Source organism: Strix aluco, chromosome 5 (genome assembly GCF_031877795.1).
Source record: "Strix aluco isolate bStrAlu1 chromosome 5, bStrAlu1.hap1, whole genome shotgun sequence".
Taxonomy (NCBI): Eukaryota; Metazoa; Chordata; class Aves; order Strigiformes; family Strigidae; genus Strix; species Strix aluco.
In genome coordinates this window covers 81,856,097-82,383,138 of record NC_133935.1, presented here as the reverse complement: position 1 = coordinate 82,383,138, position 527,042 = coordinate 81,856,097, and the positions used below count along the sequence as shown (strand labels likewise).

The following is a 527,042-nucleotide window of genomic DNA, read 5'->3' as shown; positions in this document are numbered from 1 at the left end:
GCTCGATTCGAAAAGCCCGTTCTGCTTTTATGGTTTTCTCTGGCAAACCACCAGCATTGGGTATTGGAGGATTGAAGTACAGGTAAACGTCGCAGGCTTGTGTGTGAAAATGCATCCGGCGGGATAGGCTGGGTTGCCCATTCCAGCTCTCCTGGCATCGTGCACACATCACAAGAGGGATGACTTTGATCCCAGCCCTACCTCTTCCTGAAGCAGAGTGCTCCCACTCCCTCTGCAAATTACTTGTGCATATACATCCCTGTGCTTTGCATGGGGCAGTAAACCAAGTTACAAACAAAACTGGAAGGGAGGAAGCATAGAAATGCAAAAAAACAGCTGCTTGAGACTACGAGACATCTCAAATGCCACAGCAGTGTCAAGACCAGAAGGGTCAACTCTGGTTTAAAAAGAAAACCATTGTGGTTAAGAGGGAATTTGGAGTAGCAGTAAAATATGATGTTACATTAGAAGCAAGATTAAAATAAACAGTAGTTAAAATGTACTACCAAAAGACAACCAGTAATGATACGAAGAGAGAGCAATGTTCAATAAATGTTTGGAGTATTTTAAACAATCCTGTATTTGTGTAATACTTATATTTAAATACTTCCTATTCAAATAGTAACCAAGGTATTTAGCATAATCTACTAAAGATAAACTCTTTAAAATAAGCAGTTCCAGACAACTTGCACTATGAGTTGTGGGGCCCTCGACTCCTGATATTTTTACGAAATCTTGTAACACAAAAACATTCTGTGACAATTTGTAGAAAGCACTGCTCTATTATTTCAGGGTAGATTAGATGAGTTGAATAATTATTGACTGGTTAGCCAGAGATCAGTAAATCTTCACCACAGATATTTCCATTTTTAATACACTTTCTGTCCTCAGAGTTCTCTTTTTAGATGAAAAATAGCCTGAATAGTGTTACTTCTGGAAAAACTGGAAGTATCAACCCTGACATAGGAAATACCCATGCCAGCACACCTCACTGCTTCTGAAAATCTAGGAAATCTACATAGCCGTGTCTGAACACGGTTGCATATGACATTCATTTCATGTGGGAGAAAATGGCTAAAGGCAGTAAGACATAGCAGCTCGGATCGCTTTTGTCTAAATGTTTCCTCTCCTAGTGCAGAGGAACAGAAAAGAGAAATTATTTATGGTTTTGCAATACATTTCAGAAAGTAATTGTGATTAACTAGCCTGTCAGTATCCCATAAATCTCAAGAGGGACACTTGGTTGGATCTGACTCCTTCCAATTTCAAGTCTTAATTGTCTTTTTAAAAATTTTAGGTGTTGGAATATAAAAACATACTTAGCTTTCTTCCAGCTAGGGATTTGTTTCCTCCCAAAATGGCTAATTAGTTAAGATAAATGTCTTCCACAGGGAGCTCTCTACTTCATCTGAACCATCTCATCTCTATTTCATACATTCTCAAACTATATATCATCATTTTTGTTTCCCCACATGCTCATTGTTTCCTGTTGCACTACTATAACTAGGACGTGGAACAGTTCTAAAATCACAGCTTTCCAAGTGGCTGACAGTGATATCATACTTGTTTTATCGCTACTCCCACATAAAAATCCTGCAATATCGTTTCTACCAACACTTTCTTTTTTATTACAGTTCTTAGTCTAAGAAAGTGTATGCAATCATTGTTATTTATAATGCTTAAAATTCTGTACGGCATTGCAAGAACGTAGAAGAGACGTTGCCTAGGTCTCCGCTGTCTTTGCAGGAGCGTGTCCCAGGAAGCAGGCAAATCTCTGCATGGTTCTCCCCAGTCTTTGACCACTGTTTTATCTACACTGCCCTCAAAACTAAGTCCTTTATGTAGCCTGCCAGCCAGCCCCATACTGCTTGGCTTCATGCGATTCCCAACGTGCTGATTTATCTTCCATGTCTTGTAGGTAGGATGAGCAGTGCGGGTTACGGGGTAGGAAACTTGCCTCTGTCAAATCCATCTGCTTTCTAAACAGGAAAGCTGAAATTTGTTCACCGAGTGTGAACTTGGACTAGAAAGATGTAAGGCACATTTGGATTTCTGTTGGGCATCACGTTTATGATACGGTCTAGATATTTTCATTAAATTACATTCCGAACTGGTAATATCTGTTAATGTTTACTGGTTACCTCAAAAGATGACCTGGTCTGTGTTTAAGTTGAGATAGTGTAGCTGCCTACAGCTGTGACTGGAGCCATAGGAGCGAAGATACTGAACACCTGCAGACTTAACACTTCACCTCTTCAAGCCTGCACTCAGGATATACCTCATCAAGATGCTGAGCACTGAGCATAGCCAATGACATTATTGGGCAGCTATATTACAAAGCCAGAGTCAAAAGAAGAGAGTATTTTAAAGTATCCTATTCCCTGTAACATTGCAATCCTTCCTACTGGACTTCAAAGGAATACAGGAATTCATATTGCAAAAATTACGAGATTTTCATCAGCAATTATTTCTCAATGTGCTTTGCTCTTTGTTTTTTTTAGCTATGAAGCTTCTGAAACCCATTCTGTTCAATAAAAGAGCATTTTTAAAAATTAAGCAGAACACAAAGCATATGTGCAGAATTATATGAGCTAACTGCAAGATCTCATGGAAATAAATTTGTCTGTCTGCAAGTTCTGTTTACAGTCTGACTGTACTGTATCGATGGGTTTCCTAGCTGAGTCAACCCTGTGAGATCTGAGTCTTGCAATGGGACAAGGGAATGATTTTGATGACCCCTCAAGATTCCATCTTGAGATTCTTTCTTCCTTCCTGCGCTCCCCAAGTCTTCAGAGTACGCTCAGCTCTGCAGGGCTGTGCGCGTACTGCTGCATATGTCTTTTGCCGTCGACTGCCTCAACCAGTCATTGATAGAGCTGTAATCCCTGACAGAGCGAGGTTCCAGGATAACCACAGGTTTGAAAAGCAAAACCCAGGCTTTGAATTGGCAGTTGTAGACTGGAAGTCCATGAAAGTTTTGGAGCATTTTGCTGTGGTGGCCTATCCCTAAGGCAGCCCATTGGGCTAAACACATAAATTCACACAAGGACACAGCTGTGGCCCTGAAGTGCTCAACTTTGACTTCACAGAATTATGCGTTCTGTGACCTGAAAAGACAACAGTTAGTAGAAGTTTGTTGGTCCTAAAATAATTTTTAAAACTTGTTTTGGACTGTTCCTTTCCAATTGTGTTTGTGCTATAGGTTTGGCTTAGCTTCTGTGGTGTGTAGGATTTCAACATATTTTCTGTGGCGTATGGCATTTCCACTTCTGCTTGCAGATCATTTTTAAGGCACATGAGCTAATGTTGTTTTTTTCTGTGTCACTCAAAATACAAACCATTTATGCACAGGCATGTACCTGAGAGTGAGTGGCTCAGAAGATCCTGCAGGTATCTGAACAAATACAAGCCTGTCTATTAAATTCAAACAATTGCCTGTTCAACCTCTGAGGCTTGTCACTTCTAAAACCTACTGTAATCATTACAAAGGATATCACTCAAAATATCTGATTTGATATGAAGTGTTTATAGGACTATGAACAATAGGTGGCAGATGGCGATTCTCTCCAGAATCATGAAGTACATATTTTATAAGATTAAATGTACTCAGCTGCTATACTACCTGCTGGTTTTGCTTTTGTTTATTTTCCCCAGAATGAAGGTTGTGGGTGACTGTGTTTCAGGTGTTACTTTCAGTCCATCACTTGCCTGATCGTGTCACAGACATTTCCAGGAGCTTAGTATCAGCCAGTTTCTGCAGAACTGATGATTTAGGCAGAGGTTTGCCTGTACACAATGGTGGCATCAGCCCACCATTTTATATTGGAATACTGCATTATACTGAGGAAGGGATGTGTTAAAAGCAGGGATGGGAGTGGGACTCCAAGCAGGAGGGTTTGCCCTTTGCTTCATTATAGACTGCTGACATAATTTTCTGGCTGCCTGAAAGACTGCCTTCTCTTCCTTTTGGTTCTGATTGTTTGCTCGCCCTCACTCAGTGCCATTGTCTACAGGCTCCCTTGGTTTGCTGAGGTTCAGGTTTCACTGATTCAGGCCTTTCTTCCTGGTTTAGGTGGCTTCTGCCATGGGAATCGATTTGAATGTATACAGCACTTGCTGTTGCTGCCTGCTGAAAGGAGCTATTTCTGTCCCCTCTGTCAAGACAGATTTTCTTCATCTTCTTCCTTTTTTCCCAAATTTTCTGTCTCCTATGGCATTTTCTTGCCTTTTCCCATTCACCTCTTTCTGTCTTATTCCTTCCGCTACTTCAGAATTCTCCCATTTCTTTCTCTCTCCCCTTTCAAATGTTGATTCAGCTTTCGGTATTCTTTTATCTGTGAAAAGTACACATAGAAGAAAGTTTAATACACTCATACAATGTAACTTTCTAAAATGTCTCCTTAGTACCAGGTAGGTTTTCAGTGAATTGAAAAACATCACAGTACCAAAAATATGTCACTTACCTGTATATCCCATGTCATATAACTTCCTGGAGATCCCTTTTCACATTGACTAGATAGATGATGGAAGATGGCTATGCGGAAAAAATGCAAAAGTTAGAAAGCCTGCCTGAAGAAGGCACGTGTGGCTGTATCAAAACTGAAGCATATGATGGTTTTAAAACATGAAATTGGGGTGCTTTCCTGAATCTGAATCTTAGATTCTTGTTAACCAGATTTCATCCTGCTCCCACAGCAGAAGGGGAACGGATTTCATGAAAAAGAGCAAAAAGCTATAATTAAATCATACGACTTCAAATCATGGAAAAGTAGAACATACAACAGAGAAAGAAAAGGAACAGGTAAGACAGAAGATTAAGTCTTGTTGGGAATGATGTACAACAAAACAAAACGTTAGCTTCATCTTTTGTGTGCCTTAGTGTGGTTTTCCAGGACAGTAGTTGGAAGATACGTTTTTGTAAACTCTGAAGATCCGATGTGGAGTTACAGTAAGACAAGGAAGCTCATGACAGTATTTTATAGAGTCAGTTTTCAGAGCACATTAGAGCAAAGTTTATTATCACTCACCCGTAACCACCAGAATGTCAGAAGTAACTCAAAGTTAACAGAAATAGAATCATTTCTTAGACACCAACTAGTTTTAAAACCTCAAAGGGATAAATTTTCATGAAGTTACAAGCAAATGAAAACAGGAGCCTATAATAAAATGTGTAGATGCTCTGTGCTGGAATAGTGTATCCTGCAAAAGGTGTAATTACTTGTCTAATGTAATGCAAAAGTTAAATCTTTATGACCTTTTCCATTTGCTGCTGAAACAAGCAGACAGAGAAGTGTAATTGACTGATGGAGAAGAAATATATTCAGTTCACTGAGGTAAAGCTCCTTGTGGAAGATCAAAATTTTTTTTTCAGCAGCATGGTATTTAGAGTCTTTTCCCAGCTCCACTTCATGTAGAATTTATATAGCACAGCACGAAATGGAGGATGGAAGTTGGGCTTTTAAGCACGTTCTTCCTCCTCTGCCTTGAGCCATCTGTGTTCGGTCAGCCTCCTGTTCGGGGTAAAGCAGTGTGAAGGTTTCCTGTGAAACCTTAACTTTAGAAATAGCTTGCCAGAGAAATGGAAGTCCTATCCATTTATCTTTTCCCTAACCAAGCCCATATGGCAACCGTGGAGTGAGACAAGCCAACTAGAGGGTGGCCAAGCTCTCTCAAGCTGTTTCACACCAGTAAGCAATTGAGTTCATTTCCCACCGTAGGGCCATTGCACAAGTGGCAGTAAGACTGCCCAAATACGGGGACTGTGGGGTAATTCACATTCCTGGCTGATGAAGAAGATGTGCTGACAGATACTGCTGAGGCTGGTGTTTACACCAGGCCTTACTAGGAACCAGTTACCCAATTTCATCCTGTAAGGAAGCCAGGGGACCTTGTAGGCAGCCACCATCGTTAATAAAGACACCCCTCACCTTTGGCAAACAAAACCAGCTTTAGGCTGTAAAGCAGTATGAAGCTTCCCAAACATTTGGCAGATACCTCTGGAGTGTAAACATGGTTTATTCTGTCACAAAATTTTTATGCAAAGAAGAGCTTTCTGAAAGGTGAGGCACCAACCACCAAATAACAGGGGTTTTTCCTCAAAATTTCCTTATAATCCAATAATTTACTATCACATCTGGAGTTTTTTCCCTTCCCTAACCTCAACATAATAAACAGGATTCAATCTGACCACAGTTCAGATTGATCAACATTGTGAAAGGTGGATTTTCTTAAATACTGGGTTGAGGGGAAAGTGAATTTGTGCAAGGACACACATACCTTGAGATATATGAGCCAATCGGCTTAAAATGTTGTTTTGCCCTGACCTGACAAGGCTTGCTGTCTCTGGCAATGCATAATCTCTTTTAATATACTACCAGGAAGGTGATGGCTGTTTGAAATGCTTCTAAACTGCAGTTTATCTCAAAGGCTGACACCTTAATAGAAACTATACCATCTCTTTGGGAACCCTGTTACAAGCAGATATTAATAAGGGTTTGTGTTGATTCAGGAGAGAAATGGGTAAGGAAACACTCTGAATCAACTTGTCATAGGTTTTGTGCAGAAGTTCAAAAAATTGTGTGTCAAGGATTTTAAAGCGGACGCTGCCAATGGAGATACCTAGTTCACTTGATAAAGTCATGAGTCTTCGTCCTGCATATCACTATGTTTTCCTAAGAGTGTGCTTCTCTTACTCATCACCATCAGCATGGTTTGAAGTTGTGCATTTAAGACTCAAGTGAGCTTCTCTGCAAACACTCTTGAGAATAGGATCAAAATGGGAAGAGATTACATGTAGTCTAATTATGTTAGGTTCCATTTGAAATCATTCAGTGTAAAAATTAAAAGAATACGTCACAGCTTTACAATATGCTATAGCTCACATGGAAATTATATGAGCATGTGTAAATGAGGCAATGTGAGAAAACATCGTGTGTTGGGTATACATCAACATTTGCTTTAAAGAATCTAAATCTGAGGACTAGAATGGTTTGGTGAACTAAAAATAAATTATAAGAACTTTACCACCTATGTCATTAATGTGAAGCTAGCCTTTGCTTCCTGTTATTCAACCAAAGCTCATATGAAAAAAATGGAAATCAAAAGATCTGTATCAAAAAATCAACACCAAACATGACATTGGTTGGTGAGGTTGTGACTGGAGCAGCACTGATGCTGAAGATTAACATCTGCTCCCAGGACAGACAGTGACTCTGTGCTAAGTGGTCTGTACATTTACACCATAACACTCACTTTACAGTAGGGGCTGTAAGGACATCCATAATCACTAGAGACTGGTTTGAGTAATTCTTCATTTTCACAGTCTTTTCAAAAACACACAAGTGAATGAAATTAACTTTGACTGTAGGATAAGGAAAGGTAGTTTCACTGAAATTGCACCATCATAGTCTGATAGTCACGTGTGCTCCAAATCTGCTTGGAGGGAGGTCCTAGAAAGCCCTGTAGTCTGACTCACCTTGTGCATTGAGTGCTTCAGATGATCTGGTGAGAGGCTCAGGTGCAGTACTTCCCCTCCACATCACCACCAACGCTCCCGATCCATGCATGATCAAATTCAGAACTGGACTATGCTTAATTTGTCACTTGGGTTTTGGAACAGAGGCTGTCCTTCCTAGACTTGGGTCTGGAGCACCATCCAACTTCCCAAACTGTTCTGGGAGATTCCTCAAAACTGGGATTGTAGAAAGCTCATGAAAACTTCTTGTCCAGCTATATTTCCATTATCCTGAGTTACGTCAAAACTGGATTCAGAAAACAGGTTCCTTTCTCATTTTTAATTTGATCTATGAGCTTAAGAAGTTTCTACAAAGTCCCCTTAAGAAGGAGGAGGTTGGATTTCTCTTCAGATTTTTCTCTGATTTTAGAAAATGGATCAAGCTGCAAAATTCAGACCTGCATTTTGCCCTCCACCACAGAACTCACATTCCAATTCACTGTAAGACTACAGATCATTTGCCAAGGCTACTTCTAGCGCAATTCCAAACATCTGGGCACATCCTGATCTCATGTTGTAGTCTGGGTCTGTCTGATCACAGAACAGCAGCTAGGGAATCCTCATGTTATGTGCTCTACAACCAAAAGAAACAAATACGTTTAAAACAATGAAATAAGTTCTGCACCAGTTGCTAGCCAGATGGTATTGTGAATTGTTATAATTCATCAGCAAAACAGAGGAAGGAAGTGTTTTAAAGCAAGATTATATTATTTTCCTTAAGTTCTTATTATGAAATCTTCCTGAAGTGAACTTTCAAAACTTGAAAACCCTTCCAGAGGGAATGAATGGAACAGGGCAAACCGGAGACTCGCTGGGGAGTAGTTAAAAACAAGGGAAAAATATAGCATGCCAGTGAAATAAAGGAAGAACCCATTACCAAGTTTTCAGTTTGGGAGGACAAATGAAGAAAAACACAACTAACAGAAAAAAATAAGTTGTACGTGAAAATGGTGTTTCTGTCCTCTTAATAACTATAGGTTGGAAAGCACCGAGGGTCTTCCCTCCCACTGGAGGGAAATAAGCCTGAAAGCTGAGAAAGCAGATAAGGCAAGCAGTGACATATTCACTATATAGGAAGACTGCAAGATTTAGCAAATTACTGCCAATAAAGTGCCTTGAGATCCTTAAGAAAAAATGCTGAGAAAAATGCATTTTATTTTTGCTGTAATTTAAGAAACAAAATACATTTGAAAACCATGAGAAAAATGTGTCTTAAATGAAAATGACCTCTGACCATTAAGTTCACTCCAGTCAAATAAAACACATCCTGTTTTTCTAACTTTTTTATACAAGGCAGATCCTGGTCTGTATACACTCTTTCCAGCCAAGGATTTGACCCACAGTTGAATTTTAGTTAGAAGCATGGGAGGTGATGGAAAATACAAGATGCTGCTTCCACTCTAAGATAAACGATGAAATCTGCATTTGGGAAAATACAGAAAATGAAGTAAGTTCATTGCACAGTCTCTCAACTAAAACTAGTTGGTACAAAGAGTTTAGAAATCCTCTGGCAGGGCCAGCATATCCACTGTATCAGTTAATTAAATGACACACAATTGGTCACTTGAAACACATCCTGGACTTTCCATACAATCATGAAAATCTGTTACACAAGCTTCATCAGCCTTTTCATTATTATATTGTTCTGAAACATCTGCATTGAGATACAAAGGCATAATCATGTTGTGTCCTGCATCAGTCACCCCCAAGTCTTTCCCATGGGAAGAAGGAATTGTTGGTGACCCCCCCTCACTTATCGTGCATAAAGGAATCTTTTTTCTCCTTGCCTAGACTTTGTGGAAGAGCTTGGAAAAGCCTGGTATGTGCAGAGTCTCTGGGCAAGCCATAGGTGAGAGGGCTCACAAGTATACCTAACCACTTTTTTTGTGAGACTGCTTATCCAGGGGCTGCTGAACTTAGTTCTACAGCCTGTTTCAGGCAAGAAGTCAGACGAGAGGATCTATCTCATCGTCTAGTAGCCACCTAGGGTAGGATTGATCTCACTTAACCTTAGGTGTCTACAGTGTATGTGCCTATATGTAAACTAGGTGTCTAGGCTGCCATTCTGGTTGCTGGAGGACTAGTCAAAGGAGTTTAGGTCATGATTCAGCTCATTATAAAACAGACAGAGTTGATTGGATTAATCGCACTCTAAGCTCCACTGACCAGCTCTTCATTGATAATACTGGGACACTACTCAACAAGTACCTGCTCAGCTTTAGGTGTCGATCTTATAAATGCCTGATATCAGGTTCAGGTTGCGGTTTGAGACACCTAACAGTACATGTCTTCAAGATGCGAGTTAGGTGACTAAGCTCCCTTTACAGATAATGGTGATCTGCTCAGCAGTCAATGAATCTTGAGCACTATGAAGTGAACCAGCCGCAGGTGCCTCCGCTGACCACGCTGGGAGCTACGACAGCTAACTCACATGTAAACACCTACGTGCAGACACCTAAATTTAGGTGTCTTAATCTGTGTGCTGAGTCTAACCTTTACATTAGGTAAATGAATCTGCTTCCAGTCATCTTTGTAAAAACACAGGTTTAAAATCCAGATTTGAATAACTTTGATGAACTAAATGGAGAGAAGTAAACGGTTCGGAAAATATAATCAGAACTGCATTTAGAGCTGAATATAAACCAGTATAAGAACCAAACAGGAATTTGCTCTCTGTGCGTGGTATCTTGTCTTTAAATATATACATACCTCCTACTCAGCTGTTCAGATGCCAGAATAGGATCTGCCTTCATAGAAATAGATCAGGATAATTTGTCCTCTCCATGATTATAAGCTGATTATCTATTTTTTAGTAGATAAAACACATTTTGTCATCATTCGTCCTTACTGACAAGAAAATGTTTACTTTGCATGGAAATCTGCTGCCTGGTTGATACTTTCAGTCATTTCAACATCAAAATCAGTGTTGATACAATCTTAATGATTTTTGGTATTTTTGTTGCAAATGAAAATCAAGGATTTGTAGGTTTCAGTGTTTTCAGGTGATGACATTGTGTGGCCATGTAGGTCTAAATACTTAGCATTTAATACAGTGTAAAAAACATGAGGCACACAATCTATTTTTGCCAGAGATGGTCTATGTAACTAAATGTTTTCAATGCTAATTAAAGCATTCTCATATAATGACGATGAGTGTTAGACAAATACCTTGTAATCAGGCAGCACTCCAAATCTGCTCCTGTGTTCACACTGAATATTGCTGATAATTATCCTCTTCCCAATCATATTACCACAGAAAACATAAGTGGAAGGGACACTGAGATGGGCCCATCCACTGCATTCTTCTACCCCCAGCTGGATCAGCTATGCCTAAAGTTTCTAAGTAAGTACACTTTTTTTTTAAAATGCATTAAAATAATATCTTGTTCTTTACTGTTTTTTTCAGGATTGGACATTGGTTTATTTCCTTTTGGGGGACAGAAAATGTTTGGATCAAAGAAATAGGTCAAAAAATCCCACACTTCTTGGTTTATTCAGAATCTTGGACAGAATGCACCTACAAATTACCTGTCCATACAAAGAAAGCAGACTGGCTTTTTTGTCCCAGCTGCCATGTTTGGACATAACTGGAAGAGGAACAGTAAGCTTGAGGATATGGAGAGGAGAATTCTTCATCAAAAGCCTATGTCTTCCTACAAAGAGTCTTCTAATGATAATAACAGGCTTCCAAAAGTTAGAAAACTACTTCTGAGCAATATCAAGTCATGCAGGTCTAATAACAGGAACAAGATCAAATTATTCTCTTGGATGCTTGTCAGTCTTTTTTTACAAATGGGTGGAAACTGTAGGTGTACAGCTGAGCAGGATATAGTTCACAGCCTGCAACATTCCTTGTACCTGAACCCCTGCCCATGGCAAATCAGTGTGAAGCTATAAAAAGAAAAAGGGAATTCCTCAAGACAAATTCTGACCCCTGCTCTAGCAGATAGGAGCAGATGGAAGAAACAAATAGACAGTGTTACAGGAGAGCTCCCTCAGCAGAGGACAAATCCCAAGGTGGCCTAGAGCTTGTGTAGTGAAGAAACAAAGGGGCATAAAACATCTCTATGTCACATGATCAATGAGGCTATGAGCAGCCAGATTTCATTTAAAACCAGCATTAGAGTTGCTCTAATTTAGCTTGCAGATACCTAGCTTTCATTCCTAAACTTGAAGATCTGGGCCAATATTTTCAACACATTACTGCAAACATTCCTCTGTGTATGCTGTGTGTTTCACTCCTTAAATCTGCTTTAAAAGGAAGTTCAGAAAGAGAAAAAATAAACTATAGATGTTCTGGCTCACATCTAAAATGACAGTAGTCCCCATTTCTGGGGGAACCAGGTCTCAGGGAAAAAGCAAGCCATGAGAGCAGCTGCCAAGGCAGGAGTGACAACCACCCCCAGAGCCATTCTGCAGTTCTGGCTTGACTTTCACCCATGCTCACTGGTTGTTTGTTCCAGTCCCTGTGCTCAAAATCTCTTTTACATCAGCTTCATTTCACTCCTGTTACTGTTACTCCAACAATCCTCTTTTCAGTATCTCTTCCTCTTTTTCTTTTCTTTGCATTTGTACTCTCATAGCTAGTCTTACATCACCAAAATACTACATAACCCACAAGCTTGCTATCAAATTGCAACCCTCACTTTTACATAAACATTAAGCTGCTTTTCTCCAGCTCTAAGCTTTTTTGGAGCAGGGAGTACAGTGTCATGTTGGGGGGAGCTTCATACCTTCTCAGCCTTAGGCACTTGTGTAATAAATATGATTTACCTTCCTAATGTCCCTGTAATTTCACTTCTATAGATTGATCCAGACCTAGACAACTGATTAATGTTCATGTGCGCTGAAGAAAAATAGCTGGTTTTCTACTATCAAAAAGCTTTTCCATTATGTACTTATTATGCTGCCCTGCAATTTTAGGAGCACCAGGGAGCCAAGGTGCTGTCTGAATTCCATTTTGCGGCTCTGAGACTGCACAGACATTGTTAGCACTGCATATCCCAAAGCTGAAGGTAAGTCTTCATGAACCGTCATGAGTTGCCACAAGCGTCAGTGCTTGAGAATTACTGGGCCGGGTCCAGAAAACTGGCAGATGAAAACTTGGTTCCAGTGAAGTCCGTAAGAATCCAGACATCCACTTCAAACAGGACTGAGATTCATCTGGCTTGCAAAGTCAGACGCTCTTCCAACCTCAGCAATTCAAATGAAACCTTCATGCCACTGTCAACAACCAAATCTCTATGTTCATGAAAAACATGAAGAACTTGAAAAACTTCACAGCCGCAATTAATTCCTATAATCATATTTCAGTTACCTCAGATGTCCAAATATATGCTGTTCATCCTCCCTGAAGATTTCTGCTGAGAATAGTATCAGCTGAGGTGCCCAGGTTCCTAGAGCTGAATGTGCAAAGCACAAAAGGTACTCCTGAAACAAGAAGAAATCAAAAAAAGTGGAATTTAAATAAATTACTTAGCTAGAAATGGTCTTTTTTGGCCTCCTCCAGCACTAAGCACATAAATACTGATGCAGGAGAAATTCAGGTAGCTGTGTTTTAAAGTGAAATATTAAACTACATTATTTTAAAGAGACCCAGCCAAACCCTCATATTTTGCCTACTGTACAGATCTAACTGGACAAATAAAGTACCCAGATTAAAGTAATTTAACGTCAGTGGGATTAAGTAGGATGTAAATTGGGGAAGCATTTGATTTCCTTGCCTCTGATGAGAAGAGAGGGGGAAATTGGTGTACACACGTCTCTCCTGCTATCATGTGAAGCCCAAGCACAAGTTTCTCATACAAGTGGAATGAAAAAGTGAAAATAAAAGCAAAGATAAACTAGTCAGTTGGCTGATAAAATAAATGGAACTCTAAAAATTCATTAATGTGATTAGTTCATTAAAATGTTCATTGATAATTGATAGGTCTATTGCTGTATTAAGAATCTTTCCAGTACTAATCAGCTCAGCTCTCAATAAAACAGTTACACAGCAATGAAAATCAAGTTTACTATAGCATTGCTGTCGTGTAGGAGGCTAGTCTTCCTGAAAACAACAGTGTAATTTTAAATGTAGGAGATTAATGTTATCATGGAGGTTATTTTAGCCTGGTTTCCATTGGAAATATGATCACACTCTGTTTCCTGTTACATTTGATAGCAGGTTGGGCATCTCGGTGATCTTAAGTATCCACGTCTCTTAAGAACACCAATGACCAGACAGAGATTAGAGACCCAAATTATCGCCTCTAATAAGAGAAAACCTGCAGAGTTCACTGGGCAGTCATCTGTTGTGTTTGACCTGCCAAAACCCTGCACCCTTCACACCATAGCACGTCTTGCTCAGTTAACGGACAGGATGATCGGGAGGACTGGAGGTATGGTGGGGGAGTGAGAGGGTAGGCGATGCAAGTGTTACGGATGTAGCAACACGAGTTATTTCTCCAACTACAGAACTAGTAAAAACTGTTTTCTACAAATTTTAATTCAGTCATGCACTGTCACAGTAACCCAAAGTCCCCCTTGTATATAATCCCCTCTCTTACAGTGTCTCTGCTTGGCACATGTACAAACACACTCTGTCTTGGCTTCCTTCCACAGCCTGTAACTCCTCGTGGGGTGAGAGGCGAGGCTGGGTCCAGCTCCGAGCAATGCGTATGCAGAAGTAGGGAGGTGATAGTCCCCCTGTGCTCTGCACTGGTGAGGCCACACCTGGAGTATTGTGTCCAGTTTTGGGCACCTCAATACGAGAGAGATATCGAGGTGCTGGAGCGAGTGCAGAGGAGGGCAACGAAGCTGGGGAAGGGCCTGGAGAACAAATCCTATGAGAAGAGATTGAGGGAGCTGGGACTGTTTAGTTTGAGGAGGAGAAGGCTGAGGGGAGACCTCATCACTCTCTACACCTACCTGAAAGGACATTGTAGAGAGGTTGGTGCTGGTCTCTTCTCACAGGTGATTAGTGACAGAACAAGGGGGAACGGCTTTAAACTGCATCAGGGGAGGTTTAGACTGGACATTAGGAAAAAATGTTTCACCGAAAGAAGTGGTCAGACAGTGGAATAGGCTGCCCAGGGAGGTGGTGGAGTCACCATCCCTGGATGTGTTTAAGGGTCGTTTGGATGAGATGTTGGGGGATGTGGTGTAGGGCAGAACTTTGTAGAGTCGGGCTGATGGCTGGACTCGATGATCCCAAGGGTCTTTTCCAGCCTGAGTGATTCTGTGATTCTGTGATTCTGTATTGATTGGCACATGCATGCCAATTAATTGGTCAGTAGGTCACACGAGATAGATGATCACTGAACTTGTGCTGCAGCCTTTTCCTCATAGTAAGCATTCATTTCTGTCTTTTTGTTCTCCTCAGCAATAATTTTCCTGCAACTTTTAACATCTCTTCTCTTCCAACCTCCTTGACAGATCTCGGTGACTGGCAGACATAATTCCCTGAACCTTTTTTTTTCCTTTCAAAACTAAATTAATCCTTTATTATAAAAATGGCCCTTTTAATTTCTGGGTTAGTATTCCCTGAATACATATATTAATATTTCCTCTGCCTGGAAACAGGAACCACAAGCACTTTGACACAGAGAGCTACAGGATGTTTCTCCACAATATCAGACAGCTGTGCTGAATCAGACCATCGCCCCTTCCTTAGTGCCAACACATTGTGAATTTAACATGTGTGGCCTTGATAAGATAAAATGGTGCAGTGAGAGTATTGGGGCCATCTGGCTTATGGTCCGAGCCCAAACTCCTACCTGGTGTTCCCTCCCCTACGAGGAAAGAAACTACACACGAGCAGTTGGCAGCTCCGCTGGTGACTCCCTGTCCTGCCTCATGGCTGCCACATTTGACACAGCACGGGGGAGCTAAGGTGTAAGATAAGGTAAGGCAAAATGTACGACATTAAGATACATAAGTCACTGACAACCCATTAATGAGCAGCATTCTGGATCAAGCCCCTCACAAGAAATGTTCCATCCGAGGACACTTGAAAGCATCCTTTGCCTCTTGCCCCAGTCTGGTATTGACATGCCTGGCCTCAGCTCCTAACTGAACTAATTTTTTCTGTGACTGTGTAAACTTTTCTACCCAAGGTGGATTTTATCTGTGTTATCCCTGTGAACCTTCTGACTCTGGTGGTACCAAGGAACCATTAACTATTAAGATTCTGTCATTATCCTATTTCCCTGTAAATCTCATGCTCATTTGTAAGATTCTGGTATTCTTATTGGATAAAGATCCTATTTAATTGAAAAGAAATTGGTCTTTTCCCCAGTTCTAATACGACGCCTCTGGTGGTTGTTACGGGGCAAAAAGAAAAGGAATGAAAGAAAATTAAATTAGCTGAAAATTGGACAAAGGGCAGGAAACAGGTGAACGGGAAGAGTCCTGAAAATTCAACACATTTTGCTACGGAAAATAAGTTACTAGCAGAGGCGGGGACAAGGTGGGTAGAGGGTGGAATTTTGTGGTGAGAATTGTCATTTGCAGACGTGGCTTGGAGCAAAGCCACGCAACGACAGTGGCTGTTCCCAAGTGTGGAGAACTTTTAGGCAAATTTTTGCTCTTGGCCCCAAACAGCAGCTACAAATTTCTTCTTCTTTCACAGCAATGTTTTTATCCGTAACCACAGCAGAGAGACACTGACATCGGGAAGTGAATCCTGCGATACAGTCAGAGGGTCGTCAGGCTGAGAGGATTCTGGTACTCCATTCCTCCAGCGAGGTCCCTGGGCTGAGACCAGCATTTGTACTTTTTGTGTGGGTGAGGGGAATGTTCACACCATCTGCAAGAGGCATCTGACCGGTTTTCCTTGGTTTCCTACGCAATCAGTAGAGAGAAGCAGGCAGTCTGGAGAGGCACTGGGAGCAGGCATCTAATTTAGACACTCTGACCAGCCCTGCGGAGGAGCGCTCATCTCTACTGATTGTATGAGGGAGCCTTGCAGGATTAAGTAGCTAAACTGGGAACTCCGAGGGCAGGAATGAATACCACCTTTTATCCAAGCCTGTTATAGCCTCCCATATATTTCATAATTCTGATCATTGTTCACATCTTAAGAATCTCATAATTGGAAGGCACATACGAAAAATCTAATGCTAAAGCCAGGGGAAATATGAATCACTTGAAAACCTCTGAGGAAGTGAGGACAATGAAGGATGAAAAATGAGTGTGGGAAGGATAGAGAAAACCATCAAATAAAGATGAACAGGGATGGGTCTAGTGACAAAAGGACTTTGATCATTCACCTGGTTCTCAAGCTGAAGGGAAAATAAGTAGCATCCATTACGTGGAGTAGTGCTGCCACACAGTGACAGAGAAAAAGCTCTGAGCACTAACTGCAAAAAACTGCAGCAATAATGACACTGAGAGCTTTATGTTTAATGTCAAAGCCAAACAGGACACTGGCTTGTTTGCCGAAGGAACGCTAAATGTAATTACAGGAGGCAGCAGTGCTGCCAGGTAAGGACCTAATCTGAGCCTGACTGGAGTGGCAGGTGTTGAGCCTGCTTCACAGGTTATTACAAAATATCAATAGCAGCCATAGAGTCAAAACTGGATTCAAGTCCTTTCTTTTAGCAGAATAATATTTTTTTAAAAAAAATCACTTTCTCTTAGAGTACAGCCTAAACTTTTCTGATAGTCTGCTATACATTTATCCTATAACTGATTTTTAATTACTATTTCTAGTAATTAAAGCCTCTCTAAAGAGAAGGCTGATAAACAACATATCTTTCTGTGACTAAAGTAAAGTAGAATAGTATCTTTAAAAGAAGAAAAACCAAGGCTAGGACCCAAAAGGTTAGGTAGCAAAGTCATATGAATTCCAGGCATGAACAGAGTAAAGAGCCCAAGAGAAAATCCCAGCCCAAGTGAGTATTATCCTGAAGTTTCTGTGCTATTTCTATCTTAATACCAATATAGAAAACATGAATTGTCTAAGGATACAGTAAAAAATGTTACACAGACAGCACCCATCATGTGGTGCTGGGACTCAGCATGGAGTCCTGTCTAAATGGGAACAAAAATGCAAAATCTTTTTTCATCTTTTCTTCAGGCAGTCCTGGAGGGTTCCACATCAGAGAAACCGTAATGCACTAATCTATCTCTTTGCTAGCAGAATTCACAAAGCAGGAAAATAAATTATTTTCGTTGGCCTGGGTGCAGGAACAGGGCCCTGCTCTCCCTGTTATGCTGGAACTACTACACACCTGACCAGAATTAAGCAGTCCTTGAGTTTCAAAGGTGCTGAACCCCTCTGGCTCCCAGTGGGATTTGAATGCCTTCAGCAGTGTTGAGAATCAGGTCACAAGATCCTCTGGGAATGCCAACGTTTCACAAGAAATAATTTGCATGAAACTCAGCTAGGGATATGCCTGCCTCACGTTCTGTAAAATAGTCCCAATTTTTCATCACAGCATCCCAATTAATAGGTAGTAGTGTCTTTATGTATCTATTTACTCATTTACATATGTGTGCATATATGTATTATACATTTCAGCCTCATCCCAACGTCTCCCTTCACCCTGGGATGAGCTGCTCCTTATACTGACCACTGGGGTGAAGCAGGTGCTCCTACACGGTGCATGTCCCATCTGGGCTCATTGAAAGCCAAGGAAATAAAGACCTAAATAAATACTTGTGCTTTATAAAGAAGGGGATCCTGTATGCTATCTTTGCTGTCCACGCATGCTCTCTAGCAACATTAGAATGGAGACCCCAGAGTGCTTTATAGCAGCTAAGCACACTTGAATTTCAAAACATCTTTCCCTAGTACAGTATGATACCCTGAGAGTTTCTGTAATAATCTAATGATGAAGTTGCATTATGTCCCTTATCGTCTCTCTTTTTGTTTTATATGAAGGATCAATACAGCTAAAGGTTAGAAAAGCCCCGTCTGGTACTTGCAATCCTGGCTCCTACTTGTCTCCAGTTGGAAGTGTGAGCTCAGCCGGAACCACAATGCTGCTAGCAAATGCTATAAAAAGGAAAGCTGCCTGAAATTGGAAAAGTTTTTTCAGCACTTTCTCAGAGAAGGCAGCAGCAGGTCTGTTTAATGCACTGGGGAAGCTGCAGCCAAAAAAAAATCTGTAATGGGGGTGGGTGTGAAAGGAAACATGAGGTTGTCAATCAAAGTGAAAAAGAACAGAATTTCCAGGGAGCTGGAAATTCTATATTAAAAAGAAGCTTTTTGGAGACCAAAAAAATTTATTTCCTTGGAGATGGACAGAAAAAGGACAAGATAGAGAAAGATAAGGAACTGGAAGAAAAAAATTAAGATCATATTCATAAGGCCTGCTTGAAAGAGGTCCCTGGTCAGAGTTGCAGGGGATTGAGACCTCCCAGAGCTAGCACACACATTGTGTTCTCTGTGTGCTGGCCGTTGCCACACCAAGCAGGGACTTTGAAAACTGCTGTGATCTATTTAAGATGATCTCACTTTCTTCTAAACGGCCGGGTTTTTTCTACAGACTCCTACCATATATTAAAAGCAAATTTTAGAAGAACTTTTCAGTGAATGACCACGAAGTACAACCAACCATGAGAAAATGAAAATGGGCAAGTGGGGAAAGCCCAGTGCAGACCTAGCTCTCAGGCCTATCAGTGTCCTTCAACACTTTAAAGTGTACATAAACCCACTACTGCCATTACAGTAGAGTCACAAAGCCCAATGATCTGACGAGTTATTGTTTTAGGCAATATAAAATCACTAAGCAGAAAGCACATCCCCACGCTAGCTGTTACTATCTGTATAAGTAAATATTATTAAACACAAAATTCAAGTGGTTCTTTTATGAGGCTGATGTTCAGAACTGAGAAGCCACAATTGCTACTACACTCAGAAGAAGCTGCAGGGGTTCAACAGACATGATGAAACTAGAGACACCTTTGGGAACCTACAAGTACTTTGCAAGAACTCACAAGAGAGTGGGGAGATCAGGAAGCAGCACAAATTTACATTTACAAGGAACATATCTATTTTATTATAGGGTACCTACTGTTCTGCCAGAAAATGGAGCACAGACAGTGAAGACTTGCGTGTGCATAAAAGAGTTCAATTACTAATACTTTACCTTTGCATTTAGGAAAAGATATACGATGAGTAGGTGAGATAAGAAAGAGCAGGGAATTATGACTGGGACAGCCTGTATCTCCTGAAACAACGCCGCTTGGTCTTTGGGCCTGTCAGCATCTCATGGCAGATGAGATTGTTCACTAGCTGCCTCATCCACACTGCTGCTTCTTTCCCAGGAGACTGCCTGAGCCAGGTGTGAAGAAAAAGAGGTCATCGCTCTTGCGAGTAAACAGAGAACAGAAGAATGAAAGAAATGTGAGAGGTTATATTGCAAAGGGACATTTTCTAGAAGAACTATTTTGAGTAATTGGGGTCTGCAGAGAGCTGTGCATACCTCAAATTAGAAAGACTTATTATGCACGATACCAGCAGCTGGCGAAGGAGAGCTCTGGGATTCAGCAGAAACACAAATGGAGAGGGACCCACTTCCCCAGATCCATCCCACTGGTAACCTAGGCAGAGACATCATATAACCCCTTTTAGAAGCCTCCTGAGCTCCCTCTTAAAAAAAAAAAAAAAAAAAGAAAGAAGCAGATTTTATCCCTGTGCTTCTATGGCAGGGCTGTTCCACAGTCTCACTCCTCTAACGGCAGTGTCTTTGCTCCTTCATTTCTGGCTCAGGTATGTTAATGTTCAGCGTGTAGCCCTTTGCTATAGTGCCCGCGCAGTCCTCCATCTTACAGAGCTTTCTGCCTTCTCAGATTGCAAAATGCCTGCCCTCTGGAGACAGCAGTCATAAGTTCTTTTATACTTGTTTTGCTAGACTCAAGGAACAACACTCCTCTCATCGCTCATAACAGAGTCTCTGTTCTATGCCACAACTATTCTCTCTGCCCCTCTTTTAGTTTGGCTTCTTGAACACGGGTGACCAGAAGTATGAGCAATAATCAAGATGAGCTGGGAATGTACTTGTATGTCCCTAAAATACCTTGCATCTTAAAATCACATTTGACTTTTAAAATCACCTCTTAAAATCACATGTGTCTTGTTCTTTTTTTTCTTGGGTGCATCATACGGACTACGGGCTGACTCTGTGGAACCAATTAAAACACCCAAGGCCTTCACCACAACCATTTCTAGATGATGAGCTCCCAGTGAATAAATGATGATTTTATTACTTCCCAGGTATACAACCCCAAACCCTGTAGTACTGAATATCATCCTGTGATGCTTACTCTCAGCCTGAGTGAGCTCTTTCTCTCTGCATTACGGAGTTGTCCTCTCTGGTGACGATACAACCTAAGTGCCACTAATGAGTTTTCTCAGCAGAGCCCTAATCCCCATCCCGTGGTCACAGATGCAAATGCTCAATGGAATCTGAAGAAATTATCGCAAATGTCAACATTCTCTAGTACCCCTCGCGCCTCCCCAAGATCCTCGTTGATGAACGCCACCTCCCCACCCAAGTGTCCCCGAGCAGGAGGTGGCGGGAGGCCTCGCTGGTTCTACACCCAACATGGGGAGGTCAGGCCCGACACCTGAACCGACAGCGAGCGCAGAGTCTGTACCGCTTTGTTCAGTCCCCGGGCTGCAGCCGCCGCCCCGGGAGCCGACACGGGCCGCCCTCCGCGGGACCCCGCGGGGCCGCGCCCCGCCCCGCCGCAGCCGCCGGGCCTAGAGGTCGGTAGCGAGCGGCCCGGCGCGCCTGCCTGGCAGCCATGGCCGCCGCGCGGCTGGGCCGGCTGAGGGGGCCGCTGGCCGCCGCCTTCAGCAGCGCCGCGGCGGCGGGAGCCGGGGGGCCGCCCCCGCCCGCGAAGCTGACGGTCCGGCGGCAGGCGGGGGGCGTCCGGTGAGGCGGAGGGCAGGGGGGGGAGGCACCGCTGCGGGGCCGCCCCTGAGTCTCTGAATGCGATTAGAACTTTTTTTATAGTAACCCTCGTTGTTTTTAACGGCTTTTACAGGAACATTATCTTGAACAACCCGAGGAAAAGAAACGCCCTGTCCCTCTCCATGCTGCAGTCCCTCAGGGAGGACCTGCTGCACGACGTCAAAAGCAAAGACCTCCGAGTTATCATCATTTCAGGTACTTCCGTCATTTAAAGCCGACGGAAGAGAAGGGGAGGGCGAGGGAAGGAGGAGAAACGGGATAATACGGAGTTTAAACCGAAATTTCTCACAGAATTACGGAAGGTGGGACAGGAAGGGATTTGCATGTTGTTTTCCAGGACAATGCAGAGTATCCTACAGGTGCCTTCACCCTTCAGACCCTGCTCTCATGCTGTTCTTTCATACTTACCCGCTATTTCCACTCTCACTCACTTAATTCCTCATTTTTGAACACAGCATTAACACTTGACTTGGTTTTTGTTATATTTTTGTTTGTAGTTAACACGTCTAAGAAGAAATGCTGTAGAAACGCATTTCAGAATGTCAGTATTCCCAGGTTATGCACTGTGTTTAGAGTCCATGAGCTTTTTCCTTCTGTAAAAAAAAAAAAAAAAAAAAAGTAGATTAAATAACTCGTTTAAAATTTATGTGTAAATAATACTTTAAGCAGAACAAAAACCAGGTTCTAATGGTGATCAAAGTAAAGAAATAACATTCCCAGATACAGGGTTTCGTGCAGGAACAGGCTGAGCAGGTATGACACTTGTCACCTTCAGTGGCAGGTATAGATTGTAGTAAACAGGGCTCACAAAGTTTCTTCAAATCATCTGCTCAGTTCCCCTGTTCTAAGCCCGGATCAGCCTCATTATCTGCTACTGGCTTGTCAAAACTGGTTTTAAAACTGTCCGATGAAGACAAGACCATAATAATGATACTGCAGTCACCTCTACCTGCAGATGTAAAACTTTTTCTCTCACAGGCTATTACAGTTTTCCTCCATTTAGGTATTAACCTGTAGAGTTGTTAAAGATAATGAAACTTGAGCTGTTCTTAAGCCATCTTTTTTTCCTCTGCTATTTTAAGATCATCTTGCCCTGTCCCCTTTCCAAACATCTTGGAGAAATAGGTTTATTAGTGTGGGATGCCGCTGTTTCCTGTATGTAAAGTTAAACATTGTGTGTTAGTGCACACAGACGTGAGAGTGGAAGTAAGCTAACTTCACAGGGTGAGTTTAAATACATATAGTCAATGTTCCAAACAGCAGCTACAAATTTTGTGAATCACTTCAGGTTCTTCTTTGGGAGTACAGTAGTCTGGGAGTTTGTGAACATGATTTTATTTGTTATTTTGTTTTAGTTTAAAAAATTGCATGTTTCTGTTTATTTCCAATTCCCTTGCTGAATGGAATGCAAAAGAAGAAATCTCAAGAAAATAAAAGACTTCTCAGGGAATGCTTTGAGTCTTTAACACAGACTTTGCAGTGGATTCTTCTTCAAACAAATGCAGATGGGATTAATTTTCAGATTTGTATTGCTGATCCCATGAGCTGACTGATGTTAATTGTGTGGTTATTTCTGGATAGCCTGTGTCACAATCTGATCCCTGAGAAACAAATGTGTAGGTAAGGTCCTGTCTGCGTAGTTGTAGCTGGAATTGTCACATCTATACAAATACCTGAGAAGTTCTGAAGGATTCAAAAGCATCAAATTGGTTTATTGTTATGTCAGATACCCTCATGACAAAGGAAAACTCTTGTAAAGATAGTGTACCCCTAAAGGCTGTTTTGATCTTAGATGCCGCTGGAGGCAAGCAAATCCAAAGCTTAAGTCCACAGAAACCTGCTCTTTTGCTGCCCAAACCATGGACATGCTTTCTGGGATTCTCTAGATGACAATTTAGCAGTGGAGGAAAAGAGGCCCCAACAAACCTTCTGGTTCTCCTCTGGCAGAACTTTTTTTTTTTCTTTTTTTTCTTTTGCACCATTGTGGTCTTGAACGCCATGACACAAAAATATCGATGCTTATTTAGCAAAAGTTAATCATTAATGCTGGATACAATAAATAGGGACTGTGTATTAGTCTGAGAGCAGAGCACTCCTACCATGCTCCAGCTGACGAGTTTACATTGTACCAAGGAGCTGTTTCGAACAGCATCCTCACAAGAAACTGGGCTCAGAGGTGTGAAGTGCCTTGTTTTTAACTGAGTTAAGTTGGAATGGAAGTAAAACTAGGCCCTTAATAATATTTATGGATGTCACTGTGGTTAAATGTTGCATTGTAGCAATTTAAAGTTGTTACAAAACCCAGGAGGCAATATTTTGGAATGCTGTGTGACACTCTCTCCCCAAGCTCCTTTTTGACCATTGACAGACCTTTAGCTGGGGGATTGATATGCTACTACCCCTGGTTTCTTGATTAATTCAGACTGACTTTTCCTGAAATTCTTTGTAGCTGAAGGACCTGTATTTTGTTCTGGCCATGATTTAAAGGAACTGTCAAGTGAAGATGAGGTGAAGCATCATTCCCAAGTGTTTGAAATCTGTGCAGAGGTAAGCAGTTCTTCTTAAGTGCCGCCCCTTTTGCCTGGAAAATTTGTTGCTTTCAGGACCAGAAGAATTTAAATTGTCCTGTATGTATATCTAGCACTGTGGCTATATTCAGGATTAATGAGTAGTATAGCAAGCTTAACTTTGATTAATAAAAAGACATAGGAAAAAATAACAATGTCAGCATTTAGAGTTAAAAACATGCCTAGCTTTCTTTGTGAGAATGGTGCCTTACTCTATAGTAAGTTTAGTAAGGGGCATTATTACAAATAAAAAATGGTATACCAATTTCAGATGAAAATTCCTGAGACCATGAAATTCAGAGATTGGGAGATACTCAAAACCCAACTGGACACAGTCCTGGACAACCTGCTCTACCCGAGCTTGCTTGAGTAGGGGGGTAGGACTCGGATGATCTCAAGAGGTCACTGCCAACCTAAATGCTTCTGTGAAACTGGCAAAGCAAGGTCAGGAAGAAATTAAATCTAAGAGATGAAATGACACTTGAAGTGATCCCTTTTCTGATGTTCATGGTAGTGATAAGTGCTTTAAACTCTCTACCTGAGTATCCTAAAGGGATTTAAGTTTCTCATAAATCACAACTCACTGTTATCCCCATGGAGGAAGAAGGTCTTACTGGTTAATAATGGCACTTTACAGGCAAACAGAAATAGAGAAATTTAATTCAGGCTTTATTTAGGATCCTAACTAATATTTAAATTTTAGTTGTGTGGTAGAATAATGGACTTTTGCTTCTTTTTTGGTTAATAGAGAAAGGTACTTTTGGGGGCTTCCAAAATGGCATCATGTCTTCCTAAATTGTAATACTTAAGTAGAATGAATCCTACCCTAAATGACATGCCTGCAGCATTGTGGAGCACTGGACTTTCAGGTTTTCAGGAACCTTGGCTTCTACATCTGGCTATGACTGGTGACCTTAAGCAGATCATCTCAGCTGCTACATCTGTTTCCCTATGCATATAACGGTGTTAGCAGTACTGTATAATGCAGTATCTGAGAACTAAGTACTTGCCACATACATGTTTGAGACAGCAGAGAATATCACTTCTCAAGAGGCTTTTCAGATACAAAAGCATAAGTACCAGGGTTGTTGTTTTTTTTCAGAGAAGCTGTTGACTTTGAATTTTTATAACCACAAGAGCGTTCTATAGTTATTTGTCAGCACACATGCAAGTGTTGTTATTCTTTTGTTGTCTGCTTCTCAAGATCCACTGAAAAATTGTTTTTAAACAGAGATAGAAGAATGGAGACAGACTGATGAAATACAACACTGAATGTACATAATTTTACCTAAGGAACATAAAATTTGCTGGACTTCACCTACTGGAAAAATTGAATTAACAAATGAAAATTTGTTATCTTGCTGCAGTGTGCTAATATGAGACATTATTTTTTAATCCAGATAATGACTGTAGTCATCTAACTAGTGTTTTCTATCTTCAGGCATTAAAATTAGGTGAGTTTATTGATTCCCACTGTATGGAAGGAAAACCTGAGTTAGAAAAGTTAAGACAAATTAATCTTTCTTAACTTCAGCTGTCTAAAGTTGAATGTCCAACCTTCAAGAATTATCTGAGAGAGAGAGATACAATGAGTGTATTTTCCCATATTATGTCTAATGCAAGCAGGAAAAGTTGGTTTTTGGCAGGTAAGTCCCTCCCTGGAATGCAGAGTAAGCCTGGAAAGACATCCAATGATTGTGTTTGGGTGAGATCAACCCAGACTCAAGATCATGCATAAACCATCGAGAGTCTGGTTTCATTTCTCAGGACAGAGATTTTTATGAAGCCAGTTTTCCATTATGGGGAAAATGAAGGTGGGGATGGTGTGTCTCCAGTACACATCTTCCCACAGCCAGGAACTCTAGACCCGCAGCGCAGAGGCACCCAAGCTCCATACAGATCCGATAACAAGTGTTTCTGCCTTTCTTTCCTGTGTTTTCCATTTCCACTGGCCTTTGCAGACCAACTCGTGCTACATAAACACAGCTGAGAAGATACTGCAACAGCAGTGGTCTTGTGCGTGAGGTTTTACAGAAAGCTTACTTCTTTTTCTAAACCCCAGTTAATAAAGCTGAGGTGTGTGAAATTCAGGTGTGTGAAGCAATTGCAAGTTTTAGAACAGCCACTGCTTAAGTTTCAGGGACTGACCACTTTCTTTTGTGCATGCAGGTTATGACTTTAATCCAGAAACTTCCAGTACCAGTGATTGCCAAAGTAAATGGCTTGGCTACAGCAGCAGGCTGTCAGCTTGTGGCAAGCTGTGACATCGCAGTGGCAAGTGAGAAATCTCAATTTGCTACTCCTGGAGTAAACATTGGACTGTTTTGCTCCACACCAGCTGTGGCCTTGGGCAGGTCTCTTCCAAGAAAGGTAGGCTCCCTTCCCAGATACTCTTTGTCATTTTGCAAGAAGTAGGTTCTCATGTTTCAGTTCCACTTCCTGAACTTTATTTTCCTGCAATACAACATTCAAAATACTTCATTGCAAAAAACATCCTCATAACTCTTTGGACTGGGGAAAAATAATAAAGGGATGAACTCTGTTTAGGGAAAGCAGCTTCCTACCGATGCAGTCCCAACCAGCATGAACTCACACCAGCAGCACACCAGCTCAGCAATCCCTTTTCTTCCAACAGACAGCTCTGGGCTTTAGACAATGATGTTCTCCCCTGACGAGGAAACCCCTGCAAGTTCAGGATATCAATTCCACCACAGTATCAGTTCTTGCCAGGCAGTGACATTTCGCTGCCAGCATGATCTGCCTGGGTGTAAATCAAGATGCTTTAAATAGCGTCTAAAACCCTCCTGTACTTTCTTCCTGCTTTATTTCCTACTGATTGTGACCACACATCTCTCACTGCATAAACAGTAGTATGATCTGTAAAGCTTCTGTAACTGAGAAAAGAAGCTTTAAGTTCTGATCCAGTTGGATTCAGGAGGACAGACTCTCTGAGCCCAGCAGGGCTCTGTTGAGATGCAATGACTTAATTGCACAAGCCCAATTGCTGTAGAAGAACTTCAAGTTTAAATGTCCCATCTGTAAATCATCCTGTTCAAATATAGTCTGCCTGTGGGGTATTTTTGCAAGTGTTCCTATAGTGTACAGTTGTAGCTGTTTCTGAACTAGTATTTCTGGGGTTTATGACTACCTTTTTTAGATGTGTGTGACATACTTTTCTCTGTGCCACTTTTCAATGTAGCAAGAACATTCCCTGCAGTTCTCAGGATTGCTGATTTAACCTTTTATCAAATGAACTGTTGCCACTGTTTGTGGCTACCAGAGCAAAGATACTAATGAGGATAATCAGCTCTTGTGATTCAGGGCATTGGTCAGTGCATCAGGAATCATGGAAAAAAATTCTTATTGGTATATAACATTGAATAGTCACTGAGTATTTGGGGGATTTTTGTAATCTGAAACCTCAAGTACAAGATGCTGGCAGCAGCAGGAGACTGAAACCGATGCAGCTATAAGAAGTGCATATTTAAAAACACCCCAACCAAACTTAAAACTAAGGCAGGTATTTTTAAAAACTACACATTGACATAGTAAATCTTTATTTATTATTATATGCCCAGCTTAAAATACTGAGTTCAGTCATTTGACATTGTGGACCATCCACATCTCTCAATTCCTACTGCAATCACTAGAGACTGTGGGCTTTTGAAAAGAAACCCAGAGGTGTCAGCCTGGGACAGCTGGCATCAGTGGGCAGGTTGGAAAAAAGGCCAGCTTTAGACCCAGTGCTCTTTGCTGAAACCTCATAACAATTCCTTGGCAGTTTAAGAGGCCAAAAGATTTAAATCCTACATTTGTCAAAAGAGTAACCTGTACTTGAAGGGGGAGGCTGAAATTCCCCAAACAAACCAAAGCAATAAGGCAGTTGATTGACTTAATACAGTATTTTTTCTTGTTCAGGTGGCATTAGAGATGCTTTTCACCGGTGAACCTCTTTCTGCCCAAGAAGCATTAATGCACGGGCTTGTCAGCAAGGTGGTACCAGAAGACAAGCTGGAAGAAGAGACCATGAAAATCTCTCACAAGATATGTGAAAGCAGCAAATCTGTCCTGGCATTGGGGAAAGCCACCTTTTACAGACAGATGACACAGGACCTCGATACTGCTTACAGAATGACTACTCAGGTCATGGTAGACAATTTGACTTTGAGAGATGGGCAGGAAGGTATTGAAGCCTTCATTCAGAAGCGTAAGCCTGTCTGGTCACACTCTCAGGACGAGAAGAAATGAATCTTGTTTCCTTAGCTGTGCTTTATGATTCTTCACGCAGTTGCCTTTGGGGACTATATTTTTGTTCTTCCTGCAAGTTAAATTTCTCTTCTTGCATATGCCAGACACAATAAATTTATTCTAAGTACAGAATAAATGTTAAGAAAAATCAAACCAAATGGTTTTTTTCAGCAATTAATTTAGTCTGTGGTTTTAGAAGGAACTCTGTGCTGCAAAAATCAGTTTAGTACATCCCAGGTTACTTGGGGAATCACAGGGGCTGGGAAAGAGCTCAGATGACCCTGTTCAGTACCTGTCTCCATAGTTCTGGATGAGAATTTCCATTTATTGTTATTAATAGAGAAGTAAAAGGCTTGGAGACATGCCAGAGATGATGGTAGTACATATAATGGATTCCAATACTGTTCATATGTTACAGACAAAAGCCTGTAACAGTAGTCTGTTGCTCCTTATGAATAGATCTGCTTATGAACTGTATGTGTTACTAGTTTGTCTCCTTCAGCAAATCCATCAGTTCAATCGCTTGTCCCAGCTCTAGAGAATTTTGTTGCTGACTCCAGTGAGGCTGAGCATGGCTTGGGTGTGTTTAGTTTCACAAAGGGTACACCGCGAAAGCCACTGCCCGTGGGCTTCAGCAGAGATTCTCACCTGGCAGTGTGTTGACCCAGCTGTAATTTTCAGGCTGTACATCTTCAGTTTATCACAGAATCTGAGATGTGTTAGTTGGAATGTCCATCCTTGTGCTCAAAGCTGGGCTTTTACCGACACCGGAGCAGTTCAGGCATGGATTTACGGTCTTGACAACCTCTAACAACAGAGATTCAGCTGCTCCTCTGGGTAATCTGTTACGGTGCTGTGCAACCCTCCTGGTGAAATATTTTTTCTTAATGTTCAGTCTGAGCCTCAAAGGTGCATTTTTTTGGCCATTGCCCCTTGTTACATTATCTGACATTACTGAGAAAACTTCAGCTCTATTATCTTTGTAACTCTCTTCAAGCAGTCACAGGCTACAGTTAGACTGCACTTAGACTCCTCTGTGTCATAGCAAACAAGTCCAGCTTCCCCCACTCTCCTTGTGGGTCACGTTCTCTAGGTAACCAGCTTGGTAGCCCTCCAGTGGACCAATTCCAGTTTCTCCACATCCCTTTTGTACTGGTTGTGCCCAAACTGGACTGTATTCCAAATATGGCCTCACCAGTGCTGGGCAGAGGAGAATAAAATATTCCCTCCATCTGCTGGCCACTTTCAGTCAGTCAGTATTGCTCACTGTGCGTTCTGTTTATTTGTGATGAGAGTGCACTGTTGGCTCGTATTCAGTTGGGCATCCACTGTAAGCCTGGTTTCAGCAGGACAGCTGCTCTGCCGCTCAGCTCCCAGTCAGGTACTGGTGCTTGGGGTTAGCAGAAACTTGCATTTCTCCTTAGATTATGGTTCTTCTGGATTGAGGCCAGGCCAGGGGGTTAGTAAAACTGCCACCTTAGACTTCCGGAGGGCAAACTTTGACCTGTTCAAAAGACTGATTAACAAAATCCCTTGGGAGGCTGCCTTGAAGGATATGGGAGTCCAGGAAGGCTGGACATACTTCAAGAGAGAAGTCTTGAGGGCACAGGAGCAGGCTGTTCCCGCATGTCAAAAGATAAGCAGGTGGGGAAGGAGACCGGCCTGGCTAAACAGGGACCTTTGGCTGGATCTCAAGAACAAAAGGAGAATCTATTGCCTTTGGAAGAGGGGCCAGGTCTCTCATGAAGACTATAAAGATGTAGTGAAGCTATGCAGGGAGAGCATTAGGAGAGCCAAAGCACAGCTAGAGCTCAACTTGGCTACAGCTGTTAAGGATAATAAAAAAAGTTTCTATAAATTCATTAACAGCAAAAGGAGGATTAGGGAAAATCTCCCTCCTTTATTGGATGCAGAAGGAAACATGGTAACTAAGGATGAGGAAAAGGCTGAGGGGCTCAATGCCTACTTTGCCTCAGTCTTCCGCAGTGGAACTGGCTGTTCACTGGACACCCAGCCTCATGAGCTGGGAGATGGGGAGGGGAAGCAGAATGAGGTCAGCACAGTTGAGGTGGTCAGAGACCTGCTACACCACTTGGATGCACACAAGTCTGTGGGACCAGATGGGTTACACCCAAGGGTGCTGAGGGAGTTGGCAGATGTGCTCACCAAGCCGCTGTCCATGATTTACCTGAAATCATGGCTAACTGGGGAGGTCCCATTGGTCTGGAGGGTGGCAAATGCGACACCCATCTACAAGAAAGGCAGAAAGGACGATCCAGGAAACTATAGACCTGTCAGTCTGACCTTGGTGCCAGGGAAGGTCATGGAGCAGGTCATCTCGAGTGCCATTAAAAGTCATATAATGGACAACCAGGGGATCAGACCTAGTCAGCATGGGTTTATGAAAGGCGGGTCCTGCCTGACAAACCTGATCTCCTTCTATGACAAAATGACCCGACTATTGGATGAGGGAAAAGCTGTGGATATTATCTACCTGGATTTTCGAAAAGAATTTGACACAGTTCCCCATAGGATTCTCATAGAAAAACTGGCTGCCCATGGCCTGGATGAGCGAATGGTCTGCTGGGTCAAGCACTGGCTGGATGGACGGTCCCAGAGAGTGGTGGTCAATGGAGCTAAATCCAGCTGGCGGCCGGTCACAAGTGGTGTTCCTCAGGGCTCGGTGTTGGGACCATTTCTGTTCAACATCTTTATTGATGATCTTGATAAGGACATAGAGTGCCTTATCAGCAAATTCGCAGATGACACCAAGTTAAGCAGGAGTGTCGATCTGCATGAAGATAGGGAGGCACTACAGAGGGACTTGGATAGGTTGGATCGGTGGGCCAACGTCAACGGGATGAGCTTCAACAAGGCCAAGTGCCAGGTCCTGCACCTGGGCCACAACAACCCCATGCATGGCTACAGGCTTGGGGAGGTGTGGCTGGAGAGCTGTCTGGAAGAGAAGGATCTGGGGATTCTAATTGACAAACAGCTGAACATGAGCTGGCAGCGTGCCCAGGTGGCCAAGAAGGCCAACGGCATCCTGGCTTGTATTCGAAATAGTGTGACCAGCAGAAGTAGGGAAGTGATAGTCCCCCTGTACTCTGCACTGGTGAGGCCACACCTGGAGTATTGTGTCCAGTTTTGGGCACCTCAATACGAGAGAGATCTCGAGGTGCTGGAGCGAGTGCAGAGGAGGGCAGTGAAGCTGGGGAAGGGCCTGGAGAACAGATCCTATGAGGAGCGATTGAAGGAGCTGGGACTGTTTAGTTTGAGGAAGAGAAGGCTGAGGGGAGACCTCATCACTCTCTACACCTACCTGAAAGGACATTGTAGAGAGGTTGGTGCTGGTCTCTTCTCACAGGTGATTAGTGACAGAACAAGGGGGAACGGCTTTAAACTGCAACAGGGGAGGTTTAGACTGGACATTAGGAAAAAATTTTTCCCAGACAGAGTGGTCAGACAGTGGAATAGGCTGCCCAGGGAGGTGGTGGAGTCACCATCCCTGGATGTGTTTAAGGGTCATTTAGATGAGATGTTGGGGGATATGGTGTAGGGGAGAACTTTGTAGAGTAGGGCTGATGGTTGGACTCGATGATCCCAAGGGTCTTTTCCAACCTGAATGATTCTATGATTCTATGATTCGGTGTGTCAGCCATTCCCCCAGTTTCGCATCATCTGCAGATTTGCTGAGGATGTATTATTGATTATGATACTGAATGATATCAGCCTCAGTATCAATCCATGGTGATCAACATGGGATGACCTCTCAGCAAACACATTTTTTTCTGAAGTTCCACATAGCCAAGTCATGAAGGCTTATCCATTTCATCCTTAAATAGGCATCTAAGAAAGATCAGGTGAATCACTGGGCCTTTTTCTTTGTTAGCAGTAAAAGTAGCCTAAAGTCCTAAACTCAGATTTATGTCTTAAGTTAGATCAGGTGAATCCTACCTACAGCTACTAAAACTCCAAATGTGGAAGTATCATGAATCAAAAAGGATTTTTTTAAGGTATGTTTGCTCCCATATCCTTGGTTCCCTGTCTGTATGAGTGTTAGTTCATTCCTCAGTTCTCCTCTAGAGTCATCAGATCGTAGAATCGCAGAATCACAGAATCATCTCGGTTGGAAAAGACCTTGAAGATCATCTAGTCCAACCATTAACCTCACACTGACAGTTCTCAACTACACCAGATCCCTCAGCACTATGTCAACCAGACTCTTAAACACCTCCAGGGATGGGGACTCCACCACCTCCCTGGGCAACCCATTCCAACGCCCAACAACCCCTTCTGTAAAGAAATGCTTCCTAATATCTAGTCTAAACCTTCCCTGGTGCAACCTGAGGCCATTCCCTTTTGTCCTATCACTTATTACTTGGTTAAAGAGACTCATCTCTCTGCAACCTCCTTTCAGGCAGTTGTAGAGGGTGATGAGGTCTCCCCTCAGCCTCCTCTTCTCCAGACTAAACCCCCCAGTTCCCTCAGCCGCTCCTCGTACGACATGTGCTCCAGACCCTGCACCAGCTTCGTTGCCCTTCTTTGGACACGCTCGAGTAATTCAATGTCCCTTTTGTAGTGAGGGGCCCAAAACTGAACAAAACAGATACCCAGTAAAGTCCTGGGACAGTTCTCTCCAGGGATCAATTACTCCTAGGCAGTATGGACGAGCCAAGGCTTACTCAGCACTTCACAGTGCCCTGATACTATACCCACAGGCCTTGTCTAACTCTCCTGAGCACCCTCAGCATCATATTAAAAACCACCCCGCTGGCAGGCCTGCCTGTTTGAACTGTAAAACTGCCACAATGAAAAGTCAGCACTTTTGTCTTTGGGCCTTTGGGCCATGAAGGTGCTGTATGGAGCTAGAGGAAGCCCAGGCCAAGTGCTGTGCAGTGCAGTTGCTGCAGGTCTACTGCAGAATGACCTAAGCACGAGAGCCACCTTGCAAAGGACGTTGCTGGTAGTGTCAGCCTTGTCGTTGGCCCCGTTATGAGAAGTGGTCTGGTTCAGCCAATCTGCCCCCCGCGAGGTAGCAATGGACTGTAGTCTTATCAAGTGCACCACTGGGATCAAGGTGTTGAATGACACTTCACTGCCTGAGTAGCAGAATTAAATTCTGTTATTTCTTATACTGGAGCAAGACCTGGATAGTTTGAGCAAAAATCAGCCTTTTTTCTTTCTAACTGGCCTACACATTTTCATTCAAACCAGTGATATAAATACTTGTATCATTTCTACGTATACAGCCCCACAAAGCAATTCTCTTTTCCATCTACAATGCATACTCAGGATGAAGAGAAAGCAATTTCCAGTTCTGCTGCTATTTTTAATTTAAGGAATGGAAACTTGAACTTAAACGCACCATTAAAAATAGTTTGTTTCTATAGAAATGTGAAAAACATGCAGCATTTGGAACAGTTTTTTTAAAAATATAAATTTGAATAATCACTAGGAAAGATGGATAAGTTTTATATAAACTCATACAGTTTATATAGGTTAGGAACTGTTATGAGCAGTTAAGAGATAGAAGGGTTAAATCTGGAGCCCAATAACCTTCATCATGTCCTTTTTAATGCAGTAAGATGCTTCACTTAGACTCTGTTCCCACATGCTGCTCTAAAAGCATTAGGAAAGAGTAAATTGTTTTTAAAAATATTTATATTTAATGGCTATCTTGCAACTACTCAGCAAATCTCTACTGGCTCTTTTGTTCCAGGCTTTTAGAAATAAGTACATTATCTGATTTTTGCAGAATAGTGTTCTTTCCAACTAACTGCAGTAATAAAATGGTTTCACTGGCCATCTTAAAACATGAGTGATAGTTTGGATGAGCACATTCTTTCAGATATTTAGAAATTCTCCTTCTGCAATTGATTGTCATCTACGCAAGAACGAGGCTTGGCATTAATTCCTGCTTATAATTTCCGAAGAAAATAAAATTTGCATTCTTAAAGAATAATTGCTTCATTTGAAATAGTTACACTCAAATGGAATCAAATTTTGGTCATCTTATTCCTGCACATGGATTCATTGAATTTGACTGGCCTCATAAGACACTAATATTACAGAGACATATAGGTGTCTTTAGTATTATTCCCTGTGAGCAGACTGACATTAATGGAAGTGCTATGTAACGTTAAGAACAGGCATCCTTTAGCAAGACAAAATGGTGATGGGAGGGGAAGTTAACTATCAAAAATGGTGGTCTGGTTGTTTATTTGATAGGCAGAGGGTGGGAGCGTTACCTTATCCTTGGCTTTCTCTGTAAAAGATCAAACACCACAATCCCTCGAGCTCCTTCACAGTTCAAATCCATGGAAGTTGAGGAAGCACTGGATGACTGAGTTCAGATCCTTCAGAACACTGCTTTTCTAAGCTCGTGGTCTTTCTCAGTCTAATTCACAGCTGACAAATGTTTTTGTTGTACTTTCAGATCTTGAAGAGAAAAAATATTTATGTTTTAACTCCATTTTCACAGTATTTGTACTATTTCATGCAATAAAGTAATTATGTAATTAGTAATCATCAGTTCCAAAAATGGTGGCATCCACAGGAACATTTCCCTCCTGCTTGAACCACTAGACAGAAAAGCTTCAGAAGGTTTTAGCACATTCCTGTACTGGCCCCTGTGGATTGACAAAGCAACATAGTTTTTCATTGCTGACTTGTGTGGGATTTTTATTTTTGCCCACATCTGCCTTTAGTGTTTAATTTAACGGATTTACAGGCTATTCCTGGGAAACAGACTGGTTCCAGAATTGTTAATTAAGTTCTACAGCCAAGAAAAAGCAAACCGAATGATAGATTGGAAGCCTTACTGCTGTGGCTATCTGCTGCCTGAGGAGAGAGTTTGTCCCAAAATAGCAAGCAGTCTATCCCTTGTCACCCCATTCATTTTTATTAAAGAATCTGCTCTGCAGCGATGTCTGCCAGGTAATTAGCCTAGTTTCAAGTGACCCTAATAGCATGTGTCATACACTCAGCCTTCTCCGTAAACTAAGTACGACTCCATCTGTGTACAGCCTCTAGGATGCAGCTCATCACTGCAAATGACAGACAGGGACACGTTTTCTATTCATATACACAGGAATGGCTGGAAACTGGTCAAGAAAATGCAAGGAACTGCCAGTATGAATGGGATGAGCTATCCAGCCACTGACCTCAGGGTCCATGGAGGCCTTAGAAGAATGGCTTTGAGCCTTTACCTGGAAATTCCAGAAAAGATACATACGCAAAATCTGGAGGATATGATCATATCATCACTTGTGATGTAACTTCAGTCTCCCCCCATGAACAAGGCAAACAAACAAGCCAGGGTGCAGCAGTAGCTACAGTAACACTCAGCACAAGGTTGTTCTTAATTCATGGACCAGGCAGCAAACTGCCTCACCACACCATTTAGGGGATACATGCTGAAGACAGAGTTAAACAGAGGACTCAGGTCCTCAGGACTCATGTATTTATACCTTCCACATTCCACAGAGCCAAAGAATAGAATGGGACTTTATATAAGCTTTTATATAAACTTGTCATTTTCTTAAGTCCACCCAACCCAGAATTCAGCAGACCGCGTAGGAATTAGTTATGTGTTGGTTTAAAGTAATCTCCTGTAGCTGTGGAGGAGAGAACTTGAAAGTGTGTACTACAAAGGCACAAAAAACTGGACGTAGTTAACATTAAAAATACATGACTAAGTCATTGGCAAAAGTCAGCAGCATAGCTTTTACCATCGAGCTCATGATTTCTGAGCATTTGGATGGCAACACTGTGCCCTTCATAGATTTGCCTTTGGGTAATTCCTATATTGTCATTCCTGTATTGCAGATGGGGAAATTGAGGCCAAATGTGCTCTGCCTGAGGTCTCACGGTGAACCAATGGCACTGTAACAGTGGCATCCACAATGCTGACACCTGCTCCTTGGACTTCTTCAGCAACAAAGTTTGCAGTAAAATCAGCAGAAAAGCAGGATGATTGAATGCCCTGAAAAGACTGCAAAGGCTTCTGAACAGGAATTATGAGCTACTGCATCAAAGGCCCTATGCTTGACATTTATGGGCTTTTTTGATGAATGTTGAGGTAATTTTACTGTCAACAGTTTCTCATTAGGAGCCTGGCAATGTTCTTTCTGACCATTATCTTGCTCAGTATCACACTGGGTTGCTACAAAGAGCAGAGATTTTATGTAAAACCCATCTATCTCTGTAGCTGCAAAATTTTCTAATAATTCTACATTTAAATAATCTTGTGGAAATGCTGGGTGCCTTTTCTAAGCAATAAGGGGAATAGACAAACAGTTAAATTTCCCTGAAGACCTAAAGCTATGGGACAAATCTCACACTGCAATGAGTAGGATTAATTTGTCTTGATTTCACTGGCATTGCACCTTGATTATACTAATTCTGAATTTAGCCACTGAATAACGCATCCCCATCCTGTTTTACACTTGCAAAGGAGGGAAAAAAAAACATTAAAGCTATACCTTTCTCACTCTGTATTGTATGATGTACCATCTCCTGGCTCCTTGTTGTCAATATTAGGAATTGTTTTTGTCAAACCCATAGTTTTTATAAAAAGAAAATAGTAGAAATGTACCCCTAATACCATAGTGTATTTGGAAAGGGGAAAATCATTCATTAAACTTTGATGTGGCCAACTAGTACTTTTCATTATATGACTTCTAAAATGTTAATAATTTAAATATTTGTATCCTGGAGTTGTGATAATGGGAGCATCACAGGGTTATTGTAGATTTTATTGATTATGTTTGTTATAGAGAAAAAAATGAAAACTAAACCAGATGATAAAATAACAAATTGAATTTGTACCACTAAAATTTAAGCCAGATTCACGGGTTTGATTCGTGACTGTTGTTCATAGTTACTTAATACAAGAGACTTTAATTTTCCCTCCTTAGGTAGGACAGTATTTTCAGCCTGCTGAAACCAAAACTTGTAATATTGTGAAGTTAACTGAAAATGAGAAACATTCCTGTAGCCTAGATCAAAACACAACCAACTTTAAACTAACTTTCACAGCAGTGCAAGTTAACCTGTTGGACTCAATGTGGATATAGACATGGATCTCATCCACCGATTCTGCTGAAGGAAAGTCACCTCCTGGAAAGGCAGAACAGGTACGGATGGCAACGTCTGAGGCTGTTCGCAGCTTGGCTGGTTAGAGCCGTATGTCAGTGCGGTCTGATGTAATGGGTCATGTCTAAGAGAGCGGAAGCTCCAACCGCAATCTGCTTTCTGAAGGAGGTTTTAAGGACAAATTAACTGCAATAAGAGAATGTTGACATTCAGGCTGCCTCAGCTGCTGATGACAAGAGAAGGCGTTAAGTCTTCCAAAGTGGCACTCAGGTTTTATTCCAGACCTGTCCTCCTATAAACAATTACAGTGGATGAAATCATTATTGGAAAGATGAGCAATGTTTTCCCTGTCAACTCTACCCTGTCAACATCAAGGATAATATGATATATACCAGCTCTGGTCTTCTCCACTTCCTGGCCCAAAATTCTCAGTGTAGACACTGAGTGATGTTTCTGGAAAGAAACAGTAAAGAATTAGTAAAATGTATATAGAACATGGGGGGAAGGAGAAAGCAAATGAACGCATGAAGTCATTCTCCTGATGTGTTCTTCAGTCTAGCTGAGTATTTTGTTTCTTGTACTTGTTTATGAAAATAACCCTTGATGCAATTAAAACTTTACCATCTGTTGTTTAAGGGAGTTAATCCTATAATAAAATCTCTATTCTGAGTGTTAGGATATTGTATAAATATAGACATAGTGAATACTTCTGAGTTAGTCTCCCTTATCTTTCAAGACCTCACTAGATTAGCTTAAGAAGATTTTAAAATTAGTGTACTTTCTCTTGCTTTTCTAAGTCCTTAGTGTGAAGTCAGAACTCATATTCTATTTTTTAATCTCCCTCCTTGGGGGTTAAATTTCTTTTTTAAATAAATTCTGAGATTCTTATAAATAAGTACACAAATCTGGAAAGTACACAAATCTACAAAATACCTTTTAATACATTTTAACAATACAAAACACCTTTTAATACATTTTAACAACTCTTAGCACTGCCATAAATACTGGAGTGGGGGAAAGCATCAGGTTTTAATGCAAAATCTGTAAGAAATGAAAGAGACTTAACAAATGAAAGAGCAGGGTAATGAGAGAATTTGGTTCTCTGAAAGATGGTCCTGCAGGAGAAAAGTGAGGTGCTCTCCAGAGCACCCATGCAGAGGACTAAAAAACTGACTCAGTTTACCCCTTTTTCATTGGGATCATCAAGAATATTCATGCAAGGACAATCAGCCCCTTATTCACTAGCCCGAGGTTATTATCAATTATCAATATTATTACTTACTATTATTGTTGCTATTATTCTTGCTATAACCTACTTAATACAGTGACACCACTACAGTTCAGTCTCCTCCCCAAAGCTGGGCTTGGAAACTGGTCTTAATCGCTGAAATCAGAAGCTTCTGCTGCTTGAGTTGGGGCATAGCATTTGTCTGGGGGCAAGAGTAGACTTTTATCCTTTTACATTGCCTGTGAAAAAACACTTAGTATTTACCATGTACTCAGTATGGTAAAATAGAAGTTGTTGAAGATAACAGTCCTTTTTGTCTGCTGTCTGTGGATATTCCTGTAAGCTTCTAGTCTTTTGCCATGTCAGCATTTATTCAAAGCAGCCAATCCAGGAATATTTCCATGGACCGCCTGAAATCTTTATGAGGGACTGGATGGTTGAAATGCAACACCAATTTATTCAGCACTCACAGCTACCAAACTAGTAAATCCAAACAGTAAATTTACCACAGCAACATCCTGGTAAAAAAATGTCCTAGACCTTTCTGTCCCATTCATCACTATAACATTTAAATACATTCCTATAAGCCATTTGCTAGATAATTCTGAAATGTAAACAACAGGAAAAAAAGATTTTAAAGCCCTGGACAAAAGAAGGAAAAACCCAAACAACAACTGGATTCACTTCCTGGCTTTCTCACAAAACTACAGCGTGACCTTGGGCAAGCTGACAGAGGCAGAAAAGAAATGTGACTGTCCAGCCTCCTATTTATCATAGGTCATTGCTTCTTGGCCTGCTTACCCCAATACGGCATTTGACTGAATTGCAACTTTGGTTGAGCTAAGGAATTATCTAACCTTGTGAAGAAAAAAAGAAAAAAAAAAAAAAAAAGAAGCAAAAAAAAGAAGACGCCAACAATGTGATCCATTCTCCTTGTAGTCAGAACTTGTGGCTTATTTCTGCTTTGAATTCATCTGACTACAGCTTCCAGGCAGGGTAATAGAGCTGCCTTTCTGTGGGCTCAGCTAGATATTTCAGTATCTCAGCAGCCTATATGTAAAATGGGGCTGATCATTCTTTTTTTTTTTATTTTTTTTTTTTTCTGCTACTCTTTATCTGTCTCGTCTCTGCAGACTGCAAGCTCTCCAGGGGAAAACTGGCTCTTGCTAGCTATACACTCATCGCCTTGCTCAACAGCTTAGACTGGACTTATCTTTGATGTGAGATGATTGATACGTAAGTCTAAGTTATAACAGTGAGAAAGGATATAAACAAATCAAGCAATAAACCCCAAAAATCTCTGTCTGAGGGAGGTTCCTTCAGTTTACTACAGAGCCTCAGAAATCCTTGTTTGTGCTACAACAGAAGGAGTGGCACTATATAGCGAACTGTCAGCAGAGGGCAATAACAGCTCACGTCTTGAAGCAATTCCTGGTTAATGTGTTAGGCCAGTCCTGCCACTGTTGTTTTTCTACTCGACTGCTCACAGGGAATGAGCCCCCGGTTTAATCAGGCAGCTCTCTGAACAGCATGTGTGAGAAAGTACTCCTGAGAGCCGTGCCAGTCATGGGTATAAACTCTCTTCTCCCAACTCTCCCTGCAGCCCCTCTCTTTGCATCCTCACTGATTACATTGGAGGACCAGTTGCAATCCAATAGTCAAGATGGGTGACTGTACCGAATCCTAGGAAGATCTTTGGAAGCAAGAGGAGACCCTGTTCTGCTTTAAGAAATACATCTGTGAGAAATAGAGATGTGTTTGGGGAGCTGCAACATTCAGCAGAGCGCAGCTTGGGAAAGCCTGGCTGTTCTGGCTTTCCTAGGGAGTTTTAATTTTAGATCCAAATGAGTTTGTGTAGATTGGTAAGAGGTTCTGGAGGGAAGAAGTGATTCAGAAAGACCTTTCAGGAGACTGGATCGGCAAGCCAGGCAGAAGAGGTGAGCAGAGTGTGACAATCATGCCTTCATGCCTCAGACTTTCAGGAATAGGTAGCAATCCACAGAATGGGTCTCCCAGCCAGTGTTCAGCCAGCCAGGATCTCAGTGTCTCCTCTTCCACCCTCCTTAACAGGTGAACTAAGTGACACCACCTCTTCTCTCCATGACTCAGTTTCCCCACCTGTAAAGGAAGTTGTAAGTTCTCTGTGACACACTAAAAGCAATGAATGATAAAAACTAATCAACTGTGCTACTCACAGCTTGATGATGAACTAATGCACTTGTCACACTGCTGGCCCAGAGTCTGCTGGGTAGAGAAGAAAACTGCTGAAGGTGTTAGTCCAGATGGACTGTAAATGTCAAGGCCCAGCAGGAACTGTTGGAAAATAAAAATATTCTCTCAAGTCCTCTCCCAGCAGGAACAATATTCCAACTGTAATGCAGATATCCTGCCGAGTCATTCCATCCCTCAGGGCAGGTGAACACTTTGCAAGACTCTGCAATGGTAATCATTATACTATCGTAAATATTAAAGAATACAAATGCCAGGTGTTTCTTTATCTGAGCTTCAGCTTTATGCCTGGCTTCATGAAAAGTAAGAAAGCGTGACCACCCATACTGATACCATTAATAATATTTGGAATTTCGGGGAACACTGGTTATCAGCCTGAATTAACTGATTATCCCCAAATTCCCATACTGTAGAAGAAGGATGGGGAGCAATTACATTGTTCAAAGCCACCACGGTGAGGGAAGCCTGTAACTTTAAACATCAAAAGAGCCAGTATACCTGCCTGTGCTGAAGCTGCAGAGGAATTCAAATAAACAACATTCAGTGACCAGCTCTGGAATGCAGTGAACCAGGCTAGGTCAACAAGCACACCGATAAGCGTGCAAGGTGACAAGGGAGGTCCAGCCCAGGGTAAACCTCCAGGAACCTGTGGTAATGGGATAGAGGTTATGTCAGCTTTGTGCTCGGCAGCTTCTGGACAACTCTCACCAGCAGACTGAGCGGAAGATGCAATTTAACTGCTTCATCAGTTTTTACTGCGAAGGCTCCACTCAGACCAGAGTCATCCCTGTCAGTCATGATTCAGTGCCTTTTCTCCTAGACAGCCTCGGGTCCTGTTGTACAACTGTGCTCCCACACAGCTGAGACAGGGGTGATCTGTGCCCTCTGTTTCATTTTCCTCTCTGCCACTTTTGATCTTCCTCTGGCTCAGTGTGGAGGATTAAGCTGGTTCACACAGAAGCCATTTCAGACTATGGCCATCTGTAACCACAGAAGTTAAGACACGGCCAGTAATAACACTAAAACCAAGCAATTGAAACTTTGAAACAAAGACCAAATGTTACCTCAGAGCGATAAGCAGCTATGATAACAGACCTGGCAAGACAGTATTTTAAGCCAAAAATGTGCTAAAGAAATATTTTCACAACCCTTTTTGAAATCTTTTCTTCAAAGAAGCTAAAATGTTGGTTCTAGGAAAAGGGTACTGAACCTCAGTTTTAAGCAAAGGGGGTTTTTTCTTCTTAATTAAAAACTTACATCTTAAAGGGTTTAAACAAAACTTTATGCAGGCATTTCCATATAGATGAAAAAAAACCCACCATTCCTTTATGTGGACAGAGAGTTCCTGTTAAGGCGGTGGTTGCATAGAGGATACAAAAATAGCTGGTAACATAAGTGTATAGGGGATGCCATTAAGAAATCAGGTGCTAATGAGCCTGCTCAGGACTGAATCACGACTGCCCCGTGGCTATTCCATGACAGCTCTTCCAGGAGGTGTCTCTAGCAGCCATGAGTCAGATCCCCGTCTCTGTGTCAACCCTTCTGCAGGAAACTCCCTACAGAAAAGCTGGCAGGTATGTCCTTGGAGGCAAAGGAACCAGGGCCTTCCCAGCTCTTCCAACTGCAAGAACAGATCACAAAGGCAGCTTGGAGTGGGCACAGATAAAAGCAGCCTGAGAAATCTCTGTACAGAAGCACAGGCAGGAACCCATCAGGGTGGTAAAGCTACAAATATGGCTGTGAGCCAGTTTTGCTCCTGTTGGTCCTTGAATTGATGTTGGCTCTGACTCTCATGATCTTGAACATTCTGGCCTAGAGAACAGGCTCTTTATTGCCTGAATTAAAATCCTGCCCTCAGGTACCCTAGGCAAGGTTAACGACTATAATTTATTAAAAGGCCTATAATGGTTTGTTAAATGATGTTGAAAATGCTAGTTTCATGAAAACAAGTTACAAAGCATCCTGACAAACAAAAAGTTTGCACTGTACTTCCTTCTAAATGGAACAGTCATAAGCCCTGCATTTGTCACCTCTTTTGGGCCAAGATCAATGCATTAACATGTACCTACCATATACATACAGGTGCCCTATACCACACCGTTTGTTGATGTGCCAAATGCCACCGTGTGGTTTCCTTCCCATCATCTGCACTCCACGGATGTCACAAGAATGGCACCTATAGCAGCCTTTGTATGGAAAGCAACAAGTGAACTAGCTGCAATCCACCCCTCATTGCTGTCTTCCTCTAGCAATGCGGGCTCAGCAAAGCAGCACCTTTCCTTGTGAGAACCAGCAAAATATCTGTAGGCATTACCTCCCAAGAGGCAGGGCTGGCAAGAGAGGAAGGGATTAGTGCACAGGTGACATCACTTGTTCTGTTTGTACTGATGTTATTCATAAAACACTTTTATAGCTATTAAAGAAAAACCTGATATTAAAGACTGGCACTGTTACTCTGGTATTTAGCATTTGCAAGAGACCCTGCATGGCTGGAACTCAAAAAAGCCTCCAGCATTCAAACCATTTTCTCCTGTTCCCAGGGTCGTATTCTCTCACTAGCCTATTGCAAAGATCCTGATATCCGGTGTCTAGTGTTTAGCTGCCCAGCCAAAAATGATATCTAAGCCCGGAGCTAATTGTCTAAGTTCCTTCTATAGTTATAAAGAGAAATAAATGCTTCAAAAGATCAAAACACCCAAAATACTGGAAGGTACAGAGCTCCACAGGCTGGTAGGGAACTGATGTCTCTGAACACTTGACCTTCACGAGGGAACTCCTTGGGAGGTGGAGTTTGACACATTGTCCTGAGCATAGGAATATTTTCAAGAGCAGAACAGGGCCACTGTTTTCCTCTTGAAACCCACAGAAGATTTAAAAATAAACTTTTAAAATGTTATTTTGCACTTACATATGGTGACTTTGCACTTATTTAAGGGCCTGAATGTTGCTCTCATCTCAATATGAGCCTTTTTTGATATATCCTTTTTTTAGTTTGGAATGCCTCTCCCATTCCAGTTTTAGAGGTGCACATGATAGCAGTATCCTGACCTTAGAAACCGAGCTGTTAGTGCAAGATCTGGTACTAATTGTCTCACTACCTCTTCCATCTGTCTTCGCACAGCACCAAGAGAAAAAGACGGGAGGGAGGGGAAAGAAGTAACAAATGTGCTTTCATTCCTCACTTTTAAGGGTGAGATTTCCTTTTACGGGGAGATCTCTCAAATTATTTACTATTGGAGCCTGATATCTTTAATGGTACCTTCTTTTACCAAGAGAACAAATTATTCTGTAAAAAAGCCAGTTCTTTGCTTGTTGCCACTGCCAGCTGCATGCAAGTACAAAATTACAAAGCACTCACTTAGATGAAGTGAATACTTCATTAAACAATTAAGCAATAAGGCAGAACAAAGGCTGTGGTTTCCAGGCCTCCTTCTGTAATTGTACCCTACAGCATTAGGAGAGCCAAGGCTCAAGCATAGGGGCTGCAATTTAGGCTAGGATTATCCTCTAATAGCCTTGTCCTGTGAGATTAGAGGATTGCCACAATGGGGAATTTTTTTATCCATCAATGACAATGTAAAATACGTGATTTGTCCTTGAAGGTCTGGAGGTGAGGATTTCCATCCCTCTTTCCTCCTTTCATCTTCTTGCTGTAACACCTTGATTAGAAGCTTTTATATCTGCTTTCACTTTCTGAACCATGAAAGTTATTCACCAGCCCAGCTTCTATGAAGGTATATAGAAACCCACAGAAACCCAGTTCATAAGCAAATATCCCCAAACACACTGTGGACACTTTGAGCCTGAGTGACACTTGAGGATGAAAAATGTATAAGCCACTATGTTGAACACGGTTAAGTTTGTGCTGAAATTTTCTGTTCACTTCATACAGCATGTGCTGCAAGTGAACTTTCAGGTCAAACTGAGAGGCACCTACAGAGATAAGGCAGATACAGGTTTAGATGGCTGGTAAGAAGAGATTGTTTGGATTGCAGATGAAATTTAAATGTCTAAAGTCCATTTACATTCCGCTACAGAAGTCTAAACCCTTTTCTTGATCTAGTAAAGGCCTGACTGAGCTCCTAATGAAATTACCAGTATTTGTTCCACTGACTTGAAGCTGACCCTGGACAGAGCCCACAGCCCTACCAGAATCCCTTTCCAGAACAGTTACAGAACATCCTGGATGACAATGGCAAATCCTTCCTCCAGACATGATATATAAGGAATGCCTCCGTGCCGCTCTCCTTCTCCATAAACCATTCAGTTCTGCTGAAACAGAAAATACAGCTCAAATGCAAAATACAGCTCACTGTATGACAGGACACCCTGTCCTTGGGCACTGGAAATAAGATCATCCACACTTATATTATGGGCCAATGGAAGACCATTAGAAGAATTAACTTTCAGTTCTAAAAGGAATCAAACCAGAAATTTTTAAAAAAAGAAAAAAAAGCCCAAACCATTAAAACACACAACAACTTAAAGAGACACGTTTATTTCTGAACGTATGTTCAGAAGTTATGCTCTCTTAGAATAAACAATCTTCTACATTCCTTTGATTCTCCTTGCACTCCTCCCCTTTGGAAATAACATGATTAATATTTAATTCCATTCAGTGACATATGTTTCCATTCCCCACAGGAAAATAAGTTGCATTCATTTCAAACTCATTGACACTGAAAAGTAACTAGCTGTCTATACTCATTGGGATGTATGGGAGAACAAATTATCATTCAGTGTCAGAAAACTTATGCTTTAAATACTAGAAGCCAAGGAATAGCTATTAGGCATACTTTTGTATTGCATTAATGCTACAGGAGCATGCTAAAATTGGGCCACTTTCAGCCAGATATTGCAAAACCAGTAGAAGGCTGTCCCACCCCCTCTAAACAGACCAAACATGGGAAAAGGGAAATATTTGCTCTAAGAGCAGGATCTGCTGAAGGAAAAGATGAAGGACTAGAGCTAATAAAGGATTTAGGAGTCAAAACTAGAATTTAAGTGAAACTGAGGTACTGAATGCCAAAAATACACTGCAGCTCTCCTTTCTCTCCCCCCAGCTGAACTGCAGACAAACCCTGAAGACAGGACAACTCATTAGGCAACTTCTTATTCTGCAGAGTTCTCCTCATACCTGCAAATCTTGTCTCAGCAGTGAGGTGCACTAACATCAAAAGTGAAATGAGGAGAGAACTTAGGTCCAACTTATTAGACAGCTTACTAGTATGCCTACCAGACTAGGCTCTGGAGGCACCAACAAGGAAGAGGGACATGGCTTGATGGAGACAGAAGGCAGTAGGAAGCCAGAAAGGCAAGATGGAGAGTTCTGGAGAAAGAGGGTGGGTCAAGAAGCACTGGTGGGGTGGGGGTGATGGTGGAGGAGGCCGAAGGAATGGCTTGGGGACAGTGAGATGACCTCAGCAATACAGGAAGGAGATAAGGTACTGAAGAAAGAAGGGGGCAGAGGTGAATCTGGGGATACAGAAGACAAAAGGAAAACTGTGAAGGCTTGCTGGAAAAAAATAACCACAGCTCTCGATGCCTTCAGCTCTGCTTCTGTACAGGTACAGAATGGCACTGGCCACAGCAGCCTCACTGATATTTCTCAATTAACTTAGAACACAACCTGGAAATTAGATATCCTTCTGGCTTAATCACAAATAGAACTAAATGCTAAAGGCATTTCTATAGAGTGCCAAATAAATGCTGACAGTCTCTGCTCTCCCCAGGTCCTCCTATCTTGGCCATTTTTTTACAGCAAGTGATGGTATCTCAAATGCTTGTCTAGGAAGCGTCAGTCTAGAAGACTCAGTTGTCTCTGAACCATCAGACCATTCAAACTCACCTCTCACTTTCCACACATGCACCCTAATCACCCAGGGGAGGAATGGAAGTTGCTCTCTGCAGCTCAGATGACAGGATTGTAAACTTCCCATCTTCTCTTATGAGAAAGTTAACATTTTTAGTTCTTTTGGAGCTTGGGTCACCATTTTTGGAGTTCCATATTCCTGTCCCTAGAGCAACAGATCTAGTTTCAAAGGTTGCTGTCTCCCTCAACCTCAAGTTTGGTTTTGTCCCATGACACTCTGAACCAAATGCAAAATTATCTAGGTTAAAAAAAGATACAAACTCCTTCCAAAAATGTTCATGGAATCATAGAACAGCCCAGGCTGGAAGGGACTTCACAAGATCACCTGGTCCAGACCTTCGTGGGAAAGGGAGTCTAGATGAGATTATCTAACACACTGTCCAGACACATCTTGAAAACCTCCAGCAATGGGGACTCTACCATGTCTCTGGGGAGGTTGTTCCAGTGAGCGATTGTTCTCACTGTAAAAAATATCTTTCTCATATCAAGATGAAACCTCTCCCAGTGCAACTTGTACCCATTGCCCCTTGTCTTCTCCATGTGGTTCCTTGTGAAGGCAGAGCCTCCGCCCTCTTTGTAGCAGCCCTTTAAGTACTGGAATACTGTGATGAGGTCCCTCCCGAGTCTTCTCCAGGAAGAAAAGACCCAACTCCTTCAGTCTTTCCTCACAGGGCAGGTTCTCCAGCCCTTTGATCACCTCAGTGGCTCTCCTCTGAACCCTCTCCAGTCTGTCTGGGTCTTTTTTGAATTGCAGAGACCAGAACTGGACACAGTACTCCAGGTGTGGCCTGACAAGCGTTGAGTAGAATAGGATGATCATGTCTCTATCTCTGCTAGTAATGCCCCTGCAGATGCAGCCCAGGATCTGATTTGCCATCACTGCTGCAGTGGTGCACTGATGACTTGCGTTCAGCTTGTTGTCCACCAGGACCCCCAGATCCCTCTCAGCAAGGCTGCTCCTCAGCCACACAGATCCTGGCCTGTATTGGGCTCTTGGGTTATGTTGTCCCAGGTGGGACAATGTCCCAAGGTCTGTCCCAGACCTTGCGCTTGTCTTTGTTAAGCTTCATACAGTTCTTGCTAGCCCACTCTTCCAGCCTGTCCAGGTGTCTCTGTAAGATGGCTCTCCGTTCTGACATGTCCACATCACAGAATCACAGAATCATCTCAGTTGGAAAAGACCTTGAAGATCATCTAGTCCAACCATTAACCTAACACTGACTGTTCTCAACTACACCATATCCCTCAGCACTATGTCAACCCAACTCTTAAACACCTCCAGGGATGGGGACTCCACCACCTCCCTGGGCAGCCCATTCCAACGCCCAACAACCCCTTCTGTAAAGAAATGCTTCCTAATATCCAGTCTAAACCTTCCCTGGCGCAACTTGAGGCCATTACCTCTTGTCCTATTGCTTGTTACTTGATTAAAGAGACTCATCTCTCTGCAACCTCCTTTCAGTTGTAGAGGGTGATGAGGTCTCCCCTCAGCCTCCTCCAGACTAAACCCCCCCAGTTCCCTCAGCCGCTCCTCGTACGACATGTGCTCCAGACCCTGCACCAGCTTCGTTGCCCTTCTCTGGACACGCTCAAGTCATTCAATGTCCTTTTTGTAGTGAGGGGCCCAAAACTGAACACAGTCATCGAGGTGCAGCCTTACCAGTGCCAAGTACAGGGGTAAGATCACCTCTCTGTCCCTGCTGGCCACGCTATTGCTGATACAAGCCAGGATACCATTGGCCTTCTTGGCCACCTGGGCACACTGCTGGCTCATGTTCAGCCAGCTGTCAGTCAACACCCCCAGGTCCCTCTCTGACTGGCAGCTTTCCAGCCACAAAGTTTAGTATCACCACCCAGTTTAGTGTCATGAACAAATTTGGTGAGGGTGCTTTCAGCCCCATCACCCAGTGCTGAGCAGTGTGGGGCCCAGTATCGATCCCTGGGAGCCCCCCCTTGTGACAGACTGCCAGCCTAAGACCACTGATCACCACCCTCTGAGTGCAGCGTGTGAGCCTATTTCTTATCCATCTCGCAGACCACCCACCCAGTCTGAATCTTGTCAGTTTGTCTTGTTTGTTTTAATCTGGATCACTACACAGACCTGACTGACAGCCCCACAAAAGCCAGTGAATTGGCACGAGAGAGGCAGCAGTGACATCTAGGCTGGGATGTCAGTCTGCTGCTGAGTCACAGACAAATCCTGAAGTTTTGATTAGTGTAAGTTTATCTCACTGTTTGGAAATCCATTCTGCCAGCTAGGCACTGAAAAGCAAGGTGTGCTGCAACACCAAAGCCTTTCATTGGCTCTAGCTGCAAGTCCCTTGCCAAAAAAAGGACATGGTCAGTCATGAGGAAAAGTTGTATAAATGAGTCATGAAGCATATTTTGTGTGGGATTACTGATTGTAAACAAGAATAACAGTGACTGTACGCTACCTGGTATTTGTACAATGCTTTGTACAATAAGCCATGGTCTTGTCTTGAGGTTTCCAATGACCACTCCTACACAAATAACAAATCATAGTATTATGTTTATCAGAACAGTAAGTAAACTATAATGACCATAAACGTGATGCAGCCTTCACTTTGTCTAAACCCTGTTTCCTGCACAGTTACCTCATCTCTCAGTGCACATTTATTTCCTATTTTGTCTATCTGTTGTCTTATGTTCAAAATGTAAATTACCAGCTTTGTAAACGGGATTTTTTTTTCCACTTCATATACACTGCCTTGCACAAGGGAGCTCTGAATTTTAACTGTTGAGCTTTCTAAGCCTACAGAAATTCAAATAAATAACAGAGAGCTTTCTATCATTCTATATTTTTTTTCCAACTGCTCAGTTATACCAATTGCTTACCAAGTCCAGGCCCAAAACAGACCCAAAATGAAATCTACTTGTGAAGAAAGTCCTAAACAGGTGAATAAGATTCTCTTTGACCGCAGTTGCTTAGTTTAATGTCTCTAGTCTCAGCTATTTGCAGTAATAAATACAACAAGCACATTCTGTGAGAAGAAACTTGAATTTTGGCCTGGAACACAAGGAAAAGGAGTCTGATTGCCAAGAGGAGTTTTGTAAACATGGGCTTGTTCTAGTGGCTCTGGTTTGGGCAGCATTGCCAGGGGGGCTGCAGAATGGGCTTCCCGTACATAAGACTGACACTGACAGTTGGCTATGTTGTGACATCGATGTTGGAGAACGATAAAAGTTAGAAAAGCACAAAAAATGCTGTTTTGCGTTATTAACTAGCAACCAGAAATGTCAGTATCACATGTTAATTAATGATTAATGTTAGAGGAAGGAGGTGCATGCCTGACATATTTTTAAACTGGTATAACAAGTTTTCACAGCGCAGAGGGAAGTTCTCTATAATACATAGTAATGGGCTGTGTACTTGGAACTGTGCACCATAAATTTCCCCACCTTCAGGACAGAATGTGTCAACACACAGTTGCTCTCCTAGAATAAAGTCAGTGCCCAGATTAGCAGTCAGTAATGTTGAAGAACGAGGAAAGAAAAAAACATAGAAATGATGATCAAAAGGACAAAAAACTTTCAGACACACACCTGGGGTAGAAAAATGTTGACCGAGCACATTTTTAATGTAAGACTAAACCTGATATTACAAGGTGCTGAGAGTAAATCAAGAAATAAAGAAAATAAGACTGTGTGGAGCTGACAAAGCCATGGAACTGTAAGATCTTCCTCAAGGTGATATCCTACTTAGCAAGGAGAGCTTTAGCTCAGGCAGGTGAGTTAGCATATACTTACACATAATGCTGTAAGAATAATACATTGAAATTATCTAACATCCCACATTGATGAATCTCAAAGCACTCTGCATCTGCACATTGATGTTCCCACACTAAAAATCAGTAAAGTACATGATTACCTTTAAGTATATTCTTGAATTAAATATGTTTGCCAAAGAAAGATGTTCTCCTTAACCAGGGTCTATGTGCTGCATGTAGTAGATACCACACCCACTTTGCTCCTTGATGAAATAAGGCACTTTCCCCTCCTGTACTCTTGTGTAACAGATGTTACACAGGACAGTCATACGATACTGTACCAAGTTGTTGGCAGAGCCAAGAATAAAAAATAGAGGTGAGATTCATATAGCCTAACATTAGCAAGCTATAAACTAGGCCTCCAGTCAAGAGAGACACGTAGGTCAGGTTTCACCATTCTACAACCACTGGAGACACATTTCCGCACGTGATTTGTCCAACCTGTCTCAAGCCGGTGGAGATACCCTATGTCTCTTGACTGCAGAATGACCAAACAGCTAAGATTAGACATCAGCTTTAAAATAACTAAAGATTACCTAAGGTAAATCTCTTTTTGGGATCTCAATCATTTGCTCTCCTCCTAGACACCACTCTGGAGGATGCTCAAGAGAAAGCTGAAGATTGGGGATGGTCTCACCATTTCCAAGCCCTCGTTGACCCACACTGCACAGCTGTCCCTTCCTGGTTCTGTTATGCCATTTATTTTGGGTAGGGCCACATCTTTTTGAAACATCTCCTTCTTTTATACTTTGAGGTACTTCCTGCTCTAGGAATATTTCTGCCACCACAACATGGGTGAGAAATAATGATTTCTGAGAGTGGCTTGAAATTTTTACAGTGTAACATAAGTCATAATCATTAATCTGATGGCTGCCATGGCCTTGCACAATGAAGGAGGGAGGGAACATGATTACTTGATAAATACCAGTGAGTATGATGACATATTAGCAATAAATAAGAGTACAAATAGGCAATATTTGTTACTGAGCTGTTGAATATATGGGTGGTACAGATTAACAAGGCACACAACCCCCTTTCTTTTCCTCACTGAAGACACAGGCTCAGGCAGGGAGCATGTGGCCCAACGGGGAGGCAGGGGGTTGGGCCAGTGATTTTCGACCCTCTTTTTTCACCTTTTACCCTCAACATTTCCCAGTAGCTCAGTGGAGGGCTAAGCCACACGGACACCAGATCCAACACAATTTATCCCTCATGATTGGGGCTATCCCCACTGCCCTGAGATACCAGGGCCGGGCAGGGTTTTACTTCAGGGATCTCAGACAAAGCCAAAGGTAACACCTTCCTCCTCACCCACCGCGGGCCGTCATGGCGCCCTGCTCGCCTCCCTCTCTGCCCTCACGGGGTGGCTGTGGAGACCCACATCCCCCACCCCGCACACACACTGCTTGGGGGGACACTGGGGACCGCTCCTCAGCGGAGCCATCTCAGGCAGCGCTTTAGGCGAGGGGACGCAGGTTTAACCCGCTGACCGCGGGGTTACACGGCAGCACAGCGAAGCCCCTCAGACTAGAGCGTACCTCAGACTAGACTAGAGCGTACCTCAAACTAGAGCTTCCCTCAGACTAGACTAAATCGTACCTCAGGCTGCCTCCCCCGGCCGCCCGGGAGGGAGGAGTACCGCCCTTATGCCCTGCCCAAAGGGCCCGGACTAGGCGGAGCCGTAACGAGTCGCCGCTCCCCACACGGGGCGCGCAGCCCCACCCCGGCCCGGCCTGGCTGGGCGCCTGCCGCTTTAACCGCCCGCCGTGGGTGGTGGCCGGGCGCAGTGCGCATGAGTTCGGGGCCGGCGGAGCCCGCGCTTGGCCGGAGGTGCTGCCCCCGCCACCTGCCCGCTGCCGCCCTTTCTCTGGGCTCGCTCCTCGCTCCGCCGGGAGAGGTGCGGACTGTTCCCCGCAGCCGGTGAGTGCAGCCTCCCTTCAGAGGGCTCCCCTCGCCCTGCGCGGAGCTTCGGTGCTCCGGCTGAGGGGAATCTTCGCTCCCGCCCTGGCCCCGGTGCTCGCCTGCCGGGAGCGGGGGCTGGCGGCGCGAGGAGCCGCTGCCGTGAGGCGATGAGCTCCCGCCGCTCCGCCTGCCCCTGGTTCGGTCTCCCTCAGCGGCCCCTTCGCAGAGATGCCGCGGAGTGCTCCGCGCGTTTGCCAGCCTTGAGAGGAATGGTTCAGTATTGGTCTTACTACTTACTAATTGATTTTGTAATTATTTTTTTTTTTCTTTCCCCCCCTCACGCCCGTTGCCGCGGTTCCCAGCGCGGCGTTGTCAGCGGGGAGAGGGGGACTGGCACAGCCCCCGAGGGTGCTTTGGACTTGGCTTAGTTCTGTGTACAGATAAGGGGAGGAGGAAAACTCTTCGCGAACTCCTTCCCTGCTGTATATGAGGCTTAGTTTCTCAGTATTGAGCTGTGTTAAGGTTTATTCCCCCCCCCCCCCCCCCTTGGATTTGTTGTTCTTCCTCATCATATCCTGTCTAAAAAGAATTTGTGTGTGCTAATTGGCAACTTGAAAAAAAAGAGAGTTTAGGAAACGATTCATGCCTGTGCATTGTTAAACTTTGGTACGATATTACTGACTGACTGAGGCTGATGGGAAAGAGCTGCTTTATTCCTCCTCATTGTTTTCTGACTCTGCAATTTAACATTACCAGTGGAAAAACTGTGGGCTTAAACAGTAGCAGATTCTAGTTCAAAATACTTTTTTTTTTTTTCCCTACCCTCTGTCAGGTGCCTTTTCCATTGGAGATGGTAAGCATGAGATGGATGGTGCTTCTTAAGGTTGTAATCTTAGGTAGTTCGGGTGAGGTTTAGTATGTGTAAGAGAAACCACAGTCTTATAAACAGTCTTGGGATTTTCAGTAATCCAGGATCTCAAGGGCATGTTTCCTGAATAGTTTTTGTTTTAGCATGGAGAGGAGGTAGCTGAAAGTGGAGCTCTGTTGTGCTTGGTCCTGTGCATGGGTGTAGCAAGAGATGATTCCTGCAGTAACGAGCATGTAGATGAAATAGAGAAATTGGGAGGAGGTTGTTTATCTTCCTAAAAATTTTGCAAGGATTTTAAACTATAACAAGTATCAGAAATGTAAGTAACAATTATTTCCGCTTCCTTTTATGAAGGGCACAGAAGGAAAGACATTTCCAAACCCTAAAGCGTAAGTTTTAGTTTTAAAAGCTTTTGCAATTTCTGGCTTAGGCTAATGAAAAGGCATTATTTTAAGACTGTTCTACAGATCCTTGACTAATGCAGCATTGCAGATGGACTTCCTTGTACAGGTACTACTATAAAGAATAACAATTGTGGCTTTTCTCCTTCCTTTGCAGTAATTACTGCTGTATAAGGGGGGAGCTGGTGTTTAAACAGTAAAAGGAAAAAAAAAAAGTTACTCTCAGGTCTCCAAGAAATGAAGATACTAATTATTTCTCAGGAATGGAATAGATTTTTTTCCAGCTGTGTCTTTCTTGTCAAGGTTTTTTTGGGGGGTTTTTACAACAAAGGCTGGATGAGTAAAATGAAGTTTTCTGACTAGAAGTAATGCCTGATACTGGAAAGGAACTGGGAGATTCTGTATTACATCTCTAGTTTGTCAATAGTAAAACTCTACTCTTGTTGGTCATAGCTGCTTTTTCTCTGCGTGCCTCTGAGAGAAATATTAACCAAGAATGTTGGCAGAGGGGCTTGCTGGTTGGATATAGTAACTGGAACAATTTAACTCCTGAGCAGTTGACAAGTCTCAGGCTGACTGACCTTCTAAAATACTGGAGCATGAAAATAAATGAGCATATGAATGTGGCTTTCAAAGCCAGACAGACAGGCTGTGTCAAATACTGTTACCAAGTCCTCCCTCCTCCCCTTTTTTTTAATTAAAAAATAAAAGCAACGAATTTTAATATCCAGTGTAACTAACTGCTTGAAGATATCCTTTTCAATTAGGTGCGTATTGATTATCCCTGTACCAAGGGAAGTCCAGAGCAAGACTTTACTGCTCTGTTTTGTCAATGCACTTTTCAGCTCTGTTTGCCTTGGGCAGGCAGACCTTTATGTACTGACGTAGGAATGAAATGTGCATTAAATTAGCTGCTTTTTAAAGTAAACACCTCTGCTTTGTGCTTCAGATGTCTTCTGTCCTTCTCCCTATGCCAGCACAGCAGCTGCAAAAAGAAACATAGGAAAGCAACCTAAGATACAGCTGTACTGGGGCTGAAAATTACCTTTCTGTCCTAAATACTTTGTAAAACAGGATTTGGTTCACCTTTGCTATGAGTGCAGCAGTAGTTACATAATGAAACCCTAAACCCCAGTGATGTTACACCTGTGACAAGACAGAAGTTGACTAATTACAGAGGAGTCTGTACCTGAAATTGTTTATGTACATTTCATGTTTCTAAAGTGTTGGCTGTCATAGATAGCACCACCCTGATGTTAACAGGGGAAACTTAAAAAGGGTAACTTTTAAAGAATTGGATACTTTCCTTGTTGAAATTTACATAAGGAAATCTGAACTCAGAGGAGACCTCAGCCACCACCTGGATGTGTTTAAAGCCCTGTGTAATACTGGACTAGACAGCTCTGGCTGTTACATGTAGTTTTCCCACTGAGCAGGTACTGGTACTGGTCATCAAATCTAAATTGGAGAGTACCAGTGAGAGCCTTATCGTTATCCTTCAGTAATATGTTAATCTAAAGAAAAGTAACTGCTTGTCCCTGGCTGTAGTTTTATTTTTAGTTGGGGCAGGGAGGGATTCTGTCACTGTAAACACATGGGAAAATGTGAGCACTTCAGGGATCTTTCTCTGCTGGTTTAATGCACAATGTTGTGTATGAACCTTAGCCACTGGCCTTCAATTGAGGCAACTGGATTCAGCTGAAGCTGTTATTGTAGTGAACTGGGAACAGAGTTTACTTGCAAGGGATAAAGACACGTGAGAACATGCTTCATGGTTTTTTCCCCAGATAAATTCTGTCTTGAGGGTGGACCAGTGTGCTTAGCGTTATCACATCCTGCATTGATACTCCACTGTCTGTTTTAAAAGATGCAGCATTTCCCAAACACTGCAGAGAGGATGATGAGGTAATGATGATCTAGGCTTTTGCCAGAGGTCTCTTGGCTTGTGTTGGCTTAGTTGTCTTCAGTAGGTAACAAAGTTTCTAAAGTATAGGGTCTCAAAAAACTAAAAAGGCTGTTCTTGAAAATCCATAAAGACCAGTTAAGAATGAAGCACAGTATTGAACCCTCTTTTTCTGGTATCTTGAGGCTTGGATTAGCATGGTCAAAGGTGTGACCTTAAACTTTGTTTCTGAGCAAAGCATGATTTGGGGAATTCAGTGTAGCAATTGAATTATTACTTCGGTGATGTAAATGTTGTTTTGTGATTGTTTCCTTTCTTTTTAAGTGGTTGCTACATTTAATTTGTGATCCAATTCACCAAACCATTTAAGCGTGTGATGAAATATCCTAGTGAAGTCAGCTGGATTTAAGTTTCACTGAATTGGTGCCTTACCCATCTAGTTCTTTTAAGAACTTGTGTACACAGGATTAATTATTTCACTGTTGGCAGCTCTCTCAAATTCTAGTGCGAGTTGTATGAATGACATTCAGTGTGTTTTTTGAGGCTCCAGATTCGGAGGACTGAGAGAATCTTTGTCTTTAGTTTTAAAACTAACGGATTTTGTAGTTCTCCAGCCTGTAGAGGAAAGTTTGAATTGTCACGAATGCACCACAGAAACCAGAAAGTTTAAAACAAAATATTGGGGTTACTTGCATTAAATTCCCTTGAATTCTGAGAGTCTCGCATGGCTGTTAGCACTCTAATTATTTTGGTTGTAGCTGCATGTCTGTCCTGGGCTGCCATGCTACTGTGAGAGTACCCCCAGTTCCCACTTTGCTAAACATTGTTCAGACTTACTTGACACCTGTCACCCATTCTGAAAATCTCCATCAGATTTTATATCTGAGGAAGTGTTTATAAAAATGCTGTTGGCCTGGTTCTTCTTTAGAGGACCATTCTGTCACAGATTGGGTGAGTGGGGTGTGGGGTTTTTTTTTTAATGGTCACTATTTCTATTTGGCTGGCTGTACTGTGGTGACAGTCCCTCTCTAAACAAGGGCAGAAACATTTCCTGGTTACTGGATGTTAAATAGCCATGACTGTTTCAGACAAGATTTTTCATGAGCAAATAAGGAATGTGCTTCATGGTAAAATGCATTAGCATGTTATCATAAGCATCTACACTTATGATATGGAAAAGAAAAATCCCAACTGAACTGTGTTGGCCAGTTTTGGTTTACCTTGGTTCCTGAACATCAAGCATTGCCAATTGTTACTTCAAGGTTTTTTTGACTTTTTCTGTAAGAACAGCTTACAAATTTACTGTCTGATTCTGGGGTTTTTGTGTGCTCAAAGCAATACCTCTTCAGCCATCCTGTGTGTTCCTAGAGTTAGTCAACTTGCCTGTGAGGTTTGGCCTTTGTAGGCAGTACTGACAGTCTATTCTTCTACCAGAAAGCTTAAATCTTACTGTATATCACAAGGGTAGGACATGGATTACCTCTAAAGCTCAAGGATTTATTCTGTATTTCGTACGCTGAAGGAGGTGAGAAGAATTTGGTTGCTGATAGCTCTGCTCATAAGGAGGAAATATGTCCACCATACTGGATCATTACTTTTGAGGAGTCTGTAACAGCAGTGGTTCAGTGAAGACATGTCATGGGCCAGTTGGTTGGTTAGCTGTGATCTTGCACAGCAGGTTCAAAGGTATGTTGCAGGAGCACTTAATACAAGGAGAAATTCATCAGGTTATTAGACACAAATACCTGGCCTGTTTTGGGAAGCCCTGTGGTCTCCTGACTGCAACGTGCAGGAATCTGAATTAATTCCTGCTCTCTGCTTGCCTTGTTTTACAAACTCTTCCCTCAGCATCAGCATCTGCTGCTAACTGTCAGAGGCTCATAGAGGTACAGGTCTCTAGTCCTCCCCAGTACCATCATTTTTATAAAACCTATCCCACAATTACCTCAGAGTACTTTCAGATGTTTTTTCCAGATGCTTAACTCTCCAAACTCAAGCACCGCTATGGAGTGCAAATGATTGACGGTGTACGCAGAGCTGAGTGTGTGCATTGGTATGTGTGTATACAGCTGATGGATTAAACAAACCTTGAAGTTCACTGGCCGTTTTTTCTGTTTCAGTTCATCACTGAGCTGTTCAAGGACAGACAAAGTGTGTGTGATGCTCAGAGTACACCCTAGGCTTAGAAATCTAGCTTAAGAAATGGTTCAGGCAAAGAGCGTTCTAGAAATTGTATGAGTAGTGAAGGGAGGGAGAGACTGATATTGTGCCCTTTTAAAAATGCATGATAACTTTCTAAAAATTGTTGACTCTACTTACCTTAAATACATTGTGCAGTAAATGGCATGGTGCTTGCTGTCTGTTTGCTGGCTTTCAGCTCCTGGCTTATGTAGTGGTTGACTTTTAGCCTCTAAATGTCTTCCATTTTTGTAGGATTGATCTTTTTGCCTATTGAGCTAGTCTTCAGATAGGATTGTTAAACAATTTTCTCAATCTCCTGCTATTACAGAAACAGTTGCTTGTAAATGCTAACATTGAACTTCAGTGGAGAAGTAATCCGAGTCAGCAAAACTATAAAAACATCCTTCTTAAAAGGACAGACCACACCATTATCTTTGATGGCAACTTAATACAGTCTCTCTGAATTATGTGTCTCTGTCAAAGCAAAATTAAATCTTTGGAAGCAAAATTCCATGTTAACTTCGAAATATTTCAATTTCCTCTTACTGCCCTCTGACAAACATGCATGATATGTGAATTGTATTGTTTTAAGTATCTCGTGAAGGCTAGCTCTGGTGTAACCAAGAAGTGATCATTTCAGCTGATACAATCACATCTGCCCTAAGATGCCTTTTTGATTTAATATTTGGGATCTTCTCTCAAAATAGTACTGTTCCTGTCACACTTCTGCACTCTTGTATCGTGGTCTGCTTTTTTTTATTAATCCCTAATGGTACAGGCACACATCTCTTAAATGAAGGAAAAAAAAAAACAAACCTACTGCAATGCGTTGAATAGACCAAGCAACAAATCCTGTTGCGAGCAACTTTCATATTTAATGCATCTCTGAAGGTCAGGAGGAACAGCTGCCTGTCATCCTGCTGTTCTTGCTGTCTCTGAGGATGGTTACCTTATTTTTGAACCCTTGCTTGTTACCTAGGCAATCCTACTGAAACAGGCAGTGGGGTGGTCTTGAGATTCATTAGGTTCTTGGCTATTTCTATCTTAAATCCACAAAGTCTTTCACTTAATAGAGGGGACATAAAACGAGCGAAGGGACCTCTGTGTTAGTCATGGTTAGGAGGGGAATTTGTCTGTAACGCATGCCGTATGTATTGCAGCAGTGCCGGGCAACCTAGCATCAGCTGTAGCTGCACTAGATACTGTACAAATATGTAGGAGTTTATCCCTTATAGCATAAAAAAAAACCACAGCAAAGGGGAGAAGTAATAATGTGAATGGGTTATGATCTTATTAATGTGTACCCTTGAAGTGTTAAAGATGATGTGAAAGATAGAAGGGAAAACAATCTCCCCCCCCTCCGCCTTTCTGCAGGCTCACAGGCTCTATCCCACAGCTCCTGAGCTTTTCTGAAATAAGTAAAACCTCCAAAGAAGTCGTGGCTTACAACACAAAGCAGAACCAGCGCCATAATGCTTGCTACTTGATCTTGTGTGGGTGGCTCTCTTAACCAGTTGCAGTCACTGCCTTTATTCTTTGTTCAGGAGCTTTGTGAAATGTCTGCACTCGAACTCCAAAATGAGTAACAGGAGCTTGATGGAAGCGGAGTTATTTGTTGTAATTTAGAACTTGTGGCTGCCATGTTTATTGCTACTGAATCTGGGTGTTCCCCTTGTCCTGGATGTGGATAGCCTGCTATGAAGCTTAGACCTGGGTAGGCTAAGGTTTTGCTGTTGGAGAAAGAAAAACAGTACTCTTAAATACTTTCTTCTCCCTCAGAGGTTTGGCCCACTGATTAGTTTCTTGGTAACTTGGATTGATAACTTCATGTGGTTAGTCTTTAAATGTGGGTCTTGTCTGTGATATCTGTTGCAGTCTGGAGCTGTGACCTCTCATAATGTAGTCTAGAAAATTCTCAAAACTGTTTGTGAACATTTTATAGAAATCTGGTAGCTAATATATCACCGAGGGACTGAACAAACATGGCATGTCCAGTTTATACTGGGGACACCGGGATAAAAATTGATGCTGCAGCTGATGAGAAATGATACTCACCTTATGCTGGATGTCAGTAGCAGTATTTGCCTCTTGCTGGTCCCTCCTTAGAAAAATACTCTTTTCCATCTGAACATCACCTTGAAAGTCATGGGATGAAATGTGAAGTCAGTGGGAGTTTTCTGTGAATTCCAGAGGTGTCAAGATATTCTCTGATAGTTTTGCCTTCTAAAAACCATATATATTTTCTTGTTTGTGTGTGGCTATTCAGTGCCACAGGGTTTGTTGTAGATGGACCTGCTGTTGCAGGGTATGTTCTAGACTCGGGCTGCTCTTTTCTAGTTTGGCCTTCTGCAGCAGAGCTTTTTGGTTTGAGCCTGGATATGCGGCAATCAAAGGTAGAGCAGCTGCTGCAGTGCTCTCATGTCGGTCTGAAAATCAGGACCAAGAGCATGTTTCTACCTCTGTGGCATCACTTAAAAACCATTATCATGAGGATGCACTGTATTTGTTTATAGATAATGTTATTAATGGAAGAAAGGAAGAATGTTCTTTTTATGTAAAAGCAAGGCTAAATCTTAATCGTTAGCCTTTCTTATGAACATTAGGTCTAGCAGATGCTTTTAGTGTGCAATCCAGTGCTCTGTTTATGTGGATTGTGCTTCCAAGACTTGCTGGACTGCAGCCTAGCTACATTGTGTGGGAGCCTTCCCACAGGACACGTTGGTGCTAGAGCATAGACGAGAGAGCATTACCTGTGGTAATGTCATAGCCCCCTCCTGGGAGGAAACGATCAGCGGGATGGAATTGTTGCTCAGTATTGGCAGATGTTATCTCTCTGCTATGAAACACTAATCAGCTTACCAGGAGGCTCTGGTTTCTCAGCCCTCGGCTGACAGGGGTAGGGAGGAAGGAGAAGTAATCCAATTGAATTGGAAATGCAGACGTGACTTTGCTTCTCATGTCACCTCTTGAACCATAACAAAGGGAGAAGCACTTGGGAAGCAGGACCATCTCATTTCATTTGTACAGTGTCAGGGTAATGGTATCCAGTTCCCAGCTGGTCGCATATAATGCGGTACCTCAGAACCAACTGTTTTGAGGAATGTGTCACAGCTGCTTCCTGATCACAGGCAGGGTGGATGAAAAGATGGACTGTTAAAGAACAAGGCAATTTCTTGTTGCGAAGGATGTTTTAACATACTGGAGAGAGAAATGAGCTAGGTTCTACTTTTTACCCACCCCGTGTTTGTGCTGTTAGTGCACAAGGATGACTTTCATATTTGTGATACTTTGAGAATGAAGGAAGAAATTCTACCAGAGTGTTTTGAGAGATGATGACAATTCAGAGAGATACTACAGAACCGAACACTAGGATAGCTTAAACTGGGGGCTTTTGCTCCAGTAAGTGCTGGTGCATATGTCTCTTTCAATAAGCATCTTCCAAATGTACAAGCAGTGTTTCTTCATGGCTGAGTGAAATAAAATCTGTGTAAGCTTTAAAACTCAATTTTGCTATGTAATGTGATGGTGCAAAAATGGCATTAAGTTCTATTCATGGATCTTCCCCCAGAAGTAGTTGGCATAGAGCTGCTTCAGTAACACACGAGTTAACTGCAGCAGTGTTAGGAAATGAACTGGATTCTGTTTCCCTCATGTGATCTGATAAATAGAATTCTTGTCTAAAAGCTAATAAAAGATGAAGATATTTGAACTGGGTCAGTTGATAGCTGAGGGCTGAGGGGTTTTTGTTACTGTGTCATAATGGAAAACACAAACCGAATCTGTAGGACAGGTATGTGTACCCAGTCGATGCTCGTAATTGTGTGCTTCCACACCAGATGTCTACAAGATGGGGATACAGAGCCTTGCTATGTTGCATTTTTAAAGTCACCTTTCAGAATAAGACCAATCTTTTTTTAAAAGATGCCCATGGTAGATGTGTTCTAGAGCATAAAGATATGCCTTTTATTAACTTGTGTAGGATTTTTTTTTACTATTTATTTTCCACTCCTTTTCAAGCATTTTAAAAGCCAGATTTAAATGTATCACGTTATTCTCTGTTTTCAGAAATGAATAAAGCTAGCAGCCCTACGTAATACGCTGATGACATTCTACGCTGCATCGGGATCGATAAGTCAAGAGAGTGTGATGCCTAGAAATCTCGTCTCAGATTCTCCTGAAATGGCATCTGAAATCTCTCCAAAGCACGCACGAGGGAGCGTGGAGAGGGATGGCAGTGTGGAGAATCATGGCAGCCAAGCTAGATGCAGAAACCTTGCCTTGGTAAGTGGTTAATGAGCCTCACGCGTAGTGATACAGATTACATTAGTAGCTTTGTTCACGTCACAGGACCTTTTTTTTTCATTAAGCATTGAATTTTGCCATTTCTAGTCCTAAATGGTTGCTTGTGGTCTTGGTGGTTAACAAACTGAAAGGCCAGAAATAACTATTCTGATTTGGTACAACAGCTTGTTCTTCTGGTCTGACTGTCTCTGAGAGCTTGGAGAGTGCTTCTCTCCGGCCATTCCTCCCAGGGATCCGGGAGCAGCAGTAAGGAGCACGCCTTACACTGGACTACTCGGTGCAACCACCTGCATGTGGTGCACAGTTTGGTGCACATCTCTGCCCTCCCTTTAAGTAGTTCATGAAGGAACTTGAGGATAGCGTTGGTTCTATATGCTGTTTCTTGATTAAGCTCTTTGTTGACACTACTGAATGAAGGTCTCGGCTTATTCCACCTTCATATAATTAGGTGAGTAACAAATACGTCACCATAAACAAAGCTGTCTTCACATTAGTGAATATGAGTGTGTGGCCATTTAAATAGTATGTGAGTAATTGAGGGAGTAGGATGAACTTCAGCGTTTTTCCAATTAGCAGAATGATTCAGGCAATGAACTCAACAGTACTGTTTGTACTGTTGTACTGTGACAGGCTAAGCCTAGAAAGCAGGTATGGTTCCTTGCTTATTTTTTTATCATCACAACCATTTGAAAAGCATCCTTTTTTAATTGAGGAAAGAGCATTCCAGTAAACATGCCTTCCCTAAATGGAAGTCTAAATCTCTGTCTTGCCTTTAAACATAGAATTAAGCTTTCTTTATCTTTCCCTCTGCCCTCCCTGCCAGCTTCCTTTTAGTGAAGTAGTTTTCTGTGAAAGAATGAGTGGTGAAAATAAGTTGGCAGGTTGATACCTGTATTTATATATATATACACCTCAGAAATGCTGTGGTTTTGTGCTACTCTGTGAGCTTTTCGGCAGCTAGAGGTAATTCTAAAGATGTTCTTTCTTGGTTGTTTCTAATGAAAATACAACTCTGTTAATATTGTGCTGTATCCTTCAGCTTGTGTTGCTAGTTAAAACACAAAACAAGTATTACTAAATTTAGTCCCCTAACTGTTTCTGATCTGTGCTAGAAAAAAGTTGTGAAGGGTCAGGGTGGGGGAGTTTGAAATCGCAGCCAAGTACACCATTTGGACTCAGGTATTTAGAGTATGTTGTTTATTATATGAAAACTGTTTGGATCTTGGAGAATTACAGTGGGAGTGGCGCTTTGTTAAAAGATTACAGCTTGATTTTATGCAGAATTGCAAGTTAATTTTATGCATTACTCTGACTCTATAGTTTTCCAGGTTATAAAACTAGTAACCAATCATGTTTCCATGGGGTTTATTCTTAGCTGTGGTAGCAAGCATGAGACTAGTCATTTGAAAAAATCAGTATTGAATAATGAGGCTATGTATACATTGGTATGTTTGTACAATCTCAACCTGAGTCTGCTGTGTCAGAAAATGACATAGATTCCCTTAGTCTGACTAGATCTTACCATGTGATAATCCATATGATGATGCATCAGCTAGAATTGGACTCCATTCCTGCTCTATAATGCAGTAATTTACAAATGGAATAAAAGCTGGCTGCAGGTTTAGGCAATTCCCATCAGACCCGTGCATCGGCAAAAGAAGTTCCCGAAGCCTTCAGTTTGTCTTATTTGAGTTTGTGCATGAAGAAAGTGAAGCGTGTACCAAGAAGTTTAATTCTGGTGCCACAGATCCCCTTCCATGACCGTTCTTCCAGCAGTATAGTAGGTGGCATGTCCGATAAGGCTGACAACTAGTACGTGTGGAATAACAGGTTGGGGAACAGAAAATCTTTTCAATAAAGGCATAATTTCAGTTTCTGAACTGCCAATTGTGATTGAGTAAATAGTAGTCAAGTCTGTAGTGCTGCTCAGATCTTCCTTTTTGTGATCTGATGTAAGAAAACAGTATTGTTCCTCTGGCTGATACCTTTTGTTTGTTCAGCACTGAAATAAGCTTTAGAAATCCTCAGGATAAAGAACACTATTCTTCAAATATTTCTTTTTCTATATCCTTGTGTAATTGTGTATTAAAAGCATGATTTTTACAGTCCACTAAGCAGATCAGGGGATTTGTAAGAGGAAAAGCTAGTTACTGGAACATGCTCCTAAAGGCCTTAACTTCTTGTTTCAGTAGTTTTGTTATAAAAGTTCAGAAGATAAAGAAGCTTTGATGGCCTAATGAGAAGGAAGGGATAGATAACTTTGTGTAGACAAATAATTTCTTATTAAACCAATTCTCAGAAAGGAAGGGGCAGATTTTCAGGCACATTGGACCTTTGTAGCCCTGAAACAGAAGCAACTACAGACTTAACTGCCTTTTCAGTTATCACTTTTCTGGGTCTGTTCGCAAGGAAGGTTAGGGTTCACTTTGAAATTTTTTTTAATGGCCTTGCAAAGGAAACCAGCGTAGCAGTGCTTTTTATGATAGGCCTGTACTGCTGCAGGTTTCTTCCTACTTGATTACAAAAAAGAGGCTCTCAAGCTTCTCAGTGTCAAACTACATTAGTCACTAAATATAACCTTTGTATTACATCTGTGGAATTCAAACAAACCGAAGGATGTGATAATAGAGACAAACCCTTGGACCGGCTTTAGCCTACGCTGACTGCGTAGAGCTGGTTTGGCTGACTGTTGGCTGTTCTTGTATACTGTGTGTCTGTGCTGGCATTACTTGCTGTGGAACTGGTTGTCGGTTTAGAAATGACTTGGAGATGGACATGGATTGCCATGTGCCAAAAAGGTCTTAAAATTCTGTGGGTGTGATTCTTACCAGTCAGCTGTTGTCAGTTCAGTTTAATTTTGTGAGATTTCTCAGCTTCTTACCTACACAGTGGTGCTTTTAGTTTTTGACAATTGCAATCCTTAAAGCCAAATTTCTTTTTTTAAATGGAAAGCAAAGTGCTGATGTCCTGTCTTGATTGCAGTAGAATTTTCCATGTAAATGATAGACACTCAGGTCTGAATTTACACTGCCAAATCTCTCGCAGCAGCTGAAGGCAAGTACAAGAGCCTGCGTTTAGATGGGAGGAATGTTTGCCTTGATATTTTCATCTCACACCAACTTTTACAAACACGAAAGTTCTTATATATGAGGACATGAATTTGCACATATATTCTGGTTTCTTTTTGATGAAGGTGGTGTCCATACATATGCTTGGCAAAAGCATGAGACAAGTGTACCTTCTCAATACATTCAATCAGTTGCACTATCCGAAGGGGAAGGTAAGCAAAAACACTGTTCTGCCTGGCAATTCCGACTTCCAAAACCCATTCTTGAATGACGCTCCCTGATATGTGGTACAAGAATTAACTTGCAGTGAAACATGGCTGCAGCAATTTAAGGGCACTTAATTTGGAGATAAAGCTAGGTCTTAGCTTTTCTGAAGCAATTTGTCTTGTTCTATTGACCAAATAGGCACAGACCGACTTCTTAAAGCCAAGCCTTTTCCAGTGTTTCACTCTGGTAATTGTACTGTGTATCTGTTCTCAGCCATGAGTAACTGCTTTAGTTTCTAGGTGTGAATAACATGCTAGTATAATAGTATCACCTGTGAAAATTATACCAGAAGGTGCTGATTGTACCTAAAGTGAGCTGTGCTACTTGGAACTGCACTAGTAATAGGGTGTGACGGTGCCTTGGATCTGTTGATGCAACTTCAGTACTGTACCTTCTGTATTTGAACATGTTTGAGGGATAGTGAGTTCTTGTCACTCTCAATGGATCATGCTGTGGTTTTTAAATTTTTATTTTAATTTTGCCTTTGGTTCTGACAGATCCTCAGTTAATGCCACAGTTCTTCACCACTCTTTTTGGGACAGTGGTGACCTCCAGAATTTGGTCAAGTGACTATTTCTTTTGGTCACTAATCAAGTGGTTTAAATTGGCTTCCTCTGTGGCTCTAACAAGACTTAATACCCAGTCACTGAAGATGTTTTGTCACTGTCAGACACCTTGTATAGTATGGGTGACATTTTGCACATTGGTTACATAGACAAGAGCAAGTATCTTGTGAATAGACTGAGCTAGCTCAGTATCTTATTTCATACACTCAGCCATTTAACTTGGGGTTGACCTGGTTATTTTGTAGTTGTGATGTCTATTGGAGACTAAAAATTAGTTGCTATGACCTTTATCCTTTTTGGATCAGTACAGATAATTCAAATGCAACAGATGTTGTTTTCTAAGTGCATCACATTGTTATCTCTTTGCCCCCGCCTCTCTGATGGAGGTCCTGGAATTCCAATGTGGTTTTAGGAGTTACTGGAAAAGGACGGACTGTGTGTCTCTTAGCCCACTGCCACCTTATTTTCTTGCAATTTGAGTGTGCAGAGTCTTGTGATGATGAGCGGCACTTCGGGTACATTCAAGGGAAAGTTCTGAGAAAGACTCCTTTCATAAAATGAATGTGTTTTTTTCCTCCTTAATACTGATACTCTGCAGGCTTTACTGTACTACAAGGTCTCATCATGTCCAAGCACTTTGCCAAATAATAAACAAAAAAATGAGAAGAATTTTTATGTCTGTTATGTACTTTCTGTGGATACAGCTGTCTCTGGGCAGGTGGAAGCCATTCCTTACAGGGTGTGGAGAGAGCTATGCTATGCTTTACCCATTTTAAATTGATACTAGTATGACTTGGAAGAGAATTGATATTAGTATGACTTGGAAAAATAAGAGTCACTGTTCCTACCAGGAGGGCAAGAAGTAGAGGGGAGGAGGGGCTGGAGGACCAGTTGTTTTGGACCATGAGTAGGGTAAAGAGCCTGATTCCTAGTAAGGAATGACCTTGCTGTAAAATGTGCTAGTGAGAATATAGATCCTGAAGGCAATTTGTGCTCTGTGCACAAGCTGCATCGTCCTACTTCAAAGCAGGATCTGGTAGATAAAGATTATTGCAGCAGGTGGGCAGCTCTGCTCTTTAACCCTCACTGCCAGGTGTTCCTGAACGTCTGAAGCAGTTTCTTTGTACTCTACTACTTTTCAAGGAATACTTGGATTAGAGTTTCTGTACTGAGAAAGCCGATTTCCACTTGTCTTGCCTTCAGTGCATGTAGAGAAAATTTGTTGTAATGATATGGGTGGTCAACTTCTTATATATTAAAATACACACAGGGCTGCATCTGCCTACCACCCACTTATTCTTTGCTGTTTTAAAACATAACATGCTTCATTCTTCCAGCCTTCCTGTGCAGCTAAACTCTCAGCACTCCTCGCTCTGTTCTGGACCCTGTCCAGCGTGGCGGCATCCTTTCCAAAGTTCAGTGACTGAATCTGAACTCTGTATTCCAAATGAGGATGTGCTGTTATTTCATCACCCTGGTTAATATATCCCAGGATGACATTCGCATACCTGAACAGCACTCTTTTTCCTCTTTATGGCACTTAAATTGACCTGCAACTCCTTTTGTCTTGTGTTGCCAGACATTTTTCATCACTCTATCTATATTCATGTGTTTTTCAACTGAATTTCATCAGTTAATTTCATCATGGACTACCAGCACACTTATATGGCTCATGAAGGTCTCATTCCGTCGTACCTGGTTCTTGCACCAATGTCTTCCGGCATAAGGGGATTAACAAATACTAAGTTAACTGTCTACTGTTGTTAGTGAAGTATCAAAAGTTTAGAGGTATAAGCATAAATGTGTTCAGGACTTGTCTTGTTTCATTATACAATTTATGATACATCGTGCTACTTCTCAAAAATAGCAATCTTCCCCCTGCCCCCCCCAGTTATATAGGTACCTTGCAATAACTTCATCTAGGCACAGTTTCCTTATTCATCTATGAGTATATTTTGGGGAGCCATGTCATAAAGCCTTCAAATCAAGGTATATGAGATCTTGTGCTTATACCTGTTGCCCAAGTCAGTAACCCTCTTGTGAGAAATGAGATCGGTGTAAAATTACTTGATTTTTGTAAAAACAGCATTAGTGGCTTTTGCCTGAAATGTCTCCCAGTTTTACTCAATGTTGTTCTAAAATAGAAATTAAAGGAACGAAGAAGTTCTAAGCTGATCAACCTTTGATAACCAGAGAGATGTCTTCAGAGTTTATTTAGATCTTGCACTGCTTTAGCTTGCTTTTTTTAAAAGGTTAGAATTAATTTGTTTATGACTTCAGTTCATCTAGTTTATTTTTTAAATACTTCTAGATAACTTGTTTCCTCACATATGACCTATTGATTATATGCTTTGCTAACTATTATGAAGCACATGGGTACAATTATATTAATAAAGTGAAGAAAACAACATTCAGTATTATAGTCTTCTTCACCAAATGGAATGGTATTATCGAAATCATCAGATAGTGGGTTGTAAAGGAAGTACTTTTTGACACAGCACACAATTAAACTATGGAACTCATTGCCACAGAATGCTGCGAATGCCAGCCATTTAAATGGGCTTAAACAATAAGATGAATTCATGCTAGAAAAGCTCATTAAGGGTTATTAAGTACACCGATGCGGATGCAACTGGGAAGTCCTTTAGCCATGTATTGCTGGAAACTGGAAGGATGCAGGGAAGAAAAATATAAATCCATCCAATTTACAGCAATACTCTTTTCTCAGCCCTGTTCCCCTGTCCTGTGCATTACTGGTGGCTGAAGGCAGGCTACTGAATTAAATGGACTTTTTGGTCTGATCCTGTGTGGTAGTTCTTGTTCTTATCTATAATTCACTTGCTTCCAATTTAAGCAACACTGGAGTATGATCCATTCTGTTTCCCTTTCTGTCAATATAATCAGAGGTACTTGCCTTTTTCTTCTGCGCTGAAGCTTCTGTACCTGTTCTGATACTGTTCCTGCATGCAAGACTTTTTTTTCCCCCCCTTTCTTTTTACAGGTAGAACTGCCTGCCTTGTTATTAACAGGCTAAGGCCTGAGTGGTGCTATATGGGTCTCTTTCTACTACAAATTAGAACAGTTTGCTCCCTTCATGTTTTTTTGAGAAACATCCAGTCACTTCTCTCCCATGGAACTGTGCCTCTTAATTCTTTGGCACTGTCAAGTGATTGATGATAAATCAGTTGAATCTGGTGTTCTCCTGGTATTTTGCTAATTGAAGTTTGGTTCTCTAGCAGTTTTCAGAAAAATGTTTTGCCTTTTTTTTTTACCACTGCAGATGTCTTGGGATTTCCCCTGCTGTTCAGTTTCTGTCAAAGCTGTGCTGGCTTTAGGATTCTAGGTCTGGATGTGATGTTAAGAATTTCTTCAGATGCATGTGAAGAATTGTGGGCCTTTTGATATTAATCCTATTTTGGACAGGTAGGAAGGGGTTCTTTTCTATGAAACAGATTCTGTTATTCTTTTATTTTCTTGTTTCTTTTTTCCTCTTTTATACCAAACACCATCATAACAGACCATTTCCTATTTGGCATAAGCAGGAACTGTTTGGCTGCACAGAGATCTAAAATATTAATGCCAGCTGAGCATACTCAGCTATTTCATCTCTTTGCATCCCAAATTTCTTCTGTCCAAGCAGTTTTTTTTAATCTTCAGCTAAGGCACAATTTTCAAGTTTCAAATATAGACTGTCTTTTAACAGTAGCTTTAAAGTCAGTAGTGTTAGGTGTATGTGAGTTCTAGTTTTGGGAGTCTTGTTTGTGTATTAAGAGTAGGGAGTTGGTGGAAAGTATGAGGGGAATAACTCAAGTAGCTGAAAAGAATCTACAGATTGTTCAAGGAGACAGGAGGCCTGGAAAACCAGCCCAGAAAGAATATGAACTGTTCCAGTACTTGAAATATGTGAGAAATAAACTAATTAGAAATAGACTTGGTAACCTTAGTTAAAACTGGCATCAGTTAACCACAACAAAATTCCTCCCAGCTTTCTGAAAGCTCCACTATAAGTAATACAAGTGGGTATTTTCTAATACAGCACTGTTCTCAAACCAGTGGTAAAGCAAGTCACTGCTTGCTTTACATTTCTGAGCTCCTTTGGTTTGACCAGCTTAAGTAGGTTTATCTTCACTGTCTAAAATGGGATTATTTCCTTGACTCAAACTGCAACATGCTTTGCCTGAAGTTTTCTAACTGGGCTGGATGCCTTGCACGTCAGTAAGGTGAACTGCCATAATGCTGTCCTTTCTCCAGAGCTGCTGTCTTTTTTGTTGGTTGTTTTTTTTTTTCTGAGGAAATGTGACATTGGTCATCTTGAAGGGAAACTTAATGAGGAAAGCGATCAAGGTGCTAACCTAGAGGAGGTTGGCCTTTCACATCTAGGTATGCTGTTTACTACAGATGTATTTGCAAAGGGATGGTTACTCATTTCAGATCCTTCACCTAAAGGGAAACTGCTCACTTCAGCAAGATCCAGGAGGGATGGTGAGTCAGGCAGAGCTTTGCTGACCAATCCTCCTGCAAATCTTACCTGGCATGGAAAAGCGCTCAGTCCTGCAGCACAGAAACGGATGAAAGCAAGGGCTTCTGAAAGTCTTTGCTTCAATTCACCTGCTGTTTTGCTCATCTCTTGATCAAATGAGTTAAGCTCATGTGAGAGCAGTTGTTATTTTACATAAACAGTGTGGTGCAATCATTTCTGTACTGCACCGCTGTCTGGATCTGCTGCCACTATGAACTTCTTAAACACAACCCGCTTTTTTTTTAGTTTTGCCTGCGGAAGTCTGGCTTATACAATGAGCTCACCCACAACAAAAGCTTCTTGGAGTCCTGTTCAGCCCCGGCTAGGGCCTACCTAATAACAGCTCCTTTCCTGTCATTCTCTTGCCTACTAGACACAGCAGCCATATGAGTATTTGGGTGGGGAAGGAAGGAGATTGCAACATCCATTAAGAAGAAAAAAAAAAGGAAGGCTTTTCTGTCTCTCACTTCTCAAGTGCAGCTGTAAAACTTTCCTTGGCCTTTGAAAACTGAGTTCTGCCATGTGGTGGGTGCGAGCTGTGGAATACGTCAGCCTTTGAAGTTAGTCCTTTAAATAGGCAATTGCAAATGGCATCCAAATTTAAACTTTTATAGCAGTGTTGCTGCAAGCTGGAATAAGTTACTTATTCTGACAGTACCCTGTGAATGGTAGGACTAAGTAATGAATACCCACACCTCTGTGTGCATCTCGCAGCCATCAAACCACGTTCACCCTGATGACAGTAAATCTAATCTCTAGAAATGTAGTTGTAGCATGAGCTCCTTGTAGTAATGTAGTTGTAGCATGTAGTTGAGTCCCTTGTTGAAACCAACTTTGTATTTCCCTGTAAGACTTCAGCCTTTGGTTTTAACAGAAAACTCTGCCAGCTGTGACTGAAGACTGCTGTGTTCACATGATTGCAGCCACAGATAAGCAAACCTGTCTTGAAGTGTCTGGACTAGGAGTGGCTGAAAGGCAGTGTGACTGTCTTCTGTATGTCATTCATTTATTTACAGGGAAAATGTTCTACAGGCCACACGGGAGAAGGCAACTAAGAGCCCTAAAGCTTTTATTTTCTCAGCTGTAGTGTTTTGAGTGCCTAGAGACTAACTGCCACTTGGTACAATGCAGCACTTCATAGTTCTTAATCTATAGGCATTACTTTTCTACAGAGGTACACTGTTCTTGTTTTTAATGCTGGGGATGGGGATAAAAGCTTTGTTTGTGGAAGGAGTTAATAGAGCTGCACACAGCTTCTTCTAATCTAATGTAAGGTGATCTGAACAGGCACGGTGAGCTTGAAGCAAGTTGTGCTGCCCTAGCAAGAACATGTCTACCTCTTGGATATTTGCACTGCATACCTTTATGTATTTACCTACATTTCCCCAATCCACCATTGAGAAGTAGCCTTATTACCTTACCTGCATGCACAGTCAATGTCCTCGGAGAAGAGAAAAGTAGAGATGAGAAAGGAAACTCTCATGTATTGCTTTGCTGGTGCCTTCTTGTTAAGTTACTAATGGCAAAGTTTCCAGGATATGCCTGGTGGGAGAGAAATTCAATCCAGAAAAGGGAAAACCTCACTTACTTTTTCAACAATACTTAGTTACGTTCCAGAATTTACACAGCTCTCTTGGGAAATGTTTTTCCTGTATCCATTGTCTTTATGTAGTGCCTTTCCTAATCATTCTTTGTCATCTCCAAGCTTCTGGAAAAGTGTTTCCCAGGGTGTAGGTGGAGGGAAAAGAGTTTGCACATTGCTGCCTAGCTTCTCACAGTGATACTGTGTTAATCAAGAACAGTGACTCATAGAAAATGAAGACTGGATAATCCAAGTGACTATTTATCACTCCTGTGGTCTACAGGATTGTTTCCTGCTGGAGAAAATAGCCTAAGGCACTTTACTGCTAGGGAACAATCTTACTTACTCTAAACTTTTCCTTTCTGTAACTCAAAGGTAAAATCCTTAGAAACCCTCTCCGTCCTTATTATTACTTCATTGTAATGTACCATGTAACTCCGGATAATTCAGAGATTGCGGTGGTAGAGCCAGATTTCAGCTCCAGCTCCACCTCTAGAAGCCAAGTCCCACTTTGATCTAGAGCAAAAAGAGAATCGGCCCATTTGCTGGACTGTCCTGAATGCACCCTGTCCCTCTCATGCTGCTCCCCAAGCCTTGTCCCTGAACCTGACACAGCAACTGAAACAGCTTACTCCAGTTTGGAGCCTGAAGAAGTTATCTTAACCCTTGTAAAGGTACAGGTGTGGGGTTTTTTGCTTTTTTGTCTGTTTTTATGATGTCTTAACAATTTGTTCTGTCCAACTCAAATAGACACTTTTCTGCTGAACTGAAGTTAGGTACTTTAAAGGATTGTCCTGGTTTTGGCTGGGATAGAGCTAATTGGTTGGGTTTTTTCTCCCTTCTTAGTAGCTAGAATAGTGCTGTGTTTTGGATTCAATATGGGATTTGATATGAGAAGAATGTTGATTAAAGTACTGATGTCTTTAGTTGTTGCTAAGAAATGAAGGACTTTTCAACTTCTCATGTCCTGCTAGTGCGCAGGTATGCAAGAAGCTGGGGGGAGCACAGCCAGAGCAACGGACCCAAATTGGGCAATGGAATATTCCATATTGTATAACGGCATGCTCAGTATATAGGTGAGGGCTGATTGGGAAGCTCCACTCGTGTTTTCAGGATGGTGGTTTCAGGATTCTCTCTTCTCTGGGGTCCACTAGCTAGGAACAGGCTGGACATCAGTCAGAGGGTGTTGAGCAATCACCACCTGCTGTTTGTATTTTCTATTACTATATTATAATTATTATTTTTATTTTAATTATTAAATTATTTTTATCTCAACCTATGAGTCTCCTTACCCTTACCCCTCCAACTCTCTCCATTCCCCGGGGGTGGGGGAGTGTGAGCAAGTGGCTGTGTGGTGTTTGGCTGCCAGCTGGGTTTAAACCACAACAAGGATGAAGTACTAGTTGTTCTTCAGTCAAAATAAATGCCCTGTAAACTCCTGACTTACCTCCCCCCCCCCCCCCCCCCCCCCCGCATTGTAGTGGCTGAATGCCTCTTTGGGAAGGGATGAAACTGGAAGCAGGAGTTGCTTCTGATGTGACTGCTGCCTGTTTCATCCTTCCTCTTTCTGTATTCAAAAAGGGGTGCTGTGCTTGCTGTCAGTGTACTTACCAGTACTCACCTGTAGGGTGTTAATGTTTCCCTTTTTTGTTGTGTTTTTTGTTTTGTTTTGGTTTTTTCCCCCCCACAGGATGATGAAAGTCTGAAGTACTTAACTCATGAAGAGCAGGATGTTCTCATGTTTTTTGAGGAAACCATAGATGCCTTAGAAGATGACTTGGAGGAGCCGGTCCTACGTGATAGTGGCATCCACTGTCAGTCTCCAAGGTCAACAGAAGAAAATGTGTCCAGTCATTCAGAGACTGAAGATATCATCGACTTAGTACAGTCAACACCTGAGAGTAGCGACCATGAAGGCCCTCCTAGCAGAGATACAGAACCAGGTAGTGGTATTTCTTGACAGTGTGGTTTTTTTCCCTTTGACCTAGCCCTGACATGTTCCAGTTCTCATTAGAAACAGCTAAAGAAATTCTGTACCTTCCTTACTACCTCAAGATTAATCTGTTACACATCACGACTTTTAAGGACCATGATTTTAATTTGACGTGGGATTTCTGAAATTCTTGCTGTTACTAGAACTCTTTCTGTTTTTTGGTTTTCCCCTCATGGAGATCATGCATATGATTAAGTTGTTGGACTGCTATCTCAGTCCCCTACCTGGTGACTGAGTTGTAACAGAACTGAATGTTATGCAGAGTCACTGCAGCAAGGCAGACTAGTATTCATCAATGTGTTCAGGCTCTGCTTCTCTCTAAGACCTCTTAACACTTTCTCTAAGAGTTTTAAGATAGCAGATTGTTTGTAGTGTTACTTCATGTGGGACTGAAAGGCACACGATCCTATCAATGAGTTTGTGACAAAATAGTGTATGGCATGTTGTTTTCTTCACCCTGTAGAGTTTGCTCTCTCCATTTTTGCAGAATGGATTTGTCAGCTAGTACATACAGTGGGACGTAATGTGTCCTTTCCTGGCTGTTATAATAAAAAATAAGGATTGCAAAACTCTTACAGAAGAAGCAGCCATTGAAACACAGTGAAGCTAATGTGCAGATTGTGAATGAATGGCAGAAAGAGGGCTTCTAGTGAATGCATTGTAGTTATGGTGATTTGAACTTATAGCATCGCCTACAAGATGTCATTGCTAGTAATTCAGTTACAGTTTCTTCTGGCAATGTGGGTTGAGTTTGAGTTAGAAAGTTGGGGGGAGGGGAGCACTGATGCTTGCTAATCCTAGGTGAAAGAAAGCCTTGTATTCTGCTCTGTGTGAAGACTTAATGACATTATTGATGCTTTGTCTTTTAAGTGTTGGATGCTACGTGGAGAACTGAGAGCCCTAAGCCAGCTGTACCTGCTGACCTTCCCCCACATCCCCCTATACCACCGCCATCGATGTCTGAGACACTTCCTCTTCCTCCTCTACCCCCTCCTCCAGTGCAGCATCCAAAGTTGCTTCGTTCTATCCCCACTCCACTCATCATGGCTCAGAAGATGTCTGAGCAGCAGACGGAGAACAGGGTGCGCTTCCCCAGTGCCGTCAAGGAAGGGAATTTGGACAAGAAGAAGATCCCAGTAGTCAATGGTGATTATTCTGCAGCTCCAAAGCACCCTCCTGCACCTGCACCCAAACTGTACCGGTTCCCGAGCAACATCAACATAACAAATGTCAGTGGCAAAGAATTCAATGAGACTATTTCAAAAGCAGCAGTTAATGTCCAGGAGCGGAGAGCTCAGGTGCTGGCCAACATCAATGGAGGAGCTTTTCTGGCAGCTGAACTGGAGGAGAAGCTGCAGAAAAGTGATTTCTTGTCACGTAACAGAAGTTCTTCCTTAAGGGATCTCTCCTCTGAGCAAACACGATACGAGGCCCTGACAAAACTTGGCCTAGTTAAGGGGAAGCCAGCTCAGGACCAAGTGGACCATGCCCCAAACACTCAGCAGCTTGATGTGCAGCCCAAGCAGGCAGACACTGTTCCCAATGGATATCAAAACATCCATGAGATTTTAAAAAGTGAGCCCAGCCCTTTCCTTCCTATGGGCAAAACGGTAACAATCAAACCAGAGGTAGCTCTTGCTGCTAACAAGGTCAGCAGCGCGCAGCAGAACCCAGCAAAAAATTTTAATGATTATAAACAACCTAGTCTGAACCTGGATATGAGGAGGAGATCAGGTTCGCTGCCTAGACCTTCAGGATTTCGATCCCAAGGGGTAACGGTAAAGTTTTCTGGCCGCGGCTCAACAGAAGAAGCAAGGAGAGAGGCACTTCGGAAACTGGGGCTACTGAAAGAGACTGCGTAATTCAGATGGGAATGTTGTGGCAACAGGGGGGAAAGTCGTAGCATGGCTTTGTGCTAGAATAGTCCCAACAGGATTGGGATCAAACGGATTGGAAGAAGAAAAGGGAAGTTCTCTGCTTCAGGCAAGCTAAGGAGGCACTAGACACTGTGGAATGATTGCTTATGTTTATCCCAGAAGGACTGGCACCACGTACGGTCATGCATGGCAGTGGGTTTCAGCTCTCCTTCCTACAGAGATACTCATCTGTTGCTCTTTGACTCAGAGGAATTTTATTTAAGTAATGCTGGACTATAGCAGACAGCATCTCGTTAATGAAGTGTACAGTGCAGTATTGTTGTACATAGCAAACCAAATGGCTCAAATCTTCCTTTTGCTCTTAGGCCAAAACAGAGAGCACTGTTTGTCATGCCCACGTGCATGTGTCTGTTTGTGGGAGCTTGAGATAATGTCAAAACTGAAATTTCTGACCAGCGTGGCACACTTCTGTGACTTTTTGTTGTCTGTATTATCTGGCTTGGCTTTGTTCCCTACCAGTGGTGGAGTCTTCCGCTTCCTTGCTCTGTGCCCACTTGACTCAAGACTGTACAGAGGGTGATTTCTGTTTTGACCTTCTCCTTGACAGAGCAGCCCAAGCTTTGAGTGGGTGACTGCATCACTCTGCTGCTTCACCTGAAGTCTTGCCTTTCTTCCCAGCCACCTGCTTCTTGGTCACGCTCTAACAACCTACGTGTCCAGTGAAAGGCACCAGATAAGCCTCAAGGATATGCACCATGCACTGGTTTTCACACTGACAGCCAAAGAGACTCCTGACAATCTGTGACCCCAACTGTTCTGTACCAGTGACAATCTTATAGCGGAGAAGCCATAGGAACAAGTTAACTTTGAACCAAATGCGAGAACCGCATGTCAAAAGTCTTATGTTAGGGTTCCTGTGAAGAAACTGTTACATTTTGAACAATAGCTGTACTACACTGAATAGTTGTAAGTTCTGTTACTTCTAAAATCATCCCGTAGTTTGACAGCCCTCATAATCCTCTGTTCATAGCCTTATTTGATTCTACCCTGCCAATGCATAACAAAAATTACAGCCAAAATTCTTGCAGGCTAAGTGGAGTTACAGGAGAGAGCTGTATGTAAAAGCACGTTGCTCCTGAATGGTCCAAGTTGGCGTTATTTTGCCTTTGTTCAATGCTTTTAAAGATGGTCCCAAAATGTATTTGTGTGTTGGTATGATTTTTTTTTTTAATATGGCAAAGCTGCTCTTCCACATTAAAACTCCCTTCCCTTTTTGTACACCTGAAAACATCAAGAATAGCCATTTTAAAATCAAATGCCAAACTTCAGACTCTCTAAATTTCTTGTTGTTATTCCTGCATGTTTAAGAGTTCTCAGTGTTTTGTTTTTTTCTAAAGGGAAAAACTCACTTATTCTCTGCACTTTCTAAAGCCTCAAGCAATCCCCTCTTTTTCCCAAGCAGCTGAGTAATAAACCTCGGAGAAGAGGAGGGGAGTGGCTATAATAGAAACTGACACACCCTTCAGTGAGGAGCTCTGACATAACTGTGATAAACAAGTTTGTAGTTCTTGTGATAAAGTATTTCAAACTTGCTGAGCTGTACTTGTAAATGAAGCTGTCGTGAAGGAAGAATCTTTGCGTCATTCTCAACCTGCCTCATAAGTTAACGTTTTTTGGGTTTTGGGGGGTTTATTGTTGTGGTTGTTTTTTTAAATTATCTGCTTGCTGCTTAAATTTTTAATTGTGTTGTTATGGTATCTGGCTGGTTCTGTTATGTAGTTATTCTTTTCAGCCTTTTCACTGGGTAAGTGATCATGTTCCTCATTGTGACAGGCATACTATACATAAGCAATCAGTAATTAAAATATGTGGCCATTCCTCAGTCTGGCAAAGCACTTACGCATGCATAATCGAATGTGAGAAGTGCTGCTGGAACAAAAAAGGCTGCTTGTATGCTGCGAGTAAAGCGCATACTTATTTTGCTGGGCCCTGAGTCTGTAGTCCTAAATCAGAAAGACAAGGAAGCACATAAAATACATCCAAGCACCTGCTTCAGGGCAGCCTGGAGTGGAGTACTACATGTGGATAATTTATTAACATAACCTGCTAAGTGAATTTAAATGTTTCATGACGTTTGTGCTTTTAAATCCTGTTAAAGCATATTCTTCATTATAAATGTGAAGTGTGTTCAAAGCAATCTTCACATCTAATCATTTCTTGCCAGTTGTTCTTTGCGTTGTTTACAGTTTGAGTCCATACTAAGCAAACGGGGGAAAAAAAAACCCCAACCCTGGCACTAATTGCTTCATTGAAATTCAGTCCTATTCAATAACTCTGTAACATAACCCTATTTAAAAAAAAAATATAGATGTTTAATATCTAAAGTATAAAGTTGCAGTATGCTGAATTAGCTGGATCATGTTTTTTCATCCTTTGTGCAGGGCTGCGTCCTCAACCTGTGGGAAGTGACAGTTAGATCTTCATTAGGTAAAACCGATTTCTGCCCAGTGAGGACTTGGAACGAGGTATTCATTGTGGCCCTTCATTATAGCAAATAGCCTACTGGTAAATTCTTCTCTGTGCCTAAAACTGTAGTAAGTAAAGCCATGTACTAAATGAAGTTAAAGAGTCTAGCTGCTAATAACCAGTATATAAATTTAGCTCTATTTTGTGTATCTTGTTTTGTGTGTATATGTTGCTGTGATTTTTATTTTTTTCCTCCCCTTCGTGTTAGAGGTAACTGTCTTGCACAAATCTGATAAATAATCTATTAAACTGGGATAAAACCAATGAAACGGTGGCTGATGGGAGGTGCAGTTTTGTTCTTTGTGTCTCAGTAGCATGCAACCTCCTTGGAGGAGGGAAGTGACTTTTTTAAATGGCTAGTATCAATTTAATAACTTTTCTTTTTGCAACTGTGAATGTGTGTGTGAGCCAGAGCTCAATCTGGCCACACCATGGGTGAAGGAGAACAAAGGAAAAAAAAAAAAAAAGAGGTTTATGGCTGTCTTCTGACAAAAGATGTGTACTCTCACTTCTGGGTTTCAGGAACTGTGACCAGGGTCTTTGCAGGAATTAAGTTCATCATGAGCAGTGTTTGAAGTAGACAAAAGCCCTCCTCTCCCAATGTTTTGCAATATTAAAATGACTTTTCCAAGAGGAATATTGTGTATGTGAAAGAATAGTAACTCCTCCTTGTGCTTCCATGCCTTCCTTCCGTGGGTGTTACTGTAAGTCAGTGTGATCCTGCTGGGGGTAGAGGTCTGTCTTGTTGCACAGGACAAAGTTCTCCTTTAGAGAATATTCCTGTCCATCCCTTCTGAGCACGTGTGCTTGCTGCCTTTCTGTCTTTCGTTTGGATACTTGCATATCAAGACTGCTAGGACACTTCCAACCCAGAATCAGTGCTGACTCTGACATGTTACTAGAGTTACTGCTGCTAAGTAGAGTATAGAGGTGAAGATTTCCAAAAGAAATGCTACATAGCTGAGGTGGTGGCTAAATCATCTGCTGCTGAGACTTGTCCCACTTAAGTAGGGAATGGTTTAGAGCCAAAACTAACAACCTTTGATTTAATAACAATGATGACAAAACCCTCAGAAGAACCAGGTGTTCAGGAATGAGTGGCTGCATTCAGTGGCCTCAGCCCCTAGTGCTTCATGCAGGCTGCCCCTACCACCCCAGCTTGTACCTGGGAGGAACCCTTGAAACAATTCTACTGTCTTGAAGATGGATTTCTTTTTATTGTATACAGGTGGCGTTGAGCATTTGTCCAAATGTATCATAGAATGGAAATCACTGTAGAAAAAAGTTAACTTCCATTTGCATGAGCTACTTTTTTATCCCCCAGGCAGGATGTTGGTGGTAGCCAAAAAGAATCAGCAGGTCTAGCAGCATGTCCGTAAGGTTTCCAAGGCTGCCTCAGGGCTTGGGTACATGTCTCAGCCAGGACAGTGCAGGTGGCCTCTGATAACTGTGTCCAGCTTGGAGCCAGTGTGAGAGAATAACTTGGCTCAATCTATAGTGAAACTTAAACTAAATTGTAAGTTACAGTGCCTCACCTTTGCTGTAGGGTAAAACCTCACACAGCTGCCCAGTCACTGTCAGCCTTTCAAGTGGCTGCAGATTTGGGAATAAGCTTTTGATGTTTTGATTCCTCCTGTACTTGTTTTATACACACACACACACAAAAAAAATGAGGTTTCTCCCTTAAAAATAAACAGCTTCAGAAAGTGATATGCATAACTGATCAGGGAAGGTGTGAGGCTACATGTGTAGATGGTAGTTTTAGCTCAGCAGCTGGGACTGGTTTTCTGTACTGCTGGAGGCACAAACAGAAGGACTGGAGTTTACAGCGCTCCTGAATGAACTCAGACTGTTTTGTAACTGAACCCACAAAGGTAAAAATTACAGAACACATTCTTTAGCTGCCTGATTGGTCATCGTTATTCCTGGCAGAGTGGGAGCCAAGGGTAGCACAGCTCAAAAGCAGTGGTGAGCACAGTGATAGTGTAGGATTGTTCAGGCAGCACTGGAGGCAGCTACAAAGCCAAGCCGTCCCTGATAGTTCAGTTTTCAGGTGTATCCCATACCCCTGCAGCACCCAGAACTCCAGCTAACTTGTTCTTGATGACTTGTACCCTAAACAGGTCATTTGATGTGTTTAATAGGTCAGCACTGAAAGATGACGGGAGTGAATGTGAAGTGAGTAGAAAAACTTGAAAGTCTGTTTACCTTACTTAAATGTATTTACCTCTAAAAGTTACCCTCTTTCTTCTGCTCCAAGAATCTGACAGCAAGTTGGTCTGGCATCATCCTACCAATATACTTTTAATATTTTGAGAGGTTATGAGCTTACATCTGTGCTGGAATAGCACTAGCTGCAGCTACGTTGGCAGCAGTCACGCAGATGGTGGTTTGAGTGGTGTCTTGGGGCCTGTGTTCAGAGGTTGCACGACCTCAGTGATGATTGCAAAGCCAGGGGAGGAAGGGCCTTGGAGTAGGAAGGCAGCAGCGATGTGACTGCTCAACCCAGTGAGAGGGGAGCATGGTCCCTGCCTGCGCTGTGAGGCGCTTCTGCTGTCCCCTCAGCTCTTCATTTAGCATTGCTTGGCCACTAGCTGAAGAGCGAGTTATGTTAGCTAGATACCTGTTTTGTCCATAATTCTGTCTGACACTTATTCCTGTTAACTTGCCAGAACAAGTGATACCAGCGTACGCTCGTGTACTGGCACTAGTAATTGAGTTTAGCAAGGTGATAGTAAAACAGATGCGTATGGAAGATATGGATGCTCCTTTTAGACATGGACCTTAAAGGAGAGGAAGTCTTTAATTCATCGCTTCTTGCACGCAACCCTCCACCTGCACAGCATCTTGCTTTCAGATAATCCCTGCCTCGTGTAGACGCAAAGGCAGAGGAGTCTTCATCACGGCACTGACTCCCAAACTATAAATATCTTTTTCCCTGAGGTAGGGAGGGTCCTTAGACTAGATGGAGCCAAACCATTCCAAGGGAAACACACCCTTCTCTCATGTGTTTTAGTTTTGTTTGGTCTTTTTTTTTTCCCTTTCAGAATGGGGCTTTCTTTTCCTATATGAGGTGACCCCTCCCAAACTAGGAAATGCCTTCCTTGACAAGTTGTCAGTGCATCCCTGACTACTTCATCAAATGGTCAGATGTGCTCTTACCTCAAGGGAGCTGCAAGGAAAGGTTATTTTTGTTAGTAGGGCTAGTCCTTGCTTCTCAGCCTTTGGATTTGCCTGTTGTTACTTACAACCAGCAAAATAAAGAAAACCAGAAGACATGTCAGTAACTTTAGGATTAAACTGAGCAGGCATGAGGAATGGTAGAGAAACCAGCTGGCAGACTTGAAGGAGCCAACTCAGCTTCAGATTGTCTTTGCACCTGCCCCTGAGCTTTAATGAATGTTTGACAGAGCCCCAGGAATCAAACTAATTCTGAGAAGTTCCCCAAAGCTTCTGAGGTACTGTTAGCCTGGGGGTCTCTGTATCACAAAGAAATGCAGCTGTTAGGTGAGGACAGAGGGAGGCACAAACAAAGCCCAAGTTTTTGGGGTATGGGGGGGGGGGTTCCCCATGAATTAAAAAAAAAATTATAAAAATTTGTGTACAGTAAAGGTTTGAATTTAAAAAAATACATAAAATTTTTTGCTTAACTATTGAAGTAAGGTGCAGCTCCAGTTTCCAAAGCCTGCAAGGTTGAACATCCACCCCTGTACCAGCCAAGGACTGTGTTGAGCTTCTGCTTGAGGTCTGTCACAGCTATTTGCCCTAGTCCCTTCACTGGCAATTGCTGCACCCAGTACAGTGTCCCCTCGGATCCCGCAGGGGTGTCACCTCAGCTGCACTGCTCTCAAACCAGCCCTTCCTGCCAGCTCAGCCCCTGCCAAGTGCCACACCAGCCACCTGAGCAGCAAAACGCTGCATGGAGCAGAAGGCAACAATTGTCTCACCTTATCTGTTGTGAAACTCTGCAGTAATTCCCCTTATTTGTTAGCGAGCAGCCCCAGGCAGAGCTATGAGTAACCTGGGGCAGGTTGGGTTAGGAAGTGTGGCTACACCATGGCTTTCATCATGTAGGAAACCCTGGTCACCTTCCATAACCAGCCCCCAGGCGCTGCCGTGGTGGAGGAGCCAGGACATCCTTCCTCTCCATTTCCCTGTTTGTAAGCAGAAGATTACAGCAGAGTTACTGAAAAACATCTGAGAGACTAATGCAACAGGGCTGGCAATGGTCAAGCGATGTGTTGCCCAGAGATGAGCCAGACCTGGAGGGGAAGATGGGCTTAGTGGTTACAGCTGAGCAGCACACTTGTATTTGCAAGTCGATGACAAAACCACATCCAAGCTCTCCCAGTAAGCGCACATCTACCTCCCAGTGTCTCCATGCTCCCTGTCAAAGCTTCCCACAGACCCTAGGGCAGGTTCCAGCTCCTTGAGCCAGGGCTTGTTCAGCCCAGGAGTGACCAGGAAGCCTTAGGGAGCTGGATGCAGCTGTATGACAGGGTGCAAGTGTCCTTTGTGAATGGGAGAGCTAGCACCAAGCTGCCCTGGAGACCCAGCTCTTGCTGGGCGCAGCACACGTGCGTGCTTCGTGGCAGCTATCACAGCACTCCGCTCCTATCGCTGACAGTGCCTTCCCGTGCAAGTCACTTCCCTCTCTGATTCAGCCTCGGAGTGCTCTGTTACAATGGGATCACTCATTTCCTCAGAGGTTTGGGGAGGTCAACTTCACCATCAAATGTTCATGATGTATTTTTTCCCATAATTTCAACGGAAGCTCTCTACTCTTTGAGCTTTTGCTATTGTAAGCATCTGAAAGTTGTGTAGTTTTTTTATCTGTTCTTTGCTTGCTTACCCATCCCTGTGAGAAGGGGCAAGAGCTGCATTTCCCAGCTGGGAAACGAGGGTGATGATGTTAAGCCAAGAAAAAAAAGCAGAGATGAGCTTGACCTTCAGTTGCCAGGCTTACACACTGATCCTGAATCACCCTTCCTCTCCCACCACCACACCTACCCCTTCCGTACTATTTACTTGCCAGCCCAGGAGAAAAACCAGGAGTGTGGAAGCTTACACTCGTGTTCAATGAGTTGTTCATACTCTGATTAATGAGGATAAGCCACCCATTGTCCTGATGTTCAGAGGGTGGAATGACACCAGAAGAAAAAGAATATTTGTATAAGCTGTCATGGCAGGAGGGAGATTATTTCTTCATATTTAAACGTCTATTAGGAACCAGTTGTCAGCACATTTCTATTCCCAATATACAAGCCAGCACAAGGGTAGAGGATCAACAGGATCTTCAGGCTTCAAGACACAAACTTCATTACCGTGGAACATTTCCTGCCTCCTAAATGGATTTAGTTTGCCTGATTAGGTTTAATTTTTATTTATGGCACGAGTTTCCCAGCGCGTTCATGCTCAGGAAATAGGCACAGTGTGCCCGGCGCGGCGCTTCCTGGTACATCCTATAATAAACCCCTGGGCTCTGTGCCGGCCATGCCAAGCGCGGAGACTTTCCTCTGCGGCGTGTCACCCTGCAGGCAAGAGTGATGCTTTCTCTGATTTTATGTTAGGTGAGACTCACAGCTGGTAATAAACCCCTAGTTTCACAGGGCATTGGATTTGGGACCAACCTGAATAATAAGCTGCAGCCAGTTACACCTCCCGGGGGTTACAATGAGGAAGGGAGAGTTTGTCTAAGTCCTGCTGTTGCATCCATCTTTCCACTGGAAAAGAAAGGCTGCTGCAGGAGGGATGAGGAAGCCACAGAAGGGATGAGGAAGCCACAGGAGGGATGAGGAACCGGTGTCTGCCTGGAGCAGCTCAGCTGAATTCCTGGAGAGAAGCGGACTGATCCTCCCTGACCAGGCTGACGGCCAGTTCCTCCTCCCAGGAGAGGGCTCTTCCCACCATGAGCCCCAGGAGGAAGCCAGAGCCCCCAACTCCACCTGAAGAGCTTCTCAGAGTGGAGATAAGAAAAGCCAAAGCTGCCTCTCAGTTCGCTCATGCTACTTGGTTACCTGAACTTCATTTCCATCACTCCAGGGATGCAACTTCCAGCAACTTGTAGCACTTACTGGATTAATAGAGACACCAAACCTCTCTTCAGGTGGGTTATGAAAGCCTGACACATTCATCTTGCTTCCCAGGAGAGAACATCTGATCTTTAGCTTACTATGAACAGATACGTGAGAGAGATATGTGTGTGCATATATATATATATGTATAATTTAAAAAATCAGATAGTGGGGCAGCAAGCTGGGCAGTGACACTGAGCAGCTCTGCAGCCAGGAACAGCTCTCCCTTGTAGAGCAGACATGAGCTTTGCAGGGCAGCTGGAGGGGGCTTCCAGCAATCCATTCCCTGAAGATGCAAGCAAGGACGAGCGGTGGCCCCAGTGCCAGGCACACACAGTGTGTGTGGTGTCCTGGCCCTGCTGGTGTGGAAGTTTCTGAACCCGGCTCCCTTGGAGCAGCCCCTGGCTGAGGAGAGGCGGGCGCAGTTGGTCAGTCACTGCTCTTTCAGGGCATTGCTCTTTTCCATCGGGAACTGCCCAAGACATAAGCCAAGGGTTCAGAAATTAATGTCTGTCTCCAAAGTGGGGATTATTTTATTTTATTTTATTTTATTTTATTTTATTTTATTTTATTTTATTTTATTTTATTTTATTTTACCAAATTAACCAGAAAAGAGGCTTTTAAGGGATGATTGGTGGCTACAAGTCCTAGGAAGTAGCATCAGCAAGCAGAGAACAGCAGTCCAGAGCAGGCTCCTTGGGTATCCCCAACCCCTGTATCTGCACGGGCTTTTCCTTCTGTGCAGGGAGGCAGAGCTGACAGTAGTGAGTAATGCCAACAAAATTAAGTCTCTCGTTAACACTGTTTCAGCATTTCTTCTCCCACAGCGAGCTGACTGCGGTCAGAGCAACCCAATTTGTTTGCTCACATGTATTTAGGGATGTTTCGTGCCCTGGCATACCCTGGCTGAGCCTCTGGTGCCGCTGGAGAAGGACACAGGTCTACCCTAAGCCCCGTATCATATCTGCCAGTCCCACAGAGAGGCCTTGGGTAGCACCTCTGATAGCCTCACGCACTTAAAGGCACCTGAATTTTGGTGGCTATGGATATGCAGGACACGCAGCTCCTACTACCACAACGGCGATCTTGCCCGTGACACCTTGGCAGCAGCTGAACTCACCCTAAAGGAAACACCTAGTAGCTGCTGAGGCTTCACTGATCTGATTTCCACCAACTGCAGCAGGACTTCGATGCCTCACACACAGCGTGGACATCTCAGCCCATTTTCACATGCAGGCACCTGAGCAATTTTGCATCTGTATGAGGCTTTATAGATACCAGAGGGCTTTTTTTTTTAGTGGAATCAGCAGGACCCAACACATCACTTTTTACAGCATCACTCCCTGACTGGTCACACCACCTTTGGTGTTTTCTGCATTTTAAGGTTTATCTTCCAGTTTAAATTCCTATTTTGAGGAAGAGCAGTACACAGCGGGAGACTCCTCGTGCACAGAGAGCTCAAATTCCAGCATCTGGGAGGGAAATTTGACATCTGAAATAAATGAAATATTTCAAACTCCTACAAGTAGCTCTGTCTACCCCAAAATGATGCTCCTCACCTTTATCACTGCAGGACGCTGATACTGATAGAGGCCTGGGGACAGCCGAACACCCATCAGGTGCCGTGGAGCTTGCTGGGACCAGGCAGCACTGACAGGTTTAGCGGCGCAGCTGTTTAGATGCAAAGATAACACCCTGCAGTAGGGCCTGGACTGTGATTCAGGTGATCAGCACGCTGGAACAGCACTTGACCATGCGGAGAAGTTATGGTCCATTAGGACAAGCTGCCACAAAAATCATCCCTGTGTTGTTACCAAGGGGGCTCCAGGGGCAGGAACTGTCTAGAAGTATTTTCTGCAAATAGAGCTGAGTGATGTAACCAGCCTTCAAGTACTGGGTAATTTATCAGGAGCACGCCGGTGGTGTTATTTCTCAGGGACAAATGTGGCCACACGGATTTCACACCACGTAGATAAACTCAAAGCTAGTATTTTTCCCAAAATGTCAATAACTTAAATCAAATGGATGGAGCAGAGCGTGCAGCCAGGTACCTACCACAATCACATGACCCAAACTATAGACACCCGCTGGTTTTCTCATCATGCTGCCAACCCCAGGGCTGCACCGGAGGGAGGTGGCTCACACCTGTGGAGTGTTGGGGCTGGCAGGACAGCAATGATGCTTATCTCCATTTACCTACAAAATGCTACTATCAGAACTACAAGGAACAGATGTGGGATTGCAACAAAACTACAGAGCCTCCCAAAGCTAAAAAATAATGCCAACAGCTGTATCACAGCTAAAAGGTTGGTACCTTTAGTGGAGAAGAGCATCACCAGCACCCAAAATGGCTTCCCAGGTCCCTCATGAGCATCAGGGCTGTGAAACACATTAATGAGAGTGTGATGGGTGTGTCCTTACCAAGAGAACCCTGAGGTACTACCAAAAACCTGCAAAAAAAAAAGGGGGGTAAATAAAACAAAGTTTTTAAGCTCTTGGACTGTCAACCATGACTTGTTTCCAGCAGAAAAGGTCACTCCTCTTTATTCCATGCACAACAGAATTTTTTTTCCTACAGGTAAATGTCAAAGAACAAACAAACACCAGCAAAATCTAAATTTTTAAATGTCTCAGCCATTTTTTTATTTGCCTGACAGCTTGGATCCAGGTAATGGAGGGAAGGAAGGAAGGAAGGAAGGAAGGAGTCTGTTGAACAAAACACTGTTTGTTCTTAACGATGATCATAACCACCAAGTGTTTTAATGGCACAATCATAGCCTGACAATAATAACTTAAAAGCAAAGTTTATAATTCAAACAATACGAGTAAATGTTTTGACATTTACTCACTTGTTTGATATTTGCCCAAATAGTTTCCTACTTCCAATACACTTGGAGTGGTTGGAAAAAACCTATTTATAGTTGAGTTCTGAGAAGAGACAGCAAAGTGTCGTCTCAGACGAGCATCTTCAGCAGGGCAGTGGCACGCGGCCGAGGAAAAAACGTGGTGTGGAAAAAATGAGAGATGAAGCTCAAAGGAAAAAAAAAAAAAAGTAAAAATGTTAATGTATTTATCAGGGGGCAACAGCAGGCTCAAGGTACTATTATTGTTGTATTTATTTTGAAAATACTGACTTAACCTGGCTGGCATACGTGATCTTAACACTACAGCACAACTTTTTGGGGACAATAGTAATTAGCAAGTTGGTTTACCCACTTTTTCATTTCTCTACCTTCATTTATACCTCCCGACAGAAAAGTGCACTGGCCGTTCTGATAACGAGCGTGTACTGACAGCGGCTCAGCGACCCTGCCCGGGCAGCGCCGTGCCTCTCCCGCAGCGTCGGAGGTCCTTAGGTCGGACATGCACGGACTATTAATTGCTCGCCCTCGGCCGCAGCCGGTGCTGATGCTGCTCAGCTGGGCGGGCTGGGAAGAGCGGCGCTGCCAGCCCACAAAGCCCATCCTGGGTTATTTCCCCAAGTCAGCACTTTTCAACAGCACTGCATTTACTTAAGTCAAACGCGTTCCCGTGTGAAGTAAAGAGAAGGCTGCGTCAGCGAACTGCCGGGGCTGAACACGGTAACTCCTCGCAGCTCTCATGGGGCTGCCCTGCCAAGCACACAATTGCTGCTTCACCGGAAAGGGCAAATGAAGAAAAAAACCTGAAAACTTCAGCAAATCAGGCAGTATCCACAATGCGGAGGTGTTTTTTTAAGCATTATTATATATAAAATTACATTATGCGTGGGTGCCGCGGTGTGGGTGCTTTGATGTATTTGCATATATTATCTCCATAACACAAACAGAACTGACTTCTCTAAAGGCTTGGGAAGTCAATAAAATTAGAGCAAGTCTGAAAACTCAGCAATTCACTAAAAAAAAAGTTTTATACCATTTTTAAAATTTTATCACATTACAGCATTGCAGGGTAGAAAAAGACAGCCGATCCCACCAGCTGAACTTCACAGTGTTGCCTGTGAGTACTGACATTCCCGGGTGAATCCAGCACTTTCTAATATTGGACCTTCCCAGTCACCTTGGCTCCATCCCAGAGCAAGGACTAACACAGCACCTCAGCTCAAACAGGCCTCAAGTGATGTGCTGTACATCACAGATCACAGGATGGTTTGGGGTGGAAGAGACCTTAAAGACCATCTAGTCCCAACCCCCCTGCCATGGGCTGGGACACCTTCCACTAGCCCAGGTTGCCCAAAGCCCCATCCAACCTGGCCTTGAACCCTTCCAGGGAGGGGGCAGCCACAGCTTCTCTGGGAAACCTGTGCCAGTGTTTCATCACCCTCACAGTAAAGAATTTCTTCCTTATATCTAATATAAATCTACCCTCTTTCAGTTTAAAACTGCTGCTCCTCGTCCTAGCACTACAGGCCCTGGTAAAAAGCCTCTCTCCATCTTTCTTTAAGCCCCCTTTATATATTGAAAGGCTGCAATTAGGTCTCCCTGGATCCTTCTCTTCTCCACGCTGAGCAACTCCAAGGCACAACTCGTTGGGTCCCATGGACTTACATATGTTCAGGTTCCTCAGGTGGTCACAAACCTGATCTACAGTGGGAAGGACTTCATTCCCCCAGTCCCCTGCCTTGAGTTTTAGGGGCTTGAGAGATGCAGGAGGAGATACTGCCATCGAAAACAGGCAAAAAAATTGTTCAATCATGCAACACATTATCTGGTTGTCAGCAAGCCAGGAAAAACGAGCCTCACATCAGTGAAGACGCAACTTCAAATTCCAGGACCTGACTCGAGTCCAAATTCTTTCCAGAGAACGATAAGATAACAGAGATCTTTTACACAATCAAGGATGTGAAACAATTTCTCTTTCACTACGTACATTTTCCCAGATTTAACTACTTGCTCACACGTTCGGGAATGCTGCTTTAGAAATGCTCTTTGCTAAATGCGCTTTTGACTGGAATCCCTCGAGAAACGCTCCCCAAGGAACATCCTCTCGCCCATCAAATGATTTACCCAGTGACCTGTCACACCTGCGGGTCACTGTGCTGTAGGAAAAGAGGAGCAATGGTATTAGACTGAACTTCATTAAAATGAAACATCCTGTAGCCTGGATAAAGCAGCAATATTCCTAGGTAACAGAGAAGCACTGATCAAAATATAGGTTATTCCCCTGTTCCTGTATCAAAACCAGGCTGCTCACCTGACCCTTTTAATTAAATATTCTTTAAAGGAAGCCATGCAATCCACATAGCAACAAACTGTGCAGGAATCAGGTGGCAAAACTGCTCTGCAAGCAGCAGGAGGGCAGCGAGGCACACCACCAGGATGGGGGGGGGCTAGAAAATGGAAAAGCGAATCAATAGGATGCAAACATTTTTTCAGTGTATATGCTCAACGCTGTTTCACTCACAATGATTTTTGACATAAGATTTTTATTCAGCATAACATTAGAATAATTTTTTCTAAAATTAAACTTCAAAAGGTTTCACTGAATTGTTTTTTGATTTCAGCCTGAGGTCAGGGAAATCCCCAGCTGACCCCAAACTAATTTTATAAAGATATTTCCACTGGTCCAAATTCCATCCAAGGCATTGACACATACCAAACAGAGCTGATGTGAATTCACATTTTATTTTTATGCAGTTATTCAATTTGGATAAATTAAATGCTTTTGAAACTAAGCAGCATGTTGAGAAAAGGAAGTTGACTTTAGTTTGGACCACAATTAGCTGCTTAATTTGCTATTAGGAATTGGTGGGCATTTTTCATCAGGGAAGGGAAAATTAGATTTGACCAATGGATATGGTCATACTGCTGTAGCAGACATTCCTGGAGGAGCTCGGAGTTACAAATGTGATTAATACACCCACCCATAAATTTTATGTAGAAAAAAATGAAATTAAAAGAATCACACAAGGCTTGAAACGAAGACCTGCTCTTCCTACAACATACTCCTCCTTAGAGGGCACATACCCCCCCAGCCACGGCACGGGAAGTACCTTCTCTGAGCACAGACACAACTGTACTGGAGAGAGTTGTGAAAAGGCAGCGGGGTTTGGGTGACTGCACGCTTCCAGTATACTTGCCTCCTTACAAAATGTAGAGAAACGCATCTACGTGTGATGTTATGAGAACTTCAAGCCACGCTCTGCAAACCAGAAACTGTCTGCCACCAGCCTGACCAGCGAGGTCCTCGGGGAAAAGGTGCTCCAATGATTCCAGCACTTCCCAACCCGACAGCGTGGGAATGAAGGAGCAGACCTAGAGCTGCACTTGCCGTCGTTCCTCTCTCAGTGTTCAAATTCTGTGATTAAAGAATGTAAAGTAGGCACATTGTAAAAACCTTCAATTCTTCTCTCCAAAGCATCCCTGCTTGATTTAGCTCAGGGCAGTTTTCCGGTCGGTTCACCACAGGGCTGCACAAGCCCCGGGTCTGCACAGCACGAAGGGGGAAGAGGGAGCTGCCGCAGGCAGGTGAGGCCGTGTTGAAGTCGCTCCTTTCAGAGGCACCATCTGCACAGGACAGCTTAATGATCATCTCAAGTTTCACGACTCTTTGCTAAACAGCAAGAAAAACTTACATTTACTAAGCGTGCTTCAAGTGTGTTTCTTGGGGCAGAAATCCCCCCGTTTTGGTAAAATGTCATCTATTTTTATGTTGCTTGTACAAAGCACTGTCCGAGCTACAGCCCCACAACACAAACTCTTCAAAACATCATTTCGAAGAACAAAGTCGACGTTAAGAGACAGACACCAATTCTAAATTACAACACTTTATTGCAGCATTGGCAAAGGTCAGATTTCTGAAGCTGGTGAAGATCGGGCGGCATTTCTGTATGAAATGTTACAATTTTACAAGTCTCTTTTCCTACATGCAGAAACAAAAAACAGTGGTAAAAAGGATTTTAAAAGAGCTAGAAAAAAGAATTATTAGTAACATACAGATGGGCTCCTTAACTCAATTAACTACCTCTACCTGAACGCAAACAAAAAAACTATGCTAATAAATAACAGATTGTCAGAAACAGACCAAGAAACCTCATTTCTACTTAGAAAAAAATAAAAATTCTACTTGTTTCCAGACTTAAATCTTTTTTTTTTTTTTAAACTTTTTGTTTGTTTGTTTCTTTTAATAGACACAGAGGCTTATCAACCCATGAAGATCAACAAAAATATTTGGATCCACTCCTTGACATCCTCCTGTTATGCTGACTGGCACATTTTGGTTTTCAATGATACATACAATGGGCTCAACTATATCCCTGTCCTTAGGCTGGTGTCAGGCTGTTCCAAGCAGTACGAGTCAACACCCTGTGTTAATCAACTTCACATTCTATTTTAAACCTTAGCAGACATTTTACCTCCTTGGCTCTTAAGTTTTTCACCCCTCCCCACTCCCCACCCCCTCTTCCTTGCTCATCTGGCAGCAAAAGGCTGTTTCTTAACCAAAAACTTTCTCGCTGAGGAGTGTTTGATAAGAAGTTATCCTATGTGTCAGGGTTTTCTTTTAGATTTCACCATTTGCTCTACATTTTTCTACTGTAGATTTGCAGCCCCCAAAGAATCTCCTTCCAACACAAAGTGCTCAATTCGGAGAGAACGTAACTTCCACCAAGTTTAGAACGTTGTTCTCCCACATACTGAGCTGTCAAAGACCCTTTCCATTCCAGTGTAATCCATCTGAATTTCAGGTTGATCTTTGTTTTCACCAAGCTGCTCACTGGTCAAGTTAACCATCTCATTCATTTACTTCTGCTCTTATGAGAAAATTAACCCTCAATGCGGTTCCCATAACAAAAAGCGCTTTTTTTTTTTTTTTTTTTTTTTTGGTAGGCCATGACTGGAAGCTTCCACTTGTTCTGTGTGGGGTTGGGGGGAAGAGGGGAGGCTGTTGTTTCTGCCCCACGGCCCCAGCCTGTCCCAGGTTTCGATTCTGAACGCTCTAGACTGACATGCTGAGATGTGTCCACTGCTCTCATTTAATCGCTGGAGGACTCCACTATCCACAACATCAGAGATACAGGACCTAATGAAATGACACTTGCTGTTGGATCAACGTCTCCTGAGAAAAGAAAGGAGAAAAGAAATAGTTTACTATGAGATATCCAATACTACGCAGGTTCACCACCACTGAAATCAACTGCTAGTGATTTTGATATTCTTTTACGCTCTACATATTAAAGTTACATATTTCTGTTATCTGCACAAATTTTTCAAGAGACCACATCAGACAAAAGAAGGTAAATAATCTATATCAGGAAAAAGTTCCCTACACAATCTCAGTAGATGAATCTATAATTGTTCAGAAATAGCTGCCTTATCCTCCCAGATGAGATGCTAAACTACTGAAGTGCACAGCTGACTTGTGAATGTTGAAATACAAGTTATTTTAGATAGTTTTCATCCTTTTGTGCAGTTTCTTAACATTTAGAAGTATGGCAGAAATGTTAGAGAGGGCTTCCTAGAGTCAAATAACTGTTTAGAACATTTTTAGGGTCAACATTTGTATTAAAATCTTCAATCATCCCTCATCCATGAAAAACATGTTCCTACCCAGAGAAAGCCCAGATTCAACAAGACCAGAGTAACCTAGTAGTAGCGCTAATCCAGTACCACTGACTTCAGCACAACTGCCAGTTACTATATCTGGGCTGGTTTTCAGTTAATTTTTAGACTGCAAATTAAACTTTAGTAGTACAAAGCAAAAAAATTAGACATTTACAATTACAAGATGGCTCCAGGGCTACACACTCAAGTCAAAAAAACCAGTTCATGTTTCTTTACATAGTGCATAAACCTCAAGCATTTGTTGAACAGTAATTTAATCTAAACCTAGTTTTTATTGAAAATCTTGCAAAAAGAATGTCACAAGTGTGTTAACTGAACACAGTGACTCCGCATGTCTTGTAACAGATAAAGCTTTCACAGTAATTCTGTATTCTTGTGTAGTGCTTTGTTTTGTTATCCAGTATTTGTGTATTTTATTTAAACACACTGTATAATTTTGCCATGAAGTACTGAGCTGATGCATCACTAGAACTTACTGCAGAATTGCTCCTGTTACTTGGTTTTAACCATCTTGTTAGTGTTATGCAATACAATATTGCAATTCCCTGTGGCACAGTCGATATCAGGAACATGGGTTATGTGGTTGCAAAAGAAAGGAACTTGAATTTTAATAGATTTAGTAGAATGAGATTTCACTTGCAGAATGTTACATCTGAGAAGAGAGTTCAAACATCAGTGAATTGCAGAACCATGCTTAGCTCTCCACCTCCCTTTACAAAAATAATTCTACTACTGATGGGGAGAAGGGCTAGCACTAGCTGCATGTATCCAACTTCATAAAAATCACTCTCATCCAAACCAGCAGCTGCCACGGCGTGTTGGCGGCAGGTAAGGCAGAGTAAGCAGTGTTTCAGTGGATTACAGCAAGGGGCTGCTGGTCAAAATCTTAGTAGTCGTTTTACCAAAACCAGGTATTTCAAAGACATTTCTCTCCAAACTAGTAAACTTGATCCAAACCTGTATTTGGCAAGGTCAAACTCAGTGCATAGCTGTAATTAAACCTCTTGAACTATTTGTGCAAAATGGATCAATTTTTTGCCATCTACTCCCCCACCCCCCTTCCCGCTACCACCACAGTTATTAATTTGTATAAAAATCCTACAGTCAGCTTCTCAACGCCATTGCGTGAGTATTAATGCTGCCTACATCCTCCAGTGATGGAGGAACACTCAGATACACTTTTACCTGACCATGGCTAGAGTAGAAAACTGGAACTTGCAAAAAACGTACAGAAACATCGCAACATAGTATAGGCTAGGAAATAATCACAAATCCATTGCACATGTGAAGTTGGAAGAATCTAAGTCAGCAAGACAACATTATGGCTTAAATTGAAACGTGCCCAGGAGAATATATGAAATCAAGTCCTTTCCGCACAGTGTTAACATCACAAGATCACGAAAAGTTCTTATTATTAACATGCGAGATCTTTGAAATTAAATTTCACACTTCTCCCTCATCCCTTCATGTCCTCCATCAATCCACAATGCTCTATGCATTTCTGAAGTACTCCATTTCCTCACAAATTTCAGGCACCTTCCTTCTCCAAGTACCTCCTCTCAAAGCTCACTTGCTGCTTTACTTTTCACGACTAAGCTCAGCTTTGGTGCTCTCCGTTCTCTCTCTCCCCCCTAATCACATTAACCAAAACCAGGAACATGAAATAGAAATACAACGAACATCTGGAATTTATTTTTCTGGTTTGAACATAATGCTTTTTCACGAACAGGTCTTTTCTTTGTATGCCTTATTCTGCTGAATGCATTTTCTTGCTTTCAGATGCAAGAGCTTAAGAGGGGAGGACAGATCTTAAAAGTGGAAAACAGCCTCTGAAGTTCAAACTCCTGCTCTGAACTATTGCCTGCACGGAGAGCAGAGAGAACTTACGGAGACCAATCTTTGCTTTCAGCTCTCCTCCCACAAAACCAGCCCTGGAGAATAAACAGTACATACACATTCCTGCACACTGGCGAGAGAAGAAAAATACTGGAGAGTACTAACTTAAGTCCTGGGAAACTTAAATTCAAGTACTTGTCATGCCACAGTCAGCTTCTTTCCTGTCTCATAGATCTATGGAATGGGACAAAACATCACTTGTCTTCCCCATGGGAGGAACATTCTATATTCTGTAGAATGTTATCTAGCAATTTTGTATTGAAAAAACGGTAGCACTGGATTTTAAATAGCTATTATCAATTTAGCTGTGTAAGAATATATTCTCTGGAACAATCATATTTCACAATGTGTGTTTCTGGACTAATAAAATACTAAGTCTCCCTGATCATTTCCTAACAAATCTGAATTATCAACTTCCATACTGTAAACATCATAGATTTAAGTTTAAAAAAAAAAAATTGAAGTCATTGAGTACTCAAAGCAGGCTATTATCAGGAAGGTGTTTTGAGGATTGGTAGTTAGGTTCCAGAGAGCCACAAAGTTGCAGGGGTTTTTGTTTGGGTTATTACTATTATTTATATTGAAACAACTTTTTTAAGCTAAGAGTCTTTATAAATGAGCATGTTAATAAATAAAATCTTGCCTTCCTTCCCCTCTAAACTATAACTGCGATCAGGTCTCTCTCCACATTTGGTGAGACTTGCACCTACATTTGCAGAGCCCAACAAGCACCATATTGCCAAGACAAACACACAAGGATCTGGCTTTTCTTATTCTTTTCTGTTCGGTTCCAGTGCAGTCTACCAAAAGAAGCTGCAGGATTTGGAACTGCCCCCCTCCATATTCCCACCCTGCGCTTTCCTCCCACAAAACAGCTGAAAAGGAGGTTTGCCCTTCTCTGCCGGGTTTGTCTGAACGGTTTTCATGGGAGACTACGCTCGTGCGTGTATGTAGCAAGGAAAAGGATGTAGTACAGGATCAAGAATGACAACTGAGAAAAGATCAAGATTTAAATACTGGTGAAAAAGATGGCAAAGAGTAAGGTGAACTGAGCTAGCACGCAATTAAATAGAGCACTGAATTTTTTAGTATTTATGGTATCTAGAATGTGAAGAAAGGAGCCATTTCATCATAAAAATCCCTGAAGCAAGAACAAAATATTACTGCTAAAGTGACGACCTCTCAATTTTTTTGAAAAGAATACAAGAGATCATTGAAAATGACAACTAAGGATTTCAAAAGCAGCATGATGAACCAAGGGATAGATTTGTCAGTTCTAGACAGTGCCACACCAACACCCAAGAGTCTGTCTAGTTTGAGAAAGTTACAATGATAGTGTACAAAAATCAGCTAGACTGAGGCAAACAGAAATTGGATTTAGGCTGCCCAAGACTTCTGGTATGACAGTAAGAAATTAATTCAAAGCTTCAAAATATAATATTCATCAATACATCAACTACATAGCGGGTGATGTATGAAGTGTTTGTCCAGCAGCTGAAAAAGGAAATGATGTTAAATTCACCTTTTTCTTTATTATCCATACTTGGATTTTTCAGCATTAATGGAATACTCTTTATTATGAGAATATTTAGTTAATAAAATCCTAGCATCCTGTTATTACCTTTATGCTTAATTTTTCTTTATTAAATGGGTTAAAGAGAAATAAGAGTCGGATGCAAATAGGAGACCTAAAATTACTAATCAACTTCAATATGATTTGGTTCGTCAGCTTACATCTGCATCCCAGGAGGCCTTTTGGCACAGACGAGTCTTCTTTCTTTACTATACTTTCAAAACAGCAGTGAGTTTTGATGTTACTGCTTTTAAAAAGGAGAGGTTTAACAAGTTAGAAGACTCCTAGGGAAGGCCCGCTTCTCTATAGTCAAAATTTCTCACTGCAATTCTTTCTTCTTTCTTGGTAATCAATGTTTTTAAACATATGTGTGTATTTACATTTCACTTTATGAGCAAGCCACTTAATGGATCTCAATCCTCTTTAAACAAAGGAGAAATATTTTTTTGAAGTGAGAGGCTGTTCTCCAGAACCGTAAAAGAATATTTTCATGATAATCCCATCACTGAAAAAATTACTTCTGTAAGTTTTGTGTTTCCTGAAGGTATCAGTTTAACAGCTTGATAGCCAAAGTCCTCTTTTAATACACAAATGCTACAGAACTGGAGGCAAGAGTGAAAATTGTTGCCTTCCCAGTTCTGCTGAAGCAAATCAAGGAAGCCTACTTTTAATGGAGTCGCAGTGAATTATCTTTAAGGCCAATCAGCCTTAAATGTGTGAGTCCCAGAAAGAATCTCCTCCTTGCAGTATTAGCAGGTCTTAAAACCCGAGGCTGTACAAGAGGTGATTACAAATAAACAGCAAGAAACTCAGATTTTTGATCCAGCATTTTGCACATGCTAAATAGTAAGAAAACTGACAAAGCCTGTAAATCTCACTGCATTTAATACAGAAAAAGGACATTAATAGATAACAAATAAAGTAAACACTCCAAAAGATTTATCTTGTTTTTGAACAAAATGCATGCTGTATAACTATAGCCACTAATTTGTCCTTCCATCTACTGTGGGTTTATCACAGGCAAAGGAGGCAACACATTTGTGGGTGGTTTTGGGTTTTTTGCTTTTGTTCTGGTTTAGCACCCCACTAGACCAAAACAGAATCACAGAAAAATTCAGGTTCCAAGGGCCCTCTGGAAGTCATCTAGTCTCACTGCAAAGTGAGATCCAGTTGTTCCAAGGCCAAAAACATACGAGAGAAGCCAGTGCTGCATTCACTAATTGTTCAATCAGTCATTACGACAGGTAGATTTGGATTTAGCTTTCTAAAAAGATATTCGAAACATTTTGCTTAGCAACATAGAAGTAAAAACACCAAATCGATTTCTCTACTCTTAACACTACTTGAAATGCCAGAAAGTCCTCATCCCAACATTATCAGAACCTGTCAGATTGTACATTACAATGGCATCAACCAGATTTACTTGCTCAGATTATCCCTAACCTCAAGAAATTTAAATTTAGAAGTTTCATACCTTAAAGTAACATACATTACTGTTTCCAATAAATTTGAGTTACTATTGCAAGAAAACATATTAGTCTTCTTCATACACAAAGAAGAAACAACCCAACACAGCTCACTCATCACGTAAGTGATAGCATCTGTAATCACACAAATTGGTTCTACCACGTAGGAAAGAGAAAACTTCAAACAGATACTAAAATTAATAGCTCCTATTTGTTCCCAGCAAGTAGGAAGATACATGGACTTCAAAGTCCATGGGGTAACTTCTTAACTAACACATGAAGGGTAGTTTGGGCAGAGAGACTGCAGTTCACCCTTCAAAGTCAAAGACAATCTTCAATACACACTATAAATCAGAAGCTCTAAAAACACAAGCGACAGACAATCTATACCAGAAGTGATAAGCCATTGGTGGACCCAGAGTCTCCAACAAATAAATCTCTGCTTAAACGGCTTTCAGTGGGGATTAAGAAAAGTAACATTCCCTTACCACAGGCTAGGATGGCTCAACTGATGCATGACTGCAAACCTGAGCACGGCACTATACAACAAATAAAAGATGCCTGCTAAAACAAACTTCCCGGTCCCTGCTTTAAGGAGTTTACAGATTAAAAGGAACAAAGAGTAAATTATATAATGCAAAACTACATCAAACTTGCAAGTGCATGGCACAGCGATTTGAACAAGCAAACACTACTTAAACTGTTCACTGGACAATGTCTGACCTAGTTTACAGTAAAGTCCTAAACTATATTTTCCCTAAAACATTTGAAAATAAAAAGCTTTCAAAATAACTGCATTAAAAAAAGATGTGTAAATATCACACCTACTGGTCTGGCTGCTATGTTTAAAGAGTAACTGCAGTGTGCTCCTTCCACAGGTTGCAAAGCATTTGGGAGAGATCACTGAAAGAAGACTGCATAGTCATTTATGAAACACCTGCAAGCATTACAGCAGTTCAGTGTAACTGAATAGTTTGTATTTCTATGACAGTATTAGGCCAGTGACACGAAAAAGCTAAACGGACAGCACTGTTCATTTTACTGAATTATAGCTGGTTAATTTTTTTTAAAAAAATTATTTTAAAATGCAGTCTGTTTTCAGAAAAGAGAGCTTTCTTTATACAAGCAGTATCTGTATAGGGTCTCAGTGGAACGAGTGATGATCAGGAAGTTACAAAATGCCTATAAAAAATGTACCAGAAAGAAGTTAGCAATGTTACTGTAACACAGGATTATTACATTACGTTAACTTATTTCTAGTTTACAAAGACGGACGCATTACTAGGTGAACTCTTTCTTCCCCCTCGCTGCTCCCATCTATCCACCTCCAAAATTTACTTGCAATGAAGAGAGAAACATGAAAGCAGTCTGCATTTCACCTGAAACTCTTGTCTATTCAAGTTTGTGCTGCAGGGTTGATTTAATGGTTTATTTGCAAGCTTATTCTGAGTGAGAAGAGACACATGGAGGTATATTAAAGCAGTAGAATGGACTATAAGGCAATCCAGAATGGTTCTGTTCATGTTAATACTGTTTTTGGTATGCTCTTGCACACCATAAATCTAATGTTCTCCTCCCCTCTCCCCACCTTTACTTTCTTTCCATTCAGGCTTCAAATACAGAGCTATGGCTCACAAATTCACCAAAATGAAAAAGCACAACAGGAATTTCTCTAAATATTTTTTAGCATCTTCCCCTCCTCTCACTGAGAAAGCAAACTTGCATCTTTTCCCCTATAAGAGGTTCAGACTACCAGCCATTTCACAACTAAAAAATAACCCTCTGGCTTCCAAACCTCTGTCAAGGACGTATTTACAGACACCATGTTAGAAGCACAAAGCTGCTCAGTATTTTAACAGAATGTTTTAGAATAGAAAAACTACTAACAAATGCACTTGCACTACGCAGATCATTATCTATTTCAATTGTGAAGGTAATTACTTGCCTAGAACCAGAATTACCACATTTAAAGGAAGATTGTCCTACCTCCCACCAGTTTTAAAGATTAGATCTGCATTAGGTGCTCCCTTCGGATGCTGGTAACGAGGCCGTCGTTCACGGTTAGTATTTGCTGGAGCTGGACGCTGTGCCAGAGACTGCAACATTTCTGTAATTTTGTACAGAAGAAAGTTAAACACATTTTCTATGCATCTCTTTAAAGAGGAATTTACACAAGTACATTCGCTGCCATATAGTGAAAAAAGACACCTTATTTACGCTTTGCTATATTTTAGGGTTAACACTCCTCAAGTTATTCCACAACAGCTAATTTTTAAAAAGTTAAAGCATAGACAGCTTTGACAAATCCAAGCTACCCCATAATATGAACTTGCATTTCCAGATGTTCTTGAAGAAGGAACTGCCAACAGTGGTTTTCATCACAGGTGCTCAAAGAAAGGAGCTGTGACCTTTTCTTTCTAAACATATCAGCCACCACTTTATCAATGATCAGGGACAAAACTTCACACCAGTATGAGACGCCACAACATTAAACTACCCTGAAATAGTAACAATTGGACAATGTTGATGCCAATTAAAGACTCAGCAAGAAACTTGTCCTAAAATTAGGCACTGAAAAGTCAGGTATTTAAGTCTAAGCTAGCCATAATAGGATCCTTTTACAGAGAAGACAGGCAGCTGAAGAGGGTGACTCAACTGACCTACATTACACCCGCTCTCCCATGGATGGAGTTTTTCACTTTATGATCAGAGAGAAGAAATAGGTGGGTGCAGGAAGAAGCCTATATTATCCAGCTTAGCCCTGGACATCCAACTTTTGGGCAGTTTAAACTAGGTAAGTATTGTATTTTGGCACTGGGTAAAACTTCATTTCTAACATTTCATTTCATTTTTTAAATTATAATAAATGGCTCTTTATCAGGCTAAGTTAATGGTTATTAAGTACCCAATACAATTACAAATACATCATAGGAACTTCCACATAACCTCTGCCCATTATGTTAGTGCATCTAATGGAAAGTATTTCTGACAGTCCACCTGTGCAAGAGTCTACATTACTCAGCAATCAGACAGATGAAATAAATGAATGGGAAAAGTGGAATAAGCTGTTAAACCGATTATGTTTGAAAGTCTGCTCTGTCTGGTTCTCCAACCTCTCGTAATCTCATTGGAGACACATACCCATCATCTGCTAGAAGCAAACTTCCATGCCCTCACAGTGACTTGCATAGGGCAAAACTGGAGACTCTAATGAGATTCTCTTGCCATTTACAAAATGCACGTGAAGCTTTCGGTAAATTATCCACCCAATCTTTGAGAAACTGGAAAACTGTGAATGATTTAATATACAATATTGGTGTCAACAGTTAATAAACTATGTATTCTTGCTCTGTATACTCCCCTTATCAACACCTGGAAAAGGCAAGGCAAGGCAAGCCATTCAACACAACAGTCCACTTTTGTAAACATCATGAAATAACATCCTTCAAAACAATTCTGCATGCCAGGAGCGATCTCTGTTGGCAATGATGAGACCCGGGAAAAAATAAGAAGAGATCATGGCACATTGCCAGTCAGGTGCTAGAAGCAAGCAATGAATGAGCAAGTATGTGCATGCCTGTCTCTTCTGTTTTCCACACTGTAGAGGTGAAAGAAAATACCAGGGTTTGTGAAAAGTCGGTAACTGAGAACTTGAGTAGTTGAGAAAATAACAGAGGGAAGAAATCACAAGGGAGCACAATGTATTAGCTAGGCTAAAGGCATGTCACCCATCTTTGGTTTTAGTGAAGGAAAATAATCTACGCAGAAAAATACTAGTCTAAATTAGAGTCACCCAGTGGCTAGTATTTCTTTAAAATTGTCTGTAATGCTAAAGGTTGCTGAAGTATTAAATAATTATCTGATACTACTTTGAAGTACATTGGTGAATTTTCATCTATTAGCTACCCTGCACAGATGGAAAAACCAAATGTACATTGGTTATCAACCCCAAGGCACTCTTCCAGAAATGGAGACTTCTTCCTGCCTTGGTAACTTCAAAGCCTGAAACAGAAATTTAAAACCAACTGTTTCTTTCAGTGGTACATACTAACTTGTTACAGGCAAGCTGACTCTCCAAAAGTAACAATCAACTCGACAAAATCTAAATAAAAAATAGTTCCAAAGTGGAATGTAATTTGGCCTGCTTAGTTTAACCTGACTAAATGTCCTTTTTAGTTTGGGTTTACTGTGTATATTACCCAGGACAATAAAAAAGGATCAACATCTGTTTTAAAAATGGATGTCAATTATGAAAATACCTATCTCTTCTGTGATTTTCCTCCTATATTAATGCTTTATACACAGCACCTAGAAAAATCTATGAGAAAGTAAAAAAAAAAATGCCTATTACTGGTTGCCAATTGCTATCCTGCTACTCTGATTCATTTTCTTGGACAATGTGATCCTTTTTTAGATTAAAATCTAGGATTTTATTGAGAGCAGTTGTGGCTTTTAAGATACCAACAAAGTCATATGACAAGGCATAAAACCCCAAATGCCCTCACCAGTAAAAGTATCAGAAATATCATTAATGAGGAAAACCCCACAAAAAGTCTGAGAAAATCACTTAAATCTAATACTGAAGTCTACTGTTTCTTTTCCTTTTTCACAAGTGGACTTTATAAGAGGGGAAATGTCTCAGAAAAAAGTTTTTAAGCTGATTACAATGTTTAATACTAAGAATATATCGTTAGCATTTCAGAGCTCTGTAGACACTGACTTTGTAAAAATACTCCTTTTTATGATTACAAGTTTAGTTCTTGTACTATCAGAGTTCTGAAAGGAGTGTTAGATTCCATAGTGGTTTTAGAATTAGAGCTGCTTTAATTTAAATTTCCCATTTCTTGATGAATAATGACCTTTCACTAAATACCTTAATTGAGATTTCCTGCTAATTAACTACTTATACTGTGATTACCACCAGACTGCAACATCTTTACAAAAAAAACAGAGCAAGAACTGTGGAGATGTTAAATGGAAATACTAACATAAGAACTGAATACCAACAGTTTTATTGGTCTGGCTTTGTTTACTATCTGAGTAAGCCAAGAAAAATTGAGTCTGAAAAAAACACCCACAGAACAAACCACCCAACAACCAAACACACGAACTGCATCAGTTTAGGGTCTATATGATCTGTTGTATTAACTGTTTGCTTCAATCTGTCCAGGTTCCAAAATGCCTGACTTACGTATGTTTAAAAACCAAATTAGATCATATAATTTGCATGAAACCTTCACTCAGTTAATATATTCTTATGCTGCGGATTTGTAGCGCTCCTATAACCTTTAGCAATATGAAGCCGAGGTGACAGTTTGTATTTCTCAAGTGAAGGCTACCTCTTAGTATTTGCAAGTCTTAGCAAGACTGATGAAGAGTCTAAATACTATAAATATCTAAAGTACCTATTAATATCTAAAAAGTAGAGTTTAAGCTGCACGAATTAATTCCTCTTGTATCCAACTCAATTGTCTTGCAGTAATGGAGACAACGCCACAAATATCAGATTAATTTTGTGTTACCTTATTTTTAAGGAAACAATCTCAGTTCTTCCCCTTTGCCCCCAAAAAAGGGAATGCTGAGATTTGAGGCCCATCTGAAAACTCCCTTTCATGGAAGAACTATAAAAAAAAACTTCTTCAAGCACAGAGACCAGGGAGAAAATAATGAATGACAAACAAAAATACAGGTTTTTCATGAAGTATTGCAAATCAATATTCAAAACTTGAACTGCTATCGCAAATAATATTTTCTGTAGATCCACAAAAGTTCCTCTGAAAATAAAAAATACTTGATGTTTTCTTACCCTGGTAGTCCTCTTGTTCTTGCCGTTCATTGATATCCAAAGTGAGCTTTTTCATCCTCATTCTCTCCTCCTGTTCAGCTTGCTGTTGGTTCCAATGGTTTGCAGCAAGTTGGGAAGACATTGGTACATTTAGGATCTTAAACTGCAAATGAAAATAAGTTTTTAAGTGCCCATCACAGAAAAGAAAAACAACAACCACCCAAAATGCAGAAGGGTTATGGTTATTTCTAGGTTATTGTGATGGAGATACTTTCTACAGAAGTTTCTACTGGAAAGTGTGTTGTTTGTTGGTTTTGTTTGTTGTCTTCTTTTTTTTTTTAAACTCAACTTCACATAAGGAAGCATGAAAAAATACAAGACATTCAGAACTCCTAAAGACACACAGAATGTACAAAAAAGGCTGATGGACTGCTAAGGCAAAAGACTACTACACACAGTATTTATGGGAATATCATTGATTAGCTTTCACCAGGAACACATAGCTATGTGCTTTATTTCTTATTTTCACACAAGCAGATACCCTTCACAGTGAATTACACTGGTCTTGAGATAAAAGCAGCATAGCTGGCTCTGAAAGCTGCATCTCCCTCCAGAGGCCTCTACCTTCCAAAGGGATGAAGTCCCTGAGCAGAATTTCTATTATCCTTTCTGATAACAGAGGAGAAACATTCCAAGTATTTCAGATATTCCCCAGCATTCCTTGGCCAGTACTCTTCCTTTTACTAATGATTCTAGCTCCATGTTGCTTCTTATTAGTCTGGAGACAACTGTGGTATCAAATTTAATCTTTTCCTCCTCCCCCACACCCTAACATTCACACTACACCTTCAACACATTATCTGATTTGCCATAAGCTACATGAAAGGTAAGCTTGGTACTACTCCTACAGAAGTACCCTCTCTCTGAAAAATACAGCTGAGATTTTCAGAGGCATAGGGAAGATGCTTTTCTTTTTTTTATTTCCACAGAATTATTTTTTACACTTGTTCCAAAACAGAGAAGTGATTCTTAATCTTATCTGCAACTGAAACAGTAACATTCAGAAACCCCTTAATGCTAAAGTTGGTGAACGTTTAGAAAAAAATTTCTCCTTCAATTGCACATCCATTAGAAGTAAATACTTCTGTGCTATAAGCAGAGTAATGCATTTAAGGATAACCACTCTCAATATTCCATGGACTACTCTGAATCCTGCTGCTTGTTCTTCTCATCTATTTCCACAAAAATAGAAGCAAATTTCTAAGTGTTCTTTTCTGCTACACTGTCAAAAGCTGCAGACAGAAAGATACATTATCAAAGCCTCTGTTGAGAAGGTATATAGTAAAAGCAAAATCCTCACTGCGTATGGTTAGTATCTAATGCAATAATTACTAAGAAATCTCAAGGTGCCTATTAGATAGTAGTGCCCCACTAGTAGATGAGTCATGAGTGTGAGAAGACACCATGTACTCAGATGCAGCATTTGAAAATCAAGTGTGTTTGAAACAGTCAAGACAGACTCTTGCAAAGACCTGAGAAAAACCTGGGTACAGTGAAACCCTATTAACTGGAAGATTTACATGAGACAAATCAAGCGAAAGGGCTTTTTTGCAGGGTGGAGGGTAATAGTATATTAGGTTGAACATAAATACAAGCTTGTTATTAAAGTGTGTGCGTAAGAATAAAAGTTCTTGGAATTCCAACAGAAAAGTAAGCTTTAGTTACTCATTGCTGAGCAGAATATGCATGTTCCCAGATACTGTCAAATGAGCTTTACGCAAACTACACAAATAACTAACCCATTAGCAGTATTTCATGATAAAAATCATTCCTTAGCTTCACCATTAAGCTCCTCATCCATCTTAATATGTCCTTTATATTTTATCTGTTCTATGGATTGATGAGCTTAATGGGATTGTGTAAGTGTTTTCAGACAGGATGCTTAAAGCAGAAAAAAGAAAACTGAAATACAGAAGGGTGCAAAGGAAAGAAATGGATACAAAAACCAACAGACTGGTAATTAACAAAATATCACTGAGTCACTATCTCAAGGCAATCAGACAGTTGCCATCTGAAATCAAATCACCGATGACAATTACTGAAGGATATGATTACTGAGCAAATGAAACATTTCCGATTCGCAAATCATGAAGAGGTATATCAAAAAACCTCTTATAAAATCTGTGAGATGGGGACAGAACATAAGGACTTCACTTGGAAGATGGCAAACTGAAGAAAGAAAAAATGATCATTCAGAACACTAGATTACAGATTTCACAAAAACATCACTGAGAAAGAACGTCACATTCAAAGAGAGACTTGACTATTCCATGGATATTACTGTTCTTTTATGGTACCTTGCTAAAAATCTTTCGAACAAGAAGAAATCTTTTTTCCTAGGTATTAACCAAATTTCTTGACACTAGGTGACTTTCTTTTTACTGTCTAAATCTCACCTTAGTTCACACCTACCTGGCATAAAACTTATCAGTTTCAAAAACATCAAATGGTATTAGAGAGACTGCAGCTCTGATCCATTATGATGGCAATATTCCTTTATTTCCCCTTGCTCTCACGGCTTGTGGATAAATCATGATGCAGTCTAATTTCCAATAACCGTATTCAGTTCTACTGCTACTAGTTTTGTAAGTTTTGTCATACAACTTCTTTGCTACAGTTGATGGGTGAAAAAACCCAGCCATCTATTGCAAGACACTGGTCTACCCAATATCCTTGCTATTGCCCCTTTTTGTAAATCACAGTGTGTCAAAAAAGGATAAAACATGGTGTCCTTGTTACTATCAGCCTGCAATGACTATTAATTCAAGTTGAATGCTGCTGGTAAATAGCAGCTAGTTGTTCTAGTGTTGCTTCAAAAAACTAGTTGTCAATGCTGCACCAAAATCTGGCTGAATACTGTCACGTGAACTGAGTATTTAGTGACTGGACCTCAACAAACAAATACTAACCTCCAGAAGGAAGCACAGCTTGTTCCATTTTCATCAAGTACGTACATTCTTACAGCAAAGATTTCTGGTTTCAGCAGCACCATCGACAAAGAACCCATGAGACCAAACCAACTGCTAACATGGCAAGTGATTAGGTTGATGTCCTAGTGAAGTGGTGATGCTTATCACTCCAGTGACTGTGCAGATAAGAAGTTACTTACAGCCTTCCAGGTTGTCTGCAAACTCCTTTTGACTGTTTTTAAAAAGCTGAAAGTTTACAGCTATAACTTAACAGTAGAGTATGCATCCATCACTTCAAAACTCTGCACATTCTGGTCACACAGATTTAAAATCAACTACTGTAAGAAGGAATTATTTTCTTTTCAACTCCACCTCTTCTTTCCTGCTTATTTTTCTATTAAAACTGACTACCAGACATTTTTTTTCTCTGAACACAGAACTATGGACAAAGAAGCCTTTCACTGACTCAAGAACTGAAGTAGTCTATAAAGCAACTGTTTTCTACATTTCTAGAAACACCGAGAGGAGTTTTGGCAGGAAGAGCCTACACCCAAAACCAAATATTGGAGGAGGAGCAGGGAAAACTCCTGAACAAGTTCTGCTTTCTTTTTAGGCTGCATGTTGGCAATATTTTCCCCTCACACAGAATATGAAGAGCCTAAAATTCTTGGTAACTACAGATACTCCCAGTAAATTATCCTGAAAAAGCTAAACACCTTTTTTGGGTCTCAGCCCAATGACAACAGTTAAAATTCCCCACTCAAAACTACTGTAGAACTTTGTATAGAACATTCAAGTTCCAGGAAAACCGAATAACCAAACAAATGTAGTAAGGAAATCAGTTAATCATTACTACTAAATACAAGCATGTATGTGCCCCCTCCAATGGGGATCGCTACTCACATTTTCAAAGCACTTTGCACAGCACCCACTCACTAGTTCAAGTGTTTTATGAGAAGAGACCTTCTCACTTTCTACATGGATTTTTGAAGTGTCTTTCATATAAAGGAAGAGAAAGACTCTACTTCCAGTTTATATACTCAACTGTTACACTACTGTCACAATTCAGGTAACAAAAGTCAAAGCAAAGCAGTGACATGGATCTAAACATCAGAAAGGTACAGATGCATGGAATGAAACAATGCCTTGGTTTTGCTCTCCATATAAACTCAGAGTCATTAATTTTTTACCATCAATTTACACAACCAAAATGAAAATGTTTCTTTAAAGACCTAAACCATGACAAGGAATGCATGTGGAATGTGTTAGGTATTGATTTGTACACTATGCATTTGCCGACCTCGGAAAATTCAAACATACACTGGAGAAAAGAGCCAAGACAAACACATAGCTTTGCTGCATGAAGCAAGGGGCTTATTTGTTTTATCAACACGATTTCCATTTACGTCTCTCCAAGAGATTCACTCAGTGCAATCTGGAATAGTTTCCTAAAAATGTCTTCAGAGATAATGACTTTTTTGCAAGTTGAACAAATTTAGCCAAGCGGCAGTTACTTAGGAAATGGAATTTAGCAAATGCCACATATCTTCATTGAAAGCTGAAAGTGTTTTCAGAGAAATCTGTAAAATCTTCAAGATTCTGGAATATTCCTTTTTTCTTCTCCTTTCAACATCCAGTGGCAGTCCACCAACCACATCCATTCATCTTCCACAACTATATTTAAAATATATGTAAGACATAACACTGTCCTACTAGTGTAATCATCAAACACAATTAGTAATGGTATAATTTAACCACAGAAATTTTCTACATGATTTCTGTTAACAACCAAGAATTCCAAGAAACCACACACAGTATTTGCTGTTTATCACAACTGTCGTCTGTGTTCCATGCTGACAAAAAGATGAAGAAATAAAAATTTCTATGACTTCAAACGTCAGTGTGACTTTCAAAAAAGGGGAAAGACTTTATTTATTTAAACAGTATCTATACCTTACGTAAACTCCTACCTGCTGTTTGTTGCCTTTGCGTGTTAACATGACAAATGGCATTGTGTCTCCAGACTCTGACTCTCCGTCCCCACCTCCAAGTGGGGGACCCTTCTTGATCTGACTTTTGAGATGTAGAGGAATAGCAACATCCAACTGATGTACTTTAACAGATTCACCACTCCGTTGCTATTAAAAAAAAAAAAAAAAGTAGTAAATTCTATAAATGATCAGATGCTAAAAACGTCAAGTCTGGCAACACTCGTATTTTCACGAATGAGAAAAGGCTTAACCTTCCAAGAAAACAATGTAATATATAAATATATTAGGCTTCATTAGATTTTCCTTTGGTTTCCTTGCTTGTGAAGAAGAAAGTTACAGGGACAGAATACTTTAAATTTTAAAGGCATTTTGGATAACAACCTTTTAAGGAAAGAAATCTAGAGACTTGATTAGACACACTTGAGGATGAACACTCTACATTCAAGATTTTTTGGTAGCATCTTATTAATGCATTCCTCATACAGGGCTTGCTATTGTCAGTACTTGGTGGGAGGAAAGGACTTAAAGGTTATGTAAATTTAAATGCAGCTACATTTTAAACATATTAAAACCTAGGCTTAGATAGTCTAGGATATAGTCAGAAGCATTGCATAGTATCTGATGCAGTTATTCATCCAGTAAAATATATGTCAGCATGTCATATATTCACTGGGAAAACAATATAGCTATTTCATTAAGTTACTTATCCAAAGATGTCAATTGCGGAGAAGCAGCTACAACTAAGGAAAAAAATCCAAGTTCTTTAGTATGGTAAACTAAGCATTAATCACTTGCTTACTGAAAAGAAATAACCAGGTGCAGTTAGCTGTACAGCAAATTACATTAAGAAAAATAAATATTTATACCTGAAGATTCTCCAGCATCATTTTATCCAGTGCCTGAATGAAGTCCTCATCTTCTGCACAAGGGACATGCTTAAGTCCCCCTCCTTTAATCATTACTTCCTATTGCAATGGGAAAAAACTTTCTATTACATTACTTTCAGAAATACGATTATTCAGTCTAGAAATAAGTGGGAAAATATCCTTATCGCTTACATATCATAATCAAAAGCTTTAACAAAAAAAAAAAAGTATCGCTGAAGAAAAGTTTTTGGCCTGAATTATTTTCTTCAAGAAATATTTTCTGATGTTTACTGCATCAATTATTATGAAGACTGGCCACTCATAGGATTCTGACATCTCAGTATATGCGTACAGATGCATATGTACACAGTCTAGATACAGCAACAATACAAAAAAGTCCGTATCCCTACCACACCTAATTTAACTAATTTTTCCATTAAGTCCATAAAGTTAGATGGTCTTTTCAAGACAAACACAATCCTTCAGTATTTGGAAAGTACAACATGCCAAAAACGTTTAAAGTCAGTACCCCAACACATTGTTCTGTAGTGATCATTACTTTCCTTACTATGTAACCGCAATTCAGGCTCAGCTGAACGGGTTCTTTTGCTACAGATCTTATAGTCTGCCAATCCCAAATTCATAGTTTAGGAATTCTGCACTTCCTGGTTTGTCATCTTTTCAGTTTTAAGATCTAGTGGAGTGTAACTAGTTTACCTTGTTGTATCATATCAGTTTGCTACCATTGCTGGCATTGCAAAAACCATCATTTACGCAATCTTTTCCAGTCTAGCTACCTGTGAAAGTGTAAAGTCCTGTGAAAGCATGTTGTAGTAAAGTTGACAGCATAAATATTTTCAGAAGGTAATAAAGCTCTCAAATATATTTGAAAGAATAGCAGGGAGTGTTCCTGGTATGTCCTCCCAGATATATTATGAGCAGCATTGACAAAAAACATTCAGTAAAGAAAACCAAAGATGCAAAAGTCAATTCACTTATCTAAAGCTACAATACATACTGTATTCTCCTCATCGGTTTCATTTTCCTTATTGGAGTCTGTAAGATAATCTGTGTTTTCTTCCTCCTCCTCTTCACCTTCTTCTTCCTCATTGTCAGACCCCTCCTGAAATATTCAACAAATGACTTCTGACTATTTTAAAATAAAGACCGCTTGCATCTGATTTCTCATACACATTTTCTACACCTTTCTTACCCTCTCCCCATCCAAACCCGTTTCATTCAGTTCAGGCTTAGTAAATCTGTTTCACAGAATCACAGAACCATCTCAGCTGGAAAGGACCTTGAAGATCATCTAGTCCAACTGTTAACCTAGCACTGACAGTTCCCAACTACACCATATCTCTAAGTGCTATGTCGACCCTGATTCTTATGTTTTGTATTTAATGTTTCAGTCTGAACTCACTCTGCTTTATCTGACATTTTCATAAAAGTACAGCAGAAAACTAGGAGTAGTGGCTGATACACCAGATGGTTGTGCTGTCACTCAGAGGGAACTCAACAAGCCAGAGGAATGGATTGACAAGAACTCAGAAAGTTCAAGGAAGGGAAATGAAAGTCCAGCACCTGAGGAGCAATAACCCCCTTCACTAGTACAGGCTGCCCATCTGGAAAGCAGCTCAGCAGAGAAGGACCTGGGGTCCTGGTGGACAACAAACTGAGCAAGGACCAGCAATGCAGCCTTGCCAAGGCAGCTGACTGCATCCTGGGCTGCACCAGGGAAAAGTGTTGTCGACAGGTCAAAGGAGGCGATCCTTCCTGCCTGCTCAGCACAGGCAAGACACATCTGAAGTGCTGTGCCCAGCTCTGGGTTCGCCAGTCCAAGACACATATGGACATATTGGGGTGAGTCCAGCAACAGGCAATGAAGATAAAGGGACTGGAGCACCTGTCACAGGAGAGGCCGAGAGAGCTGGTTTGATTAGTCTGGGGAACAGAAGGTTCAGGGTGTGGGAATGTCTTCTCAATGTGTGTAATGCCTGAAGGGAAGGAGCATGGAAGAGGGAGTCAGACTCTTCTCAGTGGTGTCCAGTGACAGACCCAGAGGCCACGGACACAAGTTGAAAAATTTCATTTAAACATAAGATTAAAAAACCTTCTTTACCGTGATGGTGTTTAAACACTGGAACATATTACCCAGAAAGGTTGTGGAGACTCCATCTTTGGAGATATTCAAAACTTGATGCAAAACACTGCCTCAGGTAACCTGCTGTAGGTGACCCTGCTTTGAGCAAGAGACAAGATGACCTCCAGAGGTCCCTTCCCCACTCCCCAACAGATTATGACTCTAATATTATTCATTTGTGGGTAAAAGTACAAACCCTGCCAAACTTCAGGAACTTTAATGCTGAGAAGCACAGACTGAAAGAAAACTTACTAGTAAACCAAAGCAAGCACAAGGAGAAAAAGTGTTTTTTATTTCCTTGATGAACTCATTTTCTCATAACACTACCATTACCATGTCAACTTTGCTGTGTCATAGTGACAAGGTAGAATTTCTATGTACACATCTTTTTTATTGGCTCCACCATTTCTGATTCAAAATATTATTGGCACAGTAAACAAGGAAGGTTATGCTCCATAAATCTTTTATTTATTCATATTATACAGGCATATTCAGAACACCTGTTATTTTTCCTACACGACTGCTCTGACATCTAGTCAATACATTTGCTTCTACAACAGATAAAGAAAATTATATAAAAGTGTTTTCATGCCAAAAAACCGAAGGCATCTTTTTGTTGAGAAGCAGCATATACCCTGAGTAAAGCTGTCAGGTTCAAGTTTCTGCCATAATTTCCCTGGAATACACCTCAGACACTCTGTATTCAGTTTTCCATATATACAAACCTGGGATGGAAATATCCTCAGAGTACTGACTGGGTTGTGCATACCCACATTTCACCTGCTAACTCTGTGACATAGAAGGGCTTCAGAAAGTAATGAATAATCAATATTTTTATGCAAGGCAAGGTAAATGATTATGTTCACCTCTTCTTCTGGCTCATTTACTTCACTTTCATTTCCAGATTGTTCCTCTGTCTCTGCTCCACCTTCCTCCTCCTCTTCATCTTCTTCTAGATTCTCTCCTTCTGTAATGGAATCTTTGGAATCTTTGTCATACATAATTCCTGAAATTTGGAAAAAGAGAAGGAATTACAACAAGGAACTAGAGCAGAATTAGAACATCAGGACACCTATAACCACCAAAAGTCCACTGTTACTAAACACTAAAACTTCCAATGGGTCATAATATTCAACTTCTGAATGAAACATTTTCTATATGGTTACCTTACTCATAAAGGGTAAAAATCTCCCTGCCAGAAAAGGAGGAAAACATTATGGAGAATGTTTAAAATCTCCCACAGAACAGCAATCGAGAAGCTGCATTGTGCCAACTGCTTCAAAATATCCTCAAACTAAACGTGCAACCTTACTGACAGGTGCACTGAAATACAAGCACTAAATTACAGATGCTCTACAAAACCAGCAGAACCCAGAAGACATCAATCCCCTGCAGTCTTAGTTCCAGTACTTCACACTACTGTCAATTAACAGTTTTGAAACAACTATTTTCTCAGCCTGTAATAAGGCTTTCTGACTCTTTTCTAATGCTCCAAGGCTGCACTTGAACCTATGAGGCTGTAGGTGCCTATATGAAGTCTTCAGGAAATCAGAGTCTCTTCCAAAAGTATTATCTAGTGTGCTCATCTCACCTGTAAATAGGACTGACAGTTGTTCTGCTGTGTTTTAGTTCATCTTGCAGCTTTCCTTACTGACCTGCTTGTCACCTCTATCCCTCACAACATTTTAGTTTACTCTGTGTGTAAGTTATCAAGCGTAGCTCCCTAAACCTCTGCTTTCTTGCAGTAAGGTATCCTTCCATGTAATACCCTTACCTATACCATTCCCACAGCAGTGAAAAGTAAGTTTTAGCTTCTGTCAGTGCTTCAAAGTCCAACTTAGTCTTAGATATAGATTTCCATCAGAATTGTTTTCAGAGAAAATATTTAAGAATTAAGCATGGTTCTGATTCAGGAAAAAAATTAAGATCTGTTTTTAGAGAACAGCTATTGCAAAAATTAAGTCATCCAATTCAAAAAAGAACAAACTTCCAGCACACGCTATTGTTCTCATACATTCTTTTAATTTTTTTCATTAATTTACAAAGCAACTTAATTCTTCAGAGGACTGTGCTTTGAGCTAGCAGAAAGCAATGCTGTCGCCAGCCTTCTGCAACATAGCAGATCTAAGCTAGCCATTTTTCAAAGCTTTTACTAAGGAGTCAACACAGTTACTATGCAGTTAGTCATTCATATTTTGACATTATACCAACCACACTTAGGGTTGGCTGTTAGTGTAGTTTTTCGGACAGCAAATGAACATGTCAGTTCTGTGCTCGTGGCACTCCTTGTTTGTTTTCTGCCACATGCAAAGAACGAATGCAGCAGTACACAATTCTTAAGGAGAAGTCTAGATTCTGAATATACAAGTGGTTTGGGGCATACCAGATTTTTTTTTTTTTTTCCCCTCCACCTCCAGATGCCTTTAAGAGATGCAATAAGCAGACACACACAATCAGGTCTCTACAAAAATCTGACCAAGATCCTAAAGTTGATCTTTGTGAGGAATCGAATATTTAGAGCCATGTTTAAATTAGACAAAACTCAGAAATAAAATGAAGGGTATATATGACTGCATGGTAGTTATTGAGGATTTCAGTTCTGTGTGAACACACGCGCACACACACACACTTCCTCCTTCATACTCCAGAGGTTTCAAAGCATCTTTTTCCCCCTATTGGCAAATACTATGCTCTTCAAAATATGTGCTGCTCTGTAATTATGCAAGAGTTGAATCACGCTATATTCTCACTGGTACAGAAATCACCAGAGCGGCCCAGGAACCAACAGTCAGTCCCCAATGCAAGGGCTGCAGGCAACAAGCCACCCCACTGTCCTGCCTAGAATTACACTTCAGACTCACAAACAGCAAAGCACATCGTGGTCTTTAGCACAATACCTTCTCAGCGTTATTGTCCATGGGCTGAGGAACTATAGGGACAAATTAATCAAGAACTGCAATTTTTCTAGAGCTTTTGCTCTAGTAAAAATAAAAGACTCCTTTCCTTCAGACATGCTTGCACCTATCATGCATATAGCCTTCAAAGATCAGAAAGGCAGGTGACAGCCTTCCTGAGTCCACCTTCAAACAGTCCTAATAGGAGAACCAGGAACTATCCCACCACCCTATGCTGATGTTTACTAGCAAGTAAATAATATCAGTATCAAGAAAAGCAACACACTTGGGCAGGGAAAAAATGACACAACGCCCTTACAGTAAAGGCTGTACTGTTGATGGGCTTTGCTTGTGCCAGAACAAACACAATAAAATATTCTCCAACCCTTGCTTGCAGTGACCACCTATCTCCCCCTTAACCACACCAAATCCAACTGCTGTAGTGGTGGTGATTCAGAGAACAGAAGTTCTTATGATTTGCAAGTGTTGAATATCTTTCAAAAGAATATTACAGTTTATGTAAGTAGCTGTAAATTACTTCTTGGTTATAATTTTGAGAGCATTAAAGCTAGTAATTTAGATCATACCATAAGGAAATTTTTATCTGCATTTTGGTTACTACACAGGTAGTTTTAAGGCACATCAACTAAACGAATATTAAAAAAAAAAAAATTCCTCCTAAACCAGAAGTTGCAACGTTTTACCTGGTAATTACACACACTCATCCTACTGGATTAAAGGATTATTCTTAAAAACTAAATTTGTCTAACTAGATTAAGTGCTATTAAGGCTCTAATTAACACTTTAAGTGTAAAATTTGCATATAAAAGCTTTTCATAAACAAGTTTGTCTTCAAATAAAAATGGAAGATTAGAAAACAACTCTAATGAGAAATGAGCACAGTAGTACCCAATAATTAGTAAGACCAGAAGGCTTAAAAGTTAATATGATGATAGTAGTTTCAGATATACACTAATCAGTATTTTGTCAACTGAGCTGTGCTGCAAGCCCAACATTTGTCTCCTGAAATTAACTGGATTTTTAACACAGCAAGATTTATAAAGATAGATCACTGTAACCTTAGCAGTAACTACAAGCTAGCACACAATCTAGCCAATGGATGAATTTTTAAGAAGAAAAAAATCATTTAATAATCCAATCAAACCTCTAATTCATGGAAAGGAAATCATCCTCTGGCCTCTACTGAAATGTAAAGCCCATTCAAAATTATTCCAAAGGAAGTGTAAGGCTCAAAGTACCTGACAGCATTTTAAAAGCAAAACATGTTCTCTCTTTTATTGTAGTCTTGCATTAATGCTTACTTTGACAGCAACTTTAGTCAAATCCAGAACTGGGGAAAGAACAGAGCTGGAAGCAACCAACCTACCAAAATGACCAAGCTGGTTTCCATCAGTGCTTACCAACCAACAGGCTGAAGTAATTGAGTGTATACTCCTTGCTTTTTGTAGTAGAGCGTGCTTCCTAAGTTTTTCTGATTAAATTCATAGTTGTCTTTCTCATCATTTGCACCACACTACTTCATATACTAAAAAAAAGATATATATATACACACATACACTCCCCCTCTGCAAATACTACTATATTAATAGTATTCATATTGACTTTTTTTTAAACACTCAATCCCTTTAGAGTTATGGAGATTCTATATGATCTCTATGGAGATCAAAAAATGCAAAGAAGTTACAAATTCTATCTTAAGAATAAAAAGATCATACCAGGAGAATAACAACAGTTACCCATCATCATCATCCAAAACATAATTTTAAGAAATACAGCAATTGCCAAAACCACTTCATTTCCCTTGCACATTTTCTTACCTAGTTTTATTAAGAATTCTCGTTCCAAATCTTGCACCTGTCTGATAGCTTCTTCCAGAGAATTGCAGAGCTTTATCTTTGGTCTCAGCAGTTCCAGTGTATCACTGATCATATAGTCTATGTCTATAGGAAACGGGTGGTCTTTTGTCCAAACATCCAGACTTTTTTTCCACCAAACATAACGCTAGAATACAAAATAGTCAAATAAATTATATGAACACTTGCACTTACAAGCTATTTAATGTACAAAGTTTGTAATGCCTAGCCATGCTTGTACAGGAGAAAATGCAAAAATATATAACTATTCTCCTATTTCATGCAACTATTCGATATTTTTATATCACTAAACATTGTTTGATAACATTGGATATCACAAACATGAAGAACATGCCCCTTTCATCATAATGACTGTTAGAAGTATGAAGACTGAGCAAAAAAGCACTGAAAAGAAAGGGTAGATTCTTTCTGAGATAAGCACTTAACAATCCGCCAGCTTTCAGTTCTTTCCTCCAAGTATTTTAAAGAAAATTAATTCCCCCACAGGCATATTATAGGGAGAAGGGGGGGAACATCACAAAAAGTTTTAAAACTGCAGCTAGGTAGCATGAAGTGACTTATCCAATTTGCTTTATAACAAATTAACACATATCCCTTACAATAAAATTGTAAAAAATAAATGCTGATAAGTGAACCCAACAGTAGAATCTGAGAACAAAGTTGTTGCAAAAATTGCACCCGAAAATTAAGTATCAGAACCTTTACTTAAAAGGTGACATGGTCAAAAGGTATGCTTGATGAAATTATAAGGTGTAACAAAAATATTATGACTTCTTCACTGACAAGTTTATTATGGGTTTAAGAATAGAACTGTATCGTACATCAAAACACCATTTTACATCTCATATACAGACGAAGGATACACATCCTGAAGGTCTGAAATACGTCACTGTCACCTTAATTTTTGTTATTTAATATCCTTGTATTAGTATAATTTAGAGAGAGAAGTAGAAAAAGAAATTAAGTACAAAGAGGTTTAACATGAACTCCATGTTCCCCATTTTCTGAGGAACCCATGCCAGTGTTTACACACTCGCATTACAGAATCTTTTCCCCTGTTACATGTATTGAGTTGGAACTTTCCCTGCTGCAACTTGTGACCATTACTTCTCATCCTTTCACCATGCATGCCTGAGAAGTATCTGATGACTTCTTCTGTACACACACTGTTAGCTGAGGACAGCAACCTAATTAGCATTCTCTTCTCTGAGCTGAGCAAACCCACAATCTGAGGACTGAGAGCCTCCTGATCATTTTGGTGACGCTCCACTGGACTCAGTTTGCTGACGTCTATCCTCTCATCTACAAGGGAGCTCTGAACTGGAAACAGTGCTCCAGATGTGGCCTCACAGGTCAAACAGAAGGGAAGGGTAAAAAAAAAAAAAATTCACTTTCCTCAATCCACTGGCTAGACCCTTTGCTAGTGTATGTTGTATGCTGTTGGCCTTCATCACCCTAATGGTGCAGAACTTAAAGGTCATGTTCACACAGCCCAGGAGTCCCAGCTCTACTCCTGCCAAGCTGCTGACACTGTTGCATGGAACTATTACAACCTAACTGGAAGACTTGATACTTATTTTTGTGGGAATTCACAAGACTTGTCAGTTCATTTTTCCACTTGCTGAGACCCCCTGAAGGATGGAACTTAAGCCCTTCAGTGAATCAACTGCTACCCCAGTGTTCTTCAAGTTTGTTGGAACAGTAAGATCTACGTGTAACAGAACATACATGTCACCTTAAAATAAAACTTATCAGACAGAGAGGATTTGAAAAATTATGGTGCTATAGAAATTGTAACAGACTGACTTACATTAGCTCATTAAAGAAATCTACAGAACTATATAAAATTTAGTTTAGAATACCTGAAAATATACAAGGAAGCAATCAAGTTTTCGTTTGCTGGATCCTCTGTCAAAATACTGCCCACAGGTATCAAGGATAGTACAAACTAGTCTGATTCTGAAGAGATGCTCTGGAGGGTCCAGTGGACTAGGACTACCGTCAGGGTTCACACCAAATGATGTAAAAGAATACAGAGTTCGAAATATTACAGCTGATTCCACCATTCGATAATTGTAAAGCTCCCCCAAAAACTTGGCACTGCTGATCCGCCGTTGGTTAAACTTTGGCTGGTTAACCTGTGTCAAAAAAAAAAAAAGAACAAAAAATTCACTTTATCATGCAGACACAATAGAATCTTTGTAAAAGGTTTGTTGTTTGGGTTTGTTTTTTTTTTAAAAAAAGCAGTATGAAGAAGTTGATAGAACTTGTTATAATAAGATGGTTATTTATGGCTACATACAAAATTAAACATTAAAAAGTAGTTATGAAAGCTGGTCAACCAGTAGTTATTAGAAAGTTCAAATACATTCAGTATACACTCTGTCTTAAATCTATGACGATTTTTTCACTGTCCAGAGGATTCCTGTGATTATAAAATCTATCAAAATATGGACTAGTCTCCGAAGTTACTTGAAGTTACATGAATCCAAATACACTGTGAAAGAATAAACTGTATACCCTTAAGGGGTGCAAAACAACTGTCCTAGTAACCTTTGCAGCTTGTTGGATTTTGGGTTTGTTTTTTTTGGGGTGGGAGTGTTGTTTTTTTTAATTTAAATAAACCTACATAAAGCAAACAACCAAGGTAGAAAAGTCATCAGGCAAAAATCCAGAATCCAAGGATTCCTTTCTTTAAGCAAGATTATTTTACTGTTTTCTTTTCAACATAAGTAGATGAGTATAGATTGATAAGAATGCTGGATTTTACCTCCATTCCTAGACGAATATCCTCTAGCACTCCATCCACAACATGAATTCCGACATCTTCCTGGTAAAGGACCAAACCTGCTAAGAGGTTGGCTACACAATGAATACTATTATATTTCACATTCCAGATGTTGATCATACAGCATATAACATAGTCTTTTACTTCTGCATCCTGCCAAGGCAGCTTGCGCATCTGTCTCAGGACCTAAACCAAATTTTAAGACAAGCTTAATATTTGAGCAGGCAAAATATCAAGACACTTGCTGTGATCTCCTGTCTCTCAGGGTTGGGATGAAATCCCTGTAAGCAACCTCATTCTCTTTTTCTAGCATCCTCCAGATCTGCAGTAGCTACTATGGAAAACTTCACATATGTAACCCAACTGCTGTTCTCTAGGTACTAATCGAGCTGTCCAAATCTGTTCCATAATTTCCTTGCTCTTACAGTCTGTATTTAACTGTAGTCTTTTGTCTCTTATTCTGAACACAAGATACTCAGCACAAGGGTTCTCATTTCATTCTCTATTTGTTCAGCACTTAATGCTGTGGAGAATGCAGGTCCATGACTGGAACTTCTATGCATTACAATAAAATAAATGAAACTATCTTAACAATCAGGGATATAAAAATGATCTCCCTTCCTTGGAATTAAAAAAAAATTATAACCCTTCCAAAACCCTTCAAAAGTTAGTACTACATCACTTCCAGTAAAATCTGCATTAATGATTTCAAAAGGATTTACCTTCTCTGTGGTGACCTTGGAAAGATCCTTGTAAAGAAGCTTACGAATATATTCCTGCAGAGGAGGACGTTTTTTCTTCACAGTTTTTTCAGCTGGAGGGGGATTACAGTAGTAATAGGCATTTTCTACCATTGTAACGTAGCGTGCATCAAGATGCATTGCTTGTTTTTTCCTCATCATTTGTTCCTGGAAATAAATGCAAATGATCAGTTGAAGATGTTGACACACCACTTTTTCATGCCAAAGGCTTTTACAGTTAGGTTTGGGATAAAGGATATATGAAAGGTTGCAGAAAAGTAAGTTAAAAGCTTGGGTAGAAAAAAGAAAGGACAAAGCATATATATGGTTCTGTGTTGCTATTTCCAAGGCCATTTTTCTTCACAATCCCTATTTTTATAATGGTTCACCTGTGGCGAAAAAGGTTTCAGAAAAGTATTTAAAGTTTAACTTGAAGCTTAAATGTTACTGTTTAGATAAATGGTTAATAAGGTTATTAGACACTCTCTTCAAAACATGATTTTATTTAACTAAAGTAGCTGAAATACTGATGTCTTGACACAAGCATAGTGAATCATCAGAAGAGTGGCAATTCACTTTTTACATCAGTATGCAACTCCAGAGAGTTTATGTTGATGGTTTCACATGAATTTTCAATGGTTTAGGTAATGGCATTTTCCTTACTCCATGCTCCACTGTTGCTGTTTACCCAAGCAGAATAGACTGCAAGAAAAACAGTACCTACCATAAAATAGTATTTCAGGAAAAACCAGAGAACTTAAAGGTTACTACATCAACACCAATTACTGTGCTTAATTGTCAGGATTGTCCTAATTTTCCTCATGGAAAACACTCTTTTTTCCATACTTCATTTTGTATATGTACTTTAAGATTTATTTTGTGGGTTTTAAAAGTTTCTTGTATCTAAAAATTCTGTACAAGAACTAAAGTAGCAGTTCTAAGCTGCTGATTTTTACAGTTAAAGATAAGGATGAGCTTAATTCCATTATAAAATATTTTTATATGCATATGTGTATTTTTATGTATATATGTAATTCTATAAGTTGCATTAATTTTTTATGTACCTCATATGATCCTATATATTCTAAACCACTCTAAGGTGGTTCAACAGAAAAAGAAACTGCACTGGTTTAGACTATCATTTAGTAGAGGTTGACTACACAGTAATTAACAGCATCACACAGATAAACAAAACTAACCTGTAAGTACTGTTTTATCACTGCACACAAATGTTAGTATATACATTCATGGTGTCCAGTAAGCTAATGAAAAGAGTTTAAAGTTTATTGATCGTTGGTGAACATACTCAAAACAGGTCCTCAACCTTGAGTTTCAGCTGCTAATTCAATAGGAAGAGTAGTTTTGTGTAAACCCAACAAAATCACATAATCTTCCTCCTAGACCATAGGTATGTATTGCCAGCAAGGTCTCAATCTGACACCAGCCCTAAGGAGTTTCATTTTTAACCTTTTCCATGACACAAATGGCCTCCCCTTTGATTCCCTAAATGCGACTGTTCTTTTCCAAATAGGAAATTTCTGTCAAGTAGTAGCAAGTTTACCCACAGGTGCTTAACAGATGCACAGCACTTTTAACAACTGAGTACATGAATTGTTTTATGTAGGGAAAAACCATTTACAGTAGAAAGCTCCAAAAGCTTACCATGTCATATGTTAATATTACCTTTGTAAATTTTTCACCTTTTCTAGATGTATTGGGAGAAAATACTCTTTGCTACCCTAATGACATTTATCATGTTTTACTATAAACTGAAAAATGAAGTGGGGCAAAGTAAAACATAAAGAAAATGGCAGAAGGGCTTGCAAATAACATTTAAAGAAACCAAAAACTACATAATTTTTACATTTTCTTGTTAAAACAAGTTGCACATTATACTGTAAATAATAGGTTATAATTAAAGTGTTTCTTCCCAGAAGAGACAATAGGCACTACCCCAAGTCTCAAAATCACTGTAATATGTAAATCACAAGTATGTATTCTAACTTCAAGTGGATGGTATTAGTCTTAATCTCTACTTAAAAAGTCATCACCATTTTAAGCAACTGCATGTGTTTCAATCCTTTTTCATTTAAGGCATCAAGTTAGATGGACAGGAAGGAAAGAGAAACCATTGCAATACACTGCCTACAATAACAAAAACCTTGACCCATTCCAGAAGAAAAAAAATAAACTAGAGACCTGTAGTCTAAAGCACTTACAGCTAGTTAACTTCTTTAAGTCTTCATTTTACTAGGCTAAAATGAAGAACTACAAAGGTAAAGCATGACATTTGAAGATTAGGTTTCTGTTTTTCCTTTGATAAAGAGGACACAAACAACATTAAAATGTCCAAGTTACAACAGTAGAAGGGTTTGGTTCTTTTTTTCTTGGTGAGTTACAAAACGTCTTTGCACATAACATATATTGCAGATGCATTTCAAAAGAAAATCTGGTGAGAATTAGCAGGTGCTCCTCTGGTTAGCAGTTGTGTGCCCCACAAAACCCGATAACACCAATTTGCATTACAAGAAATAGAATTTTTGCAAAGCCGCACCAAAAAAAAAAAAAAAGAAAAAAGAAAAAAGAGAGAAGTCACCAAGTAAAACCTAAGCAGCAGGAAAAGTCCAATTTAGAAAAGCATTTCAGCATGACTGATATTGAAATTATCAGACTGTATTAAGATACTGAAACTGTTCAGGTCCTCCTTCCCTTCACTACCTACACTGCTCTGCCCTGCTACCTGTTCCAACAGTTCAAAAATCAAAATTTTACATTTCTTGGAAGTTATAGTGTTATAACAGTCTCATTCTAATTACAATTACTTTGTCACAGCCTCTCTCTATACAAACAACGTTCTCACACAGCTTCAACTCCATCTATAAAAGGAGTCACCCTGAGAAATGAGCCACCGTGTAGCTTAAGTTCTATGTAATTACAAGTGGTCTTGCCCTAAAGCTTAAAAAGACAATTTGACACGATTGTCTAATTTATAGGATTAAAAATGCATTAGGAGGCTTTTAATACCAAAACTTCCAATATTCTTTTAACATGACAACAGTCTAACACAAGAATTTGACATTTTAACATGATTACATTACAAAAACATAGATCAAGATAATGCTGATCTTCCTTCCAAATCACCAATTCAAATAATCCATTTACCAACAGACCAATCCTAAAGCCAAGTTAGTTTTATATTGATATTCTAAATTACATAAAGGACATTGAACTTGAAAGACTTGCCAAGAAGAATGATTAACAGAAACATTGTCCTGATAAAAGAAGATCTTTAAATAATTTGCAAAACATGACAGTAGTTCTACAAAACCCGAACGTGATCATCAAATGTCTCTCTGGAGTAAGTCACTAAGTGCTGCTAACTTTGTGGCACTCTGTCAGAGTACTTTAGTACTTAATAATTATTTTTCCCTTAATTACTTTTAAAGTCTATTCTTAACTATGACTTTCTCCCACACCAGGACAAAGCAATGTTGTTTTTAATAGGAGACATACAGCCTGTTTGGCATCTTACCACATAATATATCATCAGCAGTAAAGATTAAGACCGATAATTATTTAGAAGATCATCAGGCCTTAATTATAGCCATAAGAATCATTGATAACATCAGCTTTACATTTACTTCGATTTTTATCACAAGATCCTAATTAGCTTGCTTTGGGAGAAATCTTTTCTACAGTTCATACTAACTGGTACCGTAAGAGTATGATCCAATTTGTACAATATTATTTAAATCAAAATTAATCTCTATCGTTTCTATAGGGCAACATTAGAAGATGCAGCTATTAAGATGGTTGTAGAATATAAATCTATTTAGCCTATTTTACTTTTTAATCGATAGATATTCCACATTATTTGCTGTCTCTATCTTCTCCTGGTTCCTCAATTACCAAAGAATAGACTATTTATCTGAAATCTTCTGTGTCTTTAAGCCTCAGTTATTGAAAGACTGTTTGTGGTTTGTCTTACACTTCATAGTTAAGTCATATTTAGCATTCATCCAGCAGATTTCAGCAATACAGCTAACAATCAGCATTTCTGTAGTGCATAAGACGGAAAGCAGTCAGTTACAAAAAGCAGCTCTGGTAAAGGTACTTAATTTTTCCTGATTTCTAAACTTTTTATTAACTACATAAAAATGGTAGCAATGAGTAAAGTGTCTTTTACAGATAATGGAACAGTGTTTTCAGGGGAAAAATACTTGATTATGGAAAGGAAGATATTTAACAATAAAACACATCAGCTAGCAAACCTTTAGAAAATTGAGACATTCAAACCTTTCAAGACACAAAGTACACTACAACAAAAAGCATGAGCCAAGAACTTGCAGTTAATTTGTCCATCTCTTCCCTCTTGTGACTACACCACCACAACAAATGCTATGACATTCAAAGAGGTTCAGAAAGGAAGAGCATTTTGTGAAAAAGAAATTGTACAACAATATATCCAAGCACGCAACAACTGCTTCTCCATTAACTCTAGAGCATAAGAAGGGAGGGTATAGAGGCAAGAGAAAGACCTGTCAAGTGTAAGTCTGTGCTTTGATAAGAAAGGAGATAAACACAGTAGAGACAGTGATATTTCACAGCTTAAGAGCTGTGTCCCAAGAAACACATTCCACTTAAACCAGAAGGGCAAACTATGTCCACTTTCTCCCCCAAACACAGAGACTACTTTACTACAGATACACATCTGTATTCTTCCTTCTAATACAACAACATGGTCTATTAGTTGGTCTGTATCTGCTTACTCTGCTTTTAATTTAATGCTAGTATCTATCTTTGAAGGACTTCTTCAACCAAGACTCAGTCTCTTGTCCTGGACAAAGAGGTTTAGGATTTTCTCTCAAGACAGTAAACATATCATTCAGGGCTCAAATTCATACACTAAAAGACCCAAAGCTAATCCTTGTTATCTTTGCCAATACTTATCTAGGACTTAGGGATACCGATTCTACTCTTACCTTAATTACCAATCTCTATTTCCAAAACCCCTTCCTCTAGGGTCTTCATAATCTTTTTCTTCAAATTTAGAACCCCAGATCATTATGCAGGTCACAGAAACCACCTCTTTCATAACTGTCTTCACCTCCAGTTGAAATATCATCTCTGGTCCCATTCATGACAATTTTTCCCTTCAAATAGTATCTCAGGCATGTGCGGGTACAGCAACTATATTCTTTCAACCTCATCCTCTGGTTTTGCCCTATCTCTCTATTGTTTGTAGTTCAAAAGCAATAGCTTTTTGCTTCAGATATTTAGTTCTTTATTTACACGTTCTTTTAAGTCATGAACAGATTTACAGATCAACTGGAGTTCTCCAGAATACTTTCAGAAAGCTATTCTCACAGGAGGTGCAATCTCAGAGCTGAGACAACACTGGACAGGCTATAAATAACAAGATGATACAAGTCCACAGATCTACAAACAAAGGCTGACAGTGCCAAGGCAGCCTCCGACTTGAATATATGTAACACCAGTCCACCTCAACCTCATTCTACAATGAGGAGGCAAGATTTCAGGAAAACTGATTCATTGTCCTCCCATATTCATCTCTGTTTTTATTAAAGAATCAAGAACTTGATCCTCCCTGAGCACTCGATAAAAACTTAATGAAAGTTTTCACTTACTAGCGCTTGAACATTGTATGTTAGTCACAATTATCGTTATGGTCAGACCACATCACAAAGCCAGAAAATAAAAAGTCGTAATTGGTTTCATTCAGTGCACGACACCCTCCCCCATAAAACAAATTTTCTCTTACCAGAAGAACACTGGTTCTTAAGTGAGATTCTGGTGATCTGAAGAGGAATCTTCCACAGGTTTCCAGCAGAGTACATGCCATTTCAATATGGTGATGAGAAAAGTCTGACAGAAGCATCTGGTATACATTTATATAAAAGCACAGCATGTTAAACATCCCTTTCAACTGCAGAAAACAGTAAGTTCTATCTACCAGACTTTACACTACTGTGGTATTCCACATTCTTAAGACAAAAATGCAAATTGATTTCACTGATCAGATATTAACAAAATTAAAAACATTAATCTCATTAAGAAAGTACTATAAGAACAGTCTAGACCCCAAATTCAGGCTCCAGAAACATGAAAAACAGGATGCTTCCTAAACCTAGCATAAAAAGACTACAATATTAAAGCAAACATTATAATCTCTCCCATACCCCTTCCAACTCAATATTACCTTCTTTAAAATTCCTGCTGCTAGACTGGAAAGCCACCAAATAATACTGCACAAGGACACAATAACCTCAGAGCACATCTAATTTAACTTTACTGTTTAAGTTAAACAATAACTAAAAATTAAGAGCTTTGCATGTCACAGTATTTTATAGATGAGAGAAAAATGATGGGTATAATTTTTTAATAATTCAGCTTACTGTTATTTGCTGTGTAAAAACATTAATTGAAATGAACACTATTAAAGTTTTGCAGTGTATAGCAAATGAATAAGTAGCAATGTGTACCATCACTTCACAAAGAAAATTATTAGCAATTTGGTTATGTCCGAAGGTGGAAGTTTATTTTAATATATACCTACCATTAGAAAAATTAAAACATTCCAACTTCTACAACAGCTATAGAAGTCTCCTTCTACACAGCAGCAACAGACATCAGGGTTTAAAACTTCATATGCAATAAATTAGTGGATAACATCAGCAATAGATATATGAAGGGGACTAGGATGGGGATACATTATCAGCATACACAGCAGTACAGGACTATCACAACACTAACCTTTAAACAGTGGAGAGTATCATTTTTGGAGAACATCTTAAACTTGGTAAGCTCACCAATAAATCTCACAGTTTTATTCTTTGTTTCAATGTTGATCTGGTCCTTTTTTCTTACCTAAAAAAAAAAAAGGATTCGATTTTAGGCACTCAAAAATACCTACCTCTTATAAATTACTTTGACCCAAATTGTGAGTAATAAGCCTGGGAATTCAGCAGTGTTTGATATTTGTTTGGTTCCTTATTCTCTACCTTCACCTATCACTGGGTTTCCTAAAAGTCTCTCTACAACCTTGTTTCTTCAGAAGCTTTTGAATTTCTGTCCCCATCCCCACAAAACCCACAAAAAAACCTAAGTCCCCTAGCATACGTACAGTTATAGGCACACATCAACCTGGGCACCCCCACTTTGCCACAGTGAAGTAGGGGTTAGAATACTTAACCTATAATTTTTAGAATCAATATTCTATACTGATCAAAAAAAATCTATCTTTTTAGAATCAATAGGTAGTCTCTATATGAATAGGACCACTTTTATAGTCCCTAAGGAAAACTGACAACTTTTTCAAGTCAGGTTTAATAAAGTGCAGACTTTTTTGATTCTTTCTTCTTTTAAAATTACTGACATCCAGCATAATTTTAGTAACAAAGTACAAGTTTATACCTGTCTAAACATATAAAATTGCATTTCTCCCCAACAGAAATAGCTTATTCTGAGAACAAACAGTTAACTTCAGATAGTTAAGAGTTACTTAAGTCTGAGCAATTCATACACATTTTTAATGTCAATATTAGGAAAAAATTGACATCTGCATCATAAAACTCAAAAACCAGTGAAGGAATCATCACTGTGCACCATAACTAATTTGATTACAAAACTTAGAACAAAGTGAAAGAAACAACACTGAAAAATACATTTGTGAGGAACAGAAAATTTTGGTTGATGAAAATTGTAAAAAAATAATTTGAATTAAGCACTACACTACAATAGTAACCACTGTATTACAACAGTAACCTTGTAGTGGGGAACATGTTGTTAGAGTAAGTCAGTTCTCATTTTAAATACAAGTTATTACTTTATAGAAAACACAGTTGAAGCACAATTTCTAATTTTTGCAACTTATTGTAACTGTTGTACAGTTAATTTTAATATATATGCAGACATATATGGTAAATTTAAAAAAATTATTTTTAAATGCACAGATTAGTATTCTAAAACAAATCTGCTCAGATGACAGAAAAATATCTACTGAATTTAAGAATTAGCATCTACATAATATCAAATGTTATTTTATTCCCCAAAGAATGACTAATATCAGAGTGGTTAATTTGAATGCCAAAAACTAAATCAGCAAAACATACATGAAATCTGAAATCCCCTTTCAGCATGGAACAAAGATCCTCTGCTACATCAGACATACAGGGATGCAATGTGGCAACCAGTCTTGCATAAAAGGGTAGCAAATCCAACCTGCAAACAAAGGAGATAATAGACAACTATTTTATAGACAAAAATGTATTTATGTCTACAAGTATGGGTACCATTTTACTTGTGAAATTAATGAATGCGTATATAATGACAGAACTATGTACATGCAATTTTACAGGCTTACACTTCAGATTGCAATATCATTTAAAAGTAGCAATACAAGAAGGTATACTACCACATCCTACTGGAATCCTTCACAGTTAATTTCCTTTCAAAACTACTGCCTTAGGTGAAATGCCAAACGCCATCTTAACTATGGAATTTGACCTTTAAGAAATTACCAGATATTAAAAAAATTCAGATCCCTCTCAATACACAAAATGAAAAATTCTTACAGACAACTCCATTTGTTATTGCAATTTTGTTTTGGTCTTGAGTAGCAGCAGACATAACCAGGAAGGTAAGAACATCTTTATTTTTAAGGCAATGAACATCTAAATGAATGTAACAGTTATTACATAAAACAAAGCTCAGCAGATGTGATATGGCAACCCTTTTCCCCAAAACTTAGTTAAGTACTCTCACAAACGGTAATATTTCAAAATTTTCTTTAGAACTTCCCTTATTTTCTTTTCTCTTTCCTTGATTACATGGCCTTCATACCCATTTCACAGTATCATATGTTTCGTAGTATCATAGGGAATTTTGGAGGGCCGTTTGTGTTTTCCTTAATTTGTACTTTGTTTCTTTCTGTCAAAGACTATCTGGTTGTAAAAATGGGATAAATGCCCTTAAACCTCGTTTGTGGCATCATGTAAGAGGACACAGAGTATAACACAGCTGGTTCATGTAAATGTGCGTGTATCATTTTTAAATGCAGATAAACCAACTGCACTCTGAGGTCTCATAATATCATTTAACAAACTGAAGAAAGTATTTCTAGTTTATTTTCAGAATGTAAGTTAATGCTGTAAACAGATGAACTGTAGAACAAGCAGATGAACTGTAGAACAAGCCTAATGTTTTAAGTGGAGATAAACATCTTAAATTTTCATGCTTCAAGTGACAAATTGCCTGTAAGGGAAAAAAGGATCTTGAGTTTATACTTTATGAAGGATTAAGGTTTTCCCTACTGCTTGGGGGGCGGGGGGCAGGGAAGAAAAGAAAAGCCCAAAAGATTCTGCTGGGGAAAAAAAAAAAAAAAAAAAAAAAAATCTAAAAGCACAGTCAATACATAAAGATTGCCCTGGCACAAAGTAAAACTGGAAAAGCATCGAGACAAACCCCCCCCCAAAAAAGCACACAAGACTGCCTTCCCTCTCCTTTCTACTCCTATGTTACTACAGCACATTTCCAAGATCTTTAATATCCACTCACAGAAAGAGGGATAATTACTGCAACTGTGGATTAGAAGCATCAGAATATACTACCTGAAAGAGGCACAGCTAAGCAGCCTCCTGATAACACATAAAGCTCCTGGTGAAACATTGTAGGTATCCTGGTTACCTATTTAACAGTTTTTATTCTCTCTTGTTAATCAATAACTGAAGCAGTATTTACATTTTTCAAGCTTGTTGGAACACACAGTCAAGGATGACTAGCTACAGCAAATTACTATGGTGTTATTAAGCATTTAGCCATTAACTCTCAGAGAAGTGCAAGTCTCATTACTTCACACACACATACAAAAGCTAAACTGAAAAAGGACTTTGGCTGAATTGAGGGGTTCTATTCTAATTGAAGAGATGTCTACATGGCATCTCTTTTAAGACAAATAGCAGGAAGCTTTATTCTGGTCTGAACAAGTACCTGCCTGCTGAGAGCTAATAATTTCATCTCTGTAAACCGAACATACCTGGGGGAAAATTAAAGTCTTGGAGCACTTTCTTGTTGTTCCCTCACAGAACAACACAAAGGATTTCTTCATGTGGAAGTATACTAAGACTGGGTATTTATAAATAGGTGAAATATTATAAGGAAAAGCCTTGGGTCAATTACTACGAAATTGGCAGAGATAGAATCCGTTCCCTCTCTCACGGGGAGACAAAAATTAGTGCCCAGAAGCGGCGACACTGTAGTATCAGTGGCACCACCTACTGGTACCTCCATTAAAGCTAATTAACTGTGGTTTTTGTCTTTCTCCAAAAGCACTTATTTTTCTTGAGAAGGGGGGCAGAAATTACCTAAAAGAAACCACAAAACCCACAGTATTGCTTTCTCTTCCTGCTCTTCTACATTATGAAGGGCTAAGTCAGTTACTGTCTGAAGCCTGTGCTAAGTACCCTGAATACAAACTACCATAGCCACTACTTCTGACCATTGGCATTCTGACCACCTACCTCAGATTGAAATCTAATCAACTCTGGATCTCTGGATCACATGGACTTCACTTCAGTGAAATATCTAAGAGCACATCTTTTTTTGTAGAATTTCAAATGTTAGTGTATTAAAAAAAGAAACTTTGCTTAAAGCCCTAATTGCAATCTCTCTAGAATGGGTGCAACCAAAATTTTATACCCAGAAAGAGTGAAAGGAGCAATTTTATACATTTATTAACTGGGATTCTACCAAAAAGACAGCTTAAAGAAGGAAGCAACAGAGCAAGAACTCCTGCCACACAAGCATAATCATAATCCAGGTAAATGCAGTGTATTCACTGGGCCTGAACAGGTACAAACTGCTGCCCACACTGCTCAGTGGGAAGAGAATGATGCTGTGGAACTGGCATGTTATCAGGTAAGCACTTTTTGCTTTTGTTTCTTAGCTGTGGCATAAACTCCTTCTCTCAGACACATGCCTCAACTTTGTCGTCGAATGAGACAGGCCACTGAAACACTGCTAAGTCATGTTCAAGTGAACAAAAAGGACCTTGCTACTGAGGATTCTCAGGATAGAGCTGAATGAATGTAGGTATACAGGAGGTTTACAATTTAGGAGTGAAAATGCTCAGAACTATTTAACACTCAAGAAGCAGCTAACTTCTGAATTAAGAACAACCAATGATAAAGCTAAAAATTTCCCTATGGTGAAGAACGAATCTCTTGCTTTGTAAGCTTGCAACTTCATAGTTGGGAATGGCAAGAACATCGGAAGCCACAACAGCCCCTATTTACTGTTTTCTTGTCTATGTGTTTCACTTGTTTAGAATTTAAGGCCTAAAAAGAGATTTTAAATTTCTCATACTGAAGTTGAAAAAAAACAACAGAATTGCAGTATGCATTTAAACATAAATAATTATGTGTATCTGTGCAAGAAAATAATTCAGCTAGATAGCAAAGAATTACACATAAATGCCCTGAAGCTGTGAGCAGTATGGGTTAAATCACTGTACTGTCACTTTAGTACAAACTATATAGTCCTGAATTAGAAGGCTAATATTTAGTTTTAAATCAATCCTCCAACGCAAATCTGAAAGCCACTTGTATACTAGCATTGAAAAAAATCTTTTTAAAAGGCTTTCTGTTCTGTTGGGTTGGAGGTTCAAATGGCAGCTGAAGATGTAAATGCGATCCATTCATAAGTATTCAACAGAGCAGTGCAGTGATGTATTCCAACACTAATCTACGGTTGAGAAAAAAACAACATCCTTTTTTGTCAAATTAAGTTGTCTGTCTTGAAGAATCCTTCATTTGTCCCAATCTATCCAACCCTAGTAGGAGCAAAAAAGCTCCCTGGCAACACTGCATAATGACTTTGACTTTACAGCGTCTGCATTACTTCTTGAACACGAAACCAGTTTTGTACTTTTTTGGTAAAATTGTTGTGTCCGCACACTTCCTAAAACTGATCTCTGAAGAGAAGAAACAGAACTTTTTCTGTTATTGAAATACCTTATTATGGCTGCCACATAATAGCCAGGCTTAGACAGCGTTGTCTGATACGCTTGGAGACTAAACGCTTTTGGAAAAATACATTGCTTTATCTACATCCTATAAGGACACTGTTCTTCTGAACCTTTCACAAAAAACCCTAAAATAAACCAAAAGAAAACCTCCTCAAGAATATAACCATAGCAAGCTTTCTTCTCCCATGGTATCCTGGAGAGACATAGCAGAAACTCCTGGAATTAGTAAAAACTAGTATGCAACAATAACAGAAGGAAAAGACATATCATTATGGCTCAGTGAAGAGATACCAAAAGCAAAAATACTGTTAACACAAAGCTTCGAAGTAGTGTGTTACAGAATTTTCTAAATCAATTTGCAGCATTTTATAGCCACCAATAGTACTGTGTGTCAGATACACACCTTGGAGTTTTTCCACAAGGATTATAAATATTGATTTCAAGACAGAAAGCAGAACTGCTCCTTTACCAACTGTAGTAGTAAAGCTAACTTAAATATTAGGATAGATTGCCCTCTAAAATCATCTGCATCTACAGGCACTTCAGTGGGTATTTTCATTGCAACTGTTTGTGGTTCAGAACAAGCAGCTCAGTCAACATCCTGTTTCTCCTGCTTAGTAGCCCAGAGACGGGCATCACTAACACAGGCAAAGGAACAGGCAGATATATACGACTGGACTTAAGAACTCACAATCAAAAGCTGGAGTATTCATTAGTTCAGTAGGTCTCAGAGCAGAGAGCAGAAAAAGGTATTAAAAAAATAATTGTACATGCAATATTAATATTTATTAATATTAAGAATAATATTTATCATTAACAGTGAGAAGATCAGCTGAGTCATTCACTTCACTATTAGTTGCAGCTATTAGAGAACTGTTACAAAAATAGTAGCTCCTTGAGCCGACCACACCATCTATAGTCTATTGAGTTCCTACAGAAAAACCTCCTCTTTTTAAAATCATTATTATTTTTAAAACAGATTTGTGGGTAATGGAACTACCATCAGGAAGACAAATCAGTGGCAATGTGGAGATTCTATACATTTTTAGTAACTTACTGTGATCCTAGTACAGCCTAATGAAAGAAACACCTTTTTTTCTTTAATACTACAATACACTAGGAATTTAACTTTTGCTTTCATGGTATCTACGAAACCACATTGCTGAATTTACAAGCCATCATGTTGTTCTTGTTTGAAAAGTACCTCTTTTGCTGTGCACAATGTCAACAAATTCCTTCAGGTCATTATCATCTAGTACACTTTAGTTTTTTAGTTTATGCAAAGCAAATCATGCTTCTTCAAAGAGGTTCCAAGAGTTAATGATCAATTTGAGCAATCTGGAATCTGCAGCACCAGGAAGAACTAAAGGGCAGTGATACAAGTATTATGGTATGTTCAGAAATCACTCATCAAGCCACTTCCATTCTGCAAACATGGAAAATTCTCTATTATTCTAAGCTGAAGACAAAAGCCTAAGTCATCCCGCTGATTTACATTGCCGTAGATATTCTAGGCTGTGAAAAAAGTTCTTAAATTTTTTATTTTAATATTTGCAATCATTTTTGTAAGCAAGTTTCTTCCTGCAAGTGCAGGGACCTTGCTTACACAAAAAGAGACAAGGAGAAACAGCAAAACTCTACATGGACAGATCTACATGGACAGAAAAGGCCAGGCTCAAACTCTTATACTCTCTTTCTCTCAACTGGCCGAACTAGAACCAGCTCCATTCCAGAAGATACAAAGCTATGATAAGGGCTATGTACCATATCAGAATTAACGTATCACAAGAAATCCTCCTTCCTAATCTACATTGTGCTCTAACTATTCAGAGGTTCTTATATAAAAAAAGTACAAGTTCTCCTGAATGAAATATATCCTTTTTTGATAGAATGTAAGTTTTTGCTGCCGTTTCCATGGTTAAAAAAAACTCATTAAAAGATCCATTATAAACACACAAATACCAGAAAAGAGAAACTAATTATGAAAAAAAATTTACACTGCTATGGCAAAATATTGTGGTGAATTGCTTGATCATTAATCCTAAATATTTCTTTGGTGCTCTAGCATAAATCACTCTAAAGTGCACATCAGGAATAAACAAATGCAACTTGGAATATGCACTGGTATTCAGTAATTTAAACAGTTAAAAAGTACATACATATGTAAAGTAACCGAAGGGTGGATCCAGCTTGTTCCCCTTAGTTCTTACCTTTGTCTAGGAACTATGAAAAGTGCTCGTACTAGTTTTCTTCTGTTGGCTTTTGTATTCATATTCATGCAAAAATCCATTGCTGCCTATAAAGAGAAAAGTCAATACAATACTTCACCTTTAATGCAGTGTTCTTTTATTTAAAACAATATAACATGCTTTTCAAAAGCACCTTTTACAGAACTATTCTTGTTACATGCAGCTGCTTTAAAAAGAACCATGAAGAAAAAAAAAAATAAATCTTTATTTTTGTCTAGAACTGACATAGTTAGAAACATGTTCAGTTACAGAAATACAGACTGATTCTTTGGATCAAGACAAGGAGAGCAGCTTTAAGTAGGTGGGAGATAATTTGTCAGAGAGTGATGGGAGGTAAAAAGGAAAAAGTTAAGACTACTTTAAAACAAACTAACACAGAAGAAAATAGGCACAGGAAACCAATATCATATGGTATTTGAGCAATGGCTAAGTGAGAAAAAGAAAATATTTCCTCTAGGTTAAAAATGAATTCAGCTATGCTAGAGTCCAAAGCTTCAACTCTTTATTTCCAATCTATTTGATCTAGCATTATGGCTTTTAAGAATGGAACAAATGGAAACTATGACTATACCTTGTCTATGAGGTCTCTGTTGACACAATTTGGAAGTTGCTGAAGAAAAGCATCTACTATAAGTTTTAAATGAGATCCAGTACTGGCTTCTTCATCCTCTTGTTCTAACAGAGTGAAATAAACAAGCAGCACACATCTTTAAGCCATGAAATATGAATGATTTATGACCACATTCCCCAAACACAGTGCATTTGTCATGTTTAATTGTTAAATATTTCACCCACAGATTCAAAAAATAAGGTATCAAGATGAACACAAAATTTAATTTTTTAATGGAAAAAAAAAAAATCCACTGATTGTCTATGCCCAAAAGTCAGAAGTATCACCTTTAAAACTTGTCTTCCTATTCACGATGTTCCCTACCTCCTAATTTGTACTGTCAGGAGCAATATTCCTAGAAAACCACGATAATTTCTTTAGGTGATAAAAAGGAGGACCACAAGAATGCCCAAACATGAGGGAAAATAATATGGAAAAACAAAAAAAACCCCTCCAACACCTTAATGCAATTATAGATTTTACTTTATGTACATTTGCCCTACAGGAGAAATAGAATTTTTGATCAAAAATGCCCATTAAGGCCCTTCTTCCATCCAGTATGTTCTTGACATCTTTCACCTGAGGCTGTAAAAGCTAGAGGCAAACTTAATTCCTTCAGCTATACAGAAACCAGAGTATAGAACCATAACGGACAAGGACAGAGGGTTGATCACATAGCAATTGCAAGGCAAGTGACACCCTGTTTTTCAAGCAAATGCTTCTGTGTAATTTGCAACGTAGGAAGCAGCAATGGTGAGCTCTATCCACTGATTGAGTCAGTAACAATACTTGAGTAGAAGACTGCAGGACAGTTCTACTACTGAAATTCAGATTTTCTGACATCAACTATGAAGATCTCACCAGACCAATCCCCCTACAGTTACCCTCTAATTGCAAAACTTGTGGTATGCTTCAAAAAATTTCCAGATTTTACTAAATCCTAGAGAAGAATTTAGCTTGTTCTATAGCACAACATGAGCCAAAATGATGTTATAACACAAACACTTGGAAAAAAAGCCTTCCTTGGCCAAAGCAACACTGCTTCCTGAAAAAGGAACATGATGAAGCTAGGCTTTCTTTCAGTTTGAGGATGTTCAGCAGTAACACAAATACCTAGTAGGTATTTGAAAGGAAAACAGACAGACAGACTTCAAAGAGGAGAATATGATGGTGGAAGTCACACCCAAGTAAACTACAAAATACCCAACACCTGGTAAAGTCACTATGTCTTTACAGGCTACATGGTAAGATAAAGCAGCATGGAAGACTCAAGTTTCTTTTTCAAGTTACTGAAAGGCAAGGAGATAACAAAGATGATATGTTGTAGGGCTTTTTTTTCTTGTTTTTGGAAATTGCTAGAGGCAGGGGTTGAGCTTCGGTAGAGAAACACTAATTGCTCCAAGGAACACTGCCAGCTACCCAGTCTTGAAGTTGCTAGATATTAAAGGAGATTGATATTGGCTCCTCTCTTGCACAAGCAACTAGAAGTCAGAAAAAGAGAGAAGGGTTCATTAAGAAAGGAGAAAAAAAAAAGAAGAGGCAGGTGTTCCAGATGCTCAGACAAAAGAGGACCATGACATTTCAAATGCTTAATGGAATCCTTTCTCAGTCATATACTCAGAGTTCACTCGGATGCATGCAACAGCTCAGACCAGACATTTTTACTAGCAATTCTTGTTTTAACGCATGTTTCCATTGAGATATTTACAGCCACATCTTCCTGTCTCCTAATGTTCTTTTATCTTCCCCTTTTTCCCTTACAGCAATTAGTTGTCTCACCTCAGTCTTCTACTCAAACTCACTCAATGCTCTTGAAATAAATTAAAAAACTCACAAAACTCTCGACAATTCAGTCATTTCTCTAGAAAATCTTTCAAGAGGCCCTGCTATCACATCCAATTTCAACACTTCCCAAATATATCTCTTCTTTCAAGGGTCCTCTCCTTCACTGGATATTCTCACATTGTATTTCTTTCTCCTCACAGTATGTGGATCCTTTTTAAGTGGAAAGGCTGTTTTGTAGTACCTGAAGCAGGTTTGGGACTTCAGACAGAAAATTAAGAATTTTACAGTGACAGGAAATGAAACAGTCAGGGCTTCCTTCTCTAAGTCAAACAACGATTCTAAGTATGCAATTCATGCAAAAAATGAGTTCATTTCCTGCTTTTCACTTTGATCCTCCCGAGTTCCAGTCTTTTATCATCATCACATTTTAAAACTGCATTACGTCTTTTTAAAAATTTACTACAAGTAGTAATGTATAAGAGTTACTGTGAGACTATTTGTAATAGTCTATCTGGGTGCAGATGAAATGATCATTGTAGAGACAGAAGGAAGAATTATTTTTTCTTTTTAAACACCTCTGTATTTAACCAGAAATGCATGCAGGGAGCAGAACTGAGAAAGCAACAGAAAACATTAAGGACTTACTGAAGTCATTCGCCTGCAACAAATGGTGCAAATCAATCTTCTACTTCAGCAACAATATTTATGTGCCCTCCCCTCTCCCTACACACACACTTTCTGAGAAAGCCCTGGCTCCTTGACTGTCAACATGTTTTTTTAATTTTTACAAAACTATAACCTTACAGAGGGCTCTCTCCTAGAAACTCTACTCTGTCTGAAAGCTTCAGTCTACTTTCTATAGTATCACCCAGAGAGTGGAAATAACAGAAGAGATTTTGTAATGCTAGTAGCTATTCCTCTACAAGATGAGTTTCTGTAATGAATTTGATCATGCAGGAGCCCTCACCATTCACGTGGTACAAACCAATACCGTGAGCAAATTATTAGCTGGATCCTCCTCTATGCACAACACTTAGGCATAAGCATAATGTTAAATATATTGATGAATCAAAGTCTCACTGAGGAATGTGTTCAGAATCTAGTCTCACAAGTCCAAAAAATATTTCTCAATGAATATTTTTAGATCTTTTTAAATTCTTACTCTTCTGATAGGAACTTTGCTAGCTCTCTAAGCAGTGTAGCAAAATTAATAGGGTTGACTTAACACTTCTACACATCATCTCCACAGCTGATCAAATTTACAAAAAACTGGTCCTAGATATATATAAACATCAGATGACTCCTGTTCCCAGTACCCTTGATGGCTTCCACCCTGGCCATTCCTTACTTAACATCTTTGTCTCCATTCACACAGCTTCATTTTTAACATTTAATCTTCTCTTTTAAAAACCTCAAAACTCACTTCTTTCAGCATGTTTTCCGTGACTATTTTCAGCTCCGGTGCTATCTGCTCCCTCTCTCTTCCCTGAGCATATTGAAAATAAGAAAATTAAGATTCACTCAAGTTAACACAATAAAGAAACAAAATAAATTAGCTAAATTCCTCGTAAACAAACATCTTCAACTAACTGTAATTTTCCTTTTACATGTCATATGTCAAACTTAACTGACTACAGACTCCAGCCTTAAGGAAGAAAGTGCAGAAACAGGTACTGCAATGCTGTGAAGGATGCTACAACAGGGCAGACCTGCTTTAAAAACACACTCTTTGGAAAACTGCCTTGTCTCCCTCATATTGGACAGGGGAGAAAAGGCTGAAGAGAGGTGACAGAAGGAGATGCAAAAGTAACAAACAGTATGTAGTACCCACTGTCTGACTGGACTGTCTACCCTATTTATCCTATTTTCCCCTCTGTAATTTGCTTACTCCATCTGCCAATGAAATCCACCCCCCCAGATTATCACAGTAACTACAGCTACTTTTCTTCATCTTGGACCTTACATCAGGCTGGACAGAGCTCTGAGCAACCTGATCTAGTCAAAGATGTTCCTCCTCATTGCAGGGGGAGGTGGACTACATGAGCTTTAAAGCTCCCTTCCAACTCGAACTATTCTATGATCTAAGACCCTGCTACACCCCATGCATCCTTTTTTTTACTAAAGGCCCATCTCACCCTAGGAATACTCTGGTTCATGTTTGTAACAGTGTCATAATACAGTGGTTTCATTCTTTGCTGGCTTTGCACAAAACATAACTAACTTACCTCAAGTACAGATGCACAAAAATTCAGTACGTACCAAGAAAAGTTAAAGCTGTATTTTGCAGCTAAAGGACACCTAATTTCCCTAATGTCAAACCTAAGTAAATTTTTATTAAGAGAAAGGCTGGAAAAAAAAAATCTACCAGTTCACTAGATGGAAATACATCACAGAACTTGAAGCAACATCTAAATTCAGAGTTTTGTTAATTATGTATATTTGGTGCTACCAACTAGGGGTGTTCAGAATTAAACCACCACCCCCCCACCCCCCCCTAAAAAAGCCAATCACTGTGTTTCTCTATGTTTCAAGTAAAGCAGCACTTACATGCTGCTAATTTATAGCCTAGTTTTCTAGCAGAACCAGTATTTGGCAACCATACTATTTTAATTTCCATCATTAATTTATGAAGCTACTTGTCAGTATCAAAGAATTTGACAAAGGTATAGAATTCACAAAGACACTGTGTTTCTACATGTTTCATGAAAAATAAACTAATGAGCAGAGACAATAATGAAGCAATTTTTCTCCACTAAGTAAAAGCCCACACTGTGAACCAAATGACATTACCTTCACAAGGTAGAAAGTAAAAGGTTTTCTTTAAGGGCTGGCTGTTAATGATAAAAATAAATGCCATTCTGACACATTTTAGATTAACCTTTCAGATGGGAGTATGTTTAATGCTCAGTCAATAGCTAGTTTAAAAACAGAAAGTAGTATTGATGGTTAGTATTTGATATTATGACAAAACATGCATCACCTTCCTTTTACAGTCAAAAGAATGATCATCAATCCCTTCTGTGCTACTGCACATTCTCAAACTGGCATTGCCTCTCAGTGAGCTAGAGCTATACAGAGACTGCATCTTCTATTTCTGATCTCATCTCCTGTTATTTCTTTCTCACTTCTACAGGATCTCACTCTCATGTTATTTGGCTTTGCCTTTATATTTAGAATAATCTTCATCCTCCTATCCAGTCAAGAATCTTTTCAAAAAAAGGCAAGAAGGAAATATCCATGTTCCTTTAGATGTCTATTGACAAAGTATTTTTGGCCTATCTAGCAGGCTATGACCAATCCAGAATGAACTGTTCTTTTTCCTTTTGATTCCAAGAGAACGTCTAAGTGTACCCGTATAGATAGCTGAAGCCAAGCTCTTCACTGTTTTGTTTGAGATCTCTGACCGGAGGATAACAACTCGCTAAAGGTGAATGTCCTGCAATTAAAACTTAACATCTTAACCAGCTTAAGCTGATGACTACTTACAGAAGAATATAAACGGAAAGGAAAATTTATTCCCAAGAGGGTATGGCTTTTTCCAACCTGTCTGGCTAAAGAAAGGAAAAACCTAAGGAAATATTACATGAATTATCCTGATAGTTTTCCTTTCAGAAGGAGTCTGAAACAGTCTAACTCTGGAGCTAATTTCTCTGCATTTTTGTGAGGTGTCACAGACCAGCATAGTCCCAAAGTTAATTTCAGCTCAACTAGCTTTAGGTACACAAAAGTTGTCCAATTTAAAGATCCACATGCCCCAGCCCATCCCTATTGTCAGCCGAGCAAGACTGGCACTTTGAGGAGTTGTTCAAGCTTCTCCTCACCCAAACCCAAGATCCATGCATCAGCTTGGTTAGATGAACCCACACTTAAAACACCGACTGATACACGGTCTTTGCCAGAGCTTGAGCTTCTCTGCTCTGATGTGAACTCCACAGCTTGAAGTTTTGGCTTTCACTTCTTAGCTTTGAAAGCCCAATGCAGTTTCAAGCAAGAGGATGATTAGACTGAAAATCCTACCTGATCTACTGAATTTATACTTTTAAGCCACAGAATCTCCAAGCCAGTGGACTCTAGATGTGATTTCCCCCCCCTCTCCCCTCACATTCTAGACACAGAACAAGTTTCCTGCTTCAGAAATAAAAGAATAGAATCTGCATCGGTCCTTGGAAATCCAAAGCAGCAAAACTGATGTGTCTTATGTACTGGGCTCAACAAAAACACCTCACTTGCTCCTCTATGAATTTGGCTCTTTAACACCTGCTGTTGCTTTTCCCGCTATTCAGTACCACTGAAAGAAAAACTTGTAGTAAGAAAAATTCTTAAGAAACATTTTGCTGCTGTTTCCCCAGGAAAACACACACAGCTAGATTTTCACAGGTGTCATTTGCAGCCCTTTACACATAATTAGAGGTTACAATGCCTAAATCCTGCTATGTAAAGCCATAACATCAGAAAAAAAATAATTATTAGTACCCTAGGCACATTTGATAAAAAAATCATTTATGCACTGAGTCTACATACTTTTTTCTAGTCACTTTTCAGACAACTGGCTTCACATTTGATTATTTTTAAAAGCTGTATGAAGGAATCAGTAACTTTCACTACAGAAACCTCCATATAATGCTTTCGGACCACAATCCTAACAGTTTCTAGCTACTCTTTTCATAAATAAACAATAGTTCTCCCTGAAGTCACTATCTACTGACTAAAAACCATCAAGCTCAAAAAACTCCAATCAGGAAACAACAAAGAATTCCTAAAACCAATTCTTTTTACCTTGCTCATCAAGAAGCTTTTTTGTAAGATCTTCTGCCTCGTCTCCACAGTCTAACTCCAGGGGGTCATCATTAATATCCAGGTTCTCCAGCTCCAACTCCAAATCCTCGCTCCCAGGTGCTTCCTTATTATCTTTGGTATCTTTTGAATCTATTTAAAAGTTAAGTGGAAATATTAAATTATTAAATACACACAGTCATGATTAGAATACAGGAAGACTCACGCTGCTAAACCTATGTCTCTTTAGTGCCTTAGTCCTGTTAAAAGGAAATGGGGCAAAGAATATCTACTTCTTGAGACTATACTGTCTCATCTGTTAGGTCTCAGCGGTTTGACATCCTTCATACAGCTTTACTCATGTGCCTGAAAACTGCAAACATTTGTCTACACTGAGGTCTGTTAAGGATTGCCAACAGGTTTTAATGCTTTGGTTTGTTCTGAAGTACACCTGGTAACATCTTCATTGGATGATATCCACACATTCAAATGGAACAAGACATTCAGAACTGCAGCAATCTAAGTGGAGAATTGCCTAAAATGGATTGCCAGGTCATCATGTAGAAAATGCACGCAAAACCAACCTTGCATATTGGGAAGGTCAGATAGAAAACCAGTATCCTCCAAAACCTCAGTAAATTAATATCACAAACATTATTCAAAAAGAGCCAGATTCAAAGATACAAATTCTAATTCAATGTTTACACTGCATATTCTTCATAGCTCAACCGATAACAAAACTGACAAAGCAAGGTAAACAAAGTGTTTTATACAGACCAAGAAAAAGAAAGCAAAAAGCAGAACAGGAGGAAGATACTGAAGAAATAATGTGCTGTGTAAAAGGTCAAATAAAAATCTTGTTTTCCTTGAAAATAAATAATCTATGACTCTCTAGATGAAGATTCAGAAAGGAATAGCTAATATTTTTCTTGGACAACAACACTGGTCTAGCATACAGGATTTTTCCAAGAGATAACCATCTACAACATTCTGCTGTTCTTTCAGGCCTCCTTCAAGCCTCATTTGCAGTCTATGCTTCACTAAAAAAATAATTTTCAAGGCAAATAACTTTATTAAAACACATTTTTCGAACAAAAAAGTGACACAACTTCTAAACAGTGCACATGTGATATGGAAAGAGCAGACTCACAAAGCAAGCAACCTCTTTAGAACCACAGACAAAATTAGCCTGGAATGGACCTTGGTGAGGTCTCTAGTTCAACCTTCTGCTCAGAGTGGATGAGCACTGTATTCACATCAGATTTCTCAGGGATTTTTTCCAGTTGTCTTGAAAAATCTCTTAAGACAAAGACTCCAGTCTCACTGGGCAAGCTGCTGCAACACCTAATTATCCTCACAGGAAAATTTCAGAATTCAGAAATCAGAAAAAAGGCCATGAGATATAAAGTTGACATTCCATTAATATTAAAGTGACCTATGGCACATGGATCAGAAAATCATGTACCTATGTCTTTGTTGGCATATCCTCAATGGCAAAACACTGCTCTTACACAAACATGTATCTTCTGTTACACTTTGAGCCAGTGACAGTGAATGTAATTTTTCTGCCATTATAACTGAAGGTTACCAATGCCTTGTTGTGAACCTAGGGCTGTGTCAGAAGTGAGGAACCATCTGGCCTTTTAATCTACTCGAATTTTACATATGTTGTTATATAACTGAGATGGTTAGCTACCATTAACAATTTAGTGGAAAAAACAGAATGAACATTAGCATCTTTCAAAGAAGGTCAACTTTTAGGTTTACTCACAGAAAAGTCAGTATTTATTCACATTGGCTAATCTCCTATTATTTTAAAATTCTATCAATATTAAAATGCATTTACTTTTTTTCTTTCTTAAATGCCATGCGCAGATATAATCCCTATCTCACAGATTTTATTCCCTAAAAATTCATCCAAACTACTGTACTGTCCTGCTCACCACAAATTATTTCATTAGAGACTCATTACTTCCATCAAATTTTCGTATCTGTTGGACAAGATATGTTTAAAAATACTTATTTAAGTATTCTACCTCTTGATTCATCTTTGCCGGAATCCTTGTTCTGGTAAAATTTTTCGTTATCTTTAAACAAAATTGCTGGCACAAAAGCCTTTAAGTCAACGAGATTCTCATAGAAGTTTCTAGCATCTTCATCTTCCCAGATACCTCCCTCCAGGTCATATTCTCCTGGCTTTCCTGGTGTGAAAATATCAATACCAGGTCCATGTTCTGCAAAAACAGTGAAACCATAAGAAAGTTATTTACACAAATTTCTGACCTTCTAAAAGGAGGCACCTTTAAAGATTAAAAGAAATACTTTTAGAAGCATGTTAACCTATTTATTACTACCACTGTTTTCACTTAAATATTGCAATTTATATTTTAAAGTGCTTTTAACAACCCAATCTTAATATCAGATATATCAGTAAGTTACCTTAAAATTGTAAATTTGACATTGATATAAAACACAAACAGTATCAAAGTGAAAGTCACATCAAATAAAATCAAGCAGCACATTATGTGGTATTAGAAAGGAAAGCTATAATAGACTAACCACAACAGCATAAAAAGTAATTGCTTTGAGTATGATGAACTGTACCCTATTGTATTTTAAGAACAAAAGTTTAAAAAAGAATAATTTTAAATTTAGAGGCACTCAATAAATACAGCTTTTTTTAAGCTCAAGATCACTTCAGACAAAAGGTATGCTCATAATTTCAACAACATCTCTAAATCTAAAATTTGATATTAAGGCATTGAATAGCTCTGCCAGTTAAATGCTGTACTTCTCAGGTCAGAGAGCCACCTAGTGACTTACCTGGCTTAACAATATGTTCCTGCTCATAACAATCATGGCTCAAAATATACTTCAAACCCATTTTTGAACAATTTCAGATTTTAAAACTCTAGCATATACAGTTCTTTAAATATTAAAAAATGCATTATATTAAATGGAAAGGGTTAGGTTAAAAACATGTTTAATTTCCCATTTATTCCTATATTACCTGAAACAAATCTAAAAGAGATATTACTTAAGTTACCATAACTACAAGGCATATACAATAGTTATGGTTACATGTCATGTTTAATTACTTTAATAAAAAAGTGTGTATTATTCATTAGTCAATATTCTTAAGTGAGAAAGCCTAAATAAAAAGAAATCAATGAGAAGAACACATCACTAAGAGGGTTTGGTTAGCATTCCCACCACATCCAGGCCAAGTCCAGCATTCTGTTTACTTGCTTTAGAAGATGGCCTACCCTCTGGTGTTGGTTTCTCTTGGGGAAGGTCAGGCATATTTTCATCCAAAAGATCAGCTAGAGATTGAGAATTTGCCAACAGCTTCTGATATGACATTGCAAATTCCTCATATTGCTTGTGTCGATCTTCACTCAGCTCTCCTTTGGAGTGAAGAATGCGCCTACAAAAATCGAAGTTACAGTAAGACAAACTCTTTTCTTAAAATACAGTTGAGCTATGCTGAACCACTACCAATTTTTCTGAGCAAAGCTAACCTTCCCTCTTCAAGGGAACTGTGAGAATTCTAGATTAGACCACAATAGCACAAATATAAGCAACACTATTTTTTTTCCAAACAACCCTACTGAATTACCAACTTCAATATCATTGAGGATAGTACAGTCACGGAAGTTCTAACTTCAATGTCCAAACAGAAAGGCTAACTTATTTTTTTGCCATGAATATCCTGTAAGAGTCCTGTGCTATGAGACTTCTGTTGTAAATTAAAACATTCAACTTGCATGAAAGCTGGATAAAAGTTGCTTTGCATCTGCAACAATACATTTCCATGTTGTTCAAATGATTAAATGGGCAATCATTGCCAGGAGGCTCAAAAAAAGTTGCATGTCAAAACCAGCCCATTAATTTTCCAACAAACCAAGTTATTTCGAGGCTATCAGTCCAAATTAAGAGCAGTTACATGTGGTTTTTTCACTTGCACTTTGTTTTCTGTTATGGAACTAGCCATACTTATTTTAAATTCTCATTTTTGAAATTGAAATCCGTTGTCGAAAGCAACTTGCATTTGAAGGAATGTAATCATTGCTTACAAGTGCACAGTAAAGCAGTTCCACAATTACATACAGCACAGTACAACTACAATTAAGGCCATTTTGGGATTTTAGACCAAAAAAAAAAAAAAAAAAAATCAAGAACTTTCAGTAGTTTGAACCAAATATACAGAACAAAGTAATCTCTGCTAGTACAAAACTTGCCACAGAAGACTGATGAGACTGTCCTCCTTGATTTTGGGTTAACTAAGAATAAGCTGGTTGCTCATTAGCAATGCTCCAGTTTGTTCTCAACTGGGGCTCCTGAGAAGTGCATTTTCCATCTCTGGTATGATCCACTCTGCATGAAGAGCTCTCATATGGACGAGGCACAGTCAGTTCTCTACCACTCAGGGACACTTTGGGCCAGCTGAGCTGCTTGGGGGCCTACTACAGCAAAGATACAAACGGGTTCAGATTAAACATGGACTTTCAGAGGGAAGCTGACAGAATGAGTTTGCCTAGCAAGTTTCCAATTTGTTTTACAGTAGCTTGAATCATGCTAGTAACAGTGGACTAACTAGCTGTAACCACTGACAATGCACCCTGCACTGAGATGAAAGCATCAGAAGATAAGTTTGAAATAAGGTGCAAATGCCGTAATTCCTAAAGCAAGTTGTATCATTACATTATCATTAGGCTTTTATTAAGCAATAAGTTTACAATCACATTATTGCCAAAAGACCCAAACATTTTATGGCATAAAAATTCTAAAACAGTTTAAGCAATGTCAGTTGAGAGATATCAGTTTTGGCTTTTTTCAGTTCCAGGCTAATTGTAAAACAAAAGTCATCTTTGTACACAACACATTCACAGGGCAAGCAACAAAATCCCTTATACCTGCTCAGAACCAAAAGTTGACATAGATGTCTTGCTAGAGGGCAAGCAGCAGTAACGCTAGTAAAAGTTCTATTTCTTGTCCCTCTTACAAAAACACACCTATAGAACATGTATTACCTGCTCCTGCAAAGTAGAGCAAGAAAAATTAACAAATTAAATAACCACTGACAGTTTCTAAAGTGCAGTAGTTCGGTTTGGATTCAGGAAATATGTTAAGTGCCAATTCGCTGCCTTTCCATGGAGACAGCTTTCCATTAGATACATATTTTAAGTTTAAAATATACCAACAGCCTCATAAACATGAGCACTGAAGCTCGGTGCTATTACTAAGAAACAAAGAAGCTAAGTGCTGTAACAGCGGTACAAGAGTTTCAGTTCTCAAAAGGCAAGTTTTAACAAATTCAAGCAAGCTAAAGCATACTAAGCAAACTTTAAGAAGCACAATTCACTTTTGAATACAATTAAAATTACAGCACACAGTACTTATCTTACTTCATGTCTCTTCAGCATTTCACAAAGTGCCACAACACAAGTTCAGCAGATCTTAAAAACATCCTTAATTTAGACAGAAGTTTCTTCCACACCTAACACTCATTTTTGAAAGCTCACACTAGAATTTGGGAATCAAGTTGTTTCTTTCCAATGATACAGCCTGAACAGATTTTGCTGTGCCCTTAGCTGTGTAACCAAACCGTCAGGTTCTACTGTCAAAGTGTAACTCAAGGTAGTTTTCCTAATTATCCACTTACAGAAACCCTTGTGTCTAATAACACTAATTTTACCTAAATGATTCAGCAGGTAACACAGTATTACAGCACTGTTAAGGTCAGCATATTAATTTTCAATTAACTCAGCCAATCTGTACAGCTTGAGTTATTTCACAGTCACTCTCCTGACACAGATAAATTCAACAGGATTTACCTGACAGAATATCATAACCTAAACATATATCATTGCTGATGCACAAGAGGGAACAGTTCACTCCCTGTTCACTTCATTGGTTCTGGAATAACAGTGGGAATAAAAGCTGTTGCTATCAGCAAAGTGGATCAAGTTTCAATTACACAGAGGACTGTTTTTTCCAATAGGATTATTGCTTTTTTTTAAAACAAGCAAACAAAACCAAACAAACCAATCAACCCCAAAAAAAGCAACCAACCAACCACACAATCACTCTCCCCAAATCCACAGTTTAGGAAGATTTCTATAGTACTCCCAGACTTCTTACTAGGCAAGTTTCTGTCTGCACTTTGATCACATGCAAATGCCAAGCATCTTCGTTATAGTCATGTTGTAAGCAAATGAAATTAGGCAGAAAAATTTTCTGATGTCTTGTTTCTTTAACAAAACTTACTCCCCAATTTTTATTAAGCAGTTAAAATAAACACCTTAAAGTTCGGATAGGGATAAGTAGTAGAATTATCTTAATCCAGTGTTAAACAATAGTTCTTCACATTCCTTCCCCAAAACAAAGCTTTGCACCCAAGATCATAGGGATAACTCTGATAAGGTGCATAAAGAGGTCTCTAGCCTCATCTACTCAAAGCAGGCTCAATGATGAGATCTGGCCAGGCTGCTCAGGGCTCTATCCAGCCATTTTTATCCAGCTGTGCAAGTACACATTTAAGTGTAGTTCCCTCGCCCAGATCACCTACGTTCTTTCTTCATGATTTCTTAACATTCTTCATCTCTCTTGGATATTTTTTTTTTCACTTTATTTCCTATCATACAGACTTTATAACACTCACTCATTGAAATCCCAGCCAGAACCAATGTGCCCAGAACCAATTATAATTGAGAAAGTATAAAAGTTTATATTCATTAACTAAAAAAAAAATAACAACTAAGCCAGTAACACACTTTAAAGTAATAAGGTACTTGTAGAATTAATAGCAGCTCAAAAGTCAGTTTACAGTCCTGTGAAATACAACTTAGCTGACTGAGACCAGATAGGACTGCAGCACAATACCCATCAGCACAATGGATCCAAGTTTAAAGCCTTGGTTTGGGAACATCAAATTTTAATGTATTCCAAGCATACACTTGACTCTGGACTGATGTTCAGCCTTTTAGTTGAAACCTGTGCCTACACCATAACATATTCATTTCTATCTGCCTGGAACACTTCCAAAAGGATTTAAGAATGACCATGTTTCAAGACCAGCAGTTGGGTTTAGGCTGGTTCCAATAATGACAACTAAGGATGCTTTAAAGAAGAGCAAACAGTTATTGAACAATGCTATCACAGAGGAAACTAAATTACTCAGATCTCAAAGGTGTGTATATTCATACCCTTCGATACTGGTATTTCACACAGACATTCAAAAAGGATTTGAACCAAATTGTCTATACCCTCCAACATTTTAATATATAAAATTTGCCCACATTAACAAGGTATCCCTTACACTTCAGTCTAACCTAATTTTTCTTCCACACTAGTACACTAAAAAAGTAAACAAGCCAAAGCCATTGTGGCATATGCTCCATTAGGTACTTGTGGGTGGAAAGGCAGAAATCAAATTGTGCCAATTGGAAAAGGACAGTACCAGCTGGGAAAGAAACATTACTCTCAAGCTGCTAAGGGAGTATCACCAAACTAATAGAGTTTAGAGAATTAAAGCTAAAGGTCAAGCTCCATTTCCATTCAAAGAGTCTCTCTGTTTTTCTCTTTTGAAGTATTCAGAGCAAATTTAGAACTTTTTTAGATATATTGCAGAATACACTTATCTTCTATGCACCACTAACAGACTTTGTTCACAAATACTGCAACAAATACAGGCACTTCATAAATAATCTATTTCTTTCTCCATAAATAAAAAGCAACATTCAAGTGTCACCTGTTTTGTCTTTCAATATTTTGTAGCTCCCTGTGGTCCCTTTTCAGGTGTTTGGTCAAAGACGTAAAGTATTCCTTCAACAAATTCTGGAAGGGCTGTTGCTTCTCTGGGCTAATTATCTCACTAGGAGGAAAGCTCAAGTTAAACTTCTCTGCAACAGTTTTTACTTTCCTTGGTACCAAACCAGCAATGTCATCTCCACAGTGCCGACAAAAGCTCATAACCACAGAAACATGACTGTGGGATTCTCGATCAGCGTTAATAATATTTTTAAGCTGCTCATAGATTAAAGACAGACCTTCCTTGTCAGTGAAAATCCCAACTATTGTCAATTCTGCAATGAAACGCAGATCAGTTCTTAACTTGGTAATGTTGGAAGTCTTCTCTTCTTTCCTTGCTTCAAAATGTTTTTTCCAAGCCTGAAGTAACGAAGGAGCAAAATCAGCATAGCGCTGGTGAAAGAGGGAACACAAGTGCACGGCGCAGTTCACATCTGATATTTTCAGTTTGGCTTCCACAATAGAAGCTACTGCTTCTGCAATGTATTTGCTTAAATTCAGGCTATTGAAGTCATGAGACAAGGAGTCCCTTTGTTGCTCTGTAATGGTTTTTAGCTTCTTAACAAAAGCTGTGTTCTTCTTCAGACTGGAATCCAGTCTGCTGAAGAAGTTTTCCTCAGGGCGATTGTCTGGTGCATTCTGGTTTTTGCTGCGAAGCTCTTTCCTTGCCTGATGGCGCTCCCAAGCCTCCTGATGGAGTTGATGTGCTTCCTCTTTTTCTCTAAGAGAAATAAAAATTAGTCATTTTCATTACAGAACCTTACTTTCAGGTTAACAGTTCAAAGGAAGAAAAAGTCATAGTTGGAAACCCTCCAGTAGTTCTAGACCTAATTTTCCCTTAATATTAAAATAATATTTAAATATTTAACAAGTTAATCCTAGAAAGCCAAAGCATCTGCTTCATAAACTGTTTAATTTTTTTGCTGCAAAAGGCAAGTACTACTTGTTACAAAATGAAATTTCTCAAATACTTCTATGCAGAACATATTAATCCCAAGAGACTTTGAAAATATAAACACAGAACTCCATTTACTCCAGATGGAGATGAAGTTCTTCCAGAAGAGGACAACAACCTTTCAAAGGTTACTGTGTTACACAGATAAGGGCAACCTTTTATTCCCAGACTACTGGAAGTACACAGAAAAATTTTAGTAGTTGAAATACATCTGTCCCAGCTAGAACTCAGCTATGACATTGCCTCAGTTTTAGAAAGTGGCATATTTCAAACAAGAATGTCCGGAATCTTGGCTTTATTGATCTAAGGATGCTATCTTCAACACTGTAGTACCTTTTGATAATGTACTAAGAAACACTGTCTTTGTAATATCACATATTAAACCACCAGGTTACATTCTGTGTTCGCCATCGAGGTATCAAGTGTCTATGACTGATTAAAAGAAATTACAGCCATCCCACACAGTAGGGATGTTCCTGTTATGGTCTGTGGACCTGTTAGAGGCTATATTCCCAATTTTATGATACTAACACTTCTCCCATCTTAAAAAACTGTGCTTCTCTATTCAACTATAATTGTGCCTTATGTGGTCATCGCATGGAGAACACTGTCAAAAACCTATATTAGAGACTAAAGTAACAGAGGTTAGAGGTGAAAACTCAAAACTATGTAGAAGTCATAAAGCACACTCAGCAAATTTTACATGGCTAGTGTCTACAACACAGGTAGTGTCTACAACACTACATACAACCTATAAGTAACTCAAACAGTTCATCTTTTATAATTCTGCCTACAATCCTGATAGCAGGACTACAGCCATTTGACACAATGAAACCATTAAAAGACAACTTACTTCAGTTGAGCAGCTGCTTCTTCTTGTTTCTTTTTCTCTTCCTCCTCTTGTTTCTTTTTCTCTTCTTCTTCAAGTTTCTTTTTTTCTTCTTCTTCTTTCTTCTTTTGCTCTTCTTCTGCCTTTACTTTATCCTCTTCTTTTTTCTTCCGCTCCTTGTCTTCCTTTTTTCTTTTATCCTCTTCCAGTTTTTTCTTTTTATCTTCAGGAACCTTTAAAGTCTCTCTCTTCACACCAACCTTAACATCCTCTTTTGGCTTCTCCCTGGTGCTCACTGGTCGTCTTTCACTAAATTCTTTTTCTTTATTATTTAACGGAGATTCTTTTTCTTCCATATTTGCTGACTTTTTGCGCTCAGCTGGCATTGTGTTAACCAGGCAAGTCTGTAAAATCACAGGAAAATAAGTATTTTTAACTGTTGTTCATATACTAGTCACTTCCACAGCCCACCCAGACTCATTTCGTTCTTAAGTAAGATAATTCACAAATGCCTGACTCAGAATAAAACACAGGTTTAAGTAAGTTTTCTCGAACTAAGGAGTGGAACTAACAGGTAAAAAGTAATCATTTTGTTATAGTGTTACACTGCAAAGTTGTCTTCAGCATGACTCGTGAAGTTGAAGCATTTGAAGTTTCTACAACCCTAGGAATACAAGATCTGGGAACATAAAAAGAAGTCCATCTGAAAAAAATCCAAGACTGATGAAAGCAAAGTCCCCCCAACTTAAAAATAAATATTTGATTCATCGTCATGTACCTGTGCCTCACTGACCTTTCTACACATCTCCTAACAATACTCTCCCTTCCACTGCCTCTACTTAGGATCATAGGATAATGCAGGTTAGATGGGACCTCAAGTGGTTCAACCTCCTGCTCAAAGCAGGGTCAGCTATGAGGTCAGACAAGAGTGCTCTAGGCTCCAGACTTGAAAACTGCCAAGGAAGGAGATTGCACACCCCCTCTGGCCAACCTGCTCCAATGCCTGACTGTCCTCATTGTGACAAGACATCATCTTGCTCCCCTCCTTCCTCACCCCTCCCAAGATTTCCCCAGTCATCTTGAGCAGTCTTCTGCAGAGCACAAGTACCAGCTGGAAGAGCGTGCTGTGCTGACTAAGATACACACACAAACCTTCTGACAACAGAACAAATGGAAATAATAGCAGAAAGGCTACAATTATGAAGAGGTATCAAAGGCTCCAATTTGTATCTCTTTCTACTCAACTGATGTTTTTCTGGGGACTTGCAGGTGCTTTAGCATCTTTGCAGTTTCTAGCCCTCTAAGATTTAGTTTCATTTGGCTAAACATACAAAAGATAACATATATTGAACAAGAAAGGGTAGAATCACAGAATTATTTAGATCAGAAGGAAACTGTGGAGGTCACCTAGTTCAGCCCCTTGCTCAAAGCAGGTCCAATGAGATCAGGGACTTGGCTAGCTAAGGTTTTAATACCTCCAAGGACAGAGATGCATTGGCCACCTCTGGGCCCCCGTTCCAGTACCTGAATAACCACACTGCGAAAAAGCTTTTCCATACCATCCTAGAATTTGCTATAGCCCATCCTGTGTCTGTTTGTTTTCATGTTGCACATGAAAGCTTTGAGAAGAACCCAGCTCCATCTTTTCTGTAGTCTCCGGTTAGGTTGTTGTAGACAGTAATAAGACTTCCCCCTCTCTTCTTACAGATTAAGAACCCCAGTTCTCCCAGTTTCTCTTCAGGTATCATGTCCTCCAACCCCCTAATGATCTTGGGGGCCCTCCAGTGGACTTGCTCCAGCATGACAATGCCTTTCTTGGAACTGAGAATCCACAACTGGATGTGGTGTCCAGATGTGGTTTTCTAAGTACCAGATAGAGGGGAAGACTCATCTTCCTCAACCTGCTGGGCAACTCTTGTTACTACAGTCTAGAATGCAGCTGGCCTTAATGCAAGGGCATTCTGCAGACTCATGTCCAGGATCAGATAAGGCCAGACAGGACTGAAAAAGGAAAATGGAACCACCTAAGCCTTATTTACTTCAGGCTAAATTAATTTCTTAAAACAAAAAAATAATTTTCACATATTTACATGCTTCAAGTTAAGTGCATATATAGGCAGGACATGATTGTATGTAATATACCTCCTAAAGAACCATCACTTAGTTTTTATTAGTAATACCAGTTTGATTCACAATTACCACCCCTACTTTTGCCCTTCTAACATTTTATTCAGACTGGATGATGAAAATATGCTAAATTCACATATTTCCTGCATCTACTCAACAAAGTGCATAATGAGACTCTTGCACTCCAATCTAATGTAGAGTGCTCACAGTATTATTTTTAACTATTTTGAAAGATATTTATAAATAAGACATCACACTAAAGAAAATCTCTGTTTCTAAGTATTCCCCATTCCTGCCCCCACCTGCCAAACAAAATGACAGATTCATATACTCACTATCCCATACGGAACACTACATTACAATTTTTAATATGTTCGTCCAGGTCTCCTGAAGAAAAAATTGTTTGCAAAAATTCACAGTATATTCAGATATGGGCAGAGACAACTTACCAACTGAGAACCTATTTAGGACTTGACCTCTTTGACAGCAACTGGCAACAGCACCAACGAAGAAATGTTTCTGACACTGATTTATGGAAGTGAGACCAATCAAATCAGCATTGCTTAAACAAGTACTAGCAAATTTGGCTCCCTAATGCATGTCTACAACTAAAAGGTTTCACAGTTCAGTATCTCAGAAGTAACAGATTTCAGAAACACTGATATACATTATCTGAAAACAGTATTATGAAACCAGTACTTAACCAGGGGGGGGGGGGGGGGGGAGAATCAACAAAACCCAAACAGCCAAGCTGTCCCCCAAACGTCTTCATATTAAAGGCCTGAACTAATTTTTCTGTCTCCGTAGGCCAGTTAAGCAGGACCTGTTCCTCACAGATCCATGTGGGAGATGCAAATCCTCTACATTGGGGAAAAAGGGGTTGTTTGATTAAAGAAGTGCTGGAATGGTATGTCACAATTCCAATACTCCAGCTTTTATCTTTGTTCCCCACCTGTTGTTAGTAGGGTAATTCAATTACAGTTTGGGGAAAAAAAAAAAATCCAGCTACACACATAACTTTTAACAACATGGTCATTTACCACAATCTACTCAAACTCTCACTAATTTTAGGAACTCTGAATTCTGTTTGAAAAACGTACCTGACATTTGGTTGTATAAAACAGAGAAGATGGGATAAAAAGAAAAGGCATGAAGCATAATAGGGTACATTGTGATTTCAACCACAAGGCCGTATTATCTGCTTCTTCCCATGAACACTGGTGACCAAAATAACCCCAACAATCTAGTCTGTAATAGATTTCTGTCCTGCATCACAGAATACTTATGTTACAATACTCCTCACTACCTGCTATGTACACAGCTCCTTATCTCACAAACCCTTCTGATTGCACTGCCAGCTCATTTGTGTCAACCAACCACTGATGGCAGCAGGCAGTTGGTGCAGTTGCTGCCTCCAAGCTACACACAGAGCGACTCAGCACTCAGCACAGTGTCTGCTAACAGCCTGGACAAAACAGAACTGTCCGCGAGCGTGTGCTATCGCCCTTCCCTTCGCAAGAATGTTAATTTAGACCTTGTTACTTTTCTTGGGCTGCCAGTTATCACAAGATCTGTAGAACATTTATACTTTCAAAACATCTGCCTAATTTGTTCGAAACTGGATGAAAAGTTCAGGAGTTGTGGGAAGCAGAATAAAATGGGAAAGAGACACGCAGCAGTCTCGCCTGGGTCTCGTTTCTACAGGGAAGAAGGCTGAAGATACACAGTTTGGTCCAGATTAAGGGAATGGTAAGAAAACATCAAGAGAAACTTAATCATTAAGAGAACTTCTATTTAATACCTAATGTTTATGTGAATGTACTGATGAAAAGGCAAGATAATGACATGAACTTCATAAGCCATTAGATAGGAAGAACTGCCACTCACAGCTAAAAATTAGCAAGGACAGAGAAAACAAGATACTAGACAAGTGTTCCATATGCTTTTGGACTCTCAGCAATCCATTTCTGTGACATATAGACGCTTTAACACTCTATCTTCTTAGTTTCATCACTTATAGCTGCTACTCTTCCAGATGAAACTATTTCTCTTATTTTTTCACTATTTGACCTACCTTAATCTTAGTTCAGAAATTTTTTATTGTATCTGAATTTCTACTTAAGTTTTTTTCATACTGATCTCAGAATTTGAAAAACTTATGGAACTGGGTTCATGATACTCTAGGCTCAGAACCTTAAGAAACAGGTCTTAAAATACACAGGCAACATTTAAGAGAAAGCATCTATGTACGTACTCTCAAGGAAACCAAAGATTCATAAAAGGTATTGAGCATTGTTAATCTAGCACCATTCTGAATAAAAGGATAAACATCCTGACCTTGGCCTGATACACTTAAAACCTCTCAAATCAATAAAAACAGCCTATTGTCACAGACTGCAGTACCATGGAAGCAGAATCTCAATCCTGGCAAACACAAGTATGGGGGGGAAAAAAATACAGCTTTATTAAACTAAGCATATTGAGATTTTTCATGTTCTTTTTTAATGCCACTGGAAATTAAATTGATCACACAAACATTCCTGTATGCACCTACTCTATTACAAAACAGATAACAGAGATAAAGAATGTAGGCAAGATATCTCACTTCTGACTAGCTGAAAAACCTCAAAAAGCAACAAACTTCTCCGTTGTTAGAAATCACACTACTAGAAAATTAAAAGTTCCAGGAATCGAAATGCAATTAAGGTTTATCTTAAAGGGAAGGAACATAAGAAAAATACCGTGGTCAATCAGAAGAAAATAAACTTAGCCGCAAGTTTTGAAAGATAAGACACAGAGCAAGACAGGAAATTACTGTGCAGAGAAAGAAGGCCCCCCTACCACTGGCAGAGAAGGCAGGCCTGCCTAACCAGCCGGGCAGTTTTACTTTCGATTCCATACATGTCGGAGAAAGCGTTTTGCTGTCAGATCTGCAGCAACACGCTTTTCATTGGGAAAAAGAGGCCTAGAGACAAGTCATTAAATATACGCGGAGCAAGACGTCTTAGCGAACAACCCTCACAACCCTCTTGGCTTTCCGCAGGACGCCCCTACACATGTCAATCCGCGTAGACGCCTGTAGACGCTCCAACAGCCCAGCCGCCTCCTCGGGCTCTGCCTTCCCCGCTCGCATCGCAAGCCTGAGAAAAACAGCCACCTGCCCCTCTCACTGCCACCGCCTCCCCGTGCCCTGCGGGCACCCTCACCCTAGCCCTTCCTTCTCCTCACCCTCACGGCCCCCTCTGCCCCGGGACGCCTCAACCCCGAGGAACCCTCTCCCCGCGCCGCCTCACGGCCCCCGCCTCCGGCAGGCCCCTGCGCCCTCCCACCGCCTCCCGCGGGCCCTCTTCCCCACACACCGCGGCGCCGCCCCACCCTCCGGGCCGCCCGGCGCCCCCGCCCTCCCCAAGCGGCTGGTGGCCCCGCTGCTCCCCCCCGCCGCCTCAGGCCCGCTACCTCCGCCCGGTGCGGACATCGGCCCGGCGTCCCGGGGAGCGCCAACTCCTCCGCCCGCCGCGGCCCCCTCCCCGGCGCGCGAGGCCCCCTCGCTCCTCTCCCCTCACGGCGCCCGCCGCGCTCCCTACCGGGCCGCCCGCGACGCTGCCTGACCGACAGCACCGCCCCGACCGAGCCCGCGACGCCCGCCCCGCGACGCCCAGGCGCGATAGACAGGGCGACGCCTTCTAAGCGCGCCGTGGCCGCGGCTCCGGTCGGCTTGGCGAGCGACGCTTCCCGACGGGCGGGGGTCAGGCAGCGCGGAGGGCAGCCCCGGGCGGGGTCCTAACGGCGGGCGGCCCTGGTCGGGTTACCGGGAGGCTGCGGAGGCGGAAGTGCCGAGGGGGAGGGGGGGGGCGGGGGGCTTGGCGGCGCTGTGGGCGCTCCCTCACCGCGGCGGCGGGGGAAGGGGGCCCTGGATGGCGCTTTCTTTGGTGGCCCCAGCGCACGATTCGCCTTGTCGCCCCACGTGACGTCACTGCCGTGACGTGCCTTCGGCCGTGAGGCGTCACGTCGCGTCACGCTGGTCGTCAGGGCAAGGGCGGCCTTTGTGAGGGGACCGCGCGGCGGCTGTACCGCACGGGTGAGCACCCGGCACGGCGGTGCCTGATCTGTCCAGATGTCACCGTGATAAAATACCAGGAATAACAGTGGCATACTACCAAGTTGTGACATCATCTGATGATCCAATGGCTGTCGTCTGTTGTGTTTTGTAGTCTAAATCTGGTATCTCCACTTCGTCCTCCTGTCAGTATTCCTGTCTGGACATCCCTAGGCATTTTACAATGATAAATTTAGTTGCATAAAACTTTGCAATTTATTTGAAATGCTCACGATCTGCACGTCTGGGCATGGTGTTGGAACTTTAGAGTTGCCCAAGCTGGAAAATTTCAGAGTGAGAATCTGGTATTTTTAGAATGCAGATTCTTAAGCAGTGAGGTTTCCGACAAGCTTTTTCGTAGGTATGGGGAAGTGTTTACACCCCTCTAGACTTAGGAAGAGCACACATGAATATTTGGCCACGACAGCAGGCACAGGCCTGGATGTGCATAATGAGATTATTCAACTGTTAAAGCCACCTTTTATTCAGAGGCAAGAGTCAGCCCAAATATAAGACTGTGTTTACTGATGCAGAGTTTTAGGTGTACTCTGCCAACTGGTACAGGACTAGACAGGTTTTTTTTCCAGGAAAGAGCTCTCCTCCCTGTTGTTTAACTTAATTGCTCATTTTGCAGACACATCTAAAAATCTCTTTCTGGAAAAGTTTGAAAGGATGAAGTCATGCTTATTATTTATATAGATAATTCAACTGCCCCTGCTAGACAAAGATTTTATTTACTTGCCAAAATATCTCGAGTTGTCAGGTTGATTAAACTGATTCACTAGAGTGGAAAAGATCCATGTGCTAAACAGAGAAAAAAGGGTTTAATGGGGAGGTGTTCTGCTGATCGAGATGCTAATTAATCTCAAGACACCAGAGTGAAAAGAGTAGGCTGATTTTACTGTTAATAATCAAAGGATATAACTAAGTACTACAGAAAACAGTAAGAAAAATACAGAATAGTACACTTACTTATTACTACATACAGCTAAGCAAGGCAGTGCACCTAATCATTACTACACGACGGGGAGAATAGCGATTAAGAAAGATACACCACCACTTGCATACGTTACCGACATCCAGACCCGCAGTCGCTGGGGAGCCCCGGTTGCAGTGACGATCTACCTTTCCCTGCAAGTGGGAAGTCCTATGCAATGTGTCCATCCATAGGTGAGGCATCCAAAGTTGCTGCAAGCGGATCCAGCCTTATATACCCAAAAATCAGCAAGCCAGAATAACTGGCATCTTTGTTTTGAGCAGAAACATCTGGTTTCATCCTCCTGTTGGATTCCACCCAAAGCCTGGCGGGGCTTGGGGGGGGAGAACCAAGGGAGTTTCTAACAAGGTCAAACACTTGGGTTCTCAGCCTTGAGCAAGGCTAAACAAGGAAAGTTGGATGTGTTCTCACAGTATTTCATCCTCACTACTGATTATATTCTGTCTAAGCTACATCTTTCACTAGTGAGCATACATATTTGTTAATGATCAGGTACTAATAATTAACGCTAATGGTAAGACAGATTTTAGTAATTTGAAGATACTAATAATGGATAGAGTTTAGCTGTGAGGTTCATCTAGAGGTCAACTTTGTTTCAGGTCCTACTATTCAGGCTGTAGCACTACAGGAGGGTAACTCCGTGTTAGTGTTGGCGCTCTATTTTCCAAAGGCACCAATCCTGTAGACTGTCAGTGGATGACTCGGAATTGTTCTTTTTTGGGTCTGGTTTGAAAAGGCAGACTCAGCATTATGTTAGGCTTAAGTATCAGTTTCAGTGGCATTACGTCAAGAAATGTTGCCTTATTTTGAAGCATGATATTGCTGCCTTTTCTAACATGAATAAAATGCACTATCACTACAATTTTGAAAGGAAACAAAAGCTCCTTCTGTATTTATACCACATTCCCACACAGCTACAACTGTGTTGGAACTGTCTTTTGTAAAGACCATGCAAGTAAATCCTGTTTTACCTCTGAAGCTCAGAAAGCTTTATAAAGTACGTGTTTCATTTATGTACGTACTGATCAAGTTTTCCTACTAACTTACCAAAAAGAAAATCAAGTAGATCTCATTTCCTGAGTCTCCGATATAAAGCATGTCTTTCATTTTTTTAATTCCTGAGGCTGTTCTTCCCAACTTTTTCAATATGTTTCCTCAATTACTGGCATCAAACATGCACACAGTATTCAGAGAGGAATTACAGTTGTGCCAAATACTAGCCTAATGTAGAAATTGTAGGTGTTCTCAGTATTTCCTTGTAGCCAAACCCAGAAAATTATCTTTTTTGCCAAGTGAGCTGATATTCACATAACTTTTTTAGACCCATCTGTTTTATTCCCATGATTTTTGGAGATTATATATAGTCACTGTTTCCTAGAAAGGAGCTACATTTTAGTGCCTATACTCTTTCAAGGTGTAGAGACTTGCATCTCATCCTGGTGACATAAATCACATTTGCTTATGTCCAGTCCATCTTGGCACTCAGATCCAAGATAACCTCTCTTTACCACATACCTCTAGCTGACAAACTTTGTCAGGACTTAGTTTGTGGGCAGTTTTCTCGGGTTGATATAACTACTGAAGTGGCAAGGACTATAATCCCTTTAGAAATATTCCCAGCTGATAATGATTTTCTATTTAAAATATGGCAAGTTAGATCTGCTAGGTAGTCAGCCACATACTATTTAGTATATACAACCTCGATTTTGAAGCATATCTAGTTTTATTAGCCAGAACATCAGGTAATACTGAATCAGCCTCACACAGGACTCTTCCCTAAGATAGGATCTCTGTGCCAGAAGAGTCAGATCAGAAGAGTCCCCTTGCAGAGCCAGAGCATATGCCCTTAGCAGCAGTGTTTCTGCTGGCACAGGTACCACTTTCTCACATTTAGACATGAACCAAAGTCAACAAAACCTTTTATTGACCTAGATATAGTTACAGCAAGGCTTTTGCCACGTGTAATCATGTCCTACGCAAGACGCTGGCAAAAGTCTGCAAAGTACTTAAAATCATTATTAACTGAATTTTGAATCACAGAAAAAAACCCAACAAGTTGACTTGATGAGATTTATCTTCCATAAACCCATGCTTACACTTGATTAAGCCAGTAAGTGAACCTGTATATACAAATATTCCATTACTTCTCCGAGATCCACATTGTGTAACTGAACCATCTCATTTAGACCTTTTTAAACTTTGGAAGATTTTTAATGTTCAAACCTATTCCTCCTATCAGTGTTAATTGGGAAATATTCAACTAGCTCTCTATCTGCTTTAAAGCAAACCCACATTCATAGCAGCTATTGGACTGATATTTGCTTAAGAACTGTGGAAAAGTATTTCATCATCATGCAATCTGCTTGCAACATTTGTCTTTTTCCCCAAGCACAGAATAGAAATATTTAACTATATCAACCTTTTCTTCCTGTTTAATGTCAACTCCACAAAACCATGCGATGTTGCAACATTATTTTCAAGGTTCTTTTGTTCTAATATACATTGAAAAAAAATCGATATTCAAAGCCACATTTCTACTATGCTTTACTCTGTTGGCCACCTGTCAACTGTCCTTCTATAGCTGTATCCTTTTGCCTTCTTTGCAGCTTTAAATACCATTCGCTTTTATTTTTCTGCCAAATTGGCTGTTATAAATCTGCAGAAAACCAACCATACAGTCCTTAAGGAACACAAATGGCCCATCTCCAAGAACTGTGAATATCATAAAATCCCTGGCCAACTGTGGTGTCATAACTGATTCAGCTGCAAAATGCAGCTCCACCTGTTCCAAAAGCATATAACCACAGTTTGATCTGAAGGAAAATAATACTCTGATTTCCATGTTGTGAAGGCAATCTACAAAGTAGATTCATAGGGACAGCCAAGCCTGTGGAAATGTAACTTGTCAGTACCCCTCCTGCCTCCCAGGCCTGCATTCACACAAAGTTTACAGAATTACAGAATGGTTGAGGTTGGAAGGGACCTCTGGAGGTCATCTGGTCCACCTCTCCCTGCTCAACCAGGGCTACCTAGAGTCAGTTGCCCAAATGGCTTTCAAATATCTCCAAGGATGGAGACTCCACAACCTCCCTGGGTATCCTGTTCAAGCGCTTGGTTACCCTCACAGTAAAAAGATGTTTCCTGATGTTCAGACAGAGCTTCCAGTGTTTCCGTTTGTGTTCATTGTCTCTGGTACTGTCACTGGGCACCACTGAAAAGAGCCTGGCTCTGTCCTTTTTGCACCTTCCTTTCAGTTATTTACACACATTGACAAGATTCCCCTGAGCCTTCTCCAGCTGAACAGCTCCAGCTCTCTCAGACTTTTCTCATATGTGAGGTGCTCCAGTCCCTTCATCATCTTCATGGCCCTTCGTTGGATTCTCTCCAGTATGTCCATGTCTCTCCTGTACTCAGGGGCCCAGAACTGGACACAGTACTCCAGGTGTGGCTTCACCAGTGCTGAAGTAGACGAGACCTGCTGGCAATACTTTATCCAATGCAGCCCGGGATACCATTTGCCTTCTCTGCTGCAAGGGCACTTTTTTGGCTCATGTTCAACTTGGTGTCCATCAAGACCCCCAGGTTCTTTTCTGCCAAAATGCTTTCTAGCCAGGTGGCCTCCAGGATGTGCTGGTGCATGGGGCTGTTCCTTCTCAGGTATGGAATTTGCACTTCTTATTTAACTTCATGAGGTTCCCACCAGCCCATTTCTCCAGCCTGCCAAGGTCCCTCTGGATGGCAGTACAACCCCCTGGTGTATCAGCCACACCTCCCCGTTTGATGTCATCTGCAAACTTGCTGAGGGTACACTCTGCCTCATCATCCAAATCATTAATGAAGATGTTAAACAGGACTGGACCCAGTGTTGACCCCTGGGGTACACTGCTAGTTACTGGCTTCCAACTAGACTTTGCACTGCTGATCACCACCCCCTGGACCTGGCCATTCAGCCAATTTTCAACCCACCTCAGTGTCTGCTCAGCCAGCAGCTTGTCCATGAGGATCTTATGGGAGACAGTATCAAAGACCTTAGAAGTCCAGGTAGACAATATCCACTGCTCTCCCCTCATCTACCAGGCCAGTCATGTCATTGTAGAAGTTTATCAAGGTGGTCAAGCATGATTTGCCCTTGGTGAGTCCATGTTGACTACTCCTGATGACTTTTTTGGGCTTTATGTGCCAGGTACATAAAACTTCAGGTGAAGCTTTTAGATTTTGTTAAAACTTTGTTTCTCTGTAACTCAATGTCATTTTTTGGTAGGTTTTCCAGAGGTGATACTGTGTCTTTTCGCAGTCTAACCACAATCCAGCACACCGTTATATACAAGATTACTTTGAGCCGTTTCAGGAGAGACCGTGTAACAGGCAATTTGGGCAGCCTTCTCATGGGAAATACCAGGATACCGGAGTGCACCGCTGAAGTGGCTGGAAGGATCAAGAGCTAGTCCGGCCGTTCCGATTTAGAGGATACACACGGAGCCGCCCCCCCGCAGGCGCCAGCCCGCCGCCGCCTCAGCCCTGCGGGAGCGGCCCGGCAGCGGCGGCCCCGCCCCGCGCGGGGGCGGTGGCGGCGGCGGGGCCGGCGGTTGGCGGGCGGCAGCGCGGCGGCCATGGCGGCGGCGGGCGCCGTGCGCTGCGCTCTGTGGCGGGGCGGCCTGCGGCGGTGGTACCGCACCGAGCGGGGCGTCTACGGCTACAAGCCGCGGAAGGAGGCGAGCGGGCGAGCGGCGGAGCCGCGCGGCGCCGGGGCGAGCGGTAGAACAGGTCGGACACCCCACATAACCCACCACCCCCCCGCCCCGGGCTCCGCTGGGCTGAGGGGGGGGCGGCGGGGTCTCCCCGGAGGCGGGGGGGAGCTGGGTCCCCGCCGCGGCGGCGCGGGTTCTGCTCGGTAGCCCCGCGCTCGCCTCAGGGAGGCGGCCAGCGGTGAGGGGCCCAGAGTCCGGCGGAGTTGAAGCGTCGGTCGGAGGCGGTTTGTGTTTTGGCCTCGTTGCCTTCACGAGTGCCGCCGGGCCCGCCGTCTTTCCCCGGGGCGCCTTGGCGGGCTTTCGCTCGCCGTAGGGCAGCGCTCGGCCTCGCCGCTCGGGGAGGGCTGAGAGCGGCGCGGAGCCGCCCGTCGAGTCCTTCGCTTTGGTTCCCCAGGAGGCCTGCTGATGGCTCCCCAGCTCCGGGGGCCCAAGTCCCTTCAGTGATGTGCTCTGGTAGAGTTGCACTGCGCCTAAAAGTACCTGTGCCATGTGCCTGTGATCTTCCCTTTTCATGCTGTGGTGCTTGAACTAGCTACGTACAGATAACTCTCCTGTAGCGATAATTGTGATGCTTCTAGCTCAGTTTTATAGCGCAGAAAAATAATTTCAAGAAGAAAACTCTCAGGGGTAAGAGTGTCATCCCTCCCTTAGCACCTCAGGAGACTACAGTAGGAATTAAGCCCGTTGCACAGAAGCAGGAGTGAAACCAGTTTGTTAGCTCCTGGATGCTGAGTCCCATCGCTAAGTAGCCTCCATGTTAAGCAAGGAAAGGGTTAATATATTTTTACATTACATTTTAAAAGTTACTTTTAAATGGCTTTTATGCTGAGAGTATTGTGGGAGATGTTAGGGTTATGTTCACCTGTTGTAGAACCCGTTGGAGAAAACGTCCTGTTTTGAACAGGGCGATTGTGAACGTAAGAGCTGGAGCAGAGTGTCAGCAATGGAAGTATGAATGTCAGAGAAATAACTTTGTGAAATGGTCTCAGAAACTGGAAAATTAAAGTTCTCAGACCTGAATATCATCAGCACTGCATCTTTATCAGGGTGAGACCCCCCCCCACCACACTAGAAATGCATTATAAACTTGTTCATGTCATTCCTTTGTAGCAGATTCTGCTTGCAATATATTTTATTGGTTTACAGTTTATCAGCCTGGTCTGTGACATGTGCTCGATGACAGTAATGTGGTGTGCATGACCTTTCAGCTGGTCAAGTTTGGCTTATGTCAATAATTTTTTGACCTTGATGCAAAATCCCTGCAACAGGGTGTTGCTGGTGTCTGTTGAAAAACACGTTCACACATTTGAATTTCTCGTGTGTCTGGCTCAGCGTGTGCACATGCTGTTGGCTAGTGGCTCCTGCAGACACAGATGTTTTTTGAAGTCACAGGACCCAAATTATTGTTAAGACCCTATCTTCCTGTCATTTCAGCAAGGAACAGGGAAGCACAAGTGGTATGTGATTTGAGTTGGCTGAGGAAATAAGACTTTGCACACTGGTACCATGCTATTCTTGAGTTGGACATACCTGTTGCTGTAAAGAGATTCAAAGGAAAATGAAATAGCTTTGCATATGTCAACAGGAGCTTAACTGTGAGGGGAGCAGTGGGAGAAATATGGAGTGTACTTGCTTGAAAATTTGGCAGGTGAGAAGATTTAGGAGTTTGATGGGAGCTGTTGTGGGGTGATATGGTGAAATAACTGCTCAGAAAAATTGCCTTTCCAGCCAGAACCTTGATGATTGTCAATGGACGGAATATACCTGAGTTGGTGCTATAAATGGATTAAATGTGAGTATGTGAGTGATACTGTTCTGCTTTCTTTTTGTTTTTAGTTGACCATGCTCTTGCTCGTTTAAAAACTGCATATGCTGAACATGGCCACAAAGCAGCCAAAATAAACCCACTGTTTGCTGGCCAAGCCGTTATGAACATGGTACCTGAAATCCAAGAGGTGGCAGAAGTTCTTCAAGGACCTCTCGTTACTACAGGTAAGTCCACAGCCTTATCACAGCAAATTATCTTCACGGGTGATTTATTAAGGGGCTGTGCCTGTTGCAGAAGAGCCAAATATTGAGTGGCAGTTCAATCAGTAATGAACTGTTGGATGGAAAATTGTTAACTTCAGCCTGTTTGTTGCAGAAATCATTGTGTAATGAGTGGCTACCTCCTAGCATCTTTGGAAACCGTGAAAATTTTTACTTGTTCTTACAACTACTGAGGTTATACATTAATTTCTTGTGTTGCTGTAACATTCTATAATTTAGCATAATACTTAACACTGTAGCGAAGCAACCAGAGCACTGGGCCTGAAGTCAAGACTTGTCTTCTTGGATCTTGTAGATTCTCGCTGTGGCTTTGAGCAAAGGAGGGTCTATATGTTTTATTTTCTTTGTCTGCCAAACAGGTGCTTACTTACTTGTGATGCAGCTAGGATTGGAGCGCGTCTCTCTGAGCCACGAGATACCGAGTACTATATTGCACGAGTCACAGAAACAGTGATTTCATGTCACTCATGGTGAACTCTTTTAGAAAGGCATTTTGAGCACCTTACAAACAAGCATGAGACTCCTGTATTAATAACACTGAAGTGCGCTTATAAAAAATGTTCTTGAGTTTTGTCTTTAAATGAAGGAAGACAAGATGTGATTTTGTACTCTCAAAATGTTAGTGTAATTGCAAGACAACAGTTTAGGTCTTAGTGCTTCCCGTTCCTCCCCCACAGTGGCTAACAACATTTGTTTCTCACCAGGACTTCTAAACATGGGAAAAGAAGAGGCTTCCCTAGAGGATGTGTTGGCTTACCTTGACCATATATACTGTGGGCATATTTCCATAGAAACAAGCCAGCTTCCAACTTTGGAGGAGAGAGAATGGTTTGCTAAAAGGTTTGAAGAGCTAAAACAAGAAGCATTTACACCTGAAGAGAAAAAGCACTTGTGCAAACTGATGTTGGAGTCCCAGGTATCTTGCTCGCTATTGTTGGATTGTAATAGAGTCGTGGAGTCTGTCATGAACCCTTTACTGCTACAGACATTATTCATGCAGAAAAAGAACAATCACTATCTTGAAAGGCCTCAACAGTGTGCAAGAGGAAGAAGTACAAGGTTTTGCCTCAAAAAGTGCAATACACAAGTGCAGGAATCTCATCAAAGGTTGTTGCTGCATTTACTTAGCAGCCATTATTGAAAGAAGTAGTGATACCTCTTGGTTTGCATTGATTACTTTGAAAATTTTTTCTAGGAAAATATTTCCAGCCAGTTCCAAACTTGAAAGGTTTTTAGAACTAATGAGAACATAGATTGTGTGCAATATATATTCTTGTAGCATATATTCTTTATCATCTGGAGACACAAATAATGACACTACAAATCCATGAGTAATTACTCTTCAAAAGGGAGATTCTCTTAGGCTAATGATCTGAGAGCTTATATTAAATGTTACTGATGGAAATTCAAGGTTGGGCAGAGCTCTGTGAAACTTTGTGCTCAGGTGTAGGTGTTCTGTGTTTCCCCTTCAACCTCATGCTGATCTGTTTTACCAGCTTTAAGGTATGATGTCTCTCAAAGTTTTGGAAGAACAAAACAGAGTTGGACTGAGGTGTTAGCCATATAGCACTGTCAAATTTGCTGCTTTTCAGTAAAGGAACCTTTGTTCAATGTATTCTGAAAGGAAGTGAAAGATTTATGTAGTTGCAAAATATATAGAGAGTATTTATTCCGATACTTCTGTACTGTGAAAAAATTTCTCTTTTTTCCACTTTTCTCCCCATGTTATCCAGAAGGATAGAAAGGTAGAATAGCAGGATCTGTGAAGGTGTCCCTGTTTCTAGCTTTCTAAGTGGAAGGAGTATTAAATGTAATATTTACCAATGACTAAAGAGAAGTATATGGCACATTTTGTATTTTTCTTGCCTCTTTGGCAGTTAGAGGAATTTGACAGTGTCACAGGAAATCAGGACCCTGATGTACCCTATTTTGATTTCAGTATGACCAGAACTGTATTTAGAGTGTAGAATTTAACCCTGACAGGAAAAACTGTGTGATTAGTTTTGTATACATTATTCCTTAGAACTAAATGTTGCTTAACTAGGATGTGTTCAGCAGTTGGCTCAGATCTTTGGCTGTGGCTCAGTCTTCCCTTCTCAGTTACAGACCTTGTTTATTTTCAGTCTTCAGTTACAAAACACTACAGACACTTCCAGTGCTTCCAAAACTTTGTCACTTATGAGAGCTGTCTAGGAGTAGATGAAGAGAGTGAAGTGGGAGGAGTGAGAGGAAAATGAAGTAAACATTAGTTTATTTTCCTTCTCTCAAGCATTCTTCTACCTGTGTACTAAGGACTATGTCTAACAGTAGTCAAAATGGAATGCTGTGCTTCTCTAGCACTTTGCATCTTAGGATAGTTGAGGTTTATACTGTAAAAGAACAGCATTCCTTAATTTCCACCTAAAATATGTAAACTGTCAAGGAATTTGTAAATTGCTCTGGTGTTACATTTCTTCATGCATCTCCTTCCATGTTAGATAGAGTTTGGTCCTCAATCCAACATTTTTCTGCTTAAGAGGAGATAAGAGCCGATTTCTTGTAGTCATTATAGCTTCTGGTCTTGGACTGTGTGGGTGGAGAATGAGCTGAGACTTTCAAGGGGGTATGCTTAGGTTTGTATGACTTAAAGGTACAAACATAAATTATATTTCAATTTTATGAATAGAAGACTGCTGCTTAAAATAGCTTAATACTGACGTTCTCTATTTTTTAATAGGAGTTTGATCACTTCTTAGCCACAAAATTTGCCACAGTGAAGCGGTATGGTGGTGAAGGAGCAGAGAGTATGATGGGTTTCTTCCATGAGTTGTTCAAGATGTGCGCATACAGCGGTGTGACGGATATCATTCTTGGAATGCCTCATCGCGGAAGACTTAATCTTCTCACGGGTTTACTTCAGCTTCCACCTGAGGTAAGAGATATATAATCTCATTGGCAGTTGCTCTATGCCTGATCTATTGGCAATAAAATAAAACACCAGAAGTTTGTTATATTACAAATGCTAGAGCAGTAAAAAAGTTACCTGTGTGAGAGTGTTTTCCTCTCATGTCAGCACTTCAGCCAAATGTCCGCAGGAGACTGTTAAAAGAACTCTATTGAAGGGTTTTATGTGCTGCTATCAGAAGTATCCTTGCAATTTCAGGAGTAGGAGAGCATACAGTTCTGTAAATGTTTGTCTTTCAGTGTGTCAATGAATTGGAAAGGGGTTTTAACCAAATTTGTTTCCATGCAGCTCATGTTCCGTAAGATGCGTGGTTTGAGTGAGTTTCCAGAGAATTCAGCAGCCATTGGGGATGTTCTCTCCCACCTGACATCTTCTGTAGATCTTGACTTCGGTTCCCACAGGCCTGTGCATGTCACCTTGCTACCTAACCCCTCACACTTAGAAGCAATCAATCCAGTGGCGGTGGGCAAGACACGAGGAAGGCAACAGACTCTGCTCGATGGAGATTACTCCCCAGAGAGCTCCGCACAGCCTGGAGACAAAGTTATTTGCTTGCAGGTATTTTGCTCATGATTTGTAACTGATCTCTGTAAGACTTCCTGGACTAGCGTGGAAATAGAAATGGTGTATATAGAAATATCAGACAAAACTGAATTAATGTAGAATATCAAGAATGGATCCTCCTTATGAAGAAAGAGGAGAGCAAGGAGTATTTCCAGGTGACATATTTGATGATACTGGCATTTAAACAATTCCACTTCTAAGATTTGTGAATAAGAGATTCTGATACCCTCTTTTATTTTAATAATACTCTGCATTGAGAGCCATGTGTGCCTTGTCTCACAGACCACTTTTGCATTTAAACCACTGTTAGCCTTCTTTAAATTAAATGGCTTTGGAGAAGAGCTATCGAGATTGCAAAATTTACAGGAGGATTTAGAATTTTGTCATTTTATCATGGTACTGGTGAAGAGTCTTGCTGGAATTAGTACTCCTTGAACTGTCTTTATAGCTGTGGAGGAAGTCCTAAATAGTTCCTTGATACATTTTCTTTTCTTGCATTGTATTTGACTTGGAAATACAAGTGAGCCAATCAAACATTTTTAAAGCTAGGAGTAAAAATGAGTTGGGGCAGAACTGTTCTGTGGAGTATAATAAACATGGGGGAAGTTACAGGTAGAAGTGAAAACATATTTCAGTTAAATAAATGTTTTGCTTCATTCTGGAAGGATATGGATACTAAGAAAAGGCAGAAAGGAGAATATGAAAAGTGGAGACAAGTTGGTGTTTTTATTCTTTTATTTAAAAAAAAGGCTTGATGGCATGCAAGTGCAGGAAAAAAAGTTTGTTGCCCGATGCATCTTCTCATCTTTCAGTGCAGTTATGTCAGTCAGTGTGATAAGATATTATTGCTTCTTAGATTTTGTCTGTCTCATAGTGTTCAGTCTTCACTGTGTGGTAATGAAACTGCTATGACTCTTTAAAGAAAGATTCTTCAGGATAAATGGACCCTCCTTGTGCAAGAAAAATGTAACTTTTTGGGTTTTGAAGGGGTAAGTGGTAGGGAGGGTTACATAGTAGAGAATAACATTTAACTCAAATCTAGCCACCTTCAGGTTAGTAAACTGACGCAAAGTATTCCCAAAAGAAAGTAAATGTTTCATGTGACATGAACATCAGTATTCGTGATTGTGTCTAAGAGGTCCAAGAGTTAGATTAAAGAGAAAAAAAAAAGGCAAATCTTTACAGTTGTGATTGTGAACTCGTCTCATTCAGCTGATTGAGAAGAAAGAGATGAAAGCAGACACCTCCTCTTTCAGAATCTTTATTTGGAAGTTTCTCTCTGAGCTTTCTGTTTTCATAGTGCTTTCTCTCCAGCAATGTAAGTGTAGAAACTCTGAAATGAGGTTTACTCTGGCATTTGTTCTATTTTTCCACTAGCCTGAGCACCAGAGCTTGACGGTAAAAAGAGTAAAGATCAGCTAAGGTGCCAGTGTCAGTAGTGAAGCTAGTTGTCCAAGGTCTGAAGATCTTTTCTGGAACTTCAGTGTGCCTGGAATATATGAAGACTGTAAAACTCTTCTTGGTTAACTACCATGAACACTTCTGCAATGTTTAATTGTCCATCTCTTGAAGACTGGCTTACTTTTCACCTTCTCACACACCACTTCCTGGGCATCAGACAACTACTGGTGTTTATGATTTGAACTGGAATCTGACAATAAGATTTCCCTGAAATAGATTTCACATTTGACATTTCACTATCAAGGTCACTGATGAGTTGAACTTGATGGTGACCTTGCTTTTATGTTCTTTGATAATGCTGCCCAGAAAAAAACACGTATTAGCTTTCTGCTAGAATGAGTAAAATCCTACTTGCACCATAAGAATTGAATCCTCTGGGGTTTAAGATGTGTATGAAGAGTCTTGTGTAGTTGGATAGTCCTACTGTCTGTAGGCTTTAATGCTGTGGGATGTACTGAAGGCCATAAAGTTCTTTCAGGTGTTCTAGGGTCCTCACGCAAATGGTATCACCAAGATTCATAGCCTTCTTAGGCAGCAGAAGAACCCAAAAAAGAAAACTGAAAACCCAACACTTCAGGAACCAGTGTGGCATGGTAAGGGATAGAGTGGGAATGCTGTGTTCTCTCTCTTGCAGTAGTTAACTTTCTGTGATACCTTTTAAAAAAAGTCTCTATATTATAACTGTATAAAATGCAGTGCTGCCGTTTCACTGGCTGATTACACCTCTACTCCCTTCCAGGTGTACTTGCACCTCCAAAAGTCTCCTAAGGCTTGAAACCGTTATCCCGTAACTAGCAAGTAGAACTGTCATCTGGTTTCAGTAAGAAACTACGTCAATGTGTGTAGCGCCTTTGGTCTGCAAAGGATCAAATCTGTATTCTGAGGAAGCTGTAATTGTATTCATCAAAGGAGAACTATCTCTAGTTTCAAAACATGGAAATGCTAGCTGATACTCATTCTAGTAACTCTAGCCTTTTTGGAAACATGGGTTGGATATCACAGTAGTCTCCCTTCCCCTTACAAAGTTGTTTTTGAACTTGCAACTTTGAAATGTAATTAAGAACTTAGGTTTTATTTCCTTCTGAAAGCTTTTGTTTGCTTCTGAGTGCTTCCATTCAGTTCCTTTTCCACTTTTTTTTCCTGTTGTGTCTGTTCTTGTCTCTGTTTGATAAGGTGGGAGTAGGCATAAGTCCTAGCTCACCAGCATTTAACTTTCAGCAAAGCCTGTAGCGAATGCTGTGGTGACTGGCTGCCTTTTGTTCAGTGGTCAGTGACTTGCTACTGACTGCTGCAGGTTTGCTATAGCCACGATACTTGTGGTCACCTATACACTGGCGGGTCAGTTTTAAGAGATTATAGGTCAGTTCCAGGTGGGGATTACATCAGGCAATCATGTACAGATGTTGCCTGCTATGACCTTGTGTTAGTGATAAGACTATATAAACTCAAATCATGAAAACCGCAGTCTGAAATGGGTTAAGAAGTGGATCCGGCTGAAACTGTATCTGTTCTACCTAGTCAGTGTAAAAGGTCTTGCTTAATGAGTTACGGTTTTGAATTTGCTGTTCCTCCAGTGTTTTCTAATGAGACTTTTCCTTCTTCTTCCCTAATTTAGGTTCATGGCGATGCTGCTTTCTCTGGGCAAGGGATTGTTCCTGAAACACTGACCCTCTCTAATCTACCACATTTCAGAGTTGGTGGGAGCATCCATTTGATAGTTAATAACCAGCTGGGCTATACCACTCCTCCAGAGCGAGGGAGATCATCTCTGTACTGTAGTGATATTGGTATGTATAGTTGAATCAGGAGGAATCAGCCTGTTGTGTCAGAAAGGATTTTTAACTCCAGTGTGAATATATGCTATGCTTTCAGCTTTTTATAGCAAGTGCCTGTCAGCTCTAGGGAGTTAGATTAATATATCTCCTGTTGCATTTAAGGTAATTAATTAATTTGGTAAGAGATGAATCCCTTTGCGTTCTAGCCGGTCCTCAGAGATTAGAGGGGCTGGGGGCAGCTGGACTTATCTCTTATGGCCGTAACTATAGGCCTGACACCAGATGCATGAACAGCCCGTACGCTGTAGGTCTGGTTGCATTCAAGAGAAGCAGTCAGGTTCATGAATAGTACGGTTTATTCTTATGCAACATCTACAGATTCTTTGAGATTGCCTACAATAAACTGCAGGTTGGCTCTATAGCACTACACACAAAAACCAATTGCAATCACACACACTTAATTCCCAGGTAATCACTCAGTGTAGCTGAGGGCCCAAATCTTACCAAAAGGTGTCCCTTCTGGGGGGGGTGAGGAGCACAGACCCGTCGATCTGTCCCTCTGATTTGGTATTGGATTATCGTCCCTCTGAGTTTGTATCTAACTCAGGGTAGTATTTATCTAAATATGTATGTGTGAGTGGGTGGGACAGTGTAATTCTTGAGTAATGACACAGCACATTCCTTGGCGCAAGGTGTGTGCTGTTTTTGTGCGAAAAGAGGATGAATGAGAGAGAAGGTCTGCAGAGTTGTGCAAAACAGTCCTTGAGAGAACAGGAAGAGCAGGAGATAAATCTGCATTAGTCGTGTCAAATACTCCTTGAGAAAAGTGGGAGAACGGGACCTCATGGCCTCCACCTCACTTCATGTTCCTCCTTGGTGCCATGGCAACACAAATCAGTGAATCTCCATCTCACTCTGTGTTTGTTCTGGGCACCATGTGTTAAGGAAATGTGTGTTCTGCAGTTTTTCCACTGTTTTGCTTTTCTCACACTTCCAACAATCTCCATTTTCATGTTAGAGTAGAAATCAAAATTATTATTGATTATTACCTCCTACTAGCAAAAATTCAGATGCTAAAAATATGCCCTCCCCCATCTGCTTTATGCAAAGACTAAATATCAAGGGGAGATCTTGTCACATTTTTTATGGGATGTTATAAAATATTTGCAAGATTAGTGTGAAGTCTTTATAACTCATTTAATTTCTGCCATGTCATTGACAGCTTTTAAAAATCTACTGTGATGGAGTGTATAATAGATGTATTCTAAATACATCTTGTTAAATTTAATCAAAATAATTCCAGTGTATTTTCTGAGCAAGTCAGATACTCTTTGATTTTTCTGTTTTGTTTGTTGTCAGGTGACCTTGTTGAGCTTTTAATTGAAAGATGAGTCTCATTTCTAAGCTTAAACTAGAAGTCTTTTGTTTTGGACTGATCTTTCTTAGTGATAAACACATGTGTTATAATTGGCAAGGTCAGAGACACAGTAGTTAGTTCCCTTGTGTATGTCTCCTATAATTAAAAATATACTAATGTATGTTTTTAAGACTTAACATCAAGTGTTCGTGTTTGTTGTATGGTTTCATCAAACTGAACAGGTAGATTCATTAAATCTGATAAGGTAGATAGCATATGTTGTTATTACATTTTCCCTGGGCTGGTTTTGTGTTGTGGGATTTTTTTTTTGTTGTTTTTGGTTTTTTTTTCACCTCCATCCTTAGTTTTTCTTTCTTCTTACCTGGTCAGTGAGGAGCTGGGGGTGTTACACATTTGAACTTCTGGATTTTGCTAGGGAGTGAAACTTGATGTGGGTCAGGAATGGCTGAAGTATCTTAATTTTCCAGAATTTGGGCAAATAAAGTACAAGAGGAGCACACCGTTGCTGGGAAGATTCGCAGCCAAATTGTCATACAGGAGAGGGTGCTAAGACATTTGAATTTTACAGTGTTCTCTTTAATGGAGAGACCTTTCTGCCTGGAGGAGCAGCAGATAGAATGACTGCTAACAAGGGAGAAGATAGTTTCTGGCCTGTATGAATTCATAGTAGTGATAGCTTAGGATAAGAAGGAAACAAAACTCAGTTCTTGTTTGAAAGAGAAGTTATCAAGTAGTTCTCTCCCATTCCCTGCAGACTTCCATCCAGATCAGTAAGATGCAAGAACATAGGAATTCCTCTGGGAATTTAGTGCTGGCAACGAAGTTGTGTGCAAACTGTAACAAATACAACAGGTTGGGCTAATTGCACTTTCTCTCAGGGAAGACTCCTTACCCCAGCTCTCATCACAAAGAGCATCTTTTGTAGACGTGTTTTTGTTAAATACACTTCTCATGAGTTGTCTGTAGTTTTCAGCAGAGTAGGTGTGTGTCCGCTTCCTTTGGAAGGGGTTGGGTGTGATTACTGTTGTTGTGTTTTGAACCCCCGGGCAGGTAAAATTGTTGGATGTGCAGTTATCCATGTGAATGGGGATGATCCTGAAGAAGTTGTCCGTGCCACACGACTGGCTGTTGAGTACCAACGCCAGTTCCGCAGGGACGTGATCGTAGACTTGCTGTGCTACAGACAGTGGGGCCACAATGAACTTGATGAGCCGTTCTTCACTAACCCCAGCATGTACAAAATCATCAGGTAAGGGTAACACCACCTGATGGGAGAACCCAAAATGTACTTGTGTCTACACCAACTCAGTATTGCCTGCTACTGTAATAGAAGTCTCTGTATAATGAAGATCCTTTGCCATATTGACAAGTCTTTATGTAAGTGTAGCTACAGTGTCAGCAGCCCTTGAGTAAGGTGCGAGTCTGATAACGAGATGTTAATGAAGGTAACCACTAGTGTTGGTTCTTGAATACGCAGCTTGATGCCTCTTGGAGGAAAATCTTGTACATAGCCCTTGGATTTCAAGTTCATGATCGCTAGTAATCAGAAGGCAAAGTTGTCTTCTGTGTGTCAGAGGGAAGTGTAGATAATGTGGGAGAATGGGCAGGAAGCCAATATGACGTTTGTCTCATCTTTGTCTGGTCCTGCTGGTTCCAATGGGGACTCATCTTTGTGAGCATTTAAACGTATTCAGATTCCATCCTTATCCCCAAAATAAAATACACGTAAAAATTTACTGGCCAATGAATTCTGGTATTTTAGGTGAAGCATTTATGGAATGGATAGCTTGGTTATCACTAATACTGAAAACCTACTGTCAATTTGTCGGAAGAAAATATGCATGATAGCACAGAGGCAGTTGTAACTGGAAAGTTTTTTTGACTTGCTTTTACCTGTAACTGCCAACTATATGCAGTTTAAAAAAAAAAAAAAAGGACTGTAGAGCACATACCAAAGAGAATTACTATTTTTCTGGAAATGCCAGGAAAGCAAGCTTGATGGAAAGGACTATAATGCACCAGGACATCATTTATTTTAGTTTTTCATGGTGCCTGACAGTAGTAAGGTGGTATTTCCTTGTTCTGCAGTGACACTGTTTTCAGGGTTAATGTCTATGGGGTTTGATTCCCTCCCTGACAGATCCCGTAAGAGTATCCCAGACACGTACGCAGAACACCTAATAGCAGCTGGGCTCATGACTGAGGTGGAAGTATCTGAGATAAAGACGACATACTATTCTAAAATGAATGATCATCTTGCCAACATGACTTTGTATAGTCCACCTCCTACCAACCTGCAGGCTCACTGGAAAGGCTTTGTTGAGCCTTCTGCTAAAATCACCACTTGGGACACAGGGATGCCTATACCACTTCTGCAGTTTATTGGGGTCAAGTCTGTGGAGGTGCCTGAAGAACTCCAGATGCACAGCCATCTTCTGAAGACCTACGCACAGGTCAGTGGAACATAATGACACTTCTAGTCCCATTGCTCAAGGATATGACCTGTTAAAGGAAAAACTCTTAAAGACAGCAAGGCTGCCGGTTAGAGAACAGCATAGTATTCTGTAGGAAAAACAGCTCGCTCTCTTTTTCAAGGCTGAGATAATGCCATTTTTCCTCCAGTTTTGAAGAAAGACATGTCCTTTCCCCTGAATCTGACTATATACATAAAATTGCTATTTCAACAATATTTTGTTGCAATGAAGATAAAAGCTTATAGAAAATACAGTTTATGATTCTTACAAGTTATAAACGATTATGATTAATTACTATCACTTATATACTTTATGATTATAATGAGTACTTTGTGGGAGAATGAATCAGGAACTTGGTAGTACTGTACACAGTTTCTAAAGCCAGTAGTGAGTGTTTATGTTTTCTATGTATAAACATAGGCATACACATGTGGCCAAATTTGACAGTCAGTTTTTAATAGCTCACAAGTTTGCATGCAGTAATTGGGATGGTTTGGGTTTGTGAACGTTTCCCTTTGATGAATGATGACCACGCGCAGGTGTCTGGTTGTCAGCCGTGAGTTGAATATTTCAGAAGACTGATGTTCCTGTCTTCCCAGTCCAAGGCAGGAACACCACAGCTAGGTGTGATCCTTTGTCTGCAGTTCTGCAGGCCAGAGGAGGGGAAAATTCTAGAGACTGAAATATTTATGCCTGGTATCTTTCATCACTGCTAACCAGACAAATCAAAAGTCTGTCAAGCGTGTGCTCTGTGCTGTGCTAAGATTTTTAATATTTTCAGGCTAAGATCTAATTTGTCAGTCCATAGGTTGTTGACTGGTAAGTGAACACGTGGGTCATCCGTGGTTCTGTGGTCCTCAGGGCAACCTTCAGTATGTGCTGAAATGAGACTGTGTGTATTCCAAACCAATCTAAGCTGGCTGCAGGAATACAGAATTTCTCTCTATAATAGTGTTTTCTTTTTTGCCTAGCTTCTAATAATGATCTGTGCCACCAAAAGAGCTACAGATGGAAAAAAGGCAAAATAGTAACTTTCTCATGTTGTTTTCTTGTTTAGTCAAGAGTTCAAAAAATGGAGGAAGGAAAAAAGCTGGACTGGGCAACAGCTGAAACTTTAGCATTTGGTTCCCTGCTGAGCCAAGGTAAGAGGCAACTAGACAACAGACAATAAAATATTTTTGCTTTGATGTCAATAAAGTATAACATTAGACTTCTTAGGTGTTCCTAAGTCTAAAGATTGATATGATGTATAAATTTGACAATTTGCATTTGCATGGTACTAAGAGAAGGTGAATCTTGTATGTCACTAATAGTTGTAGATGTTGTAGATGGAGTACTAAATGTCTTCAAAGAATTGTTGCTCCCTCCCACTTCCCAAAAACGTTCGTGCATAGAGCTAAGCATGTGAGCAGAGCAGCTGACATCAGTGGGGGCCTCCCAAATACTTTTGGAGAGTGTTTCATGCTACTATTTCTTTTCCCTCCTCTCTAGCCTGAATTCATATCTCCATTTACATATGATAGAGAATGCACATTTTTTGCAGTTTGCTTCCATAAATTGAACCATTTACTGCAAAATAATTCTTGGCTGCAGAGAGGAGAAAAGAGAAATGTCTGAGCACCTCTGTGCTTGTGAGATGGAGCTGCTGCTGGTTAAGCATTCCATCTCCGATTTGATGTTGCTGTTGATGGGAAATCCAAGAAGAGATGTAACAAGAGAAGTAGTGTTTTAGAATTGGGGAGTTGTTGTCCCGCATGTTTTCTTTTTACATGACTTGCTAATCCAGTGTTTTGTTTATTGTTTGGCAAGGGTTCAATATCAGACTAAGTGGACAAGATGTTGGCAGAGGAACCTTTAGCCAACGACACGCGATGTTGGTTTGCCAAGAGACAGATGATACCTACATTCCTCTGAATCATATGTCTCCAGACCAGAAAGGTTTCCTAGAGGTAGGTTCTGTGGTCCACAAGGCAACCTTCAAGTTGTGCTGAAACAGAATGCGTATTTTAAAGCTGCTGAGACATATGTAGGTAGCCTGTATACTCTGTCAACCACTAGATAGAGAGACATAAAAACTGTCAGGGCACCCCATTCTTTGTAGTTACCCTCCTTAGAAATTTAACAAGGGGTTTTGCTTTTCCTTGAGAGATCAGCTATTATTCTTTTCCCCTCAGTGTCTTCATTCAAAAGCAAAAAACAAGAGGTGACCATCAGTTGCCTTTAGGAGTGCATGTCCTCAGTGTGCCTAGCACTGATGTGCCTGGTTCCAAAGGTTCTTAACCCTGGGTTGTCTTCTTCCTCACCCACCCCTCCCAACAATTTCCTTTTGTTAGGTGAGTAACAGTCCCTTGTCTGAAGAAGCTGTACTTGGTTTTGAATATGGAATGAGTATTGAGAGCCCTAAGTTACTGCCAATTTGGGAAGCTCAATTTGGAGACTTCTTTAATGGAGCCCAGATAATATTTGACACTTTCATCTCTGGAGGTGAGTGTGCAAGGAGCTAATATATTTAAAAATGAATCATTTCTACTAAGCACATTTTTAGAAAATCCTTCATCTTTAAAGTAAAAGGGCATCGTGTTGAGAAAAAAAAATCTTTTTTTCTCGAGAAGTCTTGTGAGCTTGCCTGTGTTGTCCTGACTTCTATGCAGCTTTTCTCTGAAGACAATCCATCTAAAATGAAAGACACCCCACCCTTGGCAGAAGACAGTCATTCCAAAAGGACAGTTGATTATATTAATGGCCTTTCTTCCCCACCCCATTTATTTTACTGTGTGTATGTATAGTTGATAGCTTTTTAGGCTGTACTTTTCCTGCATGAGGCATCTGAAAAATTCTCGAAGCAATACAGATGGAAAATAGTGATTATTTGAAGCAAATAAACAAAAAACCCCACAACAACGCCTTAAAACCAACCTCTAAGTTTGACTCTAGTATGTTTTTGGAGTGCTCAGATAAAAGACCTCTCTGAGCTGGAACGTGCTGAGAAGATGCTAAGATGGATTTCTAGAGTGGGATTCCTTGTATCTAAGTGTCCAGAGTTTTGGCTTCTAGCCTCAGTTAGGCCTCTGCACTCCTTCTGTGATGGTAGTTGGAAGTTCAGAGGCCCTCTTAACTCACCTGTCCTCAACATGCATTTGAGGCTGGGATGAATTACCTTCTGGATTTGACTGTAATCACTTAAATAGCACAGGAGGTTTGACAGAGCTCAGGGAACTAGCCTGTGGCTAGCACTGGTGTGTTAGGGCTGGCTCAGAGGATGGTGCCTGGGTCACACCTGCAGAGCACCAAAGGACAAGGTATGCAGAAAACATATAATGAATTATGGTTAGGGGTTTTCTTGCTAGAGAGTTACCTTTGAGGACCCCTGTTAGTCAGGAGGACCATTCCATTAAGAGGATTCTTGCATACTGTGATGATATTTTAGACTAAGTTTTAAAATTGTCACTGTGTCATATGTTCCACATGGAGGCTTAAGTCTTCTGGAAGCCCAAAGTTACATGATAATTTCAGAAACTTAAGGTCATCTTCTGGGTGTTGGTTCACTGTTGTGAATCTCATGGCAAAGTGCCAGCAGCGTGTTTCAGGCCTGTATTTAATGATCTAGAAATTAGCTGTTCTTTTTTCCTGAATGGTTTGTGCAAAGTACTCTGTGTTTTGCAGCTTTATGTTCTGTGGAAATCATTCTTTCCTTCCCCTCATTATGTGTTTTTAGGTGAGGCCAAATGGCTTCTGCAGAGTGGGATAGTAATTCTTCTTCCCCATGGCTATGATGGTGCAGGCCCTGAGCACTCATCCTGCCGGATGGAACGGTTCTTACAGGTACCCCTTCACACCTCGGATTCACATATCCCCCATCGCAGCACTGGCAATCAGGGCTCTGGGAGTCTTATTGCAAAATGTCCCATACCTTCTAGTGATGTCAGAAGCAGGAGAAGTACCAGGGTCATACCATCATGATGAGATAGGAGCGGGCTGGGCTGAAAGTGGAGGAAGAAAGGGTACTGTGATGAGAAGGTGTAGGTCTGGAAGGGGTGAGGAAGCAGTTTTGGTTTAAATGCTGCCACAGCACCTCTGGGGCAAGACTCTGACTGACCTTTCTAATAAATGCATGCTGTTCCTGTTGCATCTCTGCCCAGGTGGGGGTGTGGTAACAAGAAATTTCCTAACATGAGATTTGCATAGTGCTTGCAGAGACCCGCTGCCAACAGCGCTGGTGGGACATGCTTCAGTACTGCTGCTGTCTTCATACTGATTGCTGCTCCTCGGCTGTGTCACTGTACCACAGAATGAGTCCGGTAGCAAGACAGAATTGCTGAATTGCAAATAGCAGACCTGTAATGGACACTTCTTATAGAAGACATTTTGGGGGTTGGCATCAGAAACAGGCAGCCACCCTCTTGGGCAAACCACTCACAGATCTATCTACTAGGCACAGAGCATACAAACAGAATGCTGGACACTATGAAATATCAGTTAGTAAATCTGTGGCATATTTTTACACAAAAAAAAAAAAAATCCACTGTTGTGCTCTTCTGACTGTAGTAAGTAAATGAAAGCATTTTTATCTGAGTAACGGCTTAAGGAGGGGTTTGCAGCATGTTTAGAGGGATGCTGCCCCTCTGATGAAGAAGTCATGACCTCTCCACTGTTCCAAAAACTGTCATGCCCTGGTTACAGTGTGCTAGGAGGAGACAGTTCAGATGGAATCTTACCAGTTAAATGTTAAAGCCATTTCTTCTCTGAAGTTGTTCTTCCCTTACAGTCCATGTCTGAATTGGTATATTCGCTCTTCTATTCTTAAACTAGCCAGTGTGCTTTATGTGGCTCGATTCTCTGTTTCATATTTGACTCGCTGCTTGCTTCTTGACATCGTATTGCTGTGTTCCCCTTATACAGATGTGTGACAGCTCAGAAGAGGGAGTTGATGGGGACCAGGTCAACATGTCGGTTGTGCATCCCACCACCCCAGCACAGTATTTCCATTTACTCCGGCGGCAAATGGTCCGAAACTTCAGGAAACCTCTCATTGTTGCATCTCCCAAAGTGCTACTAAGGCTCCCTGTAAGCTGAAAACTTTATTTTCTTTTTTAATTTCTTTCTCCTCTTCTGTGTTCTCTTCTCTTTGTTCTTCCTCTGTGTTCTCTGATCTCTGTTTTGGGGTCAAATTGATGGGGTTTTACCTGTTTGAGGCTGGATAGCTTGAGAATTAAAGCTGGGTGGAGGAGTGCTAGAAGTAGGATTGATTCTAGGTCTGGCAGTGTTCTTGGGAATCTTATTGTCCCACCTTTCATCAGTGGGAGAGGGAAGACTATCTTCTGTGCTTACAAAACTCTGTCTCAGTATCCTCTCCCCAACTCTGGCCTGAGGGAAAAGGCATCGAGATTTGGTAACTTCCAACTCTCCCCCATGTAGGCTGCTGTATCGAGTTTTGAAGAAATGGCCCCAAGGACAACATTCAAGCCTGTCATTGGTGACTCCTCCGTAGATCCTAAAAGGTAGCTCTACTTTCTTAGAGGACAAGCTCAGAAAGGATGTCCTGTCCCTTTCTCCGACATAACAGCTCAAGTTTGAGGTGATAGGAAAGAGGTGACTTCAGGGGGAAAATGTCATTTTATAGCAGGTGACTTAGTTTTACTTGTTTCTCTCTTTTTCTTCTGCTTACTTGTTGGTAGTTACCATATCTGTCTGCATAATAGTAAAGTGTTCAGGCTTTCAGCCCTTGCCCCCACTGGGAGGTTGTGACCATAGTTACTAGTCCGATGGGCGTTATTCTGTGCCATGACCATTAGCTAACAGTCACTGGGAGCAGCTGTTACCTGAAGAGATGCAGAATTTTTGTTCTGGTGTTGGAACACCTGAGCTGATGAAGTGAAGTTAGGGCAATAATAAATTGTGCGTGTGTATCTCCCTCCCTTCAGATATTAGAGAGAATCCTGTTCACTATGGGCAATTCTGGCCTTCATTTTTTTTCTCTCCTAAGGTTCTTGCCTCATCCTTGTCCCAGTAGTACCCGAGTCTGACAGCATCCCTCATGTTTGCATCCTCGCCCACTTCAAAAGGCTGGAAGTATCTTAGCATCTTGGGTTTTTTTAAGTGGGATGGTGAGGTGCAAAGGGTGAGGTTTAGCTCCTTGCCTTTGTCCAGTAAGGTTAGGCAGCCAAGACCTCTCTGATTGCTGGAGGGTATTGCTATCTCCAGCAGGCAGTTCCTCTATGGCATGGGAGAGAGAGTTGTCCTCTGGAGGTACTTCTCTCCCTCTCTGGTTTATTCTCTACAGAAAGCACATAGATGACTAACTTTGATTAGGTGTTTAATTTTTAAATAGTTAAAGCTAAGAGAGATGAATCCCATTGTAAGGTAACTTTCCCAGGATTACTGAAGAAGCAGGAACTCTGGGCTCTGGCATACTGTGCCCGAAGGTTAGTCTGTCAACTGTGGTAGGGGAGTGTGAGGGATGGGAATGTAAAGAAGAGAAAAGATGGTCTAGGGTAGCAATTTAGCTTCAAAAAGTTGTCTTTAAAGTTTGGGCGGTTGTTTTTTGTTGAAAGTGTGGAATTGTTCTGCATAGAGTTTCTGTAAAACACTAAACTTGGAAACATTCTTATTTTTCTTTAGTGTCACCCAAGTGGTGCTCTGTTCTGGTAAGCATTACTATGCCTTGGTGAAGCAAAGAGAGACGCTAGGAGAGAAACAGCACAACACAGCTATTCTGAGACTTGAAGAACTGTGCCCTTTTCCCCTGGAAGCTCTACAGCAAGAGTTGAGCAAATACAGCCGTGCGAAAGGTCAGCCAGGTTTCTACCTTTTGTGTTTCTGAACTCTGAAATGCTGAACTAAATCTGTTGCCTGCCTTTTAGAAGGAAGAGTTGTAGTGGTTTTTTATTCTTTGCTCTTCCCCCCATCGATCTAGTGTGTCTGGAGTGGGATAATACAAATGTTTACCACTTGCTCTAAAAGAACTTGTCTCTCTGCTATTGTTAGCTTCCGTAAAGCATTACTAAAAATTGGAGTGAACCATTTGGGGCATTTTTTGCATTGGTCTTTGCAATCTGGTCCTTTAAGTAGCTTTTTCGAAAGCAGCAGTAGAAAAGCAGAATATACCCACAGTGTCCCCTAATGTGGACATACTTTTGGTTTGACTTCAGCAAGCTGTGATTTGCAAGGGAATTCAATCTGACAAGCCTTCATTTCGAAGATAGTGCCAAGACAAAAAAAGGTAGAGGTGCTACAAAACTAAAAACTTTTTCTTGAGCTGCTGAAAAGATAAATAAGTGCATTTGTAATGTACCCTTATCCTTCCTTTAGTCTTCATCTGGAGTCAGGAAGAACCACAGAACATGGGTCCATGGTCCTTTGTGTCACCACGGTTTGAAAAGCAGCTGGGGCTTAAGGTAAGATGTCCCTGTGGTGTTTTAGTCTTTAAAGTGAAGTTTGAAGTTCTTCTTGAATGCAAAATTCTGTGGTGCTTACACAAAAAAATAATCCTGATGCCTAAACCAAATGTGTGTTCTAATTTAAGCTACTTACACTCTTTATAGCACCATTTGGTGGTGATGAGCAGGACTGGGGCTTTCTTTTACCCGGTGTTTAGTCAAAGTAGACAGGATGATGAAAGATCCCAGGTAGGAAACAACATACTTGAAGTGAGTAGGAGAATCCAAAGCTACTCTTCGCCCTGTCAGATTGTGCACTGTAATGTTCTTGGAGCCATGGTCTTTGGGAGGTGGAGGATAACTTCCTGCATTGGGAAGTCCCATAACTTCCAGCTGGGACTGCCCAGTATCTGACAGAAGATATCACCATGGCATCAGAGGACCTCAAGATGTGATCCTATGCTTGTGCTTCATTAATCATTTCTTCCTGACTCAAATTTCAGCTCCGTCTTGTGAGCAGACCTCCTTTACCAGCCCCAGCAGTTGGCATTGGAACTCTACACCACCAGCAGCAGGAAGACATTCTTGCCAACACATTTATCTAAGTTTTCAATGGATGGACTACTCCTCCTGTCAGTCACGTTTCGTGCCTCCTCCTGTAAAGAAGAACAAAAGCCAGACCCTTAAGACTTAGTTCTCCAAAATGGGAAAAAAGAACGGAACCAAGTTCTGTAATGATGAAGCAATTTTTTCATGTAGAGGATACCTAAAGGTGAGAGGTAATGCCTGTTACTCTAGATACTTCTTGTTCTCTTGTAGTATTTTCTACAAAACATCTTTTTAAAGTTAAAAAATTTCAGGCCAGGGGGCAGATCAGTGAGATGGCTATAAAATACTTTACATTGTGTTCCTTATCTGCAGTTGACAGTTACCTGGAATGGTGCATGTGTGGAAACAGTTTCTGTTTCCACAGAAGTGTTAGTGCTGTTTGATTGAATAAATGCTTGCCCGTGCCTGGGAATGAGCCATTTCTATAACAGTGTTGTGGATTTTCTCATTTCTTTTCCTATGGGCCAGGAAGGAAATCTGTTGCAGCTGTTGGTGTTCTTCAATTCATGAGTTGTTAAAGCAGGATTCCTGGGGGTGACCTTGCAGGATGGCTCCTGAAGGCTTCAGGCACCACTATTTCTCTCGCCTGGACAAGCAGTGCTTTCACATCAAGCTTGCAGGGTGGAAGATGTGCTGCAGGGATCGTGCCATATTTCAGAACCGTATTTTGTAGAGGCCAAACCAGTTTCTAGAGACTAGCCTGAAGAGTGACACTACCTCCTACCTGGGAAATTCTTCTCAGTGTCCTTCTGGTTTGTTGGTTTTTTTTCTTAACCCCAAGATTGTACTGTTAAATTGGTCTATTGGTTTAGTTGTCTGTGTTGCCAGGGAATGTGAAACTTCTCACTGGTAAAGCCAAAGGGAAGTGCATTTAAGAAACCATCTCTTTTCCAGTCCCAGGCTGCTGTGCTGTTTCACCAGTTCTCATGAATGTGGCCTGTTTTGGAGGGCTTACTTCTGCTCAGTTTCTTCCTTCAGTGGTCCTTAGTTCCTACACAAAATCTTGCTCATGCTGGAAGAAGGCTGAAGTTGTGACCAAGTAAGAGAACAGAAAAGAGTCCAAAACTGTGTCAAGCTAAATAGAAGAATACAGTAAGGCAGGCTGCAAAGAGTTTGAGGGACAAATTGTTGCAAGGTGTAATAATGAGGTTTCTTTCAAGTGTACCAGAAACTGGAAGGGCAAGAGGCAGGAGAATTAGGAGGTCAAAGGGACTTTAAAAAGATCTGCTGTAGCAAAAAACCCAAACATTGTGGCTTTTTTTGGTTTTGCTTTTTTGTTGCAGGAGGTCCTCATTTGGAGGCCTCTTGGGAGGTTTCTGAGCAAAAACTCTTTGCAGTGTAGGTATCGCAGACTTTGTCTTGTAGAGATGTGTTAATAAAACAGGTTATAGAAGAAATCAGTGAAAGGAACAGCAGCAAATGACAAAACAGGAGGGTAATCAGCCAGGTTTTCTGGAGGAGCTCAAACAGATACAGGTATTCAAACATTTGAAGAAGTTCCCAAAATGTACCTTTGCTCCAGCAACAAGACAAGGTGAGCAGGAGAGGACAGTGACTAGAAGGAGTTCAGCTGGAGCCCTCACAAGTACGGAGTGACCACAGGTCTTCCCCTTCTAGCAGTCCTGAGGGGGCTTCTCCTGAATCCCATCTCCTTCCACCAGGAGCAGTTCTTCCCTCCACAGTATGTGGGAGTTCTGTGTCCATTTAGAGGACTAATGTAAGTGTCAACTAGAGCTCCACAGGGGGTCTCGAAGGGCTTCCAAAAGGCTGTCACACCACTGCTGTTGCCCTTCTGCTTGTGTGACTTTTTCAGCTAAACACGTTTGGAAGAAATGCAAAAAAAAGCCCTTTGCCCTCCAGTCCACCTGCTGAGGCATTTCTGTGGCTGCACGCTCTGTACATCAGCAGTCAGCGTCCAGTTCCTGGCTGGAAAGCACTGGCACTTCCTGAGGGAAGGTTTCAGCACAATTGTCATCTGCGGAGAGGAAAGAAATCAGTCTTTATTGGGAAGCAAAGGAGAAATGACCAAAACATTGAGGTTAAGCAGGAAAATAATGAAGCCAGAGGGCAGAGGGAGGTAAAAGGTACCCAGGCAGACCCCGGTGTTGACTGCCCTCCTGCTACCCCACTGCAGCTCTCCCAGCACCCCAGGATTTTTCCCATCATCTTTATTTTTCCAGTCTAGCTGTCAGGTGAAGTTGGCACCTCCCTACTCCTCTCAAAGTTATCTGGGGGAGCATGCTTGAATAGACCAAACCCACCACGGGCCAAAGACCTTTTTGAAAAGAAACAAGTGGGGTTGAACCAAATCTAGCACTTTCAGACAGAAAGGCATGGTAGGTGAGGAAGGGAGCTCACAGGTAGGGTGTGCCTTCACCTGGGGAAGCAGCTCCCGTAAAGAAGCATCTCTGAAGCCTGCTTTGGTATCTTATCCTAATTAGTTCACACATTCATTCATTAACTGTGTGACCCAGAAGTGACCTCTCTAATCTCTGTGCTGTAGTGTTTCACCTGACTGCTTTAGCACATCCATCAACAGCAACACGACATCACGTTTCTTCCACTTTGCTCTAGCAATCTTCACAACTACTTATGTGTTCTGAACAGCTTTGTCTAATCAAGACATATTCTGGTTTAAACTTCTGAGATTTCCAAGAATTTCTTGCCATGATCCCTGGGCCGTAGACTCTTCCAGGTTGGAATCGCCTTTCCTGAGAATGGCTGGAGCTCTGTCTGTCCTTTTTTTTTTAACCATGAATATTGTCTAGTAACAGCAGCTGCTCTTTCACAGAGATACAGTTACATTTTCTTTGGGTATAATACTTCGGGTGCACACTTCAGTTTGTTAGACACGTTGCCCAAACAAGCACTTATCGTGCTCGGTACTTTTGGTACTGGAGGCTGAAGGGTGACATTGCTTTGGCTGCATCTGTAGCCAAGGAAGTTGTAGAGAACAATCAGCAGCCTTGACTCCAAGCTGATGATTACATAAACCCACATTTTTTTCACTATCGCAATACATGCAAGGGAAGAACAAAGTATTTTGAGATTCGCGTGGCCTGAAGCTGACCTTGTTACGCACCACTCCCACACAGGCTGTGCAGGTTTGGTTTTCTAACCAAGTAAAGGATGTTCGAGTGTTCAGAGCCTGTTTTATCCTTGTGCTGGGAGACGCAGCTATTTCTGTAGTGCTGCTCAGCTAAATGCCCGCAGCCCGGCATTGCTGCGCTGTGGAGCCCCCAGGGATGCCAGGGGAAGGACCGGAGAGCTTCAGCACAGCTCTGCTTGGTGTCGCTGGTGCAGGTTGCCCGCAGAACACTGCTCTTCTGTGATGGCTGACAGCTACCAGCAGCAAGACAAAGCACTTGCTGAGTTTGGAGTTAACGCTTTTCTCCCACCAATTTTGGATGCACACAAAGCTGTTTTCAGTCTGCGTGCCATGCGCCGCTCTGCACGCAGACCTGGCTCTCCCCGCATCAGTGTTGGATTGCATTTGCAAAAAAGCATTTTGGAAAAGAGAAGCAGAAATTGCAGACACCTCAGATGAGGGTATTGCTTGACAATGGGAGCGAGTTTCCAGCAGGAAGCTTAAATCAAGAAAGTGCCAGATAAAATAGTATTCAAGTTGGGTGAGTGGGTAACAGAGCAGGTTCCAGTCCTTAGACAGGAGAATTTTGTGGGTCATTAACAGAGAAGTGAACCTTTGTGTGCTCTTAGATAGCTAAAACACTAGAAAGAGAGGAAGTGTTACTGCACTTGTCTGGTGTGTGTGTGTGTGTGTGTTCAGGATTCTCAGAGAGAAGTGCAAAACTAGAATTAAAAAGATAAAGACACTGAAGGAATGAGATGTTAGGTTGAGCAGTTCATTAAAGACAGTAGTAACTGTGGGTGACAAGAAGAAAACACAGGGAAACGAATATTTTAAACTAAGTATTTTCGTAGCAGTGTTGCTATTTTAGATTTAAAAAAAAAAAAGTAGCCTGAATTTTGAAGACACAAAGTTTTGAACACCACAGTAGCGTTAATTTGGAATGAACAAAGGAAATAATACTGCATTTGGATTTTTTTACTTCCATCACTGGGATCTCGGTCGTAGGTGACACAGTAACATTTCTTCAGCACACCTGGAGCGGTGCATCTATGTTAGTAGGGATTGAAGAAACCTCCTGGACCTTTTATCAATCACCAAAACCTGAGCCAGAGACTTACAGATAGGAAGGTTTGCTGTGAACGAGCAAGGTAACAGGACCTGTAATTTAAGGAATTTATGGCTGAAAATTTGAACAAAGGGTAATTACAAGAAACTTCCTGAAGTTTAGCTATTAACCCAGTTATTAATTTATAGATTATAATCCAAGAAATTGCCTGAAGTTTAGCTATTAACCCAGCTATTAATTTGTAGAGTATAATCTACAAGTAAGATGCTTGGCCAATTAATTACGGGTGTTTGTCAGACTGTACAGGAAGCTGGGTGAAAGTAACTGCCACAGGGTAACTCATGAGTATTTGTAAGATTATGACTATATAAACTGTTAGAAAAAGCCTTTCTCAGTGATTTCAGATGAGGGAGGCTATTGAACAAAATTCTTTAAAGATATTGTAGCAAGGTCTTGGTTAAGAGGATTTCTTTTCATGGAATGCAGAATAAAATCCAATATATAGATTCAGGGTTGGGGAGGAGCCATAATCCTCCACATCTCATATTCTTTCTTGGTAACTTAGCCTAAAAGAGATGGAATACAAGCCTAGGTGTAGGATGAGTTAACTCAGAAAGAATAAATACTATTTTAAATTATCATATATAAATCCTGCAATAAATTCTGGTAACCCTCATTTTACAGACCATTGCCTGTTGTAACAGAGAGCTCTGAAGAAGGTTTGATACCCGTTTTGGTGATACCTGTTCTCTGTCCAGGCACTCTGTCCGGTTCACTTCACCCACGGACCTATGATTTTATCGAATTACTTGTGAAATTATCACATTCACCCCTCAACATGAGTGGATTGGGATACTAGCAAAACCACATTGGTACCAAACTGCTCAGTCTGTGCTTTTCAAATCGATCCTGCTGTATCAACAGCTGAGGAAACTTACTCAGACCCCCGAGGAGTAAGAAGATACGAACAAGGCTGCGATTCAGAGTGAGGAGATAGTTTTCTCCTTCAACGCAAGCCAAAACAAACTCAAAGCGTGAGCTGTGGCCCTGTGAGGGGCAGGCGGTTCCCGCCCAGGGGCAGGCTCAGCGGCCGCGGGGGGCGGGCGGAGGCGGGGCTCTGCCGGCTCCTGGGCGGGAACGGCCGCGCCCCCTCGCGGCGCGCAGAGCATTGTGGGAGCGCGGCTCGCGGGTCCTTCGCCGTCGTGGCTGTCCGCTGACAGCCTGATCCGGCCCGTAGCGGCTGTTACTCCCCCTCCGCCACCGATCCCGTTCCCCTCGCCCCGGGGGAAGGGGCGAGGCGGCTCTCAGCCGTTAGCGGCGGCGGTATCGCTTTTCCCCGCCGTGTCGGTAAGCGCCAGTCGCCTCAGGGCAGGGATAGTCGTCCGGAGCGATGCCTGACGCAAGGAGGGGAGGGCCCTGCGGCCGGCGTCACGTGACAGCACCGGCCGGCGGCGGAGGGGAGCGGCGGTGACAGCGGCTGAGGCAGGCGGCCGGCCCCGCCGCCGCCATGGGCAGTGAGTACCGGCGGGGCGGGGGGGCCGGCCCGGGGAGCCGGCCTGGGCCAAGGAGCAGCGGCCCCGGGCAGCGGGGTCGCTGCATGTGTGAGGGCACGACGTGGCCGGTCGCCGGCCCGGCGGGCTGAGGTGGCGGCGTGCATGAGGTACCGGCCCCAGGCAGGCCGGAGAGGCGGCGGCAGCAGGGCACCCTCCTCCCGAGCAGGTTTCCCTGCAGCCGGGCAGAGGGGGAGACGAGTCACCGCTTGGTGCCGGGGTTTTTTTGTTGTTTTTTTCCGTGGCCGTAGTATTTTAACATGGGAGCTGTGCCGCCTTCTGTGGAACGAAATGCAGGTTCTGGTGAGCTGAGAGGTTGGAATAAACAAAGGAGAAATATGTCACAGCAAAATGTAAAAGTAAACATGATATTTCGATCAAAATGTTACTTAACTTGGCTTGCAGTGTAATAAATGCATTTATTTTGAAGAAGTACTGATGATCGTTTTCTATGGCTCTCTGAATGTGTTGGGGCTGGGAATAATGTACAAGTTTTGGAGGACAAATTGCCCACCGAACACACGTGCTTTGATTTTTTTTTTTTAATTTATTCATTTTTCCATGAAAGGAAACCAAACTGTTGAGCTTTTCTCTGTTTTAAAGGAAAAACTGTGAAGAGAGATGCATCAAAAGTTAAAATCCCCAAAGTTCTGATCAGAATAAGTGTTGCAGTGATTTAATTTAAGATTTTAAAACATATTTTAGAGATTGAATTATTTTTCTCAGTTAAATACTTCTGTAAAACACAAGATGTTCATCTCTATGTGGATGCTTTTTGATGTCAGTATGCTTTGCTTCTGTGTTTAACTAGCACAGGCTGATACTAGGTCATTTATTTTTAGATGAAATGCAATTTAGTTCACTTCTGGTCATATATACAGTGCTGTTTCTCATCTGAAATGATTCCAGCTGTTGAAAAAGGAATGGGCCAAATCTGATTAGAGCAAGAATTCTCTTTAACATCTTCGCCCTGTTTTCAGCTATTTTAAGAAGAGGTCATTAGTTTCCAGACATAGAATTAAAATGTGTGTTGATGAAATTTCACTTATAAAGTGTTACTTACACTTTATTTCCTCTGTAGAAGTTAAATAAAGTTGTATGAAGTTTTATAAATTCATAAAGCTTTGTTAATATTTTTTTTCTCTTTTTTTTTGTGTGTGTTTGTTTTTCTGGAACAGTAAAATTTTTAGAAGTTATTAAGCCGTTCTGTGCAGTGTTACCTGAAATCCAGAAACCGGAAAGAAAAGTGAGTGTCACATTATGTTCTTAGTTTTATTGTCTCAAAGATAAGAGAATATTGTGATGTTCAAATCTATGCTCCCATATAAATACAGACAGTGGGCCCTAAAGTAGGAAGTATTCTTTGGAGGAGGGGGAATCCGTGTTAAGGTAAAAGATTACCATGATGATGAATTCATAACAGCCTTCTGGTAAGATGTTCCACTTTGTAATTATGCGAACTAATTTTTTTTAAAAAAGTCTCATCTCTAGACTAAGTTTATTTAGTTTCAGGTCCATATGATTTGGTCTATTTTTATATACTAGAACAGAGTCTTCAAGCTTTTTTCCCCTGTGGATACCACTGTTGTCTTTGTGGATACCAGTGTTGGCTTGGAGTACTGGTCACAACTCTGGGCTTTGAGCTGGCTTATATGTTACTTTGGAAAGGCTTGTGCTGTAATTCAGGAACCACAAATTCAGTTCTCCCTTTCCCACAAAATATTTTTCACTCCCATAGCTGTGATTCACCTTGATGAAGTGGGAAAGTGATCTGTGATATAGTTCAGGTAAATGCTCCCTGTTCACACACTTTCCTTTGTTCTGAAATCAGTGAACTGAGTTCATTTACAGCTGATCTCTCTATTCCTCTATCCCTGGAAGGTCTTCCTATTTCTCAGCACATTTTCTAGATTAAAATTAGTTAATTTCTGCAGATCAGAAAGAGACCTGCCTTGTCAAAAAAAAAAAGCCCCACCATTCTTTACTTCCAAAACTCAAGCGAGCATGTATCACCTAGATGACAAAGGTTCTAATTAGAGTAATAAATTTACCTAATATTCATTGTCATGACTGGCATGAAAATTCCTTAAGAGCTAAATATTGGTTTTTATATTCTTAAAAGGAAATGCATAGCTGGGAACATGACACCATCCAAGAGAATCCTCTTTTGTTGATGAGAGATTCCTGAAGGTTAGGACTGAATGCAGAGATGTTTGTGCCAGTAACCATAGCTGAGCCTGCTGGATTGAATGGAGAAGATACAGTAAAAACTGCTGATTATTCCCCTCTGGAATTGATTTTTTAAAAGATTTATCCCCTGGCTCTTTGCTCCATCTGTCTCTCCTTGTTGCTTTCCTGCATCTTTGCCTCTCGGGACAGGTTTCCAAACAAATTATTTAGGTCAGAAAAATGCATCATCAGAGCAGGAATCTCCAGAGCCAGACAGTGCCAAGAGTTGAATGCACCAGGTGTGGGTGGAAGGTAGCAGTCTTTGTTTCTGGAGTGGTGAACCTTAGTGTGTTCTTCTGGTGCTGATTTATCACATATCTGTGATTAGTTGGTTACATCCATCCCATTTTTGTCTAGTGAAGTGGAAGAGGAAGATAAGACGAATCTACAGATACTGATGTTTCTGTAAAGCTCATTGACAGTTGTGATTTTTCTCTTGGGTTTTTTTGGGTTTTGTTTTTTTTTCCTCCTCTCTTTCTGTTTGCCAGAGAGGAAGAGGGGCTTGATCTGTCCATGTCCTCCATCAGCAGATGAAGGATGCCCAGAGAGGTGCCGAGATTCCTCTCCTCTCTATTTGGGTCACTTTGTCTTTATTACTATCTAGGTCGCTGTCTAGGCAATGACTGCCAGTTGCCAGCTTTGTACAAATTTGAAGGGAACATATAATTGGGAACATCTTTCCTAGACTGAAGAGCTCTTTGACCATTTTAAGCAATGTTCCCTGCTTGTGAGGTGTATCGGGTGACCTAGGTCATTCTATATAACTGTAATTTTTTGTTATTTACTGTTTTCTTGCAAGCTGTCACTGGCAGACATCATTAGTAATGGTTTTAGTGGATTGATTAAGCCTGGGACAAGAAATGAAAATAACAAAATAAAAAGAAGCTGTTTTCTCTGAACTTGATTGTTAAGTGAAGATGAAGTTTTGATTCAGTTGGGCTCTCATTGAATCATGTTGCCATTACTGTTGATGAGGGAAGTGGGCTTTTTCTGTCACTAGGGAGTAGTGTTTTTGTGTTTTGGCCAACTTGATCAACGGAAGCAACAGCTACTTTTGTAGTTAGTAGTATTGGTTTGTATTTCCCTCATATGCACAGATTTTCTTAAGTAGAACACACTGTTCAGAACACCAAGATGATGCTTAAGTCCCTTCATTTTCACAAGTTTTAAGCAAAATGTCAAAGGAATAAAAATGTCCAATTGAATCTGATCAGATGATGAAATGTACTGTCCCTGTACTTGTTATCATTTGTGGCTGGAAAATTTTGGTAGCAGTCTGTATTTTGCTGTTCCTGGCATATGGATTTGGATGCCTTCTTTTTTTTGTCTTTTTGAATCACAGAGACTGTTTTCCTTGTGAGTAACTATGATTTGGGTGATGCAGAATTTCTCTAACGTTCATATTCACCGCAGCTACAGAGAGAGCCAGAGCAGTTGTAGAGCTTGGTTGATGCCTCAGAAACTAGGTTTAACTGTTGGGCTGCAGAGATAATTTGGTTAAGCATTTTTCTTTCTAAATGTCTGTACTTAAAATCTGAATTACAGAATTCAAACAGCACTTGGTAAAGTGGGTCAGCACTACATAAAGTCTAACACAAGATAATGCTTGGGTTTTTCTGTCACTATTTTTCTTTTTTTATCTTTGTACTGTAAGTATTTTTAGCATCTGTCCTCTTAAAAGAGTGAGGTGTGGTATCAGTAAATAAATTAAAAGCTGGGATTATTTTGCTTCTAAGTAAGTGCATGCTTTCACTTATAAAGATACAGATACTGGGTTTTCTTTTGCTTGAGAAGTTGGGCTGCTGCATCGGTTTGTAGTTTCTCATTTGTGGGTATTCAGTACCTATAAAATCAGGCACTAATCCTTTTTCTTGTTACCTCTTTACAGGCAGATTCAGTGATTGGAGGCAGAAAGCTAGTATTTCTGCTGTATCTATCTTACATGTTAGTTCATGGCATGTTTTAGTAGCCGCTGTACTTTTGCCAACAGTGAACACACTTACCCTAATGTTTACAGTCCATGGAGGAGAGGTGGGAACTTGAACACAGTGCTGCATCTTAGCTCGCTCTGGTCTCTTCAGGTGTATTTCTTTGTCTCATGCTTTACTTATGATTTGAGTAATCATCTGGTTCAAACTTCAGTCTTGTGATTCCTCTCTTCTTGCTTCTTGCACTAGTTACAGTTGCCTCAGATGCTGTAATCCTGAGATTCTCTTCAATGTATTAGTGACTAATGATCATTGATCTGACATCTTTTTAAAGTAATATATAATCTACATCGATAGAAATATTTTGGAGGGAAAAGAAGAATCTTTAAAAATTATTTTGTGGTCTGTGTCCATGATCGTAATAGTGATTTTAAGCTTCCACTAACACCCTTTGAAGAACTTATTTTTAAATATTTTGAATTGCTATCCAGAACTCATGGTTCTGGTTTTTATCACTCATATTCACAGCAGTTTAACCTCTTTAAAAAATTTACAGTGCTTTTGTTTAATAACTTCCAGCTTGACAAAACAGTGCCTCCAATCTGTTGAAGCCTAGAGCACTAATCACTGAATGTAAGGGTTTTTTGCATTAATCTTTCACATTTGTTCTGGTATGTCCATGTTTTTAGCCATGCTGTTGCTCTTCTGTAAATACCCACTGTATTAGAATACTATATATAAAATATATTCTGACTGAATGTCAGCTATGCTGTCTGCCAGATCCCATATAAGTTTTCTTTGACTACATAGAAGGCCATGACAATCTCTTTCTAAAAATCTGAAATCATATTAAAAATAAATTCTAATGAGAGATGATGCCTTCTGGTTCAGTATTTTTGCATCTAATTCTGAATGATACAGCATTTAGTACGAATGTGAGAGTACAGTCAAAATTCTACATACAATGAACACATTAATCTCTACAATCTGTTCTGTAGATCCAGTTCAGAGAGAAGGTACTATGGACAGCTATCACGCTCTTCATTTTCTTAGTATGCTGCCAGGTAGGTATTGATGTTTTCTGTGTTCAGAAAAATGTGTGTTCTGTACGTATAAAATAAAATGCTAGAAGCACAAGCAGTTCTTGTTTCATGTTGACCTACCAGTTTGAGTTACGTATTTTTATGGTTAATTATTTAAAGTTCAGTTAAAGCAACCTGGTTATCTGAAACAGTCTTTATTATGGTATATGTTTTCAGAAGCTAATGCTTTCTACTTAGTCTAAAATAAATAATGTTGGTTTTTGTTAGATGAAGGGTCCTATCAAATGATGGTACTGGCTACAGGGTAAACAGCTGAGCAAATTATTCATTGAGTAATTCACTGAGCAAATTTATGCATTCTTTACCCTCTGTTCATATAGCTAAATTTAAATTTTAGCATTGACAAGTTTGAAAGTGAAATGGAAATGACTGTTTTTACCTGATTCCTCTCGAACAAGCTGATGGATTGTAAGATTGCAGGAAAATGTTTTTCTGAGGTGTTTAAGTTGACATTTAGAATTTGTTTTTTGTGAATATATTGGCAAAGATGTTAGCTAAAACCCCTAAAAAATACAGGTCTTTGTAAACAGTTACGTGATCTTTATTACTCACTGTTGCAGGAGTTCTTAGAACCTGTATTTGGGTTGTAAACAGAGAGTGCTTTTTTTTTTTTTTTTTAAAGAATACTTAGATACTGCAGAAAATGAGAATCCATGTGTTACTTGATATTTTTTTAGAACTTGTAGATCTTTTAAAAGATTTAAAATGAACCATACATATTCAGAATCAGGCTCTTTAGGTTATGTTTATTAACTTGCCTGTTCCAGACTCTGGAGCATAGTTTAATAATTTTTGTTTACAACTCTGAAGGACTGTTGAAAGGCTTAAACCCAGCTCTTGTACCTACCTGATTTTTTGGAAGGAGGAGGTGGCAATGGTACTAGAGATAGAAGAACATGTAGTTCATCTGTGTTTCCTAGCTGCTGGATGTAGGCATAATACAAAAGATTATAGTAGTTGAAAAGGAAATCAGATGGTGCAGACTGTAGTTTTCAGGAATTAATCCATAAAATGGCTTGGATTCCTAGTCTACTGTTTTTGTGATTAAGAAGAGTTTTAAAAGAGCTCAAAATCCCTCAGTATTGACATACAGAATATTGGAGGTGTTGTATAAACTTGGCTGACTTTGACAGTTCCATATGGAATATTTTAAAATATATTCCCAGCTGTAGAATTTGAATATTTAAACTTGCTGAAGGAAGGTATTTACATTGTAGTTTATGCCATATCTTTAATTTGTACTGAAAAGAAGTTCAGTTTAGGACTGTTTAAAAAAAAATAGAAACCTGCTTTCTTCTGTCAAAGACATTTTGCTACAGTTTTTTTTTTTTTTACTCAGAATTGCTGCAAAAATTTTGTTGAAATAAGTAATGGAATATCATCTAATATTTTTTCCTGTTCTGTTACTGGTTTGTGGTGGCTAACCTACTTATTTTATGCTTTTTCTGTTCTTTTGGGGGATTGTAAGTACTCCAGAACTGCATATGTCAGGCATTTACATCTTCAACTTCAGTAGTCTGGCTTATGTGCACTGACTCTTCTTTCCAGGGGTTTCTGCTTTTTTCTGTAGAAGGGTCTTAGTTTACATAGTTTAGTCCTCTGAGTCATGCCACAGTTGGAGGATTAAAATAGATGGTGTCAGTGTCTCTGTTATTATATGCTCTGGTTTAATTTAAAAAAAAGAAGTTGGAATAAATTCTGTTAAACAGTTTAACAGTTGAATCGTTACACATGAAGATTTTTGGTTTAATGTAAGCTTCCTTTGTCTATATCTGCTTAATACCGCTGTGCACTTTGACAGATACCTTTGTTTGGCATCATGTCATCAGATTCTGCAGATCCGTTCTATTGGATGCGAGTCATCCTTGCGTCAAACAGAGGTTCGTAGATTGTTTCCTTTCTCTCTGTTTTGTAGTGGTATAAACAGACCAGGAGAGAAACAGCTGGCTGTTAAATTTCATACAACTCAAATGTCATGTTGAAACACTTTGTAAAGTTCTTAACACAGATGTAATTAAAACTGACTAATACTTGAGGTTTACTTCGTTTTAGGAATGGGGTTTCCTTTGACATGCAGATGAGATTAATCTTGATTCTCAAGTTTGGGGATGATTTCTGTTTCAAATTGTAGAGCAGTCTCTGATTAATAAATGGGACTGGCGATCTGCTCTGCCACTTATGAACAGCACTGATCTGCACTATGAGAGTGCTGACTAGAAAATACCTTTTGTGCAGATCAGTTACGCCTCATAACAGTTTGGCAACACTATGGGTGAGTAATTTTACAGGTGGGAAACCTAAGGGCAGAGATCATTAGGCTTATAGTTTAGCAAAGTCAAACTAACTTAGAATAGACAAGTGGATCCCAACCAAAGGTATAAGAAGACTTTAATGCTAGAAGTCTAAAACTTAAGATGAGTGACCTGGCATGCATGACTAAATGAGGACACTGACCTCATCTGTATCTTGGAAAATTGGTTGGAAGTAAGAAAATCATTTGAACCCCCTAATGTGAAGGTACAGATTATTTTGGAATGGCAAATTTTGTTACACCAGTGAAGATAATAAAATAAGGTAAACAAGTTATCTGTTCCAAACTCTACTGCAGAATTCCCATCCACAATTCTGTGTCTCACTAGCAGCTTATGACACTAAATACGCTCTCCACTGCTGTCATGGTTTAAACCTGGCTGGCACCCAGATGCCACGCAGCCGCTCACTCACCCTCCCCCTGCCTCGGGGTATGGGGGAGAGAATTGGAGGGGTAAAGATAAGGAGACTTGTAGGTAAAGATAAAAACAGTTTAATAATTGAAATGAAATAAAATAATAGTGATACTACTAATAGTAATAATAGAATATACAAATGGGTGATGCACGATGCGATTGCTCACCACCCACCAACTGGTTCCCAGCCTGTTCCCAGCTAGAGAACCCAGAGGAGGGAAAATCCTGAAACTGCAATCCCGGAAGAGAGAGAGAGGCCAGCTTCCTGGCCAGCCCTCACCTATATACTGAGCATGATGTTATATGATATGGAATATTCCATTGGCCAATTTGGGTCCATGGCTCTGGCTGTGCTCCCCCCAGCTTCTTGTGCACCTGCGCACTAGCAGGACATGGGAAGTTGAAGTCCTTCATTTCTTAGCAACAACTATAAACGTCAGTGTATTATCAACATTTTTCTCATACCAAATCCCATATTGAATCCAAAACACAGCACTATTCTAGCTACTAAGAAGGAAAATGAGCTCTGTGTCAGCCGAAACCAGGACAGCTACCCAGACAGAATGGTAACAGAGGCCAAGAAAATACTAGAGAGACTGTCAAGGCAATAAAAAGCAGAAGTGGGAAAGTTAATTTTCACCTAAGTCAACTGACTAGATGTCATTGGAGGATGTGAGGTAAAGGCTAAAGTTTTTGACATCCTAATTTTCTTGCTGTTGGAGAAGTAGATTTGCATGAGAGAGGACATAATATTTAACATGGTACTGAACAGTGTGTAGACTCTAGGATGCAAGTATGAAAGAACCACGTTATAATAATGACTTTAATGCTTTCACACTTTACGTTCTGGTAGCAGGAAAAACACTTAAAGTATGAAAAAATGCCTAAAACTATTAAAAATTAGAACTGAAACAAGGACCGTGGCAGTTAGGCAAAACTGAAAAGAAGATTCCAGACAGTAGGGGAGGTGCTCAAAAACCCTTTGTTAAATTGAGATTACTTATTAAAGGCTCTTCAGGAAATTAAGCTATTGTGGGATAAAAGGGAAGACCTAATGGTTTAAGAACTGGTTGAAAAGATCAGAAGAAATGTCTGTACAAATCTGTAAGTGGCTACGAATTGAATATTGCATGCAATTCTAATCTACCATGCCACGAAGGATATAGTGGAACTAAAAAAACACTCAGGAAAAGGCATCAGAGAGAATCTAAGGTAGATATTAATCTATAGGAAAAGATCCTAAAAAAATAAGGATTCTTTGCCATGAAATGTGCATGTCCTGAATGTCTTCTATATCTTAATCTCTGGCAAAAATGTGGATAGGGAATGGATAGTCACTCTTACTGTAAGAGGGAAGGGGCAGCCAATGGCATTATTAAGCAGCACATGTAACTCAAAGTTTCTGAATAAATCACTGGCAGAAGTTGCCAGAAGCAGTTTCTAAATAAATGACTGATATATGGGAAAAAGGAAATAAAGAAAGGGGCCCCTTTCAGAGATGAGCTGTGAGGATAGTTTAGCTTCTAGGCTGATCAGCTATGGATACAGTGTTTGTACTTCTTTTCATCTTCCATATGACTTTACAGACCCTGCTTCCCCTGTCACTGGTTCTTGTTGAGACTTTACCAATCTGCAGTGACTAAATAGCTTTTTATTAAGAATTTTATTGGTAATTTTGTGATGGAACACCACTGTGCTACACGTGAGAGCAGAGTTCCACTTAAATGTACAGAATTGAAAAGAATTGTAAGCTGATTCTCTTTTGAATCTCCCTGGTGGGTATTGTGACTTAACAGCAGAAAAAATGTGCATTATTTATGTCCCTTGAGTGGCCATGTAAAAGATGGTGATGAAGTAATTTGATCTGGCTTAATTGAATATTAAACTTGTAAAATGTGTCCTTACCCAAACTTCTTTTCTTTAAGGTTCCAGCTTGGGAGATGTGGAAAAGTTTTATCACTTGGTAGTTCTAGTTTCTTAATTTTCATCCAAATTTTCAACATTTTTGTTTTTTAAGCTTTCAACATCTTCAGATAGGAGAAGATGTTCTGGTATTACCTGAAGGACAAATTAAATTTCAAAAAGTAATCTCTTTATAATGTCGTTGCTCCAAAAAGGTGATGTGGAAGAATGATTCTGTGTTGAGATGGGAGAGTATATTGCACAGGCAAGAGGTGGGTTATTTTTCTGAGTTTAATTGCTTTGTGTACAGAATCACAGAATCATCTGGGTTGGAAAAGACTTTGAAGATCACCTAGTCCAACCATTAACCTAACACTGACAGTTCTCAATTACAGTACATTCAGTTCTGCTCCTGTACTGCATTATAATATAACTCAAGCAGGTATCAGTACTCGAACAAGACCTTGCTGAGAATATTTCTAAGTTAAGAGTATTGGGTGGTAGTTTTGGTTTTGCAGGTGCATGTCTGAGGATTCAAGCCAAGTGAGTGATGCCCCAGTTATTAGACCAGATGAAGTGATTGGGAGGGAAAACCAGGCAGGTTTTCTGGGATATGCACCTGTGTGCTGCAGCAGTAGTGTTTTATGAAGTTAATATCACCCTGTCAAGGGTTGTATACAGTTGGAAGTTGATACTTCAGTGATGTTGTGCCAGTAGGTGAATTGGCAGAGTAGAGCATTTTAGTGATGTGTTTGTTAACAGCTGGTTTAATCCTAAACTTCTGTGGTCTTAACTAGAGTCAGTGATTCTGAGAGTGGCATTATCAGCTACTGTGGATCTGTGACATCTTTTTTGTGGTCTTCAGAATTAAATTTTTGGAAAATGTGATAGTTGAAGCACTGACAGAATAAACAAACAGGGACAAGACACTTTCCAGTGAAAGGTTCCTTGATACGATATGCTGAAAAGCTGAGCTTTAGTGTGCATTGATTTTTAGTGTTAGCATGGTTTCACAAAAATATGTGAAGTGAAGAGCTATATAGGTTTTTCATGCTGCCTTCAAGATTACAGATTTTAACACAGCAGCCTTCTTTTGGGAGGAGATAACAGTCTTTGTTTTGATCATACCTGTATGATTGAATATACATGTTTGAAGGGTTATGAAAAATGTTCCTTATAGGTCAGAAATCTTTGAACAGACCTAATATCCTCAGAGTATAATTCTTTAGGTGAGATGCTTGAATGGCAATTACTAATTTTTCTTCCTGTTTAGGTACTTTGATGGAATTAGGTATCTCACCCATTGTGACATCTGGTTTGATCATGCAGTTGCTAGCTGGAGCGAAGATCATTGAAGTCGGTGATACTCCAAAAGACAGAGCCTTGTTCAATGGAGCTCAGAAATGTAAGCACTGTTCCAATTAAAATTAATAAGCACGTTTTTATTCTTGGGAAAGCAGCCTGTCTAAGTGATACTAGATGTGAGATTTCTTTGGTAGGTGATTTCAGCAGATTTTTTTTAAAGGATTTGCTTTCTCTCTTGTTTTAGTATTTGGGATGATTATTACCATTGGGCAAGCCATTGTGTATGTTATGACTGGAATGTATGGAGATCCTGCTGAAATGGGTGCTGGAATTTGTCTTCTTATTATAATTCAGGTTTGTAATGAGCTATTTTGTGTGTAACTGAGGCTGGTTAGATATGGTATAGCTGGAAGGAAAAATCTTTTTATGTCTGGTTGCCTTTTATTTATTTTTAATGCTATAAAGCGTCATCCCTTGTCTGTCTATATATGAGAAATTCTAAATATTCCATACAGGAGGAGAAAGTTGGGATAGTTAATATCAAAAATGTTTCAGATAGGAGTGGCTGTTTGATTTGAAATACAGGAATTGGTAGACTTTGAAAGCAGAAGCTGCTGTTCAGTACCATGGAGGACATCTCACTAAAAGGCACAGGTGCAGCTTTGAGACACGATCCTGTAGAGCAAAGCAGTAAATGCACAAACTTAAACACTTTTTTGAAAAACGCGCTTAGAGAGTAATCTGTTTGCTAGCATCAGTGTGGAAAAGTCAGAGATCATTGCCAGGTGAGACGCACAGGTGTACGTGAGAGGGCAGAAACACACCATGAATGTTATTTAGATGACAAACTTAATGATCACTCTCGAACGTGATGAAAATACTGAAGCAGGGAATTAATGCGTAATTCTTGACTTGATTTATTCTTGTTTCTGCTCAATTTTGGGTTTTTTTTCCCCACAGCTCTTTGTTGCTGGCTTGATTGTACTGCTGTTAGATGAGTTGCTACAGAAAGGTTATGGCTTGGGGTCTGGTATTTCCCTGTTTATTGCTACCAATATCTGTGAAACTATTGTCTGGAAGGCTTTTAGTCCCACTACCATCAACACTGGCAGAGGTACGTGTGCGATTACAATTAGTTATAACATGTTTCAGTGAATGTATACTATACATGAACTATCAGGTGTTTATCAGATGGATATTAAAAAAAAATGTTTTCATGTGTGATGATTAACTTGTAAAGTCAATTAGTCTAACACTGAAGATAAAAATGTTGTCTGACTTACATGAAGATTAATAACCTACAAGTTTGCCTTTGCTGATTTGAATTGCAGTAGTTAAACTGGGACTTGAAGCCAGTCTGAACTTGAAGCCGGACTGAAATAGTCTTGTTTTACTATCATTTAGTTGATAGAGAAGATCAGAAATTCTGTATGTTCACAGGAGTTGTTTATGATCCAACTGTTGGTGGTGGCTATAGGATACTTTTAGAGTTGGTGCCTCCAAATTGCTTTAAGCTAGTTTGATTCTTCAGAGACTACCATCTCTTCATTCCTCAGACAGTCTTTGGCATCTGGTTGTCCTGAGACCCTAGAAATACCAAGTTCAGATACAGGTGTTTGCATCAAGAAGTTAACTAGTTTAATACATACATTTGAAATTCTGAGACAAGTTTTTAGTGTGCTTTCGTTTTCACCTGATTTTTAATAGTTCTGTATATTACATTTTATTACTGCTTTTCTAAAGCTGTTTTTCTCCTCGTTTATTATTTCTTCCTTCCAGTCATCCCTCTGCCCCCAGAAAAGAAAGAAAAAGTATTCTTTTGTGTGTGTGACTAGGTGTGTGCGCGTTGTTTTTTGAGTTTTTTTTGTTTTTTTAAACCAGTAATAATGCTTGGGTAGATTATTTTACATTCTGTAAGCTAAATCAGAATCCTGTACTGTGATGTATTTGTTGTAACAAGATTTATCTCCTATTGTATCTGACTTTATATGTGTCATTCTTAAAATTTCCAGAAGAAAGATACTATTTTTTTAAAATTTCTTTTACTGTTTTGCTTCGTGCAGGAACAGAGTTTGAGGGTGCTGTGATTGCATTATTTCATCTTCTGGCTACACGAACCGACAAAGTCCGGGCTTTGCGGGAGGCTTTTTACCGACAGAATTTGCCCAATCTCATGAATCTGATTGCAACAGTATTTGTATTTGCTGTAGTCATATATTTTCAGGTAAAACAAGAAATTCCTCTTAGTAGTTCTGCAACTGCATAGTGCATGGACCTTAGACACTGCAGTCACTGGGAAAAAATGCAAAAGTTAAACTAGAGTAACTGAAGTATCTTAGCTTTGAGTAAGAAACTTTTAATTTCAAACTTGTTATTTCAGTAACATACCTCTGTGACAGTACAGCTGTTAAATTTTATAGCCAGATGTACTTGTGTGCAGACGGTGATGTAATCTCACATTCCATTAAATGCCATACACACTGTGGGAGTATTTTTACTAAAAATGGATTCTGGAACTGCAGTGGTTATATTGCACAAATAAAATACTTCATAGTTATCTTAAAAGAATACCTTTGGACAGAGGTAAAGAGCCTGGCTTCTTTGGGGTGTGCGTGATACAGATTTGTTCTAGAAAACAGCTGTGTAATTAATGCATAGCTTACTGTTTTTTCCCTAATTTTTTTGAAATACTTGGCTGGTATTTCTTTTTAAAGCTAAGTATTTACTAAAATGGACACTAAAGGAGATCCATATGGTGATTTTTGTTTTTTTTTTTTTCTGTGTGTGTGTGTGGCTGAACATTTGTTATTGTTGGTTTTTTAAGCTGTTGAGTCAGAGTGCTGGCAAAAAAATGAATTCACTGTTTTTCAAATCCATGTGGCTTTTCTTGGGTCTCCTCAGATAGGAGCCTGCCCCACAAAACAGAAGGCTGGGCTTACTACATAGAAGTCTGCTGTTAACTGGCTAGTTGTTAAAAGCCATTAAAGGCTTTTATCAAACCCGAAAGTCCATTTTAGAGGAATATCATTTAACAGATGAGAGGTAATGTTTATGTAAAAAGAACATAATACAACTGAGCAGGAACACTTATAAATCCTTAAAATTTGTAATCCAGACTGTAGCAGAAAGCCTTTGGGTTTGACTGTCTCAGGCCTTGCACTCCTTGTTTATCTAGCAAGAACTCTATGGTCAGGAATAGCTTTTAGGAGTCCTAGGAATACCTTCTATCTTGGAAATAAACTTGGTGTTCTTTCCTGTAGGGATTTCGTGTCGATTTACCTATCAAGTCTGCACGATACCGTGGACAGTACAGTAGCTATCCTATCAAGCTCTTCTATACCTCCAACATTCCCATCATTCTGCAGTCTGCCTTAGTTTCGAACCTCTATGTTATTTCCCAGATGTTGTCTGTTCGTTTTAGCGGCAACTTCTTGGTGAACTTATTAGGACAGTGGGCAGTAAGTATTTTACCACCCTCTTAACAGTGTAAAATTATTTGTATGTATTACTTCATTGTGAAACTTTGGTATTTAACCAGCTGAAAATTGGAATGCTTACTTTTTAACATTTGTGTATAAAAGCTGTTTTAAACATTGCGGAGGAATTCCTCTGTAAGTACGGGATAGAAATACGGGAGATCTGAGAAATAACTAGTTGCCTCTTTCTTCCCCTCTCACAGGATGTCAGTGGAGGTGGCCCTGCTCGCTCTTATCCTGTTGGTGGCCTGTGCTACTACTTGTCCCCTCCAGAATCCATGGGTGCAATATTTGAGGATCCTGTCCATGTAATAGTTTATATAATATTTATGTTGGGATCCTGTGCGTTCTTCTCGAAGACTTGGATTGAGGTGTCTGGCTCATCAGCGAAAGATGTAGGTGTTCTGATAGACGTGCCTAAATATTTTCAAACGCCACCTCTAATTTAGAACTGACTAGCTACTAGCTGATCAGTTATTACTCTGACTAAATATCAGGTGACTATGAAACACCAAACCATAAAATTATGGTTTTTGCAGGTTGCCAAGCAACTCAAAGAACAGCAAATGGTGATGAGAGGCCACAGGGATACTTCAATGGTTCACGAGCTTAACAGGTAAGGAAACGCTGACTTCCAGCTGGAGGGTTGAGTGCTGGGGAGGTGTCAGCTAGAGCAGATATTCTTGGAACAATTTGAGACCTTTTTCTACTGCAAATGTCAACATTCTTCCCGTTCAGCTGTTGCCTTTCCTAGTAATGCAGAAGATGTTTATAGCAGTAGGTAAGAGATTAACCTGTAGTGTCTCTTGTTTAAGCGGCATAATGAGGGAATTTGGATTGAAGCTCTATGTTTGTAAAAGGAAGACGTCTTGATTTTTACAGTTGTTACTGAACTAAGATGACACTACAAAGCAGTATTTTATGCAGTATGCAAAGCCTGCAGATCTATGCTGAAAGGTAGATTCATCCCTACATATTTAAGCTGAAGCAGTTATTCTTGGTCCTGCGGAGGTTAAGTAGCACGCATATACCTAAAACTGTTATACTTTTAATTGAAAAGCTTTGCCAGTGTTCAATTATTCACACAGCTTTCCTATCAGTGAATATTTATTTTAGTTTCTATTTTGTGCAAATATGGAGGATAGTAAGAGCTACTGGCAGAGGTGCGTTTGCAACGCGACATTCGTTGCTCAGTATTCTAGTTGGTTGTTTTAGTAGTCGATGTATTGTTAGAATCCTTGAATGAAAATTGATGATCATGAATACCTTTTTTTTCATTGGTACAGGTATATCCCTACAGCAGCTGCATTTGGTGGTCTGTGCATTGGTGCCCTTTCAGTATTGGCCGACTTTCTAGGAGCCATTGGGTCCGGCACTGGCATTCTGCTTGCAGTCACTATTATTTATCAGTATTTTGAAATATTTGTAAAAGAACAGGCTGAAGTTGGAGGAGTGGGTGCATTATTTTTCTAGATGTCCAAATATTTCATGGTTTGTGTGAAAGGGAAAGTATTTTGACAACATGCATCATTTAGTCCAATAATGCTATTTTCTTTTTACTTGTTTTAAAGTGCTACGTGTCCCATTACTGTAATGGGCATTGAGCAATGCCTGTGTGCAGCATTAGTACCAGCTGCCTTAAGAATAAAGTTTACATTATCTTGTTTAAGTATTATCTAGTGTTGCCTGTAATGCTGGAAACCAATTCATCTACCTTGCTGTTCAAACACTACAGTGAGATGGTAAAATGTATCAGTTTGATATCGGTAAACATTTTTGCACACAGCATTAAACTGTTCAATTTATTTCCCAGTCCTTAATAGGAAAAAAATAAAATCTGAGTTCAGATTGCCACGTGCCAGTATTCTTGACAAAATTTATTTGTAGCCTGTATTTTGCATTAATTTTTTATACTTTTTTAACTTGCATTTCCCCATCATTGAACTCAGCACTCCTTATTCCTTTGTGGTGTCTCCACCCAGGCACCTTTCTCTGAGCTGTAAGGGTGGACTAGCAAACATTTCACCGGAGACTGATACTCATCTCACCTGTGAACTGGTTCTGTGGTGGATTCGCTGCATCGCAGGGCCTGGGGCGTTGTGGTTTCTTGCCCGGGGCCTCCTGGGAGACAGCATGGTAGCTGCTGTCATGCTAGCAAGTCAGCCCCGTAGTTTTGTTTAAACATGTACTTGTGAAAACTGTGCCACTGAAACTTCATGTCCACTTTGCTTTTGTGAGTCTAAACGACGAGGCCTGGTTCCTAAAGCAGTGTTCATAGAAGGGAAAGGGGGGGAACGAGGAGTTTCTGCTGAAAATTTATTTATGTTGTCGCACTTTACAGCGGCAATGTAACAACTGTAAACGTTAGACAATAAACTTATTTAATTAAGCTCTCTCCTGTGTCTTCCCTGTGCAAGATGTAATCCGTATGCAGTTTTTGATCATTTCTAACAGGCTTTGTTAGTGAGGTAGGACTGGAAGGCTCTCTTTTTTTCTCTTTATCCTTTATCTTTCTACAGTATAATTTTGATCAGGTTTTAGCAGCCTTAATTAAAAAACAAAACACAAATCTCAAGATTCCTCCCCTTAAAATCATTGAGCTTTTCTGCTTGGCTGTAATCAATGACTTTTCCCTTTGATTTCACACTTTGATCTCTTCTGTCTTCTCTCATGCTTCACTTGAAAGTAACTTTGTGTTGTTTGTGAAGGTAAGAAAAGCTTAAGTTTTCTGCTTCATTTCTAAGCTAGGAGTGTCCTCCTAATTATGTTTGTCTTCCAAATTCATTTCAGAGTCAAGACTTTGATGTTAGCATATGTTTATGGCAGCTCTTGGATCCTAACCTTTAAGCAGTGGTGGTGGCTGACATAATTAGCAGCAGTCAACTGGGCGCAGATACACTGAAGGTTGGTTTGGCAAAAGGTTTACCTAGAAGTGATGAGGCTGAACGAAGGTGCAGCCCAGGGACAGGGATAGGTCCTAGGGAGAGGGCAAACTGCAAGGCATTGCCATCTCGGGGCATGTAAGCAAGCTCATACCTTAAACAGAATCCCCTGGTTTGTTCTGGTTTGCACCAGTGGCTGTTTTGTTGTTATTGTCATCATCGCTGTCAGAGTCTGTATTTTCTTAGATCAAACCAACCGATTTTTCTCTTTTGAGATAGGTTTGTTAGGGCTGGGAGAAGGAGGCAAAATCTCCATCATAGAAGGGAATTCCTGAAACTGCCGTTTCAAACACTGCAGCCAGAGCATGCACGCTGTGTCCTGGTGCTGCTGTTGCTGCTCCTGTTGCAGAGAATCACCTGTAGTTGTTGAAATGATGCTGTTTGTGCCTGGGGATGAGAGAAGCGCGCTTGTCCTGCGGTCTTCCTCCTTTTGGACAGGTGGTGTTAGAACACCAACTACAGTTACTTAAGCATCTTCCTTATACTGAAACCTAAGCGCAATGACGAATACAGTGAGAAATGAGCCATTCTGAAAATTAAACAGCATTTTTATTATGATTATTCTGTCAAGGCTTGATGGACTGAGCAGCTAGAAAGAATACTTTTTGTCAGTCACATAATTCCAGATAAAAATATCAGAATCATTCCTACGGATATTTTTGTTTGCTCTACAAGTTAAGCAACACACCTTTAGTACAAGAAGTTACATTTCTAAGCCATCTGAATGGGGCAGTTTTCATCTAAATTTCTCTTCATCTAGTTTTAGAACTTCATAAAAGGAACTTGGAGCGGTTTTTCTGCTGCACGCTTCAGGGCCAAGGCGTAAGTATAAACCCTGGCATCCACTGCAATATGTTCTTCTGCTACTAGTTCTGAAAATTAAAAAAAAAAAAAAAAATGAGATGCTGTTAAAACTTCTCATCTACAGAAATTTAATTAAGTCCCTTACTAAAATGAAGATGTATGGCATTCCAGGCATGAATTCTTAATGCTAACACTTTGTGATATCACTAACTCTGTTACCTGGCCAAGTCTCTCACAGCTTTTTGTTTAAGATAACAGTATTCTAGGATAAGAAATGGCATGAGGAGCTATGAGAAGAGAAGCTAAGGGTTTCTTGCTAAAGCTCGCATTGGTGCGTTTAATGTGTCAGAAAGCTCTTACCATCAATTCTTTGCAGTAGGTCATTCTTTGGAAGTGAAATAACTTCCACAAATTCTAGGAGAGAAGAAAAAAATTTTACACACCTTTAAATTACTGAACAGTAGAGGAAATCACACCTCAGAGTCCTGTTTCTTACAATTTAGAAGGGGAAGCAACCTGACCTAATGCTCATCACCATCCAAAAGCTGTGAGCCTTCATATATCACAAAAAGGCTGATTAAATGGGGGGAGGCAGTAACTGGGGTCATTAAAAAACAGGTTTGGCAGAAAGAAACTGGGAAAGAGCTGGGAAAAACAGTGCAGCTGACAGCTTCTAAAATGAGACCACCTTCATTTGGAGAATGGGGAATACACTGCTGAAGCGGACTTTTGTTTGGCTTACACTGGTACAATAACGGATCGTAGATGTGTTTGACTGAAGACCAAAACAGCACAAAGAGAAAGGCTTGTTCTTAACAACTCTGTGTTGGTTTACACCTCCCCTGTCTATCTGAATTAGTTGTCTTTGGGGCTTGATCTACAGCTGTTGAGGATTCAGTAATTTGTATCTCCTGAGATACTGGTGCTGTAGGTGCAATACCTGAATGTAATTGATGCGATAATGCCCCCCAGGAATTTTCATGTCTAGGCCAAAGTCAATCTCGTGTGTTTGATTAGGGTCAGGAGAGTAACCAAGCCCAAATATAAAACAGTTTTAACTGCCATGTTCTAAGGAAAACTTGCCATACGATGATCACACTTGACCTTACTGTCAATGGGTGCACAGCCATGTAACATACCTCCATCATCTGCAAGTAAAAAACAAAAGTAGTAAATTAAGGATTTTGAAATACACTAGAGTTTACAACTAAAAAGCATTCTGATAGCTGACTGATCGTGAGCAACACTGCAGTTACTTCCAGGGTCAAGCCACAGCTAAGAGGAATATCTAGGGCTCACAGTGCTTATGCCCCTCATTGAAGCTTGGCACCGAAATGTCTCATTCGGGGTGTGCCAACACCTGACACTGAACATCTAGGCCTCCCTAGTGAATTCAGCAAAGAAACGTGGCTCTGCTTATCTAGACTGCAGGATATGATTTGAAGGATGTACAGCATTTAAATCAGCTGGGACAGAAGAGATGCAGTGGTAGGGATAGTTCCTTTAAACCCATTCTTTTGTTCTCAATTTTCAAATAAATAGTATGAAACTCACCAAGTTTTTGCTTAGGTCTTGTATTCTCAGCCTCATCTCCGTTAATGGTGACGCTCACAATGTGTGTCGTGCTGTTTGACAAACCTGGGTCCAAGCAGAGAGCTGCCAACAAGCACATGTAGAGGTTAATTTTTCAAAAGCAGAAGTCGGGCACCTTGACATTTTAGCAAAAATTTTTACAGAAATATATCTGATACAATAGAAGAACATATATTTGGTATATGTTCATGCTGCAAGAGTTGTGAAAAGTTTGTTTTCCCGTGTTCTTAACAGTAATGTTTCTGTAACTTTCAGCTCTTACAGATTTCTTGTAAGACTTGTTTTCAGCAGTGAGGTTTACTTGTCATTCCATAGACTGAAGATTAAACTGTAAACTATAATTCCCTTATAGACTTCCTCAGCCTATTAGTCTAATTTTGCCATCACCTGTCTCCATCTCTTAGTTCCCAGCACACAGCTGTACCCAATAGAATCACAGATTCACAGAATCATCTAGGTTGGAAGGGACCTTGAAGATCATCTAGTCCAACCGTTAACCTAGCACTGACAGTTCCCAACTACACCAGATCCCTCAGCACTATGTCAACGCGACTCTTGAACACCTCCAGGGATGGGGACTCCACCACCTCCCTGGGCAGCCCATTCCAATGCCTAACAACCCATTCTGTAAAGAAATACTTCCTAATACCCAGTCTAAACCTTCCCTGGCTCAACTTGAGGCCATTACCTCTTGTCCTATCACTTATTACTTGGTTCAAGAGGCTCATCCCCAGCTCTCTGCAACCTCCTTTCAGGCAGTTGTAGAGGGCGATGAGGTCTCCCCTCAGCCTCCTCTTCTCCAGACTAAACAAGATAAATAATCAAGAGCCGAGTCTCAACTGTAACGACATTTACTTGAAATCACACGTAAGTCACCTCACCCTTCTACCTTCTCAAGTTTTGTTTAGGATCCTCATTTTGCCTTCACTTTGTTTTATGTAGGAAGCACTGGAATGGCAACAATCACATTCCAAAGGTTCTCTCCTGTTATTCTCCCCTTCCTTCCGGTCGGAGAGGCTGAGTACCGTCACCTCCCCACAGCTCACGTGAGGGTGACCTCCACTCACTGCATCATGCAGCTATTTTTTCTACCTAAATTCACGGATGCTGTTCACATTAAGTTCAGCAATTTAGACATTTATACTAAAATGCCAAATCACAGCTTGAATAATTGGGTTTTGTGTAAAGGATCTTAATTAATAGCAGTTTTCCTCTATAGACATCAAACTTTTACTTTAGTCCTGTATGTTTAACAGAAGTTCAGCAACGGACTCATTAAGGACCAAAGCTTATTGGTACAGCCATGGGATACTACTCTCTGCTAATCTGGATAGACTTTTCTGCATGGATTTTTCCTTTGGTTTAGGGTATTTTAGACACTTAGAGTACCCATCAAAGACAGAATTAGCTTCGGGTGGGAAAAGAAAAAAAAAAGCAAAGACTTTGGGTGGGAAAATAAAAAAAAGCAAAGACCTGGAGTACATTCAATGACTTCCCCCTTGTACCCAGTTTCTTCCTCCAACTCTCGCAATGCGGCGCTTTCTGCAGTCTCATTTTCCTCAATGAGGCCTGTGAGATAAATAATACACAAGAACAACTGAAAAGCTTAACCGCAATACCCATCCCAAGATCTTATCCAGCTTTATGGAAGAGGTGAAACATCCTCACTACCCTATTTTTGCAGGGGGATAAACTGAGGTGTTAGGAAGGATTCCAGTTCCTGGATTGATCATGCTGCTGCCCACATCTTCAACTGACTTCTACAACTGATTGCAACTACAGCAGCATGCTACCTTCCCAGGAAATGCATTAATATTCTCATGAGGGAAGGAAGCCAAATGCTTTGACTCTTAGAGAACGGAGGCGTGGAGGGAAATGTAATATTCTATTACCAGACTACTCTGCAAAATATCTCCCAGTCTGCTCAAATGAACTCATTTTGTATTCTTGATTATCAAATATTCCTACTTCTGAACAGCACACTGAGCTACAGAGCTCACCACGGTTTTCCAGTTAGCGTGACTTCATTAAGATTGACACTCCAAGCACATCTAAACACACTTAACTGTCAGCTTCATGTGACTCATCTTAATGTTTCAGTCACTTACCTGCAGGAAATTCCAAGCAATAGCTGTTAATTGGGGGCCTGAACTGTTTCACTAGGACGATGCAGTCGTAGTGGAGAGTTCTCTGTAGTACTGCTATCACTGCTACACCTACAAATAGCGACGGAAGACACAAGTACATAAAACTGGAGTATAGAGAAAGTGAGTGTTTAGTGCTAGGTCTGGAAAGGAACACAAGCATTGTTACTCTGAGCATTCAATGTTTAAATATCTGCTCCAGAATCCTGAATGATGAATTTAAGCTCCTTGTATTGCGTGTGGTGAGAGAGAAAAGTCCGAAATGGGATCTTCGGAACAGCCCAGAAACGAGAGGCACATGTACCAAGCAAGACTGAACCTGAGCCCACCAGTGTCCAGAGAAGGGCTCTCTTGCCTGCAGAGACTATTTGGAAGCCATAGTATGGAACCTCCTCCTAAGTCCTTTCATGGATAAATCATGTCCCTCTTTTACCCAGACAGAACTGTATCCTTAGCCCCTAAGAGCAGACCCAATTCACCAGTCTGTGAGCTACGCCATATCAGGGCATCCATGTCGTCTTTGAAATTACTCCATTGTTTAAAAGTGAATACAATAATCTTGGGAAAACACTCCTACCAGTAAGGTTCTGATTCTTCAGCACTGAAGTTAGCACTTCATTAGCTCAGGGCTATAGCAAGCTCTCCTGAGCTACTTGGTCTGCATCTCCGTTCATTCACAGGCAGATCAGCTCTAAGTCTGCACTGTGAGTTTATCAGAACTTTCACAGGAAAACACGCAAAGAAGTCACCGACGTCTTACCATCAGCTGAAACACCCTTTTTGTTGCCAGTACGCTTTACAGTTTCCCAAGTTCTGTTTAACACAGAGAAAAGAACAAATGAATACATAAGTCATCTTTCTACCCTTGCTACTTCCATTTAAAAGCAAAATATGCCATCACACAGTGAGGCCCCCTAAAAAAGCAGCTGGCTGTAGGCAGACCCTGTCATATACTGGCACTAGAAAGTGCCAATAGTATAATTTTGTTTTGCCTGCTTAAAGGAGGGAGAGAGAAAACAGTTAATGAATGATTGTTTAAAATGACTAAAAATAAGGGAAAGACATAAATAATTGTTACCAAACAGGCAAGTCTTATAAAAGTGATCCTATAAAAGTGCAAAATAAAGCAATTTATATATAAAACATTTCAAAGTTTGAAATGCAGTTTTCTAACAAGACCATGTGCATTCTTTTATCTTGCTTTTGCATCAGGTTTGTAGTGTAAGTTACTGTGAACTCTCAGCTCAGTTACTTGAGCACACAAGGCGCACACAGGTAAGGAACACCAAAGCTTCTCTCTCTCAAAATAAGCAATGAGATGAGTAAAAACCAAAAATCCACCAGCAATAAACATCTTTTCACAAAAGCTCCAATCTTTGCTATTTTTTAAAAGGATACTTTGCTGATGAATTGGGAGGCACTGCAGAAAGCAATCAGTACAGAATCTAACACGTTAAGGGGAAGGAAGTAAAGTCATGTTGTCACAACAAAACTAAAGCATACAAAAGAATTGGACAGGCATGATAATACACAAGAGAGAGTAATTTTTCAGTAGTATGCAACATCCAGTACCATCAGCAAGAAAAAGGAGCCCTTAATGAAGAACATAGCATCTTTAGCATCTTTACATACATTGCTCGTTACAAGGAACTGGAAATGCAAAGTAAACCAGGGTCCAATGTGCCCAAAAGTATTTAGGAGCCAAACTCGATCCCACATGCTAGCACATCTGCTTGAGTGACATTTTTTTCTCTGAACAGTACGAACTATAAAGGAATTGCACAATGAATAGATCTCATCTTGTGTTGAGTAACAGGTTTGTAAGGCTCATACTCTCTAGCCTGGGGCTAGTCCGTACAAGGGGGAACATTACAGGAATCTGAAATGCCAGAGGGGCAATTACCTCGTTTTACCAAAGGGATCAGTATAAGTTGTTTCTTCAAGCTTCAACCATTTTCTTTCTACAATTACCTAAAATAAAGAATTCTTTGTTAAATACATTATATGATTAATCCCAAAGATATTTGGGGGCTAAGAGGAGAAATAACTATTTTTGGATTGTTTTGAAGACAAAATCTCAGCATCAGAATACATTCAGGAACATGCAACAACATTCTGTAGCTATTATGGAGAAAAACATTTACTCTAAGTTCTTGAACAGGAATAGAAAATAAGTCTAGTAACTCTTCTGAACATGACTTTTATAACCAAGTTTCAATGAATTCAGTGGGATTTTATGTACTGGAAAGTCCTCACCTTTTTAGAAGGATTTTGCAAAGCTCATACTTCAGCTGAAAAAGGGTCACTGGTCTGCAGACTAGCTATGCTGGTGATCATGACTGCCCACTTACCAGAGAGCATGGCCTAAGAGCTAAGCATGCAAGACTGAACACCAAACTATTCTGAAACTTTTCTTGCTTTGATCTCAGACTGGGGCCTTGTGTAGCTGCTGGCTTCTGTAACCATGAGCTGTGATACATACCTGCCCTTTTAGGGCTGCTGACTGAGTGCTTGGCATTAGCGTTATTACAAAATGTTTTTTCTGAGCTAAATGAGTTTATTTGCCCTGTGATGTTTCCTCATCTTTTCTGTAATTCCTTTAAAAGGGAAAAATCCCTAAGTATTAACCCAGCAGTTTACTTTTAACATAACTTGTATTTTAAGCTTTGCTAATGGTATAGGCAGACAAGAAGCTTGTCTCCAGAATTTTGTATCAAGTTGGCCATAGGTCTGACCACAGAAATCAGAAGGAATCAGTAAGATGAACAAATCACTTCTTATTGTCTAATGAGACACACTGCTGACAGCAACAGAGCAAGCATAAGCAAGGGAAAAAGGATCTGTGAAAAAAACCACAACATCAAATTGTAGCAAAGGATGGAGTCTTGAGGTCATTCATGTGGTTGGCACACTGCGATCCTCTAGTGCAGGACAAGGAGCAAATAGGCCCGTGTGGCCATGTAGATCTTGGACTTAAAAGTGAGAAATTAATCAACACAAAAAAGAATACAGAGAATTGAAATGTAGTATATGATGCAGCTGTAACTAGAGTACAGAACACACTACAGCATCAGCTGGAGGCAGAAGGCAAATCAGAAGTGATTCGGGTATCCAGTAAATTATAAGTGAGCTGGACGAACTCACGTAATTCTTAAAATGTGTTCTTCAGAACAATTATTTTGATAGGCAACTGAAATAACAATAGCACTCCTATAGTTGTAAACCGGGCTATATGTACTTTACATGTAGGAATTTTGGCATTTATTTTGGAAAGTATAATATTTCCACGTAAAAGGAATTGGAAAAGGAGAGCTACATGTTCTCAAAAGGGCTTTCTAATGGCTTTGTGGTCACAAAAACAGCAGGAAATGAGAAGATGAAGTATATTATGCTCATTACATGTTCAAGAAGTAATTCGGTTTGGAAGCATTCAGGTATATTTTAAATAGCTTTGTATTCACTCCTAAGTCACTGCAGAACTAGAGAACAGGAAGATCTAAAAGAGAAATAGATGAAAACCATGTTCCATTGGTTGTCCAGGGAGAGGAATATATATACTTCGGTTAAGTAAACACCGCCAAATGTTTTGTGTTAAAGATTCTTCTTAAACATTGCAGAGAACACAAAGGCCTAAATTATTGATCACAGTCCCATTTTGCTGCAGCATTCAACAGAACTGGCAGATCATTACCTCTGTCACCAAGTTATCGTCTGCGAAGCAGGAAGGGGAAAATGGCTCAAATCAGAGCTGTCCCCAGGAATCTTAGAGGAAAAAGAAATCCCTAGTTTGTAAGAAATTTGACCTACCCAAGCTTCAAAAAGACAAAAGGAAAAAAAAAAAAAAAGAAGTAGGTTTTATGTGTACAAACCAAACAGTGTCAAACAAAGTGTCTTGTTTTTAATCAGGTATTCTTAAGTACAGCTTTTGGCTTCTACTGTCATGGAACAATAATTAAAAAGTACTGTAAGACATGTAGCATATTTACAATGGAATCAGTTCTACAATTCTCTAAAGTTAGGTGAAACCCTTGCTCCTAACAGCCTACAGGGTGAGAAAACTGAAAGCTGCCAGGTTTCCCTGAAAGAAAAAGAGAATTTTGTCACTCACCTTGTCAGGTGCACAGTTAAAACCTGCGGAAGCTGGCCCAGAAGCATAACTTCTGCTTTGCCAAATAGCTGATTTAGGACCTACAGGCACTTTGCAAGATGTGTGGCATGTACCATACTTGGTTTTAGAATGAGTTATTTTTATTGCTTTACCTATTACTTTGATGGACAAATAACATCTGCTTTTGCTTACAACAGCCTGACTGTGGGTTCCCAGAAACAGGAAGGAGGACATAAGATCAGACGCTACTTTCATGAAAGAAGATATTCCAACATCAGACCACGTAGTTACTGAACAGTTACAGACCCACTTTTAGCATGAGGGCCACTGGCAGAGGCACAGTAAATCCTCTCCTGTATTAATGCCACAAAATGACTGAAAAAACTAAATAGTTTAAAATATGTAAGATCTAATTACAAACTTCCAGTGACACCAAAGAGTACAGTGTTCCAAAGGAGAAGATCTAAGAGGCATTATGAAAAAAAAGATAAAATGAAAACGCTACCTGCAAAAACACAGGTCTTAATAGACAACCCAAAAAGCTTACAAAAATGAAACCCTTTATGTTTGAGAAATATTCATATTAAAAAACGACCCAAGAGGAAGATCCATAAATATATCCCAATCATGTCAATGCCTTCTTTCCTGAAAAAGCTTTGTACCTTGAAACCTAAAGAAATTACAAGACTCTGTTCATTCCAAGGAAGGAGTGCTGGATAAAAGAAACTACATTCATGTTATAACAACAGTGTGATGCTGTTGCCAAACCTGCCTTTAAGACCAAAGATTAACTTTCAAGAATTCACTTAAAAGAGAACAGAAACAAATACAGGCAGTTTAAATTAGGGTGAAAGTGCTCCTAATAAGCACCCAGAAGTACCTCCAAATTCCTTCCTCAGGACCTGATATTTTCTGATTCTGTGAAGACATGAGCAGAATATTTTTGAAAAAAATCTTACTATCTCCTTAATATTGTCTTTAGAACAGCAATTATCTAAACCCTTATTCAAACCCTTTCAGAAAGCATCAAAGGTACAAGCCTAAATGTTAAGGCAACTCTTAGCGGCTCAGCATCTTAAAGGAATGGAAAACAAGGCCGAGTTTCATGATCCACTGATTTGTATAGTCTCTCAGAGGCATCAGCATTATTTCTGAACATTGAAGACAGCCTGAACAGACAATACAAGAAACAGCTGCAAAATCTGAAAGAAAGAAGCTTAAAATAATGCAGCAGTTGTAGACATCTCTCTCCCAATTGATAATTTGTATGATTATTTCAACAGAGAAATGCCACCTTTTTTAAACTCTCATACCATCAGGAAAAAGTATTTTATCTACTGAATAGGTTTTTACAAACATACAGCATCCATAGCATTTCTTACTCTGCACTCGCAAACATTCTGATCAGTCTCAAATAATTGTTATTTAACAACAAAACGTGTCAAAACCAAGCATGTTATACCTCTTCTTTAAGAACGGATTGTCTAGCAGTTTTTGGAACTTCTGTGGATGTCTCAGCTGCCATTTTCAGGAATGTCAGGCTTTTCTCCTCCTGTGCAAAGTCCAGATTACTAGGAAACAAAGTCAATATTTGCTTTCAGAGTAAAGTTAAAAGGTTCATTTCTGCATTCTAAATTAACAAATAAGACCTACCGGAGAAAGTTACGGACACATGATGCCAAGTGCCATTCACAATTTCAGCTCCACCTGATGTTTCAGAGTCAAATAATTCAAAGGAGAAGTGGAAGTTTGGGTCAAATCCCTGATTTACATAGTTGTAATAGTCCTATTAGCTGCCGAGTAGCTATGCTGGCTGAAGACACCCTCCTTAACTATTCAAAGGTCAGACCTACAGGGACAAAATCGATCCAACTTGTTTCATTCTGATCTGGGTGAAGTGCTCTGTCAACACAGCATTGCCACAACAGGACTATGCACTCCACTGTGAAAGTGGGAAAAAACCTTCTACCAAGAGGACTTCAGGGGTAAAAATTGTCTGCTATTGAGAAAGAATCAGAACTAGAACCTACCTTCACCTTACACACATCACAAATAAAGATGTAAATCCTTCTCCCAAAAAACCAAGGTCAAAGAGTCACCCGTGTGTTGCAAGTCTAGGTGGCATGTGGAGTTAGTGTGACCAAAGCACGTCAGTCTCTCTTACTGGGAATGATGTGGCTAGCACTGTCTAAAAGGCAGTTGAATATATGCCCAAAGCAAGGCTCTGCACCTGCAGCTCAATGCCTCAGCCTGCATCTGAACGCTCCCTAGGAAGGTAAGATTGTCCACTCACTCTCTCAATCCAGTTCTAGCTGAAAGGCACAGCAGGCAGCAGAAAAATACGATGCATTAGAGATTCACCATTAGGCCCCTGCCTCCCTGCGGATTTACGGGGCACTTCCAGCACAGAAACTCTTATTTCAAGGAAGCTCATCTCTGATATTAAGTTGTAATACTGAAGTCCTGAAAATCAGCACAAATCATAAGCAAAAAGACCATGCAAAGAAGAAAACCAGTTTAAGCAACCGGAGAGACAAGATAATCCTAAAAGATCTCTTGTTCTTAGCGTTGATGATTGTAAACTTTCCATAAAGCCAACAGGAATCTTCCCATTGACTTCAACTAGGGTTTAATAAGGCTCTGTGGAGTCTCTAGCAATCAACAGTACCAGAAATGAGTGATCGCCTTCTCTGTCATACCTAATTTTAGCACTTTAATTTTTTACTTCATCTTTTTATGATAACACCTACTGCACATTTGTGGAAAATTTAAGAGCATGCAGAAACAGTCAGCTTTCTTACATACTAATTTGCATTTTAATTCCACAAAGTAGTTAAAAGGAATAGGTAGCACAAAATATTTCTGGTTATCAGAGGATTAAAACTAATGTACATAAATCCATTTCCTCAGTATGTACACAGGGCAGGCTCTTTCCTAAGTCTTAAGACAGTCGTTGGATGAAGTAGGTCATAGTGGTCAAACGTTCAAATTGGTTTTATGTCACTTAAGTCCTGAAAAGGAACCCTGATTTATTAAACCCAATTCTGTTCTTTCAAAACTATGTGCTACAACCTTTCTTAAAGCAATGAAGTTCTATCTTAAAATACATAGGTTTACTATCTACCTTACTATTTCTATGAAAAACTGTTCTAGAACCTCACTTATCTTTTGATTTCTATCCCACATTAGTTCAGTTAGCTGTTACCCATTTGTTCTTGAGCCAGCAATGTCTCAAACTCTCTTCACTTAGGATTTAAGAGCTGTAGCTGGACAATTGCCATAGTCTCTTGCTGTGACTCTGAAATACAAGATCAAACTTTCCACCAAACTTATACAAAAGAAGCGTAGCCCAGCACAGCAGTTCCAAGAGGTTTCTGGTCATCCAGAGGACAGTCAAAGGAGGCTCTGTGCAATGCCTGAAGTATACACCTCTAAAAATATAAAAACCTCACGTAACATACCTAGCTACAATGAATTCACCTCCTGTGTTTGGAAAGAATTATAGCCTTTTTGATTGACAATAAAAAATTATGAAGACAGTGAGCCATATCCTTGTTAAACTTTTTTTTTTTTTTTTTGATCAGGCTGAATAAGTCTTCCTCTTGTAGTCTCCCCTCACAGGAAATCCCGTTCAGTTGATCATACTAATCCTTATACACTACAAGAATCAGTGTATCTTTCTCAAACGTGGATCACCACAATCATACCCTAAAATCCCACAAGCAGCTACAGTAATGGTTTGTACAACAGTGTTAATACTTACCTATATCAGTTACAAACACATACTAGAACCTCATCTCATGGCAGAAGCTCTTTTCAACACAGCTTGCTCTCTTCTGCAGTGGACAGATTCAGGGGTGGCTTGTGACTTAAAATAACAAAAAATTATACAGCTTCAGTGGTTTGAGTTATCACTAATATCTAAAATAAGTGAAAATGAGAGAGGAAGACTCATCTATCTCAGCTTCTGCAGTTTTGATCTCCTCCACAAGTGGGTGCAATGACTCTATGTATGAGTGACATTTTTAAAAGTTCCAACAAAAAGTAATTTTTTCCAAATTCAGCTGATTTTATAGAAGTGAGAATTTCTGCTGTTAGAAAGCTGAAATACCATTTGGTTAAATGAAGGCTGCAATTCTGGTATCTCATATTAGTCATACTGTCAAGGGTGGCAACACCTTTTGTTCATAAACAAAATTAGCTGCAACTGAAAATTAAACTTAACACTACAACGTTAGGTTTCTAAAGCCCTGTGTTAGCTTTCAGAATACACCTTGTCTTGCAGCCCTCAGACAGGAATGTTCTTCCAGCTCATAAAATTACCACTGCATCAATTGAGTTAAAAATGCAACACAGCTCGTCTAGCAGCCCGGGAACCTGACTACCTGACTTACGATTACATGAACTCTATGAATATAAATTTTTAATAGTTATCAGTGCAACCTTAAGAATATGTCAACGTGTACGCGTTTATCAGCCTCCTTAGCATGAATCAACAGCACCTGAACTACAAACTATGGAAAAAAGTTTGGCCTGCTTCTACCTTCTCTGATGATTTTTGAGGCTAGTTTTACAGATTGCTGCTGGCAAATCATGCTACTTGTTCCATTTATTTCATGTGGAGGTCAAACTCAGATCTGAAAAAAGTATATGATTTATAAAAGGTGTAACTTTATTCCCATTGCTTATTCCCTTCAAGGCAAGGCAAGGCTTCCCTTCAAGGCAAGGTCTAATTCTACAGTTCCAAATTCTGCTTCCCAGGGCTTAAAATCTTAAACCAACACAGGCCTGTGAATCAGCTTAGAGAGGAGCCAAGCTATAGGGGCTTTACATTAACCTGTCCAAGTCATGATAGATGGATTACTTTTCTAAATCACTTTCAAAAGATATTCTCTGATCCAAACTACGTAGCCCAGCTGACAGCAACCAGATTTAATGGAAGCTCAGCAACGGCATCCTAAGGCAAGATGAAGATAAAACGAAATACAGGGTTTCTTGTAAAGAACATGCAAAAGGGACACTGGCAGTGCTTTGAACAGCTGAGATAAATGTGCTGAAAATAAACATCACTAGAAGTCACTTAAAACTCGCTAGCATCAGTCAAGTGCACTTGCATTTCGGTAATATGACTCAAGTAACAAAATAACTAGCAAAAGTTGATGGCAGAGAGGGAGAGGGAAATAGTGGGGAAAAATGTTTCATTTTTGTCATGGTATTTAGCAGCATGGATGACCCGTGCAGCACCAAATAAAATACGGAAAAAAAACCTGATTCTCGCCCTGCAGAACAGACAACAACAAATACTATCTTGCATAAGCAGACGAGGATTAGCAGCATCTCCATATCGTTATAAACCTTCCTGACAAGAGATGCGTGAGAGGGAGACAGCCTCAGACAGCAGATGCAAGAGCACTGAAGGGAAACGACTCGGCCCTCCATGCAGGGACACGCACGCACAGAGACGACGGCAGAACCATGGGGCTTAAAAAGAACATATTCGGTTATTACTTGACTCTTCCCAAAATAAAATGAAATGCAGCCCTGCTTGAGGAGAGGAAGCTCTGTCGCTGTAGAGCTCCGTTATAACGCGGGAGAGATGAAATCTTACACAAGCACATGCAAAGCAAGAAAGCAAAGCCTGCGAGGCGGGAAAACCACCCGCGGCTTCCCTCAGGCCACCCGTGTTGTCAACGTAACCGCCTGGAAACCCCCCGCTCGGGCCACGCACACGTACGAGGCCGGGAGAGCGGCCCGGCAGCTGAGGGGAGCCGCTACCACGGGCGGGGAGAGGCCGGGGGCGGCCGGGCGGGAGCGGCAGCGCTGAGGCGGCGGCTGAGGCGAGGCGAGGCGGCGGACGGGTGCGCCGCTGAGGCGGGGCCGGGTGGCTCCGCGCCGTGTGCGCCGCCGATGTCGGGCCGGGTGGCGCCCGGAGCTGCGGGGGGAGGTTCCGGGCGAGGAGCGGGAGCTTCCGGGAGCAGCGGGGCGAAGCGGGCCGAGCCGGGCCGGGTGGGGTTGAGGGGGAGGATGAAGAAGGAGCAGGTGGTGCACTGCCAGTTCTCCGTGTGGTACCCGCTGTTCCGGGCCGTCACCATCCGCAGGTGAGGGGCGCGGTGTGGGGCTGGGGGCGGCTGGGCCCTGGCGCTGTGGGGCTGGGCTGGGTGTAGGCGTCGGCCTAGGCCGGGCGAGGGGCTGGGAGAAGCGGGTGTGGGGGACGTAGGGGAGCCGTGTGGGGGTGAAGGTGGGGAGGCGTGTGGGGCTGGGTTGGGTTGGAAGCGGGCTTGTGTTAGGGCAGGGTTGGGTGAGCTATAGGGGAGCTGTGTGGGGCAGAGCTGGGATGGAGGTGGGGAAGGCTTGATCAAGCTGGAGTCCAAGGAGCTGGGGTCTCATCCCTGCACCCTGAGGGGGTGTTTTGGGCACCCACCTTGCTCCTTGCTCTCCTGGTGGGACTCCGCAGAGCTGATACCCATATCAGTGCTGTTCCCACTTGGCTGCTCAAAGAAGCAGGTTGAACACACCCAAACCAGCTGGCTGACTTTGTGCTTCACTGTATTTCTGGAAGTGATGTCAAATTCTGCTGTGTCTAAGGTGCTGCTGCAGGTCAGGAGATGGTTATGAGAGCTACCAGTAACTCAGGAAAGTCAAGCTCAAGATAGTTGCCCTGTTGGATCAAAAAGCACTGACATCAGGCTTTTACTAATCAAAGTGTTTAATCTTTGATGGTTTTTAGTGTTTAGCACGTGCATATTTTTGGTAAGTTTAGTGATAGTCCTGAAGTTTTGGAATATTTGCGTGGTATGGACAAATTTGCGTTTGGATCTCAGAAGGGAAGCCTTTAGTTTGAGCAACATGTTGTCTCCTTCTCACTGGCCACATAAACTCTTTCTTTGAATTTCTAGAGCTTTGAAGGAGTGGGGAATTTTTGTGTGTTTAATCTAAAATTTTTGCCTCTTTCTCCTCTGATTCCTTGGAGGGAAAATGTGCATTGCTTTTTGGGAAGGGGTGACAGGGGAGAAAGAGACATGGTTTTTTTCATAGCATTAGAGAATAAAATATACTGTTATTGAGGTATGTTCTATTAAAAACCAAAAAACTTTTTATTCAACCCTTCTTATTTTAACAAGTAATATTACAATAAATTATTAAAGCAATGCTCATGTTTCTTCCAGTGTCATACTTCCCCTACCAGAGAATGTGAAAGAATATTTGCTGGATGATGGAACACTTGTGGTTTCTGGAAGGTAAGGAGTGTTTTCCCCCCACCCTCCCAAGTATTAATACTATTTTATATGCACAGTGCTATTTTATATACACAGAATATATTTTGCATAATGAGTTTTTAAAATTTGACCAGTCTGGCTGCAGTAAACCTCATACTGTATGAGCATGTGAATGGGCTGACTGTTGCTGTTAGTAAAACTTGTCTTGCTAGTGCCTGATGCAGATCCTAAAATCCATTTAATACACTTGATTCTAGACCAACTAGGGGCAGTTTTTTCATTTTTTCCTTCACCTTTCCTTGCAGAGTCTACCAGTCTCTCGGGTGCATAGCCTGTTGGCTTGTGTTTGGTTGCTTTGATATGGTTAGCTCCAGTTCAGAGGCTTGACCCGTCCCGCACCATTCACATGCCTGCTGTCTTATCCAGGGGTGAAATGACATTACCTGAGTTTAATTCTCAATAAGATAAGCTATGTATAAAATCTTAGTGATTCCTGAGTTTGTATAATGATTTGCATACATATAATCAATGCATGTGACAAGGCTCAATGTCCTGTATGTGTACCTGTGCCAAAATTTTGGATGGAGAAGAATGAGGTGGATAGATATGAGAAATGGTTGGTAAGAATCCGGGCCTTGTTCTTTGTTTTCTGCTTAGAATCTTACTGTGTGACTTCCTTGTAAAATGATTATTGGATGCATACACCTTGTTAGTGATCAGACTCAGAAATCAGTCCACACTCCATCATTTCCTAACGGGTAGTTTGCCTCTCGCAGAGCAACCAATTAGGCCGTGAGTGTAAGGGAGCAATGTCTAATTTCTCAGGAGTCAATTTAAGTATAATTGCAGCTGTTTAAACACCTTGTAAAGATGAAAGGTCTCTTCAAATTTAAAAATCCTTTTTTTTTTTTTTTAACAAAATGTATCCAGAAAATTAAAATTGTTTTTTAAACCATTTTGGATAAGAAGTAATGTTGTCACCTGCTTCTGCAGAACTGTGCAATTTATTTAGCAGCAGCCATTTATTTTTTGATAAGCTTTCAGAAAAGCTGAAACTGAGAGTTTAACGTTACAGCTGTGTTATAGAAACAATTTGTGTTGTCTTCAGTGGAATAATGGACAGCTGTATAATTGACTTATACTTTTTAAGAAGCTTCCAATTTAAAATCCCATTTAGAAACCAGTTTTTCTCTTGAGTTGAACTTTCTTAGCTAGAAGTGGATGTGATCTTGCAGTCAAGGCCAAGAGGGCTTTTAATCTTCAGTGAACTGTTGTCTGACCTCTAGATCTCAAAAACTGAATTGATAGTCTAATCCCTATAGAAGTGCACTAAGGGACTGCAGAAACAGCTTGTTGAAGAGCTGACTTTTGTCAGGGGCATACATTTCCACTTAACCTGGTTGTTAGGCTGACCTGATGTGAGTAAGTCTTCAAGAGCTTGGTCTTCTCCTTTAAAATCTTCACACTCAGTTATATTGGCTAAAGAACTTCAAAAGTCACCTAAAACTTCAAGGGAATATTTGCAGTCAGGTGCTTTCTCCCAGATATGCTAGTGTTTACAACAGGAGATCTCACCTGTGTAGAAAAAGTAACTTTTCAGGAAGAAATGTATCTACTTTCCCTAGGATCTTTTCTGTGTGTGGAGTGTGAGGATGTTTTCTTTTCAGAACCAGAAATTCACAGGTCAACATGTGAAATGCAAGTTTTATAAATTTTTACTTGGAAAAGGAGTATGGAAGCAAAGCATAATTTAAATTGAACTTGTTTTAAAAAAAAAAGGTTTGATAATTTGTGCTTCTGTCAGGGTACAGTAAAGTTGGAAAACAATGATTAATAGGGTGTTGAAAACTTCGATTATGGCGTTTTCAGAGCAGAAGGTATCTGCTAATTTGAAAGAAGCAAAGTGTTTTGGGTAGGGCCCAAGTTTAATGCCAGGGTTTTAGGTCTTCAATCTTCTGTACTGGTGAAGTGCTAGGGCTTGGACAATAGGCCCAAGCCAAAGTTGACCTATAGATGCATCCTGTATATTTTGTAACTGATAACCATTGTGCTAGTAGGTATTGTACTAAATTATAACAAGCCACCTATGCTGATATAAAAAGTGCTAAAATGTTGAAGTATTGAAGCCTGAACAACAGGCCCCGAGCTGAAGCTGCTAACTTAGTACGTAGTCATTAGCAAAATATGTATGCTCGTTAATGAAAGATGTAGCTTAGATATCATATACTCATTACTGATGATGAATGTAATGAAAACATGTCTATCCTGAATGTGTCTTTCTTCTTCTTTGTGTAGGGGCAAGTTAACAAGGCCATGAAGCCAGCTGTCCGGCCTTGGGACCACACGTGTGGCCTTGTTCTAAAAAGAACATAAATAAATCAGATAAGCAGGGAAACTCCCTTAGCTTCTCCCTTGAGCCCTGGCCAGGCTCTGGGGGAATCTAATGTGAGAGTGAAACCGGATGTTCCGCTGAAAACAAAGGTGCCAGTTATTCTGGCTTGCTGAGTTTTGGGTACATAAGGCTGGACCCGCTCACAGAGACTTTGGAAGCCTCACCTACGGGTGGACGCACCGCGTAGGATTTCCCACTTGCTGGGACAGGCTCTCCAAATCCTCGCTGTAACCGGGGCTCCCCAGCGACTGCGGGTCTGGATGATGGTAACATATACAAGTGGTGATGGATCTTTCTTAATCGCTATTCTCTCTCTCAGGTAGTAATGATTTGATGCATTACCCTGTATTTTCCTATTTGTTTAAGTGCGCTATTCTGTCTTTTCTTACTGTATGTTTTCTGTATTGCTCTGTTACATTATTTAGTTATTCCCAGTAAAATACACCTACTCTTTCCACTCTGGTGTCCGAGTTTAATTGGTATTAATCAGCAAAACAACTGGCTTGCTCTGATTGTTCTCTGCCAGGGGTTTTGAGGCTTAATCTTACAAAAACATTTTGAGACCAACAGCTGGTAGATGCTGTGCAAAGGTAATGTATATGGTCAAGTCAAACTCCAGTGCTTAACTTTTTTCCTGCTAATTTTTTGTTTTAGAGAAGATCCGCCAAGTCATGCTCAGGAGGGGAGTGATGATGCAGAGGAAATACAGGTCAGTATAAAATGCAACTTGATATCAAGTCTCTTGAGAAAAATATGAATGTGTAACCTTTTCTGCATAATTTATAGGTGAGGAGAGTACTTCACAAAAAAGGTAATCATGTGGTAGTTGCCTTGTAAAACTTAAAACCATCATTATTTATACTTTGATGTCAGGGAAGGTTTAAAATCTTTCTATGCTCTTTCACAGAAGACTTTTAAATTTTTTTTTATTTCTTGATAATTGCATTTGTAATAATGAGTAGAGAATGTTGAAGGATCTTGGAATTGACCTTAATGCTGTTTCATGCCCTGAAAAATTAGGAGGAGGAGTACATTTGGAGGAGTTATTTCAAGAAACAGTGGAAGTTTCTGAGACCATAATAGCTCAGGAGGGTATTCTAGAAGAAAAACACTGAAAAATGTTGTAAGCACAAGGTGACAGAAGGTATAAAAAGGAAATGGAAAAGAAATATAAGTGAAACTATTGGATCATGGGTCTAAGGATGGAGGTGCTGGAGCTGGAGACAAGCTTTAGACAGGGAAGACTCTGTTGAGTTCTGAAATGTCCAAGTTTGTGATATAAACCACAATTAAAATGTATGGGTGTCTTCTTTTATCCATACTTTAGAACAGTACTTCTGCTGAATATAGAATATTTTTCCTGTCTTAATTTACAGCCGTAATAATTGGAGGATGGTGATGTTGTGTTATAGGAGCTCCAGGGCAATGATTTATCTACATGTTATAGGAAGCCACGTGAATTCTGGTGTTCTCATAAATTATAAAGGATGTCTCAGGAAACCAGTAACCTTTGATTTGTTCTTATTTTTAACAGTGGTCGGATGATGAGAATACTACAACACTTAAGGTAAGGTCCTGTAAAAGCCCACTGTGGGTTTGTCAGCAGTATCCTTTCTGCAACCTTGTGATATAAACTTGTTGCCAGTTAGAGATACCTGTTGCTGTATTTAACATTTTTCAGACTATTCTAGATGGATGGCAGTGTAGATGTCTGTAACTTTAAAAAAGTTTTGCTGACTTAATTTTATTTAACTAAAAATAAAATGCTTTTCTTCATCCCCAACAATCACACACTTGTTAGACTATAGGAAATGAACTGAAGTATGGCTCTAAATATAGCTGTCTTTCATTTTCACCACTTTGAATATCTCCCAATTACTTAATCAGACTGGATGCAGAAGAAACGAAGCCCCTGCAGCTCAGTTTTCACAGCTCTTCTCTTACACCTGTGCCATTATTTCCTTCTAAGTACATTTCTTTCTATCGTATCTGTTTTTTTTTTCCCCTTTTCTGTCTTTATGCTCTACTTGCACTCTGTCTGGCTTAGAATCAGGATCATGATGGATATGAATCAGGCTTCCTTGACTTTTTTTTTACATCTTTTTTGAATCTGCTGTTGCCCTATCATTGTCGGAGTTGATATATTTGTGTCACTTGTCTGCTATTGATATTACTTCAGTCATATTAGGTCCCTGTTGTTCAACATAGTGTTGAATTGCTGACATTGCATTAGGTGCCATATAAACACAGCCCTGCTTTGAGTTGCATTTATGCTAGCACAGAATTTATAGCCTAGATTTTAAAACATGCCAATTTTGCACACGCTAATAGCTTCAGTTCAGAATTCTAAGCTTTGATAAAGTAGATGCCTCAGATTGTAAATTATTCAAAACAAGCATTTTGGTATTCATCTTATCTTTTGCGAAGCTCATGTTAATGTTGCTAAAGAAGTAATATCAGACTTCTGAATTGGGTTTCATTATAGTGTACAACACAATAAGGAAATATATAATCAAGATGTATGATACCCATCCGAAGGGTATAGGCCAAGTGCTTTCAGGTTAGCTGGGTAAGCACTGTGTACTGTGTACGGATTCAGCTTTACAGCTAACGTTCTGCTGGGGCTGGCTGGGATGGAGTTAACTTTCAGCTGTTGCTGACCAGTGCTTGCAGAGCATCAAGGCTTTCTCTTTTCCTAGTCTGCCCCACACCCTTCTCCAGCGACTAGGCTAGGGGTAGGCAAGAGGAGAGAGAACAGAGCCAGGACAGCTGACCTAAGCTGTTTTAAGAGATATTCCATACCATATAACATCATGGTCAGCAATAAAAGCAGGGGGAGAGGAAGAAGAGGGGTGTTTTGGCTTCCAAGGTGGCTCTTGTTCAGAGACTGGCAGGGCTTTGTCTTTTGCCAAACCTGGAACTTTCAAAATGGCTAATAATGAACATGGTTTGTGCCTGTGTCTAGTTTCTACAAAAATACACCTACATTCATCTCTGGTCAAAGAAGGAGACTCTGAAAGTAGAATTTCACAATGTGCTCTTTACCATCTTGTAAATTTGGTAGATGATTGCTCTGAAGACTCCATCCATGGCAAATGTACTTTCCCTACCTGAAAACTAGGGCCTGCTCTGAGGTCAGTGAATGAATGGAAATAGTCTTCTGTGCTTTTAAGTATTGCCTGTTAGCACTTTACCAGCGATGAAGAGAGTGAAGAAACAGCCTGTGTAGAATGCAGAAGGGTGGGGAGCTTCATCTGGAGTTACTGCAAGAGATGAGAATGGATCAAGTAGTGATGTGGAAGCTGAACAGGGAGACACTAGGGAACATAGTGTGTAAAGAATAGTAGAACAGGCTGGAGATTGCTATTCTGCATTTGCTGTCAGCCTAGGGCATTACTATCTTACTATCAATAAATCCCAGGTTATAATTCCCTATTGGTTTCTTGGCAATAAGGTGAGCTGTGGTTGTGATTATTCTGATTTGATGACCTGCCTGAGTTGTCAGGTAGAACTTGTTTCCCTTGCCCCTTCTATATTCTGAAGAAGAATTAGAATATAGGCTTACAGAAAATGCTGTGTTTAAAAAAATGTGCATTAATATTGATGGTTGCAAAGTCAGGCATTCAGAATTTAGGAAATGTTAGAATCTGGTTGTTTATGCAGCCTTAGAGCTATTCTCCCGGGTATAATTCTTCCCTTGTATTAATCAAATGACACGATGGTAACACTTCCCCAGGGAGACTTAGTATGTGCTGGTATTACATATATACTATGACTCCTGACTTCTGTCAAAACAAGAGGAGATTGAATCAGAATGCAGTGGATGAAGAGTTTTACCTCTTGCAGGAGCAATTTCTAGAATTGACTGAAGCTCTAAAAATAAAGTAAAATAAGAGAAGTGCTTTTTCAGTTTTTCAAGTGTAGTTTCCCATGGAGACTAGGTAACATACTAAGGAAAGATTCAGAATGTTTGAAGTTCAGTCTGGGTCACTGCGCTAAAATGTGAGAGGGTTTTTTTTAAGTGTTTGCATTTGAGGGGGCTGCAGAAAGGAGATGCCAAAATGTATGAACCTTTTTTTGATCACTTCTGTGGCTGTGAGGGCTTTGTTGTTTTAGAGACATCAATTAGCTTTAGCATAGATCTTATCTTTGAGTTGACTTTAAAAATATTCAGGCAGAAATAGTGTTCTTATATACTTTTTACTATAAATCCTATTACATGAAAAATCTTTGACATATGCCTGAAATCCTTTCATGTTATTTTAAAGGTCAGCAATCTGTTTTTTATTGCGCCGCATTCAGGGCGGAGTTTATAGCATCCTGAGGAGTTTTTTTTCCCTTATGTTTACAATTTTGACCATGTTCTTTACAAGACAAGGTCTTCTAGTCCAACCCTTACCTTCGCAGTGTATCCTCTATTTTGATGCAATATATTGTTAAGGAGTTACTTTAAGACCTAATTTAAGAGCTTATTATTAAAGTATTACTAACAACATTTTGTAAAATTAAAGCTTAAATGAGGAGCTGTCACTCAAATTGCCTATGAATTGATTTATTTAGGTTTGCTCTCTTACTGTGCTCCTAAATGCAACTAGAGAACTATTATAAACCAGAGCTGATCTCTTTGTACCTTTTAATACTTTGAAAGAATGGTACAATATTTTTATTTTAGATTTTTTTGAAGAGGTGCTTCGTTCTAAACAAACTATTATTGAAAGTTTGTTTGCTTGTTTGTAAGTCTTCTTGGATCTTATTTGTATACAATAATCTACTATCAGGTATAAAACAAGAGGTATGTATTTAAGGTCTGTTTATTTATCTTGCACGTTTGCCAACTTGCAGTTTTCATGATGATCATTATGAAGTTTTGGGTTTTTGTAGATTCATGGAATCTTGTTAGCAATGAGGGTGAGAACTGGAAACATATTTTCAATTTTCTCTGATTGAAAGAATGTCAGAGTTGATTCTTAAGTGATTTATTTCTACAAAGATATTATTTTTGTGGGGTTCTTGGTTCCTGATTTTGGACACGTTTATTCCTTCTACAATATGATTTCTAATGGTATTTAGAAGATGGCTACACTTCACTATTAAATGTATTGAAATTAATATTTTTGTTGTTCTTTGTACAGGCACCAGAATTTCCTGAGTTCACAGCTAAAGTTCAAGAAGCAATAAGTTCCTTGGGTGGTAGTGTTTTTCCCAAACTTAACTGGAGTGCTCCAAGGGTAAGAATGCTGACTCCTAAAACTTGTAACAGATGTTATCATAAGGATTTTTTTGTTTGTTTGTTTTATCTTAATGCATTGGAAAGTAGAAGGGACTAGTGGTTCTGATGAAGCAAGAAATGATAGACAAGATATCAGTGAAGTGTGATACAGCAGATTGTTCTGGTGGATTAGAGCTAGATGCTGCACTGTTTGGTGAGGCTGATGCAAGGCAGCACTGGCTTACTTACATAAAGGCCTGTATCCTTGTCACAGATAGCAGTATGATGGTCAGACTCTTCTCATTTAGGATAGTAGTTGAAACCTTTACCTGGGATAAAGATTAAAATCCCCACATTTTTTTAAAAAAGCAATAAACTTCCCTCTAGTCAGTTTTAGGTACTCTTAACTATACCTTAAGGATGGATGCACCCAAATTTTTTTGTATCATATTCTCGAGGGAAACATGTTCAGTCAAGCATTCCAAGAAAATGCCTCGAAGCAGTAAGGCAAAAACTTAGGTTTTTTAATGGATTTCCTCTACTTTCAACAAGAGTATTCATAAAAGAAGCAATAACTGTTGTGTCTCTTGTAATAGCTAATGAAGTTTTCCTCAAAATAAAAACTAAAAAAATCATTTTCTGTGTGTATTTCAAATGTTGTGTAATATTTAGATAGATCTGCAGCTTGCATTCCTTTCTGCTAGTAAAGGTGCATTTTTGGATAATCTTTTTTGTTTAGGATGCCTACTGGATAGCAATGAACAGCTCTCTGAAATGTAAAGCTCTCAGTGACATCTTCCTACTCTTCAAGAGTTCAGACTTTATTACTCGTGACCTCACTCAGCCGTAAGTAGATTTCTAGCAGACAATGTTATTTATACCCAGTCAAAAAATACCCCAACCCTCTGAGGGTGACTTTTCAGTTCTTTTGAAAGATCTTACACTTCACTGTACAGCAACAGTAAATACCTGATACAAAAATACATATTTGTGTTTAAAAGTTGTTCAGGTATGGTAATACAAGTTTCAGGTACAGTAATAAGTTGTTCTTTGAAGCTCCCCCCACCCCTTCCCTCCTTCTTTGTCTCCCTCCACTGTGCAAAATAAATGCCGGGTCCAATTTAGTACAGAGAATTGTGAGGTAAACTATCTTCGTTGTTACTTACCATGAGTGAGTCTTTCCTAGTAAACCAGAATTGGTTACCTAGCTTCAGTCAACAGTACAAATTACAAATACAATGTGCTTGGGGTTTATTTTATCTGCTCACATGAAGAGAGTACTTAATTGTATAGGGACAGTTTCCTCCTGTAGTACCTGCATCTGATTCCTAAATACAGACTTTTTCGGAAAGAAAATAAAATTATTGGAATTTAATGTTACTATTATTACTTTTTTTTTCCCAGAAAAGCAGAATTTCAAAGAAAAGGGCAATTCATGGCTTGATATCTGAGAGATTGTTTTCCAGTAATTATTCAATGCTTATTTATATTTCTGCAGTATTGAGGAGACTCGATCAAATGCAGGGCCCTTGTTCTAGGTGCTTTATAGAGGTTTACCAAGTCTTGTGTTAAGTAGCCTATAACCCGATCAGAATTGTCCCTTCTAAAATGTGCAACCAGTTGCATTAATGCTGTGCAACTGCCTTATTTTTTTATTCCTGCAAATTTAATAACACTCTTTACCCCGTTTGTTGGTACATTAAAAAAATGATAGGTAGCAACATCCTCACCCTTATCTCTGCATTTATGGAGTGCTAGCAACACTGTCAGTCCAATTCTGATGCTAGGTTTTACATTATGTCTAACCTACAACATTACGAGGTGCAGGAGAAGAGAGTGAGAAGGAGGGGAGAAGATGTTGGAGTTAGAAGCCAGTTTGAAAAGTATGTTGGACTAGGGTAACAATTGTGAGCACTGAGAATTCATGATTCTGGGATCATAGAGAATGAAAGGGGCGGGGGAGATGAGAAATCTATAGTTTACATTTCCAAGGTGAGTGAGTAGTGATTCTCAGAAGACTTTGGTGCCTTACCAAGGAGCTTTTTTTCATGGTTTCCCCTAATGGGAGGCTAGGTGACTCAGCCAGGTGTCTTGAGGACGGTTTGCTCAGAAGGTTGAGCACTAAAATTTGATGTGTCCCTTGTTGTAACTGCTTTCAGGACTGAGTCTTGTGGGTCTGAAAAGAACTGTACACTTTGTATCATCCCTTTGTGAATATTAAATAATATGGTTTTTGTATTCCTCTATCCTCATGTATAAAGAGGGTCAGCAAAAAGTACCCTGAGCTCCTTGGAGAATTCCTGCTTGGTTAACCACTTCGTAATGAATTTGGGACACAAGTGTTCAGCAAGCACCACTTGATTTAGAAGATGTGGCAACTCTCTGTGTGTGTTTGTGCTCTTAGTTTATGCCATTTTTACGGCAGAATTAATTGGTTCGACCACCTTCGCTAAGACTTGAAACCAGTGCATTTTCTGTCAGGTTTTATCTCATATCAGGTAAAGTTAGTGCCCCAGCTATTCATGAATGCATTCTAGCTCCTGTGTGGTGAGATTTCACAGCATGGGTGTTAACTTGAACCATCAGTAATTTCACCTCAAGTTCACACCGTACTAAGAACGGTTGTGGCTGAGCAGCCTGTAGCAGGCACGCTCTCTTCTACAGATCCTGCTGTAAGAGAATAACCCCTAGCTGAAAGACAACACCTCAAACTGCAGTAGTCCAATCCATTTAGACTCCTTTTCCAGTGTGAGAAGACCACGCGCACTGCCAGATAGCACAGCTCAGCTCGTGGGTGGTAAATAAGCAAACCTTGTGACACGATTGTGGGATCATCACCTAATCGAAAGGTTAAGTTTAATTTGAGAAGTGTTGCATTTATTTCCCTTATAAAGCCTTATCTAATGTTGGTATAAATTTGGGTTATGATGTTTGTTTGTTTTTTTTTATCAGAACAGACTTTGCTGTTTCGGTAAGGTAGACTTAATATGGGCAGTGCAGCCTTGTGGTTTCCATGAAATGAAAGTTATACTTAGGACTAGGGGAATGTATGTAATTTGTAAAACCATTTTGGTCTCTATGTATCTTATATTTTATGAATATGTTGGTTTTGATTAAAGCACATATTATTGTCCTGTCTGTGCATGGTATTTCTAAATTACGAAGTTATTTGTACAAAATGTCCACACCCAAACAGTGAAATGATTATTGCTGAACCAGAACAGTGGTCTTCCTTAATTATACTATTGATTAGCTGCCCGTTCCCTAGTCTTTAGCAAGCAGAAATAAAAAATGTAGCTGGTATAAGAACCTGAAGTGCTGAACAAATGAAAATAACGATACATAATACATCCAGATCCCTTGGGAGGGCTACTTGGAGGATATATGCACTATATTTCTACTTCTTTTATTAATACTTAGTATGGTGTAAAGTTTCATGCCCTGCATAAGTAACAGCTGAAACGTTCTATACCCTTTTTTGGTTTGTGTTGTTTTCTGTTTGATTGTATTAACTTAAAAATCCACTTCATGGGTCATAATACAGAAAAGGCTTTGCAATGGCAATTTGGAGATCTGTTTCTTAATCCAGCTGTGCCAGTGACGTGGAACTTAAGGCAAACCACTTTCTTTGCCTCTTCCTTCCTCCCCTGTTTACTATGTGCTTATCTGGTATCGATCTATACATTGTTCAGGTCAGGGAACTGCCCTTGCTGTAATTCTCAACTGTCTCAAGTTCTGAGAAAACTTCAGCAATGCAGTACTTCAATACAAACCATTAAAAAAAATATGACCTTATTGCAAATATACTGAGCATGAGTAGATAAGCTTTGACTATTTTATATGTTTGGATTTTCTCATGATGTTGACACTGTGTGGCTGAAAAGTTCAGAATAATGAGTTAACTTTCCTCCTTGTTAATTTTGTATAAATCAACAAAGACTTCAAAATGATGCACTCATTAACGTAGTCAATGTTTCTGCTTCAAAGTAAGCATTGCATTTTACTTAGCTGTGTTCACAAAAAAACTTGTGGGTGGTGTGATCCTTAACTTTTCAGATTTTAATGTAGGCTTTCAAAAACTTAGTGTTGTGGAAGTATGATTAAAAAAACCCCATTTTTAATTGGCATTTATGTTAAGTAATTAAAACTCCTCCTTTGAACAAAAATCCTTTTAGAGCCCTGTTGAGTGTATTGGTTTAGAACACAGTTTTCATCCTTATTGTTAGCATGTGTGGACTACATTTTGTTAAGACATGATTGCCCACCTTGAGACTGGTATAAATATTAGCGATAGTTCTAATGACATGATAATGCCCTTTCACTTACAAGATAAGCTGGTTGTTATATTATGCCTGTTAATAAACCTTGGAAATTTTGTCAAACTTTTTAATAATCGCAACCATAGAGGTGAGATAAGAAGTCCTGTAAGTTCAACCCTGTTGAAAAGCAACCTAATGCAGAGAACATCTTCTGCAGGGATTGCCCTTTGCCTTGTTATAGAGAGGCAGTATGAGTCACATGCAGGAATAGCAGTTTTCTGATGTGCACTTAAGTGTTGTAAATCGACGCTCAGTATTTTATTGGACCAGCTGATGCTATGGACCTGTTACTTCCAGAAATTCATCCCTCAAAATTCTTTGAGAAGCTGGTTAGACAGGTGAAGTAGAGTCTAAAAGTAGCCACTCAACCCTGCTAAGCCCAGGAAATGGAGTGAAGGGACCATCTATGCCACATTTAGTAGGTAAGAAATATCTACTAGGTTAACAGAGCAGGTGAAACAACTCGCAGTGGGCCAGGGAAAAGTTTCCAAATGTATAATGTGTAAGATACAAATGAATGTGAGGGGAGATGCGGGGGTTTTTTTAGGTGTTTATAAAAGGGCTTTGATAAATTGAAGCGCCTGTTTCTGAGAACAATTGAGAAAGTCTGCTCTTGAGTGAGGTTTAGTCCATCAAGCTCCTAAGCACACTGTACAACTTTAAAACCTAGCAGATGTTTCAATCCTTTTTGTTTTTAAGCTAATGTTCTGGATAAATTTTTGATAGCAGACTTAATGCTTTTAAATATTGAATTACAAATGATAAAGAAATTACAAAGTTTTTCTGAGATGTGGAGGAAACAGCCTGTGTTCTCCTAACAGAATATAGGAGGCAGTGTTGGTTCGTGAAGATGTGACTTGGCACTCAGGATACCTTTTTGCAAGAACATTAGCTGTTGGTTTAGTCTTTTGTATAACCTATTCTGAGGTAGACAGTTCCACATGAGAGGATGTGGAAAATGAGGCCTTTGATTTTATTTTTTTTTTTTTCCCTTGAGGTTTTACTCACATGCCATTTTTCCTAGCAATTTACAGTGTAGTACAAGATCCTCCGTTGAACGGTGCATGAGATTCTTACTTCTATTAGTCCTTAAAGTTCCAGCAAGGTTCAGTATTCAGGAAATAAAGATGCAGTTCAAAGGCTGTTAGAAGTTTCCCCTTGATTTTTTTTTTTAATTAAGGTTTTAAAATAAATGATGAGGTAATAGCAGGGGAACTGTCAGGTACAGAGTAACTTTTACAATTTTCGTTATATTTGTAATAGGTTATTATCCACAGAATAATCTCAGTGATTTGCAAATGAGTTCATGGCTCTCTTAGCAGGGTCGGTACTGGAGGACTTAGAAACCTTCTTAAATTGCTTTTCTCCGTGTTGAAAACTGAACTGCATAATGACTTCATGTAGTGTGTCTAGGGGTCAAGTATATGCATTTGGAGATTAACATACAACTGCTACATATAAGGAGACCTTGATCCTTATGTTCTTGACATCTAAGTATCAATCTATAAACAAGCTGTTGACCACAAGGCTTATAAGCAGTAGAGTTTAATTCCTTCACGTTTAGTAGTATTCAAAATGACAGTTTTCAAAGGCTTCAGAAAAGAGAGTCCAGATATCTTTCAATTTTGTGTACCTGAAGTCTTTCTTACTGTTCTTTCAAGTACTTCCAAACCTGAATGGGATGCGGGTTAAAGAAACCCTGCTCAACCTTCTGCCTCTTTTGATCATAATGCCCTATGTAATAGAGGAATTCAGCTGGGTCTGAACAATTAATGCTACAATAAGTTGGTGAAAAATATAAAACTGCAACTACCCAAATTTACCCCCCAAAAAAGGGGTGGTAGTAATGTCCTTTTGTTGACAAAAACTCATGATACTATTTAGAAGGAAAATGAGACTGCAAAAACCCAAGTTTATTTTGTCTTTCGCTGCACGCTTCCCTCTCTTCCTCCATTGTACTCAGTCCTGTGCTCAAGAAAAATAATGTTACTGTGTCTTGCAGTATTTTTGTCTATGTTCATCATTTTGCCTGTTTGCTTGATCTGGCAGCAGTACCTGAGCAATCTGTGTGGCTTGGGATGGCACCCAAGGATTTAATTTTCTGACTTACAAGGAAAGAGGAAATATCTTTCCCCACATAGCTCTCCCCCAAAATATTTGAGGGTTGAGGCAGGGGATAATTTTGATTGTTAATAAGGTGGTTTTCTGACTGCTGGAAAAGCCTGCATGTTATGATTAGCAGGTACCCCTATGTCAGATATGGGCGTCTGTTGAGAAGTAATACAGGTCCTAGTGTGCAGGGACTGTAAAACTCCATGTGCTGGACTTCAGCTGCATTTTTATATATAGCTTATGACTGTTTGCGGGGGAGAGGTGGATATTTTCTTGCGCATGGTAGGCATATATGCTAGTAAGGGAGGAATTTTGAGTCTCTCAAAACTGCAGGCTCCCCTGAGTTTTTCTGTTGCCTTGACAGGTCTTAAATTGTGGGAAATATAAACTGTAGTTGAAGGATGTTATCTGTTTACATAGGCTTACAGATGTATATGAACTGTTTGATTACAGTACTTTTGGAAAGCATGACTGCTATCGCTCTTCTTTTCTGTGTGTAGTGGATATTAAAGTCTAAACTAAAATGTGTGAAATTTATTTCTGCTGGCAGTATACTGAATGAACTCTTATGATAGCTCTTCACTTCAAACCAAAGGCTGGGCAGCCGTGTCTTACAAATGCAATGCTTATATTAGAGATGTTAGACTTTTGGATTGCTTAACTAAGCTCAGTGCCAAAGGGAGATAGTATAAATGTTGCCATTTAAGACTATTGCTCAACAGCGACCCTTTACACAGTTGTGCATCAAAGTAGTTTGTTGCCAATAAGGTCAGGGAGTACACTTGGAGGGAAAATGCATGTACTTTTGCTAATCCCCTTTGAAAGTTACAGGATTTATTGCAAGGTTGCTGTAAAACAACAAAATGGTAGAAGTTGGCTTGGGTGTAACTGCCTTCATTCTTGATAGGTCCTGAAAGGTGACACACAGAGTCAGCTGCTCACAAGGGACAAAACCTTGACGTCTGCTTGCAGTTATGGAAATAGTTTTGTTTATTCCCACTCTCAAGAGATTTGTAAGAGTATTTCTTAAGGCTCTTAATTTAGAAAGATACCATGCTGTGGAATCAGAAGTGCCGAGTGGTGCTGTTTTGCATCCCTTATTCATGGAAATGAGCTGCTGTAAGGCATGATGATGTGTCTCTGTTGTGTGGTTTAGGAAGTTAAACATTAAAAGTACTAGGGAAAACATGCTGCAATGAAACTACATTAGATTGCTCAAGTTTATCTGGTTCCTTGAGAATCCAGTTATGCCAACATAACAATAAAGAGGAAAGGAGCAGCGCTGTTGATTCAAACAAAAAAAAACTCAGCAATGAATAAACACTCACATTTGAGTCACATCCCTGTCCAAATCTGAGTACTTCCAAATTACACTAGATAAAAAGAGGAGGGTGGTTATTTTTTTTTCCTTTTCCCCCCCTGCTAACTGTCAAAAGGAGGTTTGTTATTGATGCATTTAATTTACTAGGTTTGTATGTCTTGGAGACAATTTAACAGTAGCTTTTGTGATTCACAGTTCAGGGTTATTTTTCTCACTATCGCTAAAATCTCCTATGTAAAAGCAGATTTTGATGCCTGTGCCTTACTTTTCCAGATTTATTCACTGTACTGATGATTCCCCTGACCCTTCCTTGGACTATGAGGTAAGACTCTTTGCATGATTTCTAGGTAATTTAAATGATTTGCTCATAGGCAGGCCACTATTTGTGCTTGGGCATGTGCCCACAAAATCTGTTTTGTTTGTTTCAATTGTGTTGCTTGGGCAGTGTGGGGAAGCCTGGTTAAGCACTGCAGGTCATAAGGAGTTCATTTAATTACAGATCAGAGATGAGCTAAAGTTCAAACTTTTGAAGCTTCCTTTTAGTTTCCTCTCATGTCTGTCAGGTTTTGCCAGGAAGGACGAGTTCAATAGCTGAAAGTCAGGTATTCCTGACAGTATGTTGCTTGTGTATATCACAAATGAGGTTACTAAGAGAGAAGCTAGCTGTAGTGGCTGGGGACATCCTGAACTGAAGTGTTCTATCATATTGTGTTTCATATGCTCGTTACCAGTGTAAAATTTTAAGTTAGCGATGTAGATATTAACAATGCTTTAAACTGTTCATGGGGTGCCATCGCTTTTGTAATAACATCTAGTCATGTCTCTAATAATAAATTTTATTTAAATATAGAATTTGTCATCATCCTATGGGCTTAAGGGGCTTTAGAAGGGTGAATGAACCCTGGTTTTTTTAAAGCACTATCTTAATGTGCTTTAAAAATACAGGACATCTGAAAGTTGGAACGAAGAGTTTCATGTTTACCTGGTAGTTAGGAGAGTCACCCTTGGTTATTGAGGTTTTTCTACTGTGGTTGATACGTGTTGGGAGTTTCCAGTATCCATGAGCAGAAATGGAGGCCCTCAAAATAATGGATTCATCTGAATGTGACTTGGGTCACAATGTCCCCATGCAACACTTGGGGGAGAGTGGCTGGAAAGCTGCCTGGCAGCAAAGGACCTGGGGGTGTTGGTTGACAGTCATCTGAATATGAGCCAGCAGTGTGCCCAGGTGGCCAAGAAGGCCAATGGCATCCTGACTTGTATCAGAAATAGTGTGGCCAGCAGGACTGTGTGATTGTCCCTTTGTGCTCAGCACTGGTGAGGCCGCACCTCGAATACTGTGTTCAGTTTTGGGCCCCTCACTACAAGAAAGACATTGAGGTGCTGGAGAGTGTCCAAAGAAGATCAATGAAGCTGGTGAAGGGTCTGAAGCACAAGTCTATGAGTGGCTGAGGGAACTGGGGTTGTTTAACCTGGAGAAAAGGAGGCTGAGGGGAGACTTTATTGCTCGCTACAACTACCTGAAAGGAGGTTGTAGCGAGGTGGGTGTTGGCCTCTTCTCCCAAGTAACAAGAGAAGAGGAAACAGCCTCAAGTTGCACCAGGGGAGGTTTAGATTGAATATTAGGAAAAATGTCCTCACTGAAAGGGTTGTCAAGCATTGGAACAGGTTGCCCAGGAAAGGGGTTGAGTCACCACCCCTGGAGGTATTTAAAAGATGTGTAGATGTGGCACTTAAGGATATGGTTAATGGTTGGACTTGATGATCTTAAAGGTCTTTTTCAACCTAAATGATTCTATGATTCAATGAATACTTCAGCTTAGGAAATGCAGAAATTTGAGAAAGTGCCAGAGATATATATGCTTTAATTACCAGGCAGTCTGTCCTATTGATTATAATAGTTTGGTTACTATTTCTATCCTGTGTCCTTATTTTAACTGGTTTGCGCCTTCAAAGGCGTCACAGAATTCTGCTTGGGTGTATACCAGAATAGAGGTTGATTTGGTTAAATTTAATTCTGCTCATCAGCTCTTTTGACTAGGAAGCAACTTTCTGCCAATTCCATGACAGATTTGTTGTGTTGTACAGCAGGGTTTTTTTGTTTTCTGTGCTTTATCATTAATGTAACTTTGAAGTTGTTTCATAAATAATATCACAATTCTAAATGCCATACAAAATAGAAGAACGTAAGATAATTAAGGTGGGAAGGGGCTTCAGGAGGTCTCTAGGCCATTCTCGTGCTCAAAGCTGTTTAAGCAATGAGATCAAATCGAGTTGCTTGGCATTTTATGAAATCTGGTCTGAAATCCCAGTGGATGGAGGCTGAGCAGCCTCTGTGAGGGAGTTGTTCCAATGCTTGACAGTCCTCATGGTGAAAAAGCTTATGTCCAGTCTGAACCTTTCTACTTTAAACTAGTTTGGACTAGGTGGTCTTTCGTTAAAGGTGCATTCCAATGAAAAGCATTCTGTGATTCTATGAAATTAGTATTAAGTCTCATTGCTTTGAAGTATTTGCTAAGATAATTATGTGAACTGCAGGTTAAGACTGGTTTGTCTTCTTGTATCAGGAATAACTTCAGAGGCCATCTTATCATTACAGCAAAACTGTAGCTCTAGAAGGTGTACCCGTTGACAAAAAGTTGCCTGTTACCTTGCTGAAACAGTACTTTAACATTTGTTTTCCCTCTATAGCTTGTTCTTCGCAAATGGTGTGAACTGATCCCTGGTGCAGAATTCAGATGCTTTGTCAAGGAAAACAAGCTTATAGGTGAGGATTTTTGTAAAGATAAAATTATTAGGTGAAGTTCTGAGGAGTTTCTCTGATTCCTTGAATCAGCACTAAATATGAGGACAGTTCTTTAACACACATCATTTCTGGAATTATGTTTTCTTCTTCTTTCTGTAATTTAAAATGTGGCATGCCTCATTTCTCTTTCCACTGACATTGAAAGCCTGATGACAGCATGCTCAATATTACAGTGGGAATATTCTTAATTCTAATTGCTAATTCAGAAACTTCACCCAAAGGCTGTTTCGTAAGTGATTCTTTTATATTCAGGAGCAAATTGCGTCATCTCCAGCTTGCAGAATGAATACAGAGGTACTTGGGTATTATGCTGATAAAACACAACCACATGTGGATATTGTACACAGAAAGTTGGGGAGGTCAGAACATGGCCACAGGTGTACGAGATGTCTGAGCTCATATTATATTCAGTGTAGCTTAGTCAGAAAACCTGTTGATCTGTTACTTTGGTTCAAAATCCTAAATGTAAAACGTTTCAAGTGGCACTGAACAGCTAGGGTATCCACAGCATGCGAAGGGCTGGTGGGTGCATCAGGAGATCTGTGACAGCTGGAGGACAGGCAGATTGAGCTAGAGCATGTATTTTAGGCAGCTCTGGGGTAAATTTAGCTGAATTATGCTCCTCTGGAGGTATTGACTATTCTCTGCTGACTATAACAGGAGCTTAGACATCTAGTGCACATACAGGTGCTTGAATTGAGGGGTTTAATTTCAGGCTAAATACTATTCTGGAGTTTGAATTTGGTTTTGGCGTGGTCTACCGTGGAATCTTTAAAGATGAACAGAAATGTAAATGGCACAGGACTGGTGCACATTTGTCCTTAACAAGACTGAATCATTCTGCCTAAACTCCTCTAACAAGGAAATGTTATAACAGTGAGTTAGCAAAGTCTAATCCAGATTTTATAGGAAGGAAGATGATTTTTTTGCTTTAAAATGAAACCAACTTTGCTCATCTTGCCTGTCTCATACCTACATATTCACAAGCACCAAGATGCATATATACAAGTGGTCAGGATTCCTTGTGATGGTATGGAAGGGAAGGGATATTGGCTATCTAGTCCTCATTGTTTCTCCTGTTTTTTTCTCAGCATGGTGACTGTGTGCTTGTTTTGGATGTGCCTCTTTGTACCTGTTAGGAGCTGTCAGCAATTTGTCGCTCCATCCTGTCCCACCTCAGTGAATCATTAGGAACATACTCTCTGTTCTTTGTTTTCTGATCTGGGTGTCCTGTGGAGCTGCACATAGATGTTTTGGGAAGTGCTAATCTAGGTAGTGTCACCACATACCGTTCTCATAGCCCCTTTATTTGGCTGTTACTTCTGGTGCTTGTATGTTCATCTTTCCATCCGCTCTCCATTCGTGCCAGTTGCAGGGTTTATTATGGTTCTCTGTAACAGAGTTTATCTTGCTAATAGCAGAGATTCTCCATTAAGCTGGTATTGTTTAATGGCTACTCACATAGCTTTTTGAAGAGGAAAGAGCTGAATCCTGTCCTGTTATGTTCTACTGGAGCACCACAACTGCCAGAGATATGAATCACTAAGAACATCTAAAGCATTTGAATATAGATTTATTATAGAATATATATGGCAATACTGACTTTCAAATACCTCAAAGCGTCTGTACGCTGGCTAATTAAACACTCTGTACATTACATTACTAGGTTTTGAAACCTAGTAGATCTACCAATATGGGGTTTTTTTAGCTAGCACTCCAGCTGCATTTCTGAAGACCGTTCCAAGATTTTTCACAGTATGTTCCCATGCTCTTAAAATTAATAAGCCTGTCAGTCAAACTAAGGAGTGATACTTGCACACTGTAGTGAATGATTTTCCAGTTACACATCTGCATCCCCTGAGATGCCACCATCTCTTGGTTTTTGTTTTTAGACCTGAATTAAGCTTTGTGGTGATATTAATAATTCAAAATTCCACTGACATCATAAACTTTATATGAACTTTTTTAAACTTTGGAGGTAGTCAGCATTGTTTTACAGTAAAACTTAATCTCTGTGTTTTGTATGTGGTTAAACCAGCAAACTGCCATCATTGATACATCTTTCTTGGGGGATTCTGGCTCTTTCTTACCCTAAATAGCATGTTACTCATTCTGCAGTGATGGGGCAGGTCTTGATTCAACCTTTGTCCAGCAGGGTATTGCAGTGGCTTATGTTGACACATCCTGTATGAGAACTTCTGTTGCCTAAAATGCGTGCAAGTGTATAATCCTGTTGATGTCAACTTAAACTATTGTCTTGTAGACAAACAAATGTCTGAAATTAAGAGCTTGTGATGTAGCTGGGATAGTTGATCTAATGTCAGATATGCAAGAAAGCCCTTAAGGGGGCAAATGGGAGAATTAAGGTACTAGACTGCATGCAATCTCATTGATTTTAGGATTTAAGGTTTCACCTTTAGTGCCTTATCAAACAAGCCGATCTTTTAAGTGTGGAATGAGAATCTTCATGATACGCTAGGTTCTATCATCTTTGCTAATGTGCAAGCTACCCCTTTGATTTCATGGTTCCAAATTCTGGTCTCTACATCTGATGTGCAGAACAGAAAAGGTTTTTGATGAGAGTAACCAGAGTGGGTAAAACTGAAAGGAAAAACAGGAACTGAAAACATAAACACAGGCAAAGGTTCCTCCTGAAATTCACTTAAAATAGTCAAAGCGTGTACATATTAAATGAGGCTTACAGAATGTAGGACAGAACTGTTCAAGGAAAAGATTCGTAATGGAAGTGCTTTAAGTATAGGAGAATAAAGCCAAACAGTAAGTCATTGGTAATGGTTGAAACTTGGGAGAACCCTGTTTTCTGAAATGTAAATTATAACATGCATGTCTGATAACTGCATTTTGTCTGGTTCTGTTTTTTTCATGCCTAAAGCTTTTTATAATCAACTAAAATTATTGACAGGTATATCACAGAGGGACTACACTCAATACTATGATCATATCTCTAAGCAACATGAGGAGATCTGTAGATCAATACAGGAGTTTTTCAAGAAACACATACAGTATAAATTCTTGGATGAAGACTGTAAGTATCTTAAGGCTTCAATTAACAAGGGAATCATGGGGGAGCGAAAGAGGATGTTTATGAAGGTTTTTAAATACTTATTGCATGCATAGTTACAAAGACTTAAAAACAGAAATGAAGGGTCTACCTCTTTGAAGTTCTTTTGCAGGGTACTGGGAGGTTTGAAATTGAAAGGGCTTGCAGGCAAACTCCATAGAAATGAGACCTGTCCTCCTGCCCCCCCCTTGCTGTTGCTGAGCCAGCTGTGTTTCCTCCACAGTGCACCTAGTTGCAGTGCACTAAATTCCAATTTGCTGCTGGAGATCAGTGTTAAAACAGGTACATCTCAATAAATAATGACCTCCCCAATATCTTAAGTCTGTGGATATGCACCACTTCTTCATAGCTATTGCTTTCACAAGGCTTGATTCTTTTTAACTTGGGAGAGTCTTACAGCTCTTGTGGCTAGAGCATGCAGAGCAATGTAGCTTTTGAATGACTGTAAAATTGACAACCAAAAAACTCTGAAGAGATAGGCTGGAGCTTTTCAGGAAAACACAATGAGTGAGTGAAAGATCCCTTCAGAAGGCATAATGAATTACTTTTTTTTTTTTGAAGGCTTTTTCCCCTTATACTTGTTTTTAATTAAGAAAAATTCTAAACCTGAGAAGTGAGGTAGGAAATGCAGAACAAAAGGCATTCAGCTGTAAGAAGAATAGTTATTTATAAAGATGTTGTCAGATGTTCGCTGCTAAATTATTGATGTATTCCTTGAAGAAAGCATTTGTGAGTTTCTTTTCAAGAAGTTACAATAATTTCTCCATGAATATTGATGCATAGCAGTTTTGCTGCTGAAACTTTTGAATAAAGGCCATGGTATTTGATACACCTAAGCAGCCCAAGTAAATTGTCTTGTTCTTTAAATGTGAAGTCCTTTGCAAATTTTATTGGAAATAATTTCCTGACATGGTTTAGTGAGAATTTAATAGTGTTCCATTGTGATGGGTGATCAGTAATTGTGAAAAATATGCTGAAGAAGTTTAAATTGGGTCTGACATGGACCAAACCTCAGTTTAGTAAAATACATAAACATAAGAATTGTCTGGCAGTTGGATTGTTGTCTGTAAAGCTTTGAAAACTCAACCTTTAGGTAAGTTTTGAACATGCCTAATTATTTTACTGAGCCGCCAGAGCAATCAAACAGATCTGTCCTGTCTGACTTCTGAAAAAGTTACCCTCTAATGCCAGTCTTTATTACATTAAAATTCTTAATAATTTGACTCTGCACAGTTCCTTTATTTCAGTCCAGAGAAGTTCTCAAGGACCACTGCTTGGAGAAGACTAGTAGTCTGGAAATCAGTATGCTAATTTAATAGGTCCATAGCCCTAATGTTTTGAAGTAAGATCAGTCATATAGATCTGACATTCTGATTACTGTCTTAATTTTCCTCTGTGTGCCAATGTAATTTTAGCTAGTATGTAATCAACTGATAGATAAGAATTCAGGGCACTATTTTTGGAAATTCATGCCTAGATTTAGGTTCTGAAACTGCTGTCTGGTGAACTGAAACGTCTGAAGTGTCGTCTTACGTAAAGGACGTAGAACTATGCCATCTGGGTTACCTTCTGGAAAAAGGAGTTTTCAGGGTGACCTTCTGGGATGAGGGTTTGTGAACCTTTTGTCCTTAGGCACTAAATGCTGGTGACTTGTCCATCTGCAGAGAAATGCCATGAAGAAAATATTTTTACCACCTTTCATGCATCCCCCATCATATCCCTTGATCCATTGTCGGGTAGCTTGTATGTTGTTAACGACAAAAATCTGGGTTTGCTTGTTTGTTTGCTTTTAGAAGGAAAGGTATTATAGCTTTTTTCCTGACTTCTTGTTTCGCTGGGGATTTTGATGATGTTTGTTCTGCTTTTTCCAGTTGGTCTGGTAGCATCTCCAGATGGAAGAGTTGAGTCAGAGCAGCTGAAGCATTGCAGAGTCAGAGCAGTAGGATAACAGATGGGTTGAATGCTTTATAAATACTTCTAAATGTTGTTAGAACCTTCTAAATACCTTTTATAAGAGCCCAGTAAGAACAGTGTTCTGGAGGTATCAATACTTACTGTAGAGTTGAGCCTTGGCTTACCCTTCATTTTGAGCAATTGCTGGTAAAGTTTTACTAGTCTTGCTGGCACAGGACACTCCTGCTCTGAGGTGGTCCCTAAGAAGAGGGAACAGTTCAGGTTTTCTTCTCTATTCAGTGTTTGTGAGTGTCCCAAACCAGTCACCAATGTGCAGTCAGTCTTAATGGGGATGTAAATCCCGTTAGCCTCAATGATTGCCATAGGCTTGCTTTAAGCTGGCAGGCTTCATTTTATAATAAAGCTCAGATGCAAATTTTCCATTAATGGAGTACGAGTAATTAGAGTACATGTTACAGGCAACAAGTTCAGTTAAACAGCTGAAGAAGAAATCTAGGGTTGCTGTACTCCTCTTTGCACTGATGACTTATTTAGCCACTGAGGACTTGTCTTCTTGAGAAAATATAGCACTTAATTCCAGAGTGACATTTTAAATTGACGTAACTGAGCTTGTGCAAAAAGCTGTGTGGATTTTTAAGCTATATGGTCAAAACCAGTTACGTGACTGGCTTTGGTGTTGTTGAGTTGTGGTTTGCCCTTAGCGCAGCCAACTTCACATGAAATGTTAGATTAAGCTGCTGAGTAGCTTTATGTACATGAATGTGATCAATCAACATCCCTGTTACTGACGGGCAGCTTCCTGAGTAGTCGCTGAGCTCAAGTGTTCTTCAGTCATATCCTGAGTTTAGTTTATCCTGCATGTATTAGGAAATCTCTTAGCCGAAATATTCCCTTCCTTATTAGTGAAGGAAGTGACAATACAGCATTTGTCTGAGGCTTTTCTAAATCTGTCTTTTTTTTTTTTTTCCCTTTCGTTTGCTAAACTGGTACAACTTCTGCATGTAGTCATGCCTGAATGCTTATCTGTCGATTTCCCTAGCTGAATAGAAAGACAAAGATTTGTTTAACCATACAGAACAGAAGCTAATAGAAAGATGCATGTACAAAGATTCATGCTTAATTAAGTCACGGGGAGCAACAACAATGGAGCAAGGCAGCTTTGCGTCAATCACCGAGCATCAAAGGGTCTGTTTGAAAGAGCTGTTGATAATCAGTAGGTGGGCTGTATCTGCTCTGGGTTACATTAAACATAGCCATTTCACTGCCACCTCCTCCTCAGCACACCCACCGACCCCTTTGTTCCTGCAACCTGTTTGTCTTGTTATCTGCTGCAGTCCTAATCTCCTTCAAGCAGGAACTTTCTCTTATTAAATGTTTGTGCAATGTCTAGCACAGTGGAGTCATGATCCTTCCTTGAAACTTCTCTGTTTGCTGTAAACCGAACAGCAGTAATGTGGAAGATAAGCTTCTCTCTGTGCTAAAAGTTTATCAAATGTTATTCATTGGGGGCGAAAATTAACAGAAGAAACCAACATTAAATGGAAAAACCCAGCAGCTGATCTCACTGCATTAACAGTAGTTCTTGAAATGTTTCGATTCCCTCTTGGAAATGAACCTGATTCTGGCTTGCAGTTCTTTAGACATATTGACTTTGCAGATTGTGCTGTGTACACAAATATTTATTCAGATTTAGACGTGTTCTGTGAAATTGTACATCTTCTAAGATTAACATTTTTTTTTCTCCTTTTCAGTTGTTTTTGATGTGTACAGAGACAGCAGGGTAAGTGAACAATAGATTGTATGTAATTGTTTATTCTGTGGAAACTTCCTGAAATGCTACAGAGGTGAAGCAAATAGTAGCTTCATCTTCCTAGAAGTGTCCTGGCAAAAAGCAAACAAACAAACAAATCCTACTTCATGTTATCATTCTGTTCCCCAGGTCTTCTTCTATGTTAGACACTGTCCACAGTAGGAGAATAATAGGATTAGGGGTGTAAATATCTCTGCGTCAGTGATATAATTATTTAGTAAATACCTTCCAGAGAAGTAATCTGTCACGTAACTTCGGCTTCAGCTGCAATTCTGCCAGGTCTGTGGATCTACTGAAGGCAATTTAGCTTTCTTTTAAGATGGGGACTTAATCAATATGCAACATTACTAAATTGTTTTAGCAAAGCACTACCTGTTGCTAAGGCTCCCTCTGCATAGTGGTTAGTCTGGGTGCTTTTGATTGAAATGTATCTGAACATTCAGCCAGAATGGATGGGATATTTAAAAAAATAGGGCAGCTGTGATGTTTTGCTCACTAAAAAAATTTGGGGGGATTCTTACCTCCTTTTCTTCAAAAGAAATCGTTCCTGGGGCTGCTGCTTTTTTTTTTTTTCTCGTGATATTTTTCCCCTATAGCATCTGAACTCATCAAAACTAATAATTTCTTTAGATTATCCTTTTGAGATTGGAAAATTATAACTTGTACTTCATATATGAAAGTCTAGGGTATGAAGGGGTAATTGTCAAAAGAGTATATGGATGTGGTGTGCCCAGTTTGAGACCGATAGAGGCTAATTTTTTCTTTTCAAACTGCTGCAGCTGTGGTTCAGAGTGCTCGGCAAATGAGAACCCTGAACATCCAGATAGTGATGGAGTGGGGAGAAATGTCCCATCCAAACTTCAGTTGCCAATATCTGAGTTAGTCACCTTGACCTCTCCTAGTGTCAGTGGAGAGAAATAAGTCAGATGAATTGTGCTTGAAAGGCACACATGTATTGTTTTAAAAAGCAACCGCAATCAAAAATGCATTATGTAGCCTTAAATCACAACCTGATTTTGGGAATCATACTAGTGCATGAGAAGTAGGTCTTTGTTTTAGCTTAAATTTCATTCCAAATCCTAAACCAGAAATGAAAATAAAGCTATACACTTTTGCTATATAGATTTATGAGTCTCACTGTTTGACTTGTTTACGCTTACGGGTTTGGAGAGGGTCTTTATTTAGAGTTGAGTTGTATTTGTAGTAAGTCCTGATTCTGACTTTGAATGTTGCTAAAGTATTTTGTAATTGTGTAATAGGAAATCGTGGCATAGTTTGCAAAACAGAAACTAAGCAGGAATGTGTGTCATGTGGAAAGCAACTCTTGTACTGTTACTCAGCACAACTCCTAATGTAGGTGCCTGAAATCAGGCTATGGACTAAAAACAGCCATGCTGAATGGTAATGGAAATTACCTGCCCAGGCTCAGATTGTCATGTTTGAGGATGCTGTCAGGCAAAACAAGGAGCAACACTACAGTATTGAACCAGGTTCTGCAGTTGGGTACTCTGCCTCACAGCTGAAGCATGAAGACAGATTGTTTAAGTGAAAGGTTTCAGCCTGTGTGATCTCAAATGAGCAGTGTTTCTTCATCTGTCAAGATAAAATGTATCTGTTTGTAGATATCTCTCTGCGCCTTCTACCCTCAGGTCTTGCAAACTGCCAGATAGCCTTTTGTGTGTCAGATCCTCCTCCTTTCACACATACTTTTGTGGTTTGCAACTGTATTATTCATCGTTCCCTTTGTATGTGGGTTACAGGCAGCAAAAGAATATTGAGTGTTGCCGAGTGTGATTAATTTTCAGAGCCCGTGCTCCTCATCAGACTGGTTGCACGGCAACCTCACCTACAGAATGAGAGAAATGTCCAGTGTCTGCTTATTTTAAATTCTTTCAACTTTTTAAATATTCAGCTTGGAGAAGCTTGGTTTTTGATGTGTTTGTGAATAAGAGCAACCCCCTCTCTGCGCTTGCTTTAGTTACTTGACAGACTGTACGGAGTAGGCTGCCACAGGTCCTGATCGTTTGAGTTGTGGGTTGCATTGAAGCTGCGGTAGCCTGGTTGAGAACAAGCTTTTATGTGTCTGCCTTTCCTGTTACACTCTCTTCGCCGAGTTCATCTGAACTAGTGCCTGACTTTGCAGACAAGTCATCTTTTAAGGAAGAAACGCTGCCATACAGTCTTCCAAGCTGGATGACCTGGAGACCTAAACCTGAAGAGGTTATGTTGCAGGACTGGTAGCCTGTTTTTATTTGGATCCACTTCTTTCATATTTTTTTTGCTGCTAGCAGTCCACAACTGTTGTGCAGCAGCTGAGAAGCCTGAGAATCAGCTCTGCTGTTGCTCTTTGTGTATCTTGTAACTTGTAATCATGTTCAAGACAAGTCACTGTGGTAAGACAAGGAAATGCAGTGAGTGACTTCAGACCACTGCTAGCTCACAGCTGCTCTTGTTAATGTGCAAACTAGTGCTTGTGTGTCTGCCTTGTGAGCATTGTCACTGTGCATGAAGGTGCAGCTGGAGTTAGGGAAATGTAACAGTTCGGTTTGCATTTTATCTATCTCTTAACTTCCTTTAAACAGTCTTTGTCATAGGCACTTCCTTTCAGCAGCACGTTGCTTAACGCTTTAGTAAAACAGCGTGAAGCTGACGTGTTATGGTAAATCTAGCGGTTCCTGTTTTCTTATTACATAAGAAAAAAATCTTATGTAATAGAGGTTGGGTTTTTTTTTCCCCCTCCAGATATGCACAACTTTGCTTTCCTGGATTGTGCGTTTCTGTGCTCTCATATGACAAAGATTGCTAATACTGGAAGATGGCAGATAAATAGCTTTACTACTGCTCTTTAGATACACAGTGCAAGTCATCTGAGACTACATTTAAATCATGACATTGCGTATAAAACTTGAAAGAGCATTTTATCTTAAGAAAAGACAGTTTGGTTACTGACCCAGAATTATATACACTCCTTCTAATGAGCCCTGAAAAGGGATATTTAGTTTTGCCACTTCTCATCGATTTGCAGCTACCAAAGTTCAATGCAGATTTAAGACCATCTCAAGGAAACAGTTGGTGTTGTAGATGATGCACTGCTGTCTGCAGGGAGGGAGAAATACTGCTGGGTGCTCACAAAAACCAGGTGTTGCTTTCAGTCGTCTCAAAACAAATTTTCATTTTTTTCCAGGGTACATTTCTTTTCTAGAGAAACGATCTTGAGTTCCTAAGAAAAAGCTGAGTTTGATGTATTTGGGGTGAGGAGGAGTCTCTGTGAAAGCTTTTCATAGGGAAGTCCTTTATTAAGTATAAACATTTCTGATGCAAGGAAAGATTCTCTGAACTGCTGAACGAACTTTGCCAGCCATTGCTTCTGTCTGTGATTAAATTGGTTCATTAGCTTGTTTTTCTAGTGTGATAGAATGAATCTAAAATTACAGATTCCTCCTCCTGCTGCCTTGGAGCTAAGAAGATGTCCCCATTAGCAAAAGTAAAACATCACTTATAATGAGAATTTGTGACTGCCTTTTGAAGAGGAACGGAGATGGAAAATGATAGCAGAGCTTGCCCCTCTTCGCTCTCTGCACTGATGGTGTCAGTTATTAGTGCAGAGGTGTTGCAACTTAGCCATGCAGATTTGTGCTTCTTCACCCTTCCAAAACAAGTAAGAAACCACTCAGGTCTGTGTCCCCACATCTCACAGTTCCTTTCATAGCTGTCTGGTTTCAGTACTGCTGTTGCAGTGCATCGTCTTCTTAAAATTTGCCCTGCAAAAGCTGTTCCCCGTGGTTCTGCCCTGAGACAGAGACTTGTGAAAGCCTGTATGCAATCACACACTCTCCAGTCGGGTGCTGGCTCAGTTCCAGTTTACAAGTAATACCACTGGTTTCTCCTGTGCTGGGACTGCCCCCACCTGCACAAGTAACTCGCTACGGATGACAACAGACCAGCCAGAGCGTTTCTGCTCTCTATTGTAGGGGTTTCCATACGTTTCCTATTCTATAATGCGTTAGTGCCTGTGGGGGTGGCTTAGGTAGTGTGGGTGGGGGAGGAAGTCTCCATGTTACTCTGTGACTGAAGGCTTCAAAAGTGTCTTTGCAAGTTAGAAACCAAGTTGCTGTAGTGTAAATCATTGAAGATACTTGCTGTTTGTATCAAGATAGGGAAAATCTTTTAAAGAAGGAAGATCCTTCAGGAATGAGGGAAAGAAAGAGAAAGCAAAATAAGTTTTTAGTAGCTACAGTCTTCAGGTTTGGTTTCCATTTCCAGTTGATCTTCAGTAAACACAACAAAACCCTTCAGTCCTGCTTATGTTACAACCTTTTTCTTTCTGTATTTGATAGATCTGATTTCTTCCAGATGTAATGCTTGTTTTGTAAATTCTTACTAGCAGTTGTAGTCATGTTTCATTATAATTCATTATGTTGTACTTTATTAGAATAGATGACACTTTCTTGGGTAAGAAAAAATGGCCCTATGTTGGGGGTTGTATTTTGAGATGACTCAAGGAACGCAAACTATTTCTTGCTCCCCTGCAGACGTGTCTGTTACCTTTAATTAATGTTTTGTTAGTCTCTCTGCTTTCATTTTTCAGTTGTAAAACAGACATGGTGTTGTGCTTACTACCAAATCTGTTTGGAACACAAATGTATTAAAGATAAGGCAGGAGAAACTAGTCTGGACTACTAGTAATGGCTATATTAAAAATGTCTTTAAGTTATTCTTTATTTGTCTGTATCTGTGCAGAACCTTTCAGCTTTCATGATCTCCACTAGCATTTTGCAGACGCTGCTCTGTATTTTTAGGGTCCCTTCTGAGGCCAAGAACAGCAATTCTTCTAGGTTGCTGAACATGCAGCAGTACTGATGTGGCTTTTGATGGAAAGCAAAATCTCTTTTTGGGTGGGTTTGTTTTGGATTTTTTTTTTTTCCCTCTCTTTTTCTCTGTTCCTTGTTCATGCTTTCTTGGGGATCTTGGAGGACTGTGGGGATTAGACAAAACTTCTGTGGTCTCATCTGACAGCACCTTACACAGAACTGAATTCAGTTTGTTTGAGCTCTGTCTGATCTTTTGTTTAAAAAAAAAAAAAAATCAGTAAGTCATAGCTTGCTGTGTTTTAAAACTGTGTCTAATGTAAAGGATGTTAGAATATTTTAAGTGCTTAAAACCAGGTGATTTCAATTTTGACATCTTTTTATCTAAATGCAAAGCATACTACAATAATATAAGTATATGTGTATTCTGTTTTTTTTCTTTTTTCTTTTTTTTTTTTTTAAATTCTGTGGCTTGTTTTAATTCTTCTATTGTTCCATTGCAGGGTAGGACTTGGTTAATAGATTTTAACCCATTTGGGGAAGTAACAGACTCCCTGCTGTTTACGTGGGAAGAACTGACCTCTGGGAAAAACTTGAAGGGAGACCATGGTGAAGGGGAAGCAACTGAACAGGTACAGCTGTGTGATGAGAGAGGCTGGCTAATATATCCAACAGACCTTTTAGTGGGTTTAGTCTTTCCCTCTTCTTTGCCTTCCCTCTTCTCTTCTTTGCCTTCCCTCTTCTCTTCTTTGCCTTCTTCCCTCTTCTAGTAAATCCAGTTGAAGTAAATGGATGTCCTTAACTCATGAAATGTAAACTCTTTGTAAGTAGAATCTACCTTATTAGACAGTAGTTAATCTCAACAAGTATCCATGCTACTTTTTGATGCAGGCAAGGGAATTTTTAGTTCAAACAGTGCAAGCTCATATTATAGCTTTGACCACATTGTGAAGATGCCTTGAAACTTGCTTTTATGCAGTTTTGTGCTCTTTTCAATTTCTCTTAAAATCTGTTACTTTTCTATTTAATCACTTAAAGTTCTGCTTTGTTCCTGATAATCTGTCATACAGTTTCCCAGAGCTCCAGATTTCTGTTTGGGGGGAGGCAAAAAGCAACTTAACTTCTGTCTCTTCCTCATATCAAATACCCTCAGGGAAACCTTGTCCTCTGGTTGAACTCCCTGGACTTGCAGAGCAGGGCTTTTCTATCCCTCTTCCAAGCTGCATTGCCTCTGTAAAAATAAGTAACTTCCCATTAATACAGAGAGGAATTGTCTTCATTTATTTGTACTCCAGCTTTTTTCTCACTGCATGCTTGAGACAGAGTCCTTACATCTTAAGGAGTTCTTGGACAGCTGATTAGAAGATACGAAGTAGCATGTTACTGGATCTTGGGAAACACTTGGTGTTTGAGGAGAGAAGGCTAGTCAGATAGCGTGGGCTTTTCTTTATTTTCTAGCTGTTAAACTGCATTAGAGGTAACTGAAATGACATGCTTTATTGAGCTGATTTTAACATTTGAACTTTGCTTTAGTTCTGTCACCATTTTCATAACACATTGAAAGGGAAATACACCACTCTACAGGCTATCATTCATCCTATTTTCTCTTAGTCTCACCGTGTAGCTATTGCTTTATGAAAACCCATTCAATAAACCTTCCTGCTAAAAGCTGTGTCTCCTTTGTTAAAACACACTCCCAACTCTTGAGCTGTCCATGGGACACCTGAATTTTGTTTTGAGGATTTCTTTTTCTCAGTGCCAGTTTTCTCTGGTGTAAGCCTGGATGAAAAGTTGAATGATTTGTCTTCATCAGCTTACATCTGATCACAGAATTTGGTGTGAAGTTACTGATCTTCAGTCTTTAAAATGAAGCTGCTTACTGCCATACAGTGGGTATTAATGTTGCATGTCAGTGTGTAGAACTGAAAATTATATCAAGTTACCCAAAACCTGTTGCTACAATTGAGTGTTTAGAGATATTTTTGGGTATTTTATAGAGATTTATTTTTTTTTCTTCAGCAAGTGAATTGGTTGGAAAGCTTAGACCATCATTTCAGTAAGGTTATATTTGCAAACATGGATTTAAGCAAGGAACCTGTGAAGGCAAGTTTAGGGATTCTGTTGTAAAGATTTTCTTTATCCATATATTTATGAAGATACTATTGCCCAGAGTTCCTTATAGCTCCATTATTACAGCTGTACAGCTATTACATTACTGTTCTAAGTGTATCTATATTAAATGCATTAATAATGAATACATTGCAGAAACTTTAAAGTGAAGGAATGAATTCCTTTATTTGATTGTTATTAACATTTTAACTTTTGCTCTTAAGTGGGCAGAGTTTTTAATAAGAAAACTACAATTTTCAGAACGTGCAGGTTTAGTTGAATGAATGCCAAACAAACTTATTGGCAAAGTGACTCAGACAATCTCATGGAGGAGTTTGAGAAACATCGCTAGCTTTATTCACATACGCTGTTCTTCTCTTATCCAATATCTTTTCCAAAGGACTATCCAGTTTTCCGTTGTACGAACAGTAAAGTTACTGTCCAGCCTAGTCCGTACCTGAGTTACCGACTGCCGAAAGATTTTGTGGACCTTTCTACAGGAGAGGATGTTCACAAATTAATTGACTTTCTTAAACTGGTAAGAAGTAATGAAAACAATTTCTGACCTTCCATCTTTGTGAAATGGCAACATCGAAGTGCCTGGAATTGTGCTTTTGTGATTAACATAGGTTGCACGATTACAGAAAAAGTAATGTATGAAGCCATCATACAATGTATTGTTGGGTTGATTTTTTTTTTTTTTTTTCTTAAGTGATGAAGAGCAAGCTTTCATACTGATCTCACTTCAGTTAATTAATTCTATCTTTATGGAAGCAATGAATGTAGTTTGACAAATCTTACGGAAGGACCTAGCTGTTTTCTTTCTTATTTAAATGTAAATACAAAAGTAGTAAAAATGGAAATGTATTTTTTGAATGGCTGTAGCTCATGCTTTTAAGAACTTCTTTAAAAGTATATTAGGAAAAAACCTTAAACACTTGTTCCTTTTCCAATACAATTTCTTTGTTCCTTTGATGAACAGTGACATGAAAACGTGGCATCTTTGTAAGCTAGGGAAGGGAGGGCAGGTTGCCTTCATCTAGACCACTGACTTCTGCTACCACCATCATGTTTTCTGGTTCTTGTATATTCTGTTGGTTAATGTACAGGACAAGTCTTGTTCTTTACTGGAAATAAAATCCTATAGTTTGGGATGGAGGAGAGGGTTGATACTGCTCTGTTCCATTTACTGGAAACTTTATCTTTTACCATTCATAAAAATGTCTTAGAAATGCAATCATTGTCTAATATCCATTGTATCTGGAAACACTTGTCATGATTTATTAGTGGTCTTACTTCAGATAAGCATGTTCTAACATTATAAACTCTCTTGTTCCGTTGACAGAAAAGAAATCAGCAAGATGATGACTGAGGTATCAACAAACATTACACTGAATTACAAGCAAGAAATGTGGCAAAAGCTATATTTAACTATTAAGCTATCGATTTAAAGAAAACCTGCTTTTTATAGTCAATAGAACTGAAGAGGTGTTCATCCTGCGTGTCTGTTGGTTTAGATAAAAGTGCTGAAAAGCTTTTTCAGGGAAACATGAAAGGTCAGGGTGAGTTCTCACTGGATTCCAGGTTAAATGCAATTATACCATGGTGCAAGCAAGCAACAATCTGAGTGCAACTGAACGACTGCTTTCCCATCTCATAATGTGAAGATTGATGCCATTGAGGTATGCTGTTGGACTCTTCAGTGATAAATGTGACAACATTTAATGCTTGTGCAGTTAAAACATTTTCTGAATTTAGGCACAGTCTTGCTTAAAATATAGTCACAGGGAAAGAAAGGAATGTATGTTTTTTGCTGTAGTAACCTTTTAAAATTGTAAATCATTTTGGGAGCACTTCTCTTCCTTCCTTTATTTAAAAAAAGAAAAGAAAAGGGGAGAAGGGAATTTTTTGTTCTTTGTTATGAGGGCTAATACCTCATTTCAGAGAACAGCTATAGCTGTAGTAGACTTAAGGTCTGAAAATATTGCATTTCAGGAATTTGAAATTCTGAATGCATTTCAAGTAATAATATTTTCACAGTAGCTAAAGCTATGAAATTTGTTAAACTTTACCAAATTTCAATTAATTTTCATAGTAAAGCTTTCTTTAAACTTATTTTTAACATAATTACATACCAGACATCATCTGTGACTTTAATAGAAATAGTTAAACAGAACATCAACCTATAATTTTACATGTGGACTCAGTCTTGTTTCTTTCATATCACATCTCTAGTTTCTTAAGAGAACTCTTTCAGCTCTTAAAATTCTGTATTCATTTGGTACTTCACTTTTTTTTTGTATAGAAGGAAGCTTGGCTAAATTTTGGGAAACAGAAGCTCTTGTTAACAGAAGCTGTTATTTGGGAGGTGGGGGGAGTTTCAGATGAAGAACCAGCTAAATTTTGGATATAGGTGTTTGCATGGCATTGATAATTTATTAACAGTATACACAGTTCCTGATGAAACGAAAGGACATTTGGAGGTGCTCATAGTACCTGGAAATTGGTTCCTATTTCAAACCAGTTATGTGATACTTTGTGTGTGTGTATAAAGCTGTTCATGTTTCTTTGCCTTGCTTTTGCTGTCAAATTGATATGGTGCTTGGTTACAATCTGTTCTTAGATGTTAAATTATTACTTACTGTCTTTATTTAGCTTCAGTTTTGAATGAATACTTATTCTAGTTAAAGATTATGCAGATTAAGAATCCAGTTCTACCAAATACGTTGATGAAACGTCACAGATTAAAGCTTGTGGAGTCTGAGAGTACAAGATCTGCCCTACCCTTGAAGCGATTGAATCTCCTTCTCAATAGCTTTTTGTACACAAATTAGATGATCGTTAACTCAGGGCTGGGCTATACCTAATTCTGCCATACTGCAGGATTTTGGATGAGGTTTTTCTCACCCTTATCAGAGAGATTATTTGAGTACAGATGTCTCTGAATGAGGTAGGAACTTCAAAACATAGAAGATCAACAAAGCTTTCTTTTTCCTTTTAAAGTTTCTAGCCATAACTTAAGCTATTGTGATGATCTAACCACACTTCCTTTACACAGAGAAGGCTCTGGAATTTCCAGCAGATTTGTAAATGCTTCTGAACTACAGAGCGTTGTCTTTAAAAAAATCTTGGTTTAAAGCTGTAAGATAGTTTCCTGCATCTTTTTTGTGGGCTCCACTAATTAATTTACTATAATCACAGCTTTCTGTGCTGGATATTCACCAGAACATACATGGTGTCGGGACCAGTTTGATGGGACCCTATGCACTCTAGAGTGTCCCATTAGGTGAGTAGGCGGGAGCAGGAGCCTTTTAACAGTCCTTTGCTTCTTGATGTTTTTATCCTGAAAGTGACATCACCAAGCGAACTGACCACAATCAGTGCAGAGCTCTTAGACATGCTGGCAGCCTTCGTATGTTTGCAAGAGCCGCAGTCTTCTGCGGGTGCTCTGTGTTTATAGTTGAGCTCTTCTAGGACAAATTGCAGTGGAATCAGACACTGGCCCAGCACCTGGCTCCCTAAATGGCTTTGCTTGTTGCTAGCCTGGGCTGGTACTCTAGTTAAAGGACCACCATAATAACATGCTCGGCCACTCCTGTCTCCTACCCTGTGCCCTGTGGCACAGCTTGCCCCTCCATCCCTCATCAGTTTCAACAGCTGTTTAATATACTGGAAGACTTCTCTTTATAGTTGTATGCTAGTGATAAGTGAATTCAAAGCTTATTTTTCTCCCCTCTGATTTGCTAACAGATGACCGATCTGAATTAATGGACTGCTCAGCCAAGCAATGAAGCACTGATAACTAACTTCATTTCTGAGTTGCAGGAACTTATGCCGCTTCCTCTGGGCTTAGTCTTAATGAAGAAGCATAAAAGGTAGCAGAGCAAAAATACTAGTCCCATGTTCAGGTCCTGATACAGAAAGAGTCCCCACTATTAAAATCTGTTCTACGTAATCAGATTCCCCAAAGTATCATATCCTTACAATTTAAATACATACTTTATATTTGCTTCTTTTTCCAGCTTCAGGTAACCAGATGTTGAATTTTTTTGTCTGCTAGATTAAAGATTCCTCTTCTAAAAGAATTTTCATCTCATATGACTTTTTGATCTGCAGGATAATTAACAAACATATTCCTCTTGGGGAGGTGAGGGGGCTGATATTGGTACATTAAAAATTCAGTTTCATATATGACACTGTTTTAATTCTATTTCAGCTCATCATAAAATCAATTTCTGTCCCTAACCAACATACAGAAATTTGAAAATACAAAATTCCAATTGTTAGGTCCTTGTCTGTGTGATTAATGATATGATCACCATTTGCTGAGTTAAGGGATAACTATATATTCTTAGTTATATGCGTGAAACATTATATAAAGGTACTTGTAATCTCACCTAGATGACAAACATGAGAAGTTTTAGAGGTAGCATGAAGTCGTTTTATACAGATCATATGCTTGCCAAACTCTGAAGAAGTCTGGCTATGTCTAATGGCTCAAGTGTAGTGAGGCTCAGTTCTTGGACTGCAGCTCTGCCAGGAGCGCCAAAGAAAAGTCTTTGTTGTTTCACAGCCAATGCTTGCGATATTTAATCTTCCAGATGGATAGTGGGGATCAGAATTCCGGTAACCCCATAAGCAGTAGCTACTGACATGTACTGGCTTAGTTCAGGATTTGGAATCATGCTTCTGTACTTCTGGGCTGTAGACTGTCCATTCTGTTTATACTCCTTTGGCTCCTTTTTGCAGTGTTGTCCACATCTTTCCTGGCCCACCAATCTAATATTTGGGTGAGTGTTAAGATTAGAATAAGCAGCAGCATGGATTGTACTGATCTGAATTTTAAAACCTCTCTCTGTCCACTTTTTCCTCCCTCTTAGAAATAGATGATTTTTACTGGTGCTCTGTAATAGCTGAAAAAAAAACCCCTAAAAGTAGGGGAATAATAGCCAGCTCCAAGTCTCAGTAAAATGAATACCGCTTGTTGGATTCTGGTCACAGTATATGGCTTGTAAAAATCCCAACTGAATAGAAATTTCCTGTAGCTCCTCATGCACTCACCTGATGCTGATGTCCAGGATGCGGTGCTGGCCAGAATGAAGTACCCAGCGAGATGCAGTTCAGATGCCCGTTTAAGGGGTTAGACTAAACCGGCTAGGTTTCAGGCTTTCAAGAGAGTGTTGTCAGATGAAAGGATTCCAAAATAGATAGTGTGGAGGTGGGTAATAGCGTGGCACAAACCTGCGTAAAAATACTTCTGCTACCTTTGTGCACCACTGAGTGAGTTTAGCTTTCACAAACTGTCCCAAATCTGAAGTGTTGAATAGCTGGAGAAGAGCACAGAGTATCTGTCAGTGAGTATAAACAGGCACTTGGCAAATGGTAAATAATTTCAACCTTAGAGGCCAAGAGTATACAATTCTGGTTGTGTTTGGGTATCACTTCAAGAAATAATACTGAACTAAAATACATATATTTGACTAAAAGAAGATGGGCCTCAAGGTATAATACAGAAACAGGCCATAGTGCTTTTGATTCCTGATGGATACTTGGTAATGCTGATATTTAAAAGCTTAATAAATCTGTCTTAACATAAGTTTGCCTGGATGTTGAATTAACAGTGTCTTTATTTCTGTTTGAATTTGGCCTCTGTAAAGAGAAAATCTCCAACTTGTGGTCAACCTGAAATTAGACAGAATTAAAATGAGACTTGTTGCCATAAGTGTTTTGTGCAGACCTGAAGCTTTCTGAAAGGTAGGGAGTCCTTAAGCAGTAATGTGTGATTACAGATTTTTATAGTAATAAAGACATTGGCACTGCAGTAAGAGTGGGGTGTGTTTTTGTGGGGGAGGGTGGGCAGGGACAGGGTGAACCTTCTCTGTTTCTGTCTGTGAACTGTTGTAACAATGTACTTCATGGGTACTTAGAGTGTTTCCACCGCTCTAAGGTTGTCTTAATAGCTGACCAGGTTTCTTCCAATTATGTGTTTTGGCAGGTTGGAGGGAAAGGTTGGTTGGCTGGTCGGTCAAAAATGCTGACTCCTCAGAACCTTTCTTCATGAAAGCTAGTTACAAACTTTCAGGAGAGATTTATGACTCCTAAACAGCATTTCTAGCCAGGAGAAAGAAAACAATCAATACTCATATTTTCTAGTCTTTAGGGCTCAAGTCCAGATTGTGGAGGGGCCTGGAAATGGTTTCTGTCTTAGCTTCTGCCATGAAACTCTGTGTCCTGACAGACTGCTGCCTTTCATTTCTGTAGATGAATTATTCATTGGAGCTGGGACTGGAAGAGGCAGGAAAGTGAATGAAGCAACATGTACACTGGTATGAGGAATACATAGGAGGAACTTGATGTCAATATATGTCAAAAATGGTTGATGAGCATTACAGAGACTTTGGGAGATAAACTGCAGCACTGGAACAGAGGCACCTGTGGTTCAGGAAAGGCTGGAGGCCTGATGCTGAACATCAGCAGTGTCTGTATTACCAAAGCTTGGGAATCATAGAAGCACAGAAGGGTTTGGGTTTGGAAGGGACCTTTTAAAGATCATCTAGTCCAAACCCCTTGAGCAGGGACATCTTTTGCTAGATCAGGTTGCTTAGAGCCCAGGCCAGCCTGACCTTGAACACTTCCAGTGATGGGCATCCACAATTTCTCTGGGCAACCTGTTTCTGTTTCTCACCAACTTTATCTTGAAAAATTTCTTCATTAATGTATTGACATTAATGAATAATTAAACTGACCCTCTTTCAGCTTAAAACTGCTACCCCTTGTCCTGTCATTACAGGCCCTGGTAAAAAGTCCCTCCCCATCTTTTCTGAAGCCCCCTTTAAGTACTGGAAGGCTGCTATAAGGTCTCCCTGAAGCCTTCTCTTCTCCAGGCTGAACAACCCCAACTTTCTCAGCCTTTCTTCATAGGAGAGGTGCTCCAGCCCCCTAATCATCTTCGTGGCCTCCTCTGGACCTGCTCCAACAGGTCCGTGTCCTTCTTATGTTGGGGGCCTCAGAGCTGGACACAGCACTGCAAGGGGGGTCTCATGAGAGCAGAGTAGAGGGGCAGAATCCCCTCCCTCGACCTCCTGGCCACGCTTCTCTTGATGCAGCCCAGGACCCAGTTGGCTTTGCTACAAGTGCACATTGCTGGCTCATGTCCAGCTTTTCATCCACCAGTATCCCCAAATTATGAAGTCTGGTGGAAATGGAAGGTATTTGCTACTTTCTGTTGGGAAAGTCACACAAGAAGACTTGAAAAGACAGAATTAATGTTGTGTTTTTTTTTTTTTTTTTTTTTTCCAGAGGACAGTTTGTATTTCAGAGGGTACGGTGTGTTATTCTAGAGTTGGGTGTTCTGGATTAGTCAGGTTTATTAGAAGTGGTTAAAAATCTTAGAGGTAATTCAGGTGAAAGTGGCTGTGGAGTTGGCATTTGGTGCTCTTGAAAAGGCAGGGAGATGAGAGGAGCAGAATGAAGACCTCTAAAGGCAGTTTCAGTAAATGTGGGTGTTGGTGCCTGGGTCCATCTGGAGATGATGGGTGGGATAACTGAAGAAAGGTGCTTTTTTTAATGGCCCAGCAGCAATCTCTTAATGTGAAGGGAAAACAGCATAGCAGGGACTTGTAAGGATCAATCAAAATGAAACTGCAGAAATTGGAAGGAAAGGCACATGATTAAGTGTGAAAAGATGAGGGGATGAAGAAAAAATGATGGATGATTCAGAGAAAACTCATGCATTTGATGTTTTCTTTGCCTCACTATATCCTTTTTACAAGCAAAAGAAGGAAATGAACTAAATTATCACAATGTAGCAGAAAAATTGCAGTTGGAATAGTTATTGGTATGTAGCCAGAGAGAGTATTTTGAGTGAGACCACTATACATTTTATTGTAGGGCCTGTATTTTTCTGTAACTCCATTAATGACTGGAGCGGTGAAATAAATAGCCCATATAAAAATCTGCGGTTGTCACCGACTCGAGAACACACGCAGGCACTTTCCAGGGCTGTATCAGAATTTGAAATGGCCATAATATGCAGGAAAAATGGCTTGAAATAACAAGAAGAAATTTGATAAAGGCGAGTGCAAAGTACTGTAATTAGAAGGAGAAATCAGACATTCAAGTACAAAATGGGGAAAGAGCTGGCAGAGCAGCAGTACAGTGGGAGTGGATAAGTTACAGTAGAGACCATTAACTGCAAGGCGATAATAAGCTGTTGGGGGAGGAAAAAGGCAGGTGTCATTCTGGGCTAGCCGGGGAGAGGGATGGAAGAAATGAGAGATTATTTTGTTTGATGTGGGGATGGTGTACTGCGATGTGTCATTTTAGGCACAATATTGCAAGAAATACGTTGGGTCATTGGAGAGTGGCCAAAGATTGAATCACAGAATATCTCAAGTTGGAAGGGACCCATAAGGATCATCAAGTCCAACTCCCTGCTCCTTTCAGGACCACCTAAAACTAAACCATATGATTGTCCAGACCCTCTTTGAACTCTGACAGGGTTGGTGCCGTGACCGCTTCCCAGGGGAGCTTGTTCCAGTGACTGACCACCCTCTCAGTGAACAACCTTTTGCTAACATCCCATCTGAACTTCTCCTGATGCAGCTTCATTCCACTTCCTCATGTCCTAGCACGCATCACCAGAGAGAAGAGATCCATGCCTCCCCCTCCACTGCCCGCCTTGAGGAAGGTATAGACTGATGAGGTCGCCCCTCAGCCATCTCTTCTCCAAGCTGAACAAACCAAGTGACCTCAGCCACCCCTCACAAGTCTTGCCCTCGAGACCTTTCACCATCGTGGTCCCCTTCCTCTGGACAGACTCTTAACAGTTTGATGTCCTTCTTATACGGAGGCACTCAAAACTGCACACAGTACTCGAGGTGGGGCCACATCAGTGCAGTGTAGAGTGGGACAATCACCTCCCTTGGCCTGCTAGCTACACTGCTTGATGCAGCCAAGGACATGGTTGCCCTTTTGGCTGCCAGGGCACACTGTGGATTCGTGTTTGACTTGCCATAGTTACACACGTTGATGAGATCCCCCTGAGCCTTCTCTTCTTTAGATAAAACAGTCCCAGCTCTCTGCCTTTCCTCACAGGAGGGATGCTCCAGTCCCAGACAGACTACTCCATGGGGCACTGCGGAGGAGGACAGCTGTTGTCTTTGCTGCTCAGTGCAAGATGTGTGTTGGCAAAGGGTCTGGCCTGCCTTCTCAGGCTGGCTTTTCTTCCCAAGGACCAAGGTCTCAGCTGGTTCTACAGCATGAAGCTTCAGTGCAGTGGCACATGCTGTGACCTGTTGTTTGAAGAGTTGCATTGAAGTGTAGCAGCCCTCCTCATGCCAGAGGCGCTGGCTGCCCTCTCCTGCAGAAGCCCAGGCCATGGCTGTTGCTCAGGAAGCTGACTTTGCAGAGGTGTGAGGGACTAAAAAAGGGGCATCCGCCTCCTGTGCCCCACCACCAGCCTGCCAGGCTGTGTCATGGGGACAGAGCTGGCTGGGGACTGCCCCAGAGTGTGGGAGAGGACATCTCTGAGGGGCCAGTGGGATTAATGGGAGGGGCTGAGGGGGGAAGACTCAAGGCTGGATAAGGCTACTGGAGGTTCCCTGCTGCAATTCCAGCTCCCGGCAAGGCCACATTCAAAGTGACATCTTCTGAACAGAAATCCAGCTTCATCCTTCCTTTGGGGAATGGAGACGAGCTCCTGGGGAGACAAGAAGTGCCACAAACGCCTGGAGGTGCCCAAGGCCTTTTCAGCTGGATAGCAATGGCAAACGTTGGCTTGGTGCCTTGCCAAGACTACAAAAAGATGTTCTCGGTGCTTGAGGAGCACTGCAGAGCTTGCTGTCCTCATCCCCTGTAGAGCCAGTGCCACTAAGGAATGGGCTGCAAAGGTATTGCAAGGGGTATCAGTATCAGCGCTCTGTGCTCTGGATCACCCATGGTGTCTTGCTGGGCATGGGAAGGATTCTTGCCCCCAGGATCCATCCAACCGGGGGCTTTTTCCCACTCTTGGGAGCCCCTGAGATGGCTCTGGGTTGAGGGAAGGGGTCGGGCAGTGGTGGCAACCCTGGTAGGTGTGACCACTCGGTGGGGCTGGGAGGCAGCTCCTGCTCACATGCTCAGGGAACAGCCAATTGCCAGCTCTGGAGTCAGAAAAGAATTTTTTTCCCCTGGGGCAGGTTGGCACTGGTGCCTGGGGGTTTTTCACCTTCCTCTAGTGCATTGAGCACGGCCCTTGCCAGGGCCTCTCTGGGCCACTTTGGAGAAGTTCCTGCCTGCTGCTCTTGCAGCACCAAGATGTCACTGGTGCCCTGGGTCTGGGGTGAAGAAAGATTTTTTTTTCCCTGGGGAGATTGGCACTGGTCTTCAGGGTTTTTCTTCTTTCTTCTGCAGCGTTGAGCAGAGCCCCTTGCCAGGGCTCCTCTGGGCCATTTTGGAGAAGTTCCTGCCTGCAGCAATTAAATGTTTCTTATTCAGCATGATGATGCCACCGGTACCCTGGTCTGGAGTCAGGAAGGATGTTTTCCCCTAGGGTAGAATGGTGCTGGATCCCGGGGGGGGTTTGTCTTATTTGACCACATTGAGCGCAGCCCCTTGCTAGGCCATTTTGGCTAATTAATGAATTAATTTGGCTCTTGCAGCATGAAGATGCCACTTGTGTCCTGGATCTAGGGTCAGGAAGGACTTTTTTTCCCCATGGGTTTTTCATCTTCCTTGGCCACACTTAGCACAACCCCTTGCCAGGGCTTCTCTGAGACATTTTGGCTAAGTGCCTGCCTGCTGTTGCAACACAAAGACACCACAAAGTGCCCTGGATCCCCTAGAGATGCCACTTTTCTGCTGTCCCTGCATTCAATAAAAGTGGAGTTTTCTCCTTGATCTGCATTCACATCGTCTGTGTGCTGGTCTCAGCCTTGGAGCTGGGTGCTGTCAGCAATGGTGTGTATGCTCACACCATGGGCCTGGCAGTGCCCTGGCAGAGCCAGAAGGGTTGGTTGGTTGCCCAAACTTAGCCTGGGTCAAAGTGTCTCAGCAGCCAAAGTGCAAGGCATGTTCAGCCACTGACTCCTGGCCACTCAAGCGCAGCCTCAGGGGCACACTAAAAGCTACCTTTAAATGAATAGTTTATGGGACAGTTCATTGTTATCACAAGAAACCATGATTCGTTAGAAAAATCTGAATTCTTCAATATGGGAAAAGGTGCTGACCTATGTGTTGTTTCTAAAAGAAATCAGCTAATTCATAATGAAGATGAGCAGGGAGAGATCTCAGAGGAAAAATAGTCTAATCCAAGCCCTAAGGCAAGCTGTGAGTGGAGTCTGGGGAACCTGCTTATGCCTGAGACCCTTCCTCACCCTACTTCTTCAAGATGTGGTGAAAATTTCTGCCTTATCCAGTGAGACAACCCCCCCTCAAACTTCAGATCTCACCTGTGGGTGCCACATGCCCTTTCAAAGTTTTATCCATGCTTCACTGATTTCAGATGGAAGCCCTCGATGTTTTCCTATGTGCATGTGGCTGCCACCATCTCTTTTGGGGATGTGATCCAGCCCTTCTCAGCACATGGGGATGAAGAGAAGGAGGAATGCAGCTCCAGCACTGGGTTTGGATTTGGGTTTTCTCCCTTTTCCAGGAGGCAATGATCCACACCAAGTAGTGAAGTCAGCCAGAGTCCAGGAATAGCAGTTAGTCTCTCATAGAAACCATTTGATTGACATCTCTGAGCTACAAAAAGACCTGGTGGGCTTGGTGATAGATTTTGATTGCCTGGAGATAGGTTTTTCTTTCTAATCTCACAGCAAGGGGAAAAAAACTCCTCTGCTATCTTTTGTTCTCATATACATCTGGGATAGGGATAGTGATCTTCTGAAGAGGAGATGTGGAATAGGATCAGGCATGTAAAAAGGAAGAAAGCATTGTGTTGGAAGTCCTCTGTCTCAAAAGGTTTACCTTGCAGCATTTCATGTTCTTTGCAGTGTGATTATCCTTAGTAAGGAACAACAACAAAAAAAGCATTAATATCATTTGCTGGTAATTTTTAATTATAGAAAATCATGTGTGTTGATGCTCTGTGTGTGTGTGTTTATTGCTCAACCCCTCTCCATTTTTCACCTAATTTGATCAAGAGCTTTCTTAAAAATATTAAATGTAATGAAAGTAAGCAGCTAGATGGAGACATGGGCAAGAGTGAGATGCTCTGAAAGCCCCCTCCTGAAGAAAGGCTGGAGCAGTGGTTTCTCTAACTGTCAGTAAGGAATCCATGAGAAAAATCTATCATGGGTAGGAAAACCTTTAGTGTGACTTTATCAGTCACTGTAGAAACAAACCCCAAAACCTAAGTCTGTGCAAACCTTGCTTACATTCTGCTGCCTATCAGATAAACTTATGAGTTTGAGTCAGAAATGTTAGACTATCGAAGAACTTTGGTTAATCTGGACACTTTCAACTTGCTTTTAATGACCTTTTTTCATAAAGAAGACTTGAAAATAAGTGCTAATGAGTGCTAATTGCTGCTTTTTCACCCGTCAGGCATACATGGCTCTAAGCAGCGATTGATGATGACTCCTTCTATCTCAGGGTGTGTGAGATTTATTTCCTGGATTAGCCATTAGGGTTAATGGCTAATTACCCTAATACCTTGGCAATCAGTAAAAGAACCACTTTTTACTTCTTGCTCCCCAGATCATGCTCTGCATGCTTCCCTGTGCTTTAGGGAGAAGGGCCTTTTCCATAACCCCATGAACATCTGAGATCCTCACTGCACACAGCCTCTGCCATGTGCATTCAAGGGAGAAAGCCGAGCGCTGCCCAAGGATGGAGGCTGCTCCATGCTGGGTTCTCAGGGTGGGGCACAGAAACTGGTGTGTAATATTTGTGTGTCTCATTCTCATTTTTCTTATTCAGCCTGAGATTATTCTAGGTATGGAAACAGTTACTCCACTTGATGTTAATTTTTTAAGTAAAAAATTATTTGCTTCTCTTTAATATGGACATATAATTTCTTAACTTCAATTATGTTGTTTTAATACACATAGCAAAGATAATTCTCCTTAATTATTACCTTGAGCACATGGCTGCAGATGCTGTTTACAGATATTTTTTTTCAGTAGGAAGTCTGCATTAGTCCTAAATATTGAAGTGTTTTTCATTATTGAGGGTGCAAATAAGTTATTCAGCCTACAGCTTTCATGTGTCAGGAGATAAGGGCTGTAGTGACTTCATGGTTGCAAAGCCCTCCTTAAAATTAACGTAGGGGAAAAATAGGACCCAACCCTGAAATAAATTAACTGGAGTCGTTCCAGACACCTGCAACTGCCATGTGTAACCATCAGTCTTGCGACTGACATTTACAGCTAGAGAAACAGGTTTCTGTTTGGAATGGCATTAACCAGCTCCTGGGAACCTCTGAAGCCTGAGACCAACGTTGTGTGCTGCTGCCAGTGATGCATTTTCTTCTGAGGTTTCTTCAGCAAGGACTTCTGATAGGAGGTTCTCCCTCGTGCTCTGTGCCCACCATAGCGATGTCCTTCGGTAACAGGAGCCTCCCCAAGTGGTCTTCTCCCACCCATCTCAAGGCAGGAAGGAGAGTGGGGAAGGCAGGGGGGCATGTTGGCAGGGTGCATATGTTATGCTGAGATTCAGGTCTCCAGACCTAAAAAGGCTGCTGTAAAACAAGGAAAAACAGTGGCTTTCAGCCTTTCTCAGTTCGCAGAAGCTTCTCCATCAGAACTGCAGAAACTCAGATGGGAAATCTGTGCTGCTTGCCATCGTCGCCTCTTACAGGCACCTAAATGTGCATCCGTGACCTCCAGGGACTCCGTGGTGATGAGCTGAAAACCACAGCTGTAACCAAGGAGCAGGAGGTCTTCCCTAGTGGGATATTCCTTTGTAGCTCAGTCTTCTCTCCTGCGATAACGAATTATGGGAGTCAGGACTTCCAGCACATGCCTTGCACCCACAGCATCACAAGCTGTGCAGGGAGAGGGTCTTCATGGGGAAGAACTGCAGGACTGAGCATCCCCTGTGGAACAAGGACCAGAAGGAGCTGAAGCAGAGGCTAAAAAAAATAAATGCAGTAAATTGTTCTGCAAACAGTGGGAAACCAAAGTCTGGTTTCCAAAGGCTTCACATCCCCTGTGTCTACACAGGCTTCTTTGCATTAATCTCACATCTCTCCCATGTGCCCTCTTCATCCTCAGACTTCTCTCTTGTGTTCCTCAGCCATGGGCAGGGCAAGACACAACCTCCCAGGGCTAACTTTGAGCTATGCCTGGGCTCACTAGCTCATGGGCTATTTAGTTAGCCAGAAGGACAAACAAAACAGGTAACTGTTGCACTTACACTGTTGCTTATTAGGGAAGACACTAATTTCAAACTCTTCTTTTCCTCTACCCAACCATTGTTTTTCACAAAACATGCAGTTATTTTATGTCTCTGATTTTTAGCTGTCAAAGTTGGTAGAAATTGGCCACCAGACCACTTGTGGGGACAGATGGAGAAACAGAGCAACCACAAAAGCCCTACACCTTAAGGAAACCAGGCTAAAACATGGGGTGCTTTGCATCTCAACATCTGTACACATCTTTCCTCCATCCCTGACTCCTGCTAGAGTTGCATCCATCATACTGCCAACAGTCCTGCGTGCACGGAGGCTGTGCTCAGCCAATAATCTTCCACAGCGTTTTCCATGAGCCTCCAACAGCTTGTTAAACAAGATAATCCTGGCTGCAGACTTCCTACAAATGTTTCCATTCATAGATCTAGCACTTGCTTGTCTGAATTAAAGGCAACACTCCCAGTTTTGAAATGTTCTGTCATCAATAAAGTGAAGGGCATCTTTAAATTAAATAAGAAACACAAAATACTATTAATATGAAATAATAACATTCCTGATAACTTTAGAAAGTTGTTTTTCCACTCTAATTAAAATGCAATTTATAAAATTTAGCTCCTAGCCTATACTTTTTTCTTCCTCTTTGGTGATTTTTCTTAACATATCATTAAAGTCTATTTAAAAAAAATAATTTTTGGTTAAATATTTACCTAAGATCATCTTTTGGAAAAAGTCAATATAACAATTTTTGGGAAAATGTGACTTAATGCTGAATTTTGTCTAATGTGAGATCTTGATAGATTCTATTAGTTTGAAATTCAGATGTTGTTTATTAGGTTGGGAGGGACTGTACAGGAGAAATCAAAAATAAGGGGCAGAAAATTACTAGCATGGAATCTAGGGGTAAAAATAGAGTAGAACAGGAGAGAGATGGTTACCTTGATCCAATCGATATTGCACGTAGGTTAACCTTGCTCAGGATTTCCATTGAACTGTATCCTGTTGTAGACAATGACACCTTGCTCTTTGCAGTGATGAATTTGTAGATATTGAGCTGAGCCTTTCCAACAATGAGACTCCTTGCAAGTCGAGCACAAACTTAAGTATTCCAGGTCTGGTACTTCAACATAAAAAAATTAAAAAGGAAGCATTAAATATGCCTTATTGCCTGTATACTTGTAATTATGTATCTCTAGGGTAGTGTAAGGTGACTCTTTGTTCCAGCTAGAGTGTTTTAGCTGTGCTTTGGGAACATGAGTGAAGATGCTTTATGAATGTCTGTTTAGCTTTGTGCACAGTTATGCAAGAGCATGTTTCCTAAATAGAGGAATCCTGGGAAACACAGAGAGATGGCAGCCCCCCTGCTCTGGAACACCAAAAACCTCCACAGAAATCTCAGACTTTCTCCAAGATTCAGCCCCAAGGGAGAATGAGGAGAAGGCAGCGGATTTACATTTACACTATGTGGCATTAATGAAAGTTGCAATAATCTGATTTATTTCCAACAGCTGGAGGGGCTGTCCACAAGATGGCATCATCTGGTCTAAAGGCTCCAGGAACTGACCTGTCCTTGAGGTTGAGGGAGAACATGCTACAAAGATGGTTCCTGGTGCAGTGGGCAAAGCAACACCCATCATGATGGAGCCCCCCAAAACACTGGTCCTTGAAACTTGTTTTTAAGAGTGTAGGTTATTTTATTGTATATATAAGCAAAAAAAAAAAAAAAAAAAAGGCAAGAAAAGCAAGCAAGCAAAATATATTTTCAGTCTAAATTGATAGGATGAGACCAAGGGATCAATTTGGCTCTCAGAACATCATCTGCGCTTGTTCAGGAGAATTAGGTGTGTGTGGAGCCAACTTCTGCTCTGGACAGTGATGAGAGAGGAAGCAGGAGGAGCCAGAAAACCCAGGTTTTCTGCTCAGGTTACAGTAATGAAGGCCAGCTAAACAATTAGCTACATCCCATCAGTCTTTCCTCTGCTGGAAAAGCCTTCCGAAGAAAATATACTAAGGGCATGTGATTTGAACCCCTTTCTGCAGCTTTCAACAGTAGGTGTCAGAGCCCCTGGCTTGGACTGGCCCAGGAGCTGCCTCCAGGGTGGTTTTTTGGGAGGACATCAGAGTCTGGGTCCAAGTTTGCTCCACAGTGGGATGACTCCAGGATTTTGGACATCTCACATAGGTTTGTCGTTCCTGCAGTCAGGTGTGGGCTGAGCCCCTCCTTCCAGGGCGTTGCATCATGACTGCTCACATCAGAGCAAGGCAAACCACATCGTTCTGGAGTAAAGCCGCACTCTTGGCATAGTCTACTTCTCTGTGCATGCCTCTTCAGCATCAAGTCTGTTTGTGAAGGCCTTGGGTGTATCAGACCAGATTTTCACCTTTACCATTCCTGTCCCAGCTCCTGGAGCATATTTGGGAACCAGTAACTTAGCGTAGATGTGTGTGATTCCCAAAAACATATTGGGGGAAGCAGATATTCCCTTCTGGCTGTTTCTAAGTTTGAAGACTCTGCAAGTCCTTACAATTTCATCTTTGGCTTTTTCACGCTCTGAGGCTGTGTATCTCTCTGACCTCCTTGCCCCCTTCCTGCCTTCATTTATTTCCTTCCACAGAACCATTTCCATCCTCCAAAGGTGAGGTTTAATAAATTGCATTCATAGCTCATTAGGGCCTGCCAATTCATCTCAGGGAGCACAAAAGCCAATATTCCTTGTGAAAAACCATTAAAGCCAAAATGCTGAGGAGGAAAGGCACCTACAGGCCTGCTCGCAGGGTTTGTGGTGGACTGCAGCACATAATCCTGCCTGAACCCGAGTCCTTCATTTAGCGAAGCTTTGTGCCAGCAAGCTGTGCTGAATGTGTAAAGCCAGATCTGGATGTGTCCTGAGCACCACTTGTGTGCAGAAACCCTTGAAACACCTTTACAAAGCCACATCCTCACTTGCTTTTAAGGAATCTGACAGTCCGAGACACCAAGGGGGATGGCAACAGAGTATCTTGCTAGAAAACCAGTTTTGGGGCAGCAGAAAGTGCCCAGGACCTGGACCAAGGGCTCAGCTTGGGATGCAATGGTTTATGGAGTTTTACTGATTTTTTTTCAGAAACTTCAATCTTGATATCAAAAGATGAGTTTGCACTGCCCAGACAGTGGCCTGATGCAGAGGCTACCAGGGAATAGCTCCCCTCCAGCCTCCTCCGGCTCCTGCCCAAGCCCTGTGAGTGAGCAGTAGCTCCTGCTAGGGCAATTCTGCCTCCACCTCCCTTCTCCCCCTCTCCATGACCCCTCTAGTCTAGGGTCTCCAGCTTGGGCATGGCATGGCAACTACCTATACTGTGTTTTCCTGGCGTGTCCAGAGCTCACAGTCCCATGTGAGACAGTGAGGAATGGGGGGGACTTGGTCTGCTCACCCCTGCTCTGGCAGCGCATCCTCACCATGGGGAGAAATCACAGCACGGCATTCGTGGCAGAAAGGTCCTGTCAGCAGTCTGTGAAAATGGAGATTTCAGTTTTAGTTCATAAACTTGCTCTCAGCTTTTATAGCAGTATGAAAGTTTTCAGATGAGTGTGGTTTTTCTGTCTTCATGATATAAATTGATATAAATACAATGATGTTGTACCATTGCACCAGTTGTTCTCGCTGAATAAGGACTAAATCACTAAAGCAGTCACAGGTTTTAGATACTCAAAATCCAATAACTTTTTTAATAAAGGCTCTTGGTTATATAGTTTCTAATACAGCCGCTATTCCTGCATCAGTTCTGCTGGAGTCTGCCTCAGTTACAGCCCTTGAGCTACTAAAGCATCATCATTCCTCAGATACATTCTAAAACATCTGGAAAACTTGATGGAAGCTAGAAAGAAACATTGTTCCCTGTTGGGCAAAAACCCACCACACCTTCCTGGGGCTGTAGGCGCTTTAGTTCCAGAGCTCTGGGTACACAGCAGCAGCAGAAAGACATTTTTCCTGCAGCATGTCTTGATGAGTGCACAGGCAATGCTGGCAGCCCTGTCATCACTGGGGAGCAGGTTGTGGGGGTTTGTAATTTTATTGACCCACCTGTGAGAGCTGGGCAGTCAGGAGAAAGATAAAAAATAGCTTTTTAACTTCTCAGTCAAGAATTTAGGAAACGAGTCATTAATTTACATTTTCTGTTGTGCTGAGAAAGTGGAAAAAATGTTTTCTTATGGTTAGAAGAATAAATTGTTATTTTATGCATTGGGAGAGAGCTGCCAGGAGGCCTTTAGCCTTTCTCCCCAAACAATAACAGTTGCCCTTTCATTTCAGACACAAAACTGGAAGCAAATGTTCTTCTTAGCACATATCTTCTCTCATTCGAAAAAAACCAAACCCCAAAGAACCATGTTCTCTGCTGATAGAAATCAGCACAGCTCCAAATTTATACCGCCTGAGATGGTGACCACAGCTTTACAGGCAGAAGTGATTCGAAGAGTAGCACTGTGGCTCTTTTAATGTTAGCTGGAGGCTGGTGGGGAGCAGGGAAGATGCAGGGAGCAGCGGTTTTGGGAAGCAACTCACGTTTATCTCTGCGCTGCCTGGGGCAGCTCTCCATGCAAACCAAGGCTTTTGCATGAAAAGATGTACCTTAGGCCCTCCTACCGATCTACTAAGCAGTCTGAAGCAATGAGAAGCAAACTCTGTGCTGCATTCAAACAACCTACTTAGGATCAATCCCTCCACACCTCTGTGGTGGAGCTCTGCCCCAAGGGCCTGGCTGGCCCTGGCATCCCCTCCGCTGATGCTGGTGCCTGCTTGCTTGTGTTTGGGTGCCAAGGCATGGTTGGGGTGACACTGGGACCATAGCTGTTTGCTCATGCTTTCAATTTATCTATGTAAAGTTGAAAAAAAATTTCCCTTTTTATTATTTATATGCAATGCCACCTGTCTTGTAGAAAAAGCCCCTGGTCCCTGACTTTCCTCATTCTTTTATGCATTGATCAAAAAGGTGTTGCTTTTCCCCAAGGCTTTTCCAGGCTGAGACAAGGGACAGCAGGAGCGTGCAGCTGGTTCAGCAGAGGATGTATGAAGCAATCCTGGTCAGAGAGGACTGCTTTGTCTCAGCTGTGAAATTATGAAGATGTTTCTTGTAGCTTTTCTATAGCAAAAGAGGCCCGGAGGCAGGATTTGGAGGTGGCTATTGAATGGGGAATGTTTTTTGGGAGCATCCATCCCGCAGGAAGGGCAAGGTGAAGGAAAGCAAGTGCTTGGTTTCTCAATTCAGCATGGGGCACATCAGATGCACAAACAGGCTGCGTGAGAGCCCTTTGCTGTGAGCTCCTGTGGTTAATATTGATTTAGCATCAGTAAGTAGCAGGGTGGGAGAGCATCCCCAGCAAGGTCACACTGCCAAGCCATTAAACAGCAAAGATGCTTCCTTGGCTCCAGATTCATTTTGACAAGGCTGGAAACAGCCCAACTAAAGAAACTCATAATGGTGAAAAAATGCATTGCTAGAGAAAGGGGAAATGGGTAGAAAAGTCTTTCTATTAAAACCCCCTGCTGCAGTGTCACTTCTGCTCCTGAAGTGCTGAACGGTGGGACTGCGAAGGTGAAAGCCCTTTGGGTGTCTGCACAGCCACGCTTCACTGGGGTTGAGCAGCCAGTGATGGAAGAAATGCTGGATTCTGTCCTAAGAATAGTATTTTCTTACTAAATTTTAATTACCTTTCACAAAATATCCTTTGTTCTTGTACAACGCCAGTAGGTAAAAAGTAGTGCCAACTATGAGTATGTTTATAATTTCCCTTTATTTAGGTCCTTGCACTTCTACCAATTCCCCATGCCAAACTGGGAACAGCTGTATTTCCACTGACTGTTGAATTTGCTACTGGAGTTTTACCATGATCGCCTCACATTGGCTTCAACCTGATGTTGGAGAAGGGATGATGATGGTGATGTGCCACCTTCAGACTTGTTGGTTGCCACTTGGCACTTTGAATGCTGAAGTCGGGAACCATCATGCACTGCTGGATGAAATCAGGAATTTTTGATGTGAAGTTGCCTGGTATTAAACTGGCATGAAAACTGCCTCAGTCACCAGCCCATCTGCTCTGGTTGCTGCCTTGGCTTTGGGGAAGTGAATGTCCTGGGCTAGCTGTGAATAAACATTATGGATCCACTTAAAGAGAAGTTGGCAGTACAGCAGTAAAAAAAAATCCATCAGGAGCAAATGTATCTTCATATATTTTTCATTCATAGCCTCTTTTCCTACACAATAACCCAATATCTGTTATAATTACTATATTATATATAATATAAGAAGAAGCGGTCCCAGACTGATACCTATAAGATCTACCCCTCCACCAGCAGCTCATGCACCCGCTCCTCCCCAGCCGCAGCCATCCTATGGGGTTTTTTAATAAAAATTGCTTCCTAAAAGGAAAATATTCCCACTGTTCATACACCTGCCCACATGACTATCAGCCTGGCTTTTCCAAATTAATTCAGACTGCCCTTAAGGGAGAAGGCGAGGAGACCTTGTTGCTGTTTTTCTTATGGCAGCGTGGAAGCAGATGGGGGAGGAATAATAAGAGCAATAAGGAAACGAGAGGAAAGAAGAGGAAACAGCCCTTTTTTACAGCCATAGTATGTACTCTAAAGACAGCCATTCTCAGGCAAACCGGAGCTTTTCTTCTGGCTGAGAGGTGATTTTTAAGACATGTGTGTTAGTGCAGAGGCTTCTCTTGGAGGAAGAAGTGACACAGAGCTGGGGGACAGGAAGCGGCGACAGGGCGGGTGGGGTTGTTGTGCTGGGAGGTAACAGGAAAAATAAATGAGCCTGTGCTGGATTGAAAACATCAGAGCCGTGGCTATCACAGGCTTGCTGGTGCGGTGGGTTCCTGGAAGAGAGCTGTTTGTCTGAACAGCCATCCTGTGCGCTCTAGCCTGTGACAAACACAGAGTAACCCAGGGTACAAGAAGACCCATGTCACAGTGCTATAATAAGACATGTGCCATCAAGAACAGTATTACCCCTTCCAGGAGAATGGCAGACATTTCTGGAACAGTCCTTTTCACTAACTAAAGAAGCTCTTGATGAAAAAAAACCCTGCTGAAATCTTAATTTTCCCATTTGGTGCATAAATTAAGAATCAAATAGGCTGGGTCAAACAGACTCTTCCCATCCACGTCCTGATGTGAATAACCAAGGCTTTTAAGGAAAAAGCAGTACTGCTCAGGTATTAGCACAGGGTCTGGTTTTAGATCTGTTCTCATTTGTGCTGTGATTTTCAGTTCATTGCCTTCAGTAGATCCACTTGCTTTAACAATCTGAAACTGCCTGAGCAGTGGCACTGCTGGAAGCCAGCCACCCATGTATCCTGCCCTGATGATGGTGAGCAAAAGGACAAGTGTCCACTCTGCCTTTTAGATGTGCAGTGAGATGGGAACCAAGGGAGGCTTTTGGACGGGGTACGTTCGATGAAGTGAGGTGCCAAGCCAGCAGCTCTGCTTTGCTTTGCAATGAGTGCTGAGCAATGGGCACCTCCATCCCCCTTGGCAGGTGCCCAAGGTGGACTGGATGACCTAAGCAAGACAGCAAGCTCAGATGTGGGGTGTGCTGAAGGCTGAAGCTAGGTGGGATGAGTCCAGGTCTTTGTCGTGGGCTTCTAGGGAGAATTCCAGGCACACTGTGGTTTTTCCAAGCCTACATCCACAGCATGATTCCCCAGTTGAACCACACTGGCAGGGAGCAAATGTCTTGTCTGCACAGCGGATGCACCCAAAACCTAAGGATAAGTGTGAACATGCACAATTTCCAAGAAAGCTGAATCTTTTTGGACAATCCCTGCAATGCTTGGTGCTGTTTGTCTGTTTTTCCAAGTTAGCAGAAGGGTGGAAGCAGCTGTACAAGGGTGGGATGAGCTCACCCTAATTGCAAGGCTTTGCTCACACTGGTGAAATCATCGGGCCACACACCTGTGACTATCTGTGTTAAGGTACCTCTGTCAAATAAATAAACCTTTCTGTCACCTCTTTACCATTTGACTCTGGACCAGGGTTCTTAGTTAAGTCTAATTAACACAGTAAAAAACAGTTGTATAACATGCCTGTGGTGCACACAATCCAGCTGGATAAGGAGGTGGTTTCCAAGGGTTTGCACACTGCGGTCTGGAGCATCATGGTCTCGAAATAAAAAACATTTAAGCATGGGAGTTACACTGGTGGACATCATAACTATTCTCTACTTTTTTTTTAAACATACAAATCATTGCAATGGCATTGGGCTTCACAGGTGTCCCTGGCAGATTTGCCCTTATAGATGTAGCTGACAATTGGATTGTTAACATCCAAGACTCAACCTGCTCCTTGACTTCTAAACATGGAAATGAATCAAGTCAAACCACCACTGCAAATGAAACTGAAGCTTACAGGCCCTGATACTTTAGGAAGTTGGACAGATGAGGTTCACAGTTCAGTTTTCCTAGAGAATATCCACCAAGGTCCGTTTCAGAAGGGACACTATTGCTCAGGTACTGGAAGTCTTACCATGAAGATGGGACCAGGACAGAACTTGCTTTGCAGCAGTCAAGCTCTAAAGTGTGGTTGAACAGGGATAAAACAAAGGCCACATAGGATAGAAAACTTTTCTGTTAAGGGGATTGAATTTCATGGAAATGCTCAGTGAGGAAGACAGTGGTGCACAATGTAAAATCTTGCACTAGTTGGTGTTTTCCTGCCTGCAGCGGTCTGATTAGATCTTATCTGACCGCAGTCGACGGGCACTGGAAACATGCGGACATGGCAAAACACCATGCGGTCCCACTCAGAAAGTGACCCATGGGAACAAGGAGTGGCCAAATTCCTCACCGGTGGGAGGGTGATCAGCGTCTGTGCTGGGAGATGCAGTGTGTGGAGAAAAGCCAAAAGCCATGGCTCGATTTGGGAGAGGAATGGCTTTAAACTGCATCAGGGGAGGTTTAGACTGGACATTAGGAAAAAATGTTTCACAGAAAGAGTGGTCAGACAGTGGAATAGGCTGCCCAGGGAGGGGGTGGAGTCACCATCCCTGGATGTGTTTAAGGGTCGTTTGGATGAGATGCTGGGGGATATGGTGTAGGGGAGAACTTTGTAGAGTCGGGCTGATGGTTGAACTCGATGATCCCAAGGGTCTTTTACAACCTGAATGATTCTGTGATTCTGTGAATGTATGAGGGTGCAGCTAGACAGTGTCACTCATGGGCATAGTGAGGTGGTGGGAATACAGGTTGAATGCTTCTTCTGGTAGATACTTTTGGGGCAATGGCAGCCTGGGGATTGTAGGAAGCTGGCAGGAGGTTGTTCCTGCCCAGTCATACCTGGCTCTTTCCAAATAGTTGCTTTTGTGCTCATTTTCCCCAAGCTCTGCCTCGCCTCTTCCACACAAAGCCAGGTCCCAACACAGCCATGGAACCTCACAGGCACGTCACAGAAACTGTGGAGAGATGTGGGCCATCACTATTTAATTAGTCTCTTTGGTCCAAGCTATTATCAAAACTGAGTGAGGCTGAAAGAGCAGCTGGTGAGGGACGCACAGCTCCTGAGCTGTTTCTCATACCAGGCTTCGTTTTAGCTGGAGACATGGACCTACATTTGGGAGCTGAAATTTAGGTGTCCGTGAAGGGTTGGATTAAGGTGCATGATTTTCAGTGAGACTCAGCCTGGTTAAAACATGCCAGTGACATGGATGATCAGGCCAATGACTTCTCTGCACCTCAGTTTCCCCCTCTATAATGAGGATGATGATAATGCTTATCAAACAGCATGCAGCAAGGATAAATTGAGACAAGAGCCTTGATGGCAAATAAGACAGAGATCATCATATTCCAGCAGAAATTACTGCAAAGTAAAGGTGAGGAGCCTCTTTTTGACAGCTGCTGGGGTTTGATGTGGCTGTGGAGCAGACTGTCAGCAGCAGTCACTGCTCATAGCCCCATGCATGTGTGGGAGATGAGGGAAGGCAAGTCAACAAGAGCCTGTGCAGGCATGATTCAACCCATAGTTGTCCTGAAAGAGGGTTTGGCAGCTTGATGGTTGAGGGAAAAATGGGTATTGTTAAGTTAAAGGAGCACCCTGGCTTTCCTCCTTTTCTAAGCCTATGCAAATTTAATTAAGGGAGAGTGCCTAAAATACGCCATTCAATTAAATGAGTTTTCAAAGAGCACAAAGTGAACTTCAGTTCCATCAGAGAAAGGCGCCTGCATTGTGGCACAAGGCTTAGAGACACCCGTTTGATTAAACACCATGTAACAACCTTTGTGGGGCTGTAGCTTTCATATCAATTAATGAAAGCACATTTTTCCAGCTGAGTTACAGAGCTCTGAAAAATGAGATTCAACCTTCCACCTTTCCCTCACCACCAAACTCTGCATAACTTACCCTCTGGAGATCTTTTCACAGTCTGCTCACATCCCAGCAGACACAAATCTGGACAGCTGGAAGAATTACACAGGCTGACACTGGCCCTGGTGTCCTGAAAGTCAGGAATTCCAATAAAACTTTCCAAAAAATATCTGCTTTTGCTAAACACTGGCAACTTCTGTTTTCAGATACGGCAGTGAATGTGACTTTTGGTTACAATTGCAAAATGGGACCCTTTCTTTGCTTGGCAACTCATCAGGTAATTATATTGAGTAAATAGAGTATGGCTTGCAAAGAGTGGAGGGCACTGATTTAGCCCTTGGGCAACTTCGGCTCAACTCCATCACTTGTTTGCTGTGAGATAGTGTTTAAGCCTAGATCCAAAAGCTCATCCCAGTGTCCCACACCAAGTTTATGGCTACTCCATGAGTAATGCCTGATCTTGCGAACAGGATTATCATCTTCATTAATTTCCCTCTATCAACCCAACTGGTAGAGTTCAGATATTTGCCCTCCACGCAGGAAGAGCTGAGCTTGGAGCACAGCCCAGGGCAGTCTTGATGCCCCTGTTTTGGAGCAATGAAACTCTAGTGCTTTTTCTAAAGCACCCACTGAATTTGGGGTTTGCCTTCCAGGGAGCACTAGGGCATGGCTGAAACCCACTGCAAACACATGTTTTATGTAAAGAACAAAAATTTAGATTTGAGCAAGCTCATGCTAATGTGGAAGTCTAGATTTCCCTTCCAAGCTGGTGGGACCCATTTCCTCTGTAGGTCCTCTTCACCCATTAGATTTTTTTCTAACACATGCATGAGCTTTTAAAGTGTTCCATCCTGGATTTGGGGGGCTCCATCTTCCTATGACCTGCTAAGGTCCACCCAGCTGTTGCAGGGCTGGAAGAGGCTGGGATATGCCCAGCAACATTTCTCTCTCCACTGCTGTCCCTGCAGCACAACCCTATTGCCAAGGATCTGGTTGGTGCTAATGGCCCGAGCTTGCCTCATGTGGGCCCTCAGGGCATGAATAACATAATGGAAAGGGAAATGGGGTGAATAAATGTAGGATCAGACCGTGTCAGGGGAAGGGGAGGAACGTATTCCCCAGCAGATCTCCTTGTTGTCAGTCAGGCTTTCCTCTACATGTGAAGATCTCTTTGTGGGAGATAAAAGTGCTGCCAGTTTGATTTTTTCACTACCAGCTCAAAGGCATTCACTTTTTTTCTGGTAGTCAACACCTGGAGTAAAAGGCCAAGGGGACAAGCTCAGCCTTCATTTCATAAGGGCAGCAAGCTTCTGTAGAAAACCAGAATGGAGAGACTGCTCCAAATGTGTATTTCTATGTCATATCATGATTGAAAATAGATATAATAATTTTAACTTGGAATCCTGTGATGCTTAAAAGTAAGTAGTGGAAAACCCCTGAAAGCAGGCCTTAAATAACATATTGGGATGGGGAATATGCCCATTGATAAAAGACTGAAACACTTCGTCTCTCTTCTGGGTCAGTTTGGGCAACAAGACTCAGCTCTGGATGGCTGACGGCACTGTTCTTGCATGTGAGTGTAATGTCAGCCTGGACTAAATGCAGTGGCTGCAGTTAATTAGCAAAGCTCCTTTTCTCTTCGTTATTCAGCAATGTTAATGTCTATGGAAGGAAAGAATAAAATGAGCCAAGTTCATTTCAGTTCTGTGAGAAACACAGGAAAACCGCAATGTTCGCCAAATGGGAAAAAGAGAAAATGAGGAGATTAAAAAAAAAATTAATTTCCAGCTTCTAAGACGACTTTACCAATAACAGTATAAAAGACAGCTGACTGTTCTGCTTAAATGAAAAAAGTGATTACTTTGCAGGCAAGTGAATGGCTTTCCATATCTTCTTCTCCCGCCTGTGTCATTTAATATTTTTTCCTCCACTCTTCACTTATTATTTGACTCTATCCGGGTGGTGAGATCGTGCTGGAGGCTATCAACTTTTCTCCTAGGTGCAAGCAGAGGACACATCCAGAATAAGTCACCTCCTTTGGAGGGGACGGCTCTGGCCTGTCACCCCTGGAAGTGAATTGTGTCAATGCAACATTCACGTGGCTCAGATGAGCACATCAAGCTCAGGAAGATGGAAACTCATAGTAGATGTACAGCCTTAACAGTAAAATTGCATGAAGCTAAAGACTTGTGATGCATCCTCAGGGTGAACATGGACCCAGTGCAAGCATGAGCCAGGCTGGAGAGGGAAGAGAGGCTCTTCCATGGTGACAGTCAGCATAGCTGTGACCACTGACTGCTTCACAGCTGGTCTGGCCTCTATGTGTTATTTTGAAGTTCACAAGCCCAGTTCCCTCATGGATACATCCATTGGATGAAAGAGCAGTGTAGTGGGCAGTTAAACCAGTGGAGACCCACATCCTACAGACTTCTGTCTCCAGCTGCAGTTGCATCCTCTGCAGGCTCCATGATGTCCAAGCAAAGCAACCTGTTTTTCTGGGGAGGAATAACCAGATCTTTTCTCTCTACTCTGCCTCCTTATTTGCAGAAAATTCTTTTTTGGCTTCCCTGTGGTGACATTGTGTGTGGTTGGAATTGGGTATGAGAGTCAAAAGTTATTGGGAGTAGAGGAGACCAACAGGCACATGCATGGAGGTGGTGCAGAGAGAGGGTGTGATCACCTCCCTTCCTCAGGGTACAGGCTATAAACCTCACATGCAGAAGACAGTAAGGTTGTAAAGTCAAACTCTCAGGAGCTAGGAAACACCAGAATTAAACAGCCTGCACAGCCACAATTTGGGCCTTTGTGCACATCGAATGTGATGCATACTTTAATTATCTGATTACCCATCATTTGGGGTTATTTTAATTCAGTGAATTGCTCTAGGCCACATTAACACACACTGTTCAAACCACACACTGAATTCAACATTAATTTCCTTGCGAGTGCCTCTGTAATGCTTCAGCATCTGATCAATATTAATGCATTTATCTTCACAGTGCTCCTGCGATATCACCAGCTGGTGAACTGAGGCACAGAGAGATTAAGGCCGAAATGATCAAACGTGCTTACTAATTTTGGGTGCTTGATTTGCAACACCGGGGATCTGATCTTCCAGAGCGCTCAGCATTGCACTGCACTCTGTGTGCCTGAAGCACAAATCCCGTTGACATGTTCCTGTCTCTCAGTGAAAATCCAGCCTGAGTGTCCTATATGGGGCAGCAGGAATAGGAAGGAAACCCTTATGGGCAGCTCCTTCACTGTGCAGCTGAATTCCCTATGTTGAACTATTCATAGCAAGGGAGAAATCCTGGGGGAAAAAAAGAAACAAACAAAAAGCAAGCAAACTTGTACTGACTGAACATGAGCCAGCAGTGTGCCCAGGTGACCAAGAAGGCCAATGGCATCCTGGCTTGTATCAGAAATAGTGTGGCCAGCAGGACTGTGTGATTGTCCCTTTGTGCTTGGCACTGGTGAGGCCGCACCTCGAATACTGTGTTCAGTTTTGGGCCCCTCACTACAAGAAAGACATTGAGGTGCTGGAGAGTGTCCGAAGGGCAGTGAAGCTGGTGAAGGGTCTAGAGCACAAGTCTTATGAGGAGTGGCTGAGGGAACTGGGATTGTTTATCTTGGAGACGTGAAGGCTCAGGGGACACCTTATTGCTCTCTACAACTACCTGAAAGGAGGTTGTAGCGAGGTGGGTGTTGGCCTCTTCTCCCAGGTAACAAGTGATAGGATGAAAGGAAACAGCCTCAAGTTGCACCAGGGGAGGTTTAGATTGGATATTAGGAAAAATGTCCTCACTGAAAGGGTTGTCAAGCATTGGAACAGGCTGCCCAGGGAAGTGGTTCAGTCACCACCCCTGGAGGTACTTAAAAGATGTGCAGATGTGGCACTTAGAGACATGATTTAGTGGTGGACTTGGAAGTGTTAGGTTTTTGGTTGGACTTGATGAGCTTAAGGGTCTTTTCCAACCTAGATGATTCTATGATTCTATGGTGTTGAATTGGAAGTCTTTAGGCAATTTCTTTTTTTGATATTTTTGCAGCTTTTGAGTCCTTACCTCATCACCTAATGTCCTTTCAATATAAACTTTGGAGATGTAATGTCCCAACTCAGTGCTTCCCCCCAAAAACCAAGAGTGCAAAGCCAAATCAATCAAAACAACCAGAGAAAGATCCAGCTCTCATTTTGACCAAAACTTGGCTCACTGGTGAGGCTCAGCCCGTTGGATCCCAAGGCCAGATCTCCACCTCCACAGCTCAGGGACTGATGGAGGGCATGTATGAGCAGGGTTTATGTTAGCCATGCAGCTCTTCAAAGTTATGAGACACCTTTGGTCAGTGATTTCATACTGAGTGCTTGGCAGCAGGGAAACACTGAGATTTTGGGACTCCAGAGCTCAACACCAGGAACTGAGTGGGGTGTGTGGTTTTGCTTTCTGTAACTTTTGCCACTGAGAGCATCTCCTGTTCCTCATCCCTCTGTCCTGCCCATCTCTCCTCTATTCCTCGCTCTCCTGTCCGTCTCCTGCTGGCTCTCCCATTGCTCACGTCCATCTCCACCACCATGTTACTCCTCTCTCTTCTGCTTTGGCAGTGATAGGGTTTTTTTTCCTCCCACTACACTTTTATATGACCGTGATTTACGACCCTGAGTTTAAAGATTTATTGCAATGCACACATGGCATGGCAGACTCTAAGTGATGTGTCCAGCCTGGTTATTATTCTCTTAAATCCCAATCTTTTCCATAGTGAAACAAGTGGCCTCTGCATCACATTGTCAAGACTTTTGTCCTCTAACTTCCTAGGTCTATTCAGATGAGAATATAACCAGGGAATAAAAGTCACAACTTAAAGTGGTTGGCTGGCATCTGTGAACCTCATGAGTAATATAAGCACCTGGGAGCTTAACCAAGGACCAGATGGTCTTCAGGCAACTAATTGCAGGCTGAGGATTCTTGTCAATATCAGCGTTTGATTATTCCACTTCACAGACATGGTTAAAAACCCTAAGGCAGTTTCAACTCTTTCTTCCCTCTGAGAAAAGCAGCACAGGCAGCAACCATCTATCATCTCCTCTCCCTCACTTTTGTATGTTTTTGGACAGTGTTTCAGCTATCTAAGATGAGCAAGGGCCTTATGTCATCTTAAAGAGCTTAAACTGATCTAAGGCTTTAATGTGCTTAAGGGTGGTGTAAGGATATTGGTTATATTTAACTCTAAGAAGAACACAAAACACCATGTGTCTAAGACCTGCAGAAGTCTCTTGTTTGGCCTGGATTTTTTTTCTTTTCTTCACATGGATCCTCTTCATGTACAGACCAAGTCAATGTCCCCTAAAGTCACTGAAAAGTCTTCAGCTGGCTCAAAGGAGCATTGCTGTTGGCATCAGCTGCAGCAGATTCAGCCTACTGTTGTGGACATCCTTAGAGCTGAGTTTATAATTTTCTGTATTGAACTTGTGGTGTCAAAACTAACCTGGAAAACATTAAAACCCAACCATAAGCACTAGTTTCACCTGTGGTGAAAACCCAAACCCCATGGTCCCCTATCAAAGTGCATCTTTCAAACTGCGGTTCTTTTTAATTATTATCCAATGAAAGAAATAGCAGTGAACCATTTTTTTAAAAAATAAACAATTTTCTCATTTAAATAAGCATTTAAATTTCTCATTTAAAATAAGCAGTTTTCTCTCTCTTTTTTTAAGAAAGCAATTCCTGCAATAAGTTGATTTTCTCATGACTCAGCATGATACCCAAGAAGATTTCCTCCAAATGTCCTGATGGGTCACCTTGGGTCAAAGGCTGGAGCTACACCATTCCCACCCTTGAAAATGCCAAGAAGTGCTGTCAATGCATGGAAAAAAGGTGAGGTTGGAGGCAATGTTTATTGTGCTAGTCAGACCTGACATCTAAAAAAATTAAGACGGTGACCTGTGCTGCCAAAGTTGAAGATGCGTTGCCCCAGGATTTTATTTCATCTTAGGCTTGTCCTAGAGGCTATGAAGCATCCGAAATGTCATTTTGCTTTGAATTGCTTGCTAAGGTCTACACTTATGCATGACAGCATTGCCATCAGCATCCATGGGAGCAGACCAGCACCAATAACCTTGCTCCTGCTGTACTGTATTTTGCGTGTGTATGTACCTGTGTGTGTGAAACCAATAATCCACCTTCTCACTAGGGTTGGACCAAATATTTTCTGTTGCAAGCAGAAAAGCCACTCTCTGAGGTTGCTATGTGGTAGTAAAGGCAGCAGAGAACAGCTGTGTGCTTGAGTGCTGTTTGCTTTACATTGAAGCTGCTCCGGCTCAGATGCTGGAGATTGCTGCCTTGCAAACTACAGCTTGCACGTGGGGTTTTAACCCTAAGTGTGGACACGGACGTGCTGGTGCTCATCTGTCAGGCTCGGACCTGGGCAGCCAGGCAACAGGCACGTTTCTGCCGTTCTTGTAGGAAAACATCAATAGTGCTGATTTGTAATTGAAAAGGAAGATTATATTGTATGACTCAGAAACAATGTTGGGAAAGAGGTTCAGTATTATAGCATTTAAGCAGAAGAAAACCAGGTTGCAAATGAAAGTGTTTGGAAAGCAGATGTGACTCCTTTATTCATGCTCATTATAATGTAGTTTGCACAGTGCCCATATTAAGGGCCAGCAGTGAGTGTGGCCGAGCACAGCCATACCATATGTGAGCAATCCCAACATCATTTGGAAGGACAAACTTGGTAAAAATATAGTTTTAAATATTAATACAAAAATCCTATCACTTTATTCTGAAGTATCTCATATAGAAGTTGATTTTTAATTTCTCCCTTAAATTTCTGATATTTCCATAGGAGGTTTTATAAAAAACTTGGAAATTGTACATCTCCAGTATAAGGGTTTGGGGCTTTGCTGCACAGAGTGACTGGGTGCACATGCAGCATGTGTAGCCATTTCAAAAGCACATCAGCCACGTCTACTCATTAGCCATTTTCTGATATGAACCCTTGGCAGAGCTGTGGAGCATGCCCAGGTAAGGAGAGATTGCCACTGTGCAGCTACAGAAAAGGCCTGAATTGATGTTTCATTGGCAGTCTTAGTTCTGGCATTTATGCGTGCTTCATTTTACAACTCTATTAATGTTCTGGTAATCTAGTTGTATGTAATTAAACTTTGAATACAACCGTGCAGAGGCACATAGCTGCAGCATCCCCTGCTATACGCAGCCACTCCAGAGAGAACTTTTCATGTAAGATTTTCATTTTTAAAAAATACCTGTTCTTCAAATAGCTACAATAGCTCTGCAGGAGCTTGTCAGTCAAGCAAGATTACAGACTCCCTAAATTCAGCCTGACATGACAGACTGTAATGACTCTGAAGGGGCTGTTACGGTCTATTGTGCCAGTGGTCCCTGTCTAATAGGATCATCTTGTACACTTCTCATTAAAACTGTAATGGCTCTAGAGATTTCTGTATTACCAGTTACTTCAAATGCGAGTTATTTTATCACCAAAAAAAAAGGCACATTCATGTGATGCTAAAGGTGCAGGTTAAATGAGGAAAAGAGAACTTAGATTTACTGGCTGACATACCTTTACCTTATGCAATTTTGATGCTGAGAAATTGCATACTTGAGAATTTGAGTAATTTTAAGTACAATTTTTGCCTGCTGAAAGCGGGAACGGACAAGTGGGTGATGCTGTCTGTGCAGTGCGATTTTAGCATGATGCTGTAGGGACGAACACAACTTCATAAATAATAGTGGTGGATGGTTTTGGTATGCCATAACTCCAAGATAAGTTATGGTGCTTGTCTTCTGGATGGATGAAGCACTTTGGCTTCCGTTGTGCTGGAGGTCAGGGCAGATGATCACACTTGCTCTTTCTGGCCTCAAACTCTCTCCATCTTCTCCCGAAGACAGGAGCTTATGTTTGGTAGCCCCCTTCAGCAAACCCATTTCGCATTTCTGATGCCAAGTGATTTACGTGAGAAAAGAGAGAAAATATCGCAGTGGTGTGGATTGAAGGGAAAGTCGGGTTTGAGTGACAAGTGCTTCTGTTTAGGTCAGTCACATCTTTTCCCAGGTATGAAGTGGGATGGAAAGCCTGCCTAGGGACTCCTGGTGACACTACCATGGAGCAGTAAGGATCATGCAGTGAAGGAAATCCCGAGGGTAGTTAGAGCATGGGAATAAGTCAGGAGCAGAAGGAAAGCTGTTCAAAGTACACACCGTGACAGCACGTAAGCACCCATCGTAGGAAATCCCAAGCTCTTTGGGATGTCCATGTGGCTGAACATCCACCAAAGCATCAAATTAGAGAGGTTCAGTAATAAATTTCTGGAGCTGTCACACGCAAAGCCGAGTGGCTCTGCCCAGCAGAGGGTAGCATTGCCCAAACACCCCAACCTGTTTTCCAAGTTTACACCTTGAAGCATCTCTGAACTCCCACCTCTGCCACATCCCCTTTGAGCTGGGAGACACAACTCAGCCCAGACCCAGGGAAAGCCTCACAGGCTGATACCTTGTAAATTCTGCTCATAAATTATGAGAAATCTGGAAAATCAGCTTCAAAAGTAGAATTTTAAGGAGTCTGTTAAAGGACATAATGCATGCCGAACAGTTATGTGCATACAATCCCATCTGGTTTTAAGTAATTGTTATTTAGCTGCTTGTGTTAGGATTTATTTCCAGGTACCTAATTTGATGATCAGGTTTGGAGCTGCCCCCGAGGCACAAGAGTGCCTGTACCTGCTGGCAGTAAGGCCTCTGATTTAGTCACCTAACTTGTGTGTCCCAAAAGATTTGCACATTTTTAGTGTCTTACGCATTCTGAAACTGAAGCCCAGAGATACTAACTATAAACGCATCTCAGTTAGTCTAGACTATAATTTTCTCTGATGTCTCTGATGAATCCTGCCCATCACCCCGCATCAGCGCTCAGCTGATGCCCGATGCGACGACGCTAGAGGTCTCAGTGTTGCCGAGAAAATACTGGTTTTAGCAATAATCTCAGCAGGGCCACACGTGTGTGGGTGCCAGGCCAGTGCTGTGCCCGTCTTGGACCGCTGTGCCGGCGGGATGGGCACGGTGCCGGGGCGTAGGCCTCTCGCCGAGGCTCTGCGGTGCCCATCCACCTGCCTCTGGGCTTGGTGCTGCTCAAGGGGGTGACCCTGGGGTTTGGGTGCCCCTTGCTTTGCTGGGTGCGCCGAGAGCTGTGCTGGGTAAGGGTGGTCCTGGCCAAGAGGCGAGTTTTGGCATCCCAGGACTCTGCGCGCGCGCGCGTGTGTGTGTGTGTGTGTGTGTGTGGCAGGTGGGCACCACTGCCCCCGCGCATCCCGGCACATCCCTGCGCAGCCCCGCGCAGCTCCGCGCAGCGCCCGGCTAGGCAGCCCGAAGGTGTGGTGTGGCTTTTTAATTTTTTTTTTTTCCTCTGCTTTCCCTTTTTTTTTTTTTTTTTTTTTTCCCTCTTTGCTTTCCCTCCCCTCCCGTTTGACGTGCGCGGTTTTGGTGCAATGCGAATTATCTCCAGTCATTCAGTCAGGAGGGGCAGCGCCAGGCAACAGAGCAGCGGCGAGGCTGCCTCCTCCTCCTCCCTCCTCCTCCTCTTCCTCCTCCTCCTCCTCCTCCTCCTCCCATTGCCATAACAACCGCGCACAGCCGCTGTGCCCGCGGTGCCGGCGGGGCCGCACCACTCCGCACCGCACCGCGCCCGGGAGGCTGAGCATCCCACGGGGCCCCGCACGGGTGGGGTTGACGGGCGGGCGGGGGGGGGGGAGAGACAGTGACCTCCCTCCAAAAAAAAAACCAAACCCTAAAAACAAAAAAAAAACCCAACCAAAAAAGGGACTTTTTCGAGGGGTGGGTCTGTCAGGGACCAAAGTGACCCGAAGACGGGGGTACGCGCAGCTGCTGCGCGGAGCGCGGAAGGAGGGAAGGACAGGGCAGCCCTGCGAGTGACTCCGCGGGGGGGCGCGGAGGAGGGGAAAGGAGGGAAGGGGGGGGGGGGGCAGAGAAAGTTGGGAGGAAATAGCCCAGGAAAAGTGACACTCGCGGAGCCCGCCGGAGCGCGGAGGAAATAAAAGCGGCGGCGGGCAGGAAGTGTGAGGAGGAGGAGGAGGAGGAGGAGGAGGAAGAAGAAGAAGGGGAGAAGCAGGAGAAGGAGGAAGAAGAAGAAACAGCAGCAGCAGCCGCCGCTGCTGCCGCGGCAGAAGAGAAAGCAAAAGCCGCCCGCCGGCTCGGTGCCGCCCGGCCCGGGATCCGCGGGGCTGCGCGGGGCTGAGCGCCGCGGCCATGGCCCGGGAGAACGGGGACGGTGGCGGCTCCTGGAAGAAGCAAGCGGAGGACATCAAGAAGATCTTCGAGTTCAAGGAGACGCTGGGGACGTAGGTGGCGGGGAGCGGCCGGGGGGGTGGGGGGGGCGGCGCTGTCCCTTCCCCGCGGGGATGCGCGGGTCGCTCCGCGGGTGGGTGCGTGTGTGTGTGTGTGTGTGTGTCTGTGTGTGTATTTTCACGTGTGCACCCATCGGTGCTGCTCCGCGCCCCGCTCATCCATCCGAGCAAGAAGTCGGGGCGATCTGGAAACACGAAGAAAAATATAGCAGTGGGGAAGGAGCTGGGCTAACACCCCCCCTCACCCCTCAAAAAAAAAAAAAAAGGAGGGGGGGGGAAAGTGTTTTAAAATATTCATAGAATGAGCAGACGGGGAAAGGCTTTTTCTTGATAGTGGAACTGTAAATAAATGCGGTCTGACTTGCACGCTTTCCCCTAAAGCCGATGGCTGCATCTATTCGTGGACAGACGAGCAGAAATAATCGGAGTGGATTGGATGTGTTTTAGCTACGATGCTTAACTGTTGTTGGGGTTTATTTCTGTTATTTATAGTGGCGGGGCATAAAGATTAGTAAAACGTTAGAGTTTTTTTTTTCAGAAGGCTGAGAATAAACATGCGCAGATGGTGCAAGGGAGCGGGGTGCAGGCTGATGCTTTTTTGGCTGAGCGGAGAGTTTTATTTTTGTTAAAACAAATTTTCTCTTATAGGATATTGTAGAGGTAGAGAGCTGGGAGTGCTGAAGGAAGTCAGCATATGGGCTGCTGTATGTATATACGTTGAAATGAAAGTTCAGTTGTATGGGGAAATGCTCTTTGTTACTGTGTGCCTCTGCTTTAATTGCAACTCATGTCTCAAAATGAAGCGTTGTTAATCCCACGTAGTGCTTTTCATACTCTGCGTGCCACTTCCAAAATACGGTTGAACAAGTTTTGACTGTAATATTTCAGTTTCTTTCTGCTTCCAAGGGAGGGCTCTCTATAAACAGAGTATTTCTGGTTCATGGGCTCACTGGTTTCCTATGAACAAACTGCGAGTAAGAACCAGGCTGGTCATTTAATAATGGAGGTGGGTCACGCAACTCTATTGTGATGAGCAGATAGTGTAGCCCTCAGAAAAACACAGACTTAGCAAATCAAATTAATGTCTGCCCAGGTCTTTGAAGAAGCAAAGTGCAGCGTAAGAGCTAAGCGTTATGCTGTATTCTTGTCACCTTCATTGAGTTTTTGCTGTCAGAATTTCATACCGGGAGAGATGTGTCCCTGCTTGTCACCTGAGGCGTGCAGTTCCCTTCCTGAGCGAAGGGGTATTGGGGAGGAAAGTCTTAAGGCAAAGAGATTCGTTAGAGCAGCAGGAGAGTTTGCTGTGGTTTCCATTATACAGCTATCATCTTCCTGGTTGCTGTGCATGAAGCCATCTGCAAGGGTTACTTTGTACCGCTGAAGAAGACCAGAAAGAATTGTTGTGGCCTTGATCCGTATCCCACTGAGGTTAATGGGAGCAGGTGTAGGTCCCAAGGAAGGTAAAGTTGGTCAGAGTTAGTAGTTATGCATATTAGCATGGCTGTTGCAAATTAAATTCATTAAATCTGGCCAATTAGTGTCTCAAACTATTAGCCACTGTCTTAGCCTGACAGTTTGGTTAGTAAGTCCTTTCTGATGAGGGTGGAAGCTGTGAATTTTTTTAACTTGACTTAGCAGTCAATCTAGAAGATTTTAGGAAATTAAAATAACTGGATTACAAACCTGGACCTCTATAAAGAAAATAGAGCTGTTTTCTTTTCCAGACATAGCCACATTAATTATGAATGTGTGTGCATTTAACAGCCTACACATCAGTTGTCTTCTAGTTGTGCATTTCTTAGTTTTGGAGAGCAATCTGATAATTAGAAGATCTGAATCTGAGTTTTGGTTCTGTCCTTGTCTGCCCATCAGCACAGCACCTGCAGCTCCTACCAGCTCTGGTGTGACTTACCAGGGTGTGAAACTTCTAAAAAATTTTTGCCATCACTGTGCAAATCATTAAAGTACCTGTTCCATTCTCACCGAAGGCAATGAAAGTCTGTTCACTGACTCGAGAGGCAGATATATAAGGTGCAGGACTCCAAATGATGGGACACCTTCTCAGTTATTGATAGGAAAGTACTTAAATAGGAATTAAGCAAAAGTTTAAATAAAGCATCTGGACCAAAATATTTTCCTCTGGCATTATTTAGGAGCAGGGATAAAATCTGCTTTGATCCCTCCTGCACTGTAATGCTGAACTGTGTTGGACATCCATCGGTTGATCTCACCATCTAATAGATTTTTCTCTAGCATGGATGGGCTTGGAGTGAAGAACGTGGTGTGTCAGATGAGATGCACTGGATTAGTGTGGTAGCTGTATTTTGCATTTCTCTGTCACCTTCCATTTAAGGATGTCAAAGTGCTAAAAGCACTTTTAACAGAAAAACGGCCCCTTTTCATGCAGCAGTCTTAACTGCCTTTGGTAAAATTGGTTAGAGAAAGAAAAGCACTAAACCCCTAAATCAGGGAAGAAAGTGAAAGAGAAACTTTAAAAACATATTTTATTTCAAGTGCATTGATTTGTGAATGTTAAATCTGTGTGTATACTCTATTAACGATTTGTTCTCTGAAAGGAGTCTTTCATCTGAGTAAAAGCTTTTCAGAAGATCTTTAACATGGGAGAGTTGAAATTGCTGGAATTATTAAAAAGATCCTAACTCAGTTAATCATTATATCATTTGGGCTTCAAGGAACCTCTAATGAGTACCCAGCTCTCCCTTCCAGAGCTGGCATTAATTATTTACATGCCTCTGTAAATCATGTCCAGCCACACTAATACTGAAATAGGCATCCTGAATTGAACGTCACCTCTAGATGTAAGAAAGCAACGTTTTCCATCCAAAGAATTGTTTCTTTTGGTGGCTGAGGTCTGTGTTGTTGTCTCTGCTCAGTGCTGTTGGGCAATAGTGTTCTCCTAAAGAAGGATGGTACCCAAACCTGTATTTATCCTGTTCTGTATTTATGCAGTCCCTAAGCATTTGCAATCATAGTTTCTGGCTGCAACCTCTTGGGTACCAGAGGGTCAACAAAATAGTTTGGTAATATTAATCAAGAAAATAGAATATATGATAAATAAAATATAAATATATAAAGCATATTCTATATATTATTATCCATAAAATATATATAATGGACCTGATCCATTCTTTGGCTGTTTTAGTTTGGTGGTGCCAGTCCGTGTAGAACTGCAGTAACACAGGAGAGAACCACATTCTGTATGTGCAGGTTCAGTGGGGGCTTATTCTTGAAACTGGACCTGTTCACTACTGAACCATTGGAAGTGAAATTACAGATCCTGAAAAAGTAGCTAGGAAGTAATACACAAAGTAAATCAAGGATAAAACAAAATCATAGCAGTGGGCCAGATCCTCAGCTGACGCAAGTTAGAGTCCCTTCCAAGTCAAGACAAGTAAGCTTGAGGAAAGAAGAGTATCTGACCGAATGCTTATTTTTTTAAATTTCCACAAATTCACCTACTGTAGCTCTACTCAATTTGCAGACCTGCCTGGAGAGGGGGATTTCTGCCCTAGCCCTTAAGAGATGAGAAGTTTCACAAAAGCAGGAATCTGATAAGAGGATGAGTGATCACTGAAGTATAATTTTTTCTCCATATTTAAATGATACTATGTCTAAGGCATTTTTAAACTTAGATTTTTGACATTCTGAGAAGTAGTAAGATACACCAGATCATCCACCATCCAAAGAGGAAAGCCTCCAATCATTTGGTCTGCCTAATCGGATCAGCCCCGCATTTCTAAGGTATCTGTCATGAGGCATTATTGACATCAGAGTTAAGATGAAGTTAGAATATTTAGAAAGGCTCAGGCTTAGTAACTATGGAAATATTGATGCTGTCCTTAAAAATGATGCAGTAGATTCCTTTAAAGCTTAGTAATGATAACACAGGGAGTTGCATGGATATAGCCATAACATAGTAACAGCTGGAAGGGAAGACAAACACGTTTCAGTGATGCATCCAGTACTTTCCTAAAATACAGTATAGAGAAAACTTACAGGCGGTTCTGTTTTTCTCAGGGGCTCTACTGTAATTTTTGGTTCATCTGTGCCCTGTGTCTCTTCCATACTCTTATGACATTTGGTGAGCTCCTGGAGCTCTTCATGACTCTTCTGCGCACCCATACGTGCTCATTCATGCTGTGAAATGAAGCCACGCCACGTCCTGTTCTCACATCTGTTTTCTTTCTCACACACAGAGATACACACACACATTGTCACAAACTCTTATGTGCTGTCTCCTGTGTTTTTGTCCTCTCACATGCTTCATGGTACCTTCCCCTGCATGCCATCTCACACTGACACTCAGGCTTTTCATGAGCTGGTCCGCCTCATGCTCTCATCTGTTCTTGGTTGCTCAGACCTTCATGCAGGACAAGGCTAATGGAGGTGATGTGCCTCAGTCCAGGCAGTCAGCCTTGACTTCTACCAGGAGAAGATGCTGGTGTAAGGACAGGTCCTGGCGGAGGTGCCCCATGCATTTGAGTTGCCATATAGAGAAGAGATGCTGGGAGGTACCAGTAGGCTCAAGATTTGTTTGTCTCTGGTCAAAGATCTTCCCTTCTCACCAGCTGGGTGCCAAAACCACTTGTGTTGGATTCAGCACAACAAATCATCACTGTTTAGTCATTTAACTTGAGGCATCATGCAAGTAACCCAGTTGTTTTTCACTTCTGATTTTGGAAATTCTCAAGACATAAAGAACCATGTTGATATTTGTGCTTCCCCTGGCCCCATACCCCCCCCTCTTCAGTGAATACTGAAGAGTTTTTCTGATTTTCATATTTTTGCTGACATTACCAGTAATTTCTGCCTCTCTCTCATGACATCCCAGTGAGGCAGCAGTGGCTCTGTTATACTGTTTCATCTTTTTCTCAGTTCAGTATTTTTCTCTCTTTTTTTTTTTTTTTTTTTTTTTTGAATTACATTAAAGAAACATTTCAGGTTAAAAAGTATCTTCAGGGGAGAAAATACAGTTTCCAAAAGGGCTGAAGTTAAGGCACATGTTTTCCAGGGAAGGTTGATGTACCATTGGGGCAAACTGTGCAGGCAAGTGCTTCCCATCTCCTCTGGGATGATTTGCTGGGAGAATCCTTTTGCCATCTGAAAGCTCTCAGACTTCATGCAAGAGTCACCAGGAAAGAGCTTCTTGTCCATGTTTACAGAGGAAGATGTTTCATGATCATTTCTGACCTTAAGATCTGCGACTCTGGGAATTTTACCATCAAAACCACGTGGGTCTAGGGATAATTTGTGCTGAGAGGTGCATGGTACCTACAGCACCTCTCTAGCATCTGTGGGAGGAGGAGTGAAAGCTGAAGTCCAGGTATTAATGTTTAACTTAACGCTGTGAAACAACTCAGATGTTTTAGTTTGTGCCCTCTACATAAGACAAGTAGAAAAACCCTGTTAGGACTACTTTAAGGTGACACATTTGTTTTAAACTAAGTAATCCTGTTTGCTATCATGTGACATAGTTTACTATCTAGCGTGTTCTTGCAGGCTTAAAGATGAGTCCCTACTATTTGCAAGGTGAATTGTAGTATCTTGTGAAGTAGATTGTTGGTCTCCCTTGAACAGTTACAGAAAATAACAGGTTTGAGCATTCAGCTGGATTTGAAATGGGAAAAAAAAAAAACAAACAAGATGGCCAATGGATTTAAAGGCTGATGGAGAGGATTGGCAAAAAGATCTGCAGCCATGGGTGAGAAGGGATTTTTGATAGCTCTCCAAGCATGGTTCATGGGTGCATTCTGGACAGTGCCCATTTGGGGCAACAGTAGCATAAAGGTCAATTTTCTTTAATCGTCTAAAAATAAGATTCCGAAATACTCAATAATCAAAAGCTTTCAGGTAAACTCATGATTTTGGAGAGGCCCAGTTTGCTGTATTGTCAGCTCACATATGTACTCACACTTCCTTCATGAGCCTTATTTTCTACTAGTTTTGATGCCTTACCTCTTTTTGCCCTGCCTTGTCTCTTTTTCCATGGCTGTTCTCTTTCAAATACATCTTAGTTCTGTCTGAGCTCCCTGCTGCCAGAGGATACCTACTCACCTGCATGCCTGTGCAACCAAGAAGTGTGCTTGACCAGCAAGGTGACAGTAAGATATTTGGGTAGGGTTAGAAAAGGGTATTTGGGTTTTTTCCCCCCGCTATTTTTTGCACAGGGCTTAGGAAAGTGTGATCCTTGCCTAGGCCAAAACTCAGTATTACTACTCAGGACCTCAATATAACCAGTACCGAATCCACAACTGCTCTTTGTGTAGATGTGAGCTGAGGGCAAGGCATGCATAAAAATATTGGTATTTTTTGTCAGCCACAGAGGTAACTGACACCCTAAAGCTCATTGCAAGCAAAACCCAGAGGGTCTGAAGACCTGGTGGAGAGGCAGTGGATGGAGATGAAGCCAATTCTTTGGAGTCCTATAGTAATCCTTTAACCAAAAGTCTATTCTTCCCATCACAGCCACAACACAGTGGGTGTGAGAGCCTTCTTCTCTGCCGCTCCCGCCATCTGGAGCAGCCTGTCTGCTTCCTTCACCCTCCATCTGCTTTCACATAGAAGCTGAAATATCTCTTTATATATTTTTTCCTTCCTTTTTGTCTCTTTTTCTCTCTACCTCGGTGACTGACCTCAATTATTTTTGTTGCCCTTCACACACAGTTCTCCTGACTACGTGCAGAATGTTGGTTGGAGTTATTTAATCCTTTCAAGCATCCAAGGATACAATTAATATTGAATAAAGTTGCATTGTTTTGGTTTGCTTGAAAATAACAAGCATTTATAATAGGATTCTGAATTTATTGCCAGTAATGGTATTCTCTTAAATGGTGAGTCACAGTTTATATTCAGGATTACTTAACAGGACCTAATTTTCTAGTCATTTTAGATAGCATGAAAACAAGTTGGAACTAAATGGGTACTGTTAGTAAACAGGTAATGAGTGAAAGGAGGGATAAAAAGTTCCTTGGGGCAGTGATCTGTCATTTTCATTGGAATTCAAACCACCTTGCATTTCAGCGCTTTTCTGTAAATAATAATTAACAACAATAACAATAATTTGCAAACATATGTGTGTGATTGGGCTGTTCTTGAATGACAAATAGTTTAGCAATCAGCATATTTCTTTTTTCTAGAAATCATACTGTTCCTTAAAACCTTCCTATCAAACAGTGTTATGTTTTTTTGTTATCTGACTTGGCGGTTCCTATAATTTTCCTCTGAATGTTGCATCAATCATTTTTTAAAATGAAAACTATAAATAACAGATTGTTAATAAACTTTTCAAGGCCCTTCACTGATGTTTTCATGTTGAAAGCTGTGTATTGAATTTTACGCCAGAATTACTCACCAAACAGATTGTATGAGGTTATATTAAAAGAATACTCTTTTAGCAGAATTTTTGGCTGAGTTAAAAAGCTTGCTTTTTTTTTTTTTTTTTTTTTTTTAACACTGGATGTGCTAAGAAAAAGCTACTGGGAAGCTCTCTTTTGGATCTGATCTGTGTAGAACAGCTGAGCACAGGGCTGGAGATCCTCTGTAACAATAGGGGACTGATTTTGCTTGCTCTTGTCCTGGGCAATATCATATGTCATATTTAAATCATCAACAGTTTTGGACAAGTGGACTACATAAGCATGAAGATACTTCTTAAAATACCTTTTTCAAGAGTTGAAAGGGTAAGAAGCATGCGAGAGAAAACTTCCTGGCTTAGATGTATTGAGGATTTATTTTGATTTCTGTTTTGATTTTCTTGTATTCCCAATTGGAGATAAACTAAACGGTTTCAGTCTACTTACAGTTTCCAGGAGGAACCAAAGGGAGGTGCTTTTAACGATGCAAACGAACACAAGCTTTTACCATTAGCAGCAATAAGGTGCAGCACTGTGGCATCTCTCCCCTAGACCCTTTGCCTTTGCACTCTCTGGTCACTGTGGATTCTTCTCATTGTCCTGCTGTTAATGATCTTCCTAATTTAGGTTGAGTATTTGAAGGTATGTTCTTTCAAGCCTGAGCACCCAAAATTTGAGAATTACACCCGATGTTCAGTTGACAGAGTACAGAGGACCTAGCAGTTTCATCCGTGGCTCATGGGAATTGGAGTGAAGTCAGGGCCCGTGGCAAGTCTGAGATCTGGGAGCCTTTAACCTCCATGTTTGTTTTGGTGAGGGTTGGTGTGGCAGTTCAGAGGGTAAGGAGAGTAATACCATTGTTGTTTATCAGTGGTGGGGTGTGAAGGTTTGAAGGTCTTCCTAGGAGCAACAAAGGAAGGGTTCTTCAGATGTGGTAGGTATCTCCCTTAAGACGGTACCACTCAGTGCTGCAGAGTCATTCTGTGATGTTGGCGTGTTTCAGTTGACCAGCGTGTTTAAAACCTTCCTGCCTGCCTGCCTGATGGCACATGCACTTGAGAAATGTGTTCGCTCAGTCACAGAAATGGATGGGCTTTTGAGGGTAGTATGAAATAAAACAATATAGCTGTTTGTGCTTAAATGTAAAGATTTGCAAAGGTTGAAAAGCCAGTGTGTATTTGAGGGTTGGACACTAGCAAGTGAAATATGAAGGCTCTAAAATATTCAGGGGTTTTATTACTATGCCTTTTATTGGCCTCAAATGAGACCAGGAACTTTTGAGCTAGGGATATTACAAACTTCAGAGTAAAAGACTATTTGTACCCAGAAGAACTTGTAATCTAAATAAATAAGACAAAAATGCTAACACTGTTTTGTTAAAGATGAGAAAGTGTGTCACTTGTAAACCCAGAGCTGAACCTGAATCTTAACTCCCGCCTTATGCAGTGGACCATCCTGCTTCTTTTAATAGCGGGCACTGTGTCAGCACCAATGTCTTCAAAGTGTATTTATTTATAAGTGATTCACCCAGGGTCATCACATGTAATTAGTTCTTACTTGTTAAGGTTTGAAGATGCAAATCATTGTCTGTATGCTGTTGGTAACAGTGCGAGCGCTTTATTGCTGTGTTGTTTCACAGATGCTCAGAGGAATTGAGGTCTTCCCAGAGCTATAAAGAGCTGGAGCAGTCCAGGCAGTTCTTGGGGCAATGTGGGATCGCTCCCAGCAGGATTCCATCCTCCCATCCCAGTTTAAATAATTCAAGGGACCAGGCTTCAACCAGGCTTCAACTTTCCAACCCAACTCATTAGCTGTGACCCTGCCACCCTGTGATGGGCAAGGGCTGAAATGAGGGAAACTATTGGATGAAAAACTGGGGAAAAACCAAAATGGCATAGAAAAACCCAAACAACATAGAAGGGAGCTGGGGGGAGGGGAGAAGAGCATGTAGACGATTTGCAGCCACGTGGAAGACTCCTCTGGGGAAGGCACAGGTTGCTAATCAAATTCAGCTGTAGTTGAGAGAGACTGCCAGAGCATCCCTGAATAATCCTTCACTGTTACATTGAGTTGGCTTGGAGATTTCCTCCCACTGCTTGCTCTTGTCTTCTTCTGCGTCTCAGCGTAAGTAAATCAGTACAATATGCCCAGCCACGAAGCCTGCAGCGTTTTGGAAATTTCAGGCACAGCGGAGTGCTTGGTGTGTGCTGTCAACAGCAGAAGATATTGTGAACATATTAAACTGGTTTCATGCTCCCTACCCTCTTTTCTTGCAGAGTACTTGAAGAAATTTGAAGGCTTCGTCTTTTGCTTTGGGACATTTTGTAGCTGGGACCTGAGATATCTTAAAGACTATCTAAAACTCTGGGATCATCATCAGCCTCACACCTCTGCATTAATAGGATTTCTTGCCGTAGGGGTGTAATTAATTTGTTCGAGAGACGAAACATTTTTTGAGGGGAAAATCTGACACTGTTGAGCTTTTCCATGGGCTGATGATGATCATCATAGAAACACCACCTCCTTCTTTGAGTCCAAGCTATGGTGTTTTGAGACACCTTCTCTAGGATAATTGCATAGCAACCTAAATATTGCAAAGCAAACAAGCTTTCCTTCCCAACATAAAATGCTCCCAAATGTAAAAAAAAAAAACCCACAAAACAACACAAAAAAACCTACTAGAAGACTGCTGTTCCTGTGTGCCTTTCTTTAGAGAGAGAAGAGGGAGGCAAACAACATGTGGCTTGTTAGCCAAGTTGCTTGATGCACCATGAAAAGATGCTTAGATAAAAACCTTTATGGAGCAGAATAATGGTGTGACTCCTGTTGGCCGAATGACCCAGGCACTGAGGCACAAAAGAAAAAACTTAGAAAGAAGGGAAATTTCTCATGTCATAGATTTGACTTATGGCCTGTGTTTTTTGGGAAGTGGAAGGCTATATATTTAGATGTTGGGGGAGAATGTACCAAGAAATGAGCTGAAAAAACCCGGGTTCTCAAAAGCATGTAGACACAGGACACACAGGTACTGCAAGCTGCAGGGAGGCTTCTGCTCTTGGGTATGTTAAGGTGTATCTGGAGTAATTTACTGACTAGTTTTCCTGGCCATAGCCTTGCAATTTATGTCATGGACATAAATCCTATGGTCTTAAGAGAGAGACCCTGAAAAAAAAACCTCACAGAGCTTTGTAGGCAAATCCATTGAATGTGTTTCTCTGATGAATCTTATATTTTGAATGGAAAGAAAATAAAGTGAGTCTAGGATTCCTGATTGACAGCTGAGATGATTTGTGTCCAGAAAGTAAGCATGTACCCTTCTGGCATTGGTGAAAGAGAACATAACGAGTACTAAAGCTGAGAGCATGCTTCTTCTGCAGGTGAGTGGAGCTGCACTGGGGGAAAGCCAAAAGGGATTGCTCTGGGGCAAAGCAGAGCAATGGGATTCAGCTACAGGTAAATGCCAAGAAAGACTCATCTAAATGGGGTGCTTTTAGCTTAATTCACTCTAGAGTCAGCTAGATCCCCCTACTTGTTCATGAGATACACAGCTGCAAAAATTCATACACAATGGGTCCTTTGTACATTGCACCAGGCAGCACTTAATAACTTTCAATCAAGGGCCGCTAAAATGATTGACAGCTTCAGTGTCAGTATTTGCTCTGGAGATGGTATGATGCTATGACATCTTTATCTTGTATTGCCATGTGGTTATGAGGAAGGTGGAGGAGCCCTTTATATACATATAAGTAGATATAGTGTCTATTTGCATATCTATATAATGTGTATATATCCACACATTAAAAATACTATTTATATAGTGATATATAATGATATATGATGCTAGTTTCTTGCCACACAACATGCTGTTTGGCTTCATTAATAAATGCATATAGAATGACCTGTGCCATTTGGTAAAAACCATTTAAGAGCATTGTGAACGTTGTTAATTTATTCTGTAGTTTGCATTTCTCTTCATATTTGGGTTACATTTAGGCGAAGCCAGGAGAGTCATGCCTGCTTACATCGCCTAAGCTTCTTTATCCTTAATAAAGGGTCTAATCCAAAATTCAGTATAAGGATATCCCCAGCGATGAGGAGGTATTTGTCGTTGGATGCAAACTGTCTTTAGCTGATTTCTAAATGCCTTTGTCTATGCAGTGACTTCTTGACAGACGTTTTCTGGTGCCCTGTTGTGTCCTTCCACCTACTGAAATAAGACTTGGGTCCAACCAATAGCTCTGTGTTTTTACTCTTGTTCACCAGTCAGCTGCTTTCAGTGATGGAAGGGGCTTAATGTTTTTTTCCCAACCTGTCATCTTTAACAGGGATGACTTTGGTAGTGCTCCACAGCTGATGAAATTTAATGTTTGACCTTGCTCAGTTTGTGACTGGAGACCATGGAAAGGTCTCAGAGGCAGTCTTGGCTCTGTGATGCCACATGTCCCCAGCAGCCCTCTAACTCCATTTCTGAGACACTTCTGGTAGGTCCTCTTAAATATCGGAAGGAAAATGCTCACTGTGCCTAAGACTTAAACAGGAACTGTGTGGTGCCCCCTCATTCAATTAGCTAATGAGGGTGAACCCAGTCAGATAAGAAGTAAGAGCATGATGGTCCTTCCCTCTTCTCCTCCATCCCCACATTACCTCTGCTACGCTGAATGACCACTTTCCATCTCCTGTCTAAATCCTGCACAAACCCCTTGGCTGGGTGCAGTGATGTAGTCACATCCCACAGGTGTGTACAGCTGGGGAGCACAGCTGGAAGACAGTAAAGCATCTTCCTTTGGGTCAGTTAAGGGCTTTTAGATAAAACACCTTTCATGTGGTGAAGTGAAGGCAGTGTGGAGCAGACAGAGTCTGTTAGAGCTTTTAGGGTGCAAACTTGACCACAGCAAGTGGAGGGTGAATTAAATAACATTTTGTGCTTGATGGTAGGAGGTCTGTCTTGGATAGCCTGTGAGGGATTCCCCTCCATAGATGGGGTGGTTGAAGTATCTTCACTGACCACATTTAACTCCAGTCTGCACCACTGCTTGCAGAGTGATGACAACTGCTTGTTGCCCTCTGCTGCTGTACGGTTATGGCTTGAAAGTCGTGTCAATAAAAACTCACCCTGCTAATGTCATTGTGGTGGTGGGTACATTAGTTCCTGTAATCAATTCCATTTTCTGCTATTATTTAAGTAATACCCCTAGGTATGTAACAGTGGCTTAGATATTCTGGTACTTTAACACTAAGGCAAAATATGGAAGATAGGGATATACGTAGTGAAAATATTTTAAAAAACAGTTTTGGCTTCGGAAGGTGCCTGTAAAATGTCTTCCTTGAGGTCTCCTCATGTGTTGGCTTCATGCTCTGAATAGATCTTCCCGAAGTCAGAGGGTAGCACACAAAAGCACACCAGGCCTGTTTCTCTTCTGATTTTCTCTTAAATCATTTGTAGCAGCGCAAAGTGACTGTAAAATTCTGCCTTTGATGTGCACAGCTTGGAGGTATTCCTTTGGGAGTCAAGAAAAGCCTATGCTACTTGGCAGCGTGCTGGAATAGCAGCACTTTATGCTCCTTACGCTCAGGTTTCAAACATCAATATAAAGTTACAAGGCTGTGGAGGAACAGGTTGCAATTCCAGGGCAGAAGAGGAAGGGGCTGAGCATGTCCCATGGGGTGGTTTGCATCTTCTGCCAGCCCAGCTGTTTGCAGGGATATGCTGTGAATTTCTTTAATGACACCGTACAAGTCATTACATAGTTCTCCAAAAGGGAGGTGGGGGAAGGGGGGAATTACAAAGTACAAGAAATTTTATTTCTTGTCATTCCATAGACGCTATGAATCAGCAGGGAAGTCAGTTGGGCTTTTTTTTTTCTGTCTTGCGTTGTTAAAAAATCATCAGCCACTACACTGAAATAGTTGCAAGTTGTTCCTCACCAGGAACAATCTTTGACTGAGAACAATAAAGAATTGGTAGATGCCAGGTTGAATTCGTGTGTCAGTGGTTACTGAATTCAACTTAAGAGCTGTAAATGGAACCAATCATCATTTCTTAATGAGATATATGAGAACAAAGAATCACAAGGCTTGCATAATCTGTCACATCTCTATCAATGCTGCTTAAGCAATTATTCAGTTTGTTCAATGGTTTGACAAGGTAACATGACAAAATCAATTTACAAAGCGGATTAAATACAAACATGCGGTGCTTTTTTTTCCCCAGGAATGTAATTTTTAAAGCCTTATCCTTTTATCCTTACAATCCCTACCCAGTCATCTGTTTTCAGTGGTACTGCTTGGATGAAGTCCTACATGGCCCAGAGTGACATTATTCACCAGATCATTTGTCATTTATCCATCTCTGGTCTAATGAGACTGTCGTCTGGGCCTTGGTAAAATGAATGATGCGTTGCTCTGATGTACAGTGTAAGTATGTTTTTCACTTAGTGCTAAGGTTGTATTGTTCCAGGGTTCTTAAGGAAGCCTGGTCCTCAGCCCTTATTAACACTTAATGTAATTATTTCTGAATATTTTATTCATTTGGCAGCAAATATAGGAGAAACTTGGTATGAGTTTTCTAGGGGTTAAATAACAAGCATTGTACACAGAGGTGATACGATCATCTATTTTAATACCACACCTTTCATCATGTTGCAGCAGACTGGGACTGGGATGGTCCTGTCCCTGTTTGTAGCAACAGGTATCTGCAGCAAACCACTGATAACAACAAGTTACAGGGACTGTCGCAGTGAACACTAAATGCCACCTTCAGCAGCAGGTGTTCACTGGTCCTACCCTTTTCTTCCATAAATGAGTCCCCATACTTCGAATGTGCTTGAGTAGCACAGTGTAACGAAGCTCTGGCACAGAAGAGGTTATTTTTTTCCCCCTATGAAAAGTTTGCACCTCTCATCTTCTCCCTGGGGAACTCAAGGATGTAAGATTTTTGTTCCCTGTACAAATAACTCTGGGATTCCCTCAGTCCATTTGTGATTTATATAGCCTACAAGATGCCATCGGTGTACCTAGCTGCATATCTCATTATGCCTCTAACGTTGTGTGTCACCGGGTTCTCAACAGAGTTGTCATAAACAGCTTTTAGGGAATTGTGAGCGTTTTTCTTTTTATTTCAGACAAGGCGACAGGCTTCCCAGCAGCCTTTTAAATATACCAGAGGATTGTGTCATGGAAGAAAATAGTATTTCTTAACTTAACATTGCCATATGACTCCCATTACTATAATTTCTGAGCAAATCACAGTCCTTACAAAATCTGTGATACTGAAAACTCGTATGCTTATATTTTTGCTACATTTATGCATGACATATGGACTTCCAGTATCTGGTTACTCAGTTTCTGCTCAACATCTTGTATTTTCTGGTGACTGTTGAAGAATCTGAATATGTACAGTATTTCCTTATCTATTATTGGTGTTGCTGCAGCCTTTATTTTGTGGTTTGTTGGCTAACTGTCAGATACTCATGGTTTCATTAAGAAACAGAGGTCTACACTGTGTTTTTGTAGCTGCACTTTTGACATATTGTATATGTCCTTAATTGATTTTGTTCAGGGTAATACCATCTGCTGGCATCTGTTTCTGCTGTGGCTCTTGCTGAATACTTGGGTGTATCATGGTCTATAAGGACAAATTACAGGATTTCAGCAAGGTATTATATTGATTATTTTTCTGAAATAAATGAGAGCAGAGTTTGAACATTGGATGACCTTCTATCTGCATAATTTAATATCTAGTTTAATACAGCTTATTCCAAAAAGCATGTTTCAGGGAAGAATCAGTCACTGTGTCCATGTTGGTCTCTCTTAATTTATTGTTGGTGGGTCTGGAAATGTATTGAAACTCCCAGTCTGGGAGAAAAGCAGCCTCTGGGTTTTTATTTGGCTGCCCTTGGTCATGGAGGGATGCAGAATAAACTTGTAGATCTGCCTGAAGCCTTAATACAAAATTCTGTCTGAAAACCAGTCAAGATAAGTCATCTTTGAACATCACTTACCATATCTGTAAGGTTGATGGACTTCTTGTCAGCTTTTAACATAGCCAAGCGTGTTCTGATGTGAAGCTTTTGGTGGCAAAAGCAGTACTGGACAGGCACTGGATGAGATATCTGCTGAGGATACAAGTGGGAAAATATGTGCTCTCTCCTGAGAGTCCAGAACAAAATCCTCTTTTTTGTGTGGCCCACTGTCATGTTGGGTTTAGCTCTCCATCTTCAGCTCAGTCCTTTTTATTAGATGACATCAGCATTTATGGTAGATTTTATTGTAGTTGCCGTGTCCATGTCTGAACTATGAAATGCAATAGAAATTCCATTTCCTGGCACTCTCTGTCTCTGGTCATGACAAGTGCAGGCAAGCGTCAAAAAGTATCTAGGTTGGGATTTATCTGTAGTGTCCTAACTCTGCTCCCAATAAAAATAGTGAGAGTTGGCCTTTGATGTCGTTAAACCAATTTTGAGATGCTTATGAAGCCTTTACCTCTCTCCACACTGCTCACATGTGGTGGAGACAGGGAGGAGAAGTGGGGTCATGCAGGGAAATGAGTCCTCCAAATACCACTGAAGACAGAGAGATGGGTGTGCTTAGTGTTTTAATAGAAGTGGGTCACCAGTCTGAAATACCTGGTGTCCCAGCAGGGCTCGGTTGTCCTTGAGCTGGAGTTGTCTTTGTGGTACTTCGTAGGGGCAGGATTCAGCAGAAAACTTAAATACAGAGAGCCTTCCAGGCCATGCATGTGTATTAGAGCTCACACAAAGGTAACTATGGAAGCACAGTTTCTCCTTTTACTTTGCCAATCAGTTTCTTTGGCTCAGTGTCCTTGCTGTTGCTGTTCTCCTACTATTGATGTCACCAGTATTGCTATCCCCATATTGGTACCTGCTCAAGAGTTGGACTTTGTAAAGTCATGAGCTTTGGAGATGATGTGTACTAGTGATAGAGGCATTTATTGGGTGGAAGAGCACTAGATAACAGTTTGGTAGACTTGAGTTTCATTTCTGACTGTGACAGTGGCCTTTTTTATGACCTTGGAAAAGTTGCAGCACTTCACTGGCCTTGTTTCCCCATCTGTCAGTCACTGACCTACTTTGTAACTCACTTTGAGATCTTACTAACTAAAGCTTGCTATGTGAGATGTTCAAAATGTACTATGTAAGGTGTTGTTTTCGTCATGGTAATATGGTAAGAATCTCCCCTGTTGTATTTAAGTATGTTGGGAACTCTTCTGCAATGCTTGTGTTTTGCAGATGATGCTTTGTGTGGGACAGGTTTCTGCAAGAACCTGCTCCCTTCCCTAAAAATACCACTGACTCCAAAAAGAGGTGGACAGCCCCACCTCAAAAACACTAGAAATGGGACAAGAGACTAAACCCACCTGAAATGCATTCTGTTTTCTGAAACTGTTACCTTTCAGTGTGCTGGGAATCCCAGCAGGGCAGAAAGACCTTCCAGAAATGTCTCTGAGCTCTCAACTCCAGCTGGCTGATGGGTTTTCCAGTATTGGTTTGCCAGTTGATGGACATTAAGAAGACAACTCTAAAGCTTGAGGCAGTTTTCCCCTCCAGGTTATAAGTGGGAGTCAGAAAATAACTGGTTTTAGCATCACGCTGCCAACAGAGTGGGATTTACAGGACAGTGGGTAAGGATTTGTACTGCCCTGAAGAGCCTTCCAGTGATAAGACAATGTGGTCTTGCCTCAAAGATACATTTGTATGTTAGTTATGTGTTAGTTATCTGTTAATTATATTTTTTAATGTCTAACAATCTTTGTGCCTCTTGAAAATCAGTGCAGTAACTGAAGTCAGCATGGCAAGCAGCTACAGCAACCCTGAAGCAATAAGCCTTTTGAAACACCTTCAAAAAACAATTAAAGCAATTGGAGGAATGTCTTCATTTTGATGGCTTTATGAGGAAGAAAGCGGTACCTGTGAGATGCAACAAGAATAGAGTTGTGTTTCCAGACACCACAGCACTACTGTTTTAAAAAGCCTTTTTGTAGGCAGAGTGCATTTGGGTTTTTTCTCTGATTCTGGAAAAAAAGTAAAGTTAGTGCATAAATTGGAAAGCAGGCTTTCATTTAAGCTGCATGATTTAGATCTGCTGGTGAAGGCTGCTGCTGTAGAGCATTTGGCATTCATCAGAAAAATCTCCAAGTCTAAGCAGTTTTATTATGCAAAGTTATATAGTTGGAAGGTAAAACACTCTGTCTTTTTCTACATTGAAGAACAGTGCCAGCTGATGGATGTCCTGTCAAATTTCTCATAAGTTTGCAGGGAATGTGAATAGCTGTAGGTCTCACTCTTCAACCTATGGCTGCTATAAACAAGGAGCCCTGGGGGAAAAGGATGCTTAGCTGGGCTGCGGGTAGGAGAGCAGCTGTGCTCAAGGAACCATGTGGGTATTCTCAAATAATGTGTTGCACAAAGTGAGAGTTAGCAAACCGTCGACATCTTCATGAATTAGGGTCCCAATACTTGGATCTTTCCATTCAGATTTTATTAGCACTGCTTTAAACTTCTTACAAGACACTTCCACTGCTCCACTAACAAAGCATACAATGACTGCACTTTTACATGAGAGTAGAGATTTTCCTGAAGTGAATTTTCCTTAGTGATTCAGGGAAAATCACGGTTCACTAAAACATTTATTAAAACTTCACCCTGTTTAGTGTGTGATTAATTTGCTTATGCATGCTGCCATGTGTGCTTATCCCCAAGCACATGCTAAAGTCCTTTTAAAGGTGTGAAGTCAAAGGGACTTCAACAGGAGCCAAAATATTAAACACTTAATTGCTTTTTTTGGTAGGTATGGACTACTCAAAGGTGACCAAGAATAGTCTTTCTGAGTGATTGTCCTCTGTATTTCTGTACATTTCTACATAATGCAAGGGACTAGGTTTGCAATACCACCCAGGGTTCATCGCAGCAGCCATAAAAGCCCATGGTTTTGGGTGGGAGACCTCTCTAGCCACGGCAGCTGAGTAGGATGGGAGCTGTGGATCAGACCTCAGCCCTGCTGGGACACTGATTCCACAACAGCCATCACCACCGGTTTGCCCAGATGGGGCAGCCCGAGCCGTGGGGACAGCCTTGAAGAAGCAGCTGCATCTGGTGGGGATGACTGGTCCTCGGTGTCCTGCACCCACCCAGCACTGAGCCACAACGACCATGAATCAGAGCCCTTTTAAGCCATTTTGTAAAACATCACTGCAGAAGTATCTCGGCAGGGTGAGAGGGAATAAACTATTTAGTTTAGTATACTGTTGATGCACCATAAATATTTTTCTCGATTCCATAAAAACTGCATTAAGGGAACATCAACCTTCATGAAATGCCCTTTAAAATGCAGTAAGAAAACTCAATATATTAATAGGTTCCTATTTAATCAAGCCATCCTTTAAAAATAAAATAAACTCTGAATGGTCAGAAAAATAACTTTTCTCCATCACAGGCAAAGGAAATGTTTTTTTTTTTTGGATAGCTTTAGCTTTTCTGGGATGAGGACTGTAGCAGAAAGAATAACCTAAGGCAGCAAATTGGGCCTTGAACAACAATTTCTTGCATGTAATTTGGGTTTATTCTCATCCGAGGCTGTGCTTTAAGTGGACTGTATAAAACTTAGTGGTCTTTCAAAATCTTGAGGAACTATAAGAAAGGACACATTATCTCTTCACCTTGTGCACTGCAGGATCTGCAGAGATTGTGAAAAGTGCTGCTTTTTCAGACAAATCTGCTGTTTCCCAGGAATTGCTGTTTTTTTAAAGGCAGTATAAAGGCTGAGTGGGATTCACTGCACCTACAAATGATGGATGCATTTGCCTAAATTTAGGCATTCAGTGTCATTTGGGATGTCCCAGGGTATCTGAAACAGCCACATGAAGCTGACAGGGGTGACACTGGATGTGCTGGTGATGGATGCCATGTGGGAGCTGAAAGCTGGGTAGAATAGCAGGGAGGGTCTTAAATGGCATTAAATGGCATATAGGTATGGTATACCTATAGGCAGCTCAGTAGCATCCTTGGGCACTGACATTTGGGTTCTGAGATGAGTGAAAGAGCAGAGTTCTGCATGACTGAGGGTGCTGGTAGAAACACCTCCTCATCGGAAACCAGTCCAAGATTGACACAGACCAAGTGTTGTTGCATCAGGGTAGGGGAGCTGATCTACTGGTTTGAGGAGGCCTGAGCTGGGTGAATGCTGTTTGTAATATAAACACTGCCATAAGGGTTTTTTCCTGGTGGTTCACGGTCTTACAGGTGAGATTAAACATTTAATAGCTCTGGAGTTCAGTTGCAGTTGATTAATTCATCTGAAATTAGGCCAAAGGTGCCTCAAACTGGGCCACCTCGATCACCAGCCAGCTTGAAAATGTACGTATGTGATTTGCCTGTATTCACCCATGAGAAAACTGGGTGTGTTTCATGTTCCTGATCTTGCAGCATGTTGCTGGGACTATTGCTAGGCAATTAAATTCACAGCAGTTTAGCTTGTGCAGGACTGGGTCCCAGGGGTGGTATGGGGATAGCAGCTCCTTCTTTCTTGGTTGGATCCAGTCCTTTTACTGCATGTAAAATCTTCCATTAAATAATGCTGGCAAAAATCAAAATTATTTTGGTTGGGTCTAATATTATTCTCTTCATTTTTTTTTTCTTCACTTGCCAGATTTCCAATTATCTCTGGAAACTTAAGACAACCTTTTTCAGTCCTCCGAGGGTGGCGGTAGCACTGTTCTTTCTCCCTGGATTTGGCACAAATAAGACATTCCTTTAACATTGGTCATTTACAAATAAGCTCTTGCAAAGAAAAAGTAGAACCTCATGCATCCCCACTTGTACCACTTGGACAGTTTTCCTGAAAAACCTCCCTTGTGAGAATTTCATATTGGGTTTGTAATCCAGCAGGGAACCTGTGTGATCCACTGCTTCTGCTCTGCAAAGCAGCCACAGTAATTAAACATTAACTCTACCTTTTCTTGAAAATAGCTGTCATCATTACTCTTTGCAGTTGTGAGATTTTTTTTTTTTTGCCCGCATACTGATTATAAGCTTTTAAAGCACATGCCTACTCTTTATCTCAGTTGGTATTTACACTGAAAGGTGATTTGGATCCTGCAATTTCATGTCAATGTGGCCGATCTGCTTGAAATTACTTCTGGGTCATTATGCAGAAAACCAGGAATTTTTTGCTCCTGGTTTAGTGGGTGGTGAAAGAGCCTTTCTTCTGCCTTCACATGGTAAAATCGGCAGGGGCAGAGACTCAGCTGGCTGAGCACAGCTTCGGTTGGGTGTTTCTTTAGGGAAATGTGGGTTGTTGGCGGAGTTGCAGGTGGGTGGGAAATGGAAACTCCAGCTCTGTAGTGGGACTTTCTTCAGCCCCGTTTTCTCTGAACCATCCTCCAGCTGGCAAAATCTTCCTCTCTCTGCGGTGAGAGGACAGTCAAGTGCAGGAGCAATGGCTGGTTTTGGTTGCCTGTTGCCCCACGCTTTGAAGTTGTGTTACTGTTGTCCCTCACTTACTTGAAGCCTTCTGCACTGGTATTATGCTGCCTGGGGTTTGTGGATGGTTGGGGGCCAGAGGGTGAGAACACACAAGAATTGGAAAAACAAAGCAGGAGAGTGGGGGAAATATGAGTCATAGCTGAGCTAAGTTGCTTCTTAGGTGGCTTTAAAGGAAAATCACTGCACAAAATGGTTTCGTAGCCTGAAAAAAACAAGGAAAAAAGGGGAAAAAGAAAGGAAAAAAGAAAAAAGGAAACAAAAAGGAAAAAAGGTAGAAAAGGGGAAAAAGGCAAAAAAGGAAAAAAAGAGAAAAAAGAAACAAAAAGACAAAAAAAAGAAAAAAAACAGTTTGATTATTCTTGGGTTGCAGAAGAGTGAGAAGCACTGATCGGCATCCTTATTTCCAGGGCTGTGCAAGCTCTGAGCGTGTTGTTAGATGGTTTCCAGTTCAGGGCTGGCCAATGTCCAGCTGGCGGGAGCACGGCCGAAAGATCTCCTGTCTGTCTGTGAAACGCCGCGTAGATGCACCACATGCTGGTCGAGCACAAATTCCTCGTTTTATAGCACAGCCCACTCTTTAAACAAGAAAACAAAAAAAATAATTTTGAAAGACTAGAGGAAAACGTCTGCCAAAACACAGTGTTTGAACCCTGTAGCAGAGGTTGTGGTCGTGGATCCTTCTCTCCACAGCCCAAGCTTGCTCCTCCCAAGGCGTTTCTTAGAGGTTTAATTCCCATAACATGGGGCTGGGGAGTGGGGACAGCTCAGACACATGTGTCTTTTGAGCAGTAGCAGCTGAAACAAAGAAATTAAGTTACTTTCCAGATTCATCAGTAACCGCTGAGCACTTTCCATACCTTCTGCTCCTCTGTCTGAGTAGGAGAATTTCCTTTAAGTCTGGGAAACTTGCATAGTGCAAGTGTCAGACTGCATACCCTGGGGAATTTGCAATGATTAAGTCCAAAAAAGAAGCTGTTGGTGGAGTGAAGCTGCTGAAGGCTTCTGTAACATTTAACGAGGCAGACGTGAAGAGACAAACTGTTTTTGCAGACATGATGCGATTAGAGACTGCAAAATCCAGCCTACTCCTGAGTCTCCCAAAGTTAGCGAGCGACATGAGAAAAGGATGGCATCTACGGGTATCTCCTGCATGGCAGTCTTTAAAAAAATGCCAACTGAGTAATCTTCACCACCCGCCAGTGCTTGCCTCTTGCTATATTTTGTATTTCTTGCCTGCACAGGCGCGCTGAGCTGTCATGGGTTCAGGGCCAATGCCTCTGTGGTGATTTGCTGTGTGTCTCCCCTTGACCGGGAGGCAGCCCTCAGGAGGGCAGTTGCCTCGCCTGGCTGCACGAGAGCCAGAAACATGCTGGTTTTCTGAGGTTTTGATTTTTAACCTGACCTGCAACAGCGAGGATTGAATTATCTCCTTGGGAGAAGGCAGCTTCATGCACCGGCCATGGTGCTGAGAGCAGCTGTGACTGCCTGACCCTGAGACAACTTTAGCTCTGGTGCCTGTGCTGAGAAGTCAGATCTGGTTCATCTGGATCTGGTTGTAGGCTCAGTTTAATTAATCTTTTCTTCAAAGCAGATTAAATTGATTGCTTTGTCAAAAAAAAAAAAAAAAAAGAAAATAATTCCCTTTTGCATTTTTTTTTCAGTAACCAGCTGGGAAAAAAGAGAAATTAGGAGGATTCAGATGGTTGTCACTTTTAAATCTTTATTAAAAAATTTCCAGTCTATTGGATATGAATTAAGAGGCTGTAGTATAGATCGTTCCCCCATTTTTAATGATCCTAGCATGACATGTCCTGCAGAAGCAATAATGGAAATAAAAATTTGCTTTACAACCCAGTAAATGAATAGATGACTACAGCTCAGAACCACTCCATCCTCTCCCTGGAAGGCCCTAAACAGACCAAATATAACGAGTTATAGCACTACTATTTCCATTTGGGACATGTGTGCATGCACTCTGTCTGCTGTGACAAGAATATCCTCTGCACCTGGGATGTGATGGATTTACTATACTTGTCTGGAACTGGGACTTCATGTGCTGGATGAAATTGTACGTTAGGGGTTTTTTTTTATGGGTGCATGTGAGCTGCATGTGTGGAGTTCATACTGACCAGGACTTCTGAGATTTTGGGTGTCCCAAAAGTCTTGCACAAATTGCCAGCTGCCTCTTCTTGCACTTAGACAAAATTTCCAGACAGAAAATAGGATCTCTGTGGGGAAACTCAGGGGGGGAAATAATCTAAAACTGGAGCAGTGTTCAATTAATTTGGGCAGGGTGGATATTTTTGTTAAGTTTTAGTCTGGATAAAAATTGTTTTTGAAGTGAAATATTTCACCTGGTTTGTTGAATCTTTTTTTTAAACCTTTTTGAGTGCTGCAAAATGGCAATGTTGTTTTGAAAAGAGAGATTTTTGGGTTTTCTGAAAAAAATGTGATTTTTTTTTCCCAAAATGAAACTAGTTCTGATGGCCTCCAAACTGTATGGTCTAATGACTGTAATATTCGTTAATTTTTTTAACCTGCAACTCTTTTGAATTATTTTTCTCCATCTGATAGCTGAAGATAAAGGACAGAATATTCCTGTTTTTAAAACTGCTTTGAAATCCACTTTAAAAAATCCTGGGCAAGTGCTGTCTGCTGTTATTCACTGCAAGGAGGGATTCTGCAAGAGAGCTACTTGCTATGAAAATTTGATTGCAATTTGTGTTGTTTCCATTTCCAGGTAACTTGCAAAGGGTTGATAGATGATTAGCTGATCTTTTGAATAATAAATAAAATAGCCAGGTGGAAATTATGTCAACATTATGCTAGCAGCAGCTGGCTATAACCACCTGTAATCCCTCCTATAGATGCATGTGTTGCCATTAATAATGCGTAAAAGTGCCAGACGTATTGGCCAACTCTCCCAGTTCCTCTTGGCCATTTAACTATGGGAATCAGAGATTGGTCTTCACCCATGTCTTCAGCTAATCTGCTGCCCTGTTCTTTCAGCCCAAGTATTCACAGATCTGCTTTTTCATACCATACTCCTCCCCTTAAGCTTTTTAGGTGGAGTTTGGGTCTGAAAGACGTGTTCTTCCATGTGCTAGCTGAGGGGTATCCCCCACCTCCGACTCCCCCACGCCATGGGTAGACTGCAGAAGTTATCTGCAACAGTGGGAAGATGGACGTGCTATGGAGGTGATCTCCCATCCTGAGAAGTTGGCAAACACCCGTTTTCCCTGCATGGCTGCTTGATTTTCTGTAGCACGTGTGAGCGGGTCTCTGTCCTCTGTGGTTCATGCCACCCTCACCTAACATAAATGGCCCAAGGTGTTACCAGGTGTTTCCATACTGACAGGGTCCTCGTTGAACACCCATCGAGCCACATCTGTTCTCCATGTGACTTCTCTGTTACAGCCTGAGAGGAGGCATTAGGGAGCTGTCGGACAGGGTTGCGTTCACAATTCCCTTTCAAAGGATGGGCTGGGCTGGCTTTTTGATGGGAGATGAAGCAAAGAGACGTGAAGGACCTTGGGGTGCTGCAGTATTCCCCATTCAGTGATATTTTCTTCACACAGCACAGCCAGGCTTTGCACCAGCATCCCCCAACCTAGTAAGTGGCTCTTCCTCTGAGCACCTAGACCCCAGACGTGAGGGTTAACCCTTCCCCGCTGGAGGTCAGCAGTGCTGCTGGCTGTGCTGGGGATGCCCCGGGGGTATCCCCAATGCAAAACTCCCCAGGGAAGAAAACATGCCTGGGAGTCAGCCTGAGGCTTGTGAGAGCCAAAGATAAAAGTGCAAAAGTTCACAGTGGAAAAGGACTTCTTGCATGGCTAAGGACTGTCTGTTGCCCATTGTTTCCTACCATGATAACTGGAGGGTGGGCTAATCTGGGGCAGAGACAGAGGAGACAAGAGGGAACATAGGAACCGGAGCCGGGACCGTGACATCATTGTATTTTCTTTCCTTGTGTTGCTTAGAGCATGTGGCTATGTTTATCTGAAAACCTCATCATAGCCTATGTAATTTGAGCTCAGTTTTAGGGATTTAGTATGTTTTGGAAGCCACATATTAACAATACAATTTATTCATGTAATGTTTTCCTATTTTTGTTGGACACAGACAAAAATGTCAGTGCAGGAGCTTTATGTTCAGGGAATAATTCAAATTAATATAACTATCTGTAAATCTTGGTGGAAAGTCCTTTTTGTCAGCAATGCAAAAATGCTAGCTAAGAGGGATTGCTCTGGCACTTTTTAAGTTCCAGACCTGCATGGGTCCCAAGGAATTTTAATCTCTCATTTTATTCAGAAGTGATTTTGTGAGCCTAAAAGCCTGTGCTTGCTATTTGAGGTACATTTTGGGGTCTCAGCTTCTCCCCATGGCGGAGCATGGCTGTGTTTCAGATTGGGTAGAAATGACCAAGGAGATGATAATGGGGTGCTGAGTTTAGAGTTGGCTGGGAAACACTTCTGAGAAGTGCTGTGAGCTGTGCACCTCGGGGCTTGCTGCTGCATGAGGGACAAATTCTGCTTTCGGTTGCACGGGCATAACTTTGGATGGTTTCCGAAACACGAGCATCTAATCTCGTTGTGGCTTATTGACTTTAATGGAGTTTGTTCTTTTAATTTTTACAGTGGTGTATGTGAGAGTAGAATTTGGCCAGAAGCCATGATAGTGCTGCATTGGCAAACAGAGTGAGCAAAATGTGCAGAAGCAGAGCTATTGCAGGGCGGTTTCAAGTTTTGCGATACCCAAACCCATGGTTACAGGTCCAGGTTTCTCATTTTCCAGCATCGCTAGAAGGGAGCCATCCCTCCCTAGTATGAACTCAGCCTGCAGGGCCACGTGTAGAAATGAAGGGTCCTTATTCCCAATTCTCATTCTTGCTTTCATACCAACCATCTCTCCATCCTGAGCTATGCACGCTGAGTTGATAAGATACGCTGCATTGTCAAGCGCTTCTTGACGAGACGCATGCTTATGCTATCCAGGATGATAAAGACCAAATAAGAAGGAACGGGCAAAGCTGTCGCTCCTGTGCAGAAAGCCAGTGCCTGACCGCTGACCCGTTCTGACTCCAGAAGCAGAGGCAGCAGTTTGGGCTTTGGCAAGAAAAGATTTTCTCCCTGGTGCCATTCTCCTAAATTTCCCCTTTTTAACACGGATGAAAAAGGTTTAAAGATGTGATGAAGTATAAAGCTGTGCTTGTAGCTGTAGTAGGAAGGAAGTTGTATATGTATGCATGAGAAAGTGAGAGAGGGGGAAGGTGAGGACCTGACCATGCACATAATTTCCTAATGATTTCTGTTGCTATTTACGTATTAATTCCATTGCCACTGCAGTCTTGGTAGCACTGTCTCTACTCTTTCCTTCTTCCTGGCAGTGGCCTCCACCAAATGCTGTGGAGGGAGGCACAGAAAGCAGATGTGTGGGGTGTGATCCCTCCCTAGCATACCTTACTGCAGGTCCTTTTTGATTTCTTATGCTTCAAGGACTGGTTTAAGCCCTGAATGTGACCTTTAATATGCATTCAAAGGATGTTTAATCATTAGCTGTAACTCTGCTTAGTCTTGTTATCTGTATAAATGCCCAGTAGTATTATACAGTACTATCAAGTTGGACATATATTTAATTAGCTCATGCTTTATATTTGATCTGATGAGTTTTAATCCAGCAGATGCTGTTAGCTGATGAGTGTTTTCAACTTGGATTTGGTCTCCCTCTCTTACTGCAAATACAATGTGTTTATACTCATTGAACATATTGTAATCCCCACATACATGCACAACACGAATGTGCTTTTTGGGTCCACGGCACATGGAGAACGAGATGAGGCACCTGTAAGAGTGGGCTTTGGCTGCTCTCTGGGCTGTGTTTAACTGGTAGCCTTGCATTTGGAAGAGATTTCCTTTATTTGGCAGTCTTTGCTCTTTCGTACTGTTCCAATTTGTTTTCAACACAGCCTCAATGTAATTTAATGGCCTCTTTTATTTCTATGTAAAAAAATGTCTGGTTTACATGCCTCCTGAGGATTAGGCAGTGAATTAAAAGCAAGTGGTTTTAGGGAATCACAAATAATGCTTTAACCTCCCTCCCCACTGAAACCAATGAATGACTCTCTAAATAAACAGATTTTCTCTTGTATACGTTGGGCTGGAGTGAGACAAGATTCTTTCCCCCAGCTGGCCCCCTCCACACTGTGGCTGGACCCTGGTGGCATGTGAAACTTATTGAGTGTTTACCAGTAGCAGAGTTCATCCTCTCTAGTGATGGGGAGCTGCCGAATTACTTCACATATGGGTGACCTGGTCATCTGGGTTGGTTTTATCTGAAGTTGCATAAAGAGTTTAGAAAAAGACTGTTCCTCTGTGGCTTTTTGACTATTTTTAGTTAATCTCTCTGACTTCCCTAAAGCTCTGTTGCCCCTAATGCAGCTTATACTAATTGGCAGAGACAGTAACTGGGGACGTTAATGACTTGTCTGTTGAGGTCTGTCACTTGCTGGCAACTTATGTAGTCAGGTGGTTGATTTTCTCCCAGAGCGCTTCAAGATGCTTTATCTGAGCCTCTCTCTCTTGTCTCACTGGGATTGCTATAGAGATTTTAGTTGCAGGTGTACTTCAGGAAACATGGAGAATTCTGTGACAGAGTGTTTCTTTACCTCCTCACACATGCTTTGTAGAACTACTTGTTGAGCAGAATTAAAAAAACTTTTTCCTCTGATATCCAAGGACTCCCTTAGGAGAGAACCAAGCATGTCTTGTATCATGAGGGTTTAAGTCTGTATGGATTATATGATGGGTGACAAAAATGTTGTGAGGAGTAGAGGTGCTGACAGTTTGGATGCGGTAAGTCTTGTAGCTCCCGTGTTACTGCATTTCTCTTAAAGGGTCTGTCAACAATGCCCAGACTTTTGGATGATTTCCCTTCAGTCAGGTTTTCCTTTTACATTAACCACTACAACGTGCTGTTTGGGAGAGCATCTTAGGAAGAGCTGGGGGATGCTGTAACTCACTCTTAAATATGTTGGATTTTCTGAATGGATAATGCTGATTTTGTGTGTTTGTTGTGTTGGGTTTTTTTTTTTAATGAAGAAGTCATGGATACCTGTCAGAGAGGCTTATTCTTGTTAGGAGGAACTCAGCACCTGGTTGCTGCACAAAATTGTCATGGGTGAACAGACTACTACCTAGAGTCTGTTTTTGGTCTCTGTTGCCACAGTTACTTAAGGTCCTGCTGCCCACTTAGTGCATAATTTGATTGCAAAGACCAGGCCTTCAAGGAGAGACTTTCAGCTGTGCTTATGGGCTGAAACTGGGAGACCGTTGGCAAGACCTTTCCCTACCATCCAACTCAGCGAGCAGATACTCAGCCTGTGGTCTATACCTATGCTGTATTTTATGACTTTATAAACCTACAGCTAAGCCAGGTCTCTGCCTTCTGGCTCCAATACCCAGAATAAATGGTTCCATTTGTCGTTCAGCTATTCTGTGTATTCTGTGTATCTGTTCAAGTTGTAGCTGGATGTTTCCTAGTAGTACAAATTACATAGTTAATTTCTGTCATATGAAGCCTATTTTTCTTCTCCCCCTGGGAAGACAGAAGAACTGGTATAGAAGTGATAAAAATGGAGTACAGAGCTGTTGCCTTATACTGCATTTGGCATCTGTAGATATCCAGAAAATGTAGAATATATCCACTCTAAATTGTCTTCCTTCTTGGATAAGTAGGTTAAGTAGCAATAACGGTTTCAAATCTACTTGACCTTTAGGAAAATTTGAATATGAATCCAGACTGGCTTTGAATTAGACAGTATAGGTCTTCTGTTGGGTCTAAATGTGAATCCAGATCTAAGCCTTCAGTCCTATATCTAACCATAAGGCCAGGTTGGATGGGGCTTTGACAACCTGGTCTAGTGGAAACTAGATTATCTTTAAGGCCCCTTCCAACCCAAACCATTCTGTGATTCAGTGATTCTATTCTATTCTATTCTATTCTATTCTATTCTATTCTATTCTATTCTATTCTATTCTATTCTATTCTATTCTATTCTATTCTATAATGGTTGCTAAAGAGATGAAATAATATAATAATAGAAGAAATAACTGCATGAGAAACACAGAGTGCTGTAATTACAGGGCCAGAGAGGTGAAAAGGAGATGTTGGTATGGCATTTTGCCTCGCTGCAGGAGCCTTCAGGAGAGCAGGATGCTCTGCTGGTTTGGAGGGACCTCATCTCTCAGGTGTCACCTCCCCTCCATGTGAGTGTCTTCTTTTACCAGTAATGCTCCAATAGCAGAGGTGATCTCCTGAGGCTGGAAGAAGCAAGTGGTCGCAGTGGCAGATGTAGCTATCAGATGTAGAGGGAGCTGGGTTTGACACACCTGAGAAGATTGCCATGGGGACATGCCTGTGGGGCACAAGGGTAGATATCATGGGTGTCTAGGTGAGTTCCTGCTGGATGCAGGGGAGGAGCAGATAGTCTGTGATGGTTCTGGGGACACAGGGGAGTGTGGGAGGGATGTTCTGCAGTATTAATTCAGGTTGCTATGTGGAAAACTGAAGTCCAGGATCTCCATGGTAGCACTCTGAGATACTGCCAATGCCACAGGTGAGTCTGGAGAGGCGGGCAAAGATCTGCCATATCAGTGCTTGGATGAGAAGGTGCAGAGAGTTGGGGCTACTCTTCGGGTCTTCAGGAACTGGAGAGCTTCTGGGGACAGGAAGAACCTGTAGATGGGCCATATCTTTGTCAAAACAGATTAAGAGTTGAAGCAAGGCTGCTGACACTGAAAAATAAAAGGATCATAGAGGAGCATTCAAACTAGGAGCTGGATGAATGTGCAGAGAAGTGTCTGTCTTGGACTGGTGCAACCTGTGAGCTGGATGTGGTTGATGCTCAGCACACATTCAGAAAGTCCAGGAGGGCTGCACAGAGAAAAGCTAAAATAAGTGGGAAAGACAAACCAGACTGCATGCAAAAGCAGCTGAGTGACTTGCACAGTATTGGGTGCTGGAGTGAATACAAAACATACAAGTGCTCATACCCCAGTGCTGGAAGCCTGAAAAAATAAGTTAGGGGAACCAGAGGGCTTGGTCTCAAGTGACAACCAAGGTATAGCAGGTATCCCAGGGACCTGGTGGAAAGGAGATCATTAGAGGGATGCAGTGTTGTCAATCTACCAGCTTTATAGGAGTGCTGGAGTAGGATGTATAGGCGGAGGAGTGGTAGTACAAGTGAACGATAATACAAAGTGCAGCAGCATAGAAGTGTTACATGAAAAGAGAATCACTATAGTATCCTCGTGGGTGGAAATCCCGACTCTAATAATAAGTGTAGTACTAGGATTGTACTACTGACACCTCCCTGTGCACAACCAGGAAATATTAAGTGAGATTAAAGAAGCTGCAAATTTAGGACAGGTATTAATAGCAGGAGATTTCAACTATCCATACAGGGATTGGGTCAACGCCTCATCAGGATGAGATGTAGTGATAAAGTTTTGGATGGAGCAAATAGGTGCTTCCTAGAACAATTAATCCTAGATCCTAGCAGAAAAGATGCTATTCTGGATTTGGCCTGGAGTGTCACGCAGGACCTGGTCCAAGAAGCATTAGCGGGAGAGCTCAATGGTGGCGAGTACAATACAATTACATATAATATTGCAGCAGGAAAAAGCAGGGCACATAAAACCCATGTGTGGATATTTGGTTTCAGGAGAGGGACAAGGTAAATATGAGGGAGACTTTAAAAAGAGCAGTTCAAAAAAGAAAGAAACTGACATGCAGCCTGGAGGCTGTTAGTAATAGTGGATTAGAAGCTAAGATAAAATGTGTGTTGTAATTTGAAAAGAAAACAAAGTTGTCCACCAAATCCCCTGCAGACTCAGTAGGAGGGTTAAACAGCCTATCACAGGAGATAGTTGGCATCTGAGAAATGGAAAGCTTGTTCAAATGAAGAGAATGGGAAAGGCTGTAAAATATGGTAGATCGAATGTAAACAGCAAATTGGGTTTGTAGATGAGACTAAGCTCCTTTAGGCAGTCAGATGCCACATGGAGGGTGAGGAACTCCAGAAAGACCTCATAAAAATGACTGTCAAAAAGGGGGCACACGAGCTTCAGTGTAGATAAATGGAAGGCAATCCATCAAGGGAAAATTAAACCATGCCCTCATGATGCTGAACTCAAGAACTGGGAGTTACTGCTTGGGGGAGAGGTCTTGGAGTCACAGTTGGCAGTTGTTTGGAATCGCCTGCTTCATGTGCAGTGACATCTAAACAAGCAAACAAACCCCTATGCATGGTCAGGGTGGGTTCTGAGAACAAAATGTAGGGTGACATATTGCCAGTGTAGGAAGGCTTGGCGTACCCGTGCCAAGGCAGTGCTGTGTGCAGTTCATGACAGAGCTAGACAAGGTCCAGAGAAGAGCAGTTAAAATAACTGAAGGGATGGAGCAGCTCCTTATGAGGAGAGACCACATGGGCTGGGTCTTCAGCCATAAAGCAAAGGGAGAGGGCAGGTGCGGGATATGTTGAAACTAGCAGGTGGTTGGATTAGTATCCATCAATTTTAATCTGACTGAAAAGAAGGTATCCAGCTGAAAGTAAGAAAGAAAATAAAGTGATCCACCTGAAAGAAGGTATTTTTTGTACTTGGCATGTAGTGAGCTTCTGGACTATGTTGCCCCAGAAGGTGGTGAACTTGCTGATATCAGCAGGTTCAAAAGGCAACTAGACCTATTCATTGACTTCAGGTCTATGATACCAGGAGTACAAGGATATTCCTGGTAATATCCCTTAATCAAAAAATGTGGGTACTGGAAGAGTAAGAGTGGAAGAGACTCAAGGTAGAGACCGGGCTCACCTGCTTTCCCTGAAGAGCACCTCTGCTGGGGACAGTCCTGGGCTGGATGAACCACTGATCTCACCCAATATGACATTTTTTATTTTCCTAATACGAAATGCTCACCTTGATGGCATTTCTGGGTCTGTGTGCTATTTTCTGCCCCGACAACTTCTGAAGCTGTACTGTTCCAAGCCAGCACATCTTTTAAGTGTGCAGAATCTACTGCTTGTAAAGGAAAACAATCAAAAGGGGTAAATGGGGACGTACATGGAACTTTTGTAATCTGTGACCAGCCAGCAGCCAGTCTTTATCTAAAATATCAAACTACTAGATGATGGCAGCTGTTGATGCCTTAGAGCTTAATTTGCCTTCTCATCAGCTTTACTTTACACAATGATCCCATGCAAATTAAAATATCGCTGCCCTTATTTCCCTAAAGGACAGAAAGGAAATGAAGGTAGAGGTAGTTGGAGAAAGGCTGTGAAAAGAGCCATTTATTGATATAAGGACAGAGCATCTAGGATAGTGTGGAGGTGAATGCAATGCCCTGGCAGAGTGGAGATAGTGTGTGGAAAGGATAGAATGAGAAAGAAGTTCATGGGGAGAGAGTCACAGAGCCCTGGTGTGGGGCTGACTGGGGGAAAAGCAAGAGGTATTAAGGGGGGTAATACTACTACATTTGTAGAAGCCAGTAGAGTGTGCATTTTGGTCCATTCACTCTCACATTAAACTATAGTGCATGCATACTGTATATGTGGTTGTGTAGTAAAGGGGCATTAGCTGATTCCTTAATAAATCAGGATTTTGGTACCATGCTGACTGGGTGCTCTAGACGTTCCTAAAACAAACTATTTTGATGCTCAATCAAATCTGAAAACAAACACATGAATACTGCCTAATGCTGAAGCCATTAGAAATCTGCCCACCTCAAAACTAATTTAAATACAGATAGGAAAGCTATTTCCTGATGAGAAAGCTCTTAATAGAGTATGCTAATAGCGAACAGCAAGGAGAGGATTGTGGGTTCTGGTGCAGCTTAACCACCATATTGGGAAGTGAAAGGAGACCAGTGTTATGAAGGATTGTCCATAGTGGCTAGGGCGGGGATGGCATTTCAGGATGACCAAGACCAAGCTATGGAAGAGACCCCTTTGCTTTGTGGCTGTGGAGATGGTGGAAGGCCTCAGTGGTTGCTTGTCATGTAGAGCAGAATAGCAACACTCCTGGCCATTGGTGTTGTGATGATAGGGTCAGCTTGGAGGTCATTGACCAACCAGTGCAAGAGAAAAAGAGTAGGTGTGGATATGGGTGCATTTTTATCAGTGTTACAATGTTCCAGAATGCCTTTCCGGGCAAGACGCATCTCATTTCCCACTTGTCTGTCCCTGAGTTCGATCAGAAGACCTGAGTCCACCAGGCCAAGCAGCCAGGGATGGAAAGCCTCCAGGAAAATCAGCATTTTCCCTTGGCTTCCCCTGTTGTTTTTACTTTCCTCTTCTCAGTTTGCAGCCATTTGTATTGGCAACCCTCACTTCCTGCGAGGGCTGAGGTGCTGAGGTTGGGGATATCCTTAGAGCCTGTAGGAGTCTGAATTTGATGCTCTCATCTCCATTGAGGGGGTGGGAGGCCTCCTGACTCCGTGTAGCCTGCATGGTGTGGCTGACCTCGAGTTCCAGGTTTGTGGTGTCTGGCTTCCTGTAGACCTTTGTCAGCTGTCTGGTTTTCAGACTCCTGTAAGCTTGCTTGTAATAAACTAATGAGTCATGCAAGTGTAGAATTTCTTTCCGCATTACCTTGGGATCGGGTTGTCACATAAGCAGACTCTGAAACTTTGACCTGATGAGGCTCTCGTTTGCTCTGGCATCTCTTCTTCTCCCATGGGGACCTTCATTTCTGTGTGTTTTCCTGAGTAGCCCTGAGAAATGCACACAAAAATACAGCTCCCATGGGGTCAGAGGGGATTCCCTGTCTGCTGCTGGTGAATCCTGAATGGACCTGTCCTCTCTAAGCACCGCAGAGCAGCGATGCTCCGTTGTGGCTTGCCCCACGTAGCCTCTGTGAGTCAATCTGGGCGTTGTGGGTGGATGAGCTCTTTGGTCAGTACATCTTGTCCTGTGGTGGAAATAATACCAGGACCCCGCTCTCAAGAATGTGTTATGGTGTCTCTATTTTGGGAAACAGCCGTACGAATGAGAGTTTGATGAGCGCGGCGTGCATCAAATCTAGGACGCATGTTCAGCTCTGGTAGGGAGGTGGAGGCTGGTTTGCTTTTCACTGTGGGGATGGAGTCCTCTGCGCAACCCAGGAGCTGTTCCCATTCAAAGCTCCCCATTTTTGCAGACGCCACCTCACTGTGGCTCCACAGACAGATGCAGGCTCTGCCTCAAAAGCAGGGGGTGCAGCAAATGGTGTAAACCCTCTTCTAACCATGTCCTAACTATGGAGAAGGATTGTCACCCTCCAGAAAGCAATGTGTCACAGCATCTATTTATATAGAGTCTTCCATTGTGGATGTTTGTTACTCATCTAACTTCACTTTTGGAGGTGGTTCTGTGATTACATTTCAGGACCAGGTTTTGGTTGACTTGGAAGCTGGTAATGGCTCCACCATGAATTCATTTGGACACACTGAGAAGAGGTCTCATGGAACTGAAGATTTCACCTGAGCTGGAAGCACCAACATGAATCCATAAGATTTATACTCTGAAATCCTTTGGGGGATACAGCAAATCTCAGTTTCTTTATATCTTGGTACCCAGACTAAAATAAAATGGTACCTCTGGTCCAGGTTCAATGGGCAAGAATAGAATGGGGGGACTGTTTAATTAATTGGTAGTCTCTTAAGACTGCAGAGGAACCACATGTGGCAACACAGAACTGGAAATGTGATCATAGGATCTTGAATTGAATCTGATGGCTACACTCATCCCAGACTATATAAAAGACTCACGTTTTCCAGCATGGAAATTCAGCCCACTGTGCTGAAGGCAGATGTTTAACACTGCCCTGCTTATCTCTCGGTTGTGGCAAGAGATTAAAAATTTCATCTTCCAATGGAAGAACAAGGAGAGTTTAATTGGTTTCCCCAAGACAGAAGAGGCTGGTGCCAGCCAGTGTAGCACTCGCATTCCCTGTGGAGCTGAGCAGATTTACACTAAGTCAGAAGCTTGAAAAGTGCATTCAGTAGAGAAAGTGTTACATAGGATCTTGGAAGAAAAATATTTTCTGCCCTTTTTAGAAAAAGAAACTCAACCGTGCTGTTTTGTGCAACACAAGTTGTGCCATACCAAGCCTGAGCTTTGTGGGTGTCTGCTGTGGGAGACGGGCACACAGAAAAGTCCTGGAGTCTCCATCACTCAGTATTTGGCTTTGCTGAGTGTTTCCCTTGCAGAATTGCAATCACAGATCTGGCAGACCTTCACCTGAACAGTGGTTGATAAGCTTAGGTCCCGGAGGATGGATGTATTTCATAAATGAAAAGACTGCAGTATCTCCAAAGGTGGGAGGATCTCCAGGGACCCCTCTGCCTGTGCGTATGAGGTGGGTTTTAATTCCCCCTCCAACTTGGCCTTGGCTGCCACAGATGAGATTTCTTTGCTGAACCTATTAAAAGCCAGATTAAGATCTCTTGCAGAGGTCATTTAGCAAAGAGTGAGACGAATTGGCAGGCCCTTCTCTAAGGAATACTTGTTTTCCTCTCAATCCTCAAAACAATCTAGGGAATGTGTTTGGAGTCAGCCTGTTTCTGAACTTAACCCTTTCATCCCCAGCAAAAATAGTCTGTGTGCTGCCCTCGTGCCTGGGATGGGCCAAGCTGGGCCCCAGCCCTAACTTTGCAAGCCATGCTGATTTTCGTAGAAGGGTTTGTGTTGTGTGTGGGGGTATGCCATGACGAGAGGGTGACTAAACCTGATGGGTGTGCAGTTACATAAATTTGCATCAGCCTGTACGTTGTATGTAAAGCACAGGGATGACTCAAAGGCAGGAGCTGCAGTAGCACATAAAGTCTGCCGGTCTCGTTGGGTGTCCCCCTCATCTGCCATGGGTGCTGGGGGTGCTGGCTTCTCCCACATCGAGGCATTAGGCAGCAGGGAGGGTTTAGTGCTGAGCCTCTGGGGCTGCAAACAGGTCAACCAGTGAGTCAGCATTAGGTGGAAATCCAATATTGTATATGCGGGCTGTTGAAATGCAAAACAGCGGATAGGAAAATGAGCCCCTATCTCTATGGTGGTGAGTGCCACTGCCCACGGGAGGTGAGATCATGTTTAGATGTAATGATAAAGGATCAACTACAAGCAGAACTCAGCTGTGAGCCTTGTGGAGTTTAGGATCCAGACCTAAACCCTTGACCAAAACACTTTGGACCAGTGAGAAAGATTTTGCTGGTAAGACTTCACTCTATCAAAAAAAAACCCCAACCAAAAAAACACAAAGAAAAAAGAATGCTTAATCTGGGACTCAGTGCATTCTTTGTGGCAATCCTCAATATTCAGACTCATGCCTTCAAAATTGCAACATTTTTTAAAAAAATCTAAATTTTTAATATTCAAATTAACTTTCTAGGTTATGAAACTTAGATTTCCATGCTTTAAATTCTTTTCAGTGGAGGTCGGAAGCTTATTTGAAAAAGAAGGAAAGACAGCAGCACCCCATCCCACTTTCCCCCACCCCAGTTGGAAAGCCTTGCTGCCTGGCTGGCTCTGGGAGCCAAGGCGTTGGGAATAGGATGAGGAATCCTAGGAGTGGGCAGTGTTGGCGCTGCCTCAAATCCCCTGGTAATAAACACAATGACTGAAGCCAGAAAGTGCATTTTTATAATGTCTTATGTGGATTAGTGATTTCAATAAACATTTTTCTCATTTGTATACGTTCGGGGCAGCATTTGTACGACGTCTAAGAAAACTCAGTGAGCTTTCTCTGGCTTTCTTGGTGGATGCACTCGAAGGCTAAGTTTGTTTGATCTGCCTCAATCCCCTCTAATATTTGTCATTTGTATTAGCCACAAGACTGCAGTGAGACAGCACTTGCTGATCCCTGGGGGGTCTGGTTTTCCCTTGATGTGTCTGTAGCTCCTCTCATAATAGTAAGAGTTATTTGTACATACAAAGGGGATTAGTTAATGACCTGCAATACACAGCCCACTGGGGCATGGCTCTCCAGTGACTACCATTATGTGATGTGTTGTGGTGATTTCTTGAGCGCTTTGGAGATGTGCCTTCATTAAGTTTCATTGCGTGGTAAAAACAAATATCACTGCCCTCATTTCAAGATGGGAAAACTGAATCGTTCCCTGTTCGGTGGGTAAATAATGTGATGTGCTACAAAGTAAAGTGATTTGTTGTACATACAGTGAAGGTGCTGTGGTTCAACAAGTCACCTTTGCTCGGCCATGCTCTTGAAGGGGCCGTGGGTGTCTTCTTAACAGGGGCAATTGCTGGGAAATGAGCTTAGCCTGAGAGGAGAGGTGATTAAGCTGACATAGGTGAGGTTACATGTGCACACATTTCCCACGACTTTGCTTTTGAGGCTATTTGCAACAGGAGTGTTTCTAAGCCTCCAGTGTCGGATGCAGGAACTGGGCTGGCGGCACACTGAGGTCCATGAGGTTGGCCCATGCACATGCCCATGCTTTCCCAAAACTGTCAGAAATGCTAGGAGCAGTTATTGAGGGAGAGCATGGCAGCATGAAGGCTTTGCTAAACCCTCGTTTTGTCTAGGGGTTTTCCTGCTTGTTGTGCAGTGTCTGTGCTGGTATTTATACCTACGGTCACTGTGTTGCATGCCCCAGGTTCCCATCAGCCCAATGTAAAGCCCTTGTCCCGGGGCTTACTCTGAGTGTGGTATATATTGTCTGGGAATAACTCATACAACTGCTGTATAGCACATGTACTCCTGGCCAGATGTAAAATTAAACACACTCTTTTAGTGTTATCTTGACCTAGACTAATGTTGCTATTTTGGGGTTTTATGTCAGAGGCACAAAAATCCTGGAAGTCACTGATGGAAAAGACCTATGAGATCATCCCTTCCACCCACAGACTTGTTCCCTGCAAAATATTCTCCATCATTTTGTCCAAAGCAGTCAAAATTTGTTCAAGTGAGGGGGATCCTAATGCTTCCCCAGGGGGACTCTTACATCTTCCAGCGTGCCAGGGAGGACTCATTCATCCCCAATCTACAGTCCAAAGTTAATTTTACTCAGTTTAAACCTGCCTGTCCAAGTTCAAATCCTTGAGACTGTTCCTGCTCTTTCTGCTGTTCATACCCAGCATGGCACAAGAATGAGATGACACCCTGTGAGTTAAGCACAATCTGCTCAGCCACCTGTAATGGGATGAGTGTGCAATCAACTCTCAAATAATTACCCAGGGGCTCCCTAGCTGTACTGCTGTCACGAGAGTGATGTAGAATAGCAAGCCTCATATCCCAGGGCTGCATCTCCTCCTTCCCTCTGAGGCACAAAATTCCCACAGGGCATTTTTAATTTCATTGAAATATCCCGCTTAGTGCTTCACAGGATGTACAGACCCAGACTGATAGCTCAGTTGTGTTTCCAGTCAAAGTAAAAGTCAAAATTCCCACTGAATGGGAGAGGGCTGCAGTAAGTAGATGGTAGCTACCTGATGGACAAGAGCTGGATTAGACCATCTCAGTGAGCCACATGCTCAGGCTCCTGGGCAGGGGTGCTGGGAACACCAACCCTTCCATCAAACCTTGTCATGTCTGAGATGCTGCAAGCTGTTAAACAACCTCTGCTAACGAGGACTTTAATGTCATCAAGACGTCTATTTTTAATATAAAATGCAATTGCAAAAAACTAAAAAAAGGAAGTCCCCACATAACAGATTTTATAGAAAATAATCTCTGTCTGCAGGGCGGGGAGTCTGTGTGCCAGGTCCCCACTTCGGCCCTGCTGTGTGCCCCATCTCACCCTCACATCCCTTGGGAGTGAAAATGGAAACCTCTGCGCTGAGCTCTGGCAGTACAAGTGGATACCAGGGAAAGTTTTTTGCCAGTACTTAGCAGGAGCCAGCTCTTGCTTCACTGCAGCAGTTAAACACATCAGTGCACCAAGCCTGTACGGCCCTCCTGGCACTGACTGAATAGATATTTGTGGGTTGTTTTCTTTTTTTGCACAGGGGTCATTTTCATCCTGGGCTTCTGAGCACTCATCTGTGAAACATGAAATTGCTCGACCCCAAAGCTCATCCCTGGATTGGTGAGATCCAGAAGCTTGCAGTGAACAATATTTTCCCTCCTTTATACATGGAGGAGTCTTCAGACTGCAATCACTCAGCAGCCAGAAATTTTCAGCTGTCTTTCCTTTATGTGTTCAGTGGGATTTGAACATCTTTGGAAACTGTAAAATTACAGCCAAGGATCACAAAATGAGGCCTCGCTCTGTAATCTTCCTTGGGCAAGCTTTGTGTAGAGACCGCAGCTGCCACCTCTGAGGAGCTACAACGGCTAAAAGGATGCTCTGCAGGACCCATCCAAGATGCCCGAGAGGGCTTCAGGCTGAACACAAGAGATGTGCTATGTTGTTCAGTGCCATAGCCTGTGTGCAGACCGAGGGGATCTTTTACCTGATAGCAGATCCTGGGTAAGCTGAAATCCTGGAGCTTTGTGCAGAGCCGGTTCATCCCCTCTCAACCGTTACAGGATGCTTCTGCACAAGTGCTAGGAGGAAGGAGAAGGTTCTTGTGTCGGTGGACAATTCTGGTTTGTTTTAAGCATGTGCTAGAGGGAAGAGGTGTAGAGTGAAAGGTGTCTTTCAGAAAACCATTTCTTGCTCCTCCTGGGTTCCAGTATTTTTACTGAAATCTGCTTGCCCTGCCTCCAATCCCCAGGATTTAGCTGGACCTTCCTCCCATACAGCTGCCTCCTACTAGCAATATTCCCCATCTCAATCCCGTTAATCTTCCCATATTCATCTGACTTTCTCTGTATCATTTATTTTGCTCTGTTTGCATTTATTTGCTCTGCAAAATCCTCAGGTCAGGGGCTGACTCTATAAAGTATATAGTGAATGTCCAGTACAATTTCAAAGTGTTTTTTTTTTTTTTTTTTCAGAATACACAAAAAATGGCAACTCCAACCCTATAGGCTGCTTTTACAAGTTGCTCCTCATTTGACTTGAACCAATTTTTAAAAACAAAATTAATTCCTGTACCAAAAGAATATAAACTTTGGTTCTCCTCAGAGTTTGGCTCTATAATAACTGAAAAATATGGGAAAAATATGCAAAAATTCTGTTCTTCTCCATATGAAGCACTTGGAACGTATTGGGTTATTTTTCATCATTGCCAGGTTCTACGGTGCCTGCATCCATTTCTTACCACCCACAAAAGCTGCTTTCAGAGTAACCAGGCTGAGTCATTAGTGTCCTTAGCTGCAAATTTTGCTCTTTGAACTTCAAGCTGCTTCTTTGCGTAGCGTATTTGTGCCAATTCACTGAAGCGTGGATCATTTGTTTTATTGATACATCCATGGGACAAAGGACTGAGTCAAAGCGAGCCTGGGGTTGGGGTATCAAACCTTTCTCTTGAATCATTGCAGCATGCCCTGGGGTGTCAGGGGACAGCAGCCATCCCCAGGCCAATGGCCTTTATGCAGTGATTTGGAGGTCACTGCTGTGCTTGTAGCAGTCAAACCTCCGTGCTGCAAAAAAAACCACCACTGGAGTTGTTAGCAGAAGGCCATATGGAGTGTGCTTTACCGCTGTCAGCCACACAGGAGGTCAGCACGGGACCCTGCTTTCCAGGCTAGTAGCAGCATGCATCTGTGGGAAAAATGGGGCTAGTTCTCTCTCCTGTGCCCTGCGGACAGGCTCACTGCCTGTAGTACAGTGCAGACAGTCTATTACAACAGCCTTATAAATTCTGGAGCATTTATTCTCGCTTCACTCATGCAAAATTCAGAGAAATCGACTGTGGGAGCAAAGCCCTTCCTCATTTCCTGCCTTGCATTCATTTCCAACTAACAGTGGAACCACGAAATCTCTTGAATTTTATTGTAAAATTACTAAACAACCTAGAGGCTGAGCCCTTGCTTTAAGTGGAAGCCTCAGTGCAGCCTCAGCTCTGAAGCTGCCCTGCACTTTTGCAATTATCCATTTACAGTAAATAAGAGAATATGATATAATGGACTCACAGATACATTGCTGTTAATTATTGGCAGTACTGTAGACTCAGCTGATATTTTGCTCTGCTGTTGGAGGTGCTCTACAACAGTGCAAACCAGAGCGCTTACGGTTTGAGCAAGGTCAGCTGAGCACCTGGGGAAGACGTCAATGTTCTCCCAAAGCCACTAGTTACATCCATTTGTGTGTAACGGAAGGAGTCGACCACAAACCCACCAAAGCCTGAGGACAAGAGGCTGTTCATTATGCACATCTCTTCACTGGGGTGCACACACCATAATTCCTCCTTTTATTCTCTTTCTGAGTTTCCATGAGCTACTTCCTGTCAGCAAAAGTCTCTTCTGGCATAACTGTACTGAAAGAGAACCAAATCCTCACGTTGTAAGTCTGTGCTGCAAACGCAAGGTTTGCTTTGGAGGCTCACCAGGAACATTTCTTATCTGCATAGACAATTTCCCCTTATTGAAGGTTTCACACTTCTGGGAACGCTGATGCACCTGGGGGCTCTGGCACTGCAGAGACGATGCCAGCATTTGTGGGGACGCAAAGGGATCAGGGTCTTGATTGTAAAATCATCGCTTTGAGCCCTGATAATTCGTAGGCTTTAAGGGCTTGCCCATGCCACAGTCCCAATGTTGCAGGGCTACCAGTCTCACCAGTGCCCCAGACTGGTTGGCTTACAGCCCCCAGAAGGGTTTGCAATGTTGGGCACCCACCCAAGTTGATGAAGCTAAATTGCATCTGGAGCAAACAAATTTGGGGGACCTTTGTGTCCTGCATGGCTGGATCCCATGCTAGCCCTGGCTCAGATCTCCCTTGGATCTCCTGCAGAACATGTCATATCCAGTAGCTTACTTGAGCAAAAGTAGTCAAAATTTGGCCTTTAGCCTCAAAACAGGTACGTGTTTTTTCACAGCAGTGATGTGGCTGAGGCATTAGGGTAAGGATTGCTTGACCCCAGGGATTTGTAGTAGCAATTCAAAGATAAACCTGTGCAGTTCCTTACCATTTGAGCTAAACAGCCAAGGTCTCCAAACAGCATTCCCATATCCTGTTGTCTGAGTGCAGATAAGGGCCATAAGACATGATCTCAGCAGTGGATTACTTTGCGGTGTGATGCCTCCTTGCATTTCACAACTTGGTCTTTTTTTGTACAGACTCTCTAATCAAAGCATTTGTTTGCAGAAGCAAGAAACTGCTGTCTCTCTGCCACATACTTTTAATGAATAGGGTAATGAGAGGTATAACCTGTTTAATGAAAAAAAATAAAGTATAGGCATAGGAGATGGTCAGCCACAGTGAAAAGGGGGCATTTGCAGTGTGATTCTTTATATAAATAAAATACTCCAGATAGTTCCTGCAAACCAGTGGCATATATGGATGATTAATAATAATAACACAGCAGTTCCAGCTGGCAGGAGACAGTCTTTAGCATTGGCACGCAAGTGCTGAGAGCTGAGCAATTGGGAGTTTTGCATATTGTGTGGGTACAAAATCAAGATGTGGTTCTGCAGCTCCGGCGTGTGAAAGAGGCAGGAGGGTTATCAGACGAAACCCATCTTCTTTCTTTTGGCTGCATTGTTGAAAGGGGATAGACTTTATTAAGGCTGAAGGCACGGATTGGGTGCTAGAAGATGTTAGCTGTATTGCTGTTTCTCACAATGATTCCTCACATTCTCGTGTCCAGAAAATATGACTGTTCATCACCTCTATTTCCGTGCCAATAAAATGGGGATCGCAGCATCACTTATCTCACAGGAGTAGTACAAACTTGAATGAATTAATATCTCTGAAGCGCTCTGATGGTAGGTGCAAAGTCTTTTCATAAGAGCTCATGATTCCAGCTAGAAAACAGTTTCGTGCAGTGAATGCTGAGGTTAGGAAGGTGTGAAGCCAATTTAGCTTCCAAATGCTTGGGGCTTGATGCAACACCAGATAATCTGCAGATTCAGGTCCTTGATGCTGAGTGGTTAATCAGGTTCAGACTCTGCTACACGCTTGCTGAAACCAATAGGACTATATGCATAATAATACAATGTTGATCAAAAATCACGGTAGATGCATGTTCTGTGAATGATTTTTTTATGTACCTCCTAGATGTCTTGAAAGACAAAAATAATTCTTCAGCCTTTATGAACAGGAACTCTTTTTCTGAGATAACCTCTTATTTGCTGATTGGAAGCTTTTTACCCTACAAAAAATAGCAATCTCATCAGGAGTTGTGGATGTGGACTTCATCACAGTGTTAGCACTGCAGCAAAAGCTATTTTGCTGTTTGAAAGTTGGAGTTCTTACAGGGCCCACGTGTTTATGATGACTAATTTCCCACTCTTATCTAAGAGTTACTTAATCTAAGGGTTCCCAGTGGGATAAATGGAACAGGAATAAGGGTGATAGTTTGCAGCTGTCAAGGTGAAAAGAGAGAAAATACCCACATATTGCAATAGGTGGGCTCTTAAAAAATGTGCTAGCTTTGCCAGGAAAGATAAAGGTCTCTTTATAGCTGCAAAGTTTCCATGAAAGATACTGTAAATGCTGCAAAAGATGGAAAAATGGTCATCCAGACTGCACCCTGGGAGTGTTCCCCAGCCTGTGTCACTGCTGCTTCATGCCACTGGTACTCCTCAGTCTTCCTGACACAGGCATAGCTCGTCAGCCTCAATTCCCCCTGAAAAACAACCATAAAAGCCAATCCCTGTATCCTTTGGGATGCTTTGGAACTGGGCTGGTGGCAGTCGTGAAGATGTGCACAGAAATGCTGAGGTTATGTGACTGTGGATATTCAGGGATCTAAGGCAACAAGTGTGTTTGTGGATATTGTTCTTTTTCCCTAAACCCATTGCATCCCACTTGGGAAGAATAGGGAACCACAGTGTGAATAGAACCTACTCATACAAATAACTCCAATTCCTGCCCTGAGGGATGTGAGACTACAAAAGGGAGTGTTACAGCTCTCTAATCAGACAGTTTTGCGTTAGCTCTGGCCCTACTGCGATGGTCTGGGAACCTCTAGAGACTTAGGATGAAATACCTACATGAGAAATAGTCATCTTGGGTTCCCTTTGGGGAAGGTCAGAGGCAGCAAGTCCCTCCTGGGTGGGATTTTCCACCCTAAGAGAGGTAGTTGGGATGGGTCAGTGCCTTTTCCTCTGTTGAATACAATGTGAGCTCAGGGGTCGAGATAGAACATAGCTTTGCACACAGTAGTTGTGTCTTGCAGCTGCCATTGGGTCAACACCCCCAGCGTTCATTGTCTTGAGGGCATGATGGTTGTCCTTAAAACCACTGCTAACTATCACTTAATCCCATGGACACTCAAGCTTCTCTTGGTGGATATAAATGAATTACCCCAAGTTCTGCTGTCAACTCATGAGTTGCCCTCACTCCAGCTGAGTTCTCAGGGGTTCATGAATTAACTTTTAAATTAAGCAGAGGAATAGGGTCTGATATCATGTCTACTATTGATCAAGTTAGATGCCGTCTTTGTTTCACTCCTGGCTCTTTAAAATGGATTGGATTGTCAAATGTGTGCTCCTGGAATGAGACACATTGATAACTGGCATTTGTGTGGGTATGTAGGGCTGAATGTGGGTTTCTCATTAAACAAATTTGAAAATTTTAGCTCAAGAATCACAAAGTATAGCAGCCTCAAGAATAGCATTTAAATCTGCAAAGACCCAGCATTAGCTACAAGACTGCTTGGTGTTACACTCTGTCTCTGGATGTACTTTTATAGAATACCTCATGCTGAAAATTTAATTAATCAGAGAAGGGTTATCACATTACCAGCCTGACTGAATTATTTTTTAGTGAAAAAATATGTGTTTAAAAGTCTAAATGCTCCTGTTACAATGACTAATTATCTCCAGAAAATTGAAAGCACACAAGAAATTATCAAGAAAGAACATTTAGACATCATCTGTCTTCCTAAAAACACTTGTCTGAATGTATTAAGAAGAATATTATCGCAGCATAGATGTTGGCCATTTGGAATATATTTTTTCTGCCTTCTCTTTAAGTGCATTCTTGCTATAATTTTTTTTGATACAGTGTCTGAATGGATTAAAGATTTATTGAATTTTTTAACTGGAATGATTCTCTGGAGAAGATTGATTTCCCTGTTGCCTCAGATTCAGTTTAATTTTTGTGTTACTTATGAAATAATGAGAAATATACATCAAAGTAATGGGGAGAAGCAATGGCACGAAGCACTGGCAGCATGTCACAAAGCGTGGGTCAACAAGAAGTCTCGTCTCTTGTATTTATGAACTGTGACAGTATCGCAGGGATCGCAGCTTGCAGAAGCAAAACGATTGCCAAAGCCAGCATTAGTGGAGCATACACCCAGCCACCTATAAATCTGTGTACCCTTATTCTTTATTAACTGAGGATCAGAGTTTATTAATTATATAGGACTTGATGATGACATACCTTGTAAAAAAGAAAGAAGCATTTAGCAAAACTCAATAGCTTTATGTAAAGCAAAATGGAGATGGGACTTTTACAAGCCAGCATGGGCTTAGAAAAGTAAAATTTGCTCCTGCTCAGAGCATCCTTAGGTTTTCTAATGGGAATTTAGCAATGGATTAGCCCTGTGTCAGTCATTTCCAACAGACTGAAAATTACAGGAGGGAAATAAACTGCATCTGGTTGTTCTTTCTTAGGAAACGGTGCAAAACCGAAAGAAAAAACGGACCGAAGGAATTCCAGGCAAAGAAAAAAGAGATCAATTATGTAGATTACACAGGATGCACAGAGAAATCAGCAAATGTGTATTTGATGACTGCTTTCCTGGCTGACACAAGGCAGAACTAACACTGTAAACACTACCTCCTGAAAAAGAGCCAAATCTTTGTAGCAAAGAACAGTAACAGTTCACACCATCGCTGCACCAGCGTGGAAGAGAGAGCAAGGGGATAGAAACAAGTGCTTGAGAATAGCACATTTTTAAGCTGGCCTTGCTCTAGGAGCCAGTGTGTCATTGAACTAAACTCTCCAAGCTTTGTAAAACTTCTATTCCCTAAAATCTTTGGCTCATTACACAGGCCTCAATATCACGGTCTGAATTAAATCCATTTATAGCAGCTTTGGAGGAGATCTGGGTTGGGGGGAATGCAATGAAACTGATGTTAGTAACCAGCCAAAGAAAATAACAGCAAAATGAAAAATAAAGTACCTATTCCTCCGAACTTTGCACATACAAGAAGTCCTAGGTTCAGCCCTGTGATGATCCTTATGTATGGTCTCAGAGTCAAGGACCTGAGTCATATGTCTGAGCATAGCAAGATCAAGTGAAATTTATTCTTAGAATGAATATTATCTTTGGTTTTCTAAACATTTCCAAGACTAAGTAAAGGACTTTTGTTGCTCCAGTATAACTTTTGAGCCAGATATTCCCCTAGTCTTCTCAATGCCTCCACCCAGCATGTTCAGATACGTTTATATATAAAAAATTGAGAGAAGAAAAAAGAAATCAGTGTCCAGACACATTAATGGTCACACATAAAAGACTAAGTGGATGTTGTGAATTATTCTCACATCTTTTTTCTAATCATTAAGAAAGATTGCACTAATGCCAGTAATAAATAATAACCAACTGAGAACATTTTGGAATTACTGTGGAGCTTTTCATCAAAAGAAAAAGCCTAGCTCTGCTGCTGTAATTACATGATGCAGAGTGCAGTTGTCTCACCCTTCTTTCTCCTTATATGAACAACAAGCACTCTGTCGTGCTTGTTGTATTAAAACAACTGATATCTCCAAATAATTACTTGGTGCTAATCATGCTCTTAAAAAATATTCATTCCAAATAATGGCATCCCTTTATCATTTGTGCTGCAAATGAAGATGCGTTAGTTTCTGGAGAGCAACACCATCAACTTTCATTCTGTCTTCCCGACACGGCAAGTACTGACATCCCTAACGCAACATGTGAACTTTCATTGAAAGCCTAAACAGGCTTTAAAGAGATGCTGCAGCTGTTCTGAATTTTAGTAAGTGAAGAAGGCTCTGTAGCCACAGGTTGCTCTCTCCAAAGCCTGCCTTTCTGAGCAGAGGAGATCTTTTATCTGACTGCATTTTTAAAGTTGCCTGCACACAGTCAGTGCTAGTTTTCAACATTTACCACCCAACTGTGGACCCTGGAGAAGGAGCAGAAAAATAATTCACTTCAATAGCAGATAGACCGAAGATTACAGGAAAGAAAACAAGGATTTTGGGGGAAGATTTGCCCAGATTGATCCTTGTTTCAGAGGTCTAGTGCTGTGTCTGGTTTAGGACAAAAAAAACCCCAACAGTGCAGCCTCTGGCTTGTGACCAGAAGTGGCTGTGTTACCATAGTTTAGCGACTCACTGTTGTCAGCTGTATGGTGGTTTCAAGATTTATCTGGCTGGTTTCACTTCCCATTGTGGGAGAAGAAGTGAGCACACACAGCTGGTTAGTGCAGCTCAGCTGTAGCTCCCCAGGCAGTAAGTCCCTCACTTCTGGATGTACCTCTGTGCCCTAGGGTTGCTGTAGGAAAAACACCAGACACTCCTCAGATGTCTATGTCCCCATAAAACATTGATTAACACAGAGGCCACTAAGATGGTGTGGGGCTGGAGCACATGGTACACCAGGAGAAGTTGAGAAGACTGGTTTTGTTCAGCCTGGAGAAGAGATGACCAAGGAAGACCTTTCTGCTGTCTATAAGCACCCTCCCTAATGGGAGGGTGTAGAAAAGATGGGGCTTGACTCTGCTCAGAGGTGTGTAGTGACAGGACTAGAAGCAACAGGCACAAATTGCAACATGGGAATTTCCAGTTAGATGTAGGAAAAACTTTTTTACCGTGAATGTGATCAAATGCTGGTGGAGGTTGCCCAGAGCATCTAAGGGATCTCCACCTTGGCAGTGTTCAAAATTTGTCTGGACATGGCCCTGTGCCCCATGGTCTAGTTAGATGTGCTTTGCATGGTGGGTAGAGACCTCCAGGGGTTCCTCCCAACCAAAATTACTCTGTGATTAGTAACAAATCCCACTGAAGACTCAAAACTCAGGAGGTGAATAAACTTTTATCTCTTGGTTCCCTCACCTTGTGTTGTGGGGTTGGGCTTATGATGTGGACAGTGCTGTCTAGGTTAGGGTAGATGTGGGTGTCTCAAAGGCAGATGGGCGCCACAAATGGGGTGAGGAATAAGCGACTCGCAACATGGCACCATACCTGCTATGGGGCAGGACCTGTGGGTTGGAGTCTGGATGGGCTGGAAAGATGTAGAGGAGCCCTGCTGTGAGCTGAGGGGACCACTGACTCCATTGAGGCCACAGGTGATGGGTTTTTACCAGTTATTCAACAAGCCCAGACCTGGCATTTCTTGATTCCTTGGAAACTTCACGTAGCCGAAGGATGCTGAGTTTTCTGACTTGTTTTCATCACCACTTCTCAAGCCCTAGCCCTCAAGCTGGCCTCCAGCTGCCACCCTGCAGACCAGTGTGCTGCTTAATGTCACAGCATTTTACTGACACCCTATCAGTGGAGCCATTCAGGCTTTCCAGCCCCCACCGCCGAGCCTGCCAGGATCTGTCAGCTGCTCCCCCAACACTCCTGCCCGCTGTCAGCTGCTCCCAGGCTCCTGACTCTTATGGATGTAGCTTGGTGCAAACAGAGACTTTGGAGCTTGGCATGGAGGAGAGACATGAGCTAAATTTACCCCAACTTTTTTAATAAGTTCAGAGCTTCCTATACCAAAGGTGGAAGTTTCCTCCTTGATGGAAATGCAACCTTATGTGCCCTGCTACATGGTTGTTAAAATGTGCCCAGGAAAGCAATGTTGGAGGCAAAATGGGGGAGGCTCTCGATGAAGCCTGGAACATCTCTTTGGAGTCAGTGCATTGCTAATTTGCTCTCAGACTAAAGAAATAACCTGTGGTTATAAAGGCACTGAAGTAAGAGGATGTTTTCTGGATGGGGTCTTAAAGACCTTCAAAGGCAGCTAAGCACTAGGGAATGAAGTGAGCCAGGCTTGCCTGGAAATCAATATCCACAAGCTGAATTTTCACATTTTGGAAATGCGATCAGTTCATTTGGATGCTTAGCCATATGCTCATCCTCAGCTGAGTGCCCCAAAATATTCGACATGTATGTTCTTGTCTACCTGCTTTATGTCTACTTTTATTATCTCCTCTTGCTGCTTCATAGCTGGTGTGAAGAGATATGCAGCTGGTGTTTTCAAAAAGCAAAAGTATTTACCATGATGCTTTATTTTTGGAGTTTTGAAACTTGCTTTATTTACAAATCTCAAAGCACAGTGTAGGCACCAAACAGTTAAGCCTTAAAAAAATTATTTGTTGATTGGAAAGAGATCAAGGTTGTGCATTTACTTATGATTGAAATCAGCAGGGAAAATGGTGGGGAAAAAAATTGTTTTGAAATTTTTCCTCCCTTTCCACTATACCTGTATTTTTTCGCCTGTACCTTTTGAATCCCAAACCCTGTCTTGCCTTGCTCCCCCAAAGTATATGTGTCCTGTCCTCCCACCTGGGCTGTCCTGTGGTTGTGACAGCTGCCTGGCCTGGCATCAGCATAACGAATCTCCAGCACAGCGAGGAGCAGAGTGTCCTGGATTTGGACAAATTTCTTCCTGTCCCTGGGGGAAGTTTTTTCACATTTCCCAACTAATTCTCTGGAGTCCTAAAGAGGAGCACCCTTTGCTCCTACTGAGAGGAAAGGAAAAAAAAAAATAAAAAAAATCAATATTCAGCTTACTTACTTGTAAAAATGCTTCTCAGCAAAACAGCCCTGATCTCTAGTCATCAGTTGAGAAGCTCTCAGTTTTACCCTCAATTCTTCAAGATGCTTTTCTTAACTTACTGGACCTACTTGTTCTTCAGACAGCTCATCTGAAAATATGCTGGGTCTCCACAGAATGCAAGAGCCTTTTATGGGCCTGACCATGGGCAGTTCAATAGCCTTCTCAAAATGGAAGGCCAAGGAGGTTATTTGAGCTGTGTAGCATCATGCGGAGTGGAGGCTGTGAACGTTAAGTGGAGCTTGTAAAACCAATTTGTGTGAGAGGTGGGACTGGCTAGCAAAGGTCTGGTAGAAAATCTCTCAGGCTTTCTGCTAGGCATTAAAGATTCCCAATTTTATGAGCTTTGCTGGAGTCATGTTAGAATTTCCTGGTGTAACCCAGCAGATCTCTGCCTACGGAGGTGAATGTTGGAGCCTGGGGCTGGAGCTGGGGACAGCAAGTGTCCATCTTAGAGGGACTTTCTTCTCTCTTAAAGGCTGTCTGGAAAAAAAGGCAAATGTTGGTTGTACTTTACTATTGCTATAATAGGAGGATAAAGAAGAAAAGTGGAGAAGAACAAGCCAAAAGCAGAGGGAAGCAGGATCAGGGAACAGGGTGGTGTTAATTATTCTCCCTCTGTCTGGGATGGAGTGAGCCCATTGCCCATAAATCTCAGGGTGCCACAGCTGTCTAGTAATAAACTCATCTCAGGCAGTAAGACAAATGGATTTGGGGAATACTTTAACACTTCCTTGGCTTCAGATCAATGTTTTGGGTAGTTCTGTATTTTCAAGTGTTTCACTTGGTGGCTTCTGGGTAGGCTAAGGCCAAATCCCTGTCTTCCCTGAGTTAATGAGTGACATGGGATAGGAAAGGTTGGCAGAAAGAGGTGGATTGGAGCCAATTTCTCCTGTTGTTGGTTTTGAAGTGATGGGAAGTTAGTGTGGGTGCTTGGCAGAAGTTAGATTTAGGTCACTATGATGTGGCTCTACTTGACCAGCCAAGATCATCCTCCTACAACTGTTATCTGGAGGGACTGGTATCCAGTATAACACTGGCTAGTCCATGTGGCACTTGGCCCTGGGCAAGCATTTGCCAAGGTCTTCACCTTGGATTCACCCTATGGCTTCAATCAATCACAGAGAGATACATGGCAAACAGGAAAGTTGAACAGGTAGGAGACACATGGCGCATGGCTGAAGACTGCATCAGTCACCCATAAACTTGCTTGTGTGGCACCATGATGGTTGATCACAGTCTTCACACCCCAGCAGTGCTGTATCTCTACTCTCATTTGGGGTGAAATGCGATCATTCCTGTGCAGCATACAGGCCAGTTGGCCTCAGCTATTTTTCAAAAGATTTTGCTGTTATGGGCTTGTTGTTGTTGATAATCCTGGCACTGTGGAAGGCACAGGGAGATGTGGGGTCTATCAGTAGTATTTTACACTGCTGTGCTTTGAATAAGGAGGAAAACTACCAGACACATAATTCGTTCCTAATATTACGCTACAAAGCTTTTTGCTGCTTGCCGCCCTGTGGATGTAATTAGTCATGGGATCTCTTTTTTAGATGTAATTACACCATTAAGCATACTTTCACTTCGACCACAAAAATTCATGGTTGGACTCCATAATTACACCACTTAATGACATTACATAATTCTACGTAAGAGTATGTGAGGCAAACAATGTATGGCTCAAACTCCCTCTGACTCTGTTGCTGCTTTGATCTTAAAAACAGTCCCTGGGAGTGCAAACTCTGCATCTTGTGTCTGGGTGAGTTGAGCTTGGAGAAGTTGTTTTCTGCCCAGAAGCACTTCCACTGAGTGTGATAAGGCCACTGAAGTTCATAACTGAGCTTATGTCACTGGCTACGATGTTTTCAAGTTTGTGGAGGTTGTTAGTGGTTTGGTGACTCATCATAGCCCAGTAGCTGTTGGGGTTGGTATCCCCAAAGAAGGGACGACTTTAGGGTCAGCCTGGTGAGGGACCAGAAATGTAAATAGACAGTGTGGAGGGAAAGACCAGGAGTATGACTGGAATGTGATGGCAGGTTGGTGGACCTTTTCATGGGGACTGGACTGGCTGGAGAGAAGTGTGTCTGTCCTCAGCTGTCCTTGACCTCAGTAACTACAGGTCTTGAAGGGGGTGGCACATCAATTTAGAAGGAATGGCAACTCCACAGCATATCTAAAAGTTATTTCCTACATGGCCTTGGTGCCCTTCTCATCAGGCAGTATCACCCATCCATGGATGGCAATGTCCCTGGTGGTGCCAGTGAGGAAGCCAAGGATGGATGAGAGGGATGTCCCCACAACAGGAGCTGGGTGCTACCAGTAAATAGTGGTGGCTGCTGCGCAGCCAACAGAGAGTGCTTCCCCAGCATTGCTCATCTGACTCAGGGATGTGGAGGGATAAGGCTGGGATACCTCCTGTTCGGTGTGGCTTTCAGCAGTAGCCATCTCCTCCTGGACCAAAATCTCTTTGCTTACATTTTCAATGTTTTACAGTTTTGCAATTTGTTTTTACTGCTTTCTTGGAAAAAAAGAAAGTGAAACTGTGTTTATGGTGTTTCTTTAGTTAAAAGAATCAAATGATGAGTCCAATCAAAAAGAAATGAAAACCAAACAACATGAGCTTGGGAGCTGCACAAGTGGCTCACTTCCTCTGAGTTTCTAAATAAGTATGTGTCCATGGGACATGTTCTTGTTCCCCTTTCTTCTATACACAACATTGCGGAAGCTTTAAGTAAAATCTGTCCCTAAATAGGCATCCCTGGGACGTGCAGCTGCCAAAACAAAAACCAAGCAACAAAACTGGGCTCATGTCCTGCAAACAGTTTATCCTGTTATCTTTCTTCTTTCTCTTTAATCCCTTCCATTTAGTTTTCTTGACACTTTTTTAAAGCAATACTGTGCTTGGCCAGTGCTTCATACTCACTCCTTGGGAGACTGCAGTCACTTCTGCACCAGATCAGGGTTTTTGGCAGTGCCTGTGTGACCTGCCCCATGCCTTGCCCTGGGTAAATGCTCCAGCTGTAGGGGTGGCTGGAGGGTTGGACCTCCATGGGACTGTCAGACAAGGTGTAAGTTAGTTTTGTGTTTGTTGGTGGCTTATCCTGGTTCTTTCTCACAATTGCTCTGATACCTTTTTGGGTAACGGTGTAATGAAGGGTATATTTGGGCTCATACAGTTAAATTGTATATAGTGAAAAAGCAAATCTGGAAGTAAAACTTTGAAATGACAGCATCAGTTTATTGCATTTCCAGTATCTATCTGCATGGTTACTGAAACAGTTGAGGAACTTCTAAATTAGTCAACTCCATCCTCTTGTAAAATCATCTGATTCCCTTTGCTAAGTTACATTACTCTGCATTTAGGCATCATGTAGTCATCTGCCCTTCTCATAGATGAGCAAAATAAATGTCTGCTTACACAGGATCCCCCTTTTTATTGGAAAGAAAACTTTATCCACTGCTATTATTTAAAGGCTACTATTTAAAGGCCTGTGTAGCTTGTCTGTAACAGGATATAGATGTCTTAAAGGCATGAAAATAGTCTTTTTCAACTGTCAAGAAAATATACTTTGTAGAAATGCTTGGATATAGAGCAGATGTTTTCTGAAGCCTATTGCTTTGTTTATCTTGTCACGGAAAGGGTTACACTGCATGTCTCACATCTCAGAAAGAAACACATGGTAATGGACTTTTTATAGGCTGAGGAGATACCAGTTCTGAATTTAGGGCCAGTCTAATATTATTCATTATAATGTTTTCTCCATCTACATTTTAACTATTGGTTCTGTAGTCTCTTTGTTCTCTATCTGATTCTCTGAAATTGCCTGCAGAATAGTAGTTTATTAAAGACCAGAGCTGCAAGTATGCAGCAGTCAAGGAGTTTGGAAACAGAAGCTGATCTCTTCCTTCAAATAAAGCATAGACAGGAAGTTTCTTCTGTTCAGAGGAGAAGATGAAAGGCACAGAAGAAGCTGTGCTACACCAGCTGGTGCCCTCTGAAGTGGTGTGGAAGCTTGGACCACTCTTAGTGCAGCTCAGCTTTGGTTACTGAAGAAAAATAGTCTGATGGTTCTTTACTGTTCCCTGGCAGCAGTGTCAGGATGGACATGTGTAGTTCATGGTTGTGTACTTGGCTGTGCATATGGTGAACTGAGAGTCATGTGCTTTCAGGAGTCAGAGGTGGAAGACTCGGTACAAAACTTGGTACTCTCTGCTGTAAACTATGGGTGCAGTTTTGGAGCTTCTGTCAAAATTCACAATGAAAAGTCATTTAGCAGCTTTAGGACACTGCTCTGCATGATTTTCACTAAAAAAGGACCTAATTTTGTGCACACTAGCAATACTGACCAGCAGGTTTCCTAGTTAGCAATGTGAGCCTGTGAACATTTTGTCTCTGCTTCTGCCCTTTGCACTGGCTCCCCATCGAATGCACCATCCAGTTCATGCCTTGTGTCTGCTGCAGACAATCCTTCCTGGAGTCATGATCATTGCATATAGGATTTTCCCAGGATGTGAATTAAAAACATGGAATTTGTTGCTGCAATTTATCAGATCTCATCTCTTTCCAAATGAAATGGAAAACTTCATGCTTTGGCATGGCTCTTTTCAGTAATGTCATCATGCTGCCATTGAGATGTATACAAAGCTGGGCAAAGAAGCCGTGCTGGGTGCAGTAGCCCCCTATATACCCTGCAATCTGGAGGGGAAGAAGGTGACTGCTGTTTGCCAGGGGGATCATAAGATAAATTTGTTTCTCTGTCTTTGCATGTACCGAAAGTGCATCACATATGACAATATCTGGAAACACCAACAGTAACTGTTTTGTTCTGTTGGAGATATATGGCCACAAACCCAGGAGAACAGCAATTTACTATGGCACTAGCGAAGTTATGAACGTGTGGCACAACTCTGGGGTGACTAAACTCTCAGCTTAGTGAAAAATTTTGCAAAACTAAGAATGTTGATAGTAGGTGTTGTTACAAAACCTAGAGTTTCTCCTCTAGTAGCATATATGCAGGTTCTTCTCTAAAACACCAAAGCCCCTCAGTGGAATCATCAGTTACATAAAATAAAGCAAAAGGAAATGTTAAGCAGGTCTCGGACAAGAAGCATTAGTGATATTTAGAACTCCTCTCTTGCAGTAAGTTGCATCCACGTTGGCTTTTCTTGAGAATTGAGTTCCCCTCTCTAGTGTCCTAAATCCCCTCTGTAGATGAGTGTGCAGATGTGAGCCAAGGGCATGGCATGTAGCCCATAGATTCAGCATGGACAATTATGTGTCTGTTATTATACTGGATACTGATCTAAGCATAGCTGATTTTCCAATAGATGAAAAAATCTTAAGTGCTATCTCTTCCACATGAGTTACCTTTACAGTATGTCTTTCCACTCTTTTTTCCCCCTCTCTGATTATAAATGTGTAATTTCCTGAAAAAATTTCCCCTACACATTTATTTTTAGGCTTGTGTTTGTTTACCAGAATCTGTCTGAACCCTGGCTAGATAGCAATTCAATATTCGCTCATTGATTTCCTAGCTCTCATTACCTTAAATACTTACTTGAAGCAGAGGGTAAGGAGGTCTTCATCTTTTATTTTAAGAGCATTTGGTTTTAAGATGGCCTTTTGTGATCTGTTGTATCTGAATCAATTTAGAAAGGGACCATTTATATTATCATTCTGTTTAATGTTTACTTTTTGGCATGAGCATCTGGTTGTTTCTGTTTTATAGTACTTTCAAACGGAAACTAAGTTAGATATAGAAATTAATGAGCTCACTGATCGTTTGCCAAAGAAAACATGACATAGAAGATCCATGTAACAAATTAACCCAAGGTTTCCCTGAAAAATGCCCTTTCCTTTATCAGAAATAACAAACATGGAACAACCTAATGATTAAGCTTATTATTTTGTTTTTGAGGGGGTCACTGTGCTTTTTGGAAGAGAGTATGATCTAAGGCAGCATTAGTAAACCCTGAATGCTGTTCCCAGAATTGATCTTAAATGTCCTCTATTAAGTTATTTCAATTTTCTAAGCCTCTGGTTGCCATCTATTACATCTAAAACTCATCTTTTGTTATAAAATGTTTTGAGACCCATAGGAAAGTGCTCTAGAAGAGCAAAAATGAGAACATTTGTGTCAGTAGTATGATTTGAGTCATGCTTCAGCCTTTCATCTCTTCTCAGGCAGAGAAAACATTTCCTATACAGTGTGTGTAGCTAAGAAATACATTTTATCCTGGTCAGTCATCATAGCATACATGGCTTTTCTTACTGCAAAGGCAAGATCTTAGGGACAAAGAAAGTCAATCAATAATGCATTTCTCTAGAGACAGAGACTGCTCCCATGTAGGGAGGTTCAAAAAGAAGAATTGGACACTGAAATTGGAGAAAATAAGTAGTACTAGAAAGGCTTGTTTGTTTTTTTGTTGTTGTGTGGTTTTTTTTTTTTTTTAAGTTGGCTGTTATTTAAATTTGAGACAAAAATGAGGGAAACTTTGAAGGAAAGAAATTAGAAAGAGGATATATCTAATTTTCTTAAACTTTGCAATGAAGAAAAAATATTTTTCATGGAGACACACCCAGACAGCAAAAGTCTCTTGATCTGCTCTGTAATTTCAGTGCGTCTGACTGAAAGCCCAGTGGTCAGCAAACATGTTTGATTTCCCAACTCCAACTAGCTGGCTTTTTCTGGTGGGTTCATAAACAAATTATTACACAGTTATAGGAAGTATTAGTTATTATTATACAGTTAAATAAATGATTACAGTTTTGAAAACTTAGCTCCACAGGACAGTTTAAAAATCATGTTTCCTCCTCCAGTTTGCCAAAAGACCCAGCAAGGCTGTGGCAAAGAAGTCCTTGTGGTTACCCTCCATTTGCCCACCTATAGCTTTTCGTGGTGCAAATGCAATATTTATTGATGCCTAGATTAATGCTTTTAAAAATGGACTCTGAGTGCAAATCTAGGGGTATGTGCACATACTATGAGTATAGTTGATCTTCAGACCCAAAAATGCAAATATCTTTACTTCTAGAGCTGCCAGCTCTTGGTCCTTCCCTCCTCCCCTCTTCTCTGCCTATTTCTATCTGGAAATGATAGGAGATGGGTTATTTGTGTGTCCCAGCCTGGGCAGTACATGGAGTGGTACGTAGAGCCTCAGTGATTGGTGGGCTATAAAAACCATCCTAAATATCCTGTGGGTTACACCTTTCAGTGAGCCTGAAGCTTTAATATGGACCTAATGGTAGATCAGAAGGCATGCTTGGATTGAGGCTTGCAGTGTAGATACCTTGTTGGTGTTCAGTCCAAAAGAAGTGTGTTTTCTGTAAAGAAGTATGAAAGATTGCCCTCAGACCCAAGGCTCAGGTGTCATCATTCCAGATGCTAGGTCAGTGTCTTGGGGAGCTTGTATAGCAGCTGTCCTCACTGACATCTGTTTGCTGCAAAGCACAGAAGAAAGGAAAGGTGAACAGATTTTGAGGGTACTTCTGCAGAAAAAGTATACATTTTTTTTTTAGTATTATGAAAATTACAAAGGTCAGGTTGCAAGTGAGAATAATTTATTACAAAAATTCTGCAGTAGACAGCTAGCCAGAATACATAAAATTTCACTGGAGGAAGATTTATTGAAGCAGCATGTATTTTACTGAGAGAATATAATTGCAAATAAATGCAGTACTGTATAAGATATTAGAAGGGCAGCATGGCACGCTTCCAGCTTTTGGTGCTGAAGTCTGATGAACAAACATTTGAACAGAGAAGGGGGAGGGAAGGGAGAAGAAAAGATCCATAGCATTTGCATGGGCAGATGATTTTTAGCTTGCAGTTGTTATGTTTCATTGGGGAATCAGTAGTGTCAGTTGTTTAGAAAATACTGTTGACATAGAAATGTGGGACTTTGAAGAATAAAACTCGAGTTTTTATCTTGCCAGCTCATGTTGTGATGCTGTCAGTCATCATCATCTGAGCAGAGCCTTGCTGAGGATATTGTTTGCTTTGGTTTTATTTTTCATCCAGGAATCCTCCTTTATCTATCTTTATTTCTTTCTTCAGCTTCATAATAAGTGACAGTCCCCACCCCAAAGAGTTTGTGGTCTAAATAGACAGAAGATAGATAAACAAATGCTAAGTCACAAAGTAACTGAATAGTAAAAGCAAATGGAGAAGCCAGGAGTTCCAGCCTCGTCTTCACCACCTCATGTCCGAGGAGGTGCCACATATTATAATTATCCATTTCTTTCTGTATCACTTGTGGTACTTCATGAAGCACCTGAGCAGAGACTGCCCCTGGGCTGGCAGAAGGGTTATTTAGGCTCTTGGCCCTGCTAGGCTGATTTTCATGTAAATGCTTCCTTCAAAGGAGCTACTCATGTGAATGGCAGTTATTGATGTGAGGAAAGGCAAAATCTGCCCATAAATAATGAGCCAAGTACAATGCAGCAAGAGCAAATCTGTTCATGTATTTTGCATGATTTAGTCACTGGGTTCAAGACAAACCAAACAAAAAAAGGTAATCTGCACATCAGGGACTGGGACCAGCATTGATTCCTCCCAGGCTGCCAGGTGGGCTTCATCTCCAATGCTCAGCATCTGAATTTTGGGAAGAGGGATGGACTTCTGCTGCCATAGCACTGCCTTCATGGTGATTAGGAAGCTCCCCAGAGAGGTTTGGATGTGAGTCCCTCAAGCTGGAGAAACTGGAGATTGGTCTTCCACTGGTGGTGTGAGTGGTCTGATGGCATTCACTCCCCTGCTGTAGATGTCTCGGTTAGTTGTCCAAGTCTAAGCAGGTTGTGTTTACGTGGTCAATAGGGAGAGAGAGGTACCCCCCATGGTTAATTCCTCTATCCTTCCTTAAAATAGGGTGGAATATCTCTTTTTCCATGGCATAGACTAGATGCCCAACTTTAGACATCCACACCTGAGAACTGAATCCCAACCTCCATATTAGTATCATAAGTAAAACAGGTGGGAAGGGACCACAGGACGTGTCTCATCCAACCTCCTGCTCACATAAGGGTCAATTCTGGGATCAGACCAGGTTGCTCAGGGCTTGATCCAGTTGACTCTTAACAGCTGGAGACTGTCCAACTTCTCTAGGCAGCCTGCTCCATCTGAACCTGTACTTCATCTGAGTATTTCCAATAGTCTGCAGCCCCTCATAAGACTTCAGAACACCTCTTAAGTGAATCCCAGATGTTTATATGCACAGGTCAGGGGACTTGGTTTTGGTGGTGGCTCCTCTAGATATGCCCAGTAGCAGAACCAAGGTGACAAAGTTTTTCCAGGAAATTTATGTTCAGATGACATTTCAGGTGGCAAAAGAGATTAGACTGTCTTTCTTGGATCTCTGCTACTCTGCCACTTAGTCATCGCTGTTCTGGTTGTGTTGTACTTTAAACACTAAGTGCTATAGTTTAGGAAGTGTTTTGGGGTGAATGGTGATTTTTAAGTGCACAGCTTCAGAGTGGATTTCTATGTGCCAGCCCTACAAAGCCTTGCAGCATGGACTTGCTTTGTGAGAGTTTGCATTTTTCATCCCGATGCCAGAAGAATTGGGTCTTGTCCAGGCAAAGTGTTCCAGAAAAGTCTTTTGGGGTTCTTTTAAAAAGGGATTTCAATGCTTGGTAAGAATCACCTCTAAATGTCTCTTCTCATGCATATTCTGTCTGTGCAGCTTCACTGCTGTGTCAGTGAGTGCAAACCTTGGAGCTTTCTCTTCATTCTTTAGGGATTCTCTGTATAAGAAGAAAAAAGGAAAGAAATAATGAATTTTAGTTCACAGAGAACTCATCAGGAAACTTAAAATGAAGTTTGGGCAAAGAAATACCATTTTGATTCTTTCTGTTCACCGCTTGACTTCTGAGCTTTTAAGGTTCAGGATTTCAAAGCTTCTTCCACGTTCAATTGAGTAATTGAGAATTTCTGCTTTCTTTCCTTCCTTCCTGAAGCAACAGCACAGCAGGATGGTGTGGAGAAAAATCCATCTCTCCTGAGCTTAAGCCCTAGTCCTGCTATCTCATGAGGCGTCCCTCATAGCCTCATTTGCAGTTGCTGCAGAGGGCAAAGCCTACCCCTGAGTATTACCAGTTATAAACTGTCCACTTGCATCTATCTTTTCCTTCTGTCTCTCCCAGCAAGATATTATAATTTAGAAATGATGTGGGAGCCTATGGGTGCGTGGCAGGTGCACCTGCCCAATGGAAACGGAGCTTCTTGGCTGCTGAAGGGTAGCAGCTACTGATTGCCTTTGTTCTCAGGGCTTCGCGGTAACTGGGGCCTTTGGCCAATGGGAGCCGCTATTGACTACAGGTCAGATTCAGCCTGGGTATAAATGGAGTCCCCTGGGGGGAACCATTTTGAGCTTGTCCCCTGGAGAAGCATGCTGCGATTGAGGACTCTCCCCTTGGGTTGGGATGCCGCCCAAGGAAACTCCTCGAGGTGACTTGGGTCGGGATGCTGCCCTGAGGCAGGTCCTCGAGGTTGACAGCCCTCACTCATTAGGTTAGTGATAGAGCATTTTGGGTTGCCCTTAAACCCAAGGGAGTGGGGCTTTGTTCTGTGTTTTGGGTTGGTTAAACCCTAAGGAGTTGTGCTTTGTTCTGCGTTTTGGGTTATCGTTAAACCCTAGGAAGTTGTTCTGTTCTCTTCTCACAGACATTTGAACCTGTAATTTACAGAGAGCTAGTTAATTGTGTTAATAATAAATTTTTAATTTTTGGTGGTTGGTTGTTCATTTGAGAGCCTCCGTAACAGGGTGTTATTCTTGAGATTGACTTGCTCCTGTGGTGGCATTTTGATCTTGTCGCCCAGAGAAAGCTCCATGACTGCAGAAATTTATTGCTGTGCCAAATCCTGGCTGGATGTAGAGTAATCAGCAGTAGTCCCAGCTTCACCTTCTTTAGCAAGACAGCAAAGGGAAGATGCTACTTGGGCTGGGATTGTTCAAGGAGCCACTTTCAACCTGCAAATCTTCTTTGAGAAATGAGCTTTGGAGCTGACTGTGTGGGAGATGAGTCCAGAGTAGCCAAAAAGCCCCACACAACAAAGCAGTGCCTATATCTGGTCAGAGAGTAGAGCAATTTCTGGAGGTTTTGGTACTACCTAGAGGACCAGGTTCATCTCTGATGAAGATCTCTTGCCATCTACCTGTCCATTAGGCCACACATGGGACCATCCACAAGAGCTGAAGTCACAAGCTAAATGTATTATGACAGTTTTGTATTCTTTTGAAATGACTTAAATTATCTTCTATATATACATTTTATATCATTGTTTTGCAGATAATGAGTATTTTGAAATACAGCATGTTATTATACAAGTCTATAAATCCATGTATGTATATAGTCTGTATATATATAAGCCGATATTGGAAAACATAAGACAATGTTAGATGTTGGAGTGTACTGTCACACCAGACTGTCTTCCCTCTCTTGCCCTGTATGTTTTATTTCACTGGCCTTGCAATGGGGAGTGCCTGGGCTCTGGGAGTGTGGCTGTTCCTGGCTGAGACAGCTGAGACCTGACCAGGACCTAGGGGTGCCCTATGCTCCCGATTTGGGCTGTTCTTTAAAAGTCCCGTATTTCCAGGTGTGTTTGGAGGTGTTGGATCAGCCCCCAATAGTTGGGACCTGGAAAAATGTTTGGCTTCAGACATAAGCTTTCTACGGCTTCTGTTGTGCCTGTTAAATCTGCATGTAGCTAATGTAGTTCAGTGGAGTGTCCTTTGGTTCAGCTACTGACACATTTTGAGCCTGATTGCTTCCAGTATCCTTGAGGACAGGTCTGTGGTTTCTGGAAGGAGCAGTCAGGAGCAGGGATGGATCTGCAGTACCTGACTACCAGACACCCATCATCAGAGTCACTGCAAGCTCTCCTTGCAGACCACCTTCAGTCACAGTGGTGGGATCAGGGCTGGTTTGGATGCTCCTGAACTACCTTTATAGCAACTAGCTTGGTCCCACTTGTGTTGTAGGTGAGGCAGACCAGATCTGATCACCGGGTTCGCAAGCAGACACGCCTCTTTTTGCAGTAATAGCCTCAAAGCAAGACTCAGTTCCCGTTTGGCTTTCCTGAATGCATTGGGTCTGAATAGCTGTCTTGTGTGGAGTCCATAGAAAAGCTTCCTTTCTGACTGTCACATCCTTTGCTGGATTGCAGCTCTGAAGTTAGCCTGTGTGTTTTCACTGTGTGGCTTAGTGGCATGTGAGGGCTCTGTTGGGACTGAGCTTTTGGCTCCAGCTGAACTTCCTTCCTCAGGAGGAGGACTGAAAAAACCAGCCCACGCATGGGCATTTATATGAGGGTTATTGTAATTTTGTTTCAGAACTGAGATATTGCAGTGATGGGAAATGATGCCTTTAAAGGGAAGGACTGATGGGAGCTAAAAACACTGCTAAAACCACGAGTGCTTTGCCATGGCAGGCAGATGCAAGAGCCCCAAATGTGGGGATCATCAGCCCCAAGATGTGGCTTTCAGGAAGGAAGCAGAGCCCCGGACTGCCCTAGCCACAAGTTTTTGTGATAAATGCTGGCAGTGGTCTCATAGACTTGTACTTTTAATAGCAAATCTCACCTCCTTTGCATGGATGTAGCAAGCCTGAAATTACTGCAGTTTGGCTGTGTGATAATAAGGAACAGCTCTGTGCTCAGGAGCCCTGTGCTCTGGCATTTCTTTGCCTTGAGCTTTCAGTCCCTCTTGAATTGACACTTCTGCAGAGATGGGTGTCACCGAAGTGGTATTTTCTGCAAAGGGCAGGAGACTACAAGCTAGTGTCTAATAACTGCAGCCGTATCAAACCTGCACAGCCAAGCACAATAAAACAGGCATTTGTTTTGCGTGCCACAGAGTGCTGATGGGACTTGCATCTGCAGCTCTCGTAGCAGCCACCACTCTGGGGTCAAGGAGAGGAGCCTGTGCCCATGTCCCAGCGTGGTTCCTGATAGGAAATCTATTTACTCGGGCTTGTGCAGGGGGAAGAATTTAGCACTATGCGTTTCGGCAGAGTTTGGTTTCTCATTGGCCTTTGTGTAGTATCCTGGGTGGAAAATGATGTGAGGAGGCTGTTGGGGACAAGCAATGGCAGCCAGCATGTTGGGCCAGGCGAGGGGAAGAAGTTTCATGCAGAAAGGGAGAAATGTGCATTTGTGACTGTGTCCAGTAAAAATAGTGTAGGCCCAGGGGAGAAGCTGTTCAGCAACCTTTAGGGAAACCAGACTTCTTTGGCAAGCAGAAGCATTGTAGGAAGGTGAAGACAAATTTATCTATGAATCTAGTGATTTTATTGGGGTTATATGAAGGATAATTTTGTCCCTGTGGCATAAGTCCTTTAGGATGGAAAACTCTTTTAACTGCTTGGTAGTAAGAAGAGTGAATGTTTTCTAAACCTCAGTTTTCAGGTGGGTTTTTGCTGGAAATGAAAACTAATATGAATTTTTCTCAGAAAAGTTTGTTAAAACTCTAGTGTGTTTTTCTTTTCTATATATAGTAAAAATGTTTAGAAAATAAAATGTTATCAGGAAGCATGCATTTTTTCATATAAAGGTTTGTGGAAGGTACTCCTAAACCTGCCTCAGTGCTGTTCTGCAGTAACCTATCATTTACTTCAGAAGCTTCACTGATTAATTTCATAGTTACACTCATTTCCCTTCTTGGCTAGCCCTATATTTGATTATTTTTAATAACAGGAATATTAATCATATTATTCAATATCTTACTATTACTCTTCATCTTTGCAGGCATGAAGAAATAGAGAAATTTGGGCATTTTTATGTACATGATGGAAACATAGTAGATAGATATTTTTCCTCAAGAATATTAGTGCTCACATAGGCCTCTGTGTGTTTCTTGCAAATTTAACTCAAATTCAAGTAGTGCTTGGAGAGCCACATGAAATTAAAGCCCATTGCTATAAATACCTGTGAAGGGAGAATCTGTGTCCCAAAGAGCTTTCAGTGCCAAACCAAAGGTAAACTGCTGAGGTCCTGCCAACAACCTGTAACCCAATGGGATTTGGAGCCAAGTCTCTTGAGTTCAGTCTTCCAACCACAAGACCATCCTTCACTTCCCAATGTGATGATTTAAAACTTTAGGCCAGTTCTTCCTAAATACTGAGCATCCACCAGTTCCCAATACGAAGAGGCACTGCACGGTCATTCATTTTTTAGAAGGGGATAAAAAACTGTCCACACTGAATATAACCTTCCTGGTGATATTGTGATAATTTCCAACAGAATTTCTCAGCTGCAAGTCAGTGCCTTTTTGTTAACAAAGTACATCTCTCTGTTGTACTTATATCCCCTTAGAAGCTGTTTTTTTCTTTTACAAGCGGATTTCTGATAATGTGCCTTGGGGCTATATCCTACAGACAGGCTCAGACAGTGCTCCCCTCCAAGTCATATCACATAATGACTTGTGAATGAAAGATATTTCAGATCAAGGAAAACAGGAAAGTTCAGTGCAAAAAAATAATAGCACAGTTCTTATCCATTTTTTTTCATACCCCAATCTCCAAGGGATTTGTGAAGGAAGGTGTTCATTTATGCATATTCTGCAGATGGGGAAGCACCCAGAAGGTCCAGAATCACTCAGCAAAGCAAGAGTGAATCAGAACTAGGCTGTGGGTCTCAAATCTCCTGGCCCGTTTACATGGTTATTTTTGGTGGGATTTTTTTCCTGAGTGAACAATATAGATTTTGATCATTTAGTTTTCCCAGTGAGTTTACCAAAGAGATGTGTTGAAAGATGGGACTTTTTTTAACCAGGGCAACTGGACAAATACCTGTCATCAAGAGGGTGTCATTGGTGGAGTGTCAGAGGTAGGGAGAGTATTTTACACATTGGGACAGAGTAAAGTATCAGCGTCCCATGGCATACTTCAGCCAGAACACATGTCCCAAGTATGTCAAACAGTTCTGCTAAACCGATAAGGCCTGAAAGTTGGCCTGGAAAGCTATTTCATACGATGGATATTGTATAAGAACACATTGGCTTCTCATTTATTTACAGGAGGATGTATATAAAATCTGAACTCTGTTCTCTGGTCCGTGTTTGTTTAAAGGAAATAGGAGAAAAAGAGTGTAAAACATCCTTTTATTTATTTTTTTTTTTTTTTTTCCTGAACTCATTTATCTGCAGAAGAGAAGGTATTTCCCAATACACCCCTTGTATCTGCTTGGCTTGGTATTTCCGGGGGCTTGGCTGCATGCAGCCCTGAGTGCTTTGCTAATTCTGACAGAGCACAATCTGTTTAAGATAACGAGTTAAGGAAGCTGGATGTTCCTACTTGCACTTGTTTGCTGTGTAGGATTGCAGAAAATAAAAAGGGTCATCAACTGCCAGATTATCGTTGGGTTCTCTTGCTTCTCCATGGCCAAGACATGCTTACTGATACATAGACCGTGTACCTGCAGATGTGGCTTTTAAAACAGGACTTTTTTTCAGGCTCTAGATCATTGCTTATGTCCTTGTAAACCCTGTTCAGTCCCATACAAGCTGCTGCTTAGTAGGAAAGGAAGAAAGAGGAGACATCTTTGCCTCACCCTCTGCAGCCATTCTTCATGTTTTCATCATGTTTGTATCATTGGTAATAGAGAAACATTGGTGTCTTCTTCAGCCATGATTATTCATTGATTAAGGGGGTTTCTCCTGATTTGTGCTTCTGTTAGTCCATGTTTGTGAAAGGAAGACCAGGATTAAATTGACCAAATGAATATAATTCTAGTTTTGGGCACCCAGTTCTTTAATGGGGCCTTACTTGGGAGGGTGGATGGTTTGGCCTGTGATGATACAGGGCTTTGTACATATCTCATGTAGCATATGGGCATTCAGAGTTGTGCTGTTATCTTTCTTCCTGTTTTTACCTTCCTTCCACCAACTTTCAGTATCGCATGCTTTGAAATAGTTGTTCTTACACCATCCAAAGGAAGAAAAAAAAATAAAAAGAAAACCCGACCTTTACTATCCTTAAGACATTTTTGAGCTCCTGAAACAGGCTGATCACTGCCAGGGGTCACAACATGCCTGCTGGAGAGACGAAGGAAGTGAAATTAATAACATAATAGTTAAAAGCTCATTTTCATGATCAACAGATGATTCACAGGAGTCATGGCCCTGGAGAGTCTGACATACCCTCTCAGCTCATCAGAAAGTTATGGTAAATCAGAAAAAATAGTGTTAGTAACATGGTGAACATGGTCTAAGGCTTGCAGTGGGACTTTAGATTTTCCTTCCAGATTTTTCAGCACATGGCATTATACAAGCTAACTCAAATTAATTTCAAAAGCAGTGTGATGGAGAATCCAATGTGGAAATTGGTGTTATGGCAGGGTTGGAGGGAGCTCTGTGAGTATGGTTTGCCTTCCTATTAGTCTGTTTACTAATTTTTAGTAAAATAATCAAATTTGGGCTTATGTTGATTTGGCAACATCTACCCAGCAATGAAAATTGGTTGAACAACAAAAACAACTCAAGATAGACAGACCACAGCATCTTTCCTATGTATCAAACCACGTGTTACGAGGAATTTGAACCAGGAGAGCTTATTTTACACCTTTGTTTGGTATACTCCTGAGGTTGCATTCTCTGAGCTGGGAGTTGTGCAGAAGTGTCACAGGGAATGATAGCTTGCTTCAGAATTAATTACGGTGAGATAAGGGTTGTGAAATAGAGCTGTTCCTCTTAGAGCTGTCAACATCTCCCTTGTGCTTGTTCAATGGTCGTGTTGCTTTTGTGGATGCCAGCGGCATCACTGGTTATTAAAGCCTCTTTGTGATTTGTACCATCTTCACAAGGTGTAGAGAAATCTTGGTCTACTTGATGACATTGAGATCTGGTATTTCTGTGCCATACTGTGAATATTTTCTCCAATTGCCCTTTTGTTGGAAATGGTTAAGGTCTGATATGTTCTGAATATTATCTGTGAATTTCTCTGAACGAAGACTGATAAGACTTCATGGATTTGTGGCTTCCATAAGATAAATCCATCCAGGATCTCACAAATCACCAAAAAATGGTCACCCAATAGGTCTTGCTGACTTAATCTTTCTGAAGGAGTGTATTGGAAGAGTTGTTTAACTGAAGTGACTCCTTGATTGCTCCCACATAGGCAGCTGGTTTGGAAGTAGTTACTAAAAGTAATGGGGTGGTGGGAAGAATAATACTTCAATCTGACAGATTTGGAAGTTACATAATTTTAATGGTTTGAAGAGTCTGACACCTATTAACACTTACTGAATAAAGAAATAATGTGCTGAGAAAGCTAGAGGCCAAAAAGGTGAAATTGGTGTCTATTATTTTTTTTATTGTGCAGCCCCATCACCTTAGGCATGAACCTATCTTCTCTCCTCATGGAGCTCACTGTCCTGGCACTATTTGGGATTTAGTGTAAGCTCTGGTACCAATATGGGATGTTTGGTCTGTCTGTGCCTCTGTTTTTCAGTCAGTTAAATGGAATAATATTTGCCTTCTTATGCAAAGAGCATTGAGATATAAGGAGAAAAAAACATGAGAGAAAATCAAAGTACTATCAGTTATGGTTGTTTTGTTTAGTGGTTTATTGATTTAATGCCATCTTATTGTCAGCTTCAAAGATTCCCAGGGAGAGTTCCTAGAAATTCAGTATCTCCAAGAGGAAGAAAATTCATAGACGACAAAGTAGTAAGAAAAAGAAAGAAGTCTCTGAGATTGGATCTTATTAAAGGAGAAAAGTCTTACACATCTTTCAAAATGTATATCATACTTAGGGGACACATATGAAGCTAATGTAATTAGGTGTAATATATGATTAATACACTTGTTTCAAATTATCCTATAATCAACCCTTTAACAAAAACACTAGGTCCAAAAACAGATAAATGAAAAAGATGAGTGATGAGAAGGAGAAAGTGTTTGGAGAGTAATGATAGCCTCCATTTCTACTTGACTTCAGTTGAGGCAGTCTTCACTGGGTGTCCCATTTTACAGATGGTAGAACTGAGGCAAGGGTAAAAGAGATTGTGCTTTTTATCTGTATCCGTGCTGGTGTCTGCATAGGATGAGCATGACTTGGGCTCTTTTTTAGGGTTTGGAACAGAGGAGGTGCCAAGATATGAATCATGCTACCATCGCTCACCAACTGCTGGTATCAAGTATATTGTCAAATGGGTGAAGAGCAATTCCATTTGATGACAGCCTTTAGGTTTATCCTTTTGTGATTCAGATGTGATTTTCACTTATAAATGTAAACATAATTTTGACAAATCTAGGCAGTTACAACTCCTCTGTGAAAAAGGATGCATTAAATTTTTCTTTGTAACCAAATGAAGGAGATGTAAATATGACCGAATTTTGCAAACACTAACCCCGCTCTTATATATGCATATATCAATATCTGTGTGTACACACAGACATTTGCAAAAAAATAATAAATTTGCAAAATGCCTTTCAGCTCTTGTGGCCAAGTAGCAGCCTCAATTTCTGACATTTCAAGTTACATTAAGAGAAGACTGGCTTCTGAAATTAGCCTTCCATGGATTTTGACACAAGAAATCTTTCTTGCTAGGAATATTGCTCTCACTGTCCTTTAAAAAATGTGGGGTTTTTTTTTTAAAGTAAATGACCTGTGCAAATATTTCTCTATTCTGCTGATTTGATGAGCCATTATTTGAGTGACCTGCTGAAATCATCTTATTATAGTGATAGCTTTAGGGTTTTTCTGGACTTTCAGTTGATAGTTTGATTACACTGATTCTGTACGCTAGATGAGAGAACAACAGAATCAATTTTATTCCAAATCTGGCTGCTTCTAGCAGCTTTTTTTCAATTTTAAGATTATGTAATATCGGAGGTAAAGATAGACTGCATAAATTGGTCTTCATCTTGGCCAAGTACTTAGATACATTGCTTTCCGTTCACCTTCAGTGTATGGCTTTGAGATCTTCTAAATTACTGGTCTCCCTGGCTGTCTTGTTGTAGGAAATCAATTTACATTTAATATTGTGTGACTAGAGAAGTCCTCACCACGTCACAGTTGTTAACCGAATTTGTTTCAGGATAGGTGGGAATGTCCATAGGGCAAATCTACCATCTGCAGGAAGGACAAGTTGCCAGAGATGTAGGAGGCCTCTGCAAAGGGACTAAGGATTAAGCAGGGAGAGAAAACTGATTTTTACAGCTATCAGAAGAGGTTTGAGACTCACTGCAGGGGCAGCAGGAAGCTGTTGCGGCCTCTCACCAGTGCTGTGATAGGCTCGTAGACCTTGTTTGAGTGCTTGGTCTGGTCCTGAGATCCTGTCAGTCTTAAAGTTGGAAGAAGAGTAAGAATGGGAGGATGATGTTACCTGTGCCTTTGTGCTCTGATTAGAAGGTCTGGCAGACAAGACCTATGTGGGTAGATTGAAAATGATTCCAATAAAGAATTCAAAAATATGATTTAAAAGTTGATTGAGATCTTTGTTCATCTAACCAAAGACTAGACCTGGAGGGCTTGCTGAGAGTTTTTCAGAGGTGTGCAAGGAATAATAGAGGATTCTTCGGTCTATCAGATATATCTCCCAGACAATTTCTTGTGATGCTGAATCTAGACATACCCAGAAGCAAAATACAGATTTTAACACAGTCATTCACCATGGGACATGAAATAAATAAATGATGTGTTGGATCAGACATGCCCTGAGAGACATATGTTCCTTCAAGGTGGGATTAATTCAAGGAGGAGGTCTGATGTCCAGCTATACAGACCATCTTTGTGGTCTTTTATTCATTAATGAATGTTCTTTGTTTAGCTCTGATGAGATGATCTTGCATGTTGGAAGATAAGCGTTTTGTGATTTTTTTTTTTCTGGCTTTCTGGTTTATAGCCTATTAATTCACCTAGATGATGTTCTTGAGAGTGAGTCTCCCTCTCTGGGTGTGTTTGCGTCATCGGTTCATCACCTGCAGCTCCTTTCCTCTTCCTTCATTCTGTCCCTTGCAAATGCACCCATGCTCATGTTTCTTCCTTCCCAATCACCTTTGTACAGGTGAATTCTGGACTTTACAATATCTTTCATATGAAGGATGGGTTTTTGTTATTCTGGAGAAATCTATATGATTTTTCACTAGAATGGAAAACTCAAATACAACTATCTTTTCTTTAAATAACTGTTTATGAAATGGGATGCACATAAAACAGCAGGATTGATAATTTCAATTCCTTGTCTGTTCATTTTGGGGTTTGCATACATATTGCTTGCTTATTGAGTGGTTACTTTCTACAATTGATCCAATCAGCCTGAGGATATGGCAATTTAATTTCCAAAATCCTTTTCCTATAGCACATGTGCATCACCACGTTGTGGAAGCCTTGCAGTCATGCAGTGTTTGCCTGTCTCTCTTCTTCAGCCTGTCACTTACAGTCACTCGCTTGCTTTCTCATCAGTTTTGTTCCCATATAGGAGAATGTATCTCAAGATACATCATGTGCACTCTCACATATGGATTTGGCTTTTGGATGTCATGGGTATCCTCAAATCAGAGCAGACATGGCCTACAGAGAACACCCATAGTTCCTTATTCTTCTCATATTTGATGTTATTTCTAATTCTGGTTAATTATTTAATCTGTCTATTTGAATCAAGGCAAATGGGTTTAGGAAGCTGTGCTAGTTGCTGTAATTTTTTGGAGATGTAAAAGGAAGCAGTAGTTTCCATCTGCCAACTGAACAAACCAATGTGATTCTTCTAATCTTTTCACATTTACTGAGAAGTAACTAATTATATCACTCAGTACAAATTAGTATTACATCATGTTTATCCATCTGTATTTGAGAATAATGCATCGTTACAGAAAGAAGGGAATAATGTAATTAAGGATAAGCAAGTACACTGACGTGAATTTGCCTTTGGTTGAAGGCTTCTTGCTTGATGTTTAATGAAACTTGTTTAGTCTAAAAATGGCTTATAAAATCAACTGGGGTCAAATTTGTCCCTCAGCTGTATGGTTGTATGTCTAACTGATATAGCAGGTTAGACTTCAGCGCATAGCTGCTAGCACATAGGCTATACCTACCAGTAAGCTTCAGATGGAGCACTGTAGAGTAAAAGACATCTCTGAAATAATCAGTTTATGATTTCTTCTGAAACAAATATTGCAGCTCTCCCCATCCATCCAGAGTGGGGCAAATAAGACCTAAATGCTGATGCTCAAACTTGATCACAGCCCCTTCAGAACACAAAACCGAGGGCTGTTAGATGATTTGGCTGAGAACTAATTGTGCTCATTGAATGAGTGATTCCCAGAATCGGGTTTTCTTCTGTCTCTCTGCAATTTGTTCATCTTTCAGATATGCATCACTATGGGCAAAGTTCATGTTTCTGCAGCTGCAGATGGCTGGTATCCCAGTTAGGGTACACAGAAAAGTTACTGGATGATGCTGTGTGAAGCCTTAATCGGCATCCCAGGGCTTGCCCTCCTGAGTGGTGTAAGCAGGGGGGCCTCAGGAGGGTCACAGTGGCTGTGCACTCAGATGTGGGTCTGTAAGAGACTGCCAGTTCCACAGGAGGACCCATGTTTTTGAGAATACAAGCCAGTGTTAACTCCCTCTTCCATAGGGATTTGCTTTCTTTGGTTCCAGTGTGCGAGCTCTGTGACAAGGAAGGGTGGGTCAGCAGCTGAACAAGGATAATCCCTTTTTGCACCAGCCTTGGAGCAGGATGTGGCCAGTACCTGGTTTGGGTTTACAGCCACTGTGGTCTCAGTGTGCACGTTCACAGCAGGGGCTGTGAGACTTTCTTTCTGTATTTCAAGGAGATTCTCCAAGGGGAGAAATGCAAAAGTCTGAAAAGAAGGAAATAATGTTCACTCATAAATACAGCAAAGAGAATCAGCCTCATCTAAATGCTGCGCATTGTCCTCCGCACTGCCAGTGGTTCAGGTGGTACCTATTTCATATGTATTTCTTTATTGTTACTGTCTTCTGTTATGTGCTACGTTATTTCTGCTGCCATAGCGCCTAGAAAACATGGCTCTTTCTCCTCCAGAGTAAATGCATTAAAGCAGACGCGATTTATCCCCCAAGTGCAATGAGGCAGGACCACAGTCACCCCAGCTGCTGTCACCTGGATGAGCAGCACTCGTGCCATCTCTATGCAGCCTGAGCATAGGCCATGGGACAATCTCTGCTCGGATGGGGTCACAGTTTAAGATGGACCAGAAAGCATGTAAAAAGTCACATATATTATCTCAGCTTCTAGCGTACGTGCCCTCTTCCTTTTATAGAGTTTTCTTGGAATTAAAGGCTTTTTTCTAGTTGTGAACATCAATTATCCCACCAGCTTCAGTTAGCAGCTTTGATTTAGACCTATGAGCCTGTTCTCATAACTAATCAAGGCTTTTAATAACATTAGCTATAGTGACGCCCTTGTAACTTTGCTAAAAATTACCTAGCACCTGTCAAGAGATTTGTTTTATTAACTTGAACAGTGACAGGATTTATCCAGTCAGTAGCCAGCCATTCTCTAAAGAATCATTTTATTTTGGATGCCTACCCATTTTTCAAATGCTTAATGTTTGCGTGTTATTCTCAGTCATTTATGAGCAACTTTACTGCACTTTCTGCACTACAGAAAAATCAAATTGGAGGTCCTTATCATACAGTGCTTGCAATTAAAATGAGAGGACCAGACATAATGAGAGCTGGCAAGAGACTGTAGAGGGTTATGTAGAGAGACAGCACAAGAAGACATGGATATTCATTACTGAGAGAGCATTTTTCTACAAATATTTGTATTATGCCAAAATCTGGATTAGGGGCATCTAATTGCAACCAGTGATGGGATCAAGTGGGCCAAGTGAACATTAACATATATATTAACAAGACATACAAACTGGGTAAGAATCTTGATCCTTCAAATTCAATAGATATTTTGTCCCTGACTTCAGTGCAGTCTTTATTTACTCTACCACTTTTAAGGAGAAGACGATTTTGTCTGTGCCAGTCTAGTCTGTACAGCCAGGAGGATAGGTGCCTATTCTGGGGCTCTTCTGGAAGGCTAATACCTCCTGATTTAGAGAGGCAAACATCTCCCAAGCCCAGAGATTGCATTGCATTCATTCCAGGGATTAATTGCCTTAATTCAGTAACGGTCACAACTGGAGCTTGCTTTGTGAACCACCTCTTGGGAGAAATAACTTCACTGTGTATCTTCACTCTTTTTGCCATACTGTTGAGATTTTAAACACCTCATGGAGGGGCTGTGCATTTGTGTGAGGCCTGAAGTACTTGAGCTCTGGTTTTGGTTGAGCCCTCTGAGCATGATCATAGGGTGATTAATCCCCATTGAAGGTGTGTTGTCATGCCATAACCTGTGCTGAACTTCACGGTAGAGCCTTGTACGGAGCTCTGGTGCCTGCATGGGTGAACATGGTAAAGCTCACATCAGGTTTTCACTGAGTTCAGTGAGTTTTCAATTCACTTTTTGTCTAAATTTGAAATTGAAATATTTAAGAATTATTTTTTTTTCCCTCTGAAGCCCCTACTATTCATAGGTAAAACAAGATCTTGAAAGATTTTTTCCATTTCTGAAAACTCCCCAAGATATGCAGCATGTACTGCTGCCCAGGGAAGCACAGCCCTTGATCCACACCTGATGGAAAATGGTGCAGTTTTTATTTCTTTTCTGCCTACAATCACCTTCATATATGCCACATACTTCCAATTCACATAAGGGACTTAAAGAGACAATCTGTCCCAAAGTTTCTCAAATCAGGGTAGACTGAGCCTGGATGAAGGATTTTTTGTTTGCTTTGAATGTTCTCTCCTGCATCTGTTTTGCAGTATAAATAAAGAAATTAATTCCTGTCCTGCATGTTTGAAATTTTAGTCCTGCTTATACAGCCAGGGTCAGGTTTGGCACAAGCAGTAATTGGATGTCTTCATGGGTGCTGCCCAAGATGCACCGTGGAGCCTTTCTGGAGTAAACTGCACTGCGATGTATATTTAATACCTTTACCTTTCAGTTAGGTATTGAAAACAATATGTCAAGTTGAAAGGCAAATAAAAACCTTTGTGTAAATATACCCCAGAGGTAGGTTGATTGAACTGTATATTTTTCTTTTATTCCTGGTGTCTTGTGAGAAAAGTCTTTGTTGGAGAGGCTGCTGGATTTTATAACAAGGTTCCAACAGAAATTCTAACACAGAAATAAATGTGGACTGTTTTTTTATTTGTTTGTTTCAATTCAGCTCAGGTTCTGTCTTTTAACTACACATTTTCTTATAAGAGTTTTATATAAAGGAATCTTTATATAAAGATTCCTGACAAATTCATGTTAGCTTTTCGTAATCTCTCTTTGCTAATGCCCAGCATCTTTCTTACCATTGCCACCAGTGGATTAAGTGTTAGTGGCAAACTCCCACCTTCTTCCACAGAGCCTGAATTTCAGCACGCTCTTCAAATACTGGTTATGGATTGGATTACCAACACTGTGCTTTTGCTCATTTTATACCAGTATAATTGCTGAGAAATTATGGCTCCACATGCAATATTATATTTTGCCTTTTTTTTGTCTAATTTGATAGTGCTTAGATGTTCTGGTAATGGACACACTCGAACTGAGGTTGTGGTCAGTAGGGATAGAAGAGTAGAGGGATCTCATTAAAGTGTTGCCTGCACTGCTCTGGTGGATGGTCTCCTGTGAACAAGGGAGATGTTGGGCCCCCAAGTGAAAAGGAAAGGAAACAGATCTTGAGCTGTGGATATTTTGCAGTTACATGTTGATTATAAGGAGCTGCAGCATAAAAGAAATTCAGCTGCTAAATCTAACACTGTAGACTAGTCAAGAGTTAAAAAACCCCCATTGTCCAGTCTTCCCAGAATCATGAAAATCTCCCTAAAAATAGTGAGATTATGCAAAAATTTCAGTTGAGTTCTTGGTTTCAAGCCTTTAGGGTGCACTTGAGCCACACAGTAGAACTGTCCTCTGTAACCCTGAAAGCTAACAGATACAAAAATAAAACAAACAACAAAAAAAAGCTGAGCCACAGCTTTACTTGTGTTTTTACAAGCTCAGACTTTACAACAAAAGCCCACAAATACCCAAAGACTGAGGACAAACTTATGAAACTTGACAATATCATTACGGAGAGTACAAGGAAAGCAGAGAGTGAAGTTGTCTAGAAATTGATGGTGAACTTAGGTTGTCTGGACTGAAAAGTGCAAAAAGAAAACCAAGGGCATTATAAATGATAAGAAAATGAGTCTCTTACAAATTCTTTCATTTTTTTTTCCTTAAATATATAGTTTAAGGTGCCATTTGGAACTTAGGAAAGAAAATTTATTTTATTTTTGAAGATATATTCTTTCCAACTTGACAGTGCCCTTTTCAATAATTCAATGAGATCGGTGAGCAGAAAAAAGGAGCTGTAGTGAGTCAACTTTGCAGCTCTGCGATGAGTGAGTGGCACTGCAGCCTCAACACAGGTAATAAAAGGGAGAAAGAAAGAGTAGGGAAGAGAGCCTGGAAATGAATAAACTTGCTGAAACGTTCCTTAGTGATGACCTATGGAGCAAAGAGAGATGTATTATTTCTCTTTCTCCTTTTGCATGAGGAAATTATGCCTTTAAAGTGGCCGGAAAAAATTTCATCATGTAGAGTGTTATATTTGCCTCTTGGATTTACTTAAATATTTTTTTGGCAACTTTTCCTGTGGGAAACAGATACCAAACTTCATTCGACCCATGTTCTACTTGAGGTTTTTTCTGTTCTAAAAGTGTCCTTTCTGCTTTCTTCTTCAGAGAATAAGGGAAGGGAAAGCAGCATGTGACCTCAGTTGTTGGTATGAAATATGACAGGGTAAGCATTGGTACTAAAACAAGAAGCTCCCCATTTTCTCCTTCAGGCATCGAAAAAAGCGCACATCTTCATGCAAACCATGTATTTTAGAATTACCTCTAATTGGGATGTACTGGACCGCGAGGTTTTAACCACAGACTCTCACAATTCACTAAACTGATCAAAGGGGAGGTTTTCACCAGCAAATCTGTGTCTCCTGGGCCCATCTCTAATCACACACAGAAAGAGGGTAGGAAAAGTAAGAAGTTACTTCTCTCGCCCAGCATGGATCAGTGTGGGAACTTGAACTCGGCTCCCCAGCAGCTGACAAAAGTAGGAACTTTGCCCTGAATCTTTGATTTGGGGAAAACCCTTTGGTTTGCAGTCATTTCCCACTCTGAAGCACATTTGGAGGGCTGTCAGATATTGGCTGATTCCCTAAGTCGTGCCTACGTGGAAATATTTTCGGTTAATGCTGGAGCTTCCTGTTCTAAATATTTACTATCTCTCCTGCTGATGCTACACATCAGAGCTGGGGACTGCAACTGGCTTCCCTGATCATACGATGACATAAGTGAGAAAACTGCTTTTATGTGGCAGGGAGCGTGTTTCTCTGGCTTACTGTGCGGTGGAGGACATGCTTTCCAGTGAGCACATTAACATTGCTTGCACACAAACAGAACCTGGAAGGACTTGAAACAGACTCAGCCAAGGAAATGGTTCCCTGTGCAAGTGATGGCACTGCTGAAATCCCTCTGCCAGTTAGGGATGCCATCGAGTTTTGAGGAAGGTCCTTGCATGCTTCACACCCAATACTAACTCCAGGACATGGTGATACGGGCAGGAGGCACATGGGGGCTAAAATCATCTGAGTAATGAACCAATGGAAGCAGAAATTTGGAGTAATGTCTTCAAATGAGTTTAGATTTTCCCTTCACCTCTCACTGAGGTCTTTGAGTGATTTGTTAGAAAGGGTGGCTGGAATAGAGCACACTGACACTATCAGAGATGTGAAATGAACTTGGCTTTTTCTGGGAATAATCCTGGGTGCTTTCTTTAAAGCAGGATGGAGGAGTGTCAAGAGTGGTGTTGGCAGTGTGCTCATGGAGATGAAGGGCTATAGCATGTCTCACCCTATTTCCCCTGGCATAATGTAAAACGTTACGTTAGCAGGGATTAAAACAACCCAAGGGATTTCAAAGTATAGAAAGACCCGTCTTGAAGGAGTAAGCCAATATTTAAGTAATGAGGGTTAGCACAAAGCTTTTCCAGGGCCAGGGCACTCTGTTACAGTCCTATGGCAATGTTCTTACACCTTCCTCTAAGACAGTGGACGTAAACCAGTGTCACAGGCATCGCACAGCACTTGCTGGAGTAGATCCACCTTTTAGATGGATATCTTGTATATTGGGCATCAGAAAATCTGTTGAGAGGGCAGAGAGGGACAAGAGGGAGATCATCAGCTGGTATAAAGCAAAACAAATCCATTAACATCAATGGCACGCAGCTGGCGCCAGCTGAGGCACTTGCTCGTATGTTTTTTCTCTGCAGAGCTGCAGTGGGTTGCTTGGCTGAGAGCTGGAAGGAGATGAAAATAGTTGTCATGTCATGTGTACGAGACAGGGTCTTGCTTATGTGCAGCGGGTCACTGCATGGGTGGGCACACAATGGTCCCAGTGCACCCTTGCACCCAGGGAGCCCCTGAATTGCTGATCCTGGGAGCTCAGGAGAGTGAATCAGTTGAAGGATCTCTCCATATTTTCTTTTTCTTATGATTTTATGCAAACATTTGTAACAAGCCGGGGGGCGTTTTGCTAGACTGCCCTTCCATCTGACCCGGTGTGGTGGGTCTTATCTTCTTCCACACAGGGAGGTTGTTGAGCAGGGCTGTAATTTCCACAGTAGATGGACAAAAGGGAAGACACCTAACCCACTTTGTCTCTCTTGCTCTGCTTCATTTAACTTCTCTGGCTGAGTGTGTGTAAGCAGTACAGTGCTTCCCTTGCAGGGTGAATGCACATCGAGGTGGTCTCCATTAGTGCTTTTCAGTGTACAGGCAAGAGCATAAACCCTTTGCAGAGTTACTCATTGCATGTAGCATTTAGAGACAAACTTGAAAAACAAATGGCTTGAAATCTGCAGAGTATTGGTTGCTTGATGATTGTGTTTGTGCAGGTAAATGATTAGAAATGCAGGCTGAGATTTTTGTGGCTGACAAGTGGTGACATCTCACAGGGCTGGTTCCAAGCCCGGCTGTGGTCGCCTGGCCCGTGGCATGTTGTCGGGAGCCCTGCTCTAGGCATGCAGAGCTGGGCCGGCAGCCACCAGCATATTTGATGTGATGCTGTTGAGAACTACACAGTAGGAAAGTTTAAACATGGGATTGTTTGTTAATGCCCACTTGGAGCAGAGGTTCTTGCGTTCATCCCTGATTTGCAGCTTTGAAGCCCCTGCTGAAACATGGGTGGGTCCGTGCAGGCAGCGTGAGGTGCGCCAGCCTGACCGGGTGGAACTGAAAGGATGTCCATGCTGCAGTAATATCCAAAATGTTGGAGCCGTAGAGAAAATGTTGGTGCCTAAAGCAATCTGCCTTATGCCTGGTGCTTTTGCTTGGTGCTCTTCACATTCTTCCCCATGTTGCCTGCAGGGTTGGTACAGGAGGAGCATTGTCAGCCCAGGAAAAGGTGACTCTCTGATCCAGCTCCAGCTGCCACCAGTGCTGTGACTTTGCCTGCAGCAGATCAGGATGGCTGACGGGCAAGTCTTGTTGATTTGTGTCTATGGCCTGAACCAAGGATGCTCCATGCATCACCTCCTTTCCCATTTCCCCAACTGGTCCTCTGGGCATCTGCCCTTTTCTCATGCTTTATGTCACTTGGGATCAGCTGTGTAAAAGGACAAGGTAGTTTGAAAGCAGGAGCATTGGTGATTCAGAGCTTGATATGAGCCGATTTTTCCTCCTGCAAAACAAAATTTTTCTAGTTCAGAACTAGCTCAGATATCTCTGCAGTTGCTCTGCTGGTGATATACAAGAAGGACAGAATCCAGCCCACTCTTGCTTAGTTGGACTGACTGTGCAAAGAGAATGGGTGTAAAAATCAACAAATCACAGTTTTAATTTTTTTTTCTTTTTCCATCCTGGAGATGTTATTCGGGGTGCAAAGAATGAGCCGGTCTATGGAATAAGAAGGTGCTTTTACAGATGCTTTTTAAAGAGCTACACTTGAAGTGTTTTGTTTAGATTTTTTAAATGTCAAGTCAGTCCTACTGGTTAATTGAGATTTAAATATTAAATAGGTTCCCAAACAGGCACAGACTGCAGTGTCATGTCCGATATTAAACCTGCCACTCAGCTACCTGTCCCCTTCCATTTAAATGGATCAAAATCAAGCACGTGTAAAATTTAGAAGGGTTGCCTGCATTCCCTCATATTCTCTCTTTGTTAAGTACTTAATTATTTTTGTTGCCTTCTTACCTATTCATAAGTGGGAGCTGCTCTGGGTCTGATGTGGGTAATTTTTCATTGTATTGTGCTTCCAAATTGACATTTATAAATTAAACAGCGGTGTACCATCCCAGGGAGAGCACCATTGTGGTACAATTAGAAATGTAATTGCACGGAGTCACCTGGGAGGCAGCTGGGATGGGGAAGGCGTCGCAGACATTAGAGACGGGGATGACATAGGTAACACCAATGTGCAGAAAACTCACCCAGACGATCCCATTAGGATTGCACTTGCCAGTTTGCTCTGGGGAAGGAGAGTGGAAAAGGTGTTAGAGAGCTGAGTGCAGGGCTTGCTTCCATTGAACTCAGATGAGATTTTGACTTTTCTCTTTGACCCTGAGCAACATACTGATTCTTAATGCAGAAATCTTAGATACCTTATGCTAGATATGGAGAAAGGACTGGAAAGAGCAATTAATTTCTCTCCTCCTGCATGCTGAGACCTATTGCTTGTGCAAGTCCTCAGAGGGGACAGATTTGTGGGTCCCTGAAGACCCATACTACCACCTCAACCCCCCCCAGGTGGGATGCTCTCCCAGATAACATCACAAAGGGCTGAGTTTTCCAGGTTGAATCGAGTCAGATTCAAGCTTGGAGAACTTGGCAGGGGAAGCCACATGCTCCCTAAGCTCACTGGAGTTGTGTTTACTTCTGCTTTTATCACACAGGTTGGCTTGTAGCCTCCTTTCAGATGTGATTATCATCCTAATTGGCCCTAATGAGAACTACACATGCAGAGGAAAGGGGATAATGTGTGTTCCTCCCCCCAATCTTGTTCCATCTCCAAATTACAAGTAATAGGAAAAAAAGATGTGCATCTCTTTATATATATCTCCTGCATCACTGTTGCTCTAATCATGACCTCTCAGCCCCTGAAGGTCTTTAACATGGGATTTTTTTATCTTCTTTAAGCATATGAGGCTGAAAAAAAAAATATGGGGGATATTGAGGGTTATTTTTCCCTTCCTGAATTGGAGTGAAAACTAAGCAGGCAACTCTGGAGGCATAAAGCTTCCTGATGGTGACTGCTCCAGGTCTCTCCCTTGTGCTGCCAGCACTCGTCAGCCCTGCCCCAGGACAGGCAAATCTCCCGTGTGAAGCTGCCCGGGTGTTTGTGGCTCCCTGGCAGCACTGCTCTTGCTACGGACCAGTCTCAGTCCGTGCTCATGGGTTTTGCAACATGTGACTGGGTTTGAATCTATCAAATTTGTTTCTCGCTGGGTAAACACTGCCTCGTGGTAATGTGCCAAGGACTGCTGACACTGGCTGCATTTGAACGAGTGACCTCCTGGGGAAAGGGGCCCTCAGCAGTTTTATGATTAACATTTTAATGGCATGCTATCAGGGAACTTTTTTCCCAGGAACAAATACCCGGAAGAACCCACGTCTTAACTGTTTCTCCAGTTGGATTTGTCACTGTGTATTTGTTAGGTGTGCTGGAGGCTGTCCAGGCTCTGGTGAGGAAGAAGAGGTTTTCTGGGAGCTTGCTGAGTTCCTCCCTTATCACTGGGAAGGGAAAAAACTGCTTGCATTATTATACCTCCCCTGTTTTCTGCTTAACTAAATAAACAACATTCTGGACCATTTATTAGTTCAGGCTGTTGTGATTTACTGGCTGATGCATGTCTAGTTTATTGGGGTTGCATCCCATTTTGGGGTTGGGATTGACAGGGTGATGCACAGCATGGGCTTTGCTTGAGCTGTCAGAACAGACCTTGAGCTGCCCTGCTGTGCTGGGGGGAAATTAAGTGCCATCCTTCATATTTATGTGCCATCTTGGGATCAGAGGTCTGCTCTAGGCATAGAGTCTGCTCTAGGCATAAGTGACATACAGAGCAGCAGCCAGAGACCATCCCTGGCCTCATCATTCACACTGTGCATGTGCCAAGCCTGAGAAGTGAGAAAATGGACATAGTGAAGCTTGTCCTGGGGGGACAGAAGTGAACCTCCACAAGACAGCAGATAACTCCCTAAACCACCTTCCTAGTAAGAGCAGGAGCAGCAAATGGGTAGCTTTCTAAGGGATCCTGCCCTTCCTCAGGGCAACAAAATTCAATCTGGCTTATATTGCCTAGAAGCTTTGAATTGACTCTGTCCTTAGCTGATGTGACTCAGCATACCATAATTCAGTATAGCTCCATCAGTGCAGTAACTCAGGTAAGTACCAGGAAAGGACCTGGCCCACAGATAAAGTAGAAATAATATAGAAAGCCAGGGATGAATAATTTCAGAGTATAGATGTAGTCATGGTAGTAGTAATAATATTTTCCCTAGTGGGAGAAAAATAGACCTTTCATGGTTGTTGTGCCTGGAGCTATTAAATATGGATGAGACAGATGAAATGCTGCTTCTCCTATTACACAAAATGAATAAACAGTAATTCTCAATCACTATATGCATCTCAGGCTTAAAAAATCCACAAAAACAAGTTAAATATGAACACCTGCTAACATTCGTGTATGAAAAATGCTACTCCAAGGCTTTTGTCAACAAGAAGAAAAGATTTGCTTCCTTATAAAGACTGATCACAGCTCAACCAAGGTGTATTTACACTGCTAAAGTTAGGAAAACAGGTTCACTGTCAAACACGGGGGTCCAATAAACAAGTTTACTTAACTGTTGGACTCACTGGGTTGGTGATGCTGCTGGTTTACTGCAGATTTAGTAGCGTGTGATATAGAAAGCAAGAAACGTTTCTGAAATTTTAAGTTTTCATGGCAAGATGGGAGGGAATGATGCCAGCTTTTTAGTGAATCTCTTTTCAGGGGAAGAACTAAGCTTTAGCCCTTATCATGGATGATACGCATGTGGAGACAGCAGTCTGTGATACAGGAGGAGGGGAGGGCTAAAGCAAAAGGTCTAAGGTCAAAACAGGCTGTGTCTGCAGTGTGATCTGGCAGCACATGAAGACGGTCTTCCAGTTCAGTAATGGGTATTGTACTGCGAGGAACTGGGGTTTGTCCACTTTATGCCCTTCCTGCCCTAGTTCCCACATATTTCATACATGTGATGGCACCACCTAATCCCGTAAGGATGTTGTAAGGATAAATACATGAGAAATTTTGTGGGTTTGGACTACGGTAACTGAAGGGATGCCAAGGAAAATTGTTGCATGCCATTTAAGATGTTATAACTAAGTCTTGGAATGTGAGCTTTAGTTTAATTAGTGGTAGCTACCTTCTAATCCTGCAAGGAAGAGATGACTGTTATCTGCAGTGGCAATACAAGGCGCATCATATGATTAACTTAAAGCAAGAATAAAGGAAGACAGGGCTTATATTTATTCCAGAGAGATCAGTCCAAGAAGATCATAAAGGCTGTTTCCTCCAGGGGTATGTGATGCACCTTTCAAAGCTGTGTTTTCCCTGGACATCTCGTGATAATGCTCTCTGTTGGTTTAATTCCTCTGAAGTCAGAGGCTGTCTTTATTACTAGGTGTCCTGGCTGGGTTACTTAGGTGAAATGCTTTTGTTTGAATTAGATAGTATTTTATATGAACTTTTCCTTGTTTTTTGCCATGGGTTAACCCTAAAGAAGTTCCCATTTGTCTCAGTGATGGGCTTGACTCTCCATGTGTTTTGCATGCCCATTTTTTCCCACGAGCTGTTGTCAGCTTCTGCTGGCTCCACCGCATTAATCAACCATAAGAACAGCTGTACTGTGCAGCTCAACCAGTGCCCCTTCCCTGCAGCCAATGACAGATGTCTGGAGAGGAAAGTATAGGTCAGCATTTAACAATAATGTAATTATTATAATACTGTAAGTACCCCCCTAACATTCAGTGAGATGTGTGCAGGCATTTTCTGAGACACAACTGGTGTCTTTAGTGGTCTGGGATGAATTTTATCATCGGTATTTTTCCAGTTGTTTTCTGAATCTTTGTTAATATCCACTGTGTCCTACGGAAAGAAGCTGGATGAAGTGTTCAGTAGTGGGTCCTTGCTATGCTCATGTGCTGTCACCTCATCCTTGCATTGGAAGGGGCAGCGATCACCTTCCCTGCTCCACTCGGAGTTTTATTCTGTCCCCCTCAGTTGTACCTTCCAGGTTGAAAAGTCCCAGTTGATTCAGTAATTCCTCATAATGGGGCTGTTTCATAGTTTGGATCATCCCTGTTACCCTCCTTGGTTCTATCATGTCCTGCAGGGAAGGAGAAGGATCTCAATAGCATGAAACATTCAGGGTGTGGCAAAACTGCTTTCTTAGTAATCCCTAACACTGGATATTAAAGGTATTTACATTTTATTCCTTGCTGGCTTTTGTCTTTTAAGCAGTTCTTTATCTGTGGAAGAAGCTTCTCCTATCCCCTAACAGCTCACCTGCTCAGAGATCCTGTGTTGAGGCACCCCATTGAAATCTAATTAAACTACATCAATAGGATTTTCTCATCTGCATGCATGTTGACCCCTTCAGAGTACTACAGTACATTTATGAGAGCTGGCCTCCCTCCTTGAAAGCCATATTAGCTCTTCCTCATCTATCATATTCTTCCAGGTGTTCAATAATTCTATCTTTTGCCAGAGGGATATTCTTCATTATAGTTTTTACTGACCTGCTGATGTCAGATTTACTAATCTGGAGTTCCCTGTAATTCCTGAACTGTTCCTTTGAATCCCTTTTTAAAAACTGTGTCACGTAAGCTACCTTCTAATTTCTGAGTACCCATAAAGCTGTAGGGGAGATACTTCACCCTGTGTTTAGAGCTCCAGTAGTTTCACACCTAAGTTCCCCTAGAACGGTTGGGTCAGTCCAGTCTATAACCCCTTCTACCAACCTTGTAAAGAAGGTTTCCAGCGTAAGAACCTCCCTGAACCTCTCTGCAGTGAGCATGAATGCCAAAAAGTTGGTTTTTTGCTATAGCCATGTGGGTCTATTCACGCTGCTTCTATACTTCATTGCTTCCTGGTCCCTCAGTGATCTGGGTAAACACTTCTCGCTTCTGATATGTGCAAAATAGTCTTTATTGAATTTCCTGCCTGGTGCAACTTGTTCTTCAGATGCTTTTTCCTGCCTTTTGAAGTTTTTATATTTTATCCACTAGAACTTAAAATCCATTTTTGTTTCCTCAGTTGGACACACAACACTTTGAGGATGGTGTCTTACTTCTCATAGTTTCTCTTACCCAGTTGCTTGGCCTGCCAGACTTCTCTGTTTCTAGAGTTTCTTTACATGGAGTGTACATTTGTTCTGAGTTTCAAGCATTGATGTTTTTAAACAGTCCTTGTGCCTCCTGCACGTTTTAACTCTCCTAGTTCTGTCTCCTAGGTTCTTCTTGTTTAACAAGTTTCTTTGTTTTTATAGTTCTTTCAAAATTAAACATAACACCGAAGATTTAGCATAGTGTAAGAGGTTATACCTCCTTTCCTAAGACTTTTGGTTTTGGCTCATGTATATCCTACTATAGGTCAAGAGTTTCTTGCCTTGGAGTGTGAAAGGCAATCCAGTTCTTGCAGACTCCTTTTGCTGATTGTTTCTAACACTACTCTCTAGTCCTGGTTTAAAAACACTTCAGTATATTTGTGATTAAAACCCATTAGGTGACTTGGGAAAGCAGTTGGTTACTTAACATATTTAAAATGTGTTTTACTCGAGAGTTATGGGGAGAAATTCTTGAGCAGCAAGTGTAAAATGAACAAACAAGAAGAACTGCTTTCTCATATAATTTGTACTCAGTGGAGCTCAATTCTACAGGAGACTGAAATTTAAAGTGTAAATGAGTTGAAGAAAATGAATTATACAGATTAGTAGAGGATAGGTAGCTAAGAGGTCAATGCAACTGTCACTTGAATAAAGATCCCTTTTCTAGATCACTGACTGTTGGAGATAAACAGGGTGGGGGGAAGCCTTATGCTGCATGAGCTCCATTTCTTACACTTTTTAAAAAATAGCTGTTAATGGCTATTACTAAAGAAAGGACCCTGGACTGGGGAGACCCTGTTGCTTAACCCTGTTGAGCATTTTTTGCCTTCTTCATGTCTTTCTTTAACCAGGTAAAAAGGATATGTTTCATGAGCAAGCCATGTGAGTTTACATTTCAGGATCCTCAAGTCTCCATTCACTTGGAATCAGTTCTCATTCACTTAGAAATGGAAATATTTTAATGTGGAAAGGGCTTTGTTTCAAAAAGAACATAAAGTTTCTAATCAAATTAGGCTCTTACTCATAGAAAGCAAAACTGTTTTCCCCAAGGAAGTATCATGCTTTTTTTCTGCTATTCCAAGAGTTTCACATACATCCTTTTGACCTGTCATGTTTTAAAGAACTCAAAGCTTATTTCTTCATAGTGAACCTCCTCATCTGATCATGGTGGGGAGATACATTTTGATCTATTCCTAAAATGACCTCAGGGATCAACTTGTGCACTTGCTGTCAGGATTAAATGTTCAAACCTTTGCCCCCTCCAAACCTTTTCAATGACAATAAACAGAAGCTCCCTGGGCCAAATTTCTGGAATCTCTCTAGCTTTTTTTCTTTAATCAACTTTTATCCTGTTTTGAATACTCTGCAGCTCATCTCTTCTGTGGGCTAGCATACCAACCCCAGCACATCTGTACCACTTGCAACTTGTGGCAGCTTTTACCAGCTTGACCAGTCTCAGCTTAGCTCCTCAACTCACTGCCAGTGGCCTGCTGCTTGCAGTATTTTTGGGGAACTGTCTCTCAGATAACCTTTACAGTGCATCGGGAGAGAGATTCTTGCAATCCTGCCTGTTCCTTGTCACTCTGCCAGTGTTCTCGTGCAATCATTCTGGGGGACTTTCATCTTCCGGGGTGCATGACACCTGGGAGGATAATGTGGTGTTTCCTTTTTATTCATGTTTGAAATAATGCAATAACATCAAAAGAAACACAGAATTTATTGTTTTGGAAGAGCTGTGTCCCCCTTTGCCCACCCTCAACCAGCTCATTGGGCATGTTACAGTGCTGCTCAGACCTGCTGTCCAAGGTCTGGGCTACGTTATCTGGATCTGCATAAAGGCTGAGAAGCACGGTGGTGGTGATTGTCAATGTGTGTGTAGCATGTCAACCTGAGATGGAAATGAGTTCTGAGAAATTTCATTTATAAAAATAGGTAGGGCGCGTGGCAGTCATCTCCTAGGAAACTCGTCATTGTATTATAAGAATATAATGTGCTATGATTACATTTCAGATAAAGGGAATCAGCACTGCTGTCAGATTGTTTCTGCTGAAGTTTTCCAACACAGAAGGTCATCCCTATGCAGTAGTTGTCGTTGGTTGGTATTTGTGAGCTGGCTGGGGCACTGAGATGATTCCTCCTGTGCTGTTGCTCCCTGGGAATGGGAAGTGAGGACTGAGACATGAGTAGCCCAGCACTGGCATGTGTTTGTACTGTGTGCTGAAGCTGTGGGCAGTCAGAATCTATCACAGTTCTGGTGAGTCAGGTGAAGCTCAGTAGCAGTAGCTTGCCTAGGCAGATCTGGAGGTCTTCAGTCTTCATCTCCTTACCAGCAGAGTTGGTAAATAGATTAGTGATTGTTTTCTACGAAGACTGAACTGGTTGCTATTAAACCAGGAATCTAAAGTCTTTTTATGGATGATATGACAGAGATATCAATGTCTGTCTCACTGCTGATGGCTTCCATGGACCGTCTCAATGACTGATGGCTTCCATGGACCAGACCCAACTCTTTGGGTGGGGAGGTCTGTCCTCCTTTCAGATAAACTTCAGGAAACACCAACACCTTTTCTCTGCTGTGATTCTCTGATAGGCTCAGCTGCTTTGGTGTCATGTTGGAGGGACTCCTTCCATCATGATGCTGTCTTTTTCCATCATATGGGCAAGGCAGCAGAAGGCAGGGGTGGCTCCCATCCTCAGGGGATGGAATTGCTGCATGTGTTGATGGCCTCTTCCACTGTTAAAAGCATGGGGTAAACCCAGAGGACCTCTGCTGCCAGGCCTCATATGCTCCCTGTGTCATCTGGATCAATGCTTAGGCTGGACATGGTTTGATGGAAGTTGGTCCAGCTTCTGGTTCCTTATTTCTGGGGAATTTCCTTTTGGCCAGTCTCAGTATAACTCCATGACATCAAAAAATATTCATTCAGAGTGGTGTGGAGGCTCATGACAGTACGTTCAGGGGAGGAAAGTTGTGCTGGTGCTCTATTTTGTGAGCAACCTCACTAGTCTCAACACGGCACGTTAAGCATGGAGCCATAGAGAAATTCCTTGTTAACAGAAGCTGAAAAGAAAACCTTTTTTGCACTGAGATTTGAGTGAGAATGACTGAGTCTTGCACACATGGGAAGTGTGTGGCAATTCTTTTTGCAGAAGTATCTGTGGGTTTCAGAAGTGCCTGGTAACTTCTGCATACAGTTACACTGAAATAATCTTTGCCAAATTGTTTATTTTCAAGCTTGCCGGTTACTAGGCAAACCAGTTTGCTAAGATTTCTTAATGTACCTCAGCTCAGACATGAAACTGCATGTGGATACATGAGTGAAGAGGCTGGGGAGTAGGAAAGCAAACATTCTTCTAATGTTTTAAGAGGTGGCCATTGAAAGTAAGGCTGCAGATGGAGCTCTAGGTATCGTGTGGTGGCTTTTCCTACCAGAGTTCAGTGCTGAGCTACGAAACAGTTTGTATTCCATTGTACTGAATTGTGTCTCTCTATTCTTTTTTTAAATTCTAAGCTACAACTTGGAGTGGGCGAGGATACAAAATACACGTCATTTCTAATCCAAATATTTAAAACAGATATGCAGGACTGGCTGGATGGGTAACAACAGGATGAGAACAAGCCAATTAGAGTTTCATAGCGGCACAGAAGGTCCCTTACACAATGGGAATTGTTCAGCTGTGCTTGTGACAGCTCTGAACCCTGTGGCCTGCTCTTTCAATGACTGCTTATAACGTTCATGGGGAGTGCTTCCTGACTCGGGGCTGTAGATTGGGTCTAAAGGATTAAGCTGGAAAAGGCAGATCCTAGGAGATGTGCCTTCATTTTATGATCTGATTAACTAATCTAAATCTGTCCTTAGAATAGGCAGGAACTGTGGGGTGATCATGGGCGTAGAAGCCTTACAAGTCCTAATCCTACTTTTGTTTTGAATATGTGGTTATTCTTCATACTCAGGTCCTGTGAGTTGGGAAGATTTGTCTACCTTAGCCTTCAAAATGTCCACACTGTGGACATCTTCATCTCTCCCCCTAGGCTCCCTTTGCTCTCAATGAAAATCAAGAGATGTGTTTAAGGTGTGATTCATCTGACCAGTGTTAGTTACCCCAGCACTGCTGTGTTGGTCATCTCTTGACTGTAACAGGAACCATGGGGAAATAGCTTAGATGTCAAGAATACACATGTAGATGTGGTCAGAGGACTTTCATTGTGGGTGGTCAGACTATGGTTTCCCTTGAAGCTAGACCAGATCCTAAGGCTGGAAGTCATCTAACTTTATTGCATTTACCTGATAGGCATCTCGACGCTAATGCCTGGGCATCTCAGATGATCTCTTTGACCAGAGTCAGGCAGAAAATGCACCATTTGGATTTTTGGTTGACAGGGTTTAAGGATTCCTACAGAGTCATAGTGTGCTACCCTCAATATATTTTTGGATGGGATATAATCATCTGTTGGAGATGCTTCTCTGAGTGCCAAAAGAGTGTGCACTTTTAGATTATGCAAAGTTCCCATCTTTTGAAGAATTAAAGTTAAGTAAGAAGAATTGGTCCATGTGGTTCCTGTTCCTCAGGACCGTCACCTGTAAAATCGGCTATACAGTTCATGAAAGATAGGGTTGGTGTTTGAAAATCACAGGTCAAGTAATACAATTATTTGCTTATGATCACTGAGGAAGACCAGCAGAACTGATACTTTGGCTTTGTTTTGTAGAGAGATAAATACCACCCAAAGGAATGAGGTGCTGTGCAGACTTTTGCAGCTTGGATTTGTGAAGGTCCAAGCACCTTTAGGCAAAACTCCTGGCTAAATAGGACTTTCCCATGGTTTAGACACAACTGCAAAGTTATTTGATCTTTAGGCAATTGTTAGTTTCATCTTAACTAAAGACCTTCTTTTTAGAAGGAACTTAGGAATTGTTGCAAGCAAAACTATAGTGTCTGCACCATCTTTGCTTTGCTTTAAAAGGTGCAATCTCATGTAGTTGTTCCTTAATTGATCCAGACTCTTGGAGAATACCATGGTCTGCCAGATCTTTTCTTAAGTTTCCATGTGGAGGAAGAAGAAGAAACATGCTTTTTCAAATTGGTGGAATCTGCTTTATATGGCCAGATAAGATCTCCAAAAATCAGATGTGTTGTAATAGACCCTGCATATATCAGTGTCAGAACAGCAAAATGCTTTGAAAAAAATTATGGAGATCATTTATGCCTCAAGAAAGGTTTGAGGTCATTATTAGAAGAAGAAAGGTTATTTCCTTGTGAGAATACTGCCATCAGATAAACCCTGGGAGACAATGAGCTCCTTTTGTCTTATAAGATGAAAGTGGAAAAAAGGTACTTAAATATTCACTTTGGAAAGAAAGTGATCATCAGTGGAGAAAATAAACTGCTTAACAGCTCATTTGTGAAGTGTATAATGGAAGGAAGAGCTCAATACAGAAAGCTCTATGTTTTGCTTTTGATTCTGGATAGCTTTACTGTGATTGCTGTGGAGGATGTAATGTAAATGTAATAGGCCTTTAAAGACAATACTTCCCTTTCTAATAGGGGTCAGGATTAATCAGAAAGGAGCAAACAGTTCAGGAAAGAAGAGGACTGTAATAACAAACATGACTGGGGATCTGTGCTGGGCCAGTTTCCCTTTTTAGCATCCATGCATCACTGTCTCAGAACAGACTGCATAGCATCCTATTAAATTAGCATACACCAGGCAGCTAAAACAAATTAGTTCATCTCAGAAAGGAAAGAGATTCTGCAGAAGCTTTTCTTTTTGGTTTAATTTTTGTGCTTTATGTGGTTTATTCACTTTTGAACCCAAGTGTTATGGGACTGAAGCCCATATGCCTCTCTGTGCTGCATGGCTTGCCTTGCCTGGGAGTGTCCTTGGCCATGTGCTTCGGTGCCTTCACTCTGCTGGTTATGAGCTGGAGTGCCCCAAGCATCACGGGATTTCCCTTCTGCATGGCTGGAAGCTGTCCCAGCAGTGCTCTGCTCTCCTGCTTGCGTTGCAACTCAAACTCGGTGTTTCCCTGCTGGCCTTCAAAGTGGGAGCTGAACTGACTTGGTGGTCGTGGTGGGCAGGGAGAAGTGCTCAGGGTGTAAGAGAGCAGTGTGGCACCTTTGCTGATGCCTCACAATATCATGTTTGAAGGAAGGGAAGGGAGTTTCTCAGTGACAAAGGGGCACTGGTGGTGTGTGCCATGCCCTGTTGTGAACTTGAAATTGATCCTGGAGTAAAAAACTAATTTCAACTACAGAATGGTTTAAATCGTTTCCAGCAATTTTTCCTTGGGTGAAAATGATTGTTGCTCATTAAGAAGGTGTTTGTGTTCTGGTGAGGGTGGTCCAGGGGAAAAGGCAGGAGCGTGAAGGAAAACACCTTGACTATATTGTTATAATTTCATGCTTTATAATATGCAACTTTAAATTGGTGTTTTCTGGTTTCATAGAAGTCTCTCTCCTCTACGTAGTTGACATGGATTTTCAATCTTAAGTGTGTGTGTGTGTGTGTGTGTGTGTGGTTTTTTTTCTTTTCCCGAGAGTATAAAATATTGAGTAGCTAAAGCAGAAGAAATGATAAGCCTCAAATTGGCATTAAAATTCTTGCAGCTGACTCTGGTGACAAAAACTGTCAAAATACTAAGCTGTTGTTGTAATTGTAGATAATAGTACCCCAAAAAATGGAAGTTAAATCCAAACAAATCCAAACACTTTTGGTGACTACGCAAGATGAAAGCTTTTTGCTGTTCATTCTATTGCAGCGAGTCACCCTGTAATAGAGGGGAAAGAAGAAGCTCTACCTGCAGTATGATATTGTCGGGTGTCTCTGTTATGGTCGTGGCTTTAAGTCCCAGCAGAGATCTGTGTATTGATGTGGTTTCTGTCTCCCAAAAATTATGTTAGAGGGGGAGCAGCAAGGTGGCTGAAGAGATGAAGTCTGGAGCTGGGGATGTGTTGCCCATCCCTGGGCATGGTGATTCCTGGGCTTCTCTCACTATAGGGAAGCAGCTGCTCATCAGAACACCCAATGGTCTTAATGTACCTTCTGGCTTGGACAAAATGTGGAGGGTATTGGCATCAGGCAGTGGCTCAGGGCACAGAGAAACATGTCAGTGGTCCAGAAAGGAGCTCCTCACTACAGGAACACCCAGCAAAGTAGTTTTTGGCCCTTGCCATTGTTATTTGAGTGTCTATCAGGCTATAGCAACAGCATTTTGACACAGTTGGAAGTGCTGTTCATCATCTGTAATGGGTAATAGCAGTCTCAGACATCAGGCATCTCTGTGGGGATGGGGGACATCACTGAAGGTGAGGATCAGGACCAGCCCTGGGAAGGGGAACCAGGGTCAGACACAGCCCAGGGCAGGGCCATGTCTGGTGTTACAGCTGACACTCACCGGGCCCCAAGGTAGAAAACATTTTCAGTTGTGACTGAGTAGCTTAGTGGAAGTTAAATGAGTAGTGAGGCTTAAAATAAGAGTGTTAATACAGTGTTTGATGAATGAAAATAGCTAGAAAAAGCATTTCTTCTCTAAAGAATAGATGGCTGCATCCAGATTAGGAAGTGTTTCTTTTCCTGTAAATTTATACTCAGCTCTTGGAAATGTGTAGGGATATTTGACTTCTGTATCACATGTAAGAGTCCCAAAAGCCTTCTCCTTTGCTCTTGACTGGGTAAAACCTCCCTCTGCACTTTAGTGTTGTTAACTTTGCATTCAGACATCACTGAACTATTAAAAATGTAATTGTAAATTCATTTTCACACAGACCTCAAGACATTCATGGACATGACTTTGGAGTGAAAAACTGTTTTTCCAGCCATAGATTGGATTTATGTTGGGATGGGTCTGGAATTTGTGTACAGAAATGGCTGAGTAGAAAACGTTATATAAAGCAAAAGAACATGACTTATGCAGAAAAATGGCTTAGTAGAAAAATATTTTGTGGGACCAGAATCTCCCTGGTATGTGCTGGTTACACAGAGCTCAAGCCCATCCCACAGTTAACTCCTTGAGGTCCATGAGAAAAGCTGTGGAAATGCTGGAGAAGATTATTTCTTACATACTTGCCTCTGTAGCGCAGTTCAAACTCACCTTTCTTTGGGGACTCAAGTAGCAGAACTGGTGTGTGGTTGCCGAAGCCACGGTACAGAAATGACCTTCTTTGATTTGGTTGGTCTTGCTCTGATTCAGTCAGTCTCCTGTCGCAGGGTGATCTTCACTGTGGACGTGGTATATTTTTCAAATGATGAGTGTTCACTACTTTCTCCCATGGTTTGGCTGGGGCAAAGTACACAGAAACGAACTGTATTATAATTAAGATCATTAGCTATACACAGCTTGAAGATGTGAAATCTGTTTCCTGGCTATGTCTGTTGATTTAGTATGACAGAGCACCTGCTAATGCAGTGGAAAACTGCTCAAAGTGGAAGTCTGCAAATGGAAAAAACAAGTTTTATCCCTCCATCAACTCTTTGTCTTCATTTTGTCAGTATTTTTGTGACAGCAGTTTTTTTCTGATGAATAAGAACAGATTTGCTGTCACAGTATATGTTGTTCATTGTATTTCAGAAATTAAGTGTTCATATTAAATTATACTTCAAACAGATGAAGGAAAAAGTTATTTGGCCTTTATTTTGATTTGATCTGCAGGATAGTCTAGCCTTGCAGCTATTGTTTTCTAATAGAAAATCCAGTCTGGGTATGGATGCTGTTCATATTCCAATGTTAATCTTGAAATCCTAATCTTTAAATCTAGAATTTGCTATTATCTCAGTGTCACTCATCAAGTCATTTAACCTCTCTTTTTTTCTCTTACATTTTTCCTAATTCATATAAAAATGATCTAGATCATAAAATTATTCCATGCCTTAATTAGAAGTTCAAAAAGAGTCAGTCCTAGAGGGTAAATGATAACATGGTCAAAACTTTCAAAAATAGGTTATTGCCACACACGTGTTTTGGCAGCTGAAGGTGGTTTAATTTTGCAGAAGTTTCTCGCTTATCCATTTCCACCGCTGTCCTACTTCCTCAAAACCATGCAGCTTTTTTTATTTGTCTGCTGTAATCTCCAGGCAGGATGAGGAAAGCTCCTGAAGGGTTTTGAAGCCCCTCTTCAGCGAGGTGAAGGCTGGGTCCCCAGGCACGTTAGAAAGCTTGCAGTTACCTCTTTCCCAGCTGAAGGGAATGGGACATTCCAATAATTGCAGACACCTTTAAAATAATAACTTTTAATCAATTAATCTCTTCTCCCTATTTAAAAAAAAATAATCTGTATGTGTGAAAATGCTTTTTGGACCATATTTTCTGGGGAAGAGGAGAATAAAACTCCCCTAAATATTTTCATAGAGTAAACACCTTCCTCTATTTCACAGAATAAAAAATTTCCCTGATTGCTTGTGTCCTTCACAGAAATTGTGTTTTTCCATGCATGAAATTTCAGATAAAACCTCATAATTCAAAACCCAAGACTGACCAAGAAGTTTCTGAATCTCTTTCTGGCTCAGTGCGATGATCATGGAGATATTGGCATATGGATTGCAAATGGCAGGTCTTGGGAACATCACGTCGTTATAGAGACCATACAGTACCTCCTAGGAGAGGTGGGGTTTTAATCCAGAGCCCTGTCTGAGCTGCAGATGTGTAGCATTCTGGTTGTCCAGCATCTCCTGTATCATTTTTTTCTGCTCTTTATTGTGTAGCATTGCTTGATGCTGCTTAATGGAAACCATGTCCTTTTCACAAAAAGTCCCGTCATTTAATGGTGTAAAATGCAACATTTTCCAAAACCAGACATCCTTATAGAACTTTGTATACAATTAATTTTTAACCCTCAATAAAGAATTACATTTATAATAACTTCTTAGACATAAATTGCCCCCTTCATTAATGTCTTGATTTTAAAGGCCACATTAATTCTTTGGGGGAAAAAGTCTTCTTTAGCAAGCATTCCAAGTCAGTAGTTCTGGGGAACTTTTTTGAGGAGGCAGAGAATTTGCTGTAGGTTATATTGCTGTTAGCAAGAAAATGAGCAGCCTTGTCTTTCTGACTCTCTCTCTGGTATTTATCTATTCATGCATGAGTCAAGAGGGGTTTAGTGGGGGCTGGACTGCATCATTAATGGTGGATGAATTCACCTGTTTGTTTGAAATTATGACAATTGCTTGCCCATGTACTCACTATTATTTCTGACTCTCCCCTGACTCCAGAAGACTCCAGGAGTGTCTTTGCTGCCTTTTCCTTTCTGATGCTCCCTGCTACCATTTCTTTCTGCTTGCTCTATACCGTTTGTTCCTCTCAGTCTGTGTTTAACTCTTTGACCCCTACCTGCATCTGTTAGCTCCCTTTTCTTTCTTTCCAGCACTTCACTTATCTTTCTTTTGTCCATTGACTTGTTGCTTTTCCCCCTGCTCCTTGCTCTGTGAACACATATATAGTTCACAGGATAGTGCAGACTGCCTCACATCTCCCTCCTGCCTTCCCGGCAGATGCAGCCCAGCGCTCCCCCTGCCTTGCACGGGGGCTCTTCCCAGCACCAGCAATTTCATGCCATGGCCTCATATAAAACTTGATGTAAAAAAGCACCCTGTCAGTGCCCAGGGTTGACGTGTGAGTGAACACTTTAGCTGAGGTTCAGCTTATTTCATGCTTTAATGAGAAAGGTTGTTAAGGAGATATGGAATTGGTTTTTATGAGTATCTCAGAGCTGCTGAAAAAATTTAATTTAAATTCACAGAGGCTGTTTCCAACCATTGAACCCCATGGCTGTCCTGGTCAGTGGAGAAAGAAGTCCAGCAAAATGGTGAAACCAGCTGGAATAGAGGCATTTCCCAAAGGTGGCTTTATTGCATAGAGGAATATAAAGGGATTTCCTTTATTTTGTTGTCTGAGAACAGCAATGAAATCCAGACTGGGATGGGATCTCTCTGTGTTTTTATAATATCATAAACACTGGGAGAGCTGTGTGATCAGTGAGCAACTGGTATGAATATGCTGCTTTTAACAGCATTTAACTGGAGGCAAAAAGCTTGTTCAAGACACAGCTGGAGTGAAGTGCGGTGTTGAAAGCTTAAGCAGATGGAGCTTAAGGGGTTCATAAAATATAGCTGGGAGCAGCCCTGTGAATTTCTGAGCACCCTGGTCTGCAACTGAAGCTGATAAGCACTGAGAGGTCTTAGGGCTTTCCAGTAAAAGGATTTTATTGCAGGTCTGGTCTGGCTGTTCCAAGCATGAGGGTCAGGATGAAAACCCTATTTGGTGAATTGAATGACTAGGACTGTTGATAATAGGAAAGCAAAGAATAGGTCTTTAAAAACACTCTGAGTAGCTTGATTGTGCAAGTCATTAGGATCAGTTGTGTGGACTCAATATTGGAGCCCGTGATGGTCTGACATTGCCGTCGTAGATTATACACAAAACAGAAAACAGTGAATTGTTCCTGTACTTAGAGTGACATAAATGTGGTCAGAGTCTGTCCTTTTTGGAAAAAATGAGACAAAGCATTCTTGGTTCAGAGGGTCACTGCCACATGTAGACAAGCTGTCAAACATCCACCATAACAGTTTGCAAAAGTTTTTCATCCATTCCTAAACTTCCTGTCACCATTTCCCTATCACTGCTGGCTACAAAAGCCTTTCTGGGTAAACAGGCTCTTTCTTTCCAAAGCAGCAGCCTCTTCCTTTTGCTTATCCGCTTATCCACAGGCTTAATGATTCATTCGGTCGTTTTGCAACTCGGGAACTGTTGGTGAGGTCACAGCCGCTTGGTTGTGTCATCAAAGTGCATGACTTAAAAAGGAAGAACCTGGCCAGGAAAGAAAATGCTTCTGTTTATCCGCAAACATCTAGATAAGCAGCAGTTGTGGGGAATGAAAGTCAGAGAAAGTCAGTGGTAGCCAAATGAGTCTGTAATCAAACATTAACATTTTTAAGAGCAGGCTGGAGTGTAGTTAGGTTTTCTCAGCCTGCTCCTGAGCTCTTTTCACAGAGAGCTATGTAGAAGAGCAGAATAACCTACTGATGGGGAGGCAGGGGAGGGGGTGGGGATGAAGGAAAGTGTCTTGCCTCTTTTTATTTTGTATAAATAAAATAGGATCTTTCAGCTGGTGGATCCTTCAGCTGGTGTGGTCTGGTTAGATAAGTCCTCAACTCTGATGACTGTTGGCCAAAGCAGGTGCTTCAGAAGTGGGTTTTGGTGAATAGGAGAAAATATTTGCTGTTCCTTATCAGGCCAATGCTCTGTCTTGCCCAGTACCTCCTTACTAAACCAGTAACGAGCACTAGAACATGAGAGTGGCCCAGACATGCCAGAGAAAAGGTCTCTTCAGACCAGCATTGTCTGAATGATGCTCAAATGTTCAGAAAACAGTGTGAGAACAGAAAAAAAGTGAATATAGCACTGACTGTAACATTTTCCTGGCTTCTCCCCAGTAAGGTCCAGATGCCTTGGAGGAAGCGATGAGAGTGCAAGAAATAATACACTGCTATGGAATAACCTAATGAAGGAGTGGCACTGCCCACTCTTGGCAATTAGTGACTGGCTGCTGTGATGAAGTTTCTTTATTTGTGTAATCCTCTCTGGGGTAACCGTAGGGAGGCTGCTATTAAGGCCAACGTTTGGACTTGTGATTTAATCTGATTCTTTGGCTTTAGCGATTACACACACAGCAGTTTGTGTGGTGGAATAAATCTGTGTACATAGAGAAATTCTGACGCTGCTTCCCTGAGTCAGGGTTGAGCCAACAGTGAGGAGATGCTGTGGGCTGCCAGAGAGGACCAAAGCAGAGGCCTTGACCTCTTGTGGTCACTGAGGAACTGGGAGTACTCTTGGCACCAGTGCATCATTTAGTCCTGGGGACTTCGTGCTGCTATGTGAAATAAACACCCTAAAACTTCAGGAAGGGGAAAAATACATCATCCATCAAATCAGCAGCCAGACAAGAGTCTATGCCTCTGTGTGTGGAAATGGTATTCTGATTTTTAAGCTTTGCTCATGCCTCTGCTGGGCTATGGTTCTTTATTAAAATTGTGCATTTGGTAAGCCTTTAATGTTTTGTGCAAATGTGAATGCCTGCATATGTTCGTAAAGGCAAAGAAAGATGCTCACAATACTGTTGATGTGATTAACAAGAGCAGCTATCAAAAGACACTAGCAGGACTAGATTTGATGGTTATGTTTCAGTTAACAGCTGCCAAAGAAAAGACACCACTTAAAATTGGGGTTTTACTTTTCTTTTTTCAGGGGTGCGTTCTCCGAAGTTGTTTTGGCTGAAGAGAGAGCAAGTGGGAAACTCTTTGCAGTCAAGTGCATTCCCAAGAAGGCACTGAAGGGAAAGGAAAGCAGCATAGAAAATGAAATTGCAGTCCTGAGAAAGTAAGTATCAGACTTTCATTTCTGCTTCTTCACTTCGATTAAACTCCTGGTTTTAAGGAGCAGGAACAGTGACTGACAAGTGTGATTGACAGGTTGTTCAGCCCATCACAGGCAGACAAGATCACCCAAGTTTAAGTGATGCTGAAAATGTTTTGAGACATGCTCTGCTTTTCTTTTGTATTGATACAGCCAGGTGACTGCAAAGTGGGAAAGGAGTTAAGCTGGAGTAAAACCTATGATGCCCTAAAAAGACCTTATCCATTAATAATGTCAGCAGTTGCGTGACTGGTTTTGAGGAGAGCAGGGGCAGGGTTATTATTTCCAAGTGCTTAAAATGGTCTATACACTAATTGCTCTAAAACTAATTAGGCATGCTATGAATTGTTATAGGTAATGGTGTCAGCCTGTAGCATGGAGTGGTACCTCTGCCACTTCTGGAAGTGACTTCCCAGGGCAACTTCTGTTGTATCAGGGTTTCCCATGGTGTGCAATTTTTTCCTCACTGTGGCTGGAATATGTGGATGAGAAAAAGTCAGCTCACAACTGCTATAAATTCAGTGTATGAATTCAGTGTAGTCATTAGAAGCTTGATCCCTACCTCTTCCTCATCTTATGGCTTGAAGATAGGATTCATGTCACCTGACTTAAGACACTTGGATCTGAACTTGTCACCCTTGACTTTTTTGCTAGGTAATGGAAAGAGATTGGTGACTTTAGGATTGTCCATGTAATCTGTTTTAAACTTCTAAAAGCACCTTTTCTACTGATTGAATTAAATGTAGTGCAATTATATAAAAGCCTGAGTTGGGCTGGGGCAATCTGATTCCTGCTGCACTGCTGTCCCTAGTGGGACTTCTTGCCCCAGTTCCTGGTCACGTAGAAGGTGATGGCTAATCATCTGGGCACCATGTGACAAAACTGATCCTAAATCTTTAAAACTAACTAGATACTTCTGAACTAAATGCTCAGAGAGCCTAAGCCAAGTTCAAGGGCAAACTCAGCCATCTCAGTAGGCAGAGGGGATCCTTTTCAGTGGAGGGACATAAGTGGGGCTCCAAACAGCTACAAGCATTTGTTGCAGTTGCCTTCCCATTGCTGGGCCAATATCAGGTCAGTACAATGTAAACCCAGTGATAAATGCAGCATGTTGTCTTGCAGTGTAGTGTTATTGAGAACCTGTCCTAAAGCTCCACCATTGCCATCTCCATAACCAGGTAATTATGGCCAATAACTGGCAGCTTGAAACAGTCTTTGTCTATATGGGTTTGTTCCCTGTTACTCATGTGGGGGGTATAAGAGTGGCAATATTGGCGTGCAGTAAGGATTGCCTTGCATCAACCTTGAACCTAGGCTAGTAAAGCAGAGAAATTGTTTAGTTTATTTCTTGCTTCTGTGTTGTGAAACATTTGTGTTCTCTGCAAACAATTTCCCAAGAAACCAGGAGGCAGCACCCAGTCTGTGCTATTCCAGCTGCAAGGGCAGGAGAGTGAGTGGGTGGAAAATTCCTTAATTTCGTACAATTAGATCTACTCAGTTTCTTGTCCTATGCACATTAGGATCTTAAGAGAGATTTTTCCTTTTTTATCTCCTGATGTCTTCTACTTGGCTGTTGCTAATACAAACTTTGCATGTCATTGTATTTATTCTGAAAATAGACATCTTTGCTAGCAGACACAGTATTGAATTTGTATGTGCCACCAAGGAAACGCTTAGAAAATAACAAACTGGATCTGCCTACAGTTGAGAGGGGATATCAACCTGTTTCTCTGTTCAAGAAATTCTTTGCTTCAAAAGCTGTCAGTAAAAATAGATTTGAGCAAGGTGGAGTGGATCCTGAGCAGCTGTTGCTAAGCTCCAAAGGTATCTAAGTGTCCTTGCTTTTGTTTTGTGTAGCTTAATACTGAGTGGGGATGGCTAGTTTGTGTGTTGTCTAATTAGTGGGTAGGATGCCAGAGCCCTGGGTTGCCCTGCATGGCTGTGAGGTGCCGCAGCCTTAATGTGCCATGCACTGAACCGCCACTTCTGAAGGGGATGTGCACAGAGGATGCCTGGCAAGAGGAATTGGTCCCCATTCCCTGAGGAGAAGATGCAGAGCCACAGAGAATGGATGCAAAGCAAATATAAATGTGCATGTGTGTTGATCCTGGTCTGCCTTTCTGGTTTTGCATTGTGCCTTTGGGGAGTGCTTAAACTCTGATGGGATGAAAGTCCCAAAGGACACCCTGCCTAGATGAAATGCAAGCAAACTTCTTGTGATCCTTTAGAGGAGGATCTCTTATCTGACACTGGACTTTTTCCTCCTATATTCAGTCATCAGATTTTTGTCTTCTTCCTGACGAGGTACTTGCTTTCTGGTAGACATCTGCAAGTGCTGTGAAATGCAACTCTTCTTTAGTTCCCCTGGTTCTATGTTAAACGGGGCTCTACTGGGGAATCCTGAATATACTCCCTGCAGCCTCTACCAGCTCTCAGGTGAGCTGCTTGTGCCCCTGTGTGTGGTGAGAAGGTTTCTAGGGACAGTCAGAGATTGTGCTGGCTGTGTGCAGGACTGATACGCACAGTATCACGTATACTTTGTACCCTCAGGCTGCCCTGGTGGAGGTTGTCCACCTGCCAGTCCTGCCAAATCATCCGGATCTGACAGAATCAATATGGAAAAGGGTTTGAATGATGTGTGTTGAAGTTGTATTTTAAATGACATTTTTTAAATTCAGGATTAAAAGTCTGTGCATGGAGTACTATAGGAAGAACCTGGTGATGAAAGCATGAATCCAATGACCAAAACCCTTGGGTCCTCTCTCACTTCTGCTGCTGATTTCCCATGTGACCTTCTGTCACAATATTTATTGTCTGTCTCAATATTTATTGTCTGTGAAACAACCTTTATTCAGAAGACTTTCAAATAAAAAGTTTTACCCACAGTTTGTTTTGCAGTCCTTTCTCGTGTCAGCAGACCCAGGAGCGTGGGTGCAAGAAGGGAGGTTTCTGGGCTGGAAACTTAGTTCAGTGTGAAATGATTGCAGTGTTCTGTCAGTCCTTCTGTGCCTCAACTAAAAAGCTGTTGGAAGAATTAATCAAATGTTCTGTGTTGGGGAAGGTCAGTGGTCCCCATGTGAAGTACATGGAATGTAGGAGATTTTGTCTCTCTGTGGGCTTGGACTCTCTTGCTGCCAAAACAAAATGACACATTTTAGAAGCGATGTTCTGCTAACAGAGGAGCGAGCTGCCAGCCAACTGATCTGCATGTTTGTGTGAGTGCCAGAGTGAATCATACATACTCCATCATTTTATTTTTCCAGCCATGGCCAACAAATCTGTTCTTAAAAAAGAAAAAAGGCGGAAGAGCCGTTAAGTCAATATTTACGCCTAGCAACCTTAACAGGGTTCTTCCAATATGGACTCTTTTGTGTCCCGTGGAAATCCATGGCAACATTCCCTGAAGACTCGGATGGGTGGGGACAGAGTGGGAAGGAGCTTGCTGTTGAGTGCAGTGCCGGGAGAGACTGAGTCTGCAGTTAATCCAGGAGCCTGAGCCCGACAAAGAATTTAAGCACGTGCCTAATTTTAGATGGCTATTCATTCCAGTGACATCGGTGAGTAGGTTGAGCTTGCCTTGCTGAGCTCAGGCCTAAAGGGATGCTTCAGAACAGGGCGAAAAGTCCCACTAGGCACCTGTGTTTGGTACCACATCAGGAGGGGAGTTTTCTTAATGTCTTTGATTAGTGCCCAGATGATGTTCTGGTGCACAGGGATTGCTGTTTCTTCTAATTGTGTGCTGGTTGCCTGTAGCTGGACACGGGGCAATATATTACATCTCATCACAAAATCAGGTGAGAAGCTGAGCTGCATCATTTTGGGTCTTTTAAAATTTACTTCTTTTGCAGTGGAAAACATGCTATGGTTTAGAATCCGTTTGAGGAAGAAAACTGTATCTCAGGACGGGACTATCACAGCTCTGTTGACTAACTGGCTGTGGGGAATGACAGCACATGGTCGCCTTCATGTGACACAAACTTTTCCTGACCTGAGATGTGGGGAGTTTCATAATCTGCTCTGAAAGCAACCATTTTCTGGGTTTGAGCAGAAAGGTAAATGCAATCCTTTCCATTGTTTGCTGTAGAATAGAGGAAATTTCTTTCACTTATGGTAATTGTGCAGGTGTGAACACGCTGAAAGATGAATCGTCTGTTAGATGGGTTCCTGAAGGCAGTAGGTGGTGCAAAGAGTTGGACTGCAGAGAAGCACCAGTCTGAGGTTCTAGTTAAATAGAGAAGAATCAACCTTCTAAGAGTCAGACAGAGAAAAACAGGCCTGATTTGTTTTGGTTGTTGTTGTGGCTTTTTTTTTTTCGTAGCTACATCACTGTTTATCACAATAAACTTACTAGCTGCCTGGGTAATACCTGCACAATCATACAGATTCAGTGCTGAGTCAGAGGAAGGCAAGAGGAGGAACAATAAACTGTGTGCAGCCCTGCACCCAGGTGTATTGATTACTTAATGTCAGTAATGTGCACAAATAAGTGTCTTGTTAAGCAAATTCTGTTTAGCTAGCAAATCATGCTCTGCTTTAGCTAGTTTCTGCTGAACAGAGATTTTAAAAATAATTTCTGAACTATTTAGGTATTTCCTACTCTCACCCCTTCTTCTTTACTCTCCTAGATCCTCCAGGAGAGGCATCATTAAATTCCTTATTACAAATCAGATCCATGCCTAATTGCGGACTGAAGACATTTTTCCTGTTAAACAGCATGACTGAACTGTTTCTAGCAGGTCAGCTAAAACTCTGCCAGTGCTTTCCGTTCCTTTTTCCTTGGAAGATGGGGAGACTGGCTGTTCAGGCAGTGATTCATGCCCAAGTGGCTGCCTCGCTCCTTATATGCCTGCACCTACAGCCAGGAGCTGCTGCTATAATAAGGAGCAGGAAGAGAGGTGGGGAAGCATCCTCCTGCAAAGTCAGGAGGTCAGGGTTGTACCCATCTCAAAACTGTACAAAAAACAGCAATGAGAGGTTTTCCTGAAGTGGGTGATATTGTCAGTGTTCCTGCTCTCCCATAAATCAGATGATGGTCAAAGGGGCCCCTTGCTCCATCCCAGGAGGTAGCACTGTTCCTGACATTAAAGAGGACAACAGTGATAATAAATGTGGAAAAATCACCCCTTCTCAAGATTTACATGAAGACTAAAAGGGTAATTTAAAAAATGTTATCTTTTTGCTCCTTTTCAGTAGCCCATTGACAAACTCCCCCTAAAACCTCTCTGTCCCAGATTCTTGCCTCTATAAGGTCTCATCCCTCTGGGGCTAACCCAATAGCCTCTAGGAAGATTAATTCAAATTTAGTTTTGAAACCCATTAGTTACCTCTTATTAAACTCTTCTGTGCAATTTAACTCAGAATCAAAGGCTACATTAATTTTGAATAAAATTGGCCATGCAGAAGCTTAATGTACCCTAACATAAATTTGGGCATTTAATTAATTCAGATGAGTGTTCCTGAGTGACTTTGCGGGACAGACCCATCTATTCAAGTCACAGCTGTCTCTGGGTCAAAAAATGCAGGCCTTGATGGTCCCATACTCCAGTCTCCCAGTCTGAGGGCTCTGCTGGTGCCCACTAATGCTCTCCTATGGTAATTATATTTCTGTGCGAGGTCACACAGCTGGAGTACAGGGCCAGCTGAATTGAAGAGGAGACACTTAGATCCTGGGTTGTTAAGTGCTAGCATAAAAGTGATGTTAATTAGATTGTAGCTGATGTACAAAAAGCTGTGGGATTGGGGTTTAAGGGGTAATGACTAATTACCTCTTTACACCCCAGCAGTAAGAGCTCTTCTTCCTGTAAAGAAATGAATGGGGTGGTTAGGAAAGGAAAAAATTAAAAAAGCACTTGGTGTCTCTGTCAGGTAACATTATTTCTCTGAAGCTTTGCTTACCCTATAGACAAAACAGGCTTGCTGCTTTTTACCCCTTTTTTTTTCTCCTCTGTGAATAATGGTGAGAAGATAGGCTGCCTCAGCAAGAATTGAAGAGACAGCTGGTTGTTATATTAAGTAATCACTTTCAGAGAAAGCTTTTATGTAGATTTACTTGTTAAAACCTGGCTTGCTCATGCCATTGCAGTTGCACTGGGGTGACAGAAGGCTGACTCTGTCCTCCCTGCATGGCTGTGCTCCAAGTCCAGACAACTGCAAATCCAGGGCATCCCAAAAGCCGGCTCCCCAGCGGGGCCCTGTAGCCCCAAGGATGGCTCGTCTTGGGGTGCTAGGCATGTGGCTACCAGCTAGGGGATGACACCCAGTGGTACCATTTATGATGTGGATGTCAGTGGTGGAAGAGTAGGGCCCTTCCAAGAATATATTTGTTGGCATCCTGCATGGGTACACTTCATCATTGCTCCCATGCACCTGCTGGGCTCACCTGCATGCCTGGTGGGACCTCAGTGCCCACCCTTGGAGCCACCCTTACTGCTAGGCACTACTGCAAACATCTCTGCTAGGGAGGCAGGTTAGGCATGGAAAGGAGCCAGGATCTACAAAACGCTTTAGGGTAGGGGGACAGTTGGGCATGCCTGGAGGCTGACATCAGCTTTAGACTGTGAGATCATCTCCTGAATCAAGGAGATGCAGACTGGATGAATTGCCCTTCTCGGGTTTCAGGCAAAAGTGAATCTGACTCTATATATGTGGGTATGGCACAGAACAGCTCTGTCTTGGCACCAGCAGTTGACTTGTTAAGCAAATCATTTTGCTGCAAAGAATTCATGCAAGTGAAAAAAATGTGAAACCTGAAACAAAGCTGACACCATTTTTGATCACTGAGATGCTGGAAACTTTGCACGGGAAGCCTTTGCAGCCAGGACTGCCTGGATTGTATTTCATGTTAGATTAGATGTAAGCAGATGTAGGGAAGCAGATCAAGGCATCTTAAAAATCCTAAAATACATTAAATGAGAGAGAAAAATCCCGTCTGAAATAGTAAACACCAACAAAATCCCTTGCATCTTCTCTGGTCTTACACAGTTTCATTTACATGCAGTGTGCTCCGTAATAGCTTTAGTGATGGTGTGTGGCATTTCTGTGTTTCAACCTGCCTTCATGCTGTGCGTACACAGGCAGTTGTGTTCCTTCAAGTAGGTTACAGTGTGATAAGTCATTTCACTGTAATTGCTGGGTGACAATACAGCTGTCCTCTCTTCTGGGTGGCGACGGTTTACCCGATCTCCCTTGCATAACTGTTGTTCTTCAAGGTCACCCCATACCCTGACTCAACTTAAAAAATTGCATATCCATGTTGGGAGGAGGGTGCAGGTCAGAGGGGATGAAAGTACATCGTCGCTCAGAGCTCTGGCTTGGAAAATAATTTAATGTGTTATGGAAGAAACAACTGCTTTCTGAAAGAGTTGCTCTAAGATGCTTTTAAATTAGCAGAATGGGTTTTTCAGCCTTCGCTGGAGTTTGCTTCTGCAGCAGATGCTTGTTTTATGTGGACCCCATCCTGTGCATAGCTGGAATAACAAAGCTGGAGTCCTTTCAAAGCTCTTAGCTAAAGAACAAGAATATATACCCTATTTTCCAGTATCTATCACTCAGGAAGATGGTTACAATTGTGTTTCAGTGCTACAAGTATCTGATTATATGCGCCATTGTCTGTTACCTAAAAGGAAAGAATTGTTAAGATGCATAAAGACTCTTTAATAAGATCTAACAGTTTGATAAATGACTCAGCTTTATATCTGGATGCATAAGGTCTGTCTTTGTTACACCTACATGTTTAAAGCTAAGAGTTACCTAATTTGCAAGCACATGCCTTCGCTTTGGGATTATGGAGCTCACAGAAGCTAAGGTGGGTTAGTCTTTGCATGCGAGGAAGTGCAGCTGGGATACTATCCCAAACCACAGTAGAGGTGGGCAGTTGCAGGTTGCAACGGCACTGTTTGAAGCAGCACTACAACGTAGTGTTTAGAAGATACAGAGTTTTGGGTGGTGCAGTAGTAGCAAGGAGAGTATTTTCAAAAGCACTTGCAGCCCAGATGGATGCGTTGGTGCCTAAAAGCTGCTGGAGATGTAGTCCTGGGTGACTTCGTTAGGCAAAATACTTCCTTTTCTGTTTTTTCTCACAAGATTCTTCATAGGTAATCTGGAATATTTTGTCTAAAAGGGTTTTTTTCCATGGAAGTCAGTTCTTCATTTGGAAAAAAATATAAAAGGATCTTTAAAGATCTCATGGCATTATCAAAGTGAAGATGTCCTTGTCAAAATATTATCAATGTATTGCATTTTGTTTATCTTCTCTAACTTAATCTTCAAATATTAACTGGAGGAATTCAGTGTTTTGTACTAAGCTGTTGTGATGTACTGTTGGGAACCAGCTAGTTTCTAACTGCAAGGTGACCATATTTTGATGATGGGTAAGTTATTTACATTCACAGTCCAAGCACCTCAGTGGATACTCCTTTTTCTTTCATGCTGTTAAAATCCATGGCATTAACTCATAAAACACTGGAGTATCTGGTGAATTAGAATTATAATTTGTGAAGCACTGCATAAAGGAAAACAAGTAAATGCAAGGTAGGATTCATCTGGCCAGCTGGAAGCATCCTCGAGGTATGCAGCTGCATCTGAGCTCAAATCTTACTTGCTGCGGAAATCATCAAATATGAATTTCTAAGTGGATCTGAATGTACAGGGAGGAAAAGCAAGTATTCAAAAAATGTCAGTTCAAAAAGGTAGAAACAGAAATCTTATCAGAAATTACAGTTTTCATGAGCACTCGTCCAAAGCAGTTGTTTGCTCTTAGATGCATGCTAAAATGCTTTATGAATACAAGTTGCTGTATTTTTGGCCTCCACTATATGAAATTAGACCAGTGACATTACTGGTGGGCAAGTTTTTGTGATGTGTGACCCCAGTGTGAGTTTAAAACAACTCCATTGGCAACTTCTACCTCTTGTTTTCATTTATAGAAGATGAATCACAATTACATTTTGTGTCTCATTAAGGTCATGATTCTAGGTGTCTTGAACCAGAGTTTGGCAGAGAGGGGTGGCTCTGACCATAATAAAATGGGAAAATATTTGCGCTCCATTCCACCACATATCAACCACACTAGGTTAAACCTAACAGCAACTTCTGTGTTTGGAATATATCCAGTATACCCTGAACTGACAGCTGCATAAATTAATTGGTATTTGGTCAACTAAGTCTGCAGTCGTCATCTGTAATACGTATTGATTCACTCTTATAATGCTTACTCATACAACACTTTCTTTGTGTTCAGTAGGAGTTTTGAAGAAAAAAAAGTTTAAAAAAATTAAATCTGTAAGTAGGGACTTAGTTTTTTTAACAAAGACAGACATACAAGACACTCATTTAGTCTATGAGCTGCCCTAGTGCTCAGTTTGACCAAGGAAATGGTGATGACAATTTTGTTCCAAATTAAACATTAATTCTTTTTTCAAAAATCAGAAATTCTCATTTTATAATTGTGCCTTATATTCATAAGGCATTGGCTTAATCAAAATAGATCGTTTTTATTCTAAATTACGAGTGGCCTTACTAGGGGGCTGTGCTTCTGCGACTATAGGACTTTAAACCTATTAATCAAATCTATTTCCAAAGTAAAGTCCAATATTTTCCTTGATTGCATCCATGTTTCTATGTCTCTGGCTATCAGACACATCCGGCTATATTGCCCAGTTCTTAAATCTCAATAAGTACAGAAACCTGTGGGTTGGTTTTAATATTGACAATATGTATTAATAAGTGGACTATGAAATCCCTTCCCTAAGGATATGTGACAGATAGCTTTTACTTTGCCAGATATTTTATCAAATTAAAATTATGGAGCATTACATTAAATGGGGATGTTATTGCCTCCTTTACTTCCCCATGATTTTTTTCTTTCCAGGAGAGTAGATGTAGGTAAATTCAAGCTTTCTTAGAGACAGTACATTATTTTTTGAAGACATTTAAAAATATAAATAGCATTATTTAGCTATTTAGATTTATTTTCTTGAAAGTTTGTTCAGTAACTTTGAGAAGGGATATTAGTAGGAAGCTTTAGAAAATAATCTAATATATATTAGAGCTCTATACTGAATCAAAAACAACTGACAAGTGTATAGTAGTGAAGTGTGCCAGATGTGTTTTTGCACACCAGCACTGACTCCTGAGATTAGTCCAAAATGTCTATATATAATCTGTTTGATTCCCACCAAATAGAATAACAACGTGCTTCAAATATCTTCATACCTTTGTGATATCTCCTGTCTTGACTGACGCGCCAGGGATTAAACTGGGACCTTTTTGGACTTACACATATATATCTTTATAGCCTCAGCTAAGCAGCCGTCCCCTGCGGGCAACTGGAACAGATTCAGACCTTGGTGGACCGGGCACTGAGTGCAATTTTAACTCCTGCCGGCATACTTTGAAAAATACACATCAGTGTGGGGTTGTTTTTCAACTGTTTAAGACTTTTTTTCCCCTCCACCAAAAGCAGAAGAGTCCACATGCAGCAGCAGTATTTGGCATAATACATTTTGTCAAGAAGCATCTCTCCAGAGCAAAACAATCTGGTCAGTCCCGTGTCTGCTGTAAACTTGGTAATTAGAACAGAAAACTGGCTGTTCACAACTTTGCTCTTAAAAGGGATAATAGGGGATTTTTAACTGAAAACAAAGCGGCAAGGGCTTTTTCGTTATTTTTAAAATGCTCTTTTATGTGAGTCACAATGAATATGTGGATATGGCACGATCCACAAAGATGTACCTTTCATTGGCATTTATATGTAGAAATGCCAGTTCTTCACTTTCTAAAGATAAAATGTTACTGTAGTAGTGATGGCTGTCCACTTTTATGTTTACTACAAGTGGGTTGGTGGGAAGGAAGCTGAAAACTTTGGTGAAATTTGAAACTTTTCCTGCTGTGTTTTTGGGCGCATGAGAAAATTGCTGTTGAGTGGAGGTGCTGCATGTCCCACAGTGTTTATGTCTTGAAGGCATTGTCCTTGCCATTTATGGTGTACAAAACATGCATCCAAGCCATGTGGCATCAGCATGGGTAAACGAGAGCTCGTTGTTAACAAATAGACATGGGTAATATGATCTAATGCTATTCTGGTCAATAGGAAAATTCAAAGTTGTTGAACTTGGTTACATGACTCTTCGAGGCTCCCTTGAGAATCTCAGCCCAGAGCAAAAGTGGAAAGAAAGCCTAAGCTGAGGTCGCCCGTAAGGGTTGCAGGGGTTTGTCTTGTGCAGTCATGCAATGTTGACTCAGGGTTTTATACATAGCACACGTGCTGCACAGCCTCCTTTCCTGGTTTTCAGTGCCTCCTGAATTGCTATATCTAAAAAACAGGGCCATAGCCCATATATGTGGCTTTACTCTTCCAAAGGTAGTTACTCCATCTTCATGCCCTTGTAACTTAGGCACGGCTAAGCCAACACAGGATCCTGGCTTTCCCATAGGGATAGCTCTTCGCCATCTCTGGATGATGGTGGGAACAGTGGGTGTTTTATGGCATTACTGCTGATTTAGGCTGTTGTGGCTGAGGCCAGACTTCACCCTGCAGAGAGGGAATCTGTCAGGGACTGGCCGTGTCCCCTCTCCTCCCTCCATGAAGCCTTTGATCTGGAACAAGGGAATCCAAAAATCCACTTCTGTGAGAAGATGGGGAACGTGATCTGCTTCTTACAAAATGGGGTTTTCTCCTGCTAGGTCTTGCTGCTGGCATTAAGTTGTCTTTCCTTCTAGAAATTGAAAGACCAGGCATGGAGTTCACCACCAAACTTCACTCCAAAAAGATGGAGTAGGCATGTAGAGATTTTCTCCCCTCTTGGCTCTGATTTACTATTAGGGCCCTGAATTGCTGACTTTGTTTAAAATTCCTTCTTTCATTAGAAACATATGTTTCTGACTTTCTTTCTTAGGATGACACAGTTTGCACTCTTACCCGAGAGCTGTTTTCTTAATAGGACCAACTATATTTGGAATCACTCTGAATTGCTCTTGAAATGGAAGATTGATGTCAGTATTTCTGGCAATTTTTCACTGTTTTTCTTTCCCTGTAGTTGAGTGTTAAATAACCGTTCAAGCTGGAAACACCTATACCACTTTATTTAAACATAATTTGATTTGGTTTATTTTAGTTACCTGTATGCTCCTAGAGTAGCTGATACAGGTAAACATATTAGCAGCATGATTTGTGGAGGATTTAGAAAATAATAGAAAGGGTATGTCAATGAGCGTGGAGGGTTGTGTTTTACATCAATTTACACACAGGGAAATCTTATAAGCTTTAGAGACCTACTCCTGTGTTGAGTGTGTCACATCCATGTCTCCAGTAGACTTGAGCAGCATTTTTAGAAGCATCTGCACAGGAGAGGGATCTGCATCCCTTTGCCATCCCCTATCCAGGGAACGTTAGAAGACCTCATGGGTTTTGTTTGTCAGCTATATAATTTCCTATGTCATGATTATGCCTTCAGCATCCATGTGGGAGATGACTGCTTTCTGCTCTTGGTGGCTGGTCATATGTAGTCCATCACTGTCCTTCCAGTCCTTTGCTGTCTTGAACTACACAACAAGAAACGTCAGTCCTATCTCCCAGGACCCAGTTGCTGGGTCTGTCTTGGTAGCACTTCAATCCCTCTCGGCATCATCCCCAGCTTTCTGCTTGCCTGAAGGTAGCAGGTTAGAAATAATGCATACCCTGGAGCATCTCAAAATACAGGGTTTACACTGTCTTTAGTATAGATTGCATTTTTAATCCAATTTACATGTCAGGACAGTTTGGATTGTGACATGTAAGGGTAAACTGAAAAATAATGCTAGCAGGTTTGGTCTAGTCAGCAACACACAGGTTCTTTAGTCAGCACATGGCCATACACACCTCAGGAGCCTCCACGTGTTGGGTCTTCTTCACCCAACGAGGCAGTTTATCTCCAGTGGGCAAGGTGAAAAGAGTATGTATCTTCAGTGTGAGGGTGCCCAGCCTGCCCTCCATTGTGCCTCTCCTGCCGTTTCAAGAGAGATGTGTCTGGTGTGAGAGAGCACTCAACTCAGTATGCTCTGGTCTTGGTCTTGCACCATTTTGAAAATCTCTTTCAGACTCTTTTGTAAAAAAGCAATAAACCTTTTTCAAGAACAAAACTGCACCTGAACTGCCCAAAAGTTCAGGCTCATTTTGGACTAGACTTTGAGTTTAGTCAAGCCCTCTCTTTAAACTCTGTGTTTAATTCTGGAAAGAGAAAGTCACTCACCTGGTCTGACCTTCTGCATCAAGGGGCTGTGTTATTTCATCTGTTTATGCGATGTAGATCTTGATAACTGGATTTGACTAATGCATTGTGGTTAGAAAGGTAGCCAGGCTTTGTGGGAGTCTCCTGCTTATTCACTAGAACTGTGAAAGCACCCCTTATACTCCTTCCAAAAGAATACTCTATTATTCCCATTTGTCTGAGTTTAACTTCTATTACTTGTGGGTGTGCTTTTCAATGTATTAAAAAATCTGGTGTCTTTAATTTTCTTCCTATATAGGTACTTATTTTGTGTAATTGTTTTTACTAAGCAGAATTGAGTAGGGTTCTTCTTTATAGACACCCTTTGGCACTTGCAGAATATTTTGGACATTCCTTATGTGTACTCTGTAGCTAGAAATGTTCTCATGACACATAGTGATTTGTAGGGAGCGTGGCAGGAGAAAAAAATGCATTTTCAGAGTGGGGTAATCCTGAAAAGAGTGCTTGATTTGGTAATAATCTTGGTGATAATCCAGATTTTATCTTCATTTATTAAGTAAGTGTCCTTGTGAGATTTGGTTAACTGAGAGGTAGGAAGAGCTGATTTTAGGAGCACACCAACACCATGGAAGCAAGGCATGGCAGGGACCCATAGTCAAGGACATGAAATATCTGGAAATGAGGCAAAAGGAGGGGTTTTGGTGGGGGAATCAGATTTGTGACTGATGTGGGTGATTTGTTTCTTTTTTTTAGGAAAATGAAAGAGCATAAGCCCAAGAGCTTATTCTGAAAATGGCTTTATAATAATGGTTTTCAGCTGTTTGAATAGGCAGGTACTTTAATTTTTTCCAGTGGCAGGGCCAGCTCTTGTGCAGGAGTTTAATTTGAAACTCACAGATGATGGATTTACTTTTCTAGTTATCCTTTACAGACTCTGTGAAGCCCACAGATCCCAAGCGTCTGCATTCTCCAGGGTGAAATCCACCCCCCCTGAAGCATGGAGGAATGAAAGGGAAAAAAAAAACCAAACACCACAGGAGAAAGCAGAAGCCAACTGTGGCAGGTTAAAACTAATACAGAAGAGGCATGCTGGATACCTTCAGTAGCAGTACAGTTGTGAAGGAGTTAGTATTGGATACTGATTTCAGGAGATCCCTGTATCTTAACTTTTTTTTCCCTTCTAAGTACTTGAGCTCACAGCATTTTTAATCAATCTCGCAGGAATCTCAGCCAGTCCTTGCCCGTTCCTGTGCTGTGGCCACTCTATGAGGGAGAAGATGGTGTTAACGAATGTTGGTGTCACTGAGACAGTTGGTGTCTGTGGTTTTGTTCTTGGTCTTGGCCACGGTTTCCGTTCTCCAACATGGAGGAACAAGCTCAGAAAATAGGATTTTTCTGAGCCTATCCCAGACTAAACTTTTCAGTTGAGGGTCCTAAAAGAGCATCTCTTCCCTGAACCTCCTCTTGCAGCCACATGTGCCCCAGGGTTTGCTAGGTGGTGGCAGAGTCCCACTGAAATGACATTTTTGAAGCAAAATTGTAACCATTGCTGAGTTATATAAATATCAGTACTTGGCACTGTTATACAGAGCCAAAAGTATTGCTGGGAGAAAGCAGTTAATTAAAAACTGCTTTGCAGTGCTGTACTTTTCTTTGTATTAAAAATAAAGCAAAGCATCATGAGCAGTTGGTCTTGCTGTTTTGTAAACATTTTTCCCCACACTTTCTCCCCTTTGATAATGTTGAGGAATTATACTGCTGGTCGAAGAAGCTGTGTAGAGTCTGCTATGGTGGGACCAGAAGCATTTCCATAGCTCTGCCAATAGGACTTACTTGTACTATAACGTAGCAGAAATGCTCCTCCGTTGGGATCATTACACTTGTGGTAATCCACCCTTCCCTAGGAGGCATAACACACACACATTACTTTAAACAGAAAATATATTTAAACATGACATGTGGCCACATGGATGCTTTTATGATTGAGTAATCCAGAAGAAAGGGGGAATGGAGGAGGTATGGGAGCAAGATGAAAAGATTCAGGAAAGAAGTTTCACCACCGTGGATGCTGAAATTGCTTCCCAAACAGTTAATTCCTGCTGCATTTTTTGTGCTCCTCACTTAAAATAGAACAAAAACTTGAAAGTGTTCTCAAATGCTAGGAATGAGAACGGGAACTGTGAACCCCCTTGCAAGCTTGCAGCTTGTTCGAATTCACCTTTAGTATTTCATAGATAGTGGAATTTTACAGGTAAGCTCTAAAAGCTATAAAAAGCCATGTGAAATTATGCACCATATCATTCTTACACTCAAGGAAGCGGTTTCCAAATGTCATCAGAGTTACATCCCTACGGTTGAGACTTGAGGCCAGATGTTGACCATAGTCATGACTGGAAAAAGATTTGAAAATGAGTGGACAAGGGCTCAAACCTCCTAGTGTTTATTGTCTGAAGCAAAACAAAATCAAACAGGGATCAATAAGCACCCAGGGTTGCAGAGGAATGGGGGTTCAGGCGCTTGTACCATGGGCTAACCCAGGTCCTTTTTGCCCAATGTGCATGATGGAGGGATGGCAATCTGCTGCTTGAACCAGTGCTTTCTGTTCCTCCTTGTTCTGCAGCAAGATGCCCATGAGGATTTCTGTCGATCTGAGAAAGCTAGTTTTGTGTGTAAGTTGTCTCGTACAGAGCACAGTGTGCACCATGTATTACAAAATAGATTTGTCTGTAAATGATGCTGACCTTTACCATGGTGCGGTCTGCTTGAAAAGAACGCCCTGAGGAGACATACTCTACCAAGTAGACAAGACTGGGATTTCTACAATTTGCGTGTGGTATTTCTGACTTAGGAAAGGCTAAGCCATTTCAGTGCTGTCACTCCCCACCAGATATCTTAACCCCTTCTTGTCCAGGCTCCAGCTGGTAATTCTTTAAGCCAAATTATTTCACTAGTTGTCCTATGAAGAACTCCAGTATTTTTGTTGTTTCCTTTGGGCTTAGTGGGGTTAACGGGGTTCCTCACACAACTGACTTGTCTTCTATGAGCAGAAGGGCCACAGGCAAGCTGTCCTTGATGTGATGTGCATTGTGGTATGGACCATATTATAAACTCATTTGCATGTGCAAATGTGTCTTGGGCCCAAAGAAATATCTTTAACCATCATGGTTCAAGCTCTCACCATGTCTCTAACCCTGGTATTTTGACACTGTGTTTGCAACACTGCAAACAATGAAGTAAAAAAAAAACCCTTCTCTGCCTATGAAGAGGTGGAAGCATTTTCTTAAGGTCTGTGGGAAAACATTCATGAAGAAACATGTCTTTCAGCAAATCTGATGGTGGCAAGGACATGGGTATTGGTAGAAATAATTTGGATTGTGGTGGTGCTTGAGGGCCCATCCTGGACTAAAATCCTTTATAGTAATTCTTGTAGAAAAACAAAACTTTACTTTGCCCAGACATGTACTGTGTCCCCTCCTGCTCTCCTTCAGGAAGCTCTTCTGGAGTGTTGGGTCAGCCATTGAGATGTCTTTTCTCCTTTTCCCTTGGACCTGTTAAACCTGTTGTGTCTGACTGCCACTGCTGAAATAACCGAGTCTGGTAGAAAGGTGGATGCTCCCAGGGATAGCATAAGCTTAATTTAGTGTAAAAGTTTTTTGGATTAGTACTAAAACCTGTTCTTGGATGCCCTACAGAACAGGGGACTGGCACAGGTTGAAATATTATGGTGTAATGCAGCACACGGATGTTTGATCGACCCATGGTGAGAATGAAACTAGGCAGCAAGCCCAGTTTCTTTGTGAACTCTTTGGTCAGAGACAGGCAAGACAAATATGTTCACTGGGAGTCAAGGTGGTGATCAAGACTTTTTTGTTTCTTTTCTGGGAACTGGAAACGGTCCCACCTCGCTCAAGACATTGTTGCAGCCTGAGCTCGAATGGTTAACTGCTGATGCTTGTCTGAGATATTTCCCTCTTCTGGGGAATGTTAAGCACTAAACGATGCATGAGCCTTGTTGGAGGAAAGTGTTACATTCTGTATGAAACTGTACACAGACTATTTATTTTTCACTGATGATTTTATCCTGGTAGCCAGGTGTGGTTCCAGGCTAACTTGACATGCTAAGCAGGCCCCGAAGCAAAGCAGTCATTTACATTCCTCTAAACAAACACATCCTCTAATTACTGTTTTAAAGGTGATCTCACGTAGGAAGAAGCAATAGCAAGTAATTGTATAGGGTGGCCATGTCAAACTGGCACTGGAGTGGAAAAAAATGTCTTGAAGTTGTAACGACTTGTCTTTATACTTGGCATACTGCTTTGCTTGCCCCAAATTTAGTAAGACCTTGGGTGTGATATTTCCTAGGAAAGATTGTTATCTTAGGGATCAGTGTCTGTCCAAATTGCAAAAAAGGTCTTTCTCTTCAGTTGGCCTCTCTTTTATGTTTTTTGCTTTTATTATTTGCCTTTTCCCATGCATATTTTAACAGGTGTGTGCTTGTAATGTCAGCTGGGGAATGACCTGGGGGCTGGGGTCTCTTCTGTGTAAAGACAGAAGATGCTATAGCCTAAGTTAGAAGACCCCATCTCTATAGCTTGTAATGGGCTCTTAACAACCACATGTGGGGTTACGAAGGGGGATCCAGAACTCGCAGTCATCAAAGAGTTGTATCTTGAGGAATGCACAATCAAGACAAGCCAAAATCTCTTAGCAATTAAGATTGTAGTCAACTTTCATTATGAAGCCCAACTTTTGATCTTCTCTTCTCCCCCTGGTCACAGCTTGCAAAATTTAATCGGCCTCAAAGATGACATATTTATTTTGAAATAGGCTGCTTTGATTTCTGCAGAGTGAAAAGGAAATTAATCCAATTCGATTTTAGTGACAGACCACTAAACAAGTTGGCATTTGTTGAACATTTCTGTATGCTCTGAATTGTCATCCTCTACCTTTACCATGCCACTGGCAGCAATGCTGGGTGAGTTATGGGCCCTGGGCAACATCATTCTCTGCTCTCCTCCACGAGGGATAATGATGACAGTGACTTCAATTTGAGCTTACTTTTTTATTCTATGTGTTGACTAGCAGAGTTAGAAGATCTTCCATACAGTATGTTGGAGATGATGGCTGTATAATTAAATTATTTATTAAGTGTCTCTAAGAATTTCCTAAATGCTCTTTATGCTTGTGCTTTTTTAAAAATATCTGAAATTATTTAATCAAAAATCAGTTACATTATTAAATAAAATTGCCTTCTAGTTATTTAGGCTGAAGTTGTTTCCCTCTTATTTGTATGAATGTTTTCTGTCATTTCTGTTATGTATTTTGTGTATTATAAAATCCTCTTCCTCACTCCAAGAGGAAAGCAGTGCGCCTGGAAAAAGCAACCTCTTAGAAAACATCACAACATTCAAGATCTCTTCAGTCTGTATTAGTAACAGAGAGAGAATAAAGATTTCTTCAAAAGTCTCTGTCATCTGATTGTTGTTCCACTTTTCAACAAAACACGTGTAATATTACCACTGACTTCAGCCACAACATGTGATGGCAACCAACGTGTCTGGGAATGGGGCACATGCACCAATACTTGAGATACCAACCCAGACAGATACTCAGCAAAGAGCACAGGAATATAAAGAACAGAGAAGGGGAATAACTTTTTTACCTGTACTGCACTGTATGGATCAGTACAGTTCACCACCAGAAACTTGTTTAATTTTCAGAAAACAAGCACTTGTTTAAACAATTTCCCTCCATTAGAATTCAGTCAGAGGCTTCTTTGTACAGAGTCTTCTGAGATGATTATTTATTCTTCATCCAAAGAGATTTTAGTTTCATCAGAGTGAACTGTAGCAGACTTCAGTTAGCAATAACTTGAGTCTGCACAGTAAAATGTTGTGGCCTCTGTAATGGTAGTAAATGGTGACTTTAAGAAATGCATGTTCCCTTTTCTAGATTGGATTGCTTGTGATATGGCAAAAATTGTATGCAGACTGAGGGACTTAGTGGTTGTTTGTATGAATATCATGCATAGCTGAGTTTACGTATTTGATACGATCCTGTCTGACTCCAAGGAGATAAATGAAATTAAGTTCTCAGAAGGGAAGTAATTAGACCATGAAACAATGGCAAAGATAAGGCACCATGGGAGAAAATGTCCTTGAATAAACAGGGAGTGGAGGGAGCTCTTAGTGAAGAAATACAGGTTTCCTTAGCTCTCAATAGATTAGCAAAGCTAAGACTTCTCAAAATTAAAATGAGAACCAAAGGGGTTGTGACAGATCTGACAATCCTGGATTTGGGGAGAGAAGGGACAGGTTGTTTGGGGAATGGTGTTGTCAGGAAATCTCCATCAGAGGGAGATGCTGGGAGGAAGGTCTTCTAGGTGGGTTAGATCCAGGCTTTAGCCTTTTCTCTTGCTTGCCACACACCTTTTGGGAAATAAATAGTGAGGTTTTTTCCTATAATTAGTGGTCACATAAAAAACACTGAGAGGTACCAAAACTAGAGAAACCATCTGTCTGAAGATGTCAGGAAAACAAGGAGTCTGCACATTAGACTCGTGGGGCAAGAGGGTTTAGCCAACAGCCTTCAACCCAGAGAGAGAGGTGGGAGAAGTGAAAGAATTGCTTGGCAAAGTGCGCCGGCTGTTGACATGAATTTATTTCTTCTAAAATTGAGCAAATTCCCAGCCCTGAAATCTGCTTTTGTAGTGACTGAGACAACAGATTTTTTATTATTTTGCCCAACCTTTTTATAAAGAAATAATAAATGCTACCACAAGGAAATACTGGCTCACCTTCCTTTTAAATTATCTGATAGCATAACTTGTTTGTTTGGAGAATCAGGCTCTAAAACTCTTCCTAGTTACATTAGTTTTACATTTGTTTAATTTTTTTTACTTCAACAAGGTTGTTTCTGAATTAAAATCTAACTGTATGTAATCTTTAATTAGCATAAGCAGCTTGCAAACAGTGCTAGTGGGATGCTGAAAGTTTTTTATGTGGATCAGCTGTAGCATCTGGAAACTCACAATTGTGAGAAGCAACCACGTATTTTCTGTACAAGTGCCTGAAAGTAGGTGTTGTACCATCTTATCAGGTTCACGTGAGCAATGGATCCCTAAAGAGATGAATGTTGTTTGGTTTTCCATTGGATGAAAGATGGCGTCATGGTTGGCACTGTGCATGGGAGGGATCCTCTTTATCAAACAGTGTATTTAATCATAGTGAATCCTTAGAAGTTATTTAAGTTTAACATATGTCTTAGTCTTAAAAAATGAGTTGATATTGTAAAATGTGTAACAAACCCCCATTTCAGGGGCAATCACTTGGAAATCATGGGTCTCTGCATTAAAAATCCATGAGTATTTGACTAAAAAAATCAATCTGTGGGTGAGATTTCTCAAGATAGTTGGGAGCGGGTAGTCATGCTGAGGGACAGGGAAGTAGGCAATTCTGCATCAATTCTGGACCATGATTTGAAGCTCCATAAAGAAAATGGCCTCTTGATTTTAGCTGCTGGCCTCACTCCCTGCTGCGGATGGGCACTTCATGCACAACACCACTCAGCCTGTTTATAAAACGATAAAAAGTAAATCCTGTTTGAAATGGAGGATTAATGTAGTCAAGGGGCTGCAGTGAGCAGAGAGGGTGTACAGACATCTGTCCTCTTGTTTTATACTGCAAACCATCACCACGATGACTGAGGAATGCATCAGCCAGATCAGGAATTGCCAGGTCTCTGGCAAATTTAATGGAGGTGTTAATCACCTTGCTTTTAGGATTATAAAATACAGTCCATACACATACCTGTTTGATGTTTGGTAGCTAATTTTAGATTTCTGTTTGAAAGTTCTTTCTAATATTTTTTGTGGGTGACCTGGGTAAGCAAGAAAACCAGGAGACGTTTTAGTCTTGGAAGAGGTTAGCAGCATTTGCCAGAGACTCAAGTTCTAGCTTTTTCTAACCACCTTTAGAAATGCTTTTCATAGCTGATGTCCTCAGCAGACATGTACACGGGTGAACTCTGGAACTAGGAAACATCTTATGGAGCGGGTGGATTCATCCTGGGAGGCAGCTGACAGGGTTATTTTCAGAAGACAAACTTCTTCCCTGGGGTTTCTGCAAGGGAGAGGAAGTTTTCAAAAGGAGCTGTGCTCGCAGTCTGCTGAGTCAGCATATCCTCAGGTTGCTCTGCTTAGGCCCTGTTCCCAGCTGGCATATCCCTCTCAATGGGTGCTGAGAGAGGTCTCAGTTCATTTCCAGGCCTGCAGTCCCCTCCCTGGGTGAATTTTTCCACTTTCAAGGGCCATTTCTATTTTAATCAACTAAAAGTTTAGTTCCTTTGGACCATTAGACATCTGTGTTCTTCCTCCCAAGAGGACTGTTATTCTGCCAAAAAGGAGATGGAAGTGGTTTATCTGCAGGGCTCTTTGGCCAAGTCCCACCTTCAAACTGTAGCATTGTTATTTGGAAGGAAAAGGAAACCCTGAGAGCCAGAGTAGGATGCAGATTGCCTTAACGTGGTCCAAGGCCTGTGGAAATGATCCGTGGAGAGAGCTGGGAGCCTGACAACAGCCCTCCAGAAAGTCAAAATGTTGGATGGAAATTTGCCTAGAAGTAGGCAGGGGCAGTGCCTGAGCTCCTGTCCCTCTCTGGAGCTCAGAGACCTACCTCTGGGTGGTACATTAGCTGCCTCTGTCCATCCTGGAGCCAGACCCTACAGCCCTTTCTGGAGGTGGGTATCCAGCTGAGAGGGCCTTACTCCTTATGGTTGTGTGCTCCGTTCCTGGTGGGGATGCGTGGCCAGGTGATGAGACACCTAGCAGCTCACTAGTCCCATCTCCTGGGTGGCTTTGCTGCCTGCCACCAGGCTAACGAACCTCCTGGGTTTAGGTGTTTTCTCTCCGCTTCCTAAGGAAAGTGGCACCAGGAGTGCATGATCCAAGGGTCAGAAGGAGACCATGCCATAGTGTGAGCATCTAGTTGGGACTTGGAGCAGGGAGATCTTTGTTCTGCTCTGCTCCATGTCTATATACTCCGCCTTACAGACATTTGAATTGCAGCAGAAAGATTCCTGATAGATAAAAGCTGTTCAAATGTGGTGCAAAAACCGTTCACACCACAGGAGAACATGTGGTATGAGAGACAGATGCAGGCAGGTGGGAGAGCACAAGGAATCAGAAGGATCATTAAAATCATATAGCATGGTTTAGGTTGGAAGGGACCTTTAAGATCATCTAGTCCAACCCTCTGCCATGATCAGGGACATACAAGACTGGCCAACACATCTTGTCACCTTTAGGAGAAGCTTTTTTGAGCCTAGAAGAGTTGTGAGGAGGGCTTTGGTGATAGTCACCCCAAAGATAAGAAGCAGCTCCAAAGTGTGTGGGCATCCAGTGTGTGTAACTGGCAGCATAAAGGTACTTGGTTGAAAATCTGGTTCTTTTCTTGATGAGCATCACCACCTTGTTAGAGGTAAGAAATGAGTATTCAGTGCTGTAGATAAGATGGAGATAGGCTAAGAAGGTCCTTAGAGATGGAGATTAATTGTTATGTTTCAGGGAATAGATAGTGTAAGAGCCAATGGATAGCGCATAGATGTGCAGTCAAAAACATGAACTAGGAAATGTGTTTTGCTGCAGTATGAGTGAATGAGAAAGGCCGGAGAGGAGGAGATTGCAGTGACCGAAACGTACGTGTCTGGGACTCTTTCCTTCGCTTTCTCTTATTCCTGATTGTTCCCCTGAGCAGGGTCTCACAGACAGCACAAATGGCAGCACAAGCCTTTGGAAACTGCATGTGACCCGCTGTCATTACATGGTATGGCTGCACAAATAGCAGCCACAGAGATGACTTGCATATGTGAGACAGCCTGCCACAGAGAAGAAAAGAGCTTTCCACCTTCAGGTGGGCTTTTGACAGAGTAAATGAATGGGGAGGAGGCAGCTGAAACCAGAGTATAAAATAAGACATAAAAACAAAACCAAAAATGCAAACAAAACAGGAGGCACTGAGTAACATTTAGACTAATGCGAGATTAATTTTAAGTGTTTTAACCATTCATGCTGAGTGATTAAGTGCTGTGAGATTTGGCAGCTCTGATTATCTACTCAGAAGTGTTTTTATGCCCGTCAAAAGCAAAATGGCATGTTAGAAACAGAGCCTCACCTTCCCCACCTGTATCTGATACAGAGTTTGTAAAGCATAATTCAGCAGTCTGTATTAATCAAAATGATAACAGAGAGTTGTGTCTGAATTAAGCACATGCATGACAGATGCAGTATTAATTGCTCAGCAGATTTTGTACATGGGATTATGACTGTGTGATTTACCAGTATTATAGGCCTGGTTTCAGGTCTCTGAAACCTGTCTACCCCTTGTGCTTCTCCCTTGCCTTGTACGTTATGATGTCGTCAGAACCAGCTCAGAGCTACCATGACAGCATGGTGTGGACCAGCTCACATGTGAATAAGGACACAGGGTTTGATTATCCTATCATCTAATTTTAGATATCTACAAGTGTATGTCCTTGGAGTAAGAACTACCATTCTTCTGCCCATTCCAACCAACTGGTTCCACTCGGTTATATCTTTCGGAAAGATATATAAGGTGACAGATATTCCTTGGTGTCTGGTATCTCCAGAGGTTTCTGACTGGTTTCCTGACAGTAAGTTCATGCCTCTCGATGCACCTGTTTGTTGTCATGAAGTTACACATCAAAGCCCAAACATTTTTTGAAAACGTGGATTTATGATTTTTTTCCCCCTAAATATTTCCAAAGTATTTTTCATAACGTTTGCTGGTAGCTTGTGCCAACCTGAAGCCTGAGCATGTTTCAATTCTAACTCTGGCTCCCTTTGAAATGCTCATAACTTCATAAACAAATTCCATTGGCTTTGTAAGATTTCATTTTTGGTCCTAGCTCCAAGGTGGATTTTTTTAAAGTGTGAGAACAGTGTTTCCAGTCACACTTCAGAGCTATGTGAGTGGGGAGAAATGTGCTTGTTGTGGTTTAACCCCAGCTGGCAACTAAGCCCCACACAGCTGCTCACTCACTCTCCCCTGGTGAGATGGGGGAGAGAATCAGAAGAGTAAAAGTGAGAAAACTCATGGGTTGAGATAAAGACAGTTTAATAGGTAAAGCAAAAGCTGCACACACAAGCAAAGCAAAACAAAGAATTCATTCACCACTTCCCATCGGCAGGCAGGTGCTCAGCCATCTCCAGGAAAGCAGAGCTCCATCATGCATAACAGTTACTTAGGAAGACAAACACCATCTCTCTGAACATCCCCCCCACCCTTCCTTCTTCTTCTCCCAGCTATAGATGTTGAGCATGATTCCATATGGTGTGGGATATCCCTTTGGTCAGTTGGGGTCAGCTGTCCCAGCAGTGTTCCCTCCCAGTTTCTTGTGCCCGCCCCCCCCCCCCCCAGCTCACTCATTGGTGGGGTGGGGTGAGGAGCAGAAAAGGCCTTGACTCTGTGTAAGCACTGCTCAACAGTAACTAAAACATCCCTGTGTTATCAGCACTGTTTTCAGCACAAATCCAAAACATAGCCCCATACTAGCTACTATGAAGAAAATTAACTCTCTCCCAGCCCAAACCAGCACAGTACTTTTTTCCATATGCTTGGATTGAAGGTCATGATTTCATAATGAAAATTGGCTAGGAGGTTAATGGAAACTCGGAACTGAAGCATTTACTCAGCAGGTAGCTTCCTCTCTCTTACGGTCCTACTGAGAACACACAAAAGTCCTCATGACTGGAGGAAATAATTATTTGCATCAAATAAGTTGTTATTTTAAAATCCCACCAGAACACAGAGTAGCACGTTAATGCAGTAATATACAAGTTGAAGTATAACTAGATGGTTATAGCAACAAAACAGGGCAAAAGGACTAGGACAGGATGCCTGTCAGGATGCAACTCTGATGCAATTTGGAGTTAAACTTCAAGGGGCATTACACAGGAGATTGTGAAACATGAGAAGAGAGATAATTGATATGGACCTGTGCAATTCTAGGTTTTAAGCTTAGGCACAAATTAGGACTTGTATAGGAACATCTGTGCCTGTATTTGTGTTGCATTTGGAATTGAGATGTTCTGTAAATTTTATTCCAAATTCAGCTCTTGAGACATCATCAGATCACAGATGTTAAGACCTGTGAGAATGTGTACATTCATCTAGAAATGAACTCCTAACCTCCTAAGTTTGTGACACTAATCACATGAACAATTACTTTCCCAGCAGTTTTTACTTGTTGTGCTCAATATCTATGAAGTGCTAATGTAATTTGTGACAAGACATTGAATTTATTGGTGCCACATAAAGCTGAGGTAATGATAAAAAAGAGGTAGGTTTGATGACTGTTTCATGATGTGTCGTAAACAAATGCATTGCTCCAGTTAAGCAGACAATAGGCAGGAGTGAATGCTATAAAATCACACCCCTTGCTTTGTAGCTCCTTTTTTCTTGTGGGAGAAGCTAAGCTGCTCCTTTTCTTGTGGGAGTAACCTCAAAGGCTGAGCTGGAGAACGCCTTCTTCACAAACACATGCTCCACCCAGCTCAAAACTGATGCACCCCTTCTGAAGCAAGATTTGTTTTATTAAGGGTTCTCTAGCATCATCCTGACAGGTTCTGCTGGCAGATGCACATTAAAAAGGATACTGCTTAAATGTATTAATTCAGTATGATTTGTGGTGAGCAACACAGCTTTTAGCACAGCGGAGGAGAGGGCAATGTTACCAGAATGCCCTGTGTCCATCAGAACTAAGGCTGCATTTAGTACCATTTATTTTAGACTTCATCTAATAGCTACTTTTCATTCTAAATACCTTGAGTTAATTAGATGTATTGCTTAGGAGAAAATGAGTCACTGTGTGACTTGTATGTGTGACTTGGCTGCATAAAATATTAGAAATCTATAGCACTGTATTTTATAAGTCAGTTGGTTAGAAAACATTCTCTTGAATTCCATGAAATTCATACTGATTTGTTCTTAGTTGGGTGAACAAAAACAAGGAATTGACAAAGATAAATCTGCTATCATTGTCCTCTGAAATACGTTTTTAAACTCTTGATTTCAAAGTATTTTCATTCCCTTTTCTGCTTCATCACGGCATGCAAAAAGTCAATGGACAGTGGTAAAACCTAGAATAATGGAAAAATAACCCACATGTCATTGCAATATTGCTCTTTAGCCTTACTGTTCCTACAGTTAGACATGCCTTTATTTTACGTGAAGAATTTGCTGTCTTTTATCATTAATTACTGCTTATGACATTAACATTCTGCTTGTTACTGTCTGAAGTACTGGTGTTGTTAACCTCCATGCTCTGGAGCAGGACAGTGCCGCAGTGACATATTTAAAAAACATAAATTCGATCTGCAGTGGTTATTAGGGGTTTAAAACTATGGATAGATTCCAATCTTCCAGCCCTTTAGTGCCTCTATCACCTTTAGAAATAATTTAGAGATATATTTTTGAGATATTTAGCTATCTGAAGATACCCGGGAGGATGTTTGCAAGTGCTTTGATGCTTAGTTACTGTAGGAAGTTACTTGCATCATAAAGTACCTAATAATCTTTAGAAGTCTGGTCCTTGACAACTAAGTGGGTGTTTTTAAAAATTATGCTTCCATGCTATAGGAAAAGAGGGAACTTGCAATTTAAAGTACTCTTTACTGGGCAAGTGTCTGCAAGTATAGACCTGGGTTCTGGTTTAAACTCCTCTGTTACCTCCCCAAAGGCACTCTGGGGACATCTGTGAATCTAGGTTTCTCTCTCCTGAAAATAGAAGCCTATACATAGGGTCCTTGTACTTCAGAGTAATACAAGTAGCAGGAATAAATGAACTCAACACTATTTAGTTTTTAATTAGACTCCCTTTATCATATCCTTTGTAAAACTGGGGAGATTAACTTTCTCAAACTTATTCTCACCTGGTTAAAAACCAATTAGCTGTTACACACAAGCCAAATGCATCCTTATTAGCAAGAATTTCTGCTAATTATATTGTTCTGGTTAAGTGACTTTTCTGCCACTTGGTGTGTCAAGTTCAGATTTACTTTGGACTCTGCAGCGATGCTGCCAAGAGTTGAATCCAGCCAAGTGAGAACCCCAGCAGCCTTGCCTGATTAAAGATTTCAAGATTTGGCCCAGATGAATCATGCTACGATTAATTCTGCCCATTGCTGTGAGTTTTCTTTCTCTTCCATCCCTCTGCTTCTTTCCTGAAGACTGTGTGCAAAGCAAACCCAATAGCAGTGGAAGCAGAAGTATTTTTGTCTCCAGTATCTGGGAAGATTGAAAATAAGACAGGCTTGAACATCAGTAGCTTTCACTTAAGCTTTAAAATGGCAGGTTCAGTTACATAGGACTGAAGCTGTATTCTCCTCTGTCATTACCAGCTGTGCAGAGGAGTGGATCCAGGACATTCAGTAGTCCCACTGCTTTCACGCAGGTGTCAGGAGAAGTGAATCTGCCTTTGAGTTTGGCTTTCTCTATGCTGTGATTGAGGACAGTAACTCATAATGAACACAGAGAGGTGCGGTTGTCCTCTGAGATCAATCCCCCTCTGTGCAGAGCTTTCCACTTACTCTCATGGTATAGGGTGTATATGACTCACCCGAGGGCTATTGGCACTTCCCACAGGCAACTGGGGGAGCAGTCTTCTGTGTAGGAGTGTCCTAATACAGTGATGATGAAACATGGAATCCTGCCTAGCCTCTTACTTATCCTTCTGTCTTTCTCAATAGATAAAATAAATTGGCTTCCCAGTAGCTTGATGGGAAGGAGGGGGTTTTCTGGCAGGTTGCTGCTGATGAGTTTGTCATGCGGCTCATCCCTGCAGACCGAGCATTTGAGTCAGACCGCTGCCAAGATGCCAGCTAAGGATTGCCCAGGAGCCCTGAGAGACCTGTGCTCCAGCATCCCGGTCTGCGGGGCTTCCCCACTGCCTGGGCATGTGGCCTTGGGGTCAGCCAGGTGGCCAGGGTGGGGGCAAGCACAGCTGGTGCACAGTGGCCCTGATGACACAAATACATCGAGACTTGATCAAGACTCAAAACCACACATGCTAGGAGAAGCAAAGTGATTATTATTGTACTCCCTGCACCCATAGGATCTCCCACCACTTTTGGAGAGCATTTGGTGTTCCTCACTGTAGGAGACAACTGCAACTGAGCAAATCTGAAACTGTCGGCCTCTAACATGGCACCGAGGAAATGTAATGGGTTTTAATTATCACACACACACTCAGGCTGATGGAACTCAATCAAGGCTTGAGAGATTTTCTAGGCTGCCCAGCAACAATACACAGTAGCCCTATCTACAGAGCTGAGCATGCAAAGGACTCATCAACTTCATTGGGGGGCAAAAAGTTTATGCTCAGGATGTCATTTGTACTTGATTGTCCATTTGCTTTTCTGCTTCTCTTGTGGAAAAAATGCAGTTTTGAGATATAAACGTCTTTAGATATGACTGTGGAGCATAGCCTTCCCTCATGCTGTGAGCCAAATCGTCCTTTTGGTTACATCACTGTTCTCTGAGTACATAAACGATTTCCACCTTTCTACTGTTACTTGTCCTTATCATCAGCAGTATGGCCCCACCTCACCCATATGCACTAGCTTTTAGGGTAACAGAATAGCTAAAGATCCTGTACAAACCACAGCTGGAAGTCCCAGCTCTGTCACATCTCCTGATGTCTACATTTATTTCCCATATGGTGGAATGAAATATCTAGTTTTGCTACATTTTTCAGTCCCATGCTCATCCAAATAGGCAGTTATCCATGTTTATGTGTAACATATCTATACAGGTACCTGGGTGGTATAACATTCACCCTTCATTAGTATGTATTCAAACCAATGAAAGAGATAATAGTAGACAAGAACATCCCCGTGTCTGTGTCAAATGGGTATTTCACGGATGGCAGAGCTTTCTTTTCAGAAGTGTGGTATCTGCTGCCAGGTTTCAGATATAACTGAATGTATGTGTACATACTGCACTCATCTGAGAACCAGGAGGCTACAAAAAGAGTATTATGTCAGTTATTCAGTTCTTCATTCACTGTAAACTAATAGGAGCTTCTCATTTTGTGAGGAAAGGCACAGGGACAGTTGCTCTGCCTGCAGCCAGATCACCCTTCCAAGAGTGTCAGTCTCCCTCTTTAGGGCAATGTTTTTCAAGGGTTTTGCAGATAGAGCCTCCTTTTTTGTTCATCTGTCATTGCATGAAACCCCTTCAGAGCAACCCATCTCAGCCCAGGAGCTGCTCACCACCTTTAACTGCGCGTAGCTCCTCATGTCTCCCAGGCAAGGGAGTGAGAATCAGCTATAATTACTGGCTGCACATGTAAATCCACACTCCTCCACACTGGAAAAACAGGGCTGCTGCCAACAACTGAAAGATGGTTCACTGTTTTTGGCTGAGATAAATCCTTGCAACCACTACTTTTATCTTTTTCACCTTTAGTGATTAATTCATCATTAATATTTGTTTTGATGTGTTTCAGATTAAACAGTCTGGAAGTTTTTGCTCAAGCTTTGCGAGCCTTTTTGAACACTGTCAATTGGGATACACTGCTTGGAAAAAGTCATTCTGATGGCTTGGTCTGCTGCTTGTGGAAATCAGGGGTATTCCTGAAATCAGGGATGGCACTGATATGGGGATATTCCTGTTGCCTTAAATGGGCTGCAGGTCCTCCTGTAGGAATCCAAGCATTTCAGAAGGTTATTTGGTCCTAGTCTTCCCACTAGAGCTGTGAGTTATTGTGATAGAAGACCCAGAATTTGAATTTCTTTTTCTTGAAAGGCTACTGAGCAGCATTCACATGAAGATGCTTGAGACAGGTGAACACCAGGTCAGTACCTAACTCCGGATGTGCAATCTAGGAATCCCTTATTTTTATTCTTGAAGTGTCTATATTCATTAGTTACGTTTGTGTGGGATTATAAAGTTCCACCGGTGCCTAGTGAAAACCCATGCATCTGTGCCAGAGATGTTCAGCCTTTGTCTGAGCTCTGTTGTGATCCGGATACAAAGCAGAACAGGGCATAACCTCAGCCTGTGTCCCGGGGAAGCAATGAGCCAGTGGGCTCACTCGTTGCATGCTTAATGGACCCAGCAGCATGCCTGGCGCAACAGTTGAAGTCAGCTATTGTTTCAGAAACGTCAGGATACTGCCTTCAGCATCCCTTTTGTACTGTGCCTGATGGCTAGAAAGTACATTCGGGAGGAAAATACATGTGCTCTGGGCTGAGGAGATTCATACATTCTCCCAGGAAGAAACCAAGCCATTTTTTAAAGTGAGCAAACAGTCCTCCCTTCTTCAAGCTGCACTGCTGTGCAGAGTGATGCAGGAAAACATGCCACCAGCAGACTGCAAGTGCCCCTGACAGTGAAGGAGCCAGACAACTCTCTGCTCACTGGATCTGAAGAAATTAGAAATAAAGAGAGGGATTACACTGCTAGGGAGTATAGCATGAGGTAGGGCACAGATCAGAAACTGTGAGGTGTATGTGGGTAGGCCAGTTAGTGTTGCAGCAGCTTAAATGCACAGCTCAGGCTTCCAGCTGTGAAATGTCTCCAACTTGACATCACCATGAAATTTCATGAGAATATTTTATGAACATGGTACGTAAGACTGGCATTCATGATAGCAGACATGCAGTGCTGAGGAAGAAAGGCCATTTAAATTGTTGGAAAGATTTCTGGGTCTTTACCCTTGAGTAACAGGAGATCACAGAGGTGATGGGTCGGATCTAGAAAGATGAAATTGAAAGAGGTCAAGTTGTATAAGCATGAGGCAAGGTCTCCTGACACCTCCCCATCCTTTCTCCTCCATGTGGTGGGTTATACCCCCATGTAAGACTCAGAGGAGGGACCTGCTTTGACAGCAGAATCACTCAGCATCCTGCTAGGACACTGGCTCATGACAAATCCCATTCTGGCTCATTTCTTTGCATATAGAAAATTACATGCCAAATTGAAGTGTTAAATCCTGAAATAACTTAACTGGCAAAAAAATGTTAATTTAAAAATCATTACCATCTTCTAAGGCTAATAGAAGGGGATCTCTTGGTGGACATCTATCTCTCTCCTCAATTTTGGCTGCTCCTGCTTCCTTCAAATGCCTGCTCTGAGACACTTGCTGCTTGCTACCAGCACTGGAGCTTTTTATCAGTCTCCTCTTGAGTCACAGCTGAGGGAAGGTGTATGAAGTGATTCATCCCTCCATGTTTGCCTTTGTGTCCCATCTTCTAGGGCATCCAAGGTCTTTCTCTGCTAGCTGGTTTTCCGAAGCAGGCAGGACTGTATGATGATTTTTCCTACCCATTCCAATTAACATAGACATCTTAAAGATATTAGTAAAGACTAATTTCTTTCCTGTGTTGTGAGCAGTCTGTGGTCTGGAGACCACACGTGACCCCAAAATTCAACTTCTTGGCCTTCCAGTCACAGAGATTTAACTAATCTGGCCAGGCAATCAACATATGGGCACTGAACCATCTGGAATTAGCTCTCCCTTGCTCAGTCGTTAGATCAAGCAAGGCAAGATGAGCAACGTGGGTGGGAACAAAAGGTACCACAGTGGTAGGAGATCAGAGGAGGTCAAAAACACCGTCTGGGCAGGAGACATAACACCATTTCTATCTTTCTGCTCATAAATTTGAGTTCTCTTTCATTTTTAATGCAAGAGAATATTCAGTATTGAATCCAGTGAACCTCCTCCAGCTCTTTGCAATAAGCAAATTAAGGATATAACTTCAAAAAAACAGCAATATAAATGCAGTAAGAGAGAAAAAGCAGATGTTTTGGCTTTGCAAACTCAGTAGACCCACCTTCACTAAGGGCAACTGACATCTGCCTGGTTTTGTTCACATCTTTGCTCTGTGTCTAGTTGAGGTTTTGTTAACTTTCACATTATTTGCATGTGTGTTTGTGAGTGAGAGAGAGGGAGACTGCTGATCTGAGATGGTGGAGACCAAAGCCCTTTCTGTAGCCGCAGAAGCTGTCACCACTGCAGTACCACATACTTCTTGGCTGCAGGGGAGGAACATTGTGTGGGTTGTGAAGTAGTAGAAATTAATCTCAGTGCCATTAAACCTTCCAACTTTATTCTAAAGCTGTCTCTAAAGATGTTGATTTCAGGGGATGGTGGTTGACTTGATGACATGAGTCTGGTAGCCTTTTATTTATCATGGGCTGCCGAACCCTTGGATGATACTAATCTAAGGGTACTATCCCCATGTTGGCATAAGTATTTTTAAATTTATGATCTTCCAACCTGGAACTTCACTTTTGTGTGCAAAAGAAAATAAAAACAACTAATGTCCTTTTTTGCCCTCTACAAACTTGACTGCAAGCAGCCCCAACCTATGCAGTTCCTGCTTGCTTCTGTGAACTGCTTTTGAGGACACCTATCCTGGCTGCTTGGAGTCATTGTACCGTGCTGTCAGTAGACTATTTGCTGACTATGCGATGGTGGTATAAAAGACATTCCCACTGAGTGGCCTGAAATCATTAAGAAGACAAAAAGTTTCAATCTGAGATATAAAATCTCACAAGATAATTTGTGCCCTGTTTGTGGGGGAAGGGTCTGCTATAAAGTCACCTTTTACAAGATATCAGAGAGTTGATGGATGAGAAAGTCCTGATAAATACCAACTGTGCAAAAAAAAAAAAAAAAGAAGCTTGAACTGGAGCTTACATTTCTTCTTTTCACACCAGAAATTCCACGTGGGAGGGAAACCTGGACGATAGGAGAAGTGTCATGCTGAACTCTGCTCACGCAAATATGAGTGAGGCTATATGGGGAATATCCATCTGAAAAATACCCATCCTGGAGGATGTTTGGGGGCTACAGGATAAGAAAGGGAGGGGTTAGAGTCAGAAATATGGTATTTCACATCATACATGTCTGGTTGATTCTTAAAGGTCTGAATTATAAGAGGCCTTGCATCAAGGTAAGGCACTGAAAATCGCATGGACAGCACGAGTATTTGAAGGTTTCTCCAGACCAGGAGTGGTGGGAAGAGCTCTGCTGCAGTCAGCCAGCCATTTCCAGCACAGCCATCATTTTCCTTCCCTGTACCAACTCTTGCCATCTCACTTACCTCGTTCCCATCTTAGCAGACTTGTCACATTTTCCACTTGGGAGCAGGTCGATTTGTTCCCATGAGTTCTCACATCATTACAAGCCATCCTGAAGATTTTTTGGTAGTTTTGTTTCATGTGGAAAGCAATCTGATATGAATCTGTGTGAATATGTCTGAGACTATCCTAATATCTGTCGAAATTATTGACTCATTTCAACCAAATAAGGCAGCTGAGCAGAGGTAAGTTTCTAGTGTTCTTCAGAGTGGAAGCTGTGATTTAAACACTTCCCTTGGCCAACTAGTGAATTCATCAAGGCCAGTAACCCCCACGCTGCTGGCAAAACTCTCTGCAGGGTAGATGTGAAAATGGAACATCTATTCACAAAGACATTTGGTTACTCAAAGCTACAAATCTTTACAGACTCAGGTTTTGTTAGTTCTGGCTTTCATAAAATTATTTGTGCTTTCTTGTGGCATTTTATCCATGACACGTGCTGTTCATGGAGGTGCAGAATTAAATGTCATATCTTGCAAATGTAACAGTCTGACTTGGAAAGAGTTGTTACGGAGGGAACCTGCCCTACTTAAATGACTCTCCTGTTTGCCCAAGGTTTTTGTATAGTATTCTTCTAAGCGATCCTAGTTTTCAGTGTTAAATATGATAGATATTAATGTAAGTGATTCAATTATAGTTCATAGCACGCCTTTGGAACTGGGGTATTTAAAGTGCTCTCCTGGCAACTTGGCAGCCAAAACAACAGCAAAATCTGGGTCCTCTGCTTTTATCTGTGCAGACTGCTACCCCTCTAATTGACGATCTGTGGCAATATGCAACAAGTTTACTTTCAGCCTATTAGCCTCTGGGATGGTCAGGAGCTGGCAGAGATGTACAGGAAGCTCAGTCATTAAAGGATTATTGTACATCAATGTCTATATTTTAATCATTTGCTTCTTAAAAGCAATCTCCAGCCAAAGCCCATGGAATATATTGATTTTTTTTTTCTTTTTTTGGCAAATCTTGAAGTGAGTTTTGCCCATTAGGGCTAGTTCTGGACCTGTGGGGCTTGTGCCCTTCTGGTGGCAGTGAGTAGGATGTGGTGGCTCTGTGCTGGCCAGTGGCGAGGGTGGATTTTAGCATCACTGGCATCACATGCTCATCACTACTCCTCTGCCACAGCACACCCAGTTTGGCATGATGGAAACTGTCATACAGGGCCAAATGCCACTCCTGGTCAAGTCAAGTCTTGTTTTGGGGACGGGTTTCAGCTCCTTCAGAGGCAGATGTTTCTGTGTTTCAGCAGCACTGAATGCTGTGGCAGTCAGGGAAAAATGACAATTCCACAATCAGCACTCTTGTGCAATGACTCCACAGCAAGCAAAGGAGACCAGTCTGTGCTTGGCACTCTACAGCAGATCAAAGGCTGTTCTGTCAGCCCTTGTTTACCCAGCTGCCATGGTCAGAAAAGTTGCCTGAAGTTGTTGGTTGCCCAGTTCAGTTTGCTCCTTTGAGTCTTGGTTAGCAATTTGCTCATATGTTAAAATATTTTTCAGGTGCAACATTGCCTCTATTCGTTTGTGTTGACACCTTTGTAACAGCACATGGGCAGAATCATAGACCTGAAAGGCTGGAGAGCAAACTTGATAATTTTGCACAGTTGCATTGAGCACTGTGGCTCACGTCTGCCTGCAGCATGGCTTCTAAACCAATGCTGCTCTGAAAGTGGTGAATCCATCCTTTCTTTTCATAGATTCTTACCAGGACTAACCACTCTTTGTGTTTTTTGTATACTTAAATTTCCCTGATTCTCCCTTCTACATTTATTTTCCTCTTCTTTGTCCCCTGGATTGCAGCATCTCATGGGCCTTGTAGGGTGAAGAGTCCTGAGTGAATTGGTTAAAGTATTAGCCTCTCTTTATTTGTATTTTTATTTCTAGACATCTTCTTTCTGTTGAATATTCCTAAGGAATTCCAAAGCAGCAGTGGCCGGAGGTGGCACCTGCCCTTCATGTCACAGAAGTGGGGATTTGTGGCAACACATCAGGGTGTGGGAAATGTGAGCAGCACCGGGGGTTTGCCAGGAAGGAGGGAGAACATCAGGGAAAAGAGCAAGTATGGTGAAGGGGAGGTTAAAAGGATGGTAAGGGAGATTTCCTTAGCTAGATGTTTTCTTGTTCGCAACAATTTGTGTAATCTGATCTAATTTCCTGTAACCAAACCCATGTTTTGATGTTCACTTTCGGGGTTTTTCTCCTTTCTTTGGAAACAATTAATGGGAATTACTGTGACCCCAATCCATGTCCATGTCCCCTCCACTACTGTCATAATGTTGCACCATCACATACCACAACTACAACGATACATTACTTTGCGCAGAGTTAATCCAGGTCAGGTTTATCTATCGCAGTGTGGGAACCACACGTTGGGATGGGGGGAGGCTGGAGAGGGAGGACAGAGGGAAGAAAAAGGCTGCAGTGAAGTGGGGTTAAGATCCTCTCACTGAGATGGGAAGGAGAAGGGATTGAAATAATATGGCTTATTGGTTAAGATAATGTGGATGTTGTCTACCTTGACTTCAGTAAGGCCTTTGACGCCGTTTCCCACAGCATTCTCCTGGCGAAACTGGCTGCTCGAGGCTAGGATGGGCACATGCTTTGCTGGGTAAAAAACTGGCTGGATGGCCGGGCCCAAAGAGTTGTAGTGAACGGAGTTACATCTGGTTGGCGGCCGGTCACGAGTGGTGTCCCCCAGGGCTCGGTTTTGGGGCCACTCCTGTTTAACATCTTTATTGATGATCTAGACGAGGGGATCGAGTGCACCCTCAGTAAATTTGCAGATGACACCAAGTTGGGTGGGAGTGTTGATCTGCTCGAGGGTAGGGAGGCTCTGCAGAGAGACCTGGACAGGCTGGAGCGATGGGCTAAGGCCAACTGTATGAGCTTCATTAAGGCCAAATGCCGGGTGCTGCCCTTGGGCCACAACAACCCCCAGCAGCGCTACAGGCTTGGGGAGGAGTGGCTGGAGAGCTGCCAGTCAGAGAGGGACCTGGGGATGTCGATTGCCAGCCGGCTGAACATGAGCCAGCAGTGTGCCCAAGTGGCCAAGAAGGCCAATGGTATCCTGGCTTGTATCAGCAATAGCATGGCCAGCAGGGACAGGGAAGGGATCTTACCCCTGTACTCGGCACTGGTGAGGCCGCACCTCGATGACTATGTTCAGTTTTGGGCCCCTCACTACAAAAAGGACATTGAATGACTTGAGCGTGTCCAGAGAAGGGCAACGAAGCTGGTGCAGGGTCTGGAGCACATGTCGTACGAGGAGCAGCTGAGGGAACTGGGGTTGTTTAGTCTGGAGAAGAGGAGGCTGAGGGGAGACCTCATCGCCCTCTACAGCTACCTGAAAGGAGGTTGCAGAGAACTGGGGATGAGTCTCTTTAACCAAGTAATAAGCGACAAGACAAGAGGTAATGGCCTCAAGTTGCACCAGGGAAGGTTTAGCCTAGATATTAGGAAGTATTTCTTTCCAGAAGGGGTTGTTAGGTGTAGGAATGGGCTGCCCAGGGAGGTGGTGGAGTCGCCATCCCTGGAGGTGTTTAAGAGTAGGGTCGACATAGCGCTTAGGGATATGGTGTAGTTGGGAACTGTTAATGTTGGGTTGATGGTTGGACTGGATGATCTTCAAGGTCTTTTCCAACCTAGACAATTCTGTGATTCTGTGATAATGCTCTGAAGTCAGGGGACCTGGTTTCTTGGCCCCCTCTGCTTCCTCCTCTCATGTGATTACAGAAAAACTTCTAGCTTTTCTGCACGCCACTTCCCCTTTTGTAAAATGAGAGCAGAACATTTTAAAAAAATAAATCCTGGCACGTCTTGAGGAGATCAGATAGTCCAGTGAGTATTTTTGCTAAGCAAGATCACCGCTGGGGCTGTGTGAAGGCATTTGGAGGCTTAACAGGATGAATCCTCTGAACCTTGGAGATTCACTTGGCGCTTCTAGTGGGGGATAAAAGCAGAGTTAATTAAGCCATTCCCAAATCTCTCCTGATCCATGACCATCAAGTAGTTGCTGCTGCACAGTGCTTTCCTCGGCTCTTGATGTACCCGAGCATCCGTGCAAGACAGACGTGTCTGCTTGGCTGTCACCCGCATGTCTGGCACCGCCAATTTGCTCGCAGAGGAGTGTCCCAATCCCTGTCGGCCTTTGTGGTATCGACAAAATGCTGTGACGATACCGCACTCAATTTCCCGAACCCCAGGCTGTTATTGTAATGAACAGTATTCAGCCTTGAAGGGTTAATTATTGTGTATCAGCGTTGTGGGTGATTGCTCGGTCATGCTTTAAAGTGAAAAAAGGAGCCCGCGAGTTTCTGCGGGTGGAGTGAGCAGCAGAGGAGCGGGTGGCTGCTGCTGGCTGCAGTGACCTCTGCTGGGAAGCCCACGGCTGCTCTGGTCCAGCTTCTGCATCGCAACCTGCAACTTGGTCTAAACCGTAGGTTTCTCCCCAGGTGATTTCCATCGATGATTTTTTTTTTAAATTTTGAATTCCATTTTCCTTTAAATAGCTTGTCATTTGAGAATCTATCTGAGTAGAGAAATGCTGTGGGACAAGCTGTTTCATTTGCAGGCGTGCGATGTGCATTTCACCAATATTAAGCACTGTGTAACTCCACAATTCAGGCCTTACTGGGCTTGGGGAGGCTGAGAGAAAGTGGAAAAAAAATGCCTCCTTCCCATCTCAGCAAGCCCCTTGAGTCCAGCGACCACCAGCAGTTGGGGTGGCTTTTGTGCTCAGGCATCACCTCCCAAACGGACATCTTCCAAATGCCCTCATCCCTATGCGAGTGGCTCCCTTTGTACTTTGGGGGTCATTCAGCTTCTTCTGCTGCCTCCTTCCAGCTTACACTTTATATTCGCTGTCTCCCTGAATCCCACATGCTCACATCCTGCACCTGATTTCAAAGAGGGGCAGATTGGCTCAATAGAGAGGACCCTGCAGTGGTAGGACTAAACCCTTTCTAACCCCTTCACTTTAGAACTAGGCAAGTTTATCTGCCTTCAGAGAGTGAGCCCAGTGCTGCAGTGCCCATTTGGTTTGCAAATCAGAAAGGGAAGAGGGTCTTGCAACAGCCCTCAGTGTGTGGTGTTGCATGTCCGATGAGCTCTTTTCTGGCCTCTGCCTCCCTGGTCATCTTTGTGGGTAACCCACCCGTTAGCCACATGTGTGACAGTTAGGTGTTGCTGGCAGCTGTCTCAGAGGGGGTTGGGTTGGAGAACCTCTGAGGTTCTCAAAAATAGAAATGCAAAGCATCAATAAGTGCGTGGTAAAAACTGTATGGCAGACTAAGTTGGAGGCTTTAAACAGATAATGCTACAGTAGATTATTTGTATTAAAACTGCTTTCTTGATCATGATGATATGAGGTACACAAATGATCATGTGAATGTTCACATGCATAGAGGAAAGCAGATAAATACATATAATAATTTCCATTAACAGTGACTGTTTGCTTGAAATGTCATTTGGGATCCTAGTGTACCTTCAACTAACTTCAACAAGGCAAAACTACCCGGATCAGGACTAGACCTGCACAACAAAATAAAGGTTTCCAAACATGTACTGTGTAAAGCCAAGTGGGTGCTGTATAGGTTTCCTGTTGTCCATATTAAAAACTTAATTTGTGATGCAGTCTACCTGGAAATTTTGCTGAAATATCATGGGATTTTCCAGATATTTATGTAGAGTGAGGCGCCTACTCAAGTGTTTGCTGCTCTGACATCCTGTAGTGTGTTACATTTGAGTTCACTTATTGTTGATGTTGAATTTCCTGTGTGTGAAGGTCCTTATATGAATGCAGCTTTTGATGACTGATTATGGGCATAAATTCAGATCAGTCATAACCTTTCCAGTGAACTCGGAGGAAATTGGATTAGTCTGTGTTCTTACGGGAAAGATGCTGGGCACAGGGGACCTTCTGCTCTCAGCATCTTCATGCAGATGTTAGGGCAGTTGGGACTGCTGAGGATGAGGTGCAGGCACATGATCAAGCATCTTAATTAAGCTACTTGAACGTTGAAATATGTAGAGTTTTGCATTTGCTGATGATGCATTTTTACATTCTTTCTGAATGTGTCCATCTGTTGGTTAATGAGTGGTCTCTGCTTAGCATTTCCCAGCTTTCTCTTGCTCTTAAAATGATTGTCTGCAATTGGTGTAATTAATATTCTGCCCCTGGAGTTGTACTGGTAGTCTCTTTAGAGTTTGCACAAGTTAAATGTATCCTTTGGAAATTATTTGTAAGCATTTAAGGAGCAAATCCAGAGAGGCATTGCTCTAGTAGTTAATTAGATGTGTGCTTGTAGAGATGATTTTTCTCTTTAAAGCTAGCATTTTGACAAGAGGCTTAGTGGGAATGATTGGTAGGAATGGTGAGGGTGTAGAAAACCCATGAAGATGCTTGGAGGCGTTGCACAGAGAGCACACGGTGCTTAATAATGCTGCGGGGAAATTCGCATGTCCAGAGCCGGTGTGACATCAGAGCAGGGCAAATTTAGTGGGAAGGAGCGTGGGGCTGTCATATGGCTGCTGCCCACCTGTGCCAGCTTCTGTGTGGAGACAAATCCCTCCCTTCTCCCTGCCAGCCTGCACCCTGCCTCTGTCACTCCCTCTCACCCTGCTTTGCTACTGTCCTGAAACTTCAATCTCCAACTAACCATCTTCATTCATCTGACACAGGAACTGTAAATTCCCCATAACTCTAATTCCCCAAATAGTTAACCTTTAAATAGTTCAGTTTCAGAGGGGATTGAAGGAATTTTCTGTGAGTAGCAACAGTATTCCAGGCTGTGAAGAACTTCTGACTGTTTACTTTGGTCAAAATCGTGTTTTATGATGTTGAATAAAGCTCTGACAAGTAGTGTCTAACTAAAAATAACTTTATGTTTTGCAGCCACTTAAAAAAATAAAACTCACTATTTCATTTTATCTTATGTTTTTTCAGGATCAAGCATGAAAATATAGTTGCCCTGGAAGACATCTATGAGAGTCCGAATCATTTATATCTGGTCATGCAGTTGTAAGTACTGAACCTAATGAAGTTTCTGTGTCAAAATTGCCAAGTCTTCTTGTTCTGCTTTTGTTCTTTAACCCAAAAGATGGGATACATGGGAGGTATTTGTCTTGTGTGCTGTAGTCTGAAAAATTCTCAGCAGGTGGTTAAACATTAATCTCCAGGCATGATGGGCTGGGTTGTTGTGAAATTGGGAACTAAGGTGTTTTGTGAATAGTCTCATCCAAATCAAACCAGAGTGAAGAGGAGATGTTAAGGGGATTGGAACTGGCTCCATACATATGGAGTTGACACAGTTTAGTTCTCTGTGACTCCACAGATACCTGGTTTATACTAAGGGAGAGGTGACCTGAGATGCCACTATGCACATGGGTGCTGGATTTGCAAGAAAGCGTCATCCTTGTCTCAGCAGCAGCAGTAACTCATACCATTCTTAACACGTTTCTCTCACCAGAGCCCCTCTCCTTCCCCATATTTCCCCTCTGAGCCTCAGAAGATCAAGATCCCATCAGGTACATGATACACTGTGGCTGACCTGGTCCTCCCATCACTTCTACCTGGCAGGGAAGATGGAAGTGACAGGCAGATGTCCATAGTCCTTTTTTAATTCTCTTTCTGAAATCAATTAAAAAACATGATTTGAAGTTAAAATTTCCTCTTACCAGCTCTGGTCTCTCTCTTTTTCAATTATGAGGTCACCTCAAAGAAGAGCAGAGCAGACAGACAGGGCAGAGGGATAAATCACAGGTGGGAAGAGCCAGATGTGCCATAGGGAAGCCTGGAGCATCTGATAGAGGCAGCTCCAGGGTTAAATACCGTACGGGAAGCCCTTGGGGACTCTGCCAGTCCCTTGTCTATTGGTACTGTCCAGGCATGGAGATGTCCTTAGAAGCTGTTCTGCTGGCAGTGTAGGAAGAATAGTTCCCTGTATATTTTTAATCTGTTTTTGTAGCCCTACATTTCAACCCAGAGTGCTGCAAAAGGACTTGCACAGGAACATCAGTGTCTTACAAATTCCAACAAACCAGCTGGGTTGTGGGAAGTACCAATTTCATGATCAGTTGATTTACAAACCCTTTTTTTTTGTTTAAACTCTTTAGAAAAAAAAATCAGTATTACTCCTACTTATTATTAGCTTGTTTAATGTAGTGTAACCCTCACTTTTCTAAATTTCATACATTCAGATCATTGGGTTATCTGAAATGTTGGCCTGTAATCATAGGTGACACTGAATATATATTAGTATGCATTTCTACTTGTTCACAATTCAACACTTACTAGAGAATTATCCTTTCTGTTATAGCTGTATGTGTAAACCCAGCCAACTAATTTTCCAAGGGCCAAACATTTAGCTGTTCCTAACAGAGCTTCACTGATGCTCACCAGGGTGAGATGCCCAGCTGAAGTCAGCAGCCAGGAACCCATCTGCAGCATTCAGGGTGGCAGCTCTGAGCACTCCCCAGCCCCAACGAAGAGCTGTGCCTTGTGTTCTGAGGTAGTCAAAGACCTCCTGCATACAAATGCATTAGACTGAATCTACCAGGGAGCGGGATCGATGCACTTTATCATTCCTATTAAGAAAAAGCAGGAAAAATCCTCAAAAACTACAGGGTTGTTTTATTCAAATATGAGCACACACTTGAATGCAATCAAGTGACAGAACTGTAACAAACTCCCACTCACACAGAGAGCCCGTGTGACAAACCTCGTGTGTGTGCATGCTCTTAATCTGCCTCAGCTATGGGGTAAAACATCTCAGTTTAAGCTTATTTTATTAAAGTCATTTGATGTTGTGCCAAGCCATTGCTGTTAGCCCTCCTTGCTGCTGCAAATCAGAAAAGGTTGTGTTGTCATCTACTCTGTACAGAGTATTTCCAGGCAATAACCTTTCTGTGCTTTCTTGAAAAAGGGTTGTGCTATCCCAAGGTGGAGAGGACAAGATGGCCAGGTACTCACCCTCATCGCTGTGGACATTGCGTTAGGGATGGTGCAACTTCTGCACTGCCTCTGAATTTTCATTAATAGTTGGATTGGGATCGATTGGCATCAACACTTGGGGAGCAACTCCACAAGGTCCAGAAGGCTCAAACTCAATTCTGCATGCCTCCTTTACTGGTTTCCATCTGGGGGAAGGCATGTATGGGCAATCTCTTGTTTCCAAGGTAACACCAACTTGTTAATACAATAGCTGTGAACCATTGCACGGCATGAGGTATCTATTTGTTTACATCTCTGCCCTATTTATTATTAGATTCCTTGTGGGTTTTTTAGCTTCTCATTTTTGTGTATTTCTCCTAAACAAGAAAACGGTTGCCTACATTTAAAACTGAGGTTTGATATGAAGTAGAAGGGGTTCTGATCAAGCAGCTTTCAAGAAGTAGCATTTAGATTAAAAAAAAAAAGGGGCATAAAATTAGGGCCACTCAAAGATCAGTATCATGGGCACAACAAATCTCAAATCCATATGCCCTTCTCCGTGGCTCATTGCTTGCTAAGTGGGCACTATTGTTTCCCAGGGAAGATTTTTTGTAGCATGGACGGCATTTTCATGACCAGCCTTTGGAGCACTCCTTGAAATGTTCTGGAAAATCCACACTGCAGCCCCTGAGTATCTTGAAGCACCTCTGTGGGAGAAGGCTTTTGGAGGTAGACCAAGCCTCCCTGTTTATGCTTGCCCTCTAGTATATCTACTTTCACTTGAAAATCATGCTTGTTAGAAAGCCAGCTTAAAAGATAGATTTTGGACCTCATTTATTCTGTCAAAAGTATGGGCAAGCACAGGTGTCAGTGTGTCTGCTGGAGTTGGTAGGAAGGGAGGCGAAGAGGCGGCTGTCCATGTTCATAATTTATTCCTGCCAGTCCCTCTGGGAGCTCTTCCCAGGGTTACATAGCTGTTGGTGAATTTGTCCTGTGTGTTTCCTGGCACGTTCATGGGGAAATTTGATCTCTCTGGCTTTGGTTTCATGACCTTGTTTTCACATACATTGTATACAAGCCATTATAAAACTGTTCAAACTGGCACAATCCTCTTAGTGCAAGATAGACCAGAAGTCCAGTTTGGAGATCCCCAGATTTGACAACTCAGCATTTCATGTGCTGTCTCAAAGCATTAAGCTGCTCCTTAGAAATGGCTGGGACATTTTTTCTTTATTTATTGTACCAAAATACAGGATATTCCAACCCAGTGACTCTAAGTTTGGCAAGGTTATGGACAACTCCATGCTGTCTCTTGCTCCGAGCCGTATTTCTCAGCTTTGGTATGAGGTGGAGTTACTGGTGCAGCTGCAAAGCAGAATACAGATGTAGGTTAATCGCTGTCTCTTCTATGATGATTCTGATAAAAATTTTGCAGGCACTGTAGAAAAGTCCTGTAAAGCATTTAGATTTTGTCATATTTCCATTAGGATTATGTGCTTTGAAACCAACAAAACACCTGCTCCTTTCCAAACTTGGATTTCCTATAGTGCTGTTAAGACCTGCACAAACAACAAAGACAAACACTAAAATACTCATTCCTTCTGGATGCTCAGTGAGATATCCCCAGAGGATATTGTAGAAGACAGGGGGAAATAAAGTGCCTTCAGAAATAGAAATTTTATTGAACTATGTCTTGGTATGATAGTAAGCTCATTAACTCATTAACGAGCAGTTACAGGATTTTTGGTTGCTTTTGGTGCTGCTTGGTAAGGATTACCCTACCGTATCTTCTAAACTGTCTGCCTCATCAATACAGGGAAAATTCCTGATAACCTGTTGTGGTTAGTATGTCATTGCCGTAACAGTCCTCTTTGGGTATTGATGATTCATCTTCTGCATGCTGGAAAATCATGCATAAAAATGGATTTACATAAACACATCTTTTCTGTCTGAGTGTTATGGAACTGTTTGCAAATGCTGTTTCTGAACGTGCTGCCTGGGCAGGCCGGCACAGATTCCCAAAGCTTGACTCTGACTTAATCTGTATTGTTCACCTGCATTGAAGTGTGAAGCAGTGAAGTTTGGTTTCCCGCAGATTTGTGTGCACCCTGTGCTAGTCAAAGCCACAGGAGCTAGGGCTGTTGCCTCTCCAAAAGTATATGGGACCACATTAAAAATTGATGAAGATGTTAATTTCCTTGTTCTCCTTTATTCATCCATATTTGCTTGAAATATGTAGGAACTTAATATTTTTGCTGTCTGTACTCTTCTCTCAAATTTGGTTGAAGTTCACCCAATTGGTCAGAAGTAACTAAGAGCTGGCAAACTGGGATGGAGAGCCATTGACTCACTGCCTTTGGAAAACAGGCTAAAATAGGTCTAAAAGGCACCTCCAAAACTTCTGGAATTAATCTGCCTGTTTTAGTGCAGGATATACTGCCCTTACCAGCCAATCAGCCTTAGCAGATGTTTTTCTAACCTGTTGTTAAAAATCTCCAGTTGCACGCTCCCCAGGGAATCAACACCATTGCTTAACATCCTTACGGGTATGGAGCATTTCCTAATATCTAAGTCTTCCAAGCTGCAATTTTAACTTGCTATGCAGGAAGTCTTATTTCTCTAATTCCTCCTGAAGGTAACAAGACTGTTCAAATGGGTACAGGTTACAGGAGAAGGCCCTGTAAAGCATGTTGCTAGGTAAGTAATGATCAAACTTGAACACCCACCTCTGAGTTTCTCTGCACTTTTTTTTCATATTTCTGCCAAATCCAGAGGAATTCCTATTAATACCTGGATCTAGTTAAAGAAAGTGAAAACCCTGCTGTCAGTCTGGCATAGCTTTCCACCTCTCTGGGGGGGGCTCTGCTCCCAAAGAATGGGTCTGATCCTCTCAATAGAAGGCCTGCTTTACCTGGATCCTGTCAGCTGGTGTTTCTGATTGTCCAAGGAAACCAGAGTTTTTCCCCTGCATGAGATCTTTTGAGGCTTTAAAATCTCTGCTGAGAGTGAGCTTTTAAGGTGAGCAGCCTGGTTCAGCCAACCTCAAAATGCTTCTCCCTACCTTTGCAAAAAATCCCAGCCCAAACCAATCCTAAACCCCTGACCTTGGTTTTTTTCCAGCTTGGCATCTTAACTCTGCTGAATTATTCAGATGATTTCCATCACAGAAAAGCCAAGATGACAGGGGCTCCTTCCTGCCTGGTGCAAGTCACGCACTGAGAAGAGCCCTGCCCAGAAGTTTGCAGGCTCAGAGTCCCAGTGTCCCATTCCTGCTGTTTATCAGCCCTCCCCTGCCACATGCAAGCACCTTGTAACCCTGTAATGTCTTGGCAGGCAGTTCAAACAGGCAGGTACCTACCTGCAGTAAAATCTGTAGAAGTTTTTATTATTACTGGTATGATGCTGCTTGTGATTTTGCCTTTCACCTTGTTTTGCAAATAAGTAAGCGAAGCGCGAAGCCGTGATTAAGTGCTGAATTCCCTTTGCTTTTTGAAAGCCCAATGCCTGAGCGCACTCTGAGAGCAGCCGAGCAAGGACGGGGTGTGCAAGTGACATTTCAATGAAAATATTCAGCCTCCAAGAAAAACAACAGACAATGGAGGGAAGTGCTGTGTTTGCCAGGTTCCTTAAGGAGTCTAGCAAGGACGCACTGTGTTACAAAACAGCGATACGCACGCCAAGCCACTATCACATCAGGATGTTAATTAAAGCAAAACATAGATCTGCTGCACCGCATTCCTCAAATGAGATTTATTCCCATACTAGTTGGTGGGGTTTTTTGTGCCTGTAAAGCATTATGCAAAAGACAGAAGGAAATATCTCTGCATTCACAATGGGATTTATATGAATGATAAAAGCAAGCTGGGTTCTTTAGCAGCAGAAACTACTTATGTCCAAGCATCTGAGAGTAGCCCCTCAGCATTACCTTCTTCTGCAGATGGTGTGTTTATTGTCATTATTAGTAATAACAGTAATGGTAGCAGGAGAAACACCACCAGTAATGAAGAACACTGGAGATGATGACTGTGGATGAGAGGTTTCAATTTGTTTCGTGGTACAGGATGGGAGATCAACTGCACACTCGCAGACTCTGCTCTTCTTTATTTCCAATACTCCTGGCTTGGATGAGGTATCTCAAAAGGGCCAGCCCAAATTAGTGCCCTGCACCCATTGAAAATACACTGGGTCTATGTTAAAAGCCTTGGATCCCATGCTTCCTGCATGTCCTCATGCTACACAGGAATAAGATGTGTGGTAGATGTATGTGGCAGATGGATCTCATGGGGTTTATTGGCATTTAATGGATGGACCAAGGAAAGACCTGTTCCCAATTCCTGGTCAAGCCAATATACATGAATTGTATATTAACCAGCTATTGGATAAATTGTTCACTTGGCTTTGTCGGGTTTTTTGAGCAAATGCTACTTAAGAACTACAGCACCAGGAAGGCTGAGGCGCATCTGGGCATGCCAGGAAGGAGGCTGCGAGGTGCCAAGGGAGCTTTGTTTGGGCTTTGGCACAGCTGAGCAGAGACTTAGGGGCTCTAGTTAGGCAAGACTTCATTTCCTCACAGCTTGTGGAGTGAAACATCAGTGATTTGGGCAAATCAGCCTTTGTGAGTCTGCAGTGGAATAAGAAAGGGCACTAACCACACCCTGTGGATGAAAAAAGTCTTTTGCTGATTCTATGGATGAGAGTTTTTTGAACTGGGGGGAGGGTGCTATAGAAGGCACAGCTCTCTAAGTATGTATCCAGCTGGTGAATGTGGAAAGCAAAGTGGGACAGCAGCAACAGGGTTCAGCATGTGTGACATGACGGGGAGCATCAGACCATGATCGTGGGAGAAGCATTCAGGAAAATGAATCATGGGCCCATTAAAGCCTTCAGCACAGACTATTGCAGATGTGGGCCCAAACTACAGAGTTGGGATGTTAGATTTTGAAATTGCCATTATTACCTGGGCATGTGCAATACAGGTTTTGATTCCAGCCCACTTCTAGTGCTTAATGCAGTCAGAGCATGGTCTATCAGTATAGCTCAAAAGAAAGATATCTTAAAAAAAAAAAATCATGCCTTATCAAAATCTTCGAAGGCATATTGACTGAACAACACAGGCCACCCTCTTAAGAGGCTAAAGGAATTAATCTCACTGTACTTCAGTACTTTCCCACTAAAGCTTTGCAAGCTTCTGACCACATAATAATCTGACCCCTGGCATTGTGCCCCTGGGAACTGGGTAGTAGCTATTAATCCAGCATCAATTTCATATCTTTTTCTCTGGGCAAAAAAGATTATTGCATCACTTGGGTTACACTGGTGAGTGTTCAATACAAAGGAGTAGCTCCCCTTTTCCAGTGGCTGAGAGGTTATAAACAGATTAGGAAAGGTTAATGTCGTGGTTGAGATCAGGGCATAGGCAGATTTGTTGGTAACAGATTAACAGACCACAGAGATGACCAAGATGACTTTTAGACACCGGTAATTGTGTGCATTGTGTATGATCCTGAAAGTGTGAATGTGCTCATTGGATGGTGCTGCTCTTAGCACTTTGTTTTTTCTTCTTTTTTTCTGGCTATGGCAGGACTTTTGGTAGCTCCTACTCCCTGTGTCCCCTCCAAACACAGCACCTTCTCCTGGGAATAGCACATGAACAGCAACCCTGTTGCTTCCTTGTGCTCTTTTATGTGTATGGGCTTCAGGTGTGGCTAGGAGCAGGTGTTTTAGAGTCCATGGGCATCAGTCCAGCCTTCCTACAGCCACAGAGGAATGGTGAGAATCTTCTTCATCTTGGGGACTATAAAAGACTTCCTCTTGATGATTTCCAAAACCATTTATAGGCAGTCAGCTTCAACAGGTGTAGACGACTGTCAACATCCTTGCTCCAAAGCTTGCACTCATTATTGTTAGCTTAGTCTGAAGTGTCCCAGTATGGACTCATTACCAAGGCAACACTGAGGGTTTTTTTTTTCAATCAAAGTGCTATGCTACCTCTGATGGAGACTGATTTTCTTCCCCTGTAGCCTTGGAAATAAAGAGATAATGGAGAAACATTTCCACATTTTCATTGAACAGACAACATTATAATGTTGTTTGCTTTTACAGAAATGTGAACAGTCCAGACAAAAATGGATTTTTTTCTTTAAGATATCAATTGTTGTGAAGCTGCTCTTGTCAATAAGGAAGACAAGAGGTCTGGCCAAGATTCCAAATAAACCTTGTTTTAATGTAGTATTCTTTAAAGTTACAGAAAGATTTGAAGGTCTTTCTGAGGGTTATTTGAAGTACTTTCTGAGGGCTATTTGATGTAATGTCCCCAGCAAGGGCCGGTACCAAATCCTTGGGTGAGAGTATGTGCCTTGATTGTTTTTTTACAGCAATAAATTTTTCCTTCAGCCCACCAGCAGTTCCCTCACTAACTTCTCAGTTAGGGCTCCCTGTTGCAGCTGGGCATGGGGGCGTATGTGCCTGTATTGTATAGCTTGGTCTGGTATGGGCAATTCACGGGGCAGAAACATATATCTGCCAGTAATCCTGTATAATATGACTGCTTCCCTGAGAGCAGGAGTGAGGCCTTTCTCTCCAAACAGCAGGCAGGTAGCTATTTAGAGCCCTGGCAATTTTCTCTCCATTTTGTTGGCTTTGGATAACCATCTCCTTCCTTTCATGCTTTGCCCAGAAGTTTCATTGCTGGTTCCTTGATGTTCACGTGTCACTGAATGAGCCTTTACATTTAGTTCTGCATCTCTCAGTACCTGGTAATTTATGCTGTGGTACACTGAAATCAATTAAATAGCTGGGGTTTAATTCAGGAGGAAGGGGCTTTGCAGCACGGCAGATAAGAAATGTTAAATCCATATATGCCACAGTATGAGAATTCATTATGATACAGTAGGATCCCTCTCAGGCACAACGTGGAGGCATTCTGATTAAATGGCTACACTCATTTAAAAAGAAAAGGACTTTCATAACCACCTGGAAAGCTCTGAAGTGAACACAGCATTGAAGCAAGATGCCAAATTAACATTGGTGTTCACAAGTCCATTCTTTTACATGGTAAAAGCATTATTAAAAGTTGGTTTTCCCTCTTGAGTTTTCCTCTACAGGAAAGTTGTACAGACTATGGTGAAGAGGACAGTAGTAGGTTCACAAGTGTTACATGTCAGTGTGTACCAGAAGACAGTTAATGATTTTGTGGCTAAAAAAATAGGCTTAATTTCACAAGCATGCTCATATCTCAGCTCCAACCTCTGTTCTAGGCACTATAGTCAGGTGGGCTACTCTGGTCAAGAGTCTGTAAGCAACTCTAGAGTCAATGTTGGGCTACCTTGCAGTTATATTTGTATTGTATTATCCAGAGGCTCAGTGTAAAACATCTAGAAGAAGAACCCCTTAAGCACAGTGATGATGAAACATTGTTGTCCCACTCATATTCACTCTGAAAGAAAAGATCTCTTGCTTTACATTTTGTTTGGTACTTGCCCAAAAAACTCTACATAGGGCATATTTTTGAAGCCAGGGAGATTCATACAGTTTTCTGTGGCTGGGCTGGAGGTCAGCACCCTAAACAGGATTGTCTAAACCCTAGACTTTTTAATGGAAATACAGGTTGCTGTTTGAAAATCCTGTTTTGACTTCCTTTGTAGTACTGCGGTTACCTCTTCTTTCAGAAACTATTTTCATAGGACTGCAGAAGTTCTTGACATAGTTTTCTGATTTAAACATTCTCCCTGGAAAATTATTCAATGGAAAATAAATGTGGAGGGTTTTGTTTTTTTCTTTTTTCTGAAAGAGCGGTTAGGTCTGCTGTAGCCAAACTTTTACTTTCTTAAGCATTTTTTTGAAAAAGAAAATACTGCTGCTGGTGAAGCCTTTATTTGATGCATTTATAGAACATGTGCTCATTTTATTCTGATTCATGCCACATGGTTATATCTTGGCCTGTAAAGGAAATTTTTTCCCCTAAATTGGAGGAAAAGTGTGTTCAGAGACCCAAATACTTATGTCATCTTTTCCCTTCTTCTCCAAGACAAAATTCCAATTTGGGGCTGTGTGATCCTATCTTAGCTGTAAAAGGCTTTCTTTACTAGAGCGCTGAAGATGGTTTGGAGGAGTTTGGTGTTTATTCTGTCTGATTTTTCTGTTGGTTAGTAGCACTTAACTACACTGTAATTCTATTTTCTTCATCCCTAATTGATGATACTTTAAGGAGCACTGACATACTCAGGTGAGATGTAGTGGAGCCTTTAAATGTCTGTGTGTCCCTGAGGAAAGAAGATAGCCCTCTCCAAAATGCATTTTAATGAAAAAGAAGTCAGAAATACAATTTGAAATCCACTGAAAGAGAGCTGAGATTTTAAGACCTATGTAAACATACAAAGAGGCAGCATTACTAAAAACTGGGGTTGGCATTCTAAACCAGTTAGCAAAATAAAATTAATGCAAATATTTGTCCCTGCCTTAGGGTTCTTGCCATTAAAACTCTGCTGTGAGTCTCTTACAGCTCCAGAGAAGGGGTTATTTCTTTAGGAGAAAACAGAGCCAAGCATCCACCCTGGCATCATTATGAAGCTCCTTGTCATGACAGTAGTGTTAGATATACTCAGTCCTGACATTCACGGTCACCCTTTTGTAAAATGTTACCCAGTGCCACTGGACAGAAGTGTAAACAGATTAAGTGATACTGAGCAGAGAAGAGGGAAATTACCTTGCTCTGATTGCTCACCAGGCTCATCTGTGGCAATATGAGGGAAAGGCTGTGGATGTAGTCTACCTTGACTTTGGTAAGGCCTTTGACACCGTTTCCCACAGCATTCTCCTGGCGAAACTGGCTGCTCGAGGTTTGGATGACCGCACGCTTTGCTGGGTAAAAAACTGGCTGGATGGCCGGGCCCAAAGAGTGGTGGTGAACAGAGTTAAATCTGGTTGGTGGCCGGTCACAAGTGGTGTCCCCCAGGGCTCGGTTTTGGGGCCACTCCTGTTTAACATCTTTATTGATGATCTAGACGAGGGGATCGAGTGCACCCTCAGTAAGTTTGCAGATGACACCAAGTTGGGTGGGAGTGTTGATCTGCTCGAGGGTAGGGAGGCTCTGCAGAGAGACCTGGACAGGCTGGAGCGATGGGCTAAGGCCAACTGTATGAGCTTCATTAAGGCCAAATGCCGGGTGCTGCACTTGGGCCACAACAACCCCCGGCAGCGCTACAGGCTTGGAGAGGAGTGGCTGGAGAGCTGCCAGTCAGAGAGGGACCTGGGGGTGTTGATTGACAGCCGGCTGAACATGAGCCAGCAGTGTGCCCAGGTGGCCAAGAAGGCCAATGGCATCCTGGCTTGTATCAGCAATAGCGTGGCCAGCAGGGACAGGGAAGGGATCTTACTCCTGTACTCGGCACTGGTGAGGCCGCACCTCGATGACTGTGTTCAGTTTTGGGCCCCTCACTACAAAAAGGACATTGAATGACTCGAGCGTGTCCAGAGAAGGGCAACGAAGCTGGTGCAGGGTCTGGAGCACATGTCATACGAGGAGCAGCTGAGGGGACTGGGGTTGTTTAGTCTGGAGAAGAGGAGGCTGAGGGGAGACCTCATCGCCCTCTACAGCTACCTGAAAGGAGGTTGCAGAGAGCTGGGGATGAGTCTCTTTAACCAAGTAACAAGTGATAGGACAAGACGTAATGGCCTCAAGTCGCGCCAGGGCAGGTTTAGACTAGATATTAGGAAGTAATTCTTTACAGAACGGGTTGTTAGGCATTGGAATGGGCTGCCCAGGGAGGTGGTGGAGTCCCCATCCCTGGAGGGGTTTAAGAGTAGGGTCGACATAGCGCTTAGGGATATGGTGTAGTTGGGAACTGTCAGTGTTAGGTTAATAGTTGGACTAGATGATCTTCAAGGTCCTTTCCAACTAGATGATTCTGTGATATTTATCTCACCACAGCCCGGGATCTTTTCCATTGATCAGTGCTTGTTTCCCTGTAAGCATGGGGCAGGACCATTTGCAGAAAGTGCTTTTGATGTTTTGCTTCTTGGGGCTGGAAACTCTCTGCCAGAAGCTTTTAAATCTGCTCTTTTCAGAGGTTTTTGCAGCTGGATTTGCTGTATATTTTGATTCACACTGGTGCTGTCTTCCCTAGTTTGAAGGGTGGCAAAGGAAACGTAGGTAAGATTTCTGTCACTGAAGATTGCATCATACTTTACACCAGACGAAATGTATGTTAAAAACCAAATTTCCTGGGGAAAGGCATTTTATCTTGCACCCTCTTTCCCCAGGAGCTTAACATGGTTGAAGCTGGAGTCCCTTTCCTCACTATTGAGATGTAGCCATGCTCAGAAGAGCCACAGCAGCTCCTAGAAACAGCATATGGGAACATTTTAGGGAGAGACCTTTTCTCTGCTGTATGTGAGCATTTACTTTATAACAGCAGGAGTGAGGAGCGCTGCTGCTGCCGGCAGCACTACCCACCAAGATGGAGAGAGGTGCTATTGAACAGTCTCTCCTTTAATTCTGGCCCCACCTGAGCTGAATTAACTCAAGAAATTTGCTAGTGCATTCATGGCTGTCTATGTTCAAAAGTTTAGTGCAAAAAGGCAACTGTTTGCACAACAGCACAGGCAAAAAATAAAGGGGGAGGAAAAGAAAAAATAGACTGATGTAGCTGTTCTCTGTGCATTTATGTGAAGGTCTAGAGCTGCTCTCTGGCCTGAATATCCTTTCTCTTGGAGTATGCTGTTAAATGTGACCAGGTGATAGTCATATATTAGGTTATCACCTGTGTGGCTGAGCTTCTTTCCTGATTGCATGTCTGCTCTCAGCTCACTCCACTTGCACGTATCTTCATCCAAGGTGTTCTCCTGCACAAAGTGCTTTGCTACAGGTTTCCCTCATCACACAGGCAGGTGTACTGCTCTCCAAAACTGAAGCAGCATAGTGTGCCAGAGACATCCCAAAGGGGCCTGTACTTGCTACTCATCTCATATTCTGCTATAAGTCACCTAAAGCCAGTCTGCACGTTACAACCCATTGGATGCTGGCAAGAGGCAGGCACAGGTATATTTTATTGCTTGGTTGCCTTTCCTGCTGTGTGACAGCCTCTGGCAAGGCAAATAACGTAATGATGTGCCTCTAACGTCTTGAAGGACCACTGCAAATACCCGTCTGCCCTTAATGAGTCAGGAAGGATTGACTGGCTCTAAATTTTGGAATGCTGCTGCGTGCACTGCTGATGCAGCCCCCTGAGCAGGGGCTCCTGCTGCCACCGCAGGGACTGTGGCAGAGGAGATGGCTCACGACTTGAAAGACGAGGAGGGAAAAGCAGAAGCTGAGCCATATGGTAGGAAAAGTAGAAGCAGAGACAGTATCTCAGTGGTAGGTGCTCATTAGTCTGTCTCTGATGTGCTGGGAAGACTGAGTGTATTCTGCTAGAGGAATTGCAATGTTCTTCTGTAAGCTAAAAACAGTGCAGAGTGGGTAAGGGACAGGTCTCTTTATCTATGGAAAAATATTCTAGCTTGTTTACGAGCAATGTGTAGCAGGAACCAGGGGCTGCTGCTCTCCAGAGTCTTGCAAGGATGTTTTTGTGGTTAGAGCACACAGGTCTCAAAATCTTGAGCTCTTGTCTTACTCTGTCATTGATTTACATTGTGGTCTCAGATCATTTTGTCTTGTAATTTCCCTGCCCACAGAAAGAGAATACTTTTCTAATTAATTCTGAGTAAAATTAATTGGTTTTGGTTTTTGTTTGTTGTTTTTTTTTTTTTTCCTCAAGTTAATGCTACTCTTTATGCAGTAAGTTGTTAAAAGAAATTAGTACCTCTGGCATTGTCCACCGAGGAGCACTGTGGTTCATCTGAGAATGAGTAAAGGTGAATGGATTTGTTTGCTGGGACCTATTGGCTATTTTGAAAAACATATTCAGGTATGCCTCAATCCCGTCTGGTGTTTCCCTAGGTACCTCAGGGTGTACACTATCTGTGCAGCAGCTTTATCCCTCCATCCCATTCATATCTGTGCAGAAACCTATACAGAACATAATCCAGGCTGCCTGGTGGCTCGGTGTAACAGCATGATCAGTGACGGCCATTGTCATTGCATAGATTTATTGATTCTTATGGTGTAAATATGTGGAAATCTAAAGCAGCAGAGGTATGACATCCAAAGTTAAAAATCCACTTACATGGAGCCAGGATTTTGTCTACTGTGCACAGATGTGGATGCAACCAAATGCATCATGCCAGTTATGGAGGGGAACATCAGTTAAAACTTTGGTAAGGGAGAGCTATAAAACAGCAGTTTAAACCCAAGCTAGACAGAAACTGAACAGCAGTATCTATAATTGAATATCCATTTCTTTATGCTTTGTGTAGGTGGCAATGGTTATTACAAATAAGGGGACGAAGAAGCACTGTGCCTGAGCACAAGTACATCAGGCTGGCTCCATCACCTCCCTCTGCTGTGGGGACCATGGCTTATGCTCCCTCTGTGCAGCAGGAGTGCAGTGTGCCTGGATCTCCGTGGGGTTGAGGTGAGGTGGGTGATCTGGGAATCCCCAGTCTGCCCAGGTCCCCTCCAGGTCAGAAAGAAAGTCACTCTGGGTCTCTTCCTCATCTCTCTCTTGTTCACATGCCAAAGAGTGCACTCAAAGTGATGGATGTCCCAGGACACATTACAATAACAAGTAAGATTACTAGTAATCAGCTCTATGTTTGAAATACTTTTTGACTTCAACAATAAGCACCAGAAGGGGCCTTTGGAGGAGGTTCTTGGTGGCATAAGGGCCTTAGATTTGATATAGACGCCTTCAAACCCACCATGCCCTGCTGGAAAAGTTGTCTGGGTGTGCTTGGGCATCTTATTCCTACTCTGGGGGTCAATATGAGTGACCTTTTTGACTTTATCTGTACCAGTAAATAAAAAAGTTCTGTATCAATGCTATCCACAGAGCTGTGGTCAGGCACTGGCCAGGAGGATGGATGTCTCAGGGTGAACTGGTCCAGGGCAGCGTGCCAACAGCCCTGACAGCATGGACAATTGTGGGGCAGTGCCCTGATCCCGTTCAGGGACAGGCCAGGCACAGCCTGGACTCTGGTCCTCCTTTGGGAAGTGGAAATAACTGCCCTTTCTGTCATGTATGAATGCTGTGAGGATAAACATGTTAAACTCTATGAACTTTTGAGATAATAATATCAGTTTAGACATGTAAGTGTCTCAGACAAATATATTGTGCAAACACCAAGTGGTTTAAAGTGCAAATTTTGGCACAGTGATATTGATTAAAGGCTAGTTTAGTTTGATTTCAAAGATTTTCTCAAAATAACTAGTCTGAATCCAGCTGCCTCTCTGCAAAAATATGGATATTGTCACCAAAAAGCCATTAAAAAAGAAAAGCAAAGTATCTAAAGGATTTCTACTGGTTTGACTTTTGAGATTTCAGAGCAGGACACATCGGTTCATCCATTAAGAGTTGTTGGTCTGGCACTGTTACTGCTGTCCATTGCCTCGCAGCACAAATCATTGCAGCAAGAGCTTCTTCCTGGCATACTTTTTTCAGAGGTTTTTGACACAATTTAAACTTCAGCCTGTCCACTTTCTCACCACTGGCATGAACACGAGGGTTTTAGTAGTTTGCAGAGTTATATTCTGCAATGTAATTCCCACCTGGGTATGTCAGCCCTTATTTAGCCACAGGAACCTCTGTATGGTGATTAGGTCTCTCCCAAATGGAGGACAAGGAGAAGAAATGGGAGAGGGAGCCTGAAGTAGCAGCAGGAGAATTGACTCTGTCTTCAAGACACTCTCTTGCGTACCCTTGGTCATGTGTACTGTTAACACAAAACTTACTTTCTTGCTGTTTACTTAATCTATAGCCTCTGGTAACAAATTATATTCATAACCTCTGGGTCTTGGTCCTGTTGAATAGTTATTTTCAAGGCAAAGGAAATGCGTACTGTTTTTATTTTATTTGGACTTTGGATGCATAAAATGATCTTTATTTTCAGTCTGAATATGCAAGTGCCCTTTAAAATGTGAATATTAACATTGCTTTCAGAAAACATATTTTCTTTCCAATGTGTTGCTTCTCATATATAATGACCCATTTTAGAGAATTCAGCATTATTTTTGTTTTTCAGAGAAATTCCTAAAACAAAAAGTATCCTACTTTCCTTCATACTGAATTCTCACTCAGTAGATAACATCAGATTCCAGTGCAGCTCTGTCTTGTACAATTAATCTGTGAAGCCTTTGCCTTATAAAACTCATTGGTACAGAGAGATGGAAAGCAAATACAGTTGCTTATAAGGTTTTACTTCTGGTGATATGTTCAGAATTACTTTTGAAAATTCTAAAACTTTATTTTCTGATAAATCATAGAATCACAGAAGGGTTTGGGTTGGAAGGTACCTTTTAAAGATCATGTAGTCCACCCCCCCCTGCCACTGGGCAGGTACATATCTCACTAGATGAGATTGCTCAAAGTCCTGGTCAACCTGAACTTGAACACTTTCAATGATGGGGCATCCACAGCTTCTCTGGGAAACCTGTTCCAGTGCCTCACCACCCTCATCATAAAGAATCTCTTCCTTATGTCCAATCTAAACCTACCCTTTTTCAGTTTAAAACTGTTGTCACTTGTCCTGTCACTATAGGCCCTGGTAAAAAGTCTGTCTCCATCTTTCTTATAAGCCCCCTTTATATATTAAAAGGCCACAATAAGTTGTCGCTGAAGCTTTCTCTTCTCCAGGCTGAGCAACCCCAACTCTCTCAGCCTGTCCTCGTAGGAGAGGTGTTCCAGCCCTCTGATCATCTTCGTGGCCTCCTCTGGACCCACTCCAACAGGTCCATGTCTGTCTTGTACTGGGAACCCCAGAGCTGGACACAGCACTGCAGGTGGGGTCTCACTAGAGCAGAGTAGAGGAGCAGAATCACCACCCTCAATCTGCTGGCCACGCTTTTTGTGATGCAGCCCAGGATACAGTTGGCTTTCTGGGCTGCAAGTGCACATTGCTGGCTCATGTCCAGCTTTTCATCCACCAGTACCCCCAGGTCCATTTGTGCTGGTGAGCAGCACGTCAATTCTCTGGTTGGACATCTATCACCTGGATTAAAAAATTATCCTCAATGCACTCCAAGAGTCTCTTGGGCCACTTAGAGCTTTCTGGCTGCTTTTGCAGCAGATGTCAGAGTGGTTGAAGTCCCCCAGCAGGATCAGGGCCTGCAATCATGGTGCATCCTGTAGTTGAAGTAAGGAGACTTCATCAACATCCTCCTCTTGATTGGGTGGTCTGTAGTAAACACCAACCACCAGGTTTCTGTTGTTGGCTTGGCCTGTTCATCATTGTTTTTCAAAGACAGCTCTGTGCAATTGTTCTTTTTTTTTTTTTTTTTTTTTTGCATAGAGGGCAACCCCACTGCCTCTCCTTCCTTGCCTGTCTATATAGATAAATAATGGATAATAAAATTTGTAATAGAAATGTGCTATTTTATACACAAAGAACCAAAGTTTAACCAGCACCAGCAGTTAAATTTGACATGATGACACTTGTCCAGAGTTTCTTCACTAGTTATTTCCTTTACTGGAGTGAGGCTTTTACACCCTGACTGGGCCACAGGATCTGCCTGTTCTTGGTGTTCCTCTGACATACATGACATATACAAGATTTCCCTTTTAAGCCCAGTAAGAACAAGATTTCTCTTAATTACTTGTCTGAGTGTGTGGTGGGGACTTTGCCTTGGCTCCCACAGAGAGGCAATGCAATGGTGTCAGGTCACGCAGGGCATTCCAGCCAGACTTCTGCAGATGAATCATCTGAAGGACTGTTTTTGAAAGATTGGGCTCTTGCATTTGATTCACTCTCCTTGGTGAGCTGAAAATAGTGTGTATTGTTCTCATAATCCTTAGCAACTTGAAAACTGCCATAAATTGAATATTTTTTAATCTTTACCTACAGCAAGAAAATAGGCTAATTCAGTTACTCCTGCAGTTACTTAGCTAATGCTAATTAGCTGAGATTTTGATGGCTTTGTTTTTTTCAGCAGTTTTCTAAACATTTCACTTATCATTTCAAAGAGTTCTTTACAAATCTGAGGCATAGTGAATAGACTTGTTTCTGCTGCGTGCATTACTAAATCAAAGCAACATGTAAAAATATAACTGTCCAGGAAAAAAAGACCTACTCCTACAATCTTATTAATCATAGATTATCAAGATTTGTAATACCCTGGGTATGTTTTTTTGCAGGGAAGTTGTTTATAGTCATGTCATAGGAGAAAAATAAAGGCGATGTTAAGAAGTGCTACCACACATTGGTGGCACCACCTACACTGGTGGAGTTGTAGGGTATATAGAGGACAGAGATTACAGACCCACCAGAACTAACAGTTATGCCCAAAACTGATCTGGAGGACTGTGAATTCCAACTTTGGCTATTTTAAGTACTATTTTGAGCTGCACTTGTTTTATTTCCCCTGAAATCTGCTCCTTCTCAGTTGGGCTACAAGCAATTTGGTGAATGACTTACGTGTGGTCAGATAAATTGGTTGAAAGTCCTAGGTAGATAACTTCATTCTGATACTAATCACTTAAAGTTTTAAAGGCTGTAGGACATCTAAGATCATCTCTCAGATGATCAGCACAAGTGACTACACACATTGTGCAATGAGGAAGCACCATGTATGTGTCTGCATAATGGCAGATTTTGCCCTCAAAAGCTAGGGCATGGTTGTTCTGCATGGCTGTTCTGTGGCTATGATGATCCAGTGTTTACCACCAGTTTGAGGTGGGGTTACAGTTGTATCTTCAAACTGTATTGGCCCAGTGATTTCTGCCCTGATCTGGCTCCTGGTCTCAACTGCACTGAGCAAAGGCTTGCCTCTCCTATCAAAACTGCATTAAGCAATGGAGTGATGAAAATTAACAACCATCAAAACATCTGGGACTGTTAGATAATCTCATTCCACATTCAATGAGGAATGCCCTCCTCCTTTTACTGTACAAACCAAATGCCTCAAAGGGATCTTCAAGAACTGTGTGGAGGGATTGGAAGCAAGACAGAGAACAAATAGGACTAGTGGGATGGGGGCAAGCTGCACTGGTCTGCTTTCTGTGCCGAGCCAAGGAGTGAGTATCGGCTCTGACATTCCCTGGGGGTTTTCTGCACTGTGGAGTGCAGAGACCCTGTGTCCATGCTCATATCTAGGGGCACAACATGCTTCTGTTGAATTCAGCTAGAATTTTTCTGCTAACTTGGATAGGATCAGTCCCAGAGGTGAAAGATCAGGTTTTGCCTCTGGATAGAGCTGTAATAAATGAAAAAATGTCAGCATTGCATGGGACGGTAGAGTGCTTGTGATAAGCTAGGGAAATAAAAATTGCTTTGGCAAACAAAACTCCCAGATAAAGTATCTAGAGAAAGGGTTGGAATGGATCAAACCTGGTGTTCACAGCAGAGAATTCTTCTCAGTCCTGGCTGGATCGGGTTTGCTAAATAAAGAGGGTAAGGGTCTCATTCAAGACCCCTCGGCCGAGTGTCTAGGACAGACTTGCACCTACCTTGCTTATGACCAGTCTGCTCTGCGTCTCAGGTACATCCACACCACAGAGCATTTGGCCCTTGGTCTCCTTGAGGCCTCAGATGGTGCCATGATGGCCCTCACACATGATCAATATGCTGCTTGGCTTTTCTCAGTTCAGAGCATCTCACAGGATGTGAAGGACCATGTTGCAGTCCACCACAACAGTGCTTTTATAACGTGACACTGAGGGCGTGAATTGCATGACCAGTGTGGGAAGCTGGGAAGTGTTGGAGAGAGATCTCATTGTAGTGATCCAAAACAGAGCCAGGATGTGAACTAGGAGGGGATCCATGGACCTCAGGCATTCAGTACTTAAGTGAGTGCTTTAGCTCATTTTCTGCCTTTCCTTTAGTTGTCATTGTAGATGTGTCCTATATCTCCCTGCCAGCAAAAGGAGACCCCCATATCCTGAAATTGGATCTGCATAGTCAGATCCTCAAGCAAATCCACAACCTCTTTGAGATGATCAGCATGTCTCCCATCCCAGCCAATTTCAGGATCAGGGAGAGGGTCTTAGGGCTAGTCTTGGTGTCTCTGGTCCTGGAGGCTGGGCTGGTTGCTACCCTACCAGGGCGGAGAGGCCGTTGTCGATCCCAAGTTAAGCTTAGCAGCTGGTGGGTAGGAGTCAGTGCTAAGGCAGCATCCTGTGCTTCCCTGGCGGTGTGAAGAGCTGCTTGGCGGTGAGGGAGGAGGGGAGGGAGTATGTTGGGAGGAAACTGTCACGGATCTGCCTCTCATTGCTGCTCGCAGTCCTACGCTAGCTGAGTCAGAGCTGGCGGGAAAGGCGAGACACACGGGTAGTCTCTGGGAAAAGTCCACACTCAAAAACAGATTTATGAGGAAGAGAGAACCAACAGGACCCCCAGTCTAAGGGCTGCAAACCTGAAGGACTGTGCCTGGTGTTACAGAGTGGACGAGGGTGAGGAAGCTTATGCTGGAAGGCTGTGGTGGGTAGGTGTTGATGTTCTGTCTCACACCCCCGGGAACTGTGAATTTTCCAGCATTGTTGGCCGTTGGGAGGCTGAGCCTTCAGCATGGACCAAGCCACTGCGTTTGAGCTGCTGAGAGCAAACGAGCAAGATGCAATCTCCACCACAACGTCCAGTGATTTTTCCCTTCCTTGATGCCCTTCAGCCCTCACATCGTGGGCTGACAAGCATTCACATGGCCATTCCAGCACACACAAACACTGTTCTCATCAATAACACTTTTTAAAAGTTCTCCAGGAGCTACTTAAAATGTTTTATGTCGTTCTCAGTTCAGATGTGCGAAGCCAAACAGGGTGAGCTTTGAAATCAAGTTTATGTTCGGCAACAATCCAGAGAAGAATTAGCAAAGACTTCAAAGTTAAATTATCCAAGATAGCATGTCAAGCCATTGAATTTCAGTTTAGCAGCATGCCAAAATATCTCAAGATGTCTCTTATGATGTATCTCATTGTTTCTTATAATCTGAGTAGTAGGAAAGTGATTAAAAATAAGACTGCATCCTTCTGTTTCTCTTTGATTCACTGTCTAAAAATTCAAGATGTTTAAAAAGGTATTTATACTCATACATTTAGGCTTCTGCAGTCATTTATTTTACTATGCAATTTGAAAGTGATTCAGTTAAGCAGTTAAGGTCTAAACTAAATTGTCACACACAAAAAAGGATATTTACATATGTTACTTCTGACACCCATTTCAAGTTGATTTCCCGGAGAGAAACATGGGTCTTTCTGTTCCTTCCCCACATCTTTCCTAATAATTTCTGAAACATTGGCTAACTTGAGAGGTATCTGATGGAGGAGTAGGGTTCTTGGGTGTAAGTGGATCCCTGAGAGTTTTGTGATGATATCTCCCTGATAAAGAGAGAGCCTACAAGTGCCTCAACAGAGGGAAATACATATTCTTGTGAGTTTTGGAAGTGGTAACATGTGCCCCATAAACAGCTCAGTGTTTCCCGGTGACTGAAACAGAGAGGTGTTTCCTTTTCTAAGTATAGAGTAGTTATTTTGAGGGCTTGACAGGGGAATGTAGAGTTTCATGCATCACCCACGATGTTTGAAAAAGCATTAGGATATTGAGACTATCTGTGACAAGAAGTACAGAAATGATTTAAGAGTCTGGCAGAAATGTCTGGGAAGAGTTTAAAAGAGCTCAAGAGGTTCATTTGACCAAGCAGTGATTAATATGGGATATGTTATGCACAGTATCTGGTGGATGCAGACTGCTAAGGGAGAGAAATTGGCTGCTGTTGGAAAACTGTGACAGACCTTTTCTGATTACTCACTCTAACTGCAGGTGTTAAAAAAGCCAGGAGATCAGTTTCTGCAGCTCTGTTAACCTGCAACGGCAAGTACAGTTCTGTAAACCTCTCTCTTTCTGCAGAAGAAACATCAGCAAGCACCCAGTCTAGGATAAACTATGCTCTGGAAGGACGTTTAGGTTAATAGCTTACATGTGCATGTGGGACGTTGCTCAAAACCATTGAAGTCACTGCGAGTTTTTCCATATGCTTGGTGATCTGTGATTCAGGCTCTTGCTGAGGTGGGGAGAAGGATGTATCCATTTTTTCAGGGAAAAGCAAATACTGTCTGCAGAAACTTCTGTTCAGCAAGAAATTCCAAAGAAAACTTTGGAGCTCATCTCTTCTGTGACATTAAGTTATGGTAATTTTAACATATTCTTTTGAATTTTAAAAGAGAGTAACATGTACTCCGTAAACAGCTCAGTGTTTCCTGGTGGCAGAGAAGAGAGGTGTTTGTGATTTTGGTACTAGTGATGGGGTTTCCATACACCCTCAGAAGGAGGAGAAGGAGATCCTGACAGGGTTTATGTTATAGCAGCAGTGGTTTATTTCAGCAGTAGCTCACAGAGGAAGAGCAAGAGAATTTGGGAAGGGTCCTGCTCAGTGCAAGACCTTCGGAAACAATCATCCGCCCAAAGGATGTCAAAGCTGAGGTTTCTGTGGTGGTGCTGGTTTGAGACATCTACCTCAGAGAGGGTAGCAGTGATGTGAAAGGAAGAAGGAAAGAAAAGGAAATTTTTATGATGAGTATGAGGACATACTTTCCTAATACTTGAAGTTATCTTCTGAATGAAGTGTGAACAGATCTGTCATTCAAAGCTGAACAGGACAGAGAAGTGGAGAGCAATCCTGCAACTTCAGAGGAAACAGTCAAAAGGTTGATGGACAAAATGATGCAAGAGTTTTTCTCCCCACATCTGGCTTCTGCAATTTGAAATTGCCTCTGATGCCAAGAAAATTAGAACAGAAACTGGCTAATATTGCATATACATTGGGTATGGTCATGTGTGATCAGTAATGGGTCATATAACGAATTTCCTCCTGAAATTTTGCAGAGTACATTTTGTATTTTAGTGACGGAAAACTGTGCTTGGGTTGATTCATCTCTGAAGAGCAAGAATTTTTTGAGTAACATTTATCTTTAGGTTTGACCACACTTTATAAATGGCTTTGTTCTGTTTTCTTTTCCCAAGTAGGAAAATTCACTCTGTAAGAAAATTCTTTCAAGATCTAGACTGAATATAGAAACTACTTTTGTGCAAATCTGAATATAAACTTAAGAGAAGAGACAAACTAAAAAAACCTCTTGAGGTTATTACATCAATCTCAAAGTTAATAAGCTGGAAGAGAGTGCATTTTAGATTTTATATTAACTTCCTTCAGACTGAGAACCATTTTTCCTTGCACTTCAGTTTCCATCTCATTAACTTATTAATAATTAAACAGCTGAAAAATAAAAGATCTGTTATTTCCCATGTAACGTCAATCTATAGATTTCTAATTAACCAGCCTTAGAGCACTGAGAATCAGTTCCTCTAACAACTGTTGCTACTACCAGCAAATTTTAGTGGCAGAAATAGTTTAACTGGTTTTCTGTGCCAGAACAGAGACCAGAGGCCAACTGAGATTTTTCTTAGCACAAGGGCCACATCTAAGGTGGGAGCCTGGGAGCATCTCCCAGCATCCTGGGCCCACGTATGTGCTCTAGGTGGATATCTGGTCTATGGGGTGATGCATCCCATCCTCTACTGGTTGGAAAACCTGAGAGCATGGATGGGGAAGGATCTGTCTGTACTCCCAGCCTGGCTGTGGGGGATGCTGCGATGCTTTGTGCTGGGAGGTTAACGATGGCATGGATACATTGCTCTAGCCTTGGAGATCTCACAAGCCCTGGAGCTCATAGATGAGACAAACAGCAGAAGGTGAAATGAAAGCAGGGGCGGGGGGGGGGGAAATGTGCTTTAGAGCACAGAAAGAGCCTGTGGTGGTGACAAAAAAGAAATGCGGTTTTCAAAACCTAGTTTTGCCTGTTTCCAGGATGAAGCTGTCTTACCAGCTACTCTCCAACACTTCAGAAATCTCGTGTGGTTTGCTGGCAGAAAAGTTGTTAAAGGTATATTTTATCTCGTGATCCTGCAAATGCTTTCTGATGTAACTTTGCCCCATAAATAATCCCCTACACAAGGAAATGAGAATCACATTCTCAAATTATAGCTCCCGATGCACCAAGTGCCTCTGACTAAAGAGACCTCAGTCCATGGAAAATATCCCTAGAAACTCTTTCCAGGTTGATCAATATGTTCCTTCAGAGTAATTTTAAAAAAATATTTCCTGGCTAATAACTGAAAGGACAGTCATGTATATAGGGTGAAACTGCAACAGCTCTTTGGTGATCTCATATTCTGCCTGCTAGAGCGGTACTGAGGCTCCTCCTGTGGGGATCGCAGAGAAATACAAATGATGAAAATACTGGAAGCAAGTAGAAAAAGTGGCTGAAGAGCAGGAGGAGGAACACCAACTGATCGGTGAGGAATGAAAGTCTTAGCAATGAATCATATGACATCCTTGCCAAAAATATAAACCAAAACCAGTATCTGTCCTCCCATTGCTACAAAGCTTCAGAAATTGCTGGGGGTTTTTCTGAGTAATTTTTCTTCTCTGCACTCTTTGTTGGAGGCAGTGGCACTGGTTCAGGCTGAAAGCAGGGTTCTATGGGTTTGGGGTTTTTTTTAGGGAAACACAGGCAGGTTAATGACGGTGTTTGAGCTCTAGGAAAGCCCTGACATCCCAAGGTTCAATCTTGCTGCCTTCCAGAGAGCAGCACAGCATTGGTTTGCTGAGGCTCAGGTGTAACTCCTGTCACCTTTTCTGGGAATGACACCTACTCTGTCCTCTCAGACAGGACATACTGCCTTGTCTCCATCTTTCCCCTCTCTTAGTTAACGCTTCTCCATAGTCCAAGGGGAGGTTTGCACAGCAACCGATGAGACCTATGCAGTGAAGCTCTGCAAAATTGGCTTTTCTCGATATAATTGAAAAAACAAAGAAAATAGATTTGTTTGTCAAACCCAGTAATGACAGTGGTGGCCCTGTTCCAGATTGGGATTTATCATGAAAGCAGATTTATCATGGGAGTGGAATTACACATCCAATCTGGCCCTGCCTGAACTTCTGTTTAGGAGGTTCAGATCTGGGAATAAAACTTGCAGAGGCACGTCTGTGTGGGGATGGAGAGATAAGGGCACATCTATGCAGGCATAGAGAGATAAGGGCCAAATGCCAAGAGGGAATTGGGCATCCAAAATTACATTGAGCTGTAATATAAATGTTGACATCCAAAGTGGTCATAATGAAGACTTTCACTCAGTGGCCACCATCCCTGAGGTTGGAAAGAGCTTCCTAAGTTGCCTGTTGTTATTTGCTCCAGTCTCTGAACAGTAATGAGCAACTCGGCACTAACCTAATTAGCCAAATTATCAAGTCCTTCCTCTGTCGAGCCCTGGAGGATCTTGGTTTGGCAGCCAGACTCCAGCACATCTAGCACGCACCACCATGGTTAGGTCCAACAGCAAATGCAGCTGTAGCTTCTGCTCATTTTAGACCCCTGCCTCAGGAGATGGTGCCAGGCTGTGACCTCCACCCTTTCCATAGCGTCTTCAAGGGTGGGTACCCTTCCAGAAACTGGTGATGGGGCTTTGATTACCCTCCTGGAGAAAATGCCAGGGGAATGTCTGAACCAGCAGTAATGCTTAGTTTCAGTATCTGCTTTTTTTTTCTTGCCTTTTTTTTGTTTGTTTTCTGTATTTCCATATTTCCAAAGCCACAGATATACTTCTCTTTCAAACTGTAGGAAGTCATGGGGGAAAATAGTGAAGCTTTGTAAGAAACAACACATAAGTTACATAGAAATGCAACATAAACTTACTTAATACTTTTCTTTTTCCACTATAGAGGGGATTTTTGTATAACTTTATTCCACTTCAAAATTTGTAAAAAAGATATAAGAAATCAGAGACTAAATACATCATCTGTGCTTTGTGGACAGCTTACATTTACAAAGCAATGGCAAAATATTGTCTGAAATTCTGTATACTTAAATTTTACTTTCACACATCTTACAATGCTTAATTTCTCTGCATTTATGCTCTGGGCCAGTCAATTTAGCTCGGCATCAGAGGAAGTCAAGAGCCCAAGAGATGAATTTTAATTAGAAGGCAATCAAACCACCAGATGGCTCTCTGATGTCTTAAATCTTCACTTGGGTGAAATAAATTGACTTTTCTTGAAAACAGTGCTAGAGTAAATTTTAAGCAATGCCCCAAAGCTGAAACCTAAAGTGTTTTGCATAGTTGTGAGAATAATTTGTAGACTCTGAGGCATTTGTCGGAGTGTTTTATTTGTTTAATAAAAAGCATTAGTGTCTGAATCACTGGTTGCTTTCTCACTGTGCCCTGTGATCTGTTCTCAGTATGGTGTTTGTTTAAAAATATTTGTAATGTTTGGGTTTAGTTGTACAAAATTACAGAAAATAAACAAAAAAAATATTAATTCTTCCCAATTCTCAGTTTTAGTGTTGTGTCCCTTATGAGAGTGGTGGCCGTTTGTGGGCTGAACCCCCCCCAGTGCTGGTGAAGGTGGGATGGGTATTTCCCAGGTGGGGTGATGAGGGCAGGGGGACAAGGTGACCTCCCAAAATCAATGAGCTATAAGCAGAGCTGGAGTACGGTATAGAAGCAGGGTTGTGAGATAAACTCTGAGCATCATCAGTACCCTAAACCAGGAGAGGCCAAAAGGAGGAAGCCTTCATCAGAGTGAAAGAGGAGAGCAGCATGGCTCTCTGGGATGTCTGTAATACCTGACTCACTGTATTGGAACCTGCTGAAATCGCTTGTGTGTATTTTTTCTAGGTGGTTGCAGTCATCTTTCCCTGCAGCTGGGGTCCTTTGCAGAGTATCTGAAGGATCCCATCTTTATCCCATGTCCCATCTGTTGCTTGAGGACCTTAGGGCTAAATTCAAAACCCATTTGTAGTCAGGGGAGAAAATCCCTGTTGACTGCGGTGATTCAGACCTCAGTATCTCACTGCTCTTTTCAGTATGAATATTGAAATTTGCCATCTTGACTTGGCTGATGGCTTATGTGCCGGTGTGGACCAGGTGCCAGCAGAACTGCATCTTCCCACCCCAGAGCTGCTGCCCTGCAGGGTTTGCATCTGCTGCTGCAGGAGGGAATATCCTAAAACACGGCTGACTGTTAGTCAGTGGGTTCAGCTGCCGTATCTAGTTTGGCAGCTCACTCTGAGTTTCTAAATGATCTACATCTTTTTGCCTATAAATAACGATGGCAGCAAAAATCGTGACTATTGTTGTGCCGTCTGTCTCTGGAACAAGCCCAGTCTTGTGATCTAACTGCTCTACCAAGGAGCTGCTGCTTTTTTGCAAGCTCTCTATATATTGCATTTCAACCTGATCTCCTGCCTGTGCTGCTGGGGGGTCCTGGTGTCAGGGTGACCGAGAGGCATGCTACAGAAAGGGGGTCCTACACTCCAGGGACAACCCAATTGCAGCTGCAATGCCATTGCTCCTTCCACATTGCTGAGTCAGGTTTGTGGTGGTGTCTGCATCATCTATATGGAACATGCACACCATGGTCTTGCACTGGACACATCAGACTGTCTGAGACCCAACACCTGGAGTCTCTTGTACTAGACCCTATGGAGCTGGGAGGTCTGAGGTGTTTTGGGATATGTTTATTATTCTACAACAATATTGTCAGTCCATTATATTGTCAATACCTGCTTGAAACCAGAGACACTGCTGTGTGCGGGATGGTGTTAATTAACATGTTCTTTCTGCTGGATGATCATGTCCTTAAGGAAGTTGAACCATGGAAAAAAATTTAATAATGCAGTTTGGCTTTGCATCTTCAAACAGGGCTTTGGTCAGCTCTGAAAGTCAAGTTCAGCTGGTTTTGTATCTGAGCTTTCAGCCTTGGGAGCACTGGGATATCAGGCATTGCCTTGTGGGAGGGTTGGGCACTTCCAGCCTCAGCATTCAGGTGGCGACAATGAACATGGGCGCTTAAAGTAGGACATTGCAGCACAACAACAAGAAGTATTAAAAAACCCCAAATCATAAAAATATTGGCTCCATTTTCCCAATAAATAGTTTATTTTAACTGAGTACTATAGAGGTGCTTTTAGCCTACTGGAATAGCACTTTAACAAAAAGCACTTTAACAAGGGGGTTTCAGCCTGGTGCTTAACAGCTACAAGGAGGGGGATACATTTGGCATTTCTGTTTTCCTAACCTCCTGAGAACACACCAGCAAGATTCCTCTTAATTGAACCCTTAAACTTTTAATGCAGTCCCTGGACTGATATGCATTTGCCATATGTTTTACTTAGCTGTTAAATGGTTGACTAAGGCCTTTACTTGGCCTGTTAAACTGAATTGATGACATTTTAATATTGCACAGGGAATACCACAGCCAAATAGAAAACAGACATCTCTGGCACTGAGAGGGGTCAGTCCTGGCTCTGGGCTGAGGAACCGGACCAGGGAGCTCAGTTCCTGCAACCAGAGAAGCATAAATAACACAGCAAGAGCAGGAGAGCGTTTTCAGCAGTGGCTTTGGATCCTCATACCTGGTTATAAGTCATTATTTAAGGGCTGTCTAAAAGCACTTTATAAATCATCAGTGTGAAACCTGTTTTCCATACTGGTCTGTAACAAATGGCTAAAGTGAATGGCTTCTTCCACTGCATGAATACACCTGGTTTGCTCTCTCAGCAAGACCAAACTTGGTGATTTTTCAGTTAGTTATAGAAGACGTGGACTAAGATTGCCATCTACTAAAAGCATGACAGGATGAACATATTTCTTAAAGGGATGAATCTGGCTCCCTACAAAGGTTAAGGGAACAACTGACATTCATTTTAATGGTCTCTGTTACTGCTCCACGACATTAGCATCAACACAGCAGTCACAGTGCTGAGTAAGTGTTACGGTGCTGAGGGAGTCTTGAGTTATTTTCTGAGAGGTGGAACATTTTCAGAAGGAGGTTTGGAAAACACCCTGTGGTTTAGGGCACTTTCCAAGAGTTGGAGCTATTGACTTGAATCCCACTCTCTTCTCTTCCAGCTGGAGCAGGAAGCGGAATTTGTGCCCCATGTCCTGGGAGATTTGCTGCTCATAGTTGGCTGCATGGCAAGTCTTGACCTCTTGGCAGCAGTAGTACCTGGGTTATCCGAACCATGCGTTTGATCATAGATGCCTAATTCCTCCTCAAGGGACCTAAGTCTCTTTTTAGATTCATCCTTCTGCAACTTGCCAAGTTTGCGGAGGAAATCAATGGCAGAGCAAAGGTTACACACAGCTCCCCCCAGTTGAAGCACTTGCCTTGGCCATGCTTTCGTGTTTGCAGGGGAGTGCAATGATCCTGCATGTCTCACATCTCCCTGCCCACTGGCACAAAGCTCGTGGGGAGAATTATGGGGTTGTGTGGTCGCACTCATATTGTGAATATCAGATATAATTACTGCAGTAATATTAATTTCTTTGACATGTTTGGTGTTAGTGAAACCTTGCTTGGTATGCAGGCAACCAAAGATTGCCTGATTAGCAGAGAGGTAGACCATCTAACTGCAGATATTTACCTTCTTATCTCTTTTCTTTGGTCTCTTCCTTTGGACCAGCATAATAGCAGTTTACTGACTTGAATGCATTGGTTTAGGGAGACTCAATGCCTCCCTATCAGTGCCTGGACTGAGGGCACTGAGTTTTAGTACTGTTACCTCTATTTTCAATCTCAGAATCACTCTCATGCACATAACCAGTTGCACAGATAATTTTGCCCTAATATTCCTGCAGGCTTGGAAGTGCTAGGATGCAACTGCTTGACAAAAGCTGGGATCCTACAAAACCTGTCTCATGTGTTATATGTGCATACAAGGCACAGGCTCTTTAAAAGCTAAAATAGCAGCATTCTTCAGCTAAGTGCATTGGGCAGGCTTCGTGATGCTCAGATCTCATCTGTACTGGACAGTGATTGGAGTAGCTACTGTAGACAAGTTTCCTATAGATATAGTCTATACCAGAATAAAAGTCACTTCAAACTAATTGCTCTACTATACAAATTGTATCACTACCTTGCCATGTCCTTCTTCATAATCTTAGGGTGACTGCTGGTTGGACTGGATGTGGGCTTGCTTCCTTGACAAACCCCAGATTAACTCGGATGAAATCCTCCACTGCTTAACCAGTGCAACACCACCAATATCTCTGGGTCTGTCCCACATGGTATTTGCCCATCGTTTTTCAGATGCTATTACCAAATGCAGGACACTTGGTATCACTGTGCAGTGCTTGTGAGCCCTGCAGCCAAAATCCGTATTTCGTTTTGTCCATGAGATTTTGCAGTGTGCTTTAACTACCGTATTAGCAAAAAACCCTAAGTGTCCGGCAGTTTTCTAAACTCCCTGGTGTTCTTAGTGTATAAATCACACAGCCCAGGAGCACGGTGAGTGTTATATTTGCTAGATTATTGTTTGGGTTTGATCTAATCATTAGTTTTGGTGTGGGATGGAGGAGGAGCTTTTGATTTTAATTTTCACACAACTGTGTTTATAACATATGGAATGGATGCTAAGGAGCCAGTTTTGGCACTTAGGAGTATCCCTATAAAATGCAAAAGGAAGATTAAAGACATTTTTTTAAGTCACAGCTGAATCCATGAAGTAATAAGGTCTTGTTGTTTTGTCAGCAGGAATGCACAAGATCTTATCAGGTCCTATACTGGGCAAATTAAGTAGACAGCAATTAAATGGTAATGCTGAGGATTCCCTATGGGATGTACTGAGTTGTTACAGTGGCAGTTCAGACCAGCTCAGCATTGTGCCCATCAGCACAACCCTTTGCATCCCCCAGAATTGGGTCCCAAACCATGTGTGCTGGGTTATACCTCATCTGTGGCCAGCGTGCCTGGCAGAAAGCACGCTCTTGGGGTCATCTCCTGCCCTGGGCCTCCCCGAGAGCAGCAAGGCTGAGCTGGGAGGAGCAGTTCGATGGCTGTAATCTGAAGCTGTGCAGTTTTACAGCTCGTATTTTTGCTGTTGCTTGGGGCTTGTTCATGAATGGAATTTTATAGGGCAGTTTAAATATGAAATGTGAAACATGGGGAATTATATCCTTTATGGTCCCCAGGAGGCAGAGTTCAAGGAATAACTGGGCACCGTGCATGGCAAGTAGTAGGAGGCAGCAAGTTATCTCTGAGGCTTCAGGATAGTCCTGTTGGATGCTTTGGAGGTTGGGGGGCTTGAGGGAAATGAGGACCATGTCCCCACTCTTTGCTTTGGGGTGGTGCTTCCAAGGAGCTGCCTTTGGAGTACCACTCCTGGGAGGAGGGATTTTTGTGGTGCTGTCAAGTAGGATGGAGACGAGTGTCACTGTGCCATGCCCCAGTGCCACTGCCATCCACACACTGATGGTCTGACTTTGGGAAGATGACCCAGCTCTTGCTGTTGAACTGTGCTGTACTGAGCTTTTGGTACTGGGTGTAGTTCCCACAGATTACTGGATCTAAGATGATCTGGTTCAGCTTTTCTCTATTTTTCCAGCTAACTTTGAGTATTTGATGTATCAATCATGGTTTTGCTTTTTTCAAGCATCAGCTTTTAGTTTGTCACTAATTCACCTATTAAAAGATATTATGGAAATAGACACAGCAATGGTAACACAAACTCCTAAAATATTGAGCATGAACTATAAATTTGCTTGTTGGCATTGATTTGTGCTTCTGTCTTGAAAATAAAATTACTGTGGAACTACTTGTGTTGATTAACGAAGAATTAGCTGGAGACTTTTGTTTTCTGTGTCAAGGCAACTGTGTAAAGTGTTGGAATAGACATCAGCCTTGGAGCAATAATGTATGAGTGGTTATTTAAAATCTCTCCCAAGGCCATGGGACAGTCCCAGTAAAAACCAGGATGCCTGGCACTCAGCCAGCCTGTTTTTTTGATGCAGGAATGAATAGCTACCTTTAAAAATAACAGATACATGAAATGTTCTTTCTTTTGTTTGAGTCTTCATTATTAGCATGAACATGTGCCTGTTTTCATCCGTATGATTAGATTCTTGGAAGTTGTCTCCATGATGAATTGATGATTTCCATTAGAAACTTCTCAATGGCCTGGACTAAATCAGCCACCAGTAAGGCAATAATTGAAGAATTATTAAAATAAGCCCCAGGGCACATTTGTTTTATGTAGGACATTCTGGAAACTTTCTCTTTGTGTACTATGATCCTAATATATCTTTTAACAAATACTTTCCCTCCAGGAAGGGTGGGGTTTTTTTTCTTTCAAAAGGCAGTAAATTCAGCTACTGCATAGAATAAAACCAATAAATCTGTGGCTGTGGTACCTGGTTTTAGTGTCAGGCAGCCAACATGGACTGAGCAAGCACTGGGTGTTGGCAGGATTGTCCTTTCTGTCCTCTCCATGCCCAGCTAGTTTCACTCGTGGTTTCCCAGCATTTTTGGAGGCTGTCCTTTCTGCTGGCCAGTTTTGCCTGCTTGCATCATTGGCTGCTGGTGGCATCTAATTCCTCCCATCTCTCATGGGGATGCGGTGGACAGCATCTCCTTGAGGAGCTCATCCCGTGGTCACTGAAGAGCAGAAATCACATGAGCCTTGGTGCTTCACATGCCTGACTCCTGCGTTTTTTGGAGAATATCAGGAATTAGGACCAGATGCCTCTTTTTTTTTAAGAAACTGCCTCTTTTGTACATCATAAATCTTCCCTCAAGGCCGTGAGAGAATATCTGTGCTGCCCACCCTCCAGCCAAACCACAATAAATCAGCAGGTCCTCCTGGTCCCTGCTGTGCCTTATCTGTGCAAAGGGCGCAGCTTGGAAATTAGCTGTTGCTAATGGGAGAAGGCAGCTGGCGATCTGCAAATAAACATGAAGCTTTAGTCATGAGTGCTGTTTCTGGCTTGTCAGCAATGCATAAGCAGCATCATGAATCACGTCCACTCACAGGCTTCATGCACGGAGCTGGAAAAGAATGAGTAATGTGAAAAATAGCGATTAATAAGGTAGGTGAGAGGAAAGTCTTGGGTGGGACATAGCAAGGTGTGCTCAGCCTCATGGATTGCAGTGAGGTTGGAGCAGTGGGATTTAGACCAGTGTGTTTGCCATAAACTGCTTTTAACAGTTTTGATCTGGTTGTGTATGCCACTCATCCCCACTCACCATGGCCTCTGTCAGCTGTCCCTCTTTAGAGATGACTGGGCAAAAGATTAATCAACTTGTGTTCAATCCTAAGGTTTCCAAATTCAATACCTGTTCCTCCTGGTTCTTCCAATGACATTACAAGTGTCCTTGCAGCTCCAGTTGAAACTGAATTTACTGGCTAAGGATATAATATTGCTCTAAACAGTCACATAAGTTTTATGTAGCTGAGACTGCATCTGAGCGGTAAGAATTCAGTTTGATGTCTCTACACTGCTCAAAATTGGAGAAATTCACTCTTTGCTGTGGAAAACAAGGATATCTTGGTTGAACAGTGGTAAGATAAACATCATGAGATGTAGTAGACTGAATGAATTACGTTCAGAAGAGAGTAGTAATTGGAAACTCTATATTCTATTTAGATTATACTTGATTCAGTATTGAAATACAGATACTTAGTACTGGTCCATATCCTGTCCAGGAATGGCCAGATCATTACTGATGCAGATGTAAGTGAAGATACTTAACATGGTAATTTAAGTTTCCAAATGGAGAATTGGAAATGAGCATCGCTGTGTATGCAGTCAGCTTCTAGTCAGCTCTTCACAGAGGCTGTGAAATTAGCTGTTGAATTTAATTTTATTGGAAAGAAATATCAGATAGAAGCAGAAAAAAATGAAGTTACCAAAACCTAAAAGGAGTAAGGTTGCTTTAATATAGCTAAAGAGTCTGCAGTCAGTGTTGAAAGGGATCCAATGACAGGACATCAGAAGTTGTCACTGGAAAAAAACCTCAATGTAATTAGTCAGTGTGTGTAATTAACCACTGGACAAAGCAGACAAGGGATTAGTGGTATCTTCTAAGTCAAGCCTGGCTACACTGCTAAATGATAGTCTTTTGTCCAGCCAGGAGCTATGGATCCAAGGTAAAAATTGTACAGTCTTTGTTTTGTCTGGAGTCAGATTAGATTATCATAATGGCTTTAAAATCTATGAATCTGTCATATTTGATTTTAAGTGAATGAATCAAAAGACTCCCTTAATGTAGGTATGCACATTCAGACCAGAGATGAGTGAATAATTTAATAATTAATTTGATGAGCACAAACATAAGAATATGAGTGCCGTTTTATTGGGTCATACCAAAGATTTGTCTATTTCAGGATTGCTCCTCATTTGACAAAGGCTTTTATCTTGAATCCACCACCTGCTAATTCCATTAGGTCCCCCACTTCTCATCTTGTGGTGTGAAATAATTCCTTATGCTTCTCTTTTCCATGCTCCATCCTTTTCATGATTTTGTAGAGCGCTATTGTATCTCCTCTGTCATCTCTTTTCTTTGTAAATGTGATCTCTCTTTTCATGGAGAAGCTCTCTGGTCCTGCTTGCTTTTCTTGCCTGCGCTTTCCCAAGTTTGATTATACTTTTGGCAAAAGCATCTTTTCCATAAAGCTCATGAAGGTGTGATTTGTCTGAATGAACAGAAATGGACATTTCTGTTCCTCACACCCTGAAGTGTGCTCTTAGCAACATCACACCCTAGAAATGCCTCCTTCCTTACATTGGCTGAAGGAGATGAGGGTGGTAGCTCTCATAGGGGTGCTTATTCTGTAGACTTGCAAGACTGGGTGAGATGAACTTTGTCAAAAATATTGAAGGTGTGAGTGCACCATGGGTATTTAGGGGGACAAATGTTTTTCTCCTTTACACTCAGTTTTCTCCCAAACCTTCTGCTTTTTTTTTCATGGCCACAGCATTTCAGAGAACTGTCCTTAATAACTCCAACATTTACTTCCTGATTTTTACTTTAGTTACTTGCAGATTTCTTAAGAAATACTTCATTAGAAGCAACTAGAATTTTGTGGTTTTCTCTATCAATTGTCTGCAAGTTTCTTCACACTTTCTCAAAAGTTAAAGATCACATTAATGACTTTTAAAATATATATATGGTTGTTGTTACAGTTTGATAAAACAAGATACGTGTATCATTTAGAGTTCAGTTGGTCTATTTGGTTTTAATATTTAGCTCCCAATGTATTGTTTCTACCAACTGCTTGGCAAGTTGATTTTTGCAACAGCATATCTTGACCAGTTGACTGCATTTCTTTTTTTTTTTGGTTCAAAATAAATTATCCTTCATTGTGTTTGTCAAGAACAGAGGGACAACTCAAAGTTGTACATCCTACAGAAAAGCTAAAAAAAAAAAATATTTATGTGAGATACAGGTGATATAAGGAGCTTCAGAGCTCTTTCTGCACTGAGGCAAGTATTACTCAATATTATCTTAACCTCGACTATTTCCATGATAACATCTGCCTGCAAGCTTGTGAGAAAGTATGTGAAAATCAGACTCAGAAAGAGGAATATACACACAAAAGCAAGTTTCTATGAAGTGTTATTCACAGAAAAGCTGGGATGTTTAAACCCCATCTGAGAGTGACTTTACTGTACTTTTCTGTGGTCCTTTTTGATATTTAGGATAATTCTTAGTGTTGCATTCATCTTATATTTCATAATTGTTTACTATACACTGCATAATTTACAGTATCCATTTTCAGAGACATCGGTTCTCATTATTTTTAGGTCTGTTCTTCCTAGTTAATGCTGGCAGGACATTGAGGTTGGTTTCCATTGGAAAACAAGTCAAAAGGAAAACAAACTCAACCTATTAGTGCTGAAACATGACCTACTTTTAAATTGCTGTCAGGTGAGGAATCTCCTCCAGATTCTAACTATCTGCTTATTTTATGGAGAGCTGGAGGAATATGACAGCAGTTAGGAAATACATTGTTCCAGCCCTCAGATACTGGAAAACATATTTTGTGTTGTGGTTTGTCTACAGAGCTCTACTTTCCATTTTCGAGAAGCAAAGTGAGAAAGGTTAAGGCAACAAAATTGCATGTGGATAAATATATATATATATACAATGAGCAAGAGTGATTGGGCTGATTTACTGACATCTCACATAAGGAAATGGATAAATCAGGGAGTAATTGCTTCTTTAAAATTAAACTTTTGAGTTATTTAATGCATACTGTGCATATTTTAGTGACTTTTTTTAAATGCTGGTTTTTTTCACAATGAAATCTGTGGTGAGTCTGTTGTATGTATGGATTCCCATGTGATGACATCAAACGATTGACTGACATAGTGGGCACAGCTGAAAGAGTTGGAAGGGACCTTTAAAGGTCATCTAGTCCAACCACCCTGCAATGATCAGGGACGTCTTCAATTCAATTAGGTTGCTCAGAGCCCTGTCCAACCTGACCTTGAATGTTTCCAGTGATGAGGCATTTACAACCACTCTGGGCAACCTGCTCCAGTGTTTCACCATCCTCCATAGGTCTTTTTTAAAATGGCAAGGAGCACACTGTGGTGTGATCAAGCTGCTAATACTAGATTATTCCTTGGCTCCTGTGGAGGTGCCAATCAAACTGTAAGAGCTCAGAAGATTAGAAAAAAGATGTGCTCATCTTCTTCTCATCATGGTGTTTGCAGACCTCAGCAGAGCACTAGAGATATGAAAGTTTGCTACAACATTCCTTAGGATTTGATTACATGGTGGGGTTATCAGTGCAGGTTGCTTCACTCCAGATACGTGCCTCATAAACTGTGATGGCAGCACTGGGGGAACATTGGTGTAGCTGGCAGGTCCTAGGTCTCCTCCACACACCACTGCCTGTGGGACAAGCGTAGATGGAGGCAAGTGGGCTGCTGGCATTTGAAGGGCTGTCATAAGCTGTCAGTCAGTAAGGTTTAGTCACAAGAGACTTAAAACCTAAGGTCCTTTGTCATTTTGTTGCTATTAGTGCTGTCACACTTTTTACAGCTTATGGAACCAGGGGAAATTTTGAATATAATGTTGAATATTTGAATACAGAATGAAATTTTTAATAAAACAAGACAGCATTGACCTCAAAAAATCAGGGACCTCAAAAGAGCTCCACAGTAGGGATTCTATGAAGGAAAATGTCTCCAAAAATTTTAACTGCCAAACTACACTACATTCTTGAGTTGAGATTTCCAGAGACTTAATGCTCTTGTCCCAGTGGAAACAGAAGTCTGTTCTACAAAGCACAACCTTACTCAGGTTGCTGCTCAGCAAATGTCATATGAAACTTTTAACGCAGGGAAAAAACTCTTCTAGTTTGCTCAGTTTGGTTCTGAGAGATGACCACACCAATTTTGCCCAGGCTTTTCCAAAACAACCCCTCAGGTTGTGGGGCAGCCCTCTGTGCAGCCACCACCACAGTGGTGATGAAGGGCTGAGGAACCATCAGCCCCCCAGAATAAATCCCGCAGCAACATTGCCTTGAACAGCACTGTCAAAGGAGAGGGTGCTAACACTCATCCATCCTTCTCTACCACATGCACACAAGTGTGTTCTAGAAAAATAAGCCAAAATTAATCCCACATCCTTTTTCTGGTGGCCTTGGACCATATATTTATGTTACCGTCGGATTTTAAGGTGAGTGATTTAAAGCTACAATAACAAGGAAAGTCCTTGCCTTGTTCAAGCTATATATTTTATGATGTGCTGCAAATGACAAAGCCAGTGCAGTTGTATCCTGAATAAGGCAAGTTTCTGTAGGACATACAGTATTTCTATAGCAATTTCTGTCCCTGCCTCATTAACACCTTAGATTATTGGCACAAGGAGAATTTTAATCACGTACTTATATTTGCAAGAGTTCAGACTGAATAATCATAATGTTCCTTTCTGGGTCTAAAATCTATTAATCTGTTTACTCATTTTTTTTATGTGTTACATCATTTGAACAATAAGATGAGGGCAACTAATTTCTCTGACCAGGTTTGCTTTCCGGTTCTCGTGCATTTTCACAATGCAGAGGAAGTTTAAAGCCAAACAGAAAAGCCCTGCATTAAAAACAAAATAAATTTTAAAAATGGAAATATTTTCATTAATAAGAATTCCTTCATTAGAGAAAAGTAATACTCAAAGCCAGAACTTCCCAGGAACGGTCCCTTCAGTCTTTCTTATCTCACCTCACATTTCCAGCTTTATGCCCCAAAGACTGAGTTATGTGATTTTTCTGATTCATATTGTAGGAAACCGTGAACATGTAACTTCTAATCAGTAAGCTGTTCACAATTCAGGGTAATGCTCGTATTTAACTTATTTTTCATATTGGCTTGGGATGCCTCCTGCTCCAAATTTCTGAAATCAGCCCTCTTCATCAGGCATCCCTAATCTGCAGGTTTAAACAGTATTAACTAGTGCCTAGGGACACCTCTGCCTTTCCACACTGCTTCTTCTAACCCATCATGGTGGTGCTTTGATGACTTGTCCAACGGAGGCCTGAGCTGCAGTGAAGCATCAGGTGAACTTCACATTACTCCTGGAGAGAAAAGCCTACAAGCTCTGAATAACTTTGATGGGATTCTTTGCGTAAATCTACCACTGATGAGTTCATCAGTAAGACTTTTTATAAAAAGCAATTAAATGGTCAAGTAGTAAACAATCCAGAACAATTCCATCCTGTACTCCAAAAGAGACAGAAAAGAAAAACGTCATTGTTTTGCCAAATGGCCAAGAAGTCAAAGTGATATTTCAAAGGGTGTTATTTTTCAAGCTCCTAAAACAAGCAGAAAGGTTCCTACACTTGATAACAGTGGGGGATGCAGGGGTGAATAAATGAGAAGATATATCTGTACATGCAGATGGTACCAGCAAGGGAAAGAAAGGGTAACATGAATACATTAATATCAATATATGACTAAAATCTTTTGCATTCCAGCATATATTTGTTCTTTTATTCATGGATTTATTTACCTGAAGGCTAACATACATAGGGATGTCCCCTGCCAGGCAACCCCGCTGTGGTGGTGGTCTGGCAGGTACATGGTAGACTGACCTGCAGCTGACAGAAACATCAGAAATTCAGGGAGAATGGCTCCTGGTTTGTGTTTATGAGTTTAGGAGCCTTAAATTATGAGTGAGTTTTTGTTTGGTGATCGTCTTTAATCAAAAGTTTTATTTGAAACTTTGGACATTCTGCTTTCCTGATGGTACTGCAAAGGAATTGGTTGCTTCAGGAAAAGGCTGATCACATCCTTCCTCCTCACCTGCAGCAGGGGCTGTTTTCTTTTTGTTTGCCAGTTTAGCTCTTTCCTGATGAACTTTATGGTGAAATGGGTTAATGTAAAGCAAAGGTGTAATACTAACACCGAAATGTTTCCTCATCTCGCCCAAGTTACATCTGTAAATTAGAAATTACAAAAATATAGAAACTGTGTAGTGACAAGGACTGACACCAACCCTTGAACAGAGCCTTAATAATTATTAGGACACTGCTAGAGTGACCTCTTCTTTGTCTCTAATGAGGATTATGAGGTCTTCCAGGGTCCTTTTTTACTCTCTGTGCAGGGTGTTCAGCCAACACTGGACACATACAGAGCCCAAATAATGAGGTAGCTCATCCGTATACACAAAACCATTGACATTTTCAAAGTTTTTTGAAACCTGTCCTAAAGTGAGACACTCGGTGTGGCAGCCTGTGCTGGAGGTTTGGATCTACAGTTAAACACCAAACTGGGAATAAACAAGAGGCAAAATCCACAAATCCAGCCAGGAAAAGAAAAGATTAAAAATATAACAATGGACACCAATTCTGTTTTTAACATCTGTCTCTGTTTCCCTGTTCATATTCATTAGAGCTGGGCAAATTTTCTATAGCTGACCCAAGACCAGAGGATTGTGAGAGTTTATTGCAAACTCCAGCACCAGGCTAGATCCTCTGAAAGATTTGCATCATTTGCATGACTGATACATGAAGTCTCCTTAATGAAATGCTAGATCCGGAAGCTTTTATTTCAGGAAACCCTGGAACCAGATTGCAATCTGTGTCTCCCCATCAGAATTACAGATTCTGTCTTATTTTTCATATGGTCAAGTTGTGTCCTACTGCTCCTCTTCAATCTGGGTTTTGATGGTAATGCATCTTTCTTGTATCAGAAATAGTGTGGCCAGCAGGACTAGGGGAGTGATTGTCCCCCTCTGCTCGGCACTGGTGAGGCCGCACCTCAAATAGTGTGTTCAGTTTTGGACCCCTCACTACAAGAAAGATGTTGAGGTGCTGGACAGTGTCAAAGAAAGAAGGGCAACGAAGCTGGTGAAGGGTCTAGAGCACAAGTCTTATGAGGAGTGGCTGAGGGAATGGTGGTTGTTTAGCCTAGAGAAAAGGAGGCTCAGGGGAGTTGCTTTCTACAACTACCTGAAAGGAGGTTGTAGCGAGGTGGGTGTCGGTCTCTTCTCCCAAGTAACAAGCGATAGGATGAGAGGAAACAGCCTTAAGTTGCGCCAGGGGAGATTTAGATTGGATATTAGGAAAAATGTCTTCACTGAAAGGGTTGTCAAACACTGGAACAGGCTGCCCAGGAAAGGGATTGAGTCACCATCTCTGGAGGTATTTAAAAGACGTGAAGATGTGGCACTTAGGGACATGGTTTAGTGGTGGACTTGGCAGTGTTAGGTTAATGGTTGGACTCGATGATCTTAAAGGTCTTTTCCAACCTAAACGATTCTATGATTCTATGATTCTTAGTGGGGTAGAGTTTGTGGAAGAGGACATTATTGTATGTCCTGGCTGTTTCATTGGGTCAGGACTGAGAGTTTCTGTCTTTCTCTATTTCCTGCAATGAGAAAATGGAAATAATGTTTATTCTGGCCTTCCTCATGTTGATAGTCAATGATATGTACTAAAGGCACATAGCCTCAGGTAAAAGATATAGTAGAAGTGAAAAGTATTCATATTTATGGATGGATGGATTTGGGGTTTTTTTCATTCTAAACTAAATGAATCTTCTCGGCATTGTTTTGAAATTTTTTCCTATATTCCTGGAGCCAGGCAAGGCATATGCTGGGGTGTCCATGTGTGATGTGGACACCCAGCTCAGCTCCTTCTTCAAGTGCTGGTCTTTCCCCATGTTGTTTGGTGAACCAGGGGAAAGCCACTGTTTGGTGGCCGAGCAAGGACCAAGGGATGGAGCCGCACACACCTTGCAGGCGGTCCCAGCACGCATCCATACAGAAGATGCAGCTGCAGCCACTTTGCTGGTTTTTGCCCAGCTCTGAGTCCCTGGACAGGGGTAATGCTACTCTGGATCGCGGTGTGACACTTGAGCTGTTCCCAGGGTTAAATGCTTTTCAAGTAACTGCACTTGGCTACTCCTCCTCTGACTTTTTCTTTGCTAAGAAGCAAGATTGAAATCAGCAGGGGAAAAGGTTCCTTATGTTGTTGTTTGGGACAGTGTGTCCAGCTCCATGAGCCAGTGCCAGCTGCAAGACAGGAGCAGTCCTCTTCCACTATGAGACATCCCTATACCCTCTCTTTCTGGTCAGAAAATTTTGTCTTAAATTTCTTGAAGACAAAGACCTAATCCTGCTCTTACTGCCTGCAGTTTCAACTCTGCCTCCTGTGCACTGCTCAAAATTGCCATACAAAGTGCAAAGCTGGTGCTGCCAGTAAAAAAAATAATAAATTATCCCAAGACTGGAACAAAGAACTTTCAGCAGCACTTTGTGAGTGCCCAGGTCTGTTCAGAGTAGGATGCCAAATCCTGTCTCAGCAGGGTAGAGAGAGTTGGGATCAAGACCAGCTTTAGACAAAGAGGCTACATCTCCACCATGAGTTTAAAGCTCAGATGCTCTCCCACAGCTGCCCTTGCAGGTTTGCTCCTGGAAGAGCATTGACTTATGTCAGTCCTTGGGCACCATACCGGGAGCAGCATTCCCAACGACATTACAGTTGAGTTAACCCTATTTTGGAGGATAAAAGCCATATGGACGTAAGCTCCATATGGAAAGTAGCCATGGCCTTGGGTGCTAAGTTGCAGAGTATCCCTGGGAGGTGAACCCCAGCCATAACTCTTTCCCCCACCAGGGAGACTCTATAGGTGACTGCAAACATGTAATACAAATCCCATATACCATTACACAAAGTTACGATACGAATAAATAGGAGCACAGATCCCTCAACTCTCTGCATGTACCTGGGATGCTGTTGACAATCTGAATAAGCAAGTGGCTGCAAACTTACCAGCTGTTCCTCCTGAGTCCTTGGATTAAGCTCTGGTTTGCGATACATCATTTAAGAGGTTGCAAATATTTTCCGTGTGTTGAAATAAAATTATAAACAGATTTAGCCTGGGTACAGTAGATCCACTGGACTAAATTTGACTAAGAAAAGCTTTTGATTAAAGAATGAAGCTTAAGGGGGATAGGGATTGAGCTGGCATGGAGGGAAATTTTGTCATTTTAATGAAAAAATTTTTGTGGAAGTATACTCTCTGCAAACATTGAAGGAGAGAGTCATTGTGCAGGAAAGCACGTGATGTAAATCAGTGTCTGCTAAAGCAGTCCATCTCTTGAATATAACAAAAGTAACTGTATGAAATTGCAAAACAGCACGCACTGCATTTTCATGGGGAAATGTGCTGTATTTAGTTATACTAATTACTGCGTGGGCTCAATTTTCAGTGCAATCAATCCACGGGAAACAAAAGGGCTGCAGGGGAAATATAAAAAGACAGTCAGCTAATAAGAGCCAGATTCATTAAAACTGTGTCTGCATTCAGTGAACAGCAAGGCAGAGGTGTGTCCATTCTCCCTCGGCAAGGCGCGCAAGGGGTTGGGCAAAGGGTGTAGGGCTGAGAGGAGCTTGAAGCAACACCCTGTGTATATATACATATGTATATATACATATATATATGAGAAATACAACTCCTATTGTAAGAAACTAGGAAAGAAGGGTTTTTAATTCAAGTTTTTCTGTGCAATGTTCAGGGTGTCATCTCAGCACAGGTTGTTGTGCGATGCAACTTCTGCCCGTGCAGCCTCAGCCTGCCGTGCCTCCTTCCCCGCTGTGCCAGGAGTCACAGGCTCTCCAATTCAGTACAGTACCAGGGGCTTACCCCTGCCCTGCTGTCAGCCCAGCACTGCTGCTCCAGCCTCTCTCAGTTAGCAGCAAGCAGCAAGCCCCAGGGCTGCTGGCACGGCCAGGGGTCTCTTGGGTGGACTTCAGACCCTGGGTGAACTTCACCTTTACTGCAGAGTTTGAGTTTGATGCCAATATTTTAGAAAGCTATTTGGTTTGTTTGCCTAGCACTTAATAGGAGGATTATCTGGTTTATTTTTTTTCTTCCAAGGTTGTTTTTCAATTTCGAAGTTGAATGTGTTCGTCTTTAGCAGTAGCCTTCTCTCCCATTCTGGCTCCAAACTTCCCTAGGAAGTGACTTCATGGCATTATTCAAGCAGATTATTGCTTGGAGTGGCTGAATTACCTAGTGTTCATATAATGGCAAGCTCCCAGACCATATGTATTTAATGACTGTAATAATTTATTATTTTCCCTTTATTAGGTTTGTTTTTAAAGAAAGTTTTACTGTGCTATTTATGATATGCTAAGTGGTGCAACTTGCTGAAAAAACATATCGCATACATTTTATTTTTTAATAGGTTTTGCTTGTTAAAATTGAAATCTTTTATTTACCCTAGTAGGGCAGTTTTTTGCTGACAGTTTTATTATTTCAATTACTCAGACATTTCTTTCCTTTTTTGTTTCCCCAGATACTCCTCCAGGGGGTTTTAATGTGTCCATTCTTTATTTAAGATTGGGTTCAGAACATGTTATTTCTAGCAGGGCAGAGGAAAAGCGTACTATAGCAGGCATTAAATAGTGGGATGTCAAGGTTTTACTTTCTTTCCTCTTTGAGTTGTGGAATCCTTTCCCCATCTGTGTCATCTGGTGATTAATTGCACTGATAATCTGCTCTCCCTCATCAATAACTGTCTGCTACCAGTGTTGGGCAGAGGCCGTGCTCTTCCTAAAGAGTTTGTGGCTGCTGATAAATGAATGTGCATGTATGAGTAAAGGGGGGGACCTCTGAGAGCATTTAAAATTGCCAGAGACAGAGTCGTTTAATAAACTAACACTCTATGGGTACTGGCAGCTACTACTGTATGCATTTCACTCACTGGTGGGAAAAGGAGAGTGGCACCATTCCTCCAGGGAAAAACCTCAGCCTTGCTTGGGGGAGTGAAAAGTGAATCCCAAGGGATCCTACTAGTAGGGAGCCTTACAATCTCAGTGGGCCAGCACAGCAGGAAGGGCAGACTGAATTTGCCTATGCAGAGTTCCCTAGGGTGGGACAGTGTGGAAACTGGTGTCTGCTTCCCTGGCCCTTGCTGGGGGATTGTTGTGATTTCCCTTTGCAAGTTTTAGGGAGTCTTTGACCACTCTCTGATGTGTGATGGATTTTACTTTTCATTATAGCATGACCAGTCGTTGGACTATGAGAAAACCAAAACAAATGCTTGTTGGGACAGTGGGAGAGCCCCCAGAGCTCCAGATGGGCGTGTGTTTGGACTGCCTGTGGCCAGGGCATGACCTTCACCATCCTTTAGTGAGGTAGAAAGCACATTGCAAAGCATGTCCTCACACTTCTGCGTCCCGTCATGTTTTCCAGAGTGTCTGGGGGAGAGCTTTTCGACCGCATTGTTGAGAAAGGTTTCTACACTGAGAAGGACGCCAGCACTCTCATCCGGCAGGTCCTGGATGCCGTCTACTACCTGCACCGAATGGGCATCGTGCACAGGGACCTCAAGGTACAACCACGGTGTGACTCAGTCCTCTGGGCAGTGTTAATGAAGGTTGCATAATTATGTGAGTCTAACACATGTAAATCCAGCCTCCACTGGGACTGGCTGTTTCATAAGAGGGATGCTCTGAAGGCTTCATAACCTTCCATCATAATTGGTTTTAATGAGGACAATCAACACTGTTACAATGGGAGTTTTGCACATATGATGTGGGGAAAAAGTCATTCATTAAGACCCGAAATGTTACATTAAGGCAGGAAACTCATCTCAACTGGGATGTGTTTACTGCTGTGAAGTATCTTGCAAATTTGCTGTGCTAAATTTACTTTTACTTAATAATAATTAATAACAATAAATAGTGTAGGAAAGTTGAATGTTTTCCTATCGCGTAATTTGGACCAGTGTTTTTGCAGCCACTGTTAACAGCAAGGACTCTTCTAAGGAACATTGTGTGCCAATGTGAGTTTTAGATAATTTTGATTTCAGCTGTACTGTGTTATCACATCAAAAACTCTCAGCTTTTCTGGTAAAAAAAAACCAAACCCAACATTATTTCTGTATTGTCTCCTTCCAATATCTTAAACTGTCAGTAAGATAAGCAGAAAGGCTTGGATTTCATAACACACAGCTAATCCTCCCCATCTTTAGTATCTTAAATAACAAATTAGCAGAAGACAGTAGAAAAAGATATAAATGTCAAAAGAAAACTGTGGGTTCAGTTCCTGAGTTCTATCAAAGTTTACTGCCAGAAATAAAGAATTCAGTGAATGAAATAACACTTCTGTTTTTGAAGGCATGCTCCAAACAGGAGTTTCCTTGGATGTTGATGTTGTGGCTTTGAACTGTACCCATGTAAAGAGAGGGGAATTTGGCTAAACAGGTCATATTGTGTGTAAAGACTTAATGAACATTAGTGGAGTCAAGAGCCACAAGGAAGTTTTCTTGGGTTTTCTGTAAGGAGGCACTTCCATCTCCTACAACCTTCATGTATCCTCTCAGTTCCCTATGTTCTTACGCTAAAGTACATAGAAATATTCTCATATTTATTAAGAGTTCCACCACATTTCAATATGGAAGCATCATTTAGTATTTTAACATGGCCAGCTTTCTCCCAAGTTCAGTTCGTAGGAAATAACTTCAGGCTTCTTTCTGCCACCAGTGTTTTTGGAGGGAGGTCCAAGTCCTCTTAATTCAGATACTCCATTGTACAAGCTCTTAATATTCATTCCTGTCTTCATAATTTAAAGAAAGGCTGTAGCTCTCACTTTAAAACAGATTAATCTTATTTAAAATTCCTATAATAAAATATGAGATCTGGTAAATGGGAAGTGGATTCATCTACAAATTACTTCCAGACTTTATGTAAGGACATGCTGAATTTAGGTCAAAACAACATTCCCAGTTGTATTTTGGGGCAAAGACTAGCTCTTTTTCTCTTTCTTACTTTTGTTTCCAAGTCTTTGTCAGTACCATATCAGTTGTTAAAATGACTCATAAAATATGGTATATGAGGAACACCTGCTGTGAATTTCTGTTAGCACAAACATACCATGATGGCAAAAATAGGGATATAATAAGGCTTTTTATGATCTCAAAATATCAAGATAAGTGTAAGTTTCAAATTGTGATCCCCAAAATGAAACTCTGGGAAAGAATCCATTGTATAAAAATAAACCCCATGAAACATCTATAACAATTATTTATTGTAATTATGTGTTATTCAGATACCAAAATAGTACTTGCTGTAGTTAGGAAAAGCAGATCTGGGCTCCAAGTCTCTAATCTAAGTAACTCAGCAGCAGATAACAAGAGATGGCAGCAGATGAAGTCCAGGATGTACAAAAAGACTGAAGGGCTCAAGCAGCTTTGCTTCATACTGAACCACCTTGTTACCACTTTTAAAATTAACCAGCTTGAAGAACCAGACTTCTTTGAAAGGAGTTTTAAACAAGATTAAGTTTTAAATGGGTGGGTTTCTTGGGCTTACTAAATATGAGTAAGTGGGAGCCTGAGGTGAATTAGCAGAAATCGTTAGGAAATAATTGTTTTCCCTTGATACTAACTCTACCAACCCCTCAGCAGAGCAGAAGTGCTCTAGTAACAATCAGGAGTAACTCCAACCAAGAGCAGACCATGGCATAAAACTAACTCACGTGGTGCCTGAAAACAGTGTCAGCATTATAATAGCCAGTTAAAGCACTGGACTTATGAGGTATCATAAGAAACATAAATGGTACAATTTCATAATTATTTTTACAAATAGAATAATTTCCCTTTCTGCCTCAGTCCCAGCTGGCTCACAGCTGTGGATGCAGCTTGTAGATCTTCTCATGGCCATTGTTTCCCATGGATAAAGCCATCCCTATGTGGCCTCACACTGGGGCCAGGGAGCCAGAAGGTGCTTTAACCTCCACTTGAGGCTAAATGTGAACCTCAGAGAGGGGTGGAGGCAACGTCACTCCCCTGTGTTTCTTCATCCCAGCTTTCCCCAGAAGTTACAGGATGGAGGAGGGAAGATAGATACTGGTGCTGCTGCAGGGAAATTGCTCCTCCTTACAAATCCAGGCTTGGATGTGTCCCAAGGAGTTTGATGATGTTGTGTGGCTGCAGCTACTTCTCGCCATTTCCTGGAGCACACAGTGGGCTGACAAACAAAATGTGTTGCATGCGGGTGGACGTTTGTACCAGCTTCTGGGCAAGAAGTCTACACCAGGGTTATGCTGAAATATTGGGTATCCATCACCTTTATAGATGAAGACCCCAAGGTCTGGGTGGTGCAATGGCACCCCGTTACTCCCAGGCTATGACAGTGCTAGCAGATGCTGGACCTTTTTGCTAGCTCAGACATTAAGTAGGGGAAGAAGTGTGCCTAGCTAGAGCTTTGCTGTGTAGCAGTAGCACATTCAAAACATATGGATGGAGGACTATGCTGTAGCATACGCTGTAGCAACCTGTCTGATGTCGGTATAAAGTCACAGGGCTTTGTGGAGTGACTCTTGTTTTCTCTCAGCATAAAGAAGTTGCTGTGCTTAGTGATGTAGCATTTTTCCCTAATCAGCTCTAGCTAAAACATCCTTGCTGCAACTCTGTTAACCTTAAAGCCATTTCCTCTCTCATAACAGTTTATTTCCAGTGGAGAAGATATAAAAATTCTCTCATACCAACCATTTTTCTTTTTCTTTTTTTAAACGCTGTATAAAAATTTTTCATTACATTAACTGGATTTACCATATTTACCTGCCTTCAAGTGAATCCTTCTGTTTTATCACTCTGAAGTGATGATATGTCAGACACATCTCACAAGTAAGGGATGAGCCTTAGTTCTTATTTGTGTTACCAAAGGAGAAGTTTGTTATCCTAGGAAAGTTACTCAAAGGTCAAGGTGTCAGCTTCTTCCATTAGTTGCCATACAGGAGTCTGGAGTTGTTCTCCATATAGGTTGTAAGAGCAACTCTTTAGGATTTAGGGGGACAAAACTATATTAGTGTATGATGTAACTAAGGACTATATTAAATCAATTCATCAACCAACAGACGTTGTTACTGGACTTACATATTCAAAACCCACTTTGTTTGTTCTCCTTTCTAGCCTGAGAACCTGCTTTACTACAGCCAGGATGAAGAGTCAAAAATCATGATCAGTGACTTTGGATTGTCAAAGATGGAGGGTAAAGGAGATGTGATGTCCACAGCCTGCGGAACTCCTGGCTATGTTGGTAAGAGGTTTTCTCATACTGTTCATCCACTCTATCCCGGCTGCAATACAGACATATAGTGAAAAGGGGGTAATACTAGTTTTGCAGTGCCACTGGAGATTTTACAGATGTTCATTAGAAATAGAGATTTCAGAACTTGCTGGTGCTCTGCCTTGTGTGCTCTTCTCCTTTGGGTCCCCATCCTGCAATCCAGCTCAGGGTTTGTGGGATTTACTTTCATGATTTCAATCCTTTGCAAAATGAGTCTTCTCAAAGACACTGCCTGTAGCTAAATTAGGAGCACATGAAGAATAGCCTCAAATTCTGCAAGCACCTATAAAACCAAGAAGCTTTACCTAATTTAACATATTATTTTAATCATAAAGGATAACATTTGCCAGATTCCCCTGACAGCAGACAGTAAAATGAAAGAGATACATTTATTCAGACTTATTCAGTCATCCTCTGTTACAACCATGTTAAGTTACTGACTCCCAGATGTCAGTATGCAAAAGCTCTTTAGATCCTCGGGCTTTCCTGGACAGTATCAAATTGTTTCTTATCATTTCTTCTATGCTCTTCTGTCCATTCAGTAGTGATTGTATCAGGCTACTGATCAGCAGTGTGTTTACCAGCATCCTTTTAAAAAAGTTAAAGTAACTGAATGTGAGAATTATATGGCAGGTGATGCCAGGGTCTGTTTGAGCAAACCCTGTTTAAAAGGCTCACTTTGTGCACAAGGCATCCAGCCTGTGCCTCCTACAATACCAAACTAGTCAGCTGAGATGGCAAAATTAATCTCTGGGGTATCCATGAAATCCATTAAACTAAAATGACAGTCTCTTCCCCAGCTATAGATTTGTCTCAAATCTTTCCAACAGGAAAGACTTGATGTTTTTCAGCAGTCAGAGGCTCCTTTTGCTTTGCAGCTGCCACCTCACCTGTTTTCATAGCTCTGATGATACCATGGTACGAGAACTCAAACAAATTATGTGGTGATAACACAGTGATGCAGATTTGTCTCAGCAATACCTTTTTCTGGACATTATCTTCATGCTGCACAGGCACACTCTATCCTGATAATATCAGGAAAAGGAGCAGATTTCTCTGGTTTCCCATTGTGAAGCTATCAACCCATCATTTTTTTTATTTTAAGACATATGAGTCAGGATGCACTGTATACAGCCTGACTAGCTGTCTTGTGTAATCACACCAGACTGGAAATCTTCCAGATCACTAGCAGGAATTGAGCTGAGACAGCAATTTTCATAATTTTTTGCTGTCAGCTCTTCTGTCCTTAATTAACATGTTTTATTTTGTTCTGAAATGGGCACTGACTAGAATAAGTCTGCGAGACACAGGGAGGCTCAGACGATATTTTCTGAAGCGCTAATGAAAATGAGGGAACATGACTCTGCTTGGGCACTGAGTGATCTCATATGGCCTCTCAGCATATCCATTTACATAAGAAAACTTACTATTTTGGAGAAGAAGCTCTTGGAGCATGTGACATGAATTGTAGTGCTTTCAGAGATGTTTGAGAGCTCTCATTACTCATGGTCTGGGCGCTGATAGCTACACAAGTGCTTCCAGGCCTGTTGTTACCTTACTGAACACAGGATTTACTCATCACGGTTCAAGAGGTCATGGCCGCTTATTTCTGAAGTGCTGAAGTTTTTCCCCTCTCTCATAAAGAAAAGCTCTCTAAATATTTGTTCTATTTCTTTTTTGTACAGGAGACAGTTCCTCTTCAGGGCTGCTTTTTTTTTTTTTTTTAATATAATTGGTTGCCCAGACAACATTTTCCAAGCACAGAAAATTTTTGCTGTCAGTCACTGTGGTGATGCCCACAAATGGGCTTCTGTGAGTGTTATACCTGATGACATGGCTTCTGCATACATGGTCTGCAATTTGCCCACATCTGAAAGCTTTCATGCCTTCCAGCGTCACTCCAATTTGCAGCACCTGCCTAATGCCCTCAAATAAATGTAAGAGACCTTCCTCCTAATGGCACAACATCAATATATGTCCTCATCTGGATTGGGACAGACACATGCCACAGGGCTGGCCCATGAAGTGTCCTATCTGTCACCTCTTTTTGGTTTTTTTCTCCATCCATTTTACCTAGGATTGAAGTAACACTCAGGGATCCATCACTTAAAACTCATTTCGTGGTGCTTTTCTTTAAAGATATGTAGAACACCACATTTTCTAAGATTTTATGAGGAATTAATTATTTTTGCCAGTTTAACCACTCTGCTTTTAAATTACTGGAAAAAAACTTAGGCACCTATCACACGTCAAAGGCACCCAGGGCTCTGTTAAGAAGTCATTAGCATCTGCTACTATTTATACTTCATCTCCAGAAATGGACCCAGTCGGATCCCGCTACGCAAAGTGCTGGACAAGCTTCTGACTTGGTAGTAGACCTGGTCTTAACTCATGTCTGGTGCCCAAGTACTTGCAAGCATGCAATCCCCCCTGTCATTTTTATCTAATTTCCCTGATTAGGATATACTTTCAACTCTTTGTGCTTCAGTTTTTAACTCAAATTTTCGTAGTTTCATCTCCAAAAAACAGTGGTACCTGAGACACTAAATTCCTGCTTATATGGTTCAGACATTCACTGAATAAGGGAGGTTGTAATTATAATTAAACTTCTTAATAAATATCAGTTTTCTTTCTGAAAATCAAAGTATTACTTATCAAATTAGAGTATATCTAAAATGTGTATAACCAGTAGTGCATTAGCACATTAGGTTTTAAGGCTCTGCCTTACAGCTGAAATTACTGTCAGCAGTTTCAGAGATATTTTTCGTTCAGGAGTTTTGTCAGAGATTTTGGTCCTATGGTGAAAAGATGACAGTTAGGATAATTTAACCCAATTGGTTGAGCCACTTTTGTTAAGATGCAAATCTTAATGTTTATTGCCTGAAGAGAGAGTCTGATAATGAGAGAGTCTGATAACCTCTTCTAATGAAAAGATCTTCGATTTTCTTATCTGCTTATCATTCTTATCTCTCTCTGCATTTCTTATGGAAGGAGTCTAGGTGATGAGCTGGGACTAGACATCCAACTTTTAGATAGCCCCTTAAACTGGTTAAAATGAGACTGCTTGTGTGGCTCATTTCATTGCAAATTAGGTGTGTGGACTAGCTTGCATGGAACCCACCCCATCGTCTAAACTGGAGAAGTGGTGTTTTCAAAACCCTGAGTGATCTGTGTGATTATGGGCAAGATGTGTATAAGCTATTAGTGATTTATCATTTTAAACATCATAGGTTTGGGCTGCTCAGCTTGAGGCCATTTATAAGAACTTGATTTTGATGAAGGAGGTGTGCAAAACTGCCTGAAAATGAGCCATCCTTGAAGTATGTTAAGTTGGGCACTCACCAGGAGGTGACTCCAGTCACTCAGCAAAAGCCCTCTAAGAAGATTTGGGCTGTTTGGGAATTAGGTCTCACTGACTGACTTTCCATGGGAGCTGGTCTCTCAAAAGCTTTGGTTACTTCTGCAGATGGGACTTAGACTTGCAAGACACTTAGGAGCATTGAAAAGTTTGGAAAAAATGTTAGAAAGCCTGTCTCGGGCACTCTGATCTCCTTTTGCAGAAATGCTGAATTATGAACTGTGTTGGTGGCTGGTTAATATCTTAATCCTTTTGAGATTTAAAATTCTTGCTCTGAGTCCCAACCCAACTTCAGATAAAATTTTCTTGTATTTCCCTGTCGTAGGAATTGGGCTGGGCCCTGGATGTGTGGTTGGTCCCTGTACACCCCACCTCACTCACTGTTTTGATTTTCTGTAGTGCTTTTATGAAAGGTCATTTCACAACTTCCAGCTCTGCCAGAAATCCAGTAGCAATTTCAGATCGTATCAAAGCCATGCATTTATTGTAGCCCTGCGCAACACCAAAGCATTTAAGTAAGCAATTCCATGTTGAATTTTGACTTACTCATTATCCTTTGAGTTGAAGGTCTGAAAATATTCAATAAACCTTTGGAATATTCTTATTAGCAGAAAGCAACTCCAGGAGTTGTTTAGGCAGTAACATGTGTAATAAAGTAAAAATAAAGCATGGGAACCGCTCTCACCAGGGTTTGCTTGTGACATTGTGATTGTTCAGCTCCATTGCCATCTCCTGAATTGGGGTTTGCTTGTGTGTGGTTGTAGCTGCATTAGGTTCCATGACAGCTATCTAAATCTGACTCAGCAACATGAAATAGGGACAACAGGAGCACAGGAAGCCAGCAACACTGCACTGAAACCCTGCTGTCCTTCAGAAACAGCCCCAAACTTCAAAATCTTGGCCAACTAGAACAAGATGAACACTGGAGGACTGTGTGAAAGAGGGAAAGAGGTTGCTTTCATCCCAGGAGTCAGTGGAAGAGGAACTCTGGTCTTGTGATGAAGCTGCTTCATATACCTCTTAACTTGTTTGCACCGTAAGGAAGGCACTTTGTACGGTGGCAGAGGAGCTCACACTGCTCTTGGACTGTCTTTGGCTTCAGGAGAGGGGCTGGGTTGGCCCTTCATGCATCTAACCATCTTCTCAGTAGTGCAGGGATGTTCCTCTCTGTCCGTCTTCTTGAGGTGGTATCTTCAAGAGTCCTCAGCTATGGGACTGGCACCTTCTCCCTTTGGTATCCCTTACAAACTCTGCCTGTTTCTCACCTTCCCTCTCAGATTTCATGGCCACCTCGTACCTGTGCAGCCCATTCATGTTTCCCCTTCTTTACTTGCGGGATGTGCCTACGTGATGGAATCTGGCACTAAAATAGTTACCAGCTGAACTACTAGTCCTGATTGCATCAGGCCAATTTGCTTGGCCAGCTGAGCTGTGTCCCTGCCCAATGTAAGCAGGTCCCTGGTTATTTTAACCTTGTTTAGCTCTTTCTATTCCTCCCACATTTACGGCAGCCTGCTGATTTGTCACTCCTATGGGGATCTTCAAAACCATCACCCTTTGTTCAAATGCCTCTTTCCTTCTGGCATGCAGCTTGTGGGAAGCCATATAAACCACAGAAAATAACATTAGACTGAGTTCTTGTGAGACAGCAGAATCTGCTGGGAGTAGCACCATCATGGGAGTGAAGGAGAATCACTTTTAAGTATGAGGCTGGTATGAAGAACAAGCACCCTCATGACTTGTACAGTTTGTTCAACAGGCTTAAAGTATCAGAGCAATCCCCATCACTTGAGCTCTTTGCAAGAACATGGATTGCTGGTTTTGGCATCCAGCAGCTGCATTTTTAGGGAGCTTATTAGCATAGATATGCTCACTGGGGGTAATGGCACAGTGCTCTGAAAGGTTTCCAAACATTCCTGTTCTGTACCTTTTCTTAAAACCTCCATTTGAAACAAGCCTTTTAATGTTTTCTCTTATTAAAAGCAAAATGTAACTAAAAAAAAAACAACCCCTAACGGTAAAACTGCAGATCATCCGGCCTGGGAAGCACATCTTCATGTACCTACGTGTGGAATGAGGCCCTGGGACCATTACCCAACATTTTGCCTGCCACATGTTGCTGGTTGATTTGGCCCAAAGTACAGTTCCTGGATGTGGAGGAAGGGTCCAGGTTTGCTTCATTGAACTCTCTGTCTCTGGATGACCGTTGTGTAGCATTTGAGCCCACAGTGATTCCCTGGGGAGTGCGATACTGGAAGCCTTTGCTCAACTGGCATTTCCCCAGTGCCAGAAATGGGAGCTTTGCTGTTTTGTCTCCTCAGCCGTCTGTGTTGATCCTTTAATGCTGTCAACTCTTGGATTTTTTTCATTGCGTCTCCTGCTTTTGCCTCTTGGCACTGATCTACTGTCATTTCTGAGAGCTCCTCTGACTTGTTTTTCAGCTCATTAAATATTTCCGTCTTTTCCATATATCAGAGACAGATGATGCTTAGCTGTGTTCTCCTGTTCCTGTTGCATGTCTGGTCTTTGGAACAAAAATCAAAACCAACCATTTGACCTTAAAATAATTACTTAAACCTCCTTCCTTTCTTCATTAAAGTTTACCAAAGGGGTAAATAGCCTCACATTTGCTTTGGGCATCATCCTGTGGTGTTCTTACCTGCTTCACAGCCACCATCCACAGCAGCAACTGTCTGTTATCAGTGCTCTTCACTCATTTAAACCAGAAAGAAATGCTCCAGCACAGCTTTGCTGTTTTAAGAGGGAGAATCTTTACATAGTCCACATCCCCTTGTCTCAGATTTGTTTTCTGTTATGTTAATGTGGCATATCTGTATAACGTCAGGAGCTCAGTAGGATCCATGGTGCTCAGGATCCATTTGCATGATATTTTCTTTGGGGGGTATAAGATGTATAATATTTACCAGTCTTGAAAGTGATGTAAACATAAGCAGACAGTTAAAGGTAGAGGAAATATGTGAATAAAATGATGGGAATTTGGAAGGACTAGGGAGTTGGAAGACATCTAATCACCTAAGGACAGGGGAAAATTAACTCCCTTCTGCATATTTTGTCACAAAATTTAGTCACAAGGGATGAAACAAAAAAGGAAATTGAGTCTCACAAATTCTATCTGATGCGCATTTTGGAAAGATTCTTTTTAGAGGAAAACTTGGAGCCAAATTTTGATGAATCAGAAAAGAAAGAGTCAGATTAAGGGACACAAGAATTGTCTGGGAAGGTTGTTTTGAGCAAATGGAGGAACAACTGTTTCATACAAGAGAAACGTACATTTGCCAGACTGTCCCGGCTTGTCAGGTTATCTGGGAGGTAGTGGCAGGCCAGATAGGATGTCTCCAGTGCTTTATTCTTTCATCCCAAGTTTGTCTTCAAATTCACCCCAGCTGGACTGACTAGCACTGAGCTGACACACAGACCCTGACCTAGCTATTGGGAAAGGAGTTACATTTTGGGAACTAACTGTAGTTGCCTTTTATATTTCCACAGCTCTGTCCCCTATTGTAGTAAGAGCATTTTAAGCTTTATCTTAATAGACTACAGCAGCATGCTTATGTCCTGGAAGGAGTCAGGGGCTTCTCTGAATTGGGATGCAGGTTTCTGCCAAGCACCTAGGGCCAGGTTAGGAGCCATTCATGCTAGGTACAGTGGAAAGAAACCTCCTTTAGCACATAGTGGATAGATGTTGGAGTATTCACACATTACAACAGTGTATTAACAATATATGAACAGAACCACCATTTTAATTTCTTATACACGCAGTGGTCCTAGTTCACTGAATGACTTGAAGACTGGGGTAATATTTACCCTGTGCTGCAGATTGGGGCATATCCCAATCTTCAAGAGTCTTCATAATCTGGCTGTCAGCTGTATTTTTACCCATATTCCCCTGGATTTTCTTCCTTTTTACAATGTGTCCCCCGTGTGACTTGACCCTTTCCATCATTCTGCTGCTTGTGGAAATGCAACCTGGATGCCCTCACCTGCCTCGTGCACTGTCTTCCCTTCAATCCCTTCTATAAGCTCCCATACCCAAGCACACAAAGTCTTGTCTGTTTCTCATTATTGCTTCCTGTTTCCTTCCTTGCTGGCAGCTTTGACCTTAGTTTGTTGACTTGTCTTGCTTAAGAAGATAGCTCTTTGAAGAGTCTTTACCAGTACACCAAAGCATATGTAGCAACTCAATGTGAGGCTCAAGTTTTAACACATTTATGTGCTTCACAATATTTTTGACTGCTCTTAAAGTAACTAACTGCTTTGGTGTTGGTAAGACTCCTAACAGAGGAAGGTGTAACCCCAAAGAAATCTTTTTGCTGGGACTTGCCCCTTCATGATTTTTTTTGCAGCATTTGAACTCGAAAGTACTCAAAGGAAATACTGTACTTTTTAAAACCCAGTGTAGCAAGTCTGCTTTAGGAATGCCACAGTCAGTGATTTCTTGCATTATTGTGGACATTTTGTTTTGAAAAAAGCAAAAGCTTCTTTACATGAAAAAGATTAGAGTCACAGGGTTTTAAAATTTAGGTTCAAGCATTGGCACTGAAAGGTCCCAACAGGGAAAACATAATACTCCAGACTCCCAAACAAAAAAATGCACCTTTTTAACTCTCACTGGTGTAAGATAGGAAAGCAGACCCACAAAGAGTTTCAATAAAAGCCAGGATCTCACTTCTAGCAAAATTCAGACTATGGTGGCTGAAGGTGATAGAGGCAGAAGGCTCAGTTCCTTTGTGCATGTGTCCAATTCCTGCTACTTTTTGTTTCTCTCTCTGCGGTGTCTGTGTTCCCAGGGGCGGAAGGACAGATGACTCCCTCTGACTGACATCCAATAGGCAGCTGTTGGGAGGTGTGGTGACAGCTCTCTTTCCTCTCCTGCAGATGTAATTTACTGCCTCCCTGACATCCTGCACTTTCTGAGTTGCTTCTTGAAATCCCCAGTTTGGCAGCGCAACGGAGCTGCAAGGCTGTCAGGGTGAATGTGCATCTCAGCACTGGTGCAAAGCTTGACCTCATTTTCCTCCAAGTCTCCTAAAGTTCCTCTGACAGGGAGGTGATGGCCCTCTGCCTCTCATGCATTTTTCTGTGCGTGGTTTTGTTTTCTGTCCTTCGAGTCAGAAAATGGGGAATTTGCTTGACTTTAAGAATTGTCCTTCTTTGTGAGAATATGAGCTTCAAAAACATCAGGATATTTGCAAATGCAAGGGCTGTATGTGGAGGGCAACACAAGGTCTCAGGGAGCTTCAAGTTTCAGGGTCCTATCTCTTGACCACATTCAAATGTTTGGTCTTGTAACATGTCCTTGTTTGGCTTTTTATTTTCAGCTCCTGAAGTACTGGCCCAGAAACCTTACAGCAAAGCTGTGGACTGCTGGTCCATTGGGGTCATCGCATACATCCTGTGAGTATCTGTTGAGTTTTCAATCACAGGTAGCTTTGGGACGTGCAACATGGTCTCCCACCATATAGTTTGCCACTTTGTCTCGGCCAAAAAACTTAATCTCTGACATCCAGGATTAACATGAACTCTGGACACCTCCCAGTTACATAAAGGCTGAAATTTGGGCAGAAGTGGTAGGAAATGAACCAGGACTTCAAAAGCCAAAATCCTTGCTCCCACCTGAACTATACTGTGTGCAATAGTATGGGCTTATCCAGGTTGTGACATTAGTTAAGTTATTACATCCTCTGCTCAGATTAGCTTTTGACAAGAAACAAATTTGGCCATACCCACAGAGCACAGCACCGTGTCCACAGGTGTATCCTGAAGGGTCTCCTCTCTCAAGGCGTCACGGTAATGGCTTTTTGTTCCCTGGGAAGGGTGCAGAGGGACATAAGGGGGGAAGAACTTTTCATGTACTGCAGTGAATTATTCTTATCAAAACACAATACAAAGTACTGAGACTTTCACTGAAAATGAGGAATCATTTTCCTTAACACATCTAACCATCAGGTCCCATACGTGAGGGTGATTTGTGCCCTGTCAGTTCTGTCACTCTTCTATCAAGCCATTAAGCCTCTGCATTCTTGGCTGAGATTTGCTTCTCTAATGGGGCTAATTGCTGCTCAGAGGAGTAGGGATTGGTTGCTTGAGAAAGCTGCAGGAACAGGACTTTTGTGCATTCTTCCACTTGGTGGATAGATTTCAGAACTCGTACATTTATGGAGATTTAGTTCCTGTCCTCATTCAGTACTTGCCACCCTTCTTCACAAAGGCTTAATAGGCTAATTTAGATTGGAGAGAACCTCAGGAAGTCCTGTCCTTGGGGTCAGACTAGGTTGCCTAGGGCTTTATCCAGGTGGGTCTTGAAATGTTCTGAAGACAGAGACTGCATAAGTCTGTGAGCAACCTGTCCCACTGCTTGACTGTCCTCATGGGGAAAAGGTTTTTCCTTATATCCAGACTTGTCTTCATGAAAGGGGCAGCCAGTACTCTAGATGTGGGTGCGCCTTCAGTGCTTGAGCCATGGAAGTAGGTAAGCCACCTCCTGCACCAGCAACAACACTTGGAAGGATTGGAGAGATGTCCTGGCCACTGTGGTCACAGGGATATCCTGGTGCCAAGGGTCGTTAGTGCTGTTCAGAGAAGGATGTCCATAACATTTCCAGGCACCATCATCTGAATCCAGCTCTGTATGCACGAGTATATAAAATCACTGCTGATGTTTGGATTGAGAAGAAAATGCAGAACTTGTTGTCTGTGAACCTGTAGGAAGACTCCCTCTAGTTTAGGTGCCTGTCCTGATGGAGTAGTCTGTGCTCAGGGCTCAGGTCTGTGAGTCCATGTGTGTCATTCAAATAACAATTGCACAGGTTGCATCTGCACAACCTAGCAGACTTTGAAGTAGGAGCTATTCATGTGGGTCTTCAAGAGGTCAGGCTTTTGCCATGGGCTACTCAGGGCGACCATGCAGAGCACACCAAGCCTATTCCTTTTGTGAAAGAGAGCACAGAGCTGCTGTGTAGCTGTTGACTGCTGCAGAAACAAATGTCTTTTCATACTGACATTAGCAGTGCTTTCCCCTTTTTTTATTTTTCCCTTTTACACAACTGTCACAGTTATACAAGACTGAAGGAAAAAGCAGCACCAATGAGGGACAGCATTAAAGCATTCCTACTTTGTTCCCTTTCTCCTTATGCAAACATTTCATGGCTTGTCAGCATGAATAACTTTTTGATGGTGTAGTAGAACTATTTTTGCCAGGACAGACCTCATTGCTGTACTATCCACTCTGTGCAATATTCATTCTTTACATTTTCATTTAGTCTTGAGCACAAGTTATATGCTACCCAGAATAGCTTTTTTATATTAAGATAGTATATGAAGGTCTTATTTATTTGCGAGTATGTTTATTTATTTAAAACAAAGTCCCACCTAAAAGCATTAGCTTTATGACTGGCTTTCTAATCTACGTGAATATTTGAAAACTTGTTGAGTACAAAATTTTTCAGGGGGATAGATTTATCTTGAAGCAACCATCAATAGCAGGATGCAAAAAGCTTTTGCATAACAAAGCAAAAATCAACAGTGCAGATTCTGACTTTGTGGCAAAGCCCAGCAGGACATGCTACAGCAGTGAGCAAGACAGCAGACATGTCAAAATACCTCAGAGGCTGCTTCACACATCATTCCCTAGTGTTCTTTTAAATGAGGATGGTGTCTGCTGAGCCAAAGTTACCATTTTCCACAAGCAAATCTGAGCATGGAAGGTGTGGGGTTCAGGTTTCTGGCATTTTCAGTCCTTGCCAGCCATGGCAGGACAATCAGATAGAGTCTTTTCTGTTGCTTTTGTAGGACTTTGCTGAGCACCAGCTTCAGAGAGTGGGAGGAAGGAGGATACAGGTGGAAGACAGCAGTACGCTGCCTCTGTTCCAGGCTTGACCGCTGTCTAGGTTCAGTTTATTGTCAGATATTCACCGTGAAAATATGTGTCCATCTGGCAGCCCACAGGAAGGCTGTGAACTGTTGCATCCTGTTGCCTGGAGATCAACTTGTCTCTGCTTTCCTCCAAGTTTTCACTCCCCTTCAACCATGGCTCATGCACCAAAGGTCTTCTTTTGCTGGCAGACCTGTTAATATTTCACTTGTTGCTTTTATGTGTCTTGCTGAGGAATACAGGTGAGACAGTACTAAGTAATGTGTCCTCCACACCCAGTTTATGAACACATCTTTGATAGGTGGAAGGTTTCAATTTCATCCGTAATCCTTCCCCCTTCCTAAGCAAGGCTGCTCTTTCTGCAAGGTTCAGCTCAGTTGTTTCCTGCTCTGTTTTCCAAATCAGCATGTGCTGGGCTTGTCAAGCAAGGTGTACACGCTCCTCAAATCTAAATTTCCCATTTGCTGTATGGGGAATTCCCAGCCCTGAAGGCTTAAATCAGTTTAGTAAGAACAAGTCCCTATGAATTCCTGTCTGCAGGACAAGGAAATCTTTTCAGGGTTTCTGTGCTTCATGTAATAAAGACTTGATTTTTATTAAGTGCAGCCAATATGAATGGCAATAATGCGTTGTCATAGGAGCACGGCAATGTGTTTCCCAGACTGTTAGTGCTTGGGTGGGATTGAGTCTGAGATCAAACCACCTCCTTGAACATTTCTGCATGTGAGCTACATCCTTCAGCTCCTGTAACAGTCAGCAGCATTCCAGGGCTCTTCAGTTGCCCTCATAGAGGTGCTGAATGCTGTTTCAGTCACATACAGTGTCCTACCTGGTCTCAAGCTGTGGTTGCAGGACAGTCCAGCCTCCCATAGCCCCATGGCATACCTACCAGCTGGGGACAGGGGTCCTGTGTGCTTGACAGCTTCTCCAGTGGCACTGGACTCTACATGTGGGCACCTCAACCCAGCCTGGGTCGATGCAAGCAGTCATTTCACCAAGATGTGTCATTCAGTTGCCTAAAATTACGTATTTAGTGCCACGCTGGGGTGTCCGGGGCAGCCACATGGATTTGGCAAGTGTAGCATGCTGCAGAGACCCTCCTTCTGGAGTGGCAGATGGAGGCCAAGCAGGAGATCATGGACCATGTCAAATAGCACCAGATGCCCATGCTGAGGCTGCTGAATGACACCCTGCGCCATACCCAGACTCCTGCCTTCACAGTTTGGTTTCATCTGCTTTATGGCACAGTCGCGTCACTCTCCAGTCTCCACTGACGCCATCTCTATGGACAGCAACAGGAGCTTAGAAACCCAGCCCACATCTCACGTGTCCTAATCTTGAACTGGATCTCATCCTTGCTTCCAGGAATAGCGAGAAACTGCACATGGGGCCTTGTAAGAAAGTGGATGTTAAGGGTACAGTAAAGACAGAGAGGAAGAGAGGTCCTTCCCTAAGCTGTCAGGAGGTAACCCTGCTGGGGTCTCTGATACCACTGGTGATGGGCACAGGTTTAACATCTAGGTTTGCTGTCTCAGCAGTGCCACACCACCGGAGGTAGCAGCACCAGCGTGCTCACAGTGTGGCATGGCGCTGAGATGCCACAAGCACCAGCAGCATAGCCACCCTGGCGCAGTGCTGGTAGTTAATCCTGCCCTGAACAGGAGTTATTGATTACAATATATCACCACATCCATCCTGATATGCCATTTCGAGCTCCACAGTCAACACAGTTGGAGCTACTACACGCTCAAACCAGTCGGAGACATATATATAGGGCAATCCAAGCACATCGTCCTGCATTACCTCCCCACCTCTCCCATGAATCCTCACAGACACTATGAACAGACTGTTGTCATTTCAGAAGGTAGAAACTCAGGTCAGTCCAACACAGAAGCCAGGCATAAATTAAAGATGCTTTGAGCTATTATTACTGCAAATGGTTTGAGTGCCTCCAGACGCAAGCTCAGTCCACAGCAGAGCGTTCAGTTTATGACACTGGAAGAACAAACTGTTTCTGTGGCACTGATGCTCTAGACAAATACTTGTTTCCGTGATATGCAAGGTGAAGGATGTCTTAGGAAAGAATACCTTTGTTTCAGTGCCGTTCTCTAATGCTTCTTGTTAATGACAGCCAGATTGCAGAGGCTGCACCAGTGGAGTTTTTATCAAAACCTGTTTTGCATGAGAAGTCATTATTCACATGAACTAATTTTAGCAGCCTGAAATTTCCTGTTATTCCAGTTGCAATATTTCTCAATTTGAAACAGCCTCACTGTTGAGCTTGGCTTTCTACTTATCACAAGGTAGTTTTGATAATGTGTTCAGCTTAAAAATATAAAACATAAGACGAGCAAGAGGCTTCACTCGATTCCCAGCAGCTGGATTTTGGACATGTCTGGTTACAAAAGCTTGGGAAGCTAAAATACTGATTACTTGTATACCTGATAGAGAAGATTGAACTAATTTATGCAAAAAAATAGAAAATCGTGTTCCAAAGCTGGAAAAGAACCTGGGGCCACAGAATGCTCTGCCTCAGCCCCTGGTTATTCATAGTCAACAGCTCCTGTCTCTTCTGCACTAGGCTGAACACATTTTGCCCTGAATTTTCTTCTGATTCTGTTCACTGGTAAGACAAGAGAATTACTGGTCTTTTATTGTTATTTATAAACAGTGAGTATCTGGAGGTAAATCTTGGATCATACTTTCACACTTTGCTGATGAGTTGCTTTTGATTTTCGAGCAGATGTGCATGAATCATCAATTATGTTTGTATGGAAGGATTAACCAGGGACAATACAAAGTATATCATGCCAGAATAAGTTTTCACCATCATCCTGGAGTCATACATTGGGAAAAGCTGGCCAGTTAGCTCGCCTGCTCAGCATCACACACAAGTCTAAGCAAGAAAGTGAGGAATAATTTACTTCTTCAGTACTGGAAGGAGAATTAGTGGTGGTAAAATGTACATGGGCATGTTGGATTGCTCAGGATACCTCGGTTAAACACTGGGAAGACAACCCCAAATGATTTCTCCTCATTGCTTGCTTCTTAATTTGTTTTTTATTCCCCATGCTAATATGTCCTTGTCCACAGTTTTGTGAGGGCACCAGTGTCAGCCAGTATGAGGGTCTGTTCCCAAAACAAAAAGAAATACATGTGTTTATCCCTATAAATAGCACTTGGATTACTTCCCACACTATACATCTCAGGTCTTTGAGCACTTACTGAATTCTTTGCTCTAATCTCACTATAAAATTGTAAAACTAGCCCCAGTGACTCTTGTGTTACAGGCTGTACACTGACCATGCAAATGGGTTATTTAACCTTTAGTATGATTCCCAATATGTAATGAGAGCTTACAGGGGTTTGCTTTCTCTGCCTGGTGAGGAGGAGATGTTCCTGGTATTGCTCTTGTCCTCTCCTGATGGCTTCTAGAAATGACTTCTGGCAATACCTTTCTTTTATACATCGACCTGTGTTTTTCTTATCTGCATCCCGTTCTTTTTAAGGCAAGACTGGGAATAAAAGGTTAAGGGAGAATCTGTTGCTGATGTGATAAGGTTGCTAAATAATTCTGAAAAGCTTTTATTTGGTGAAACTGCGAGAAAATGATGACAACTAATAGCTGCCTGAATCTCCCTCAGGACAATGCAGGATTTTTTCACATTGAAAATAGAGGGGTTATTTTTATATTTCTGCATATCTAAAGAAAAGCAGCAGAACCTCTGATAGTGAGGTCATTTTTTTCACACAGAAATGTCCCAGCAGATGGAAATGAAGTCGGTGGGATTTTGATTTTGTACGAAATAAAAACTTATTATGGACTTTGGAATGTGGCCCAGTTGCTGGAAGCCCAACAATATTTCCTCCAGCCATAAATTGCATGATAGGCTAATTTACTGGGGCTTTCCCATCCCTTACTGCCAAGCCGGTAATGTTAAAACTTTAAAGTAACATTAAAACTTCTGTGTCTTCCTAAACTGATTTTAAGGGAAAGCACAGAAAGACGACCTATATTTTGTCTCCCAATCCCTCCCTGTGCCAGGATGCCCTGGTCTTCCCCTCCCATGTGCCACCTCCTCTGCCCTAAGGAGCTTGCTCCCTTCTCACATGCTTTCTGGTGTAGTTCCTCAGTTATATGCCTCCTGGAGGAACATCCTTGGGTCCCCCTATGCAGGAGGTTCATCCCCATCCCTGGCCAAGCCAGGACCAGCCCTTGTCCTTCACTCAGCCCACTCCCAGGCAGGGGGCTAGTTTGGAGGGATGTCCCCGCCTATGACATGTAAGAATGACTAGCACTTCTCAAGCTCTCACTAGCAAGGGGAAACTGTGCCAAAAGAGGCTGGTTTTCTGCCCTGTGCCCAACTCCCAGCAGTCCTGGTATCCTCCTGCATCAGCCTTCCCAGCACCCACCCCTGTAATGTGCTGCAGTGACCTCCCAGACACAGAGGTAGATGCCCCAGACATGTGTAGATACTCAAGCCACACAGAGGAGCAGGGGAAGAGCTGGATGTGTATAGGAAAGGGATGGAAAGGCTCTGAAGAGGCTGGGGCTCTTGCTGGTGTTTGTGTCTCTCTGGTCCCCTCCTTGCAGGGTTGTAGCCCTCCAGCTCTGTGCTGCTCAGCAGTTTGCTCCTACCTTTTGCTGCCACAAGCATATATAAATCACAGCAGCCCTAACTTGTGCTCTTGTACCTTTGCCAAGGTAATTAGTACAGTGCACATTTTAAGAGAGTTATTTCTCTCTCCAGAGCAGCCTGCCAGCGCTTTGGCATGCACAGTGCTGTCTGCTCGCCCTAAAATGTTTTATCAGAGCAGTTTGGTTTTGTTTAAGGAAAGTGCTGAGGAAAGCAAGAAATTAATGAAGGGCTGTCAGGCTTCTTATACAGAGCCCAACATGTCCCCAGGGAAGAGGGACAGAGCGATGGCTCCAAGTGCCTTTGGAGGAGCGGTTTTCCTCCAGCCTGGATGTCACTACACCAGTGGCCATCCTAACAGTTGCAGTGCTGGTGCTGGCAACTCCAGCCTTTCAAAACCCCTCACTAAAGTACCTGAAATCTTGAGGATTGTGAAAAAAGAGGAGGAAGGTGAAAATCAGTTTGTGTGCATCCCCCTACAAGACTGTGGGACATAAGCAATGATATTTATTACATTAAAGCAAGTTATATAAATGTTCTTCATAGAAACCTATAGAGCTGGATCCTGGTTGTGGATCCAGTTTCTGCATTCGGTCACCAGATGCGTCATCCAGGTGCATACTAGCTTTTGGGGGTTTGGTTAAATGCACCATTTTTAATGACCTTTCTCATACACCACTTGTGAGAGACAGCCACTGCTGGTTTTCATGTAGGAGGTGCTCCATCGAGTCCCATACACAAACACGTACCCACTAGGTAGGTATGCAGTCCTGCTCTGAACATAAATTCTTGTCTGGCATGAGGTTATTATCTTACTTGCTTTTGATAATGGCAGTCATCCAGTGGGACATAAATGAGGACTGGCTCATCTGCTTTGCAAGATAAAGAGAGAGATTTCTGATTCAGCTGAACCATAGTGGATTCATCTGAACGCTGCAAATTTCAGTAGAGTTCTTCCAGGTCAATATGGATCTGACGCAGATCAACATCTCAGTAGTTAAATTATTTATCAAGCACACTGGCTCTTCAGAGCTAACAAAACATTGCTCCTTTCACCTCAAGTGTTGAGTTGGTTCAAATAACCTCCAGGGCAGCGGGCTGGCTTTAGGTTATAAATAACTTGAGTATTTCATTTCTTATAGTTCCCCTCCCCTTGTTCTATTGTTGCTACAGTGTAGCGTTTCAGCTAGGTCTTCAGTCTCTTTATAATGGCTGCCTCTCTCCAATCAAATGCTTTATTGAGGTTGATTGACTCAGGGTTTAAGAAAACTTTAGGAAAAAGATCATTTCAATATCAGCAAAGTATGAGAAAGAATTTACACCATAGATTAGAGATAAGAGAAAAAAGTGCATCACCTTTATGCAAGACAATAGAGGCAGAAAGGCCTGTTTAACTGTGAGCAGGATGGGTTTGCTAAAACCTTGGATCAGCCTCAGAGGTAAATCTGGTACTTTGCAGCATTTGGTATTAAAACTTGAGGAAGGGATATCTTTGCTGTACAGAGAGGGACAGACTACTGCATGCAGCATCATCTGGACGTGAGGGATCTCCGACACACTAGTTTTATGACTGCATTTGTTTAGCACAGTGCTGACTGTGTTTTTCCCATGTCTGCAGGGCTGGAGGAGCCCTACCTCGGTGGAGTGACTATCCCTGCTGTCTGCAGCACTGAGACCATGCACCCTGAGTGTTTTAGCTCAAACTAGGCAAATAATGTTCAATGTCCTGCTTGTCCTGGGGCTAGGTTTTCTGAGAAGTCTGATTATAAATACTGAAAACCAGGACAGGACTGTTGTTAGCCTTAGGCAAGGTAGGCAATTTGATGTGGGCAGCAAAATCACTTGCAGAAGTGAGAAAGGGAGAGGCTCTCCGTGTGTCTCCACAACAGCAGCAGGTCCATGTGCAGCCCGTGCAGGCTCTGCTGCAGAGGTTGAGTAGCTCCCCAATATCCTTCTGTTGTGCCTGGGGACTCAGAGCCCAGCACAGCCTGCAGATGCATTCTGCTCTCTGCCTGATAGCTCCGTGGGGCTCCTTGTCCTGCTTTGCACCAGCTCTTCCTCCCTGTTGTGGTGGAGAAGAGGCCCATGCAGGTGGCTGGTGGCTCCCCAGTTGTACAACAAACCTTCCTATACAGCTACGGTCTCTTGTACAATGTAGAGACCACAGGTTGTGCTAAAAAACCCATCCTGATGCCATGCAGGTGGATGGGTAGGTGTTGCTACTTCTTGTGTGTCCCAGTTTCAAAGGCTCTGCTGTGCTTGCATGTCTGCAGAGCCACTGCGCTGCCTCTCCACCATCTGGGAGAGAATAAAGCCAGTGTAACAACTGGCTTGTGTAAGGTATTGGGTGGGAACAGTGCAGGAGGACAACCAGAGCAGTGAAGCCAGTATGGAGAAGACTCCTGAAAGGGGAATAGTTGTGTTGAGGAACGAGAGGGACTGGTGCTCTGTGGATGTAGGGTGTAACTCATGAAAGCTCCTCTCTACCACATGTATAGGAGGGAATGGCAGGGCTTATGGTTGTGTAATAAAGCTATTCCTCTGGATAAACACCCAAAAGCATGCAGAGGGAGGCCAGGATATCTGCATGGCTCAGTGTAGGATCAACATCACCAGGTTTCCATGCAGAATTCCTCTTTGTCTGGGATGGTGACAATCTTCAGAAGTGGGTTTACATGTCCCTGAACAAACTTCTCTCATGGTAGAGCCTACCTGCTTGAAAACCTACTGGGGCAAGTCTTAAACAAGAGTTTCTCCTGCTTCTCCCTCCCTCTTTCTCACCTTCTTGGCAGAGACAGGTTCAAGGGTCACATCTCTCTTTTCTTGTTCTCCATTAGGCTCTGTGGGTATCCCCCTTTTTATGATGAAAATGACTCCAAACTCTTCGAGCAGATCCTTAAGGCGGAGTATGAGTTTGACTCTCCATATTGGGATGACATCTCTGAGTCTGGTAAGAAGCTCATTTGATTGGAAGAATGATGCATGCATTCATGCTTGTTGCAGATATGCTCCTCTGGGCACCCTCCATCATGTGTGGAGCTCCTTTTAACTGAAAACCATTTCTTTCAGCTCAGTTACAGGAGTTTATTTCTGCAAGAGAGCAAATTAAGTACCATTGTCCAGCCACATACAAATCACTAAAGCATAGCTGGAACAGAAGGTGAAGATAGCAGAAGACTGTCCCAAGAAGACAAAGCAGTTTAATTTCTTCATCATATACAAATAAAAGCAGATGGTTGATGTGTTATTAATAATGTGGCAAACTAGCTTGGCTCTGTTACTGACACTGCACTGCAGGTCCAAGGCGAGTCTGCAGTGTATACTGCAAAGAACCGAAGAAATTAATGGCTTCCAAATGAGGCGGGTAAGCAGATTCAGAAACTGGGAGTACTGTCCACATGGTTGGATCCAGATAGCTCACCCAGTTAGTTCCTCACCCAGCACAGAAGACATTTAACCCATAGTGCCTGCCTGTCCCTGCTGTAGTCAGTCTGGCAGAGAGGCAGATGTACCAACCTGTTACAGGCAAAATATGTCTCAAGGCTTCTGGCTCCAGCATGGCTTATGGTCTGCCAACATCAGTGTCTATAGGTGACAGCAGGGACATGGTCAGCATTGTACCCCACATGTGCCACTGACGTGTTGTGTGGTCACTTAAGGGGTCGCGCAAGCTCAGTGTCCTTGCTCTGTCCAACCCAGGGGAACATCAGCCATTTCATGCAGGCGAAGAAATGAATGCTAGGAATATTTTATCAATCAACAATATCCCTAGAAATGCAGTTTTCTGATTCATTAGTATTACTGATTAAGGCAGGGGAGATATAAAAATAAGTGTTTTATTTTAAAGATTATTATATATCCTATTATCTCGGCATAGAACAACATTTCATGCTGCTTACATCTGCGGTCCAGATATCATTGTGATGGATTGCTTGAAAATATATGTGATGAGAAGTTTTTTTTAAGTCCATAAGGGTTTTTGGAGAAAATATGAAGGTCTTCTGGCAGACCCTTTTGCATTTGGGGGGAAAGTCCATCACCTAAATCAGCACAAACATTTTCCTGCCATATTTGGCTTTGCTGTGGCTCCTTCAGCTACTCTTTCCTGAAACCACTGGATGCATGCCATGCTCTGATCTCCCTTCCTTCCATTTTATTGTTGATTAAAAACACACTACCTCATACTCAAGGGAGTCCATTTTCTTCTGTAACTTGTTTTTAAATATGCAACATGTCCTCACAGCTGCCCATGTGTGTGACTGCTTGGAGTGAGCAATGAGAAGCTCCTCTTACTGTGGCATCTGACCTCCTCCTTGCCTTTCTCACTCTGTTTACCAGCATCTCCAACAGATGTGGCCATATTCAGACCACTAAGAAGGTCAGAGGAACTTGGCTAACCAGGGAGCCAGGAGCTGGCAGGCTTGTATTCTGCTGACTCCAAATGATCCATCCCACTCTTAAATATACTTGCAGGAGTAGATGCCTTCAGCTTTTATCTGCCATACCGTATAGCTTGGATTTGGTCCTAAGTCACTTTGGTTATAGCTATACTAATAAATGACAAATGACCCAGGGCCATTTTCTGGTGCTGCAGCCAGATGGCACTTAGTAGCCTGATCAATGCTGTTGGCTCATCATTTGGCAGCAGAACTGAGCATAAACCCTATTGCTTTAAATTATTATCTCTTTTTTTTTACAGCTAAAGACTTCATTCGGAATTTGATGGAAAAGGACCCTAATAAAAGATATACCTGCGAGCAAGCAGCACGGCACCCTTGGTAGGTAACAGTCACTGCTGTGTGAAACGCTCAGGAGAGAGAACATTATTTTACATTCATGGGTGGAAGTGTTTTTTCTGTCACATGGTATACTAACCTCTATTAAATAACTCTGTGCTTCTATTCATACAACCCCCACCTTTGTCCTCGAGATTTTCCTGGAAAACCATGATGGACTTTAATCTCACGCACCAACCTGTTGAGTATCTGTGTAAGGATTCAGTGAAATGCTGAATTATGTACATTGACTGTAGTGCAGCAATGGGATATGCCAAAATGATTGAACCCTGAAATCGTATTTTGGAGCAAAAGGTCAAATTCTGCAGGTATACAGAAGGCTGGGTATCAACCTGCTCGTGAGAACCCTGCCAAAGTAATATCAGAGTACTTAAGAGCATCCCATGAAGCAGGAAGTCCTCATCTGTGGTTTACAGATGATAGTATACCTCCTGCTTGCACTAAGGAGCTTGTTTCACATGCTGTTTATCCTCTCTTGTTGAATGGAAAAGATAGGAAACCCTAGAGAGAGATAAGTTGAGTCTGAATTGGCTATAGCAATGTTATCTCTAGTCACTACAGAAAAGCACCTGGTCTGACTGTATTTGTAATTTTGACCTCTGTTAAGCACTTTAAATTAGATGATACCTTTGCATGGATGACTTCACCAGCGTTACCCAAGGATTATGTAGCTGAAACAAGAGTGGCTCATGTACTCTTGACCAACTGAGTGACTGAGCACCACCCCACACTACTAGCTGCACCCACAAATGGGATCTGGATGTGAGTCTTTTAGGCCAGAGATCATTATATATGAAGTGAGATATTATTTTGGTTGTTATAGTAGCTGCAACAGAAAGGAGTCAATGGCATGGCATTTTCACCCCAGGTGTGCATTAGACTGTGTTTTTATGCTGTCATAATTACCACAAATGCCATTTCCTTTTGCAGTTTCTGGAGGTCTGGCTGGAGAAGAGCATTAGGCTGGGCATTCACAGGGGAACAGATGGTTTTCTTTAGCATCCATAGCTCCTCAGAAAAGCAACTGCACCAGTGTCATAACTAGCTCAACAGTGTGATGGACCGCAAAACCGTCCTGGTGATACAATTTGAGCCCAGGGATCAGCCTCAAGTAGTATAGTTAAGTATAAAATGTATGGTAAGAAAAACATGGGCATAGAAGTTGGCAGTGAGTTTTAAGGTAGCACTGCTTTCTGCTGGGATTTGGGGACAGTCGTTCATAGGATGGAGTCTGCATCCTTCTGAAGCTGGGGAGCTTTGTCAGTGGGGATCTCGTCATCTCTGCTTCCTCAGCAGACATGGATTTTGGACACAGTCCACAACCTTTCCAGTCATGAGGGTACCAGACAGCTTGGTACTCAGCTTAAAATCATATTAAATTTCAAAGCAGAGTAAAACTTAATGGCTGTAGCTCTAGAACAAATACTTAAGTTTGGCTCCAAGGGGTTAATGCTTCTCTCTCTGACACGCACTGGTTTGCCTCATCTCATTGCTGCTTTCAGTCCTGGGACTAGACAGAAAGTAAATCCTTTCAAAGGTGTTTACCGTTCTGACTTGCTGATGAATTGCCCCCATCATTTCTTAATGATTTGGCACTCATGAAAGCGTTTAGTAAGTTATGACTACGTAAGTGGTAGAAATACAGTGAAATGGCACTGATTTCTTCAGAGTGGGAATGATGTACCAATGTCTGACTCCAGATTTTTGCTGTGATTACCAATTAGGCTGAAGATAAAATTGAGGCTCAGCCTTTACAATTAAAAAGTTTTAGGAAAGGCTTGGGATGCAGAAGACAATGTAAATCATTGAGAAAAGCAAGGGTCTTGTTTTCATCCCCATGCCAATGACAATGAGAAACATTGTACAGATGTTTTTTAGCTGCATCAGTGGCTGGCATCAATACAAATGCGAGATGAGGAGAAGTCAAGACCTGGGCCTGCCCTTTTCCAATGTCCCATCAATAACTGCATTGTCTGTGTGACAAAAAGGAAATTTGGGAAATTAAATCCAGCTTTCATGAGATGAAAAAAAAGAAAACATTTCTAAATGATACTGACCTGAGCCTCAGGAAATTAAACAAGTTACAAAAGTCAATATTAGAAATACAGAATAAACAATGGGAATGCAACTCCCAGCAGAGAATGAGGTGACCATTTGTATAACTCAGAGGCAGATTTTCCAAAGCCGTACATCCAAAATACACAAAACATCAGCATCCAGCTCTTGGCCCTCCTACATCTGTGTTGGTTGCTGGAGTGCAACAAAGAAACGTGGCACTTGTAACACACACAGCTTCTGGGCCCTCCTAAAGGAACAAAATGATAAAAAGTGTTTTCATTCCTTTTTTTTTTCTTTTGCATGTCATGGCCAGGGGCCAATGGAAACTCACAGACTGCTCCATAATTTCTGATACTTTCTACAGAATCCAATCTTCCATTTAAAACCAACCCCCAAAAAGGGTTTTCCCCCATTTCTGTGGCAGGGGGTCTTCTTCTGACAGGCTGACTTTGCAAGGCAGTGGTTCATTTGTAGCGCTACCTCCCAGCCATGTAAAGCATGGCCCAGGGTCAGCCTTTGAAATGTCGGACATACGAATGGCACTGCAGTAGGGAGGCTTAAAATATTCACCATGTTTCCACCCCACACCACAAATCCACCTCCCGTTGACACAGAGACAGTATGTGCCAGTGGATTACAGAATGACAGTTGTACAGTGAAGGCAAAGCATGGAGATTTCCAAAGATATGCCTCTGTCCTCCCCAGTGTGCTCTTGAGCAAAACTCAATGTCTCATTCCCCCTTGCTCTGAAAAGCTTCCTGTAACATAAATATTGCAGTTATGGACCTCTCTGGAGAGTGGTGCAGTGATGTTTTGGAGGGTTTGGATCCTGAAGTGATAAATGCTTTTTTGGATAATCAAGGCTACTCACCCGGATATTATCTGTTATTTCAGAGTTAACGATAGGATGTCCTTTTGCCAAACCATTGATCAAGAAACATTTTCCACCCAGGTTGCTTATGCTAGTAAATAATGAGGTTTTTACTGCTTCTTTTCTCATTCTAGCCATTATATCTGTTGCAATGGCATCCTCCCCTTCCCTTTGACGGAAGGAAAGGCCTTTTTGGTAGAGGAGGAGGAGAGCTCTGTGCTTCCTCTCAATGGTCAGCTGTGTTATTCTCTCAGCCTGGGCATATTTAAGTTTCCAACAAGTCCAGGCTTGAGTTCCTCTCTCTCGTGACTGCATTCAGTGCTGCAGCAGTCAGAGATAAGGGTGCACATGTTCAGTCAACAGAGAGAGGGTACCAAGCCTTTTGTAGTGGGAGCATCCCATACTACCTTTTCACATGAGCATGTATTTTTCACCATACATCCTCATTAGCAACATCACCTTCCATAGGGTTTACATAGCATTGTCTTCTCTGTGTGTGATCAAAAGCAATGAGGTGCATAAAACTATTGACTTAGTGGGAAGAGATGGTCAGAGCAGATTTCAAGTGGTCCCATAAATTATATGCTCTTACATAGTGCTTTCACTTCAAGTAGCCCTTAATAGCATTTCATTTTTTTGTCTGCACAACTGGTTGGTTAGAGGAGTGAACTGGAGGAACATCTTTGAACCTTAGAGTTTGCATGAAATGAAATCCTGATTCCACTGAGGTTAATGGGAATTTTGCCACTGACTTCAGTGAGGGCTTGTCTCCTTGTCTCACCAGCAGAACACAGAACATCTACCCAAGTCACTGGTGCTGTGCAAATGGTAGATAATTAATATATATGATGAATTGGTTCCATGTAGTGACATTTTCCAGCTTTCCCTTTTTGTTCCTCCTGTGAAATCTGCCCCCGCAGTATCAGATCATTGGGATCAGCCACAAATTAGGGAGAAATCTATCAATTCATGAGTATTTCACACAAACTTTATAATCTGATTGTGATAAAAATAACTGTGCATGAGATAGCAAACTGGTCATGAGATTTTTTTGTTTCAATATGTAACATTTGTGAAGAACAAACTGATTCCAAAATACACCTCTTTTTTTAATTACCATAATTTTATTAAAAACTTCCAAACAAGGCTTGCAAGAACTGGATCTTGCAAGTTATTACATTTGTGCCTTTAAGGTTAATAATTTCTTTGAATTTCGGGAAACCGCTCTAGAATAGCCAGCTATTCACATGACTAAATGTTTGTACAGGATCAGACCCTAAAAAAAGTAAATACTTCTTCCGAATGGCCCACTTTTCTGTGCTGTATCTGCTCTCCACATGCCTGCATTTACGTGATGTTTTTCTATTTATAATCAAATGGCCTTGGCAGGGGGACGGTATGTTAAACTCAGAGTTGGCAGAAAAGGAGGCTAATAATTGCAGTGAAGTGTTGTAGCTGAAACAGTACAATATGTAAGACTTGGTATAATGATTACACCCCAGCCTGTACAATCTGTCCACTTATACAGATTTCTCCAGTTTAATATACAGGTGACTTATGCTTTCCATTGGAAAAGTTATTTATTTTATAGCGTATCTTTCACTGAGGTTTGCACTGTTTATGGTGTGTTGCAAAGGTGCAATGTTCTGATTAGTTGTTCCACTGTGACTTTTTGAAAAGGACGTGGAAAATGAAGGTAACAAAAGAATGGGGTAATTTTGCTGCAGCTTGATACATTTTAATGTTTCCCTAACTTACATTAATGACAGCAATTAAGTTTATTAAATATATTGCCGTGTCAGAACCCACATCCTGTTTAGGGCAGTTGCTCAGGCTGCAGTGATTAAGGGCGAGCAGCAGAAACCCGAGGACCTGTTTTTTCCAGCTATAGGACCACACTGCGTTCCCCATCAGGTGTGTCCTGCAGCCCCAAATTCACCCTCCAGGTTTGGGTCAGAGGAAAAGAAAACAGCCCTCAGAGGGCAAGGGGGAGGTCCAATAGTTAGGAAGCTAGTATAGGATTTGGAAGGCATGTTGTGAATTTATTTGCTCTGTCAAGCATTACCCAAGTGACCTTAAATGGGATTTAGAGCTGTGTGCTGAAGCCGGTTATGGCATCGAAGGCAACTTGGGACATCTAAATTAAAGGGTGATGTATGTATCACCTCCCTGTATAGACTTTATAGGGGAGAAGGAGGCTGTGGCACTTAAATTAGAGACCTGTGTCCACAGGTACAAGTGTGGCCCTTGCCTTTCCCCACTGCTTGTGCAGAGGAACAGTGGATACTTGGGATATGCTGATGTCCATCCCCTCCTATGCTGAAGAATCGCAAAGTTTTGGCAAGAACTGAGCCTCTGCAAATTGTGACCATGACCCTGAGTGTTTATTATGTGCCAGCGAGCACAAGCCAGATAATAATTTCCACCCAGGGAAAGCACATGGTTTACAAAGAGCTCAGTTCTCAGACAATGTTGTTTGAAGTGTGAAAAGGGCTCCCTGAAGGGAACTGCTGATGTTTACAACATTAAATCAAACTCTTATCGAATTTGTCCCTGCACTCTATTTATTTTGGAACATCACTGATACAGTGTGTGTGTATATATTTATACGCATGCATGTGTATATGTGTGTGTATGTATGTATAGAAAAGTTATGATCCTTCAGCATTATCCCTTACAGCTAACTCCATGTTTCCTGTCATCATACTCAAGAGTATTTCCAAGCACTGCTTGGCCAGCACAGCATTTGAGTTGGCTGCCTTCAGTATGAAGGTTCAGAAAATAATGGTAGATGAAAGACTCTGCCTGCCATCATGGGCAGGGAGGATGCGAGAGACATGTGCTTGCAGTATGCTAACAAAGAACCATCCAAAAGGAAATGTACTGCTTTTGTCTTTGTTAGAGGTTCCTCTCAAAGCTTAGAAGTGGTATGGCCAGATAAATTGCTGTGATAGCTTTGAAGCCAGATAGCTAAAATAAATTAGATACCATGAAATAATGTTTGATCATTAGATTAGATTCCTCTCATGTGCAGGGCTAAATTTGTTACAGTTATTCGTGACAAATATCCTTCTTAGCTTCAGTGGAAGTATTTGTGATGAAGAATCACCAGATTGTGGCCCTTGGTAACCAATTCTCTATGTTGAGACACTTATATATCTACAACTGGATGTAAGACCAACTTCAACATGAAGTTTCCCAAACCACTGTAGGGATGTAGCTGCTTTCAGGTGCTGCAAAATGGGGACCCTGAGAGGAAAGCCAAGTTCCAGGTAGGCTAATCGGTCCTTGCTAAGTTCTGGGTGATGCTCAACATAACAACAGATCATGCATCATTCTGATTTGTTTAATTTTATTTTTGTATACATATGTAGCAGGTAGAAGTTGTCTCTTTTACTGGGCCAACTGGTATATTTGGTGAAAACAAGCTTCAGTGCTGACACAGTTAACTTCAAAGTTAACTGCAAAGCCAAGAATTATTGCTCAGGGTTTGACTAGGTATGCATCAGTTTGATCATCTCTGAAACACAAGATGGCGGTTTCTCAGGAAAAATGAAGCTGAGTCCTGTAGGAGGAGGGTATGTTGTGCAGGGGAGGGAGGAAGAAAGAAAGAAGCTAAGGTATTTTTGTCCTAAAAGGAAAAGCAAGATGGCTTATAGCTTGTGGACTTGGAGGGTTAGGGAAAGGTGGAAGGGCGACTATAACACTCTTTAAAACATGTATCTCTATTAAATTTCATGCATTCATTTCTTCTCATTATAGGAACTAAATTTTGTGATTAAATCCATTCACTATAGATATGATGATGCTCATGATGCCCACCTCGGGATAGATTTGCATGCCCAAAAACCTATCTCATTTTTCAGTCTCTACTAGTTGATTGTATAAAAGATATGACTTCTACCTGCTCACCTCCACTTCTCTTGCCTGTGTCCTTAAACCACCACATCTCCAGCAAAACATCAACAGCGAATGGATGTTAGCATTTCTTTTGTTTTCCTAGAAGCAAAACTATAGTATAAACACTATAACTCTGTGAGTATTTTATAAAAGTTTCAAGATCATCCAAGTGAAAAATACAGTATAAAAGCACAGCCCTCATTACAGCATTGCACCATTAATAGGATAGTTCTTCAGAGGTGGCTTGGAAAATGATCCCACACCTGGATTTGGCAGCCAGGGGTGCATTTTGAGCCACACTGTTCAGCATACCAGCACATGTTTGAACAGATCCTGCTATGCTAACAAAATACTGCTGTTATTTCACTCTGATTAAAGACTAGCATCTGCAAGGTTGTAACGCTGCTGAAGAGATTTTAGATGTGGGATGGTCCCCACCACTGTAGCATCGAAAGGCTCCACAGCGTGTTTGTCCATCCCCTTATGAAGGAAACGTACTATCTTGCCTATTTGGGAAACACCCAAATACTAAGACTTTTTTTCTGGAATTACAAGAGTTGCATAGTGAACATAGAGTTAGTGGTGGTAGAAAACAGTTTGTGAACTATTGGAACCAGCAGTTCCTTATTGAAACCACCAGCATTTCAGAAAATGATCCCTAAACTCAAAAAAATATATAGGCTGTATTTGAGCTACATACCCGATGAAAAGTTTCATATAGCAAAAATGCATTTGAAAATCCTTGTGGAGACTGGCAAGAAAGATCTTCTGGAAGAGCTGGCAAGGGTATCATACCCCAAGAACTTGTTCTGTCCACGTTTCCAAAATAAAATTTGACAAGTGGAAAACATGATCTGTGCTTATACAGCTTGTTAACAAACTTGTTCATAAAGCAAAATGCTTCATTAGCTTTGGAGAAAAAATGTTCTTCACAAATGTAAGTAAATATTCTCTTTGCAGCTTGGTCTTTTTGATCAGTTACTGAACAGATACTTTGGCTTGTAGCTGTCCACATATTAAGTGTTCGGCTTAGTTTTCTTCTGCAGATCTGTAGTATGACGGTCAGTGCTTCCAGCTGGTACATGTTGAGGGCACCAGCCTTCACCGAGGAGATGTTCTTGGACAGAGCAGAGTGCTCATGACATTCTGGACTGACTCTGACTAGCAGTTTTCATTCCCACCAGGAAAATCTGCTAGGGACTCTCTACTCTGAAGAGCTGAGCAGTGTTCAAGGAGAGTGGACGCAAATCTGCACACACTTTGCACCTAAGCTAAAGAGCTGTGCAGGGCAGACAATACAGCTACAGTCCTCTCAGGCTTCTGGTCAACTCTTCATAGAAGTGACCTGGAGGCAGTCAGGGACACTGTGTCATGTCATTTGGGTCATGTAGGTGTGGCTGTGGTAAAGCTGTAGGAGCTGCTTCACATGATGATTTCATGCTAGAGAAATACAGAAAATGCAGTTATGGTGAGTGCACGGCCAGCTGGGCTTTGTGTCCCTCTGGGAGTATATACTGCATGGGATCCATCAGAGTCTGTGCTGGGCTTGGCAATATTCCCTGTGAGGGACAGAGGATGGAACAGTGAATGTGATGCTTAAACTAGATACTGCCTCACCAAGCTTTTAGCTGCCTGGCCCCAGTGGGAAATCCAGACCAACTTGCTTCCCTGTCAGTGGGAGAGGTGATCAGAAGGAATCCTCTTCAGAGGAAGATCTGAAGATCTTCCAATTCTCAGTCAAACACCTCCCCTTCTCCATCAACAGCATAGGGACCCAAGAGAGAACGTCAGGCACCATCTGGGAGCCATGCTTTGCTCATGGTACCAGTTCTTCTGTCTACTTGAGCTAGAGGTTATGTAGCGGTGGTGGTCAGACAAGTGCCCTTCCCAGTTGGAGGTGGGCTACTCTGAATGGGAACCTTGCACCTTCCTGCCCACAATCGTGCTGGCTCTAATACTCTTGAATAACTCAATATAGATTAGCTCAGATGGGATTAGTGGCTCTCCACTCTTGAGAGATGGGGATTTAGTCCCCCACCTTCCTCCCAAGAGCAGGTAGTTCCTCTCATCTCTCTGACATCCTGAGTGAGTGTTGTCAGCAGGAAGGAGGGGAGCAATTTGGAGAAGACTGGTCCCAGAGAGCACTTCTTAGATGTGCCATTGACACAAAGGCAGAAAAAGCTGTATGCCCTTTGAAGAACAGGGTTACAATTCGGAATGATCTAGGCAAAACAAAAGGAATGTCTCCAATTCATGGGACACATAAATGGAAACAGCAGGCTGGGATATATAAGCAGTCTCATCTTTTAAGAAACACAAAGTGATGCTGCCATTCTACTGCCTTAGTTGGAAAACAGTGAACAGTTTGGGTACCGCCCTCTAAGGAGGATGTGGACTAGTTGGAGAAAGTCCAGAAAAGCTCACTAGATCAGAGGATTAGAAAATATGAGTTATGAAGAAACAGTAAAAGAATCAGTTTGTTTAGTCTAGAGAAGAGAAGGCGGAGAGAAGACGTGATAACAGTCTTCAAATATGTGAAAGGATGCTTCAAAGACAAAGGGAATAAACTATTTTCCATGTCTTCTGGGAGATAATGGGGCACTGGAATAGGTTGCCTGAGGAGTCTCCATCTTTTGGACATCTTCAAGAACTGGTTAGCCAAATATCTGTCAAAATTATTTTGACAGAGCTGGGAAGGACTAGATGACCACTGAGGCCCCCAGACCCTGTGATTATTTTGTTGGATGTCCCCAGACTGGGAGGCTCTGGGCCTGATGGATTATTCAATTTCTTATAATTTTTATTGCTAATGGACATTGGTTTTCTATGCTGTGGCTAAAAAATTAATTTCTGAAAACATCACATAAAATACAGGCAGCAATCTTTGCTTCCTGGCATCACCTACATTAGATAGCACTAATTACCCCAGCGCATGGCCCAACATCAGTTCACTGTAATGCCTACTTTCTAACAGATCTCATGCCTTGAGGAGTTAAATGAATCAACAAAATTCCCTTGAAATAATTGTGTTTGGTGGATAATTTAATGTATCTTTATCTGTTAAAGAAACTGTGCAAGATCAGTCAAGTTTTTAGGTTGAGTCTTAAGCTATTTTTGCAGCCTGTGCTGCTTTAGTGAGCTTCCATGTATCTGCTTTACTGTAAATCTACATTAATCATGATGAATGGCTAAGTACGTTGCAGGGTGGCAGGAAAATCTCTAGTGCAAACAGAAATCAGACAGGTTGGAGTGGCTCTGGAAGCTGCTGCATGGCTGAGGCTAAAAGTAGTCTCAGCCTGTTGATGTTAAATCTTTAGATGTAAAGAAAAAAAAAGGTAGAATGTTTTCATCTAGGGCTGTAATGGTGATAGAAAGCAGCCATGCACCATCAAAATAAGGTTGTACCTCTTTGTAGCTGCCAGACCTACAAACCTTATCTACACTTGCTTTTACTGCCCCAGATTTTCCAACACTGCTGCCAGCAGAGACAGTGGTGGGAAGATTGAGCCCTTGTGTGAATGAAATCATCATCACTGCAAGAGCAATCACAACTTGGACCAGCCTTCTCTGTTGAGGAGAAGAAGAAAGAATATTCAAGGAGAGCAAGAGATCTCTTACAAATTTGTCTTGTCTGTCCATTTCAGGATCGCTGGTGATACAGCGCTCAACAAAAACATTCACGAGTCGGTCAGCGCTCAGATCCGGAAGAACTTTGCAAAAAGCAAATGGAGAGTAAGTGACCTGTCCTCAGGGGTGATGCTTAGACACATAACTCTACTAAAAAAGTGGCCATACGGCCACCCTTTCAGCATGTTAGTGCTTTTATGGCCCAAAATTTTGGTCAAAATATTTGGTCCAGACTTAGGTTACAGGGCCCTGCAGGGCCTTTTGTAGAGGATGCTGCTAACCAAGTATACAACCATAATGAGTGTGAGAGAGAGAGCTGGGGCTGCTTATAGCTAAAGCACCCATGGTTACACATGGAGTTGGGGTCAGCACCACAGGGGGACATGAAGCAATGAGGACACCCTGTGTGTTGTTGCAGGGAAGGATGTATCAAATATGACTTTCCATGTAGTCTGCCACATCCCAACTGAGTGCTAGAAGGAACAACAGGGAGTGGGACCAGGGCAGAAATGTGTATGGTTTGATATTGCTGTTTCTAGCTTAGAAACTAAAAATTGAGAAAAGCTTGAAAGATGATGGGCTCATTCACTTCTGACAACTCTGAGCAGCCAGGAGAGGAGCAGAAGTAACCCTTCCACCTCCAATTTTTTAATTCTTCCTTTTTTACTTGTTTTTTTTCTTGCTCCAGCAAGCGTTTAATGCCACAGCAGTCGTGCGACACATGAGACGGTTACACCTCGGCAGCAGCCTGGACAGCGCGAGTGCCAGCGTGTCAAGCACCCTCAGCCTCGCCGCGCCACTTCCTGATGCAGCCACACGGAAAGATTGTGAGTAGCCAACATCCCGAGAAAGCTCCTGCTGCAACAGCCGAGCAAATTCACGGGATCCCCATTTTGTTCTTGACCTCCAGGCTGCAGTCCTCACTGCCAGTAGGTTCGGCTTTGTGCAAGCAGGTGTTTAAAATAAGGACTGAAAAGGGACTGAGGCCTTCATCTTTAGTTGGCCAAAAAAACCGCGATTCAGTTGGAAAAGTTTGTGCACTAAAAAAAATGAGTTTTTAGCTTGATGCATTTTTGAGAGAAAAACAGTTTCTTGTGGAGAAAAAGGGCTTTCACTTGGGAAAAAGACCCAGACCCCCACAGCAAAAAAATGTTGTATTTGGTTGAAAGCTGAAAAAGTTTACTCAAACTGTTTATGTTTGAGTTTCCAGTATTATGATAAGACATTTTTCTGTAAAAATTGGCCTACTTTCTGTTTCTGTTTTCCATGGAGACTGATGCTGCCAGTCTGACCAGCTTCCCTCTTCCTGGGCCAAATTAAGATCCTGTATGAAGAGGTTTATTTGTCTCAGGCTCTGTACACCACAACAGGACTTGGCCTGCTGCCTTGTTTGTTATATGCTATAATTGAGATTTGCAAGCTGCCCGATGGCATCAGGTGCTTGGGATATATATTTTTTCTGAATGCCAGGGAAAGAGCCATGGCAGTGAAGGGATCATTTGGAAGACAGAAATGTCTCCTTTGCAATGAAGCCTATTTAATCTCTGGCTTCTGAGCATTTCTTTTATTCTCTTCTGTCCATCTGTAAAGATTTTTTATCATGAAATGGAGGGATGTGGACTTTACAATTAGAGGAGATTATTTTAGGGTGCAGCACCAGAAGGAATGCTAATAGCTTATGGTACTGCAAGCCAGTGCTTACTTCACTGGAACTGAAGTGGTCATTTCTAGACTATAGCCCGCACTACTCTGGAACTGAAAGCACCTACTATTCAGGATGGATTTTGGATGGCGCTGCTATCTGCCTCTGCCTCCCCTGCCAGCCAACCTCTGCTCCTTGATGAGGACTTGCCACCAGCTGCGGTCCCCATGGCTCTGTATGGAAGCTGTGGTTTCTCTTGCTGTCATGGGCACTGTTTCCCCCACAGGTGGGGTGGGACCTGCCTTCTGGGTGCTGTGTGAGATGTTTTTCCCAGCCTGTGTTGTGGCTGAGCCAGGGGAGATCCCCTTCCCTTTGCATCCCGGGCCTGGTGGGGATTCATGCCCAGTGCCCACTTTGCAATGCCCAGTGCCAAATCCTACAGCTGCTGCTGAAAAAGCATCACAGTGCTCCTGGCACACATCTGACACCTGCAAAGGAGTGATGCAGCCCTGACCAGTCGCAAAGCACTTCCAACCATGCTGTGGCAATGCAGCGATGTAGAAAACCCCATACAGGGGAGAAATGCCCTTCATTTTGATTCCTGCTGCAGTATGGCTAAGCTGGACTCCAGTTAGGTCTAGAGCATCTGATGGCACGCTTTGCTGTTAAACTGAGGGGTAATTAATCTCCATCCATCCATTTGATCAATCTCAAATGGTGTTAATTAATAGCATTGAGTAGTCTGAATAATAATGGAAAAACATCTGTGAACAAGAAGGGTGGGAAGAGAACAAAGTCTTTTTAACCACTACAGAACCCAGCAGATCTCTGCACAGAATCCAACGATATTTTTCAGTGTTGGAGAAGTCAGCCAGGATATGAAGGATAAAACCAGATGTGTTAAGATAGGTTAAGCTTTTTCATGTCAAAAATATGAGGCAAAAAAGTATTGAAAGATTTCCAAGCATCCTAGGTTAAGTCCAGCTTGGCAGACAATACAGAACTTCCCTTCCTCAAAGAAATTGAAGAGTTAGGAAATGCTGGAGCCCCAGAGAACCAGTGAGGAGAGCCAGCAGCAAATACAACGAGTGACATTAAAAGGGAGCTGACATCAAATGCACTCCACCAAACACCTTCTGTTGGGAAAAAGGAAACCTCTGAGGTCTCTGTCCTGCCTCTTTCTTTCTCAGCGATTTCCTCTGGGGACAGATTTCTTGCACGAGAAGGATCCCATGCAGCAAGTTACATGAAACAGCTGTGCCACGATTACAAAATATAATGCTGCCTAACGTTATTAATAGACATTTAATGAGCTCTCCAAATAGTTTCAAATGAAGCAATTTCACATCATTGAAGACAATTAAGTACAGCCTTCGCCCGAGAGTAGGTTATGTCAGGCTGCATCCTAATTCTGTTCTCTGTATTAGGGCAGAGAAGAGATGATGCATTAGGCTCTATTATGCTACCTATCAGGAAAATCTAAATGAGTCATTTGGGATTTCTCAAGTGTATTGGCCTGATTCTCAGGCCATTCCTGGTTTATTTGGTTTAGACATGATTGGACTGCCTAGCTTAATTGCAGGACCTAAATGTCTGTATTTTTAAGGTAACTGATAAATTGCAGCAAGGTGTCAAATGTTGATACTGCTAGGAAACGGGATGTGGCCAAGTGTAGGTACAGCATAGTCATCCCTGAGGTTGAAATGCCACCTTGAAGCATGAAAAAGTAGTTAAAAGTCATAACAAGCATCAAAAAGATCCTGAGTAGTCAAGGGGCCATATCAAACTCCAGTCCAACAATCTATTAATTTAGGTTTCATCCATCCTTTATTCACCAGGCTGGGAAAATGAACTGTATTTCTAATCACTCTGAGCCTCCATCTTGTCAGAGCAAGGTGACCATGCTGGGTCCCCATTCAGCAGCTTTTCTCACACGGGAGCTACCTTTGCACTACAGTGCCTACAAGGCTGCCAAACTGCATGGGAGAGCTGCACATGCCAGCAGAGTCTAAGGATCTCCCTGTCGGGTCTCGACAGCTGCTGGGAGAGGGGTAGTTCATCTGTGGAAAGCTCTGGCAAGGATATCTTTTATTTCTCTTCATCAGTGCTTTCTATAGAAACAGTTGATGTTGTGCTGGAATAGCAGAACCTTGAATCTGTCATTCAAAACCCAGCCCACTTTGGGTTTTCAGGGGTTATGCTTTGGAGGGTTTTGGTTTTTAAAGTTGTGGTGGAGGGTTCACTGGAAGCAAACACTTTCTATAAACATTTTAATTTAGCTAAACCCCCTTTTTTTTCATCAAAAATATGTCAGAAGTCTTTGATTAGTTCAAAAGGAACTGGTTTCTGAGTCTAGATACTCAACCTATGTCAACCTACACCTCTTAGCTGGAAGTCCTGGAGACATACCAGCAAAACCTGGAGTGACATAAGCTGTCGCTAGAGTGATGTCCAAGTCACACAAATTTACATTCCCTCTAGGTTTACTGGAACTCAGCAACAAATTCGACCCACTGTACTTTTTTATGAGCAGCTTTGCGGGACGCCTGAGGAAATTTTTTTAGTCCAGGTGTACAGTCTGTTCATTTAGCTAGATGGCCATGATGAGAAGTTTAGTCATCTTTAACAAGCCCATGAGGAAAATTATTCTGAGCCAGTACAATGCTGGAGGGATTTTTAATCCCACAACTCTTTGTCTTCAGCCCCAGGAATTGGTCTGGTTGAACACATACCAAAGCTGGACATTTATTCACTGCAACATGCATATGCAACTGCTGTTGGTGGCAGTAGGTGAACAGCCATGGGCCAGGAGGGCAGAAGATGCCCTGTGGAGGTACCCAGCCAACCTACCACTGCGGGAAGAGCAGGAGCACCGTCTCCAGCTGCAGTCCCCTCCGCTCTGTAGCGTGCTACAAAAGAAACTCAGCTTTGCCCACATTCCCACCTCCAAAAATAACATTTCTAACTCTGTTTCTGGCTTTCCTTTTAGGTATGTCTCCATCCACTCTCTGTAGTTTTGTTTCATCTGCTTCTTCAGGCGTTTCTGCAGTAGGAGGGGACCGGAGACCCAGACCCACCACAGTGACCACAGTGCACACAGGGAGCAAGTGAGAGCCGGGGCGGCGAGGAGCGGGCAGGCGGCTGGGCTGGCAGGTTGCCTCTGCGCGATCCCACCCCACGGTGCACGCTCAGCGAAGGACTAGAAGAAAGAAGATTTTTTATGGCCATATTTTTTACTGCAATTCTGAAATGTTTCATTTATCACAAACTGCAATGACTCCAGGGGGAACGGATCTAACAGTCTCTGGTGCTGTACATATATATACATATATATAAATATATATATATATATGTGAGTCTAGCAATGTTCTAACTAATGAACACTCATTCTTTTCCCCAGTGATTTACTCTTTTCTCAGTGTAGGTAACAGTATCTGTTGTATTTTTTTTCCATTAACTACAAACATCTCAACTGGATTATTTAAATAGAGATACTTTTCTGAGCATTTTTTTTTCTTTTAAAAAGTACTTCCAGTAATGTCCCTTCTTCCAGTCTGCTGGGGGATAGGCTATTTCTGTAGGTAGGAATTGCTGTTAACTTTGCAGCACGGGAGGATTTCAACGGCATGCCATTTCTCGCTCCTCAAATTGGACTGCAAGTCTGTCTGGCTTTAGCAGAGCTGTTACTGCTCAGATTAAGAAACTGCTGCTTTTCCTACCCTCCTCCTCCTTGAAAGCCATGGCGAGAGTTAAATTGCCACCAGCTGGGAGTCAGCTCATCCTTGGCCTCATTCCTGTAGTGCTGGGGATCTGCAGCACCCTTGTTTCAGAGGAGAGGCAGATGCACGGTGTCGGTTAGGAGCCGACCAGAGCTGAGCAAACAAAATGACAGAGCACAGTCTCATCCTGCAGCTCCTATCTCCTTCAAGTTGCTGTGTGTTACAAGCAGAGTGAAAGAAAAGGAAAATATGGGGGATAGGAGTCATAGTCATCCTCTGCCACTGACTCGCTCTGCTGCCCTCAAGCAAGACATTTAATTCACCAGCCTCCTCCCAGCCTGGCCTCTGGTACAGGGCACATCCAGCCTGAGGGCTCCGTGCCAGAGGTGCTCAGCACCTGCAGCTCCCTGGGGCTTTGCCTGGTGTTTCCGATGCTCATCACCCCCCAGAGCGGCCAAAACTGAGTATTGAAAACCAAACAGAAAAATTTGGACCTTAATCTCTGTGTGCCTGGGTTTCAATCCCGGGGAGGGGGGTGATGCTTGCACCCCTCTGTGAAGCACTGTCAGGTTCTTGTGAGCAAAGTGCAGGCTCTGGCATAGTGTTGCTCCATCACACTTGGCTCTGGCCAAGGGCTGGTGAGGAGCACTGAGATAGGAAAGCAGGACCTTGCCAAAAGGCATGGGCACATGCAGGGGCAGTGGTGGCACTGTCTTCCCCTCCTCCCCAGAAGCCCATATACAAAAGCAAGCTCAATTTCCCCATTTTTTTAGTTACTAAATACATGTACTTCCCAGGCTCTGTGTGCTGGGGCATCGTTTAGGAACATCCACCATGACCGTTGTGCAGCCATGCATTAAAGCAGCTCGAAACAGAGAAGAGAGCAAATCTTCCTGGGTTTGCCGGATCTTTTTAGGTTACTTCTACGCCATTCCCAGCTGTGATTTTCCTTTGAGGACAAGAGAAGGGAGGCAGGTGGCAAAGGCAGGCACCCTTCCCTGGCCGCTGTGAGCCTCTTGCACCCCAGAGAGGTCCATCCCCACCAGAGGCACAAGCCATTCCCCGCAGTGTGCTGTATTACCACGTTTGCCTCATTTATCCTGCACAAGAAATTGTGAAAGCCAGTCACAGACACAGCTGAATGTATCAGGCAACAGTGACCGTGCTGGGAAAAGCCATAAGATAATATATTTTTCGTTGAGACTTCAAAAATCTTGCTTCAGCTTCAGTCAGTTGGCTTTGACCGGCAGAGCCAGGATTTCATTCATGGTGTTTTGAGCACTAAAAGCTGGAAAAGCAGCTGGCAGTGAGCACTGACTGAAATAGCCTCTCCTTTGGTGGCACTTAAAGCTCTTGCACCTGATAGATCTCTAGTTTCCTCAGTATTAAGCTGCTCCCCATCATCTGAGTGAGCCCCTGGGAGCCCTCGGTGCTCCCCACCATGTTGCAGCTGACATGGGTGCTCTCGCAGAAAGGCTTCAATTTCAACTTCTCATTTTAGGAAATATGGCAGATATTGATCTTTTGGGGATTAGTAGCAAAACTCTATATAATTTCCCTGAGGAGGACTTCTGACCAAGATTTGGGCGGACCAAAGGGCAGGGGATGTCCTTGCTGCAAGTCACACTCACGTCCCCATCCCCAGGCTGCTGCCACCATATACTCCTGCTCCATTGATAAAGACTAGGAAGAGCTTTATTGGCATTTACCCTCAGGGGTCTTTATGTTTTGCTGCAAAGGTGTCTGAAAATGAGTATAATATAATTTAAACTCATTCTATTATTTTACCAGCCTAAGGAAGCTTTAGTTTAGGAGAGACTCCTATCCTAAAAAATTCAAGTTATTTTGAACCCATATAAGCTCAGCTGTCCTATTCTGCTCCATCTGCATGGATGTGAATAGGCAGTCCCCCAGTTTGAAGTCAGGGGAGTTACCCATGTTTACATGCATGCAACAAAAAGCAAGATTTGGTTAGAGAATATTTCTGTCTTTGTGCAGTTTTTTCAAAGATTAGGGCTCAAGCATTCTCTCTTTGCCTTCTTCTGAAATCTGAGGTCTGGTTTGAACTTGATGTAGTTGCTGAGGCCAGTAATCAAAATACAGCATCTAAGTGTATCTTGCAGAAAACAAAAAAAGCAAATGGATTTCTATCTGCAAAACAAAGAGCAGTGACAGAAGCAAAGGCAGACATGCCGTCCAGCTGCTGGGGAGGTTCCCATACACTGGCTGTCCCTCCTTGCTGGATGCTTTCTGTGGTTTTTGTTGGGAGGGGTATTCTCTCTTTCCACACTTGGAATTAGGGTGATTTGGTTTCCTTCCTGCCATAGTTGTGTAATTTATCATCATTCTCTTTGGCTTGTTATCAACTGTTGGGATCTTAAGACAAGAAACAGAAGCACTTAAAAGCAAAATTGTTTCTTTCTGCTACAGATCTGGGTAGTGGGAAGTTCTTCTTTTGTATCAGTGGAACACAGCTGGACACTTGGCTGGCGTTTACCAAATGCTTAGAGATCTCTCCTGTCATTGAGTCCTGAAGTATCTCTTGGTTAAAACTTCGCAGCTTAAATCTGGGTAAATCTGTTAACTGGGATGACTTAGCAGCACCCAGGCCAGATTTATGGAGGGGGCTGGAGCTGTTTGCCCCTTGGCAGTACAGCCTGGTACGGCAAATACTCCAGCATCACTTGCCAGGGATGCTTCAGTGCTGTTGCGTGTCCTTCCCCTGCCCCAATCCACCTCTGCTCAGCCACTCTCACAGGCGAATGCAAAGCCAGGAGTAAATAATGTGTGCATGTGGGGAAAGAGCTAGTAGTCCCAAGGTAGAAGATTCAAAAAAATTCCTAACTGGCCTTGCCATGAAGGAGTAGACAGAAAAATCCCTCTGGGCTCTTTCCCAATTGACTGTCCTACTAAACAATGTGTGATTTTCTTCTCACATGAGGACTTCAGCCTGGACTCACCTGTCTGTTACCCTTTTCTGCTTTACTTTACTGGTACCGATGTGTTTTTCCTTTGTAACTTGTTTTCCTCAGCTCCTTCCCCTTCTTTTTCTTTGCTTGCAGCTTTGATTGTTGATTTTTACCTCCAGAGTCACAGAGGCCATCTCTGATGCCAACAGCAGTGCTCTTGCTGGGAAAACAAAATCCAGAAAACCTCCAGCTGGCCCCTTAGCCTGCAGAAGAAGTTGTGAGGACAGGCTGCCCGTGAACTCTGCGAGCTGAAAGTCAGTATTGCAGTGGCAGGGGCTTCTGCTGCTGATTTTGCATGTGACTTCATTCCCAGTGCATCCTAACTTTCTGCTGGATCACCCCTTCTACAGCACGAAACGGATATTGGCCCCGCGGCACGGCTAGTGGGGAAGTAGGATTATGGGGAAAACCTGGCAGTAATGCTTTCCTGAGACTGTGTTACTCTGCTGGTGATGTCTTGTCTGTCCTGATTGCTATTGTACAGGTGCCATTAGAGTAGTGGGTGCAGAAAAAAAAAGTAGGATTTTACCTATGCCTTGTGTGTCTGTTATGGTTGTGGTGCTGAAATAAAACCAAGCAATGATAGAGGTCCGTTCCTGATATGAATCAAACCACAAAAAGGGGTGTCAGCCCACTGGTAGACATCTCCATGTAGTTCTGCAGTAGGCATTAGATAGGGGTTTCCACTGTGCATGTGTCCTGCATACCTCCATGGCTATTGACAGTATTTTTACTATACCCAGTTCTCCTTCTTCTGGGCCCCTGCCTGGTCCTGAGGGACTTCAAGGCTTGTCCTGAGCTTTTCCCAGCCCCAGAAGACAACACAAACCCTAATCTCTGGCTTTTCTCTCCAAACCCTCTGCAAACCAGAACATGGACCTTCAGGGAGCCCAAGAAATGTAGTGGCAGCTGGCCCTGAGGCTGCCCCTTCCTTAAGTGTGACCCTATTTTTAGTCAAACAAGCCCCCGGGGAAAGCCAGATAGCTTTCAGCCATTGGTGAGCTGGCAGAATATTGTCCTTTTAAGTGAACTTGGCATTAATTAGATCAGATATAGGGAAACCTGTGCTGTTATTTCCCCCTGTGATAATGACTCCAGCCCTGAGCAGCGCTGGGTGAGCACTGCATAGAAACACCAGATTGACTTTGCCAACAAGTTCATGCAGACTGTAGCCTGTTGCTTTTGCTCTTTCCAAAGAGTCAAGGGATTCATCTACTGGCAAAATAACAGTTTCTAGACTGAGCCCCGAGGTACAGAAGTATCTTCCTTTCAGTGTATGGAAATTTTCATTTAATGGGATTACTTGCATTCTTGCTCCCATGCATATTTATCCATCTGAATTGGGTCCTGAATGCAACCCAGAAATTATTCATGGGAAGGGATTCTTGCCTTCGTTATCATGCTTATTTGCACCAGAAAATTGATGCTAAGAATTACATTCATTCCAGCAAAGAGCGGAAACACACACAAACTACAGCATCCAAGGAAAACAGCATCAAAACCAAACATGGAGCACTAGTTGGCAAATCACTGTGAGCAATGGCTGAGTGAGGAAATGGCAACCTGCTCACAATCGTTACACAAATGGAGTTTCCCCTGGTAAATAGTCATTCCAGATTTCTTGCCCAGCAGCAAGTTTTACACAATCCCTTTCATTTTTCCCCGCATCCCTGCAGCTGGGTCCTGCCTTCCCATCCTGTCTGCCAGGGTGGTCCGGTGTCCATGACACACATGTGTGTGCATATGTGTGTGTGTGTGTGTGTGTATTGTGGCCCCAGGGATCACAGATCCCACTGGTGGGAGATCAGGAGTTGGTTCAGGTTTTTTGGTCCAACTTTTCATGGTTGGATCAAAGCTGTGTAGATAGTGTTTGTAATGGAGGATAAAGGCTGTTTAACCCAGACTCTGGTTTTCAAGACCCCTTCCCCATCATGAACCGTGCCACTGATCTGTCCGGGTAGCTATTTTTTTCCTCCTCTTCATAAATGATAAGGTCAGAAGAGCAGGTCTTACATTTTTTCCATACTCCAGAGTGGAATCAGGGCATGTATGCTCGCAAGCATTGTGAAAAAACACTGCTGAACTAATGATGACATCAAATGTCCAATAAATGCATGATACTGCACTGCATGTATTAAACTGCTGTTCACTGTTTCTGTATTTTCCAAGCCTTTTCTTTATGCACATTCAACCCAACCTTTTCTTCAAGGGGTTTACTTCTACGTTTTGCTTTTAAATGACTCAGTGTATCTGTAACTCAAAAATCCATCGTTTAGTTTGAGTAAATGCAAAAGCTGATGTTTTGTAAACAAGATACTGCAAAGCCTGGTAATGTATTTTGTCTTTCTGTTGAATGCTCTGCAGCATGTACAGGAAGAGTCACCATCCAGAGCAGCTTAAAACTATGCAGCAGTCATGTACACACGTCTAGAAACAGGGAGTCGGGGAGGGGAGGACGCTTTTTTAATACAATGCTTAAAAAATTGATCCACATCAGAAATTCCTTCCCTGAGTTGCTAATGCGCAGGACTACCAAGAACCATGTTGGTGTGTCTCTTTGTTTTTTCTTTTTTTCATTTTGTTCATTTTTCTTAGTCAAGACTTAGACTGGTTCACTCATTATTTTTCTCTTCCTGCAAGATACTTTTTTCTCACCTGTTGCAGAATGAACTGCATTTTGGGGACCAAGATGCTGTGATTATTTGCCTGTGCAAAATAGGGCAGAGAGCTAAGCTAATTATCTCATCTAAAGCATCACCACCTTTTAGCATAGCATTTGATCCATGAACCTCCATGTAGTACCACTGTTTATCCGTGGAAGAGTTTGGTATGCTACTTTTCCTTCTTCCACGTGGAAATCAAGCCCTCGCTTCTCCTCCCTTAATCATTGACCAATTTTCATTTGTGCTGGTCTTTCTAAGGCAGGGTACAGGATGGCCATACGGTACTTGTAGTACCTCTGGCCCAATCATCTTGTGGGCATCAGCAGGGCATTGGTTCCAGCTCCTGAGTGGTTGCTGTGTTAGTGTGGAAGATGCTCAAGTTCTAAATACTCAAAGCAAAGCCATCTGAAAGGGCTGGGAAATTGCTCTGGTTTCCTGGCAAGGGCATGCAAGCAGTGGGGCTGGAGAGAAAGCACCATGCCGGTGGCGTAGGGAGCAAGTATCAGTCCTTGGAAATTATGCAAGGGACTGCTGTGGTGGCTGAAAGCACCAAGAAGTCTTCAGCCCACCTTCAAGGCTGGTGCTCAGCCAGGATGCTGTGCTATTGCCAAAGCACCATAAAAATTCATCATTAATAACGGTTGTAAATCAGCCTGAGTTCAGATTGCTGAGGCAGCATGTGGTGCAGGGCTCCATAAGGAGGTGGATGTGTGCTGTGATTTCTGGCAGGTGAGAGCTCCTAGAGGAGTGCTCAGGGTAACTCCGAGCTTTTCCATCTCTCATCTGCATCCCCTGAGCCCAGCATGGTATCACACATACTATGTCTTACTAGATCAAGCTGTAGCATGACTCCCAAACTGAAGAGTGTGTAAAGTTGTAGCTCAGTGGGAGATATGGTGTGGCTCATGTTTCTGGTCAACGCAATGTCAGCATCCTGTTGTACATTGGCCTCTAGTTGAGAAACAGCGTTTTGGTCAGTTTGGGCCTTTTTCTAGATAGGTATTTGATTTGGGTCAGCAAACAATGAAAAAAAGCCAGTTTGCCCAGACTAGTGACTCCCCAAATATCCCCAACTGCAAAACATCTCTCAGTTGACTTTTAATGAAAATGCAAGCATGTTTTCTACAAAGGCTTAAATCTTAATCAAGGAATGTCAGTGTGCCTAATATTGCAGGTCTTGTGATTGATAAAAGTTCATAACAGCATCCATGTCCAAACAGAAGAGAGAATGTGTATTTACTCCATGCATGTATTAAGGCATTGCAAAAGTTTTATCTGCATAAGTTTGCAATACTGCAAATTGTTAATGGGGCTACATCGCAAGTGGTTCTCTGCCTTGACAATCATGTATACATATCGAGATTTCTATCATAATGACAATTTAAAGGGATGACTAATTGTTTTCCTCCAATAAATCCAATTAAATCACCCCAATGTGAAGTCTGATGTTTTTGAGTGCATAAGCCTCCACCCATGTGCAAGAAAGGGAATGAATCATTTCTATGGCTGCTCCATTGTGTTTTGTGCAACAATGTCCCTTTATGTCCCAAAGGACAGTGAGATTTTTTTCCCGCCCAATTTACTCCATAGGGAAATGGATTAAAAGGATGATTTGTCCTTCAGGTGTTTCCTAAAGCTGCTGCTGGAAGTGATGTTGAGTGTCAACATACAGAGACGTGGCTGTCTCCTCGGAGTTGAGAATATCTGTATGGGGCTGGGTAAAGGAGATGCAGTTGTTGGAGACTGCTGCACTTTTGAGCTGGTCCTGGTGACTTACACAGCCTGTGGTGGGAATCATAAAAGGAGATGGGATCTTCACTAGTGTTTCCAAGTCCCTTTGCAGTCAGCAGTGCGCTCCAAAGGCTGTTGTGTGCACTCCATCATTGGCTTCTTTTTCCTCCAGACCATGTTCCCAGTGTGTGTCATGTCTTTTTTATTTCCCCTCTCATTCTAAATTTTTCCCACTTTTATTTCTGATTTTCTGGCTTTCACTCACTGGCACACAAGAATTCCTTCTCCTTTAAAGATAGCTGGAAAAATTACTATGCCCGGACAAGCATTGTTGGGCACGCAACATGGAGGTGGGCCCGTGTTTGAGGTCATAACTAGGTGGTTTTAGACATATGGTTCAGTAACAGAGCTGAAATGAACAGTAGTGATAATGACCAGCTCACACCAATATAAAGAGAAAGGCAAATTAGCTTTTATATTGTGAATGAAGAAACAACCACCGGAACCAATCTGATTACTATTTCAAAGATGTGGTATGCAACTGTGACAACAGAACTAGGATTAGATGCTGGATTGTACCGGGACAGTTGAGATGATCTCCCATTTGTGCTCTGTGCATCCATGGGATGTGCTTTTCCACTCTTTGGAAAAGAAAATCCAAGTACAAAGATGTTGGCAGGGAGTGGGTTGAAGGTGGAGTGTGACACTGAGGCACAGACACATGATTTGCCGTGCCAGGAAAAGCAGCAGATCCTGTAGAAAGACTCCACAGTCTTCCCATATGACACAAGCTTGAACTCTGACCATCCCTTCATATTCAGGACCACAATCCCACCTGTGTAAGTTAGCTCTCCTGGTTTGGCTCAAATTCTGCAGGCTTAAGGTAGTTGAAGGACTATCCCACATTTCACAATGAAATTAAAATCTTGGCCAGCAACATCTTTTCATGTCTTGGTTTCAAAATCACAGGTTCCTCTGCAGGGTCAGTGGTCACCCAGTGTGTGCTAAGCTTTTCCTAGCTCCCAGTGAAACAGGACAGATCACCACAGGACCACTGAAATCCTGATGCTACAAGATAGGCTCTTGATGTCATGTCAGTATTTACTTGATCTTTGTGTGTTTTCTTCACTGTTATGGGCTCAGCAACAAATTCTTGCTGTTTGAAACAAGTGAGATAAAATGTCAGTACAGAGAAGCCAAAGGGACAGGACTGAGATGAGGCTATAGAAAATATTATGCTTGCAACCTTGCCAAGATCCACAGCCATCCTTGGACTGGAGGGAAGCAGACCGTCCTTACTTTGAAGGCTGTCTGAGTTTTGGTATGCACTGAGGGTCTGGTTTATGCCATACATCAGCCTTTCTTCATGCTATATCAAGCCCATTTCTCAGCTCATTAGTTCTTCAGCACTGTCCTTCAGCAGAACCAGTGGTCCAATGGGCATCACTAGGCTATGGGCAGCAATTCTTTTGCAGTCAAGAGGAGTTTTGCATGAGTGATATCTGTTGAAGCAGAGCATGTGCACGTGCCCAACTTCAAAGACCATCCAACCTGAGCAGGGATAGACCCCCTGTGGTTCAAGACCCCATGGTGATGCTGAGGAGGAGACATTCAGCACAGGGATTTCAGCCACAGCACTTGTTTCCTTGCAGCATAGACAGTCCTACCTTTTCTCTGGTTATGCCTACACTGAATTCCATCCTTAAGGCCAAACCTACCTTTCAGCTTGTCTGTGTATCCACAAAACCATATTTTCAGATATGGGCTTGTGAGAATGTCTTCGGGTACTCCATGAGGAGAGAACACGGGCCTGCACTGCCCCAGAGCAATCCCAGGACACCATAAGCTGCCATATGGACAAGGGGACATGCTGTTCCCATCATATTATGCTTCCTCCCAGCTCTGGACATCCCTCTGGGAGAAGATCCACCTTCATCGCTGTGGGTATGTGCCCTGCCCAGCACATCTGAGTCCTTGTTTTGGTGGGGGTTCTCAACAATGCTGAATTACTGTGATGATAACCATTTTTTATAACTGTGGGGGTGGGAAAGAAGGACCATCTGGATCAGCATTGCAAGTATTCAACTGAGTATTTCCAGATTGTTTGGCATTTGGGCTTTCTGGATTACAGTGGGATAAATTCCTGACTTCCAAACTCTGTTTACTTATCCTGAATTCAAAGTTTCTTTTCTTTTTTAATCTTTGTGGTTTTTCTTTTTATAATTGCAATATTCTGATAAAGTTATGGTCAATTAATGGTTCGTTTACCTTCTTCATAAAAGCATTTTGTTTAGGAAAATTAAGAATAATAATAATAATGGAGTTGAGAGGTAATTTGTTGTTCCTGTCGAACTCACGAGCTTTGTGCTTTCTTTGGCGCCATATAGGCTCTTGTATGTTTTTCATTTTCTTTTTTCAAGGCAGAAGCAGGAGCTGTGTTCACATCTCTGCCTCAGCTTGCAGTCTAGCAGTGACCAGAAATGCATAAAAAAGCTCAAAAAATACTTCTTTTTGTTGGATACCAGCTGGGCAGGTACCCTCCGTACTGAAGAGTCACATACCACGTTTCTAACAGAGACTTCAAGTTTGCATCCCTGATCCACCGTGGGGAAAATCTGTGCCACCAAAGTTATAATCGTGGTGAACCCATACTGACTTTCCGTGGGAGTTGATGGATAAACTCTTGTTCTCAACAGATAGAACACAGGTACATGATGGACACACACTGAAGTTGTAATATACGTAATACAATACAATTTATTATTATATTATACTATATTATTATAATGTCTGTCAGACCAAAGCAGAGAGACACCATGGCATAAACAGAAGGTTTGGGACTAGGCTACTATGCCTTTTCAGTACTCAAATTATAGGATTTTATCATGTATTTCAAGTGTGGAAAGAAGAAAGAGGACAAGCTTTCAAGTAGTTTTTGGTCAAAATATCTAGAGAGGGAATTCAGTTATGAACAGGCTAGGGCTGAATTCTTAAGACAATGTTTAACTTCATTGCCACCAAACATGTCAACATCAGAATCCACTGCTGAGTCAACTGATGAGCACCTTGGAGGCTTGTGTTGAGGGACTTACAACTCCTCTTTCCTCCCTAAGTATTTGTAGTACTTAGATGCTCATTCTGTTGTGCTTTGCAAGGATCTCAAGATGGAACCACGGAATGACGGAGGTTGGTAGTGACCTCTTGGAGGTCATCAACAAGCAGGGTCACTTAGAGCAGGTTTCCCAGGACCATGTCCAGATGGCTTTTGAATATCTTCAAGGATCGCTACACCACAACCTCTCTGGTTATGGGTTTCACCAGTCCAGGGCAACAGAATGCAGCATTGACCTAACCTTCACTAATAAGTCCAGATAATGAACAAGTTAGTCAAAAATCCCAAGGAACAAAAAAGGAATTCAGATTTTACTTTCAACCTCTCTCTCTGTTTTGCTTCTTTTTTTCCATGGAGAATATGAGCATCTGTGCAAATATGTGTTGATAAGGTTGGTAGTCTAAATGCTTTCTTGAAGGATGACTTGCCACAATGCTGGGTAGAGGATCATTTGGGGTAGCAAAGTCACATTATGCAGCAGGTGCCATGTGCTTGAGTTTACCAATGGTTCACATTAAATCTATGGACAGAACCAGTTGTTCAGCTATTCTGCTGGAAGAAAGACAAAGACCTTCAAGAAAGAGTCAATAGCTCTGGCTAAGAAGGATTTGTTAACAGGACACCTGGGGGCTTTACTTATCTGTGCAAAGAAGGTGGTGGCAGTCCAACGAGATGATTTAGCTCCAAATGTGACTGAACAGATGAACAGGGTCCTGACACCTGTGTCTGGAAGTCACTGTGCCCAGGGCTACATATGGCTACCACACGATAGAGGGCTGTTTTGCTGTGCACTCAGGCAATGCTCCCCAGCAGGTTGACGGACCTGTACCAGGCTGTGCCCATCACCACAATGTTGGTTGTAATAAGATGAACTCGGCACCTCAACTAAAAAGTATTTCATTCTTTAAATTCTCCTGTGTCAATGTTAATACAGTAATTCTGTTTAGCATCAGCCTCATAACTTGTTTTGATTATCTATGTCTTTATGGTGGTGATTTAAACCTACTGATTTATTGATTCAGTCTTAATTGGGTCCCGAACTGGGTCATTGCATCATTCTATCTTTAATTGCTTTAATGAAAGTCTAGCAAATTAGTCTGGTAATTGCTTAGAGGGATTTTTGCCTGTTCATGCTTCTTAATGAAATCCATAAAAAGTGAAAAAAGGAATGAGCTTATCCTACTGAATTGCCACTTATATCATGGAGTCTGAGTGAAACTCAGAAAATCAATCTGCAATGCCCTTGGCTCTTCCTCCAAATACATGTCCTCAGAAAGAGAAAACTTAGCACAGCAACAAACATCCCCACAGAAGGGGAATGGATGGAAGAAAATTGTAAAATATGAAACTAAAACTTGGGTTCCAGTTCCCACTTTTCAGACCTCTTTCAACTTTGCATGCAAGTCATTTAGGAGAAGACCTAAAAACCTACTTAGATCCCCAAAGTGAACTTCAGTCCAGTGGCTAGAGCACACCCTGAGAATCTCTCCTGTTCTGGGAGCCTTTCAACATGTCCCAAAAAGTTTGTCTCGGCCTCCTTCTCTTTCCTGGCTGCTTGGTGCCCAGATGGTAGAGGACATTTTAGGTAGAGCACTCAGCAGTACCTGTGAGAACAATCATTTTCTCCTTACTGTCTGTTGTGACATCCGTGAGAAGCAGCCTTGGCTGTCGTGACTGCCCTCCATCACCACTGGATTCTTCCTGTTGCCTGCACAGGTCTTTACCACTTTTTCCCCACCAGATTTCCAGCAAGGCTGCTGCACCCACAATGCATTTTCTACGCACTGGGCTAATGAGCTCTGTGTTGCCAAAGCTGCCTGTAACTTCTTAATGTCCCCCTGTTTTATGGGTGGAAATATGCTGCTTCCTCCCACTCCTTGCTCATCAGTGAAGAACATACATTGCATCCCACTTGACCCTGGTTCCTGCTGCAGAGAAAATATCATTACTTATCAGCAGTGCAAAGCCCCCCACCAGCTCTGCTCATACACCCTGAAGCCTATTTCTATAAAGAATACAAAGAATCTGCTTCGAAGATAAAGTTGTGAAACCAAAGAATATCTGCGGTCAATTAAAAACAAGAAGTAAGCATACAGCAGATGAGGAATACAAAGTTCAGATCAGCTTGATCCCCAGCGTGACAATGCATTTTATTTTACCCTTTTAGCAGAACAGCAATTTTTGTCTCCACATGGTCTGTAACAATGTGGCTGGAAAGCTTCCATTGTCTTTAATTAAAACAGCGTGATTACATTTTCCTTTCTCCAGCCCCTTTAGCCCCTGAGTTGGTGCACAAGACTAGGTACCTGTCACAGGTGCTTTGAGTTCAGCACTAACCTTGCTCTATTGACCAGAGCTGGATCTGGAAGCCTGATAGCCTGTCCTTGGGCCGCCCACAGCTCTGACTGCAGTGCCACACAGCCTTTCCCGCTGCAGAAGTCAGCTGTCCCAGACTGACTGCATCTGAATTCACAATATGCATTTTAGCACAGCTGCAGCTGGTATAAAAAACCTCCTACTAGGTCAGACCCACCAGTTCAGAGGAAGGTACATTATATTTGCAAAGCCAACGCAATGCATGCTGGTTTAGTTTTGCCTGGTAAACAAAGTGAGCAAGGTTTGTGTCCACTGCAGGATAGCTTCATATTTTCTGCCTTTGATGTATTTTGCACCTTACTGAATTTGGTTTGGGAGATGTGTAAGCAAATGCGGAGAGGGTGCACCTGTTTTTGCTCCATGACTGTGATAGCTGGTAGCTGAGACAACATGCCAGCCCCTCTTAGCAAACAGCATCTGCTCCACCTGCGTTTGGGGGGGGACCTTGCTGTTGTGTGAGTCGTATGTAGCTGCAAGGCTGGACTTCCATGATTGCACTCACAAGGACCGGACCAGGCAAGAGACGTCTGAGGTCTTGGGCAGTTGCCTACTGCCTGGCATCCTGGGGCCAGTTATGCAACAAAGGCGCTCTGCAGCTGGGGTTTCCCCTGCACGCCAAGGAGCCCTGCTGAGTGAGGCCCCCCCCCAGCCCAAGACATGGGTTGGGCTGCTGTGCTGCTTTGCAGAGCAGGAAGGTCGAGTTCCAGTTCCTGGGCAGCATTCACTTTGTCACTGGCAAGGCTTTGCTGGAGGTGTGAAGGACCACTTGCCTGCATAAGCATGAAGCAGGTGGATTCAGTGTAAGAGGATGTGTGAAAATTGTTTCCCTCCCCAGATACCCTGGCCCCAGATGACCCACATGTCTGCAAGGAGAGCAGCCCCTGCACCCGGCATGTAAGGTTCAGTAGGTTCATGTCAAGCCACTATTGATATATTATCTCCTCCTTACACTCACCTGCATAATTGTGCAGAGGCTGTGAAGGCTCCTGGCAGATGTCAAACACCTCATTAGTGGCGTTGATGTCTTTTGCCTCAGGCTATATCTCAACAGGTTGGGTATTTGTTGTCTATGCTTGTCCAACATACCCTGAGTATAGATACCTGCTGAAGCGTTCATGCATGTTGCAGCACATCAGTGTATGTTATCCTCCTGGTCTGGCACCTTCAGGATTTTCATCTGAATATGTGCACTCACCTGGAAGCTGCCAGTCCTGAGACTGGGTGCTGCTTATTCTCTTTAATATTAAATTGCTCTTGGATAAAACCACAAGATGAGCACCTGAATCAGGCTTTGATGTGAAGGCTTCTCCCTGCTTTGGTCAGCATTGGACCCACCAGCCTTCAAAACCCTGTTCCTCGCAGCTGGTCCTAGGACTTTTGAACTTCTGGCTGTGTTTTGGTCCAGGTCTGCATGGAGGGTCCCTTCCCAGCATGGAGCTTCAGCCACAGGTGACAGCTTGGTGAGAATGATGGGTGCTGACGAGGGTGTTGAACCATGGTTTCTAACTTCCCATCATCCACATGCATATAATCATATGCTAAACTGTGTATTAGGTCATATATTAAAACCACTGTCATCAAGATGGCAGTATTGGCTGGCTCCTACCTTATGTTTTTTTAAAAATATCTATATTGTTATCAATTTTGTTACAAATTATTTTACT

At 41.7% G+C, this 527,042-nt stretch overlaps 8 protein-coding genes across 29 annotated transcripts; 6 read left to right on the top strand and 2 right to left on the bottom strand.

Annotated features, from left to right (window-relative positions):
- The first annotated feature begins 21,023 nt into the window (after window positions 1–21,023).
- Window positions 21,024–28,712, top strand: ECHDC3 (enoyl-CoA hydratase domain containing 3). Of its 2 annotated transcripts, none has more exons than XM_074828018.1 (5): window positions 21,024–21,092; window positions 21,494–21,615; window positions 23,870–23,967; window positions 26,157–26,357; window positions 27,906–28,712. In XM_074828018.1, exons 1-5 carry the CDS (start codon window positions 21,049–21,051, stop codon window positions 28,233–28,235), a joined length of 795 nt encoding a protein of 264 aa, XP_074684119.1. In that variant the 5' UTR covers window positions 21,024–21,048; the 3' UTR covers window positions 28,236–28,712. The 2 variants fall into 2 exon arrangements, with proteins under 2 accessions (XP_074684119.1, XP_074684118.1); XM_074828017.1 differs by lacking the exon at window positions 21,024–21,092 and adding an exon at window positions 21,201–21,381.
- A 23,509-nt stretch (window positions 28,713–52,221) lies between these two features.
- On the top strand, window positions 52,222–78,675 carry PROSER2 (proline and serine rich 2). 2 transcript variants are annotated; one of them, XM_074828016.1, is made up of 4 exons: window positions 52,222–52,371; window positions 61,772–61,987; window positions 73,701–73,953; window positions 74,874–78,675. In XM_074828016.1, the coding sequence occupies exons 2-4, from the start codon at window positions 61,808–61,810 to the stop codon at window positions 75,863–75,865; spliced, it is 1,425 nt and encodes a 474-aa protein (XP_074684117.1). In that variant the 5' UTR covers window positions 52,222–52,371; window positions 61,772–61,807; the 3' UTR covers window positions 75,866–78,675. The 2 variants fall into 2 exon arrangements, with proteins under 2 accessions (XP_074684117.1, XP_074684116.1); XM_074828015.1 differs by having other exon boundaries at window positions 73,701–73,956.
- Window positions 78,676–91,209: 12,534 nt separating this feature from the next.
- Window positions 91,210–157,115, bottom strand: UPF2 (UPF2 regulator of nonsense mediated mRNA decay). Of its 8 annotated transcripts, none has more exons than XM_074828012.1 (23): window positions 157,097–157,115; window positions 151,107–151,486; window positions 149,240–150,019; window positions 144,753–144,913; window positions 143,523–143,720; window positions 141,490–141,639; window positions 138,137–138,199; window positions 134,890–134,993; window positions 134,280–134,365; window positions 128,159–128,267; window positions 126,801–126,914; window positions 125,809–125,925; window positions 120,009–120,194; window positions 119,269–119,472; window positions 118,361–118,636; window positions 116,442–116,625; window positions 112,576–112,715; window positions 110,585–110,689; window positions 109,567–109,665; window positions 108,680–108,847; window positions 103,762–103,903; window positions 99,942–100,062; window positions 91,210–92,514 (listed from the first exon to the last, which is right to left on the bottom strand). In XM_074828012.1, exons 2-23 carry the CDS (start codon window positions 151,466–151,468, stop codon window positions 92,505–92,507), a joined length of 3,879 nt encoding a protein of 1,292 aa, XP_074684113.1. In that variant the 5' UTR covers window positions 151,469–151,486; window positions 157,097–157,115; the 3' UTR covers window positions 91,210–92,504. The 8 variants fall into 8 exon arrangements, with proteins under 8 accessions (XP_074684113.1, XP_074684109.1, XP_074684114.1 ...); XM_074828008.1 differs by lacking the exon at window positions 157,097–157,115 and adding an exon at window positions 156,794–156,947; XM_074828013.1 differs by lacking the exon at window positions 157,097–157,115 and adding an exon at window positions 156,666–156,930.
- Window positions 157,116–162,898: 5,783 nt separating this feature from the next.
- Window positions 162,899–184,108, top strand: DHTKD1 (dehydrogenase E1 and transketolase domain containing 1). Its single transcript, XM_074828005.1, has 17 exons — window positions 162,899–163,066; window positions 164,887–165,042; window positions 165,804–166,015; window positions 167,816–168,010; window positions 168,332–168,601; window positions 171,684–171,855; window positions 174,272–174,470; window positions 175,362–175,674; window positions 176,753–176,837; window positions 177,505–177,644; window positions 178,029–178,179; window positions 179,411–179,517; window positions 180,595–180,759; window positions 181,111–181,193; window positions 182,314–182,483; window positions 183,004–183,089; window positions 183,575–184,108. The coding sequence occupies exons 1-17, from the start codon at window positions 162,913–162,915 to the stop codon at window positions 183,674–183,676; spliced, it is 2,760 nt and encodes a 919-aa protein (XP_074684106.1). The 5' UTR covers window positions 162,899–162,912; the 3' UTR covers window positions 183,677–184,108.
- A 4,896-nt stretch (window positions 184,109–189,004) lies between these two features.
- Window positions 189,005–206,445, top strand: SEC61A2 (SEC61 translocon subunit alpha 2). 5 transcript variants are annotated; one of them, XM_074827996.1, is made up of 14 exons: window positions 189,375–189,740; window positions 190,566–190,633; window positions 191,510–191,577; window positions 193,505–193,647; window positions 194,543–194,608; window positions 196,449–196,527; window positions 200,549–200,680; window positions 200,825–200,934; window positions 201,541–201,694; window positions 202,644–202,804; window positions 203,841–204,038; window positions 204,260–204,451; window positions 204,596–204,672; window positions 205,343–206,445. In XM_074827996.1, exons 4-14 carry the CDS (start codon window positions 193,624–193,626, stop codon window positions 205,527–205,529), a joined length of 1,380 nt encoding a protein of 459 aa, XP_074684097.1. In that variant the 5' UTR covers window positions 189,375–189,740; window positions 190,566–190,633; window positions 191,510–191,577; window positions 193,505–193,623; the 3' UTR covers window positions 205,530–206,445. The 5 variants fall into 5 exon arrangements, with proteins under 5 accessions (XP_074684096.1, XP_074684094.1, XP_074684097.1 ...); XM_074827997.1 differs by having other exon boundaries at window positions 189,376–189,740; window positions 193,505–193,699; XM_074827995.1 differs by lacking the exons at window positions 189,375–189,740; window positions 191,510–191,577; window positions 193,505–193,647 and adding an exon at window positions 189,005–189,351.
- A 1,080-nt stretch (window positions 206,446–207,525) lies between these two features.
- Window positions 207,526–221,505, bottom strand: NUDT5 (nudix hydrolase 5). Of its 5 annotated transcripts, XM_074828002.1 has the most exons (12): window positions 221,256–221,443; window positions 219,411–219,515; window positions 217,301–217,354; window positions 217,110–217,218; window positions 213,443–213,510; window positions 212,300–212,352; window positions 211,504–211,611; window positions 210,869–210,964; window positions 209,357–209,458; window positions 208,912–208,950; window positions 208,163–208,216; window positions 207,526–207,870 (listed from the first exon to the last, which is right to left on the bottom strand). In XM_074828002.1, the coding sequence occupies exons 4-12, from the start codon at window positions 217,170–217,172 to the stop codon at window positions 207,761–207,763; spliced, it is 693 nt and encodes a 230-aa protein (XP_074684103.1). In that variant the 5' UTR covers window positions 217,173–217,218; window positions 217,301–217,354; window positions 219,411–219,515; window positions 221,256–221,443; the 3' UTR covers window positions 207,526–207,760. The 5 variants fall into 5 exon arrangements, with proteins under 5 accessions (XP_074684103.1, XP_074684102.1, XP_074684100.1 ...); XM_074828001.1 differs by lacking the exon at window positions 217,301–217,354 and having other exon boundaries at window positions 221,382–221,505; XM_074827999.1 differs by lacking the exon at window positions 217,301–217,354 and having other exon boundaries at window positions 221,156–221,296.
- An 85-nt stretch (window positions 221,506–221,590) lies between these two features.
- CDC123 (cell division cycle 123) lies at window positions 221,591–260,567 on the top strand. Of its 3 annotated transcripts, none has more exons than XR_012623673.1 (13): window positions 221,591–221,745; window positions 222,814–222,885; window positions 225,911–225,965; window positions 226,791–226,823; window positions 230,389–230,484; window positions 231,205–231,311; window positions 238,491–238,539; window positions 240,909–240,984; window positions 243,947–244,069; window positions 247,771–247,799; window positions 253,141–253,269; window positions 254,394–254,526; window positions 255,147–255,254. XR_012623673.1 is itself a non-coding variant. In XM_074827991.1 (13 exons), the coding sequence occupies exons 1-13, from the start codon at window positions 221,672–221,674 to the stop codon at window positions 256,116–256,118; spliced, it is 1,008 nt and encodes a 335-aa protein (XP_074684092.1). In that variant the 5' UTR covers window positions 221,591–221,671; the 3' UTR covers window positions 256,119–260,567. The 3 variants fall into 3 exon arrangements, 2 of the variants coding, with proteins under 2 accessions (XP_074684092.1, XP_074684093.1); XM_074827991.1 differs by lacking the exon at window positions 254,394–254,526 and adding an exon at window positions 256,092–260,567 and having other exon boundaries at window positions 255,147–255,284; XM_074827992.1 differs by lacking the exons at window positions 243,947–244,069; window positions 254,394–254,526 and adding an exon at window positions 256,092–260,567 and having other exon boundaries at window positions 255,147–255,284.
- A 28,846-nt stretch (window positions 260,568–289,413) lies between these two features.
- Window positions 289,414–519,588, top strand: CAMK1D (calcium/calmodulin dependent protein kinase ID). 3 transcript variants are annotated; one of them, XM_074827988.1, is made up of 11 exons: window positions 289,414–289,793; window positions 387,121–387,252; window positions 427,598–427,672; window positions 472,151–472,289; window positions 475,872–475,998; window positions 484,726–484,801; window positions 494,752–494,864; window positions 496,614–496,692; window positions 507,184–507,271; window positions 507,855–507,993; window positions 515,590–519,588. In XM_074827988.1, exons 1-11 carry the CDS (start codon window positions 289,702–289,704, stop codon window positions 515,634–515,636), a joined length of 1,107 nt encoding a protein of 368 aa, XP_074684089.1. In that variant the 5' UTR covers window positions 289,414–289,701; the 3' UTR covers window positions 515,637–519,588. The 3 variants fall into 3 exon arrangements, with proteins under 3 accessions (XP_074684089.1, XP_074684088.1, XP_074684090.1); XM_074827987.1 differs by having other exon boundaries at window positions 511,798–519,588; XM_074827989.1 differs by having other exon boundaries at window positions 289,415–289,793; window positions 515,616–519,588.
- Window positions 519,589–527,042: the final 7,454 nt, after the last annotated feature.

Excerpts from the sequence above, each read along its gene's own strand:
- ECHDC3 (XM_074828017.1), top strand. The coding sequence starts at position 21,251 with ATGGCCGCCGCGCGGCTGGGCCGGCTGAGGGGGCCGCTGGCCGCCGCC. Across the intron at positions 21,382-21,493 it reads CGGCAGGCGGGGGGCGTCCG|GAACATTATCTTGAACAACC; the intron begins GTGAGGCGGAGG and ends CGGCTTTTACAG. Across the intron at positions 26,358-27,905 it reads GCAGGTCTCTTCCAAGAAAG|GTGGCATTAGAGATGCTTTT; the intron begins GTAGGCTCCCTT and ends TTTCTTGTTCAG.
- PROSER2 (XM_074828015.1), top strand. The coding sequence starts at position 61,808 with ATGACATTCTACGCTGCATCGGGATCGATAAGTCAAGAGAGTGTGATG. Across the intron at positions 61,988-73,700 it reads GATGCAGAAACCTTGCCTTG|GATGATGAAAGTCTGAAGTA; the intron begins GTAAGTGGTTAA and ends TCCCCCCCACAG. Across the intron at positions 73,957-74,873 it reads CAGAGATACAGAACCAGGTA|TGTTGGATGCTACGTGGAGA; the intron begins GTGGTATTTCTT and ends TTGTCTTTTAAG.
- UPF2 (XM_074828006.1), bottom strand. The coding sequence starts at position 154,360 with ATGCCTTTTCTTTTTATCCCATCTTCTCTGTTTTATACAACCAAATGT. Across the intron at positions 141,640-143,522 it reads CGGCAAAGATGAATCAAGAG|ATTCAAAAGATACCAAAGAT; the intron begins GTAGAATACTTA and ends ACTTTTAAATAG. Across the intron at positions 120,195-125,808 it reads TAAGAACCAGTGTTCTTCTG|GAACAAATGATGAGGAAAAA; the intron begins GTAAGAGAAAAT and ends ATTTATTTCCAG.
- DHTKD1 (XM_074828005.1), top strand. The coding sequence starts at position 162,913 with ATGGCGGCGGCGGGCGCCGTGCGCTGCGCTCTGTGGCGGGGCGGCCTG. Across the intron at positions 175,675-176,752 it reads TTCTGAAGACCTACGCACAG|TCAAGAGTTCAAAAAATGGA; the intron begins GTCAGTGGAACA and ends TTTCTTGTTTAG. Across the intron at positions 181,194-182,313 it reads TCCTCCGTAGATCCTAAAAG|TGTCACCCAAGTGGTGCTCT; the intron begins GTAGCTCTACTT and ends ATTTTTCTTTAG.
- SEC61A2 (XM_074827993.1), top strand. The coding sequence starts at position 189,648 with ATGGGAGCTGTGCCGCCTTCTGTGGAACGAAATGCAGGTTCTG. Across the intron at positions 194,609-196,448 it reads TTTTCTTAGTATGCTGCCAG|ATACCTTTGTTTGGCATCAT; the intron begins GTAGGTATTGAT and ends GCACTTTGACAG. Across the intron at positions 204,039-204,259 it reads ACTTATTAGGACAGTGGGCA|GATGTCAGTGGAGGTGGCCC; the intron begins GTAAGTATTTTA and ends CCCCTCTCACAG.
- NUDT5 (XM_074828001.1), bottom strand. The coding sequence starts at position 217,172 with ATGGCAGCTGAGACATCCACAGAAGTTCCAAAAACTGCTAGACAATCC. Across the intron at positions 208,951-209,356 it reads AAGACCTAAGCAAAAACTTG|ATGATGGAGGTATGTTACAT; the intron begins GTGAGTTTCATA and ends TTTTACTTGCAG. Across the intron at positions 208,217-208,911 it reads TGGCTGTGCACCCATTGACA|AATTTGTGGAAGTTATTTCA; the intron begins GTAAGGTCAAGT and ends CTTCTCTCCTAG.
- CDC123 (XM_074827991.1), top strand. The coding sequence starts at position 221,672 with ATGAAGAAGGAGCAGGTGGTGCACTGCCAGTTCTCCGTGTGGTACCCG. Across the intron at positions 225,966-226,790 it reads ATGATGCAGAGGAAATACAG|TGGTCGGATGATGAGAATAC; the intron begins GTCAGTATAAAA and ends TATTTTTAACAG. Across the intron at positions 247,800-253,140 it reads ATGTGTACAGAGACAGCAGG|GGTAGGACTTGGTTAATAGA; the intron begins GTAAGTGAACAA and ends GTTCCATTGCAG.
- CAMK1D (XM_074827987.1), top strand. The coding sequence starts at position 289,702 with ATGGCCCGGGAGAACGGGGACGGTGGCGGCTCCTGGAAGAAGCAAGCG. Across the intron at positions 427,673-472,150 it reads TTATATCTGGTCATGCAGTT|AGTGTCTGGGGGAGAGCTTT; the intron begins GTAAGTACTGAA and ends CATGTTTTCCAG. Across the intron at positions 484,802-494,751 it reads GGGGTCATCGCATACATCCT|GCTCTGTGGGTATCCCCCTT; the intron begins GTGAGTATCTGT and ends GTTCTCCATTAG.